Source organism: Triturus cristatus, chromosome 2_2 (assembly GCF_964204655.1).
Source record: "Triturus cristatus chromosome 2_2, aTriCri1.1, whole genome shotgun sequence".
Classification (NCBI taxonomy): Eukaryota; Metazoa; Chordata; class Amphibia; order Caudata; family Salamandridae; genus Triturus; species Triturus cristatus.
The window spans coordinates 718,454,719-719,031,434 of NC_140582.1; positions in this window are offsets into that span (position 1 = coordinate 718,454,719).

Here is a 576,716-nt window from a genome sequence, read left to right on the forward strand (position 1 = left end):
CTTTTTTGGGAGACTTAAATTTACATTTTGACAATCATACTAATAGTGAAGCGCAATTCCTATGTCAGGAATGAGCCGCCCTTCAGTTAGAGCTTAAATCCACTCACCCGACACATCAACGGGGTCACGTACTATATCCTATTTTCTCCAACTATTTTGAGAGAGTGTCTGAAGCCCCGAGTGCAGTTCCTTGGTCTGATCACAATCTTGTGGCATTCTTTATTTTATTAGCCAAAATTCCTCCCACAGTTAGAATAGACTCAACTATTCAGCGCAGAAAATGGACCAGATTCAACGCTAAGAGCTTTACTTAAGCTCTTCAGCAGAGACGGCCTCAATTGGGAGAAGAAATTAATGCTGCTAACTCAACAGTGGACAAGTGGATTGCTGTAACATTGGATGCAGTTGCTTCATGGCCCACCAATATTCCTCAGAGACGAACAAAATCAACACCATGGTTCAATGAAGATCTAAGGATTGTTAAAATTTTTGCAATTGCTGAGAGCGTCAATGGGGGAAAGATTTCTCTGACGGCAATAAGGCTGCTTATAAGTTAGCTAAAAAAAACTACCATTCTCTTATTAAGAAAACCTGTGCTGATTATTATAATTACAGAATAGAGCAGGCGGACAACTCCTCTAGAGAACTATGTGCCTTCATTAAAGACTTATCCTCCCTACAGAGAACCATTGCTTCCGCCATTAGCTCTCCAGAGTCGTTTTACAAGATTGCCGACCTCTTTGCTTCGAAGGTATCTAAAATATATGATTCCTTTCCTGATAAGTGTCGTAATGGCAATTTTTCTCAATCTGAGAGAATCTCTGTACGCGGGGCCAACTACCGTTCAGAGTTCTCGCCCTCCTTGATGAGTGATTTAAAAGGTGTAGCTCTAAGTATCAAATCTGGCTCTCCAATGGACCCAGCCTAAAATCATTAGGTAAGGACTAGACATAATTTTACCCTATGTACAGCAACTTCTGGAGCTATCCTTCCATTGGGTGAGATCCTGAGCAAGTGGAAGCAAGCAATTGTCCTCCCCTCAAAAAGAAAACCATCAGCAGACCCGGGTCTGTTGGATAACTTGTGTCCTATTTCACTCCTGCTTTACTCCTCCAAAATGTTATACAATAGAAAAATCGTATAAAGGAAACAATACTAAACACTCTTCCGAGTAGAGCACATTTAATTACCCTCTCAGCAATAATCATTATTCATAGCGAATATATCAAAATCAGAATATCACACACACAGGCAGTGACGCCTATTCAAGGCGAAACAATTGACATCAATCACAGTATGTTTTACATTACAATAAAAAACAAACATGAAACAAATAATAAGAACCCTAACAAAATTGTTCACACAAGTGTCCCCCCTATACTTCTAGGCGAACCACTTAGAGGTAGTCAAAAACGTGAAACACTAAATGGCTATTACACTGGTTAGCCTAACTCTAGTGTGACACAACACAGTTCCAAAAATCACTGTCAATCCAAAGACTCCTCCAAAAGAGTTTTGACGTGACCACGTTTCAGCCATTTCTTCTTAGGCCTCTTCAGGACAGGGGTTTATATAATAATATTTAGACAGTTTGAGTGAGAGAAATCTCTCTGGCGCTGAAAGAAATCACAGCGCCCCGGATACAATACCTCCCTCTCAATCGATGGGTACACCCGCTACACGTATTCCTTTATGCCATATCCAACGTCAGTAACAAAGTCCACAGGATCTTGATATGCATTATGGGAGCTGAAAAAATCAGCAGGCAATCCCAAGCTGTGTCGGCGTCTCTGCGTCTGCTCGAGTGCGTGAGCTGCTACACACAAACAAGCACGCACACTATTGCTGAGAGGGTAATTAAATGTGCTCTACTCGGAAAATTGTTTAGTGTTGTTTCCTTTATACCGTTTTTCTATTGTATAAAACTACGTCCCATACCCAGGTATTAAAGGGTAATTTGGGTATACCCCTGTTGTTTACTTCTCCAAAATAGCAGAGAAGGTGGTGAACATGCAATTGGTTGCGCATATTAACTGGCACAATCTACTCCATCCCACGCAATCAGGCTTCAGAGCCATGTGCTCCATGGAGTCAGCGTTACTCCTCACCATAGAGACACTACACACGTGTGTGCATGATGGTCAGACTCTAGCTTTGGTCCTGCTGGACCTCAGTGCAGCCTTTGACATGGTATCCCACAAACTGCTCCTGCAGCGACTTTGGTCATGTGGGCTAGATGGAGCAGGATGATTTCCTTCCTTCAGGATCGTAGCTTTCAAGTTGCACGGAGTCCACATATGTGCAAAAGCATTCCACTCTCACAAGGGGTCCTACAAGGCTCAATTTGGAGCCCAACTCTTTTTAATATTTACATCGGACCCCTGGCGGAGAGTGTGGAAAAACACAATGTCGCCATTGTGTCCTAAGCGTATGACACGCAGTTTGTTGTCACTTTATCCCACGACTCAGAAGATGCAGCCATCCAGTTCTCTTCCTGTCTGAGGGACCTTGCATCCTGGATGTCAAGTAATTGCCTCAAGCTGAATGGCAGTAAAACTGAGGTCTAAGTCATAGGGAAGTCTCCTTCCATCTGGTCCTCAGCATGGTGGCCCCAGACTTTGGGTCCCACACCTACCCCTAAGGAGGAAGTGAAAAATCCAGGAGTTTGGCTGGATCCTAAACTCTCCTTCGAGACCCACACTAGGAAGGTTACAGGGAAATGTTTTGGAATCCTCAAAATGCTGAGGAAAACTCTGGATATCCTCCCCATGTCAGCCAGGAAAATCCTGGTCCACACTCATGTAACGTCCCAATTGGACTACAGAAATGTCCTCTATCTTGGAGCAACAAAACAACTTCTCCATAGGCTACAACACATTCAGAATACGGAGGCACGCCTAGTTCTCAACTTTCCTAGCAGAGCTTCCTCTGCAAAAGTCCTTGACTCCATTCACTGGCTGCCTGTTAATAAAACGATTCTTTTTAAAGCCATGTGTTTTCGCCACCGGAGTCTGCAGGGCGAAGGACCTAGTATTCTCCATGATCTTCTTGTCCCTCATAATCCGACACGTCACCTCAGATCAACGGGGGCTCACTTGGTTAAAGTCCCTAAAACCCAAAGAGCAAGAATGGATACGTGTTCATTTGGTTATTTGGCAGCCACAAACTGGAATCCATTACCTCTCTCTCTTCGAGTAAAGCAATAGGAGAATACATTCCGAAAAGGACTGAAAACTTGGCTCTTCCAGCTCTGAGGTTTTGTGTACGTATTGCCCCTGTTTTTCTGCTCTCTGTCCCTTTCAGCCATTTTTACGTAGTGGTTCCAAGCAGGGACACACCAGTTGGTGTAACCAGGCCCTTTATAAATGATTTTATTATTATATTATTATTATTATTATTATTATTATTATGTATACGAACAGGATATTACAAGTAAGCTGTGTACAAGCAATTTGGTGAACATGGGTGGCAATGTCTGGAGCTGTGCATGTCTGTGACATGCTCAGTGGACATGTTGGAAGGATATCTTCACATTCACGTGATGTCTGTGAGGCATGCTTAGCGGCCATCTTAAGTGGATTTATTTGTCACAATTTAGCACGCAGCATCAAAGAGAGAGTGCTGTTCCGGTCGTGAAACGAATAGTTTCTAAATACTTCAAGATATGCTTTGCACGCACGACGACCATCTTAGATGTCGGGGAAGACTTGAAAGCACTGGCACGACGGTGACAGGCACACTAGCATCAAGCACTGCAGAAAAAAGCATTAGCACAATGGTGACAGGCACATCAACATCGTGCATTTCAGAAAGTTTGCACTGGAAGCTCATGAATAACAGTGACAGGCACACCTGTTTTTAAACTTGCCTACATTTTAACAGTGTAGGAAGATATCTCCTGGTGAGTGAAAAGCTTTTAGGTCAAGGAACACCAGGAAACACTTCACAGTGAAGAATATTGTCGGATTTCTGGTCAACAGAGCTCAGTGATGGGCTCATCAGTTGTTTAGACAGATACTGTGTGCCTTCACAAAAATATATGGTATATTTATCATTAAACTATTGGATAAGTAGCAAAGTTATAGTGCTATAACTCTGCTTTAGCAGTAACAATATTTATTCTTGTTTACAACTGGCATAAAAAAAGTTTCATTTAGATTTTTTAAGGGTTGTTTTTAACAAAAGAGGAAAATGCAGAATGATACACCACCTCAACTCTTCCTTAGCAGCACAGTTAATCCACCCATCAAATGAACAAATGGAGAAAAGAAAATTGTGAATTAGCTAGAGTATGTGGAACTAACCTTACTGCAGAAAGGAAATGCTCTTTTTTATTGCATTGTTTTGGAGGAGAAGGTCAGATGGTGTTGGAGACCGCCGCTACTTTGAGTGCTGATGAGGAAAGAAAACTTAAATGAGTATGAAATTTGCATTGAGAAATTGGATCTGCATTATTTACTCCATACAAGCACAATAATTGAAAGATACCATTTTGGTTTGAGAGAACAAGGCAGCACAGAAACAATAAAAGAGCATGACACTAGTCTGAGGAAGGTAACTGTCACATGCAAATGTGGTGGTGCAACTGATGAGAGGATCAGGGACCAGTTGGTTTTGAAATGTAGCAGAGATAAGATCAGGGAGGAGTTGTGGTTAAAGGATGAGCCAAAAACACAGTATGAAATCTTGGGGTCAATGAACAAACTATTAAACAGTGTGTGTAAGTATTTTTCGAAAATTAATAACCCTACAGATGTACACCAATGACTAAACCTCACAGTCTAAAACTGTGGGCATATCCCTTTAAAGGACAAATTCCCTCACTCACCATAGGTGACATGCTTCATCATTTGGGAATCTCCTCCCAGAGGAAAAACCTAGTTCCTCCGGGGGCTACAACCTCCTCTCTGAGAGGAGGGAGCTCAGGGATGTTTTCTTCTTTATGTATAGATGGAATATACTAAATCCACAAAAGATGAGCCTAGAGCATGTGAGGATGGACACAGCGCAAAATATAACCAAATGTGCAGGGAAAGGGATTTAAAACTAGTTAGAGAATGTAAAACGGAAACTTTATTCTAATACATCCCTACTAGGATTAAGAAAAACAGTGCACCAACAGTATAATTTAAACTGTTTTGGTGGAATAGAAAAAAAAGGTCGACATGTTTCAGCCTAACACCCTTTGGTGGGCAAAGCTTTCATCAGGACCTAATAATGGTGCTGCTGCATGAATGTGTACGTACATAACAACTGAAAAGGATATACGGACAGGAGCTTGGAGCAATCTGTCTTTTCTTCTAAAAACCAATACCTACATAGGAGACAATAAACAGTGCACAGCATCATATATATATCATCTCTAGTCCTATTTTCAAATGCCAAAGGTCTAAATACTGTGAGTGATACTACAAATCGAAAATAAGGCTTACCCGCATCCTGCTGGGTAACCATTTCACCTCAACCTGGCAACAGCTCAGGATGGGGCACCGCTCTATAAAGAAACAATGTGGAATACATTATTAAAACAACCTATATGAAGGTCTTGGAAAAACACTCTTCCTATTTTGAACCTCATATGGTGAGTAGTGTGAATACAAAGGAAAAGAACCCGCAAATGCACAATTAAAATGTGACAACACATTCAGTCAAGCTGGTTGCATTGTGTGTCTATACGATAGGCAGAGAACCACATAAATATACACTAAAGATTGATGTTCACCTTAATAAAGTGTCTTTTACCTAACAATATAAACAAACCACTTAAAAGTGTTTGTATATAGTGGCCATGTGTAACAAAGATAAAGGCTGTCACATATGTCGCTTTAAACAGCCTACAAATACAACGCATGTATCTAGAAAAACAAGCATAAAACAAGGATAAATCCGACGTTATACTCGGTAACCCTGTTACCTTGTTCTCAAACCCAAGGGGACCCAAAGACCCCGAGGTCTGCTACATTTGTGTATATCAAATGGCTTCCAAGCGGTTGCACAACTAAAACCTTGCTACGGGGCCACTCACCTCTCCGTCGGTACTCCGGGCTTTACATGAGCCTGTAACCGGAGGTGAGTGCCCCGTGGTATGTGATGCTTAAATATCAGAAGGAAATTGCGTTCATCCAAAACCGGTGTGTTCAATTTCAAAGCAAATAGTGAACGCGCATGCGGTGCGATGTTCCCACTTCCTCGTCGCGCATGCGCCATGCGGAAACATCAGGTTCTGGTACAACGCATGCGTGGATTGAAGTCACGCTCTGTTGGTCACGTAACGGCAGAACGCCGTGTAAGAGCTGTGCAAGACACATGTTATGATAAAATCAAGCACCAATCATCCTTACGAGCTCAAGAGATCATTAGAGACTTATTTTAAATCACAGAGCTCACACTCAAAGTGACCCAAATGGCCAAAAACGGTATCAGAGCTATCAAGAACAACAATGTTGCATTGCAAAAGATCACACACCAATAATATTAAGGAGCTAATGGAACCACCTGACAATTCCAAACCTGCCACAGGGCTCTCTATCAAAGAGGTGCTGTCAAATCATTGAAAAAAAGTACTACAGATATATCTGTCTGTCTTTCACATTCACATATGATTAAGACCAACTCTGAGCTCATCAGAAGCTCATACTTTACAAGGGTGGATAAACACCTGCTCGAGCAAAGGTTCATAACCACAAAACCAGTCATCGTCCCTCCTGAGGACTGCATTCGAACATCTTCAAGAGGTAGATCATAAAGCAACCCAGGGAATATCATCATTAAGGCCCTCCAGGTCTGTCTTGAGTTTATGTACCCACCACTGTTCACGCCTGAACAGGAAGGAGGATACATATGCAATATGTCTGGGGATAAAGGGTTTCTCCAAAACCACCCACCTGAGGTCTTGTGGGCCATGTTGGACCGTCAGAAAATGATTGGTCAACCTCGTTGCACTTTTTCTACATCTTATCGTGCTCTAAGATGCGGGTCTTGACCTTACGTGTGGTCATCCCTACATAACGGAGGGAACAGGTGCATGTGATCAAGTAAATCAAATTCTCACTATTACAATTGGTGTGAGTCATAAGCAATCAAGGTATAGAGGAGCCAATTTCAACTTCAGAGGTATGTGACGTCTGGGCGCAGACTCAACAGGAACCACAAGGAAAATGACCTCCCACCGGGGGTAAATCCCATAGGGTATTCTGTATGTCTCTTTTCTTGTCTTGTGGATGGGTGTGTACTATCCGATCCTTTATGTTGGAACTGCTCTTAAAAGCGAAAAGTGGACGGGGTAGTGGTCTCGTATCTATGTTTAGAATCTTCCAATTAGACAGAATGCTCTTCTTAATCTTATGTGAAAAACGACAAAACGTGTTGACACAGGTGATTCTCTCTGAAGATTCTTTAGAGGTGGAAGGTTCTAACAGAGCAGCCCTGTTGTTGTTGGCCGCACGTTTCATAGATTGCTTGATAAGTCTTTTCGGATACCGTCTGGTTCCAGTTGGACTGACAGGTTCGTGGCATGCTCCTTGTATTTCGCCATAGGATGAGCCTCCATTAGAAGTCATACTCGTAGCTAAAAGAGTTGAGCATATGATGAAATGCGTAACGGAATTAAGCAACTCGAAAAAAGAGGGTGGGAGTAAGAAATCGGAGGAGTCGGTCCTACAACAGAAGGAGGTGGATATTCATCCAGATATTTACGGTGGGGTACCCATTGAAATGCTGGGTTGTTTTACAGCTGATATGGAGTTTAAGGGACATATCTGTGAAGGTAAAGTTTAGGTATTACTTAAGGGTGATCGTCTGGTTGGAGGGTCCCATCAGAAACTACTGCCGGTCAAGTTAACTCCAAATTAGGTGCCCCAGGTAAGTGTTCAGGAAAACCAGCCACTCGCCACAAACTGTGTAAAAGAATTTCCTCAACTGTTTCAGGAACAACTAGGTTGTTTTAAAGGGTATAGGCACCACATAAAACTTTTAAAGAATGGTGTGCCTGTAGTGGCTAAATTATGACGCATTCCCGTATGCAAGAGAGTGTGAGGAATGAAATACAGAAACTTGTTAATATTGGTGTGATTGAACCCGTTGAAGCCACAGAATTGCTAGCACCCATTGTGGTGGCAATAAACAGAATGGAAACATTTGTCTCTGTGTCAACTTGAGGGCGCTCAAACTTGAGGTTGTGGTGGATACATTTCCCCTTCCGAACATTCAGGAGTTGGTATTGACCTTAACTGAGGCAAATGTGTTCACCACACTCAACATGACAATGGCTTACCATCGGGTGAAATTGGAAATGGTCTCACAAGATCTAATGGCATTTATAACACAGTTAGGTGGATATAAGCACAAAAGGCTACTGTTTGGTCCTATATTGGTGGCTTTTGTATTCCAGAGGGTAATATCAGATGTTATGAAAAGTCTTGATGGGGTCAGGTTTTACCAGGATGACCTGCTGATACTTGGGAAAGATAAACAAGAACATGATGTAAGGGTACAATCGGTGATAGAAGGACTAATGAAGTCAGGTCTGAATCTGAAAGGAAAAAGTGTACGATTTGTGTGCATGGTGTAGACTATCTGGGTCATCTCAGTACAGGTACTGATGTTTTGCCCAAAAAACGAACATTATGAATCCAGAAGAACCAAAGATCAAAAACGATTTTTTTTTGTTTTTTAGAAATGATGGAATATTATAACAAGTTTGTCCAGAATTATGCAAAGAAAACATTGTGCTTAAAATCTCTCTTAAGTAAGAAAGCAAAGTGTGCATGGAATGAGGAGTGCAAGAAGGAATTTGAAGAGGTAAAGAATGATTTGAAAAGTTGTTCATGTTAAAAAGCGTTTGTTCAAGGTGATGAGACAATAATGGTACAGAACATCAGTCTAAACGGTTTAGGTTTTAATTCAGAAAAGGAAAGGAGTATCCAAATTAATTGTGTGTGCCTCCAGAGGTTTGAAAGAGGCCAAAATAAATTATTTGGTTATTGAACATGTAGCCCTTGGAATTTACTGGGCATTAAACAAATTCAGAAATTTTGTGTGGTAACTTCAAAGTCACAAACTTTTGAAGGGAGTATTCTTGAGGAAGGGTTCTGGATGCAATCTCTTCAAGGATAAGGAGGTGGAATATTTCATTGCAAGATTTCAGCTTTGCAGTTTAGTATATACCAGGTGCAAAAAATTATTCAGCTGATTGCGTTTCACCTTTGGTCAAAACAAACAGTGTTGTTTCTGATGAGGATGGAGATGAGTTGGTTGAGAAGTATATCATTATGTTTGAAGACACCTTGGGTGCCGTTTCTGAAGAAGAATGGTTAACTGAAATGGCAAGAGATTGTGGGCTGGTTGAAGTTACCAATGATTTTTTTTTGCAAACAAACTTTATTCAGTTACAGCTCATCAATCAGGTGCCATATCAAGGATGAAACAGTGCCCACTTATGGTTGAATTAATCAGCGTCATTTATGGTAACGATTATACATTCCTATAAACATCGTCTCGTCTAACTTCTCTGCTTCGCAAAGTGCTCCTGTATTCATCTATCTTAACAACAGTCTCAGGAAAATTGTGATCTATATCTCTATCTTGGGAGTCAATTTCATAAGCATCTGTGCTAGTCCCCACTCATATCCATCCCAACAGGCAATGGATTAACAAAATACCCCCTCCCCTCCCTCCCCCTCTAACTCTACCCACCCCCCTCCCACCGTCAGACATGTCGCTCCATCATCCAACTCTCAGTGTTGAGTGTTATTTAATCTTGTAGGGCATCTGGCATCGTAGCTCAAGAAAGTAGACATCCGCATAAGGGGAAGCCACCATGAAGCACCTGCCTACCATCACCTAAGTCACCCGCTCAGCTTCAGTCCGTATGCACAAGCCCCCTCACTCAGTGGGTTTTTCGGTGTCATCATTCGGGCTCTTGAGTAAGTCCACCATCGCCACCCATGCTCTAGCCGCATCCAACATTTTTCCATTATTGGTTCTCTCGGCCATTTGTAATCTAAAAATCCCTTCACAGTCAGCCCATTTTATGAATTCTCGCAGCCATCGTGAGGTGTTAGGGGCAGTAGTCGCCTTCCAATGGCCAGTAATTTCTCATTTAGCTAGGACTAACCCCAAATCTATGAATTTGCTGGTAACTTTATTACGGGCAGTATGAGGGAACCAGTGTAGTAGACAAAAACCCGGAGTCAGATTGTTACCTCTATCCGTTAGTTCATCCAGTGTAGTCGTTACCTCCCTCCAGAACCCGTCCAACAATGGACACTCCCAGAGCATGTGTAAAAATGTAGCGTTTTCTAGCTTACAACGCAAACAGGCTGTTCGAGACCCGAATAATTCATAAATTTTGTGTGGGGTGAGATACGCTCTGTGAAAGACATAAAACTGGATTAGTTGAAATCTCGCATTTCTAGAGCATTTCCACGCCCGTTCTATCAGCGCCTCCCACGGCTTCTCCTCTATGGGGATCCCAAGGTCCTCTTCCCATTTGACACGTAGGCTCTCTAAGGGGCACCTGATCTCCTGGGTAATTCGCCTATACAGGCAAGTGACCGCTTTGATCGTCCCAGCCGCTGATACCACATACTGACATGGGAGAGAGGTCGGCGGTTCCGCCAGCCCTCTCTTCCAGTGCTTACGGATGGTTGCCGTCAATGCAGCATGCAATAGGAAGTCATGCCGGGGCAGTTCGTACCATTCTTAAAGGTCCTGGAATGGTAGGAGGGTGCTGTCCTCATAGAGGTCTACAATAGTGGAGATCCCCACTTCTTCCCAATCTCGCAATGTCTGCCAATCTCCCCCATGTGGCAATGCCTCACAAACCCTCTGCGGGATCTCAGGAGCATACGGGGTCCCACTTTGGCTCTTCTGTTGGCCTGATTCCAGCACTGTCGCATCACCCACAGATCCCTTGGGGCCTCTCTTTCGCTTAAGGGGAGCCGGAGGAGTACGCGAGAAAGTTGCCGCAGGTCCGGGTCCATGCTCCCATGGGCTTCTCCAGTACGTAGTCTCCGTGCCATCAACTTTGTGAACCATTGGAATTGGGCTGCATGGTAATTGGCCTCAAAATCAGGGACCGCAAATCCTCCTTCCCGCCTAGGTCTCAGCATGGTGAACCCCATAAAAATCCCGTAATCATGGTGTTGAGTTGGGTGAAGTATTTTCGCGGTATCCATAGTGTTAGTGAGCCAAAGTAGTAAAGTAGTCGAGGTAGAGTTACCATCTTTAGCAGCGCCACCCTCCCCGCTACTGAAAGTGGAAGAGTTCCCCAAAATTCAAAGTTGCTCCTGGTGGTTCGTATTGCTCTTCCAACATTACCTTCTAATAGGTCGGAGGGTGCATGATAAATCCGCACTCCTAGGTAAGTCAGGCAGCTGCTTTCCCAGCGCTCGCCTCTACCAATCTGAACAGAAAACAGGCACGTCTTATTCCAGTTGACTTTGAGACCCGCCACTCACCCCAATTTCGCCAGCAGTTCTCGGGCGTTCTGTAACTCATCTACAGCGTTGGCGAGGAACATTAGGAGGTCGTCTGCATATAGGGCAATGAAGTGGAACTGACCCATCCCATGTAGGCCCTTGTAGTATCGCCCCGATCTTGCATGAACAGCCAGCGGTTCCACCGCCAGTGCGAACAGGAGGGGAGACAGCGGGCATCCCTGCCTCATACCGCTGCCCACAGTGCAGGCCTTTGAAATTACCGCCCCGTGCACAGCCTGGCAGTCGAATGGTTGTACAATATTGACGTCCAGGTCACAAATCCCTCGCCCAGTCCGAAAGCTCGCAGGACCTTGAACAGATAGGACCACTCAAGACTCTCGAATGCCTTCTCGATGTCGATCGACAGGATGCAAGCCTCATCCCCTTCGCGAATTGGGTTGTCCAGTAGTTGGCACAGTCGGCGTATATTCATGGCCGTATTCCGGGAAGGGATAAACCCCACCTGGTCGACATGCATAAGTGCTTTCATATGGGTCATCAAACGGCTGGCTAAAATGTGACTTAATATCTTGTAATCTAGGTTGAGCATTGCGAGGGGCGGTAGGCAGTGCGATCCCATGCTGGTTTATCCGGTTTGAGGAGTGGTAGGATTATCGCTTCCCTGGTTGAGCAAGGCAAACAGCCATCTTGCTTTGATCTATTGTAGAGGGCTAGCAGGCGGGGAGCTAAGATATCCACATATGTAGCATAAAACTCTATTGGGAACCCATCCGTGCCAGGGGTTTTGTTTCTGGCCATGTGTTCTATGGCCCCTCTGATCTCGCCCGCTCTATATCCTGACCCAAGATCTCTGCATCATCTGCCTTGATTTGGGGGAGTTCTATATCCAAGAATCCCTCATCCTCCTATACCCGTGGATCTAATTGACTTTGATACATGGTGGTATAATATTCCAGGAACTGTGCGTTAATAGCTTGCTGCCCGTAATAAGTTGTTCCGTCTCCACCTCGCAATTCTAAGATTGGTGTCCCTCTGCACGCCGGATTGGCCAGCCAAGCCAGCAGCACCCCAGATTTGTCCCTCTCAGCATGTGCCCGAGCTGCGTACGCCCTGTAGTCAAAACATCTCAAGCGATCTACTTGGGTCGCCAGTTCTTCCTTGGATGCCATAAGATCCACCTGTCTGTCCTATCTTTCGGGTCTATCTCTTTCCACCTCTCTGAGCCGCTGTTCCGCTCTCTGTATAGCGTTTAGCAGGGTCCTACCTACCCCAACTGCTTCCCCAATACAGCGGTCCCTTATCACTACTTTGAAAGCATCCCATTCATTGTGCAGGCTGGTGGTCGTGTTAGTGATATTCTGGAAGTACTCCTCTATAGCAGTGCCTATTGTGGTTCTAAAGACCTGGTCTTCCAATATCTCCGGTCCGAGACGCCAACTGGGAATTGTGGGCCTAACTCACACCCAATTCAGAGATACTAGAAGGGGATTATGATCAGATATCGTCCTGGCTAAATACTCACTCAGTGTAGCCCCTACATGTACATCCGGGGAACATAGGATAGAGTCCAATCGAACATGCAGCTCATGTGGAGCCGAGTAATAAGAGTAGTCCCGTTCCCCCGGATGATGAGCCCTCTAAGTGTCTGTCAGCCCCCAGTGCTGTTGCCAGTCTTGTCGGGCTTCTGCTATTCTATGTGTGGGAGCGTCGGGGAGTGGTGGATGGGATCGGTGTAGAGCAACCTCAGTAATGCAATTGAAATCTCCCCCCAAGAGCACGGATCCAGTTAGAACCGGCGCCAATGTCTGAGAGAGCTGTGCAAAGAAAGCAGAGTGGTCGACATTAGGAGCGTATATACTTCCTATAGTAATATCTCGGCCATCAAGGCGCCCCGATACCACCACGAATCGGCCCTCAGGGTCTATTATCTGCCGAACACATTGAAAGGGGACCCCCGCCCGCACCCATATTAGGGTCCCTCTGGCAAAGGCCGAGTACGTAGTATGAAACACTTGCCCCCTCCAGCGGCGCTGTAGCGCTGCCCCTTCTGTCTTCGTTAGATGGGTTTCTTGTAGTAGTGCAATTTGCACCCCTCTTCTTGTCAAATAAGCATGTATTTTGTGCCGCCGGCCCATAGTGTGCATCCCCCTAACATTCCAGGTCGTAATTTTGATGCCTACGGAGGTACCCATAATACAGTCTCTAGACTCTGACAGCATAATTCTCCCATAGCGACATGTCTGACTCCAACCCATTTGCCCCCAACTGTAAACTCTACCCAACTCCCACTCCCCAGGAAAGGCGCACAAGAACAGGTCCCCATCCAAACAAAGTCATTCAAACAACAAATCATAAGAGGTGGTGGTGCGTGCTCCGCTTCCGTTGGTCTCAGAACCCCCCCGACCCACCTCCCCTATATCCATTTCTCTCAGTAGGCCCCCATGATACACACATGCCCTCCCTCAGCGCGCCAGTTGGGTCTCTAGCGCCAAGAGTCAATATTGGTCATCCTACCATCCTCTCTCCCTACAACCTGCAGGCCGATCATCCAAACACAGCCTTCTGCGGTCTGTGGAGTAACCTCCGGAAGTTCAGTATCAGAGGGCCCATGTGCACTGCTCGATCTCGAGCTCTCAGTTCTGTCTCTCTCGTGGTCCGTGTCATTGCTAGCCGGGCTGACATCTCCATGGCTAATGGCTGCCACTGCTTGGACTGCTCTGTCTCGTTCCTGTCGCCGACCAGCAGGAGAGAGGGCCCTTTGTGGCGGCGGAGTGGAGGACAACTGACGTTGGGGCGAGTTCGGATGTGGAGAGCGTGCTGCGCTGCCGCGTCAGGTTTCCAGCCAGTCCCAAGCATCCTGCGGGGTGAGAAAGAAGTGTGTTTCCGCCTCTGAAGTTACCCGAAGGCGTGCCAGGAACAGCATGGCATAGGGGAGATGGAGCTGGCGCAACTTCCGTTTAACAGCCAGGAAGGAAGATCTCTGTCGCTGCACTGCCCTAGTGTAGTCCAGGAAGATCATCACCCTGCTGTTCCCGATCTGTAGATTCCGTTTCTCACGGGCTCTTTGCAAGATGAAGTCTCGATCCCGATAATGTAGTAGTCTCACGACCATTCGTCGAGGTGGAGCACCAGGTTTAGGTGGTCTAGCAGGGACCCTGTGGGCATGTTCCAGTGCATAGAAGGGGGAGAGACCCTCCGGGGCCACCTCTATTTTCAGCCAAGTTTCCAGGTACTGGACCGCATCAGCCCCCTCTTCTCGTCCCGGGACGCCTACAATGCAGAGGTTATTCCTTCTTGAGCGCCCCTCGCTGTCCTTAGCCCTCATTTCTAACACTTTGATCCGGTTTACCACTTCTTTCAGGGTATCTTGTAGGGTGGCGACCGTGTCCGGCATGTCTCATTGGTCACCACTCTCTCTTTAAGTTTGCGGTGTTCATCTTTCAGTAGGGTGAGATCCGTCCCAATAGCGTCCATCTTCGTCTCCAGCGCCTCTCGTGAGGAGGTATTGGCCTGCATGATGTCGGCCAGGGTGGGGTGGGGTCCCCGGGCGTTCTCTCTCCCCCCACCCTCCAGACGCACTCTCTTCGTCGTCAGTGTGCTGCTCCTGTTCGTCTATTCGTACAACCCCAAACCCCTTTTTCCTGGATACCCTTCCCATCATGTAGTCCATTGGCTAGATTGGCAAACCGCTTGATGAATTTCCACGAGTCCCAAACTCCCAGGTCCTGTGTTATGTGGACACACACCAGTGACTGCAATGTTGTCAGACCTCCAGTCCTCGTGAGCCTTCTCAGTAGGTGTCTTCGCTTAATGGCTGACAAAAATGTGTGTAGGGCAGACACTGTCAATCTGTAGGGGTTTTTGGTAGGCGCCTCAAGGGTCTCAGGAGTGTGAGGGTAAACCAGTCAGGAGCGTGAGTCCAGCCCCAAACAGAGGTCTAACAAACCGGCAGCCACGTAGTGTTAGCACTGTAATGCCCCCCGTCAGCAGGGTCCGGGCCCAGTGTCCCCCATTCGCTTCAGAGGTGCGTGCCACGACCAGCCCAGTCAGCGCAGCACTCACATGCTTCTAGGGGGTATACACCTCATGCCACTCACCGGGTAGGCCTTCCCTCCAGTGCCTCCAGGTTCAGTACATCAGTGTAGTGAGCATCTCCTCATCCCAGTCGGGGCACCATTTTCCCCCTCAGTTCCAAACTTCAGGCTCTTTCTGGTGACGGGTTGCGGGCTATTTAACACTTACTAATTGCCCATTTGAGCCCCCTTTTTGCCGGCCTGTATGCATAGGTCCTCTGGGCACCTCTCAAAAGGCCCGCGCAGGGTGTGCCTGAGCGCAGGCCACTGTGCTGCAGTCCGCTTCACCCGGTCTCACTGCGTTTCCTCTGCAGGTTCAGGACAGTCCGGACGAGCCCCTAGTCCCGCCTGTGCTCCTCTCTCTGGCAGGCCGTAGATCTCCTGTGTGCCCGGTCACCGGTAATCTCAGCTATCAGGTCTTCCCATCCCGCTCCAATTCCTGACTGATATAGTAGCTTCCCAGAGTATAGGCCGTTATGTGTAGCACGCTAGGGAAGTTGGCATTATGTCCTTTGCAGAGGAGTCGGCCCGGCAGCGAACAACCTCACCTCAGCGCAGCCAGACTCTCCTGCTCCGCCAACTTGAAATCAGGGTCTGCAGATTCTGGGCTCAGCGCCTTTTATTTACTGGGAAGGGCCGTGCAAGCGGGTTACTTGCCACACGCTCCACCTCGGTCAGGGTTATTAAGCGCAGAGCGTGAGTGGTGTGAGCAGCCCCTCTCCCCAACCGGGAGCACCACTGTCCCCTCAGCTCCAAGTTCCAAGTACTGGGCTCCTCTTCCAGCCTGACTGCGAGCCTCCAGCTCCCCTGTTCACCAGCCGTCCCTGCAGCCAAAGCTCACAGCACACAGCGCACTCTGATGTCCAGCGCTTGCAGGAGCTCTCAAATAGCAGATCCATGAAGGTGAGTCTTTTACAGCGGACTCGTGCGACGGGGCCTCTCAGCCGTTACCGGCACCTCCGCAGTGCCCTCTGGACCCCCCGCACCGCCATTTTAAGGTCAGTCGTCGTCTATATCTTGGGCCCGCGCAGGTACCTCTTTAGCGCTCATCGCAATCTGGCTGCTCCGGCAGTCTGTCTTACAGGTGAATTCCCATCCAGGCTACAATCCTCTCAGCACAGTTGTCACCAGGGTTGACGGCCGTCTCCAAGGACCGGAGTGCCTGTCTCAAATCGCGGCCGCCATTTTGATCGCGGCCAAGTCGGAGTGCGTCTCAGAGAGAAAGTCGCCTCTTTCTTCACCCTCAAGTACTCCAGCACCTCGAAACTGCAGCCAGAGGAGCCCCAAGCATTCCGCTACAGTATGCAGCGCTAGGGGCTACTTCTGAGGATCAGGATCACTTGCAGCAGAGGGAGGCCACGGAGGAGCTCCGAGGTCTGCTGCTGCCTACATCGGCGCCAAGCCACGCCCCCTTGAAGTTACCAGTGATATCAAGATAAACTAACCATATATTCTTGGCAAGCCTTGGTCAATGGTATAGGAAGAGTCTGTGGACAAAGGCATTGTCTTAATGGGTACTGGACTCATTCCGCCTGTGGGGCTAAGGAATAGACTTATATCTCTGGCACATGATGGACATATGGTTATTGTTAGGATCAAGGAAAGACTAAGGGCCTGGTTCTGAGTTGGGCAGTCCAATGGACCGCCAAACCTACAGCGGCGGTGCTGCAACCACTGCACCAACGGCCCGACCACTGTATTATGACTTTGGCTGTCGGACTGCCATAGGACCGTTGCTACCGCCAGGGGTCTGCAATCTCTTGCGTCCTTGCAGCGGTCTAAAGCCACAATATACTGGTGGTGCAGATGCTGCACTGCCAAGTACATTATGAGTTTCCTCACTGCCCTCCTTTTCATGGTGGTGAGCCCACCAAGAAAAGGGTGGTGGTGAGGAAACTAAGGCAGATCTACAGGGCCCCCTGCTGCCTAAGGGTACAGTAGTGCATGCAGGGGGCACATGGTGTGCCCCCCCTATCTGTCTGCACCCCCAGTTCCTGAACAGCAACATCTTTACAGCCATGCTGTGCTGGAACATGCTGTGGATGTCCCATGGCACTGCCTTTCTAAGGCTGTCCTATGAGCCTTTAAAAGGCAGCGCCGTGAGCCAGCCTCTGTAGGACCACCCACCCATATTACAACCTGTAATCTGGCGTGTGGTCAGCAGTAGAGTTTGGCAGTGTGAGAGCATAGGGGTGGCATGCCGTCCTGCTCCCACACCACCAAACTTAAAATCAGGCCCTAAGTTCCCATTTTTGGTGGCTTGGATTAGATGCAGAGGTTGAAAGATCTGTGAGAGATTGTATAGAATGCTGTAACAGCAATAAAAGGTCTTGTAACAAGACAGATTCCAATGGTGTGTGGGAGACTAGCGAAAGATCCATGGGAGAAGGTAGCAATGGAAATTGTTGGTCCACTGCGGGTAGAACATCAATTCCCTCTTCTAGATCTGACTTCTTGGTGGGTCAATTGTGTCCTTTATATTTCCTCAACAAGTATGATAAAACGTTTTGAATGAGGTGTTTAAAATTGAAAGCTTCCCAAGTCACTGTTGATGGATAATGATCCTCACTTCTGCTCAAACAAGTTGGAGGCTTTTATGGGTGAGTGGGGGGTAGAACACAAGAAGGGTTTCATATGCAACCTTGAGACTAATGTAGTGGTGGAGAGACTTAATAAAACTTTGAAAGAAGGCATTCAGTTGGCAAAAGCAAATAATTAGGATTGGAGGAGGGTTCCACAGGATCGTATAGGTGAATAGCGTATGACTCCACACTCTTCCATGGGAAAGTCACCATTTGAATTATTCAAGTGTCGGTCCTCAAGCACAAAGCTATGTGCTAGCTGTCAGGTTTTATGCATGTCTCACTGAAATCATGACCTGGATGAACCATAGCTTCCTGAAAATGAATACATACAAGAACCATAGCTTCCTGAAAATTAATACAGACAAGACGGAGGTCATTGAGTTTGGTCAGCGGCGATCCCTGTGGAACGACTCCTGGTGGCCAGTAAAAGCTGGAGAATGCCCTAGCCCTGTACCCAAGGTGAGAAACCTCTGAGTAATTTTTGACAGCCAGATAAACTTCTCTGCCCAGGTGAATAGTCTTACCGCTTCCTGATTCTTCCTAATAAAAACTCTGAAAAAGATTCTCCCTTTCATGGCGCAGGAATTACAAAAGACAGTGGCGGTGGCCCTTTTGCTGTCCAAGCTTGATTACTGCAATGCCTTGCTGTTGGGGATCAACAAAACCCAAATAAGTAGGCTGCAGTCATTGCAGAATGCTGCTGCGAGACTGCTTTTAAGTATACCTAGAGGCCAATCAACCTGTGCTGGAATTAGAGCACTCCACTGGCTTCCTGTACAACAACGTGTGGAATTCAAGGCGTTATGCCTGGTTCATAAAGCATTCTATGGGGGAGGAGCTAACGACATCCAAAAAATGTTAATACCCTACTCCCCCATTCGTGCCCTGAGATCCAGTACGTTGGGCCTTTTCCAGATAAACAGGATGAGGAGAGTAAGATGGGGTGGAAGAACCTTCTCAAACTGTGCAGCAAAGTAGTGGAATAATTTGCCAACAGCCATGAGATTTCAGCCAAACCGACAATCTTTTAGGAAAGATCTGAAGACCTGGCTGTTTGCTTCAATATAGCTCTTGTAATTCAGATTGCACCACTTCCACACTCACCAGCGCCAAGACGCAATCAAGCGCTTTATAAACTTATATCCTATCCAATCCTATCCTGTCCTATCCTATCCTAGCTGAATGGTGTGGGACAAAGGGGTAACATTCAATGGATCTACTGGATGGCAGTATAAGGAACTCAGGACATAATTACAAAGATAAGAGTATTTTGATAAATATAAAAAAGGGAAGACAACTTTATTCAGGTTGGTGACATCATGAAGATAATAACAACGGTAGGATTTGCACGATGTTCTAAATTCAAGCAGGAAAGGAAAGTAATCAAGGTTTTCAAGAACGCTAACAAAACATGATGGTACGGTTTGGAATTTGAATAGGGCAATGAAAGTTCAGGAAGTTCAGGATATTTCACCAGAACAAGATGTGGATCTTAATCCAAATCAAAAGACCAAAGATTTGGTTGGCAGAAGCTTGAGTCACAGAAGGTGCAGAACTCTCTCTTATCTTTATGACCATGTCATCAGCAAGAAATTTCATCTTATCTTCAAGACTATGTCATCAGCAAGTCATTTATATATTCAGTTTATTCTGTTGAGACTTTGGGGATGTGTTTACTGTGTGTAATGCATAGTTCAACTTTCAAGGCAGCCTATTTATCTGCATAATTTTGTTTAGAATGTCTATATGTGTTTTAAGTAGATATTTAGGATTTGTTTTAACTTAGTACATTGTAACTTTTTGTATTGAAGCATTTCATGGGAAGGGAGAAGTGTTGTGTCCTCTTGCATGCGCGCACCTGCTTGGATATAGCTCGCACCTATATTCCAAATGTGGTTGAGAGAGTTCAAGAGTTTTGGACAAGGACAGCAAGAAGGCGACATGTGGCTGACTGGGTGTTAATAAATACAGCATACCTCTTAATCGACCACAGTGTTTAAGGTGTTTTTGTTCACCACAACCCCACAGTACCAACCTGACACACCAATGAAATGGGTACCTCTGCCCTGGAAGGAATTTCAGTGGACTAGACCAAAGGGTCTTTGTGACCAAAAGTTTACTGACTGGCAAGTTGCTTTGCTTACCTTCAGTATCTTAGTACACTGTGGAACCAGGTCACATATTCTCTGAGGATTGCTTACATGCCCCAAAGCATTGGGAACTACATTTCACAGTCTGCATTTTCATCTTACATGCTGATGTCAGACACTGGGGAGTACATTTGGAATGGGTTTAAATGAAAGAAGCTAGGTGTCACTTGCTGATAGTCAACCAAGCTTACATAGACTGATACTTCCAACAACTTAATTTCGGTTTGTTCCAGATCACCCCTGGGATTCCATGTAGTTTGATTTGTGTCCTCAAGTATGTTCATTCCACTTCCTCTTTGAAAATCTGCTGGTATTTTCTATTTCCCTTCCTACTTCATTAGTATTAAGTTTCATTCTGTGTCAATTGTGTAGTTCCTTCACTGATGTCCCAAAAAAGATAACCATATTGGCTCCATAGTGGCTCTTCTGAAACATCTATTTCCAGAGATGGTTAGTATCCCCATTTCAATGCAACATTACAAAAAACAGTTAGCAACGGAAGAATCTGTAATCAGGAATAAAAATGATATGTTTGTAAAGATAAGCATAGGATCCAGAGTTTTCCTTGTGACCCAAAAAAAGGAAAATAATAATGTTGAAAAAAGAATTATTACCTAACAAGGCAGAAAAGGGTTAAAGGAGGGTGAAAGTAGAAGGTTTGAGGTGTCATGAAAAATAAAAGTAGATGTCTTTGCAGTAAAAGTTAGATGCACCTAGCTTGATGAGTTATTATTTTTGTATATAATTCTTGATGAGTAAATCCCATAGGCTACATTTGAGATCTTTGATGCTCTTCCCATAGCCGCTTATTTGAAAAAAATGTCTAGCTAAATTTTCAAAGCATGAAGGCTATAAAGCCATTGTTGGGCTGTGATATTCTGTGCTAGTGAAATTGTAGAATAAACAATGGTAATTTAATGCTATTATCATTATTTCCTAAGGATCACTGACATAATATCGACGACCAGAATATCGTCTGGACAGAATATCGTTGACAAAACCTCGATGGACAAAATATCATCTGCCTATCTTCAAACAGGTAAGTACAGAAATATCGAAGGCAAAATATGGTTGTTTAAAATATAGTTTGTTAAAAATATCGAATTTTTTAAATATGTTAAAAGTAATATTAACTTAATTAAATAATCAATATAATAATTAAAACATACTTATAATTAATTTAAAAATGTAAAAATTATTAAAGAATATATATAATACCTAAAAATATTTTTACAGCAGCGTTGGCTAGTAGGAGGGTAAAATTTACTATTCCCACTCTAGTGAGTGGAAGAGTAGGGAAAGCATTGGATAGCGGGAGGGTAAATATTACTATTCCCACTCCAGTGAGTGCAACAGTAGGGAAAGCGTTGGATAGCGGGAGGGTAAAAATGACTATTCCCACTCCAGTGAGTGGAACAGTATGGAAAGCGTTGAATAGCGGGAGGGTAAAAATTACTATTCCCACTCCAGTGAGTGCAACAGTAGGGAAAGCGTTGGATAGCGGGAGGGTAAAAATTACTATTCCCACTCCAGTGAGTGCAACAGTAGGGAAAGCGTTGGATAGCGTAGAGGTAAAAATTACTATTCCCACTCCAGAGAGTGCAACATTAGAGAAAGTAATAATTTAATTTGTAAATAAAAATAAAAATAAAAATAAAATAATTATCAATACCCCCCAAAAATATTTAAAATGAATTACCAATTGCTAAATATTTAATAATTAATTATTTATAAATACCAATAAATATTATTTATTAAAAATTAATTGCCTATTTAAAATTAACAACACATTAATTTTCAATACCCAAAATTAATAGGTATTAAACAAAATTACCAATTAACAATGAATTAATAGGGAGGAGGAGCCTAGCGCGCAACCAAGATGGCCGCGTAGGTGCGAGGCTCCCGAGGACCTCCGCAACCTCCTACGTTTATCCTGTCTTCATCCTGAATCGGTTGAGGGGACTGTGTCGGTGAACCTGAGCCGAGGTGGTACCCGTTTTCCGTTTTTGAATCGGACCCCGGGTGCCGGGGTGAGCATCGACTGAAGTTTGCGGCCTGCTTCTCTCCTGACCCCGGACTCGAGTTTGGGGGTGACCCAGTGGCGAAGTGAATAACAACGGCGGGCCGAGCCTGGCGAGTCGCGTTCCCCACACTTTCACTTTCGCTTTTGAGTCCCCTTGCCGTCATCGCGAGTGGGATTACGGCGCTTCTTTGTGTGGTGGTGGCCTCGCTGGGGGACCCTGCCTGCCTGCTTGCGGGGACCCGCTCCGCCTTCCTGAGGTGACCCCCGGGGCTCTCGGCCTTGATTGCTTGCTCTCCCCTGCGTGACTGGTGAGGGTGCGAGATACACGACGATGGCCACGAAGCAGGATGGAGATCGGCTGAAGGCCAAATCGACCCGGCGTGGCACCGCACTTCAAGTCAACATTATGGATCGCTACACCCTCTCGAAGGGGTCTCCCGGCGGATCGCACAAGTCTTCCGAGTGTCCCCCGGATGCCCCGGATTTGCCTACGGATTTGACTTTGCAGGACGTCATGGGCGCCATTGCTGAGATGAAGACCTCAGTGGGCCAACAATTCGACACCTTGGCGCACAAACTCGACGCGGTCCTCATCGATGTCAACCTTGTTAGAGCAGATCTATCTAAGACAAATGACCGGGTTGACTCCTTGGCCCATACCGCGTCGGGCCTCATGACTGAGGTAGCGGCCCTTCAGACGGAGGTGCGCCGGCTCCGGCAGGCAAGTGCGCTCACGGATCGGCGCCTGGAGGACTCCGAGAGCAGGGCCCGGAGGAATAACATTCGCATTATCGGAGTGCCCGAGGGACGGGAGGACTCGGCGGCGGATCTCTTTGTGGAGGACCTGATTTCTACCCATCTCCTGCCTCAAGGAATGAGTAAATTCTTTGCGGTGGAGAGGGCCCATAGAGTTCCTGGCGGCAGACCGAAGGTCGGAGCTCCTCTTATTGCCCGTATCTTCAACTTTCGGGACAGGGATGCGATTTTGCAAGCTTCCAGACTGCAAGGGCCGCTTAAGCTGGAGAACATGGAGGTGAACTTTTATCCTGATTCACGCAGGCGGTCCAGAAGCAGAGATTGAGTTTCATGGGCGTCAAGCGGCGGCTTCGAGACATGAACTTAAAATACGCCATGCTTTTCCCGGCCAGGCTGCGTGTGGAGGCTGATGGTCGCACTCACTTTTTTGACCGTCCTGAGATGGCCGGGGACTGGTTGGACACTTTGTCTGGGGGACATGATCGAGATGGGATGGGGGCGGCGGGAGGAGAGTGCCCACCGGACCGGGTATGAGGTATTGACACTGGGGCTCATTCCTGATGATGCCTCCTTTCGGCCAAGCTTAGGGTCTCTTGACTGTTGTGTTTTGTTTCCCCTCCATTGGAGGTGGTGCTGTGTCTCGAGGGGGTTCTCTTTCCTCCTCTAGGGGGTCTTTGTAGTTTAGTTTACACAGGGGCGACAGGCACACTGCAAGTTGGGGGGGCTGTTTGGGCTCATGCAGGGGTGCAGGGAGGGGGGAGTTTTGTTCGGGATGTTGGGTTGGGGTTGGGTATTGTTTATTTGTACCACAAGGCAGAAGTATTGTTGTGCTATCGCTAAAGTGCTCTCTGGGGGGAGATTGATTGATTTTGGCTATGATGGGGGGTAGGGGACTGAGCCTTTTGTCCTGGAACGTTAATGGACTGGGGGACAAGATAAAACGGGGAGTGGTCCTGCAGTTCTTAAAACGAATTTCACCCGATATAGTATTTCTGCAGGAAACACACCTCATTGGAAACTCCTTTTGTGCCATGAACAGACGGGGCTATCGCCTTGTAGCCCACTCGGGCTTCACATCTGGTTCGAGGGGTGTGGGCATTATGGTTAAAACCTCGCTCCCGTTGGAGGTTGATGAGGTGCTCCATGATGATAGGGGACGATATACGGCTCTGGTGGGTAGACTGGAGGGTAAAGTGATTGTTTTGGTTTCTGTTTATGTCCCGCCAGGGTTGCAGACAACTACTTTTGCTGATTTGGGGCGCCTACTTCTTGGCCTGCCGGAGGGGATTCTAGTGGTGGGGGGGGATTTTAACGCTGTAATTTCCGGAACTGAGGATCGTCACCCTCCCAGGGATCTCCCCCGTGCCCAAGCTTGGTTATCTGGCCTCTTGGATACCCTGGGGCTGGTGGATTGTTGGCGGCTGAAACACCCTACGCAGATACAATACACCTTTCATTCCGGGGCTCATGGTAGTCTTTCGAGGCTTGATTATGTTCTGATGCCAGCAGCACAGGCGGGGAGGGTCGGGGAGGTACGACATCTGGCTCGGGGTATATCACTCCCCGCTCCTGTTGCACTTCGACATTGTCCCGAGGGGGGAGGGGAGGGTGGTCCCGATTAATTCCTGGTACCTGCGTGACCCCGCAATTCGCGCTGATTTGGTTAAATCTCTTGAGCGATATTTTGAAGACAATGTGGGGTCTGTGTCGTCTGCGGTTTCTTTTTGGGAGGCGTTTAAGACGGTACTCCGGGGGGAGGCCCTGTCCCTCATTTCCCATTCCCGGAGGCGCGAGCGGGAGGAGGTGACCCGTATCGAATCTGAGATAACTGACTTGGAGGGTGGTCTGGAGGGTGGGGTAACGGATGACAAACTGCATGCTCTCCGACTCAAACAGGCGGACTACAGGGCCCTAGTCACGGAGGCTGCCAGGGGCCTGAGTAGAGAGCAACAGGGGCGACTGTATGATGTGGGTGATAAGGCTGGTAAATTGATTGCGTGGCTGGATAAAAAGGAGAGAGCGAGTCGAGTTGTCCCGTCGATTGAGAGACTGGATGGTGTGTGTGTCACTGAGCCGGAGGAAATTGTTGATTGTTTCGCTGAGTATTTCCGTGGGGTGTATTCCCCGGTATTTTCCCGCTCGGAAGAGGATTCCCATGACCTGCTTAAAGACATTGCGCTGCCTTTCCTTTCGGAGGAGGATAAATTGTCGTTGGACGCGGCCCCGACATCTGAGGAGATTGCCCTCGCCATACGTTCGGTCGCCTCTGGCAAGGCCATGGGTCCTAATGGCCTTCCCATCGAATTGTACAAAGTACGACCGGATACGCTGGCTCCGCATCTCCGTGCTATGTTCCTCGCGGCCCGGTCGGCGGGTTCCCTCCCGCTGGATCAGCGTCTTGCCACTATTGTGGTTATTCATAAGGAGGGGAGGCCGCGGGATCGGGTCACGTCTTACAGACCCATTTCGCTGTTGAATACGGAGCCGAAAATTCTCGCCAAGGTGCTGGCTAATCGGCTGGTTGGCGTGGTGTGCGATCTGATCCACCAGGACCAGTCCGGCTTTATCCCTCATCGCAACACCGCGCTTAACTTGCGGCATCTGCACGGGGTGCTCGCGAGGGTCCCGTTCATACGACAGCCAGCCATTTTGGCGTCCTTGGACGCCACTATGGCGTTCGACATGCTTGAGTGGCCATATATTTGGGCGACGCTGGCTGAGTTTGGGTTTGGCCCGGGATTCATTGGCTGGGTGAAACTGTTGTATTCCGGACCGTTGGCGCAGGTGGCGGTGAATGGTAGAGTATCGGCTCCGTTTGAACTGGGCAGGGGCACGCGGCAGGGCTGCCCGCTGTCGTCGCTCCTTTTTGCGCTTGCCTTGGAGCCCCTGGCGGAATGGCTGCGGTGGCACCCTTCGATTCGTGGTCTCCGATGGACCCCCGAGCATGAGGATCGCGTATCCCTTTACGCGGACGATATTCTTTTGTATCTTGCTTCCCCGCGCAAATCACTGATTGTGTTAGTGGATGTGTTGCGTTCATTCGGCCGCAACTCCGGCTTAGTCATCAACTGGGCTAAATCCTGTGTGTATGTCCTTTCGGGGGAGGCTCCTATCCTTCCGCGGGGTTGTCCTATCCAGGTTGCTCCGCAGGGATTTAAGTACCTGGGTATCTTTATTACCCTGGACGCTGCGGCCCGATATAAACAGAACTTACTCCCCCCCCTCCAGCGCCTGAAGGAGGATGTGGCGCGTTGGAGGCGCTTGCCGCTCTCGCCGCTCGGCCGTGCGGCGCTGTTTAAGATGATGTCATTGCCACGTTTCTTATACGCTTTACAAAACACGATGGACGTCGTCCCGGCGCGCTACTTTCGGGAGGTGGAGGGTCTGCAGCGCCACCTGTTTTGGGATGGGAGGCCGCGTATCGCCCTCGCGAAGCTGACGCTCCCGTGGTATGACGGGGGGGTCGCCCTCCCAGACATCAAACGGTATTACTGGGCCTCCCAGCTGGCTGCGATAAACCACGGCCTTTATGGGCCCGCCCTTAACCCGGCTTTTGAAATGGACAAACTGTTACTGCCGGGTGGCGACTATAATCGTGCGCTTTACTCTACATCGCTCGACGCTCGTTTGACGGGCCCTACGCGGGTCGCGGTAAGGGTGTGGCATGCGGCAAATTTGGCGATGGGGTGGAAGGATCGGTTGACCCGGGCAACGCCACTGTATGCATCTGAGCGACTGGGCTGCTTGTGGACCTCGAAAGGCTTTGAGAAGTGGGACATGATAGGCATCAGCAGGGTGGGCGATCTCTGGACCAGGGGGGGATTCAAAACGTTCGATGGGCTGCAGAAGGAATTCCAGTTGCAGGACAGGGAGTACTTCCGATATATACAGGTTCGTCACGCGCTGTGTTCTGTATTCCCGGATGTTGCCTCCATCCCGGAGTGCTCTCCTCTGGAAGATAGAGTGCTAGATGGGCATGTACCGGATGGCACTATCTCATTGATTTATAAAAAGCTCATCAACGATCGCTCGGGACTGCTGACTGGCCTTCGTGAGGCATGGGTCGCCGATGGATTGGAGCTGGATGACGAGGACTGGGTGTCCGCGGTGGCCTCCCCGAAAGAGGTGGCCATACCGGCCCGCCTTCGCTTCGTCCAGCTCAAAATACTCCACAGGGTCTATGTTTCGGGGCCGGGTTTGATGCGTATGGGATATGCCGTGGATGGGCTGTGTAAGCGTGGGTGTGGTTTGTTAGGGACCTTCATCCATATTTTGTGGGAATGCCCGGAGGTGGCGCGATTCTGGCGCGGTGTACATACGGTGTTGCAAGCGGTCACGCATGTGGCGCTGTTTCCCGAGGCTAGGAGATGTCTGCTAAATGTGTGGGAGCCGACTGATTATACGGTGCCGCAGACGTGGTGGGTGACCCTGGGATATATGGTGGCCAAGCGTGACATAGCACAATTGTGGGGCTCCCAGAGGTCACCAACGGTTTCGGTGTGGAAGGACAACATGGATTGGTGTATGTTTCGGGAGAAGGTAGTGTATGTGACGAGAGGTAAGCCTGGGAAATGGGTGAAAGTGTGGGGCCCCTGGAACTCCTATCGTGGCGGGATTTGTACCCCGCCGCTGACGCCTGACTTGGCAGTGGCCCAGTCTCCCTAGTCTGCTTGTCACCTTGGTTCTGGGTATTGTGTCTACTTTGTTTCTGTCCCGGCCTGTCCCCCCCCCCCCTATTCCTGTGGATCGGTAGTGTCCTCCCCAGGGGAGCTCATAATGCTGCTTTGACTTTTGCTGCCTTGTGGATTTGTTTGTAGTTTCTTATAAAAAATGGAACCGCCAGTTGGGGGGTCCGGACGGTGTGGCCGCCAACGCTTCCCTCGACTTCTGGGACCTTTATCACTTGCCGCTTGTGTTTAATAACTGTATTTTATGCTCTCACTGTTTGCTAGCGGCCGGCCTGAAGGTTGTAGGCCCATCTCTGTATATCTTTTGCATTCTGTAATAAAGGTATAAAGGTTTAAAAAAAAAAAAAAAAAAAAAAAAAAAACAATGAATTAATAGTAAATTAATTATGAATACACACAAATAATTTCAGTAATTAATAAATTACAATTAAAATACTTCCCACCATATTCCCCTAGAAACCCACAACCCGCTCCGTATAATACATTAATACAATTAATATAATGTTCAATTAATAAACATTAATTACCAATTAATAAAAATTAATTACCAATTAATAAACAATAAATTAATTATCATTACCAATAAATAGAATTAAATAATTACTTAATTACAGTTAAATTACTTCCCACCCTATTCCCCTATAAACCCACAACCCGCTCCATATAATAAATTAATACAATTAATATAATTATCAATTATTAACAATTAATTACCAATTACTAATTAATTAACAATAAATTAAGTATCATTACCAATAAATAAAATTAAATAATTACTTAATTACAATTAAATTACTTCCCACCCTATTCCCCTATAAACCCACAACCCGCTACAGATCTAAAACGCAAAATTTAATTAAAATTAATTAATAATTCCTAAAAATTAATATTTAAGTTTCTATAATTAAATTACTTCCCACCCTATTCCCCTATAAACCCACAACCTGCTACGGAAGTAAAATACGCAAAAAATTGGTTTACATAAATTTGGTAACTTTATAAAAAATTAAACATACATTACAAAAATAATATACACTTTTAACACATATACTAACATACAAAACACTTTTAAAAAATTGATATTAATAAAAATTCGATATATTTTAATGCCTATATTATGTACTTCGATATTTTGACAGTCGATATTACTTACCTGCATGTCGATATTATTAACCACTATATTATGTCCATTCGATATTCTGTCCATTCCATATTTTTTTTCGATATTATGTCTATGTACCATTTCCTAATAAAGTCCACTTTGAGTCCATCAGATTCTTACAATAAAAACTCTCCCAAAAAACAACCTATAATACGCTCCCAATAATGCTGTATAATAAGGTATTCTGCTAACATATGCATATGATTAGCAGTTTTAGCCTGACGTTTATTACAGCGGAGTATTGTGTGTTTTTTACCAATTGTGGTACTTTTATGGGGGTATACGCATTGTGGCTTCTGTAATTTCATAGCTGATAATGCAATCCAAGATAAATGCATAACAATTCCCCATCCTTTTATTGCCTACATAAATATACAGCATTGCTGTGTAAAAGTGAAATATGGAGTGTTTTGCAAATTGTTTTCATTCAGACTACAATAATTAGTCAGGAATTATCTGTGAGGTTGTGTCGCCTGATTAGGGGTGCACAGAAGTTGCAGATATTGAAGTATCTTAATTTGTAACATGTTTGGCATTCTGAAAATGACTTAAGATGCAGTTACAACAATAAAGCAAATATTTTTGTCTAGACGCTTACAATCCAACACATTCTTCGATGTGATCATAAATGCTAGCCTGGGACTATCGCACACATTTCAAATGTGGCATAGAATATACAGTAAGTGCATCTTTTTGAAGTATTTCAGTGAACCACACCAATAAAGATAGCCTGACACTTGTTCACTAAATATAAAATGTTATCATGTAGAAATCCAAATGAGCACACTGATTTGAATTCTCAACAGCTAAGTCAGTAAATCATTTTATAAACAGGGCAGTAAAACCCCCTTTTCATTGTTCCTGGGATTAGTTTTTTCTCAGAGCCTTAGGGCCAGATGTATGACCATTTCGTTTTGACCTGCCTCATCAATATTCATGAGGCATGTCGCAATTTGCGACCTATTGGGAATGGCTACAATCAGAGGGATGCTGGGGACAGCAGACCACCATGTCTGTCATTGCTTTTTAAATAAAGCATTTTTTAATGCAGCCTGATAAACAGGATGCATTTAAAAGAAAAACATGAAAAACTTTCTTTAAAATTTTTAAGGAAAGGCAGTGGTCCATGGGACCACTGCCTGCTCTTAAAGAAATATTTTTGCATACATTCACAAAGGGGAATGGGTCCCTTGGGGACCCCTTACTGTTCGCGACTGGCTTACCATCTATTTGAAGTAGGGGATAACTGCAACTGTTCTGCGACTGCATTTGCCATCCCAAAACAATCGTACATACCAGTGCGACTCGCTATTAGGAAGGTGTAGGACGCTGGCTCTGTATATACTACACCAAAGTACGGTATAGTGTGCTCAGAGTCCAGGGGATCCCCAGAGGTATAGCAGAGGCTAAATTGGATAATCACTAACAGCTCTCTTTGTGGTAGTGTGGTCGAGCAGTTAGGCTTATCGGGAGGGCTTGTTAAGCATCTATTGTAGTCTCTCAAACAAGGACTGATTAGACACAATCAGAGACAGAATCCAGACCAATGAGGTAAGTATAGAAAAGGTATATTTAAGTTTTATTTCTAGAACCAAGCAGGATATGGTACAGGTAAGTTAAATATTCTTTCAAATGCAAATCTTCACAAGGAAATGCAGTAGTGGTTGAAATTGCAATTGTTCCAAGTTTGTATTTGCTTTTAAAACATTTTAAAATACATAGAAATCACTTTGGAATACTTTTAGATTACTTTCAGAGTTCATCGACTTCTGAGGTTGATATGCCTAGATATCACACCGTGGATCCTACAATACAAAGGCAAGTAAGACCCCTTTCGGTTTAAAGCACAGTTAGTTTGCTTTCATACAAAACATAGTTCAACACGTTTTTAGGAACAAAAACTTGTAACATTGGTTCCTAGGGGGAAAAAAGGGTAATCGGTTTGCAGGTAAGTGAACAACCTGCACAAATTGCTTTTTGGAGGTTAGAACCAAGGTTCCCAAAGATTCAGTTAGGCACACAAATTGCACCACCAGCGGCACTGGGGCGGCCGGGTGCAGAGTGAAGGGGCCCGAATGTTAGCCAATGGGTCGAGAGGGCACCTCGTTTGGGGGCTGTTCACGGGCAGGCCACTCCGTCTTGGGAGCAAAACTCCTAAGGATAAGGTCAGGGGTCCCAGGTTGGCACTAAGTCCACACCACCAGCGGCGCAGGGGCAGCTGGGTGCAGGGTGCCTAAGATGTGTCAGGAGCCCAAAGCAATCCTACGCAAGTTGCCAGATTTCAATTTTGGCTGTAGGCTTGGTCCAAGAAGTCTTCCGAAATGAACCAGCAGCTGGGCAGTTAAGATGGAGGGCTCAGGGACATCGGTGCACCTCAGGTCCTCTCTCCACGACGCAGGGCAGCCGGATGCCGGGGTCCCATTTGATGTTGATTTCATCTTACCAGGCAACTCGCGGTTAGGGGGTTCCCACGCAGAAGCTGCAGGCAACCTCGGGCAGTCCAGGAGGGGTCAACCCATGGGGGACCTCGCTGGGACTGATGGGCCACGTGGATTTGGGCCGTAGGCGACGGGTGCAGTGGTGGTTCCATGCATCTAGTTTCTTCGCCCTCAGCAGGCTCATAGTCTTTTGTTGGAGTTTCTTTTTGGACAGAGCTGCTGTTCACAGGAGATCCGGTCTTTGTTTAGGTAGTCAGTCCTTCCAGGGGTTCTGGAGGTCACTGGCTGCAGGACAAGTCGACTTTGGGTGCAGGATCTCTGGAAACAGCAGACAGGCCAGTGGGCTGGGGCCAAGTCAGTTCTTCTCTACAGTCTCCTCTGCTGTGTGCCTTCTTGCATCCTTCTTCTTCGTAGGTTGCAGGAATCTAGTGTGGCAAGTTTCAGGGTCCCTCTAAATAATACATTTAGGGGCGTTACAGGGGTGTGCAGGGCGGGACCAATAGTTTCCTTCCTTGGGGTGAGTACACCCCCTCTTATTACACCCTCCAGTGGTAGGGGGCATGAGCCTCTCTCTGATTGGCTGTGTCTCCTCATCTTGCAGATGGAGGGGACTGAGATGTGTGCTTCACCTCGCCTCCCCCACCTGAGGGGTGAGGTTGGCTAAGGTGGGCACACCTCTCCTCCTAATTTGGTTTTCCTGCCGATTCTCCCACCCAAAGTGGGGATCAGAACCAGTGGGAGCCAGTTGCTGGGGGCAGCAAAAGGCAGGGACAGCTTACAGAGGCATTTGAAGCTTCCCCTTCGTGGACCCAGCTCACCCTGCGGAAGGAAGCATAACACCTTTGCCCAGGATGGGCTTTGTTTCTGGACCCAGAGAGCGGAGGCCCTATAGTCAAAGGACCATAAACCCGCCTGGTGGTGGCAAATTGTGGGCAGCCATTCAGGAACCACACCAGGAATGGTTGTTTTTCAGGAGGCATCTCTGAGTGCATTTTACATTATATCTCACACTGGCATCAGTGTGGGTTTAATGTGCTAAGAAGTTTGCTACCAAACTTCCCAGGTTTCAGTAATGCCATTATGGAGCTGTGGAGTTCGTAATGACCAACTCCCAGACTATATACTCTTTATGGCTTTACTGCACGTACAATGTCTAAGAATGGACTTAGACATTGTAGGGGTACAGGGCTCATGCAACTGTACCCTCACCTGTGGGGTAGTGCACCCTGCTAGAGGGGTGACATACTTAGGACCCGGGCAGTGGGTTGAAGGCATGGCACATGTGTGCCATGTTGACTCTTCACTTTTCTATGCACCCAAGCACGAAGCCTGCAACGGCAGTGTGTGGGTGTTAAGGTGCAGGGTCACTAAGGGTGGCACAATAGGTACTGCAGCCCTTAGATGCCTTCCCTGGTCACAGTGCCCTTGGTACCCAGAGTACCTTTTACAAGCGGCTTATATGTGGCCAGAGATGTACCAATTGTGGGTACAAAGGTACAGTTTTGGGAAATTAGCAAAAAGTGGGGGGGGGGGTACTGCAACAGAAACCCACTTTCCTACAGAAGGGAATACCTGCCCTGGCATACTCCTTCCGAATAGCAACTCGCAAACACTATTTTGCGAGACGGTTATAGGTTACCGACTCATAAAATAGGGTTTGTACATATTACAACCATTTTTAGTGGTCACAAATGGCCACATTTTCCATTTGTGACCACTAAAAATGTCCATACACCTGGCCCTGACTTGTTTATTTGACCAAATAAAGCTGGAGATATGACTTTCAAGTTTTTGGAAGAATGAGTTTGGGATTATTATGAGTTCACATTATAAAACACATATCATTCTCAGTAGTATAGACACCTTTATATAGTTAACACTCCCAATTATGGATAGAGTAATTTATTGACTGAAATCCAGAGTTTTAGCAAACTCTTTTAAAGTTGAACCACAATTAGTTTGATATATTCTTACGATAGCCGGAATTTTAATGCCAAGATAATTTTGTACATTTCTTTTAATATTGTTTAGTTTCAGCAGTGTAAATAAAAATCACCTCAGTTCTATCCTGTATGAAGCTGGCTCTGTATATACTATACCAAGGTGGGGTAGAGTGTGCACAGAGTCCAGTGGAACCCAAAAGGGAGGCAGAGGTAAAGTAGATAGCACCTCCCGCTCTATTTGTGGTAGTCTGGTCGAGCAGTAAGGCTTTATCAGAGTACATTGTTAAGCATTTGTTGTACACACTCAGTCAGCAAATGAATTCACACACTCAAAGACTGAACTTCAGACCAATTGTTTTTGTATAAACATATTCTTTTAGTTATTTTATTTTCAAGAACCAAGCAAGCCTGGCACAGGTAAGTGCAGTACTTTGCAGTAAATATACAGTTTGTAACGCAGTTTGGATTGCAATTGTAAATGTATTTTGATTTGATTACAGTAGTGTTACTGATAATGCAATGCTTCTCAGAATACAGTACATAATCTTTATATAGGATTTTGAGTAAAATTACAGGTAAGTTACTTTTGAGATTACTTTCCTTACACAGTGTGGTATACCTGGATTCTACACTAGGACATTTCCTGTAAACAGGTAAGTAAAACCGTTTTTATTATTTAGTACAATTTTAAAGAATTTCTTTAGGTTTTCAAACTCAACACTCAGTCAATGTTATCCTAAGGAGGAAAAGTGGGAGTTGAGGTTCTGAGGGTAGACTCAGGGGTTCCCCAGGGTCAGGGATGGACTCTCGTTACACCCTCAGCGGTACTGGGGTGGCCGGGTGCAGAATGCTGAGGCCCAATGTTATCCACTGGGGGATACGGGGCCTCTGGTTGGTGGCTACTGATGAGCAGGACAATTGGTTGTGGGAGCAAAGCTCCTGGACTTTAGCTCAGGGCAAATGGGGAAACAAAGGAGCACCAAAGGTGCACCCTTAGCGGCACTAGGGCGGCCGGATGCAGGGTGCTGTTTCAACATTGGGCGCCCTGTTGTTTGCAATGGGGATCCTCCGGTTTGCAAAGGCACTGCAGGCTCGGGGACGAAGGTCTGGGTGCGACCACCAGTTCAAGAGGTAAGTTGGGACCAATTGACATTTGGTTAAGTGCTTTCATAACTATAAACTTTTAAACATGTCAGATAATACAGTGAGCATCCATGATGTCATAGTAATGTCCATAGCTGAAAACAAAAATAATTGTCAGCCTAGATATGTTGCCAACATTCCTGCATGTGTTTAAAAACTTCACTTTTTCTAGAAAAAGATAAAAGAATCTGAAAGCAAGCACAGGATGAAAATTGAAAAGGCTCAAACGATGGAAACCTTTACAGTGTTCTTAACAGTAAATTAAGGAAACAAATGGCATCCAGATCATTTCATTGGGGCGTACAACCATGGTGATACATGTGTTCACATACGTCACAAATGCATGCATACTCATGGAATGATTAGGGCACCTAAAGCGGTTGCATCATTACAATTGGGTTTTTTTGACTGATGCTGCTCAGCATGTACCTTTTGCCATTGCTTCACAGCACTGGCAAAGCCAAGGGCTCAACAAGATGAGACCTATTGGTTCTGCTACTACATGGTTAAATCTTTCATTGATTTCAGAACCCCATTCTTTGATATGGGTGTTCTCTAGCTCAGCTCAATATTTCGCACTTGCTTAATAATATGGATTGAGTTTAATTGTTATTCTTTAATATCTGCCAACAAATGCGATAAGTCCTTCCTTGATATTTACTTTGGATAACTTGGTGGTGTATTCAGGGTTATTACTTTCACACCCTTGGAAAATGCCTTTTGCTTTATTGTGGATTCTCTTTAGATTTGAAAAGCATTTACGGGTAATTACTACTGGTATTGAATAAGCACCCAATCATACATTACATCGGTACTAACCCAATGTCCCTTCTGTTACAGGGGTATTCCAAGCTGATACCAGAGGCAACATTAGCTCTTCTTCTCCTCTTCGACCCCCGTCCCATAGTCTGCTCCCATTCGAAGGCTTGTTACCAAGCAATGGTGATAACATTGACAGAGATCGTTGTGTTCAAGGAATGCAAGGATAAAATTAACACACCTCTAATATAAATTCTGACAAAGCCTATCCCAAATGAAAAAATGGATAGTCAGAATGCTGATCAATATGCATCCATTGTACTCTGTAGTACACCCTCAGTCAATAGATAATCAGGGAAATTCATCTCCTTAACATGAGATGCACACATGTGACCCAAGTGCCTCTCCAAAGACCAATGAACCAGGTACATCCATAATGGGGTAAAGTCCCTAATGACTAACAAATGATCTTCCGAAATGCATAGGATATCCCGAGGTCAACCCATACAATAATGTCTATGTATCTTAATGACAAGGGTGTTTGCATTGCCCACCAATGTCTGACAAAAGCTAATTGAATAATGATTTTAGTTTATATTAATTTTTCTGGAAAAGCCTACAGATAGCTGTAAATGGAATGACAACCACATCTAGGAAAGCAAAATTAACTTATAAACACTAAGAAAGGCCCCTCCCTCCTTGTGTGTACCAAGCACCCCATGATCATTAAGAAAAAATGTCATGCTTAACATAACTCCCTTCCATAAATTAAGACATGCATCCATAGCTACAACCTGTGGAATCAGCCGACTATTAAAAATTAGAGGATGTTTCTAGTTGAAACTAGAAGCAAATGCGTCTACCTGGAGTGGGCCCTCACAATGTGCAGAGACCATGAAAATGACCCAGTCTATAGCAAAAAGGCTGTCATCATGCAGACACAAGGAAACCTAAACTTCCATTAAATAAGTGAGACTCTGAAGGGCCTCTGCTTGAACCACTACCCTGTTCTCCAGGCTGAAGTGCTAAAAGGCCTTTGCTAGATATGCTGACCTCTTCTACCCGGAGGCTCCCATTTTGTTATGTATTGTACATTATGTGGACAGAATTAGCACACAGCTATAAGTATTTTATTAGAAACTGACATTTTACTAGCTATTTCCGCTAGTGGAGCCTCCCCCTAACACCCACCTTGCTCTGCAGGGTACCTGCCTAAATGATGTCTGGCACTCTGCAATTCTTCATGTGAGAGAGCAAATATACCAGCTTCTCCTTTGCTTATAGAACTGGGGAAAGTAGACCAAATAGGGAAGCCCCTTCTTATGTTTTTTTAGATGAATTGCCTTCTGCCTCTGAAACGCCCTGCAATGTGGGGGAGTCAGTAAAAGTGTCTGGATGTCTCCTAAAAAGGCTCTACAATTCTGATATTTTCTGAAGGAAAAGGAGACCATCCTCAAATCTAAATAAATCTTCTTTTTTTCAACCTTAGAAGAAAGTAAGACGCCTTCACTGAGTGTATGCAACAACCTAGGAACTGTAGTTTCTAGCTTGGCTACAGGATAGATTGTCTTGAGTTTATCACAAAATTCAGTTGCTGAAGAACAAACACCAACATTTTCTCCTGCTGTACTAAAGCTGATCTGTGTTCTGCCAGAAAACATATTTACTTCATCCTAATGACAAAAAACTTCTAGAAGCCTAATGTCGACAGAAAATAATAACAGATTATGAGGGATTATTAAAATCTTCTTTCATTCGTTTGAATAAAGTCTGTCACGACTGACATAAATCATCCCTAAAGCGAAGGCCCTTGGCTTGCTTCTCAACTCCGTATCAGCAATGTCTATTAGTTTTCGATCACAGTATTTCACTTTGAGGAAAATGCAATTTTTATGTTACCATGTAGGTATCTGTCCTCTTCATCCAGTCCTTGAAGATTAATAAATTAAGCGCCAGATGTACGACCATTCACTTTAGCCAGTCACAAATTGCAACTCGCAATTTGCGACTCGCTAAAGTGAATGTACAACAGTGTCTCAGACACTTTGCGATTGCACTGGGGTCGCAAATTGCATGCCTTATCAATAGTCATGAGGCAAACGCAATTTGCGAGCCCATCGGGAATGGCTAGCACTCACAGGGATGGTGGCCTGATGTGGTCAGCAGACCACCATATCTGACTGCGTTTTAAAGGAAGCAGTTTTCTTTTTTTAAAGCAAAACAGGATGAATTTAAAAAAGAAAAATGAAACATTTCAGTTTCATTTTTTATGGGCAAGCAGTGGTCCCTGGGACCACTGCCTGCTTTGAAAAAATATTTTTGCGCGCACTCACAAAGGGGGCCCCTTCCCGTTTGCGACTAGTTTACTACCGCCTACATGATGTAGGTGGTAAACTTCGAGTGTTTTGTGACCGCAAATACGGTCGCAAAACAATAGTACATGGCATTGTGACTCGCTATTAGGAAGGGATGACCCTTCTTAATAGCAAGAGTTGCAAATGCTATTTTGCGAGTCAGTGATTCGCAAAATATCGTTTGTATATGCCTGCACACATTTTTGCCGTCTCAAGTGTGCCGTTCTCACGTATGCGACTGCAAAAAAGGGTTGTACATCTGGCTCTAACTGGCTTAAATGAAACTACACTTTCTTTAGGTAATTCAAAGATTTCCATCAAAGGGCCCTTCAATATTCCAGAGTGTGTGCTGTCAAGCCATTAAAGACTTATCAGTTCTCTTCTTGGGATTGATACTACAACTATCAAGAAAAGCCATGAGTATTCGTCTACCTCATTTGGCTCTGCCACGTTATAAAGAAATGCCAGCATGGGATATTCAGAGTGTAACTTATTTTTATTAGACCCATCTATTGAGGTACAGACCCAGAAACTTAAGATGTCCACATTTACTGCGGCTAAGACCACTCCAATGACCCTAAGAGCCCGATTTCAAGACTGGCGATCCGAGACTCGTGGTGGCGCGGCAGTGGCAAACCCAGCCACCGCCCATTATGGGTTGGGCAGTCGGACCTGCCGGCTCGTTCCCTGGCATTGGAGTGATGTTCCGAGGCCTCAATATGCTTGGCGGGACAGCCGCAGTCCCGCCAAGCGTATTACTAGTTTCCTTTCCTCCAGGGTATACATGGAGGTTCTTTCTTCATGTAAACCCTGGAGGAGAGGAAACAAAGGGGGCCCTGCAGGGCACCCCTGTTCCTCAACCACATGTGGATGCACACAGTGGGGCATAAAATGTGCCCCCCTGTGTGCGTGCACATAGGTTTATGCACAGCATGGACTTTCGAGTCCATGCCGTGCAGGAACCTCGTAGTGCTGTCCCATTGCAGAGTAATTTGCAAAGGCACCGCAGCCTTTAAAAGATGCACTGCCATGGGACGGCCCGCCCGCCATTCTGGCAGGCGAGCGGTGGCAACCTTCGACGGAGTGGTGGTGCAGCGGTTTGCACTGCTTCACCACCGCTCTGCCAAAAAGTCAAGATCGGGGCCTAAGTGCTGTATATTATTAGAATACCTGAAGCTTTCAAAAATAACCTTTCTTGTGGGCATGTGACTGAAAGGATACTGAAGAATAGGACTCAGTCTAAATCACCTGACCCTATATGGAAAGAACAGTCCAACTCTAAAATAGAGTGATCTTGCCTGACGTCTGATGAGCTTGAGTCTGGATTGAAAAACACAACATGTGTTTGTGTCTCCAAACACTACTTCCCTGTTGGAATAGTAGAGGAAGTACTCTCCAACACCTCATCAACACAGGATTTCTCCAATAACATATCTTAATCAAGAGGAAATGTCAACCTAGCAATTAACTCATCAAAAGAACTCCCAACGGTGAAGTTCATGGACGTCAATGGTATTGCAATCCTGAGTTGGCCAGTAACTCTGTAAAGAGGGTTAATGCATACTAGAGCCTGCAGTCTTACAAACAGCTTTTCCACGAGACAGTTGCTTGCAGCATCATTAGAGAGTGTGAGGTTTGGGGTGTTGCAGTTAAACATAGCTCTTGCATTGGTTATAGGATCATTCAGACATCACATGGCTGCTTGATTTAAGTTTAATAATGATTTAAGTGACATCAAATACTGATCAGAGGCCACTGAAGACCTTATTTGAACTAAAACTATGGGCCTGATTTAGAGCTTGTCATTGGGTTATCTGTAACAAAAGACATATTACAGCACTTGTAATAAGTCTGCTGATATAACCACCAAATTTGTGTGAAAGCATTTCTCGCAATATGCAAGATGTGCAAATAACGTGAAAATAATTTTTGAAATGCTTTACTTTTAATGATGTATAGCGCTGTAAATGATGAATTGATAACATTGAACCTACAACAGCTACATAGTTTATTTAGAGGTCTATATAGCGCCATGAATAGTTAAGCCACATTTTGGGGTTTTCAGCCATTATTTTTAAAACCGATAATGTTTCTAGTGTTCTGTTCAATCTCCTTCTCATCCCCCCCACCCAATAAGTGTCCTGCTGAAACATCTCTCCTCTTGCTCCACAGAGAATCAAGCAGACGACGTCAACCAATTAGTATTGTATGGTATCTTGTTAGAAAGTGTGTATTGTGAATGAGGATTCCATGATGTAACCAAAGTATTATTTTCAAGGACTTCCACAGGAAGTTCCACTGATGACTGGTGAGTTCTGTGAGCCATTTAAAAGAAATTTTTCATTTGAATTCTACTTCTCCATAGTGCAGTTGCTGAGGACGCAATGGAAGATTTCCCTTACCTTACAAAATGGGTTTGTGCTTAAATAATTGCGTGGCTTATACTTATTAAGTGTTGTTCCTGATTTGCCAAATATGAGCCTAACCATTATCATGCCATGCTGAATTGGCAGAATCTGTTATTAGCTTGTGTGATTTGGCTACAAAACTTCTGGGTCTGGGTGCTTAGGGGGGATTACTTTCCTTTTTGTCATTGACAGAGATATTTTGACATGCTACTTGTAGATGTCCTGTTATGCTGTCAGCGCTCTTTATGAGTCTGACACTTAAAATTTTCTTGGAGCAAAGGTTTATCTAGGGGTTTAATGATTTGCATTTATTCTGTACTTCTGCTGGGCCTTTGTGGCATTTCATGTATTTTATTCACACTTGTACTTCGTATAATTGTTTTTTGTAATAAAATCCTTTCTGCTTATACTTGATTTAGAACTCAATCCTATATGCACCTAATCTTATTTTTTTTCTCTACAACTCTGCTAAATTGTGTTTACTCTGATGAGGAGTCTAGTCTCTTACCATTGGATCAATTGAAGATTCCAGAGCTGAATTGCTTTCGTAAATATTAGGGTGATCAAGTATTGGGGTTCAGTCTCAGATGATTATTGGGGTTCGTCTCCCACATTTGTGGTGAAATAACCCATCTGCCAAGCTCTAAATGAGGCCTATATAAGAGAAGAAAGCAAAAAGTTTGAATAGTGAGGAATACGAGTAGACCGAGTGGTATTTAAATGTTTCTTGAATTTCATGTGGTTTGATTGTAAATGTAGTTTGAACTGATGTTTGTAGTTTTGACAACACTTGTGATTAACATTATATAAAAAAATGTCAAGCAGGTTGCGATGAATCATCACATGTTAAGGCATCAGCAGCCCTATCTAGCACATGTACTGGTACTACCTGTCCACTAGCTGACTTCCACCCTTCATATGTGACTTCTCTATCTAACTATTGTGGGTCTTGCTATCCTTGCAAGATTTTATCGCAGGCCTGTTCACCCCCCAACCTGCGAGGGGCATAAATTGCTCAGGTTTTCAGAATATGTTCTCTAGAGTTCTGAGTACCATGCCAATGGGCACCCTGAACGTTTTTTTCAGGCATTGCTTGTACTGTTATGGAAAAGGAGTTGGCACAGTGTCAACTAACAGGACGAATTAACAGAACACTTTCTTGGACAATGCGTGCAACATATGATTGACCTAAGGAAGCCAGTCAGCTGCACTGTATGGCCTAAAATCTCCAGTAAGACCATCTGAGTCTTTGTCATCCACAGAACCTTGAAATGAACGCAGCTCACAACCAGAACCCAAGTTATTCCACAGCAAAGAACTTGATCCACACACTTTGCCTTTTTATTGCGTACTACACTTTCTCTTAATACAATCACCACTGTACATTTTCATTCATTGTGGAAAGCTTGTGTTTATCAGGACAGTACAACTACTCTTTAGTTGTGATCACCGTGCTTTGTGCTCACTGGCAATGAATTCTACCTAGGATTTCGGAATACATTGGGGTCCAAATGTGTGGCGTAAAAGAATTCTTTTAGTTGCAATATTATCTTTGTGGGATATCGTTTGGGATACAAGTGTAAAGACCGAGTAGGCAATTCCAGCAGTACAAAAGGAATCCCTTTTTAGCAGAAAAGTTCCCTTATGGGTAGGAGATTAACGTATGAACGAACAGCATGGGTGAAATTGAAGGACACGGATTAATATTTTCTGGGACTTCCTCCTAGCAGAAGCAGCAGGGATTAAAAGTAAATTATTTTTTTGAGATGTCTCTGACAGACGTGGCGCAAACACATTGCTGAACAAGCATCGTCAAAGCCAATGGGTCTGGTTTATACCTGAAAGTGCCTCTGTACTCATTGGTGTGTATGTATGGCTTCATGGATGAACGAGTAGTTGAATGAAAAGCTGAATCACTGAATGGCTAAATGAAATCTTCGATCTGTGCACTTACTCATCTATTTATCCGTGCAGTCACTCATCACCTTGTATTCTATAACTCATCCATTTACTAATGCATTCATTCATCTACCCACTGACGTGACTCTTTGCTGTATATACCCACCGCAAATCAAAACACACAGACTCACCAATAAAAGGCATAAGCCGGATCATATTGGTTTGATAATGCGTATTATTGTTTTGGGCACTCAAGCACCTCTGTGACAGCGAGGCAGTCTCAAGGACCCTTGATGTATAAGTAAGGTCAGTGTTAAAATTAATTTACACTTTGAACAGCATGTAAGCACAACATTGAAGTCTCCTTCTCAACTTCAAGCACTTGGTCAGTATATATGGCAGATGGTTTGCAAATGATGGAAAAATCATGAACAGCACTACTACGAAGAGAAAAACTATTACCACCAAACATGCTCTTTTTACTGGTACAACAACCTTATAAGAAGCACTGTAAATGGGGAAATTTGTATATTTGGAAGACATATTGCCCTTAAGAATACAGAAGAAGAGTGACCATTTGAGCTGTAATGTGAATGGGTACAAAGGGCACGATTCATAAATAAAGTAAGAAAGGAAGAAAGACTTCGGAAAGGCTATTTAAAAATGGTCTCCTCATTGAGCACCGGTCATGATTGTGGTGTTCATCCTCAAGTAGTAGAATATTGCATGAAAGGAAGGTAAGGGAAAGAAAGAGAAGACGGACAGAGATAGCTTGCGGCTCACATATTTACTCATTGCGCTCATGGCCGCACTTAATAACAAAAAAAGAAAACTGCTGGTTTTGTTGTGATTGTAAAATGTGTAACTACTCTTTCCAACAGCCAGCTCTAAGTCCTGTTTGAAGAGCTTTGATAAAGCGCCATGTTATTCTGAAATTGTAAGGGTGCATTATAATCACTGGTAGTCCGCACCCATATATTTAGTGGGATTTTATTAACGTGTTACTTAGAAATGTAGTACTAAAAGCAGCATATATTAGTGCGAATGGAAATGTAACGAAGTCATTTATGAAGTCTAATGTAATGTTTAGTCAAAAATGTATGTTAGATGATGCATAACAAACTACTTCACGTATAATGTGATGAATTAGGATTCAAATGTGGACCATATTAAAGTCTGCACGTGTAGATTTGCTTATTCATGTATGCAATTTAATGAAAATCAATGCTTATAGTATGATTCTAGAAATGTGTGTTTAAATTGTGTAAAGGCCTGATCGCATACACGTTTAAGAGAAAGGCCTATTCGTTTCGTATGTTAGCTGAATATTTTAGGCCGAAAACTGTTTCCCTTGAAAAGGCTCTGAGGGTTTGTGAGACTCAGCAGATCTCTGAAAGTGGAAAGTTTCTCATTCCTGTGTTTCTGTTGCAGGTGCAAGGACACCTAGCTTATTATGAAGACTAATCATTTGTTTTAGGAGTTAGGATGGTAGGAGAAGCCAACACGTGAGTATACTGGAATGCAGGGATGATAATTTCAGTGGAGATGGTGCCTGGGACCCAAGGTCAAGTTAACTGTTTTTGGATAGAGTACAAGTTTCAATGGAAAAGTACCGGAGAAAGACCTGGATGAAGAGGTGTGACGTAGGGCGTGTTCTACGATTTTGGGACTTTGAATTAGGGACAGTGCCCCAAGGGTTGGTTAGTTGATGATTAGATGGGAAGCTAGAAGGAGCATCTTAGAACAAGCTCTGTACTGAGCAAAGTGAGAGTACTTCTAAGGAAGTCTTCACTTCTGACACCTTTTTACTCTCTTGCCTGGGGAAAATGCTATGTAGGGATGTTAGCTTAGAGATAGAGTAGGGATAGACTAATCGATTTTTCCTTGTAGGTTGATGACTTCTAATATAGAGATTGGAGCAGTTATTGGTTGCCTAATGCTTCTGGAGCTAACTATTCTTCTTATTTTGAGTTGGAGGAGACTCCTGCGTAGGATATTCTTTGTACTAGTGCCCATGTATTTTCTTAACCTTGGGATGAGGTGCTTGTATGTGCAGTTATCTTTGGCTTTGTAATAAATCCCTAAAATTTAAGATTCGGAGTCAGTGGTCCTTTAGAGTTCAAATTCGATTCGTTTGATTATGTGCTAAAATTAAATTTTCTCCCCTTTACATTATTTAGCAGATAGAAAGATCCTGGCGAACTGCGAGGATTCTTGGTGATGGTAAGACAGGTAAGAATCCGGCTTTATCAGTTGTAGCAGAGTAGGATGGTTATCTCTGATAGTCAGGGGAGATCTAGATCAGGATAAGAAATTACAGAGGCTCATAGAATTCGAGCAATGGTGATCTATTGGATTGTAAGCGGCAGACAACGGCAGCTGATGGAAACCGACGGAGAGTAGCGGTGCGGCGAAAGCAGCAGTTCGTGGTAGAGTGAGTATGAACAGGGCGATGTGTTTTGTTGATTGCGGTGTTGATTTGATTGTGTGATGTCTTGCGGTGTTGGAATGAGTGTTGAGTGATTGTGAGATCAGGCTGTGTGCGCGCGCAGTCCGGAAATTCTTATGCTCGACGAGTAGTCTGAGAAGTTGGGGTGTAGAAGACACCCAAGGTAGAATTTGTTGACCACTGAGAGGGGAGTCGTGAGACATCATCGATTACCCAGACCGAGATAGGGGGAGCGAATGTGTGAGTGCGTGAGTAACCGACGCTGGTCGTGGGTTGCTGTATGTGGAACATTGAGTGTTTGAAACCTATCAGTTGAGGCGATTGTCCGGTCGTTTCGCGGACAGAGAGTTGCCAGATTTGAGGTCAACAATTTTGAGTGACTGTCCGGTCGTTTCGTGGACAGACAGTTCAGAGAAGTGATTGTTCGGTCGTTTCATGGACAGATAATTACTTCAGAGTGTGAATGAGACAAATGTGAGAGTGAGAAGCAAATTGTGAAGGAGGGGAACTGCTGCGAGTGGACGAAGAGTAAAGTCAGAAGGTGCCGCGCTGCGATAGGTTGGTTAGTCGCGCTGGTATTGGTGGATTGACATCAGGAAGTGAATGAAAATATTGTGCGCGAACAAAAAATAGTTCATCATGAAATGTTTTAAAGTTTTACGCGAATTGAGTAGGGGTGACTCGGGGAAGAGAAGAAGCCCCTCCCGAGGATACCCCGGCACATTATATGGCAAAGAATGTGGGATTGCATACTACAATTTGGCTTGAAAATTGGCATAGACCGACACAGTTTGAGGCACTACACGCATGGATTAGAGCAGTGTATGACAGGAAAAGGGATAGAACTCAAGAAAGGGTGAAGAAGTCGATCAGGGCATTCCATGATGCGAGGTGGGATGCACTAGAGAAGAGGTGGAGAGTGGAAATGATTGAGGGGGATAGATTGTACCCACTACTAGAAAACACAGAAGGTTCGAAGGCAAAGAGTGTAGAAGGGGATGATAGTGATACGGATGACAGCTTGGTAGAGAGGTTGTTGTCGGAAAGACCGCCTCCGTTTAATCCAGATTCTTACGAAAGAAAGTCGACCCCAGCAGAAGGGACTAGTGGATTACAGACTCAGTCAAATGTGAAAGTAGTAGGGAAAATCCCAACAGGAACAGAGGACATGAGAATGTAGTCTTCAACAGGTACCGAAGCAGCGGGAGGTGTGAGGTTACCGGATGCTTTAACAGTGCCGGTTACCATTTGACCCATAGTGTCGGTCTATGACCCAGATCAAGCGAAAATTGGCAGTCTAGCGCCGCAAACTGCAGGAAGAAGAATCACTACAGAAGGGAATGGCACAGTGAGCGAGATGGAACAGGCTCCGAGACCTATAGAATGGAGCACGCCATTGCCAGCCACTGCAGACTCCTCTAGAGGACAGGTGGATATGATACCGGTGAGACCAAAGTCTTTGGCCGAGTCAAAATCAGATCTGAGAATGTGGGTACCACCTGCGAGGAACCAGAATGGTAGAATAGCAGGGAATGGTGAACCAGATGAGTCAGGAAACCAACCAGTTTCTAGGAACATGACAGAAGAGAGTAGGTCTCGAGATCAGAGCTGCGAGAATGACGAACGCACTGGAGCAGCTTGTCGGGAGCCATTGAGAGGTGCCGTGAGGGCAAAGATGTTAGATGTAGTGAGTTTGAAAGCAGAAGTGGATGATATAATTAATGGTAATCTGCCTTTGGACAGGATAGAAATATATGAACAAGATGAGTTGCTTTTTGTAGCCAAAGATGGGACTCGCAAGGCAAGGACTGCACACGAGAAATTGACTGATTTGGCCAAGAAATACGAGGTAGATCTGTCTAAAATGAAGTCATTGCAAGGGAGCCATAGGTTGCAGTATAGTGATCAAGAACTGGAAGAAAAGAGGGTCATAGGACTGAGGACACACATCACAGATTTGATTGTAGGGATGCGTGCATGGATCATGCTTGACAAATGGGAGGAAAGGTGGTCTAAGAAGAAGAGTTCTAAAAGGACTGTACGAGAGACGCCGCCTCCAGGTGGAGGGATGCTAGGCGTAGAGAATTACCCTTTATGAGAGGCACAAAATGGAGGGTATGTGCATGTGCCTTGGAGTAGGGGTGATTTGGCTGCATTTACGAATGCTTTTCCTCGGCTGTGGGAAAGCCTGTAAAATGGTACAAGCAGGTTGACTGCTTTGTCAAGATCTCGAAAGTGTTGTGGATTGATTTGAACACATTGTTTGACATCGTAGTTCCAGGGGATTTGTGGTCTGCATGTAAAGTTGCTGTTGAATGGCCGACTTCTGAGCCAGAAAGGGATTCTGTCACAAACTTTCCATCACCCATAGTTATGAAAAAGTTTGAGCAAGTGATTACATGGTTAAAGTTGAAGATGTCACCTCAGAATATCGATTGGGTTAAGATCGACTGAACGTCCAAGAACCGAAAGAGACGGTGCATGAGTGTTATGAACTTCTTTTGCAAGCCTTCAAACAGTACAGTGGGATAGACACCTTAGATTCTAAGGACATGGGGCAGTTCGTTTTGAAGTTTGTTTTGGGGTTGAGACCAGAGGTTAGTCTCATGATACAGCAACATTTGATTTGTTGGCAGAACAAGCCGGTGGATGAAATCTTGCGGTATGCCAGATACTGCAGTGATGAGATAGATTCGAAACACAGGAAGTCGAAAGATCAACTGATGCTTGTCCAAATGCAAACGGCTCAAGCTCAGCCTAGTGGAGGGATGTTAGGAAGGAGACAGGGAAATAACCAAGGAGAAAATCAGAATGTGCAAGGTCAGGGAAGGGTGAAATCTGTTGATTCCAAGACAGGAATGGATGTGGCGACGTTGAAGAAGACCACTGCGTGTCATCTTTGTCACCAGATTGGACATTGGAAACGCGAGTGTCCCTTGAACCCAGCGAATCAGGTACAGCAGGAGGTAGAAATAGTTCAGGCACCGGTACCTGAAGTGGTAAATACGGTGACAAGGCCAAGGTCGATGACTGGGAGGCCATTCAGTCCGCAGGTACAAATTACCCAGCCACCGAGGGTTCAACAGGGAACTCGGACCAACCAACAGATACCCCTGTTTGAAGGGCATGATGAGTACAGCCCAGACCCGTTAGCATGACGGTGCCTGAGGGGGGAGGAAGACTGCACACTTGGAACAGTCTTGGAGGTAGACCAGAGGGGACCCTTTGTGGAAGCAGATGTTGACGGTTACCCTACCACCTTTTGGTTGACACTGGTGCTACCCGTTCTACTGTAAGATCAGCAGTAGTTCCTAACCTACCCCTCTCGGGACAACCTATCCAAGTTGTTGGAGTAGCGAACAAGAAAATGACTCACACTTTGACAGAGCCGATTCCTGTGAGAATAGAACCCTTCTGAGACCGACATCAGTTTGTGGTGTGTGACTCAAGTCCAGTTTGCCTGTTAGGAAGAGACTTACTGTGCAAGTTAAATTGTACCATATATTGCACACCTAAGGAAGTTGAAGTACAGGCGAAGGACGATGATGCGACCTTTAAGGTTGCCAATCAGCACTTGTGTATAGAAATTTACCCAGTGCTGACAGTGGAAGAACTTCCACTTGATTTGAGAGATTCAGTACCGCAGGAGGTGTGAGACTTCACCGGAGAAGAGATTGGGCTGATCAAAGGTGTAGAACCAGTAAAGATCCAAGTCAAACAGAATGTAGAATTCCCTAGGACACCTCAGTACAATTTGTCACCCGAGACTATTGCAGGGATCAAACCTGTTATGGAGTCTATGATCAAGCAAGGAATTCTGAAGGAAATCATGGGTAGCCCATGTAATTCACCTATCATGGGATTACAGAAACCGAGCGGGAAATTCAGGATCGTGCAAGATCTGCAAAAGGTCAACACAATAGTTGTTCCATGTTGCCCAGTGGTACCGAATCCATCTGTGATACTGTTTCAGATTCCATGTGAAGCCGAGTGGTTTACCGTGATTGATTTATGCCAAGCATTCTTCTCGATACCACTCCATGAGGAAAGCCAATTTCTTTTTGCTTTCCGGCTGGAAGATCGTGTGTTAACATGGTGTCGTATCCCTCAAGTGTATACAGAGAGTCCATCGATCTTTAATCAGATCCTGAAGAAGAATCTTGAGAGTCTCGTGTTGCCGCAGAACTCAGTTCTCGTGCAGTACATTGACGACTTGCACATTGCCTCAGAGACAGAAGACGCTTGCAGGATTGATATTATTGCCCTACTGAATCATTTGGCAGAGAATGGACACAAAGTGTCTCAGAATAAATTACAGTATTGTTTGAGCGAAGTACAGTATTTGGGTCACAGAATTGTAAAAGGCAAGAGAAAGGTGTCACCAGATCGAATTGAGGCAATAATGAACATGCCTGTGCCTACCATTCAGCGGGAGGTCAGAATGTTCTTGGGGATGGTTGGCTACTGTCGTCAATGGATTCCCAACTTCTCTTTTGAGGCGAAGCCCTTACAGCGGCTGATGCAGAAGGATGTGAGTGATCCGGTACCAGGGGATAACGACTGTCTGATGTTCTTCTTAAAGCTGAGAGAGGCCATGTGTTGTGCCATGTGTCATGCCCCGGCTTCGGGAATGCCTGAATACAACAAGGCTTTCTCGTTGTTCTGTTGTGAGAGAGAAGGTTGCGCATTGTCAGTTCTGACTCAGAGTCGTGGAGGTGTCCGTAGACCAGCTGCCTACTTTTCAGCTACTTTAGATCCAGTAGCTTCTGCTTTGCCCGGATGTCTCAAATCCATTGCTGCAACAGGTGTCAGCATTGAAAGATGTGAGAGTATTGTGATGGGCCACCCCTTGATGGTCTATGTACCGCATTCTGTTGAACTGTTAATGACATGGACCAAAACACAACACCTAACGAACAACAGATTGACACACAATGAGCAAGTCATACTTGCCGCAGAGAATGTGACTCTGAAAAGGTGTTCTGTTTTGAATCCTGCTACATTTATGTCTATTCCAATTGCAGATGATGAAGATTGTGAGGATCATTATTGTCTCGATGTGACTGAACTGTGCACCAAACCGAGACCTGACATTGTCAATGAACCACTTCCTAACCCTGATGAAATTTTCTTTGTGGATGATTCATGCTTAAGAGACAGTACTGGTCGATTGAGAGCAGCGTTTGCTGTATGTTCCATCACAGGAGTTGCTGAAGCTGCTTGTCTAGAGGGAGTACACTCCGCACAGGTAGCTGAAATCATTTCCTTGGCTCATGCCTGTTAGGCTGCTGATCAGATTCAGATAACGATCTACACTGACAGTCAGTATGGGTTTGGTATGATTCATGACTTTGGACAGTTATTATCACAGAGGGGATTCATTACATCATCAGGTTCGCCCATCAGGAATGGGGAATATGTGAGATAGCTGTTAGATGCATTACAGTGTCCCAAGGAAATTGCTGTTGTCAAGTGTTCAGCTGATGGGAGGGGGACTGATTTTGTGTCTTTGGGCAATAATTATGCGGATGAAGTTGCCCGCTTCTGTGCAGACAAGGATGTATATTTACAGGAGATTACACAGGAGAGAGCCAAGAAAGAACCGAGCTCAGCATGATGTTAGCCATGGCAGACACTTGAGAGGAACTAAAACGATTGCAGGATGAGGTTACAGAGCAGGAACATGATGGCTGTATAAGTTCAGTATGTGAGAAAGGAGAGGTGGATGTTTGGGTTTCAAGTGATGGTCGAGCTGTGTTACCAGAAAACTTATTGAGTCCAATGGCAAGATTGATACATGGTGGCAGAGATGAAGTGGTGCGAGTGTTTAGACAGACATGGTACTATCCGAAGTTTCGTGTGGTTGCTGAAGCTGTGTGCCAGAGGTGTGTTACTTGCCAACAGATGAATGCGGGAAAGAAGACTTTGGTTACCTTGAGTCACATTGGGAGGTCAGGAGGACCTTTCAATAGGATGAAGTTGGATTTCATTGAAATGCCAAAGTGGAGGTATATTCCAGTGGTGGTGTGTGTTTTCTCACAATGGGTGGAGGCTTATCCAACACGCAGATGTGACACTCTTACTGTAGCTAAGCTGCTGTTGAGGGAGCTTATCCCGAGGTTCAGTTTTGCGACCTCTTTGGAATCAGATAGGGGGATGCACTTTCACAGTGTAATCATGAAGTTGCTTTTTGCTGCATTGAATGTGGATCAGAGGTTACATTGCAGCTACCAAACAGAGGCTTCTGGGATTGTGAAGCAGGTTAATGGAACTTGGAAAGCACGGATGGCAAAAGTGTGCACTTCGACGTCCCTGAAGTGGCCTGATGCATTGCCTCCAGGCCTCATGAGTACTCGCAGTGTTCCAGACAGGACAACTGTGATTTCCCCGCATGAGATCCTGATGGGGAGGGCGATGCGATTGCCAGCAGTGCCAGCTACCACTTTAATTAACATCACTGATGATTTGATTCTCGATTACTGCAAAGGACTGGCTGATGTGGCCCTTTCTGTGTTATAGCAGGAGCAAGCAGCAACTGTTCCAGCCTCGAGTGACCTGTGCCACAACCTGTGTCCAGGGGACTGGGTGCTTGTTCATAAGTACGTGAGGAAGAGTTGTCTGGATGTTCGGTGGCGCGGCCTGTACCAGGTGATACTGGTCACAAATACAGCAGTGAAGTGTGGCGGGTTGCCAAACTAGGTGCATGCCTCCCATACCCGCTTAGTTCCAGCACCCTTGGAAGAAACAGCCCCTCTCGTACATGAAAATCCAGCTGATATGGCAGGGCCACATGTGAGGGCAAGTCAAGCTGTGAGGGTCGCTGACGCAGCTGGTTGTGCACTATGGCAGGCTGAAGGGGGTTGCGTCAATCAGAACCCCGACTTTGACTCAGATGGAGAAGGTGCTGCTGTGGGTGGAGTAGAGTCAATTTCAGCCGAAGAAGGAAGTAGTGCACAGGGTATCCAGGGAGAGAGCAGAAGTGCGACCAGAGCAGAAGAGGTTTGGCCCGCGAGTCAAAGGCGACTGAACCTGAGATTGGCACCTGAAAGAGACCTTGCTCCAGTTTCGGAAACGTCTGAATCAGAACCAAGTGATGGAGAACAAGCTCAAAGAGGCTTGAGAAGGTCCAGGAGAGTAAGAGTGCCGTGTCAGAGATACGCCACACCGGAGTGGACGTACATTGTGACTGATGCCAGGAGTGATGAGTTTGGGGAGATTGAGGTTCATGACTGTGGTCAGCAAGATCCCGAACGGGAAAATCGATGTGGGATTGGTGGTCCCAGGACTTGAAATCAAAGGAGTGCTGAGTCTAACGGTTCCGAATCCCCCACTTCTGAGTAAAGTCCGTAAACTGATATTGCAAAGATTGACCTATCCAACATTTGGGTTCGAGGCACGGACCCCTGAAGTTATAATTCTTCTTCTTGAACTGTTTTAGAGATTCTGGGTGCTGATCTTATTTTAGACTAAAAGTGAACTTTGCTGTAAATAAAAGTCTATAAAGAAGATAACCTAGACCTGAGTGGAAGAAGAATACATTTAGGGACTTTCCGCAAAGAAGACGAAAGAGGGCTAGGGAAGTCTTTTTGTGGACTGTGTAAATAAGGAACTGAAATTGCAGAGGGTATTTCCAGCTTCTCGGAGTATTGTTCAAACTTGTTAGCAAGCGACGTTTGGAGGAGAAAAGAGACTCTTAAGTGGTTGCTGCTGAAACCAAGAACTTTTGAGAACTTTACGAGATCATGGATGCTGGAGATACCCATCATAGATCCAAATTAGTAGTAGATACACTTGTAGGTGGAGTGATAGTTTCTATAATCATAGTAGTTGTGATTTCGTATATTGTCCCACATGAGCAGGCAGCGGAGATACAGGGAACACCTACACCTACCACTCCTAGCCAAAAGGAGGTCACCATAGGAGCTGAAACAGCTTTACTAATCGAAGAGAGTCGTAGATTTCACATAGATTTGTCTAAAGGTGATTTTAAGCTTAATGTGTATGCCAGGCTGCTATATGATTATGTGGATGCGATGGATGCAAAAGACTGCTATGTGTGTATGCAGTTACCAGCTTCAGTGGATGAGGGTATTAGATATCACCATCTTCCACTGACGTATAGGATTTCATGTAGTCTGTTGCTTAGTATATTTTATGAAAGAGGACAGTTTGAGTATTTCTTTTCCAATTACGATGCAGTGCTTCCTGAAGTTCCAGCTTACAAACATTTGAATATATATGACTATTATAAATCAGAAGATAGGCTAAGGAAGTATTGGAGAAGTGTGGCTCAATGGTTAGAGCGGCAGACCCTGATGCAGAGGTTTGGCCTGGGACCAGGGTTCAATTCCCACCTCAGCGGGTCTTGGGCTCAATTTCCTCAGACCTGATCATTCTTGCCTCGGTGCCTACTCTAATAATGGGTCCCACTCTGCAACTCTGGGCAATAGCTTGCTTACTCTCCACAATGGCCCCAACAGCGCTGGGGATGCCTGGCTTAACCTTGGGGGTGCCCAGGAGTGGACATTTCACAGGGAAAACCAGGAAGGGTTCCACAGCGGTATGAGTACAAGCGCCAGGATGCCCCGTCGCTGGGGCAGCAGTGCGCTATACAAGTACAAAATTTCATTTCATTTCATACCGTCTTTGGAGCTAGATACAGCATATGCTCACCGATATAACTTGACATGCTCATTGTCAGATGTAGAGAAGATGTTCGTAGATCAGGTAGAAGATAGATATAGAAAACTAAAACAGACACAAGACACAGGAGACAGTCCAGTAGATTGGACCGAAGAGGAAAGATCTCACAGAGCTAGAGGGAGTTATGGTCCTATAGCATTGGACAAGGAGCAGAGGGGAAAGCTGTGTGTGAGACGTTATCAGACCTATTATGAAAAGGTCCCGGTGGGACAGAGTACGTGTGATCATATTTTCATGATGGAAGAGTCTGCTAAGAACTTTTTGCAAGGTTCTGTACAAGTGATTTCAACTGTTTATTATGGGTGTGGAAGGAATGCCTATGTCAGGTTACCTGCAAATTGGTATGGTACATGTTACTTGGGGATTATTTTCCCGAAGATTTACCATGCAGAGATTTTGGAGCTTCTAGAAGGTGGACAGCATTCAAGAGTGAAAAGAGCTGAGAGTGCAGGAGCAATGATTGTAGATGTTTTTGGAGCGATAATACCAAGTTTGGGAGTGATTTTGAATGATGTGAAGATCAGACGATTGGCGACTGTGGTTGATGAGTTGTCGATGAATACAGCGAAGTCACTGATACTTGTGGATGGAGAGATGTTGTCGATAAGGACAATGGTTTTGCAGAACCGCCTTGCTTTAGATGTTTTATTGGCAAAAGAGGGTGGAGTCTGTAAATAACTGAAAGTCCAGGAATGTTGCACGTATATTCCAGATAACAGCAAAGGTCTGGAGAAATATATAAGTAACATTACTACGATCCATCATGAGATAGAGAATTTGACTGAAGAGGGTGTTTGGGAAAAGGTTGGTAGAGGATTTAGTCAGGTGGGAAGTTGGCTTGCCAATCTGGGGAGAGGGTTCCTTGGCTTTGTGTTGGGACCCCTCATCATCATTGTGGTTTGTGTGGTTTGCTTGTGGGGATTTGTCAGAGCCTATAAGTGGTATAAAGGAAACAGAGTTGAGAGAGCTCTTAGAACGAGTGAAATGCGAATGGCCAGACTGCAGGACAGTCAATATCAGAATCTTAAGAATATGGAGAGACTCCGACAGGGGAGAATGGCAACAAGTTCTGTTTAGGTCGGTTCTTTCTCCTAAGGAATTGTGAAATGGTGTGATGACACTAGTCATCAAAGGGGGAACTGATAGAGCGCCATGTTATTCTGAAATTGTAGGGGTGCATTATAATCACTGGTAGTCCGCACCCATAAATTTAGTGGGATTTTTTTAACGTGTGACTTAGAAATGTAGTACTAAAAGCAGCAGATATTAGTGTGAATGGAAATGTAGCCAAGTCATTTATGAAGTCTAATGTAATGTTTAGTTGAAAATGTATGTTAGATGATGCATGACGAACTAGTTCACGTATAATGTGATGTATAAGGATTCAAACATGCACCATATTAAAGTCTGAATGTGTAGATTTGCTTATTCATGTATGCAATTTAATGAAAATCAATGCTTATAGTATGATTCTAGAAATGCGTGTTTAAATTTTGTAAAGGCCTGATCGCATACACGTTTAAGAGAAAGGCCTATTCGTTTCTTATGTTAGCTGAATATTTTAGGCCGAAAACTGTTTCCCTTGAAAAGGCTCTGAGGGTTTGTGAGACTCAGCAGATCTCTGAAAGTGGAAAACTTCTCGTTCCCATGTTTCTGTTGCAGGTGCAAGGACACCTAGCTTATTAGGAAGACTAACCCTTAGTTTTAGGAGTTAGGATGGTAGGAGAAGCCAACAAGGGAGTATGCTGGAATGCAGGGATGATACTTTCAGTGGAGAAGGTGCCTGGGACCCAAGGTCAATTTAACCGTCTTTGGATGGAGTACAAGTTTCAGTGGAAAAGTCCCGGAGAAAGACCTGGATGAAGAGGTGTGACGGAGGGCGTGTTCTACGATTGTGGGATTTTGAATTAGGGACAGTGCCCCGAGGGTTGGTTAGTTGAGGATTAGATGGGAAGCTAGAAGGAGCATCTTAGAACGATCTCTATACTGAGCAAAGTGAGTGTACTTCTAAGGAAGTCTTCACTTCTGTCACCTTTTTACTCCCTTGCCTGGAGAAAATGCTATGTAGGGATGTCACCTTAGAGACAGAGTAGGGATAGACTAATTGATTTTTCCTTGTAGGTTGATGACTTCTAATACAGAGATTGGAGCAGTTATTGGTTGCCTAATGCTTCTGGATTCTTCTTATTCTGATTCGGATGAGACTCCTGCGTGGGATATTTTTAGTATTAGTGCCCATTTATTTTCTTAACCTTGTGATGAGGTGCTTGTATGTGCAATTATTTTTGGCTTTGTAATAAATCCCTAAAGTTTGAGATTCGGAGTCAGTGATCCTTTAGAGTTTAAATTTGATTTGTTTGATTACGTGCTAAAATTGGATTTTCACCCCTTTACACTATTTAGCAGATAGAAAGATCCTTTGGGCCCTGAGAGGATTCTTGGTGATGGTAAGACAGATAAGAATCCGGCTTTATCAGCTTTTTGACCCTCATAAAACTTGAGGAAAGGCAGGCCTCTGATTGGAGCACTGCTGACCTGTGGGTTCACTCATGCTGAAAGCAAATCAGTTCACTCTCCTCCTCCTCCCAACCTGGGCTCATAATGGTGTAAGGGTGGCACTGGCAGCATAAAACATATAGGCTTCTTACACACAAAACAACTCCCATTTTCTCTGGGGATTGTCTTGATGATCTGTCTTGCTCTCAAGAATAAGCAAAGGTCCATTTAGTGAAACCTGCTTACAGAACCACAAGAAAGAGCAGTATTGGCAAAAGAACAGCTGCACAGGTGTTATTGTTTTTAGTCTACAGAAACAGAACATAACCTCTCTATGGCTTTACTCCTCCGAGACCATACCCAATACCAATAGACACAAGAAGGCTTTGCAAGGAGGAACTATTGTGCCAGTCTTTGCTAAATGAACAGGTTATACTGAAGAACAGGAAACATGACCGTTGTTTGATGTATGTTATGGGCGATGACTCATCAGATAAACTGGATGAAGTCCGATTCTGGGAACGAAACACATTGGCTGGGCTGATTTTGAAAGAATACATTTTAAAAACTTTGGATTGAAACACAAGTTTATGGATCATCTGTTTTTGGACCTCTAAGAAGGATTGTATATTTGTACAAGGGATAAAGAGAATGCTTCAATATCAAAAACATTTTTGGAACATTCACAAGAACTTCTTTGGACTCTTTTAGCACTCCTTTTTTGTATAGGATTTTGAAACCTGCTTACCTCTGTGGAGTCCACTGTTGAGCAGTGATGGAACTTAGACACAGTCAGTGCTTAGTTTGTAAAAAAGAAAAAGTGCCATGGACCACGTCAGGATGTCACTGCTGCTTGCACTACCCATTGCCCCTGACAGCACTGCCAATTGTGATACTAACACAACTACTAACCCTCACACTCCTACAAGTGTGTTCGATCAAACTATTCCAGTCCCCCAAAACTTTACGAGTGGCTTGAAGCTACAAGAATGGCTTGAGAGGCAGGTATTAGTCATTTTAAATGTATGTAGAATTAATTAACAACAGTTGAGCTCATCTCTAAATTACACAAAAAGTGCCAACATGTGTCAGAGTGTCATAAGTGCCGGAGTTAACAATAAATGTCGGTGCCGAGCACCGGAAACCACAGGCACAAATTAAGCACTGGAAACAGTTCACATAAAAACTGTAACTTCTCTCCCATTCATTCTACTGGTGTATGAAGGCAAACACACAGATCCTGATTTTGCTGGACCATTAAGCACCGTATTCTGCTATGAGGCTGTACACCAGTTCAGGGGTGGTTCCGGACTGGATGGGCCACTACATTTTAAACCTCAATCCTGACAAAACTGAACTTTTTTTTAGGAGAGTGATAGACCCTGTTGGAATAACTATTTGTGGCCTTCTTTGCGGATAATTTCCCTAATGGCGCTTGTCAGCTGACGCACTATTTGCTCTGAGATTATTAGGATATGCACTGCACATTATGATAACTGCACAGTCCAAGAATAAACAAAACTGATAGTGGTGTAGATCCTTCGACTACCAAGATGCTGAATTGTGTAATTACCTTTCAACAGTCTGAGACAAATCTCTATCCGTCCTTCAAGAAAGCAATTAAAGCTGTCCTGTTTAATTAAGAAAGGTTTCTCTTCCTCTCTGGATTTTGACACTGCATGCATATCTTTTGATCAACTTTTTTAGTTTTAGCATTGAGATCCACTTGGGTGGTGTGCACTTTTTAAGTAAACCAATCACTCAAGTCAAGACATTCACTATAGACATCACACAGTTATACACAGAAATCCTATCTCTACCTATTCTTCTTCTTCACATCTCCAATTGAAACACATGGGATGATGAAAATCCCATCACAGGTAAAAGTTAGTTAACTTTGAAGTAACATGGGTGCATGTGCATACAAGTGAAAAGGTTTCTTTTTCCTAGCTAACATATATGAAAATGACTTACTCAAAAAAGGTGGGGCAAGACCTTAAGGCCCTGATTATGAGTCTGGTGGTCAGAGGACCGTCATTCTTTCGGGGCGCAGCGGCCCAATCACCGCCGCACTTGCGGTCCGACTGCCTTATTAGGACTTTAGCGGTTGGAAACTGCGTTCCCTTGTGGTCCCATGGCGGTCTGAGGGCTGCAATATGCTTGGTGGTGCCCTGAGGCACCGCCAAGTATATTACAACTTTCCTCACTGCCAGCTGTGCCATTGAGATTCTGCCTCCATGTAACTGCTGGCAGTGAGGAAAGAAAGGGGACTCTACAGTTCCCTCTCTTGCCCCCATGCATGGGGGTGCATTCAAGGGGGCACCTGTTGTGCCCCTCTGTAGTTTTGCACCTCCAGTTCCTGCACGGGAAGGAATGCAGGTCATGATGCATTCCTTCCCATGCAGGAGCGTGCACTGGTGGTCCAGCAGCGGTGCCGTTTAAGGCTCAAAATGAGCCTTTAAACAGCACTGCTGCGGGACCACCACGCTGCCAACCCACCCGCCAGAACACAAAATTGCTTGTAATCTGGTGGGAGGGCAGCGGCGACTGTTGGCAGTGCAGGGGCACGGCAGTGGCATGCTGCTCACACCGCTAAAAGTCGCAATCAGGTCCTAAGTCTCATAAGGCATGTAAGTTGACTGTTATACTGATCTATAGCGATGAAGATTTCTGCCCATGTAGTCTGAAATGTGTGTGTCCATTTATTAACATTTCCATATAAAGAGATTCAGTTGTATGATCTGCACATGTCCAAGTCTTGAACAGCAAATTTCAAGTATTCATCAGGACTTCCTTTGCTCACAAAACCTTAGAAAGGTTTTCGAATGTAAGCATTTTAGCAACAGAATAAGCAAGAAAAGCAGAAGTTCTATCCTTTATTTAATTATGTGACACTCAAAACCAGCATTTCGACTTGCTCCTCGAAGCTAAGGGACAGTCCACCCTCAGGCAAAAATGCTTTTCTGAATATCTTGCGTAATGGGAATACGTGTAGATGTTAGTGCTTTACCCCAGTTTTAGGTTGATGGTGCACTACCTCTCACTAAATCCGTAATCCCATGGGGATGGGCTGTTCCCATGTATCACAAAACGCTAGATTGATTTCAAGACCATTCCTGAATTAAAGCCTTGTAGTTTTAGCTTTTTTTGTGCAAGTGTATTTTTTCCAGCGCCTTTGGGGGCTTGGTCCTTGCATGGCACCATTTAATCTCTAAGCAGCTAGAAAGCTCTCTGGAATTAACATGGCTACCAACGCTTGTTTTCAACACAGAGGATTTGAAATGAAATAAAATTTAAATTTGTAATGTGTTCTACCACCCTAGGATATCTAGGTTCTGTTGATCGGAAGGAAAAGTTAGAACCTCATAAACAGAGACGGAGGGGGTATGGTCCTGAAGAAAGACTACTGGTTTAGAAGCCAGGATTTCAGGGCTTTTCAGAAAAAAGGGAGATCTGATTTATTCTAAAGGTTCAGTGGGATGGAATTCCACAGCCTGGCTGTGCAGGCTATACAACTTCTACCTCCCTAGTCATAAGATTGATTGCAGAGGAAGAGTGCAAGGATCTATGGGTGCAGTATCGTATAGTTGAAAACGTTGTTTGAGGTAGTCAGGTCCGGAGTCATGTAATGCTTTACATGCAATGCAGAGGCCCCTAAAATGGACCTTTTTTATGGGAAGAAAAGTAGCAGGGGTAGAACGTGCAATACAGATTGATGTTTGAGAATGGCCAGAAGCTGCTGGGCAGCCGCGTTTTTAAGGATCTGCAGTTTGCTTAAAAATCTTTTCTGGACATTAGAGGATAGAGCACTGCAGTAGTCAAATTTAGACAAAATAAGTGTAGAGATCACAGATTTCTGCAGATCACGTGGGATGAAAGGAAAGATTTTCCTGAGGGTTTGGAGCATGAAAAAACAGGAGTAGGTGATGGAGTTTCCGTGTCCTTCAAATTTGCCTTGCTAATCTCAAAACATTGAGATCAATAGAAAAACTCAAACAGAAGAGCGCTCATTTTAAAGCGTGTCAGGCGAGGATCGGAAGAAGACATCGATATCTATTAACATAATATCCAAATAACAATAAATAACGCCATGAATTGATTGCGCCTTTTTTCACTCCCAGAAAGGGCTCCCGGGCATTTAACAACAAGGCTGTCAAATATGGTTAATCTGCAAGATACTGCCATTGATTTCTTTCAACAAAGGTCACAGTAGGGGCACGTGGCCACAGGAGGCTGATGAGCTCCTGCCTGGCTGGCCAGCAGCCTCAGCAGATCTGCTGATACACTCAAACAGCCCTCCAGATGAGTTTCAATAGCTGCCTAAGTACGATCAATGGTGGCCATAAAGCGTGAACTGCTTGCGCATTATTAAAGGAGACTGCCTGATTATAGCCGAGCCAAAGCAGCTTTATCGATCTGGCTTGCCTGACGGCCCGTTGAGCGCGAAAAAGCCAAATGATTGGCTGGAAACCATCGTCGGGGCCTTTCTGGCCATTTTGTTAAGAGAAATTAGAATGCTGTTGTCAATAATAGGTTACGGGCGCTTAGTTCATAATATATTGCGCACATTTTACGTTCTTAACACTTAAACTGCATTTTGCAGCTAGGGGAATGGAAAATGCTTCGTGCCTCAGTCCAGTAGTCCCAAATCCTTCTCATCTCATCTCCACACCAGAGAGACTTCCTCCAGATAGAAACTAGACTATCAGTCCCAGGGGGACCTCTCTCATTGACTGCGATCCAACCAGTGAACATAACGAGGTGGTCCGGAGAGTTTTGTTGAAAGGAGACATTTATCATACAAGATTTACAAATGAAAGGCTAAAGTCATAGATGCCTCTTTAATGTCAGTCAGCATGCTATAACTGGCATAGAGGGATTCCCTAAAATTGTATAGTCACACACATGGCAGCCCTTTTCAGCCTATTTATGTAGTATTTTTAACCCTGTATCTATAAATTCTACACAAATGCTCATAAAATCCATCCATAGCCACAGGACCGAAATGGTGCGTTTTCCCATTTGTCCCTCACAGAAATGGACATTTTCCAATTCCTATCAGTTTCAGATGAGTAACATCCATACAGCACTGACTGCGGATTTTCGGTGTTGGCCATCTTGGGCCAATTTACCTTTGGACTGCAGCAAACCAGATCTCCTTCTGTCCACCAGAATACATTATGGGAATGGCACCACTTACATCCGCTGAGCCTCTAAACCTACACTAAGCAAATATTGGTATTACCAGTTCTTAATTTGTTAAAAAAAAAAAAAAAAGAATCATGAATAAATAATAAGTGCTAGGCCCAAAGTTTTATTCAGAAACCCACTGGCGCGCTATCAAAAGTCGCTGTTCCAAATACTAAAGCTGCATAGTAGTGAATCCAGATCACACCTCTTCAATCCACAGCCTTACACTATCTGTGTCTTTATCTCACTCTTGCAAGTTATTTTTCATCTGTGGTTCCTAAATTTCTCACTGTTTTACAATCTTTCTCGTCCTCCATTTTTCCACTGTTGTGTTTTATGGGGGCTTTTTTATAAGAAAACACATAATTTATGGCCCGCACTCCTTTTACTCAAGTTTTTCCAGAGGTATTCATTTAAGGGGAGCTATCCTGGTATGCGCTTCGTCCTCAAGAGCGCAAAGTCAATAATCACGAATGGAAGCCGATATTTAATAATATCAGTCCCAGGATGCATCACTCCAATTGCAGATGATAGAAACATCGTAAACCAAATGTATCCAGTATCCTCTTTAATTTTCATAATATTAAACAATTGTTGGATTGGTAGAACAAGGTAATTCCAATATTCAAGCGCATGTATAATGCCCAATTGCCTTTAATACAGCGTGTTAGATTCCCTGGTTCCATGAATGAAAAAAGTTTTAACCCAATGCATTTTGGGCCGTTACAGGCCCTTCGTCAGGGGTTCTTTTTCTGTGGTGTGGGCGGTGTACTTGATTTAGTTTAGGGCGCATTTGCACAGTGGTGAAGGGAGGGGGCGGGGCCTGAGTTGACATGTGTGCAAACACACCCTGTGGCGCACTTTAAGTTGTGAGGAAGATGATTGTAAAACACATGCACTCTTATAGAGTGCTACATCAAAGAGAAAAAATGAGCAGTGGAAGTACACAAGTAAAGAGGTATGATATAGGGGAGAGGCAAACACAAGATGGACAAGGCAAGCCACTGAAAACTAAGCAAGTAAATGGGAGTGACAATGGTAAGCAATGGGTAAGACATGAAGCCCACCGTAAATTCTTTTTTTTAATTCTTTTTTATTCCATAAAACTTGTGCTCAGCATACAGGAAATGCAGTGGTTGAGGTAATTGCATAGTATACATGTGATAGAGAGCAGACATGAACTAAGACACAGAAGCAGCAATCATAATGCATGGAGTCTGAACATCCACTGTAAATTCTTGGTAAGCTAAGAATATGTTGTTTCAGTCAGACAGATGGGGTTGTCTGAAAGGCTTTACCTAAAAAGGGTTTACCTAAAAAGGGGTAGCACCACTGACGGTAGGCAGGGATAGGAGGAGAGAAACAAGATGGAATACAGGACTAAATATATATCTATATACACACCAAAACGCGGTTCGCCTTTATCAAATAACAGCATGCCGTGGACTCAAATTTTTCAAATAGAGGTGTTTATTTCTGGCTGGCAACAACTCTACGCTCCTTGGTCACGAGTAACTGTGTTGCGCTCGTTCGTGGTTCAAATAAACAAACATGTGACCTTGATAGTGGACATAGCAGACAGACTCAGGCATTTACATTGTGTTACTTCACTCAATAAAATTCAATAAATCATTACCTTTTTAGTGCAAAATATCAGCAATACACATTAAAATATTTGCCCTGCATGACGAGTGTGAATCCATAATTTTTCAATAATCAAATTACATTACTCAAAGGGAGTCACTACGTTAAAGAAAGTTTTGAATTAACTTTACTCTCTGTGCCACATCACACACATTCAAAGGTGCACAATCGGTGCAAATGTTTTTCTGTTTTTTTGAGTCCACGGCATGCTGTTATTTGCTAAAGGAGAACAGAGTTTTGGTGTATTGATTGTGACTCGCCACCCCGCAACCCCGCCGTGGAATTACGCCGCTTGAGACTCGGATAAGGCGACGGCACTTTGCTTTGCTGTGGGATATATATAAATATATCCCACCGGGACATAGCTGATTTATTTTACTTGGGACACACACACAGCCACTCACTCATCCTTACAGCTACTCAAACACACTGTCACTCTCCAATTCAGCCACTGACACCCACTCACTTATCTATACACACACTTAAACACCTACTCACTCACCCACACATCCAATTTCACATCCATTCCCTCACACTCACACAGCCATTCAGTTACCCATAAATCCAAAGACACACACACTCACACACCTATGTAGCCAGCCACACATCCACCCATGTAGCCAGTCACACACCCACTCACTCTCTGATACAGCCAGTCACACAGCCACTAACTCACCCATACAGCTGCTCATACACCCACTACCACATCCATACAGCCACGCAGACACCCAATCACACACTGATACAGACAATCACACAGCCACTTAGTACTACAGAACGTATCCTATTTCAACCTATGTAGTAGCTTAGTACATATCTTTAAAGTGAACAAACTTTTATAAAATGCTCACTCACAGGTAACTATAACTGCTCTACGGTTTTGTACGAGTGAAATCTGAGCCTAACGATAACTTCCCTGTAACCTTTGGTTATTTCAGTGAAAATATCTATATATATATATCTATATCTCTCTCTCTATATATATATATATATATATAGAGTTATATATATATATATATATTCACTGAAAAAACCATAGGTTTCACACACGTTATAGTTAGGAATTAGCATTTAAAAAACCTTGCAAATTCAGTGAAAAAACCATAGGTTTCACACACGTTATAGTTAGCTGGACATTTCACTCGTAAAAAAACAATGAAATTTCCCCGTTATAGTTAGTTAAGCTAACTATAACTCGCGCCCCCGCAATGCACTGCTGATGACGTCACATATTACATCACTCATGACATGGTCAGTGACATCACTCATGACATCACTGATGACAACCTATGGTTTTTTCAGTGAATTTGCAAGGTTTTTTAAATGCTAATTCCTAACTATAACGTGTGTGAAACCTATGGTTTTTTCAGTGAATTTGCAAGGTTTTTTAAATGCTAATTCCTAACTATAACGTGTGTGAAACCTATGGTTTTTTCAGTGAATTTGCAAGGTTTTTTAAATGCTAATTTCTAACTATAACCTGTGTGAAACCCATGGTTTTTTCAGTGAATTTGTATGGTTTTTTAAATGCTAATTCTTACCTATAACATATGTGATTCCCATAGTTTTTTTATTGATTTTGTATGATTTTTTTATTATAAATTCTTATATTAAATGTGTTTTTTTTTTAAAAAACAAGTTTTTTTTGTTATCTTTTTATTCTCTTAAAATACTATGTTTTTTTTAAAAAAAATCTGCAATATATCTTTTTTTTTTTACCAAACAGTTAAGATATATTAGTATAACATAGAAAATATTTTTATTTTTTTATTTTTTTATTTTTTTTAGTGCGCGTACGGTAAGCGTACGGTAAGCGTACGGTTTACGCAATGTTCGTAATTTATCTACTCTGTTTGCGTAGTTACGCAATTTGCGTAGCCGTGCATACTGCGCGTGGGGCGCGTAGGCGTGTACGCTACACGCGCACGTTACGCGGAAGTGTTGTGGAGTGACTATTTTGCGCATGCGCGCGAGCGCGTGTCTTTTTTACGCGCATGCGTACTTTTACCGTAAGCGCACCGTAAGCGCACCGTAAGCGTAACGTACGCGCACGGTGGGTCATGTGATCATGAAACACAACTTTTGATTGGTTGAAACTACTTTCAGTTCTAGAACTCTCCTACACCACACCCATTCCCCTCATTTCTGCTTGTGATCCCTTTGGAGAAGGAGCTGAGTTGTCTTTGTGATGGCAGAACAGCAGACCTCTTCAGAGAGTGAGGCTAGCAGCACTACCTTGAGGCAGAGAAGGAGGAAACAAAAGAGCTCTTTCATATGGGAGTATTTTTCTTTTCCAGAGGGCAAGAAAAAGGTAAATGCACCTTTAGTGACTTGTAAGCTGTGTGACTGTGTACTTTCAAGAGGGAATCCTAACAAGAAGTATTCCTTCGGGAATCACACTATGTTGAGACACCTTCATGATGTACATGGTAGGACATATGCTCGACATACTGGAGGAAACCCTTCAGTAAGTCAACCAAGCACATCCACAGCAGCTCAGCCTGGTCCATCATCTGCAAGGCCGAGTCCATCTTCGGCAGGTCAGCTGAGCCCTTCATCTGTGGTGGGAGCATCTCCTTTTTCTGGTCCTCTGGAAACTAACCCTCGGTTTGCGAGGGTTACAATGCGGTGTGCCACTTGTCATGGTCTAATTTCTCGTAGGTAGACCAGTGTTGCCCTAGTTAACAATAAAATAGACCAGCACATTTGTCCTACCGACTAATATTCCCATTCTTTCTTTCCTCTGTCCCTGTACGAACACAACGGCTCTTTTAAGAGCCAACCTTACCTTTCAACTTTTTTTTATATATTTTTTTAAACTTTTTTTTGATTTTTTTATTTTTACCGTACGCGTACGGTACGCGTAATTTTTTTTTTTTTTTTAAAACACTAAAAATCAATTATCACATGTTGCGGTTTTCCTATGGTAAGAGGGTCCTAACTATAACTACCTACTGACGACCGCCAGTAGGTAATATATATCTATATCTCTCTCTCTCTATATATATATATATATAGAGTTATATATATATATATACATTACCTACTGGCGGTCGCCAGTAGGTAGTTATAGTTAGGACCACGTTTCCATAGGAAATCCGCAACATTCTATTTTGGATAACTTTGGCGCCGGTCGACGAATCCTCGCGAATTTTTCAAAATAGGTGGGGCGCTACGCTCCGCTCCTACCCTGAAAGTCTCGGGGGGATTCGTCAAGCGGGGGCTGAGATAAAAGGGGGGTCCCAAAACGCGTTTTTCCCATGCATTTTTCCATAGGACCTTTAGACAGGGCTACAGCCCGAACGGCTGAACAGAATTTAATGAAATTTGGCAGAGAGGTAGTCCCCAGGTCAAGGAAGTGCCTTTTGTAGGTTTGGTGTAAATCTGTTCAGTAGATTCTGAGAAAATAGCCTTTAAATCAATATATATATCTGAGCCAGCTTACGGTGCGCTTACGGTACGCTTACCGTACGCGTACGGTGACGTGCGCGAGCGCGATTCTGATTGGCCCTTAGATCTTAGTAAACATTCGAATAGGTCGAAACCAGGAAGCGGCGGCCGCCATTTTCTCTCTCGCACTCTGACAGGGGGTTCAAAAACAAAGTCCCAAAACATGTAAAGGGGCTGTTTAGACAGCTCCCAAGCACCTAGCCATGTCCAGGGAGTCCCCAACGATCCCCCAAGTGAAAAAAGGCCATTTTTAATTTTTTCAAAAATTTCGCCGATTACGCTTACCGTACGCGTACGGTAAGAAATAAAAAATAAAATAAAAAAAATATCCACATTCTCCCCACCCCGTGTGCAAAAGGTGCCCGAAGGGCACCTTTTGTGCATTGCTTATTAGAGGTAAACCTAACATATATTTTACCTATCACAGCGATGCTCATCATATGTCCTCCATGTGCGCACGGTGTGCGAAGCGCATCGTGCGTTCATGGCCCATGTAGCGTAACGTGGGCACGCGGTGCGCGAAGCGCACCGCGTGCTCACTGTGCGCGCACGGTGCGCGAAGCGCACCGTGCGCGCACGGAACGAACTGCGTTAAGTGGGCGCGCACGCCACAAATGGCGTAAAGTAACTTAGCATTTAAAAAAACGTACAAATTCACTGAAAAAACCATAGGTTTCACACACGTTATAGTTAGGAATTACCATTTAAAAAACCTTGCAAATTCACTGAAAAAACCATAGGTTTCACACATGCTATAGTTAGCTGGACATTTTACTGATAAAAAACCAATGAAATTCCCCCGTTATAGTTACTGTAGGCAACTATAACTCACGCGACCGTAATCCTCTGCTGATGACATATGTGTCTTTATGAAAAAAAAATATTTGTAATATATGTATAGCTAAAATTTAATGGAAGAAGACATGGGCAAATAAGTGTCTAAATACAGTATTAGCATCAGCAGAGGATTGCGATCGCGTGAGTTATAGTTGCCTACAGTAACTATAACGGGGGAATTTCATTGGTTTTTTATCAGTAAAATGTCCAGCTAACTATAACATGTGTGAAACCTATGGTTTTTTCAGTGAATATATATATATATATATATGTATATATATATATATATAAAAGAAGGAGAGAACTCTGGGTAGTTCCCCAGTTTTAGGTGGATGGCAGCTTGTGTACAGAGCACCCTCAACACCAGCGACACTCTAAAGTTGCTCACCTCAAATGTCAGCTTTTCTATCAAAGTTTTTAAGCATAGGATTAGCACAATGCTATCCACGCCGAGATAGAAATGGACAAAGTCTTTTGCCATTTTTACAGCAAAGTCTTTAAGCATAGGATTAGCACAGTGCTATCCACGCCGAGCTGTAAAATGACAAAAGCCATTTATCACTCCAGGCACAGTATTATAGCTTTGGATTGGTAAAATACCATCCAAGCCAACCTGAAATTAATAAAAGCAACCCCTGACACGTGTTTCGCTGTCATTACAGCTCTTCAGAGAGGTTTAGCTTTGTCCAGACACAAGGGAGCACCCAGTATAAGTCAAAACAATACCCTTGCAGGCATAGAGGGACGCATAAATTATGTAAAAAAGAAGGAGAGAACTCTGGGTAGTTTCCCAGTTTTAGGTGGATGGCAGCTTGTGTACAGAGCACCCGCAACACCAGCGACACTCTAAAGTTGCTCACCTCAAATGTATATATATATAGGTATATATATATATATCTATATAGTTCTAGACTGCTATGCACTATCCCTGCTCCCCAAGAATATCAGACAAGACACAGAGAGTGTGGCCTCAGATGACCAAGGCAGGATTGAAAACACAGGGGATACTGGGATCCGAAAGCTGCCCTGGCAAAAATGTTGAAACAAACTCCATCCTCTTAATTTCACCCTATTGTGGTAAATATTTTAATTACCTGTACTATTTTTGATGCGGTAAATCTAGTAAGAATAACTCAGTAAAATAAGAGGCAGAATCCGTGGTATTAGAGGTTCTGAAAGGGCTTTATTCCTCTATAAAGGAATTACAGTTCGAACTGCAGGCATATTTATTCCATCACCACGGGGGTTCAGGAAGGGAAGGCAATACATTATTGACAAGTAATCATTTTTATAATAAATGCATTACAGTGAAACAGATGCAGGAGGCGTAACAGTTGATAAGATAGATAAAAATATGCATACATAACTAAAAAAGGCGGACATATAGGCGTAACTTAGAAAACGTCATTATACATGATGTCACAAGTGGGTGGATCCATAAGAGAATCCTGCAATGTCAGCAGAAATACTTGGCAGAGATGCACGCGCAGCCGCATGACGTGTGATTGACGTGCAACTAGAGGGTGAAGGGGACTTGACATTTAGCTCTACATGTGGAGACAGAAGTCTGGGGGGTCAAGTCAATCTAATCCCAAATCATATCTAATATCTTATGTTTAAAGAACTGTATTATCCAAAAGGAAAGGTCTCTCGGACGAAATCTATTCTATACTGACTGTTAGTGCGTGTACAAGCATCTAAGTGTCTACATGAAATGCGAGGGGGCAGAAATCTTCCATGGTAACAGGGCTATGAATTACTTGCATGAAGACAGAGAAGCCAGGCCCCTTGCTCGGTAGCTGGAAGAATGTTTACCTAAACTACTAGACAGGAATGCATTGAATGAGGAGCGGAGCAGATAATCTTGAAGGTGAAATACAGTTTTTGGCAGGCAAACAGGCCGAGTCAGGCACCGTTAGCCGCGCAGGGAGTAGGACAAAGTTCATGGATACAGATGCGAGCTCAGACTGGAGCTGTCAAAGGTAGAAGGCAGGAAAAGGCTTGATGGCAGAATTCAGGGCCTACTCGCCTGAACTGCAAAATGGAGTAAATGAACCATATAAAGTCGGTGGCCTTTCATACTTAGGAATGGAATATCCGGCCCATTCATGGCGGATCTGAAAGAGGACATGTTGACGGTGGACGCACATGTGTTTGCGTCTTCATAACAGGAACTGGAGGGAACATACATGTACTTGTAGTATATACATGGAGCCGTTGGGGTCTAAGATAGGGGACATAACTGATCACAAAATTCATATTTCCTCATTCCCTCCTTGTCCCCTACGGACCCTCAGGAGATATCAATCTTCATCAATCCATCGATCTGTTCATATAACATCATTTGTTCTTCTTTCTTCTTCCGGGATTTTGAGCGAAAACTTGGATGTGGAATACACGATGTGGCACACAGACCACAAATCGCTGGCCCACATTGTAGACATAAGCAGCAACTGAATAATATGAGAAAGCCAATACCTAGGAAGGATAGGATCCTCCATCCCCAGGCTGACAACACGCTCCAGAACCAACCGGACCAAGTCCAGGTGCCTGGACTCTGGTGTATCTGGCTTACAATCTTATGAAGACGAGTTATGGCTTTATATACATATGGCGAGTTTTCTGGTATGAATACGCAGCAACTTGATCCGATGACCCTACAAGCTCCGCCCCTATCGGCCAGGATGACGTCAAGGACAAGACGATTTTGAAGAACAACAATCCGCATCGCAGACTGCTCCTCTGTTAAGTTGCCTAAGGCGGAAGTAGTTTCATTTAATACTGCTTCAAGGGTTCTAGTTAATCTACGTATCAGCTTACTATTGGTGACTGTACCTATATAGGGAAAGAAACCTTTATTGAAATCTGTATATTTTTCCCATGCCGTTTCAGTGTAATCGACAATTGGGAGATCTCTCCGTTCTCTATTGTGTATTAAATGGGTATTTCTGTGATAATCAGGAGGGGCTAGGAAAACAGGTGGCAGAAGGAATGCGATGTAACAGGTACCATCCCAATCTAGAGGCAAACGTATATATGCAGTCTGACCACATACGAAGTAGGAATGACGGGAAGCTCTAAATGTAGACTTGCCTTGATCACTGAATTTTATTACAGTGGTGCATTTACTATGGCCCATATGTATTGAACCATTCTTTCTTACACATAATTCACCTTTAACTGGAAATACTGACATAGCGGGCAAAATTGGTGTGGCTTCGGATTCAACATTCAGGATCATGAGGTTAAGTGTAAAATTACCTAATCCATATACTTCATTTTCTAGATCAGTTCCTGTTCTTTTGGGAAGCCCCTCCTTGTTAGGGTAGCAGACTTTAAGTAAAACTAGGTTCAGGTTTCCCCATACCCAATTGTCTTGATAAACTACTGAATTTGAATCTAAGGAATTAATCAAACTAAACCATGCTCCACAGGAGCCATTGTGCGTAAACGGATATGGAAAGAGAGGCAGAACTCCCTTATAGTTCTGATAGGGAGGGAGTCGGCCACATATCCAACAATTGGTAGCATTGCTGGTCTGATGAGAATGATGTAACATACTAATGAAAGTGTTATTGCGCAGCGCAAATCTATAGGATAACTCATGCGAGGGTAATTCGCTAAAAGAATGTTCAGCAGTAACATTGTAAGCACGTTTAGAAATAGGGTAATACATATGAAGCAATACACTAGTTATGATGATCAGAAGACTTAGAAAAAACAAAATTAATAATGTTACTGTGCAATGACTACGAAGTGATTTACAATACGCATGCTTTTTAAGCTGCATCTGTCGATTTCTTTCTCTATTCCGATCTAGAGGATACATGTCAGAGACAAATTCAACCGATTCACCTTGGAGAGGACTTAAACAATCAAATTGTCTGACTTGCTAGACCTTAGTTTCAGTTTATATAGTTCTGTTTCCGTTGGTTCAACCAAGGGAAGCTTTGAATCAGTCTGCGAAGGAATGCAAGGCTGAGTGTTCACATCGGACGGTAGTCCATGAAATTTCTTGATATGACTCGAGTGTAACCACCCTTTACGTCCCTCGATCTTCACGGCTGTCCTTGTTGTTAGCAGAACGAGTTTAGGCGATTTCCACCTAGGCTCCAGTTGGGTCTTCCGGTCGAAATTCCGCACCAGAACCAGGTCACCTGGAACCACGTCATGGGGCTTTACCTCTGTGTTATCGGGAAAAGCTGCAGCTACCTGTGAACGACAAGATTGTAGTGCAGACATCAAGGAAGCCAGGTAATCTGTCAGCATATTACAGTCAACATCAGTTATTTTACGGGGTATAGGCGTCCCCCACATATTTGGTGGTCTACCGAAGATCACCTCATACGGGGATAGCCCTGTTCGAGAATGTGCTACCATTCTCATGTAAAAGAGTGCAACTGGTAAGGCTACTACCCAATCAACACCTTTTTCTCTACATATTTTGGACAATCTGATTTTCAGAGTTTGATTGTGGCGTTCCACGAGACCTGCTGCCTCGGGATGTCGGACACAGTGGAATTTCCATTGGTAACCTAACAAAAGGGAAACGTGTTTCATCAGTTCGGATGAGAACGGCTGGCCGTTATCTGAGTAGACAACACGTGGTAAACCGTACCGTGGGAAAAATTCTCGAACTAGCTGTTTGGCAGTAGTCGGGGCAGTGTAATCTGAAACCGGGTAGGCTTCTGTCCAACGGGAAAGTGCACAGACAACTACGAGAACATATTTGAATCCTCGACATCGTTCCATCTGGATATAATCCATCTGGAGGACTTCAAAAGGGTGATCAGGAGGTTGAAATCCACCCTGTTCTACGGGGATGCTTTTACCTGGGTTAAACTGACAACATATCATACAGGTACGAACTTTTTGTTTAGCTGCGGCTCGTAAATGTTTGTTGAACCAGATGTGTTGAATGCTGTCTAGCATAGCTTTTTCTCCTAGGTGTGCTGGACTATGTATTGTGTTAATGATAACTTGAACCATGGAGTCAGGAAGAAACCATATAGATTTTTCCTTCGTCATCCATCCTTGATCCGTTTGGATCCCTCCTAATTCAGTCCATTTCTTTATTTCTTCTGGTGTAGCATGTGTCTGTATATCAATTACATCAAGTGCGGGATCCTTAACTGTCATGCAATGTGTCGGTGTCGGAACTATTGTCTTTGTCGTGTCAGTTGTGTGAGTTTGAGCAGTCTGTTTAGCTGTTCTGTCAGCTAGGTCATTACCTTGAGAAATGATATCGGTAACTTTCGTGTGGGCTTTGCATTTCATAATCGATATTGCCGTGGGTAGATGAATTGCATCTAATAAAGCGTGAATGAGGGGTCCGTGTTGGATGTGGGCTCCGTGAGAAGTTAAATAACCTCTCTCTCGCCACAGCACGCCGAAGTCATGGACGACTCCGAATGCATAACGTGAATCTGTGTATATGTTGACTTTCTTATTTGTGGCTTGAATACAGGCTTGTGTCAGAGCGATGAGCTCTGCTGCTTGAGCTGACAAGGTGTTAATACAATTTGTTTCAATGACTTCAGTGTCTGTTGTGACTGCATACGCAGCCACTAACTCTCCTGTATTTGTTCTCATGCATGAACCATCTACATTGATCTGACAACGGGACGTCTGTTAAGTCTTGTCTGGGTTTCGTCGTGATAGTAATAACTTCAATACAATCATGTGCTAATGGGTCTGTTCCATTTACTGGCAAAAGTGTAGCAGGATTTAATGTATTACAACGTCTGATTTCTATGTGTGGCTGGAACAATGTCAATTCGTAACCAGTAAGTCTTGCTATAGTCAAGTGTTGTGTTTGCGTTCAGTTCAGAAGAACCTCTACTGCATGTGGTACTTGTACTGTCAATGGATGTCCTAATACTATGGCATCGCTTTGTCTGATCGCTAAAGCTGTTGCTGCCACTGATTTCAGGCACGCAGGAAGAGCCTGAGCTACGGGATCTAATGTACTAGAAAAATAAGCACATGGTTTGTGTGATCCTGCTTGTTCCTGAGTGAGTACTGACAAAGCAGTACCTTCGCGTTCTGTAACAAAGAGTGTAAAATGTTTACTGTAACATGGTGTTGCTAAAACAGGTGCTTGACATAAAGCTTTCTTTAAGCTTTCAAAGGCTTGTGTATGTTCTTGAGTCCAAGGGAGGACAGTCGATGTGGCTGCCTCCTGTGTTGTCAACTGAATGAGTGGTTTTGCTAGGAATGCATATTGAGGGATCCACTGCCTACAGTATGAAGTGAGGCCTATAAAAGCCCGCACCTCCTTTTGTGTCTTGGGTGGTGGCATGTTAGCTATTAACTGGATGCGATCGGGTGTAAGCTGTCTTCCCTCCTTGGACAGCGAGTGCCCAAGATAAACAACTTGCTGGACACAAAATTGCAGCTTAGAAGGGGACACCTTGTGCCCCTTTTCGGCCAGAAACTGTAAAACCGTCAGTGATGCTTTTTCACATTCAGGCTCGCTTTGAGCGGTGATCAGCAGATCATCGACATATTGAAGCAGGGCAGTGTTAACTGGCATGTGGATACTGTCAAGTTCTCGTTTCAGTGCTTGGCTATAGATGCTGGGGCTTTCTGTGAATCCTTGAGGTGCGCGTGTGAATTTAAAACTTCGGCCATTTAAACTGAATCCGAACAAATATTGGCTTTCCGGATCTATTGGGACGCTAAAGAAAGCATTCTTCAGGTCAATCACAGTAAAGAACGTTGCTCCTGAATCGATAGCTGTCAGTAATGAAGAGATATCTGGGACCACGGGGTATTGTGGTACAATGCATTTATTTAGTTCGCGCAGATCAATAACTAATCGATATACTGGCGGAGCTTTTGGATCCGTTCTTTTAAGAATCGGAATTATCGGGGAATTACATACATTTGAGTCGGTTTCCACAACCACTCCTTGTGCTATGAGCTCGTCAATGATTTGCAGTAAAGCCACTACAGCATCTGGTGGTAATTTGTATTGGCGCATTCGTGGTAGTACCACTCCTGCTTTTAGTGTGACTCGATATGGTGTAATGTTCATGCAACCAACATCAGTGGGGCCTTGTGCCCATAAATGTGTAGGTAAATTCTGCAGCCGGTGATCCATGTCTCTGGACACGTAGTGACCTTTGAAGTCACGTAAAAATAATCTTACTCCTTCCGGAGAACAACATATTATGGCTCCTAGAGCTTTCAATGTTTTTATACCTAACAGGTTTTCTGGACATGATTTAGTAAGCAATAGATCTGTAGTTCGTGTCAATGGACCAACCGTGAGTGGAAGCGGTTGCGATACTTCATTAATGATAGGCTTTCCTGAGAATCCAAGGGAAATATTCTGTGAGCCTGAGAGGGGTGCCCCTGGAACTTCACTGCGTCGTATAGTTGTTCTGCTTGCCCCTGTATCAAGTAAAAACTTTCTGTCTTGGCCTAATAGTTCACTATGTACATAAGGTCCCTCTTGATCTACAGGAACCTCAATAAGGGGTAAGCCAACTTCCCTCTCTAGGCTATTTCATGTGTATCGCTGATAATCGGGATAATCTGTTTGTGCATACTGATACATCTGTTGCGTTGTTGCTTGTGTGGCAGCAATAGGCTGCTGCTGTGATGTAACTACGATCTGTTGTGGAGCTGCCTGTTGCGGAGCTGGCCTAGATTGTGCATGCTGAGGAATTTGTTGTTGGTTCTGATCCTGTCTAGGTGGACGTGGTCTTTCCTGTGTTTTACCTGTGGCGATATTATGTTTTAGAACTGCACAATCGTGTATATAATGACCTGACTGTTTACAATAGTTGCATGTCCCTTTTACAGGACCTGCGGAATCACCCTTTTTATGACCGTCAGCTGGAACTGACTGAGCCACAAGCATTTTCATTTTCGTGTCTTTCATACGTCTATGTTCATGTTCTTGTTCCTCTCTAATTCTATTGTGGTGATATTGTAACATTTGTAACATCTGTGACGGGGTGTTACCTTGCCAGGTACTCTCGAATTTTAATACTCTATTCTTAACTTGGGGCAGGGAATTTTCAACTAATTTTGTCACAAACAGATGTGGGTATGACTCGCTACTTGCTTTTATGCCACTATTTATACCAAAACATTTTTCAAATCGGGAATAGAAATCACTAGTGTCTTCATCTTGCTTTTGTTTACAGGCTGAGATTGCACCCCAGTCTTCTTTTTTCGTACTTAATAAACGTGGCAGTACCTGCACTAGTAATCCTGGTAGTGCTGTAGTCTTGTCCCCAAGCCCTGAACCTGCAGCTCGGGCTTTTTCTTCCGTTTCTAATGCTGTCCAATCTATCTTTTGGTCTCCGACCTCCCAATCCTTTTCTTTGAGTTTTTCGTAGACACCAGCAGGCATTAGTACTTTTAATATTTTCATAATGTCAGGGTAAGTATACTCTCCCATGAGTAACATGTCTTTTATCTCACGGTGGAAACCCGCTGGGTCTTTGTCATGGCTAGGTACTACTTTCTTCATTTCTAGTAATTCAATTTTAGTTATAGGTGTGTACACAAATACTCGTTGGAAACTATTGTCGTCACCTCTAATTGGGTGCACTTCACGTAAGGGATTCTGTCTGTCCATGTAATACGTTGTTCTTTCCTTGATGGGAACTGAGACATGTTCTGGGCATACGAAAAGAATATACTGGTTTCGAAATTCTAGAATTTCTTTAATTAAATCAGTACCTGAACCTCTCCATCTATTCGTGAGTAATTCAGTCAATATGTCAGGTAAGGGACCAGGATCGGAGTGTTGGCTTTTGTATAATATAAGGAGTTGTTGAATCATGTATATACCAGCTAAACGCTGTTCGTCTGGGGTAAGGTTCAAAAACGTGTGTGCTAGCGCATCATCACTGTATTTTCCGGGACTGTCAGCCCATAGGACTGCTGACCTGGCTAATTCTTGTTCGTCCATAGAATCGAGCATATGATACCCCCTTCGGTCTCGGAGTAATTTATCAGCGGCTTGGAATAAGTGTTCAGGAGACCTTATATTTATTATAGGGGTCTGGAAATTTCTGTTACATTCTGGGCGTATCGGACGTATCGGATCATTAAAGCCTCTAGTATTATTATGAGGTCTTCCTCTACCTACATAAGCTATCGTTTCTAATTGTCCTGCGGCTATTTCTGATTCTTGCTCCTCCTCTCCCCCTGATTCAATTCTGTCTGCTTCTCGTCTTTCTTTATGTATTCGTTCTACTTCCTTGCGGATCTTTCGATACATGGCGATTATACACGCCTGTCTATCATGTTTCTCGTCTGATATGTTCTGACCCCATTTGGCAAGTTTTTGCATGGTATCATGATCTGCCCCAGGCCTGTCTTGGTTCCTGATCACGCAGTTTATGAAAAAACGTAGTAGTTGTCTTTGTACATCCACTTTCTGGTATTCCATAGCTTCGTTAATACTTTCTGGGCCTCGCCCTGTTTGGACAAAGTGATATATATTGTCTAGGTGTTCAACCATTCCTGGTATCGTCATTAAATACAATGTAGCTCGTCGTATACGTAGTGATGATAGTAGCAGTCTGTCCTGCTTACCTGGCACTGGATCGTATCTACAATCCACAAGATGTTCTTTAAACTTGTCGGGTGTCGCTAGTTGGGGTGTACGTTGGAGTGCTAAATCTCAATTTATTTATTTCCTCCGGTGGCGTGGCAAAAATGTCTGTGGTACCTCCTGTAGCACCATCTGAGGTGCTGGACAAGAAAGGATTTGTTGGACGTAAGATAGAAATTGTAGATGCGGGAAAAACGGTAGAAACGGTCGGACCTGTTGGAACTTGGGTAGGAGTTTGTTGTTGCGGAGATACAGACGGATGCTCTTGGTGTTGAACACCATCGGCAAGCGGTGCGTGTGGTATGGTATTAGCATACTCGGGAGCTACGTCATCTAAATAGGAGGAAAGGAAAACGTCTTTTGCTGTTTTGGGATGTGCTTTTATCGGGAGCAATGGAGGTGGCAAGTCTTTGGGTATTTCCGGGGTAGCCTTAGGTAACCCTTCGGCCAAAAGAGGATACATACCATTCATAAGGGTATTTCTTTGTCTATCTACTTGTTCTGATTTTACTCGGGTACCTTCCTCAATCAATATATTTTCTCGGGCTTTATTTGAAGTCTCCTTACTTTTCTCTTCCTGTCTGAGTGCTTTTTCTGTACGTCTATATGATTCTTTACGCCATAATTCAATGGCATCTTTTTGTGACTGTCTGGCTTTCTTTTTCCATAATTCTTCTTCTACTCTCATGATGCAATCTGCATCCCAGGTCCCAGCTGCGGGCCACCTCTGACTTTCTGGTAAATCCTTGGTGTAGTCCACCCATAAATCAAGAAATAATACGGCGTCTAGGCCATGCTTATGATACATAAAGTACCCTGGAGTGTCCCTAGGTGGAATGGGAACAGCTTCTTCGAGTACCCCTTTTCTAGTTTTGATCTGTCTTAATTTCGAAAAGAGCGGCATTTTTAGATCTGGTTACTTAATCTTGAACACACTTAATACAATAAACACAATAATGAACAGTCATTCATACCACAATGCATAGAACGTATTAAAACATTTAACATTTAACATTTTAACGAACAATGATAACTAATAAGAAACTAGTTACTGGCATACTACTTAACACTAGATGATACTGAATTATATACAAGACATACTAGATATACTGCTAAACAGTACAGAAACACTGCTGAAACAGTGCAGACCGGATTTGTGTACCCAAACCCGTCTTGACCGGCACAGACTATGTGCACGTTTAAGCGTCTCCCCGACAATGGTACTCACCGGGTAGCTCGGAACGGAAGGCCTCGGAACTGAACTGGACTGGACCGGACTGGACTGGACTCGACTCGACGCGGAACTTCGGAATCTGGTGGGCCTCTGTATACCTCGGATCTTGCTCTCTCAGCTAGGCTCTGGTCGGGATACTTCGCACTTCTCACCGCCTCGTCTGGGTGTTGATTGCAGCCTCAGTCACCCCCGCTTGGCAGGAGGGAGATACAGGAAATCCTGCGGGTACGCGTTGTTGTCCGTCCAGCTGTGGCAGGAGACCGGGCCTGCAACGCACCTCCGGCGCGTGAGATGAGAAAGTGTCCCTGTTCGGGCGCCAATTTATGTGGTAAATATTTTAATTACCTGTACTATTTTTGATGCGGTAAATCTAGTAAGAATAACTCAGTGAAATAAGAGGCAGAATCCGTGGTATTAGAGGTTCTGAAAGGGCTTTATTCCTCTATAAAGGAATTACAGTTCGAACTGCAGGCATCATATTCCATCACCACGGGGGTTCAGGAAGGGAAGGCAATACATTATTGACAGGTAATCATTTTTATAATAAATGCATTACAGTGAAACAGATGCAGGAGGCGTAACAGTTGATAAGATAGATAAAAATATGCAGACGTAACTAAAAAAGGCGGACATATAGGCGTAACTTAGAAAACGTCATTATACATGATGTCACAAGTGGGTGGATCCATAAGAGAATCCTGCAATGTCAGCAGAAATACTTGGCAGAGATGCGCGCGCAGCCGCATGACGTGTGATTGACGTGCAACTAGAGGGTGAAGGGGACTTGACATTTAGCTCTACATGTGGAGACAGAAGTCTGGGGGGTCAAGTCAACCTAATCCCAAATCATATCTAATATCTTATGTTTAAAGAACTGTATTATCCAAAAGGAAAGGTCTCTCGGACAAAATCTATTCTATACTGACTGTTAGTGCGTGTACAAGCGTCTAAGTGTCTACATGAAATGCGAGGGGGCAGAAATCTTCCATGGTAACAGGGCTATAAATTACTTGCATGAAGACAGAGAAGCCAGGCCCCTTGCTCGGTAGCTGGAAGAATGTTTACCTAAACTACTAGACAGGAATGCATTGAATGAGGAGCGGAGCAGATAATCTTGAAGGTGAAATACAGTTTTTGGCAGGCAAACAGGCCGAGTCAGGCACCGTTAGCCGCGCAGGGAGTAGGACAAAGTTCATGGATACAGATGCGAGCTCAGACTGGAGCTGTCAAAGGTAGAAGGCAGGAAAAGGCTTGATGGCAGAATTCAGGGCCTACTCGCCTGAACTGCAAAATGGAGTAAATGAACCATATAAAGCCGGTGGCCTTTCATACTTAGGAATGGAATATCCGGCCCATTCATGGCGGATCTGAAAGAGGACATGTTGACGGTGGACGCACATGTGTTTGCGTCTTCATAACTGGAACTGGAGGGAACATACATGTACTTGTAGTATATACATGGAGCCGTTGGGGTCTAAGATAGGGGACATAACTGATCACAAAATTCATATTTCCTCACTATGCAGACATTCCTGAAATCTGCTGCTCTGCCTGACCCACAAGCAGACATACTATGCGTGGTTGTATGCCAGATTTTCATTGTCAGAAATATTGTCTGACGGATCATTTACTGATGTATCGTCACTTTGGGTGGTAGATTTGCCATTATTAACATATTATTAAACATCATTTAGGACACGATATTTTTTGCAAATAGTGTTTAGGACACAATATCTTGCTCAAGCGATAGTCTAACACCATACCACCAATGTATACAACCTCCTGGTGTCTGTAAGGGCGCCATCCCAGCCACCATGTGCCGGTAAGCCATATTCTGCATGACCCAGTGCAAAAAGCTTGCCTCTTTAACCCCTTCCCTCTATACCGGTGTTGATATCGTAAGTGACCACGAGGTGAGTAATGTGACAAGAATCGGTCCATTCTCCTAATCTTGGCAAGCTGTCAAATGTGGGAGATCCATTATTTACATGAAGGCGTCATATTATGCAAATATGAGGTCTCTTTGCTCATGCACACTGATTTTTCAGAAGCAGGTGGAGGAGCAAAGAGTCTACTAAGTCTATTACTAAAGTGTGAGTGTGCTGGCATTTTCGAGCTGTCTCTGCCTGTCTCCTCCGGATCCATCCCTCGTTGACTGACGCTGCTGTCCATGTTGTTGGACTTGTTACATGTCTGCAAAATAAATAATCATCTGTCATGTAATCAGTTCACCACAGGCCAGTAATGGGCTAAAACTTTGAAAAGATGACACGTTGTAATAGTTGATAGCAAATTTATTGTAGAAGGTTACAACAGAGAACAGGCAAGAGCCATGCAGCACGACTTCCCTCCAGGACACCAGTAGCAACTGATCTCCTGGAGTAGAACCCGTGAAGGAACAGTAATAGCATTCCATGCCTCGCTCTGCACAAACATTCTAAGTTACCTTAAAGGTAACACAAAGCGATAACAACATAACACATTCCCCCCTCCTTCAATGCAAAAAGATCAAACAAAGAAAATACCATGCAAGGCTAAATATGAAAGTACAACTCTAAATTAGAACACATGAAAAATGGAAAATGATAACAATTACATTACATATTCTTTCAACCATCCTGGAAGAACTCTTTTCCTTTTCCCAATGTCACCCGTGTTCACAGGTCCCTCAACAGGTTCAGTGGTAGTAGCCACAGGTCCCTCAACAGGTTCAGAGGTATCCACCACATGCCCCTCCTCACTCTTACCAAGAAAAGTCTCCACTGAGGAAAAGGTGTCCTCTTGGACATGTTGTCTATCCGTTTCAGCATTCTGGCCACTAAAATGAACATCATCAGAAGTCAAACTAGACTGGAAAATAGTATGATCAAAATAATCTTCCACCCACTCCGAATCCACAGAACCTATATGAGATGGTATTATTTTAAATGGAAGCCTTGATTTATGTTGCAAATCAAAAGCCACCCTTTTAAGATTCCACACCTTGCCATCCTTCAGTCTGACAGCATTATTCAGAACTTCCACAACCTCTTGCGGTGCATCAAATTGACTCTCGCCTTTTGGGACTTTCATGGGTTTTTTAATGCGAACCAAATCGCCCACTGCAACTGGAACAGTTTTAGTACCATAATACTCATCATAAAAATCTTTACTTTTCTTATGGACCGACTCTAAATTGTTTTTGACTTCAATGGGAGACCAGTGCTCCACCTTACCTTCCAAAAGCCAACTAGGACTAAACTTACATCTGGGTTTCCTGTCCCTCATCATCACAAATTCAGACAACCCAGTGGCTGCATGAGTGGTCACCCTAAAAGTGAGATAGTGCAAGTAAAGGACTCTTGCTACGGAGCAACCTTCCCTGTGTGCAAATGCTAATTTTTAAATCAATTTCCCTGATATGTTCAATCTTTTTTGTTGTATCTGATAATTTTCAAAAACAGTTACATTTCACAAACAGTGTTTTTCGCAACAGGATAAGTTTTTCAAAACAACATTTAATTATTGTTCAAATCACAATAATGCTTTGTTCATTACAATTTATACATGGGTCAAAACTTTGATTATATTCATGCTCGCCCAATGCATTTCGGGCCGTATGGTGGCCCTTCTTCAGGGGAAAATCTAAAAACAAGATGAAATTTAAACAATAAATCCAATGATTTCAACTTCATAAGTGCAGACAACAGCTCCAACATATCAAAAAAACGTACTGAATACAACAGTTCATGTCATCTCCTCGTAATTTCGAATTAAAACTGATTTTGCAAATAAATGATTACAGTCAGAACGAACTGATTCTGAAAGAATACCCTTATAGAACCCAGTCACCCAAAGTGATAGAATAATACACACGAACGTGTGTGTGTGTAAGAAAAAAACTTAGACTAGGCGTACCTGTTGACCATGTATTGAACGCACTCTGTGGGCAGGAAAGAAAAAAACATACCAATCCTTATTTCAAAAAAACGACTCTGGGGATTCTAAACAAGCCGAACATTAAAAGAACAAAACTTCTTGTGCACTGACCTTGGTTCCTGACCACCTTTTGAAACAAATACCCCCACTGGGTCAATCGAGCTCAGGGGATTTCTAAAAGAAAGATCGAGTAAACCCATTACCATCCGTGAATTACACATTGGTACCGCTATGCTATCTCCCAATGACAAAAAGAGCATCCGCTCACCTTTTCAAAACTTCTCCAACGTAGATGTTACCGATAACCACACGGAAACCCTGCTCATCTACCGAATCAGTTCATAACATCCGCGTCTACCATATATGGAACAGCAATCACTAACACCGAAAGGGGACTAGACCTGTCAGCTACATGAGTCTTAGCGCGCGCCATCTTAGAATGGTATTTCACGTCTTGCGCTTCTGATAACGATGGCAACCAAGTATAGTCTGAACGCTATTGTAAATAGCCCACCTGCTTGTGTCTATCATAAAAAATTCATCCTGTAACCGAAAACCTAATTCAATACTGGAAACACCTAGGTAGTGAACTGCAAAGGGGAAAAAAAGTGAATTATAGGACAGAAAAGAATAGTTAAGAAGGACGTTCTGATGTCAACAACAATTATAAGCATAAAATCAGTCTGCATGTCTCCAATGGTGTACAATACATGCGTTTTAAAGGAAACATCCTAGATCTACTTTCTCGTTGATCCCATGGGGATCTTGAGTATTCAACTTTTTTATCCAAAAAATCTCCCTTTGTAGAAGTGTTTTAGTGAGATTTTTACCCGGGGTTGGGACCATTCTCTCTATCACTTGGAATTTAAGTTGTGATATGGAGTGTTTACACGAGTTCCAATGAATTGCGAGACTGCTTTTAGGGTTGGCGTTTCTGATCGTGCTTTTATGCTCTGAGATTCTTGTCTTAATTTTTCTCTCAGTTTTGCCAATGTATAACAGTCCACAGGGACATTTTATGGCGTAAATCAAGTTCATCGAGTCACAAGTAGAATTATGTCGCAATTTAATGGTTTCCCCTGTGAAGGGATGATGTACTTCATCTCCTATGATGACATTATTACAGTGCACACAGTTCAAACAACGTTGCGTCCCTTTATATTCCATTCCATCAGTATTGGGTATAGTTGAAAGAATTTCTTTGATGTTTCTCGACCTTCTAAAGGCAAATAAAGGCTTCTCACGAAAGAGATCTTTGAAATCTTCCTCATTTTGTAACACATCCCAACGATTCATTAGAATTTTTTTGATTTGTCTGGAAACTGTGGAATATGTGGACACAAAAACTTGTCGAGTTAAATGTGCTTTGGGTTTGGTCTGCAGTAAATTTTCTCTGGTCTTAAGCTCCGTTTTGGTGATGGCTTCTCGTAAAATGTTTTCCGGGTACCCTTTAGATGAATACCTTTTCTTCATGCATTCAATGTTTTTTTGCAACGTTTGTTCTGTAGAGCAAATCCTTTTGGCTCTCAAGAATTGTGAGTAGGGGAGATTGTACATCAGATTTTGTGGATGAAAACTCGAGTATAACAGCGCATTGTTTTTATCTGTTGGTTTATGAAAAATTTCCGTATGAATGGCATCATCCGTTATCCTAACCAATACGTCCAGGAATGGAAGTGAATTCTTGCTGATGTTACTTGTGAATTGTATGTGTTCATCCTTAGTATTCAATTGCGACATCATTGTCTCCAGTTGTTCTGTGTTGTTTTTCCACATGATGAAAATATCATCTATGTATCTTACGTACAACAAGAGATTGTCCATCCATTCCGGATCACTGTAAATGTGTTGATCTTCAAAATAGGCCATGTAGGTATTAGCATATCCAGGAGCTCCTGCAAAACCCATAGATGTACCTTTGAGTTGTAAGTAATACTGGTTGTTCCACTCAAAATAACTATGGTGTAAACAAAAGTGTAACATTTCCAACAAAAAAACTTTGTCCGTCTTCAAAGTTGTTTGTCTCAGCAAGGCCCATTCTACTGCTTGCATCCCTCCAGAGTGGGGGATGGAAGTGTATAAAGATTTTACATCCAGCGTGCAAAGTACAATATTGTTGGTCATCTGTACATTCTGTAGTTTCTGCAAGAAATGAGTAGTGTCTTTTGTATAGGATGTCCATTCCTGGACAATGGGTTGCAAAACATGGTCAATATACTGTCCAATCGGTTCGAAAATGGTTCCACACCCCGTAACAATAGGTCTAAAAGGTGGATCCAAAAGATCTTTATGGATCTTGGGTAGCATGTATAGTCCAGGTTTGTTAGGATTTTCTTTAGTCAGAAATAAACTTGTGTTTTCAGTAATCCATCCCATCTCTATGGCTTTAGTGAGAATGGTGTTCAAGGTAGCAGACAATTCGTTGATGGGGTCACCGTCTAGAAGAAGATAAGTCGAGGTGTCCGAAACATGTTCTGATACTTTTTTACTGTAAAACGATTGGTCCATGATGACAATGGCTCCTCCCTTATCAGCTTTTTTTATGTTGATGCTTACATCATTAGCAAGAGTTTTCAGGGTGAATCGTTCATGTTTTGTGAGATTGGTTTTGGTGTTGCGTTTGACATTTATCCTGGAAAGATCATTTTTTACCAAGTTCTCAAAGGCATCTAAGATTTTATGCAACACCGGCGCTTGAAACGTGGACTTACGTTTGAATTCTTCAAATTCCTTTTCTCGATGGTTATATTCTGTGATGTTGAATGTTGAGAAAAAATACTTTAGGCGGAGAGTCCGCATGAATCTGAATAGTGTTATTTCATTCTCCAAAGTATTAGTCTGGTATGTTGGGACAAATCCTAATCCTTTGTTAAGAATCTTAATTTGGTGACTGGAAAGTTCTTTTGAAGATATGTTAACTACTAAGTTATTTTCTGACTCCTCAGGTTTTGTCTTGATCTTTCTTTGGCTTCTCCTGGTTTTCCTCCCATCTTTCCTGGAGGTAAGTTGCTGTCCGTAACCTGGGCTAAAAAAGATTTAGACGTGGAAGGTTGTACATCAGACTCTTCTGTTGGTGTTGCCTGAGTTTTTTCTCGTGGTTTCTCTAGATTCGGCGGTGGTCTATTGATGTTCGTGTCTGTGTCAGTTGCCAAACTTTCTTCAGATGAAACATTCGGATTTCTTTTGAAGAATACTCTCTTTTGAGCGTATACTTCCGCCCAGGTATATACTTCATTCAGTTTATAGTCCAGCGTGTCTCGTTTATATTTTCTCAGTTTACCCTCTTGTACTTCTTTTGAATATTTATCGATTTTGTTGTTCATTTCTTCCAATACTTTGTTCCAGTCCTCAGCATCCATGCGTATTTCAATATCTGTCCGGATGGTTTTTATTTCTTCTGTTATTTCTTTTATGATGACCGCTAGTTCCTCTATCAGTAATAAGATAAGGTCCAGTGAACACTTGTTTAGTATTGCATACCACCGATCCATGAAGTCTTTTTTCAAGTGGAATCTTATCCTGTTGCGAAAAACACTGTTTGTGAAATGTAACTGTTTTTGAAAATTATCAGATACAACAAAAAAGATTGAACATATCAGGGAAATTGATTTAAAAATTAGCATTTGCACCCAGGGAAGGTTGCTCCGTAGCAAGAGTCCTTTACTTGCACTATCTCACATTTATCTCAGGGTCTGTTGAGACAGTCAGCCCCTTCACGGAAGCACCCCTAAAAAATTACAAAAAATTTTTTTTATCGATTGAGTGCCTTTCATACATTTACATTGGTCACCCTAAAAGCCCAAACTGCCTTTTGAATTTCCAGTTTCCAATCCATATGCTTGCTCATTGCAGCTTGAATCACACCTTTCAACACACAGTTAAAATGCTCCACAGTACCATTTCCACTTGGATTGTACAACAAAGTGGTCCTGTGTTTAATACCACTTTTCTCAAAATACTCTTTGGCAGTCCTAGAAGTGAATTGCACTCCATTGTCACTCAAAATGCTGACAGGTAAACCTTCCATAATAAATATTTTGTCTAGAAATTCCAGAACAGTCATCGTGTCCACTTTCTTCACAATACTCACAACAGGCCACTTGGAAAATAAATCAATGGCAACTCAACCATACTCTCTGTCATCCCCAACTGGTCCAAAAATATCTACAGTAATGACTTCCCAAGGAAGACTGGCAACTGAACATTCACCCATGGGAGGTCTTAAAGTCTTTAGCGATTTGTCAGCACAGCAACAAACTGAGCATTCTCTTACACATCTCTCTCCTTCCTTGTCTACACCAGGCCACCAAAAAACACTCTTGACCACCAATCTGGTTCTTACTTCTCCAAAATGACCTTCTTGACACAATTGCAACACCTTTTTACGTAGGGTGACGGGTGGAATTATTCTGTCACCTCTCAAAACTAAATCCTTGTCAGCAGATAACTCCATTCTTACCTCCCAGAAAGGTTTCAAGTCACTTGTTATGTAATCCTTCCTATGCTAACCTTTACAGATATACTCAGATATGGCCTGTAATGCCTTATCCTTGTGCTGTTCTTGCAACCACTCATTCTTGGTAATAGCTAGTGTGCCCGAATCATGCACAAACGCAATGCTATAGTTTTCCCAAGGATCGCCCATACATTCTGCCAAAGGAACGAGTAACCTAGAAAAACAGTCAGCCACAAATTGTCCTTGCCAGGCACATAGATGATTTTATACACGTATTCCTTTATTCTCATGGAAATCCTGGCTAATCTAGCAGATGCCCGAACACTACCTTCCGTGGTTAAAATCCTCACCAATGGTCGATGATCAGTGAGAATAGTGATAGGCTTACCCCAGACAAAAGCACGAAAATGCTCTAAGGCCCAAGCACAAGCAAGTGCCTCCCTCTCTATAATTGGGTATTTGCATTCTGTCGGAGACAAAGCTCTTGAAGCAAATAAAATTATTCTTTCACCTCCATCAGACCATTTTTGCGATAGAACGGCACCTAATCCTTTGTCACTCGCATCAGTAGTCAGGAAACACTGTGAATTGGGATCAAAGCTGCTTAAAGCACCTACTTTTTCCAGATCGGGTTTGACCAAGGTGAATTCTGCCATTCAAATTTAACATTCTTTTTGAGAAGAGAGCGTATGTTATATACCTTACTTGCAAAGTTAGGAATGAATTTAGCACAGTACTCGGCCATTCCTAAAAAGGATCTTACTTCAACTTTTGTGCTAGGAGCAGGTGAACTTACAATAGTATTGACAAGTGATGGTTTGGGTTTTACTCCATCTTCATTTATATTATGTCCTAAATAAGACACACTCCTTTGAGCAAACTTACATTTGCTAAGTTCAACAGTCAAACCCACTTTTTGTAATATTCGTAACACTTCATTCAGTCTACAATCATATTCTCCTTTACGTTTGGCAGCCACTAATATGTTGGCGTTGGTATCAGCAAAACTCCACTCCTCGATGTACTTCAATAACACGGTGGAGAGTGTGCCAGCGATAAGCAGAACTCTCTTCTTTGAAAATTTCCGGTCAATAATAAAAAAAACACCTCCAATGCACAGAAACGCGTAGGTTCTGTTCCGAGTCGTCGCCAATTGTAAAGATGACACATTGTAATAGTTGATAATAGATTTATTGTGGAAGGTTAAAACAGAGAACAGGCAAGAGCCAGGCAGCAGGGCTTCCCTCCAGGACACCAGCAGCAACTGATCCCCTGGAGTAGAACCCGTGAAGGAACAGTAATAGCATTCCATGCCTCGCTCTGCTCAAACATTCTAAGTTACCTTAAAGGTAACACAAAGCGATAACAACATAACAAACTGTACTACGTGACAACACATGGAAGCCATCAAACGACAGCACATCCTCTCCTTGGCAGCATCACAAGTAGTCACAACGGAGATAGTGGACCCCAGCTCCAGGGCGTTGGTGAAGCTTTCAATTGAAGGGTCAGGCAACCTCCAGGCATTTCTTGCTTAGAGAGGCAGTGTCACATTCGAGTTAGCAGACGACCTGCAGCCTGTTTTACTGTGCTTGTTAGGACTATGGGTTTATGCCGTGCACTCATGCCAACATGGCATTAGGCCGAACGCTAGCCCTGGCTCCACACAATGAGGGCTCCTGGGGGCGCCACTCGCAGAGTGTGCACCCCCGGGCAGCTTCGGGCACATGGTATGGCCGAGGCAGGTAGGCAATGCTGATTGGTCCGCGTTAAGTAGCGCGAGCCAAACATTCCAGAACATTCTGTGTGGGCGCCTGGAGTGTATGACAAGGAAGGACGACGAATTTTGTCCCACCCTCCCCACCCAAAAGAGAGAAAGGGGAAAGGGAGAGAGAAAAGAGAAGGAGGGGAGAAAAAAGGGAAAAAAAAAAAAAAAAAAAACGTCATGGGTAACGCTTTGTCTGGGAGGTTGTCGCTTGGACAGGTGGCAGAGTTGGAGGAGATCAAGACAGGCAGGAAAGTTTGGGGGCGTTAGGGATAGCTTCGGACAGAGGAAAGCAAGGGAGAGAAATTGGAGGCAAGAGTTAGGCAGGAGATGGAGTTAGGGGTTTTGGGAGGAGGATTAGGCCGAACAAGGTGGGGTGGTAGTTGTACGGGGATATTGCTTAGGGGCGGGGGGTGTTAGTTCGGATTATGTTTGATTAGGACCTGATGCAATTGGATATCGCCTTTGCCTACCTGTCCAATAAAGCGGCCTTTTACCCCACTTTGAGTCTTGGTCATGATTATTGCCCGATGCTGTGCTTAGCTGCGGGGCATGCAGTGCTTCGATTATATTGCACAATGTGATTGGGGGGTTCACAAAACACGCATTATTTCACCTCAACAAGATTATGGATATTGAATCTCTATAACTCTACGCCTGCCAAGGTGGCGTCACTAGTGCGCATTCTCTGGAGAGAAACCGGCGCTTTCTGGTTCTCGTAATGTCCACCGTAGGCAAGGATGACCGCTCGTACCATGTGGCACACATCCTGCTCCCATGTCTTAAGGTCATTCGCAGGGCTGTTTTTTTTTTTAAACCTTATCTTTTTATTCGAGTTCAGAACATAAGTGCTAATGCTCTTCACTCATGTGAAATCTTGACAATACAAGAAACAGGATGCAACAGCAACACCAGTCCGCCCTCCGGATCCTCCCTTCCTACCCCCCCCCACACCCCCTCCTCCCCCAGGACCCCGTGCATTGCCTGTTAAGACGGGTCTGGTGAATATCGAGCCCCGCCACAGCAGGCCCCCCTCCATACATTCATTAGTCCCCTCGAAGACATGAGTGTACTTTAATCAGGAAGGAGATTCGGAGCTCTCAAGCCTGCCTAAACAAGCTTACAGATGTTGCATTGAAGTGTCACAAGCCTGGCTGTATATGGTCATGGACCTTTGGGGGGCCTTGTACACATATTCTGGGGTACAGGATTCTAAACTTTGCTCCACTCCGGTAGCACATAGAAACAGAAACACCTCTCGAGGGCAGAAGGCAGCAGATACCCTTATCCCGAATACTGTTTTCACCATCAGGGACTCTGCTCTGTCAATAGGAACCCCACGAGTGCAGATGAGGCGTTTGCCCCACTGAAGTCCATGGAACCGAGCTATAGGAACGCCCTTGCCCCTGTGCTAGTAGGGATATTCCATTACCTGAGGGTGACCTTTTAGCCTTGTGGTTCTAGCAGGTGAGAGAGACGACTCCTTCCACCGGACCAAGCACAAACCGCGCAGGCCTCCCCTTACGTCAGCACTAAGTCTTCGGCATTATGTTTGATCCCGGAAGCCAGATACGACCTACGTATTTTACCTTTTGAAGGGACTGCTGTCTTGGAACTGTTGGTTTATTCGATTCTTACAAGGGTGGTTATTTCAGCATGGTAAACTTGCAGTGAAGCCAGGCGCGCAACACCCATTGGACTCCCCCCCCCCCCCCCCCCCCTCCCCCTCGTGTGTGGCAGCGCGGGATGAGACAGCTTCCCGGGCACGCACACAGCCGCACCCGAGCACTTCACATGTCTTTAAAAGACCATTTGCATGGTAATGAGGCTTTGCTGTTGTTTCACCCCTTCTAAGAACCCCTGCAGCTCCACTCTGCCTATTGCTTAAAGTGTCAGCCCCCCCCCCCCCGAAATCAGCTCCACTCTGCCTATTGCTTAAAGTGTCAGCCCCCCCCCCGAAATCAGCTCCACTCTGCCTATTGCTTAAAGTGTCAGCCCCCCCCCCCGAAATTTTTTCTTAGCCCCCCTCCCCCCTCCCCCCCCCAAATTTGGCTCTAGTTGCGCATCTGAGTGAAGCAACAGTAATATGTAAGAACCCACTTCTCTTGTGTGGAGCATAAATGGCCAAATTGATCTGGGTCTAAATCACCAATGGACTCGCTCACCGCACTCACGAGGGCCACGCGAATCTGTGTTGTCTTGCAGAGTTATTCACAGATCAACTAGATCTGCCATCTCTTACAGAGAGTTATTTGCATATTAAGTAAACAGTGAGTGCTATTGCACAAGCCATCCATCCTTGCCAAAAATAATGGGATTAGGGAATAGGGCTGTATTTGCTCGACCTCGTCCGCACAAGAAATCGATCACTGAATTGGTCAGAAAACTATTTGGTGCAAAAACGCGCTAACACATGAATCACATAGGAACACATTTACACGAACATCTGTAAAATATAAATCATCTAAAAAATATGCCTAACCACCAACTCACCCCAAAACACAGACTAAATGACATTCACGTGCATTTATAAACAGTGGCTTCTTTTCAGATGTTGATTAGAAGAAAGTCAATTTACGGTGCATCATTTTTCATCGTGAAGTTTCTTTATCAGCAAATGTAATAAGACTGTACATTCTTTGTTTTGCATGGCATTCCCTCATCCATGACATTAGAGGCCCAGTTTTCGGGATCTGACAACTGAGTGAGCCATTTAAAAAGGTCCATGCTCAGCGTCTACACCGGCGTCTGTGTGAGAACTCTCATATGGCGATAAAGCATGACTAATTGTATTGCAGCCCGGTGTTGTGTAATATCTGGTATCCCCTCGGGATCGTGTATCCCCTTGCCTTCGGCAGAATCCGGAGGTCCTTTCTATTGGACACCTCGGACGAGCCCACGGAAGCCCCGCCCACCGCTGGAGAGGCAAGCCTCGGCTTTAGCAGGCAGAAGCAGCAGCGCTCCGAGACAAGCTGCTGTTGGAACTGCACCTTTCTGCTCTAAAGCCGAGGAGCCATCGCATTCATACAGGGTTAAGACGCCGTTTGTCGATTCACTCATGACAATTGTAAAAGGGAAATCACCAGTTTACAAATTATAAGAAATCGTAGGATTGGAAGCGGCAGTCCGTAAACAGGATGCTTAAAACTGCACATGACCCGAAATGCTTGGTGGCATGTCTTCTATGTTCGTATTATTTTACTAGGAGCCCTTGTTGTAAGAGTTGTTTTCCCTCTAACTTGTATTTCGGACACGCTTTCACTCATTTAAAAAGCAACAGAGGAAATGCCACATTAGTACTGCGAAATGCGTGTACTTTGCTCCAACTTTAAAACTCTCTGCCAGACATTCGTTTTTTAATTAATTGAGGGGTTTACATCTGTGTAAGCACAGCGCTATGTTGTATATTGTCATATGTATTATGATAATTTTTAAGTTTATTTTTATAATGGGGTTTTGGTAAAGCGCTACAAGACACAAAATCCCTGCGCCAGAGCGCTTTTGGTGTGGACATGTACCAAGGGCACAACCAGAGGCGCAACTAGAGCCACATTTCGGGGGGGGGGGGGGGGATATGGGAGGGCTAAGAAGAAATTTCGGGGGGGGGGCTGATTCTTCAAGCAAAATGCAGAGGCGAGCTGCAGGGGCTCTAAGAAAGGGTGAAAAATATCAAAGCCTCATTAACAAGCAAAAGGTCTTTTAAAGACCCTTGAAGTACTTGGGTGCTGTTCTGTGTGTGCCCGAGAAGCTTTCTCAACCCCCGCTGACACACACGATGTGCTGAAGCCCTTTGAGTCCAATGGGCGTTGCGCGCCTGAGCACAAGACCCGAACTTCGGGGGCGGGGGAGGGGGTTGGCTAAGACTCCCAGCCAGGGCTGGCCCTAGCACTGGTTGCTCACAGTGTAACAGTCTTTTTTGGGGCCCCCAGCCCCATTTCCTCCTTCATGAATTCCCTCACTACCAGTCACCAACAATGCACCTCATCTCGCTGTAGGACCTTTCTGACAAAAATTTAATTTTTTATAGCGCTACTTATAGTTTACTTACACTCAGTTCTGTGATCTGCATGGTACATTTTCTTGGTAGCAGACACATTAACCCTCTGCACTGTGTGGGTGGCAGGAGGGCCCATGTGAGTGCACTGTGAGCGATGGGACAGTGTGAGAGTACGGTGAGTGAGGTGACCATATGAATTTGGGCGCGCATGTTAGTGCAGAGTGGGACTAATGAATGCATGGTAAGTGATGGGCTTGTTTGAGCGAGATTGCAGACGGATCAGTGAGAGGGACAGGTGAGTGAAGTGTCACATGAATGCAGGGGGAGTAGTGTGCTCGTGTGACTGCAGGGTGAGGTCCAGGGTGAACAGCGCAAGTGCATTGTGATTGCAGAGTTATCACTGTGAATGCAGGGTGAGCGGGTGAATGGTGTGAGTGCATGGTGATCAGTGTGAGTACATTGTGATCGCTATGAGTGCATGGTGAGCGTGAAAGTGAAGGGGCGAGAATGAGGAGTGAGTTGTCTGAATGCAGGGTGCATTCCCAGACACTTGGAGTAACTCAGCATGTTATTGAAGGTGGCGTAGGGTTTCAGTTAACAGTTAAATTATTGCTAATATGTAGGGCTTTGAGTGGATGATATGATGAAAACATTTATGCTAAAAATCTGTGCTCAGCATTATGTGCCACCCGACTGGTATTTCGCTGCCTCTGTTATTGCCTTCAAATAAGTAACATTGCACCTACAACAAGCCAGGACTATTGGCTTTGTCAAAGGTTGTTAGTTGCATAAAGATAAATACACTACGTGCATACATACAACTATGGCTTTGTGGTATATTATAATAGAAAATGCTTTAGTTCTTGCGCACGCATTTATGGCGTAATGGATAGAGCTGCCAACTTTGGTGCTGAGTAAGCAGGTTTGAGTCTCAGCGTCGGCTCAACATCCTGTGTTATAAGGGCAAATCACGTAATCGTCCGTGCCTACCAAAAAATAAATGAAGACGGTGTTGATGTAAAGCACTTTGAGTTTGGCAATACAGAACAGCAAAAAAAATAAAGTTACATCAAAACAGTGAACTGCTGCAGAGTTAAGATTTGTTTCCATTCCAGTATGAAGGTGAAAATGTAGAGCCCTATAGATACCTGCCTCGGCACCTGCTTTTAAGAACTGCAGTGCTGAGCACCGGCAGGACCCGGCCCACTTAAAGTCCTGCTATTATGGCATTAATCAGGGATCAAGGGAAGAGGAAATAAATAATGTGCTGAACCTGCAACAAACTTCCAGTCTTATGATTAGGGTTGCCAGCTCATTAGTTTGATGTCCCAGACAGTACAAAAATGAACTGTCACATAAAGCCGTATTTTCAGCATTTGTCTGTGCATACTTCAAACAGCAAATATATATATAAAGCACTTTTAATTGTGTTCTAGGGCTGCCTGAATTATCCATGACTGATAATTAAAGGGAACAAAGACAGAGAAGTCACATTACAAATGAATACATACTTTTTTATTTATAACCCTATTTAGGGTCAAGACAAGGTCTTTGCAGGCTCTTTAAACAACACATGGCTGGCATTTTTCTTTCGGCAACCTTACATTGCATTCCTTTTCATGAAAGGCATTCTTACACTACGACAGTAAATGTAAAATACAAATGTAAGGGGGCCCAGGGGGTACTGGAACCAGAAAAAAAACTAAGCCTCGGTGACCAGTTTACAAAGGTATGTAAATATGCAAATGGTCTTTAAAGACCTGTGAAAAACTCGGGCGTGCCGGACACTCCAGACACTACCCAGCCTAGCCCACAGCAGCCCGAGCTGCAGCAGCATGGGCTGGGACACACAACGGGAGGGGCTGAAGCCCTTTCAGCCCTAAGGGCACTGCATGCTATAAGCGGTCCTAATGCCGAGCACTTTCATGAGACGCAGGTAGGCAGTAAGGGATTCTCAAGAAGGATAACATTCCAAAACCATGAAGAACCAAGTCCTTGATGTTTATTTGAAGACAGCAATTGCCAGTACATTAGAACCATTTTTCCTTTAAAAACGTATGAAGATTTTAAAAAACTGGGGTGGGGTGGTGTGTCTAAGGTGCGCAGTGTGTATCTATCTGTCTATCTATCTATCTATCTATCTATCTATCTATCTATCTATCTATCTATCTATCTATCTATCTATCTATCTATCTATCTATCTATCTATCTATCTATCTATCTATCTATCTATCTATCTATCTATCTATCTATCTATCTATCTATCTATCTATCTATCTATCTACCTATCTATCTATCTATCTATCTATCTACCTGTCTACCTGTCTACCTGTCTGTCTGTCTACCTGTCTGTCTGTCTGTCTGTCTGTCTGTCTGTCTATAGATATATTTTCTCTAAGTTCAGGTGCACCCTACTTATTCTTTAAAAGCGGGTGTTATATTGCCCAAATGGTGATAACTTAAGGTTATTAAATGAAACACACATATGTGGTTCCACGTTATGGTGATGTATTTAACAATACAATCGACGTTGTTGATTCAATGTTCTTCTATCCTTATAGATACCAATTTGGTTTTGAGGCTACTAGGGCGATTTCCCCCTCTTTTTCTGACATGCCAATGTTGCATGTTTTGTTTTGAAATATAGGCATACAATATTTATAAAAAACAATAGATATATTTTGAGTGCAGTAGGGATCATATTAGGTCCTGACGAGCAAGCCGTGGGGACGGCTTACGAAACATGTTGACCCAGTAGGGGGCATCACATTAAAGTATACCCCCTACGCATCCCCATTTAAAATATTTCCAGCTAGGGAAGTGAATAAAATTAGTTTTTTTCCACTAGCCAGGGAATTTTTATAACTCACTTCATATTCTTCACAGACCCTACCACTCTCACTCCAACACCATACAATACCTATTTTCACAAAAAAGTGCTCCCACGTACTCGTAGGTTGAAGCACGCCCCGCCCCTTAGAGGGACGGGAAGACCCCTATGATGAAGCATGACACTAAGGAATTCTTAGTGTGTGAGGGGTATTTTAAAAACACTTAGTGCTTTTCCATGACATCTCATGGATCACTAATACACCTTTCCCTTATCACAAAAAAATGAAAAACAATTCTTCGTATTGAAGGGTAGAATCTTATTCTTTATAAAAAGGTTGAACAGGAGGTTGATTCTATCTCGTTACCTCTTTACTCCCTCCCCCATTTGTTATTTTTCTTATCTATATATCTAGTCATCACGGCACAGAACACTGTATCGAGCTCGGAAGGATGGGAGGCTCACCAGGCCCATCGTGCCGGTACTTTGAGGCACAATGTATCAAGCTCGGAAGGGTGGGAGGCTAGCTAGTCCTGTCATCCCTTCTGCAGACAATCTGGCTGTTGTAAGCATGCAGAAGATTTCCAGAACACCCGTGCACACTGTACCTCAGAATGAAGGTGGTCTGACTAGCCCTTGTGCCAGCACACTGATGCACATTCTATCAAACTCGGAATGTTAAGATGCTGACTAGGCCCCTTGTACCACCACCCTGATGCACACTCTATCGAGCTCAGAAGTATAAGATGCTGACTAGGCCCATCGTGCCAGCACTCTGATGCACACTCTATTGAGTTCAAAAGGATAAGTTGATGAGTAGGTCCCTCTTTCCAGCACTCTGATGCATACACTATCCAGCTTGGAAGGGTAAGATGCTGATTACGCACCTCATGCCTGTACTCTGATGCATACTATATCCAGCTTGGAAGGGTAAGATGCTTATTACGCACCTCATACCAGCACTCTGATGCAAACACTATCCAGCTTGGAAGGGTATGATGCTGATTACGCACCTTATGCCAGTACTCTGACGCACACTAGATCCAGCTTGTAAGGATAAAATGTTGACTAGGCCCTTCGTACCAGTACTCTAATGCGTATTATATCCAGCTCGTAACGATAAAATGCTGACCAAACCCCTCGTGCCACCACTCTGATGCACACTCTATTGAGCTCAGAAGGATAAGATGCTGACTAGGTCCCTCGTGCCACCACTCTGATGCAAACTGTATCAACCTTGGAAGGGCGGATGGCTGACTAGGCCCATCGTGCCAGAACTCTGATGCATACTATATCCAGCTCAGAAGGGTAAGATGCTGACTAGTCCCCTTGTGCCATTACTCTGGTGCACAGTCCATTGAGCTCAGAAGGATAAGATGCTGATTAGGCACTTCTTCGAGCCAGCACTCTTATACATGCTATATTCAGCTTGGAAGGATAAGATCCTGATTAGGCCCCTTGTGTAAGCACTCTGATGCGTACTATATCCAGCACGGAAGGATAAGATGCTGATCAGGCACCGCGTGCCAGCACTCTGATGCATACTATAACCATCTCAGAAGGATAAGATGATGACTAGGCCCTTCGTGCCAGCACTCTGATGCGTGCTATATTCAGCTTGGGAAGATAAGATGCTGACTAGGCCCTTCGTGCCAGCACTCTGATGCCAACTGTATCAACCTTGGAAGGACGAATGGCTGAATAGGCCCATCGTGACAGCACTCTGATGCGTACTATATCCAGATCAGAAGGATAAGATGCTGACTAGGCCCCTCGTGCCAGCACTCTGATGTATACTATATCTAGCTCGGAAGTATAAGATGCTAACAAGGCCCCTCGTGCCAGCACTCTGATGCATACTATATCCCGCTTGGAAGGATAAGATGCTGATCAGGCCCCTCTTGTGGGCACTCTGATGCGTACTATATCCAGCTCCAAAGGATAATATGCTGATTAGGCCCCTCATTCCAGCACTCTGATCCATATTCTATCCAGCTCGGAAGGATAAGATGCTGACTAGGCCCCTCGTGTCAGCACTCTGATGTGTACTGTATCCAGCTCAGAAGGATACGATGCTGATCAAGCCCCTCTTGCCAGCAGTCTGATGCACACTCTATTGAGCTTGGAAGGATAAAATGCTGACTAGGCCCCTTGTCCCAGCAATCTGAAGCACATCGACCTTTGGAAGAATGGAGAGCTTTCTGTGCCCATCATACCAGCACTCTGCTGTATACTATATCCAGCTTTGAAGGATAAGATGCTGACTAGGCCCCTCGTGCCAGCACTGTGATGTGTTCTATATCCAGCTCGGAAGGGCAAGATGATGACTAGACCCCTCTTGCCAGCACTCTGAGGCATACTACATTAAGCTCAGAAGGATAATATGCTGACTAGGACCCTCGTCCCAGCAATCTGAAGCACACTATCGACCTTGGAAGGACAGAGGGCTGACTAGGCCCGTCGTACCAGCACTTTGGTGCACACTCTATCGAGCTCAGAAGGATAAGATGCTGACTAGGCTCCTCATGCCAGCGCTCTGATCTACACTCTATCAAACTCAGAAGGATAAGATGATAACTAGGCCCATCCTAGCACTCTGATGTGTACTACATTCAGCTCAGAAAGGATAAGATGCTGACTAGGCCACTCGTGCCTGCACTCTGATGCACACTCTATCGAACTCGGAAGGATAAGATGCTGGCTAGGCCCCTCATCCTAGTACTCTGAAACACACTGTATCAACTTTGGAAGGACGGAGGGCTGACTAGGCCCTTTGTGCCAGCACTCTGATGCATGCTAAATACAGCTCAGAAGGATAAAATGCTAATTAAGCCTTTCATGCCAGCCCTCTGATGCATGCTATATTCAGCTCGGAAGGATAAGATCCTGATTGGGCCCTCGAGCCAGAACTCTGATGCGTACTATATCCAGCTCAGAAGGATAAGATGCTGATTAGGCACCTCGTGCCAGCACTCTGATGCATACATATTACAGCTTGGAAGGATAAGATTTTGACTAGGCCCCTCATGCCAGCACCCCGATGCACACTCTATTGAGCTCAGAAAGATAAGATTCTGAAAATTCCCCTCGTGTCAGCTCTTCGATGCATACTATATCCAGCTGGGAAGGATAAGATGCTGACTTGGCCCCTCGTGCCAGCACTCTGATGTGTACAACATTCAACTCGGAAGGATAAGATGCTGACTAGGCCCCTTGTGCCAGCACCCTGGTGCGTACTACATTCAGCTCTGAAGGATAAGATGCTGACTATGACCCTCGTCTCAGCATTCTGAAGCACACTGGAATGACGGAGAGCTGACTGGGCCCTTTGTGTCAGCACTCTGATGCATACTATATCCAGCTCAGAAGGATAAGATGCTGATTAGGCCCTTGTGCCAACATTCTGATGCATACTATAAACAGCTCAGAAGTATAAGATGCCAAGTATGCCCCTCGTGCCAGCACTCTGATCCGTACTAGATCCAGCTCGGAGGGAGAATTTGCTGATTAGGCCCCTCATGCCAGCACTCTGATGTGTACTATATCCAGTTCGAAAGGTTAAGATGCTGATTAGGCCATTGTGCCAGTACACTGATGCATAGTATATCCAGCTCAGAATGATAAGATTCTGATTAGGCCCCCTGTGCCAGCACTCTGATGCATACTATAGCAAGCTCAGAAGGATAAGATGCTGACTATTTCCCTCGTGCCAGCAATCTGATGCGTGCTATATCGAGCTTGGAAGGATAAGATGCTGATTAGGCCCCTTGTGCCAGCACTCTGGTGTACACTCTATCACGCTCGGGAGGATAAGATGCTGATTAGGTCCCTCGAGCCATCACTCTCATGCGTACTATATCAAGGTCGGAAGGATATGATGCTGACTACGACCCTCGTGCCAGCATTCTGATGCACACTATATCCAGCAGGGAAGGATAAGATGCTGACTAGACCCATCGTGCCAGCACTCTGATGCATTCTACATTCAGCTAAGAAGGATAAGATGCTGACTTGGCCCCCTCGTCCCAGCAATCTGAAGCACACTGTATCGACCTTGGAAAGACAGAGGGCTGACTAGGCCCGTCGTACCAGCACTCGAATGTATACTATATCCAGCTCCAAAGGATAAGATGCTGACTAGGCTACTCGTGCCAGCACTCTGATGCGTACTATATTGAGCTCAGAAGGATAAGATGCTAATTAGGCCTCTCGTGCCAGCACTCTGTTGAGCTTAGAAGGATAAGATGCTGACTAGGCCCCTCGTGCCAGCACTCTGATGCACACTATATCCAGCTGGGAAGGATAAGATGCTGACTAGGCCCCTCGTGCCAGCAATCTGAAGCACAATGTATCGACCTTGGAAAGACAGAGGGCTGACTAGGCCCGTCGTACCAGCACTCTAATGTATACTATATCCAGCTCCAAAGGATAAGATGCTGACTTGGCCACTCGTGCCAGCACTCTGATGCGTACTATATCGAGCTCAGAAGGATAAGATGTTAATTAGGCCCCTCGTGCCATCACTCTGATGCACACTCTATCGAGCTTGGAAGGATAAGATGCTGATTAGGTCCCTCGTGCCAGCACTCCCATGCATACTATATCACGGTTGGAAGGATAAGATGCTGACTAGGCCTGCCATGCCAGCACTCATTTGCGTACCATATCCAGCTCGGAAGGATAAGATGCCAATTAGGCCCCCTCGTGCCAGCACTCTGGTACGTACTATATCCTGCTCGGAAGGAAAGCATGCTGACTAGGTCCGTCACCTCTCCTGCAGATAGTCTGCCAGTTGTAAGCACCCTGAGGATTCCTAGTACACTGCATGTGTTGCAAGTGTATCTGGTGACTCTGTGATCACCTCAGCCGTAATCTGTGCTTGAGGCGTGCACACTGGCTACTGTGGTCCGTAAAAAACTCAATGGCATCTCTTTTGGGAACGGGTGAGGGGTTCAATGGCCCAGGCATCTTTTGGTGATTGAACTGCTGCAGGATCACAGTCACCCTGCTACATGACACTGGAACCTCAATGTACTGACAGAAAACATGTCTCTGACTCAGAGATACTGGTGCACCAGCAGAAACTAACAGGTGCTGTGTAATATTTGGCATCCTCTTGGGATCGTGTATCCCCTGCTCTTCGGGAGACTTCGAGGTCCTTCATATTGGACATCTCGGACTGGCCCACAGCAGCCCCGTCCACCTCAGGAGAGGCGAACCTCGGCTTTAGCAGGCAGAAGCAGCAGCGCTCCAAGCAAAGCTGTTGCTCTGTTTACGGGGACACTAAGAAAGGGTCCCATTAAAGTGCTTAACTGTTTGTTTATCTTGCCTTGACCTCTGACTGTTTGAACTAAACTGCACTACGTGTAAAACAAAGGAGAAAATAAATGTAGATCTTGAATGTGTAACATGCAAGTATGTATTCTTGTGTGATAGCTCTGTGTGGACATGTCAGTGGGTTATTACTTTTTTGTGTGGTGATCCTTGTATTAGTAAATACATCCTAATAATGTCTATGAAAGATGCATCTGACATTCTAATAAATCTTACATATGTCAAACATCACACTAAATGATGGATGGGTCAAACATCTTCCCCCTCCACCATGAAACATCTATCCTAGTTTACCTCTTGAGTACTTATGAAGTGACAAGCTCTGATAGATCTGGCAGCCATCGGGTGGAATTCCCCCAAACATTTGACTTTCCTCACCCATGGATTCTGCGCACTTTACCTCTGATAACCAGTGCTAAAGGGCATGTGCTCAATCCTTTAAACATGGTCACGTTGGCTTATCCCCAATTGGCATATTTAATATCCTTTAAGTCCCTAGTAAAGTGGCACTACCTTTGCTCAGGGTCTGTAAATTAAATGCTACTCATAGGACTACTTCACTGATTGTGACACCCACTGAAGTAGCCCTCTGAGGCCTGTCATCACAGAATGTGTAAGCGCATTTAAACTTCCATTCAAACCTGGCAAAATAAACCTTTTATCTAGGTCCAAACCTTCCTGTTTAATACATATAAGACACCCCCAGGGTAGACCGTGGGCAGCCCCGAGGGCCTGGTGCAGTGTTTACATGCCCTGGTGGTCAAAAACCCTTACATTCATTTTTCTCTTCTGCGAGGCATACCTCTTCCACAGGATAGCATTGCTGTTACTTTATTACTTTTAATAAGCTGTAATTTCTAAATGGGAGCAGGTACCCAGTTCATATTTGGTGGCTTTGGAATTGCATTGAAAAATCCTAACTTATGAATAAGTCAGACTTTAGGTTACAATTTCGAAAATACCACTTTTGGAAAGTTGACATTTTCCTGCCATAGCCGTTTAGCGCCTGTAAAATTTCTCCTGGTCACATGACTGAGTGTAGCTGACAGATGGGGTTTGTGTGTTCCTCCTAGACAAGCACACACACTAGAGAGCTGCGGTGTGCCTAGTAGTTTCCATCACTGGCAGAATTGGAGGGTGGGGCTGGACCCAGCCCTAGTTACACTTGAATAGGCTGTGTTCTGACTCCACACTAAGGGCTGTAGTTAGTCTAGAGCCAAGGCAGGGAAAGCAGGATCACTGAGGACTTTAAAGGGAAACATCTAGAAGCTCCTCCTCACTTCTAATGCACAGCTTGATATAAATACTGGACCTCAGACACTAACTCTTCAGTACACTTCTGGACCTGTAGATACTCTGCCAGGAAGATGGACCACTGCCATGCTGTGCTGACCTGCTGTCATCTTTCCAGAGTGAGAAGGACTGGATCTGCATCTGTTGAACGCAGGACCACAAAGTGATTAAATGGGCCAGTTGGCGGTCATCCTGACTTGGGCCTCAGGGACAGTAGCCTCCAGTAATCTTGAACTTAGCGCCTGGACTGTGCCATTTGTAAGTCTACCCTCTAAAGTGGTGCCACCTCAGTCCCGAACCCTTGTAAATGGGCCTAAGGTGCTCTGCCAGGTTTTGTGAATCCAGTGGAATGGATGCATCTCCACTGCTTCCAAGCACAACTCTGAGCAGAACCGATGTTTGCCACTGCTGCGTGGATCAGTTCCTGCGACAAAGAGCTGTACTGCATCTCAGCCCATTGACGCATCGGAACTGCCAATGTGCGATGCATTCGTGGTGTAGGGCTTCTCATCCCTCATGGACAGCAGCCTCAAATACGATGCCGAGTGGAGCATCGCAGCTTCTTAACTCCTCAGAACCACACAATGCTGTGCAAACCAGGATTGAAGGTACCTTGTTCAGCAGGCCTAACTGGGTTCCTGTAGCTGGCCCACGCTCCATCGTGGTTGGCCTGAACTTGTTACTTTTCCTCGGTCTGGTGCAACCAGGTATCCATAGTTGACACTTAATGACTTTTGATGCTATTTTTGCTGAAATCTTAAAACCTACATATCTCTGGTTCTATTGATTTGATTTTTGTTGTTTTTATCTTCTTTTATTTATAAAAATGTACTGTATTTTTCTAAACTGGTATGGAATCCTTTTGTGGAGTGTTTTCACTATTACTGTTGCACAATTAGACATTGCCTCTGAGGTAAGCCTGACTGCTCTGTGCAATCTATCCAAGGGTTTAGCACAGGTTAATTTAGGGTTTGCTTGTCACTTTACCCTGAAAAGAATTGTGGTTGCTGCTTAAGAAGGGTTTCACCACCACTCAATCAGTAACCCAATTTCATACAAGCTCTTTCTAGGGTGCTTAGCAAACAACTGCATGAAAAATCAATGGCATCAGAAGGGGGAATGAAAAATATGTTTTTAGGTTAAATTCTTTTTATTGTCATAGAGAGCAATGGGTCACAGCATGGCAGACTACATAAAAAAGAAAGAAAACCAACTCCCTTCCCAACCACCCACCCCTCCAAGTCCCTCCCTGGATGCTCCTGACCCCCTACACCTGTCTCATTCCCATCAGGGCCAGTTGAATGTCATGTAGCTGTAACCCATACAAGTTCACTAGGATGTCGTGCCTGGTGGTGCCAGTGGAGTGGATTCTTGTGGGGGCTACGAGAGCCATAAAAGGTGCAAGTACTTAGGGCAGGTGAGTTCCCTCAGCCCAGTGCCAAGTAGGGAAAGAAACGGGCACCAAAGATCTGCAGAAGAGGCCCCATCTCCCTGTAGTGAAAGAGTTATGCGTTCCATGCCCAGAACGAGCCATCATTTGTGCAACCACCCCTGGTATCTGGTTATTCTATCTGTGCCCCAGTGGGATATTATGTTTTGCAATGCTGCCCCAAGGGCTATTCCCATTTGTCTACCCTTGCGTGACCTGAGGCGAAATGTAAGTGCGTTGGGTAGGCCCAAGACGACATCCACCGGGAAACGCTGTATCTGTGTGTTGAAATGGTTGTCTACGTCGCCTAAAATTTGGTCCCAGTAGGGTGATATGACAGGGCAGTCCCCTAGTAAGTGTGTCAGTGTGCCCTCTGCTCCACATTCCCTCCAGCATTGCGAAGAGCGATTGGGATTGTGTCTGTGTAGTCTGGGGGTGTAAGGTACCAGTAGGTGACTACTTTGGTCGCTGTTTCAATGCTGGAAATGTTCTGTGCGGTGTGGCGTGTGCGGTAGTAAATGTCACCCCATTCATTCTGCAAAAGTGTTCGCCCCAATTCTACTTCCCAACACCATTGCCATGCTGAGGAGGTCACCATTTCTGGGGGGCGCAGAAAGTGATAAAGTTCAGTGATAAGGTGTGAGTTGGACTTCTTGGTGTGGAGCCATTTTTCATATGGGGTTAGTGGTCTTTGGGCCCCTAGTCACATCGAGGGGTGCATCACCCAATGTCGTACCTGATGAAAGTGGTACAGCTCGGACCATGGCAGAGAACGAAGATCTTCGAAGGTCAAAGGGCCCTCCAAGTCAAACAGGTGTCCTATTGACCTACACCCTTCTCTATCCCTGCATTGGAAAGCCCTCTAATCTAGAACTGGGTTGAATTCCGCATTTTTGACTGTAGGTGTGAGGGGTGATGGGAAGGAGGTTAAGCCATATCTTGTTGCAGTGTAGTCCCATACCCTCAAAGCTGTGTGAGTGATTGGCGAGCCATATAAACCAGCTGGGCATTGAGTCTTGTGAAGGAAAGTGATCCCCCACAGCGCCTGACCTGAGATCGCTCTTTCCATAAACAGCCAATGTTTCTCCGACTTACTACAGGACCATTCTAGCAAAACACGCAATTGGGTAGCTTTATAGTAATGAGCCATATTGGAGACTCCCAGTCCTCCCTTTCAGGAGGGCCTATAGCTCAATTCCTTACTCATTTTAGGCTTTTTTCTCAGCCCACACGAGCGAACAGAATTCCAGCTGAAGCGATTTAATATTACCAGGGGGAGGCTTCACTGGGAGCATTTGAAAGATGTATAATATCTTGGGTAACACGTTCATCATGAGTGCTGCCACTCGGCTGAGCAAGGGAAGGCCAAATGGCTTCCAGAGGCGTAGATCTTTACGAACCTGGGAGAGAAGATGCTTATAGTTCAGGGTAGCCGTAGCACACGTGGACACCGTCGGCATGATCCCTAGATATGGAATCGATTCCATCTCCCACTGAAATGCAACAGAACACGCAAGGGTCTCCCGGGTGGAAGGCTGTAGGGAAATCCCTAGGACTCGTGATTTCGTAACGTTGACCTGGAACCCAGAGCCCTCCGCAAAGCTCTTGAGTTAAGCAAAAAACACAGGGATGGAAGTCTGGGGTTTCTCCAGTGTAGCTTCCGCATTCGTCTGCTTAAAGACTGATAGTGCGAAGGTCCCCCCTGATTCTAACCTCAGAGAACAGCAGGTTCACCTGCACCCTCTGGGCCACGGGCATGTCAAGAGTGAAGAGCAGGGGACAGATTGGACACTCGTGCCTCAGCGATTGGGAAAGAGTCGGAGGAGCGGCCATTCACCTGCACCGTGGCCGTGGGGTGGGTTCAGTCGCTGAATATCCATTTACGAAAGCGGTCGCCCATCCCGAACCGCGCAAGGGTGGTCTCCAGACACTTCCAATGTACTCGGTCGAATGCTTTTTCAGTATCGACCGATAGCACCACACATTCCTCTTTCTGGTGTTCAGCCTTGTCGAGAAGGTGAAGTAGTCTCCGTGTGTTGTCACTGCACTGTCTGGTGGCCACAAAGCCAGACTGGTCGGGATCCAGCAACCCCGGCATTATTGGACCTAGCCTGACCACCAATATCCCTGTAAAGAGCTTTAAATCAGTGTTTAAAATAGATAGTGGTCTAAAAGAGGCACAGAGGCGAACATCCTTGCCAGGTTTTGGAATCACTACAACCGAGGCCATAAGCATCGTGTGGGGAATGTCCAAGGTATCGCCTACCTCATTGAAAAGCTTGGTGAGAATTGGCGCCAATGTTGTGCAAAAGGTCTTGTAGAAGATGACGGGGAACCCATCAGGGCCCGGGGACTTAAGAGGCTATAGCTGTTATCATCTCCTCTATGCAAATAGGGCTCTCCATGCTGGCTGCCTGATCTGGTGTTAATCTGAGGAGAATTGCCCCCTGTGTGTAGGTGAAAGAATCTTGTTCTGAAAGGTGTTGGGCTGTGTATAGTTTTGCATTAAAATCACTGAATGCTCGCGTTATGACTGTATCATCTGAGAACTCATTGCCAGATTCGTTGCATACTGTATGCATGGAGGCAGCTTGGTGTTGGGCACGGAGCTCATTAGCCAAAAGGCGTCCGCATCTATCTCCCCCATGTAGAAAGAATGTCGCAGCATAAGGGCTGCAAACTCCGCCATATCCAAATCTAGGCCTCTAATTGTCGCAATACCCGGGGGGCCCCGGTTCATTTATGAATGCGTTCTAGCTCCTGCACTTGCCTGTTGAGGCCCTCTCTTTTGTCCCGTCTAACTTGATTGCCCACTGTGGATATAGCGATGAGTTCCCCTCTAGCGAATACTTTGAGTGTTTCCAAAGGTATAGTGATATAGGTGCCGGGGATATCGTTAAAAATCAGGAATTCCGTTAGTGCCTTATCGAGGTGTGTGATCACCCCTGGGCATGTAAAAGTGTGTCAGGCAGCTGCCATGTGAATGATGGTCTGTCTGGGGAGGGAATCGAAAGCGTAAGTGGCAATGCGGCTTGGTCAGAGTGGGAACGAGGTTCAATATTTGAGATCAGCGTGTGCTGAAGTAGCGAACTGGACCTGATAACATTATCAATTCTGGCATAGGTTTTATGTGCATGCGAGTAGAAAGTGTAACCTGTCGCCTGGGGATTTATATTGTGCCAGATGTCCACTAGTCCTAGATCCCGCAGCCACTCCTGCCCCGTCTGTGAGAGAGCCCTGGCCTGCCCATGATGTTGTGCTGAACGGTCAAACTGATTGTCGAAAATGGAGCTAATATCTCTTCTTAGTATAAATTGCCGGTCTGGCGAATCTAATAGTTCCATCACTGCCTGTCTTAGGAATGCCTCCTGCCCCTCGTAGGGGCGTAAATAGTGCCTAGGGTATAAGTATGCGCATTAATGGTAACCAAGAGGGCCAGGAGCCTCCCCTTAATTTCAGCCTGTTTCGTGCCTATTTTGCCCCTAAACGTGCATGAGAGGAGGATAGCAACTCCGGCTGGTTTAGCTGAGTGTGAAGAGAAATATTGTTTTGAGAAATACCTCAATCTAAGTCTGTGCGTGTCCCTGGTCAGGAGGTGAGTTTCCTGTAATAAGCATATGTGTGGGCCTCAATGTTGTAAGTAAGTTAGAATAGTTTTCTGCTTTATCAGGTTATTCAGCCCTTTTACATTTAGCGTGAGGATTTTAATGTTCTCCAGCATGTAACTATTATATCAATTGAAAGCCATGGGGGACGCCAGTGTCCTCCCAGCCCCCCTTCCCCCGTGAGCCTTCCCTTGAGACCTAGGAGTTTCACCCTGTGGGAAGCAGTGCCTATAGGTAAGGCAGAAATTCATGGGACAAGGTAAAATAAAAAGAAGCATAATGAACCCCAACAATTGAACCCATGAGGCAAAAGTCCAGCATCATGAAGTGAACCTCAGTCTGGAGCAGTGTGCTCCAAAGAAGAAACAATGAATGGGTACTTGTGACCAGTTTCACCCTGCCCCGCCCGAAACCAACCCCAACAGCCATAAAAAAAAAAGGATCAGGAGGAGGTATCTGTGGAATGTCCACTATTTCCTCCCGCTTACGCCAGCCTTCATTCACTAGAGGGGTCCCCTGCGAGTGTTGCCAGTACTGCTTGCCATTCCTTGGCCATGGTGTCTGGGTCAGGGGGCAGTTTGCTTGCTGGGGCTTTAATTGTAGGCCATCCATGGCTGCTACGTTGGTTTCTGTTTGTCTTACTTTGTTGCGGTTCTTCCTCCCACTGGACCTCGATACACAGGAGTCTAATCTAAATGGATGGCCCCAGGAATAAGAGATGCCAGTTGATCTGAGATGCATGGTAACAGGCCTGAAAGCTTTGCGTTTCAGCAGGGTTGAGGCAGCCAGGTGTTGGTATAGAGCAGGTTTCTGGCCCTTGTATTTAAATGTGGGATCGTCTCTAGCAGCACGTAAGATCTGCTCTTTATTGCTGCAAATCATGTACACAAGTTAGCATATAGGCCAGGAGGGGCTGGGCGTGCCTCTGAGGACCCACTCTATGTGTACGATCGAGTTTAATGTGGAAGTCCTTCGACTCCCTGAGAAGCGTGTGGAAAAGGTCTGTCACCATGGGCTCGATGGTTGCATCTTCCGTCCCGGACGCAATACCTTTGCTATGTATGTTGTTGCACCGGGACCTATTTTCGAGGTCCTCTGTGTGCGCCTGGAGGTCAAGGTTTGGTTCTCACAGGTGAAGAACCTCTTGTTGCAGGCCCTCTAACTCATTAACCCTGCTGGATTCATTATCTTACAGGGAGTTGACTCTCTCCCCTAGTGAATCTAAGTCCCAGCGCCCCTCCCTGAGGTCTGCTGATAAGTCAAGCTTCATAGATGTGAGGTCTTCTTGAAGGGAAGCAAAAAGGGATTCCAGAAAGGGGCGGCTGACCGGGTCTCCACGTCCTCAGCTCTCTCCACTTCTGTTGCGGGTTACAGGGGAGGGGGATTCTCAGATTGCGATTGGGTCGTCTTGAGAAGCATGTCCTTTACTGATCTATCCTTCTTTACTCTACCAGAGGCCATATACAGGTTCACACCCCGTCTTGCAGGCAGTAGTCCACCTCATCTTGGTATGCGTGTAGTTAGAATATTGGCCAAACCACAGGCTCCTTGGTAGCTTATAGCACTCAGCATGTTAGATAGATTGCCCTGGGGGTCGAGGAGCTTGAGTTAGGGGAGCAGCAATGTCCTTCCCAGGGCTTCGGCTCAGTGTGGAATCGCCAGTAATCAAGGGGGCCCTCAGGGGGGATGAGGCGGTCCTCTAGAACGTGCGGTGGGGTCCAGGCCTGGGTCTGTCCTCCATCTGCTGCCTCTGCTCTCCGCTATGGCACTCCCCATTCGTTGCGCACACCTGAAGATGTCACGGCCCCCGTAGTTATGGTGGGGGATCCCAGCCCCGCAAGGTGCTCTTGAGTGTAACTTGTCCATGGAAGGACTTCACTTTGAGTTGGGTTGGGGGAGGGCATCGCCGTTACGCTGCAAAGTTTTTCAGGCCGCTGCCATCTCTCTGCTCCTTATTTCAGCCCAGCACAGCCCCTCACCTCCTTGGCCTTGTGTCGCCTGCTTCTCCCGGAATTCACCGAACGAGGCCTCAGCCGTTCCACCGCTCCCCTCAGACGCCAAAGTCCGCTGCACAATCTGCATTCCTCTTCGTCTGTAGGTCTTGTTTTACCCCTGCCCTGTGGCTCCATTGCAGTAAACCCTAACTTTTGACTTTATACCGGTCTTGCGCAACCAAATACCCGTGGTTGGCACCTTGTTCTTTTAGGCTCTAGATTTTACTGAAAACTTTAAAAAATAATAACTTCAGTTGTACTGATTGAATTTGTTTTGGTGTAATTACATTTATTAAAATGAATCTAATTTTTCTACATTGGATTGGGATTTTCTTGTTTCACTTTATTACTGTTTATATGCTGCATAAATACTTTACACTTTGCCTCTAAGTTAAGCCTGACTGCTTTTGTGCCAAGCTCCCAGAAGGTTAAAGCAGATTAATTTAGTAACTTTTAAGGTTTTCTCTGACAGGTATTGTGACTGTTGCTTCCGAAGGGCTCAACTCCCTTCCCCTCAACCAACAACCCAATTTCCCACATCAGCCTTATAATTTTCATTTTGTAGATACGTGACACCAAGATCTGGGATGTGGCTGTGGTCAGTCTCACCAGGAAAAGTGGAGCACCCTCTTTTACAACGCAGGTCAAAACTTCAGAGAAAGTAGTGCCCAGGAGAAGGGACAGGATAGAAAGAAGGCACAGCTGAGAGGAAAGTGGCCAAGAGAGGGAGGGAATAAGAGAAGGCAATACTGAGAACAGAGCAGGCAGGGGGAGGGACAGTGAGAGAGCATGCGCTGCTGCGCGGAGAAGGGCCAATGGCGGAAACGCATTAGAGCAGGAGATTTGTAGGCGAGAATTTTTGGGGGAGGAGGGAGAGCAAGGACTGCTGAGGAAAGAAGGTCCAGGCCGGAAGGGAATATAAAGAGTGAGAGCAACCACTGCTGGGAAGCAAGGAACTAGGGGGCATATCAGCAACACTCGGCGATAATTATCGCTCAGCGCTCTTAGCGTGACGATAATTATCGCCGGGTAACGTGGATTTTTATCGCTGAGATAGCGTGCTATTAGCAACGCTTATCTCCTCAGCGATAAAAATCCTCACGCTAACTGCCTAACGAGAGATTATCGCTGGAAACCCAGCGATAATCTCACGCAATGTGGCGTTAGCTTGCTGATAGGGACTCACAAACTTAGCCATGATATCCACCTTCCATAGGATATCATGGCTAAGTCAGTCCTGAAGCAGGCGTAAGGAAAGTAGCGATAACTGGGGTTATCGCTACTTTTCCTGACGCTATGCTTCATAGCGTGGGGCTTGATGATGGGAGAAATGTCGCTTAGCGACATTTCTCCTGTCATGTTAGGTCAGGAACGCCCACTTTGCATCTCATTAGAGATACAAAGCTGGGCGTTAGGAATCCTGCCGCTAATGCAAGGTTTCACGCGTTAGCGTGGCCTTGCTAATTAGGCGATAAAATTATCGCCGCTTTTCGGCCGAAAACGGCCGCAAAAGCGGCGATAATTTTTTATCGCCTGCTTGTAAATATGCCCCTAGGGAGTGGAAGACTGAGAAAGCAGGCATTGCTTGGAACAGACTGGAGCTCAGTCAGGGCCTGACTCTCACACAGGGGCATGCACCGCGCTTTCCCTGCCCTTCGCTTTTTCATCCTGAGGTATCAAAAGAAAGAGTCTTAAAACTGTTAAATATTAAACAGCTTTCACTATGTTTAATTGCCTTTTCTTTTCTGAGTTGCAATGTGCAACTGGTACCACCTACAATATACATTATTGCAACTTTCATTTGTGCTCACCAGGCATTTGAGAAAATAGATTCACCAAGTCCTCGAGCAGTTCTTTCCTTAGTATTATAACTAGTCACCTTCTGCGAGCAGTAGACTCACTAAAGATATCCAGGTGCTGCATGGTCCATCTCCCATCAACCAAGAAGTGCTGTTGGTAAAACTGCCCATATTGTAGTTTAGAACCTTTATATTTGAGCAAAAACAAACCTACCTCTGTTGAAAAAATTATGTACGTTTCTATGCAAATCATTATCCTGAAAACTTCAGAATGCCAAAGACAAAACGCATAAAACAAGAGACTTGAGATGATGCTCAGACATGACAAACAGCTGGTACCTAAGGGTATTCCAATGTATTTTATTTACTCTTATGTTACAGCCAGTCATTAATTACTGATATTGCACAGTTGTAAACAGCTTCCAACGTCGTGTTTTTAACATTTTTATTCTGGTATATTTATGTAGCGTAAACTCCACCCGAAGGCACACAAGTCTTTCATATGAGCACTAGCTGTATTACGCAATTAAACATTTTTTGGGGGGGGGAGGGGTTGCACAGGGAGATTAAGAGATTTGTCGAGAATCACAGGATGGTGAGCCCGGACGCCGAGATTCACAGCTGATTCCCAGTTGCAAAGTCAGAGCTATGATGTAATGACAGATCCTCTCCCTTTGCTCTGATTTTTTCATCAAACAGGAAATACAAAATTTCAAATAATCCACGGTATGACATAATTTCTGTCAGTAATAAGGTTAACAGTACCTTCTTTGTGAGAGATCACCTCAGTTTTAATCCTTAATTTTCACGTCAAATATAACTCCATTTCAGCACAGTCATAAAAGTTTGATAAAATACAATAAATATATAGGTAAAAGAAAAGTGCAACACATTATTACATTGTTAGTGTGAAGGTTGTCACAATGCCAAGTATCAATCAACATTAGAACACACAAACTGTTAAAAATAACATACCATTCAAAAATTGATAACACCAATACCAGTGCATCACTATCCTAAAATCAATATAAAAAACATAATCATTTTATGACAGTTCTTCTCTTCGCCCACATCAGCCCTAAAATTGTTGCTACTGCACAGGTATACAGTATGGAAGGGTCCGATCTCAATAGCCTCAAAGCAATGCAGTGGCTAGATGTGTCCAATTGTCTGCAAATGGGAGACAGCTGTGCAGAGTGTGACTGGAAATAAGCCGGGCATTCAAACAGCACAAGTGGCAAAGACTCTTTTTGATCAAGACAGAAAGGGTAATTCCGAGAGACAGATTCCAACCATTTTGCAGTGAATGATTTCAGATGGAGCGTCCCTGCTTTACATTGACTGCGTCTAAAGGCCCCATAATTAAGTCGTAGTACTTCTCTAGGCCATACACCAATTTAAACATAAAAAAATCCCCTGTCAGTGAAGTGCCTGCAACATTTTACTCTTCCCTTTGCAGCATAAATGACCAATACTTTTTTTTAGTGTCTCCTAGGAGGGTATTGGGGTTCAGTAGGGTGGTGCCAAATATCCATAAAGCCTAAAAAAATGGGTTTTTTTGGGTTGTGGTCAACCAGAGAATGTTTTGAATTTTATCTAACTTAATGATGACTTGTAAGGCAGCAGCATATTGAGCGAGCTCTGGGGTAACCCATCATCTTTGTCAGAATAGCTTGTACCATAGGGGGACATTAAGGGCTACTTTTTATCTCCTATTTCCAAAAATAGAAAGTGCAATGGTGAACTTCGTGGAAGGGAGGTCAGGGATCTTAACATTTTGTCTCCAATTGCTCCTAAACCGAGACGTCACCAAAGCCCCTCAGCTCAGCACCATATAGTGCTGAGCCAAGGGCCTTGGGCTCATACACCTGTGGAGCTGGCACTATTGGCTTAGTGAAAGAAGCCTGGTGTTCTTTCAGGCCGGCACCGATAGTCTGTCTGTGCTTCAAGCGAGCACTATTGATATGTGCACCATGACATATTGGCTGACAATTTGATCCCTAGGCAATTAAACACATCAACCCTCTCTAGGGCCTTATCGCCTGGCATCAGCTTTTCCTTAACTTTTTTATGGTTGCTAAACAGCATAAATTTTGTTTTGTCTGCGTTGATTTCTAAGCCACAAACTTGACGAAAGGCAGCAAATTTATTAAGAAGAATGTTCAGGTCACTCAGAGTTTTCAATATTAAAAGAGTATCAAATATAGGGATCTTGGTGTTAGCTATAACAGGGACATCCACTGGGCAGTCAGAAAGATAGTCGCCCAATTCATTTAGATACAAAGTCAAGAGAGTGGGAACTAGTACACACCCTTGCAGAATACCTTTAAGCACTGGGATCTTGTCGATCAGTTGGCCCGGTTACCCCCATCTGACACAGGCAAAGTTATTCTCATGTAGCTTAATCAGTATTGACGGAATATTGTGAGGCATACCCATCACCTTCAAAACCTACCACAGCCTCAAGCATGGAACCAGGTCAAAGACAGATTTGAGATTGACAGAAGAAACAAATAAGTTGCCCGTGCTGATCAGATCAATCTTCCAAAACAATTAGGATAAACCTAAATTCCTGCTGAATCGTAGAGGTTTTAGCTCTGAATCCCACTTGAAGTTGGCTTATAATATCCCAATCTGATATCCACGTTTGATTTCATACCAGAACCAAACGAGAATAGACTTTTTGAACACAACAATAAGACTAATAAACCTATAATTCATATATACTGGTATAACTTCAGCGCCCTGCCAAGATTCTGGAATAGATGTTCATATATACTGGTATAATGTCGCCCTTCATATATACTGGTATAACTTAAGGCACCCAGCCAAGATTCTGGAATAGATGTTTCCCAGAGCAATCACATTTGATAGAGCTACTATATAGTCAACCCAGGCATCAGCATTGTGAGCAAACAAATAAAGAGGAAAGCCAACTGAGCCTGGAGCCCTTCTCCTCGCAAATGTAGACAGTGAGTCTAGAACTTCCTCTCTAGTGAATGGGGGAAGAGGTAACATTCTGGAGGCTACTATACAACAGAGTAACTTTGGTGACAGGAACTACCTTCTCATAGTACAGTGCAGCAAAATGATTAACCTATTCTGAGGGTGGAACATGGTTTTGAGGTTCTCCCCCCCCAGGGATTTGTACCACTGGCAACCAAGTGAAGTGCGAACAGCCTCTGGATTAACATGCTTCCGCTAACTCCTGCTATCCATTATTGTCACACTCCTTCTTTGCATTCAATATGCTAAGTTTGTATTACTTTCTGATGGCTTTTTCAACTTGATCGCCCTAGCTAGAGTGCACTTCAGGTGCCCACACTACCTGTTAGACCATCCAGTGTCTTTTATTTGGGGTGCTTCTTCTTAAATCCTAAAATAAGCTGCAATCCTCGCAAAAAGTCTTTTTGCAACACACTAAAGTCTAGCTGGTCTCTTTCCTTTTCCATACTTTTTGCAATGGTACTCCGAGTTGCGTGAACATCTTTGTTGATGTTTGACAAGATTTCTGGCTTTCCATAACCGGATGCCATTTGAGGTGACATCTCTCAGATATATGTATAACTATTGTATACTTATCAAACAAAGCTAACAGCCTAAGACATAGAGGGTCATAGTCTCTCTCCACTCTTTCCTACTACCTGTACTACCATGTCACCCACTCTGGACCACAATCTTAAGTCGATGAGGATGTAATCAATTCAGATTTTGGACAAATGTTTGTTAAAAGTGTATGCCCCCTTGGTATCGGAATTAGTACGACCATTAGTAGCCCGACCCCCAATTCAATGGAGAGCTCTATCAACTGAAGGATGGCTTGGGTCCATCTTTTGATTGAATGAGGCTCCAGCTGGGGGATAGCCCAAGATTCTTCCTTCTCAGCAGTGATTTCAATATCATCCATGACTAGGGGCTCAAATTAAGAATGAAGTCCCCTGCAATGATCATATATAAACTTGAACAAGACTTAGCCAGATGAGCCTCTAGGGCTTGAATTGTCACTGAAGTGTGTCTACCCTTAACCACATGTGCACATATGTTGAAGATCATCACATTATGGTCCCTCGCCCTACTTACTTCAATGCCTAGTATGTCAGTACAGTCAATTGTTAATCGGAAAATCTTACAATTTGGTAAGGAATTCACCAATATTGTTAGACCACCCATAGGTATTACAAACTTATTAGGTTTAGCTGAAAAATTGAAAAGACAAGTTGTGAGAAGTTGGCCTGGTATATGCTGTCCACTAATTAAAGTGGGCAACTTGCACTAGTCCAAACAACCTTTATGGTGATTTAAGAGGTCAAAGATGACCTTAGAAAGCTTTCCAAGTAGTAGCTGTGGAGAGCAGCCTTCAGGCTTAGTCTTGAAGGAATGTTAAGCAGCTTATTTTACCAGAATGCAATCTTATAGTATTGGTTAAAGGAAAGGAGAACCACACAGTAGTTATACAAATATGAATTTATTAATATGACACTATCTAATATGACACAGTATCTCCTACATGGAGATAATCACAAAGCACACACTACTTAAGCACAGAAATGACAGTAAATAGCACTAAAACACAGTGGGCCCCAGTGGGACACCAAACCATATACTAAGTGAGTGGTATAAGAACCACAACTCGAGTCAAGACAGTGTCGAGAGGACGTAGAATCGCTGGGACCCCAAGGAACCACCCAAGGTGAGTAGATAGGGAACCCACTGAGGACGGGTGCAGTGTGGGAACTCTGCCCAATTCTACAGGAAAGTCGCAATTGAAGTTTTAGAGTTTAAGGAGCCTTCCCAGTGGACTTCAAAGAAACCCAGTGGAAGATAGAAGGTTGGAGAGCCACCACACCCGTGGATACCGAGATACCCAAGTTACCTATCCCAGGGAAGCCGGGTGCATAGGTCTGAAGTGGTGTCGGAAACCGCAGTCAAACCCAATGGAGGACTTGGAAGAAGAACTGCTGCTGGAAAGAAGAAAAGTGTCAGTTGGAATCCAAAGGTGGACTCTTGTCGAGAAGTACCTGAAAGCAGAGGGGACAGAGTCTGGGTCACTCACAAGTGACCAGGGGCTTGGTAGACGAATGCTCACCGATGTCTGGTGCTTCAGGTGAGTGGATGGAGTCCTTTACTCTGTAGCTACGGGGACCAGGAGATGTCAAGGACAACCAGGAGCTGGATACGAGCTGTCCTATGAAGGATGTAGATTGCTGAGGGGAGCGTGTCTGGTAGGAGCACCAACAAGCCTTGGTAACGGCAACCCACGCAGAAGGTCAAGGATGGGTATGGCTCAGACCAGCAAGATCCAGAAGACTCACCACAGCAAGAGGAGTCCTGGCAGGCCTGGGGCAACCAGGGGACCCCAAGAAAAGTTGACCCACAAGTCGACCCAAAGGCCAGAGGGGCAGGAGTCGCGAGAGGACCTCGAGTGTTTCACCAAACAACAGCCCACAGAGCTTTTGGTGTGAGGAGGTCAAAGCTCTTGGCAGGAAATAGTGCCAGAGGTTGGGGCTACTCGGAGCCCAATGTACTTGTTAAAGGAAAGCCAACAAGTGCATTCACTTGCAAATGAACACAGTGCACAGGGGTTCGGGTATTGCAGCCCCCATGAGAGATACTAGCCTCAAAATTGGTAAGAGGGCAGCTTGGGCCTCGAGTGACATAGAAACCCACCTCCTGTGTTGCTGGACCCTTCAGAGTACATAGGTGCTTGGGATCAGCAGACTGGTCAGCAGTGATGAGGTGCCTGTGAATGCAGGGAGTGACTCCTTCACTCCAAGGTAGATGTTTTTGGCTGTCCTTGAAGCTCCACAGGTCCTGCATGTATCCTGTATGGTGCACGGGCACAGACGATGCAGCAGACTGAGTAGGAGACAAAGTCATCCCAAACGAAGTCCAGCGAAGTGCAGAGTGTCCAGATGGTCAAAGTTCAGTGGCTTTTGGTTCAGAATCTTGTCCACGTCGAATCAAAGGTCCTACAGCCAGGTAAGCCCTTATGTACCCATGGAAGAGGGTTGGCAAGATTCAGTGGACCCTCCCAGGGGATGGTTCGGACAGTGGGGAGGTTACTCCCATTTCCTTTGTCCAGTTTTGTGCCAGAGTGGGAGCCAACAGCTCCCAGGAGTGGTTTGAACTGATCTATGCACAGGGACACCAAATGTGCCCCTCGTGCAGACTTTCAGTCACTGGCAAGCGCACCCACCCAGCCCTAATACACTAAATTGTGTCTGGGAGGTGGTCACACCTCCCTGTGACAGGATGCCTATTGTTCTGCCTTCCTCTGCTCGAGCTTGGCTCAGCAGCAGGAGGGCAGAAATGTGTCTCTGGTCGACAGCAACCATTTTGTGCTGTCCATGACTAAAAGGCGGGTACTGGGAACACCAGGGACCCCACGAAGCTCACTTCTGAGGGGTGGAATCATACCTCCCATACCGGTTACCTGTGTGGGGGTATGATTCCAACATGTTTGATACCAAACACAATAGGGTTAGTTTCAGCCATTTTAGAGTTGGTCATCACGCGGTTGCGTAATGCCCCTCTATATATCGTATATGGCTGCTTCACTGACAACCTGGGAGAATGGACTCCGTAGGCTGCGGGGTGTCCTGCTCATGCAGTGCCACCCTCACACTTAGAACCAAGCACCCTGCCTTCAGGATTGTAAAGGCCTGCTATAGGGGTGACTGATATGTTTTAAGTGCAGCGACCCTTAGATATAGTAAACCTATGTCTGAAGTAAGTGGTGCATGCACGGACTTACACAGGCTGTGGTGGCAGACCTGTAGTTCCATTTTGCATGGCCTCTCATGGGGGGCATTATACATGCTTAATGGGAGGCCTCTGGGTTACATGGGTACCATATACTAGGGACTGACAAGGGTACACCAGTATCCAATCTGGAGTGTACCGAAGTACATAACATAACAGTTTAGGGAGAAAGCAGATAGACTGGGGTCCTGATTAGCAGGATCCCAGCTCAGACTAGTCGAAAACCAGCTTAGCACCAGGCACAAAGTGGGGGTACACATGCAGAAGGATCCTACCTTCCTTCACAAGTACCCCACTTTATGTAGAGATTCTATTGACCAAGTTTCTGGAAGTGGCATATGTCATGCTTGTCGACAAATTCACCCCATGGTGGCTGCATCATCCTGGCTTTGAGGCCAGCCACATTACAAGAAACCACAACGATCAATGGTAAATCATGATTTTTAATGGATCACTTGGGGAGGGGACAAAGTGCCTTTGGATTCAGTTAGTGTGCTATTTGAGATTTCAAGAACTAGAGAATCATTACCAGTACATAATAACCAAGGTATGCCAACATTGTAAATTTGGGAGTGAGTAGATAAGTCATGAGTATTCAAGCTTACCCAGTTAGTATAGATGGTATCTGGGCGTGAAAAACCATCAAACTGAGTATCCAAACTAAACATGGGTGAACAGGGGCCCAAAAGTGTATCATGACGCTTGAGAGCCTCTGAACAGGTCGACTGTAGGTGAAAGATTCAGCACTTCTTGGGGTAGCTCTATATTATTAATACTTGCTGGGGGACTTGAGACAGGGGGGAATCTAGGGGAGTCCAAGATTGTCGTACAAAACCCCCACTAATCTGAACTGTAGCCAGGTCACAATTCCCCATCAGTTGTCAATTGTTATCTTCCAAGCTAGATAGAACCTGAAACCTATTCCCATGTGGCAGCTTAGCTGTGTGTTGGTAGTGGCTGTGTGGTTGTATTTCATTGAGTCTCCTGGGTTTTGGGGCTAAACGTTTGTAGAAAATATCCCAATGGAACAACATTTATATGCCCTGGCTGAGCTAGATCTGTGTTTGACTTTTCACTTTACTAAACAGTTTGATACTGTGCACACACTCATTTATTGTCGAACACACAGCACAGCCTCACTCAACTCCCTAGAGCTCGTCCTTTACCCTGACCAGAAGCAGCTGCTCTAAACAATTCTTGCTCAGGTGGCTTCATGGCACTTCATTCACAGCAGGGACTTTGATGGTATAGCGCTAAAATGGATGCTAAAAACACTGATCCAACTTTAGAATTTATTATTTATCTATTGAGATTTGTATAGCACGAACTAGACCTGAAGGCATCAGAACACTTTACGGAGTTAGCACAGCAGCAATTACACAAGTTACATAAAGGGCAAATGAAAGTACATAGTAACCGTATAAAAAGTAGCATACGATAGACAGCAGGATATGTGAATGATATAGCAGCAATTACACAAAGTACATAAAAAGAGTCAGTAGAAGTACCTAGTAACTGTATAAAGAAGAAGTATATACTAGACAGTAGCATATGCAAATTATATAGTTCTGAGGTAGTTACGGTTGGGTGTTGCGAAGATGGTGAAAATAGAGAAACAGTTTTTGCCAAGGGCAATGGTACTGACATTTCAATGGAGGTTGTGGGGTAGGAGGATTAGGCCAATCTGGTCATTTAGTGGGGAGGGTTTAGGTATTTATTAATAAGAAGAAGTTTAAGTTGCTTCTTGGAGTGAGGAAATTAGTGATTGTCACGTAAATCCTAAGGCAACGAGTTCCAGATTCGGAGAGCGTTCCGAGAGAAGGAGCAGGTGTACTATTTTTCTTTCTTGAATTATGACGGAATCAGGAATAGACTCTTGGAGCTTCAAAGAGGTCTCTTTTGGCTGGCTTTTCATAGATTGTTTGCAAGGTAAACTGTTTTTATCATGTAGAGCGCTTTGAGTGTTATTCAAGCACTTTTGAATATACATCTTGACTAGATTGGTAGCCTGTTGAGGTACTGAGAGTGGGAGTGATGTGGTCGAAGCGGCTCTTTCCCAACAGGAGTGTAGATTTCAAAGTGTTAAGTGTGTATTTGAGGTGCCCGTGATCATTGCATGACCATGGTCCAGTTTGGAGAGGACGAAGACTTGTACCACTGTCTTTAGGTCTTCGATGGGGATGAATGTTTTTTTATTTTTTTAAGGTGTTTTAACGTGTAGAAGGCATGTTTAGCTGAGGCATTAATATACTCTTTCATAGTCAGGTTTTTGACAAGTGTAATCCTCAGAGATTTTACAGAGTTAGAGATGGATAATTTGCAGTTTAATGCAGTGAGGCCGTCAACCAACAGGGACGGACTTTTTTTTGGGTGGATGCATAGGAGTTCGGTTTTGCAAGGATTAAGCTTACGATGGTTGTTGGACAGCCAGGATTGAACCATGGAGGGAGTGCTGTTTAATTTTTTTTAGCAGATTACATTTTTATGTAGATTTGAGTGTCATATGATAGGCAATTCTGGCTTGTTTCAGGATCATTGCAAGGGGTTTCATTTAGTGGTTGAGTAGGGAAGGAGACCCTTGCGGACCTCCTCGTAATTCTGGTGGTACTTTTGAGATGGAGTGGTTTAATTTGATTAACTATGAGCATTCATTCAGGAAGGAAGCAAACCACTGAAGGACAGCGTCATTGATACCTGCACGTAGTGCGAGGATGTTAAGGAGGATGTCAAGGTTGACAGTGTCAAAGGCCGTTGAGAGGTCCAGGAGGACTTGGACTAAGAGGCAGGCCTGGATTTCGTCAAGAGATCTGTGTAGGTCATCTACAATATTCAGTATTGCAGTCTCTGTGCTGCAGCCTTTCCTGAACCCTGATTGGAAGGTGTTGTGCAGGTTGTATTTTTCAAAGTAGTTTTTTAAAAGAGCCATCATACATTTTTCCATGATTTGGCCAGGAGGGGGAGGTTGGTTGGGAGAATTACTGTCCAGCATGAAAAGGGACACCTGGATGACCTTATTACAGTTCCTCATGACTTGAAGACACATCCTTTGCAGGCGTGATCTACTGAGAGTGGTTGGCAGCGCCTTGGGCTTGCCTGTTGCATGACAAAATGTTGCTTTAATGGACATGCTGTAAAGGCTCTTTTCGGTGCCCGTGCTGGACGAGAGCCAGTTGCTTTAGTACGTACTCTAGCACATGCCTGGCAGGCTTCAAAGCACTCACATATTCTTTTTATTTTTTGTGGCTCTATAAGCTAAAAAAATGGGCCAACTTTGATATAAAGTTATAAATGGGTAGTAACATTGCAAAAATGCATAACAAAAAGGGGTTTAAAAGTTAATAAATACAAACATAACAGAAAAAAAAGTACCTGGCAGACACTTCCAAGGGTTAATGCACTTTGCTAATGTCAGGCTAGGGTGAGGATACACACATACTTGCACCGCCCCACAGAATCGGCGATTTAAACACACACACACACACACGCACGCATGCACGCACACACACACGCACGCACGCACGCACGCACACACACACACACACACACACACACTCCCCCCCATGACCTATCCACCACCACTTACCGGCTCGGTGAGGAGGGATGATATGGTGATGGCTGCTCACAACAAGGTCACCGTCATGCTCTAATCAGTGGAGGCCAGGCAGGCAGGTGCCAGTGCCTACAGTTCTGCTTGGCCTACCGTGCTTGCTCTCTGCAATGCTGCCACTGCCATGCTCATGCCACTGAGCAATTAGAGTGGTAGCAGTTTTTATACAGTGTCAGTGCAGAGCAGCACATGCGCACTGAGTTTTGACAGTGACTGCAGTTTTTGGTGGGGCCAGGCCATAAGCATGTAAAGACAGTATTATACACCGCTTCAACTGGTTTCAGTTCAGTGCAAACTGATACAAACAGTATGCTAAGCACTTTTAAATTGCGCCACGACATTCTAAAGTTTGTACATAACTTTGCCAGCCTGCTCCCTCCCAGCACAGCCATCCGCTGTCCTCCATAACAATTTACCAATGGAATTAGAAAATGATGATGTTTCTTGGTGAAAGGCAGGTATGCACTGCTGACTTTACTATTGTGATGCAATCATCATTTCTGGATCTGGGAAGGTCAGCCATACCAGGCAGACATCAAAAGGAGAACAGATACATTCATTTTTAATAAATACTGGGCCCAATGCCCAGGGACGTAGAATTCAGTAGACATGGCCCTGTGAAATAAGTGCTGATGCTGAGCACTGGAAACCACTGACATAAAATAAGCATTGGTTTGGACCCAGGTGCTACTTTTTTCTCAGTCATATTAACAATAGCAGTGTTAACCTTTTCCCAATATTCATTATGGTAGGGCAGGATCAAGTAAGATGTAACAGCCCATGTAACAGCCCATGTAACAGCCCCACCAGGAGCAGCCTGCCTAGCTGCTCAGCCCATCTCCAACTGTCATCACTCACCCACACAGGCACCCAGGCATTCCATTCATCACAGTCACACCAACATTCCGTTACCATCTCTCACTCTGGCTGAGCAGCTAGGAAGACCTAGGCTAATTACAATTAAGTAAAACTCAGGATATAACAAAGTCCTTTTCCTCTGCAGCATTATGGGCGCAGCACAAGTCAGTCTGAAGGCCTCTGTGTGCTAAATTCAGTGAAGACATTTTTAATGAATGAGACACAGACTGCTACAGGGTTAGAGGGTTCAATGATGGAATATCGAGGCACAAAATACCGATACACAAATATATTCAAAAATGAATCTTGTGAACAAAAATATGGCCTTTCTATACTTATCTAACAAAACAACAATTATGAAGAACAAAAATATTGCTGTTAACAATAGTTTTTTTTAAATATTGAATACAAAAATATAAATTGCAAAAATATTGTTCCCTATAAACAAACATATAAATTGTCGAAAATATCGCATCACACAATGACAACAGCAATATTGCTAAAATAAGTAAATTTTTAATGACTCATCATAAAAATAATGACATTATACATTAAAGAAAAAATTAAACCAAACAATAAACAACACATACACATATTTTAACAATAGAATATTTACATTACATTACCAAATAAATATAAATAAACCCAAGAAAATATAACTCAATAAATAACTTCAATAAAATAAATATGTATTATCACTACCTTTATACCACAATTTATATATATATATATATATACATATGTTTATACATATATTAAACCAGTTCTTAGTGCTGCATCACTCAACAATAATCCACAAGTCTCCTCTGCTGTTCAATAGTTTATTCAGGATATACACGAATATCCCAACATGTTTCTGAGACATCAGTCTCCTTGCTCACAGGTCAGGAAGCAGACACCATGCTTGCCACTTATAACTTTCACTGATTTGTAATTCAGAGAGAGAGAGGACACAGTGCTCATAATACATTAAAGAGGGTCTGCAAGCATGGGCACCATTTCCACATAAGAGTGATCAAAGCCATAACACAATGAAAAGAATGCAAGCTACCCATTGAGTTTCGATTAGAAAATAAATGTCGTACCATTTTGAGTGACATCTCACAATAAATACTATAAATGCAAATTAATCACTTATCAATCTTGTGGTATGAAGAAATGGCAACTCCTAATTCATGCTGACATGTCTGGTGGCATCTGCCTACTGCACTTGCTCATAATTTCATGAGACCTAATGCCCATTGCGTGAACCATTTAGATATTCACATAGGCATTATTTTTACCCAAAAGCTTTTAATCCCTCCTGTCCCTTGTGTTTAAAACTGGACGTGATTCTGACCTTTCATGTACATAGAGTATGAAACTTAACACGCTAGGCAAAGGAGTCTCAGAAGCTATGAGGAGCTACGGAATGCCGCCCCAGTGGTTGTGCATCAACTTCCAATTTCCCAGCCCAACATTTGGTATGCAGTTATAACTAAAGAATTACACTTTTGTCTTGTTTGGAGTGATCTAATTGCGGATTTAAGACACAGTTAAAATCCCCTTTAATAATCAAAGGTATATGTGCAAATCTGGTCAGGATGACAGTGAGATGAGCCAAGAAGGCTTGCTGTGCTACATCTGGCGCATACATACGGGCTAATAAAGGGGGCCTGCCATCTAACTGTCACTCCACCAGAACATTTCGCACTTCAGGGTCTATTTCCATGGCCATGCATCGAAAGGGAAATACAGGCCAGACCCATATAAAAAGCCTGAATTTCAAGTGCTGTAACATTGACCACACCAACGTTCCTGGACACGTGCTCCTCCTGCATTATGGGTTTCTTGGAGAAAAGCTATCTGGGCTTCATGCCTTCCAATATATTTTTGGACTGTGTGACGCTTGTTTGCTGTCCCCATACCTTGGACATTCCACGTTAAGATATGCAGCCTGGCCATAACACAATGTGTAGGCAAGGGAGGGGAGACACCCACCAGTGGAGGGAGGGCCCCTCAAAATTCTGGTGGGTGGTAGCATGTGAGACAGGCAATACTCAGGCTGGGCAAATGCATATTATGTGACCTTGCAAACAAGTAAACTAGAACCACTTACTCCCAGCCCAGGGGGGTCAAGAAAACTCCAACTGTCCAAACAATTAACAAACTGACCCACAGGTGGGTTTATCCCACTGGCATATTTTAATGCAAAACTACGCCTAAGGAGAGGGTCTGGGGGGCGGTTGGCATACCGTCACCACATACAGAAAGTCCGAAAATCAGTTCACCATCAAGGTGGGTCACTGACCCATTGCGGTTTAGTGATAGTCAGGAATATAAGAATCTGCTCACCCAGTCCCAGGCATCAGCTGTCTCAGTGAAGAAATAGCTGGTGTTGTTCACCATTATCTTCAATTTTGCTGGGGAGAGTAGCGAGTAAGTCAGTCCTGCCTGCCTCAAGCTTTTCTTTACTCCCAGGAAGGAGGCCCTACGTCACTAGTTGGCCAGAGTGTAATTTGGGAATAAGAATATACACACATTGTCATAGAGCATTGGCTCTGTGGTCCCACTGCTCCTGGATTGGCCTTTATATCCCTTTAGTTCTGAAGAATGGCGACCACTGGTCTGGGAACAGCTCATGGTGGCAGTCGCCGCGCGGGCACTTGATGGGTGCTCCACAAGGCCCAGATCTCTGTACTGGGGTGAATGTATGACATTGTTCTGCACTCTCTCCATCAATTGTTATTTTTGCATTTGTCACCCCGAGTGGGACGGGCATGTCCAGATGTGTGTCCCGTGCTCTCCATGCCACTGGAGACTAGCTACTTTGGCTGATGAGGGGTGAAACCCCTAAACTGGTCCAAGAATGCTTGGTTCCAGTCCAGGGAGGACCTGGCCTGGCAGGTTTAGCTGGACTGTTCCCATTGGGCGCAGGGTGAAGACTTGTTTGCTTATGGCTGAGTTCAAACCGGAATGGCATGTGGAGCCAGAAAACGATGGATTGAGGCCCATATCTCTGTACTAGGGTGAATGTATGACATTGTTCTGCATTCTGTCCATCAATTGTTCTTTTTACATTTGCCACAAGGTATTGAGCTTATAGTTTCATGGGCACCCTGTTTGGGCCAGCCATGTTCCACAAAATAGCACATGGTTGGACCCTGCCTCTCCTGGGGATGCCTGCGAAATTGCAAATGAGAGAACACCCTCTGATGATAGCACTGGCGCTATATGTGCACCAGCGCTATCTGTAGTACATAAGGGGCTGCACACTTGTCTGTTGCCCTTTCTGTAATGCAAAAGTGCCCTGGCGCAAACACACGTTGCTACCCCAGGGCACTTTGTATAATATGGCTCTAGGAATAATTTGTTTTTCTAAGTAAAATCAATGACATAGGTACACGTGGCAACTGTGGGTGCATAAGGTGGAAGCATATTTCACAGAATTTCAATTTAAATTGTATTGCAGTCGATTTATCAGTCTTGTCAAGAAAATGTCTATAAATGATAAAGGAAAAATGTAGTGTATGACATGCAAAATGTATAACATAAATGGAAATTATATTTTCAGATTACAGCATAAAAATTATTGCATGACACAGCTTTTATGTTTGAGAATGTATGGAGGAAAGTGACATGAAACTGGTGTTTTGGATATGAAGTAAGGTGGTGAGGCATTGTTTTCCTGACCTGTCATTTGGGTCGTGTTTTTCCAGAAACCTGGGGCAATAATCCCTTCTCTCTTCAATCTGCACTCATCTTTCAGCTGCAGACCAGTATTCAATACCTGTATAGAACGTGTATCTAATTGGGTACTTATTCATGGCAATGAGTTAGTTGTACTTCCAGGTTATAGGGCACAGAGTAACAGAAGGGGAGTTTACAGAAACGTTTGGGGCAAAATTTAACTTGCTTGAGTGTATTGCCTGCATTCCTGAGGCTGGAGGGTGCAGACCCACAAATTGGAACGTGGGAGGATGGAGACTGGGATACCCTTGGAAATTTTATGAGAACCTTTTACCAAGGGGTTGCTCTTCCTGGATACTACTATTTGATAGTTAGTAGGGAAGAAGTCTGCCCGGAGATTCTATTGTTAAAGGTGAGGATGTTTCAAGGCTCGGCCTGCCTTTTTGTATGTCCTTATTGCTATGTCAGAAAAGTGCATGATGGATGCCCATAACTACGTGTTGTGAGAGATATTACCTTTCAGAAAGGCTTGACCATGTGGTATCTGCAGTTTTGCCTGCACTACAGCCAGAGAAGACATAAAAAAAAGAACACCTCAAACCAGTGCCAGGACCTTAGGTAGTACATCCACATCCTGTCTGGAAAATGAGTATAATGGTTGTGTCCAAATAACGTTTATGCAGTTTCCAGTTCCTCTTGACCATGAAAGAGAATGTTTTGCAGGGTACTCACACAGGTACTGTGATGCAGTGCTGGTATCTGCATGTCAGCCAGTCTCGCAGAGGTGAGTGTATATCACCCAAAGTCTTTAATACTAGATGGAGAAGCTGTGGTTCTGCCTAGCACCAAGAAGACTGAATGACTGCTCAGGGAGGGAAGGAGAGAGCCTAGGCCTAGCCATACTGGAGGAGAGGCTGTCCAGGAGGAGAAGACCATCTATGTTCCCAGCTGTGGAGTGTCCAAAAGAGGCCGAATGACACTGGAAGCCAAGCCTGTACTTTCTGAAGTTGTGTGAAGTCAACCGTTTCCCTGTGCGATTAATGTGTGAAATCACATCAAGAAACTACAAGACAGCCAACAGTGTGCTATACAGCACTCTTGCAGCGTTCTTGAGGTGCGTGTCCAGGTGCTGCTGAATTTGTGGCACATCCTATGAGAGCCATCATCGCTGCTGTAGTGATACATGGAGTCTGAAACTGCTAAAGCCATATATTCACCAACCCGAGTTATCATGCTGTTCATTTGAGTGGCCTTATGGATGTGTGAGTCCGGGGGCGTGGCAAAGACCACCAACATGATGGCTGCATCTTAGTGAGGCTCAGGATCCGGCGGTCTCGGATATGCTGCTCGCCACTGCGTTATACTAACGCTGGTGTCCCCACTGCATACTGGGAGTGTTGTGGTTTGAGGAGACGCAGGGGCGATGCCCTCATGCACCACTGTTATCTGAAGCTGAGGGGAATCAGGAGTGTTGCGGTGCCACCGACATTGCCTCAGAGGCCCTGGTGCAACAGGCCGAGATCGCTCGATCTTGTGGGTTGCCAACCCGCCCCCTTCCTCCTCCTCCATGTGTGGGCTATGGAGCGGTTGGCTCCTTCAGACTTGGCCCACGGCCCTGCTCCTGATCCCAGAGCTGTGAGGCAGAGAGCTGCTGGGAGTCCGTAGTGTGGGTGAAGTGCGGCCTGGGCGGCTGTCTGAGTGCCGCAGGCTGCGTCTCCCCTTTGCGGCTGCCTGCACAGCGTGGCTGGTGCCCTGCACATGCCCTTCTACAACGCTCATGGGAGGCTGCTGCGGGTAAAGAACGGTAAGTCCAGTCTGTGAGCTTTGACCTTGTTTAACGAAGCCAAACTCCTGGCACATGTGGAGCTGTGAAAAAGGGAGGTGCTGCGCTCACTCGTCTACTTGGCAGCCCCCCCAGAGACAGTAGCCTAAATCATCTGCTCCATAGCAGGGAGTGCTTGAGATATAGACCATCGTCTAGACACCGGCCGGTATGGGGCTATGAAGAGACAGGGAATGCTGAGTACATTGCCCCCCACTGGCCCGGACTCCCCACTGTTTGAATATTGATCCTCTGGTCTTATGTGAGCGGATTCTAGGAGCTGATCTGCCACACTGCCTACTTACACCCAGAATTGGGGAGCTGGGGATAGAATCCCTGCCTACTGACACACTGCATGACAGCAGTTGTGACCCACTGACATCTCTACGCACATAGACACAACACTGGGGGCCCCACATGTGACACTTCATGCAACCCGCCTTGCTAGATTTTGGAGATTCCCCCATATTAGGGGGACCCACCCTGGATGGTAGCTCCCTGCGCACCAAGAAACTCCACGATGTTGACTAAAGCCTGTACAACAATTGTGGGGCAGGCCTAGCTGGGGGGAGGATTGAAGATGCTGAGTGCACGCCCTCTTCCTGTACCCCGGGTGTTCGCTTACTGAAGACATGACATGAGTCGTTCGGACCGCGCTGGTCACCGCGGCTACCAGTCAGATTCAGAAGAGCCCTCGGGACGAGGTGGTGCCGCAGCCCCCCTATGCGACATCTCGGTTGTGATGGTCAAACTCAAGGCGTGCTTCAGAGCCATGGAGGCATGCTTCGATAGACTAACTGGCCACATGGGCAGTCTGTGCGAGCGGATGGACAGACAATGAGCACGGATTGGCGGCGCTGAAGAAAGGATCTCCTGGAGGATAACTCTGTGACAACGCAGAAGCGCATGGATAAAATGGAGCACCTTTTTAAACAAGTGGCAATCAAGAACGAGGACCTCGATGCCAGATCTCGTAGGAATAACATTCGTATCTCGGGAATTGTAGGAAATAACGACATGGGGCGTCCTGAGAACTTTGTTGAACAATTGCTACTGGTCCACTTTGACTGCCCTAGTTTCTCCAATACTTCTGCAATCCAACGTGCACACTGCTCATTTGGCCTCCGACCTCTGGAAGGCGCTCCACCACGATTTCTTATAGCCTGTCTGCTCAATTATAGAGACAGAGAAACAGCGCTGCGGTTGGCCCAGGAAAAGGTTCCCCTTCAATGCCAAGGTTGGAATATCCCCATCTTCCCTGATTTCACCCCAACAGTTCAGGAAGCTCGGCGGAAATACCCCTTTAGACGCCAAGGCGTATTACAAAACTATCCATGCTGGATCTCCATAGAATGACCATGCTCCCCCAGATGCTAATGGGACACAGGGTCACAGGAGCCCGCCCACCACATCTCGAAATGAGAAAGGGGGGGTGGTTAGCTGCTGGGTCTGATGTCTGATACCCTTGCCTCCTTACTTGTATATACATCAGCAAATGACTCATATTGAATATCTCCTCGCTTGCGTATCCGAATTCATGTTGGCAAGCACCACATTCCAGCTTTGGCTCTTTACTTTGTAGGGACCGCCGGAGACCGAGTTGCTCCCATGCCCCCATGGTGCACACCATTTTAGATTGTTGTGGTTTATGTTTTTCTTTCTTTCTTGAGGGACTAAATGGGATTCACAGGATAATGTTAGATCTAGTGTGGGTGAGGGTTGGCACTCTACTGTGGGACTCTTTTACTAGAGTTGAAATGTTTTTGATGTTGCACATCACATCTTAGCATTCAACACCTACACAGTTGTATGGCACAAGGCCCTTGTTCTGATGAATGATCACTTCATACTAACTCCACAACATGGTCACGTCCATCGACCTAGGTGTAGTTACCTGGAATCTACGCAGTATTAACAATCCCCGCAAAGGGAAACAGGTACTGACATATCTTATTAGATATTCCGATAAAATTGTTTTTCTTCAGGAGACCTATTTCTCCCCATGTGCTGACCATACATTTTCTAGGAACTGGGGGACACATCGATATTTCTCATGTTACAGTTCCTACTCGCGGGTACCTGTATCTTAATTCATAAAACTGTACCTTTTCTTTATCACTCCCACTACACAGACATGGCAGGCCGATATCTGCTAGTACATTGAACGCTGGGAGACAAAAGTACATTATTAGTCAATATATATGCCCCTAACATTGATGACCCTGATTCTTTAAACCTCTTTTCCCGACAGGACAGATTTGTGGTGTACCATTTTATTATTGGTGGGGATCTTAATTTACCACTTTGTTTGCACACCGATTCTGCTAGCACGCTCCCGTTTGACAAACCTAGGGCCCGAGACTTATATGCTGCATGATGCATAGCGTACTGATCACCCTTCGCAATCCAGACACACCTTCTGTTCAGCGCCCCATTCCGTCTGGACTCGATTAGGCCCTTAGCTATTGTCGGCCACATCTCACTAGTGGATATCCGAGGTAACAGTGCTCCCTAGAACACTCTCAGATGACAATCCAGTATAATTGAAACTTCAGATTACATATGGAAGTGGCCTTGAGTTCAGCTGGTGTTTCAACAGCGATTCTCCCTGGAACCAAGTGTTCCGTAGTGAGATTCATAAGTCCATTCTTTAATATTTTTAGCACAATGCAGGAACTGTGCCCTCACAGGTGACCTTGTGGGAGGCTTTTAAGGCCTTCAGCAGAGGAATGTGTATCTCCAAGCAGATGGGTATTCTTAGAGATATCTGCACGCAATTAATCTGGATTGAAACAAAACTGCTGGAGCATAGCGAGGAGACTGATCGAGCGCCTGGACTGACTCGATGGGCAGAACTACTGCCCGAATATCGCGAGTTGGCAGAACGGGAAACCGCATATCAGAGTAAACACTCCCAAGCTCGTCACTATTGTGAGGGCAAGCGACCTGGCCGCACCCTTGCTCGCATTCTACGCCCCAACATGTCAGTTAATTATGTCGCAGAACTCAGAGCAGAGAATGGAGGGGCCATTGTGAGCAGAGAACGTATCATGGCCACGCTCTGTACTTACTACCAAAAATTGTATTCTTCTCAGGTAACTAACTGAGGACTCTGAGACACTATCAGCATACCTAGCGGATGCTGCCATGGTATGGCTTGAGGATGGTCAGAGGCAATTCCTCACTGAGCCACTCACCCTAGAGGATGGCTCAAAAGCGCCTGGTGTCGACGGACTAACAGGGGGGCATTTCATAAATTGTATAAGCAACAACTTGCAGCAAGATTGTTGGCATTATATAATAAGGCCATGCAGGTTGGCACTTTACCCCCCACTTCCGAGAGGCAGTCCTCACCTTGTTGCTGAAAACGCAGTAAAGATCCTGGTAATTGTGTGTCACATCACCCACTATCTCTGTTAAAGTGAAATAATAACATTTTGGCCAGGGTGCTAGCAACCCGAATAGCCTTGCTAATGGAGCAGCTCGTCTCCTCGGCACAGTATGGGTTTGTTCCACACCAGTCCACCTCCTTGAATCTCCATACTGCTTTTGCCATGCTTAATAAAATTTCTCCCGCCATGCCCGCTGTAGTGGCATTTCTCGATGCAGAGAAGGCCTTCGACTCCCTCGAGTGGCCTTTTCTCTGGGCCGTGCAAGGCAAACTGGGCTTTACCCCCAGTTCATATCACTAATTATGCTACTATATTCCAATCCGACGGCCCACATTAGAGTGAACGGTGCTATATCAGATGCGTTCCTGATTCTGCGTTGTACTCGGCAAGGGTGCTCATTATCCCCCTTTTATTTATAATGGCAATGGATCCTCTAGTCCAGGTGATGCAGGAGCACCACTTGCATCGCAGGTTCCAACTCACCCATGGGCCTTTACTAATATCACTGTATGCAGATGGCATTTTACTGTTCATCTGCAACCCCCACCTCAATCTACCCCATCTTAAGAAGGAGATAGTCAGATTCAGTGTCTTCTCAGGCCTCCGTATAAATTGGGCAAAATCAGAGCTGTTCCCATTAACGGACGCATCATCTCCTACCCAGGCTGAGCTCCCCTTTAAATGGGCACCTGATGGAACTAACTACTCGGTCATCCACATCCATAGAGAAAAGGAGCAGGTACTTCAACGAAATTACAGGCTAGCTCTGTCAGAGCTCAATGCACAGGTGGAGCATTGGATAAAACTCCCTTTGTCAATAGCTGGGCGAGTTGCAATTATAAAAATAGTCGTCCTGCCTTGCTTTCTATAGCTCTTCACTAACATCCCTATTCCCTTAATACAGTACTTTTTCAACACACTAAGAGGAACCATTTTGCTATTGATATGAGTGGGAACCTGTCCCCGTATTTGTTGGGATACACTTACACTTCCCTTATGAGCGCGGGGGCCCATGTGCCCCTGACCTTCATTTATATTATGTTAGCAGCTCAGTGCCATTACACATACCGTTAAAACCATCCTGACACTCGAATACCCTATTGACGCCCTGAAAAAGTGGTTCTTGAAAGAATCAGGCACACTCAGATTCTACCCAAGGGAATCCCACTCGACGATATGGACATACAAACGGTGTCCTTTACTTGTTGGGCATGGTGCCGTATGAGCGGCACATTGGAAGGTGGCCCCCTCCATTCCAACGCCATCCCGCTGCATGACAACCCTTGGCTCCCTTTCGCTAGGGAGAAAATAGTCCAAGGCACCCTTCATAGGTATGACCTCCCCACTATGGGGGACTTGTTCCCTGATGGGCATGTTACTCCCCTTTTGGAGGGACCATGGGATAGGGATAGTCCATACATGGACCAATTTATTTTCAGGAGACTGCGCAACAAGTTACGATCGCTCCACCCTTCCAATCCACTCCCTACCGACGATTTTGCCCCACTGACAATCTTGACTACAGAGGGAGGACGCATGATTATTAGACTATATAGATCTAGTCTTGAACTAAAACCCGACACTACCAATAGAGTGCGTAAGGTTTGGGCGACAGAACTCTGGATGAAAATAAATGACAAAATGTGGGCATACTGCTGCACACAGATGCAGCGCATTTCTATCTGTCAACGCCGCAAATTGTTACACTTTACATTTTTACATCGATATTATATATCCCCATACGATATTGCTAAGTTTGACTATATCAGATCTGATGCCTGTGCTAAGTGCCAAGATGCAGAAGCTGACTACGCACACCTCGCCTGGACCGGCTATGTAGTACATGCTTACTGGGTGACGGTGTTCGAACGGATCTCAGCTATGACGGGTGCAGGGCTTGCACCTTGTCCACTAATGGCATTATTGGGATATACCCTCAAGGTGCCACGCAGCGCCCATAGGTTGGTGTCCATGGCGCTGCTACTGGCTAAAAGAGAGGTAGCACTGCGATGGGGTAGTGCTTGTCCCACCACAGCTTCGGGATGGCTGGAGAGTATGTGTCATTGCTAGAAAGTAGGGGAGGATTATGCACTGATGCAACCCCTGATCTCACATCCCAAAAACGTCTGGGCCCCTTTCCAGGCCTACCTGTCATCTATAGAGTGGAATGAAATACAGCTCAGCATTCACGTCACTTTATACATGTCTCTGCGTTATCTGATGCCGAGAGTATCACAATGACTAGTGCTATCCGGCTGAAGCATAGTTAATACTGTGAAATATTTGTAAATGGAATGTAACATGTCCAAATGGAATGTTACATGTTAAAATAGGATGGTTGAACTTTATTTTTTCATCTATCATTTGACAAGTGTGATGTGCATACATTGTTGATGTTAATTTGAAATGCTCAATAAAAAATAGAAAAAAAGGATGTGTGAGTCTGCCACCCACTGTACAAACTCAACTCAACTCTACGCTACTCTACTGTACAGCACTGTCCTCCAGTCTATACCAGTGTATACCACAGTAGTTTATTCTACACCACTGACTGTACACCACTCTGACATTCTATGCCCCTCCACTCTACCAAAGATTACTCCACTGTATGCTACTCCACCGTACAACCCTGTACTACAGTGTCAAATTTAATCCTGGTAAGTTCTAACCCAAGAAACATAGGCGATACCAAATATTATAGGCCATTATATATGGTATCCCCTAAGGAAACCAGATGTACAATCTTGTGAAATGATGTCAAAAATGTGAAAAGATACTGTAGTCTGTTATCAAAGAAAAGACAACTTCAAGTGGTCAATGGCTAAAAGGTAACCCATGAAACGCAGGGGATCCGAGATAATACAGCAATGCATGAGCCATAGTATTTGGTATCCCCATTATAAACGATGTTGGAAAGCAAAAGGAAGGGTGCTCTTTCCTATAGAAATACTGGGCTCATCCATCCAACATAAGACCATGTCAAAATGAATACTGGTAAATTCTAACCCCAGAAACACAGGGGATACCAAATATTAAAGATGGTAAGAGCCATTATATTTGGCATCCCCTAAGGGAACTAGATCTGAACTCTTGTGGAATGAAGTAAAAACATTGGAAAAGCTACTTTCGTCTGCTATCAAATAAAAGACAACGTCATCTGTTGAATGGCTAATGGGTAACCTATGAAAGTTAGGGGATACGAGATATTACAGCAATGTGTGAGCCATAATATTGAGTATCCCCATTGTAAACAGTGTTGGAAAGCAAAAGCAAGGGTTAGAATTAGCATAGAAATACTGTGCTCACCCATCCAACATAAGACCATGTCAAACGGATTCCTGGTAAGTTCTAATCAAAGAAACACAGGGGATATCAGATATTATAGCCGGTATAGGCCATTATATATGGTATCCCCTAAGTAAATCGGATCTAAAATCTTGTGGAATGATGTAAAAAATGTGAAAAGATACTGAAGTCTGCTATCAAATAAAAGGCAACTTCAACTGGTCAATGGCTAAAGGGTAACACATGGAACACAGGGGATACGAGATATTACAGCAATGCGCGAGTCATAATATTTGGTATCCCTATTGAAAATGACATTGGAAAGCAAAAGGAAGGGTGCTATTTGGCATAGAAATACTGTGCCCACCCATAGCACAAAATACCATGTCAAATTGAATACTGGTAAGTTGTAACCCCAGAAACAGAGGGGATACCAAATAATATAGCCGGTATAGGCCATTATATATGGTATCCCCATAGAGAACCTGACGTACAATCTTGTTGAATAACGTAAAAAATGTGAAAAGATACTGTAGTCTCTTGTCAAAGAAAAGACAACTTTAAGTGGTCAATGGCTAAAAGGTAACCCATGAAACATAGGGGATACAAGATATTACAGCAATGCATGAGCCATAATATTTGGTATCCCCTTAGTAAACGATGTTGGAAAGCAAAAGGAAGGGCGCTATTTGGCATAGAAGTACTGTGCTCACCAACCCAACATAAGACCATATCAGTTTGAATACTGGTAAGTTCTAACCCCAGAAAAACAGGGGATACCAGATATTATAGCCGTTAAAGGCTATTATATATGGTATCCTCTAAGGGAACCGGACATACAATCTTGTGGAACAATGTGAAAGATGTGAAAAGTTACTGTAGTCTGCTATCAAATAAAAGACAACTTCAAGTGGCCAATGGCTAAAGGGTAACCCATGAAACGCAGGGGATACGAGATAGTACAGCAATGCTTGAGCCATAATATTTGGTACCCCCATAGTAAACGATGAAAACAAAAGGAAGGGTTATAATCAGCACAGAAATACTGTGCTCACCCATCCAACATAAGAGCATGTCAAAGTGAGTCCTGTTAAGTTCTAACCCAAGATACACAGGGGATACCAAATAAAATAGGCGGTATAAGCCATTATATATGGTATCCCCTAAGGGAACTGGACATACAATTTTGTGGAATGAAGTAAAAAATTTGAAAAGATACTGTAGTCTGCCATCAAATAAAAGACAACTTCAAGTTGCCAATGGCTAAAGGGCACACCATGACACGTGGGGGGTACGAGGTATTAGAGCAATGCTTGAGCCATAATATTTGGTGTCCCCATAGTAAATGATGTTGGAAATCAAAAGGAAGGCCGCTATTTGGCATAGAAGTACTGTGCTCACCCACCCAACATAAGACCATATCAATTTGAATACTGGTAATTTCTAACCCCAGAAACACAAGGGATACCAGATATTACAGCCGGTATAGGCCATTATATATGGTATCCTCTAAGGGAACCTGACATACAATCATGTGGAAAAATGTGAAAGATGTGAAAAGTTACTGTAGTCTGCTATCTAGTGAAAGGCGACTTCAAGTGGCCAATGGCTAAAGGGTATCCCATGAACCGTAGGGGATACGAGATATTACAGCAATGGGTGAGCCATAGTATTTGGTATCCCCATAGTAAACGATGTTGGAAAACAAAAGGAAGAGTTATAATCAGCACAGAAATACTGTGCTCACCCATCCAACATAAGGGCATGTCAATGTGAGTCCTGTTAAGTTCTAACCCAAGAGACACAGGGTATACGAAATAAAATAGGCGGTATAAGCCATTATATATGGTATGCCCTAAGGGAACTGGACATACAATCTTGTGGAATGATGTAAAAAATGTGAAAAGATACTGTAGTCTGCCATCAAATAAAAGACAACTTCAAGTTGCCAATGGCTAAAGGGCACACCATGACACGTGGGGGGTACGAGGTATTAGAGCAATGCTTGAGCCATAATATTTGGTATCCCCATAGTAAACGATGTTGGAAAACAAAAGGAAGGCTGCTATTTGGCATAGAAGTACTGTGCTCACCCACCCAACATAAGACCATATCAATTTGAATACTGGTAATTTCTAACCCCAGAAACACAAGGGATACCAGATATTACAGCCGGTATAGGCCATTATATATTGTATCCTCTAAGGGAACCTGACATACAATCATGTGGAAAAATGTGAAAGATGTGAAAAGTTACTGTAGTCTGCTATCTAGTGAAAGGCGACTTCAAGTGGTCAATGGCTAAAGGGTAACCCATGAAATGTAGGGGGTACAAGATATTACAGCAATGGGTGAGCCATAATATTTGGTATCCCCATAGTAAACGATGTTGGAAAACAATAGGAAGAGTTATAATCAGCACAGAAATACTGTGCTCACCCATCCAACATAAGGGCATGTCAAATTGAGTCCTGTTAAGTTCTAACCCAAGAGACACAGGGTATACCAAATAAAATAGGCGGTATAAGCCATTATATATGGTATGCCCTAAGGGAACTGGACATACAATCTTATGGAATGATGTAAAAAATGTGAAAAGATACTGTAGTCTGCCATCAAATAAAAGACAACTTCAAGTTGCCAATGGCTAAAGGGCACACCATGAAACGTGAGGGGTACGAGGTATTAGAACAATGCTTGAGCCATAATATTTGGTATCCCCATAGTAAACGATGTTGGAAAACAAAATGAAGGCCGCTATTTGGCATAGAAGTACTGTGCTCACCCACCCAACATAAGACCATATCAATTTGAGTACTGGTAAGATGTAACCCCAGAAACACAAGGGATACCAGATATTACAGCCGGTATAGGCCATTATATATTGTATCCTCTAAGGGAACCTGACATACAATCATGTGGAAAAATGTGAAAGATGTGAAAAGTTACTGTAGTCTGCTATCTAGTGAAAGGCGACTTCAAGTGGTCAATGGCTAAAGGGTAACCCATGAAATGTAGGGGGTACAAGATATTACAGCAATGCGTGAGCCATAATATTTAATATCCCCTAAGGGAACAGGATGTAAAATCTTGTGAAATGATGTAAAAAATGTGAAAAGATGCTGTCGCCTGCTATCAAATAAAAAACAACTTCAAGTGGCCAATGGCTAAAGGGTATCCCATGAAACGTAGGGGATACTAGATATTACAGCAATGGGTGAGCCATAATATTTGGTATCCCCATAGTAAACGATGTTGGAAAACAAAAGGAAGGCTGCTATTTGGCATAGAAGTACTGTGCTCACCCACCCAACATAAGACCATATCAATTTGAATACTGGTAATTTCTAACCCCAGAAACACAAGGGATACCAGATATTACAGCCGGTATAGGCCATTATATATGGTATCCTCTAAGGAAACCTGACATACAATCATGTGGAAAAATGTGAAAGATGTGAAAAGTTACTGTAGTCTGCTATCTAGTGAAAGGCGACTTCAAGTGGTCAATGGCTAAAGGGTAACCCATGAAATGTAGGGGGTACAAGATATTACAGCAATGGGTGAGCCATAATATTTGGTATCCCCATAGTAAACGATGTTGGAAAACAATAGGAAGAGTTATAATCAGCACAGAAATACTGTGCTCACCCATCCAACATAAGGGCATGTCAAATTGAGTCCTGTTAAGTTCTAACCCAAGAGACACAGGGTATACGAAATAAAATAGGCGGTATAAGCCATTATATATGGTATGCCCTAAGGGAACTGGACATACAATCTTGTGGAATGATGTAAAAAATGTGAAAAGATACTGTAGTCTGCCATCAAATAAAAGACAACTTCAAGTTGCCAATGGCTAAAGGGCACACCATGACACGTGGGGGGTACGAGGTATTAGAGCAATGCTTGAGCCATAATATTTGGTATCCCCATAGTAAACGATGTTGGAAAACAAAAGGAAGGCTGCTATTTGGCATAGAAGTACTGTGCTCACCCACCCAACATAAGACCATATCAATTTGAATACTGGTAATTTCTAACCCCAGAAACACAAGGGATACCAGATATTACAGCCGGTATAGGCCATTATATATTGTATCCTCTAAGGGAACCTGACATACAATCATGTGGAAAAATGTGAAAGATGTGAAAAGTTACTGTAGTCTGCTATCTAGTGAAAGGCGACTTCAAGTGGTCAATGGCTAAAGGGTAACCCATGAAATGTAGGGGGTACAAGATATTACAGCAATGGGTGAGCCATAATATTTGGTATCCCCATAGTAAACGATGTTGGAAAACAATAGGAAGAGTTATAATCAGCACAGAAATACTGTGCTCACCCATCCAACATAAGGGCATGTCAAATTGAGTCCTGTTAAGTTCTAACCCAAGAGACACAGGGTATACCAAATAAAATAGGCGGTATAAGCCATTATATATGGTATGCCCTAAGGGAACTGGACATACAATCTTATGGAATGATGTAAAAAATGTGAAAAGATACTGTAGTCTGCCATCAAATAAAAGACAACTTCAAGTTGCCAATGGCTAAAGGGCACACCATGAAACGTGAGGGGTACGAGGTATTAGAACAATGCTTGAGCCATAATATTTGGTATCCCCATAGTAAACGATGTTGGAAAACAAAATGAAGGCCGCTATTTGGCATAGAAGTACTGTGCTCACCCACCCAACATAAGACCATATCAATTTGAGTACTGGTAAGATGTAACCCCAGAAACACAAGGGATACCAGATATTACAGCCGGTATAGGCCATTATATATTGTATCCTCTAAGGGAACCTGACATACAATCATGTGGAAAAATGTGAAAGATGTGAAAAGTTACTGTAGTCTGCTATCTAGTGAAAGGCGACTTCAAGTGGTCAATGGCTAAAGGGTAACCCATGAAATGTAGGGGGTACAAGATATTACAGCAATGCGTGAGCCATAATATTTAATATCCCCTAAGGGAACAGGATGTAAAATCTTGTGAAATGATGTAAAAAATGTGAAAAGATGCTGTCGCCTGCTATCAAATAAAAAACAACTTCAAGTGGCCAATGGCTAAAGGGTATCCCATGAAACGTAGGGGATACGAGATATTACAGCAATGGGTGAGCCATAATATTTGGTATCCCCATAGTAAACGATGTTGGAAAACAAAAGGAAGGCTGCTATTTGGCATAGAAGTACTGTGCTCACCCACCCAACATAAGACCATATCAATTTGAATACTGGTAATTTCTAACCCCAGAAACACAAGGGATACCAGATATTACAGCCGGTATAGGCCATTATATATGGTATCCTCTAAGGAAACCTGACATACAATCATGTGGAAAAATGTGAAAGATGTGAAAAGTTACTGTAGTCTGCTATCTAGTGAAAGGCGACTTCAAGTGGTCAATGGCTAAAGGGTAACCCATGAAATGTAGGGGGTACAAGATATTACAGCAATGGGTGAGCCATAATATTTGGTATCCCCATAGTAAACGATGTTGGAAAACAATAGGAAGAGTTATAATCAGCACAGAAATACTGTGCTCACCCATCCAACATAAGGGCATGTCAAATTGAGTCCTGTTAAGTTCTAACCCAAGAGACACAGGGTATACCAAATTAAATAGGCGGTATAAGCCATTATATATGGTATGCCGTAAGGGAACTGGACATACAATCTTGTGGAATGATGTAAAAAATGTGAAAAGATACTGTAGTCTGCCATCATATAAAAGACAACTTCAAGTTGCAAATGGCTAAAGGGCACACCATGACACGTGGGGGGTACGAGGTATTAGAACAATGCTTGAGCCATAATATTTGGTATCCCCATAGTAAACGATGTTGGAAAACAAAATGAAGGCCGCTATTTGGCATAGAAGTACTGTGCTCACCCACCCAACATAAGACCATATCAATTTGAGTACTGGTAAGATGTAACCCCAGAAACACAAGGGATACCAGATATTATAGCCGGTATAGGCAATTATATATGGTATCTTCTAAGGGAACCTGACATACAATCATGTGGAAAAATGTGAAAGATGTGAAAAGTTACTGTAGTCTGCTATCTAGTGAAAGGCGACTTCAAGTGGTCAATGGCTAAAGGGTAACCCATGAAATGTAGGGGTACAAGATATTACAGCAATGCGTGAGCCATAATATTTAATATCCCCTAAGGGAACAGGATGTAAAATCTTGTGAAATGATGTAAAAAATGTGAAAAGATGCTGTCGCCTGCTATCAAATAAAAAACAACTTCAAGTGGCCAATGGCTAAAGGGTATCCCATGAAACGTAGGGGATACGAGATATTACAGCAATGGGTGAGCCATAATATTTGGTATCCCCATAGTAAACGATGTTGGAAAACAAAAGGAAGGCTGCTATTTGGCATAGAAGTACTGTGCTCACCCACCCAACATAAGACCATATCAATTTGAATACTGGTAATTTCTAACCCCAGAAACACAAGGGATACCAGATATTACAGCCGGTATAGGCCATTATATATGGTATCCTCTAAGGGAACCTGACATACAATCATGTGGAAAAATGTGAAAGATGTGAAAAGTTACTGTAGTCTGCTATCTAGTGAAAGGCGACTTCAAGTGGTCAATGGCTAAAGGGTAACCCATGAAATGTAGGCGGTACAAGATATTACAGCAATTGGTGAGCCATAATATTTGGTATCCCCATAGTAAACGATGTTGGAAAACAAAAGGAAGAGTTATAATCAGCACAGAAATACTGTGCTCAGCCATCCAACATAAGGGCATGTCAAATTGAGTCCTGTTAAGTTCTAACCCAAGAGACACAGGGTATACGAAATAAAATAGGCGGTATAAGCCATTATATATGGTATGCCCTAAGGGAACTGGACATACAATCTTGTGGAATGATGTAAAAAATGTGAAAAGATACTGTAGTCTGCCATCAAATAAAAGACAACTTCAAGTTGCCAATGGCTAAAGGGCACACCATGAAACGTGGGGGGTACGAGGTATTAGAACAATGCTTGAGCCATAATATTTGGTATCCCCATAGTAAACGATGTTGGAAAACAAAATGAAGGCCGCTATTTGGCATAGAAGTACTATGCTCACCCACCCAACATAAGACCATATCAATTTGAGTACTGGTAAGATGTAACCCCAGAAACACAAGGGATACCAGATATTATAGCCGGTATAGGCAATTATATATGGTATCCTCTAAGGGAACCTAACATACAATTGTGTGGAAAAATGTGAAAGATGTGAAAAGTTACTGTAATCTGCTATCTAGTGAAAGGCGACTTCAAGTGGTCAATGGCTAAAGGGTAACCCATGAAATGTAGGGGATACAAGATATTACAGCAATGCGTGAGCCATAATATTTAGTATCCCCTAAGGGAACAGGATGTAAAATCTTGTGAAATGATGTAAAAAATGTGAAAAGATGCTGTAGTCTGCTATCAAATAAAAGACAACTTCAAGTGGCCAATGGCTAAAGGATTTCCCATGAAATGTAGGGGATACGAGTTATTACAGCAATGCATGAGCCATAATATTTGGTATCCCCTTAGTAAACGATGTTGGAAAGCAAAAGGAAGGGCGCTATTTGGCATAGAAGTACTGTGCTCACCCACCCAACATAAGACCATATCAGTTTGAATACTGGTAAGTTCTAACCCGAGAAACACAGGGGATACCAGATATTATAGCCGTTATAGGCTATTATATATGGTATCCTCTAAGGGAACCGGACATACAATCTTGTGGAACAATGTGAAAGATGTGAAAAGTTACTGTAGTCTGCTATCAAATAAAAGACAACTTCAAGTGGCCAATGGCTAAAGGGTAACCCATGAAACGCAGGGGATACGAGATAGTACAGCAATGCTTGAGCCATAATATTTGGTGCCCCCATAGTAAACGATGTTTGGAAAACAAAAGGAAGGGGTATAATCAGCACAGAAATACTGTGCTCACCCATCCAACATAAGAGCATGTCAAAGTGAGTCCTGTTAAGTTCTAACCCAAGATACACAGGAGATACCAAATAAAATAGGCGGTATAAGCCATTATATATGGTATCCCCTAAGGGAACTGGACATACAATCTTGTGGAATGAAGTAAAAAATTTGAGAAGATACTGTAGTCTGCCATCAAATAAAAGACAACTTCAAGTTGCCAATGGCTAAAGGGCACACCATGACACGTGGTGGGTACGAGGTATTAGAGCAATGCTTGAGCCATAATATTTGGTATCCCCATAGTAAACGATGTTGGAAAACAAAAGGAAGGCCGCTATTTGGCATAGAAGTACTGTGCTCACCCACCCAACATAAGACCATATCAATTTGAATACTGGTAATTTCTAACCCCAGAAACACAAGGGATACCAGATATTACAGCCGGTATAGGCCATTATATATGGTATCTTCTAAGGGAACCTGACATACAATCATGTGGAAAAATGTGAAAGATGTGAAAAGTTACTGTAGTCTGCTATCTAGTGAAAGGCGACTTCAAGTGGTCAATGGCTAAAGGGTAACCCATGAAATGTAGGGGGTACAAGATATTACAGCAATGCGTGAGCCATAATATTTAATATCCCCTAAGGGAACAGGATTTAAAATCTTGTGAAATGATGTAAAAAATGTGAAAAGATGCTGTCGCCTGCTATCAAATAAAAAACAACTTCAAGTGGCCAATGGCTAAAGGGTATCCCATGAAACGTAGGGGATACGAGATATTACAGCAATGGGTGAGCCATAGTATTTGGTATCCCCATAGTAAACGATGTTGGAAAACAAAAGGAAGAGTTATAATCAGCACAGAAATACTGTGCTCACCCACCCAACATAAGACCATATCAATTTGAGTACTGGTAAGATGTAACCCCAGAAACACAGGGGATACCAGATATTATAGCCGGTATAGGCCATTATATATGGTATCCTCTAAGGGAACCGGACATACAATCTTGTGGAAGAATGAAAAAGATGTGAAAAGTTACTGTAGTCTGCTAGCAAATGAAAGGTGACTGCAAGTGGTCAATGGCTAAAGGGTAACCCATCAACCGTAGGGGATACGAGTTATTACAGCAATGGGTGAGCCATAATATTTGGTATCCACATAGTAAACGATGTTGGAAAGCAAAAGGAAGGCTGCTGTTCGGCACAGAAGTACTGTGCTCACCCATCCAACATAAGACCATGTCAATTTGAATACTGGTAAGTTCTAACCCAAGAAACACAGGGGATACCAAATATTATAGGCGGTATGGGCCATTATATATGGTATCCCCTAAGGGAACCGGACGTACAATCTTGTGGAATGATGTAAAAAAATTGAAAAGATACTGTTGTCTGCTATCAAATAAGAGACAGCTTCAAGTGGCCGATGGCTAAAGGGTAACCCATGAAACGTAGGGGATACGAGTTACTACAGCAATGCGTAAGCCATAATATTTGGTATCCCCTTAGTAAACGATGTTGGAACGCAAAAGGAAGGGCGCTATTTGGCATAGAAGTACTGTGTTCACCCATACAACAAAGGACCATGTCAATTTGAATACTGGTAAGTTCTAACCCAAGAAACACAGGGGATACCAAATAATATAGGCGGTATGGGCCATTATAATGGTATCCCCTAAGGGAACCACACGTACAATCTTGTGGAATGATATAAAAAAAATTAAAAGATACTGTTGTCTGCTATCAAATAAGAGACAACTTCAACTGGCCGATGGCTAAAGGCTAACCCATGAAACATAGGGGATACAAGTTATTACAGCAATGTGTGAGCCTTAATATTTGGTATCCCCTAAGGGAACCAGATGTAAAATCTTGTGGAATGATGTAAAAAATTTGAAAAGATGCTGTAGGCTGCTATCAAATAAAAGACAACTTCCTGTGGCCAATGGCTAAAGGGTAACCCATGTAACGTAGGGGATACGAGATAGCACAGCAATGCTTGAGCCATAATATTTGGTATCCCCATAGTAAACGATGTTGGAAAGCAAAAGGAAGACCGCTATTTGGCACAGAAGTACTGTGCTCACCCACCCAACATAAGACTCTGTCAAATTGAATCCTGGTAAGTACTAACGCAAGAAATACCGGGGATACCAAATATTATAGGCTGTATGGGCCATTATAATGGTATCCCCTAAGGGAACCAGAGGTACAATCTTGTGGAATGATATAAAAAATTTGAAAAGATACTGTTGTCTGCTATCAAATAAGAGACAACTTCAAGTGGCCGGTGGCTAAAGGCGAACCCATGAAACGTAGGGGATACAAGTTATTACAGCAATGCGTGAGCCATAATATTTGGTATCTCCTTAGTAAACGATGTTGGAAAGCAAAAGGAAGGCCGCTATTTGGCATAGAAGTACTGTGCTCACCCACCCAACATAAGACCATATCAATTTGAGTACTGGTAAGTTCTAACCCCAGAAACACAGGGGATACCATATATTATAGCCGGTATAGGCCATTATATATAGTATCCTCTAAGGGAACCGGACATACAATCTTGTGGAACAATGTGAAAGATGTGAAAAGTTACTGTAGTCTGCTATCAAGCAAAAGGCGACTTCAAGTGGTCAATGGCTAAAGGGTAACCCATGAAACATAGGGGATACAAGATATTACAGCAATGTGTGAGCCCTAATATTTAGTATCCCCTAAGGCAGTGCTTTCCAAACTTTTCATGTTGGTGACATACTTTTTAGACATGCATCATTTCGTGACACGGTAATTGAGTTTTACTAGCAAAATATACGATTTGTAAAATAATAACATATATATATTTCCAAGACTGCTGGCATTTAGGAGTAACAATATGTAAATATGTGCAAGAATTAAAACAATTTTAATATAACCAGCAGCACTCACTATTTTAATGAGAAGTATGAGGTTGATAGTGAGAATGTGGAGCTGCAGGAGCCACGTCACTGGCAATGCTGCTGTCACCTCCCCCCTGTGTAAGCTTGAATAGGTCTGCGGGAGGCGGCAACAGCGAGCGCTGCAGGATCCCCAAGCATGTGAAGCTTCGTCACTGGTGATGCTGCTTAGTCCCTCCCTGCGTATGCTTGGAAGGGTCTGCGGGGACAGGAGTCTACAGGGGTGGCAGCAGCGAGAGCCGCCGCGTCTTTACTCACCGCCAGAGGTTCCACAGGTCTGCGCGAGGGCAGCAGCAGTGAGTGCCGGATGGCCGCTGGCGATGGTGCTGCTGGCCTCCCCCTGGCCTAGATTGAACAGGACTATGGGGGTGGCGAAGAGCACTGTACTACAGGAGCCACCGGGAGTCTTCTCACCACCACTGCTGGATGCTTCAACGGGTCTGCTGGAGGGTGGCAGCGAGCAGCAGCGATGCTCCGACTCCAATTGTGGCTCGCTGCCAACAGCCGACACACTAACGTGTTGCAACACACCATTTAGAAAGCACTGCCCTAAGGTAACCAGATATAAATTCTTGTGGAATGATGTAAAACATCTGAAAAGATACTTTAGCCTGCTATCAAATAAAAGACAACTTCAGGTGGTCAATGGCTAAAGCGTAACCCATGAAACGTATGAGGATACGAGATATTACAGCAATGCGTGAGCCATAATATTTGGTATCCCCATACTAAACGATGTTGGAAAGCAGAAGGAAGGGTCATTTTTGGCATAGAAATACTGTGCTCACCCATCCAACATAAGACCATGTCAAATTGAATACTGGTATGTTCTAACCCAAGAAACACAGGGGATACCAAATATAATAGCTGGTATAGGCCACAAGAGATGATATCATCTAAGGGAACCGTACGCACAATCTTGTGGAATGATGTACAAAATATGAAAAGATACTATTGTCTGCTATCAAATAAAAGACCACTTCCGGTGGTCAATGGCTAAAGTGTAACTCATGAAACATAGGGGATACGGGATATTACTGCAATGCATGAGTCATACAATATGGTATTCCCATGCTAAACGATGTTAGAAAACAAAAGGAAGGGTGTTATTTGGCATATAAATACTGCGCTCACCCATCCAACGTAAGACCATATCTAATTGAATCCTAGTAATTTCTAAACCAAGAAACACCGGGGATACCAGATATTATAGCCGTTATAGGGCATTATATTTGATAACCCTTAAATGAACCGGTTGAAAATCTTGAGGAATGATGTAAAAATTTGAAAAGTTACTGTAGTCTGCTATCAAACAAAAGGCAACCTTAAGTGGTCACTGGCTAAAGGGTAACCCCTGAAACATAGGGGATACGAGATATTACAGCAATGCGTGAGCCATAATATTTGGTATCCCCATTGTAAACGATGATGGAAAGCAAAAGGAAGGGTGATATTTGCCATAGAAATACTGTGTTCATCCATCCAACATAAGGCCATGTCAAATTGAATACTGGTAATTTCTAACCACGGAAACACAGGGGATATCTGATAATATATCTGGTACAGGCCATTATATATGGTATCCCCTAAGGGAACCAGAGATAAAATCTTCAGGAATGGCGTAAAAAATGTGAAAAGTTACTGTAGTCTGCTATTAAGTAAAACACAACCTCAAGTGGTCAATGGCTAAAGGGTAACCCATTAAATATTACAGCAATGCGTGAGCCATAATATTTGGTATCTCCATTGTAAGTGATGTTGGAAAGCAAAAGGAAGGGTGCTATTTGCCGTGGGAATACCGTGCTAATCCATTGAACATAAGCCTATGTGAAATTGAATACTGGTAAATTATAACCCCAGAAACACAGGGGATACCAGATATTATAGCCTGTATATGCCATTATATGGGGTATCCCTTAAGGGTACCAGCTGTAAAATCTTGTGGGATTGACGTACAAAATCTGAATAGATACTGTAACCTGCTATATAATAAAAGGTAACTGCAACTAGTGAATGGCTTAAGGGTAACCTATGAAACATAGGGGATAGGAGATATTACAGCAATGTGTGAGCCATAATATTTGGTATCCCCAAAGTAAACGATGTTTGAAAGCAAAAGGAAGGGTTAAAATCAGCATAGAAATACTGTGCTCACCCATCCAACATAACACCATGTCAAATTGAATCCTGCTGAGTTCTAACCCAAGAAACACAGGAGATACCAAATATTATAGCCGGTAAAGGCCATTATATATGGTATCCCCTAAGGGAACAAGACGTACAATCTTGTGGAATGATGTAAAAAATTTGAAAAGATAGCGTAATCTGCTATCGAATGAAAGACAACTTCAAGTGGTCAATGGCTAAAGTGTAACCCATAAAACATAGGAGATATGAGATATCGCAGCAATGCGTGAGCCATAATATTTGCTATCCCTATAGTAAACGCTGTTGGAAAGCAAAAGGAAGGCCGCTATTTGGCATAGAACTACTGTGCTCACCCATCCAACATAAGACCATGTCAATTTGAATACTGGTAAGTTCTCACAGCAGAAACACAGGGAATACCAGATAGTATAGCCGGTATGGGCTATTATATATGGAATCCCCTTAGGGAAACCGATGTAAAATCTTGTGGGATTGATATAACAAATCTGAAAATACTGTAATCTGCTATAAAATAAAAGTTAGTACAAACAAAGCACTGCCAATAATGCCGGGAGTCTATAGTGCTGTGTGGTCTGAGAGGTTCTGTAGGAGAGTAGGATCTGCTTCACATGGGTACCCCCACTATTTGCTGGTGTTTCACTGTTTTTTGACCTTAGTCTGGCTGTGGCCCTGCTAAGCAGCACCCCCGCCTAGCTGCTTCCTCTCTAAAATGGTTTCCATGTACATTAGGTACATCTCTAATTGGATTCTGGAGTGCCTTATAAGTCCCTAGGATATGGTATACTATGTACCCAGGGCATAGGTACTTCAGAGGCCTACCAGGGGCTGCAGCATGTGTTATGCCACCCCTGGGAAGCACTCTAAAATGACACCACAGGTCTTCTACTGCAGACTGGATAAGGTGGTGCATGCACCCCTTACTGTGGTATAGGCTACCTATATCACTACCATTGCACACACATATAAAACCTATAAGTCACTCCTATGACAGGCCTTAACAATCCTGAAGGCAGAGTGCTTGGTTTTATGTGAGAGGGTGCCCCTGCATGAGCAGAGACCCTCTGCAGCGTTCGGAGTACCTCCTCTGATGCTGTTTGTGGTGCAGCCTGACCATATACTCTTAAGTGCATTATAACCTCGTGGTAAATGCTAACTTTGGACTGGCTGCACAGAAACATGTCGTGTTTGCTGTTAAACACTTTGGAATACTACCCCCTTCCCCCCCAGTTCTGGTGGTGGGGGTAGCATTCCATCCTTCTAGAGGGAGAGACATGTTCACACTAGTCTACCCGGTAAAGACTTTCTAAAGCCCTGGCATCACAAAATGGATGCCACTGCCACTGCCTCTGGGCTCCTGCTGCTGGCCGAAACACCGGCAGGAGAGGCCTGGACAATAGGTTTCCTGTCCCAGGGAGGTGTAACCACCTCCCCAGACAGGCAGATGTGTATTGGGGCTGGGCGGGAGCACTCTCTGGTGCTTTGAAGTCCTGCACTGGGGGCACACTTGGTGTCCCTGTGCATAGTCCAGTTCAAACCGGCTGCAGGGGCTACCTGCCCCTGCTCTGGTGCAAAACTGGACAAAGAAAATGGGTGTAACCAGTACCACCCCTCTTTCCAAACCCTCCCATAGGTGGGTTCCAACCCTCTATCTTAGTATAAGTATAGGAACCCAGTCCTTGAGACTTCAGATTACCCTGGACGAAACTCTGCAACATATATCCTGGACCTTTGACTTTCTATTTCAACTAGAAGACGGAAGAAATGTCCCTTGGGGTCAAGGAGTGACTCCCCTGCTTGGCAGGTACCAAAGAAGCAACTGTCCGGTCTGCAACTCTGAAGCTCCCGCCGGACGCCGAAGTCTTTGCATCACCAGAGGTGGATTTTCAGACTTTCCCGAGGCTACCCTGATTCCACAGCAAGCTGAGGCTCGTGGCTATCGTGGGTGACGTGAAACCATGACCCCTGGACACCGTGATCTTTTGCCGTACATCATCTTCCTGGTCTTCCCCGAAGTTGTGCTTTAGGCTCCGAGTAGCCCCAGCCTTCAGCACCGACTGCACTGAAAATCTCTGGCCTCCACTCCAGGAGTGACCCGTGGGCCAGTTTCCAGTACGATTTCTCGAGGCTCCTTCGCAATCGCTAGCCCGTTGGCTAGTGGGTCCCCATGAAGGCAACTCCTTTTCTGCTTGGGCTTTCCTGGTTGCTCCAGACGTGACCTGACTTACCCTCGCTGGGTGAGTCCCCCAGACCTTGCTGGTCTGCACCGAGGTCTTTCTTCTATTCCCACTTGACTTGCTGTTGCCAAGGCTTGTTGGGTCCATTCTGGTCGCCGACACTGCAGCACTCGACAGACTTTATGGGACAGCTTGAATCCAGCTCCTGGTTGTCGTCAACGCCTCCCGGAGCTCGTGGCTGAAGAGTCAAGACACCCGTCAACTCACCTGAAGCACCCAACATCTGTGGGCATTGGACTATCGTGCCCCTGGTCACTGGTAAGTGACCCAGACTCTGTCCCCTCTGCTTTCAGGTTCTTTCCATCCTCGATCCAGGCTTGGATCTCTTCGGACACTTCTCCTCTTCACGGCAGCAGCACTTCTTTGCCAGCTTCCATTGAAAACGACGCCGCGACCCGACACCAAAAGACACCTATGCACCCGGTTTGCCTGGGTGAGGTAACATAAGTACTCCAGTGCTCCCATGGGTGTTGGCCCTAGACACCTCTAAGTCCAAAAGGGTTTGCTTGTAGTCGTCCTCTAAGTATCCTTAACTTGTTATTTTCCAACCGCGACATTCCCCATAGAAGTTAATGGCGATTCGCGCCTGTGTTCTAACACTGCACGCGTCCCCCGTGGGTCCCCTACGTCGCTACCTTGGGTGGTTCCTTGGGGCCCAAGCACTTCTAAAGGCTCTAGGCCTTGTGTCTAGTTCAGTCGTGGTTCTTATACCACTTTATTGGTATATGGTTTGGTACGCCCCTTGGGCCCAAACGTGTATCTGTGCTTTTACTGTTGTGTACTGACTTGTAACTTGAGTACTTTGAACTCCAGCCTTATAAAGAGACTGGAGGGGTGTGTTTTATCTAAAATACATATATTTTGAATATATACCTGGTGTGATTGTCCTTTCATTTGATCATTCAGGAGATTATAGACTGGTAAAACAAGCTGCTTTACGTTCCTTCAAGACTTAGCCTGAAGGCTGCTCTCCATAGCTACCACTAGAATAGCTTTCAATAAAGGTTGTCTTTAACCTATCACCATAAGTGGTTGTTTGGACTGGTACAGGGTACCCACTTTAATTAGTGGACAGCATATACCAGGCCAACTTCTCACATTGGTGTGCAGCGTGTGGGATTCCAGCTTGCTATTGTTTTACCAGATAATCTCAATTGAATTGATCAACTGAAAACCACTAAAGGTACCTTAGGTACATATAATATCAAGCTTAGTATACAGTAAGTTCTACTGAACTTAGAGTTGTGTGTCAAGGGCTTAGCACACCCTTTCTACAACTCAAGAGAGTTTAGTAGGCCACACTAGTGTAGGTAGTGCAATACACCACCACACTAGTAATGTCTAATCAGCCAGGAACCAGTGGGTCCCTGGCAGAAGCCAGTGGGCTTCTCCCATATAAGTATGAGGATCTCACCTTTGCTCAGTTTAGGGCCTTATGTTCTATCAGGAAGATGAAGACAGGCAAAAGCCCAACCACCCAGCACCTCTTGGAGATACTCAGGCTGGATGATCTCTCAGGGCCTAGTGGGCCAGAATGAGGAGGCAGCAGTTGAGGGTGGACCTAGAGGTGGAACTCCCCCTGGTCCAACCTCTGCTGCTGACCAGACTGATGACAATGATCAGGATCTGGACTACCCAGCTCCACTGGATGAGGATGATGAGGAAGAACACAATGCTCCCCTCTTTGTCCCTCCAGGAAGAGTTGAAAGTAGGGTTAGAAGGGATAGAGGTCTCTCAAGGGAGTCTCTCCAGTCTACCTCATCTGTAGGGACCTATATTTTTTCTCACAGAGGGAGGGAAACCTCCCAGGAGAGGAGAGAGAGACTGCTTAAGTATGAGCAAGCTCAGCTTCACCTCAGAAAACAGCAGATGGCCCTAGATAAGGAAGCCCTAGAGCCCTACAGACCTAGGAAAAAGGAGGGACTAGAGTCACTTGGTGGCAGCAACTTTCCTAGAGATAGGGAGAGGTCTTATGACCATAGAAACCGAAATAAGATTGTCCCTCCCTACCTGATTGGGGATGACATCCACAAATGGATAACTGCCTTGGAGAGGGCCTGTAAAGTACAGAGGGTCCCCCAAGGGCAGTGGGCAGCAATTGTATGGCTCTCCTTTGCAGACAAAGGTAGAGATAAGCTCCTCACTGTAAGAGAAGAGGCTGCTGATGATTACCAGGTCTTGAAAAGTGCACTGATAGATGGGTTTGGCATAACCACTGAACAATACAGGTTAAAGTTCAGGGATACACAAAAGGCACAACATAAAGACTGGGTGGACTTTGTAGACTGTTCTGCTAAGGCTCTGGAAGGTTGGTTATTGGGCAGTAAGGTGTGTGACTTCACGGGATTGTTCAATTTGATAATGAGGAGCAGGTTCTTAATAACTGTCAAAATCAGCTGTTGCACCAGTACCCGGTAGACAATGATCTGACCTCTCCCCAAGAATTGGGAAAGAAGGCAGACAAATGGGTCAGAACCGGGGTGAGGCAGAAGGTACAGAACCAAGGTGGTGACCCTAAGAAGCAAGATTCTAAGAACTCTGACAAGGGTGGGGAGAAGGGTAAAGACCAGAAGTCTTCACAAGGGCCCCAAAAATCTTCTTCAGGTGGGGATTCACAGTCTAACAAAGGGAAAGGCCAAAAGAAACCATGGTGCAAAGTCTGTAAGCAAAAGACACACTGGACCTGTGATTGCACCAAGTCCAAAGAGAGTACTCCAGCCCCCACCAATGCCCCTAAGGCACCTGCTCCCCCTAGTGCAGTTACAATTGGTGGTGGGAGTACACAAGCCAAGGGTTTAGTAGGGTTGACCCTGGGTACTGAGGTGGGCTCTGGCCTAGTCAAAGAAACCACTCAGGCTGTTCTTGTCTGTGATGGGGGCATGGGTATGACCCCCTCTGTGAGTCCCAGTAACTTGGGCAAGTTCAGGCAACAGCCTTTAATCAATGGAGTACAGGCTTTGGCATTCAGGGACACAGGAGCAAGTGTCACTATGGTGACAAAAGATCTTGCAGATCTTGCGGATCCTGGGCAGATTATACTTGGTGAAATGTACCAAGTGACCAATGCTAGCAACGTCAGAACAGACCATTCTCTGTCAGTTGTTAACTTCTCCTGGGGAGGGGTAATTGGCCTTAAGAAGGTTGTGGTGAGTGCAGGCCTACCAGTCGAATGCTTGCTTGGCATTGATCTAGAGACTTCAGCTTGGGCAAAAGTAGAGCTCAGGACTCATGCAGAAATGCTGGGCATCCCTGCAGGTGTGTTTGCTGTGACCAGGTCACAGGCCAAAATGTCTGAAACTGAACAGGCCTTGGATTCTGGAACAATGGACCAAGTGCCATCCAAGAGGAGGAGCAGAAGGGTTAAGGCAGAGTCTTGCCCCCTGACTCTGAAAGAGGATCAGTCTCTTGAGGGAGATGATCACAGTCCTGAAGAAGGAACTGTCCCAGAGGAGCTTGAGCCTGAACAGGTTGAGTTCTTGGGGACAGGGGGCCCTTCCAGGGCAGATATGAGCCAGGAGCAGCAGAGCTGCCCCTCTCTAGATCCCCTCAGACAGCAAGCTGCTGCTGAGGCTGCTGGGAATGCAAGTGGTCTCCATAAGGTGTATTGGGATGATGGACTCCTGTATTCAGAGTGTAGAGACTCCAAGCCTGGTGCCCGCAGGAGGTTGGTTATACCTTTGAAGATCAGGGACTTCCTATTGACCATAGCCCATGATATTCCTTTAGCAGGACACCTGGGCCAGAACAAGACTTGGGACAGACTTGTCCCTCACTTTCACTGGTCCCACATGTCTGAAGACACAAAGGAGTTTTGTCACTCCTGTGCAACCTGCCAAGCCAGTGGCAAAGCAGGTGGCACTACAAATGCCCCCCTGATACCACTACCTGTGGTGGGGTGCCCTTTGAAAGGGTGGGGAATGACATTGTTGGTCCCATGGATCCCCAAACATCGTCTGGGCACAGATTTATCCTGGTGGTAGTGGATCATGCTACCAGGTACCCAGAAGCTATTCCCCTTAGGACCACTACAGCACCTGTGGTGGCAAGAGCCCTGTTTGGAATTTTCTCAAGAGAAGGTTTTACTAAGGAGGTAGTATCAGACAGAGAAGCAAACGTTATGTCTGGTTACTTAAGAGCAATGTGGAAGGAGTATGGAGTGACTTACAAGTTCACCACACCCTATCACCCACAATGCAATGGATGGTTGAAAGGTTCAACAAAACCTTAAAGGGCATGATTAAAGGGCTCCCAGAAAAGCTCAGGCGAAGATGGGACATTCTCTTGCCCTGCCTTTTTTTTTGCATACAGGGACGTGACACAAAAGGGGGTTGGCTACAGCCCCTTTGCACTTTTATTTGGTCACCCTGTCAGGGGTCCATTGTGTTTGGTGAAGGAAGGATGGGAGTTACCTCTCAAGCCCCCAAAACAAGACATAGTGGACTACGTACTTGGTCTCCGCTCCAGGATGGCTGAGTACATGAAAAAGGCAGCTAAAAAGCTTGAGGCTAGCCAGGAACTGTAAAAAGCCTGGCATGACCCAAAGGCTGTACTGACTGTTTACCAGTCAGGACAGAAAGTGTGGGTGTTGGAGCCTGTGGCCCCAGCAGCTCTCCAAGACAAGTGGAGTGGACCCCACACTATTGTTGAACAGAAGGGAGAGGTTACTTACTTAGCAGACCTAGGAACTCCCAGGAGTACCCACAGGGTTCTCCATGTCAACAGGCTAAAGCCATATATAGGCAGGGCTGACATGGGCTTGCTCATGGCTACTGATGAGGGACAGGAAGAAGAGAGTGACCCACTCCCTGATCTCCTCTCACAGAACCCTGATGATGGGTCAGTTGATGGTGTGGCCTTGGCAGGCAGCCTCACTGCCCAGCAACAAACTGATTGCAGACAGGTGCTCAATCAGTTCAGAAACATGTTTTCTCTGACTTCAAGTCAGACTGCCTGGTGCACTCATGAAGTGGACACTGGGGACAGTCTGCCTATTAAAAATAAGATTTATAGGCAACCTGACCATATCAGGGACTATTTCAGGACAGCAGTCCAGAAAAGGTGGATTTGGGAGTTATTGAACCCTCAGATAGCCCTTGGGCTAGTCCAGTGGTCCTTGTGCCAAAACCTCACACCAGTGGTGGGCAAAGAGAGATGAGGTTTTGTGTGGACTGCAGGGGTCTCAATGCAGTCACTAGGACTGATGCCCATCCAATTCCAAGGGCACATGAGCTTATAGATACTTTGGCCTCAGTCAAGTACCTTAGCACATTTGACTTGACAGCTGGCTACTGGCAGATCAGACTAGCTGATGATGCAAAGCCAAAAATAGCATTTTCGACCCCAAGTGGGCATTACCAATTTGTGGTGATGCCCTTTGGTTTGAAGAATGCACCTGCCACTTTCCAAAGGTTGGTGAATACAATTCTCTCAGGTCTGGAAGCCTACAGTGCAGCTTATCTAGATGATATTGCTGTCTTTAGCTCCACCTGGGAGGATCACCTGGTCCACCTAAGGAATGTTTTGGAGGCCCTGCAAAAGGCAGGCCTCACTATCAAGGCCATCAAGTGCCAGATAGGGCAGAGTCAGGTTGCGTACCTGGACCACCTTGTAGGTGGAGGCCAGATTCATCCACTGCAGAGCAAAATCCAGACCATCATGGACTGGGTTGCTCCAACCACCCAGACTCAGGTGAGAGCCTTCTTAGGCCTGTCTGGGTACTATAGGAGATTTTTCAAGGGGTATGGATCAATAGTGACACCCTTGAATAACTTAACTTCTAAGAAAATGCCCAAAAAGGTTCAGTGGACAGCTAGCTGTCAAAAGGCATTTGATGACCTGAAGCAGGCCATGTGCACTGCTCCCATTCTACAGAGTCCTGATTACTCCAAGAATTTAATTGTCCAAACAGATGCATCTGAATTGGGGGTAGGGGCTGTGTTGTCACAATTGAATGATGAAGGTCAGGATCAGCCAGTAGCGTTCATAAGCAGAAGGCTGACCCCTAGAGAGAAACGTTGGTCAGCCATTGAGAGGGAGGCCTTTGCTGTGGTTTGGGCTCTGAAGAAGTTGAGGCCATACTTGTTTGGTACTCACTTCTTTGTTCAGACAGTCCATAAGCCCCTCTTATGGCTAAAACAAATGAAGGGTGAAAACCCCAAACTGCTTAGGCGGTCCATTTCCCTACAGGGGATGGACTTTACAGTGGAACATAGACCTGGGAGTAACCATGCCAATGCAGATGGACTCTCTAGGTATTTCCACTTAGAACATGAAGACGCAACTGGTCAAGGTTAGTTTAATGTCCATGTGCTTGGGGGGGGTTTGTGTCGGAGAGTAGGATCTGCTTCACATGTGTACCCCCACTTTTTGCTGGTGTTTCACTGTTTTTTTTACCTTAGTCTGGCTGTGGCCCTGCTAAGCAGGACCCCAGCCTAGTTGCTTCCTCTCTAAAATGGTTTCCATGTACATTAGGTACATCTCTAATTGGATTCGGGAGTGCTGTATAAGTCCCTAGTATATGGTATACTATGTAACCAGGGCCTAGGTACCTTAGAGGTCTACCAGGGGCTGCAGCATGTGTTATGCCACCCCTGGGAAGCACTCCAAAATGACACCACAGGTCTGCTACTGTAGCCTGGGTAAGGTGGTGCATGCACCCCTTACTGTGGTATAGGCTACCTATATCACTACCATTGCACACACATTTAAAACCAATAATTCACTCCTATGGCAGGCCTTAACAATCCTGAAGGCAGAGTGCCTGGATTTTATGTGAGAGGGTGCCCCTGCATGAGCAGAGCCCCTCTGCAGCGTTTGAAGTACCTCCTCTGATGCTGTTTGTGGTGCAGCCTGACCATATACTCTTAAGTGCATTATAACCTCGCGGTAAATGCTAACTTTGGACTGGCTGCACGGAAACATGTCGTGTTTGCTGTTAAACACTTTGGAATACTACCCCCTTCCCCCCCAGTTCTGGTGGCGGGGGTAGCATTCCACCCTTCTAGAGGGAGAGACATGTTCACACTGGTCTACCCGGTAAAGACTTTCTAAAGCCCTGGCATCACAAAATGGATGCCACTGCCACAGACACCGGTCTGGCCTCCTGCTGCTGCCGAAACTCCAGCAGGAGAGGCCTGGACAATAGGTTTCGTGTCCCAGGGAGGTGTAACCACCTCCCCAGACAGGCAGATGGGTTTTGGGGCTGGGCGGGAGCACACTCTGGTGCTTTTAAGTCCTGCACAGGGGGCACACTTGGTGTCCCTGTGCATAGTCCAGTTCAAACCAGCTGCAGGGACTGCCTGCCCCTGCTCTGGCGCGAAACTGAACAATGAAAATGGGTGTAACCACCCCTCTTTCCAAACCCTCCCATAGGTGCGTCCCCAGAGCATGTCCAACCCCCTATCTTAGTATAAGTATAGGAACCCAGTCCTTGAGACTTCAGATTACCCTGGACGAAACTCTGCAACATATGTCCTGGACCTTCGACTTTCTATTTCAACTAGAAGATGGAAGAAATCTCCCTTGGGGTCAAGGAGTGACTCCGCTGCTTGGCAGGCACCAAAGAAGCAACTGTCCAGTCGAAAACTCTGAAGCTCCCGCCGGACGCCATAGTCTTTGCATCACCAGAGGTGGATTTCCAGACTTCCCCGAGGCTACCCTGAGTCCACAGCAAAGCTGAGGCCCGTGGCTGTCGTGGGTGATGTGAAACCATGACCCCTGGACACCGTGATCTTTTGCCGGTACATCATCTTCCTGTTCTTCCTTGAAGTTGTGCTTTGGGCTCCGAGTAGCCCCAGCCTTGTGCACTGCACTGAAGATCTCTGGCCTCCACTCCACGAGTGACCCGTGGGCCAGTTTCAAGTGCGATTGCTTGAGGCTCCTTCGCGATCGCTAGCCCATTAGCTAGTGGGTCCCCACGAAGGCAACTCCTTTTCTGCTTGGGCTTTCCTGATTGCTCCAGATGTGCCCTGACTTACCCTCACTGGGTGAGTCCCCCAGACCTTGCTGGTCTGCACCGACGTCTTTCTTCTATTTCCACTTGACTTGCCGTTGCCAAGGCTTGTTGGGTCCATTCTGGTCGCCGACACTGCAGCACTCGACAAACTTTGTGGGACAGCTCGAATCCAGCTCCTGGTTGTTGTCGATGCCTCCTGGAGCTTGTGGCTGAAGAGTCAAGACACCTGTCAACTCACCTGAAGCACCCGACATCTGTGGGCATTGGACTATCGTGACCCTGGTCACTGGTAAGTGACCCAGACTCTGTCCACTCTGCTTTCAGGTTCCTTCCATCCTCGATCCAGGCTTGGATCTCTTCAGGCACTTCTCCTCTTCACGGCAGCAGCACTTCTTTGCCAGCTTCCATTGAAAACGACGCCGTGACCCGACACAAAAAGACACCTATGCACCCGGCTTACCTGGGTGAGGTAAAACTAGTACTCCGGTGCTCCCATGGGTGTTGGCACTAGGAACCTCAAAGTCCAGAAGGGTTTGCTTGAAGTCGTCCTCTAAGTGTCCTTAACTTAACTTGTAATTTTCCAACCGCGACATTCCCCATAGAAGTTAACGGTGATTTGCACCCGTGTTCGAACACTGCACGCATCCCCCGTGGGTCCCCTACGTCAATACCTTGGGTGGTTCCTTGGGGCGCAAGGACTTCTAAAGGCTCCAGGCCTTGTGTCTAATTCAGTTGTAGTTCTTATACCACTTTATTGGTATATGGTTTGGTACGCCCCTAGGGCCAAAACGTGTATTTGTGCTTTTACTGTTGAATACTGACTTTTAACTTAAGTACTTCAAACTCCAGCCTCATAAAGAGACTGGAGGGGTGTGTTTTATCTTAAATACATATATTTTGAATATATACCTGGTGTGGTTGTCCTTTCATTTGATCATTCAGGAGATTATAGACTGGTAAAACAAGCTGCTTTACATTCCTTCAACACTTAGCCTGAAGGCTGCTCTCTATAGCTACCACTAGGATAGCTTTCAATAAAGGTTTTCTTTAACCTATCACCATAAGGGGTTGTTTGGACTGGTACAGGGTTCCCACTTTAATTAGTGGACAGCATATACCAGGCCAACTTCTCACATGTGCCGACAGCCCCACTCACTCTATGCCTGCAGGGGAGCACACAATGTGCAGTAACACAAAAACATAATTTTGCCCATCAGTTGTTGGGTCACTGGCCAATCATCATCCAATCACTGACTTTGTGGAATTGAGTTGACTGTCACTAACGGTGCCATGCAGGTGGCGCCAGTCTTTGAAATACAACTGGGCAAGTCGCCGCCCCCTGGATTCATCTTCACTCTCAGTCTGAGCAAGGGGCAGTGCACTGCAGGATAGTCTCAGGGTGCTTACTACTCTCCAGAGAGGATGCAATTGTAAGAGATTGTTTGACAGACTTAGCCATGGCATGTCACATGGCTGGGTTCCTGAGGGTCAGATTTATTTTGCGCTGCAGCCAGAGCCTGAGGCTGCCCTATGCTGTGTGATGACAATTTGTGTTCATTATTGGTAGTGAAGAAACTCAACCTTGAAGGTGGCACTCTATAATGCAGGCTCACTGGCAGCACAGTTTCCACACCACTGCCAGCAGGCTGCCCGCTGCTCCCGCTTTTGCAATGATCTGATCCTATTTGCAGATCCATATGCCTAGTAGTGCCGCTGTGATAGGAGGTGCTATAAATGCATGATTAAGCATTTTAGTGTGGTGATGAGGACTTCCATGCTGCACTGCATTCATCTCAACACTGATGCATGATACTTGGCAGAGCTGTACCTCCAGCCTGAAAAAAACAAAAAAGTGCTTTAATTCTCACACCATTCATTGTCCATGTTGCCCCCAACACCAATTCCTTCCCTCCCTCCTTGTATCCCTTGCCTTCCCGCCTACCCCACCAGCAATTTAAAAAAAGGGTCACAACTGTATCATATCTCCTTTTTAGGTTAAACCTAGAGTCAGAGTGCAGGATGTATCTACAATATGGGCTTTAACCAAGCCCATCGATTGCCATTCGTTAATTTTTGTGCCTTTCAGAAATGCTGCCTTTTTATTGGTGCATTGCTTGTAATTGTCCCTCCTTTAGGTGCTTGGTTCACGCCCAGGGAATTTCACTAATTGTTCCTTCGGATTGGCTATCATACATTCATGGTTCCTCCTGGTCTGCCATCGCTATGCGTTCTTCCGCTGCTCTTTTCAACTTGATCGGCACAGCATGCAGTGCTTTATCCATTCATCTGTGTGGCACTACGAGCATCAACTTTAAGCATGGACTCATTTGAACTTTAAACTGCATGCTTCAAACAGACGGATATCTTGACCTCTGCGTGTTTCTCTGTGTATTTGGTATGTTTCTGCTCAAGCGAGCGTTCTTGCAGTGGGGGAGATCTGCCAATGTGGTCTTATGTTTACACCTGAAAGACCGGTCACCAGAAGAACAAAAGACAAATAGAAATGTTACTCAAGAGATTTAGACTGAGCGCGCTCGGTGCCTCGCTTGCTTGTGAGTATATACTGCTTCTAGAGAAGTGATCCTGTACATAGTTTCAGAGCTGTAACAATTAACGCACATGATCCCTTGTTTCTACAAGCTGTATTGCGGAGTTTTGGGAACATTTGTGAAACCCCACCATATATGATGCATTGTGTAGTTCAATTTAACTGCTTTGCAGGCCTCTCTCCCCTTCAAAAATTCTCCAAGGGAAACAGTGGGTAGCAGAGAAATCTAACCAGGGCTGTTGCATGGATTTTTCCTACCCTTGGCAAAGTGACATTTTGACCCTCTTCACTCCCTGTAGTCTTTGCTAATTATATGATAATGCTGATGGTCTTCTGCTCCTCTAGACTTAAGGCAGCGGCCTGCTCTTGCCTTGTTTTTTAAACTGACTCTGGAAGATGAGACCTTTTTCACACTGAGCCCGATTCCATAGCGTACCCTCCACTACGGCTGCGATCTGTCCGCAGAAGTGCTGATGTGGCTCTTGACTCAGTCTGTTGTCAGGCAGGCGTCCTCCCTTTCCACCTCTTCCCAAATGTGCTTTTTGTTACCATTGTGACTCAAAATCTGTTTTTTGCACCGTTGCCTGATAGCCATGTGAGCAAAAAAAATCCACACATTTCTTCTCTGTTTGATTTTGCGAATAGAAGAGGACAGGTGGTATCTAAAGCAGATTACCTGCTAGGTGTATTCGTTGGCCTTACCATCAAATAAGAACCTGGTTATTTTTAAAGTGTTTGCAAGTGTTTACCGTTTATAGCGCTGTAAATAATAAGTGGTCATCATTGCCCAACTCACTTAGCTGATTTTACAACTATGAGGCAGACAGTTGGCCCTGCCACTATCAAACCTGTGACTAGGAGGTTTATAACAATAATGATAAATAGTTTTTTATAGTATGTAATGCCAGAGGTTTGCAGTTGTAGGCGCTGTAATAACACATGTTACCCAATTTAATGCTACTCATTTTATCTATGTTGGATGGATGCAAGGCTGAACTGGCCCTGCTGGAATTCAACCTGGCTGGTCGCACAGTAATAATAGCAGGGAGCACATAACCTACTGAGCAGACCAGCTGACTAGGGATCATTGTGCAGAAAAACTAGGATCCTGCTTAAATAAGACTACTTCTTAGGAAGTACAATAATAATAAAATTGCCATTCTTCTGAGCCTTCGGGAAGAAAGTGGGATTCATTGTTTTTGGAAGTTTATCTAAGTCACCAGTGGCAAACAACCATCCCAAACACACCAGCTAAAAACACATGAAGCAATCACATTGGTGTAGAGGCAGGCCAGGCATGGGTCAGCATCATTATAAAAGAAGCAAGACTGCCCCAAGCAAGATCCAACTACCATCCCATGACTCATACGGTAAGCAAGGCAACAACAGCTCGAAAATGCAGCAAGCAAAAGGTCAGGAATACCAGCAACCCAACTCTACACTGTCAGAAGCAATGATGCGGGTGTCTTCCCTCTTTTATCTGGCATAAATGTTTATGCTTGTTTTTTTATCTCACTCAATAGCTTTTGGCATTTGATACGTTTACAGTTTTACAAGCAACCCGCTTGTTGCCTACTGAGCAATGAATTCAAAATCTTGTGAACCACATACAGATCTATGGGTGCATGGTTTGGAGCACCAGAATCAGTACCCCCCTGACAAATGTGCCAAGCTAAGTTTAGATGAATATGGTGCATGCCCCCCCACAGATGTGCATAGCCCTAGCACCATTTGCAACCAAAACAGCGCCCCACATTGTTCAAGACCCCCCTAAAATTATTCAACATAAATGTCACTGGGGATTCACTCAGAATGTTGTCATTAAGACATTTGGATGTGTCTTTGCATATAATAAGGTTTTGTACATTTGTGCGCAATGAATGGCTGCCTTTCTTCCTAATTATGTTTCATCATTTTAAAACTTGGGAACACAATCCACACAAATACACTCCACGCCATGCAACATAGTTCCATTCAGCATAATTTCACTCAATGCTGCACACTTCCAAGCCACACAATTCAACTCAACCATTTTCCTTCCACACCACACAATTCGGCAACAAACCACATATTTCAACTCAACAACACAAGTACAGAGGACACCAAATACATCTAAACAACACCATATAATTCCATATCACGCCACAAAATCCAACAGCATATCACATAATTAAAATCTCTATGAAACACAAGTACACCCCACATAATTCCAATACATTCAACTCAATATCACATAATTACTATCCACATATTTTAACTGCACACCATTCCACATAATTCCACTTAATAAATTCACTCCACACCACACAATTCCACAACTAATAATTCCAATCCAACCCACATAATTCCACTCCACAGCTCATATATCCACTCCACACCAATTCAAAACACATGTTTAAAAGACTTTGCCATTTCCAGCACCAATACCTCTAACTCTCACAAATTTGAGACCAATTTGCATTGTAAATGCTTGTTTTACTTTCATTCCTGCAGCACTCCAGCCATGCTGCTACACAACGTTACTTAAAAACATAGACAAATAACTCTCTATAGGCAAAACATATTAACTTTGCCAATGCAGGTTTTAATTGGCATAGAAATAAAATGCAGGCTAGTGGTATGCCAGTAAGCTCGCAGCCTTATAACTGTATGTATATAATGAAACAGTTTTGTAAATTGTTCATTGTATATAATCTGAAATGTTTTATTTCTCCATTTTCCTATCCTGCTTTTTCCCATTGCCTTTTTTCTATCCCTCACACTTCAATATTTCTCCCATATTGATGGGTTTTACCCTTTTAGGTTTTTTAATCTCTGCCATGGTTTCCCTCAGCTCTGCCAAGTACCATGCATCAGGCGTTCGTCCAACGCATTTCAGTGTGGTGGTCCGCATCACCGCACTGAAATGGAAAATCATGTATTTGTAGGGTCTCAGTATCAATCCAGAGTGCTATTAGGGCTCTGTTAGAAACTGAAATCCAGGTTGCAGCCCTCGGTTTGCTCTGCTCGCACAGGCTTGGGGCGGCTGGCTCAGCTCGTGACTGGGCTGGTTTAGGAAGGCTACAATGTAACAAGGTTTAGTTACTTCCCCATGACACCGGCAATCCATTCAGGTTAACCGTGTGACTCACTGTGAGAATCGTCACGTGATGGCAACTCACAGTCAGTGTTAAAATTATGGCCCACAGCTTCTATCAAGAGACTCGCTCTCTTTATATATTGGTGAGCCGGCACGGTGCGAGCGGAAAACGCGACAGTCATGGAGTAATGTGACAGTTTTTTGACACGCGCCCAGTCCCATCCCAGTCCAGACTGCCGCAGGATTGGTGGTGTCTGACAGGCAGCACTGAGCTTATCTCAGAATGCATGCTGTGACGCAGCCGGCAAGGAGTCGTCAACTCGACTCCTGGAGCAGCCGACTCTGAAGACAGCAGCACCCAGGAGGGAGAGAGTGTGTCTATACCGACAGAAGGTAAGGGAACCTGCGCCCCCACCTTGAAACTTAATCTCGCTCCACGTGGGCCAGTACTAGCTTCCCCAGTCAGTTTGGTCTTGAATTCCCTCAGAGCAGGCCAGACAAACAAATTAGGGATTATACTCACACACTCAGCAGGTAATGGGCGCCACAGGGATGAAAGGGTCTGCACTTATCACCTGACCCTGAAAATGGCATGCTGCGCTTCACAGCAGATAAACAGCGGTTAACTGCAGCGTCACAAGAAGTAAGGGACCCTGCATGAGACACCTGCCTACACATAGAATCTTTCCCCCACACCCTCCAAAAACACCAGAGAAACCCATACACTCGCCCACTCTCTACCCTGCATCCCCTCTTCCATACTTCCATTCCACATAGGACTGCGCAGGCACATCCCCTGCACACAAGACTGCCGCAGGTGAGTAGGCCTATACATAAACAAGCTGGAATCTGAGCCCTAGGGGGGAATCACTAGGATGAATGCGGCCTCCCTAGAGCCTCAGTCTGTTGGCGCCTGCCTAGCGGAGTGAGTTTGGCCCCTAGCATCGACAACTTGATACCTGGTTATGGTAATGAGGGGCAGCGGTAATGGTGCCGGTCCAACTTTCAGAATGGCCAGCAGTTGTTACGAGCCTGGTGTTTTCAGTAGCTCAGGTACAGCTGCAGCCTGCTGGTGTGATCTGGTGCTGCGGGGTTGGGCAGGTAGTGGCGTGCCAACCGGGCTGACATCGCTCAGCTGCCCTCCTCAGTTATCATTTTTATTCGGATTGATTAAACCATACTGTGTTTGAAACAAACAGCATCCTGGCTGGCTGTAAGGTGTGCGCCTCACTCTCCTGAGCCTTCTCAATGCCCGTGCTGCTGTCTGGGGCAGCTCGCGAGTACTAGGTTAGTGCCCTTCCAGAGTTCTTGCTTTGCAGTAATTTTAAGAACTTCTTAGAGTTTCTCTTTGGTGAAATGGGTGTAATTTCTGATATTTCTATGCTTCCCTCATCTTTATTACTTGACTTTTCTTGGAATAAAGAGTCACTCATAGCTGTCGAAATGTCACTCATAATTGCACTGAATTTATGAGAATGTCACACATACCAATCTAAAACCTTGCCAGCTATGTTCCCTGCTCTGTCATTCTCTCCCCTCATATTTTAATTTACAATGTGTTTCCAGCTCTTAAAAAATAAACATTCCATTCTTTCACTCTGACCCTGTGCATATGTTTAATTTTCACTTATTCCACGTTTCCTTCTTTGTACTACTTGCGATTTGTTTAATAAATAAAAATGCCATTCTTCCAGTCTAACTCCGTGCATATGTTTAATTTTCATTTATTTCACGCTTCCTTCTTTGTACTACTTGCCACTTGCATTAAAACTAAAACTCCATTATTTCACTTTGTCTCCGTGCGTGCATTTATTTAATTTTCCTTTATTTCACCTTTCTTCCTTTGTACTTTCACCTTTCTTCCTTTGTACTTGTTGCGATTTGCTTGGAAAATAAGCATTCCATTCTTTAACTTCGACTCCGTGTGTCCATTTAATGTTCATTTATTGAACCATTCCTTCTTTGAACTGCTTGCGATTTGCTTCCTGTCTTCTGTGGAGCAGCGGCTCCAGTATTAAAGAAACGTGAGGTAATTTGTAGCGTGAGACTGTCTGGTATCCCATGAAATCGTGTATCCCCGCACTGAGCCCGAGCAGAGATCGACTGCTTCTGTCTGATCCTGCCTGGGCTGAGATAATTCTCCGAAGACGGCCGAAGTGCAGGGGATACATGATTCCAAGGGGATACCAGATATTACACAACACCGGCACCACCGCCAACCACCCTCCACTACACAGTGCCCAGTACAAAGAAAGGATGACATCTTTGACCCGTTGTCACAAACACTGAATCATGTATTACATGGTCAAGTTACACTTGCCTTCTCGCTTCCGCGTTGTTTATGAATGGCTTTGTCTTATTAATGGTTGCTGCTCGCCCAGTGTTTCAGTGACACAGGAAGCTGTGGCGCCTGGCTCTCTCAATGCCTGGCACATTATTAATTGAAGGAGGCGTCTGGGAGGCCAATGTTAGGAAAATATTGACATCCATCATAACAATGAGATTGGCTACAGCTGTGGTTTCTTTTGTTTCTCTTTACTGACTATACCCTTTATAAGAATAGGTGAAGCACATTATCTATCTACTGCGTTACATAGTGATCACCCCTTTGTTTTTGGTAGCCCTTTTTATTTAATATTTATTCCTTTTGAATTTATTTATCTCTTTTGTTTATTCATGCATTGCAGCTGCATGCTTTTACCTCCTAGCCCATCGGGAACGCAGAACATACAAATAACGACCTTAATTATGTTGTGCACTGATAAAACAGATTAAAAGTGTTTATTTCTGGCCAATCAGAAAAACATAGCATCTTTGGGAGGTGACAATGGGGTAAATCGAATGTTTTTTGCTCTTATTGCAAATATATAAGTGAGTGGCTTCTTTGAGACTGGGAGACTGCAGCTAGCCTCCTATCAAAGGGGTCACCTCAGCACACAGGAAAATGTGTCCCTCCGCTTATAAGTCTCTTTTGTAAGAAGTCTGCTTGGAACATCGCACCGCCGGAAGGAAGGTTAGCCTGTCTGGCATTCCCTTCCACCGCTTACAGACTCAGGACAGTTCTACCTCAGGCAGCCTGCACTGCACCACTGTTTGGGACCGCCGTACCACAGGGAGTATGCATGAAGCCTGCTATGTACTTACATATAGGCCAGCAACAAGCCAAGCCCGAAACCCATCACTGATGGGTCTTGTGAAGCACATGTGCCCCTCATCAAGGCCACCCTCTCTAATCTACAGACTTGGTCAATAATGGGGAGTGAGTGACTGTTCTTTGCCACCTCAATCAATTACAAGTCCCATGCTGTCACAGGGGGAGATAAAGAGACTGCTGTAAACTGTGTCGATCTCTTTGTCTGAGCCCTTGTGGCGCTGTGGCAGGGTTGGTCTTGGAATCTTGCAGGAGGGGCTGAACCCAGACCATCAGTTCTGTGCAGGGTTCGGCTTCCATGTTATGTAGTGCAGGTTTGTAGAGCACACTATCACCTGGGAGGGTATCTTGGTGCTGAGCAGATGTGAGCCACCCCAGTGGCGTAGCTAGCCCTATGGGTGCCCATGGCGGTCTCTGCGTTTGCCGCTCTGCAGCGACTGTAGTGAAGAGCAGGGTGTAGGGGTTGCTTGCGAGCATTTGGGTGGCAAATACATGGGGGCTGTTGCCGCTCCTAGATGGCCGCTGCCCCCAAAACGCATGCCACCTGGCACAGAGGGTAGTCCAGCTTGCTTGTGACCAGGGCATGTTTGAAAGTTTTCTGGGAGCTGATTGGGAGCTATTTGAAAATCTTCCCCAGCACCTTCAGGGTATGGAAGCACGAGGTGGTGACGGAATTAACTTGGGCAGCCATGTTGCAGTTGCTGTTGATGATGATCCCAAGGGAGGCTTGGATAGTGGGGGCATTGTCAGTCCTAACTCTGTTGGCCACCAGGTGGAGTCCCACTGTGATGTGCTCTTCCCCATCATCATGACTTCAGTCTTGTCAGTGTTCCGCTTTAGTCAGTTGATCTTCATCCAGTTGGTGATTTCAGTCATGCAGGTATTGAACGTGGTCCGGTTACTGAACATCTTGCCATGGACGGAGAGAATGAGTTGTGTGTTGTGAGAGCAGATGATGCTGGCTAGAGGGATCATGTATGCTTTGAAGAGGGCGGGCTTAGGGAGGATCCGTGTGGAACTCCGCAAATGAGGTCATGGGTGTACGGTGTCTGGCTAACTGACTGAGTCCTTTGGGTCAGGATGGAGCAGATCCATTGGAGTGCATGTCCTTGGATTCCGATGTCATGTAGGCATTAAATGAGGATGGTTTGGGAGACTGTCAAATGCTGCAGAGATGTCCAGGAGGAGGAGGGCAGTTGTGTCTCCTCCATCCAGAATCATGTGGATGTCAACTGTGGCGGTGATAAGGGCAGATTTCATACTGTGGTTGGGTGTGAAACCAGACTGAGAGGTGTTGGTGAATGTTGAGATATTCATTGAGATGCCTGCTGGTGATTATCTCTAAGACCTTGAACAGGAATGGTAGAAGAGAGATTGGTCTGTAGTTGGCAACTATGTATGGTCCGCAGAGGGATTCCTCAACAAAGGAAGTACAGTTGCGTGCTTCCAAGCAGCTGGGAAAGCCGCGGAAGAAGTGGAGGTATTCAGAATGGGTGTGAGCATGGTGCTCATGGGTTGCAGTCCTCTGGAGTATGGGTGGTCGGGGTCCGGTAGGGCTCCTGAGTGGATGGACTTTGTGGTGGTTGTGAATTTTTCTGGGGTGATGACAGGCCCAGTAGTTAGCATTTGCTCTCTGGGTAAGATCAGGAGGCTTTGGCAAGGTCTGTTGAGTCCGGAAGTGGGCTGAAGTTGCTGTAAATGGCAGTAATTTTGTTGCAGAAGAATTGACAAAGATTGTCACAGAGTTCCTATGAGGGGGTGATCAAGTTGGAGGTGGTTGTGAGTGAGGTGAAATCTTTCACAATGGCAAAGATTTCTTTGCTTCTGTTGGTGCTGGCATCGATCCAGTCCACCAAACCGGCACATTAAGACATCTGGATCATTTGGTGGTAGCGTCTTAGGGTGGATTTGAACATGCTTCTGCCTGGATTGTCCTAGATCATTATCCATTTGAACTCCAGTTTCGTATAGTGGTGTTTCATGAGTCTGAATCCCTCCATTTACCAACTTGGGTGTAGGTCTAGTTGTATTGCTGTGTTTGAGGCTGGCTAGGGAGTCAGCACACATGGTGATCCAATCATTGAAATTATTAATGACTTTGGGGAGTCTGTTGCTGTATTCAGATTGGTGAGCATTGACAGCGATGTTCCAGTCCTTGCCAGTGATGCTGTTCCAGTTTCACTGGACTGGTCTTGTGGTGGTGCATGTGCGTTGGACTAGGACAGGAATGCTGAACCTAACAATGTCATGGTCTCTCCAGGAGACTGGTGTGGACTTGTCAAATTGGATGTTGTAGAAAGTGGTGAAAATAGGGTCCAGGAGGTCCATTTACTCGTTGGGTGAGGGCCATGTTTTGAACGTCTTCGATGAGTTGCTTTAGAGGTGGTCTTCTAGGTGGAAATTCAGGTCTCCAAATAGGATTTAATGGTAGCATCGAGGGTGAGTGATGCGATGAAGTTAGTGATGGTGTTGATGAAGTTGGTGTGCGGTCCCAGTGGTCTGTAGATGAGAGTGTTACTTAGTATAAAGTTGGTGTGATGTGGAGATTCAGCAGCAAGTCTTGCATGTTGTAGGATGATGTGTCTGTGCATGTGGTGCAGCTGATGGTGTTCTTGTGCCTGATGAAAATTCCACATCCAGCATGTCAATTCTATCTTGCCTGGCAATCTTGTAGCCAGGGAGGACGGCTGTAGCAATGTCAGGTGCCGATGTAGGATTCAGCCACGTTTCCATGAGGAAAAGCAGGTCCTGGAAATTGTCGTGCAGCAGGTCCCAGATCTGTGTGGTGTGTTTGGTGAGTGAGCGGGTGTTGAGGAGCATGCATGCAACTCTGGAGTGTTGATTGGGTGGTTGCAAGAATGCATGAGTGCGAAAGAGTGGGGTATTGGGTGCTTTTGGTGTGGATGCAGTGAGTTTTGGGTGTGGATAAGTTCATAAAAACTTGCAGGAGACTGCCCTCAGTGTTGAGTGGTGACCATGTTTGAGGGAGTGGATGGTCACAGTGTGGGAGTGGGAAGGACCAGAGTTCGCCGATGGTCTCGGACAGGCACAGAAGAGCTTGTCTTTTGGTGCTCCTGCTGCATGCATCCACTGTGTGTCAACACTGTGCCATCCATTAAGCCACTGCCCAAGAATCTTGAGAAAGATGTGTGGTGGAATGCTTATAAAAGTCTCACCCACTGTAATTGCTCTGGGTCTCATTCAAATCCATAATTTCTCACCTACTATGCCACATCAGACAGACAGAGATAGGTAATGTATGTGATCTTATCAATGAGGTCATCAATTACATTTTTGGAGATATTATGTTATGTTATGTTATGTTATGTTACGGGGATTTATATAGCGCACGATTACCCAAGGGTGTCCTGGCGCTACCCATTATTCCTGAGCGAGGGGGCAGAAGTTTTAACACTACCCATTGAACAACCAGGTCTTCAGGCTCTTCCTGAAGGCCATATTAGCAGTGATGACTTGAGTGACGTCATGATCTTGCATAGCACAGACATAAGTTTTGGTGTGCATAGCTAGCTATAACTGAACCGTTATCTGGTGCTTTTTTGGTTTTGTAGCTTGGCAACAACTTCACTTTAACTGAGTTTCAGTGAATTTCTGAAACAAAGGTTTTCCAGTGAATATATATGTATGCCTTGTACAATGAAATTGACATGGGTCCTGCCTAACATATTGCCTATGACAATAACTTTACTCCTGGAAACAATTCTGATAACAGCCAGGAGGCCTCATCAATGTGATTTTACCTTACTACACAAACTTAACCACTTGCATCCTGATTGGGTAATTACTTAAAAAAACAAAAACATGAAAAAATGCCACAGCATAAACAATATACGTAGGTGTGCTGAATATAAGATACTATTTCCTACCATTGTTGAGGGAGGCGAGGGTAATTGTGACCATTCGTCTCTCATAAGTCCTGGCCACTCGCCATACTTAACAATAGTAATAAAAACATACTGCACTCTGCACAACTGCATATATGCGATACATGGTATCCCTTGCATAGTACTATATAGCCCACAGGAGGAAACTCTTGTACTGCCAAACCTTTTTCTATAAATATTTCATACGAGGGGAAACTCCCTGTGCCCCATAAGCATATGTGCCATCCTACCATGCCAAATAGACATTCTTTCAAATAAATATATTTTCTATGCACCCCTTTTAAAGAATTTTAATATTTTCATAATTAATTCTTGTTTTTCTAAAAAAAATTACACAATTGCAATATACGATATTATTGCGCATTTAATTTGAAAATATGTGATAATATCTACAACATGTACAACATGTACCTACAATTAAAGAATTTGACTTTAGAAAATGCGGAGTCACATTAGTAATACATATTTTGGCTAAATTTGGGTTTTTGTGCGATAGAACACATTGCTTAATTTAACATTCTTTGTCTTTATTTCGGTCTCTCGGACCATAAAAGGGTTGCAACATAAAACTCTTAAGAATAAATACAGTAATAATTTACAAACAATCAATTGACCAGAATATAAAACAATCATTCAATTAGTGATGACTTAATGTATTGGTTACGGCTGTGCCACATTACTGTTAAAAATTTTGCAACTGCAAATACAATTGGGGCCGACAAGTCTCTTTTCAAAATCCTATATGCGGGAAGATAGCGCCTAAAACCCAGGTTTTTAAGTATTGGAACAAGCCAATACTTTCTTGCTCTTCTATATGCTGGACAGAAGAATATTATATGCAAGTCACACTCCCTCGGGTAGGCGCAGGCTGGACATTGTAAAGAAGTCTCGGTATTTGTCCAGCAAGCAGTGTACACTTTGAGAGGAAGGGTATTGTACCGCCATTGCATAAAAAGCTTCCTGGTAAGCGGGGGGCTAATATTGTCGTATACAAGCTCTTGAAGATATGAGTCTTTTGACCCCAAAAATTTACCCGTTAGGGACCTCTCCTCTGTATTATTGATTAGAGCGCGTAAATGGTGTTCATAGTAGGCTTTGGAAAGAGACTTCCGTGATGTTCTGGGGCAAGTGTTTTCTGGATCAGACCAAAGATTCTGTCTGCCTAGTGCCTCACATGTTTGTTTAATATACCTGAGCCAAGCAAACCGTAAAGGGTTACAAAGTCTCATGATTTCCTGAAGCTCAGATCTATAATTGGACAGTTCTGGTGTAGACCATAATTTTCGCCAATACAATAGGGGTTTAAGGCCCAGCTCTTCTGAAATTGGTCTAAGGCCTAGATCGAGTCTCAGTGGTAAGAGGGGGGTACTAGGCGGAAGGCATGTTAATTGCCTGAGAAAATTATGCTCAGTGACCTGCATGGTCTGGGTGACAGTATGCCCCCATAGTTCAGCTCCTTAAGTCACTGCCCCTTTTGCCTGTATTTTGTAAATTTGTAAACGAGGGGAAAACGGCTGGTAAGTCAATCCTCGGGACATCCTTGCCAGTCCTCCTATCATTTGAGTTAGTTTCAGATTCGCCCTGGTACGATGCGAATCCCAGGTCATAAACTCGTTTAGTGTTATCCCCAAGTACTCAAATGGGAAGACCCTCTCCAGCCTGGAGGGCCCAAGAGTGGGATTGGCGCGAGTTTTCGGGGGGGGGGGTTGAAGATCATATACTTGGTTTTAGAAGCATTGATCTCCAAACCCCGAATCGCACAAAAATTTGCGAATCCATCAAGGATCCGCTGAATGCCCATGGGGGACTTGGAGAGCAGCAAGGTGTCGTCCGCGAAAAGAATAGCGGGTACCCTCGTGCCTCCAAGCCTGGGAGCATGAATATTTTCCAGTGCATTCAGATGGCTAATCACCCCGTTGACAAAGAGGCAGAAAAGAGTCGGTGCCAGCACACAACCCTGTCTGACCCCCCTGTCAACGGGGAAACGATCAGTAAGGGTGCCCCCTCTTCCGCACCTCACCCTTGCGAAATTCCCCAGGTGCAGTCTTCTTAAAATAACTAATATATTGTTTGGGAGGCCAAGATCGTCCAAGACGGCCCACAGTTTATCCCTGGGCACTAGATCAAACGCAGCGCGTAAATCAACAAAGACCGAATATAGGGTGCCACCCTCTATTAAAACGGTCTTCCAGTGAATAAGATTTAAGCGAAAAATCTGGTCAATGGTAGAGACACTTCTTCTAAAACCAGCCTGATATGTGCTCATAATACTTGATTCCTCAATCCAGTCTTGTAAATGGTTAAGAATGAGTCTACCAAATAATTTTTGGGGGACATCAATAAGACTAATTGGTCTATAATTGGCTGGGAGCAGAGGCGAGCCCTTTTTAAAAATTGGGACAATCTCTGCGCCCAGCCAAGTGTCAGGTAGCTCCATGCCCTCTAGGATAGAATTAAATAGTAGTGTAAAATAGGGTGCCCACACTTCGGGTTCCTGCTTGAATAGGTCTCCCGGAAGGCCATCCAGACCCGGAGCCTTTCCTGACGCCAGACCCATGATAGCTGCTCTGACCTCTTTAAATGAGAATGACAACCCCGATGAAGTATTAGTTTCTGCCTGGACGGTATCAGCACCAGTCCCCTCTGGTGACATATATAGGGACTGGAAGTGGTCCTGCCAGGTCTTGGCTGAGATGTTAGGTTCAACCGCGGAGACCAGCTCCTCTGAGCCTGTGTTTACACAGCGCCAGAATTTTCGGGAATCTCCGTATGCCAGAAATTTCGTTAGTTTCTCCCATTTGTTGTGTTCCCATTCAAGTTTAGCATTCTTGATTAGGGATTTGTATGCCAGTCTTCTCTCTCTAATTTCTACCCGACCCTGCCCTGTCTTGATTGTGGAAAGAAGATCACTTTTAGCCTTCCTGCATGCAGAATTATACCAGGAGGGACCGGGAATAGAGCCACAGGCCCTTTTGAGTTTACTGGTTAAAATTTCTGATGTAGATATAATAAGATCTGCATGTAGCTGCCCCAACTTGTTGAATAATCCCGGCGTGCTAGGGTGAATAAGTAGGGCATATAACTTAGGTAGCAGCCCTTGTTTAGCTACTAAATTCTCCCACTTTATTCTGCGTCTGTTGTTTGAGAGAAGTAGCCCAGCATCGGGAAACTCCCTGTTCTTCTCCCTAGATTTCAGACCAGAATAATATAGCACAAGCTCCAGAGCATTGTGGTCACTATCTTCTCTTAGCAATACCCGGAAATCACTTATTTGTGACCACAGGGCCAGAGGGACCAGAATATAGTCAAGTCTTGATGTTTTGTCCTCTCTATGGGAGGTACATTTTGGGGGAATATCTGATGGTAACCTTCCATTGCAGGCCCTGAGCCCATGTTTAAGTGTAAGAGATGTGATTTGTACCGCCAAAGGGGACCACACTCCTGGGGCCGGTAGATGGGACGGTGGTATGGACCAGGCGAGATCCTCCTCCTGAGCCAAACCATCCAGTGGGCCCAGGAGTGGTTCGAAGTGGCAATTCAAATCTCCACCTATTATGTAAGGGGTGCCCTCAGGAATTGTATTTAGGGCGAGGTCGAGCTCATCAATAGTACAGGATTCTTGCAAAATACTGACTGGCCTCGAATAAACATTTATTACCAAGAGACAGTGCGGCCTGGCCACTCCAATAGTACAGCCAGAATATCCTCCGAATTTACTAGCAAAGGGGCAGCCCTACAACCTAAGTCTGAGGCTATCCAGATTACAAGACCACCAGAAGGGTGGCCTTTGCCACTCCATTTGGCATTCTTAGAAAAGACGGCGAAGCCAGTGCGGGTAGAATCTTCTCTCATCCAGGTTTCTTGGAACAGACATATGTCCTTATTCTCTATGAAGCTGTTCCAAGCCGGGCAGTTTAATTTATTTGACAAGCCCGCCACATTCCAAGATAAAATATTTAGAGGGGGGGCTTGAGTCCTCTCGGGATTAAGAGATGGAGGAACAGTGACCATGGGATGAACCTTCAGATTTACGGACAATTCATCCTGTGGTGGGCTCTCCAATACTGCAATAGTAGAAAAAGTGGGAACCACCATACAGGAGTCCGAATTGATTTGTATCTGCTTGGATCCAATGTTCTGTGTGGAAATATCTAACTGTACATCATTTAGTGAGGGCCTTTTACGGCCCCGAGCCTCGCCTAGGCCTTGCCTACCCAGTCAATCCACCCTATCTAGGTAACTGAACCTGTTGTATGTGGGAAAGTAATTATCCGCAGTAATTCTAGAGTTAGTGTGTACTTTATTTGCATTGGGTCTCCACCTCCGGTCCCTTCTAGGCACGAATTCCCAACCCTCCCCTTCCCCCTCGCACCCTGCCAGGGGGTAGAAGAAAGACAGGGGGAGGGTTTGAATGGGCGACTCGTGCGTATTCCGGGGCCAACTACAGATATACTTAACAGTGGCGGGGTCCCTGAAGTTGATCACAACGCAATCATCCTGAATAGACTTTCTAGTGGTGCCTACCCAGGCGACTCTTCTCACCATAAGGACCTCACTATGTATGCCCTCGGGCAGGGGTCTATTGTTGGACAGCCAATGAATAATCTTGTTTTTTAATGCACCCACTGGTTCTCTGGCAGAAGGGTTAAGTTCAGGAATGCCAGCTAGAATCACTACATATGGAATGGCCTGGGGTGGAAGGTTAACTATCTTGTGCTGTGGTTCCATCGTCGGTGCCTCGACTGGGGGTATGGCCAAGGCTTCTTGGGGATTTGTATTTGCACATGTTGGATTACGTAGTAATGGATTCTCTATTGCAAGTGTAGGGGATTCTTGTGATGAAATAGGCTGAGATAAAAGTGAGCCTTTTTTAGAGAGAGACACAGATTTATTCTCGCTCTCCTTACTGGTCTTAGCACTAGATATCTCCTTCCCCTCCACTATATGTGAGAGACCCATGTGAATTTTCAATAAAAGTGATTCTATCTTGGAAATGCGATCCTCCAAAGGATTAAGAATTTTCTTTAGGAGGACTCGGATGTCCAAGAGGGTGGGGGGCTCATTTCCTGCTGTGAGATTTAGGTTGGGAGGTGGCTCAGACGTGTTTAAGGCAGGTGGTAGCCTATTTTTCCCAAATTGGTTCAATGACTTGTTTTTAGAGATCTGGTGAGTGGGCTCGTTTTTAGAAATACGTTTGGAAGCATTCGCCTTTCGCCCTCCAGTGGGGCCAACCTTTGTTTTTCTTTTGGGGATGGCTCCTTCCCTCGCCCTCCGTGATGACTCACTATTAGAGATGGGTCTCTCGGTGCTTGCATCGCCAATAGGGAGGGTTTTGGTAGCGCTCGAGGGGAGTGAAAGGGGCCTGGCGCAGGGGAGGGGTAAAATGCTTAGCTCCGTGATAGCAGACATCTCGCAATCAGTGGTAATCGCAGTAGGACTGCACAGGTCAGCTAATTCAGGAGTAACATTTGTCCCCCTCAAATCTACCATTTTAGGAGCACCAGTTTGCTCAGGCGTGGTAGCAAGTGCAAGAGGACCTAAAGAAGATCTTCTAACCCAGTCAATCTCTTGAGATATTCGCCTTTCAAGGATCGATATTTCGTCGATTATAAGTGACCCAGCTTTAGCAAAGTAAGTGTCTAGAGTACCTTTAGCCGCTCCTGTGACCCGCAAGGATCTGCTTCTTGTTTCTCTAGCCGACATTGTCAAATGTTTCTTCCGTGACTAAATGCCGGAGTTGGCGACAATGTAGTGCCTTGGCCTTGCCTCGGCCGTCCTCGAACGGCCTCAAACGGCCCGCTCTTTGCCCGGTCTTCGCCCCGGCCCTCGTCCCGCACGCGTCCCGCTAGCGCGCGGGGGCGGGACTGTACAATTAAAGGAGGGGGCCGGAAGAGGAGGAGTCGGGAAGAGGAAACAGCTGCGGTCACCAGCGAGCAGTCTGGTCCTCGCAGTCCCGACTCGGCACAATCCAGGTGAGAGTGGAGTCCCCCCAAGACAGCGAAGCGTTCTTTATTGCACCCAGCAGAATCCAAAATGAATAGTACAGGAGAGTAGAGAGCAGTGACAAGCCTACGAGCGGCTCCCGCGAAGCGGGGGCCGCGAGGCTTCAAATACCTTCAGGGGGAGGAGTCGGGAAGAGGAAACAGCTGAGGTCACCAGCGAGCAGTCTGGTCCTCGCAGTCCCGACTCGGCACAATCCAGGTGAGAGTGGAGTCCCCCCAAGACAGCGAAGCGTTCTTTATCGCACCCAGCAGAATCCAAAATGAATAGTCCAGGAGAGTAGAGAGCAGTGACAAGCCTGCGAGCGGCTCCCGCGAAGCGGGGGCCGCGAGGCTTCAAATACCTTCAGGGGGAGGAGTCGGGAAGAGGAAACAGCTGCGGTCACCAGCGAGCAGTCTGGTCCTCGCAGTCCCGACTCGGCACAATCCAGGTGAGAGTGGAGTCCCCCCAAGACAGCGAAGCGTTCTTTATCGCACCCAGCAGAATCCAAAATGAATAGTCCAGGAGAGTAGAGAGCAGTGACAAGCCTGCGAGCGGCTCCCGCGAAGCGGGGGCCGCGAGGCTTCAAATACCTTCAGGGGGAGGAGTCAGGAAGAGGAAACAGCTGCGGTCACCAGCGAGCAGTCTGGTCCTCGCAGTCCCGACTCGGCACAATCCAGGTGAGAGTGGAGTCCCCCCAAGACAGCGAAGCGTTCTTTATCGCACCCAGCAGAATCCAAAATGAATAGTCATGGAGAGTAGAGAGCAGTGACAAGCCTGCGAGCGGCTCCCGCGAAGCGGGGGCCGCGAGGCTTCAAATACCTTCAGGGGGAGGAGTCGGGAAGAGGAAACAGCTGCGGTCACCAGCGAGCAGTCTGGTCCTCGCAGTCCCGACCCGGCACAATCCAGGTGAGAGTGGAGTCCCCCCAAGACAGCGAAGCGTTCTTTATCGCACCCAGCAGAATCCAAAATGAATAGTCCAGGAGAGTAGAGAGCAGTGACAAGCCTGCGAGCGGCACATTGCTTAATTTAGAATTTAGTCTATGGTGTTTAAAGAATAATTAGGTTATAGTAAAAGATGTTTTTGAGGAATAATTTTAGCTGAAAATCTTTAGGAAAACTGTGTTTTCACGTGCTATCATAAAAAGCCCTAGATTTGGCAATAGGTATGTGACATTTAAATTTCTCCTTTTTAAGCCAAAGACTACCAGACAGCTGGGCTGTCTGGTTTGTTAAAGACATCTTGGAGATATTGAGAAAGCTGACCTAGTAATGCATTCCACCCATAGCTTACCATTAGTTTTGTGGATTGTAACTAGGGCTCCTGTTTTTATGGTATTTTTTTTCACGTTTCCGTCTGTATTTATCCATATTTTTTGGGTAAATTTTATCTGTATTTATCCATATTTACCATGGGGTTTGTGAAAAAAATAAAGCTGAAATTGGTATATTTCCAAATGTATTTAACCAATACATATGTAGTCATGCTTGAATGCCTGCTATGTTTCAGTGATATGAACACCTGCAGAACATAAATCAATGCACTTTTATGAAAATAAGCAAATTTCAGTATCAGCCCTGTGTATATCTACTGCTGTTTCAGCTTCTTGACTAAAATTCCTCTCTTTGTTAACCCCCTTACCTATCAATCCACACAGTTATTGGCCTGGCAATCATGGCAAAGTGTATTTAGAATCACTCAAAAAGCACCAAATGTCCGTTTTTATCCACATCTAAAAATAAACACAGACAAGAAAATAAATGGGTTTCTGTCTGATTTAACTGTAAAAATCAGTAAAAACGGAAAATTTAGAGCCCTAATTGTAACTCACTTCTGCTTGCTTTTCATTTACTAGCTTTATTTGGTTTAGACTGTCCACCATGTCTTTCTCCCTCTTGTGGAGTATAGTTTGTTTACCATCGCTTCTTGTACTTTTCAATGAATGCTCGCTTTCTGTAAACAGGCCTTTACATTTTGTTCTTATCTGGTCACATTTGTTGTGCATTCAAAGACAGAGGTCAAATATCAGACTCTGTCTTCTGAGATAGCTTGGAATTTACTTTTCTGTCTCTGAGTTCAAGGTGAAAGGCTTTATTTGAAAATCTTGTGATGTGAAATGGGGTGCCTTTTTTATTCTGTGTTGGGTTTTCTTGCCCTTTTCATTTGCTCTCCCTGTCTCTGTCACAGCTTCATGGTTTTGCTAGCACTGTAATACCTTTGGGTACTGTGCACTCTTCAAATTCATTTCACTTACTTACTAAAGGCTTTTCTCTAGAACACAACAATATGTAAATGTTTGTAAATTGACTATGCACATATTTCAGAATATATCAGAATTAGGAAAACACAAATGAAGCATATTTTTTTAATTTTGAAGTGTGCTGGAAACAAATATTTCAATGCAATCGAAACAAATCAGTACACTAGGTGATGCCCTTTCCATACATTACTGCTTGTGCGCTGTATAGTTTTATCAGTAAAACTGTATGTCTGTGCAAATGTAATAGTCTTTTCAATTGAAAATGTGTTGGTTGTAATGGCAGTGCACTACCACACCATGCATATTCCCATTCAACACCTCTTCACTCTACAACTCTCTACTGCACTCTGCATCGCTTTACTCTACGCCACTGTAAGCCACTCTACTCTACGTCATCTTTATTCTATTCCATTCCATACCACTCTACTCAAATACACTGTAAGCCACACTAGTCTACTACACTCTATGCCACTCCACTCTACTGCACTCTACTCCATTCCACTCCACTCTACAACACTCTACTCCATGTCACTTTATGCGGCTTTGCCACACACAACGCTATTCCACTCTAGGCCACTCTATTTCCTGTCTACAATACTCCACTCTATCCCAATCTATGACGCAAAATGATAAACTACTCTGTGCCACTCTATGGCACTCTATGCTACTCTACTCTACTACACTTCACTTTACTCTACTCTATCATACCACTACGCTACTCTATTCTGGCACTTTCCTCAACCCTACTCCACTCCACTCTGCATTACTCCACTCCACTCCACGCCACTTCACTCTACTACACATTACTTCACCCTAAGACAGTTTACTCTACATTTTGCCCATCCCCACTAGATTGCTCCACTCTGACTCTCTACTCCACTCCACTCTACTCTACGACCCTCTACTCCACTCTGTGCCACTCTACACCACTCTAAGTCACTCTATGCCACTTAACGCTTGGCCACTCTACTCCACTCTGACACTCCACTCTATGACACTCACTCCTATGACACTCTACAATACTTTACTCCACTCTATGCCACTTCACGCCACTTTACTCCACTCTATTCTGCTTTGCTCTACACCCCTCCACTCTACAGCTCTCTGGTCTACGCCCCTTCGCTCTTTGACCCTGTGCTCTATGACACTCTGCTCTTTGACAACCACCACACTCCACTCTATGTCATTCTACAACACTCCACTCTATCACAGTTTACTCCACTCCAACATGAGCCCCTCCTCTTTATGCCCCTTCATTCTGCATCCCTCCACTTTACACCACTCTGTGACACTCCATGCCACTCTTCAGCACTTCACATCACTCTACACTGCTCCGCTCTACTCCAATCTACTACACTCTATGCCACTCTGCTCTACGCCACTCTAGGACAGTCCACGACACTCCACAACACTCTACATCACTTTACTCCACTTTATTCCATCTACTCTGCTCTCCTCTACATCACTTAATTTAGAGAACAATGGTCCTTAGCCTAAATTGAATTGGAAAAGAACTGTTGCAACATAGACTACAATGAGAACTATGTGTATTTTTCCTAAGTCCAGCCGGACAAAGGAACATTTATTCTAAGGTATTCATAGAGATAAGGAAATAAAGAGTAAATAAACAAGGGCACAATCCTGTACCAAGTTTTCAAAAAGGGGGAGACAAGGAAGTCAGATTTGAATGGAAGAAAATAACAGGCAAAAAGTTTTTCGGAGCAAACAGAGGGCTTACAAACTAATAAACAATTCAAGTAAGCACAACCAAGCAGAAACCACAAAACATTTTCACACTTTCCACTCTTCGATGTTCCATGCTATGCCACTCCACTATGACACTTTAATCCACTCTACTCCACTCCACTGTACTCTGTGGCACTCCACTCTAAGCCTCTCCACACTACAACACTTTAATCCACTCTAAGACACTCCACTTCACTCTACAACACATGACAACACTCCGCTCTATGACACTCTATTCCACTCTACACCCCTCCACTTTATGACAGTTTACTCCACTTCACAATATGCCGCTCCACGCTATGCCCCTCCACAATATGCCCCTCCACAAAATGCCCCTCTACTTTCTCACCACACTCTATGACACTCTACTCCACTCCACTCTATACTACAACCCTCTACTCCACCCTATGCCGCTCTACGACACTTTACACCACTCTACGTCACTCTATGCCACTTAACTCCAGACCACTCTTCTCCACTCTATGGCACTCCACTCTACGACAGTGTATGACACTTTATTCCATTCGACTCAACTTCACTCTACAACACTTTACTCCACTCTTTGCTGCTCCGGTCCAGAACCCCCCCACTCTACTACCCTCCACTCTACGGCCCTGTGCTCTTAGACACTCTGCTCTATGACACTCCACTCTAAGATATTCTACAACACTCCACTCTACAACACTATTCCACTCTGACAGTTTACTCCACTTCACAATACGCCCTCCAGCTCTATGCCTCTTCATTCTATGTCCTTCCACTGTACGCCATTCTGCGACACTCCACTCCACAACACTCCGCAACACTCTACACTGCTCCACTGTACGTCAATCTACTACACTCTATGCCACTTTACTCCATGCCACTCCACAACATCTAGGTCTATTTACTCCACTCTACCCCACAATACCACTCTACTTACTTCACTCTACTTACTCCACTCTACAACATTCTAATCCACTCTACAAAACTCCTCTCTCTATATTCCACTCTACGACCCTCCACCCGACACCCCCCACTCTACTCCACTCCACTCTCCTCTACTCTACTTTCTAAAATGCCTTTCTCTAACATTGATACAATTGCCAGGGTTATTCCAACCGCCACATCTGGTGAGAGGTTATATTGGGACGTTGGAGGGAATCCAGCATGTGGCTTAGTTGTGATCTTTACATGTTCAACACCTTTCATCAGACCAATGTTTTTGCCAGAATAATCCCAGACTTCCTCCTTCACAGCAACCTTTATGTCGGGTGGCAAGTCCTCTTTTATCAAGAGTCGCATATCACGTACTTGTGGTCCTCTTGAAAGGGACCTATTTTCAGAAGGACCTGGCATCTTTTGGCATGGTTTCCCCTGTCCTTTGGCTTCTGATCTCCTGTTATTGACTGTGTGCTGCATTTCGTAGCGGTGGGATAGGAGTATTTATACATTGCATACAGTGATTGGTGTACACTACTTGCAAATCGCAGACCATTGCACCCCAACATGCTGGTTTTATTTTTCTCTTCTGTGCAGGTCTTGAGTTTGATCCACAATCATGTCTCAGGCTAGTGAGCCATCAGTTGGAGCTGCAGACTTGGGGTTGAAGCAGGAGAGAGTGGAGGCCTATACGGTACCTCAGCTCAAAAAGTTCTACAAGTAGCTCAAATGTCCTGTTAGACACTTCACTAAAAAGGAGGAGCTGCAAAAGGTGTTGTGGGCCTGGTTGGTAGTAAAGGAGGCTAGTGAGCATGCAGAGAATGGGAATGATAATGTGGATATGGAGAAGCAGAGCCTGCATGGGGATTTTGTTAATCAGGAACCACGAGGGAGGAAGGCACCTTCCAGGGCAAGTAACAGTGTTTCTTCAAGAGATCTGTCCCCAGAGGAGCTGAAGGACAGGCAGTAGAGTAGGAAGCAGCAGATGGAGCTGGAAAAGCTCAAGATGGAGCAGGAGAGGGAACTTCAGTTGGAACTAGCCAAACTCAACAGAGAGGCAGAAAGTGATAAGTTGACCGTAGAGGTGAGAAAGATGATGTTAGCTCAAGAGCTGAGCATAAAGTAGCTGGATTTGAAGGCCAAGCCAAGCACAGATGATAGTGGCAATTCTAAAGTGTAGTTTGATTTTAAAATGTGCATACTTCAGAACATAGAGAAAGAGTATACCAAGGAAGATGACAAACATAGGTGGTTTCAGGGCTCTCTCAATGCACCGGGTCCCTGAGAGAGATTGGGGAGCAGGTCTGTGGGACTACTGTACAGAGGAGGGAAGGGATACATTGTTGGCCGTACGGGCCCAAGTATGCTTACCTACCCTATCATGAAGGATGCCCCAATCACTAGGTAAAGCTTACCCCAGAGAGATACCAAGACAAGTTTAGGAAGAGTGCAAAGCTTGAATCCCAGACCTGGCTTTGGTGTGTGATACTTGTTGCAGAGTGCTGGATGGTTGGTTGAAGGGTAGTGATGTAACAGATTACCAGGGGCTGTACAAATTGATCATGTGGGAGTACTTGTTTAGTCTGTGTTTTCCAGAGATGCACCAGGATTTGATGAACAGTAAGCTTACTAATCCCAGGAAGCTTGCCCAGGCGGTGGACCGCTGGGTGAATACTGAGGTCCACAAGAGGTTGTATGTGGGAGACTGAACCAAAGGTGGGAACGGTCTCCAACAGAAGAATGAGGGGGGACAAAGATAAAAGCTGGGAGTTCTCTAAAGGGCCCCAAAATAGTTCCAGCCATAAGTATTCCCAACCCCTTGTTGAGAAAAAGAAAAGCAGTTTCGTGTCAGGAAATCCTGAAGGGAAAGGACCCTTGAAGTGCTTTGACTGTGAACAGGAAGGGCACTTTAGAGGGAGTCTCAAGTGTCTAAAGTGGGCACAGGCTCCCACCAGTGGGCAGTCACCAGGAATGGCCATTGTAGCACTAGGGGAGGAGTTGGTACCAGTTAGTGGTACGTTTTTACTGTAGACAACAGTGCGCACCCGTGTTTGGTGGTTCAGGTTCCCTTTGTATGGGAGGGGGTCTAAGGTTCCTTGTGAGAAGCTGTGAGTCCATCATTGTCCGTTGATTTTCTGCTGGGCAATGACCTGGTGCATTCTACCTGGAAGGGGGTGGAACTCAAGTCACACTTGGAGATGTTTGGGCTGCCAGAGAAGGCATGCCTGACCACATGGTCCATTGCAGCCAGAGAGAGTGATCAGAAGGACCTGGAGCCTGAAACAGTGGCCCAAGTGCCTAGCAGGAGGAGGGGCAAGTGGCATGACAAACCTGCTCCTAAGACTCCCACAGTTCAGGAGGAGGCGGAGCAGGAGGGTCACACCCCGAAACCTACAGGGGAAGATGTGGCTGAACTGGGGGTCCTGCCTGAGTTGACCCATTGGCAGCAGGAAGGAGGCCCCACCAGGGAAGAATTCAGCATGGCACAGAAAGAGTGCCCCACTCTTATGGGTCTTCGGCAGCAGGATCTTACCTGATCTATTGGGAGAATAATCTCCTGTATAGTGAGCCTAAGGTTCCTGAACCAGGAGCAGTCTGTGTTCTGGTGGTACCCCAGTGTTTCAGAGCCTTCCTACTGGGTTTGGCTCATGATGTGCCTCTGGAAGGTCATTTGGGGCAGAACAAGACCTTTGGCAGGCTTGTCACCCACTTTTATTGGCCCCAAATCAGGAAGACCTCATATAAGTTCTGTAGGTCTTGTAAAACCTGCCAGGTGAGTGTCAAATCTGAAAATAGGTGCAAGGCTCCTCTTCAATTGTTTCCTGTCATGAGAATCCCCTTTGAGCTGATGAGCATCGATGTTGTGGGGCTGCTGTATCCCAAGACAGCCATGGGTAACATGTTTGTCCTGGTCTTGATGGACCATGCCACCCGGTACCCGGAAGCTATCCTTCTGTGGATGGTGACTGCACTCACTGTGGCCAGGGCACTGATGGGGATCTTTACCCACGTGGGTTTCCCAAAGGAGGTGGTATCTTACCGGGGTACCAACTTCATGCTCTTGTACATGAAGGCCATGTGGAAGGCATGTGGTGTTACCTATAAGTTCACCACCCCTTACTACCCCCAGTGCAATGGGTTCATTGAAAGATTTAACCATACCCTAAAGGGTATGATTTTAGGTCTTTCAGAACCCATGAGGCGTAGGTAAATGGGCCATCCTCTTACCATGCCTTCTGTATGTCTACAAGGAGGTACTGCAAAAGGGGGTGGCCTCTTTGAGGTTCTGTTTGGGCACCCTGTAAGAGGACCTCTCAGGTTGGTAAAGAAGGGCTGCTAGCAAGCTCCTAGGGAGCTACCCCAGGATGTATTCAGTTACATGCTGCCCTTCCAGAACCACACAGCCCGCTTCCGGAAACTCACCCAGGAGAATCTGGAAGCTAGCCAGGTGGACATGAAACGCTGGTATGACCAGAATACTACTCTGGTTGAGTTTCAGCCTGGCCAGAAAGTGTGGGTGAGGGCCCATCATGTGATCTGGACTGGGCATCCCAGACCGCTTTTGAAACCGTGAAGGAGGCCATGTGCATGGCACCCATGCTACTAACTTCTTCAAAGAATTTGTGGTGTGGACTGATGCCTCAGAGCATAGTGTGGGAGCTGTGCTTCCACAGCTAAATGAAGATGTCCTAGATCAAACAGTAGCCTTCATTAGTAGGAGATTACTTCCCAGGGAATAGCAGTGGAGCACAATAGAAAGGGAAGCTTTTGCTGGGGTCTGGGCACTGAAGAAGCTAAGACTCTACTTGTTTGGGACTCACATCCAGGTTCAGATAGACAACCAGCCCCTCAGATTGTTAATGCAGATAAGTGGTGGGAATCCTAAACTGTTGAGGTAGTCCTTCTCCCTACAGGAAATTGACTTACAAGTGGAACACCACCCTGGATCAGAACTTGCCAATGCTGATGGTCTTTCCAGATTCTTCTGCCTTAGTGATGAGAACTTCCAAGAGGTTAGGTAGCTCTCCCCACTTTCAGCTGGGGGGGACATGTGTTAGACCTGACATCTTTTGGCATGGTTTCCTCTGTCTTTTTGTTTCTTTCCTCCTGTTTTTGGCTGTGTGCTGCATATCCTTTTTGCCGGTTTTAGGACTCTTGACACTTTAACACTGCTGATCAGTACTAAAGTGCAAGTGCTCACTGTCTGAAAGATAACGGCAAATTAGTTTCTCCGTGATTTGCATATTTGATTTACTAGTAAGTACCCAGTAAAGTGCACCATGGGTGCCCAGGCCCTGTACCTCAAATGCTACTAGTGGGCCTGCACCACTGATTGTGCCATCCACATGAGTAGCCTTGCAAACATGTCTCAGATCTACCCCTGCAGTGACTCTGAGTGCGGTTCTAAACTGCCATTTCGACCTGGCTAGTGCACCCACTTGCCACGCCTAAACTGTCCCTTTTACTATATGTAAGTTACCCCTACGGTAGGCCCAAAGCAGCCCCATGGGTATGGTGAGGTGTATTTAAGAGGTAGGACATATACTTGTGAGTTTTACATGTCCTAATAGTGAAATACTGCTAATTTAGTTTTTCTCTATTCCAAGGCCTATCTCTCTCATAGGGTAACATGGGGATTGCCGTGAAATGAATGTATGACGTTACAACGCATACATTTACAATGCATGCCTTTACAATGCAGTTTTTACATCGCAACATCCTTTACAATGCATACATTTACATCGCATGCCGCTACAAAACATTTTTAAACTACATTTACAACGCATTCCATAACATCACATTATACCTTTACAACGCAAACCATCACATTGCATTTAAGGTAAGTGTTGGATAGTGTAGGGGTAAAAATTACTATTCTAACTCCATCGGGGTGCAACAATAGGGTAAGTGTTGGATAGTATAGGGGTAAAAATTACTATTCTAACTCCAGGGGGTGCAACAGTAGGGTAAGTGTAGGATAGGGTAGGGGTAAAAATTACTATTCCTACTCCAGGGGGTGCAACAGTAGGGTAAGTGTTGGATAGTGTAGAGGTACTATGCATTGTAATGGTATGCGTTGTAATGACATGCAATGTAATGCCTGCGTGGTAGTGACATGCGTTGTAGTGTCATGCGTTGTAGTGACATGCAATGTAATGGCTGCGTTGTAGTGACATGCGTTGTAAAGGATTTTGCGATGTAATGACTGCATTGTAAATGTAGTGCGATGTAATGACTGTGTTGTAAAGGTTGTTTCCCTTTAAAAATACATCTTTTGGTGAAGTTAGTCTGAAAATGCCACTTTTAGAAAGTGTATATTTAACAAATTACTCCAGCTGCATTTATTCAAAACAACACAATTTTTCCAAGGCCAAGAAAATACATTTTCTTGACCTGTGAAGTTATTCACTGTGATATCAAAACATTTTTATTCAATTCATACACTTAATCATTTCCGTTTGCCTACATTCAGAAAATCAAAACATATATTCACACTATGCAACACAGCACTCTGTCATTACTTGTGGCATTAGTTAGACAACAACAACATATATAACATTGTTTTTTCAAAATGTCCCCTAATGACTAACCCTGGGCGTAGTTCGCGAAGTGCTACTTCGCGAAGCTACGCAAAGTGCACTTCGCACTACGCGAGCTACGCGTAGCACTTCGCGAACTGCGTAGTACCTTGTTCGCACTGTGCCAGATGTCGTTTTCAATGATTTCACAGTGCGGACAAGCAACCGGCACTGTGCAATCATTCAAAATGGCATCTTGCATAGTGCGAGCTGTAGTTTTCTGCTGCTCGAGTAGATTTTTACTCGAGCTGCAGCTTTCTCAACGCGAACTGGTAGTTTCTCATCGCGAGCGGTCGCGAGCATACGCGACCACTCGCAATGAGAGACCTGACCTCCTCGTGTTGGGAATCTCACCGGGAGGTTTATTTTCCATGCTCGCGATCGCCAACTTGATGTTACTGATCGCGAACATGGAATAAGTCTCGCCGGGATGTCATTTTGCTTGCTCGCGGTCGCCAACTTGACGTTGAGGACCGCGAGCAAGCAAAAAATGACCGCAGCACTACGCAACACTACGCTACGCGTGTTCGCACTGTGCTACATGCAATTCGCGTAGTGAGAAGTAGTGCGAACTTCGCAAACTACGCGAGCGTAGCGTAGTGCTTTGCCCAGGCTTACTAATGACTAGTCAGAAATTGGCAAGATGCAGTGGTTGGCATTGCTGAAATTATTTAGCAAAAAGCTTCTTGCTATTAATTACCTTAGGGGTTCTAGGACAGTTATGTTCCAGTAGACTATACAATTCTTGTGTCCTTTTTAAGATGTCTACTGTCCGACTTTTATCCAATGAAGACACTCCCAAAGTTTTCCTTCGCGTTTCAAACCTCTTATTTATTTTGTGTTCTCTTCAGGATCCTGACTGGTTTTGATTCTGCGAAGTAATAAATACATGTGTTGAAATATCTCCCTTCTACGTTTTATATGTTGCTTATATCGTGCTTCCAACACTTTGTTTTTGATAATTACCTCGTTCTTTTTAAGTTAAAGCGGATGCATCTTTCTTTACCAGGATTCTTCCATCTGTTTTAAATGGCTTTCTTCTGTCTTCCTTCAAAGCTTTTTATTCTGCAAAGGGGATTTTATATTAATGAAGCAAATCTAATAGGGTAGAGCTCACTATTAGCTGTTCTTAACTTGATTGCTAATTCACTTTTGTGGGTGCTAGCACTCAATATTCACTATGCAAACATTCCTCTTTCAAATGTTGGTTAGACTTTTCCTTTTTGCATTTTTCATGCAATTAGACATACAACTGTCGATGTTGAATTACTAAGGTCATTAATCTTTTTTTGTGAGCTTGTCTGTTTACCATAGACTTCTTTTTGTTAAAAAGTTAAATATTATTTTATCTCGTTCAGCAGACGTTTATTATTCAGCATGTTAGCAAAACTCAGGCTCCAGCCCTTTTTAATTAGCTTCTATCCTCTTGCTGCCCACAAGCAAGTTTGTTACATTATATCAAGCAGAAATGTATTTCAAGTGAGGGGTCTGTCATGTCCCAAAAGCCTCGTAAATCTTTCAGTGTCAGCTCATATGGGTTAACTGTTACACACACACACTCCTGCTGGTGACAGTGTTTGAAGCCCATTTAACTAATGAAAGGGTTCATGTGTGATGATTGTTTCTTTTCCTATTGTTAAAGTTAAAGGCATATACATACACTCATGTTTCAAAAAGCCAGCTGGCATTTCCATGTCATTAAAAGGTTTCCATTAGGAGCAGACTGAAATTTGGAGTTTGGGGTCTATGAACTCTCAATTTAAAATACATATTTTGGTGAAGTTGGTTTTAGAATTGTAAGTCTGAAAAGGCCACTTTTAGAAAGTGGGTATTTTCTTGTTTATCCATTCTATGCCTCTACCTGTCTATAGAATACATGTCTGGGTTGGCTGACAGTTGGGCTCCTGTGCATCCACTTTAGAGATTCACACAAAGGAAGCTGAGCTGTGCCTTGCATAACCTGATGGCCCATTACCAGGCTGATGGGCCTTCCTGCGCTAGAGTAGTGGGAGGAATTTCACTGACACCTACATAGGGCTGTACCTGTCTTCACACAAAGCTGTCTCCAGCTCCCCCTGTAGTGTGTCTGGAGCCAGGTCAGGGAAAGGCAGGGTCTTGTACATGACAAAGACTTTCCTTTGAAGTTTGCCTACTTCAAAGTCAGAAATGGGTATAAGAACTGGACCTCTGACACCTTAAACTCAGAACACTTCTAAACTGAGGACATTCTGCCAGGAAGAAGAGCTTGATGCTGCAGGAAGGGCTGCCACTCTGCCTGTTGCTTTGCTGTGCTGGCCTGCAGCTTGCTGCATCTGTCCTTTTAGTGAAAGGACTGGGCTTTGCTTTCTGTGTCCTGCTTCTAAGATTCTTTAAGAGCTTATGTTGGGCTTGTCTCCTCTTAAGGAGTCTCAGGGCCATCAAAGGCTTCACCTGCATGTGCCTGGACTCTTCTGCTGAGAGTCCTAAATTGCCATGTGGTGCAAAATCCATTTCCTGGGCCCTTGGAAGAGCAACCTGGTGATCTTAAGGAGTAAATTCATGCAACTCCCAGCGTCTGTTTTATCGATGCCCAGCGAAAACGATTGACGCATAACTGCTGCCTGCCCCGAAGCATGGTTCCCATTTGATGCATCAACCACGGCTTTCACTGCAGGTTCCAGACCACAGCTTGCCATCGCAGCACATCAGAAGAATCGCCGCGGCGTGAGTTTTGAGCACCGTGTCATCGACGTCTGTGATGCCTGCTCCAACTCTGACGCAGCGCCTGCTTCTCGGCTGTGGAATCAATGCAGCGCCTGCTTCGCCACTGTTGAATCAACGCAGCGCATCTGGATTTTCAACGCATAGTGCCTGGGTGCCGATTCTTTATCAACACCTCACTGCAGTAAGGAACCGAGGCAGCATGTCTGGAAACCGATGCATCACCACCCCCGGAAAGTAAGGAACCAATGCATCACCTCCCCCGACAGTAAGAAACCGACGCATCACCTCCCCTGCCTACCAGTAAGGAACCGACACATCACCTCCCATGCCAGTTAGGAACCGACGCATAACCTCCCCTACGTAGTGAGGAACCAGCGCATTGCTTTTCTTTTCTAGCGCCTCAACTCCCCCGCGCATTGCCTCGTCTTTGATGTTTGACGCATGTAAGGTACTTTGTGTTAAACAAAAGCATCCATTAGTTTCTACGGACTAAACTTGTTTAATATTTTTAAAAGCAATATCTTGTCTTGTGTATGTTGGATTTTTGTCATTTTGGTCTTGTTGTATTCAGAAAAATATTGGCTATTTTTCTAAAATGGTGGGGACTCCTTTTGTAGTGTTTTCACTGTGTTATTATGTGTGTGCATACAAATACTTCACACATTGCCTCTGGGCTAAGCCTGACTGCTCTGGCCAAGCTATCAAGGGGTTGAGAAGGTGATATCTTTGACGTGTAGCTCCTTTACCCTAACTAGAGTAAAGGTGCAAACCACTGCCAACTAGAAACCCCATTTCTATCAAAGATCTTGACAGAAACAGGATTCGCTGTCTGTTTTTTCACAATGCCTACAACTTGAGAGGGATGGGATTGGAACTTTCACTGTCCTAACAGTAGAGCGGGTAGCATCAGTGTTGATAAAAAATTACACAGGGTGGCCATTCATCTCTCCATCTACTTAGAGACAACTCTGGTGTACCTTCAAGCGCTCCACCATTGTGATTGATCAGACTCTGGATCTCCAAGTGTGTCAAAGACTGGGAACTATTGGAACGTTTCCGAACTCGGGAAGGGCTCCTTGGATTCACATTAAACCTTGGAGTATTCAGATAAGGCTGCATCAAGAGAACCTGGGACATGTAAGGTTCAGGAGGTTTTTGCATTTGTATATTTTGATCTAGCAAAGCATGCATGGCCATCAACCTGTACTCAATCTGGATTTAAACAGCACTCATTCTGTCAATGGGCCAACCTATTACAATAATGACACAGAGTGATTTTCTATAACATAGCTATATCCATTCCCGACTTTGAGAAATCAGTCAAATCTTGTCCTCTACCGAGTCGGACACCATTTCCACCTAGCATCATCTGACCATCACCTTGATATCCAACTCCCTGCATTCCATTACTACTGCTAGAACTATAGGCAGAATTTGCCAGGTACAAACCACTCTTAAATCCATTGTGGGCAAACTTTGGCTGAGTTAGCATTCCATTCTCTTTTGTCTGGCTTCCAAATCATCACTGGAATACTTTTTATATCGCAGTATTTCATCTACAGACTTGGGCTGCCAACAAATCACGTTCTATTGGATGTGTGAACTAATCTCCCAACTATGAGATATTCTTGCTTGGGGTTCCCAACGCCACCATGCTGACGAAAGACCTGCATACGTCTTTCATAATAAGTATGCACTAATTCTTTGGGCTCTTGTGTAGTCCTCGAGATCTTCAACCAATCAATCTTTTTTAGGTGGACCTTAGTTTTCAAAAAGTTAACCACCTGTTGATACTTTTCCATAATCACAGCAGATGGAGTGTGAGTTTGGGCATCCCTCGGTGGCTCTGCAATTTGCAACTGAACAGTTATTTTACACTCAGCTCACAAATCATTTGAACCAAAGAAAGTATTCAGATCTTCCCAAAGCCCTCTGAAATTTTCACAAATCTGTCAACCTGAACGTACCAGAGATCAGGGTTCTCTCTCAACTTTGGAAGTTGCTTGTTAAATGTGAAAAGATCACCTAGACTCCAAGGCACATGCACTTATAACCCTCCATGCAACTCTCTCAGTGGGGAAGCTTTGACCTCAGAATCGCTCCTACTCTCAGTCCCCGGTATCCCTTTTTCGTCATCTTTTTCTTTTAGGAGCCCGTCAAGCTCTACATTTCTGTGTGTTGCTCCGCAATTGAATGTTACTGATTAGTTCACTTAGTTGCAGTTTTAACCCAGGGGTTTGCATGCTCTTAAGTGCATCTTCATTGATGAACATCCTAAAATCTTTCCTTTGAGTTGCACTTTTGGAAAATTCAATCCAAAACTATGTGGCTATCCCTTTGAGAGCCTTGTGTGTGATGCAAGCACACCTAGCGGCTTCTTCGCATAAAAACAAGAGTTCTTCATTGTATCCACCTATAAACTTCAACTGGAGAGTTCCTCTACTTTAAACCTTACCGCATCTAGCATTCTTAGAGGATTGCTAGATGCTAGAGGATTGTCAGTCTCTGATGACCTTGACTCGGGGCTATCAATCTCTATAGTTGGTATGCTCAACACAGGAGTTGCTCCTGTTAAGAGTCTTGTTACCATCTCTTCACAGGTATCAATCTCAGACACAACAGTGGTTATGGTAATTGTAAGTGTGACAGGGGTTGCAACAGCAGCAGCATTATTCGGGACACTGTCCGTGGTGCTGGAATAGGAATCAGTGGCATTACATGGGGAGTTTGAAGAAGAATCAGCACTAATTGTGGATTTGGGAGTAGAACAGAGGTTAACTGTGGAGGTGGAAGTGTACAAAGCATTCCCAATTCAAGGAGGCCCAATCGACAGGAACACCAGCATCTGTATCTGTGGATTGCAGGAGTCCCATAGATGGCTGATTTTCTCCAGCTTCATGAACTTCATTGTATAGAGGAGGTTGAGAAGACAATAAATCATCCAAAAAGCCATCACTGAAGTCTCTATCCCTCCCTTCATCATTCTTTACTTTGGCCTCACCCCTCTCTCATGCTTTCTTTCTCCCTGTTCTGCTACTCATTAAGACAGGATATTTCCTAACTCCCTCAATTATATCTTTCCCCCATGCTTGCTGTTCTGAAACCCACTTGACTTCCATCCAACTCTTAACTGCCTTGTGGCCTTATTCTGACATTTTTCCTTCTCTTTCAAATGTGCTGCACGCTCTTGTGTATCAAGACTTCATATTGAGCTGGTCTTGGGGGCTTAATTTCATATAGCACCTGTCTCAAATTCTCAATACTTCTCACGTTGAAAGTACCATGGGGAGGAAACTGAAAGGAACCTTCATTCCCAGTGATCTCATTCCATTGTGTAAGCCAAATACACTTGTGCAACCCGAAATTGGTTGTCATTTAATGAGCAGGCATACCCTTCGGAGGGGCTTCCATGACTTCACGAACATGTACTCTCACATCATCACTAAATAAAAGACTTCATTCCTCAAAATGTTCAGCTTTAATCAGTAACACAGTGCAAACTTAATGAACGTGAATTAAAATACCCATCAGTTCTCAACAAATCACAAAGCAAAATGTTCTCAACAAATCACAAAGCAAATTGCAACACTAACTCCCAATCTCAGTGCAACACCATGAAACAGTCCACTCTCAGCATCCTCTGAAGTAATGGCCAGTCCTAGCATGGCACACACACCAACCGAAAAAAATAATATCAGCGTGGCACCCTATGACTCAACTCACAGTACCTCACAGCAGCTCTCACTCAACAGCGATCAGATTCACGAAAGAAAATTATTGAAAATCAAAATAAAAACAAAACTCTGGTCTGTTCCACTAAAAGAAAGTTCAAAGTGCACAACCACTCTAGAAGAATCAAGGAATTACACCCTCATGGTGCTATCACAAGCACAAAGTGAAATCTTGAGCAGCAGGAAATCACCCTGCCTAGCATGGCCTATTCCTCTGCGCCAAAGGATTAACCAGACACCCATCTCAATCAATACACTGTACCATAGATGTTAAAGGTCCCTATCACATTGTGCAGCTGATAGCACTTCAAGATTCGACACCACAAACCTTAACAGACAAGATATAACATAATATACTCAGTGTTTATTGCAGGATCTTAGACTTTGACAATTCAAATAACCAAACTTCGACTTTTGCTACAAGTGTTTTTCTCTTCATAAGCACCAGCGATATACATATGGCAGTGTCACAAGTCGCACGACAACCCAGAGCCCTCCTGGATTCAAAATGGACACTACACCCCCCCAGCACACTGACTCATCAAAACCCAGAAATACCTCAATGCTCAACAACACAATTAAAGATGCATAACCCTGCTATACTCACACTTCTAGGACGCTACAACCTCCCAGAAATGCTGGAACACAGCAAATTCGCCAAACTGGACCATGGGAGCGTAGGGGGCACAGATGGGTCTAGGGCAGATTCTAAAAGATATTGGGGCAAATCCTAACTAACTGCATTTCAGTGAGAACCATCCTCTGGTATCATCTGATAGTGTAAGAAATAAGGATGGTGTTTGCACATAGTGAACTCAAATCTATGCTATATCCACTGGGATGGACCTTTATCTCAAACTGAGGCTAAAATCATAAATTCAGCAATATATCAATGACAGTGAAGGAGAATTTGCCCCATAGAGATGGGTAAATTTGCAAACCATGAAGGTTAATTAACAAATTAGTAAAGTTACAATATCAAGTTGAATCAATTAAGCAATAATTTGCCACCTGAATACAGCATATATGAATGTAATCCGGGCAATTCAATTTGGCAAATGCAAGTACACATTATTAAACACGGTATATGGAAAGTGACATAGAACTATGTTCTGATAAAGGGAAACTTCCTAATGCAAAGCTAAGATTGTGGCTTCATCGGAAAATGTTTAGCAGCTGGTGTCAAAAAATATAGCATCAAAACTAAATGAAGGTTCCATTCAAGAAAAGGAGAAGCATACTTGCTCCAGAAAGTAAGTCTCTGACCAGAAATATAAGGAGCATTGGGTCTCAAAAGAGAGAGAAAGGATGCCTGCCTGTAACAGTGGACAGGGATACATCTCCTGATCAACACTGCTTCACACAGTTAAAATATGAAATTCCATCCAAGTGATACATTGCACAGGTTACCACTGAGTACGAACTAACAAAAAATCAGTGATCCTGCCGTATTTGGTGAGGGCCTCCTTCTCATAAATAATTCAATGCCAGATTCTTCCATCATCACAGCCTTTATGATATCTCACAAAGGAGTAGTCACCTCCTCTGCCTCCCATGCCCTACAGGTGCTGAGAATCATCATCAAATTATTTGCACCTACATGACCTACACACAGTAAGCGAACAGAAAATGAGGGCACTGTGACGATGGTGCCTGAAACAGAACGAGAGCTATGCACAACAAGCAGAAATGCAATGTTTACTTTAAAATGGAGTCATGTGCCTAAGGCCTAAATCAACTCATGTCAATTTTAAGATACACATATTCTAACTATAGCAAACAGAAAACATATAAGCCACTTGTTTCACTAAATCTAAGTGTGAAAAATAACATGTGCACACATATCAACAATGGTAATGCGGGTTACATGTTAACATTTAATTAAGCATGATGGTGACATTGTGTCACCACTGCCCACTTGTGAAGAACGTTAAGACGCACTGTGCACATCTCAAGGTTGGTGTGCAAAGATGTTGCCAGAACTTGCAAGCTTTCAGTCGCAAGCACAAGTTATAGTCACCACTGCAGGTCATAACAGTGCTCTCCCTAGGTGCCAAGCTCAAGCCACAAGGTACTGATTGTCAGCCTTCAAGGAGGACCTGCAACTTGTTGAAGTCTCTCGTGTGTAACTGCTGCTATCTTTTCCTCCTACTACAACAGCAATTGGCCAGTAATCCTATATAGGGCAGAGCCCTTTTTTGAAAAAATATGAAGCTGTCTAAGGTGGCTCCCAATATCTTGAGTCTTACGAGAACATGCAGCCAAACTCTGGTGGGCGGTTGAATATCAGGTCTTGTGAACAAATGTGTTTTGCAAAACCTAATAACTATAAGTCTACCTAAGGGCATGCGCGAACAGATAGTGGGAGCGATGGAAGATCCGACATCGTTTGCTGGGACACCATTGTCCAGAGCTTGTCCAGAGCTTCAATAGATGGGCATCATAAGGGCCAATACACCCTGAGGTGCACAAGTGTTGGAGTAAGGGTGGGTCCTTAAATATGTTTACTCCTCAGACTGTAACTCTAGGTATGGGCCAGCCCTCCACCAACTGATCACTTCCCAGCTGCCTCCATATCACTACTGTGGCCAACCCCAACACCCTTCCACATATTCAGATCTAGGATTTGCGAGCAGAGAGGAACGCTGCATGGTAAAATCATTTTCCGCCTGAAATAGGTGCCTGATAACTGCTAAAATCCTTACGGTTGAGCTGCACTGGAAGCTTTTGTGCGATATATGGTTTGATACAACAAGGCACACGTCTTGCCAACCACTGGTACCATGGACTGTAACACAGTGTTCCTTTAAGCACTAACTGGGCTGTGTCACACTCCTGGCTCTGGCAGACTTTAACAACATGTTCAATAATTCATTGAAAGAGGCTTGCTGCACCCTGCTATCGTTGCTGCCAGCACAGTATTTTACTAACACAGCTGGCAGTTTTATGTAAATGCTAATGAAAACATTGGGAAAATCAGGAAAGGCCAGAATTTTCCCCATTGAAAAATATACTCACTAAATACAGAACGAAATCACTTCAAAATTTGCTTAAAGTTTTTCAAACCATTCAAAATTAGCGTAGAGCTGTTCAAACTATTTCAATAGAAATTGTTAAAGCAAAAAGGTACAAATGCTTTGGTAAAAGAGCACAAATGAAACACACAAAGATTTCTCAAGAACCAGTTCCTAGCTCATATAGAAACTCAACAACATGTACAAATAGCCAGTATTGTTCAACCCTACCACTGCCTTTGAGTATCTCTTGGCTGGACTGTGGAAGTGTGGGAGATCAACTCCTCCCCTGAGAGTACGAATCGATTTCAGGTCTTCTGCTGTTTGACAATTATTTTGAAAACCATGAGAATAGTTCAATTTGTTTTTTAATACATGATTCTCTCTCATTCCCGCCATTTCTACGCTTTATTTTAGTTCCTGTTATGCTATGAAAACTCGAATTTAAAAAATGTATATTATATGTAACAATGTTATCGGCAGGCTCTTGGCAAACATATTCAAACATCACCTACTCTAAGTGTGTAATGGGTGGCACATTGTCGACATGACAAAACATGTACCCTAGTGTCTCAGATATAAAAGAGTACATGTTTTGCACCACAGTGACTTAGAACATCTGAAGGCTTTATCAGTACTTTTCAAAGATTTCCCAGCACTTAGTTTATCTTTAACCTCCAAACAATGCGGGGCTTTTATACCCCATTCCTTTCACAAAGCATGAATAGGACAGACAGAACCCAGAGTTCAGACCAGTTCCCACCATTTTAGATGTTAGTTCAAGGCTGGTGTGCTGGACCATTTACTGGCTTCCCTGCAAGCATCGGATTTCCCTGCGACAGAGCACCCTCTGTCCAGAGCTTGTGTGCGCCATTTTGCAGTTTGTGTTTGCAACGCATTACACATTTAGCTTGGCTGTAACTGGAGTACGCAGGCTCCACAATGGCGCTGAAAGAAATAAACCATTAGCAGCCACTGAGCTTTGTAAGGGATCCTGGCTGAAGGGCTGGCAGGAGCTATTGAATCCCACAGTACCTTGGCGCAGCTTTCCTACAGCTAATGAAAGCAACAGTAAACCCGAGCCGAAGCAGAGTATGTGACTATCAGAGCGCTGGGTCTAGTTGGTGGAGTTTAATGATGATGCCAGCTATAAGTAATCACGAGTTTTAAATATTCCATCTCGTTTGATTTAGGATTTTGAAACTGTGAATATGAAAACATGATTATTCACATGAATTCGGAATACAAATTGCAACATTTTACAGATTAAAAATAACATTGTCCAACCTACCACCCGTTCAGGCACTATATCCACCTGCAATCCATTCTCCAAACTCATTCATCCATTCACACATACACCCATCATTTTATGCCTGTAGATCACTCCGTGGCTCTTCAGTAGCCCTTATACCCCTGTCTGTCTGTTTATCAACGTACTGATGTATTTTGTTGTCTTGCAGGAGAAATACATTTACTTACACACCTATTAAATGCGAGGCTGTTCTCTTCCATTCCAGCCCAGGAAAACTTTTACTCCTGCCTCTAGGAACATTTGTGTGTATCCTACTGTGTGAAACCACATGCAATGAATATGAAAATACCCACAAACTTACTTCGGAAACAGATTCAGAAAAAAACGTTCTTTGAAAATTAATTATTAATCATAAAAGTACATTGAAGAACAGTAAAAACATCCAAATATTAATGTTACCATATATAAGACTAATATGATACTTATTAAAATTTATGGTATTCTCCATACGTTAGAGCAAACGTTAAAGTAAACTCATACATATTACTCAATTGAAACATTAGTGACTGACGATAACCAATGGCGGCATTTAAGAAGAAGAAACCCTACTATACACAACTAGAGGGTAGAGCGTCTTCTTAAGTCTGTCTTTTAAAACCGGTTTCAAAAATAATTTCCTAAATACTCAATAACATTTACAAAACCACTTAAAAAGGAAGCACTCTTTGTGATGAGGTTTAATTGCAAGGAGATTGAGGTCAACTGTGAATCAAATTGGTTCATTGGGAAGTTTAATTGCCATCAGATAGAACCAATTTTAAACCTGTTTATGATTGAATGGCCCCATGAATTAGTTACCAGATCTAGGTTTGGCTCAGTTCCGATGGTTGTCTTGACTGCTATGTATTCTTTATTTGGAAACTGTTTTAAGCTCATGCTTCTCTTCCACGTCTTTGCATCCATGAAGCTCTGTTTTACCTAAAATGTGTCAGACCTCAAAATTTGCTGGCTGTGGCTTGTTAAACAAAGAACACCTGACAGTGATTCCAGGCTAGACCTGATATAGCAGAGCCTAGGAATCTCCAGGCCATGATCACAGATTAGGCAATCCTGTATAATGTCCTTATTAAGCGAAGCATATTGATTACACCAAATAGCCCACCACAATAATAAAGGCACTAACCTGATTTGGTCCTCAACTTAATCTACACCTAGCTCCTCGTACATAGAATAATTTGAGGTGCTAAGAGGTATCCCTAAAAGGCAACCAAAAACATGGTTTTCTTCTGCCTGGCGGCTACCCTGAATTCAACTTCCGCTTTATATAAGTCCATTGGGACACCATCCTGGCCTGGGGCTTTATTTGAAGAGCTTATTAAGAAAGAAGATGTTACTTCGACTACAGTGAACTCGATTAATAAAGGGTAGATGGGATCAGCAGGCTCTGATGCTTCCTTGTCCCCAACAAGGAAGCCATATATATTTTTTAAATGATCCACCCACCATTCAGGTTTGGTATTCACAGCCAGACTAGGTAAGGGATTCTTTAAGGATATGACAGAATTACCCATCTTCCAAAAAGCACTTATATCTCTTGATTTAGAAAAGTGAACCAGGGATTTAAAGGTCTCAATTTGTAGTTCTTTTCTGCTTTTTTTGAGTGCCTGTTTATAAATAGTTCGGCACTTAATAATAATGAGGCTATCTTTGGGTTTTCTTTTCAGAGCTGCATGGAGCCTTCTATTTGCTGAGCTACTCGCTTTATCCTAGTGACACACAACATATTATCATCACTGTAATTGCTAGGCATAACATCCACGTGGATGATACAATGGCTTAGCAATCTTGAATTATATTGAACTAGGTCCTTGACCTGCATATGTGGGGAGCTGGGGAATTCTATAAACAGAGGATTGGAAGCGCGTTCCAGTAGGGTGCACCCAGAGGCAGGACCCGGGCACACATCTGCAGCCCCACTCAGGACAGCGACGAACGGCCTGAGGGGCCAGAAGGCTGCACGATTGTATGGACAGTGCACGGGTGCACTTGAAATGTAAACCTATGTGATAATGGCGATATCGCCTGTGCCCGTGTGTTATACTATCTATAAATGCCAATAAAGAAAGTTTTCAAAAAAATAAACAGAGGATTGGAAAACATTGCATAAATCATGTTCAATTAAGTGATTATATAATGAGTCCAGAGCATGTGCACTAACTTTTGGTCGAAACACACAAAGTGGTTGTCATTCGAAATACAGGGGTCTACCCTGCAGCTTGGCATTAAATCGTACCCCACCAAAAGTCTGTAGGCCATGCCTAAATCCATCAATCCATTTGGTAGATTGTCTATGAAAACCAATAGGCTGTAAATATTTTAATTGTCTTTGCCTGTAAAATCCATTATTAACACATTGAAATTGTTAGCCATTTATTAAAAAAGGCAGCAATTAACAGGTAGCGAGGTCATCATTAAGATAAGGTTGTCCTAACCCAACAGGTCAGCCCAGCCTTCACTCTGCCAGACTGGGACGGGGTCGCACATTTAGAAAAACACACACAACCATCACTATAGGCGTCTTTAGTGGCTCACATTTCCAACATCGATATAGTATCAAATTTACGAATGCCTTCTAGCCAGCTTCCATCATTTAATTTAGACCATATATCACGAAGATCTTCCAACTTCCAATTCAAATGTTAGAGGGCACAGAGTGCATACTTTATTTCCCACATTTTACCATCTTTGACTTAGGCAACACCATGGAGTCTCTTATTTGACTTGTTTTGTTAGTCATTAGCACACAACTATGATAGTGTGATGAACCTATTGGGAATGGGGACCACAACAACAGGGATCTGTGATTAGCAGGGTCCTAGATCCTGCCTTGAACGACTGATATCCAAACTCAGATGCCGAGAGGTACAAACGAGCAGCAAAACCTTTATCTACCTTAGTGTCCTTCAAGACCCTCCCGCTAGAGATGGACACCAAAAATTAACAATAACACAGGCCCCTTCAAATTACTTAAGCAGAGGCCCTGCCCATAGAGCTATGCACGCCATCAGAATATCAGATCAATTCTCAAGAATAAATCTTGCATTATTCCTTAGCCAATGTGTAGCCTTATTTTTAACTGTGTTGTGGATTCCTCTGAGGCTGGTTTTAAAAGAGGGACGTTGGCCACACTGGAATTGAGAGGCTACTCATAATGAAGGCCTCATTTTCTGCTTTGAATAACAGGCAAACAGTCCCATGGAGGTTTGCAAGGCCAGAATTGGATCCACTGTGACAGGAGACCAATGCTCTGGGTACCACCGAACTAGATCCTGAATCAGAGATGGTCACCTTCCTCATCCCATGAATATTCCATCTCTTATCTGGATAAACATTTAATCTTGGTCCTATTTATTCCCCCATTTATCAGGCATTGTGTGTGCTCTCTTTTAAGCTGTTCCCTCAAAACCACTTTCTTCAACCCTCCAACAATATTCATTTGTGTGCATACATATTTAAAAGAGACCTTTCCCACCAAAAACAAAGCAAGAAACGAACAATAACATTATCAACTAGTTCTACTACACTGATATCGCTCCCTGCGGCGTTTATCTGTTAATTTTCTCAGTTTCAAATTTTGGTAATCTTCTGTTGAAGGGAAAAGCATTTAAAGTTAGGGGCTAAACACACAATAAATTACTTGGTTACCAGCAATTAAAAACGCTGAAAAACCTTGCCTCTCAATTCTAATATGCAGTAAAGCACACATGGCAGTGGTTCTAATATGAGATCTGCAGCAGCCCTTGACTTATTCTTGAAGAGGCAACAATCCTTAGACCCTCATTAATCAGCGTCTACATCATGGAAGTACATCTCACTGTACCTCGTAGCTTCATCGCCATTGGTGGTTTTCATTCCATCCTCTATCATAAGGCTACTTTCGAAAATGATATCCATTTTGGATCGGAATCTACATTAAATGTACTTTACAAACGTGTTCTTGCACTGTTACCCAGTGGTACACAGGCATACCTGATAAGAAAGACAGAAAGCCTGGGCCACCCTTTGCAAGAGTAAACATTGAGATATCCTGCTCTCGCAGCAGTATGTGGAACACATGCCCTTCCCATGCCTCTGTTCATTGGAAAGCATTTGCTATCCTGGTTACCTGCGGGTTGTCTGGTGCTTCCCAGCCATCAATAAGTGTAAGTCTAAAACAGTGGCGTAATAATGGGGACACGGGCACTAGTGCATAAGGAACATAAGCTCCCTGACTGCCGCTTGAGTAGTAAAATAGAGCACTACTCTGGGTTCAGTGGGCCCCTCAGGTCTCTGGGCCCTAGTATCATTGCACTTGTTGCCCCACTGATGGTAACTCCTCTGGTCTTAACTTAAGTATTAGGTTTCACGTTTACTAATGAGGATTTCGTTAAAACATTTACACTCACAGACTCATTACACTTTACTGGCTGCAAGACTTATGGTTGCACTGGTCTGGAAGTTGCAAAACTCCCCTTCAGTTTCCAGTTCATGAGCAAAACTATGTAGTAAGTGTGCCCTGGAATTATTAACGGCTGTTGTAAATGAGGGGGTGATTACATTTGAAAAAGTTTGTCAGCCTTTCAAGACATTTATGTGACGATATAGTAGGTCTCAACTGGACCCATTTAAGATTTATCGCACAAAACTCAAATATACAACATGTGTGCGTCATGTAATGACGAGCCAGTAAATTATTGACTTTATGTACTGCTGGTCTATGTACGGCTCTTTTGCGATTGGATATGCCTGCCGTATCCTAAACAATGAGAGGGTGCGTATGCCTGCCGTTTATTCTAACCAATGAGAGGATGCGTATGCCTGCGGTTTCTTCTGACCAATGAGAGGGTGCGTATGCCTGCCGTTTCTTCTGACCAATGAGAGGGTGCGTGTGCCTGCCGTTTATTCTAACCAATGAGAGGATGCGTGTGCCTGCCGTTTATTCTGACCAATGAGAGGGTGTGTATGCCTGCCGTTTATTCTAACCAAGGATAGGATGTGCTGTTTTTTAGGTCGAGCTCTATGAGACTGCTGTAGTAGAGAACGGGATAGAAGCCACGCCCACTCTCCTCCAATATTTTTCATTGGCTTGTGTCATTGTCTTTCGGAAATGTTGCCTTCGGATTCATTAATAGGCTTGTTAGTCCCTCCTTAGTACGGCCTTGTCTTCATTTGTACACTCCCATGGCGACTGGCCTTTTTAATTCAGTTGTTACAAAGGACCTGATATTTAGTCTGTAAGCACTATTTACTTTTTTGAATTTCTCTTACTGTTGGCCGGACATGCACTGCTTCAGCTGAAACCGGGTATGTTTTTTAAGCACTTTAACCAGGCATTATTTTGTGTCTGTTTCAACCCCCCAAGTAAAATGGATTTAGAAATGATTAGCGAATTAAGACATGCGAATTCCAGGTAGCACACAATCCTGTGCTAATGGGCTGAAGCTGAAAACAGCACATCTGTGTTACATGTCATCTGTACTAAAGCCACCTGATGGGTTGTTTTCAAAAGTCTGTTTTATTAACAACAACACCACCACTACCACCACCGCCAATGCCACCACCACCAATACCACCACCAATACCACTACTACCAATACCACCACCACCAATACCACCACCAATACCACCATCAATACCACCACCTCCACAACCACCAATACCACCACCACCATCAATACCACCACCTCCACCACCACCAATACCACTACCACCATCAACACCAGCAATACCACTACCACCAATACTACTACCACCACCACCAGCAATACCACCACCACCATCAAGACCACCACCTCCTCCACCACCAATACCAACACCAATACCATTACCACCAGCACCACCACCAATACCACCACCACCAATACCACCACAAATACCACCACCACCAATTCCACTACCACCAATACCAACATCACCAATACCAACACCAACAATACCACCACCACGACCAATACCACCACCAATACCACTACCACCAATACCACCACCAACACTAATACCACCACCACCAATACCACCAACACCAATACCACCACCACCAATACCACCACCACCAATACCATCACCACCAATACCACAAATACCACCACAAATACCACCACCACCAATAACAGTACCACCGCCAATACCAATACCACCACCAATACCAATACCACCACCACCAATACCAATACCACCACCATCAATACCAACACCACCAATACCAATACCACCACCACCGCCACCACCAATACCATCATGACCACCAATACCACCACCATCAATAACACCACCAATACCACCACCACCAATACCAGTACCATCACCAATACCACCACCAATACCAATACCACCACCACCAATACCAATACCGCCACCACCAATACCAATACCAGTACCACCACCACCACCATTAGCAATACCACCACCACCAATACCACCATCAAAACCTATACCACCACACCAATAGCTATACTGCCACCACCAATACCACCACCAATACCACCACCACAAATACCACCAATGCCACCACCACCAGTGCCAGCAATAACAGCACCACCAATACTAACACCACCACCAATACCACCAATACCACCACCACCAATATCAATACCACCACCTCAGTGCCTCTCACTCACTAGTAATAGCAGAGGACTGTATGAGGCCGGAGCTGCAGTGGAGACCATCCCTCCATGCTTGCCATTAAGCACAGCCCGCCCTGTGCCAGGAGGTGAAGTGAGGGCCTTACTACAGCTGGAGTGTTTTTATTAGGCCACAGAAAGCAATAACACTACGCAATACCACACTGTACACTAAAATCATGGAGAGGGCAGGAAATAGCCCCCATCCCATTCTTCCTCCTGAGCCGCGACAGTGTAATCACGGAGTGAAAGGTGTTGGAGCGCTTTGTTAGTGTTTATAGCTCGGATCATATGTAACTCTCACTTCACACTTTGTGTATGTGTAATTTACGGCACTTACACATCTTCTTCACTGCACTATTTGTCACTACTTTGAAGACGTCACAGGCCGGTCTCTTCCTCTGATACTTACAATCTAACGAGCTGTCGAGAAGGCCCTTTATTGCAATGCAATAGGTCTCGCCTTTCCAAGAGTTTAAGCTATTAGTATTATAAATGACAATGCCTTTTAAATATGTTTGAAAACCCAAAATAAAGGCATTTTCATTTACAATGAGGAGATGAGGAGAGGATGTCTATGCATGTCCTTAATTCTAACCATTATGAGAGGGTGCATTTGTCTGCCGTTTATTCTACCAAGGAGAGGATGTGTATACCTGACATTTATTCTAAGGAGCAGATCTCCTAGACCTTGTATATTCAGAATGTATTGTATGTAAATCTCAAGCTGGCCATGTAGACCAGCTCCTCGTTTCCTGTCTATTACAATATGATGCTCTTCTTTCTCCACCAAAAATGTTAAATAGGCGTGTGACTTTTTTTTTGCAGGTGTACACATTACTAATAGCTCTTGCATGTGTCCATAGATAATTGATGTCAAATATTCATTATGTAGAGTATTTTTAAACACATATCGGTTTTGTTCAGGAGTATACTTGTGTGACATGTTAAAGACACGGTATGGCTTCTGACACTTCCCAGCTGTAGGCAAGAGACTGCTTTTGCTGTGTGCGTTTGATGCCCCCCCATGAGGCGCCCTCAACGGTAGAAACAGCACTGCTTCGAACGTGCACGCGCTGCTGGACCATCCGATGGAGGCATTGCTACTGCCGTGTACATAAGTATCATAAACAACAGTCTTCCCTCAGGTGCTGTAGCACGCAGCAAACGTTTTAATACGATTTCATTTCCACATAATATACCGGCTATTGATTTACACAACAGAATAGCTTGTGAGCACAGAGCAGGCAGTAACTCAAAGGGAGAGCTTGCCCGGCACATTTATGAGCAGCCGCGATGCACACAGAATCAACAGGCAGCCATGTATTTACTGGGGTGACGTTACTTTGATTATGGTGTGTGCTGGGTTTTTATTTCTCCTCACTGCAGCTAGATGGGTGGGGCTTTGTCATTTACGCGGAAGGCAAACACAAGAGGGAGCGCCCATCTTAGCCTTACTTTCTGGCATCTCTTAATCAACAAGAAAACTCACTTGTCTGCGCACCTGTTTCTGAAGTCAGTGAGACCATACACTCCCCACAGTGTAGGCTAGGCATAAGAATCCTTTCATTCATCCCAGTTAGATATAATAGGTCAATGGAGAGAGCTCTCATGTCCTGTTACTTCCTCTTCTCTTCCAAGTAATCCCTGGGAAAGCCTTACTAGCAGGGTTAGGTGCTGCCCTAGCAACATTCATGAAATAGAAAACATTTGCCACTACCCTGTATCTCATACCTTCCGCCCTTCTTTCGTCCCTCTTCTCCTGTTTTGTCAATGTCCTCTCCAATTTCTACCTTCTTCCCGCAAACCACACCCCTAGTGACTCCTCCTGCTCCTTTCCTGCCAGCCAGATTCCTCTGGTGAGTTACCCACTGTCTGGGCGGAAATGTCCCATGCAAGGTATATATGAGTGTACCTCTGCCCTGACTGCTTATGACACTGGTATCCTGCCTTTTTGTGGTCCTAGCTAGCATGCTAACCTAGCATGTGCTCTCCTTTCCACTGTGATTCCTAGTTCAGAACCTGGAGGGATGCATCAAGCATGCCTTCATTAGTGATATAAGACTACCCAACAAGTCCTGTGGGTTTTTTTGTATAGCTGGAACTTGACCCAAGGGTATTCGAACACTTTACAAAGTTTGAGCAGACATAATTTTGCAAGGAGTACACAAGAAAAATAGTAGGCATGCAGGGTAGTAATATACAATAAAAGGTGGAATAGATGATCAATAATTTCCAGAGGTAGAGATGCTAGGTTTTTCAGTCATTGGAGAAATAAATGTTCAGTTATTTCTAGAAGTAGTGATGCTTGGGCTTTTTGGTGGTTGAAGGGGAAGTCCACAAAAGCAAGTTGATTAAGGAGGATTCAGGTATTTATTGAGAAGAAGAATTTAAGTATTTTCCTGAAGCATAGGAATAATTGATTGTCACGTAGATCCTGGGGTAGAACATTCCAATTTCTTGGCGCATTCTTGAACTTTGCAGAGGCCTAGGGCAGCATAAACATTTTTTGTGGATTAAAAGTACTGAACCGATGTGTTTCCCTGTTCGCTCTTGTAAAGATCTGTATAGATGGGACATGCAGACCATTGCACTGACATCCCATGTGCATATCGACTATGCATATAAGATATTAATAGCAGGATTCCATGTTGTGGAGTGAGCATGATTGCTTGGACCAGGTGGTTTCATTATGGATTGCCTCTGGTTCGATATTATGGCTCAAGAATGAGGATGGAAAACATCTTCTCATACAGCGGAAGTGTGTTGCCTGCATTCCTGCATTCTTGGAGCTTAAGGGAGGAACCACAGACTCTAAAATGTTGGAAGATGAAGATAGAACTACCCTTACCAATTCAATACAGTCTTTTGAGCAGGGGATTGCTGATTTTTCCTTACTGGCCACTGCCATTAGGTTCATTGTAGGGGAATGAGAGTGAATCAACAGATTCTGTTCCTAAAGGTAAGGGAATTTCTAAGAAGGGACTGCCCTTTAGTCTTTCCCTGAGTACTACTTCAGGAAGGCTGATGAAAGTCAGATGCAGACTCTTCACACTTAAATGTGCCAGCGTTTGGATAGTCCTGCTTGGAGCCAGCATCATCACTGCCTGCAGTGGGAGTCATCACCTTGTACAAAGGCTGTGTCTGCATAACAGCCATAAAATGAAATTTGAAACGAAACCACCCTAAACTGGTTCCTGGACTTTAGCTGGTGGATTCACACTCCCTGTAGGGAAATGAGTATTAAGGTGAGACGAGGGGTGGGCGGAATTTGCGTAATCGCGTTACGCAAATCTCCGCGAAACGGTAAAAAATCTCCGCGAACACGCAGAAATTCCGCGAGCACGCGGAGTTGCTTGTTCGCGATACTTTTTTCCTGTTCGCGATCGCTGTTTGCGTGCTCGGGGTGAAATACCTCGCGAACACGCATATTGAGAACGCGAACAAGCAAAAAATTTCGCGAAGTCGCGGACCGCAGATTTTTGTGCAATTTCGCGTTCTCCGCGGAACGCGAAATTACCCAAATTCCGCGAACGGAACGGAATTTGCTGCCCAGGCCTAGGTGAGACCCAAACAATCCCATGTTGTTTCAGTTCCAAGTTCTTTTTGAACAAGGAAGGGAGTGATATGTAGTGAACTCTAAGAACTGCTGTGATCCAGGGCTGGTGTCTATTTGAGAGCCACTCTTCCAGAGTTAAAGTCTGCACAATTTGTTGTAGAGCTGTGGGTCTGCCTAACACCTAGAAGCCTGCCTGCCTGCTCAGAGATGGAAGGAGAAACTCAGGCCTGCAGGAGGAGAGGGTATTCAGAAGAAGAACAGCTGTGTTCACTGGTGTGTGGAGCACCCAGAAGCTGCAACTTGCACCAGGAGAATAACCAGTACCAACATGAGCTGTAAGCGGTCACACGTGTTGAATTGAGTGGAACATCAACAACCCTCAAGTGATAATGTGCTGTCCAGCATCACTGTAGGATGACCAGAAGGACCTAGTCTGCCCCTGCATCATGGTTCTGTGAAGCCTGACAACACCGCTGTAGCATTGGAACCCCCAATTGCCTTGAGGCTACAAAAGGGAAAGAGGAGTGACCATTGCCAAGGCTAGATCTGCTGTTTGTTGTCAGCGGCAAGATCCAAGATACAGGTCACTGCCCAAATCATGCATTTCCTGATGAGGATGCTGATCATGTGACCACGAAGAGTATACTACCAATCTCAATGTCAAGCTACATTCCAGTGAACAGCTTACTCTGATAGACTGTATCTTGAATTCAAGAAGATATGACTGCTTGTTAGGGAGAATAACGATTGCTATTGTGAACTCTTTTTGTCAACATAGGAACAAACTGATCTATGTGTCACCAAGCATGTTGGCTGCTTGCACAGCCTAATAGTGAGATACCACTTGTGCCTGATTCTTGCCCATTAACCTTTTAACACTGCTAGAACACTGTTGCTATTGTGGGCACCAAAGGAGCAGTGCTAGCCTGCTGTAGATGAAGTAAGAATAATCATACTTGGCTAGAGCCCCATAGATGTGCTGGTAGAACCCTGTAGCTGATCACCATTATAGTTTGTAGTATTTAATTTTGATGTGATATTAAATTAATTTTATTGTTACTAATTCCAGCACTGGGTTGGACAATATGTTACAGTGTTTGGTGTTTGACTGTTTGAGTTTTGAGTCTGATCTCTCATTAACTCCCTGAGAAGTCTCTGAATGCTAAACCGAGAGTCAAGTGGGCCAGAGTCAAGTGGGCCAGAGTCAAGTGGGCCAGTGGGTCAAAGCCACAGTACAATGGACTCAAGGACACCAGAGGCAAACAAGCTTAACCCCCATGGTTGTGGCCTTGTACCTCTTACCTACCTTATATCACCCAAACAGGGTCTGAAAATTAGTGGCAAGCAGTGTAAGATGTGCAGGTTCCAGTTCCAACTATCTTGACCGAACAATAGATTCCGCGAACACACAGCATATACAAGCACACTAAAATGGAGATATAAGGGTGTTGGGAGTAGACCATGACACCTTATCCTTAGATCACTTAAAATATATGTGCTTATAGAAAGACTAGACGGCTCCCAGGAGCAAGGATAGGAAGTTCCTTCTGGGATTCTTTAAGAACCAGTTAGAGAATCTGGACAGCAAGGAAAAGACTGTGATGTACTCTGGGGAGGGTACAGCCATAGGAACCTAGAGAGGGAGTTGTGTGGCGTGAAGCAGTCTTAGCCCCTTACCACAGGTTTTCTCAGAAGCACCCTGTTGGGTCCCTGAATTTGCCTTCTGGTATTTTCCCAAGACATTCCTGTACCACTATGCAGTGAGAGTTGAAATTATGGATCCATAAAGCTCTATACAAATAAACTGAACATAACATGGAACTCACTGTGTATTATAGAACTGACACCACCAAAATGGAATTGAGTGGGTGCTAATATTAGTCACGCATTATGGCACTGAACTTGGAGTGCAACCCCTTGTGCATTTTCAGATTACATCATGCAGCTTTTTATAACTCACAATGTAGACCTTATTCTGAAGGATGTGCAGCTGTAATTGCACAAAGTAACAAGAGTTCGGCTGAGGATGACGCTACCACTTCAATTAAAGTTCTTGCTACTATTGAGGCAGTTACGCTGGGGCCCATGATGCTGTAAGATGCTAATGCTATAAGGAACACAAACAGGAATGCAAATGGAGATCAGTATATATATATATATACTCACTGAAAAAAACATAGGTTTCAGGCACGTTATAGTTAGAAATTAGCATTTGAAAAACCATAGAAATTAACTGAAAAAAACATAGGTATCAGGAACGTTATAGTTAGTTGGACATTTCACTCGTACAAAACCATAGAAATTCCAGCGTTATAGTTAGTTCAGCTAACTATAATTCGCGCCCCCGCAATGCACTGCTGATGATGTCACATATTACATCATTCATGACATGGTCAGTGACATCACTGATGACATCACTGATGACATCTCAAATGACATCACTGATGACATCACTGATGACATCATCCCGTGACTGTGTGTTTCTGTAAAGTTTAATTTTGTTTGATATATATGCCAAGCTGTATTGAGGAATGAGTGGGTGTATAAGTGTCTGTATGGAGGATTTAGTAGGTACGTGACTGGCTGTATAAGTGAGTGATTAAATGTGTCTTACTGAATGCATGGGTTAGGGACTAAACTGTGTGAAAGTCTGTATCAGTCTGTCTGTTGTTGTGCACGCTGCTGCATGGGTTGGTGAGTAGCTGCATGAGTGTCTATATGGGTTATTGATTGCTTGCCTGAGTATTTGTATGGCTGCCTGAGTGTGTGTGTGGGTGGGAGGTGTGTGACTCTGTGCATAGATGTGTGAGTGGTTGATTTACTAGGTGTATGGGTTCAAGAGTGCATGTGGAAACAGCTGTATGGGTGGGTGAGTGTGTGTATGGGTGTGTTGGTGAGTGAATGGATGTCTCAGTGGTACATGTGCAAGGACCAAATATGTAAAAGGCAGTATATGTGAGTGATGGTGTATATAAATAACTATATGTGAGAGTCAGTAATTGTGAGAGTGGCTGCATGGATGAGTGTGTATTTGTATCAGTGATTCTATAAGAGAGTAATTATGTGTTAGTATCTGTATGAATAAGTGAGGTTGTGTCTGTATAACTGTATAGTTGAGTAAATGCAAGTATGATTGATTCTTTGCATGACTGACTAAGTGTGTGAGTAACTCTGGATATGTGGCAGTGTGTGAGTGTCTGTATAGGTGTATGAGTGCATATGATAGTGTTGTATTGATGAGTGACTGCATGTATGAGTGACTGTATGGGTGAATGAGTAGATGTGTGTGTAGACCCAGGAATCAGTCAGTGCGTATTTAGTAACTGGTATTGATGTGTCTATTTTTAAAAAAATGGTAGTCTGTATTTTAGAGTGGGTGTATCAAAGGTTATATTCAGGTGTGAGGAGGTGCATAAGATTTTCACATGCATGATGTCATCAGTGATATCATCAGTGTTGTCAGTTGATATGTCATCAGTGATGTCACTGACCATGTCATGAGTGATGTAATATGTGACGTCATCAGCAGTGCATTGCGGGGGCGCGAGTTATAGTTAGCTGAACTAACTATAACGCCGGAATTTCTATGGTTTTGTCCGAGTGAAATGTCCAACTAACTATAACGTTACTGAAACCTATGGTTTTTTCAGTTAATTACTATGGTTTTTTAAATGCTAATTTCTAACTATAACGTGACTGAAACCGATGGTTTTCCAGTGAATTTCAAAGGTTCTCTAAATGAAAATTTGTAAGTCTAATGTACCTCAATCCTATGTTTTTTTTAATTTTCTATATATGTATATACATATATATTTTAAAAAAAATTGGAATAATTTTTAGTTAGGAAAACTATATTCATTCTTTAAAAAAAAAAAATATTATACAGAAGTCATGCACCCTTCTCGCATCCTACACGATGGCTGTGCGCATTCCGGTAGCCATTTTGAAAAGTCGCGCTGGGGTCACGACTTCGGCGTAATTTGTAAAGTATAAAATATCTTTAAATTAATTATAAATAAAAGTTTTCCTTTAAGTGTTTGCCTAAACTTATTAATAAAAGTATTTTTAAAGTATTATTTTTAATTTAATTTTGACTAAAAATTATTCGATTATTATTGGATTCGGAGGTTAGGAGGGATGACCATTTTGCTCGATCTGTTTTGCAATATTTTTTGGTCTAGTCAGGTGGACACCCTCCTCCGGGTGAGGTACGGCTTGAAGATTCTATTCAAAAGGTGAGGAATCAACAGGCAGAAGTATCCATCAGAAGAGCAAGTTTCTTACCTTCAGTAACACTTTTTCTGGTGGATACAGTATCTGCATGTGGATTCCTCAATGTCCCACCCGCCTCCCTGTTGTCCACCTGTTTCTACCACAAAGATGCTTTTACTGTTTGGCATGAATGTTTTTAATATGTCTTAATCATGCTTATGTTTTAATAGTGAGAAATGCTTGATCTGTTGCTATTTCTTTATGCCTTTATTGGTTATGCCTTTGTATATATTACCTACTGGCGGTCGCCAGTAGGTAGTTATAGTTAGGACCACGTTTCCATAGGAAAACCTCAACATTCTATTTTGAATAACTTTGGCGCCGGTCGACGAATCCTCGCGAATTTCTCAAAATAGGTGGGGCGCTACGCTCCGCTCCTACCCTGAAAGTCTCGGGGGGATCCGTCAAGCGGGGGCTGAGATAAAAGGGGGGTCCCAAAACGCGTTTTTCCCATGCATTTTTCCATAGGACCTTTAGAACGAGCTACAGCCCGAACGGCTGAACAGAATTACTTGAAATTTGGCAGAGAGGTAGTCCCTAGGTCAAGGAAGTGCCTTTTGTAGGTTTGGTGTAAATCTGTTCAGTAGATTCTGAGAAAATAGCCTTTAAATCAATATATATATCTGAGCCCGCTTACGGTACGCTTACCGTACGCTTACGGTAAGCGTACGGTGGCGTGCGCGAGCGCGATTCTGATTGGCTCTTAGATCTTAGTAAACATTCGAATCGGTCGAAACCAGGAAGCGGCGGCCGCCATTTTGTGTATTTCACTCTGAAAAAAAAGAGTGAAAACAAGGAAAGGGGGCAATGAGGAGAGTTACAGACCCCCTAACATTTGTAAGGGGGTCAAAGAAGGACAGAAAAGTACAAAAAAAACATTTATTGATTTTAAAAAAAATCACGGGGTACGCGTACGGTAAGCTTACGGTAAGCGTACGGTAAAAAAATAAATAAATAAATAAATGAAAAGCAGATTTAAGAGTTTAGATATTAGGGAGCTCTAAAAAGAGCTGTTGTGTTTATGAAGTCATTTTTTAAGTGGTACCTACAAGTAAGTACCGATGCAGAGTCTAAGGTTCAAGAGGAAGACTCTGTTCCCTTCATCATTGAAGTGCACACCATCTCCTCTATAAATGTCTTGCATGTCATAACGCAAGTTGTTGTGGTAAATGGCACCCATACCATAGTCACGGAGGAAAGCAGAAACAGATTTGTTGACGTGCTTTCTTGCTTTGTCAATCTGTGGACAGAAATGATTGGACCAGTTCCATTTTTGCCTTTGGCATATGTTGGAAAACACAAAGGCAGTTTTAGGGAAAAGTGTAAACAGTTGTGCAAAGGTGTCCTTCATAAGCATTTCCAGACCTACCCCAGTCAAAGTGCCTAGGTCATTGCCACCACAGTGCACTATTATGAGGTCAGGGTGTTGGATTTGAATGAAGGATTTCACCAATGGCATCAATTGGTGCCACTTTAACCCTCTCTGACCAATCCATTTAATGTCTACATTTGGCAAAGCAAGGTCTCTCACCATACCTGTTTTCTCTGCAAACTTTTCACTCCAGAAGACATAGCTGTGCCCTACAATCCACACTGTGAACATCTTCAAAGGAGAACTGGATGCACTCAGGAGGTGTCTTTCAGTAGAATGGCAATATGAAAAGAAAGACAGTTTGGAAATGGAGGCATACATATTTTTTACAAAACAAAAAGAACTGATTGGCTGTTTCATACCATTCTAGAATAAAAACTAGGCTGTATGTGTAAATTAATAGAAGCATGTTTTGTATTGGTAAAAAAAAATGTGTAACCAAAGAACAGTACTATGGATTTGCTGTTAGGTTTGAAAAGTCAAGCACTCTTGCTCTGTGGAATTGAAACATTGTTTGGCGAACTTCTGACCTAACTCAACACAGCAGTGTTCCATGAGCTGTTGCTATGGTAGCAGGCAGAAGTCAAGTTGGGGGAAGGGTACTAGGCAGAAGTCAAGTTGGGGGAAGGGTACTTTTGGAAAAGGGTTGGTTTTCAACCAATAGAAATGTGTGATTACATTTGAAAAAAAGGGAGAAGCACTGAGATTTGAAACTTACAAGTATATGTGTGGAAAAATAGAGGGAAAGTTTGCCATTATCTGGTTCTGCTGAGAGGAGAGAGGTGAACACAACAGAGATCCTGGCTCTGATAATCTGCTGTTTGAGTGTCACATTTCTTTCACAACTAACTAATTTTAAAGGTGAGTTTACAGTTTGAGAGGGGATGTATGTGGTAACTTAAGAAATGAATAATAGAAATGGAAATTGTTTTTGTTGTAGTTACACATGGTGGTTTCATAATGTGTCAGTCTGTAAAAGTGATTTTCACTTGCCCCGAAAAAAAAAAGAGCAGTAAGTGTGCTTTCAAATTGGCAAAGAAATTTCGTTTTGGGACTAATGTGAAAACATGACTCTGTGTGCAGAGAGGAATTATAGGCAGAGATTTATTGCGTCTTGCTCTGGTGATTTCACAGTTGCATTAGATGGAAAGGGGGAGCGAATTTTTGGGGGAAGAAGCAGAGTCTTAGCACACACCCATGTGCTTGCCATGTATAGTCATGCACAGTATTTACAAGCGAGTGGGGTTTTCAGGTTTCAGTCTGTAATGCAAATACATTCAGCATCACTAAGGCTGGTTGCCCTTGCTGGAGTGTAGGCAGTCACCGAGAATACACATGGTGGTGGTCTGAAAAAACAGTTTGGACATGTGCATTTAAATAAATCAAAAAAAGTGGTTTCATAATGTGTCAGTCTGTAAAAGTGATTTTCACTTGCCCCGAAAAAAAAAAGAGCAGTAAGTGTGCTTTCAAATTGGCAAAGAAATTTCGTTTTGGGACTAATGTGAAAACATGACTCTGTGTGCAGAGAGGAATTATAGGCAGAGATTTATTGCGTATTGCTCTGGTGATTTCACAGTTGCATTAGATGGAAAGGGGGAGCGAATTTTTGGGGGAAGAAGCAGACTCTTAGCACACACCCATGTAAATATGTGTACTGTATTATAAAATGTTTTAAAAATATTAATACTTTTTTCTTTTTTTCCAGATAGATATAGAAAATTTTCGAAAACTACAAACATTTTTAAAAATATTTAAAAAAAAAACAAATGAATAAATATTTTTTCAGTGAGTATGGTAAGTCAATAATAATAATTGTAGTCTCTCAAGGACCTTGTAATGTGTTTATTGATTTTTAGTGTTTTTTAAAAAAAAAAAAAAAAAGTACGCGCACCGTACGCGTACGGTAAAAAAAAAATAAAAAAAGTTTTTAAAAACATATGTAAAAAAAAGATGAAAGATAAGGTTGGCTCTTAAAAGAACCGTTGTGTTCATGCAGGGACAGAGGAAAGGAAGCATGGGAAAATTATTCAAAGCGACAAATGTGTTGATCTATTTTGTTGTTCACTAGGGAAACACTGGTCTCCCTATAGCAAATTAGATCTTGACAAAATGTGCATCGAATATCAACCTTCCGAAATCGAGGGTTGATTTCCAGAGGGCCAGCAAAAGGAGATTCTCCCCCCACAGATGAAGGGCTCACCTGACCTGCAGAAGAAGGAGTCAGCCCTGCAGATGATGGTTCAGGCTGAGCTGCTGTGGATGTACTGGCTTGTCTTTCTGAAGAGTTACCTCCAAAAAGATGACCATGTGTCCTTCTGTGTACATCCTGGAGGTGTCTCTTCATGGTGTGATTCCCAAAGGAATACTTCCTGTTAGGATTACCTCTAGAAAGTACACGCTTACACAGCTTACAAGTCACTAAGGGTGCATTTACCTTTTGCTGGCCTTCAGGAAAAGTAAAATAATCCCATACATAAGAGGGCTTTTGTTTCCTCGATCTCTGCCTCAAGACAGTGCTGCTAGTGCTAGCCTCACTCTCAGAAGAGCTCTGCTGTTCTGCCATCGTATCCCAAAGACAAACCAGCTCCTTCTCCCAAGGGATCACAAGCAGAAATGAGGGGAATGGGTGTGGTGTAGGAGAGTTCTAGAACTGAAAGTAGTTTCAACCAATCAAAAGTTGTGTTTCATGATCACATGACCTACCGTACGCTTACGGTACGCTTACGGTACGCTTACGGCAAAAGTGCGCATGCGCGTAAAAAAGACACGCGCTTGCGCGCATGCGCATAACAATGACTCCCGGCACTTCCGCGTAACGTGCGCGTGTAGCGTACACGCGTACGCGTCCCACGCGGAGTACGCGCGGCTACGCAAATTGCGTAACTATACGCAAGCAGCGTAGGAAAATTACGGACGTTGCGTAAACCGTACGCTTACCGTGAGCTTACGGTACGCGTACTAAAAAAATTAAAAAAAAAATAGAAAAAAAGTACTGCAAATAAATTTTACATGTTTATTTTAAAAAATATATTAAAAAAAACATATTTAAGAATTTTAAAAATTTAATCATAGTCTTTATAAAAGGTAAGAAAATTAAAATAAAAATATGTTAGAAAAATAGAAGAAAAAAAAAAATTAGCATTTAAAAAAGCTTGCAAATTCACTGAAAAAACCATGGGTTTCACACACGTTATAGTTAGGAATTAGCATTTAAAAAACCTTGCAAATTCACTGAAAAAACCATGGGTTTCACACACGTTATAGTTAGGAATTAGCATTTAAAAAACCTTAGAAATTCAGTGAAAAAACCATAGGTTTCACACACGTTATAGTTAGGAATTAGCATATAAAAAACCTTAGAAATTCAGTGAAAAAACCATAGGTTTCACACATGTTATAGTTAGCTGGACATTTTACTCGTAAAAAACCAATGAAATTCCCCCGTTATAGTTAGTTCAGCTAACTATAACTCGCGCGCCCGCAATGAACTGCTGATGACGTCACATATTACATCACTCATGACATGGTCAGTGACATCACTCATGACATCACTGATGACATCTCAAATGACATCACTGATGACCTCACTGATGACATCATCCTTGTGATAGAGTGGCAGACCTCCTCTTCCCCTAATAAAACCTTTGATACACACATTCAAAAATAGAGACTAAAATTTACAAAACAATGGACATACCAATAACAGTTACAACAACCTCTTCAGTAATTCTAAGATCCACATACACATCCACTCATTCACCAACAGTCCAATACAGTCACTCATACATGTTCTCACTTTTCATATGTACTCATACACCTATACATCCTGTAACACAATGCCACTCATCCATAGAGCTACTCACACACATAGTCACTCATGCTAATAAAGAATCAAACATACATTTACTTGCATATACAGTTATACACACACCACCACACTTACTTCTACGGAAACTTACACATACTTAGTCTTTTAAACAATCACTTATGGAAATTCATACTTATTCATACAGGAACTCTTTCAATCTCTCACTCTCACATATACTCACATATATAAACCAATAGTCACATATACTAGTTTTAAACATATGTAGTTACTCATAAAGACACTATTGAGACAGTCATTCACTCACTAACACACCCATACATACACTCATCCACCCATGCAGTCCTGCACACATGCTCTGTTCAACACATACAAACAGTGAGTCACTCATTCATGCACCTATGCAGTACGTCATACCCCCCACCGAACCATGCAGACACTCAGACTGATACTCAAAAAACCAACTAATAACCTATATAGACACCCATGTAGCTACTCACCAACCCATGCAGCCACTTATACACAAAGTGAAAAAATGATACAGATATTTATATATTTAAACATTACTCACTAAGCCATGTATTCACTATGATACACTTAATCAGTCAGTTACATAATCAATTTTTCAAAAAGAAATCATCCATTTAGACAGTATTATACCCATTTATTCTTCCATCAACCTTGAGATATACATATATAAAACATATTTAATTTTCAGAAAAACACACATTCACTGGATGATGTCATCAGTGAGGTCATCAGTGATGTCATTTGAGATGTCATCAGTGATGTCATGAGTGATGTCACTGACCATGTCATGAGTGATGTAATATGTGACGTCATCAGCAGTTCATTGCGGGCGCGCGAGTTATAGTTAGCTGAACTAACTATAACGGGGGAATTTCATTGGTTTTTTACGAGTAAAATGTCCAGCTAACTATAACGTGTGAAACCTATGGTTTTTTCACTGAATTTCTAAGGTTTTTTATATGCTAATTCCTAACTATAACGTGTGTGAAACCTATGGTTTTTTCACTGAATATATATATATGCAGCTCCCAAAACTCCCGTATTTCTCAAGCAGAGTTAAGCACTCACTGGAGGGGTTAGGTATCGGCTTTTCTTTATTTCAGCAGAAACATCAGATAGCGAGACAGACGCGTTTCGAATAGATCTTCATCAGTGTCTCATTAGCAAAACCGCGCGCCAACATTAAATACACATTACGTCATGTATTGCGCGACAGCGTGAACAGAGTCAAAAAAACAAAAAACAGAAACAGATGATGGCAATAGTCCCACGCTATCGCATTACTCGTGGGGCGGCCATCTTTGAGTAATGTATTCACAAAAAGAATGTCAATAAGATATATGTCTCTTATCCCTCGAGGAACCATTATAAACCAAATAATCGTATTTACAATAGTTCATTGCGTATTGCTATTAATGTACAATTTAAATGAGTTACAATCAACTATTCATCATGAAATACATATAACATTGATGATCTCCATATCTGGGAGTCGACATAACGCCATATATTGGCTGTGGCTCCATATTTTCAAAAAGGTCAATATCATAGTACCATCTATGAGATAAAGGAGCAGAGGGTGGACAGTCAAAGGGGGAGAGAAAAGAAGGAAAGATGGTGCGAGAAAGACAACTAGTAGAGAAGTGAAAAAGGGATAACCCTAAAAGAAGGGTTTTGATAAAATGTATGCAAATGGAAACAGAACAAATTGAGAATTTTACCAATTTTCAGAATTCATAGTTCAACAGTTTCACGTATGCTATAGAATTCCAAGGGTTTCCAATACTTTAACTGGCCATGAAATGGCTCTACAACCACAATCACTTGTACATTCTAGGTTTCAGCATTGTTCATATTCATTCTATGCATGCTGTCAAATGCATCCATATAACCTGAATGGCATCACCAAGATGGTCTGCAGCATATTTATCTACCCAGGTGTACATTCAATTCTTCCCCACTGTTAAGACCGTGCGGGGCCTTCGTGTGTAGGTCTATAATGTAGCGGGACTCTAATCTACGCAATCTTTGGACCCTATCACCCCCCCTAATGTTAGCGGGTACATGATCCAGACCAAAGTACTGTAAAAGCTCCCTATTGCTGTGATGGTTGATAGCAAAGTGCCTGGCTACAGGGTAATTGGTGTCATTCTTATTGATTGCGCGCTGGTGTTCTAAAATGCGCATTTTAACGCTGTTGATTGTACTGCCAATGTATTTGAGCCCACATGGGCAAATTAGACAATATACTACATGGGTGGTGGAGCAAGTGATAAATTTGTCTATGTGTCTTGGTTGCCTAACCCCTGGAATGTTGTACGTGAATACTCTTCTACAGTTCTTACAGGCCCTGCACTTCCCACATGGGAAGAATCCATGCAGAGCCTTGAGTGTGCCTGTAGGTTGTGTCAATGGTGATAGATGACTCTGTACCAATTTATCACGGAGTGATCTAGATTTCCGGAAAGTGATCATTGGATCATTGGAGCGTTATGTCGACTCCCAGATATGGAGATCATCAATGTTATATGTATTTCATGATGAATAGTTGATTGTAACTCATTTAAATTGTACATTAATAGCAATACGCAATGAACTATTGTAAATACGATTATTTGGTTTATAATGGTTCCTCGAGGGATAAGAGACATATATCTTATTGACATTCTTTTTGTGAATACATCACTCAAAGATGGCCGCCCCACGAGTAATGCGATAGCGTGGGACTATTGCCATCATCTGTTTCTGTTTTTTGTTTTTTTGACTCTGTTCACGCTGTCGCGCAATACATGACGTAATGTGTATTTAATGTTGGTGCGCGGTTTTGCTAATGAGGCACTGATGAAGATCTATTCGAAACGCGTCTGTCTCGCTATCTGATGTTTCTGCTGAAATAAAGAAAAAACGATACCTAACCCCTCCAGTGAGTGCTTAACTCTGCTTGAGAAATACGGGAGTTTTGGGAGCTGCATATTCACGTGGGGCACCGCCACGCTATAGCACCCGCCTGCGAGTGACCTGGCTGCCGGTGAAACTTTGGGAGCTTACATATTATCCAGGGCACCATACCCACAACGCTATTACATTGAAGTGGATTGGAGACTCAACCGAGATTGCAGCTGAAGCAGTGTCCGAGGATCGTTTGGATAACAACGAACCCGGTAAGCCGTGACGCTGTCATATTGTAAAACTGTTGAGATCTCTGCTAATAGCATTGATACGGGATAAGGCGCTTGGAGGGGGAGTATCGGTAGGGCAAGCGAACGCTTTGCCCAAGGCAGATGCAACGAACATGTTCGATGAAGCAGACCGCCATGAAGCAGCACGTGACATTTTCAAAACAACTGCGGATAGAGGCACCACTGGACCCGATGAAACACCGAGTGGGTCCGGTACTCGAATCACCCTACGCACACAGTACAATAAACTCAAAAGACTGTGTGAGAGAGAGATCAGGAAATGGTGGGAGGCCACCTCACTCCAGAACTACATGGATGTAGACAGGGTACCAAGAGGACTACGGATATATACTGTACCTGCCTACGAAAACCCGGATCCACAACTTCTGGAGGAATGGGCAGAGTACACGGCAGCGTCATGCAAAGGAATGCTGGCCATTTTGGTTAAATTTGCGTGGAGTGACAGAAATAAAGCTCTGGCTGAGATAGCCATCCTTGAGAAGGATCTCTCCAATGACGCTGACGTTAGCACACAAGAAGCCCTAAGGGAGGAAATGAAAAAACGATTGAAGAAATATGAACTAGTAATCAGACAACGCAAACAAGAGAAGTTTGCTCGTGATGAACGTGACTACCTACAGGGGAGGATTCTCACCTTCGCGAAAAAATTCGACGAACCCCGTAGAGCATTGAATAGGAAGCAACCTCCAGAACCAACAACCAGAATTGAGACCTCGGAATCAGAGGTCACGGAGAGTGAACTCTCTGGAGACGAAGCATTGGCCCCTATCAGCGTTCCTGCAAAGACTCCTTTTCATCAGGAGTTCAATCTCATACGCCAATCCTGGCTCAGAGGTGGCAAGAGCAAACCACCCGAAAACGAAGACCGACCAGAAGGAGCGGCTGGAAGGGCAAGAGGAAGAGGAAGGGGCAAATCCATGACACGAGGGTCTCGGAACAACAGAGGCCGGAGATGGTGAATGACGTCGATGACCTTACCATCGTCAACCTGACACCCAGAGTATTAACAAATGCGGAAGAGTCCGCCCTGACATTGGGATTATCATTCTGCCCTAACAATCACATGGAGTATACGCAAACGCGTATTGACCTATTCAAGTTTACACGTAAAATGAAGCTTCACAAATTTTTCAAATTAAAACCAACAATGACGGAAGCCAGACGGCTTAAACAACAAGGACAACTTCAAGGAACTGATCTACTTACAACTGGTGATCTTGATATGCTCGAGATGTTGGAGGCCCTACGGAAGGAAGAAGAAATTGTCACCACCCCTACTGACGATTTGGCAGAAAGAGCCATTCGGGTGGGCATAGAACAAGAGACACCGGCTACGATCTTCAAGCCCCCCTCCGTCTTCATTCCACAAATGCCATACGATGCGATTGACGCATTTTCAGATGCTGTTTTACAGGACCTCCTTCAATTGAGAACTAAAGTTGCCAGTAGAACAAACCGAGGGAACAACCTCACCGAAGAACAAAGGTCCATCTTGAAAGATTTATCCAAGGATGAACAAATAATATGCAAACCCTCCGATAAAGGAGGTAATATCGTATTATTAACGAGAGATCAATACTGTCGTGAAGCCTACCGTCAATTGAATGATGTGAAACTTTATGAAGCAACTAACATCGAGCAATATAACCTTAGTATTTCACATTACCATAATCTACTAGAGAAATGGCGTAACAGAGGCATGTTGGGAACAAACGAATTTCTTTTTTTGCGCAATTTGGATCCCACAATACCAACATTTTACCAATTGCCAAAAATTCATAAAAATACTAATGATCCGCCTGGGAGGCCCATTGTCTCCTCGAAAGGAAGCCTAACCGAGAACATGTCCGTGTACATCGATTCTTTTCTTTTTCCATTGGTTTTACAGCTTAAATCATATGTTAAGGACACTACGGACTTTATTATGCAGACCAATAAGATCAAGTGGGAACCTACCTACCAATTAATTGCCCTGGATATTACCAGCCTGTACACATGCATTGAACATAGCCAAGGGCTAGAGGCGGTAGCCCATTTTCTGGCAAAAAGGCCATTGAAATTTTCAGAGCATAACACAATGTTAATGGAATTTATTCATTTTTGCCTGTCAAATAACATTTTTTTGTTCCAAGAACAACTTTATAGACAGCTATCAGGGACTGCCATGGGGACCTGCTTCGCCCCCAGCTATGCGAATCTTTTCGTAGGCTGGTGGGAGGAGCAGGTCGCCCTCAGTAATCAGATGGGCAAATGGACCAACTTTGTGATAGCATGGCACAGGTACATCGACGACCTTTTCCTGGTATGGGGAGGGTCGCCAGAACAGGCTCAGGTCTTTATATCCGACCTTAACAATAATCAATTAAATCTCAGGTTCACATATGAAATGAGTTCTCTAACAGTAAATTATCTGGACCTTAAGGTGTTTGTCAGGGACGGAGTCCTTGAGACCGAGCTGTACAGGAAACCTACTGCGGGCAATTCCATTCTGCACGCCCACAGCAACCATCCACCCAAACTTATTCATAGTATCCCGTACGGCGAGCTTCTCCGCCTTAAACGTAACTGTTCCAGAGAAGCTGATTTTGAAAAAGCAGCAATTCAGAGCATAAAAAGATTCCAGGTTTGGGGCTACAACCATGAAGAATTGGTCTTAACACTCAATAAAGTCAGAAAAATACCCAGAAAAGAATTGGTGAGTACCTATTTAATTATTACAACTTTGTGTCTGTTCTTCTGCTCTATGTTATATATTGCGAATATCTTTTTTTCCTTCCAACCAGCTAGAATGTTGCTGCTTGCAATACATTCCAGGTTAATAACGTTTAAAAGTCTTCTGTGATTATGACACAGGTGCTCTTCTGCGCTACTACTAATCTTACTTGTTTGCAGCTTTGCGTTTGCGCTTGCTTAGCGTGATTCTTTACGAGTTTATTTTAGAGAAATTAAGTTACGTAATGCTACAGTGACTCACGTCCACTCCTTACTTTGTCCTGTCACTAATAGATAGGGGCGGATTGATACATAGGTTTAGGTACTTTGTATGAGCTTCTAATTGGTTAGTGGTATGCGTGATGCCCCCCTCACTCAGTTACGTGACGTGCTGCTAGTACGGCAGTCTTTAGAACCTTTCTAGTTTGTTCAATGAGTGGAGGTAGGCTTTGCAGTTACTTAGCAGTAGCAGATCAGCATCAATCAAACCAAAATTTGGTGTATACAAAAAATGTAGTCATGTTCATGTGTCCATGATTGGATCATACACATTGTTGAGGAATACAGTGGAAATGCATACTTAATGTACAATTGGCATGCCTGGAATAGGTGGGCTAGGTTGGGTGGTACGTTGTACTAATACTTAGGCTTACTTGTAACTTAGTTTTCTGGAATCAGAATGGAAGAATGGATTACTGTTGATAAATAGTAACTTAAGTAGTCGAACTGCGAATCCCCCGATATTACATGTTGACCAGATGAGATCGGTCAATGTAGTTATTGCAATTGTTTACATAAGTGTTTTTTGACCGTTGTTGAAAAATATTGTATTTGCTTAAGTTGACACCACCTGGTGCACTGTTCAACTAAAAAGTGTAAGACAGGTGGAAGGAAGAAGGACGGGCGACATTTAAAATGTTATGTACTACTGTGCTTTATTTTATAGTGCTACTCTACCATGCCACTATGTGTATAAATAATTACCTTGTCCTACTGTTTTATTAAGACTATATTTTACAATTGTCTTGTTTTTTTCTTTTTGATACACAGCAACTCCGAAAGTCAACCGTAAGGAGTTGGCCGCCAAGGCACGGCGCCGAAAGCTGGAGGCAATCCAGCAGGAATACCGGCGGCTGGTGGTCCTAGCCGAGGAGGAGGAGGAGGCTGCTGCAGCTACTGAAGGCTCCTCCATTGCCCCGGGCCCCAGCCACCGCCCTCCAGCGGTACGGCGCCACCGCCGGGCGGCTGCTCGCCGCCACCGTGTCATCTCCGGTGCCCCCCCCCACTGTGGCTGCAACTGCCGCGGCCTTAGACGCCGCGTCGCCCATTTAGAGGACCAGATTCGTGTCCTCCTCCAGTCCCGCCCCACCAGTTAGTCCCTGTCACTGCCCCTTTTTTAATTCCTGTTCGTTCTTCACTCGTTTGGGCGTTCTCTACTTCTATGGACAGTCGTTGGGGTTAGGGAGGTGGGTGGGTTAGCTTTTGTGGGTTTAGTTTATTTGTTAGGGTCAATTAAATATATTTTTCTATGTTACATGCAATGTTGTTAATGTTTTGTAGGTGGGGTAACTGTTTTACATCACACTGTTTCTTTGCTGGTGCATGGCCGCCCATAGCGTGTGTTTGATTTCAATAATTTGCTGACTGTATAAGACACAAACAGATAGATGCGACACATCTCACTCATTGACTGGTCCTACTATGCATTCTTTGGTGTGGTGTTTGAAACTGACATCATTGACAACATGTCCATTATTGATTCTGCCTCCCCCAAACTTCTCTCTTACCGGTGCTTGATGTTTATGTCCAACTGTGGCACAGCACTGGCTGCATGGTGAAGATGGTTTCCTTTTTCATACATGCCATTATTGGGGTGGTGGTGGTAGTATAGTAGTAGTAGTATACACTGGCAGGGTGGCAGCATTTCCAAAAAAAGAAAAGGAGATAGTCAATCGCCTTTGAGAGACTGTTAGAGGAGTAGTTGAATGAAGTACATCACAGAATTTACCGAGCAACAATTATATGCTCAAATATTTGACAAAAAAACTGAATGCTGGTTATTATGAGGATAGCCTACTAGACAGAGTTACAAACTATAGTTTTGTCGACTTGACTATGCCTACAGTCTAACAGTTAGTGCTGTATATGAGGAATGACAACAAACAAATCCAATCAATGCCGGCAATTCATGCTGAGGTATATGTTCCTTTGTTAAATAAAATAACCTGTGAAATATCCTACTCATGGGTGGGCAAGCAGAAGAAGATCATCGCTCTGCATTGAAATTGAAGTAGTGTTGCTTTCACCACATCCGCCCCAGCAAGTGTGTGATTAAGTATTGGTGTACATTTAATTTAGTTACACCTCGACAATAAGTCACACAGCCCGGGGGAAGAGGGTTAGGGTCCGTTGATTGGATGGGAAGGGGGATTTTGGGAAAGGTTTGACATAGAAAAACAGTATGCATACATAGACAAACAAACGACAATCATTGAAGACTACCATACCATATCCATTCCATATGTTAAGGTATAAAAAGGAAATGCATGCATGATGAGACCCGGATTACATACACTTCTATTTCTTGTTCTGTTCCGGCCTTAATACTTTAACAGATAGCAAATAGAAATTTTAAATATTGGTAGTGAAGAATCGTAAACACAGAGCAAACGTAATGATGATTGATAATAACAACTCCAAGAACACACTGTTGTAAAGAATGTATACAAGATATTAATCAAATTATTTAAAAGAAGTGAAAAGTGGATACTGTTACTGTCTTATCCTGGTCAAAAATGTGGACTGGTTTTTTGCATCTCGGCATTCCTCTTGCTCCTCTCGTCCATCAATCTTGGGTGTGTCGCCTCACCACTCGCCACTGCCCGGCTGGAATAAAAAGGTGATTGATTGGTAAGGTAATTAATATGCATTGTAATGTTTTACAAAGTTTTGGACAAGGCCCGGCCTGTAATTTTAGATTGAAAACCAAAGGGGATATTCAGAAAGAAAGTGAAAACAAATGCACAAGTGATGGTGTAGTGCAACAAGAACACTTTCCGAGGTGGCATGTATGCATATGCATCATCTCTACTGTAGTCTGTTTCCAGCATAGACCTTCAACAGTAACAGGAGAGATCAGGCCCACAGTGCTTACCATTAGCACATCCTACGTTAACACTTTAGAGTCCTTTTTTTTTCTCTCAAAGAGTTGGACAAACGCAAAGCACATTATCCATTCCAGACATAGCATTTTACAGTTAAAGTTAGTAAAATCAATGCACTGCAGTCATCCCACCGCTACACTCTATTCAACTTCTACACAGACATTTGGGTGTGCTGTGGTTGTTGTTCACGTGTTTACCTTTAGGCTTTTCCGTTTTATGCCACTCATGAAACATCCTCCTGACTTCATCATCAGCTCTGATACTTCTACTGACTGAAGATCGGCCTGCAGTACAAGTGTAATTTTTATAACACAACAAGAGTAGAAATATAAATATTACTGACTTGAGTCATTCTTTATTGTGTACAGAAAGATAGATTACCACTAGTACACTTTGACATCACTTAGTGCACAACAAACAACGCAAACACAAAGACCAATAGCTCAGAGTCAGGTGTCCAATGCATGCCATTAATTATCATCATTTATTACCTGTTCCTTCTCATCTTAAGTTAACGGGCCGTCTCTTTCGCCATCATCATGACGGACGGTGCTGTTAAGTCACAGTCATTTGCATTGCGCAGATTGAGTGAGTCCCCTTCCTGTATTGAATTAAAAGCAATGTATCACCAAGATGCAGGAGAAGTACACATTTCTTGTTTGCCAGAAGGGGAAAATTAGTAATAACTAGTGTGTTCTGTAGAAAGTTGATTAGTGGCAGTGCACAATTACATCAATTCATGCGCAACACACACCACAAAATCTACATCATTCAGTCTGCTATTCTGCGGCCAATGCATGGCATCAATCATTACCTGTTGCATCTCATCTCGTTAACGCTGCAGGCCGTCTCTTTCGCCATCATCATGATGGACGGTGCTGTTAAGTCACAGTCATTTGCATTGCGCAGATTGAGTGAGTCCCCTTCCTGTATTGAATTAAAAGCAATGTATCACCAAGATGCAGGAGAAGTACACATTTCTTGTTTGCCAGAAGGGGAAAATTAGTGTGTTCTGTAGAATGTTGATTAGTGGCAGTGCACAATTACATCAATTCATGCGCAACACACACCACAAAATCTACATCATTCAGTCTGCTATTCTGCGGCCAATGCATGGCATCAATCATTACCTGTTGCATCTCATCTCGTTAACGCTGCAGGCCGTCTCTTTCGCCATCATCATGATGGACGGTGCTGTTAAGTCACAGTCATTTGCATTGCGCAGATTGAGTGAGTCCCCTTCCTGTATTGAATTAAAAGCAATGTATCACCAAGATGCAGGAGAAGTACACATTTCTTGTTTGCCAGAAGGGGAAAATTAGTGTGTTCTGTAGAATGTTGATTAGTGGCAGTGCACAATTACATCAATTCATTCATGCGCAACACACACAACAAAATCTACATCATTCAGTCTGCTATTCTGCGGCCAATGCATGGCATCAATCATTACCTGTTGCATCTTATTTTCAGTTAATGGCCAGTCTCTCTCGGCTCTGAAGGAGGATAGCTATAGAAGTCATCAGATTCATGGTCCACTTGTTTTGGAAGGACGAGGAAAGTTTGAATTTGTTGTTACCATCATCCAATCATCATTCATGAGGGAAATGGAATTGACCAGGAGATGCAGTATGATCGAGCGGAGGAGCTGGATTCTGAGGACTGTAGTGTCAAATGGCAGACACCTGAAACTTGTATCTTAAATTAGAAGATTAGAAGACGGTGATAATGCATTGGTTGCGATTCACAAGTTTATAACCGGAACAACAGACACAAACAAAGGGGGAAAAAAGGGAGGAAGACAGTAAGTGCGAGCCTAATTGTCAGGGAAGTATAGCTCGTCCTCAAACTCTGGGGGATCTTCCAGTAGTAGGTAATCATCTGACACAATACTTCCGTCACCTGAGCCGCTGTCCTCATCTTCCTCTGTTGATTCATGCATTGTGTAATTCGGTGGTATGAAGTGCTGATTCATTTTGATCATTGTTAACCTCTCCACGTTTTTGGGAGATAGACTGGTCCTTCTCAAGGTTACAATGGAACCAGCAGCACTGAAAACACGTTAGGAAGAGACACTTGCGACAGGGCAAGCCAGATAGCTTATCGCCAGCCTGCTGAGCTGTGGCCATTCATTCCTTTTCCTATACCAATACTGCACTGGGTTTTGATCAACGTACACCTCTGTTGGGTCGTCCAGATAGGCCTGGACCATCCGCTCAATGTTCAGGGTTGCTGCTGGTAAGCTTTTGTGCTGTTTTTTCTGTGCATCAGCACTGTGCTTAAGGCCCATCTTTACATACTAATCTGATAATGATTGTACTCGGCCGAATGATCCAGTTATTGTTTTTGTAGTCGATGGTGATGGTGAGTGTTGCGATTGTGAGCCAACCGCACTGCCCTCAGCCGACGAAGTTGCACTTGATTCTGCATGGCCTGCTTCAGTATCAGTACTTGTTGTGGGTTGATGTGGCGGGCTTTTAATTAGCAGCCCTTCGTTTTCAAACTTGATGGCTGCTTCAGCTATACAACTTTTGTAGCGGGCAACATCAGTGTCGGAAAAAGAAAGGAATAGTCCTAATTTTGCACGTGGATCCAGAATTGTGGCACAAATGTAATGTTCTTGTGACAAAATTTTATTTTGTATCCTTACATTTTCTGATAAGCGCCTGGATAAGCTCTCCACCAAGTCATGGGCTTGCCTTCTGTCCTCTACACCCTTGTAGGATTCAGACACATTATTCAGCTCATGCTCTAGCATTTGCAACAATGGGATAGCTTGGCCCATTGTACAGTCCTCCTTGCTGACTTCACGTGTGAAGACCTCAAAAGGAGACAGCATCTCAGTCAGGCATTGAATTAGGGTCCATTGCTCCCTCTGAAGGGTCATGCCTTTAACACTAGCATCACTGCTTCTGTACCAGACATAATCATTGAGTGACCTGTGCTGTTCGTACAGACGATCAAGCATGTAATACGTTGAGTTCCAACGTGTTGCCACCTCCTGGATGAGTGCCTTGACTGGCATCCTACGCTCACGTTGGAGGATCCTAGCTGCTTCCGAGCTTTAAAAGAATGGCTGAAATGAGTGCATATTCTTCGGCAGATGGACAGTAAATTGCTTACTATGGGTTCTTTTTTCAGAAAGTCTTGCACTATAATGTTTATGCAGTGTGCCAAACACGGAACCCTGAAATAGGAACCAAGTTCCATGGCCTTAAGTACATTGCTGCCATTGTCTGTGGCAACAAAACCAATACCAAGCCCTCTGGGCTGCAGCCATTCCAAAACCTTGGTGCGAAACTCTTCTAAAATGTTTTCAGCCGTATGAGATTTCTCCATGGCGAACATGGCTACAGTTGCATGTTTCCGAGTACCTTCAAAAATCGCAGCTGTGTCAACAACACCTCGTGCAGATAGTTGATCTTTAACCCCCACAAAAGAGATCCAGTGTGCAGTGATACACATGTAATCTGTGGCTTGGCAACTGGTCCACATGTCTGTTGTCAGGTGGATATTGTGCACAGCACTCTTCTGCAAACCTTGTCCAACCAATTCCAGCACATCATGATGTAGTGCCGGAACAGCAATACTTGCGAAATAGGACCGGCTTGGAACTTTCCATTTCGGGCAGATGGCAGACACAAATTCAAGGAAACCCACCCCTTCCACAAATGAAAAAGGAAGAAGGTCCAGCGCTAACATTTTAGCCAGCTTCGCATTGTACAATCGTGCCGTTGGGTGGTTGCGTTGGAACTGCCCCTCCAACCTAAACATGCTGTCAATGGTAGGCTGGCTTACTTTCCTTAGTGCTGCCATTAACCCACTAAGGCTCAACGACACAGATTGTCTCATTGAGGTACTCGCCGGTCGCCTTGGTGTCTCACCCACACTCTGAGTATGGCTCTTACTGCGGTGCCACTCTGATGTTACTGAGGAGGATGTGGGCGTTACCACTGCAGTGACTGCACTACTGGAGACAGGGCTAGAAATGCCTCCCTGTTCTTCACCTGCCACCACAATAATATCGCTCCCTGATTCCTGACCAACTTCAAAGGGTTTAGTTTTCCTACTTTCTTTTAACTTAAGTAGGTGATCCTCCCACACAATAGTGTGGTGTATTCTGAGATGACTTGCTTGTCCTCCGGTACCATAGTTTGTACCAAGCTTACCACGCCGAACACCTTGCCGACAAATTGCGCATATAGCAACGTTCTCCTCCTTGGCGCTAACAGAAAAGAAGTCCCAAACTGGGGAGGAGAACTTTCTGGCACTGCTGGATGTGCCACTTTCAACACCAGATGAACTTGAGGGGGTGCTTGAAAATATGTGACCCTGTCCACCTACACTGTGACTTTTACTACCACTTCCTACTGAGGTGGTTGAGCTGGATGTAGGTCCCTGCCGGGCCTTGGAAAATATGGCAGCTGGAGGTAGTGGTGGTGTAACCTGTGTTGGTGAGATCCGTGCTACATCCCGCTCAGTAGCAGCCTTTCTGGATAGGGTTAGAATGTCGGTCTCCAATCCCTTTGGGGCGGGAGTAATGTGCGTGATGACTGGCTCGTCTTCATCAACATCATCACCCCCCTCTTCTACATCTACCTCCATAACTCTAAGTTTTTCTGGGACCTTCCTTTTCAGAAGCAATGTCTTGTGGCGTACTTCACTCTCAGACCGAGCTGGTGGGACCCAAGTGTCATCACGATCATCAGAAGCGGGGCTTGAAGAAGAAGATGATGGACTAAGCCTCCTTTTCCTTGCTGGTGGTCTGGAAGACAATAGATGTTCTGAAACAGTGGTTTGACTTCGCTCCGCTTTGTCTGCAGGAAGCTCGATTTCCTGAAATGCCCCTACGTCAGGAGCAACAACTACTATGGTGGGCTGTTGCGGCGGCTGCTGCTGTTCTGGTTGCGGCGGCTGCTGCTGTTCTGGTTGCGGCGGCTGCTGCTGTTCTGGTTGCGGCGGCTGCTGCTGTTCTGGTTGCGGCTGCTGCTGCTGTTCTGGTTGCGGCTGCTGCTGCTGCTGTTCTTGTTGCGGCGGCTGCTGCTGCTGTTCTTGTTGCGGCGGCTGCTGCTGCTGTTCTTGTTGCGGCGGCTGCTGCTGCTGTTCTTGTTGCGGCTGCACACTGATCTGCTGAGTTTGCGCCTGCGTTGAACTTGATTGTGTACTGCTTTGCGGTAATGACATTTCTTCAACATCGCTGCCCGTTAGTAGACTGGCTACCTCTGCGACAGTAAAGCCCTTGGGCCTAGGTTGGTGGGGTTGCTGGACCGCTGTGCTGCTCCCAGCTTGGTTCCCGGACAACGCTTTGGTGCCAAAAAAAACCTTGGCCGGCACACCACCAGTCGTGGTTAATGGCACTTCCTTTTTCTGTTCCTTCTTCTCACCAGCAACTTTCTTGGTACTGGACCTGGTACCTTTCTTTGGGGCCATCTTATTCCGACGTCAGGCAGGAGGCAGATGCACAACAAGTTCTGGTCACACGTGGGCGTGATGCGCAGCAGGACTTCTGTCTGGCTGGCAGTACAACGGGTAGCCAGGTGATGCCGATGACACCTCCTACTCTGTCTTTTGTGCACCTAAAAGCAAAGAAGACAGGAGAAGAACATCAGTGAAATGTTGCATTTGTTTTTGTGGTTCAGTTACTTAGTACTGTACTAGTGCAAACAAAAGATAGTCTAGCCATTTATGAATTTTTTTTAACTAGAGCTATGTTATACTACTAGTACTGTGTACAGCCACACTACACTCTCAGGAAGGTGATGTCTAAAAATTCAACAGATCACATAGAAAACACTTGATCAATAAAGCTGTGGCTACCTGCTCTGATCCTAGTGGATGAAAAAGCAGGCCTGTTGGCAGACAAGGCCAGGCAAGCTTGCAGGCCTAGGCCTCAAAATGGCCACCAGCCACATGGTGAGGCCCAACAACATCAGCAAGGCCACCCCAAAAAACACACTTCCCCAACTCAATCCAATGCCATCCATGCCCAAAATGATGTCTAAATTCAACAGAGCAAACAGAAAACAGTAGATTACTAAAGCTGTGGCTACCTGCTCTGGTAGCAGTGGATGAAAGCAGGCCTGTTGGCAGACAAGGCCAGGCAAGCTTGCAGGCCTAGGCCTCAAAATGGCCACCAGCCACATGGCGAGGCCCAACAACATCAGCAAGGCCACCCCAAAAAACACACTTCCCCAACTCAATCCAATGCCATCCATGCCCAAAATGATGTCTAAATTCAACAGAGCACACAGAAAACAGTAGATTACTAAAGCTGTGGCTACCTGCTCTGGTAGCAGTGGATGAAAGCAGGCCTGTTGGCAGACAAGGCCAGGCAAGCTTGCAGGCCTAGGCCTCAAAATGGCCACCAGCCACATGGCCAGGCCCAACAACATCAGCAAGGCCACCCCAAAAAACACACTTCCCCAACTCAATCCAATGCCATCCATGCCCTAAATGATGTCTAAATTCAACAGAGCAAACAGAAAACAGTAGATTACTAAAGCTGTGGCTACCTGCTCTGGTAGCAGTGGATGAAAGCAGGCCTGTTGGCAGACAAGGCCAGGCAAGCTTGCAGGCCTAGGCCTCAAAATGGCCACCAGCCACATGGCCAGGCCCAACAACATCAGCAAGGCCACCCCAAAAAACACACTTCCCCAACTCAATCCAATGCCATCCATGCCCAAAATGATGTCTAAATCCAACAGAGCACACAGAAAACAGTAGATTACTAAAGCTGTGGCTACCTGCTCTGGTAGCAGTGGATGAAAGCAGGCCTGTTGGCAGACAAGGCCAGGCAAGCTTGCAGGCCTAGGCCTCAAAATGGCCACCAGCCACATGGCGAGGCCCAACAACATCAGCAAGGCCACCCCAAAAAACACACTTCCCCAACTCAATCCAATGCCATCCATGCCCAAAATGATGTCTAAATTCAACAGAGCACACAGAAAACAGTAGATTACTAAAGCTGTGGCTACCTGCTCTGGTAGCAGTGGATGAAAGCAGGCCTGTTGGCAGACAAGGCCAGGCAAGCTTGCAGGCCTAGGCCTCAAAATGGCCACCAGCCACATGGCCAGGCACAACAACATCAGCAAGGCCACCCCAAAAAACACACTTCCCCAACTCAATCCAATGCCATCCATGCCCAAAATGATGTCTAAATTCAACAGAGCAAACAGAAAACAGTAGATTACTAAAGCTGTGGCTACCTGCTCTGGTAGCAGTGGATGAAAGCAGGCCTGTTGGCAGACAAGGCCAGGCAAGCTTGCAGGCCTAGGCCTCAAAATGGCCACCAGCCACATGGCCAGGCCCAACAACATCAGCAAGGCCACCCCAAAAAACACACTTCCCCAACTCAATCCAATGCCATCCATGCCCTAAATGATGTCTAAATTCAACAGAGCAAACAGAAAACAGTAGATTACTAAAGCTGTGGCTACCTGCTCTGGTAGCAGTGGATGAAAGCAGGCCTGTTGGCAGACAAGGCCAGGCAAGCTTGCAGGCCTAGGCCTCAAAATGGCCACCAGCCACATGGCCAGGCCCAACAACATCAGCAAGGCCACCCCAAAAAACACACTTCCCCAACTCAATCCAATGCCATCCATGCCCAAAATGATGTCTAAATCCAACAGAGCACACAGAAAACAGTAGATTACTAAAGCTGTGGCTACCTGCTCTGGTAGCAGTGGATGAAAGCAGGCCTGTTGGCAGACAAGGCCAGGCAAGCTTGCAGGCCTAGGCCTCAAAATGGCCACCAGCCACATGGCCAGGCCCAACAACATCAGCAAGGCCACCCCAAAAAACACACTTCCCCAACTCAATCCAATGCCATCCATGCCCTAAATGTGATTGAAAATGAAATATATTCAAAAAACAAAAGGAACAGTTGCTTCATCATGCACACACACACCCATGAGGCCATGCCCATGGCTAGCTCGGGCCTACTACTACAACCCACAAAATTAAAAAAAATAAAAAATAAAAAAAGGAATGATGATAATTAATTATCAAAAATAAATTGTAGTTACACAACAACTGCAATGCCCACAATCAAACACAACAACTACTTACTTGTAAAATATCCTATTCCAAAAATCCTGAAATCCAATTGCAATGATGCAGCAGACAAAAAGAGTGATCTTTCCAGCTCCAAATCCAAAGGCAGAATGAGCAGGAGATGGACAAAGCACTGGGAGGAGCCTGCTGGACAGGAACAGGAAGTTGGAGAATCTGTGTCACTTCCTCCCCCTCTCCACCTTGTAAAAAAATGACTCCTTGCACAAAAAAGGAAAGCCAAATGTGAATGTAAGGAGTTCTTTTCATCCAAAATCAGTATTTGCGGATGGTTTCATGCTGCTAGAGCCGATATTCCTCTCCAAATTGTAAATTTTACGTTGTTGAGTTCTCGAGCTTCACATTACTTCCGCCGGCGTGTCGAAAACGATATGATCGCGTTCTCTTCTTTGTCCCTGTCGCGTTGGATATGACGTGTTCGCGGTCTCTTTCTCCTGTTCGCGTTCGATTTAATGTGCCCGCGTCCTCATTCACTGGCTCGCGATGTAGAATGACATGTTCGAGATCTCAATCTTCTCATACTCGCGCGGTGCATGATCGCGAGAAGAAAGACGTGATCGCGCGACAAATGACGTGATCGCGTGAAAAATGACTTGAATGCGGCCGCGAACTCTCGCGAGACAGCGCAAAATGGCTACCAAAATCCAACATCTCGTGGAGAACGCGACCGGGTCAAGAAAACTTGTCGGAGAACGCAGGGATTCAGGTAAGGCGATCGCGCGCGCGCGAGAATGTATTGTTTTACAGCGCGAGCAAGAAAAAATTTTTCGCTAAGCTGCGGAATGCGGAAATTTTGACATTTTCGCGCTTTCCGCGGAACGCAAAAATGCCAAAATATCGCAATTTCCGCGAACGGAACGGAATTTTGGCCCAGGCCTAATCTAGATCACTCCGTGATAAATTGGTACAGAGTCATCTATCACCATTGACACAACCTACAGGCACACTCAAGGCTCTGCATGGATTCTTCCCATGTGGGAAGTGCAGGGCCTGTAAGAACTGTAGAAGAGTATTCACGTACAACATTCCAGGGGTTAGGCAACCAAGACACATAGACAAATTTATCACTTGCTCCACCACCCATGTAGTATATTGTCTAATTTGCCCATGTGGGCTCAAATACATTGGCAGTACAATCAACAGCGTTAAAATGCGCATTTTAGAACACCAGCGCGCAATCAATAAGAATGACACCAATTACCCTGTAGCCAGGCACTTTGCTATCAACCATCACAGCAATAGGGAGCTTTTACAGTACTTTGGTCTGGATCATGTACCCGCTAACATTAGGGGGGGTGATAGGGTCCAAAGATTGCGTAGATTAGAGTCCCGCTACATTATAGACCTACACACGAAGGCCCCGCACGGTCTTAACAGTGGGGAAGAATTGAATGTACACCTGGGTAGATAAATATGCTGCAGACCATCTTGGTGATGCCATTCAGGTTATATGGATGCATTTGACAGCATGCATAGAATGAATATGAACAATGCTGAAACCTAGAATGTACAAGTGATTGTGGTTGTCGAGCCATTTCATGGCCAGTTAAAGTATTGGAAACCCTTGGAATTCTATAGCATACGTGAAACTGTTGAACTATGAATTCTGAAAATTGGTAAAATTCTCAATTTGTTCTGTTTCCATTTGCATACATTTTATCAAAACCCTTCTTTTAGGGTTATCCCTTTTTCACTTCTCTACTAGTTGTCTTTCTCGCACCATCTTTCCTTCTTTTCTCTCCCCCTTTGACTGTCCACCCTCTGCTCCTTTATCTCATAGATGGTACTATGATATTGACCTTTTTGAAAATATGGAGCCACAGCCAATATATGGCGTTATGTCGACTCCCAGATATGGAGATCATCAATGTTATATGTATTTCATGATGAATAGTTGATTGTAACTCATTTAAATTGTACATTAATAGCAATACGCAATGAACTATTGTAAATACGATTATTTGGTTTATAATGGTTCCTCGAGGGATAAGAGACATATATCTTATTGACATTCTTTTTGTGAATACATCACTCAAAGATGGCCGCCCCACGAGTAATGCGATAGCGTGGGACTATTGCCATCATCTGTTTCTGTTTTTTGTTTTTTTGACTCTGTTCACGCTGTCGCGCAATACATGACGTAATGTGTATTTAATGTTGGCGCGCGGTTTTGCTAATGAGACACTGATGAAGATCTATTCGAAACGCGTCTGTCTCGCTATCTGATGTTTCTGCTGAAATAAAGAAAAAACGATACCTAACCCCTCCAGTGAGTGCTTAACTCTGCTTGAGAAATACGGGAGTTTTGGGAGCTGCATATTCACGTGGGGCACCGCCACGCTATAGCACCCGCCTGCGAGTGACCTGGCTGCCGGTGCAACTTTGGGAGCTTACATATATATATATATATATATATATATATATATCAGTTCAGTTGTATCCCTGGCAGGGCTGCCTCCTCGTAGCCTCTGCTCAACAACACAAACACGGACCACCTTCTGTAGTGCAAAGAGTTTTATTCACTCAACAGCAACGATGTCGTCATAACGTTTCGGCTCTCCCTGAGCCTTGATCACATGACATGCCTTTATTGGTTATGCATTTGTATATATATATATATATATATATTACCTACTGGCGGTCGCCAGTAGGTAGTTATAGTTAGGACCACGTTTCCATAGGAAATCCGCAACATTCTATTTTGAATAACTTTGGCGCCGGTCGACGAATCCTCGCGAATTTCTCAAAATAGGTGGGGCGCTATGCTCCGCTCCTACCCTGAAAGTCTCGGGGGGATCCGTCAAGCGGGGGCTGAGATAAAAGGGGGGTCCCAAAACGCGTTTTTCCCATGCATTTTTCCATAGGACCTTTAGAACGAGCTACAGCCCGAACGGCTGAACAAAATTACTAGAAATTTGGCAGAGAGGTAGTCCCTAGGTCAAGGAAGTGCCTTTTGTAGGTTTGGTGTAAATATGTTCAGTAGATTCTGAGAAAATAGCCTTTAAATCAATATATATATCTGAGCCAGCTTACGGTACGCTTACCGTACGCTTACGGTAAGCGTACGGTGGCGTGCGCGAGCGCGATTCTGATTGGCTCTTAGATCTTAGTAAACATTCGAATCGGCCGAAACCAGGAAGCGGCGGCCGCCATTTTGTGTATTTCACTCTGAAAAAAAAGAGTGAAAACAAAGAAAGGGGGCAATGAGGAGAGTTACAGACCCCCTAACAATTGTAAGGGGGTCAAAGAAGGACAGAAAAGTACAAAAAAAACATTTATTGATTTTAAAAAAAATCACGGGGTACGCGTACGGTAAGCTCACGGTAAGCGTACGGTAAAAAAAAAAAAAATAAATAAATGAAAATCAGATTTAAGAGTTTAGAAATTAGGGAGCTCTAAAAAGAGCTGTTGTGTTTATGGAGTCATTTTTTTAGTGGTACTTACAAGTAAGTACCGATGCAGAGTCTAAGGTTCAAGAGGAAGACTCTGTTCCCTTCATCATTGAAGTGCACACCATCTCCTCTATAAATGTCTTGCATGTCGTAACGCAAGTTGTTGTGGTAAATGGCACCCATACCATAGTCACGGAGGAAAGCAGAAACAGATTTGTTGACGTGCTTTCTTGCTTTGTCAATCTGTGGACAGAAATGATTGGACCAGTTCCATTTTTGCCTTTGGCATATGTTGGAAAACACAAAGGCAGTTTTAGGGAAAAGTGTAAACAGTTGTGCAAAGGTGTCCTTCATAAGCATTTCCAGACCTACCCCAGTCAAAGTGCCTAGGTCATTGCCACCACAGTGCACTATTATGAGGTCAGGGTGTTGGATTTGCATGAAGGATTTCACCAATGGCATCAATTGGTGCCACTTTAACCCTCTCTGACCAATCCATTTAATGTCTACATTTGGCAAAGCAAGGTCTCTCACCATATCTGTTTTCTCTGCAAACTTTTCACTCCAGAAGACATAGCTGTGCCCTACAATCCACACTGTGAACATCTTCAAAGGAGAACTGGATGCACTCAGGAGGTGTCTTTCAGTAGAATGGCAATATGAAAATAAAGACAGTTTGGAAATGGAGGCATACATATTTTTTACAAAACAAAAAGAACTGATTGGCTGTTTCATACCATTCTAGAATAAAAACTAGGCTGTATGTGAAAATTAATAGAAGCATGTTTTGTATTGGTACAAAAAAATGTGTAACCAAAGAACAGTACTATGGATTTGCAGTTAGGATTGAAAAGTCAAGCACTCTTGCTCTGTGGAATTGAAACATTGTGTGTCGAACTTCTGACCTAACTGCACACAGCAGTGTTCCATGAGCTGTTGCTATGGTAGCAGGCAGAAGTCAAGTTGGGGGAAGGGTACTAGGCAGAAGTCAAGTTGGGGGCAGGGTACTTTTGGAAAAGGGTTGGTTTTCAACCAATAGAAATGTGTCATTACATTTGAAAAAAAGGGGGAAGCACTGAGATTTGAAACTTACATGTATATGTGTGGAAAAATAGAGGGAAAGTTTGCCATTATCTGGTTCTGCTGAGAGGAGAGAGGTGTACAGAACAGAGATCCTGGCTCTGATAATCTGCTGTTTGAGTGACACATTTCTTTCACAACTAACTAAATTTAAAGGTGAGTTTACAGTTTGAGAGGGGATGTATGTGGTAACTTAAGAAATGAATAATAGAAATGGGAATTGTTTTTGTTGTAGTTACACATGGTGGATTCATAATGTGTCAGTCTGTAAAAGAGATTTTCACTTGGCCCGAAAAAAAAAGAGCAGTAAGTGTGCTTTCAAATTGGCAAAGAAATTTCGTTTTGGCACTTATGTGAAAACATGACTCTGTGTGCATAGAAGAATTATAGGCAGAAATGTATTGCGTCTTGCTCTGGTGATTTCACAGTTGCAGTAGATGGAAAAGAGGAGCGAATTTTTGGGGGAAGAAGCAGAGGCTTAGCACACACCCATGTGCTTGCCATGTATAGTCATGCACAGTAATTAGAAGCGAGTGGGGTTTTCAGGTTTAAGTCTGTAATGCAAATACATTCAGCATCACTAAGGCTGCTTGCCCCTGCTGGAGTGTAGGCAGTCACAGAGAATACACACGGTGGTGGTCTGAAAAAAAAACAGCTTGGACATGTGCATTTAAATAAATTTAAAAAAAAGGTTTCAGAATGTGTCAATCTGTAAAAGTGATTTCAAAGTGTAAAAAGAGATTTTCACTTGGCCCGAAAAAAAAAGAGCAGTAAGTGTGCTTTCAAATTGGCAAAGAAATTTCGTTTTGGCACTTATGTGAAAACATGACTCTGTGTGCATAGAAGAATTATAGGCAGAAATTTATTGCGTCTTGCTCTGGTGATTTCACAGTTGCAGTAGATGGAAAAGAGGAGCGAATTTTTGGGGGAAGAAGCAGAGGCTTAGCACACACCCATGTGCTTGCCATGTATAGTCATGCACAGTAATTAGAAGCGAGTGGGGTTTTCAGGTTTAAGTCTGTAATGGAAATACATTCAGCATCACTAAGGCTGCTTGCCCCTGCTGGAGTGTAGGCAGTCACAGAGAATACACACGGTGGTGGTCTGAAAAAAAAACAGCTTGGACATGTGCATTTAAATAAATTTTAAAAAAAGGTTTCAGAATGTGTCAGTCTGTAAAAGTGATTTCAAAGTGTAAAAAGAGATTTTCACTTGGCCCGAAAAAAAAAGAGCAGTAAGTGTGCTTTCAAATTGGCAAAGAAATTTCGTTTTGGCACTTATGTGAAAACATGACTCTGTGTGCATAGAAGAATTATAGGCAGAAATTTATTGCGTCTTGCTCTGGTGATTTCACAGTTGCAGTAGATGGAAAAGAGGAGCGAATTTTTGGGGGAAGAAGCAGAGGCTTAGCACACACCCATGTGCTTGCCATGTATAGTCATGCACAGTAATTAGAAGCGAGTGGGGTTTTCAGGTTTAAGTCTGTAATGGAAATACATTCAGCATCACTAAGGCTGGTTGCCCCTGCTGGAGTGTAGGCAGTCACAGAGAATACACACGGTGGTGGTCTGAAAAAAAAACAGCTTGGACATGTGCATTTAAATAAATTTTAAAAAAAAGGTTTCAGAATGTGTCAGTCTGTAAAAGTGATTTCAAAGTGTAAAAAGAGATTTTCACTTGGCCCGAAAAAAAAAGAGCAGTAAGTGTGCTTTCAAATTGGCAAAGAAATTTCGTTTTGGCACTTATGTGAAAACATGACTCTGTGTGCATAGAAGAATTATAGGCAGAAATGTATTGCGTCTTGCTCTGGTGATTTCACAGTTGCAGTAGATGGAAAAGAGGAGCGAATTTTTGGGGGAAGAAGCAGAGGCTTAGCACACACCCATGTGCTTGCCATGTATAGTCATGCACAGTAATTAGAAGCGAGTGGGGTTTTCAGGTTTAAGTCTGTAATGCAAATACATTCAGCATCACTAAGGCTGGTTGCCCCTGCTGGAGTGTAGGCAGTCACAGAGAATACACACGGTGGTGGTCTGAAAAAAAAACAGCTTGGACATGTGCATTTAAATAAATTTAAAAAAAAGGTTTCAGAATGTGTCAGTCTGTAAAAGTGATTTCAAAGTGTAAAAAGAGATTTTCACTTGGCCCGAAAAAAAAAGAGCAGTAAGTGTGCTTTCAAATTGGCAAAGAAATTTCGTTTTGGCACTTATGTGAAAACATGACTCTGTGTGCATAGAAGAATTATAGGCAGAAATGTATTGCGTCTTGCTCTGGTGATTTCACAGTTGCAGTAGATGGAAAAGAGGAGCGAATTTTTGGGGGAAGAAGCAGAGGCTTAGCACACACCCATGTGCTTGCCATGTATAGTCATGCACAGTAATTAGAAGCGAGTGGGGTTTTCAGGTTTAAGTCTGTAATGGAAATACATTCAGCATCACTAAGGCTGGTTGCCCCTGCTGTTACAGAGAATCGGTGAGATCTGGACAGATTAAACTTTAGAATTTTAATGGTTTTCCCTTGGAAATTTATTCCAGGGAAAAAAAAAATACAATTTGGCCTAAAGGAAATAAAATCAGATGTATTTTTGAGTTATTTGAGATATAATATTGTGATTATACTCCTGAAACAAAAATATCAGACGGTATTTTAAAGAAAAAAGTATTGTTTTTAGATGATATTTTTTAAGAATAATATGCATTTCTGTAATGATAAGTTTAAGTGAGAAGAGATTCTGGGCTTTTTTAATACAATCTTTGAGATTGTTATTTTTTTTTGCCCGCTGTAAAATGATGAATGCAATTGCTTTCACAATTTATAGTGAAATGCAATATATTCTGAAAACAGCAAAAATAAGGCAAAAATATTTTTTGGAAAAAAATGTAAATATGTGTACTGTATTATAAAATGTTTAAAAAATATTAATACTTTTTTCTTTTTTTTCAGATCGATATAGAAAATTTTCGTAAACTACAACCATTTTAAAAACTATTTTTTAAAAAAACAAATGAATAAATATTTTTTTCAGTGAGTATGGTAAGTCAATAGTAATAATTGTAGTCTTTCAAGGACCTTGTAATGTGAAAAATGATTTTTAGTGTTTTTTTTAAAAAATAAAAAAAAAGGTACGCTTACCGTACGCGTACGGTAAAAAAAAAAAAAAAAAAGTTTTTTAAAAAAAATGTAAAAAAAAGATGAAAGATAAGGTTGGCTCTTAAAAGAACCGTTGTGTTCATGCAGGGACAGAGGAAAGGAACCATGGGAAAATCATTCAAAGCTACAAATGTGCTGATCTATTTTGTTATTCACTAGGGAAACACTGGTCTCCCTATAACAAATTAGAGCTTTACAAAATGTGCAATGAATATCAACCTTCCGAAATCGAGGGTTCATTTCCAGAGGGCCAGCAAAAGGAGATTCTCCCCCCACAGATGAAGGGCTCACCTGAGCTGCAGAAGAAGGAGTAAGCTCTGCAGGTGATGGTCCAGGCTGAGCTGCTGTGGATGTACTGGCTCGTCTTTCTGAAGAGTTACCTCCAAAAAGTTGAGCATGTGTCCTTTTGTGTACATCCTTGAGGTGCCTCATCATGGTGTGATTCCCAAAGGAATACTTCCTGTCAGGATTACCTCTAGAAAGTACACGCTGACACAGCTTGCAAGTAACTAAGGGTGCATTCACCTTTTGCTGGCCTTCTGGAAAAGTAAAATAATCCCAAACATAAGAAGGTTTTACTTTCCTCGCTCTCTGCCTCAAGACAGTGCTGCTGGTGCTAGCCTCACTCTCAGAAGAGCTCTGCTGTTCTGCCATCGTATCCCAAAGACAAACCAGCTCCTTCTCCCAAGGGATCACAAGCAGAAATGAGGGGAATGGGTGTGGTGTAGGAGAGTTCTAGAACTGAAAGTAGTTTCAACCAATCAAAAGTTGTGTTTCAAGATCACATGACCTACCGTACGCTTACGGTACGCTTACGGTACGCTTACGGCAAAAAGTACGCGTGCGCGTAAAAAAGACACGCGCTTGCGCGCATGCGCATAACAGTCATTTCCCGGCACTTCCGCGTAACGTGCGCGTGTTGCGTAAGCGCGCACGCGTCCCACGCGCAGTACGCGCGGTACGCAAAGTACGTAACTATACGCAAGCAGCGTAGATAGATTACGGACGGTGCGTAAACCGTACGCTTACCGTGAGCTTACGGTACGCGTACTATAAAAAAAAAAAAAAAAAAAAAAAAAAATCTGGAAATAAATGTCACTTGTTTATTTTAAAAAATTTATATAAAATAAATATTTAATGATTTTAAAAAAATAAACATAGTCTTTATAAAAGGTAAAAAATTAAATTAAAAATATGTTTGAAAAAAATGAAGTTAAAAAACAAAAAATAGCATTTAAAAAACCTTGCAAATTCACTGAAAAAAACATGGGTTTCACACACGTTATAGTTAGGAATTAGCATTTAAAAAACCTTAGAAATTCACTGAAAAAACCATAGGTTTCACACACGTTATAGTTAGGAATTAGCATTTAAAAAACCTTAGAAATTCAGTGAAAAAACCATAGGTTTCACACACGTTATAGTTAGGAATTAGCATTTAAAAAACCTTAGAAATTCAGTGAAAAAACCATAGGTTTCACACATGTTATAGTTAGCTGGACATTTTACTCGTAAAAAACCAATGAAATTGCCCCGTTATAGTTAGTTCAGCTAACTATAACTCGCGCGCCCGCAATGCACTGCTGATGACGTCACATATTACATCACTCATGACATGGTCAGTGACATCACTCATGACATCACTGATGACATCTCAAATGACATCACTGATGACATCACTGATGACATCATCCAGTGAATGTGTGCAGCACCCTCCCGCCAGCTCACCGAACCCCAGCCAAGCCGCCGACAACCTCACGAAATGGATCTCCACCTGCGCGGACGAGCTCGCCCCTCTGAGGACCCCACCCAGCAGACCCGGAAGCAAGAAGGCCCCTTGGTTTACCGACGAACTCAAGAGCTCCAAGAAGAACTGCCGAGCCCTCGAGAAAGCATGGAGAAGAGACCCAACGCCGGACAACATGACTACCCTCAAGCTCGCCACCCGAAGGCACCATCAACTGATCCACGCCACCAAGAAAACAGCATTCAAGGACCGGTTGGACAACAACGCACACAACAGCAAGGAACTCTTCAACATCGTCAGAGAGCTCTCCAACCCCAACGCCGGAACCAACGACATCACCCCATCGCAAGACCTCTGCAACTCCCTCGCCTCCTACTTCCACAACAAGATCGCTGACATACACAACAGCTTCAGAACACAACCAACGCTCCCCACGACCAAACCAACGCCCCCCACCACCACCCTCAACGCCTGGACACCGATCAACCTCGAAGACACCATCAGCACGATGAACTCCATCCACTCCGGTTCCCCAACCGACCCCTGCCCTCACCACATCTTCAACAAGGCCGACGCTGTCATCGCACCCCACCTGCGGGACATCATCAACACCTCCCTCAACACCGCCACCTTCCCTGAGAGCTGGAAGCACGCCGAACTCAGCGCTCTACTAAAGAAACCAACGGCGGACCCCACCGAACTCAAGAACTACCGCCCCATCTCGCTCCTCCCGTTTCCAGCCAAAGTCATCGAGAAGACCATCAACAAGCAACTGGCAGCCTTCCTCGAGACGACTGGTTCCCTCGACCCTTCCCAGTCAGGCTTCCGGGCCAACCACAGCACCGAGACCGCCCTCATCGCTGCCACAGACGACATCCGAACCCTGTTGGACAACGGAGAAACAGCGGCCCTCATCCTCCTGGACCTCTCCGCGGCATTCGACACTGTCTGCCACCGCACCCTAGTGCAGCGCCTCAGCAACGTCGGGATCAAGGAGAAGGCACTGGAATGGATCATCTCCTTCCTCACCGGAAGGACACAGAGAGTCCGCCTGCCCCCGTTCAGATCAGAAGCCACGGAAGTCACCTGCGGCGTCCCTCAGGGCTCCTCGCTCAGCCCCACCCTCTTCAATGTCTACATGAGCCCCCTTGCGGCCATCGCACGCCAACACAACCTGAACATCATCTCCTACGCCGATGACACCCAGCTGATCCTCTCCCTGACCAACGACCCCGCCACCGCCAGAGCCAACCTACACGAAGGGATGAAAAACGTGGCCGAGTGGATGACGACCAGCCGCCTGAAACTGAACACAGACAAGACGGAAGTCCTCATCCTGGGCTCCTCACCCTCCGCCTGGGACGACTCCTGGTGGCCCCCTGCCCTGGGCAACGCACCCAAACCGACAGACCACGCACGCAACCTGGGCTTCATCCTGGACTCCTCCCTCTCCATGACCAGACAAGTCAACGCCGTCTCCTCGTCCTGTTTCAACATCCTGCGCATGCTACGTAAGATCTTCCGGTGGATCCCCACCGAGACCAGGAAAACAGTCACCCAGGCCCTCGTCACCAGTCGACTGGACTACGGCAACGCCCTCTACGCCGGTACCACCGCCAAGCTCCAGAAGAGACTCCAGCGGATCCAGAACGCCTCGGCGAGACTCATCCTCGACGTCCCCAGACGAACTCACATCTCCAGACACCTGAGAGACCTGCACTGGCTCCCGATCAACAAAAGAATCACCTTCCGGCTCCTCACCCACGCACACAAAGCCCTACACAACCAAGGCCCGACCTACCTCAACAGCCGCCTCAACTTCTACGCTCCCAAACGCCACCTCCGCTCGACCAGTCTCGCCCTCGCAGCCGTCCCCCGCATCCACAGAGCGACTACAGGAGGTAGATCCTTCTCCCACCTGGCCGCCAAGACTTGGAACGCCCTCCCCACCGAACTACGCCTGACCCAAGACCACCTCTCCTTCAGGAAGAAGCTCAAGACCTGGCTGTTCGAGCAGTAGCGGACCCCCCCCCCCCCAGCGCCTTGAGACCCTCCGGGTGAGTAGTGCGCTTTATAAATGCCTTTGATTGATTGATTGATTGTTATTCTGAAAATTACATATGTTTTATATATGTATATCTCAAGGTCGATGGAAGAATAAATGGGTATATAAGTGTCTAAATGGATGATTTGTTTTTGAAAAATTGATTGTGTAACTGACTGATTAAGTGTATCTCTCACTTTGTGTATAAGTGGCTGCATGGGTTGGTGAGTAGCTACATGGTTGTCTATATAGGTTATTAGTTGTTTTTTTGAGTATCAGTCTGAGTGTCTGTATGGTACGGTGGGGGGTATTACGTAGTGCATAGATGCATGAATGAGTGACTCACTGTTTGTATGTGTTGAAGACAGCATGTGTGCAGGACTGTATGGGTGGATGAGTGTGTGTATGGGTGTGTTAGTGAGTGAATGACTGTCTCAATAGTGTCTTCAGGAGTAACTACATATGTTTTAAACTAGTATATGTGAGTATTGGTGTATATATGTGAGTATATATGAGAGGGAGAGATTGAAAGAGTTCCTGTATGAATAAGTATGTGTATCTATAAGTGATTGTTTAAAAGACTAACTATGTGTTAGTTTCCGTAGAAGTAAGTATGGTGGTGTGTGTATTACTGTATATGCAAGTAAATGTATGTTTTATTCTTTATTAGCATGAGTGACTATGTGTGTGAGTAACTCTATGGATGAGTGGCATTGTGTAACAGGATGTATAGATGTATGAGTACATATGATGAGTGAGTACATGTATGAGTGACTGTATAGGACTGTTGGTGAATGAGTGGATGAGTATGTGGATCTTAGAATTACTGAAGAGGTTGTTGTAAGTGGTATTGGTATGTCCATTTTTTTGAAATTTTTAGTCTCTATTTTTGAATGTGTGTATCAAAGCTTATATTAAGGTGAGAGGAGGTCTGCCACTCTATCACAAGGATGATGTCATCAGTGATGTCATCAGTGATGTCATTTGAGATGTCATCAGTGATGTCATGAGTGATGTCACTGACCATGTCATGAGTGATGTAATATGTGACGTCATCAGCAGTGCATTGCGGGCGCGCGAGTTATAGTTAGCTGAACTAACTATAACGGGGCAATTTCATTGGTTTTTTACGAGTAAAATGTCCAGCTAACTATAACATGTGTGAAACCTATGGTTTTTTCACTGAATATATATATATATGTATATGTAGTATACTATGAACACATGTGAAAATGTGTCGGTCCACCTGTTTACCTCGGTGGCACGGAAATAATGGGTGGAACTGACCTCAGCACGCCGACGAGGTCCTCTTATGGCTCCTATGACGTCATACGGTGTCGCGAGCGGAGCCGTGCTATTATGATATCGTCATCAACGTGGGAGAGCTAGGAAAGAATTTCCGTGGAATGCTGGTGCAGGGGATATTCACCTAAGTGTTCAGGCTAGTCGTTTGGGAGCAACTATTTATGTTGCCACTTCAGAAACCGAAACCAGTGATCCGAGGGCAGAGGCCGAGATGGTACACGAGGTGGGGAGCCCAGTCGTGTGCACCGGCGGGGCAGTAAAGTGACAAGCACCACTACCCACAGAAAAGGTAACGAGGGCACTGAATAACACAGGATCTTCTCTTTGTATCTGGCAGGAACAACAAGGTTAAAATGCCCTAGTTCCAAAATGTAGAATTAGTGCTACAACGGTCTTCAAGAGGACCTGCGATGGATGCCGCTTCTGCCTTCTGTACACTGGAGGCGACCCATGGGTCACGCGGTACGGTCATACTGCGGTGGAACGCACACTCGTTGACCTCTCATGGCACTGCTCCACACTTCGGGGACAACGCTTTTCATTAGCTGTGTTTTCTGATGATGTGTCGTGCCGGTCCCGTCCAACAGCAGAAACCCTTTAGATCCAAACAGACTCTTTCACTCTCTCACCGGAAGTGAAACCAGGCCACGCGGACACTTTCACAATACAACGGCCGGGAATGCACTTTTCGGTAAAAAAAACACATTTCTTCCTCCAAATTTATCAAATAAACGACTCACTGAAGAACAGGGGCCAGCTTCGAACGGTAAAAAACACAGTCTGGTTTCAGGACCGGCTTCAGTACCGAGACGGCCCTCATTGAGGTTGCTGAATCAATCAGGTGGTCCCTAGATTCAGGGGCATCAGCTATGCTGGTGCTTCTGGATCTATCAGCCGCATTTGATACGGTGGATCACGACAGACTGCTGCTACGATTGAAGGACATAGGTCTGGCAGACAAGGCACTAAGCTGGCTTCACTCCTACCTCACAGATCGGTCCCAGAAAGTGGCGCTGGGCACCTTCTCCTCTAAGCCTAAACGCCTTTGGTGTGGTGTCCCTCAGGGGTCGGCGCTCAGCCCGCTGCTTTTCAATGTCTATCTAGCCCCACTTTTTACCTTGATTGCCAAATGGGGGGTCAAGGCGATTTCGTATGCAGATGATACGCAATTAGTCTTCCCCTATACAGAGGTATCGGAGGCAGCTTTTAGTAAAATAAGAGGCTGCCTTCGAGATGTGGCTAGCTGGATGAATACAAACAAATTAAAATTGAATGCAAGTAAAACGGAGGTGCTATTTTTTGGTAAAAATACACATCCCTCCCCCGTTCTGTGGTGGCCTCCTGAAATGGGCCCAGCACCATCTCCCGGCACCCATGCTAAGAACTTAGGAGTAAGATGGGATGAGAATCTTTCCTTCGCCTCTCATATACAGCAGACTACTACCTGCTGTCTTCGCAAACTCAGAAACCTTCGCAAATTTCTTTCTCTTCTTCCTATTGAGTGCCGAAAAACGGTAGTCCATGCGACAGTCACATCTAGATTAGACTACTCAAACGGCCTCTACCTCAGTCTGCCTAAATATCTGGTGCAACGACTGCAGATCGTGCAGAATGCGGCTGCGAGACTGATAAAGCATATTCCCTTTAGACATCATGTCTCTCCTTATCTGCACGAACTTCACTGGCTCCCAGTGGCGAACAGAATAAAATTCAAAGTTCTCACCCTGGCATTCAGAACACTGAAAGGGACCTGCCCCAACTACTTAAAACTTAGACTTCCCCGCTATCACCAGGAGCGACACCTGCGCTCTAACTCCCTGCTACAGCTAAGCATCCCACGAGTTAAAAAAGCCAGACTTGGGGGCCGGTCCTTCTCTGTGGGCACGGCGAAACTTTGGAACGCTTTGCCATCTGTCATCCAATCTGCTACGACAGAAGCTAGTTTTAGGAAGCTCCTAAAGACCTGGCTTTTTATGCAGAAAACCTAGAATTTCTCTATGGTTTCAAGCCTACTGCTGCAGCACTCTTTCAGCGCCGGGACACCTCCTTGCGAGGTAGCTGTTCGCGCTATACAAGCATCAGTATTATTATTATTATTATTAAACAGCCGTTACAATGACTTTTTTACCTCGCGATACCATTCAAACTCATTTACCACGCATGCCTTTAAAACGAATTTTGTTGTAAAGGTGTGTATGGTAAATGATCATGAGTTCTAAAGAAAATGCAGACGATCCACGTAGTTGTAAGGAGACAGAGGCTGTTCCGTTTCCTCACAACGACGTGCACCACCCCTCAGAGACGACATGATGCAGGAACCACGATGAGAAAGGAACTACGAGGAGTGAGAGGTAAGGGGGTTTGGGCATGGGGTGGTGGTTACTTTTCTAGGGTGTAGGATAGTGCAGTGGTGTTTGGATAGTGTAGGGGGCGTGCTGAGGGTAGTGTTTTAGGGTTTAAGGTAGTGCAGTGGTGTTTCTGTAGTGTAGGGGGTCGTGTTGGTGGTAGTGTTTTCGTATTTAGGGTAGTGCAGTGATGTTTATGTAGTGTAGGGGGTCGAGCTTGGGGGAGATTTAGGGTTTAGGGTAGTGCAGTGGTATTTGGGTAGTGTAGGGGGTCGTGCTGAGGGTAGATTTAGGGTTTAGGGTAGTGCAGTGGTGTTTGGGTAGTTTAGGAGGTGGTGCTTGGAGTAGATTTAGGGTTTAGGGTAGTGCAGTGGTGTTTGGGTAATGTAGGGAGTCGTGCTGGGGGAGTGCTTTAGGGTTTAGGGTAGTGCAGTGGTGTTTGGGTAGTGTAGGGGGTCGTGGTGGAGGTAGTGTTTTAGAGTTTAGGGTAGTGCAGTGGTGTTTGGGTAGTGTAGGGGGTCGTGCTGGGGGTAGTGGTTTAGGGTTTAGGGTAGTGCAGTGGTGTTTGGGTAGTGTACGGGGTACTGCTGGGGGTGGTGTTTTAGGGTTTAGGGTACTGCAGTGGTGTTTGGGTAGTGTAGGGGGTACTGCTGGGGGTAGTGTTTTAGGGTTTAGGGTTGTGCAGTGATGTTTGGGTAGTGTAGGGGGTTGTACTGGGGGTAGTGTTTTAGGGATTAGGGTAGTGCAGTGGTGTTTGTGTAGGGTAGGGTGTAGTGTTTTAGGGTATAGGGTAGTGCAGTGGTGTTTGTGTAGTGTAGGGGGTCATGCTGGGGATAGTGTTTTAGGGTTCAGGGTAGTGCAGGGGTGTGTGTGTAGTGTAGGGGGTAGTGTTTTAGGGTTTAGGGTAGTGCAGTGGTCTTTGGGTAGTGTAGGGAGTTGTGCTGGGGTGGTGTCTTAGGGTTTAGGGTAGTGCATTGGTCTTTGGGTAGTGTAGGGGGTCGTGCTGGGGTGGTGTTTTAGGGTTTAGGTTTAGGGTAGTGCAGTGGTGTTCGGGTAGTGTAGGGGGTCGTGCTGGGGGTGGTGTTTTAGGGTTTAGGGCAGTGCAGTGGTGTTGGGGCAGTGTAGGGGGTCGTGCTGGGGTGGTGTTTTAGGGTTTAGGGCAATGCAGGGGTGTTAGGGTAGTGTAGGGGGTCGTGCTGGGGGTGTTGTGTTAGGGTTTAGGGCAATGCAGTGGTGTTCGTGCAGTGTAGAGGGTCGTGCTGGAGGTGGTGTATTGTAGGGGGTCCTGCTAGGGGTGGAGTTTTAGGGTTTAGGGCAGTGCCGTGGTGTTTGGGCAGTGTAGGGGGTCGTGCTGGGGGTGTTGTGTTAGGGTTTAGGGCAATGCAGTGGTTTTCGGGCAGTGTAGGGGGTCGTGCTGGGGGTGGTGTTTTAGGGTTTAGGGTAGTGTAGTGGTGTTAGGGTAGTGTAGGGGGTCGTGCTGGGGGTGTTGTGTTAGGGTTTAGGGCAATGCAGTGGTGTTCGGGCAGTGTAGGGGGTCGTGCTGGGGGTGGTGTTTTAGGGTTTAGGGTAGTGTAGTGGTGTTAGGGTAGTGTAGGGGGTCATGCTGGGGGTAGTGTTTTAGGGGTTAGGGCAGTGCAGTGGTGTTTGTGTAGTGTAGGGAGTCCTGCTGGGGGTAGTGCTTTAGGGTTTAGCGTAGTGCATTGGTGTTTGGGTAGTGTAGGGGGTCGTGCTGGGGGTAGTGTTTTAGGGTTTAGGGTAGTGCAGTGGTGTTTGGGTAGTGTAAGGGGTCGTGCTGGGGAAGTGTTTTATGGTTTAGGGTAGTGCAATGGTGTTGGTGTACTGTAGGCGGTCGTGCTGGGGGTAGTGTGTTAGGGTTTAGGGTAGTGCAGTGGAGTTTGGGTAGTGTAGGGGTCGTGCTGAGGGTACATATATGGTTTAGGGTAGTGCAGCGGTGTGTGGGTAGTGAAGGGGGTCGTGCTGGGGGTAGATTTAGGGTATAGGGTAGTGCAGTGGTGTTCGGGTAGTGTAGGGGGTCGTGCTAGGGTTGTGTTTTAGGGTTTAGGGCAGTGCTGTGGTGTTCAGGTAGTGTAGGGGGTCATGCTGGGGGTGGTGTTTTAGAGTTTAGGGCAGTGCCGTGGTGTTCAGGTAGTGTAGGGGGTCATGCTGGGGCTGGTGTTTCAGGGTTTAGGGCAGTGGTGTTCGGGCAGTGTAGGGGGTCTTGCTGGGGGTGGTGTTTCAGGGTTTAGGGCAGTGCAGTGGTGTTCGGGCAGTGTAGGGGGTCTTGCTGTTGGTGGTGTTTCAGGGTTTAGGGCAGTGGTGTTCAGGCAGTGTAGGGGGTCTTGCTGGGGGTTGTGTTTCAGGCCTTAGGGAAGCGCAGTGGTGTTTGTGTAGGGTAGGGGGTAGTGTTTTAGGGTATAGGGTAGTGCAGCGGTGTTTGTGTAAAGTAGGGGGTCGTGCTGGGGATAGTGTTTTAGGGTTCAGGGTAGTGCAGGGGTGTGTGTGTAGTGTAGGGGGTAGTGTTTTAGGGTTTAGGGTAGTGCAGTGGTCTTTGGGTAGTGTAGGGGGTTGTGCTGGGGTGGTGTCTTAGGGTTTAGGGTAGTGCAGTGGTCTTTGGGTAGTGTAGGGGGTCGTGCTGGGGTGGTGTTTTAGGGTTTAGGTTTAGGGTAGTGCAGTGGTGTTCGGGTAGTGTAGGGGGTCGTGCTGGGGGTGGTGTTTTAGGGTTTAGGGCAGTGCAGTGGTGTTGGGGCAGTGTAGGGGGTCGTGCTGGGGTGGTGTTTTAGGGTTTAGGGCAATGCAGGGGTGTTCGTGCAGTGTAGGGGGTCGTGCTGGAGGTGGTGTATTGTAGGGGGTCATGCTGGGGGTGGTGTTTTAGGGTTTAAGGCAGTGCAGTGGTGTTTGGGCAGTGTAGGGGGTCGTGCTGGGGGTGTTGTGTTAGGGTTTAGGGCAATGCAGTGGTGTTCGGGCAGTGTAGGGGGTCGTGCTGGGGGTGGTGTTTTAGGGTTTAGGGTAGTGTAGCAGTGTTAGGGTAGTGTAGGGGGTCATGCTTGGGGTAGTGTTTTAGGGTTTAGGGTAGTGCAGTGGTGTTTGGGTAGTGTAGGGGGTTGTACTGGGGGTAGTGTTTTAGGGATTAGGGTAGTGCAGTGGTGTTTGTGTAGGGTAGGGTGTAGTGTTTTAGGGTATAGGGTAGTGCAGTGGTGTTTGTGTAGTGTAGGGGGTCATGCTGGGGATAGTGTTTTAGGGTTCAGGGTAGTGCAGGGGTGTGTGTGTAGTGTAGGGGGTAGTGTTTTAGGGTTTAGGGTAGTGCAGTGGTCTTTGGGTAGTGTAGGGAGTTGTGCTGGGGTGGTGTCTTAGGGTTTAGGGTAGTGCAGTGGTCTTTGGGTAGTGTAGGGGGTCGTGCTGGGGTGGTGTTTTAGGGTTTAGGTTTAAGGTAGTGCAGTGGTGTTCGGGTAGTGTAGGGGGTCGTGCTGGGGGTGGTGTTTTAGGGTTTAGGGCAGTGCAGTGGTGTTGGGGCAGTGTAGGGGGTCGTGCTGGGGTGGTGTTTTAGGGTTTAGGGCAATGCAGGGGTGTTCGTGCAGTGTAGAGGGTCGTGCTGGAGGTGGTGTATTGTAGGGGGTCCTGCTAGGGGTGGAGTTTTAGGGTTTAGCGCAGTGCCGTGGTGTTTGGGCAGTGTAGGGGGTTGTGCTGGGGGTGTTGTGTTAGGGTTTAGGGCAATGCAGTGGTGTTCGGGCAGTGTAGGGGGTCGTGCTGGGGGTGGTGTTTTAGGGTTTAGGGTAGTGTAGTGGTGTTAGGGTAGTGTAGGGGGTCTTGCTGGGGGTGTTGTGTTAGGGTTTAGGGCAATGCAGTGGTGTTCGGGCAGTGTAGGGGGTCGTGCTGGGGGTGGTGTTTTAGGGTTTAGGGTAGTGTAGTGGTGTTAGGGTAGTGTAGGGGGTCATGCTGGGGGTAGTGTTTTAGGGGTTAGGGCAGTGCAGTGGTGTTTGTGTAGTGTAGGGAGTCCTGCTGGGGGTAGTGCTTTAGGGTTTAGCGTAGTGCATTGGTGTTTGGGTAGTGTAGGGGGTCGTGCTGGGGGTAGTGTTTTAGGGTTTAGGGTAGTGCAGTGGTGTTTGGGTAGTGTAAGGGGTCGTGCTGGGGAAGTGTTTTAGGGTTTAGGGTAGTGCAATGGTGTTGGTGTACTGTAGGCGGTCATGCTGGGGGTAGTGTGTTAGGGTTTAGGGTAGTGCAGTGGAGTTTGGGTAGTGTAAGGGTCGTGCTGAGGGTACATATATGGTTTAGGGTAGTGCAGCGGTGTGTGGGTAGTGGAGGGGGTCGTGCTGGGGGTAGATTTAGGGTATAGGGTAGTGCAGTGGTGTTCGGGTAGTGTAGGGGGTCGTGCTAGGGTTGTGTTTTAGGGTTTAGGGCAGTGCTCTGGTGTTCAGGTAGTGTAGGGGGTCATGCTGGGGGTGGTGTTTTAGGGTTTAGGGCAGTGCCGTGGTGTTCAGGTAGTGTTGGGGGTCATGCTGGGGCTGGTGTTTCAGGGTTTAGGGCAGTGGTGTTCGGGCCGTGTAGGGGGTCTTGCTGGGGGTGGTGTTTCAGGGTTTAGGGCAGTGCAGTGGTGTTCGGGCAGTGTAGGGGGTCTTGCTGTTGGTGGTGTTTCAGGGTTTAGGGCAGTGGTGTTCAGGCAGTGTAGGGGGTCTTGCTGGGGGTTGTGTTTCAGAGCTTAGGGAAGTGCAGTGGTGTTTGTGTAGGGTAGGGGTTAGTGTTTTAGGGTATAGGGTAGTGCAGTGGTGTTTGTGTAAAGTAGGGGGTCGTGCTGGGGATAGTGTTTTAGGGTTCAGGGTAGTGCAGGGGTGTGTGTGTAGTGTAGGGGGTAGTGTTTTAGGGTTTAGGGTAGTGCAGTGGTCTTTGGGTAGTGTAGGGGGTTGTGCTGGGGTGGTGTCTTAGGGTTTAGGGTAGTGCAGTGGTCTTTGGGTAGTGTAGGGGGTCGTGCTGGGGTGGTGTTTTAGGGTTTAGGTTTAGGGTAGTGCAGTGGTGTTCGGGTAGTGTAGGGGGTCGTGCTGGGGGTGGTGTTTTAGGGTTTAGGGCAGTGCAGTGGTGTTGGGGCAGTGTAGGGGGTCGTGCTGGGGTGGTGTTTTAGGGTTTAGGGCAATGCAGGGGTGTTCGTGCAGTGTAGGGGGTCGTGCTGGAGGTGGTGTATTGTAGGGGGTCATGCTGGGGGTGGTGTTTTAGGGTTTAAGGCAGTGCAGTGGTGTTTGGGCAGTGTAGGGGGTCGTGCTGGGGGTGTTGTGTTAGGGTTTAGGACAATGCAGTGGTGTTCGGGCAGTGTAGGGGGTCGTGCTGGGGGTGGTGTTTTAGGGTTTAGGGTAGTGTAGTAGTGTTAGGGTAGAGTAGGGGGTCATGCTGGGGGTAGTGTTTTAGGGTTTAGGGCAGTGCAGTGGTGTTTGTGTAGTGTAGGGAGTCCTGCTGGGGGTAGTGTTTTAGGGTTTAGCGTAGTGCATTGGTGTTGAGGTAGTGTAGGGGGTCGTGCTGGGGATAGTGTTTTAGGGTTTAGGGTAGTGCAGTGGTGTTTGGGTAGTGTAAGGGGTCATGCTGGGGAAGTGTTTTAGGGTTTAGGGTAGTGCAATGGTGTTGGTGTACTGTAGGCGGTCGTGCTGGGGGTAGTGTGTTAAGGTTTAGGGTAGTGCAGTGGAGTTTGCGTAGTGTAGGGGTCGTGCTGAGGGTACATATATATTTTAGGGTAGTGCAGCGGTGTGTGGGTAGTGAAGGGGGTCATGCTGGGGGTAGATTTAGGGTATAGGGTAGTGCAGTGGTGTTCGGGTAGTGTAGGCGGTCTTGCTAGGGGTTGTGTTTGAGGGTTTAGAGCAGTGCTGTGGTGTTCAGGTAGTGTAGGGGGTTATGCTGGGGGTGGTGGTTTAGGGCAGTGCCGTGGTGTTTAGGTAGTGTAGGGGGTCGTGCTGGGGCTGGTGTTTCAGGGTTTAGGGCAGTGGTGTTCGGGCAGTGTAGGGGGTCTTGCTGGGGGTGGTGTTTCAGGGTTTAGGGCAGTGCAGTGGTGTTCGGGCAGTGTAGGGGGTCTTGCTGTTGGTGGTGTTTCAGGGTTTAGGGCAGTGGTGTTCGGGCAGTGTAGGGGGTCTTGCTGTTGGTGGTGTTTCAGGGTTTAGGGCAGTGGTGTTCAGGCAGTGTAGGGGGTCTTGCTGGGGGTTGTGTTTCAGGGCTTAGAGAAGTGCAGTGGTGTTCGGGCAGTGTATGGAATCTTGCTGGGGTGGTGTTTCAGGGTTTAGGGCAGTGCAGTGGTGTTCGGGCTGTGTTGGGGGTCGTGCAGGGGGTGGTGTTTCAGGGTTTAGGGCAGTGCAGTGGTGTTCGGGCAGTGCAGGGGGTCGTGCTGGGGGGGTGTTTCAGGGTTTAGGGCAGTGCAGTGGTGTTTGCGCAGTGTGTGGGGTTGTGCTGGGGGTGGTGTTTCAGGGTTCAGGGCACTGCAGTGGTGTTCGGGCAGTGTAGGGGGTTGTGCTGGGGCTGGTGTTTCAGGGTTTAGGGCAGTGCAGTGGTGTTTGGGGAGTGTAGGGGGCGTGCTGGGGCTGGTGTTTCAGGGTTTAGGGCAGTGCAGTGGTATTCGGGCAGTGTAGGGGGTCGTGCTGGGGCTGGTGTTTCAGGGTTTAGGGCAGTGCAGTGGTGTTCGGGTAGTGTAGATCGGTCATGCTGGTGGTAGTGTCTTAGGGTTTAGGGCAGTGCAGTGGTGTTCGGGCAGTGTAGGGGGTCATGCTGGGGCTGGTGTTTCAGGGTTTAGGGCGGTGCAGTGGTGTTCGGGCAGAGTAGGGGGTCGTGCTGGGGGGGTGTTTCAGGGTTTAGGGCAGTGCAGTGGTGTTTGCGCAGTGTGTGGGGTTGTGCTGGGGGTGGTGTTTCAGGGTTCAGGGCACTGCAGTGGTGTTCGGGCAGTGTAGGGGGTTGTGCTGGGGGTGGTGTTTCATGGTTCAGGGCAGTACAGTGGTGTTCGGGCAGTGTAGGGGGTCATGCTGGGGCTGGTGTTTCAGGGTTTAGGGCGGTGCAGTGGTGTTCGGGCAGAGTAGGGGGTCGTGCTGGGGCTGGTGTTTCAGGGTTTAGGGCAGTGCCGTGGTGTTCGGGCAGTGTAGTGGGTCGTGCTTGGGCTGGTGTTTCAGGGTTTAGGGCAGTGCAGTGGTGTTCGGGTAGTGTAGGCGGTCGTGCTGTGGCTGGTGTTTCAGGGTTTAGGGTAGAGCAGTGGGTTTTGGGCAGTGTTGGGGGTCTTGCTGGGGGTGGTATTTCAGGGTTTAGGGCAAGGGTGTTCGGGCAGTATAGGGGGTCTTGCTGGGGGTGGTGTTTCAGGGTTTAGGACAGTGCAGTGGCATATGGGCAGTGTAGGGGGTCGTGCAGGGGGGTGGTGTTTCAGGGTTTGGGGCAGTGCAGTGGTGTTCGGGTAGTGTAGGGGGTCGTGCTGGTGGTGGGGTTTCAGGGTTTAGGGCAGTGCAGTGGTGTTCGGGCAGTGTAGGGGGTCGTGTTGGGTGTGGTGTTTCAGGGTTTGGGGCACTGCAGTGGTGTTCGGGCTGTGTAGGGGGTCATGCTGGGGGTGGTGTTTTAGGGTTTAGGGCAGTGCAGTGGTGTTCGGGCAGTGTAGTGGTCATGCAGGGGCTGGTGTTTCAGGGTTTAAGGGCAGTGCATTGGTGTTTGGGTAGTGTAGGGGGTCATGCAGGGGGGTGGGGTTTCTGGGTTTAGGGCAGGGCAGTGGTGTTCGGGCAATGGGAGGGGTCATGCTGGAGCTGGTGTTTTAGCGTTTAGGGCAGTGCAGTGGTGTTCGGGCAGTGTGAGGGGTCGTGCTGGGGCTGGTGTTTTAGGGTTTAGGGCAGTGCAATGGTGTTCGGGCTGTGTAGGGGGTCATGCTGGGGCTGGTGTTTTAGGGTTTAGGGCAGTGTAGTGGTGTTCAGGCATTGTAGGGGGTCGTGCTGGGGGTGGTGTTTTAGGGTTTAGGGTAGTGCAGTGGTGGTCGAGCAGTGTAGGGGATCGTGCTGGGGGTGGTGTTTTAGGGTTTAGGATAGTGCAGTGGTGGTCGGGCAGTGTAGGGGATCGTGCTGGGGGTGGTGTTTTAGGGTTTAGGGCAGTGCAGTGGTGTTCGGCCATGTCGGGGGTCATGCTGGGGGTGGTGTTTTAGGGTTTAGGGCAGTGCAGTGGTGGTCGGGCAGTGTAGGGGGTCGTGCTGGGGGTGGTGTTTTAGGGTTTAGGGCAGTGCAGTAGTGTTCGGCAGTATAGGGGGTCGTGCTGGGGTGGTGTTTTAGGGATTAGGGCAGTGCAGTGGTGTTCGGGCAGTGTAGGGGTCGAGCTGGGGGTGGTGTTTCAGGGTTTAGAGCAGTGCAGTGGTGTTTGGGCAGTATAGGGGTCGTGCAAGGGGTGGTGTTTCAGGGTTTAGGGCAGTGCAGTTGTGTTCGGGCAGTGTAGGGGGTCTTGCAGGTGGTGGTGTTTCAGGGTTTCGGGCAGTGGTGTTCGGGCAGTGTAGGGGGTCTTGCTGGGGGTGGTTTTTCAGGGTTTAGGGCAGTGCTGTGGTGTTCGGGCAGTGTAGGGGGTCATACTGGGGTGGTGTTTCAGGGTTTAGGGCAGTGCAGTGGTGTTCGGGCAGTGTAGGGGGTCGTGCAGGGGCTGGTGTTTCAGGGTTTAGGGCAGTGCAGTGGTGTTCGGGCAGTGTAGGGGGTCATGCGGGGGCTTGTGTTTCAGGGTTTAGGGCAGTGCAGTGGTGTTCGGGCAGTGTAGGGGGTCGTGCGGGGGCTGGTGTTTCAGGGTTTAGGGCAGTGCAGTGGTGTTCGGGCAGTGTAGGGAGTCATGCGGGGGCTGGTGTTTCAGGGTTTAGGGTAGTGCAATGGTGTTCGGGCAGTGTAGGCGGTCATGCGGGGGCTGGTGTTTCAGGGTTTAGGGCAGTGCAGTGATGTTCGGGCAGTGTAGGGGGTCATGCTGGGGCTGGTGTATCAGGGTTTAGTGCAGTGCAGTGGTGTTCGGGCAGTGTAGGGGGTCATGCTGGGGTTGGGGTTTCAGGGTTTAGGGCAGTGAAGTGGTGTTATGGCAGTGTAGGGGGTCGTGCTGGGGCTGGTGTTTCAGGGTTTCGGTCAGTGCAGTGGTGATCGGGCAGTGTAGGGGTAGTGCTGGGCTAGTGTTTCAGGGTTTAGGTCAGTGCAGTGGTGTTCGAGCAATGTAGGGGGTCGTGCTGGGGCTGGTGTTTCAGGGTATTGGGCAGTGCAGCGGTGTTCGGGCAGTGTAGGGGGTCGGGCTGGGGGTAGTGTTTTAGGGTTTAGGGTAGTGCAGTGGTGTTTGGGTAGTGTAAGGGGTCGTGCTGGGGAAGTGTTTTAGGGTTTAGGGTAGTGCAATGGTGTTGGTGTACTGTAGGCGGTCGTGCTGTGGGTAGTGTGTTAGGGTTTAGGGTAGTGCAGTGGAGTTTGGGTAGTGTAGGGGTCGTGCTGAGGGTACATATATGGTTTAGGGTAGTGCAGCAGGGTGTGGGTAGTGAAGGGGGTCGTGCTGGGGGTAGATTTAGGGTATAGGGTAGTGCAGTGGTGTTCGGGTAGTGTAGGGGGTCGTGCTAGGGGTTGTGTTTTAGGGTTTAGGGCAGTGCTGTGGTGTTCAGGTAGTGTAGGGGGTCATGCTGGGGGTGGTGTTTTAGGGTTTAGGGCAGTGCCGTGGTGTTCAGGTAGTGTAGGGGGTCGTGCTGGGGCTGGTGTTTCAGGGTTTAGGGCAGTGGTGTTCAGGCAGTGTAGGGGGTCTTGCTGGGGGTGGTGTTTCAGGGTTTAGGGCAGTGCAGTGGTGTTCGGGCAGTGTAGGGGGTCTTGCTGTTGGTGGTGTTTCAGGGTTTAGGGCAGTGGTGTTCAGGCAGTGTAGGGGGTCTTGCTGGGGGTTGTGTTTCAGGGCTTAGGGAAGTGCAGTGGTATTTGGGCAGTGTATGGAATCTTGCTGGGGTGGGGTTTCAGGGTTTAGGGCAGTGCAGTGGTGTTCAGGCTGTGTTGGGGTCGTGCAGGAGGTGGTGTTTCAGGGTTTAGGGCATTGCAGTGGTGTTCGGGCAGTGCAGGGGGTCGTGCTGGGGGGGTGTTTCAGGGTTAAGGGCAGTGCAGTGGTGTTTGGGCAGTGTGTGGGGTTGTGCTGGGGGTGGTGTTTCAGGGTTCAGGGCACTGCAGTGGTGTTCGGGCAGTGTAGGGGGTAGTGCTGGGGCTGGTGTTTCAGGGTTTAGGGCAGTGCAGTGGTGTTTGGGGAGTGTAGGGGGCGTGCTGGGGCTGGTGTTTCAGGGTTTAGGGCAGTGCAGTGGCATTCGGGCAGTGTAGGGGGTCGTGCTGGGGCTGGTGTTTCAGGGTTTAGGGCAGTGCAGTTGTGTTCGGGTAGTGTAGATCGGTCATGCTGGTGGTAGTGTCTTAGGGTTTAGGGCAGTGCAGTGGTGTTCGGGTAGTGCAGGGGGTTGTGCTGGAGGTGGTGTTTCAGGGTTCAGGGCAGTACAGTGGTGTTCGGGCAGTGTAGGGGGTCGTTCTGGGGCTGGTGTTTCAGGGTTTAGGGCAGTGCAGTGGTGTTCGGGCAGTGTAGGGGGTCTTGCAGGTGGTGGTGTTTCAGGGTTTCGGGCAGTGGTGTTCGGGCAGTGTAGGGGGTCTTGCTGGGGGTGGTTTTTCAGGGTTTAGGGCAGTGCTGTGGTGTTCGGGCAGTGTAGGGGGTCATACTGGGGTGGTGTTTCAGGGTTTAGGGCAGTGCAGTGGTGTTCGGGCAGTGTAGGGGGTCGTGCAGGGGCTGGTGTTTCAGGGTTTAGGGCAGTGCAGTGGTGTTCGGGCAGTGTAGGGGGTCATGCGGGGGCTTGTGTTTCAGGGTTTAGGGCAGTGCAGTGGTGTTCGGGCAGTGTAGGGGGTCGTGCGGGGGCTGGTGTTTCAGGGTTTAGGGCAGTGCAGTGGTGTTCGGGCAGTGTAGGGAGTCATGCGGGGGCTGGTGTTTCAGGGTTTAGGGTAGTGCAATGGTGTTCGGGCAGTGTAGGCGGTCATGCGGGGGCTGGTGTTTCAGGGTTTAGGGCAGTGCAGTGATGTTCGGGCAGTGTAGGGGGTCATGCTGGGGCTGGTGTATCAGGGTTTAGTGCAGTGCAGTGGTGTTCGGGCAGTGTAGGGGGTCATGCTGGGGTTGGGGTTTCAGGGTTTAGGGCAGTGAAGTGGTGTTATGGCAGTGTAGGGGGTCGTGCTGGGGCTGGTGTTTCAGGGTTTCGGTCAGTGCAGTGGTGATCGGGCAGTGTAGGGGTAGTGCTGGGCTAGTGTTTCAGGGTTTAGGTCAGTGCAGTGGTGTTCGAGCAATGTAGGGGGTCGTGCTGGGGCTGGTGTTTCAGGGTATTGGGCAGTGCAGCGGTGTTCGGGCAGTGTAGGGGGTCGGGCTGGGGGTAGTGTTTTAGGGTTTAGGGTAGTGCAGTGGTGTTTGGGTAGTGTAAGGGGTCGTGCTGGGGAAGTGTTTTAGGGTTTAGGGTAGTGCAATGGTGTTGGTGTACTGTAGGCGGTCGTGCTGTGGGTAGTGTGTTAGGGTTTAGGGTAGTGCAGTGGAGTTTGGGTAGTGTAGGGGTCGTGCTGAGGGTACATATATGGTTTAGGGTAGTGCAGCAGTGTGTGGGTAGTGAAGGGGGTCGTGCTGGGGGTAGATTTAGGGTATAGGGTAGTGCAGTGGTGTTCGGGTAGTGTAGGGGGTCGTGCTAGGGGTTGTGTTTTAGGGTTTAGGGCAGTGCTGTGGTGTTCAGGTAGTGTAGGGGGTCATGCTGGGGGTGGTGTTTTAGGGTTTAGGGCAGTGCCGTGGTGTTCAGGTAGTGTAGGGGGTCGTGCTGGGGCTGGTGTTTCAGGGTTTAGGGCAGTGGTGTTCAGGCAGTGTAGGGGGTCTTGCTGGGGGTGGTGTTTCAGGGTTTAGGGCAGTGCAGTGGTGTTCGGGCAGTGTAGGGGGTCTTGCTGTTGGTGGTGTTTCAGGGTTTAGGGCAGTGGTGTTCAGGCAGTGTAGGGGGTCTTGCTGGGGGTTGTGTTTCAGGGCTTAGGGAAGTGCAGTGGTATTTGGGCAGTGTATGGAATCTTGCTGGGGTGGGGTTTCAGGGTTTAGGGCAGTGCAGTGGTGTTCAGGCTGTGTTGGGGTCGTGCAGGAGGTGGTGTTTCAGGGTTTAGGGCATTGCAGTGGTGTTCGGGCAGTGCAGGGGGTCGTGCTGGGGGGGTGTTTCAGGGTTAAGGGCAGTGCAGTGGTGTTTGGGCAGTGTGTGGGGTTGTGCTGGGGGTGGTGTTTCAGGGTTCAGGGCACTGCAGTGGTGTTCGGGCAGTGTAGGGGGTAGTGCTGGGGCTGGTGTTTCAGGGTTTAGGGCAGTGCAGTGGTGTTTGGGGAGTGTAGGGGGCGTGCTGGGGCTGGTGTTTCAGGGTTTAGGGCAGTGCAGTGGCATTCGGGCAGTGTAGGGGGTCGTGCTGGGGCTGGTGTTTCAGGGTTTAGGGCAGTGCAGTTGTGTTCGGGTAGTGTAGATCGGTCATGCTGGTGGTAGTGTCTTAGGGTTTAGGGCAGTGCAGTGGTGTTCGGGTAGTGCAGGGGGTTGTGCTGGGGGTGGTGTTTCAGGGTTCAGGGCAGTACAGTGGTGTTCGGGCAGTGTAGGGGGTCGTTCTGGGGCTGGTGTTTCACGGTTTAGGGCAGTGCAGTGGTGTTCGGGCAGAGTAGGGGGTCGTGCTGGGGCTGGTGTTTCAGGGTTTAGGGCAGTGCAGTGGTGTTTGGGGAGTGTAGGGGGCGTGCTGGGGCTGGTGTTTTAGGGTTTAGGGCAGTGCAGTGGTATTCGGGCATTGTAGGGGGTCGTGCTGGGGCTGGTGTTTCAGGGTTTAGGGCAGTGCAGTGGTGTTCGGGTAGTGTAGGCGGTCGTGCTGTGGCTGGTGTTTCAGGGTTTAGGGTAGAGCAGTGGTGTTTGGGCAGTGTTGGGGGTCTTGCTGGGGGTGGTATTTCAAGGTTTAGGGCAGGGGTGTTCAGGCAGTGTAGGGGGTCTTGCTGGGGGTGGTGTTTCAGTGTTTAGGACAGTGCAGTGGCATATGGGCAGTGTAGGGGGTCGTGCAGGGGGGTGGTGTTTCAGGGTTTGGGGCAGTGCAGTGGTGCTCGGGTAGTGTAGGGGGTCGTGCTAGTGGTGGGGTTTCAGGGTTTAGGGCAGTGCAGTGGTGTTCGGGCAGTGTAGGGGGTCGTGTTGGGTGTGGTGGTTCAGGGTTTAGGGCACTGCAGTGGTGTTCGGGCTGTGTAGGGGGTCATGCTGGGGGTGGTGTTTTAGGGTTTAGGGCAGTGCAGTGGTGTTCGGGCAGTGTAGTGGTCATGCAGGGGCTGGTGTGTCAGGGTTTTAAGGGCAGTGCAGTGGTGTTTGGGCAGTGTAGGGGGTCATGCAGGGGGGTGGGGTTTCTGGGTTTAGGACAGGGCAGTGGTGTTCGGGCAATGGGAGGCGTCATGCTGGAGCTGGTGTTTTAGCGTTTAGGGCAGTGCAGTGGTGTTCGGGCAGAGTGAGGGGTCGTGCTGGGGCTGGTGTTTTAGGGTTTAGGGCAGTGCAATGGTGTTCGGGCTGTGTAGGGGGTCATGCTGGGGCTGGTGTTTTAGGGTTTAGGGCAGTGTAGTGGTGTTCAGGCATTTTAGGGGGTCGTGCTGGGGGTGGTGTTTTAGGGTTTAGGGTAGTGCAGTGGTGGTCGGGCAGTGTAGGGGATCGTGCTGGGGGTGGTGTTTTAGGGATTAGGGTAGTGCAGTGGTGGTCGGGCAGTGTAGGGGGTCGTGCTGGGGGTGGTGTTTTAGGGTTTAGGGCAGTGCAGTGGTGTTCGGCCGTGTAGGGGGTCATGCTGGGGGTGGTGTTTTAGGGTTTAGGGCAGTGCAGTGGTGGTTGGGCAGTGTAGGGGGTCGTGCTGGGGGTGGTGTTTTAGGGTTTAGGGCAGTGCAGTGGTGTTCGGGCAGTGTAGGGGTTGAGCTGGGGGTGGTGTTTCAGGGTTTAGAGCAGTGCAGTGGTGTTTGGGCAGTATAGGGGTCATGCAAGGGGTGGTGTTTCAGGGTTTAGGGCAGTGCAGTTGTTTTCGGGCAGTGTAGGGGGTCTTGCAGGTGGTGGTGTTTCAGGGTTTAGGGCAGTGGTGTTCGGGCAGTGTAGGGGGTCTTGCTGGGGGGGGATTCAGGGTTTAGGGCAGTGCTGTGGTGTTCGGGCAGTGTAGGGGGTCATACTGGGGTGGTGTTTCAGGGTTTAGGGCAGTGCAGTGGTGTTCGGACAGTGTAGGGGGTCGTGCGGGGGCTGGTGTTTCAGGGTTTAGGGCTGTGCAGTGGTGTTTGGGCAGTGTAGGGGGTCGTGCGGGGGCTTGTGTTTCAGGGTTTAGGGCAGTGCAGTGGTGTTCGGGCAGTGAAGGGGGTCGTGTGGGGGTGGTGTTTCAGGGTTTAGGGCAGTGCAGTGGTGTTTGGGCAGTGTAGGGGGTCATGCGGGTGCTGGTGTTTCAGGGTTCAGGGCAGTGCAGTGGTGTTCGGGCAGTGTAGGGGGTCATGCGGGGGCTGGTGTTTCAGGGTTTATGGCAGTGCAGTGGTGTTCGGGCAGTGTAGGGGGTCATGCTGGGGCTGGTGTATCAGGGTTTAGTGCAGTGCAGTGGTGTTCGGGCAGTGTAGGGGGTCGTGCTGGGGTTGGGGTTTCAGGGTTTAGGGCAGTGAAGTGGTGTTATGGCAGTGTAGGGGGTCGTGCTGGGGCTGGTGTTTCAGGGTTTAGGTCAGTGCAGTGGTGATCGGGCAGTGTAGGGGTAGTGCTGGGTGGTGTCTTAGGGTTTAGGGCAATGCAGTGGTGTTCGAGCAATGTAGGGGGTCGCGCTGGGGCTGGTGTTTCAGGGTATTGGACAGTGCAGCAGTGTTCGGGCAGTGTAGGGGGACGTGCTGGGGGTTGTGTTTCAGGGTTTAGGGCAGAGCAGTGGTGTGATCGGGCAGAGTAGGGGGTCATGCTGGGGTGGTGTTTGAGGGTTTAGGGCAGAGCAGTGGTGTTTGGGCAGTGTAGGGGGTTGTGCTGGAGGTGTTGTTTTAGGGTTTAGGGCAATGCAGTGGTGTTCAGGCAGTGTAGGGGGTCGTGCTGGGGGTGGTGTTTTAGGGTTTAGGGTAGTTTAGTGGTGTTAGGGTAGTGTAGGGGGTCATGCTGGGGGTAGTGTTTTAGGGTTTAGGGCAGTGCAGTGGTGTTTGTGTAGTGTAGGGAGTCCTGCTGGGGGTAGTGTTTTATGGTTTAGGGTAGTGCATTGGTGTTTGGGTAGTGTAGGGGGTCATGCTGGGTGTAGTGTTTTAGGGTTTAGGGTAGTGCAGTGGTGTTTGGGTAGTGTAGGGGGTCCTGCTGGGGTAGTGTTTTAGGGTTTAGGGTAGTGCAATGGTGTTGGTGTACTGTAGGCGGCCGTGCTGGGGGTAGTGTATTAGGGTTTAGGGTAGTGCAGTGGTGTTTGGGTAGTGTAGGGGTCATGCTGAGAGTACATATATGGTTTAGGGTAGTGCAGTGGTGTTTGGGTAGTGTAGGGTATCGTGGTGGGGGTAGATTTAGGGTTTAGGGTAGTGCAGTGGTGTTTGGGTAGTGAAGGGGGTCGTGCTGGGGGTTGTGTTTTAGGGTTTAGGGCAGTGCTGTGGTGTTCAGGTAGTGTAGGAGGTCGTGCTGGGACTGGTGTTTTAGGGTTTAGGGCAGTGCTGTGGTGTTCGGGCAGTGTAGGGGGTCTTGCTGGGGGTGGTGTTTCAGGGTTTAGGGCAGTGGTGTTCAGGCAGTGTAGGGGGTCGTGCTGTGGGTGGTGTTTCAAGGTTTAGGGCAGTGGTGTTCAGGCAGTGTAGGGGGTCTTGCTGGGGGTTGTGTTTCAGGGCTTAGGGCAGTGCAGTGGTGTTCGGCCAGTGTATGGGATCTTGCTGGGGGTGGTGTTTCAGGGTTTAGGGCAGTGCAGTGGTGTTCGGGCAGTGTAGGGGGTCGTGCTGGGGGTGGTGTTTCAGGGTTTAAGGAAGTGCAGTGGTGTTCGGGCAGTGTAGGGGGTCGTGCTGGGGGTGGTGTTTCAGAGTTCAGGGCACTGCAGTGGTGTTCGGGCAGTGTAGGGGGTCGTGCTGGGGCTGATGTTTTAGGGTTTAGGCCAGTGCAGTGGTGTTTGGGGAGTGTAGAGGGTCGTGCTGGGGCTGGTGTTTCAGGGTTTAGGGCAGTGCAGTGGTATTCGGGCAGTGTAGGGGTCGTGCTGGGGCTGGTAAATCAGGGTTTAGGGCAGTGCAGTGGTGTTTGGGTAGTGTAGTGGGTCGTTCTGGGGTGGCGTTTCAGGGTTTAGGGCAGTGCAGTGGTGTTCGGGTAGTGTAGGTCAGTCGTGCTGGGGATGGTGTATTAGGGTTTAGGGCAGTGCAGTGGTGTTTGGGTAGTGCAGGGGGCCGTGCTGGGGGTGGTGTTTCAGGGTTTAGGGCAGTGCAGTGGTGTTCGGGCAGTGTAGGGGGTCGTGCTGGGGCTGGTGTTTCAGGGTTTAGGGCAGTGCAGTGGTGTTCAGGCAGTGTAGGGGGTCGTGCTGGGTCTGGTGTTTCAGGTTTTATGGCAGTGCCGTAGTGTTCGGGAAGTGTAGGGGTAGTGCTGGGTGGTGTCTTAGGGTTTAGGGCAATGCAGTGGTGTTCGAGCAATGTAGGGGGTCGCGCTGGGGCTGGTGTTTCAGGGTATTGGACAGTGCAGCAGTGTTCGGGCAGTGTAGGGGGACGTGCTGGGGGTTGTGTTTCAGGGTTTAGGGCAGAGCAGTGGTGTGATCGGGCAGAGTAGGGGGTCATGCTGGGGTGGTGTTTGAGGGTTTAGGGCAGAGCAGTGGTGTTTGGGCAGTGTAGGGGGTTGTGCTGGAGGTGTTGTTTTAGGGTTTAGGGCAATGCAGTGGTGTTCAGGCAGTGTAGGGGGTCGTGCTGGGGGTGGTGTTTTAGGGTTTAGGGTAGTTTAGTGGTGTTAGGGTAGTGTAGGGGGTCATGCTGGGGGTAGTGTTTTAGGGTTTAGGGCAGTGCAGTGGTGTTTGTGTAGTGTAGGGAGTCCTGCTGGGGGTAGTGTTTTATGGTTTAGGGTAGTGCATTGGTGTTTGGGTAGTGTAGGGGGTCATGCTGGGTGTAGTGTTTTAGGGTTTAGGGTAGTGCAGTGGTGTTTGGGTAGTGTAGGGGGTCCTGCTGGGGTAGTGTTTTAGGGTTTAGGGTAGTGCAATGGTGTTGGTGTACTGTAGGCGGCCGTGCTGGGGGTAGTGTATTAGGGTTTAGGGTAGTGCAGTGGTGTTTGGGTAGTGTAGGGGTCATGCTGAGAGTACATATATGGTTTAGGGTAGTGCAGTGGTGTTTGGGTAGTGTAGGGTATCGTGGTGGGGGTAGATTTAGGGTTTAGGGTAGTGCAGTGGTGTTTGGGTAGTGAAGGGGGTCGTGCTGGGGGTTGTGTTTTAGGGTTTAGGGCAGTGCTGTGGTGTTCAGGTAGTGTAGGAGGTCGTGCTGGGACTGGTGTTTTAGGGTTTAGGGCAGTGCTGTGGTGTTCGGGCAGTGTAGGGGGTCTTGCTGGGGGTGGTGTTTCAGGGTTTAGGGCAGTGGTGTTCAGGCAGTGTAGGGGGTCGTGCTGTGGGTGGTGTTTCAAGGTTTAGGGCAGTGGTGTTCAGGCAGTGTAGGGGGTCTTGCTGGGGGTTGTGTTTCAGGGCTTAGGGCAGTGCAGTGGTGTTCGGCCAGTGTATGGGATCTTGCTGGGGGTGGTGTTTCAGGGTTTAGGGCAGTGCAGTGGTGTTCGGGCAGTGTAGGGGGTCGTGCTGGGGGTGGTGTTTCAGGGTTTAAGGAAGTGCAGTGGTGTTCGGGCAGTGTAGGGGGTCGTGCTGGGGGTGGTGTTTCAGAGTTCAGGGCACTGCAGTGGTGTTCGGGCAGTGTAGGGGGTCGTGCTGGGGCTGATGTTTTAGGGTTTAGGGCAGTGCAGTGGTGTTTGGGGAGTGTAGAGGGTCGTGCTGGGGCTGGTGTTTCAGGGTTTAGGGCAGTGCAGTGGTATTCGGGCAGTGTAGGGGTCGTGCTGGGGCTGGTAAATCAGGGTTTAGGGCAGTGCAGTTGTGTTTGGGTAGTGTAGTGGGTCGTTCTGGGGTGGCGTTTCAGGGTTTAGGGCAGTGCAGTGGTGTTCGGGTAGTGTAGGTCAGTCGTGCTGGGGATGGTGTATTAGGGTTTAGGGCAGTGCAGTGGTGTTTGGGTAGTGCAGGGGGCCGTGCTGGGGGTGGTGTTTCAGGGTTTAGGGCAGTGCAGTGGTGTTCGGGCAGTGTAGGGGGTCGTGCTGGGGCTGGTGTTTCAGGGTTTAGGGCAGTGCAGTGGTGTTCAGGCAGTGTAGGGGGTCGTGCTGGGTCTGGTGTTTCAGGTTTTATGGCAGTGCCGTAGTGTTCGGGAAGTGTAGGGGGTCGTGCTGGGGCTGGTGTTTCAGGGTTTAGGGCAGTGCAGTGGTGTTCGGGTAGTGCAGGCAGTCGTGCTGGGGCTGGTATTTCAGGGTTTAGGGCAGAGCAGTGGTGTTTGGGCAGTGTAGGGGGTCCGACTGGGGGTGGTGTTTCAGGGTTTAGGGCAGTGGTGTTCAGGCAGTGGAGGGGATCTTGCTGGGGGTGGTGTTTCAGGGTTTAGGGCAGTGCAGTGGTATATGGGCAGTGTAGGAGGTCATGCAGGGGGTGGTGTTTCAGGGTTTAGGGCTGTGCAGTGGTGTTTGGGTAGTGTAGGGGGTTGTGCTGGTGGTGGGGTTTCAGTGTTTAGGGCAGTGCAGTGGTGTTCAGGCAGTGTAGGGGGTCGTGCTGGGTGTGGTGTTTCAGGGTTTAGGGCAGTGCAGTGGTGTTTGGGCTGTGTACGGGGTCATGCTGGGGCTGGTGTTAGGGTTTAGGGCAGTGCAGTGGTGTTCGGGCAGTCTAGAGGTCATGCAGGGGCTGGTGTTTCAGGGTTTAAGGGCAGTGCAGTTGTTTTCGGGCAGTGTAGGGGGTCTTGCAGGTGGTGGTGTTTCAGGGTTTAGGGCAGTGGTGTTCGGGCAGTGTAGGGGGTCGTGCGGGGCTGGTGTTTCAGGGTTTAGGGTAGTGTAGTGGAGTTTGGGCAGTGTAGGGGGTCATGCGGGGGCTGGTGTTTCAGGGTTCAGGGCAGTGCAGTGGTGTTCGGGCAGTGTAGGGGGTCGTGCAGGGGCTGGTGTTTCAGGGTTTAGGGCAGTGCAGTGGTGTTCAGGCAGTGGAGGGGATCTTGCTGGGGGTGGGGTTTCAGGGTTTAGGGCAGTGCAGTGGTATATGGGCAGTGTAGGGGGTCATGCAGGGGGTGGTGTTTCAGGGTTTAGGGCTGTGCAGTGGTGTTTGGGTAGTGTAGGGGGTTGTGCTGGTGGTGGGGTTTCAGTGTTTAGGGCAGTGCAGTGGTGTTCAGGCAGTGTAGGGGGTCGTGCTGGGTGTGGTGTTTCAGGGTTTAGGGCAGTGCAGTGGTGTTTGGGCTGTGTACGGGGTCATGCTGGGGCTGGTGTTAGGGTTTAGGGCAGTGCAGTGCAGTGGTGTTCGGGCAGTCTAGAGGTCATGCAGGGGCTGGTGTTTCAGGGTTTAAGGGCAGTGCAGTTGTTTTCGGGCAGTGTAGGGGGTCTTGCAGGTGGTGGTGTTTCAGGGTTTAGGGCAGTGGTGTTCGGGCAGTGTAGGGGGTCTTGCTGGGGGTGGTGTTTCAGGGTTTAGGGCAGTGCTGTGGTGTTCGGGCAGTGTAGGGGGTCATACTGGGGTGGTGTTTCAGGGTTTAGGGCAGTGCAGTGGTGTTCGGGCAGTGTAGGGGGTGGTGCGGGGGCTGGTGTTTCAGGGTTTAGGGCAGTGCAGTGGTGTTCAGGCAGTGTAGGGGTTCGTGCGGGGGCTTGTGTTTCAGGGTTTAGGGCAGTGCAGTGGTGTTCGGGCAGTGTAGGGGGTCGTGCGGGGCTGGTGTTTCAGGGTTTAGGGTAGTGTAGTGGAGTTTGGGCAGTGTAGGGGGTCATGCGGGGGCTGGTGTTTCAGGGTTCAGGGCAGTGCAGTGGTGTTCGGGCAGTGTAGGGGGTCGTGCAGGGGCTGGTGTTTCAGGGTTTAGGGCAGTGCAGTGGTGTTCGGGCATTGCAGGGGGTCATGCTGGGGCTGGTGTATCAGGGTTTAGTGCAGTGCAGTGGTGTTCGGGCAGTGTAGGAGGTCGTGCTGGGGTTGGGGTTTCAGGGTTTAGGGCAGTGAAGTGGTGTTATGGCAGTGTAGGGGGTTGTGCTGGGGCTGGTGTTTCAGGGTTTAGGTCAGTGCAGTGGTGATCGGGCAGTGTAGGGGTAGTGCTGGGGTGGTGTTTTAGGGTTTAGGGCAATGCAGTGGTGTTCGAGCAATGTAGGGGGTCGTGCTGGGGCTGGTGTTTCAGGGTATTGGGCAGTGCAGCGGTGTTCGGGCAGTGTAGGGGGACGTGCTGGGGGTTGTGTTTCAGGGTTTAGGGCAGAGCAGTGGTGTTCGGGCAGAGTAGGGGGTCGTGCTGGGGTGGTGTTTGAGGGTTTAGGGCAGAGCAGTGGTGTTTGGGCAGTGAAGGGGGTTGTGCTGGAGGTGTTGTTTTAGGGTTTAGGGCAATGCAGTGGTGTTCGGGCAGTGTAGGGGGTCGTGCTGGGGGTGGTGTTTTAGGGTTTAGGGTAGTTTAGTGGTTTTAGGGTAGTGTAGGGGGTCATGCTGGGGGTAGTGTTTTAGGGTTTAGGGCAGTGCAGTGGTGTTTGTGTAGTGTAGGGAGTCCTGCTGGGGGTAGTGTTTTAGGGTTTAGGGTAGTGCATTGGTGTTTGGGTAGTGTAGGGGGTCATGCTGAGTGTGGTGTTTTAGGGTTTAGGGTAGTGAAGTGGTGTTTGGGTAGTGTAGGGGGTCCTGCTAGGGTAGTGTTTTAGGGTTAAGGGTAGTGCAATGGTGTTGGTGTACTGTAGGCGGCCGTGCTTGGGGTAGTGTGTTAGGGTTTAGGGTAGTGCAGTGGTGTTTGGGTAGTGTAGGTGTCATGCTGAGAGTACATATATGGTTTAGGGTAGTGCAGTGGTGTTTGGGTAGTGTAGGGTATCGTGCTGGGGTAGATTTAGGGTTTAGGGTAGTGCAGTGGTGTTTGGGTAGTGAAGGGGGTCGTGCTGGGGGTTGTGTTTCAGGGCTTAGGGCAGTGCAGTGGTGTTCGGGCAGTGTATGGGATCTTGCTGGGGGTGGTGTTTCAGGGTTTAGGGCAGTGCAGTGGTGTTCGGGCAGTGTAGGGGGTCGTGCTGGGGGTGGTGTTTCAGGGTTTAGGGAAGTGCAGTGGTGTTCGGGCAGTGTAGGGGGTCCTGCTGGGGTGGTGTTTCAGAGTTCAGGGCACTGCAGTGGTGTTCGGGCAGTGTAGGGGGTCGTGCTGGGGCTGATGTTTTAGGGTTTAGGGTTGTGCAGTGGTGTTTGGGGAGTGTAGAGGGTCGTGCTGGGGCTGGTGTTTCAGGGTTTAGGGCAGTGCAGTGGTATTCGGGCAGTGTAGGGGTCGTGCTGGGGCTGGTGATTCATGGTTTAGGGCAGTGCAGTGGTGTTTGGGTAGTGTAGGGGGTCATCTGGGGGTGGCGTTTCAGGGTTTAGGGCAATGCAGTGGTGTTCGGGTAGTGTAGGTCAGTCGTGCTGGGGATGGTGTCTTAGGGTTTAGGGCAGTGCAGTGGTGTTTGGGTAGTGCAGGGGGCCGTGCTGGGGGTGGTGTTTCAGGGTTTAGGGCAGTGCAGTGGTGTTCGGGCAGTGTAGGGGGTCGTGCTGGGGCTGGTGTTTCAGGGTTTAGGGCAGTGCAGTGGTGTTCGGGCAGTGTAGGGGTCGTGCTGGGGCTAGTGTTTCAGGGTTTATGGCAGTGCCGTAGTGTTCGGGAAGTGTAGGGGGTCCGACTGGGGGTGGTGTTTCAGGGTTTAGGGCAGTGGTGTTCAGGCAGTGGAGGGGATCTTGCTGGGGGTGGTGTTTCAGGGTTTAGGGCAGTGCAGTGGTATATGGGCAGTGTAGGGGGTCATGCAGGGGGTGGTGTTTCAGGGTTTAGGGCTGTGCAGTGGTGTTTGGGTAGTGTAGGGGGTTGTGCTGGTGGTGGGGTTTCAGTGTTTAGGGCAGTGCAGTGGTGTTCAGGCAGTGTAGGGGGTCGTGCTGGGTGTGGTGTTTCAGGGTTTAGGGCAGTGCAGTGGTGTTTGGGCTGTGTACGGGGTCATGCTGGGGCTAGTGTTAGGGTTTAGGGCAGTGCAGTGGTGTTCGGGCAGTGTAGAGGTCATGCAGGGGCTGGTGTTTCAGGATTTAAGGGCAGTGCAGTGGTGTTTGGGCAGTGTAGGGGGTCTTGCAGGGGGGTGGAGTTTCAGGGTTTAGGGCAGTGCAGTGGTGTTCGGGCAGTGTGAGGGGTCATGCTGGGGCTGGTGTTTTAGCGTTTCGGGCAGTGCAGTGGTGTTTGGGCAGTGTGAGGGGTTGTGCTGGGGCTGGTGTTTTAGGGTTTAGGGCAGTGCAGTGGTGTTCGGGCTGTATAGGGGGTCGTGCTGGGGCTGGTGCTTTAGGGTTTAGGGCAGTGTAGTGGTTTTCAGGCAGTGTGGGGGTCGTGCTGGGGCTGGTGTTTCAGGGTTTAGGGCAGTGCAGTGGTGTTTGGGTAGTGTAGGGGGTCGTTCTGGGGGTGACGTTTCAGGGTTTAGGGCAGTGCAGTGGTGTTCGGGTAGTGTAGGTCAGTCGTGCTGGGGATGGTGTCTTAGGGTTTAGGGCAGTGCAGTGGTGTTTGGGTAGTGCAGGGGGCCGTGCTGGGGGTGGTGTTTCAGGGTTTAGGGCAGTGCAGTGGTGTTCGGGCAGTGTAGGGGGACGTGCTGGGTCTGGTGTTTCAGGGTTTAGGGCAGTGCAGTGGTGTTCGGGCAGTGTAGGGGGTCGTGCTGGGTCTGGTGTTTCAGGGTTTAGGGCAGTGCCGTAGTGTTCGGGCAGTGTAGGGGGTCGTGCTGGGGCTGGTGTTTCAGGGTTTAGGGCAGTGCAGTGGTGTTCGGGTAGTGTAGGTGGTCGTGCTGGGGTTGGTATTTCAGGGTTTAGGACAGAGCAGTGGTGTTTGGGTAGTGTAGGGGGTCTTGCTGGGGGGGGGGTGTTTCAGGGTTTAGGGCAGTGGTGTTCAGGCAGTGGAGGGGATCTTGCTGGGGGTGTTTCAGGGTTTAGGGCAGTGCAGTGGTATATGGGCTGTGTAGGGGGTCATGCAGGGGGGTGGTGTTTCAGGGTTTAGGGCTGTGCAGTGGTGTTTGGGTAGTGTAGGGGGTCATGCTGGTGGTGGGGTTTCAGGGTTTAGGGCAGTGAGGTGGTGTTTGGGCTGTGTACGGGGGTCATGCTGGGGCTGGGGTTAGGGTTTAGGGCCGTGCAGTGGTGTTCGGGCAGTGTAGGGGTCATGCAGGGGCTGGTGTTTCAGGGTTTAAGGGCAGTGCAGTGGTGTTCGGGCAGTGTGAGGGGTCATGCTGGGGCTGGTGTTTTAGCGTTTTGGGCAGTGCAGTGGTGTTTGGGCAGTGTGAGGGGTTGTGCTGGGGCTGGTGTTTTAGGGTTTAGGGCAGTGCAGTGGTGTTCGGGCTGTGTAGGGGGTCGTGCTGGGGCTGGTGCTTTAGGGTTTAGGGCAGTGTAGTGGTTTTCAGGCAGTGTAGGGGGCCGTGCTGGGTGTGGTGTTTTAGGGTTTAGGGTAGTGCTTTGGTAGTCGGGCAGTGTAGGGGGTCATGCTGGGGGAGGTGTTTTAGGGTTTAGGGCAGTGCAGTGGTGTTCGGCAGTGTAGGGGGTCGTGCAGGGGGTGGTATTTTAGGGTTTAGGGCAGTGCAGTGGTGGTCGTGCAGTGTAGGGGTTCATGCTGGGGGTGGTGTTTTAGGGTTTAGGGCAGCTGCAGTGGTGTTCGGCAGTGTAGGGGGTGTGCTGGGGGTGGTGTTTTAGGGTTTAGGGCAATGCAGTGTTGTTTGGGCAGTGTAGGGGTCGTGCTGGGGGTGGTGTTTCAGGGTTTAGAGCAGTGCAGTGGTGTTCGGGCCGTATAGGGGTCGTGCAAGGGGTGGTGTTTCAGGGTTTAGGGCAGTGCAGTTGTATTCAAGCAGTGTAGGGGGTCTTGCAGGGGTTGGTGTCTCAGGGTTTAGGGCAGTGGCATTCGGGCAGTGTAGGGGGTCTTGCTGGGGGTGGTGTTTCAGGGTTTAGGGCAGTGGTGTTCGGGCGGTGTAGGGGGTCTTGCTGGGGGTGGTGTTTAAGGGTTTAGGGCATTGCAGTGGTGTTCGGGCAGTGTAGGGTGTCTTGCTGGGGGTGGTGTTTCAGGGTTTAGGGCAGTGCTGTGGTGTTCGGGCAGTGTAGGGGGTCGTGCTGGGGTGGTGTTTCAGGGTTTAGGGCAGTTCAGTGGTGTTCGGGCAGTGTAGGGGGTCGTGCAGGGGCTGGTGTTTCAGGGTTTAGGGCAGTGCAGTGGTGATCGGGCAGTGTAGGGGGTCGTGTGGGGGCTGGTGTTTCAGGGTTTAGGGCAGTGCAGTGGTGTTTGGGCAGTGTAGGGGGTCGTGCGGGGGCTGGTGTTTCAGGGTGTAGGGCAGTGCAGTGGTGTTCGGGCAGTGTAGGGGGTCGTGCGGGGGCTGGTGTTTCAGGGTTTTGGGCAGTGCAGTGGTGTTCGGGCAGTGTAGGGGGTCGTGCTGGGGCTGGTGTTTTAGGGTTTAGGGCAGTGCAGTGGTGTTCGGGCTGTGTAGGGGGTCGTGCTGGGGCTGGTGCTTTAGGGTTTAGGGCAGTGTAGTGGTTTTCAGGCAGTGTAGGGGGCCGTGCTGGGTGTGGTGTTTTAGGGTTTAGGGTAGTGCTTTGGTAGTCGGGCAGTGTAGGGGGTCATGCTGGGGGAGTTGTTTTAGGGTTTAGGGCAGTGCAGTGGTGTTCGGCAGTGTAGGGGGTCGTGCAGGGGGTGGTATTTTAGGGTTTAGGGCAGTGCAGTGGTGGTCGTGCAGTGTAGGGGTTCATGCTGGGGGTGGTGTTTTAGGGTTTAGGGCAGCTGCAGTGGTGTTCGGCAGTGTAGGGGGTGTGCTGGGGGGTGTGTTTTAGGGTTTAGGGCAATGCAGTGTTGTTTGGGCAGTGTAGGGGTCGTGCTGGGGGTGGTGTTTCAGGGTTTAGAGCAGTGCAGTGGTGTTCGGGCCGTATAGGGGTCGTGCAAGGGGTGGTGTTTCAGGGTTTAGGGCAGTGCAGTTGTATTCAAGCAGTGTAGGGGGTCTTGCAGGGGTTGGTGTCTCAGGGTTTAGGGCAGTGGCATTCGGGCAGTGTAGGGGGTCTTGCTGGGGGTGGTGTTTCAGGGTTTAGGGCAGTGGTGTTCGGGCGGTGTAGGGGGTCTTGCTGGGGGTGGTGTTTAAGGGTTTAGGGCATTGCAGTGGTGTTCGGGCAGTGTAGGGTGTCTTGCTGGGGGTGGTGTTTCAGGGTTTAGGGCAGTGCTGTGGTGTTCGGGCAGTGTAGGGGGTCGTGCTGGGGTGGTGTTTCAGGGTTTAGGGCAGTTCAGTGGTGTTCGGGCAGTGTAGGGGGTCGTGCGGGGGCTGGTGTTTCAGGGTTTAGGGCAGTGCAGTGGTGATCGGGCAGTGTAGGGGGTCGTGTGGGGGCTGGTGTTTCAGGGTTTAGGGCAGTGCAGTGGTGTTTGGGCAGTGTAGGGGGTCGTGCGGGGGCTGGTGTTTCAGGGTGTAGGGCAGTGCAGTGGTGTTCGGGCAGTGTAGGGGGTCGTGCGGGGGCTGGTGTTTCAGGGTTTTGGGCAGTGCAGTGGTGTTCGGGCAGTGTAGGGGGTCGTGCGGGGGCTGGTGTTTCAGGGTTTAGGGCAGTGCAGTGGTGTTCGGGCAGTGTAGGGGGTCGTGCGGGGGCTGGTGTTTCAAGGTTCAGGGCAGTGCAGTGGTGTTCGGGTAGTGTAGGGAGTTGTGCTGTGGCTGGTGTTACAGGGTTTAGTGCAGTGCAGTGGTGTTCAGGCAGTGTAGGGGCTCGTGCTGGGGCTGGTGTTTCAGGGTTTAGGGCAGTGCAGTGGTGTTCGGGCAGTTTAGGGGGTCGTGCTGGGGCAGGTGTTTCAGGGTTTAGGGCAGTGCAGTGGTGTTCGGGCCATATAGGGGTCGTGCAAGGGGTGGTGTTTCAGGGTTTAGGGCAGTGCAGTTGTATTCAAGCAGTGTAGGGGGTCTTGCAGGGGTTGGTGTCTCAGGGTTTAGGGCAGTGGCATTCGGGCAGTGTAGGGGGTCTTGCTGGGGGTGGTGTTTCAGGGTTTAGGGCAGAGCAGTGATGTTCGGACAGAGTAGGGGGTCGTGCTGGGGTGGTGTTTCAGGGTTTAAGGCAGAGCAGTGGTGTTTGGGCAGTGTAGGGGGTCATGCTGGGGGTGGTGTTTCAGGGTTTAGGGCAGTGCAGTGGTGTACGGGCAGTGTAGGGGGTTGTGCAGGGGGTGGTGTTTCAGGGTTTAGGGCAGTGCAGTGGTGTTCGGGCAGAGTAGGGGGTCGTGCTGGGGGTGGTGTTTCAGGGTTTCAGGCAGTGGTGTTCGGGCAGTGTAGGGGGTCTTGCTGGGGGTGGTGTTTCAGGGTTTAGGGCAGTGGTGTTCGGGCAGTGTAGGGGGTCGTGCTGGGGCTGGTGTTTCAGGGTTTAGGGCAGTGCAGTGGTGTTCGGGCAGTGTAGGGTGTCATGCTCGGGCTGGTGTTTCAGGGTTTAGGGCAGTGCAATGGTGTTCAGGCAGTGTAGGGGGTCGTGCTGGGGCTGGTGTTTCAGGGTTTAGGACGGTGCAGTGGTGTTCGGGCAGTGTAGGGGCTCTTGGGGGTCATGCAGGGGCTGGTGTTTCAGGGTTTAGGGCGGTGCAGTGGTGTTCAGGCAGTGTAGGGGGTCTTGCTGGCTGGTGTTTCAGGGTTTAGGGCAGTGCAGTGGTGTTTGGGCAGTGTAGGGGGTCGTGCTGTCTGGTGTTTCAGGGTTTAGGGCAGTGCAGTTGTGTTCGGGCAGTGTAGGGGGTCGTGCTGGGGGTGTTGTTTCAGGGTTTAGGGCAGTGCAGTGGTGTTTGTGCAGTGTAGGGGCTCGTGCTGGTGTAGTGTTTTAGGGTTTAGGGCAGTGCAGTTGTGTTTGTGTAGTGGGCAGCGCATGCGCTGCGTCGCTAGGCGAGACCTAAAAAGCATTGCACCAAGATGGCTGCCAACACTTCCTGGATTGAAGTGTTGGCAGCCAATTAGAGCCAAACTCTAGCTTGTGTAGTTAGGTCCCGCCCAGATATATAAAGATATTTTTCATTTAATATCGCAAAAACTACTGAACGGATTTATACCATTTAAAATAAACATCACCTTATGAGCCAAGCACTACCTTTTTGCCAAATTTGGTGTATTTCCGTTCAGCAGTTTCAGCTGTAACCGTGTCTAAAGTTTCCTATGGGAAATTGAATTTTGACCTCTAATTTTTTGAATTTCTCAGGAACTACTGAACGGATTTACTCCATTTAAAAGAAAGGTCTCTTTCTGAACCAAGGGCTACCTTTTTGCCAAAGTTGGTGTAATTCCGTTCAGCAGTTCGGGCTGTTGTCGTGTCTAAAGTTTCCTATGGGAAATAACATGGAGAAAACGCGTTTTGGGACCCCCTTTTTTCTCGGCCCCCGCTTAGCGAATCACCCCGAAACTTTCAGGATAGGAGCTGCCCGGAGCGGGACACACGTTTTGAAAAGTTTGCGAAGATTTGTCAACATCAAATTGGTTCCCTTGCCCGCACTGTACGGCATTGACTTTTGCAGCTAGGGTGGGACTTCATCCTCCAGCGTACAAAGGATTGGGCAGCTTCCCGCATCATGGTACATGCCCGGGCATGGGCCACACCTCTTGGCTCCATAAAAATCTACCCAGGACCCCCTGGCATCTGTTTTGGAGCGACTGAGCGTTGTCAGTTCTTTTAATACCCAACCTATCTTCATTTTTGCAGGCGCTGGGATATGACCTGCCTTTGCCAAGAATGGTTAAGAGGAAATTGGCTGAGGGGAGCCCCGTTCTAACCTCACCTACAAAGTATACAGCAATTGATCGAATGCTGGAAAGGGAGATAGAGTTGTTAGCACTGAAATTGAACTAACTGAGCGGAGATTGTCATTGAATCATGGATCTACCCAACTAGATATGCCTCTGACTATTATTGATTCTATGATAATCCTTACCACGACCCTTAATACCTCCCCAGAGGTCTTTAACAGCTTATCCACTGCAGTGCAGTAGATATTATTGATAACCCGTGCCTTAGCCCATGCCCACCAAAAGAGGCCAACCCGAAGCAAATTAACTGGTAACGTACAGAGAGCACCCAAAACATTGCAGAATAAACTTCTGTCAACAAAGCAGTGGTTGCATATAGATATCTTCACTTCTCCCCCACCTTTGGGAGTATGGAGCATTTATTTCTTGACCAACGATCCCTGGATTTCATATTTTGAAAATAGTTTCAAACAATTCAACATTTAAATAAAGCTGGAACTCTCCCTTCTCCTCGCTCGCCTGGAGTCTCAACTTGTGGTAATAAAAACTGGCTGTTACCCACTTTAGGAGAATGCATCCCACCTGTCAGACAGTCCCCTCGGGTGACCCCGGAGCAGGCACAGCAGGTGCAGCAGCCTCTAGTAATGAAGGTGCCAATCAATCCATCAGATGTTATGTTATGTTATTATAATTGGTAATGCGCACAAATTACCGCAGGCGGGGTATCTTGGAGAAGCACAGCTCATAAACCGGTAGGCAAACTGAATTAAGCTAGAAAAAGTAAAGTTTTAAGAAGTTTTCTAAATTCACAATGGTCAGGATAGGAGAAAGATCTACCTCCTGAACGAGACTTGCTGATCTTTGGTACTGTGAGCAAGGCTTTGTCACTGGATCTTAAGGATCTGCTAGGATAATTATGGACAAGCTTGATGGACAAATAACTGTGACCTATAAGTCAGGCAATATACATTGAAAATGATTCTCTTATGCAGTGTCGGCTGGCAGGGGATAAGTGTGGTGGGTGGGAGGGGAGCGGAGAGACAAAACAAATCCACTTACCTTTTGCTGCAGGCCGGCCTTCCGCCTCTCCCCTTCGGTCCCCTCCCGGCCTTTTCCTCTGCTTCCGTAGTGGAAGGAAGTAGGAAGCACACAAGCTTCCTCCCCTGAGCCAATCACAACGCTGCATTGCAGCATTGGTATTGGTCTGAGCACCGTGGTTTGGCACTCAGATGGGGACTGTGAGGCTTTGCATGTTGCACACCAGGCTGTGTAAAGCAAGCCTGGTGGGGAAGATCCACGTGGAGTGGGGAAACCACTCCACCCCATAAACCCAGCACCGCCCAGCTCTAACCCAGCCCGTAGTGAAAAATAAAATGATAATAACCAGGTTATTATAATTTGATTTTTCCGCTGCACTGCTCATAAAGCAGTGGAGCGACGCTCCTCTGCCTTAGCGGAAGAACCGCCACTGCATTTATGAATCGGCAGCCAGTGAAGGGCATTCAGAAGAAGGGCGGATGCCGTCCTTGTTGGAGAATTGTTAATGAGGCGGGCTGCCATATTTTTAAAGACTTGCAGTTTGTTCAAAACAGTCTCATTTATTGAAGTCAATAAAGCATTACGATATTGTCCAAGCGGCTGATGACTAGAGCTTGGACTAATATTTTCCTCACTGGGAGCGGCAGGATGGAAAAGACTCTTCGTAGTAAACACAACATATGAAAGCAGGAGACATTGGTGTCAACAACTTGTTCTTTTAGAGTGAGCGCTTGGTCAAGACAAACTCCCAAGTTTTTTATGACCAATTTCAGAGTAGGAGCTTGGCCCAGTTCAAAAGGCCACCAATCAGGGGACCAGAAGTGTTGTGACTTGCCAAACAGCATAATTTCAGTTTTGTTGGCATTTAACTGAAGACAATTCCCTGTCATCCAATGTGCAATGGCTGTCATACCTGTTGAGAAACCCGCCTTAGCGTTGATCATGTACTGGTCAAGAGTAAAGATTAGCTGCATGTCATCTGCATAGACCGTGATTGGAAGCCAAACCTTTTAACAAGGTTGGCAAGGGGGGCCACATAGATATTAAAAAGTGTAGGGCTCAAACAAGAGCCTTGAGGCACCCCCTTACCAAGTTTCAGGGTGCATGATTTATAAGGGCCCAGACAGATGGTCTGGGTTTGATTGGTTAAAAAGTCCTTGAACCAAGATTAAGCTGTGCCGTGAATTCCTAACTCCCGAAGTCTTTGCAGCAATCTGAAATCAGACACAGTATTGCATGCTGCGGAGAGGTCCAGCAGCACAAGCAATGATGGAATGTTCTTGTCAAAGGAACACCTGATTAGGTCAGTCACCGCAACCAATGTGGTCTCAGTGCTGTACATGGGTCTAAAGCCTGATTGAGACGGGTCCAACAACTTGCTAGATTCAAGATGTTCTAGGAGTTGGGTGTTAATTTGACCTTACAACAGCTTACCTAATAAAGAGAGAAGAGAAACAGGATGATAATTGGTAAGGTCCATGGTTGACAAATTAGTCTTTTTTGAATGGGAGTAACCAGCGCTGCTTTCTAGGCAGAAGGAAACTTCTCAGTAGAGATGGATAGGTTACATAATGAGCAATCTGAAGACCGAAAGATGCAGCAATCAGGGTGGGCAAATATCTGACGGGGACCCTGATTGCACAGTTGCCATTAAAACCAGAACAGTGTCCAACAAAATAGGACTACATTTGCTCAAGATGGGACCAATATGGGGAGACAAGGGGCAAAATGAACTTGATCACTGTCTTGCTCAGTTATTTTTGGGAAGCTCTGGTATATTTTGTTTATATTTCCTTCAAAGTGGTGCGCAAAGGAATTACAGAGAGCTTGTGACAAAACTGTCATCTGAGAATTGGCTTGTGGTTTTAGGAAGGAGTTCAGAACTTTAAAAAGCACCTTTGAATAGTTGCCCGCCTGATTGAACTGAAGAGAAACATGAGCTTTACGTGCTTTTACATTGTGGGTATAATTTATCAAGGCAAGTCTATAAGACTCTTCGTCACCTCAATTATGGGAGAGCCACCATCGTCCATCAAGCTTTTATGCACAGGGCTTTTTCAGTGTGCAGCACGGGTGTATACCAAGGTGCATGTGTGTCGCCGTCCAAATGTCCTCGGGGTCGCACGATGCTGTAAGGGGTCCACCTCCCGATAACCCCTTGGTCTGGTATATATATGACAGACACAGAAGGGTGACCAGGCGAGGGAAGGAAAGGAAGGGGACTGCAGGGAGGGAGACCTGAAAGAGAAATAACAATGCGCTATGGTTAGGACAACCCCTAGATTCCTTTACACAATGTTTCCCCTACTTCCCCTGCTGTACCTGTAAAAGAAATAAAGAACTCCTGAACTGGGAGACCTGGATAGCCGGGGATCAGGGCAATTCGTAATCCTACAGAGATGACACAGATTAGTCTATGTTTACCACCCTCGATAATTCCCCCACTCGTATTCACTCCCTTAACTATCGAACATACCACAAATCCGAGGTTTCTGATGGTACAGGGGGGAGGGAAGGACGTATGCCAGCAGTCACCTCTCTGCCCCTGTGGGAATACAAATAAACAAATGATGTGCAGCGGAGCTTAGAACCAGTTAGTTTTCAGCAACTCCTATCACGGATTCAAAACGAACCCCTTGCACTACTCCAATGCTTCTGGGGTAGAGCGAACGATGAGAATGATACCAAATCAAAACGTCACGGAGGAATCTCCATAACACATAACACACTGTCCGGTGTGCCAACCACCAGACCACTTGAATACCTCACTCGATCCGTAAGGAACTAGGTACGGCTCAGCACGCTAGATTCGCCTGCTCGCGCAACCGTATTTACACCATGAAATTGTCACACAGTACGGGCGATCCCGCAACGCCATAGGAAGGCTTCCAACGGGATCGCTGCAGTACCGCTACCTGCTAAAGTCTCCTATCACAGAGTTTTGACAGGACGTGGATAACAAAGAAGGCAGTACGAATGGAGTCAGCGAAGAATCAATGTTGGTGCTGTGCACCCCTACCAGAACGCCGCACTCCTCCGCACTCGAACCTGGAAACCAAAATAACCGGCACCCGCTCGATGCCGGATGTTCCTTTTCTTCGTCTTCGCGCCGTGCCTGATGACGTCAGAGCATCAGCCCGCCTTGCGCCCTGGGACTTGTAGTTGTCTTTACTCCCGTCTACCGCGGGTATGTAGCACTCGGACTGACAGTGCTCTTCTGTGAGCCACAACAATGTGTACCATAGTTAGAGTTAGAACAAGATTTTGTAAAAAGCCGATATAGCAGCTATATGGTAGTCTGTTAGAGCTTTATTTACATTAGAATCTGCTAAAATTGGTGAGAGTTTGAATTCACTAGAGAAAGCAGCCGGAGTAATTTTGTGCCAATGTCTTGACCTATGCTACAAGTTTTTCTGTTTTTGTTCTGGCACCGTGGAACTAGTAATCTGAAAAAATAAGGAATTGTCTGTCCTGAGAAAGGGCTAGGGCAATTACAGGACAGAGCTGGAGAGTTTGTAAAAATGAGATCTAAAGAATGGCCAGCCAGATGAGTAGGACCTATCTCTTTCTGTTGTAGACCTAACAAGGTTAGATCAGAAGTTAACTGAACTACTTCAGGATTTGTGGAATCCTCACCATGAAAATTGAAAATTGAAGCACCCCAATAAAAGAAAATGTTGGGATTTGAGAACATGAAGGCGATGTATTCTGTAAGAAGCTGGCTAAAATCTTTTTTTGGACCTTGTGGGGTATATACACAGATCTCTTCCCAGTCTTCCTGTAAAGTATCAAGCGGTGAGACTTTGATGGTATCTTTACAAATAATGGCAATTCCACCACCTGTCCTGGCTTCTCTGCCTCATTGCAATATTCTGTAGTTGTCGGAGAGTGCTAACATTATGGCTGATGAGGTAGAGGATTCCAGCCATGTTTCGGCAAGGAAATCAATGTCAGGTGAAAGAGAAGAATGCAGGTCTCAGACTTCCACAGCGTGTTTAGGAAGTGACTTGATGTTACAGAGCAAGCTCTTAATGTGAGAAAGAGTAGAAAGAGGCAGTGGTTCAAGAAAAGAACAACCAAAGTTTGTAAAGGGGATAGCATTTGAGGGAGTCTTTGCGTCTGATTGCACAAAAGACACCTCTACAGAATTGTTTTTACTTTAATTTTAAATCTGTGTCTCCTTTTGGTTTTATCTTTCTCTACCACTTGCACATTACCCTTTGATCCCAAGTTTTAAAAATCACGCTTCTGATGAAATTTCTGATGCAATTTACTGAGTGTTTGGATCTAATTATTTTTTTATGAGGATGATCCCGTTTAACAGCTGCTATTAGTGTATTTTTCATGTTTATGTTTTATTGCTTTTACTCTTTTATGGATTCTTTGTACAATCCAAATAAAGATTGATTTGATTTGATAATAATGCCCTGTACTGGAGGCTTCTATTCCCGAAGCAAGGGTATAAAAATCTATGGTACAGACGGTGCTGTGACACCAGGGACTAAAGTTGGCAGGGAGGGACCATACTGGCTGCAGTTTGATTACAGGTCACCTGCTCTGGACACTTAAACACATTGTCTGGCTGGGGCATCATACTGTGCTTGCTCTTTGGAGAAGGGGAGAGAAGTGGAGGGATTATAGATGTCAGTATAGAGGATAAGGGAGAAAGAAAAATGAAAGAATCCAAAAAGAAACAGGCAGAACGACATCCTTAGTACAACAAAAGGAGGCATTATTCTTCAAAACAGACCCTTGACCGTGGCACAACACCAAGAGATTTAGGGAAACCCAAAGAGAAGGAGTACAGAACACTAGGTGGTATGGTACCAAATATTGTGTCTTAAATCTTATTTATGAAAATGTCTTCCCTTACAGTCTGCAGCCATGGGGATGATATTTAGGACACAATATTTATTTAATTTGATATTTTGTCAAAGATATTCCTTTATACAGCTCACAAGAGACCAGACAGCCCTGAAATGGGGAGCTGGCCTCATCAAGAAAAGGGTCTTAAAAGACAGAAGTTGTGGCAAAATAAGTTCCAGGGCACAAAAAAGATATCCAAAAGGGTTGACAGCAGCAGAGGCAAGTCTTATATCAAATTAAAATGACTCAACTTTCCACATTCTGCTTCAGGGCGCCCGTTGTACCAAAAGAGGCCAGACCCAACTCCAAATTGAATCAGAACTGCAGAGCTCCTCCTGAACATCCCAATAAATGATCAAAGCCATGTAATGATAATAAGCCTCAAGAATGGCAGGATGGCTGGAAGCCTGAATCTCTAGACAAGTCATGCCACTGCAACCTCAGCTTCTAACTTCAAGAACATTGAGGCCAAAGACTAAAGTCCTTGGGAGGCAACCCGGAGAAGAACTTGAATGGGTACAAGGAAGTAATAGGAGAAACCACTTCCTGGCACTTTAGAGCATTTGCAGAAGTGGAAACTATAACATCTCCTTTTTGAATTTGGGACCACCAGGGCAACCTCCACCACCTACTGGCAGATATGAGCCTTGGAACAGGGAATCAGGGCACAGGCCTAAAAGAGATCTGTTCAGGGGCAGAATACATCTTCCACCATTCACACACCCTCCTCCAAAAAGAACAGAGGCACCAAGGCTTTGGCCATTAAAGCACACAGGCCTAGGGTAAGAACACTGATGCAACTGATCCCTATGAACCCCCTAGAAATAGGGAAGCATCAACCATTGCCCACAGCACAGATATGAAGAGCTTTCAAGAACAAGAGAAGGATCTCTGCCCAAGAGCAAATCCGAATGGCCATCATTGCAGAGGACCAGGACCTGGCCCCCGCCATCAAATCACATAGGTTTATAGGCATCATTGGCAGTAAGGATTACCACCAACTAGCCAAGAATAGGAATGGTCTTGACAGCCAGGAGAATAGTAGTCAATTCTTTCCAAATCAAGGTGTTGTACATGCCCTCCTCTGAACACTGAAAACTGGTCCTGGGTTAAAAAGCTTTCAGGGATGCCAATTTCCTCCAACTCCTTCCCTTGCAGCACCGACCTGATGCCACTGTGGTGAGGAAGGCACAAACTGGCTGTGCCAACAGGGAACCCCTAGATAAGTCACCTGCATTTAGCCATGGCTACAACTTCCTGCAGATAACAGTTGAAAGTGGAATTGGAGCATCAACAAGGAGGCTTGCCAGATCCCAGAGATGAAGAATATGTTGAGAGACCATTCTCAGAATCAACCTTATCCAGGAAGTCACCAAGCTCATAGCACCAATAAGAGAAAAGATGGGGGGGGGGCTTTGTGAGTCTACATTAAACAGCCAAACAATCTGGTTAGACCACACTTAACATTTTGCCCTGTAGTAGCAGTCGGACAGGAGTAAAAGATACCCTTTGATGATGAAGGGTCCAGAGGTTAGAGCACAAATTCATGGTACTTGCTACAGGCAGAAAAAAAACACCCAAGTTCATCCGGAAACACAGCAAATAAACTGCAGATCTGTACCTTATGTGAATTGGGGGCTGGTTGAAGAAAAACTCCTAGAATCTCAATATCTCACAGACTCTGGATATGCAGCCTGGAAAAGAGGTTCAGAAATTGCCTGGGCTGTTCAGCTGCCCAGTTAAGTGTAGACAAAGATCCTGTCATCATGAAGAACTGTCACTAAGGGGACTGGTCTGAACACGCATAGTGTGAACTTAAGCCTGAAAAGCAAGAACTGTCCTGATAAGGAAGATCTCTGACTACAAACCAGAGGAAGTGACTGGGGACCCACATGCAGGAAGGAATCTAACAGAGACAGCAAGGTCACTGCATTTCCTAGCAAGAGTAGCAGAATAATGTTTTTGAAGTGGATCAAAATGGCATACAAATTTACAGTCTAAAAGTTGATAAACATGTTGAAGCTTCTTGTGCATTTTTCTGCAAGAAACACATGAAAGTACACACCAAGGTTACACTCAGAGCTGGCATGGGAAGGATGGCTTTCTTCGCCAGCAGACTGTTCTGAAGTACAAACCTTCCAATAACTTCCACAAGCAGTGACCATACATCTGGGTGCAGGTAGGGACTCTGAGAATTGCATTCTATACATTCTCTTTAATCTGATGAGTCTCTCCTCATTAATTAGAGCACATGCTACAGCAGTTTATGATATTAATTTATTTACATTTATCCTCTCACATCTTGACAGTTTGCACATCAGATTCTGTTTCATGACATTTGTTTCCCATATGGTGGATTCATTCTATCACATCAGTTATAATTATCATTATTAACAATGTTCATGTTTAGATGTCCGGCACATTTTGGGATTTCAGTCCCACCCTCAGGGGAATGTCTGATAGGCGATATTGAAAGAATCTGTTGAAAAGTTAATGTAAATTATTATATTTACACAGATTATAACTAAGTTTTCATAGTTTCATTAAACATAAATTGACTTGCCCATAATTTAAATACAACCGGTCAAAGTTGAAACTTCCTCGAACGTACCATAACTTGCAGAGTTTCTACCCAAGATGTGGCAAAATGTCTTTATTTTTCAAATAAAGGGGCATATTTATCTAACTTTCAACCAGTGCAACGCAGCAAGCCACCTTTCTACATTTAACTGTAACATTCCATGGCACAGTCCTGTCCTTTCCTACAGCAAGTGCACTTTTGGCTGCCTAGCACCAACGCAGACACGCTTACGTCATGTTGCAAGGTTGCCTGTGTTGTAGGAAGGATTGTTTTTGTGCAAGAAGGAAAACCTTCATGCACATAAGCAATCTTTACAGGCGATTTGCTATTTCTCACATGGAAAGAGCAAACTAGGAAGAGAAATTTTTAAAAAATCCCTGTATCGCCTGTTTAAGACCAAGTATTTCTTGCTCTTATTTTTGGCACTGTCCCATGCCTTGTACATATGGGGCAGCATCAAAAAGCAATGGGTGTTGTGGTGGAATGCCCACATCAACACCCATTGCCCGCCCCTTTGCCACAGCAGACTGCTGCGGTAAGGGGCATGTTTACAAGATGGCGTTAAGCCACGTTAAGTGACTTAAAGCCATCTTGTAAATATTGGGTTGAGAGCAACGTTACCGGAGCATCAGAAAAGGTGATGCTCCGGTGGCAGTAGGCACTTGTAAATATGCCCCTAAGTATCTTACTTTGCAATACCTGATAGTCAATTGGCAAGTTTTTACAGTCTAATTTGTTAAAAGGGATATTATGGTGCTTGTTCTTCGTGCTGATATTATAGTCATAGATAGACAATATTTAACATACATTTGGATTTTGCTCCATTGATTTTAAAATAGTGCATAAACATTGCTTTGTCTTTCATCCCATGGGCATAATATGACTGGAATAGTTCCATCCGGCACAACACTCCTCGCAAGAGTATTTTACTCTGATCTCTTTTTGGTGGTGTAACCACTTCACAAATTTGGTATGTGATTTGTGTTATATCATGCCTACTTTCATGAAAATGTATCTCCATTCTAGAAGTCATATTTTTGGTTCTTATATCCATTTTGTTTTCTCTCAGTATTAATTTCATTGTGCATGTCTGGCTAGTATAGACTAATTTAAAAGGGCATTAAAAAAAATATCTCATTTAGTATGTGGCAAAGTGCTTCAGATACGTGTTCTACAGACTTTAGATTTAAAATAAACTTACCTTTAAGCACATTATGTCACTAAGAACAGTTTAGACATGAAAAGGTAACCTTTTTACTTCTTGCAAAAGATGTATCTGCTCTGATTGCATCTGTTTTAGGCCTCTCTTAAGGCTAAAATCCACTGTTGGTTGTGGTTGTATTAGTTCAAAAAGACTTTCATCCAATTCTAACATTTTCCAATGTTTTTATTTTCAAATAATTTTGATACTGCTTTTGCTTTGCCCTGAGTTTGGTATAACAGCAGTATTTCTTCAGTCCGTTTCTCTTTATTTTTGCTCTGTGGTGCATTCCTTCTTTCAATTTCATGTATTTTAGTTTTTGCATGGGCTCTTTTAAGTAGTCTCTTTTCTGAAAAAACTTCTCACACATCTCTTGTTCTTTTAAAAAAAAAAATTTATATACCCATAGAATCAATTTATATCGTCTCAATTCATTATTACATAAAAGGCAATGCATTAAATTTACAAGGTATAAATACATCAAGACGTGTATAAATATTAAAATCAGGCTTAAAAGAGATTTAACATGAATATTATAAACATTATGCGTACAGTACAAATCAAACAGAGCATAAGTTAGGCCGAAACAGTTAATTCATTATGTGGGATTATGTAATATCCTTTCCTAAATACAGGTGCTCCCTTAATGATCATAATTTATGACATATCCCATTTCCTTTGCTGCTTCTCCTATCAGAGCATCCAGTGTTCCTTTTCCACCTTGCATTGGGTGACCAGATTGCCCACCTCAATTTCCTGGTCTCCTTGCCCCTGTACGCATATAATGCACTCTCATGATTATAGACCCCCAGGAGGCGAGCTATCCACATTTGAAAAGTGTGAGGGTCCACATCCTTCCACCTCGCTGATATCAATAACTAAAAACAGCTGTGCAAATAAAATATTTCTCTGTAGTATCCAGGCCTATGCCACTATCATAGCCCATAAGCATCAAGGTAGGGGATAGGTTAACCCTACGTCCTAGCAGCCCCTCCAAGAAGCTTACCACCTAATTTTTTACGGACAGCAATCTAACACAGTCATAGAACATGTGCACTATAGTTGCGGGCCTTTCCCCGCATCTTGGACAGCTATCGTGAGCTCTCTTGACCCAGCTAAAAAGTTTAGCGGGGGTAAAATAGAGGTTAAATAAGGTCTTATAGTGTTGTGCCTTTAGATACATTGACCGGAAAATGTTAGTAGCAGAGCCGTATACACATCCACATCGGGGTCGTTCAATTTCTCATTCCATTTAGTTTCAGTTTTCTCCAAATCATCCTGAATACTTCTTTTCAGTATGCTATAGATGTTCTTAATCCTATTACCTCTCCCTGCAATTACCTCGAATACGGGTATCCTTCCCCCTGGAGGACCTACTGGTCTTTGACTAATAAGAAATTCCCGAATTTGTATATATTTAAAATATTGTTTGGTCGAAATCCCATACTCCTGCTGTAGGGCACCAAAAGGGCTTATCTGGTCTATATCATATGTATCACCTATCGTTGTTAGGCCGAGTTGTTCCCATTGCCAACCCATGGTGTCATAAAAAGAAAGCGGGAGAGCTTGTGATCGCCACAATTGTGTATGATAATTGATTTTAGGGATTGTCGTAGCCTTACGCACCTTAGTCCTTACTTCCTTGGCGCTATACAGGACCTTAGAACGCGCCTTGCTAAAATGGCTTGACTCTCCCTGACGTGGTAACAGCCCCACAGCCTCACTACCTATGGTAAGTTCATATATAGTTGGGGTCTTGCGATTTCTTGACTCCTCTGTTTCTTCGGTTATAGCTGAGCAAAAGAAAAATCGCCATTTGGTGTAGAAGACACGCCCAATAATATAGTATAATATTAGGAAATGCAAGCTCACTCTGTGCCTGCGGAAGTGCCATATATTTCACAGAACGTCTAACTTTCCCATATTGTCAGGTAAACTTTGAGATTACAGTTTCAAGCGTTTTTAAAATATCTACCTCTATCATGAGCGGAATAGAGCGAAACAGATATAGCATTTTTGGCAAAATTGTCATTTTGAGAACGTTTCCTCTCCCAACAACAGACAGATGCAGTCCATTTATCCTCTTGAGATCTGTCGAAATTGCCTTTATCAGAGGGTTAAAGTTGGTCTTAACTATTGTATCAACTTTTGGACTGATACAAACCCCAAGGTAATTAGCATTCTCTACACACCAAGGATCGTTAAAGTTTATGTTATTGGTACATACTATCACTGCCTTCCCTTCATTCAGCGAATAGCCAGATGCCTGCCCAAATTCCTTGGCAATGGCCGTAGCCTCCCTAATTGCGTCAGCCGGGTCAGTAGTTAAAATAGCTATATCATCTGCATACACTAGTACCTTGGTTTCGAAGCCTCTAGAGATGATTACTTTGATGACCTGACTTCCTAAAAAAAATTCTATCAGAGGATTTAAGTAGAGAGCAAATAAAATAGGGGAGGAGGGACACCCCTGTCTTGTTCCCCTTGATATAAAAATATTGTCTGATGTTTCCCCCATTAGTTGTTACCAGGCTCTGGGGCTCAGATACATTGCCTTAATGGCCCTGATAATTCTTGGCCCAAATCCTTTTAGCTTTAATAGCCCTCATAGAAACCTCCAGGCCACCTGATCAAATGCTTTTTCCGCGTCGAGGAGGATCATGGCCATCCGCCCCCGTTGCAGCCTGGATATCGAATAAAGTTATAGCCCGCCTGATGCGATCAGTTGGCCCTTTCCCGGGAATAAACCCATGCTGCCAAGGTGATACTAGATGGCCAATAACTCTCCCCAACCTGGTGGCCAAAACATTGGAATACAACTTTGTGTCCGTATTGATCAATGATATGGGTCTGTATGAGGATGGATTATCTGATGGCTTGCCTTTTTTTAGGGACGATAATAATGTCTGCCTCCTTCCAGGATTCGGGTACTAGCCCATTATGTTGTATTCCTAAAAACAAATCCAATAGTAAAGGAGCGATCACTGTTTGTAGTTGCTTATATATTTCTAGGGAAATTCTATCAGGGCCAGCTGCCTTCCCTGATGGTAGCTCATGAAGTGCATCTCTTGTTCAAATATCTCATACACCTTTCCATCTGCAACAATTCTTTTAAATCTTGATAACTGGATGTTTTACCACTTTTTCAGTTTCAATTTTGTACATGCAAATGTTTGCATAAGTCAACGCCATATTGGATCGGTTTGTAGGTAAAATTTGTCTTTGAACTTGAAATTGGAATAATACAATATTATGTATCTACAAACAGTAGACATTCTGGCAAGAGAGTCTGTTGCAGTTTGTCTGTCGGCTCCAAAAGAGGACGTTGGTTAAGCGGTGTGTAGATGTTAAAAGTACTTGCAAAAGAGGTGGAATCCCCCAAAAGTGAAGACCAAATAATTATGCCCCTAATTACGGTGTCAGGCGGAAGACCGAAGGGCCATAGGGCAGTAGGTAACATGCATTTCATTATGGCAGCTTGTGCTGCGGGCCTTTTCCGCACGCCACATAAGCTGCCACAGTGAAATAGATGTTTTGAAACACCCCTTCACCCATAGGTGCTCCCCAGGCACCAGAGCGGAGGGCCAGGAGGTAAGGGGGCTCTCCTTGTGGCCCCCAATGTTGCTTTCTGACAGCCTTTCCATGTCCGAAATGCCGAAATGGAATGACTGTTGGAAACCAACATCATAATTCCGACGGCGAAGCCGCCGTCATTAAGGGATTATGAAGTGTTTTCAATACACCAACAGGCACCATTGTAATGCATCGGTCAGAGCGCAGCAGCAGATGGCGGTCGAGCCGCAACCGATGAGCCGTCGGTTGCAGTGAGACCGCCATCGTAATTAGCCCCTTTGTCTTTAAGGTTTCCAGCAGCATGCCTACTGGGAGGTGCATACACCTCATGTTAGAAAGGGGTGGGACAGGAAGTGGATGAGGAGCTAGTGTTATATGTTAGTTTTTAAATAGTAAATGTTGACCAATTACTTTTTCTTTTACTTCCTCTTGTTCAGAACATTGGTCTACAGTTGTTAGTTTGCCCATGGAGAGTCTTCTTTAGTAGACACTGGTGCCCTGACCTCAGTGAGTGAGTGAGCGCTGTGTGACCTGGAGGTGAGGGTGTACCCCCATATTACTGCTCAGTATTGGGGTGCATCCTGTAATCTGCAGTGCAGTTCAGGTTGCAGGTGTCGTTCAGCAGGGGTTTGGGTCTAGTGCTCCTCCACCTAGCTTGTGTCAGCTGTAATCATTTTGTCATTTGTGGGGTCTTGGCAGACCTTCAACAAATGGCATGACTTTTGCTCTTTCTTACGTTTCTATTGATGGTTGGGGCAGTCTGGAGGGCAGAGAGCCCACAATTGTAGGCGTAGTGAAAATGTGCATTCTTTCATGAAACCGTTTTTTATCCCAAATAACAAAATAACCTTTTCATGTGAACAAACCCCTTCACCTACACTCCCATGATAGATGGGGAATTTTGAGGTTTTTCACACCAATTTGCACATTTACAGCAGCCTTTTGGGCACTAGGAACCTCATTACTCATGCCCGAATTTGGGATAGTGAGATACTGGGACTGAAATATTTATTATGGACGGTACCTCCCCCTAATATCTGGATATAAATAATTGTTGGCCCCAGAATGGGGAACAACATAACAACCTGGTGCTATTATGTCTTTTTCCATGTTGGGTGCTTTCCCACTTCTACATACCATGTGCCCTGAGCAGGTGGTATTTGGGAGCAGGTGTGCAATGGATGTCAGGGGCTTGGCCCTGCTCCTTCAATGCTTTGAAAGAGGTGCATGCTCCTGCTGTGGTGGTTCGGGTGGAGGTTGTGTCTCAGAATGCTGCTTTTGTCCTGTGCTGCCTGCGGTTTTACCAGGTGCGGATCTATACTCAGTATGACTGAGCCCAATAGTCATGAAAATCGTCAACTCGGATTGTACTACTGAGTATCGACACCAGCATACTTATATCAAGAGCAGAATAGGGAGAGACAAAATATCAAAATGTAAGTGCACATAGGGAATGTTAAATAACTGTTCCTAACTCCACATCTACGTACCATGAAGATGTATGTACTGCATAGGTCCAAAAATGTTGAGTTAGGTAAAGAAAATGTAGACTTACCTGTCAATATTTTATTTTCGATATTCTTTTCTATTGATATTGTTGATTCAATATTCAAGGGTTACAAAGCAACTGCCAGTCTTGCCAAGCAGTGTAACTTTGGATACCACTCTGCCAATCTAGAAAGGAGTATAGACATGCAAACGGGTCGAAAGGTTTGTGGATACCCAAAAAGTCATGACTACCTGAGTTTTCACTTCCTTCCCAATAGCCACCTCGTTGCGTGTCTCATAATGGAGAACACAGATGTTCCCACTGCAAAAATGCATTCTCATGACTGATTTACCCCAGGTACAAAATCTGCGGTGTCAAATTGACACAGACCCTTCAATTGTGGCCACGTGTGTTTTAGTGCGAGAGTGCAAGGACTGCTGAGCATGCGCTGTGTGAACCTGCAGGAGCCACAGAGAGGGCAGCCTCCCCTGTGTCAGCCTGCAGGAGCCACAGAGAGGGCAGCCTCCCCTGTGTCAGCCTGCAGGAGCCACAGAGAGGGCAGCCTCCCCTATGTCAGCCTGCAGGAGCCACAGAGAGGGCAGCCTCCCCTGTGTCAGCCTGCAGGAGCCACAGAGAGGGCAGCCTCCCCTGTGTCAGCCTGCAGGAGCCACAGAGAGGGCAGCCTCCCCTGTGTCAACCTGCAGGAGCCACAGAGAGGCCAGCCTCCCCTGTGTCAACCTGCAGGAGCCACAGCGAGGGCAGCCTCCCCTGTGTCAGCATGCAGGAGCCACAGAGAGGGCAGCCTCCCCTGTGTCAGCCTGCAGGAGCCACAGAGAGGGCAGCCTCCCCTGTGTCAACCTGCAGGAGCCACAGAGAGGCCAGCCTCCCCTGTGTCAACCTGCAGGAGCCACAGCGAGGGCAGCCTCCCCTGTGTCAGCATGCAGGAGCCACAGAGAGGGCAGCCTCCCCTGGGGATGGAAATTGTGATGCATTCTTTCCTCGGCAGGGATGGGTGAGTGAAGGGGTGCTGAAATGGAGAGGCTTTCCTCTTACACAATACCCAGGCTGTGATCTGCCGTTCTTAAATTGTAGCCCTTGTGTGTTTCCTCCTGAAGGGGCTACAGGGTGGTCTCCTGAAACAGAAAACACTCTGAGCAGAGCAGGCTTCATTGTAAAAGCCGGTAATGAATGCTTGACCCTCAAACCGGGTGCGTTGCACTTTCTGGGTTTATCCTGTCGGAATCAATTGCTTAAGAGTGCACTTGTAGTTTAGAATGTCTTTGTTTAGAAGGGACCTGAAGGTTCGGTGTTCCTGGTTCCCAATCTCCCGTGCTCAGGTTTGCAGAGAGTGAATGGAATGTCCCTTTGCGCTCCAGTGCTCCCAGCCTGTGGCAGAGACCGCAGCCTGCCTCCGCTGCATCCACTGAGCCGCATTTGGCGATCCGGGCTAATTTTGGATTTGATTCAAACCTTTCCTGCCTTTCCTGCCTACAAGGTCCAGTTCCGATGGGATTTGTTTTACATGAGTCCACGTGTTCGAGAAGTTCTATTTCTGGCAAAGAGAACACTTTTGGGAGTTTGGGAATTTCAAAAAAGGCTAGACGATTACAGAAAAGCTCAGTTTGATGAAGAGCTCCATGACTGCTTCAGATCTCCGCCTGTTGTTCTTGCCTTAGGCATCTCTTGACTGCTTCTTGTTGTTCATTTGCATCCATGAATCTATAAGAAAGTGCCTTAGGTGCACACACAAGTCCTTTTTAGGTCGAAGCACAAGACAGCGCAGCTCTCTGGTTTTTTGTTAACAGCATCTTAGGGACATTCGAAAGGTTCCCTTTGGAATGCATTTCGGCCATTGCTTACAATTGGCTTTGTGGTTTGTAGCTCACATTTGCTTGCTTTCTATTTGCTGGCTTTATTTGTCTTAGGCTGTCCAGCTCAAGTGTGTCCCTTCTCTTGCTCGAACCCTATTTACTGTATTCGTCCACTAGTGCTCAATTTCTGTAAACAGGCCTTTAAATCTTGTTCTCATATTGTCACATATGCTGTGCATTCAAAGACAGAGGTCAACTGTCGGGCTCTGGCTTCCAAGGCAGCTTGGTGTTTACTTTTCTTTCTTTGACTTCAAAGTGAGAGGGTGTAAACGACGATCGTGCTGGCTCCGGGGAGTGCTTGTGGAAGGCTGTATGATGTTCTAGCATACAACAACATTTAAAATTCTATAAATGAACTGCGCAAATGTTTCAGAATTAGTAAAGCTCAAATGAAGCACATTTTTGGTAATTCTGAAGTGTGGTGGTAATTAATATTTTAAAACTATCAAAACCAATCAATTCACTAGGTGATGACTTTTCCACACATTATCATTTGTGCACTGTATACTTTGAGCAATGAAACTGTATGTCTGTGCAAATGTAATGCTGATTTCAATCGAAGATGTGTTGTCTGTAATAGAAGTGTGCTACCACACCATGCATTACCATTACCCTTTACTCTGCACCACTCCATGCACTGCACTCTCTCTGCACCACTCCACTTTACACCATGCCACTTGACTCTGTACCACTGCACTCTACTCCACTCTGCACTACTTCATTCTACACCACTGCACTCTATGCCACTTCACTATACGCCTCTCTACTCTTACCACTACACTCTTCGCCACTGTACTTTACACGACTCCAGCCTAGGCCACTCCACTCCACTCTGCTCAACTCCACTCTACATCACTCCACTATATGCTACTCTGGAACACTTCACTACATGCCACGGCACTTTGTGCTAATATACTCTACGCCAGTGCACTCTACTCTGTACCACTCCATTCTTCGCCCCTGCACTCTATGCAAATCCAATGTGCACCACTGTAATCTTTTCACAAGGGAACTCTATGCCATTACACTCAACACCACTTTACACCATTACTCTATGCCACTCTACTCTACATCACTGCATTCTATCCTGCACCACTCCACTCTATGCCACGCACACAACCCTGCACCACTGCACTCTAAGCAACTTCACTCTACTCTGAAACACTCTACTCTAAGCCACTGCACTCTGTGGCACTTTCCACCACTGCACTTAACACCAACCTACTCTACACCACTCTACTCTACGCCACTGCACTCTTTGTCACTGAACTCTATGTCACTGCCCTCTATATCACTGCACTCTACTCTGCACCACTGTAGTCTGTGCCACTGCCCTCTATGCCACTCTACTCTATGCCACTGCACTCTTCGTTACTGAAATCTTCGTAACTGCACTCTATATCACTGCACTCTACTCTGCACCACTGTAGTCTACGCCACTTCCCTCTATGCCACTCCACTCTATGACACTGCACACTAAGACACTCTACTCTGCAACACCACACTCTCTGCCACGGAAATGTATGTCACTCTGCTCTGCACTACTGCACTCTATGCCACTCTACTCTGCACCACTGCACTCTACTCCACTGAACTCTACTATGCACCACTATAATATACGACACTGAATTGTACGCCACTAAAGTATATGCCTCTACACTCTGCACCACTATACTCTGCAACACTCTATGCCAATGCACTCTATACCACTCCACTGGTAATCCACTGTATGCTGTTGCACTCTACTCCTTACTGCACTTCTCTACACCACTCTACCCTATGCCACTCTACTCTATGCCACTGCACTCTATGCCACTGCACTCTGCTCTGCACCATTCAACTCTATGCCTCTCTGCTCTATGCCACCCTACTCTGTTCCACTGCACTCTACACCACTGCACTCTACCCCACTCTACTCTGCAACACTCCACTCTATGCAACTGAACTCTGTGCCACTCTACTCTGCACTACTGCATTCTTTGCCAATGCACATGTCATGGACCTACCTCAAACTCTGAACCTGGAAGGGGAAACCCAATGAAAGTGGGTAGGGCACCCTCTAGAGATAGGTGGAGACTTAGATTGCAGAGGTCCTTAGAGAAGTGGTTCCCATACTCTTTAGACCCATGATCCGCTATTTAGAATTAGAAACTTGTGTGACCCACCTACCTTTATTGAACATGAGGAGGGTCGATTTTTTAACATAACTAAAGCTTTGTGTGGTAGCGCATCATCATTCACAGGCATCACATTTTCCATTTAAATGGTCACTAAGTTTCAAAGTACATACCGTTCTACTGACAGAGCTTTATAGCACACAAATGATAATGTGTAGAGATTTTTGTTACTATGTATCATTTGTGCATCACCAAATAAAGTGCTTTAATTTATTTTTGATCATATTAAATCTCTGTTTCCAGCACACTTCAGAATTACAAAACAATGGTGCTCAATTTTTGCTTTCCTAATTGCTGAATGAATACAATTAGGTTACAATTAGGTTACATTTTGTTGTGAGCTGCAAAATCACAGCCTTTCTGTTCAGCAAGATTGTCACATAATTCACTTTAAATACTGCTCTCGCTTTGCAGTCAGAGAAAGAAAAAACACCAATCCTGCAGCAATTTATCATTTTATCATAAGACATAGCCTGACATTTGACCTCTGTCTTTGAAACACCCAGCACATGTGACACGTTCAACACAGAATTTAAAGCCATCTTCATTTATCGCTCCCGCCCAACCGACCCACCAAAAATCAGTGGGTCCTGATCCACAGTTTGGAAAATCCAGACCTAGAACACACAGACTTGCATCCATAAATCCAGGATTCATGCCTTATTGAGTATGCAGTGGAATTCTATGTTTTTTGCGATAATGTATTGACAAATCTAGAAATAGTAGCACTGGGCTAGATTTTGATCCTATTGCACTGCTGGAGGGTGATGTTGATTCGTTAGCCTGAGTGCCCCCACGCTAACCTCCTTGAGAAAGCTGTGACTGCTTGCATTGTTACCCCTGAGTCGAGTGCTGAAAGGGTTGTACTTGGCCCAGTTTGCAGAGCCACAGTAGGCCACGCCTCACAACAGTATTTGAGAAAGGCCTCAACCTCCACGGTTGTGGCCCAATAACCCCTGTTTGCCCTGTGGCCTTCTGGACAGGGTCAGGATGAACTCAAGCACACTGAAGCACATAATAATAAATACGAATAATTAAACACAATTCCACATTGCTTGGGCAGCTAAACATGGTAAATGTCCTCTCTAGGGGGTGTTAATAACTGTTGATTTCCTACCTTGCGATTATAGGCCCTGCCTGAAGGGAGGGGCACATTATGAGGTGATCGGCAATTAATAAACATTGATGCCTGATAGGATTTGGACAATACGGCTAAGAGCACCCACATCTCTAATCTCACCTAACTCAGGCAGACAGCCCATCTGTCTACCCACGCCTCTAATCTCACCTAACACAGGCAGACAGCCCATCTGGCTGTCTTCTTCTTGCCCCTATGTCACACTCTCACTGAACTTGGAAAGAAGGTAAGCAACAGTCGTTAGTAGCAGCATTTTAATCATTTTGGTCTTCTGAGGAAGTTTCGGTAAGGATTCTATTTATTATTGTTATTGTTTGTTATTGTCAGCTCAAATGGCCCGACTTATTGATCTAATTGTAAGGGTTAGAGGCAAAGGTATAGTAACATTCATAAAAATTATAACTAATAAAGATTATTTGTATCATAATTGTTGGTAGGATGTCACCAAGGCCTAATTGCTGGCCCCTAACGTTTACTCTGATCTGCTAATAGAATTCAGGGAAGACCAACTCAGTCTTCTATTGTTCCAGAGTTAGTAAATTGAGTTCCATGAATCTGGGTAATAATGGCGCCTCTTCTTTTGCATGGAAAAAGCACCTTTGGTATGAAGAGCTATGTAAATGACAAGTTACTATTCTCTCTATAAGGTCTTGGAGTCTATCCTTATGTAATAGACCAGTTGTCATATCTGTAAACATTTGCTGACAGGAAGTTAAAATATTTTAGATAATGCATATGGGGTGGGCATTCTGAGGTTCATAGAGCACTCCAAACTAAATGACCCAGATGCATTACCTCTCAAAAAGATCAATTTCCAAGAACAAAAGACTGCATTTCTAATCACTCCAACATTTCGTGACCACTAATACATTTACTGAAGATTTCAAATCTAGAATACATATGGCAACATTGGGAATATATAAATTAACGCACCTCTTCACATACATTTTTGAGATGTTATAAGCCACTGGGGAATCAGTGTCTGTTTGTAAGACAAGGCCATGCTATACAAAGATATTCAGAGAGTTATAATGTACAGATGGAGAGGACATTATTCTACATGTAAAATATGGAAAGGTAGTGAAATTCACTGTGATGGGTGTTTTTTTGTGTGTTCTAAATCTTTTTATATTTTCTTAGCAGTAGGGGGTTTGAAATGGCCCAATTTGGAGAGTTTAGATTTGATTTTAGGAAAATCATAGAAATCCATGTTGGTAGGGGAGTATTTCTCCTGCATCGAAGCAGACGTAGCGTGATTACAGTTAGCATATAGATCGGACAGCAGGTAGATGCTTCGTGCTGCTCATATAGGACCTATCGTAGCCACGTTTCCCAAAGCTGTTTTTGTATTATTCATAGAATTATTTGGTAAGATTAGAGGCTAGATGCCTATCTAGCAGTTGCAGAGCGCAGATCAAGTCAAGGGAAATTCGACTAGAGTGGGGCAAAGGTATTTCAGATTTTGTGAGAGTTGCAGGTAATGAGTAGGGTGAATTGAGATGCAGTTCGAGCATTTGCCATGGAATGAGTGCAGAGGGTTTAGTGTCTAGCCAAATGACGCCATGTGCAGCAAGAAATGCAATCTGATAATTCTACTAGTTAGGAGGGCCACACCCCTTTTTACACATGGTAGCCCACGTTTTTTATGGCCTAATCTGGGTTTCTTTTTCGAACATAGTCATTGTATCAACTGTGGTAATGAAGGAAGAGAGAGACGTACTGGGAGCATATTAGATAAAAAGTTCATTATCTGTGTAATGAGTCTTTTGTTGTTCTTTCTGCCCCGTTTGGTTACTTGTTGACACTGCTGCAGCTGATAGAAGCCTTTACAGCAGTCTGGGATAGACACAGTAATGATGAGTGAAACCTGAAACAAGTGTGGTCCAAACACTGTAGACCGAACTAAAGCAAAGGAGACTAATTATGTGCAAATAGGGGAATACGATGGCATAATCACTGCAAAAGTTCGCTCTGTTCCTAGCTATATTTCTAACACTCTCTTATTTGTATCTATTTCTTGTTCTTTCTCCCTCACGTTCTCTCTATCTGAATTATTCTGAATTATACCCAGTCCCCTACTCTATCTCGATCTATTTCTCCCTCTATCTCCTCCACCCTCCATCTCTTTCTATGTTTTGGTTTCCCTTTCAAACTACCTTTTTTTATTTCTTTCGTTTTTTGCTCTTTATTTCTTTTCTCTCTTTATTCATTTCTCTTCCTTTCTCTTTCTCATTTCATCGTTAACTCTGCAGTCTCCTCTTTTGTTTGTTTTCTTTCTCTTCATCCTTGTCCAGCCTCACTTACACTCTCTGTCTCAACTACATATCTCCCTATACCTTTCTCTCTTTCTGTTTCCTTCTCATTTATTCCTTCTTTCTCCAGTTTCCTCCTCTTCTACTTTCTCTCTTTCTATCTTCCTCTGTCCCTCTCGAGCTTCCATCTCTCTTTCTCTGTTTCTCTCTCTCTCCTCTGTGACATTTCACAATAGCATTCTCTTCATTTTTCCATCTTTTACTCTTTCTTTCTCGTTCTCTCATTCTTTTTTGCACTCTTTCCCGCTCCGGTCTCCTCTACTCTCTTGCTGTCTTTCTCTTCCTCTCTATCCCTCCATCATCTCTGTCCTCTTCCTCCCCATTATTATCTTTCACTTTTATGTGTTATTTATGTCTAGATTTTCCAGGTTTCACCTTAGTACTGTTCAAAGGGAAGAGCATTCCTGTTGATCATCTCTACTTGTTTACAGCTTCGTGTGCGTTCTTTCTTTTGATACAGCGTCCTATTTGTTGAATTCTTGAGTGTAAACTGGCACACACACATTTCGGTACATTTGTGTATAGTTTAACAGCTTCGTCAAATAGTTTCTATACCAATTAACATTTCACACCAACCACTGTATCCTCATATTTTGCTAATCAATTCATTGCTTAATCAAAGCGTGAAGTATGGTAAACTGATTAAAGCAATAGGGAGATACAGTGACTGGCATAACCTCTCGTTGGCATAAGAGAGTTGTGAACTAAAAAATAAAGGGGAAAAAGGAGGGGGCGGGTGGGGGGCCTAGGAGCCAATAAAGGTCCATTTTCCAGGCTCCGAAATCGCTAATATAATAAATTGGGGGGGTTACTGTTCCTGCCAGGGAGCAAAGAAATAAAGAAAAGTAAGGGAGGACGCAGAAATGGGGAATTGTACTCTTATAGGTAGATAGATACCAGAATAAGAAAATGTGGGACAAACAAAAACCTGTAGCTCCTTCAAAGAGTGAGAAATCAACATTATATGTGTCCTTTTCTGACATAGAAAATACACATGGCTTTATCTTGGAGGCATTTTAAGGTTTTGCTGAAATTTCTAGAAGTCAAGAATGCTATTTGTAGGGATCCTCTTTTCCAAATGTTTTCACCTATGTTTTTTGGGCTTGGCGTGCTAGCATATTTTGACACTGGCCACTGGAAACTGCTAAAAACATGCACACGTGCTCTGAGACTCAAGCATGGAATAAGTGGCTGATTCCCAAGTATGGGTTTGCACTGCTCACATCAGCGACTTTAAAACATGGCTTCTTGGGGCGGTTACAATGGAACTTGGAATAGCCATACACAAAACAAAGCTGAAATAAATCATTATATGGAATGAGCTCTACAAGACAACAGTATCTGCAGATATCTACTGGATATGTTTGGTCCATAAGATCAAAAAATGCACCCCGTCTGTATTATATCACCACACTTTCAACTTTACTTCTCAACTAATTGTTGTATAGTATGAAGAAAGAAGACAAACAAGGTAAGTGTGGAGTCCCCTTCATTCAGCCATCCACTCTCCAGCTCCAACTGTCTGACAGTTCCAACATTCCATGGTAAGCACCCTGGGAATGTTCAAAAGGGAAGGTTACAAGGGGGGTGGAAGGGGAGCATACCAAGTGGCAAAAAACTAGCTTAAACAGAGAGCAAGATTACAACACTCCTCCCTTATATCATATAACAACAATTCATTTTCTTTACTCTTAATAATTCTATCAGAACGCCATAGCTGACCATTCTCCAGCAACACTACGTTGTTTTAAGCTTTGGACACGCGGCATGGAGGAGAACATTTACTGTGGCTTTGTTGATCTTTCGTGTTCCTTTTTAATCTGTACCCAATCTCCCTCCTCCCATGAGGGATTTCTCACTCCATTCCTCTGATCATACCACTCCTTGTATTTGCTTTGGTGTGGTTCCACCTTCTTGGTGGTAGCTGTTGTATCAGGACTAATACCTACACCTACACCCAACCATAAGGGGTTCAGTTTGGTATAAGGTTCTCTCCCTCTAGGGGAAACAAAAGGAGAAATGCCTGTGACAAGATTGGGATATGTGTGATATGCCCAAAGACAATCTTGTAAGGACTGTTCCACATCATGACCGTCAACAACAGCCAGTTGGATATGTTCTTTGATAAGTCGATTGGCTCTCTCAACCAACCCATTTGCCTTTGGGCAATACAATACAGTCTTCCCATGTTTGATATTGAGGTAATGCTGAAAATCAGTCATCTGTTAGTATGTGAATTGGACATCATTGTCAGTAACAATGGTTGAGGGTATGCCTTCCTTGCTGAAAGCATCTTTGAGGAAATCAAGGACAATGCTGGTACTGGTGTACTGTACATAATCCAGTGAGAGGTGTAATCCATCAAAACTAACATACCATTCTTGCACAATCCAATGATATTCAATGGTCCAATTATATCCATGGCTAACTTACTCCATTGCCTCTCTGGCAAAATCACAGGAGATAAAGAGGACTTGTGTATGCACTTAGATTTGTCACTCTTTGCACAACTATAGCAGTCCTTTACAATTTGCTCCACTAAAGAATCCATTTTTGGTAACCAGATATTTACTTTGCCTCTTTTCTTTGTTACGCTTCTACCAAGGTGTCCCTCATGGGTTAATTCGATTATTCTTTTCCTTAAGTCTTCTGGAGGAACTATCTTATTGTTACGGCACACTTTGTCCTCCATAGTACAAAGTTCAAATCTTACTTCCCAAAAATCCCTGACCCCTTCAGCAACTTCGCTGCATTTGTTAGGCCAACCTTTGACAATTAATTCCTTGACTTTACTTAAACTAGTGTCCTTCTTCATGCATTGTTCCCATTCTTCTTCTGATAATGCAGGTACAAGAATAGTTAATATGGGACTGTCCAACACTCCTTCTTGCAAATCAACTTGTAAGGGGGCCCTGGACAAAAAATCTGCAATTTTGCTCTCCCAACCTGGAACATCCTCAAAATTGAAACAGAAATTCTCAAGACCCAATATCTATTTAAATATGCAGGGTGTAATGTTACTCATTTCTTTGACCGAAAACATGAACGGTTTATGATCAGTGGCAATAGAAAATATTAAGCCCCAGATGAAAAACTTAAAATGCCTCACTGCCCAAAAACATGCCAGGGACTCTTTCTCAACCACAGAGTAATTACTTTCTGCTTTTGTAAGGCATCTGGATGCAAATGTGATAATCCTCTCTTCTTTAACATCTTTCTGTGAAAGACTGGCACCAATGCCTTTGTTAGAAGCATCAGTAGTGAGAATGTTTTTTTCCTTTGATCAAAAGTGCCTAAAGCTGGTGAATCGATTATTTCTTCCTTAAAAGAATCAACAATATTTTTATGTTCAACTCCCCGCACAAATTATTTTCCATTTTTAACAGATCACGTAGGGGTTCACATTTGCCTGAATTTTTTAAAATGTATTTTGCCATGTACTCTAACAATCCCTTGCAGGGATTTTAGTTCATCTTTATTCTGAGGATAACGGGCTTCCCTTACTGTGCGTAGTAGGCTATGTTTAGGTCTGAAACCCTCATCTGAAATTGTGTGGCCTAAATAATCCACTGACTTTACTTTGATCTGGCACTTGCTATACTGCACTGTCAACCCAGCATCCATCAATTTTTTGAAAACACACCTAAGGGTTTGTTCATGAGATTCATTTGAAGGCCCATTTACCAAGATTTCGTCTTGGAAACAAAGAGTGTTACTTATATCCTTTAGGACCTGGTGCCTTATTTTCTGGAATACCGCGGCAGCAGATGCTAGCCCAAACGGCATTCTCAGAAACATGAATGCACCATGGGGTGTAATGAATGCCGTGAGTGGTCTGGATTCCAGATGGAGATCCACTTGATGGTAGGCCATAGAGAGGTCAATTACACTGAAGAATTTGGCCTGACCCATCGTACTTAGCATTTCGTTTATGTGTGGAAGTGGAAACCTTTCAACCCATATGTTCTCATTTAGGCTGCGCAAGTCCACACATAAACGGATTCCTTCTCCATTTGCCTTTCATGCAATGACAATAGGTGCCAACCACTCTATGGAATCAATAGGTTCGAATAATACCCATGCTGCACAACCTGTCCAATTATTTTTTTTAATGGCTCCTTCATAAGATGTGGCACAGGGTGAGATTTATGCACTACACGTCTAGCTCCTGATTTTAACTTAATCCTGTGCTGGAAGTCACGAAGCATGCTCAATCTTTCTGAAAATAGCTTAGCAAAATCATCACATATCCCAGCTCCATCCTTGTCTTCATCCATTATGAACACTTGTTCCTGGTTATTAGGATCTAGAATTATCCCTAATTCTTTTTGAAGTTGCCATCCCATTACATTTTAACCCAACTCAACAATGTACATCCTACCCCAGGTGATCTCCCTTTAAATTCAATTAGCATTTCCTTCATGCCTACAAGAGCAATGGGTTCTTTATTATATAGGAGAGATATCCGGTTTAACCTACATTACACCATCCCTTACATTCATATTTGAAAAACATGAATAAGTCAACAAAGTGAGTAAGCATACATGGTAACTGCAATTTTGTTGAGAAATACTTCACATTTAGGATAAATCAGATTCACATTTGCCTCAGAACCCTTTACGTCAAAAACATATTTCTTTTTATTAAATGCACCCTAGCTAACTTCTTTCACTTGCAAACACTCCTTCTCTCCTAATTCCAAGCTGTTTGACTCTCCATCTCTACAAACCCTCAAAAAATGTCCCCTTCTACTGCACTTCTTGCATGTTACATTTTTTGCTGGAATTGTGAATGATTTGCTAAGTGATTACTGCTGCCACACCTGAAGCACTTGAGCTTCCTTCACCCAGGATTAATTTAGTTGAACTCATCTCCTTACTCTTTACTTTGCAAATGTCACCCTCACCCATGCTCTTTTGTTCATTAGCTACAACCTCAGGGGTACATTTCATCTCCTTGATACACTTGGATGTGTGTTCCACAGATTGTGCAATTGCAACTGCATCTCTAAGAAAAGGATTTTTAGCTAACAATTTTTCTTGTATGCATATGTTGTTTCTTGCAACGCACTAGCTGATCCCTGATTAATGAGTCAGTAAGATTACCAAATTCACACAACTTACTGATTCCCCTTAAGGCAGCAATGTAATTGGTTATGTATTCTTGTTTCCCATGCATTCTACAAAAGAACTTGTGATGCTCCAAAACAACATTTACTTTGTCTCCAAAATGTAATTATAGCTTCAACAATGTGGTTGCATAAATATCCACTACCTCTTGCACCCCTTCACCCTCATTATCTGGTTCTGGCAAAGTTTAAAAAATCTTACGACCTTGTGCTCTCTAATTATATAGCAGGATATGTTGTTTACGTAAGCTGGTAAATCTTTCACCCCCTATAGCAATTAAGTAGGATTCAAGCAGTTTTACCCAGTCCTTCCAAAGCAGGTCAGGTTCACCTATCTCAGTGAGAAAAGATGAGAGCTGGCTCATGCTTGCAGCAGCCACCATGACGATAACAGTCTGGCCAAGGATTCCTACAGAAGCACTAAATAAAAATAATCTGGAGGATGATATTTCTTTTTAAATCCCTCTTCAAGCTTGGAGAAAGGAAAACATTTTAATTTGCAAGTGAAAATACCTGAAAGTTATTTTCAATACATGTAACAAGTGAAATTATATGATTGAGGTACAGGTTTCCAGCTTCATTACCATGATATCTGACATCCACAAGGGAAAAAGGATGAGCAGATTTCCTCAGAAATTCACTGTGCTAGAAGAAGGGTTTAAATGGTAAGTCACAACACAGACGCTTGAAGAACTATGCCAGCAAATATACAGCACACACTATAATATGCCGAGACAACAGACAAAAAGGGAAACTAAAAAAGGGCTTAGATACTGCCAAAATTACACATAAAAGGTAAAAAGAATAGAAGACGCTTACTTCCTCTGAGCTTGTGGTGTCTTCACTCTGAAGCCTGTTCCACAACAAACATTAGTCTCAAGTGGTGCGTGTACAGGTTGCCCCTCTTGACAGGACAGGGCATATGAAATATGCTCACTGACAGGAAGATACACAAAGGAAAGCACACTGGATGAAAGTCAGAAGAAGCTAATGTGTGCTTATACGAAGGAACCGGATCCAAAGATAACATGCGCACTACAAATGCGGTCTTTCTACAATCATGCGCACTGCCAGGGACGAAGCGGCTGCTTCCTGACATATGCAAATCCAGAGGAATGGCACAGGAGGGAGCAGTGCTCGGACTTCCTCTGAAAATAATCCCATTGCTGTACCCTACGTCACCTCCACTGCAGCTGAAGAACACGGGCATGTCAAGGCGAAAGGAACGCCAAATGACCTCAACTCGTAATGAGCCCGACACAGCGCACACTGAAAATGAGTCGGAAGCACAAGGATCTTTCTTGTGAAATCTTCAAATCTGTTACTCTTTGCTTCCTCCGCCAAAGTCCACAGATGTATCGCAGCTCGAACCACAGCTGAACAGTACCGTCACCGGTGATTTTTCTCTGACACCATGCAAAAAAATGGAGAGAGCACACAGAGGGGAGATGGCTGAACTGCCCCACTTACAGTAGATTGTCGCCAGTGTTGTAAAGTATGAACAAAGAAGACAAACGAGGTAAGTGTGGAGTTTCCTTTATTCAGCCATCCACTCTCCAACGCCAACTGTCTGACAGTTCTAACATTCCATAGCAAGCACCCTTGGAATGTTCAAAAGGGAAAGTTACAAGGGGGGAAAGGGGAACATACCAAGTGGCAAAAACTAGCTTAAACAGAAAGCAAGATTACAACATTAATGTATATGATAATTCTTTACTTTCTTCTAAAACATCCTTATGAGTGATACCATTTCGCAGTAACACCATGTTGGAATCATTCCAGATCTATAACACTGGCCCAAATTCTCTTAAATAATGTATCTTGAGTGGTGAGACTTCTATTGGGTAAGTGGACAAATTTGCAACTTTCGGCCAGGAAATGGCCAGAGGGGAATACTAGGATTAAGCCAGAGCTGTGGGGTACGATGTTGTGCAGAAATATAATGGCAAAACATGAGTACTTGTTTAAACCATGCTGTCAGAGTTGCCCAAGGGCACGGAAATAAGATTCTGACTTCCAGACTTTCCGGTGAACTACTTGATCTATAATACATCCCTGATGTAAATCTGTATTCCTAGCAGCAATGGCCAAATCCTCTCGTGAATGACAGTAAGCCGGAACAAGTATATAAAAGTAGTTTATTGAGAAGGAGCCCTCCACATCCAAAGACGCCATCACTGGATGAGGAATGAATGGTTCAAAATAAGATGGGGAAACAGAGGGAAACAAAGCAGGGAGGGATTTCCCCTTATGAAAAGAATACCATAGAAAATGGAACAAATTCAGTAAAAAGTCCATTTACCTAAGTGGTCAAGGGCAGGAAGGCAGGAGAAGATCTGAATAACATATTGTTCTAAGGTAGTTAGTAAGGCACTACCTCTGTAGTTGGGACTGTTTACAGGATTTTACCACATTGCTAATGGGTTTCTCTCAAGTGCACTCGCTTGACGTGTGTGACAGGTGGCGGGCCTAAAATGAAGTGCACTGCATATGCAACCTTTCATGCTTCTGTTGCGGGGATTCTGCTCATGCACAGAACTATGCGCAGGAAACCAGGACATCAATGAATTGTGGTGTACCAAAAAACTCACCTAAGTACCCAGAACCCCTATCCGACTAGCATCAGTGTCTCATTCGTTCTCAGTATCATCTCGAAGCTACCAATGATTAGACAACCCAGAACAAGCGACTTAGAGTACTCTCAGGAATGGTGGGAATCAGAAACACATTTTCGATATTATTCTCATATCAGTCCACAACAAGAGTAATCAGAGACACGGAAAAGTTTAAAATGTTTATTTTTAGCTACGTGCTCTAAGGTGCAGTACTTTGGCCAACATAAGCAGACAAATGATTAGAAATAAAACCATCAGCATTGTTACAATTCCATAGAAAATGAAGGGAGAAATCATATTATAATGATAGTGGAAACAGGTCCTATAATACCTTGTGAACCACCCTCCCCTGCCTAGAAAGCTAGTTTTATAAACTAATAGAAGGTCTCTATGTTTGAATGGGGAACCCCATACCTCAAAGATCAGCTTAGGTGAATCACATCACAGGATCAGCTCTGCTCTCTGTGTCTGGAAAGGTTTTCTCCAAGTGCCTGAATCATGCATGCAAATGCAATATTAAAGGCACTCAAGATTCAGATATTTGCAGCTGTGTGCTTGTTGTGTCTAGAGCGTGGGCCGATCAACCTGAATTCAACATCATACATTGTTATTTGACCGTGACGGTTTCTACACACAGTGTTCAGACTACGGTCGCGGTGCACATCTAGGGATGTGAACAACAGACCGTTCTCATGTGGAGAAAAAGCAAGTAAGCAGTTTTACTTGTAATAACAGCTACCTGTAGTGTTGTGTGCAAAAGCAGCAAAGTGGCAAGATGGCGTTTAACTTCTAAAGCACCTATGCTAACATAGCAATGTGTGCACCTAAAACCCTGTCTTCACTACATTTCCTGGAAGTGTGGTTGGCCAAGAGCTCGCTGCTGTGTGGGCTGCCACTCCTTGCAATGGCCACGGTCTCCTCTGTGCTCTTCTTGACTGCTACAATCTATTGATGCCCCCTTTTCTTTATGATCAGACCAAGCCGGTGAGTATTATCTGCTGCCTGTGTGGGTGTAAGGAGACTGATAGTACGAGTGAGATGGAGATCAGTCATAACAGTATGCAATAATACATAGCTGGTAAAAAAGGTTACAGTCAAAACTCTTGCAGAGAGGACTGCCAGATTTAGCATACAATGCAATCAAGTGCAAGTGCACCCTGACAGAAATGAGTGGGAAAAGATATAATATAAAGACAGATTTCATCAAATCGGAATAAGGAACTAGAATTACTGCCTCAACCTAAATCTATTCAGCATACACATGAAAAGCTAATAGTCAAACTAGAAGTGTAACCTACTTCTAAATTAGTGCTGGACGATATGTGAAGATTATCTGCAATCCTCCCCCTTAAGAACAATGACTACCACAGATCCCTAATGCTCTGCAAAATGACTATAGGGGTAGTGCTGTGTAAGAACTTCCACAAAGCCAGTAATCCAGTGTTTTGCTAGTTAAAATCCAGTTTAAATGGGTAATCCTTGGCTTTTCTCTAGTAGCTAATTTACAACTTGTACCTAATGGCACAGGCAACAAGACCACCTCAGAGAAAGTATCCAGCACTCTCAAAGTCATGAACTCATACAGCAAAATTCCAAAACAAATTAAGTAAAAAAAAACCTTTATTAAGGAGCAAAATGACACCACAATGACAAAAAGTGATTCAGGCGATCAGGAGTAATTTTTAAAGAGAGTATAGACTAATATCAATTGGGGCAAAGATGTGTTCTCTCGAAAAATAGTTCAACCAATGTCCTAGTTACTGTCCAACAATAGAAAACAAACACATTTCCGGAGCCAAGCTACAGGTAAAAAAGACTTACTAATTGAAGTGGATACACCATGCAGTAATAAGAAACTCCTTCAGATATAGAAGACGATCTCAATAGCAACTATAAATCATTCACTGAGCAGAAGAAACAGGACTTGTTCAGAATATGGCTCAAGTTCCACCGAGCCAGATTGACCATCATGCATCTAGTGGCACAATGCTACCTTTAACTACTGCACCTGAGTTTTCTAGAATGATCCATATCCTCGCAGTAGGTTCTACTTCTGGAATTTTCTGGGTTAATATTGGAATATTCAGCATGCTGGAAATTGCAGTTACAAATGCCACTGGTCACCGATCACCAGAAAACACAGCCTGCTGGATACTGTGGTTCTTAGAATTACATAGAGTTGAACAACATCTGTGGCTTCAAATTGATGACTCAACCAAGCCACAACTTTTCTTCCAAAGAAATTCAAGGTCTACTCGATGTGCCTTAAGTTGAGGCCTGACAATACCCTAGCTAATAGGAGTAATTCATCAGTGGGTGATAATACATCTGAAGCATGTTAATTATCTCTCTGTTGATACTCTCCTCCCCTGTACCTCGTTTATAAAAAAAAACATTGTTTCTGGAGAGAGACCCACATAACAGAACCATTCTACCCGGGGTGTGTTCTTTTGAATGAAGAAGGGGGGCGGTTCTGGGCTAACTTGACTTTAGGAGACAATGATCCCTGGTAAATTCTCACCTGGATGAAATCATCTGTCTTTATGGTGCCACAGCCTTGGATTCTAAGGAAGGCCTCATGCCATACCTTTGGCATGATCACAAGGCTGCTTGAATAGGTTTGATAAGTTATAGTCTAGGTAGCAGAAATGCCCCACCTTTCAAGAAGACAGATATGGGACACTGATACTACAAGTCAAAGTCCACTTGTGAAAAGACTAGTTGCACTAAATAAACTAATTTGTTTGCAATTTCTACATTTTTCAGAGAATAGACACCAAGAAATTAAATCTAAAAAAAAAGTTGTCGGAGGGAAAAAGAAAGAAATCAAAAAGGATCAAAATTGGGTTGATATTCAGATTGTAGCCAAACAAAAAAATAATTGCGCATACTGGAGCCTAATTGCTAAAGAAACGGGTACAAAGAAATCCCTGCAAGCCTCACCAGTTCCCCAACTGAATGGGAAACATATCTACACAACTTATACAAATCAAATTCGAAGCAAGAAAGTTCGGACCAAGAATCAAGTAAACCAGGAGAAAATACTCAAGATTACCTCGCTCCAGCATCTAGGCAAATTGCACATTATATAAAAAATGCAAGATCTTCTGCTGCAATGGGTCCGGATCAGATTCCGATAAAAGCTCTTCAAAGCAACCCAGAAGAATGGAATAAGTTTCTAGTTTCCCTCTACTCCCACTGCGATGCTACTGGTGACATTCCAAAATCATGGAAGGGGAGCATTGTGATCCCAATCTATAAGAAGGGTTCTCGGTTGCTTCCCTGCAACTATCGACAGATGGCCTTGCTGGACGCCATAGGGAAGATCTTTGCGTAAAGCGTCCTGGATCATCTTAAAGACCTGGCCTATTCAACCAGAGTTATCCCTCTATATCAAGCTGGGTTCCGACAAAAACACTCAGTAACTGACAACATAGCGGTGTTACAAACAGTAAGAGATAAATACATGGTGTCAAAATCACAGGTCGTCTACTCTGTCTTTGTCGATTTCACAATGGCATTCGATAGAGTGGATAGACCTGCACTCTGGAACAAGCTTAGAAAACTGGGAATTCCAAACAACCGTCTTCATATATGTAGGGGATAGGACCACCGGAAGGGCGTAAGGGAACAGAAGAAGCCGTGATATGGAGTACGTAATTTATTAGGGTTCTCTTGATCGGAAAATTCAGGACTGCAAACAAAAGGTTCCGACTGAAAAGGCAACACAAAGGTGAAGGACATGGCTCCTTTCCTGGATTCCTGGTTCCGGGCTGTCAGGGTTGGGACAGGTCAGGGTTCTCCAGGATTCTCTCACTCTCTTGGGCGCTCTCGATGGGCAGGGGAGGGAAAAGAAAGAACAGGTCGGGTCAATAACTACTCTTGCGGGTTTAGGTCTGGTCAGTGCCACCGTCACCAATTCGTAAGTGTGGGAAGGGTTGTGCAGGATTCTACAACATGAACCACCTTCACCTGAGTGCCCTACCTCCCCGAGCCTTCCCACCACCTCCACCAGAACGCTCTCCTGAGGGGTACTCGCCTTATTCCACAGCCCATCTCCAGGGCCCTGGCGTCAGGACCCGGGGCGTTTTCTCCCTCTCTCAGCCCGCCGGGTATGGACGCGGTGTACAGTGCACTCTGCTAACTCGTCCCCTCTGCTCCTCTCTGCCTTCGCTTTCCTCCGCTCCTCCGCTCTCGCCGTCCTCCGCTCCTCCGCTCTCTATGGTCCTCCGTCTCTCCGCTCTCGCCGTCCTTCACCTCACTGCTTCTCTCCGTATACTCCGTCCGCCTTCCTCCGTACTCGCTCTCTCCTTCCCGACCTTCTGCATCTTTTGAGTCTCTCCCTTCCGCTTTATCTGGAAACTCCTCCCCACTCGCTTGGGCAAATGCTAGACCGCTGCCTGCTTCCGGTCCGGATTGGGTCGGCTCGGTCTTTCCCCACTTCCAGTCCGTCTCGGTGCTGTCATCCTCACAGATCTCCCCCTAGGAATGGACGTTGGGACCATTCAATGGAGGGGTTCCTGGACAGATAGTCTGGACAGATAGTCTGCACAGACTTGACGGGTGCCCGGGATATGCATGGTCTGGAAGGAAAAAGGTTGCAATGCTAAAAACCACCTGAGGATACATTGATTCGAGTCTTTGTGCTGCACAAAGCAAGGGAGGGGGGCATGGTCAGTGAGTACAATAAACGTGCGTCCCAACAAATAATATTGACATGCTTCAACTGCCCATTTAATCGCCAAACACTCTTTCTCTATAGTCGAGTAGTGCACCTCCCGGGGGAACAACTTCCGGCTGAAGTAAAGAAGGGGCCTAAGATCACCCATTGAGTCAGGCTGATATAGTACGGCACCCAGTTCAAGACCAGAAGCATCAGTTTGCAGGATGAACTGTCTACGGAAGTCAGGGCAGTGTAGAACGGGTGCTGTACAGATGGCTTTCTTTAAAGCTTGAAAACTGCTTTTGTGTGTGTTAGTCCAGGTGGTTACTCGGGATGGGTAGGTCTTGGTCAGGGGGCTGGCTAGGGAAGAGAAATTCGGGATGAACCTTCTGTAGTAGCCAATAAACCCAAGGAAGGAACGTATGTCACGTTTCGTTTTGAGAGTAGGGAGTGTTTTGATGGCTTCGACTTTGTTTATCTGAGGTTCAATCAGTCCCCTCTGGGTTGTGTACCCGAGATACTGTTTGGAATCAGTGACCAAAACTGATTTCTTTGGATTTATTTTGAGACCGGCATCTTGGATGGCTGAAAATACAACCGGCAGGTGTTTCAAATGGTCCGTCCAGGTTGGCCTGAAGACGACTATGTCGTCTAAGTAGGCATTGGCATATTTTGTATGGGATCTCAGCAAGCGGTCCATTAATCGCTGATAGGTCACTGGTGCCCCGTGGAGGCCGAAAGGGAGTACTCTAAACTGGTAAAGACCCAAGGGGGTTGAAAAGGCGGTCTTTTCTCTAGCCTGAGGAGTCAGGGGTATTTGCCAATACCCTTTAGTAAGGTCAAGGGTGGACAGGTATTTGGCACTTCCTAGTTGTTTGATTAGTTCATCGATCCTGGGCATTGGATAGGACTCAAACTTGGTGATGTTGTTTACCTGACAGAAGTCAATACAGAAACGTAGACTTCCGTCCGGTTTCGGCACAATCACTATTGGGGAACACCAATTGCTCGTGGATGTTTCTATGATACGTGCCTGAAGCATAGCTGTTATTTCTTTCTCTACGGCCTCCCTTCTTGCTGCTGGAATTCGGTACGGTTTCTGTTTTATGACGGTCTGATCTAAAGAGATTATATTATGCTGAACCATGGTGGTCAACCCGGGAGTGGAAGAGAAAAGGCCAGGGAACTGTTCCAGCATAGTAAGCAACTGAGTCTGTTGCTCTGGGGACAATATGTCCCCAGTGGGGGCTCTCTCGTTTGGGATTTTCCGTGTGTCTGCTGTGGAGATCTCGAGGGCTCTCTCGGTGCTTACTAAAAGCGCCGACTGTCTTGTACCAGTAAGCGAAGCGGGTTCTTTCCATTTATTTAAAAAATGTATGTGGTAAATCTGTTTACCCCCAGCCCACAGGGGTTGCAGAACGCTATAGGTAACCGGGGTTATTTTCTTCTCAATGACATAGGGGCCTTGCCATTGTGCCAATAACTTATTATCTGTGGAAGGGAGTAAGAGCAGTACCTTCTCTCTTGGGGTGATTTCTCTCAACTGGCTGTTCCGATCGTAATAGCGTTTCTGGATATTTTGGGTTTCTTCCATGTTCTCATGTACCAACCCCCATATCCTAGTGACTGCCGATTTCATATCAGCCTCATATTTTGTAAGGGGTTGGCCTTCCTTGTCTTCCCCTTCCCACTGCTCTGCTGCCATGTCTAGTAGTGTTCGGGGTTTTCTTCCGAACAACAGTTCAAACGGGGAATAGCCTGTTGATCTTTGCTCATGGGTTCTTATGGCAAAGAGGATTAGGGGTAACTTCTGATCCCAGTCCTTCCCCGTTCCCGAGATGCCCTTGCGTAGCATTTGTTTGATAGTTTTATTATAGCGCTCCACAAGACTGTTTGAGGATGATAAACAGAAGTCCAAATTTGCTGGATACCCAAGATCTCACAAACCTGTGCCATTAAGCGGGAAATAAAAGGGGTCCCTTGGTCGGTGAGTATTTCTGATGGAAACCCCACCCGGGAGAACAAATTAATCATGATATGAAATGAAAATTAAATGAATGAAATGGAATGAAATTAAATATTTATAAAGCGCTCGCATACTCACACGGAGTGTCCCGGCGCTAATCTCATGGCAGAAACCTCAGAACACACTAACCCCACCCGTAGTTACAGTTGGAACAGCCACGTTTTCAGTTGTTTCCTAAAAGACAGCAGGTCCTGTGCTTGCCTCAGATATAGGGGTAATTCCTTCCATAGACGTGCAGCATGCACCTGAAAAGACCTTCCTCCAATCCGGGATTTTATGAATTTAGGGATCACCATAAGAGATTGCTTAGAGGATCTAAGGACCCGTTGTGGCTGATAACATTGGATCCTGTTCCTCAGGTACACAGCACCTGTATCGTGGTAAGCCCGGTAGGTAAGAACTAAGGCCTTAAACTGAACCCTTTCCCTCACCGCAAACCAATGAAGGTTTTCCAGGAGAGGTGACATACGAGTTCTGGTGCTTACCCTAAGAATAGCTCTGGCCGCAGCATTCTGCACAACCTGCAGCCGATTGAGCAGATACTCAGGCAGCCCCAGATACAGGATGTTCACATAGTCCAGCCTAGATGTAATCGAGGCTTGCACCACGATCTTACGGGATTCCATCGGTAGGAGAGGAAGGAAGTTCTTTACCATTCTTATCAAGCCGAAACAGGTGCCGGCGACCGCTTGGATTTGGGCCTTCATCGTAAGGCTCGAGTCCAGCTTGACTCCTAGATTTTTGACCAGGCTGACTGGGGCCGAAGGAGGAGCCATATCACTGGGCCACCATTCATTCCAGTCCTCGTTAGGGGAGCAACCGAAAAAAATAATTTCCGATTTTTCCGAGTTACATTTCAGTTGGTTCCGTCGTAGCCACGCGAAGATTTCAGTGAGACATTCTTTTATCTCCTGTCTGTGAAAGCACGCTCCTTTATCACAAGTGAAAAGGAGTTGCGTATCGTCGGCATAGGAAATAATCTTTGCTCCGTGCCGCTCAGCTAAAAGAGCGAGAGGGGCCATATATATATTAAAAAGGGTAGGGCTCATGATGGAGCCCTGCGGGACCCCTACTTGCATTGAGGTGATAGTCGCTGAAAATGGCAGAGACCAGATGTCCTGTTGCCTCTCTGAAAGGAAAGAGGCAAACCATTTGTACACCGTACCCCCGACCCCACACTCTGCCAGCCTACGCAGAAGCCGGTGGTGGGCACGGTGTCAAAGGCCGCAGACAAATCCAGCTGTATTAAGACTGCGCTTCTCCCTTTATCCAGTTGAGCTTTAATAGTTTCAGAAACCTCCAGTAAGGCTGTTTCTGTACTAAGAGATGCTCTGAAGCCCGACTGGCTCTCATGCAGCACATGGTTACCTTCAATGAAGTCTGTTAGTACGGAGTTAACGTACTTCTCCAAGACCTTTGAGTAAAAAGGCAGCAGGGAGATAGGCCTGTAGTTGGATGCGATCACAGGATCGTCTGAAGGCTTTTTCAACAACAGAATAATTTTGGCCCTCTTCCAGCAACTGGGTACTATTCCATGTCCAAGGGAAGAATTAAGGATAGAGTTGATTGCCGGGTTTAGGGGTTCCGCAATCTTCTTCAGAATCCTAGCTGGGCAGGGGTCGGACGGAGAACCCGACTCCAGGGAGGTCATAATATAGAGAGATTTTTCTGATGGCCTGAGCTACGACAGGGGTGGTAATTGTTGATAAAGGAAAGGCCTTCGGATACCTGCTCGCATAATCCACAATGACCAGGATCTATTTATGTCCTATGGCTGAGGGAGGGAGTGGGCCTATTGGGTCCATACCGACTCGTTTGAAGGGGAAGTCTATGATAGGCAAGGGAAACAGGGGGGACCTTCTTATTCCTTCGGGGTTCATGTATTGACACCTTACACAGGCCGCACAGTGTTTTGCCACATCCCTATATACCCCTGGCCAGTAGAAACTATTAAGGAGATACTTCAGAGTGTTTTCTTTCCCATTGTGTCCGCCCCCTGTTTGGTTGTGGGCCAGGTTTAAAACGTGCTCACGAAACGGAAGGGGTACGATTAACTGTGTGTTGGAGTGGTCCCCCCCTTTACAGATCGGTACAGTAAACCCTTTTTTCAAAGAAATATGCTCCTACCTGGTCTGGTTCTTGCTCCTGCACCTGTTCCCAGGCGTGTAAAGGGTGCTGTCTTCCCTCTGAGCTGAGCGGAAGCTAACTGAGGCTGACTCACCTGGATCTGTAAGGGAGAGAGGAAAAGCATGGTGTGTGGTCTGTGTCTGTATGTATTGCTTCTTCTCTTTCCTTCTCTCGTTCTTGCTCTTCCTATCCTTTCCTGCTTTTCCTTCCAGGTCACTGTTGCTGAAAGGGGTCTCCTGTAACCAAGTCGAGTCCTTCCCTTAAGTCTCGTCCAGATACTGTTCGAATCGGGGGTGGTCAGTGCCAATAACGACCGCCTCAGGCAGGGAAGATATGACCCCCACTTTTCTCAGGTGTGGGTCGTTTGATACCTCCAACAGGACCTCAGCGACGGGATACGCTTTAGGGTCCCCGTGAACACAGATAATATGAACTTCTTGTTCTCTTTTATTTGTGGGCGGGATAGCAGAGCTCTGTCCACTACAGTCATGTGACACTCCGTGTCTAAAAGAGCCTGTTGCTTCTTCCCATTTAAAAGAACATCCTTCCTGTACTGATGGGAACCTTTACCAGTTACATAGATACGCCCCCTGGAGTACCCCACCTCCATCGGTTCCACTGCTGGAGTACGATGGGGACACTGTTGGGCTGTGTGCCCCCACTCGGCACAGTGGTAACATTGTGGTCCTGGCCCACTTGGACCAGGGGGGGGGTGAAGAGGTCTAGGAGATATGCATGGTATTGCCTGGGGCTTTGTATCGCGTCTGGGTGTGTTTCTTGGGGCCAGAAAGGGGGCTTGTGGTATACCCGCCTTGAACTCTGGGGATCTGTGGAAAGCACATGCCAACTCCATTGCCATTGTAGATGTTAGGTTGGGATGTTGTTTTACCCATGAACGGGTGATTGTTGGTAGTGCGTCCAGGAATTGTTCCATCAATACCTTTTCTGTGTCTTCTTCCATACTAGACACGTGGTGCTAGCCAACGGTTGCCCAGATCCTTGATCTTATAGTGCAGGGCAGGGGGTTGTCCCCAGCTGTCCATTTTTCCTTCCTAAACTTAGCTCTATAATACTCCTGGTCGCACTTCAATCGCTGCAGTATGGTTTTCTTCACCTCCTCTTCAGCTGTTGTACCGGCAGGGTTGGCGGCCTAGAGAGGAGCAATGTATTGGCTCCACCATTCCTGGGGCCAGGCCGCGGTGGTTGCGACCCTTTCGAAATTGGTAAAAAAGTAGTCGGGGTTCTCCCCCTCCTAAAACTTTTGGAGAACGCACACAGGGACATGGGGGTGCACTCTGGCGCTTATTATGGCATCTGTAAGCCGGAGTGTTGCCGTGACCTGAACCTACTGGTTTGTGGTGAGCAGGGCGGCTTGATCTCTCAAGGCATCTTGCAATGATTTCCTCTCCTTTTGGGCGGTTTCGACCTGCTGTTCGAACACCAATTGTAGGTGTCGTTGTCCTTTCACGAGCTGGTTGATGATACTTTCCACGGTGATGGGCACGGGTTGTGTCATGGTTCGACACAGCAGGAGGAAATCCCACTTCTGACACCACTTTGTAGGGGATAGGACCGCCGGAAGGGCGTAAGGGGACAAAAGAAGCCGTGATATGGAGTATGTGATTTAATAGGGTTCTCTTGATGGGAATGTTCAGGACTGCAAACCAAAGGTTCCGACTGAAAAGGCAACACAAAGGTGAAGAAAATGGCTTCTCTCCTGGATTCCTGGTTCCGGGCCATCAGGGTCGGGACAGGTCAGGGTTCTCCTGGATTTTCTCGCTCTCTCCGGCACTCTCGATGGGCAGGGGAGGGAAAAGAAAGAACAGGTCGGGTCAATAAATAACATTGCGGGTTTAGGTCTGTTCAGTGCTACCGTCACCAATTCGTAGGTGTGGGAAGGGTTGTGCAGGATTCTACAACACGGACCACCTTCACCCAAGTGCCCTACCTCCCTGTGACTTCCCACCTCCCCCACCAAAATGCTCCCCTGAGGGGTACTCGCCTTATGCCACGGCCCGTGTCCAGGGCCGTGGTGTCAGGACCCGGGGCATCTTCTCCCTCTCTCAGCCAGCCATGTATGGACACGGTGTACAGTGCACTCTGCTGACTCCGTCCCCTCCGCTCCACTTCGCCTTCGCCTTCCTCCGCTCCTCCACTCCTCCGCTCTCGCCGTCCTCCGCTCCTCCGCTCTCTCCGTCCTCCGTCTCTCCGCTCTCGCCGTCCTCCACCTCGCTGCTTCTCTCCGTATACTCTGTCCGTCTTCCTCCGTACTCGCCCTCCCCTTCCCGACCTTCCGCGTCTTTTGAGTCTCTCCCTTCCGCTTTATCCGGAAACTCCTCCCCACTCGCTTGGGCCAACGCTAGACCGCTGCCTGCTTCCTATCCGGATTGGGTCAGGTCGGTCTTTCCCTACTTCTGGTCCGCCCCGGTGCTGTCATCCTCACAATATAATTACATCATTATACTCGGAAACATGGTGTCAAGTACAAATAGGGACTCACTCGCCCAATAGTCACACCAAATGGTCTTAGGCAAGGCTGCCTTTTAGCTCCCCTTCTTTTCTCTCTATACCTCAGTGATCTTCTGAATTGTTTTACACAGGTCATCAATTTTCACCCCAAAATATCATCATTTAAATACACATTATGATGTACGCCGACGATGTGGTCATTTTAGACCTTACCCCATTCGGCCTACAAAGAAACTTACAAGTACTTACCAAATACACAGAAAAATCTTTTGGGCTCCAAATATAACTAAAACGAAAATAGTTCCGTTCAGAGGAAGAAAACATTACATAAAATACAATTGCACTCTGGGGGAAGACCACTAGAAGTGGTGAAGGAATACACCTACTTAGGGTGTATATTTACACAACCATTACAAAATTCCCCCCATCTGCAGCATTTGGTCCGTAAAGCAGATGTACATGTCGGGGTTCTCCAACGTTTAAATTCCTCCTCCGGGCACAGGCACTTTTCTTCTCTTTTACAGGTTTTTAGCTCTAAGATTCTACCCATTTTATCGTACGCTTTGGAATACATTCCAATAAGACAGTGGCAACAAATACAAAGTAAAGAAGGGAAAATACTTCATGAATTGATTAGAGTTCGCCAAGCAGTTCCTGCACAAGCCCTGCACCTTGAGCTTTCTTTAGGTAGCTCATATGCCAGAGCCATTACCAACGTCATAAGATGGGTTTATATCCTTATAAACGCAGAACAAGGCACCTTAAGATTTTTTATTAAAAATGGAGACTTTTGAACTCGGATCATCGAAGTATACCTTTAGTCAAAATATAATTACAGCTTTTAAATTATCGAACTGTTCAACCGAATTGCTGAAATCTTGGACTCCTGCGCATTTGAGGCTTTTCCTAAAACATTTAACGCCAAGGATAAGCTATGATCTTGACATCCAAAATTGTTCTAAATTGCGTCATTATGAACTTTACACAGAGTCAATATAATATAAACATTTGCAACAGTACATTTGTTTTACCTTAAGGCATGGAGTCCGGCGATGCATTATATTATTACGGCTCGGGATTCTCCTCTTAAAATCTTTTACTTCTAAGTGGAACCTCAACAAAAATGCCACTAGTAAATGTGACCTCTGCAATGGAGGAGTGCAAGACTTGAAACATGTTTTGTTTGTATGCCCTAATTTGACATTGGTTGATGCCAGAAAGTGGTACTAAAAATTGATTCAAACTAGGTCCAATAGTGCATCAGTACAGAACTTGATTTCGCTTCTCAAATCACCGCCTAATGAATTTGTGTGTTACAATCTGTTCACATTTTTTAAAACTTTTTAAAAATTGTACTGATATGATAACTTTATTAATATTATACTTAATACCAAATGATTTTTTTTTTAAATGTTGTTGTTCTCAGCAGAGAACTAAATCAAAAACATTTCAACTTGAACTTGAAACTTGCTGTAGTAAAATGTTATAGTGAAGTAAGAAAACATCTTTGAATTCTAATATTGCAGAGATATTCCATCCAGCCTCAAATTTGCTATGTCACATTTTTAAATATTAGCCACCCAGAAAGATTGGCATTCAAGGACTATTTCAAATGTAACTTAATCATCTTAGAAACAATCTAGTATCGTAAATGTCTACTCTGACATGTAATTGCTTCCCATGGGAGATGGGCACTGGCTGTCCACTGTGATACATTGATGAGTGGTTTCCCTGAAGGATTTAAGGAACCACTTGTTCGGATCCACTCCTAAGGCTACATCTGTCTTGCGCCACCAAAAATCCTCATTCTTTGTCTCAGGAAGGATCAGAATACTTAACCTAACTTGCTGTTAACAAAGATAAAATCCATATTTGTTGGGGAACCAGGTTGTGATAGGCCCTCCAAACATGCGTTTGTGGGTTGACACGATCAAGGTGTTTTTGGGGGTGGATCTGGGTGCTTGCTCTGGGTCCTTCCCTACTTTTATATTTTCCTGTTGATCCTGTAACTCCCTTGTTGCTATTGCTGTGTCTAGGAGATTTTATAAGTCTTTAATTGTGTTTTCCAGTTTGTTTTTCCATCTTGCATTGCTTTGTTTTGCATTATCCTATAAGTTGTTTGGGGGAAAGGGCTTCTCCAACATTGTAACAGTTTCTCATGTCATGGAGATTATTTTAGTTTCTTTTGAGTGCCTTAAATGTTTTTGAGTGACTTGATATTTGAACCTTAACGCTTAGTTACCTGGTTATCTGTGCTTTTTACTGGCAGGCATTTGTCCTTAAATGTAGCGAGATTTGTAGTAATTGCCAATCCAGGTGTTCTATGGTTTTAATTTCCTTTCTTCAGTATAAGGAATCACAGTTGCCTTTTAAACTGCTTAGTGCTGAGAGTGTGTCTCCATTTATTTTGGTTGTGGCTCTTATTTGTGTACTTGAGTGGGAGGTTTTCTTTGATAGACATGGTCCACATTTTTCCACTGCTGATGGTTAGACATATCGGACTGTTTAAGACGACAAGATAATTGTGTTTGAGGGCCGACAGTAAGTGTAGTTGGTTTGTTGCTGTTTTCACAGTCAATCATACTGTTGCCAGTTTGGAGGTTCAAGAGCTTAGCATAAATGTCTTGCTTTTTTTCATAACTGGTGTGTTGCCTGGGCCGTTTTTGCTCGGTGGAAGTGGTTAAATCAAGGATTTTGCTCTCCAGGACCTGCTTGTCTCCCTCATGGATATTTTTGACTGTTATCACTTTTAGGCCTCTGCATATCAGAATAGTCCCGGAGTAGGGAAGAAAAAGGTCTTCAAATCTATGTCATTAAATGCCTTCTTTTTGTAGTGAGAGGATTCCACCAGTTGGTTTGAATAGTGTGCAGAGATAAATGTCCCCATGTTGTAAGGTGTTTCAGTGGTCGACTTTTTGTTCCAGATTTTCACATCCCCTGATTGCCTTCTTCATTTATGTTTGTTTGGAGTCTACTTTAACTCTAGGCATCCAAAGCAGTATTCTACGGTTGTTGCAGTATTTTGCTGGATCCAATAATGACTGATAATACTGCGTTTAGTACTCACTTCAGTAAAGTATTTTTATTGTATTTGTCGCCAAAGATCTGTGATCGTATCCTCTTGAAGATCCTGATACTGATAGCAAAGAAATTCAGCCTTCTTTTATTCTTCTACTCCAAAGGTGCTGTGCAACACCGGGGCACATGCACAAGCCCCTATCGCCACCACAACGCCACTTTCATTGACGTTGTGATGGCGATACGGGCCTTGCCTTATTCACAAGGCAGTGTTAAGCCACTTAATGTGGCTTAACACTGCCTTGACAATAAGGCACCCTTAGCGTGAAAGGGGAAGGTAATGGGTGGTGCGGTGGGCGTTCCACCGCAACATCCATTGATTTTGACGCTGCCTCCTATTCACAAGGGCATCCTAAATAGGAGGCAGCGCCAAAATTAGGACCAGGAAAATCCTGGTCTTAAAAAGGCGAAACGAGGAGAAATTCTTTTTTTCTCCTCGTTTTTGCTTTTTACATGTGTGCTGCCTTGTGCAGCACACATGGAAAATGGTTATATAAGGTTTACCATATAAATGGATATATGGTAAACTTGCATTGAGTACGGTGTTCAATCAGTATGCAACTGTTCAGAGCAAGCCAAAATAGTGAATGTCAATTCCAAAACAAATGTCCTGAGTGCTGAGCCTCCTTTCCAGGTGCTTGTTCTTGTTTTACTGAGTGCCTCTTCTTGGGAGTGCTTGATTTCTTTTATTTGGGAGCATAAAGCAAGATCGTATCCAAGCTGTCCAAGATTATGTAGAAAGGTAATATGGTAATTACTCACCACTATGGAAACTGTGAAACAAACTTGTACACTCGTTGGATAATATCATCAGGATATAATCAGTGTTTTCATTAATGATGTCATTTGAGATGTCATCAGTGATGTCATAAATAATGTCATAGAACATGTTATGAGTGATGTCATATGCGAGGTCATACCCAGTGCATGGTGGGGGTGCAAGTTATAGTTAGCATAGCTAACTATAATAGGTGAATTTCTGTGTTTTTAGTTTAAAACGTTAATGTTGACACTGACAAATTCAACTAACTATAACACTACTTTAACCTTTTGTTTTTCAGTGAATTTCTAAGGTATTTTGTACACAAAGACAGATCGTTTTATCGCACCTAACTATAACGTTACTTTAACCTTTGTTTTTTTCAGTGAATTTCTAGTGTTTGTTGAAAGTAAATTATATAATTTTCGTAACTGTATGTATGGTAGAATAACTGAATAATATGTTCTATGTGCGGACATTATTCTGAAAGGGAATTGCTTTCGTATTGTAACTTAACAGGAAAGGGAGCACACTTTGTAATACAACAATATTATTATTGAGACATTTTCCCAGAAAGCTCATTAATATTGTCATAGCATACTTTTCGTAGCTTTTATATGTGTTTTTCATTAAAGTCCAATTTCAAACTTTTAAAGAGAGTAATCAGTTTTTTTAATATTGTACAGTATTAAGTATCATCATATAAATCTATTTTTTAAGTGTGTAATTACTCACTATAATTCTATATTGTGTTTTCATCGGCTGTTATAGTTCTTTTTCATCTGTCCCGGTATTATTTAATATTAATCTGTAATAAGAAAGTCATTAAATATGGTTGTGATATTCATTTTTATTTTTAAAAAGGTGGTGTCTTTAGCGAGATGCTCTCTGGTATGGAACACACAATCCCCTGCTTGGACTCCTGGGGGGATGTACTTCCTGGTTGGTTCTCGCGATCTACCTGAGAGATCGTGCATTTGGAGTTAGGTTAATAGTTGTTTCTTGCATTTCTGAACAAATTAAGACATTAGAGATGTTGTTTGGCTGGGAAAAATTGATTATGAATTGTTCCATTAAATATAGAAAGCTATAATATTTTAGCGATCTTGCGAGATTCTCGTGGGTTGCAAAGTCATCCTGTGCCCTGGGCACCCCCCAACGTTTTGCTGACTGGAACTGGTGGCAACTGACTCTGACTGACCCTGGTCTCTGCCTAACCAGGCCCAGGGCCAGTGCCAAGCTGAAAGGAACACATTAGAATACAGTTAAAACACCCAACATACACTAGGGTACACTATGGTATGGTGGAGTACCCCTGTAATTGGCATGACCTACCCCAATAAGCCCCTAGTATATAATAGGGCAGGAGATTGAAACTACCTAGAAGTCCCCAGTATCCTGGGGCATGGCATTTAAGAGGCCAGAAGCTATTCTTCACTTGCAGGTGTGCTCTGCTGAAGCCTGGGGTCAGTTTAAAACCAGCCCTGACTGCCAGGACAACTTTTAAAAAGTAAAGAGCTGCTCAAATTCGACTTTGATGCTAGAAGAACTGGTTAAGGAGGATCTGCAATATTTCTGCAGATTCAGAACCCCTAAAGTCTCCCTTTGTTGCACAGGGGGTGGGGGTCCTGTAGAGATTAGGGAAATACTTATAAAATATGTTTTTATAAGCCCTGGTGCTAGAAAACTGGCCCAAGTCATTTTCCCCATTGCAAACCCCATGGCCCATAGGTTAACATGTTAGGAAGTTATTGATTAATAAATATTGGACTAGCCGGACCATTCAAAGACTTCCCAGAATGGTAGTACTAAATCCAACAATATTATATAGTTGAATTTCTCCTAAAGTGTACATACAAGAGGTTATAAGACTTTCTTGTTTGTAAGTCCAAATTCAGCCTTCCAGTGGTCTGCCCTGATTGGTCAGATGTTAAGTGGATTAGCCAGGCTGCTTTGAAGAGGTGATAAAGAACCACTCTGCTGGGAGGGCAGTGTGCTGGTCTATAGGAATGCCAGGCCAGGAGGTGGAGTAGTAAACTATGCTCTTCAAAGGCAGAGGGGAGGCCTGGGTTTCAGTTTCACTCTGACACTCTTGACCCAGAGTCAGGGCTAGGCTTAAGGAAGGTATGTGCAGATGGTAGGGGGAGAGTCCATGGAAATAAGCCATCCCAGGGTGTGTGTTTAGCCAGCTCTTACCTCCTTGCTGGAAAATCAGCCTTTATGGATTTGGAAGAATGATGCACTCTTGGACAAAATAATGCCACACTCTACAGGATGTGGTCATAACTATGAGGAGTTGGCCTGCTCTCATTGGTCAGAAGTGACCTGGTGCTTGACCCAGAGAAGTTTGAATAAGTATCTGAGAGGGGCAGAGCCCTCCAGATCTGCTGCTTGAAACTTACTGAAGCAAGGAGTGCCCTGCTGCGAAGTTCTGCTGTGCAAAGACTTCTGAGGCCTGACCTCTGAAAACTGCAGCCCTGTAGATTACCTTGCTACAAAAGGACTTAGAAGTAGACTCCCTGCAAGCTACAGGTTAACCGAGCTCACCTGGACATCCCCACAAAGAATCCCCAGTCTGGAGTACCAGTGGATTTGAAAAGGTTTTGTTCAAGTGGATTGCGGAATTGAAGTTTCACACTTTCAAGGACCCTCTTGGAGATTCCAGAACCTTGGACTGTGTGTTGGATACTTTGGGACCCGCAAGCAGAACTTCAGGAAGGAGTTCTACCTGGACCCAGCCTGCTGGAGAAGGCTGCACAGTGGTGAGATATTCTCCAGAACAGTTTCTAAAGGTGTGTCCCTGTCAGAGAAAACAAAACGACTAAAAGGTTTCTAAGCACTAGAAAGGGACTAATCTTTATAAATTCATATCTCTGGTTCCCTACAGTGGTTTTTTTTCATTTTGGTTTAATTTAAAAGATAAAAATATTACCTATTTTTATAAATTGGTGTTGGATTTTTATTTTGTGTGGTGTCTTAATTATTTACTGAAATGGTGTTTTTAAATGCTTTACATACCTGTCTTTGAAGTTAAGCCTGTCTGCTCGCAGCCACGTTACCAAGGGTTGAGCATAGGAATAATTTTCTAAGACCTATGCTGGGTCCTATCATGTGTTAGTGGCCTTATTGCCAGTGGCAGACCTACATTTGCCCCTACCAATAACCCATTTTCCAACATCACGGGTATCATGTGAAAGCTCCAGGAGAGGAACCACACCCTAAGGAAGGATTGTGATTGGTTCATAGGAATAAAGAGCTATTTTGCCACTTATGCAAGTAGATAAATTTATCATCTGCGATAAGCAGGTCTGTCCAAGATAAGCTTGGCCAAAAACTGTTAACAAAAACGGCTCTTGTCAGAGCTATCATAGTTTCATGAACTATGTTGTTTGTACTATGTTTCCCTTTTTATCCCTTCTCCGAAGCTCTTGTGGGACTCTCACGAGAGCCAGGAAGGCCTTTTTACAATATAACAACAGTGCACAGTAGGGTGTAAGGAGACACTTGTATATAAATGTAAATGTCAAGGTACTTATAGAGCACACTGTCACCAGACGGCCACCTTGCGGTGTCGCCTTTGCGGTTTCCTGGCGCTGATACTCATACTGCTGTGGAACCCCTCCTGGCTTTCCCTGTGAAGTGTCCACTCCTGGGCACCCCCAGGGTGAAGCCAGGCATCCTTAGTGCTGTTGGGGCCAGTGTGGAGGCTAAGCAAGCTATTGCCCAGAGTTGCAGCATGGGGCCCGTTATTAGAATAGGCACCGAGGCGAGAATAGACAGGTCTGAGGAAATTGAGCCCGAGCCCCGCCGAGGCAGGAATCGAACCCTGGTCCCTGGCCAGAACTCTGCTTCAGGGTCTGCCGCTCTAACCATTGAGCCACACTCCTCCTCAATCAATGACAGCCTCTCCAGAGCCTAACAACTGTGTAATGTAGACTATGGGGAGGGACTGGCGTCTCCAGTAAGACCTCGAATGAAGGTAACCAATGTGTAGTGTAGGGTGTAAAGAGACACTGCCTTTCCGCTCAAACCTTTTCCCAGGCTTAGCAGTATGCATAGTAGGATAGGGAAGTAACACCTCTCACATGTATGACCTTCCTATTCCATAGTAAGTATAAAAAGTGTCATCTTCACTGAGACATTGTTCCCTGGAAAATAATGCTATATATTAAGGTGTGGAAATGGATTTGACTGTCCAATCATAGCTCTCCCCAGGATGACAGACATATGCAGTAGTGTGTAGGGAAGCATTCTCTTCCCCACTAACACCTATCTCCAAAACAACATGGATGTACAGTACGATGTTGGCAAAGAGTGGGCTCTCTTCTGACACCTTTTCCTAGATCAACAGGGATACACAGTGGTGTATGGGAAGGGAGTGACCTGTCTGCTAACACATCTTACCAGGGTGAGAGGTGTCTGTCGTAGGGTTTCAGAAAAATGTATCTCTCTACTCATACCTCTTCTTACACTGGCAGGTATGCATAGTAGCCTGTTGGGAGGAAGTGCTCTGTTTGCTGACACAATTCTCTTGCATGATATGTCTTCCTAGTATAGTGTGGGAAGAGACTGACCGCTCTCCTGTGACCTGTGTCTTCGATGATGGGTGTGCAAATTAGGTTGTAAAAAATAAGCTTATCTCTCTGGTCAGAGTGCTCTCCAGGATGGCAGATGTACAAGTAAGACATAGAAATGAAATTACCTCTTCCTGAAAAGTCTGCCCTTCTAAATAACTTTAGAGACTATGGTATAGAAACGCACTGCCTTGTTTGCAGAGACATCTTCCCAGAGTAATATATGTGCAAAGAAGACTATGGGTAGAAATTGTTCTCTCTGCACATATCTCTCTTCATATTGATGAATGTCCATAGTAGAGTATAAAATGGAGTATGCTCTCTGTTGAAAACTGTGTCTTGCACAACTGGTGTCCATATTTAATTTTGGGGACATACTCACCTGTCTTTCCGACATCTCCTAATGGCGACTGTCATACCTAATACTGTGTGTCCAGCAGCTGATGGGAGTGAGTATTAGAGTAGGAAGATGCACTCCTCTCTGTGCCAATACTTCTTTCTTCAATCAGAGATCCCTATACTACAGCGTGGACAAGGAATGATCTTCCTACTGACACCTCACTGTTGCATGGCAATTCACCATAACTACATAACAAATTGATTGGATGCTCAAAATCACAGATTTATATCTAGTGCACAAGTAGTTTGTTATTTCTTTCTCCTGAAAAATTCCACACACTCAATCAGTCTATTTTAAAATGTTTGCAATTAAATTATAACATGCCATGAACTCTGCTTCCATAACAGTTTATAAATTAACACATCCATTTTCACACACCTTTGCTAACACTCACCACAGTGTTTCACTCTAGAAATAGCAACATCACTACTCGAACACCTCATAGGGCTAAAGTATATGTACAGTGATGTTTACAAAACACTAGGGCTTGTATTAACACATTCCACAATCTTTCTTTTATAGTTTGAGAAACACTGCATCCTTTACTTACAAGTACATACAGTTGGAACACTTCATTTTTCAACACGCCTACAATGCTTGCTGATATCTCACTACATTCTATTGTCTACCTCTTAAAAGCAATACTAAGAGATCTACACCTCCCCAAACAGCTTTTGACTCCGTAAACATGGTGTAGAATACGTTTACCAACATTAGCACACTTACAGACATTTCACAACAAGTTTTATGAACTATAGTATTAAATACCTGAACTTGAAGTTCTTTCTTAAATTGATATGAAGACACCAGTGTCTTTGAGTTCCGCATAAATTCACTTCTGCTGAGGACAACTGAGACAGACTTTTTTCTCCTCCAAAGCACAAAGGGCAAACTGAGCTATCTCTAGTTCAGCACCCAATCACTTCACAGCAATTCTTCAACCATGTAATAAGAATGGTAACTATTGGTTGAGCCTTGGACCCTTTCTTTTTATTTCTCCCCATACAATCTCGGAAGACCCTTGTGCGAAATTTTCCATGCGGGTCTCGCGAGTGCCTCGCGGGATCGCACAAGCCTCATGTGACAAGCCTCACAGCCTGAAGCTTTCACCCTACTCTTGCGGGATCGTAACTTACTTATAGGGAAATAGTAGTATGTGGGAGGGACTAGCATCTTCACTGAGACCCCTTTCTTGGATAATGGGTGTGCATAGTAGTGTTGAGAAGGTACTGCTCTCTCCTTTCAAACCTTTCTCTCGATTGACAAGTATGCATAGTAGAGTATATGAAGGGACCTCTCTCGGATGACAAGTGTGCATAGTAGGGTGTGTGGTGGGACTGACCTCTCTGCTGAGATCTCTATCTGTAATAATGGATGGTCATAGTTGGGTGTAGGGGGGGACTGGCCTCTCCTTTCAGACCTCTCTCTCTCTCTCTCAAATGACTGGTGTGCATAGTAGAGTGTGGGGAGGGATTGCCCTCTCCTTTTAGACCTCTCTCTCAGATGACTGTTGTGCATAGTAGGGTATGTGGAGAGACTAGCCTCTCTGCTGAGATCTCTTTCTGGAATGATGGGTGTGCATAGTAGGGTGAGGAGAGGGACTGGCCTCTTTCAGACCTCTTTCTCAGATGACGAGTGCGTGCAGCAGGGTGTGGGGGGGAACTGCCATCTCTCTCAGAAGATCTGTGTGCATAGTAGGGTGTGCAGAGAGACTATTCTCACTGCTGAGACCTCCTTCTTTAATGATAGGTGTGAGTAATAGGGTGTGGGGTGACTGGGCTCTCCTTACAGAACTGTCTGTCAGATGATGGGTGTGAGCAGCAGGGTGTGTGGAGGGGCTGGCCTCTCTGGTAAGACCTTTCTTGGTAATGATGGATGTGCATAGTAGGCTGTGGGGAAAGACTGGCCTCTCCTTTCAGACTTCGATCTCAGATGATGGGTGTGCATAGCAGGGTGTTTGGATGACCCTTAACTCTACTCATAACTCTTCTCAAACCAATGAGCATAAAGAGTAGAGTTTAATAAACACCATCTCCATTAAGACTCCTTCATACATTAACAAATGTGCATGGCAGAGTGCATTCAAACATCACCTTCTCATTCTTAATGATCCAGCGAGAGTCTTGCGAGAGTGTAACATTTAAAAAAAAAAAGATGTAACCTTCTTATCATCTCAGTAAATATCTCTTCAACAATCAAAACCAAGGACCACAATGTTCATTCTTACTAATAGAGTGCATTAAGAACTCATCTACTCCTTTTTACAATTCACGATCCCCAAAGAGTCAAGTGAGATTGTAGAAATTATTTTAAGAATATACATTTGTTATTTTCACAGTAGTTATCCCTTAGACTCTTCATCTCCAAATCTAAGGGGACATCATGGCTGGATGCTGTACTGGAGGCTCTGCACATAAAAAGATCAGCCTGTCCTATCTTTTCATGTGTGGAGTCTCTGCAGTCTTAAAATTACCATTAGTAAAATAAAACTCGTAGGGTCCGATTCACAAAGGTAACTTTAGAAGTTTGGTCTAAACCTTGATCAAACGTTTAAGTTTATGACTTTGGGAATTCACAAAGGCCATTTACTCTGGCCAGATCTCTACCCCGAGTGAGGCATAAAGATAGCACTTGTAAATGCTCTTTGTAAAGTCACAAAGTCATAAACTTAGACATTTGGTCTAAGTTTAGACCAAACGTCTAAGGTTACCTTTGTGAATCGGGCCCGTAGTTTGTGAATACCAAACAAATAGTAAACTTACACAAAAGTGTAAGTTTTCCTTTGTGAATCAGGCCCAAAGAGAGGATGTTCAACTTATACTAAGTGACTCACAACATACAGGCACACATGTGCACACATGTACACACCATGCATATAGAGGTGCAGAGCAGCACATCTATAGATACCCCTGCACAGACAGGCCAACACGCATTCATGCCTTTATTTCATTCACGTCCATGCTCCTTCCCCCTTTCTCATACTTCGCCTCACTGGCCCATTTCCAATATCAGAAATCCAGTAAACTAGAATGCAAATGCTGATTCACCAATGAACAGCAAAATGAAAACCTTATGTACCAGAGGGGCATAGCTTAATAGTTGCAACTGCTGTGAATGCCTCTCAAACGCCGTTAAAAAGCAAACCTGGAGAAAGGCTTGAAACTCAGTGTAAATGCGATTTTGGATTCTCTCTCTCTCTTAAATCAATGAATTTAGCTTATCTCTCCCCACCTCAGAACATCAACAATTAAATACTAGTTGAGTGGGGGGGAGGGAGCCTTAGGAACCACATTTCACGAACAATGAGACCCCAGTAACCTCTTTTATAGGCACAAAGGACCAACCACTCCATAAATCTATTCTAATAGTTCTGAACTTGCCACAACGTATGCTGTCTGTACAATACAAGACAACCCAGATAAATGAATACTGAACTGAAACAGAGACATGTACCCTTGGTGCATAATTGTTACTTAGGGACTGTGTTACAATTGACACCGCTTCTGGAAGTCATTAAATCTTTCAATTTAAGCTAAGTTCCCTGAGGATGCTTGAAAGGTCATTATCAAGATACTGAAGAAAACATTAGTTAAACCTTTTACGAAAAGTTCACTATTTGTAATCGTGTGGCTCTAACCAATTAGTCACTTAGACAAGTCCCAGTAGTGAACCTGCACAGTATCTGCATCTAAATGTCTTAGAAATAAAGTGTTCATTAGAGCACACCAGGGGCAAAACGCTCTGCTCTGAATTGCCCCCTTAATGTGATTTAACGGTGTTCTCACACGGAGAACTTTGAAAAATAATGGATTCCTAATGATGCAATTATTTAGAAGGCCACAGCGTTTACAGACAGTTCCAAAGAAGCACTCATAAAATGTGCCAATACTTTATGGTGTGGCAAATAGGCTAAAACGACCCCGGAGATATTTCTGGTACCTCCCAAGAAAACATTGAAATTGGGAACAAACAATAGTATTTTTGTATGATTTCCCTATAAAGTGGTCCAGGGAACCCTGCACCTTCTCAGCAGTTAAATGATCAGAGTATGCAATTTGACATGGCCTATCTTTTTTTGTCTGGAGCAGATTTATTTTTTGTATTTACATTTATTAATTTGATAGTCAACCAGTGAGAGATGTCATCCAGTTTCAAGGCGCAGACAAGGCAAACATCACAATAGCTATCCAAAATAAATAAAATGCATCAAAATACATTAAAATCGACATCTGTATTGCATTATATAATCTAGCAAGCTCATAGAACCCAGTGTCTGTCGCAAAATCAAAACAGCATATTTCGTCTCTACAATTTAAACGGTAGGTCAAAGAAATACATGTTCGGTTTAACATTAACATTTTGAAAATGTCAGAAAGAAGTTCACTCCATAAGCTTGCGCCAACCAGACTAAAACGCTTGCCCCCATCACTCTTTAACTGACAACTTTATTTTTAAATCGAGGCATTTTGGAAGTATACTTGGTGTGTATCCTCGGTAATATCTGTGATTCTAGCAATATGATGTCACATGGAATTTAGAACTCGGGGTTAGAATGTATTTCAAACATGACAGGCAGCTGCCTTAGTGACCTTGTTGGATGAGGTGCTAATACAATATCTCCTGCATAACTACTATACTTGTACTGTGTGTTACAATACAACATGACACTGGCAATGATCATGGGATCAAAAAGGAGAGAGCACCTCAACTACAAGGCAAGGAAGAGCTTGCACGTGTGGAGCGGTTTATAAAAAAAAGAAAAAAAGAAAGGCGAACACTTACTTCTTCGCAGCCGCCATTGAAAGGAATCTAGGTGGCTTTTAGCAAACTCAGCGACGTTGGTGAGGTGAACTTCAGGGCTTTCAAGAGTTGTAGCAGCAACATTGGAGAGCGAAACGCAACACATATTGGCAGTTACTGAGTTACTATGGATGTGTTCCGGTGAGCCCGGGCCTGCAGGAAGGAGGGCGGCCTGAGGTGTAGTCGAATTCTTGTAGAAAGGCACGTGGCAATTTTCCGTGTGGCCATTTTAGAGGATTGGGCTGACCGGCCTGATGTGCTTTAAAAGGCATGCTATCAGGCTTTGAGTGCAGAGTCATTTTGAAGATAGTCTGCATAAGTCACGCGCTGTGAGGAGATAGTGCTGGGAGGCATATTACCTACACACACATGTAGAAGGGGGGCTTTACACTTGACATCGCTGTAGTCTAGGGGTGAGAAAACACACCAGGGTGTTAAAACTGCCCTCACACACAGAAATCTGTGTCATGCTTCAACATAGGGCTGCTAACACACCTCCGCGCAGACCAACGCTGGAGGTATAGAGAGAAACAGTTTGGGAATCGCAAGTGAAATGGTGCAGATACAACATTTTAAAACTGACCATGGGAATTCCAAATGTAACTTTGCAGAGTGGAGGGGTAGGGGTTCATTATAGCATACCATATCACCATCCACTGGTCTGTTAATGACTTTTACCCTGGTCAGGGAATCCAATATTAAAGTTACAGTTGGAATTCCCGTGGTCAGTTTTAAATTGTGGTATCTGCACCATTTTCACTTGTGATCCCAAACTGTTTCTCTCTATGTGTTGTATTGTCTTCCCCTCCCCTATTTGCTTCACCTCAAGCGTTGGTCTGCGCAGACATGTGTTAGCAGCCCTATGATGAAGCATGACACAGATTTCTGTGTGTGACAGTTTTAACACCCTGGTGTGTTTTCTCACCCCTAGATTACAGAGATTTCAAGCGTAAAGCCCCCCTTCTACATGTGTGTGTAAGTTGTTGCAGGAGGTCGAGGTGGGGCGATATTTCCTCCTACCCCTTATCTTTTGTATGTGGGTAGGCATATTACCTAGCAAAGATGCGCACCAGACTTTGTGTGTAGCGGCAACAGTGGCCATCTTAGTGGTGGTAAAGTAATATGGTGCCAACAGTACAGCATTGTTAAAAGAGAAAGTGTGCCTATGTATATGTGGTGATACACATGTGATAGGCACACCTTGTCATTGTGTGGTGCCTGTAGAATGGTGCTAGGCATACCTTAGAAAGATACAATACGGTGGTAGGCCCACCACTGTAATGTGTCTACAGCACAGTGACAGGCACACCACTGCATATTTCTACTTATAGTAATTTGGCACACCATTGTAAGGTGTCTATGGCATGGTGACAGGTACACCATTCCATATTTCTTCTTATAGGAGCTTGTTTTACTTATGTTTATCTTTGAGCTTACTACTGCTACACCGTGATAGGCACACCATTTTATTTATCGGTGTGTTGATCTCAAGAATTTGTACATGGTGATTAGCACACTTAGTGGAAAATTGTGACTGTGCCAAGGTAATAGGCACATCATTGTATTTTAGTATTATTCAGATGTGTTAATATAGTGTGTATGTACATTGATAAATTAGAAGACAAAGTTAAGTTAAGCTTGCTAGTACAGTTTTGAAGTTATTTAAAGAGGATTCTGACGATGCAAAATGTAACGCCACAACTGTTTTTCTTAAGTAGTCCAAGTAAACCTATGGTAAAGTGAAGTAAGTGGAAGACAATTTTTATTATGAGTGGGTGTGTGGAACTAATTTAAGTGCAGAAAAGTGATATGCTTTGCTTATGCCCCTTTTAGGAGGGGAGGACCAGGAGGTTCTTGGGAATTCGCATGAATTGAGTGTGGAGGAACAAAGGGGTTTAAACAAATTTGAAGTATGTACTACAAATCTGGGCCGAAATTATTTACCCCGAGTGAGCACAATTATGGAACGTTATCATTTTAGGCTTTGAGAAAAAGGTTGTGATGAATCAGTTGAAGAGTACATTTCATGTCTTCACAAGTTAGCCACAATGTGCAAGTTTGGAGGTTCCAATGAAGAATGGATCAGAGACTAGTTTGTATGAAGATGCAAGGATGATACAATTAAGGAGAAACTGTGGCTTAAAGATGAACCACCTTTGGAAGAGGTGATTCTTGTCGCAAAAAAGATGGAGCACATGCTAAAGTGTGTTTCGGAGTTGAAAGGTGAGAAGAGTACGTCTGGTTCTAGCATAGAGAAGAGTGAGGAAACAGTTTGCATGATAACAAGTAAACAAGAAATGGCAAAGAAGATAATGAAAGAAGATCGCAACAGGGGTAATGGGGAAAGCCAAACTTTAGGCGAGTGATATTTTCATTGTTGTAGATGTGACCAAAGAGCAAATGCCAAATCATGCCCTGCGATGTATGCAATCTGCTTTAAATGTGGCAAGAGTGGTATTTTCAGAAGTGTTGTTGAAATAAACAGAGAAGAGTTCAGGGTATGGAGGTTAAGGAGCTTTCTCAAGAGATTGTCTTTCAAATCAAAGGATCACAACAGAATCATCCGAGTGGTATAATAAGGATTGAAGGAGTGAAATTGGAGCTGAAGTTTGACTCATGCTTGCACCTAACTATTATATCCAAGGACACCTATAAACATTGGTTTCAGGTAAAAAACAAGTTACATGTCATGGACATAAAGCCTGGTGGTTATGGCGGGCAACCAATAGGCATGCTGGGATATATTAATGCATGTGTAGAATTGGGAACAAGATTTATGGTTGGCAAAGTGTATTTGGCTAAAAAAGGGATGATCTGGTTGTGTGGCCACATCAAAGGTTACTAGGGGTTAGGTTAAATCCAAATGCTGAACCGCAAGTGCAAAAAGTGTAATCCAATGTTTACAATTTTGTATCTGAATTTCCAAGTTTGTTTAGAGAAAAATTGAGTTCTTTGAAAGGGTATAATCACTGTATTAAGTTGAAATATGGGGCAAAAGCATCTATGGCAAAAGTTAGGTGAGTACCTGTGGCATTAAAGTGTTAGGTGGAAAAAGAACTTTAAAAATTGCTAAAAAAAATGTATAGTTCCGGTGAAAGCCACTGATTGGTTGGCACCGATTGTGGTATTCAAGAAGCCTAATGGGGACATCAGATTGTGTGTGGATCTAAGAGCTTTAAATAAGGAAGTGGTCGTTGAGAAAATTCCTCTCCTCAATATTGATGAGATAATTGCCTCATTGGCGGAAACGAAATATTTCATGACATTAGATCTCACACAGGCTTATTATCGGATATAGTTAGTGGAGAATTCACAAGAACTCACTGCGTTTATAATGGTAATGGGTGGATTCAAGTTCACAAGAATGCCTTTTGGACTTGTTTCAGCACCTTTGGTATTTCAGAGAGTTATGGCCTCAGTATTAAGAGGTGTACCGGGTGTTAAGTGTTTTCAGGACAATCTTTTGATTTATGGGAGCACACTCACTGTGCATAATTCGAGTGTTAGAGTTGTTCTGAAACTAATGGACGCAAGTTTGACTCTGAAAAGAGAAAAATGTAAATTTGCTGAGCAAGAAATTAATTATTTGGGAAATGTAATCACAGAATAGGGCGTGGCACCTAAACAAGAATTAGTTGACACTATTTTGAAATTGGCAACACCATGTACTAAGGAGGTAGTAGTGTCATTCCTGGGCATTGCGGAGTATTATGGAAAGTTTATGCAGAATCTGGCAGACAAGTCAAACAACATAAGACAGTTACCTGGGGAAGAAACCGTGATAGAATCTGATGCAAGTTGCAAAGATGTAGGGGTATTACTGAAACAAAAGATAAATGGTATGGAACAATTGATTGCATGGACTTCTAGGAGATTACGAGGAGCAGCATTGAATTATTCAGTTGTGGAGAGAGAGAGGCTTTGGACATTTATTGGGCACTTAAAAAGTTGCAGAATTTTATTTGGGGAACTCCTTTTAGAATTGTCACAGACCATAAGCCATTAAAGGGGATTTAAAAAAAAAGGTTTATATTTTATATTTTCAAGGATTAGAAGACGGGCGGTGGCTCTGCAGGGTTCCAACTTGTTGTGGAACATGTACATGGGGTTAGTAATCGGACAGCAGATTGTTTATCCAGACTGATGGGAGAAGTAGAAGAAACTGAGCTGTTGGAGGATGCTCGAGAATAAGAGACATTTGATGTATTTCAAATCTCAATGGGATGTCTCACTGAAGGGATGTGGAAAGAAGAATTAAGAAAGTATGAGGAGTTAATGGAAATTGTACAGAAATTACAGTTGTATAAAGGGACTGGAAAATCTTTGTTGAAAACCTGGGATAATGTATTTGATGAATTGGCTGTGGATTGTATCATATTACTGAGAGGAACGAAATTGATAACTCCAAGTTCTTTGAGGGGGAAATTAATTGAGGAAGCACATCAAGGCCACATGGGAATTGTAAAATCCAAGGAAAGATTAAGAGCAAATTTCTGTTAGCCAAGAATGGAACTGAATATTGAACGTGTGGTTAGAGAGTTTATACAATGTAGAAATAGTGATAAGGTGTTGACATCACGTACAATGCCAATGGTATGTCCGAAATTGCCAGACTGTCCTTGGCAAGAATTCATAATGTGGGGCAATCAAGAGGTGAACTGAATACTTCTTTCCTGATTGTTATGATGTATTTGTACTCTAGATGGGTGGAAGTTTCTTGCACTAAGGAAATCACCTCGGAGAGTGTGGTTACATTTTTGCAGGGAGTGTTTAAAGAAAAAGGTTACCCTAAATCATCGTTATCTGACAATGGGCCGCAATTTTGGTCAAACAGGATGGAAAACTTTCTGAAGGCATGTGGTATAGAACATAAAAGATATGGGGCGGCAGCTTGATTCATGGCAGAGCTCCTCCACACGGGGAACGTTCCCGTTTTGCCTTGCACCTGGTCTCTCCTCAGCACTGCGGGATCCCATGCTAGGCACGATCTGTGAGGTTTCGGCTTTTGCTGTCGCAAGGACTTTGCCCCTTCCATGGGTGTCATCAGCCATGCCTTCCCGCAGCGCTGGTCACTAGGTGAAGCTCAGGGGCGCTCGCTCTGCTGGTGAACAGCCACGCTCTGTTCCGTGCACCCCTTTTCTTCGCTCTTGGACCCACAGCACAGCACGGCTGGCAGAGCTTCCCTATGGAAAGCTACATATGTAAAATGTTACTGTGCAGTCCCAATGATAAGCCTATGGGACAGATAGCCTTTCAATAGTGAAAAACAAAATACACAGTATTTCACTACCAGGACATGTCACACACACCACATGTCCTACCTTTCACATATACTGCACCCTGCTCATGGGGGTACCTTGGGCCTACCATAGGGTTGCCTTGCATGTAAGGAAAGGGAAGGTTTGGGCCTGTCAAGTGGGTGCACTTGCCAGAACAACATGGCAATTCACAACTGCGTGCACAGACACTACAGTGGTAGGTTTGAGACACATTTACAGGGCTACTCCTGTGGGTGGTACAACCAGTGCTGCAAGTCCACTAGTTTTTAGAAAAAAGGGGGTTGGGCCCAGAGGCAGCCAGGCAGGGCCTATACAACTTTTTATACAAACAAGCTCCTGACCATTAACTTTATAAGGCTGTTTATTGATTAAACAGACTCAGACCATTTTTTGATTCAATTGGTCTGAAGTATTTTATTTACTTCTCTTTAAATCTTTTTTTTGCATATTCAAACATCATTGAAGCATGTCATTCTAAAAGACAGACCAACTAAAACATTAAACATATATACACACTGTGTTTAACATTGAATGAAACATACATTATATACAAAGTGCAACATGAATGAGTTTACAATCAAGCTACAACCAGTAAATATTGAGCACAACAGCCATTTAGATGATTATTTATAAGCAATTAGTCGCAAATACTGTAAGGGCTGTTGCCTGCTGGGCACACAGTTTAGAAGTCGGACAGGGCAAAATTATTTCAAACGGAGTGCTCCACACAGACAAGTATTGTTCATTAAGTATGTTATCCCAGTAGGAGTTAACAATGACCCCTAAACAATTTTCGGGGTTGTCTTCTGGGCTTGTGACTGTATTAGATCTGTTTTGGAAACTAGTGAAACCAGGACTCCTTTGCTAATTAGTATTTGGTGTAAATTAGGTTGACTGCTGATTCTGGTTATTGTTTATCAAGTTCTTTCTATTCGTGTTAATTAAATCATGAAAAGGCGTGGTAGGCCGTGGCTATTTGGTATTTCAAGCTGGCTCTTTCATTTCCTTTTACTGCCTAGCAGCATCAAAATGTGATTAGTTTATACATTGTCTCGCATTATTGTTTCCGAAACTTCTCTCTGTCTTGGTATGCTCGATCCTTCCACACTGCTGTAAAAAGGCCTAAGCTGCGACAGGCCAGACAAACGGAGGATGAGTTAGTTGATGTCTTCTACGCACACCTCAGGTCACTGACTAGCACATGCGTCAACATTGACGAACCCAAGGCGATTAGGGCACAGCTGATACAGGGCTGCAGGTCGGCAGTCTTTTAATGGCTCATCCTACGCCAGCTGGGAATCACATTGGATGCCATCGAGGTTCTGGCAAGTTTGAATGAGCTGGCGAACAGATAAGTTGACAACATGGATATGACTCTGGCAAGGGGGTTGGCCCTGTCTGGCCTGCCTCGCGCTGTGATGGTGAAGGTGAAAGAAGAGAAGATGTACAAAATCCAGACACTACCCACTCGTCCAAGCAACACAAACACTCCGCAACAACCCCGACAACCGGAGGGCAGATGTGGCAACTGTGGCAACTGTGGCCTTGAGCACCGAACGCCAGATATCTGCCCAGCTCCAGAGAGTTTGTGTCTTTGCTGTGGACAGCTGAACCACGTTGCCAAAGTGTACCAGAGTGGATGGAGAGGATCGAGAATGGAGAACAAAGGCAAGTGGGAGTGCAAACTTGCAGCAACTATCAATTGATGAGGAGAAGCCTGAAGTCCAGACATTATGGAGCAGTCTGAGAGCCCATCCTGCACTCAACAAAAACGCTGACGAAGTGTTCACCATCTCTTTTGCAGGTAAAGAAGGCAACCAGAAACGACCACCCCCCATGTGCACCATGGAGAACGGAGGCACATTTGTGAGGGCTCTAATTGACACCGGAGCCTCGGTCAATGTCATAAACACCACCCAGTTTGACAGGATAGCCCTATGTCCCATGCTCACTTCTACCAGAGCAACGATATATACCTACAGAGGCACAGAGCCGCTACCACTGGTTGGAGTAGTGGAAGTGGTGATGGTAAGCGTAGGGAGATCGACAGTGGCACATTTCCATGTCACAGAAGGCGACACCCTCCAGGACTGCCACGCGGCTGAAGACCTGGGGCTTGTGTTGTTTACAAGGCAAATCCATGAGTCACACACCGCCGCTATGATCGTGCAAATGTTTCTCCAGCTGTTCAAAGGGCAGGGACGGCTCAAGAACACCATGATGATGCTGCACATTGATGACACAATGAGTCCCATAGAGCTCAGATTAAGCGAGAGGCACTGGTGATCAGGTGGGCATGCCCCAAATTCCTTCTGCACTTGTGCGGACAGCAATTCAAACCATCACGGATCACAAGCCACTTGTCCCGCTCTTTGCGGGAAGATCTCAACATGTCTCTCCCTGCCTTAAGTGGTGGGCAGTGCACCTGCAGCCCTACTCCTTTGAAGTAGTGGACCGCCTTGGCTGACTACCTGTCTCATCACTTCCAGGAGCAGCCTGGCACTGATTGGAATGAAGAGGACGAAGGGGTTAAAGGATTTGTACGGATGGTAGTGCATGAGGCATGTCCCTGATCTCTGTCGGTCGAAAAAGTCGAGGAGGGCACCATATCAGACACTAGCTTGTCCAAAGCAAAAGAGGTTTTCTTCCAGAAGCAGTGGCAGAACTTCCTAGACGGTGCTGGGTCACTAACTGCCACTGAACAGATGACAATGGGCCAGCTCAGGGGGGGTCAGAGATGAACTGAGCACCATAAGTGAGAGATTGCTGTTGCTGGCAAGGTGTGTTGTGATGCCTCAATGCCTGTGGGCTAGGGTCGTTGATTTGGCTCAACAAAGTCACCAAAGAGTGGTGAAGACCAAGGCGTGACTGTGAGACAAATCTGGTGCCCAGGAATGGACACCATAGTAGATGAAAAGGTGCGGGCTGCCACTCCATCACAATCAACAGTGGAGACCCATGGCCTACCCCGGTAATCACTGAGGAACCATGCCTGTGACCCTGGTCCCAAGTCAGCATGGATTTCGAAAATTTCCCTGATGGGCACCTTAAGGCAATAATAGTGGACAGTCATACAAATTATCCGGTGCTAGAGCTGGTGCAGTCCACTACCTTCTCCAAGGTGAAGCCAGTTCTGAAGAAATATTTCACAATGCTGGTGCTCCCAGACAAAGTAAAGACCAACAACGCGCCCCCATTCCAAATGCAGGATTTCCAGCAGTACCTATCATTGTTCACCATCATGTATTGTAATTTGACCTCACGGTGAACTCAGGCGAATGGAAAAGTGGAGCACTTTATGAAGACGTTGAATCGAGCATTCCGGATAGGAGTGTAGCAAGGTGAGGATGTAGAGTACTGCCTCCACTGATTCCTGTGGGCATATCGGCAGACCCGGGATATCACCACGAGCTGTGCCATCATGAATATGCTGAGAGAGAGGCCTACCAAAGACACCATCCCAGCAGGGCCCACCTGGAAACCAGCAACTTGTGATGTTCAAGCATCTTGTTGTAAAAGATGATACAGAGTTCATCTGTTCATGTAGGTTACTTCTTTATTCGTAGCTTGGTTCCATCATAGGTGGTCAGGATAACAGGAGGAAGTTAGATAGTACAAGGATAGCCCCACCAGGAGCAAGCTCCTTACAGCTCAGCCTGAGTAGACCAACTGACAATCTCCAGAGAGGCACACAGGCATTCTATGATGTCATGAACATTCTAACCAAGCAGTACAGTGGAGAATAGCAAACAAGTAATTTACCACACATCCTCTTCCCTTAGGGAACAAAAGCAGAAGTAAAAGTAAAGACAAATAGGATACCTCAATATTTCTTAACAAGAAGGTGCAACAATGAGGTACACCTATCCACAAGAGCATTGCATGAGGCATCATGAATTTCACTGGCATGAACAGAAGTATGTTAAAATGCAAAACCAGTGAAACATTAAAATTGCAAACAACATTACTACACGCCCCATCCCCCTCCCTTAGGGAAAATACAGCAGCTAAGATAAAAACACTGCACAAAGAAGAGCGGTCACCCACACAACCTCCCCAAACACGGGTACACCACAGGGAAGACACCCCATTAAACATAAGTGGGTGTAAAACACAGACCCTTGGGAGAAAACAAAGAGAAACAATAGTGGCTAGACACACCAGATGACCAGATGACAAGAAAAGTGTCACCACCACAACAAATACACACCATAGAAGAAACACCCTGAAAAAAAAAAACACAAGGTCCCTTGGTAGAAGACATGCTGACACATAAAGAGGCCTAAACACCAATGAAAAAAACAAAAATCTTCCCCCTCAAAGTTGTACAAGCGTGAAACCCTTGGCCACGAATTCCACGCAGGTAGACTTCGACCGGAGCATGGTGTCCACATGAAAGGAAGACCCAAGATAACATTAAGGACCAACCAAAAACTTCACCAAGGAACACGACAGGGTACTAACCCATGAAAACAACACAACCTCCCCTTAGATAGGGTACACCAAAGAGTACATGCACCCAAGAAAACTGAAAACTAAAATAGAGGCATTGCCTACCCCCACAACCTCCCCAAAGAAATGGGTACACTCTACGTATGAAGACTCACTAATTAAAGGCATTGACTACCCCCACAACTTCCCCAAAGAGATGGGTACAGTACGAGTCAAACACTTTACAAAACACAACGACTCCCCTAGATAGGGTACACCACAGGACAATCACCCTGGGAACTAACATGAGGCCTTGACCACCCACATACACAACCTCCCCAAACTAGTTTAAACCTAGAAGGGTACACCAAATGTTAACAAACCCTGGAAAACTGAAAACTAAACTAGAGGCATTGCCTACCCCCACAACCTCCCCAAAGAAAAGAGTACACTCTAAATACAGAGACTACGAAAATTAAAGGCATTGACTACCCTCGCAACCACGAAATGGGTACACTCTATAAAGAGAGACTACAAAAAACATTGACCACACCCACAACCTCCCCAAAGCAATGGGTACACTCTATATACAGCGACTAAATCAGGACACCCACCATCTAATGGCACGCTACCCAGGAATAGACACACCCACACCCTCCCCAAAGCAAAGGATACATGCTGCGCTAACATAAAAGAAAAGCTGAGTGCCACCAAAACCTCCACCCACCAATGCATATAACACACAGTTGTCTGGGCAGTGCCCACAAAGGCAGGAGCGCAGTACTTGCCCTTGCCAGAATAGAAAGTGCAGGTCCATACATTGTCTGTTCTGTTGTCCGCACCCCCAACACATTGCTGGGAATACGAAGTCACCGCTCGTGAATATCGCTTCTCAGCCCGAATCTTCTGAGCTCCTTGGCTGTACCCAGTGAATTGACGTGAAAACGTGAAAACTCCAAAGCGTGTGAATCGCTGTGTGCGTGCTGACCACAAGCACCAAGATTCACCACAAAACGTACGCATCTCACAAACTCCAATAGTTCACAGGACTCACAGGACTCGCAGGCTCGATAATGAAGTGAGGCACAATGACGAAAGGGTAACCATGACAACCCTCAAGATGGCGATGACAACGTAACCGCGTGAGGACGTGGATGACGCTCAATCGTCTGACAACACGGAACAAGGAAGAACGTAGAACGCTGTACCTGCGAGGCACCGCTGTCACCACCGAAAATTCGATGATGTCACCAGAGCAAGACGAGGGATCGCAGGCAACGGACCTCCTCACGAAATAACCGCCACTACCGGGAACTGATTCAGGTACGCCGACGAGTTGCTCACTTTTAATTTTCCTGGGCGCTGATTCGGCAGTTTGCACCAACCTAATCCCTCTAGCACCACAGTAGCGTGTGCGCACCTAAAATACACAGTCTCTGCAAGCAAAAATGTCCAAGTGCTCACTAAAGGTGCCGTTCTTCAAGACACCAACCACTCATCAGTTTCTCCAGCAAGGCTCTGAGGACGATTCAATGCCGTCACTGTGTCCACAAAACACCAAGAACGAAACACCATCAAAGTGTTCAGTGTCTGACTGTCAGATATAGCGCGCAGATGAGTACACTGCTGCTCACAGCCACAGAACCCGTTTAGAACCACAATCAATCAGTCTTTAAAGAAGACGCTGTTTGAGCACACTGCAAAGCCCTGTTGGAAGCTCTAGATAAATACGTGGTTCACTGCTGTGCCTGTTGTACCTCATAAAGAGTGGCTGAAGTCTTTCAGAAGCCAGCAGTGAACTTTAGAAACTAACGCCAAGGCTGCAGGCTGTCCAGGTGGAACAGGACACTGGTGGGGCTGGCCAGGGCGTTACCTCCGACTTTCAATTGATGTTTTGAAAGTCCTTAAAGTCCTTAAAGTCTTTAGTTGCTAGTCCTTTGGTTCCTTGATTGACTCTTTCCCTTTGTTGCACACGTAGGTTCAAAATCGTCGCCAAAATGTTGTAAAAGATGATACAGGGTTCATCTGTTCATGTAGGTTACTTCTTTATTCGTAGCTTGGTTCCATCATAGGTGGTCAGGATAACAGGAGGAAGTTAGATAGTACAAGGATAGCCCCACCAGGAGCAAGCTCCTTACAGCTCAGCCTGAGTAGACCAACTGACAATCTCCAGAGAGGCACACAGGCATTCTATGATGTCATGAACATTCTAACCAAGCAGTACAGTGGAGAATAGCAAACAAGTAATTTACCACACATCTCAAGAGAAGTGGAGGTACAACAACAACCGTACCAGCCGGGCCAGCGGACTGCCACCCCGCTGCTATCCATAGATGACCAGGTAGCTATGCAGAATCTCCACCCTAGGCGGAGTTCCATATGCCTTTTCAGAGAGGAATCTAGAAGAATGTAGACATCCAGGAACTACGGTCACTGTCCAGTGAGGGCTCACCACAGTAGCCAGGAATGTGTCCTGGTTCAAGCAGGTGTCACCCTAGCTCGAGGAGCAGAGTGACGATAAGGTGGAGCAGGAGGAGACGTCTGAGGAGGTAATGGCAGCTGGCCACAGTGATGATGGCGCCAGAGGCCGTCCTTGCAACCAGCAGGACATGTCTTTAACTGGCCGACCTGTTTCTACCTGTGATCATCAGCACCCAGGGGCCATCCCTGCGCCATCCACTTTGGTTGGCCCGCTGGCTGGTGTAAGGGATGATGGAGGTCGAGCCAGAGGTAAGGGCTTCGCCCTAAACCAGCACTGAGCCAGTGGCTCTGACACTATGTGTGCATGATGTAAATAAGGTTTGGTTCTCATCTAATAAAAGTTGGAAGGGATGTAGAGTGCCAGCCGGTCTCTATTATACATTTGTTGCAGTTATGCCCCCAGGGCCAGGCGCAGCCCGAAGGAATGAATAAACGCTGGAGCGGCCGCTCGAGGCACTCAGGCTACAATTGTACTAAGAGACTGTGTCATCAGTTATGAGCAGACCTTACTCTGCGGCCTACCTGTACACCAGAGCCACAGCAGCTCCACACCACGTAGCCTTTACATTTGCTTGCACACATTTCAAACAGGTAGCAGGCAGGGGCATAGCTTAGTCAGTGAGATTCAGGGGGTGTGAGTCTCAAATGTCCCCAAATAAAACAGTTGGATAACCCAACACAGACATAGCACACCTGACTCGGGCCCCAGACCCAACTACTAAGCCAAGAATTAATTTATTTCTGGGGTATTATGCCCAAACTACCCTCCCCCCCCCACCCCCCCCCCCCCCACCCCCGAAGCTATGCCCCTGGGAGCAGGCACTATGGAGAGAAGGCTGGTGTCTTCTTTATCTGTCTCTCCCTTCTCTCAGTTAACAGTAGAGTAAATGCTTCTTCTTCCCTTTCAACCTGGTTGTTTTTGTAATAAAAAGTGTGGGACTCTTTTGATCAAATTAATAAAGCTTGGAAATGTCGTTCCCCCTTCCCCTGATCACTTAACTAAGCTTGTATTATACCTTCTTACAGTTGCACCCGCGGCACTTGAAGGGCAACGGATTCAATGTAGGCCTCGTACCTTCGTTGCAATAAAAAAAGGTACCCCCTGAATGTGCATATTTGAGGTCTGGGACAAGGGGGAAATAAGGTAAAATATTATGATACAACGTCCCACTAGACCTGTATAATTTCCTAGGAGGCTACAAGTAGCTCCTGCCTCTGGCACTGAGCATTATTCTATTGGAATAATCCCTGTAGTCTTTGTGTCAAGCTTTTTTTATTATAGTTCTCTTTTCTTAAATCAGAATGCGAGATTCTAATACCTGTGCTTCCCTTGTTTTGTTTGTAATAAATAGCTTCACATTTGACCCCAGGTAAAATGTTCCACATACAGACTTCACAGATCTGCTTCCTTCTGCAGCAGGGCCCATAGACTTGTCTCCTATGACGTTCTACAAGGACGCTCAAACCTACAGCAAATAATGCTTCTTGGTAAGTGCTGGTCTATGCCATTATCTCACTCTATGCGTGTCCTGATAAAGGAATTTCCTTTGAATTTGCAGCTTTTCCTCTAGACTCTTCAAGTAATTTCTGCTTCTGTCCTCACTGCAGTGAAGAGTCCTTAACATATTGAAGTGGGGGATTCTCGTTCCACTCTCTCTCATCTGTTGGAACGGCTTCCTCTCTGTGCTCTCTCTGTAATCTAATTGGATAACATGATTTATCGTCCCTCCTCCGATTTCCGCGGCTGCACACTGCCATCTACCGGTTGCTTCGTGAGCGACGGCTCTCGTTTAGTCACACTGTGGAACTCCGAACACTGATTGATTGACAAGTGAGTGGTGTTACTGTTATTCTCTTTAACACTTCCATTAATACAGTAGTGCTGGCTGCGCACAAATGTGAAAAAATCGGGGAAAATCCAGGTGTAATAAATAATACAGTGATAGCTGTTATCTTACTAGTGTTGTACTGTGCCTCATGCTGCATTGCTTCCTGAAGAAGGACGTGTAAGAATCGCCTCATATTATATATATTATGCTTGTTGCACAAGCAGTGACTTTATGCACTTACACGCCGCTTAAGTCATAGACTTTCTAACTAGTAAAACTGCCATTATAGTTTGTCATATAGCGTGCTTGTCCTTTTGATTTCATAATGAGATAACCGTAGGCCTACAACTTGTAGCTTTGAACCATAATTTAGAAAGTAAATTGCAGGCCTGGGCTTCGTTGTCACGAACAATTTTAATCGAATGCTCTTTGTAGGTTGCCTGGTGCCAGTTATCTAATAATTTAAAGGAGTCACAGAGGATGTGCATTGCTCCTCTATTATCTTAAAATGCTTTCAACTGTGACCCCAACATAGCACTGGCTGCAAATGGTACACTGGCTACATGAAGAGAAAGCTTTGCTAACGGTGACCCGGAAGAGCATCTGAATCAGTCGGAGTTAAATACGGTCATTTCTTTTTGCACATTTAACAAATGCAGATAAAATGTGGCAAGCACAACTTTTCTTTTTCTAATTTGTTTTCCATTTTATAGTCTTTCCGTCGCCAAAGCGCAGTCCATTTTGTAAAGAAAAATGCTGTGCGCACACTATGATAGTGTCACTATCAGCATGCAGGAGTCAGTACTGTAACAGTATGTCAAAGATCCAAGAGATAGGGGAAGGTATTAGCCAATTTTTTTTTAAAAAAGCCGGAAAGCCCTTACCGAAGTGCAATATGTCTTCTCCCTGGGGAGCACTTGCATTAGTTCGAGCAGGACATGAATAATGACAAACTAAAGAAGAAAAAGTAATGCACATTTTGCAATTCTGTGCAGGTGATCAATACTTTCCTCCACCTTCCCCCCCACCCCCCTCCCACTCCCCCCCCCCCCCCCACCTCCACTTCGCTTGGAAGGGGCGCGTGCAGAGCAGACTACTCCCACTAATTGAAGCTGTGGTATCCGAGCAACAAATGCGGTAGCAAGAAAGATGGCGGTGATTGAAGGCGTTTGCGTGTATCCACTGCGGACCCTCGGGTAGTAGCATCTGAAAGGGTGCTCGTGCACGCTGAGCACTAATCGTTGAATTATGCATGTGCCCTATTGCGGCGCGTGTCCGTCTGCTGGTGTCATTAGATATTTATAAAATTATTGGCACCCCCGCCTCCCCCACGGCAACTTATTGAATGCTTTGCCAAATGACTTGGTGAACATCAGAACATTCATTACGCACTGCTTATTGACAGATGGCGGCGCTCTAGAATTCAGCCAGAAATGTATGCATCACAGACAACAGCTCGTGTCCAACCACTGATTTCCTGCCAGACCGCGAAGCCAAGAAATGTGTCCTATGGTCACTGCAGGCACCTGAAAACGACACGACGACAGGATATAGTAATTCCTGGAAGCCTGGGAGTACAGGCTTCTCATAGGTCTATACACACGCATTGTCCTAATAAATTGACGTCAAGTTGCGTAGGCGTTATCACCAGCTGCTTGTTATGTGATGCAGGCCTGCGGGGCTGCCTGCACGGTCTGCAGACCATGTTTACACTTGATAACTAAGACAGTGGTTCTCCACCTTTTGACTTCTGTGGACCCCCACTGAATCATTTCTGGAATCCAGAGATCCCCACTGAGTCATTACTGGAAACCAGGGACCCGGCCTGGGAAATTTATATGATTTGACCTTCTAACCAGTACACACAAATACAGAAACAGGTATACATCAAACAAATACAGAAATTATTAAATACTTTATTTAATTCACAAACATAGAAAAATAACATTTTTAATTTGGGCCTTTCTAAATTTGTTTTTAAATTCCCCCAGCTCCTTGAGACCCTCACAGGTGAGTAGTGTACAAATCCCCGAATGATTGATTGAATTCTAAAATACGAGGTAGAATGCTAGATTTTAGCACATCAAATTGTATTTTTCGCTCCTAAAGGATGCTCTCTTTTTGTCAGACCTTTAATTCTGCCCACCCATCATTTATGCTTCATTCTGGTTGCGGCACTTGCACTGCTCCCACAAATCAAGCTGAGGACACCAGCTTAATTTTTAACTCTCTAATTTCAAATCCTTTTACATTTACAAATCTTTTTAACATTTTCAACTTTACATTTTGTAGCTTCATTTTTAAATACTTTATTAATCTTTATAAACCCCCATGGGTCGGTGGACCACAGGTTAAGAACATTTCCTTTGTTTTGTATATTTTTTACCTCTGTTATATAGACAGCTTCTATTTTTTAGTATATCTTCCTTCTCCGAGTGTATGAAGCATTCAAGCCGCATCAATACCCACCATACACTTGTTACGCCCACCGATGCAAATAATGTTTTATTCATGTAGTTGTACGATATGCGTTTATCTTTCCAAAACAATCAAAGTTCAGATCTGTATCTACATTCCTGCATTCTATTTCACAGGGCCACATAATCCGCCTTTGCTGGTGATTTCCTTGTATGGTTCCACCATTATAAATGCACTTCAAATACGGGCAGACTAAAATGTGCTGATTTGCAGACAAAAAAACCTAAATATAACTTCCTTCCTCACCATCTGAATTCTCTAGCCTCTAATTTCTGAACATATACCAAAGAAAAAATCGATGCCTTAAAACATAAGCATTCTCACAGAAAGGTTGCCTGATGCAGTGCAGAGTAACAGGTCATATGGCACATGCATGTAGACAGACAGCACTCTGCCATGCCAGCTGCATAATTTGCACAATACCCATTTCTTTTTGCTCTCTACCCAAACAACAGATACATATTGCATTGAAACACGAGGAGGTAGTTTCCGAATCTCTTTCTGAGTGTTGGAAGGCATCATGAATGGAACTCCCTTGAAATCTTGTTGGTTGACATCTAAACTGACTGTACGTTCCGATTTAATCTTCCGCTGCATTCCATATATTTCCCAGGGGCTCCTTACAGAATTGCTGGTTAGGGAAATAGCACTGCAGAAGACTCAATATTTAAAGAAACATCTCAGCTTCTTTTCAAAATTACATTTCTCAGTTGTTTGCGCAGAAGAAGGAAATCTTCGGTGCATTGTCGAAATGTCTTAATAGCCATCCTCAGGCGAGATGACTCAACCACGCGGATACGAAACTGTATGTGAAAAAGGCCGCTTTAATGACACAGGTGCGTATACAGGTAATATCCCTTGCCACTTGACGTAGAGACTACGATCAGTGCCTCACTAAACATTAAGCAATCCTGACCATACAGCTCTCTCTCCCATAAAACAAACCCTCAAACATTACAAAGTACAAATGGCAAACTCTCCTCACACAAAGCTTGCATTCATCAGTAAGTAACATACCAAGGTATACTTAAACTTTTCTATTCTACTCTTAAGTCTCAACTCACTCCTCTCCCCTCCACCCGCACTGGTCGGCTCTAGAACCTGGGTCTGCTGTAGGAGGATGGGGAGGTTGTTCCAGGTCTTGGCGGCGAGGTGGGAGAACGATCTGCCGCCGGTGGTTGCTCTTCGGATGCGGGGGACGGTGGCGAGGGCGAGGTCGGCGGAGCAGAGCTGGTGGTTCGGGGTGTAGCAGGTGAGTCGTCTGTTGAGGTATGCCGGTCCGGTGTTGTGGAGCGCCTTGTGTGCGTGGGTGAGGAGCTTGAAGGTGATCCTCTTGTTGACGGGAAGCCAGTGCAGGTCTCTCAGGTGTGGTGTGATGTGGTGTGATGTGGCTGTGGCGCGGGATGTCAGGGATCAGGCGAGCAGAGGCGTTCTGTATGCGTTGTAGTCATTTCAGGAGTTTGGCCAAGGCTCCTGCTTAGAGGGCATTTCCATAGTCCAGCCTGCTGCTGACGAAGGCCTGGGTGACCGTTCTTGTTTCGGTGAGGATCCACCTGTAGATCTTGTGGAGCATGCGGAGGGTGTTGAAGTAGGAGGACGAGACGGCGTTGACTTGCTTGGTCATGGAGAGTGTTGAGTGGAGGATAAACCCAAGGTTGTGTGCGTGGTCGGTGGGTGTTGGTGCTGCTCCCAGTGCGGACGGCCGCCAGGAGTCGTCCCAAGCCGAGGAGGAGGACCTCTGTCTTGACCGAGTTCATCTTCAGACGGCTGATTTGCCCCATTCCACCCACTACATCGCAGCACGTCGCCCCTTTTTATTTTAATTATAATTACTGATGGAGGGCCTCTTTAACTACAGTGGGCGCGTTTCTTTATTTATTTATTTTAGCTGCGCGGTCCGCTTTAAGTATAGCGGCAGCGCTTATTTATTTAAACTTTTTGTTTTGTTTACTAGCGCCCATGTGGCATTTTCACATCAATGGAAGCTGCGCCTCTTTATTTAGACAAGCCGCGTCTAAAGAAATGTGCGCAGCTGCTATTAAAGTGAAAGTGCGGCATGGGGCGCTTTTACAAAAAAAAGCATTTGTTCGTCAATTTGACAAACAGATGCTTTATTTTATCAAAGCCCACCTGCCGTGGTTTCACTTTAATGTCAGCCACGCCCCTTTCTTTAGACGCTGCTTGTCTAAAGAAAGGGGCGCAGCCTCCATTAACGTGAAAGCATAGCATGGGGCGCTTTGACACAAAAATAGGTCTAGTATTTGCGAAAGTTTGAGCTATTGGCATTGTAAATTTAGTTAACAAAGTAGTAGTATCTTATTTGAGGGGTGTAGACATGTAACTCTACACCTAGGTGGAAATGTCCACTCGGAAATGGTGAATAGCAAAAAAGTGGAGACTTACACCTGGGAGTAGGAGTAGATCTGTTAATGAGAACATGCAAAAGTACCTTTGTGAACTGGCCCAAAGTTTTTCTTAGGAGACCACAGCCGGCACTGCCAAATGGTAGGGATGCAGAGTACAAAGGTTGTGTAGTCTCGATTCCCATTCATGCTGCTTTTTTATGCGTCTCCAAGCAGCCGCATACATCATAAAGCATAGATGTTCCAGAATAGAACATTCAAAACGAATAAAATGCATGAGCCCATAATGGACAGCCTCTTTTGAATGTGGCGTAAAACAGGAAAGGTCTTCCAACGTTGAAGAAGTCATCCAAACAGTCCATTAAATCAACACCAAACGAAGAATGTGAAGAACAGAGAGAGCGATGGATGTCGGGATCAGTTCATGAGAGATTATCTGAAAAAGGTAAAAATAAGTAGATACATTCTCAGATAAGTTCATTTACCTTGTCTCTAACGTTATGCCTCTTTTACTTTATACTTAATTACTGATACGATGTTTCTTCATTGCCTAATACTTTATTTGTTGTCTTTTCACTTGCTGCACTGTGAATTGCCATGCCTTTACTTAAAAAATGCTTAGGCTTATTATTTTGCCGCTTCGCTACTTCTTTACCTTCCAGGGTGCTCGTGCTCGTCTTTTCCTTCATCCCGATCACACCGCTTTCCAATTTACGGAGACCAGCGCCTCCCTCTACCCGCTTCACACCACTCATCGCGTCTCTCCTTCACACGCTTTCACACGCTGTTTAACGCGCATTAGAGGAAGATTCCCTGGCAATGCTCACGTTGCGAAGTCGCGTTGCCAGGGATCTTTCCTCAACCTCCTACGAGTCTTCCCCCTATCAAAACAATCTCCAGCTGATCGACGCTCGAGCCTGTCTTCAGTTGCTCGCGTTTCAAGATCAGCTGGGAATTTGAACGACGCGCTGAATTTTTTCAAGCTCTTTATTGCTACTCCTACCTCCCAGTGCCCTATACCATTGATTCCTCGTTCTCTCTACATAAAAAAAAAAAATAATAGTAAGGGTGCCATTCTTTAGCATAAAAGCCATTCTTTAGCATAAAATATATATAAAAAAAATTAATTAAAGGGTGCCATTCTTTAGCATAAAATATATTTATTAATGTTTTAATCAAATTTTCTTAAAATTAATAATAAATAAGATTAAGGGCACACAGACATAATGTCTGACATAGACTCCGATGAGGCCAGTGCCCCTATCCCTAGTATGGATAACCAAGCCTTTAAGAGCATCATCCGGAACGAGATGAGATCTTGCATGCTGGAGACCCTATCAAAATCATGCCACCCAAAAGGTCACTCCCCATCGTGGTGGACGATACCAGCGACATGCAAAATAGCCTTTCTGACGATCTCACTGAAACAAGGGGGAAAATAATTAAAAAGAATAAAAACATGGATTATATGACCCCCAAGAACACTTCAGGAGTTCAAAACTCCTCTACTTTCACGGGAGGCCAATGCACCTCGAATATATCGGGTGTCCTTGGCGGCACAACTTATAAAGGGGTCCTTAGAGGCACACAATATATGGGTGTCCCCAGCGGCACAAACTATCCAAGTGCTCAATGTAATTTTTTGGGAGATGATGATGACTCACTACACGATGATGGCTCAGACCTTTTCGACGAATACGTCTTGGACTTAGACGATGATGATCAAGAATTTTACGAACATCTCTTGGATGATGAACTCCCCTCTACTTCCAAAGACGTAATCTTAGATCCCTCAGGAGAAGAGATGTTTTCTCCCCTTAGTATCAAACACCCTCGTAGGTCTGAATGGTACCGTCAAGAGCATGTCAGTAAATTCATTAAGAAGTGGCTCAGAAACACTTTGGAGAGAGATACCCGTAACTTACTCAGAGCGGAATGCTCCAGGCCCTGTATTGATAATAAAGTATATCAGACTCCTAATCTCGATCCCGAGCTAATTAAATACCTTTTCAAACTCAGGAGGGACCCAAGAAAAGGAATGGAGAGGTCCCTTAAAGGTTGCCAGGATCGCGTGTTAGACATCCTAGGCCCCCTAGCAAGGATCATTGACTCTGCAGAAGACAGCCACATCAATGGCACACCCCTGGACACCGAAGCAATTAGAAGTTGGTCCCAAAGAGCCTTAATGCTCCTGGGCAATGCAAACGCGAGCCTAAACTCCGAAAGGAGAAGGGTGGCCCTCACCAAAATCAGTCCTAAGTTAGGCGACCTAGCTGATAAAGAACCCTCAGCTAATCCAAGAGGCTTACTTTTCGGTGAAGATCTCATCAAGACCCTTGGCAAATATGTTATGACCTTTACGGCTTTGGACAAGGCACACCAAAACATGAAAAGGGTCTTCAACAATAACCTTTTTGGCAGGGCCGGAAGAAGGGGCCTACCTTCCGGCTGATTCAACCGCAGGCCCTATCCAAGAGCTAGAGGATTCGGGAGAGGCTACCAACCCTCGAATACCCCTCAATTTTACCCTCAAAGAGGAAGAGGGCAATGCTCCAGAGGCTTCAGATCAAGAGGAATCTCCAACGACATCAACTCCCAAAGTGAGTACAACTTTTCTTTCTCCCCCCACTCCTTTCCCCGAAGGTCGGAGGCAGACTCAAATTTGGAATTGGGAATCGATCACTCAAGATCCTTGGGTACTAAACACTGTGAAAGGGTTTACTATAGATTTCATTCAAACTCTGATTCAATCTTCTTTCCCCAGAGACATCCCTCTCCCCCTAGATCAGGAGAAAATAATAGAAGAAGAGATACACTCTATGCTTCAGAAGTGTGCAATTATAGAAGTTCCTTTGGAAATGCTAACCTTCTTAAGTACTCTTTTCCTCGTAAAGAAAAAGACAAAGGCTGGAGACCGGTAATAAATTTAAGCGAGCTCAACAAGTACCTCGTCTACAGACATTTCAAGATGGAAGGCATCCATCTTCTGAGAGACTTATTACTGGAAGGGGACTGGCTAGTCAAGTTAGACCTAAAAGACGCTTACTTCACCATCCCTATGGCTAAACATCACCAACCCTTTCTCCAGTTTATGTGGAAGAATCACCTTTTCCAGTTCCAAGCTCTCCCTTTCGGCCTCTCCTCCGCCCCATGGTGTTTCACCAAGGTGATGAGATCGATCGTCTCCTCCCTAAGAGAAAAGGGAATTCGTCTAATCATATACCTAGACGACATCCTCATCCTTTCCCAGGACCATTCTCAACTCCTTCGGGACTTGAAGTCTGTAATAGATCTTCTAGAGAGCCTTGGCTTCATTATAAACAGAGATAAATCAATATTATCTCCCTCAAGATCCCTGGAATTCCTGGGTTTCACAATAGATACCACGAAGTGCCTTCTCTTACTCCCACCGAAGAAAATTTCCAAGATCAGGAAGGAGATAAGACACGTCCTGAAACATGAGAAATTATCCTTAAGAGAACTCGCCAGACTTCTAGGTCTCCTTTCCTCCTCTATTCAAGCTATCTTTCCGGGCCCTCTGAACTATCGAGCTCTCCAAAGAGTAAAAGGGAGAGCTTTAAGATCGGGGCTCTGGTACGGGGATCTCATTTCTCTAGACCAGGAAGCCAGATTGGAACTGACATGGTGGCTAGACAACCTAGATGCCTGGAATGGCAGGGCAATCTTTGGTTCTACACCAGAATTTATTCTAGAATCAGACGCGAGCCTTCATGGCTGGGGAGCCTGCCTCCTAGACCAAAACACTGGCGGAGTTTGGTCTCAAGAAGAATCCTCTCACCATATAAATTACCTAGAACTCACTGCAGGTCTCTATGCACTGATGAGTTTCAAACATTCTCTTCAGGGCAGATCTGTCATCTTAAAGATGGACAATATGTCCGCGGTTGCTTATATAAACCGACTAGGAGGAACGAAATCTGCGGATCTCTCGAATTTAGCCCAAAAACTCTGGATGTTCTGCCTGGAACACAAGATCGCCCTAAAAGCAGAATATCTTCCAGGAGAAACCAATCTTTCCGCAGATTGGAACTCGAGGTTCCTCTTAGACCGCAGCGACTGGAAATTAAACGTCTCAGTTTTCAATAACCTCAACAAATTTTGGGGTCCTTTAGATTTAGACCTCTTTGCGAGCAGGCTAACCTTCCAATTAGACAACTACTTCAGCTGGGTGCCCGACCCGGGTGCTCTAGCAGTGAACGCCTTCCTTCAGTGCTGGAAGGGGATGAATGCATACGCCTTTTCCCCTTCTTAATGATGCAGAGAGTCCTTTAGAAATTGAGAAAACAATGCTCTATAGTCCTAGTATCTCCCTTCTGGCCATCTGAAGCATGGTTCCCCACTGCCTTGGAACTAGCTTACGACCTCCCCTTCCTAATTCCTTCCCTACCGGACCTTCTTACAGACGCAGATGGTCTAATTCACCCACTAGTTCAGACAGGGACTTTGAGCCTTCTTGCCTGAAGAGTGTCAGGAGATCCAACCTACCCTCAAAACTTTCTTCATCTGCTGCAACTCTCCTCGGAGAATCCTGGGCCCCTGGCACACATTACAGATATAACAGCATTTGGGAATCATGGTCACGTCGGTGCATGGAATGGAACCTGGATCCCGTGGAAGCACCTATCGCTGACATAGTTAACTTTCTCGCCAAACAATTCGATCGAGGCCTCAGCTATAGATCTATTAATTGTTACAGGTCCGCTATCTCCGCAGGTCATTCTCTCGTCAATGGTAAGACGGTTGGTAGGAACCCCTTTATCTGTAGAGTCCTCAAAAGCATTAGACTCAGGAGACCTCCAAAACCCAGATACCAATCTCTCTGGGATTTTAATCTAATTCTTGATCTTTTTTCTAGCTGGCCCGATAATATCCACCTCAATAGAAAATACCTCTCTATCAAGCTGGCCACTCTACTTTGCCTAATTTCTTGTCGCAGGGTCTCTGATGTTAAAGCTCTTGAGATTTCTTGTAGGTCCTATAACATGTTCGGAGTCAAATTCGACCTTTTTAAAAGAACTAAGACTATGTCCGATTCTATTTTCTATCCTCACTTCGATTTATGCAAAAAACTTTGCGTAGTTGACTGTATGAAAGAATATGATTGCAGAATGAATCCTCTTTGCCCTCCAGGAGTTAACCAACTACTTATTTCCTTTGTTAAACCGCACAAAGCTATATCCTCTACTTCTATCTCTAGATGGGTCAAAATAGTTATGAATTTAGCTGGCATCGATTTGAACTTGTTCAAAGCTCATTCAATCAGAGGTGCTATGGCCAGCAAATCCTTATGGTCTGGTGGTAAGTTGGATGATATTCTAAAAGCTGCCGACTGGTCTAATGCTAGTACTTTCGCTCAGCATTACTGCAAACCAATTAGCCACATGTCTGATGTAGTTTTACATGGCTTCCAACATGCATAATGTAGCCTCCGATCTTGTAATGAAATTGCGATTCTCCTATTAACATGACAAGAGAATCTGGATTTCATTAAAGACTCGGAAGCTAACAGTATCCCACCCACCCTTTCCCCTGAGACTTTAATAAATACTTACTGTTCATTATGGTGTCGATTCCGATCCTGTAAAACCCAGGTACGAATGGTCGGACGAAGCGTTTTTTCCGTCCGACTCTTACCCGTGAAAAACATCTTACAAACTCGCAAGTACGATTCACACAGAAATACCATCACCGCACGAGTCGTAAAAAACACCGACCGGCAAAAAAATACATACAAATCTGATTCTGGACGGCGCACACGCGACGTCCGGACGAAGTCAGGCAGCGTTCTACGGACCAGCAAGTACGATTCGTGCCGACGTCACTCCGCATGCAGCAGTTTTTACGGGAGCCAAAAACTGCCGGGAAATTGAGAACAACGCGAACAAGGAGCCCCGGTACGCCACAGACAGCGATGGACCCCAACCTACGCGTCATCCCGGCCCTCATAGCCTACCACCTCGTGTACAGAAACCGACGCAGACGCCGCAGAAGGTCAGAACAACCCCCAGGGGCAAAGGGGTGTGTGCGTGTGTGCAAGGGTCAGGAAACATAACCCACACCCCACAAATTACTAAAACATCCTGCACAGTAATTACCTCCATGGTCTGGTCACATCGGGGGGCATGTCCACCAATCCCACAGCCCGCCACAACGGAAGTGGACGTGGACGCGTACCCATCACCACCACAATGGTGGTACGGGATGTACCCACACCCCCCAGAGCGCGGGTACGGACCGTACCACGCCTACCCCAACCCCAACGTCACACCAACAATGGCGGTACGGCCTGTACCCATGTCCCAAAGGCATGGGTACGGGCCGCACGCCCAAAATTGGCCTGCCCTAGGGGTACGGGCCCTACCCAGGCCAACAGCGCGTGGGTACGGCACATACCACGCCCACCCCTACGTCACACCAACAATGGCGGTACGGCCTGTACCCACGTCCCAAAGGCATGGGTACGGGCCGCACCCCCAAAGTTGGGGTGCCCTAGGGGTACGGGCCCTACCCAGGCCATCAGCGCGTGGGTACAGCACATACCACGCCTACCCCTACGCCACACTAACAATGGTGGTACGGCCTGTACCCACGTCCCAAAGGCATGGGTACGGGCCGCACCCCCAAAGTTGGGGTGCCCTAGGGGTACGGGCCCTACCCAGGCCATCAGCACGTGGGTACGGCTCGTACCACGACAGTGGACAGATACATAGGGGTGTGTGCCTATCACTCCCAGCAGTGCCCAGACATATGAGGGGTGGGTGCCCATCACTCCCAGAAGTGCCCAGACATATGAGGGGTTGGTGCTCATCACTCCCAGCAGTGCCCAGACATATGAGGGGTGGGTGCCCATCACTCCCAGCAGTGCCCAGACATATGAGGGGTGGGTGCCCATCACTCCCAGCAGTGCCCAGACATATGAGGGGTGGGTGTAGAGGACCCCCAGCAGTGGACATACACATGGGGGTGGGTGCAGAGGACCCCCAGCAGTGGACAGAGACATGGGGGTGTGTACATCACCCTCCAATGAGCAAAACTCCATGGGTGCATGAAGGCATCCACAATGTGCGACAATGTTGAGAGTGCCATGACAACACATCACTGACAGCAGTGTCCCACTCCCATGAGGATGGACATTCTTCCCCACTGCATGACACACCACATGTGGGTGTGATGACAAATTACACATGCATACCCACCCCTGGCGGAGGCAGCACAATACACACACTGAGACCATGCAACAAGACTGCATCCTCATGTCAAACACCACTAAACTAAGAGAGCCTAAGGGAACACACACTGTCACCCACATGCCAGGAATGATAGGAATGTACAGGTGCCGGGGCAGCCAACAAGTCGTTGCCTCCCATGGAAGGAAAAGGGTGGAGTACACACAGATACAATGCCCACAAATGTCAGGCAGGTGCCAAAATACCCTGCAGAACACGTAACACATGTGTGTGAGGCAGGGAGTACACACATGCATAGTGCGGAAAAGGGAAAATGTCCACATGAAGTCATGTCAATATACTCCATACACAAGTACAGTGTCCACCAAGGATGCCACAAACGATGCAGGTGGAGACATTGCAGAGCATGCATGGCCAAAGTCGAAGGGATGTGTCACACACCGAGGAAATGTTGACACAGCTCAGCATAACAATTGGGAAACACCCTGCAGGGAAGATGACAGGTGCCACAGAGGAACGAACACACCTTGGGACAATGTCACCAAGCAGTAAGAGCTAACATGACCTACGAATACATGCAGACACCTTGTGACGGCATGCAGATACCAGGGTCCACCCCATGAGCAGGACACTACAACATTTCCCAGTCACCCAACACATTATCACCACCCCAACTCAGGGAGCAGCAGCACCAACAGCAATACCAGAAAAGCAATAGTGTGCAAACGAAAAAATAAAAACGACATTCAGCATCTCGAAGAAAAGTAGCTACAGTACACCATTCAACAAGCCCATAGGCCACGCCAGATGCGAGGGGGGGGGACACGTTGGGATGCGTCTCCCCTAGCTTGCCTGCACAGTTCACTGTACCATATCATCCACAGAAGGGGGGGCATCATGTGGGGGGGAAGAACCAGGCACCGCAGGGACAGGAGGGGCACGGGTAGGTGTCGTGGGTGCAGGGACGGACAACTCCACCACAGGGGGTGGGGCAGCACCAAAGGAGGAGGGCAGTATGGCGCTGCACACGGCCGCAAGCTCTTCCAGTGTCTCCCTTGCACCCGAAGGCACCACAGACCCCAAGGAGGAGGGAGTCGGAGGGATGGGTCACAGCGCAACTGGGGGAGGGTGTGGAGAGGGGAGGGACTCAACCACCCTGCCCGGGGAATTCCTCATACGCTTGCGGGGTGGTGTCACACTGGGGCTGAAGGACGGATCGGCCATGAAGGACTCTCTGTCCGACTGTTGGGCAAGAGAGCCAAGGGGAGTGGTATTGGAGGTAGTGGGTCGTGAGGACAGCGGACTCCTACTATGACAGCGAGGCTGCTGTTTGCCCCCGACCCAGTGGCTGTGCCTTCTCCCCCATGTGTGTGCGTGACAGGAGGTGTGCACTTGGCCTTCCCTGGTTGTGTGCTGCCTGTGTCCGGTGGGGTGCGTGCATGGGGACGTCTGGGTGTGCATGGGACAGGCATGGGAGTGGGAAGTGCGGATGGTGCCGGGGTAGGGGGGGGACGGAGCGCTGCAGGAGACCCACTGCTGCCGTCATTGACGAGTCCATGGACCTCAGCAACATCCGTTGGTCAGACATCGCTGATGACATGCCCTCCATGTACGACACAATCCGTGTCAGCAGTCTGGTGTGGCCATGGAGGACACGCAGCAGCGATGTCTGACCACCCTGCAACTGGCGCTGAATGTCCACAGACTCTGCATTGACGGCAGCTGGGGAGACAGGGGCAGGGGGTGCGGTGCCTGGCACAAAGGAGACATGTGTGGTGTACCACAAACTCCCCTCAGAACCCAGAACCCCTTATCCGACTAGCTAAGTGTCCCATTTGTTAGCCGAGGTTGAGCTCGGCGGTCCCAATGTATAGACAACCCAGAACAAGCGACTAACAACATTCTCAGGAATGGTGGGAATCAGACATACCTGTTCGTCATTATCCGCAGATCAGTCCACAACAGAATAGACACAGACAAGGTAAAGTTGAAAGTGTTGATTCAATGAACCTCGCGTCCTAAGATGCAGTACTGTGGCTAACATAAGCAGACAAATGGTTAAGTTCAGAAGCAGCAGCATTGTTGCAATATCATAGACAATGAAAGGAGCAATCATAAGAAAATGACAGTGGAAACAGCAACCTTCCTGTCGCCAGTAAATCAATAGTAGTATCATTCGACTAATAGAAGGTCTCTAAGCTTGAACGGGGGACCCCCCACCGTACAGATCAGCTCAGTGGAATCACATCACAGGATCATCTAGTCCCATCTCCTGCGAAATCCTCCATCACAATGAAACTGAAACGTGCTGCACTGCAATATGGCAAGCACTCGTCTATCAGGTATTTGCGGCTGCGTGCATGTAATGGCAAAATAGTGGGACGATCAACCTGCACACAACAACATGCACCGTCTAGTCACCCAGACTGTTTGTGTACACAATGTACAGTACAAGCTCGCTGCTCACTGTGAAGGATGTCAAACAACAGACAGTTCTCATGTGAAGCAAATTCGAGTAGGCATTTCTAAAGTAATAACACGCAACTACAGTGTCGCGTGCAAAAGCAGCAAATTTGGCAAGATGGCTTACTAACAACTAACGCGGTGGTGCCAACCTAGCATTGTACATAGGGAGATAGGAATCATCACTATTCCCCCCCTTGTTCGTACCACTAACCACTAGGGGCGCAAATTTGAGAACGCAGAGTTCAAGTTTGATAGAACGGAACCAAGGGCATGAACTGGAAGTCCATAGAAGGGAAGCGAAAAAGTCAGAAAAGAAATGTCAATTGTGAAGGATGTTGAAGGGAAATTAACCATGTAAGAGTGGAAAAAATATGACATCGATGGATGCACCATGAAATGAGCAGGGCTAAAGTCAATCCATCAAGGTATAAGCACAATAAGTTGCAACAGCTTCCAAGTGGAAATCATTTGAACGTTCCGCAAAATTATCTGCCATCCAGTTCAGCAGGGGGAAAGAACACACGTGTTCCTCAACAATCGGGGCATCCAGCACCATTTGTGGACAACAGGTGGGGACATCAAGATAACTTCTGGATAAGAATTCATTTGCAGCCGTTCCGTTGTCCCAATTGCCTAGGACTCCATGTGCACCAGCACAGGCCATGATACTGACGCCAGAACAGTCCAACTCATGAGCCACTAAGGGGCTCATCAGTCGATCATAACCCGGGTCAGGAGCCACCGAGTTAGACAGGCACAAATCCAGAGCCCATTCGAATGGACAATCTAGGGAATGAAAGACAGGTTGCACGCAGGTAAAGAAGGGAAACCGGAAGGACAATCCGTAGGCACTGCTTAAGGTTGCCAGCGGCAGAGTGCCGTAGTATTCAAGCATCTGTTTCCGAAGATGGAGCAGCCGGTGCATGCTGTCTTGTAACGTAAGTTGTGAAGCCACAGCGTAGTACGCAGATCAATTATGGCACCCCAGCTACGAGGGCGAGAAGCAAAGGGACACCTTCTAAGACGCTAGAATAAATCGAATGATGAAATGCGGGGATCACACCAAACAGAGTTTGGAAGGAGGTCACGAGGCCGGAGCCCACAATTCATTAAAAAACAGCCAGGCCACTTGTTGACGAGGCATGAAAGATAGTCTGAATCTGAGTCCCAAATATGTAGTGGGAGATCAGTGTTCAAAAGCGCTTGCACCTCTGTGCGTGTGTGAGCTACGTGAAGGACAAATGTTTCTCGGGATGAAGTCAACACGACTTGTTTTTGAGACAATAGAGCCCTTATTCTGCTCATCCTGTTGAACTCTGCTTTCAAAGTTGGAATGGAAGGCCAGATGGATACATCGAGCCGGCCATGCGGGGGTGGGAAAAGGATGTAATGACAGAAAACCACTCGTAGTGATACAGTCACGATGTGAGGAATTCCCGGAAGCATCCCACAGCAAGCTTCATCATTGAATAGCACATGATTACCGTTAGCAAGCAGCGTACAAGACGGGGTCATGACTGGCACACGAATCCCTTTCAGAATACGAGCTAAATCATGAGCGTGCATGTGACAACCACCATGCAATTGAATGTGCCTACACACCACAGAATGATCCAGAGTGGAAGTGCACCCTTCACCTCTTAAATACACCTCCTTGCCGTCTCTCACGCACCTGTTGTCGCCTAGCACGGACACTAGGGACCTGAGCAACTGGGAGGGGGGTGAAGGGAATGGAGGGTGCGGCGAGAGATGGAGTGGTGCTTTCAGCTCTGGGAGCAGCCTCCGCCCCCTCTGGGAGCTCAGCCTCGGACCCGTCAGCGTCATAGTCGGTGTTGGGACTGGACAGGTCCTCTGCCTGACTCCCCTCGGCCTCCGTGCCACTTGCTGCGCCAGACTCCCCAGCACTGTTGGCCCCGGTGCTGGATCCCTCCCACACGTCCGTGCCAGTGTCTCCCTCAGTTTCCCCCGACGATGCTGTGGCCAAGGTGAAGAGACAGGAAATGATCCGACACCTGTATACATATGACACATGAGTCCAAACTACATAGGACACAGCGCATTGCATGAACAGCAACAGGAGTGACATCTACAATACTACAAACATATGTAGGCCCTGCACCACACAGTTGGTTTACCCACCATGCCACTGGGAAACAATGGGGAGCATGACCCAACAGCAAGTTACTTGATATCAATAGATACAGAGGAGCTACTCTCTGGGGACAGTCGAGCACTGCATCAATGGCATGGCACAGTCACCTACACCCGCAACTGTCCCCTGATGCCAGGGACACGGATAATTACACCTGACATGTAACTACCGACGTTGCACGATGTGACTATGTCATGTGTATGTCATGTGTTCCCATGAGCTTGCTGTAGTTGTTCCGTCATATGCATCTGCAGTTGCTGCATCCAACATGTGTGTGCGTGTCGATGGGCATGGCACACTATTACGCACACCAGTCCACATGTGGAATCAGACATTACGGGTGTATGTATGCATCGCACATGGACTTGCGAGACAAGGACATATCTGCGTAGTCTCTATGTATGTGTGATCATTCCTGACATGTACCCCTTCATGGCAAGGTGTGTGGACTGTCCTATTTCAAGGACATGTGACCTGTGCCTCTAGTGTCCCGCAACTGGTCTGTATGATAAAACATCCTTCTTATGCACATATGTGGATGTCTGTCACTCCTGTAATGCGTCTGCCTGTTCACTTACACTGACCCACAGCTAGTTCCATGGCATGTCATGTTGACCTTGAGCACCCACGTGTGTAGCTGACTGTTGGTAGGGGTGTTACCTGGCTGGCATACGTGTCCAGGATGCATTGCACAGTATAGACTCTGTAAGTAGCATATGTGTATTAGCTGTTGAACATGTGCTCAGTTCATTGACAGTGGTGTAGTGCTGTACTCAATCTTCGTTATTCCTTCCAAATTTCTGCAGGGCACCGCCTCTCCCCCGACCAATGCCAGACTTGGCTACCATGAGGGAACGTGACTGTATACGCCGCTACCGCTTCTCCCAACCGTTGATTGACAACTTGACCACAAGGCTGGAGCCACACCTCCAACCGCTACACAGGTATCCTACTGCACTGACAGCCAAGATGAAGGTGATGGCAGCCCTACATTTCTTTGCCACGGGTACGTTTCAATTGACCATAGCTGATGTAGGTGGCATGTCCCAGACCATGTTCAGCCGTGTCCTGCATGATGTGTTAGAGGCCATGTTGTTACACCTGGATGAATTCATAACTTTTCCAACTCGTGAGCAGTTGACAGGTGTCAAGGGTGAGTTCTATGCCCTGGGAGGGATGCCCCATGTCATTGGGGCCATTGATGGGACACATGTGGCTTTGGTACCACCACACGCACAGGAGGTAGCCTTCTGTAACCGCAAGCATTACCACTCCATCAATGCACTGGTGGTATGTCTTGCTAACATGATGATATCCCATGTCTGTGCCCGTTTTCCAGGATCAGCACACAATGCCTACATCATGAGGCGTAGCAGGGTGCCTGAAATGATGCTGCAGCTGTGCAACTAACGTGCATGTCTTGTTGGTGGGTATACTCTGTTAGTCCTGTATTTAGCGGTTTATTGATATCTTACTGCTTCTCCTGACCCACTTCTGTCCATGATGTTGCCATGTAGGGGGCGCTGGCTATCCCAACATGCCATGGCTGATGACGCCTCTCCGCAACCCCAGAACAGCCACAGAACACCGGTACAACGACACCCATGGGCAGACGAGGCGCGTGTTTGAGAGGACGTTTGGACTCCTGAAGAGCAGATTCCGGTGCCTCCACAAGACCGGCGGCGCCCTCCCATATGCCCCGGTGAAGGTCTGCAAAATCTTCCTTGTGTGCTGCATGCTGCACAACATGGCAGTGGAGAAGGCCGTGCCACTCATCCTGGATCCGGATGAGCAAGATCATCCACCCGTGGAGGATGAAGGGCTTGGGCACGGGGCAAGTGATGATGAGGATGAGGATGAGGACATCCGGAGTCAGCCTATCCGCAACTTCTTCTCATGATGGTGAGTCCCTGTGTCTGAGTGTGCATGCTTTGAGCCTTGTGTGGCATGTGTTGCAATGTGTGTGTCGAGCTGACTGTGTGCCGAGTGACTTGGAGGTGTGTTCTGATGTGTCATTCAAGTGATAATGTCATTCCCCTAATTTTGGCGGGAACACAAAATTCATTATTACCATGGTGACAACATCAATCCTGTAGAGTGCATGTACATGTCTGCGGATTACTGGCTCTTCGCTGACTTGTTGTGTGTCTGTCCTCCCCAGGTTCCTGCGGCTGTCGTCTGCTCATGTCATCATTGCACTCCTGCTATTCCTCATGAGTATTGCAACGTGTGCTGGATCAGAGTTACATGCACAGACATGGTGAAAAGTCATTTTGGGTAAGGAGTGCAGCAAGGCGTTTTGTGGGTGGTACGTGTTTGTGATATGTGGGGACTGCTCCTGTGCATGTTGTGTTACCATGCATACATGTCGACTCACCATGGGCCACGTGATGTGTTGCATGGCTCCCATGAATTGATAGTCACCCTTCCTGACAGTCTTCTGTCATGGATTGTGGATTCTGATGAAGGCATCAATGTGTGTATAACGTCCCTCAGGAACATATGGGATGCTCACGGTGGACATGGTGTGGGACATCCCCATATGAGGCTCAATGGGGAATTGTAGACTCTCCGTGTGCAGCAAGGGGTGTGGGGCTCAACCCCTTCACTTGTGTGCCAGCTCGGTAGGATTTACCACATCTGTGTGTTGCAGGGGGTGTCCCGTGTGGGTCACACATGGTCAGCCGAATGACCTGTGATTCTGTTCCAATGGATGCAATTCCATTGGTGTGAGGATGAGTAATAAAGGTGTTCGTCACACTCCAAGGTGCCTCATCTCTGTCAATGCAGGTCTCTTGCCACTTGGCATGCGGCATCTCTGGCATACTTGCTGTAGATAATGCATAGGAGTCCATGTGTAGTTTGGCGACATGCATGCAGTTGATCATGGATTAGGCTCCCTATTGGGCATGAAGTACATGGTCGTGTATGTATTTTAGCAAGGTCGACCACACAATGGGCCATCACCAGCTGCTGAGGGTGTGTCTCCTGTGCGCAGGTCGCCCTTCAGTTTCCTTATCCGGTGTAATGGCTCTTTGGTGATTGTGCATGCATTGTCTCTGGGTGTGCCATGTGACACTGGACACTCCTTAGTTTACACACGCGCCTGTTGCAGTTGTCCTTCTGACATCCTAGTCTTTGTGTGCAAAATGGGGCATTTGGCAGGGAGATGGCGCCTGCTGCTGCGGGCCCTGCACAAGCACCCAGTGCTCACACACACAAGATGGTGTGCATCATGTTTGGCTCACTCACATATGCCATGCTAGTCCACTGCATCTGTACCTCATGCTGCAACACCCTCTGCATTATGCACATGATCCACAGATAGATCCACTCCAAGTTACGACAGACCATCCCCCAGGTCCATGACAACATCCATCTCATATACGGCCCTGCCCTCTACGGAGCAAGTACATCCAAAATCCAAGGAAACTTGTCCACTTCCAGGGGGCATCTGCACACCTCAGCTTCTACACCCTGCGTCCCAGCCACCTCACCGTCCACCATAGATAGCTGCAATGGATCACTGTCTGCTGCAGGATGTCCTCCACACTCCCCACCCACACTCAGGAGGCAGGCCACAAACCCGAGCCCACACCAACCTTGTACGTCTGTCATCCGAGATCCCGTTGGTCCATCTCCGTGCATCCAACCTTGCCCTGGCCACCGTTCTTCACATCCACCGCACGCCAGCATACAGGACATTGTACTCCTACCTGGCCACACGTACCTGGGACTCCCTCCCCGGGTACCTCCACATGGGCCATGACCTCTACGCCTTGATGATGATCTCCCAAATAGGTCTCTCCGCACAGTTTAGCAAGCACCCCCTCAGCAGCCAGAGCCCATCACAGGTGAGTATTGTGCTCCATGCCTACATTGAATGATACCTTGTGACCCATGTGTGTCCTGTACCAGACTCTGTTCCCAGGGTATGGATGGCTGGAGTTGGTTCAACACTCAGGCATGGTTAGACATTTCCACACACATATGTCGTAGAATAATGCAAAATGACAGCAACATCTCATGTGCAGAACAATGTGAATTTATTTTGGGTGGGGTGAGTCTTTTGGTAGATGTGCGAAGGTGCTCTACCGGGGGAATAGAATCCAAAGTTCACTGGGGGAGATGACATCCTTGGCATTGGAAGTCATCAGAGTCCAGACCACAGTGTTGGTCATCATTGGTCAGACTGTGACCAGCAAGTCCATGTGGCAGAGAATGTCATTGGGTGAGGTGCTGCTGTTGCGCCAGAGGGCCAGGTGCCAGGCCAGGTGACCTGGGAGATGGGGATGGTCCGCTGACTCTCACGGTCTTTTACGTGGACGACCCACCTTCCTCCGGGGACCCTCAGATGCAGGCCTTGACGATGCTAGGGACGCTCCGTCAGATGAATCCTCCTCCTCCTCCTCCCTCCCTGTGTCTGGTGCTGGTCTATGCCTGGTGGCACAGGGAGGGTTTGCCAGACTTTGGGCGATCTGACGGAGTGATTGACTCACATGCCTGTGCACCGCCAGGAGCTCAGCCAGTCTTGCCTCCATCCATCCTTGGTGTTGTTGATGACTGGCATGATGCTCGACCTGCAGGTTCTTTATCTCATCGAGGGTCCCCTGCATCCCGGAAAGTCTGGACACGACCTGGTCCATGCCTCTGGTGTCACGCCGGTATGAGTCCAGGATGTTGCGTATGTGTGACATACCGGGGTCCTGAGCTGGCTGGTCAGGTTCGCGCCTCGCCTGCCTCCACTCCCACCACCCCTGCCCACAGGAGCCTGGCCTGCCGTTGTGGGCACATCGGGTCTACGGGACCCCTGAGGGATGGCATTGGCAGGGTTGTCTGCCTCCTCCTGGGTGCCCGCAGAACCTTGTCCCTCCTGGTCATACTGACTGTGTTGTTCAGTGCGAGCAGGGATCCTGGATGTGTCCTGGGATGTGGCGGGAATGGGGGTGGTGGTTGGCACAGATGTACCTGACGCAGGTACTGCAGGTGCTTGAACACCAGAGGGGCCAGGTTGGTCGGGGTCATCCACGGAGTGGTGAGAGTCGTCGCTGCCGGTGGGATCGTCTTCACGCGGTGCCTGGGACTGTGATTCTTCCCCCCCAGTGTTGGGGGGAGATCGTCGACGTTGCCCTGTGTGTGAGAGAGAGAAAATGTTAATGCTGTTTCATGCCACATCGATGTTTCATACATATTCAAGTTGACACAGTTCCCCCAGGTAGTTGGATGTCCCTAGCATTCCTCTCAGTGTCCACTTGGGGATGGGTATGTTGCGGGGGACAGATTGGGATGTTCTCCTGAGTGTGTGACCTGTAGATAGTTGGCTCTGATGCTTACTTGGCTCTGGTTTGGTCTTGTTGTGTCACATGTCCATTGTGGGAGTGTGTGTATCCATTGCCTGCCCCGGGGGTGTGTGCTTGTGTTAGGGGGGGTGTGACCGGGCGTGCTGTTGTGTGTAGTGTGAATTGTAATTGGGTCTCCCAGGTGATGTGTGTGTCCCCTCATGGTGTATGCTGGCATGACAGTGTGTGTGAGTTCCTGTGCTAGTTACCTGTGCATGTGGAGTTGGTGTTTGAGTGTACAGTGGTCCCAGGAGGGCCTTGTGCTGCATACAGCAGGGCCCAGTGTCAGCGACCTTGTTAGTAGTTTGCCAGTCCCTGTGCATTGTGCATGGGTATGTACCTATGCCATATGGGCTGTGGACATTGTTGTCTGCGTCTCATTTTCACAATGTGTTGTGTGGGGCCCACCCTCCCAGCCTCCCGGACATCCAGTCTTGTGTTTGTGGTTGTTGTAGCCTTGGACATGTCCTTGCCTTGAATTGTGAAGGGTGAATGGTGACGTTCGTGGCATGGGCGTGGATTTTGAGTGTGGTTGTGTGCGGTGTGTGCTTGGGGGTAGGTGCGTGCATTTGTTGTGGTTGGGGTGTGGATGCCATTCCCCCCATTTCGTGAGTTGGTTGTGTACTCACCAGGCTCTGCGACTCCTTCCACTCCGTGTAGTCCCACCGGCGGTAGCATGGCCATCACCTTCTCCTCCCAGGGATGGTAGTGTACGGGTCTGCGGGCGGCCCACCTCCAGTGATGTTGGTCTGGGCATGTTCTTCATTCATCTTCCTCTTGACCGCCCTGCGCAGATCGTACCACCTGGCTTGGCATTCATGCCTGGTCCATCGGACGGGCGCAACAGCATTCACCTTATCGACGATCCTCTGCCACATGGCAGATTTTTCAGCTATGCTGGTCTGTCTGACCAATGTCCCAAACAGCTGTGGCTCGACTCTGATGACTTCGTTGACAAGGAGCTCCAGCTCCGCCGTAGTGAACTTTGGATTCTTGTCTGTGGGCATGGTGTGGGGTGTGGGTGTGGGTGTGGATGGTTGTGGGTGTGTGGGTGTGATTGTGTGTGTGTGTGTTAATGTGAAGAGGGGGATGTTTGTGGAGGAGGTTGTGTGAAGGTGTATGAGTGAAGGTGTAACGAAGGTATGAGTTATGTGGGGTGGTTTGTGTGTGGGCTCTGTCCGCAGTAGGTCTGTTGCAAAGGCTCATGGTTTGTGTGTGTGGGCCCTTTTTATTGGTCAATTTTTGGGTGTGGCTGTGTTTGAATTTTGGTGGGTGTGTTATAAGAGGTTGTTGTGTTTGGGGCCTCTGTTGGCCTGTTTGGATGTGGCAGGTCAGTCGTTGAGTTGTATTTTGTCGTGTTGACATGTTTTGTGTTGTTGTGCGAGTCGCTTTGCCCCCTTCTTCTGCTGTTTTACAGTGTCCTGGTTCTGTATGAGTCATTTTCGCGTAGGTACGATCTGTACATACGCGATGCTGGGTGATTGTGCTGGGGTACGGTGTCGGTGTGCGGCGCTTACATGCGGTGCTGGGGTACGGTGCGTACATGCGGTGGGGGGGCTGGGGGTACAGTGCATCCATGCGGTGCTGGGGTACGGTGCGAAAAATCCGATGGGGGGCCTGGGGGTACAGTGCGTACATGCGGTGCTGGGGTACGGTGCGTAAATGCGGTGGGGGGCTGGGGGTACAGAGCATACATGCGGTGCTGGGGTACGGTGCGTAATTGTGGTGGGGGGGCTGGGGGTACAGTGCGTACATGCGGTGCTGGGGTACGGTGCGTAAATGCGGTGGGGGTCTGGGGGTACAGTGCATACATGCGGTGCTGGGGTACGGTGCGTAAATGTGGTGGGGGGGCTGGGGGTACAGTGCGTACATGCGGTGCTGGGGTACTGCACGTACATGGGGGGGACGGCGCGTACAGTTGCGGTCCTGGGGTGCAGTGCGGACAGGGTGGTGTATGGTGCTGACATATTTGGGGGTGGGGGGGCTGTACGGCTCGTACACGGGCATGAGTTTACCCGTGTACATGTGTGCTCCTGCGTTGGCTCCGTACGGGCCTTTTTACGTGCGATTGTGTATTCGGACGGACGGTCGGGATCGTACTTGCGCGCTCGGACTTGTGTTTTACGATTTGTACGTGAGACTGTCCGGCTCTCTTTCGTACACTTTTCCTGAAGATATTCGGACATTACAACTTCCCGACGCACTCTCGTAGACTTTTCCCAACGCTATTCGTAGATATTTTTTACGGACGAATCGTACTTGGCCATTTGTACGGTGCTTCTACGACTCGTACGTAAAAAAATACGGATACGGGTCGTACGCAAATTATTTTTAACGGATCGGAATCGGCACCTTAATGTTACCCTTGTATTCTATTACTGAATTTGTTTCTTAGAACATATTTACAGCTTTAACTTTCGATTGTGCCTTTTATCATTATACCTTTCAGGAATGCCTTGTTAACCCAAGTAACATTTTACTCTTTACTTTCTCTTTTGGAGAATTTATCTACTTATTTTTACCTTTTTTTCAGATAATCTCTCAAGAACTGATCCCGACATCCACCGCTCTCTCTGTTCTTCACATTCTTCGTTTGGTGTTGATTTAATGGACTGTTTGGACGACTTCTTCAACGTTGGAAGACCTTTCCTGTTTTACGCCACATTCAAAAGAGACTGTTCATTATGGGCTCATGCCTTTTATTTGTTTTGAATGTTCTATTCCGGAACATCTATGCTTTATGATGTATGCGGCTGTTTGGAGATGCATTAAAAGTTAATGCATAATGTTAGCCTCCGAGTCTTTAATGAAATCCAGATTCTCTTGTCATGTTAATAGGAGAATCGCAATTCCCATTCATGCTGCTTTTTTCCACCACTTTACACTCCTGTCTTATTATTTCACCCTTGCAGTTTCTTTTTCACCCCTACTGTGTGCTAGCATTAAGAAATATGGGGCCTGATTCACAAAGATAACATAGACTTTTAATAAGTTTACAGCTTTTGGCTATTTACAAAATCCAAGTGTATGTTTTATTTCAAAAGTGTAACTTACATGTCTACACCAGATTAAGGGGATGAGTCTATACACTCTTCAGTAATGTACACCTTTGAGTATGTTTGTAACTTTTTTTGCTGTTCTCACAATCCGACTCTAAGTTAAATTTTTCTAGTAAATTCGGCATTGGGCATTCTTGCCAATATTATTTATAGTGCTGGGGAAATTCAAGAATAAACTAGAGGCTCAATTCAAAAGAAAGAAACATTCATATTTATCTGTTGAAACTGATAATGTTAATATTATGTGAATTAAGTATAAGCAGGTACACATCTGCTAACAAGATTTTCTAATCCGATTCCTCAGATTTGACCGGTTTATGTCCTTATAATTAAAACCAATATCACAGCAGACCAATTGTTAATCAATAAGTAGATATGAGCCTTAAAAGTGGAAGACAGGTGCAAGAGTTTCTAGCAGTCTACACTGGTCAGAGCAATATTACTTGTGAAGCATTAAAAATTAAGATGGCTGCACTACTTCTACAACTAGTTATCAGTTATCAGATCTCAGTAGATCAGCAAATGCCCCAGGAGCAGAATTAGTTCAGAGAGAAGGTGGAGTGTTGTGAGAGGCTAAAATTAGAAACATTATGTCAGGGGCTTGGGTGGATGCAATGTTAGGAGGAAGTGAGGCAGCTGAGATCCCTCATTACCACTAATATACATCCTTAATGATCCAGCTGCTAATGACCCAAAACATTGTTCAAAACAACAAAGACCCATCTGAAATTCTTTGAGGGGTACAGGTAAAGATTAATGGCCAGGTCCAGAATATTGTTGTGGGAGGTTCTATAGAATCATTACACCTTGTGATGCTGGCTCTGATGAAGGAAGAGAAGAAGAAGAGATCAGATGAAGGACCAATGGCCTCCTGCACTTCTCTTGCCAGAAACAGCTGGACTTAAACCGAGGTGAGGGAAGAGGAACAAGTCACTCGAACTGGAGGCTTCAACGGGGGGGGGACACATCTGCAGCAGAGGAGGACTTAGAGCAGACTCACAGAGGAGGACCTGTGAAGGGCAGAAGAAATAAAGGACAGGAAGAAAAATGGGTTCATTCCATGTCAATGACTTCCCTCATAAAAATATGGAAGGGGCTTGGACAGAGGATGCTGAGGGACTATTTGTCATACATGTAATTGGGAAAAACTGAAAAGAGCAACACCGTCCCGACTAAAGCATCACTGAGAAGATGGTGCTACAATCTGACACATATAAGAGCATCAGTGTCTAAGACTAAGCGATGGAGACACTTTGAATATATACCCCCCAGTTACCAGACTGGTGTGCCATACGTGCTGGAGTGGGCGCTGGGACTTGGTGCAGAAGAAGGACCTTGGGATAGGTTATAGTCTACACCGTGCTGACTCTATCATTAGGGAGCTACTGTGAAAGAAATCTGTGCTCATGCATATTCAATCTGAAAAGGTTTATTAACAAAAGGATAATAATTTATCAATCACAGTCTGGCAATAACAGGGTCCTCAGACCACATGTGAGCATTAAGCTAAAGCCCACATGCACAGAAATCAAATTTATATTTTTATGCAGAGGGCTCCAATGGAGATCATGTGACAAAGCCCCTACAAAAGGGCTATACAGGTGCAGAAACTCACAGAACACATGTAACTTTCAAAATGATACACAAATCGAAAGTTTACTACAAAGTAAACTTTCCTGAGCTAAGCAAGCTTGTTAAGAATTCTCATCCACGATGCCAGGCATCACATTGAGACTTTTCACTTCAGAGACAGACTTGGTAGAATTGGTTTAACACTGAGCAAGAACATGACTACCACTACTGCACACGAAGGGCATACTTCCAGAATTGAACTACATGTTTACTGGTCAGTTTGGCCCATTAGTACCAATCTTTAAACATCTGCCAATTCCTGCAAATGCCATGGTGAAAGATAAACCTACTATGATAGCACAGGTGTACAGAAAGAATAGGAATGCAAAATCACCCAGATATTTGCAAGACCTAAATAAATGGATAAAAGATTGAGTTTTCAGCATGTTTTGCTATCAAGACTACTATGAAGACTAACAAGACTGGTAATTTATTTTACTTCACACCATTGTGGTCAAGTATTGAAGAAGACTTTCTCCTTTTCTCAGAGACAGGGGGTGGTATTGAGTTTAGCAGGAAACCATTGATGAGAAGTTGAAAATGTAGATGGAGCATAATCTGACACAAATATGGGTGGGATGGAGGCTGCCCTAACACTGAGATATAGACAAAGACTGGAAGATCCTATGATTTGGCCTACATAGACTTATATTCTCATGTGGATGGTTAGGGGCTTAAATGGTTATGAGAAGCAGAAGGAAGTGGGCCTATTTAAAGAGGTACAGCATAGGTACTATCCTTCTACGTGAGACTCAGATTACTTTAGAGCAGTATGTTAAAACTGCTCGAGGGTGGAGGGGGCAGCTTTTATTTTACTCCTCATATTTCTCATATGCACGAAGTTGGAATATGGATCACACCGGGAACACAGTTTTCAATCTCATTCATTATCCATGACACTGAAGGTAGTAAGATATATATGGTATATATGATAGGGAAACGTTTGAGGCCGTTCGAGTACGGTTGAGGTAGGCCCAGGCCCCACCCCTTAGGCCAACAATCGTACGCCAGGGATTTATTTGAGGTTTGCCGCACGGATCATGTCTGCCAGAGAAACCAGGAGTAAATCAGCGCTGGCCGCCGGAGCGGCCACTGGCACCCTGGATATGTATTTTGCCAAGGCAGGTTCCTTGTTGATCGATGAAATAACTACCTTAGAAAGGCGTATCTCTCAGGAAATTGATTGGGTGAGGAGATCCTCCCTGGGACCCATTGCACAGGTTACCTCCCCAGTGCATGCGCTGGAACCTATGGCCCTCAATGCGGGGGTTGAACCTGGCATCCCAGAGCCAAATATTTTGATCACTTCAGTCGCAGATTGTGATATCTCAGCCCCAACAGAGCTTAGCATTTTATCCCTCCCACCACCTAGATCCCACCCTGCTCAAGCTATCCTAAAACCTAGTATCTCTGACCAGGTTTTCACCTTGGACAGAAAGCATCTAACTAAACCGTCAAGTCAGGGGGAGCGGGAAGGTGCAATCCCGAAGAGGAAAAGAAGGGCCCAAATTATAAGGGGGCAAAAGTCTAAGATTGCAAAGCTTAATCCGAGGAGTGTAGACAATCAATTAGGAGTAGCTGATACAGGGACTGACCTACTAGACATATCTGATCACACACCCCAGAGCTATAATGTTGCACCGCGAGAGGCTGGTCTCTCTCTCTCGGATGTAAATTCTCTTTTAAAGAAATCACTTACCCCACTAGTAGATCGTCTGGCACAACTAGAAACATCCTTAGCGAACCTCCAAAAGGGAATTGATTTACTTTTAGACGTTTCTAGATTAGCTAGCCAACATGCGAACCCTACGCAAGTACCCCCAGTTAAGGAAGGCTGTCCTTTACTTAAGCCCTCCCAAATACATCACCCCAGGCCATCCACCCCTCACACATTAAAATCTCTGACTTCACCTCGTATCGCTAATTCTAGCTCCTATGGGATGACAGCAGAACCTATAGCAGTGATACAAGGTAATGGCATTAGATGTAGGCCAATTAACTTACCTCCGGAGGCAGTCCCCTATACAGTCATGCTAACCGGTATTCCTGAACTCCAACCATCTGTCAAGGAACCAGTTGAGGCTTTAAAAAACAAGGTCATTCACTGGCCCTCCTCAAATAGACCCCTCCCTCAGGGTATTCTTGGTGAGGTCCTTATGGTGAGGAGAGTTCCGTGGCTAGGAAATACCAGAAAAACCATCCATGGAGACTGTGTATTGATCAACTTCAGGGACCCCCGCACAGTTTCGCATATATGCAGTTGGCCTTATAATACCCAGGGGTCCTCCATTCAATCCCTTCCACTCTCATTCTTTTACCCGCATATGACGCCCGATCAGGAGGAGGAACGATGGGTATTAGTTGGTAGGAGAGGGAATAGGGGCGGCCAAGGGATAAGAAGGGAACACCTTTTCATGGGACCCCTTTGATCTGACTACCTCCCCACTTACAATAGGTTCAGCACTTTAGATATGGTGGACTGACCGTCTGCCTTGGGGGGTGGTGGTGACCTGAACTAAAACAAGCCTTACACATCCCCCATTTACTTAGACACTTCCATCGAGAAGGAGTACCTGGAACACAGCCAATCGCACGCAGAAGGATGTCTAGGGATTATTTGCCCTACATCCAAATTGGCCATGGACAGGTGTCCCCATGAATGCAACTGTGCTTCTAATCTATCTATGGGGTCGAATTCTGGTCCGGTTTTTGATTCAATTGTACATCCTGCGACGGGCGTTCCATCTCCCCTCAAGATTTTATCTTGGAATGTTGCGGGTTTAGCTACTAAATGGAATAACCCGGCCTGGAGCTCTTTTATCGAGGACAAAGATATTTCTCTGCTCCAAGAGACTTGGGCAAGGGAAGACACCACCCACACGGGTTTTGCAGCATTTTCTACTCACGCAACCTGGGGGGGAAAAGGGCGTCCCTCAGGAGGCCTAGCAATATGGGTGGCTACCGATTTGGGCTGTAGGGCTTCCATCTTCCCGACAAATTCAGAAGACATTCTAGCTGTATTGCTGGAATGGCCTAATTCCCAAAGCCTCCTATTGATAAATATTCACTCAAGGCCAGTTAACATCGCACAGGAATCGCTTACAATTGCGAAGCTTGTGTCGGTCCTTAATGTAATTCCGGAGGGTACCCCTTTTTTAATTGGAGGTGATTTAAACTGCCAGTATGAGCCCCTCCCAGGCATATTGGAAGGGCTGGCTTCGGATGAGGACCTTTTGTGGTCCATCCCGCCCTCACAGGCTCCGGCCCTAAGAACGTGTTCCCCCTTAGCCCTACAAATCACTTCCTTGTCCCTGAAATTTGGCCTTCGGGCCTGCAATGGAAGGTTTCAATCCGACATCCCCTCCAGATGTACTTTTAATCGAGTGGGCAGCGAATCACGTCAAGATTACGTCCTGGTTCCCCTGACCTCATGGCTACACATCAGAGACTTTTGTGTCACAGTTAGGGATGACAGTGATCACAATGCCCTCGAATTAGCTTATGATCATCCTGGGCTTGAGGCCAGAGATAAACAAAGGGTGCACCCTGAGGACAGCCTGGCTCTTGCAAACAACAGGCGTAGAGTAAAATGGGAGCAACTAGCTTCACACCCTGGGAAGATACCCAAACTATATGCGCAGGTAATTCCCATTTTTGAAAAGCTCCAGGCACTCAAGATGGAAGAAACTTCCCAGGACATATTCATTCAATTGGGGCAGATTCATGGTGATCTGGTGAAATCCCTCTCTGAATGTTTAACCCAGAATATAAATAGGTCTAACAGAAAAATTGCCGGTCCCCACTGGTATAACAACGCTTATCGGAAGGCAAAAATTGAACTTTTGCTCTCAATTAAAGAGGGAAAGGGCAAAGAGGAAGTCAGGGCAAGAAGAGCTGTTTATAAGTCTTTGATTATTAATGCCAAAAGTGAATGGGAGCACGACAAATGGGCAAGACTTACTACCTTTCTGGCTAGAGGGGACTCACGTAAATTTTGGTGTTGTGTCAACACGGGCTCGGAGGAGCTGGCCTCTGCCATACAACCTAATATATCATCTAAGGTATGGCAAGACCACTTTCAGTCTCTATACAAATTACCGCAGGATGACCCGACAAGCTCCACTCTTATGTCCTGTCCAGTTGGGACTGGGGAGTTGTTTACGGTGGGGGAGGTACGAGCTGCTGTAGTTGGTCTGGCATCTGGAAAGGCACCAGGCTTGGATGGCATGCCTGGTGATTTATTCAAGCAGGAGCCGGATGTCTGGGCGCCCTACTTCACGATCCTTTTCAATGCTATCCTGGAAGGCATGGCTATACCGGGTACTTGGCTGGGCGCAGAGATTGTCCCAATCTTTAAAAAGGGTTCCCCTCTGCTCCCAGCCAACTACAGACCTATTAGCCTTATTGATGTGCCACAAAAGATCTTTGGCAGACTTATGTTAAATCGCCTCCAGGATTGGATCGAGGTGAATGCGATCATGAGCCCATACCAGGCAGGGTTCCAAAGGGGTATTTCGACTACTGATCAAATCTTCCGTCTGAATCTCATCTACTGGAAGACGGTGCTGTTGGAGGGCGGCAGTTTATACACGGTTTTCGTAGACTTACATGCCGCCTTTGACCTAGTCCCCAGGGACAAATTGTGGGCTGTCTTACTGGACCTTGAGGTTCCCGTGGACATCCTAACAATCCTGAGGAGACTGCACCAGGGAAACTTTGCCAGGGTAAGATGTTGCAGGGGGGGGCTCTCTCTCGGATGCCTTCCCCATTGACAGAGGGGTCAGGCAGAGTTGTGTCCTTGCACCCACCCTTTTCTGCCTCTTTGTCAACGGGGTTATAAGTTATCTCAATGAGTTGAGTAACATCGACGCCCCTAAGCTTGACGGCAGCAGAGTCCCCGCAATCATGTTTGCGGATGACACCCTGCTGCTTTTTAAATCCCCCATGGGCTTGCAGCGGGTCTTGGATGGGTTTACGCGTTTTGTGTGGACCACGGATTGGAGATCAATGCCGGAAAAACTAAGTATATGATCTTCAACCCGCCCCCCAAAACCCGCGCATCCCCCCTTATAGGGACTTTAAGATTAGAGCGGGTTTATACGTTTGAATATTTGGGGGTAGTAATCAATCAGTCCATGTCGTGGGACCCTCACAAAACCAAGGCAAATATGAAACTCTCTCAGTTTGTGGGGGGTATTGCAAGGATGACGAAAGGATTAATTTATAGGCCATTCGCGCCCCGCTTGCAAATTTATAAAACTCAGGCTAGAGCAACAGTGACCTATGTAGCTGAAATATGGGGCCATACGTCAGGGCAGAAGCTGCAGACCACGGAGAATAATTTCCTTAGGCAACTGACAGCTTTACCAACTAGCACCCCACTCTTGCCACTCATATTGAATCTGGGTCTAAGACCGATTTCAGAGGTTCTGGGTCTTAAACCCTTAACTTTCTGGTGTAAAATATGGTCTTCCCCGGATCTCCTGAAATACAGAGCTGAGCTGTTGGAGATTTTGCGTCTCTGCAAAAGTATTGAAATCCCATGGCTCAGCTACATCAAGCGCATTTGTGAGGCAGTCGGTAGACCAGAATTGTGATATGATCCGGCATCTGCTTGTCCCAGGTTCTCCCGAAAGCTCATTTCGAAGGCTTACTACGAACACAATTTGAATGTTGCCATCATGAGCTCTCGAGAGGGCTCCCAAACAGCTCATTTCTTGGGTTTTAAAGATTTTTACCACCTGGAGCTTACATTCGACGACATGGGCCCATCACTGACTAGGAAACTTTATTTCCAATGGCGCTTTAATACACTACCCCTTAGGGCATATACGGCACTGTGGGCACATTCAAATCACACAGCCCAATGCCCCATTTGTGCGCACTCCTGTGAAACGGACTTGCATGTTATATTTTTCTGCCCGGCCTACCAAAGACCAAGGAATTATTGGCTTCGCCCCCTTCTTAGAAATATGGGTTTCAGACAGCATGTCCCAGCTTTCAGAATATTGAATTCAGATCTTTCTGCTCCTATTGTATTTGCGGTCTCAAAATTTCTAACTTCAATGTGGTTTATTCGTACGCACTGTCTTAAGTCCTCTCAACCGAATGAATTATTCTGATGATTTTAGTCCAATTGTTTATGTTTTTGAATCATCACCACTTACTTTACTCTGTATAATTATTGTTGCATTATTTGTACTCTTTTATGGTCCCGGTGACCGAAATAAAGATAAATTGATGATGATGATGATAGGGAAACTGGATGATCTAGAAGAGGCCATATTAAATCTGTATAGATCAATAATACACCCTTTTACCTCAGACTTGCTGATATATGTATACATTATGTTAACACATTCCTTAAATCAGCTAGGGGCTTTAACTGAATACTAAAGAATATACTCGATAGATATTTTGCAATATCGGTCCTTGTAACTGATGAGGTTTCTATGCTTCAGCAGGCTATGAAGGGCCTAAATCGTATTTACCTATGACAAACACACCATGGGGAGGAATGCATTTCAGATTTTTACTCACTGGTAGATGGGATGCATCCTAGGTTGGATAGGGTATTACTCTCGGCTGATTATGCTAACAGATATAAAGCTATTGTGTGCCAGGCAGAGAACCATGGCAGATCTTGCCCTACTTGTGACTATGTATATTAAGGTAAATTATGGGGAGGGAGCGAACTAAGCCACCAACATAGAGGCTGCTTCAGACTGTGCTAAAAGATCCTGCATTAGCTCCTGTTCAACTAAAGCCATGGAGTGGGAGGCAATAAAGGGTGTTTTGTGGGTGTTTGCAATTTGAAAGTTAGTGGCCACTCAGAGGCCCCTTGTAAGATATATTAAAATGAGGGAACGGGAACTCAATACATTAAAGTAAGGGTTGACTTAACTCAAAGCCGTAAGTGGATTTGATATCACAAGAAAAAAAGACAGTTAGCAAATGATTAAACACTTTAGATGTAGCAGCAGAGGGCTTTGCATCAGGATATGTGTTAGCATAGTTATTGAAATGTGCGCATTCTCCGACTGCTACCAGAGCTTTTGGTAATGGCTATATCGTTTATATGTAGAAAGGAATCAATGTTATTTTCTATAACTATTGGAAAGAGTTGTACTCTAAACAACTGTTTTTCCCATTGTCAATGACAGTTGCATGGTTGGAAACATGTGAGCTCTCCCAACTTAAATAGGTACAGAGAGATGCTATGAAGGAAGCTATTAACAAAGAGGAAAAATGTATGGCCATTGATAGGTTAAACCAGAGCAAAACCCCGGCTGGAGATGGTTTAACTGTTAAACGGTTCAAACATGTTGGTGATCTCTTGGTGGACAAAGAACCTGTAGTACTCGATGAGTCCAATAAATCAGACATGCTTCCTGACTCGATGTGAAAAGCTTGCACAGTGATGATTCCAAAGACTGGGTCAGATCTCACAGACTATAAATCATACTCCCCTTATCATGCTAAATACATATAATTAAATCAAAGGGGAGATCTGGCTAGACTTCTCCAACATATTACAAAAACATTGATATACCCTACTTAAAATGCTTTTATGCGTGGTAAAGGCATGGCCCATAATCTTAGAAGACCGTTTCATGTAATGGGTGAAATTCCTGCAGGAGTCGGTGATTATGCAGTGGTGTCATTCGACAATGAAAAAGCCTTTGATATGCTTAACAATAGATACTTGTTTCAAATATTGAAATCCGTGTACTTTGACACACATTTTGCCAAGTGGATAAGCTTTCTTACACCAGACTCATGCAAGAGTCAAGACTAGCTCCACATTGATAGTTTTGAGCTAGAAAAAGTGATAAGACAGGGAGGACAGCAACCCTGCTTCTTTTTGCACCTGCCATAACCCTTTTAGCATGCAGGCCGAGGAAAGTCATGATAGGTGGAGGGCTTTGACTAGGCAACAGTGAGCAGATTTTTGTACACATGATATGTTAATTTACTAAGCCGACCCAAATATGTTTCTCCTAATGTTATTTCAGACGTAAGACGAGTTTGCCCATATACATATGATAGCTCTGAATGAACTGTAGCAAATGGCTTCTTTCCTCACTGTGAAGCTGAAGCAACCAGGAGCCAGATATTCTATGAGACCTTCATGTCTGATGGGAGAGATGCTCCTTCAGATATTTGGGGGTGAGGGTATCTGATTCAAAGTCTATGATGTGGTGGGTTTCGCTGCCCAAAACAACAGTTTTACCCAGATGCTGGTATATATTTCAGGGCTGCATGAATAAATACCGAAAAGCCATTTTCAAAGAACTGAAAAAGCTTTTGTTACAATTATCGGGGATATCAGAGAAACGCAGAGGAAGCCTCAAAGTATTATAGCTTCATTAGGAAAAGGATGGCCTATAAATTGTGGGTGGGCGTAACTCGCAGGATTTAACTCTGTGAAATTCCGTGGAGTTACAAAACAACTCCACAAAATTCCGCAGAGATCCTCCAAGGCGTGGAAATAGGCACATTGCAATATTCGCGGCAGCCTCTGACAGTGAACGGTCACGACTGCCCACAACTGCCCGCGTTGGAAAACTCTCACTGGATGTCCTCCTAGAAACCAAAATTCACGCTAGGGGATGCCAAATCCCTCTCACCAACATACCAGTTTGATTTTTCTGTGCTGGGCTGGTTGACTAACCATGACTTTGTGCTACATACCCTAGTGTTTCAGCTGTACTAGCTCCGAGACCCTCTGTTTGGTCCTCTTATACCCACAGACACTTATGAGGTGGTGTTTTTATACCACTCAATTATGTTGCAAGTGGCAAATCTCTTCTAGCACACACCTGGATGTTATTGGATCTGCCCACTTGATAGATGATAACCAATCGCCATCAGGCGTTCATCATCACATAACTGTGTAAGTCTTAAGTGCTTTGGTCTAAATCGATGTCCTTATTTGGATGGCGTGATTCTTAACCAAGGAAAGCCCCTTTGTGCATCTGGTTGGGCTGTTGCATTGTACATAAATTAGAAGCTTTGGCTCACTTAACCCTTTGCAAATGACTGCAGCATAAGCATTGTGAGGATTAGTTCTTACCTTAGTGCACTGCAAATTTACAGCCTTTTTGAGAGTTTGGCATATGGGATACTCCGTCCGCCGTATTACAAGAGCCATAGGTTGTGATACACTTATAGGCCAGCAAATGGGATCCCCACCACTTTTGTGTATGAGTATCCCTTCCACAAAACTCTAAATAAGACCCTTAGCTCAACTTGTGTAAACGTTTAAGTTGGGCCACTTGCTAAGTGTAATTGCATATGTATTTGTATTTGACAGGCGCGGTGCGTCCATTGGGACGTTGGGGCGTTGCCCCTCCCTGCCCCCGCACCCGCCCACGCCCGCAGCTCCCTCCTCGGTGTCTCTGAACTTAGTTTACTTAAGTTCAGAGACGCCGAGGGTGGGGAGAACTGACAATGCATGTCAGTCAGCATGACGTCGGACCGTGGGCGGTCCGGCGTCATGTTGGCTGACATGCATTGTCAGACAAGCCAGGGAAAGGCAGCACTGCAGCACAAGTGCGCATGAGTGGGCATGGAGAGTAATTTTTAGCCCGTGCCCAGTCATGCGTACTTGTGTTTTTACTGCCTTGCGCATGCCCATTAGGAGCCCCTCGGTCTCCTAATAGGCAGGCGGCGGTTGTAGCGTAAGCTGTGCCCTCAGCCAATCCTGGCGCTGCAGCAGCACCAGGATTGGCCGAGGGGTTGCCACTCCAGTGCTGACGTGGTGTTCCGGTTTGAAGGGGGCAGAGGCGCCAACGCGGACCAGGAGCAGAGGCGGTCAGGTAAGTTTTTGTTTTAATTTTATTCAGTTCTCCCGCTGCTGGTGGTAGGGTTGGGGTGGTGTTTAGGGTTAGGTGGTAGGGTTGGGGTGGTGTTTAGGGTTGAAATTTGCTAGGGTTCCCGGAGTCTAGGGCTCAGGGCCCGATTCAGGTTCGTGCATAATGGTGTTGGAAAGGTTTTAGGGTGGTTTTGCAAAATTCCATCCAGATTTGGCTGAGTTGGGGTTGGGAAGGTTTGGCTGGATTTGATGCAGATTTGGCTGGGTTGGTGTTGGGAAGGTTTTAGGGTGGTTTGTCAAAATTCCATCCAGATTTGGCTGATTTTGGTGTGTTTTTGTGGGTTTGCGGGGGCTTGTATTTGGGTGAAAAGTCGTACCCCTTCCAGTGGATAGATTTGTGTAATTCTTGCTGAGATTCTTGGGAATGGCTGGAACTAGTGTCCTAGTGAGTTTGAAGATGATGGAAGTAGTGGAAGTGCGAAAAAAGAGCATTTTTTGTGAAGGCCCGGATTGCTATGTTATCCAATGGGCGGTGTTGGGGTGCGTGGAGAAGTGTTTTTTAGGGGGTTCCAGTGGAACGACAGAAACGGGGCTGCTGTGAGTGGCAGGGAGGTGGAATTGATGGGTGTGCAGGAAGTTTGGGAGGAATCGATCGATGGGAAGGGTGTTTTTTGGCAAAGTCGAGGAAGGGAAAGAGCTGCCATAGGAGCCCATGTTAAACGTGAGTTTTGCATGTTTTTGGGGTTCGATTGTAGGGTGTTGCAGGTGGTTCCGAGTGGATTTGCTTAGCTGGGATCAGAGTTGGGAAGGTCTAATTTTGATTGCAAGTGTTTTGAATAAAATCCATGGAGGCGAAGGTGTGTTTTGGGCCTAGTTTCAGAGTGCGTTTTGACGCGACTTTAGGCCTTTGGGAGCTGGCGGTAATGCACATATTTGGGATGTTAATTTAGGGTGTTCTAGGTTTTTGGGAATGGGTTTAGGGGTGTGGGAGCAATGGTGGGAAGGTCTAGTTTGTGTGAAAAAGAGCAGTTTGGTTGTAGTTGAAGGGGAAAGGGTAATTTGGCCCTGTGGTGTATTTTGTGCCATTGGCGAAGATTTACTGTACTGGGTAATTGCAGGTGTGCGGGATACGAATAAGCTAGAGCGATAGAAATAAACAGATAGCGGTTGGAGAGAGAGAGGTGAGGAGAGGTAGAGGCGAGGATAAACGGAAGCGTGTGCACCACACCAGGATTGGCAGCTTTATCTCCCACCTTTGCGCCGAAGTGGTAAGCTAGCGTCCAGGTTATGTTACGGGGCACTCCTCCAGCGCTTTTACGCCCCGCCATTTTCAAATGTCACCAGCCGCCCCTGGTATTTGACACATGGTGGCCAGTGTGTTGAGATCTTTCTAAATGTTAGATAATATATAAAAAATTATCCAGGTACAATTATATGACTACCTGCAAGTGAAAATGAGGTTGGAAATGAAAGAAAATGTATGTGAAGTTACATAATTAACAATATGATAAAAGCTTGAGACAAATATGAGTATGAGGTGGGGGATCTTACTATAGAAGAAGAAATGTTTGTAACATCGAGATTAGAGAACCTGAATCTACAGAGTTAAGGACAATTACTTTATTTAGTGGCTACTCATCACCAGAGCATATCAACATGTTTTCCCAAGCAAAACATTGACATTTTTACTGAATGAGTAACTGGATCAGGGAATATATATCTTCAAGCAATCGAAACTTTTGCTGTTTTCCCTGAACTGTCTGGCTTTTTTTTTTAACTCTGGCTGGCTTTTATTTCTACTGGTAGGTAGTTTGGGGCACCGAAACAAGTCCCAAATTGTATGTGTCCTTCTCAAAACAAGATTTTTCCCCTTTGAATTAAAGAGTTAAAAAAAAAAATCAAGTTCACTGAAAAGCGTACAAATATAGCACAAGCTCAGGGGCGGCAGTTTCTTAGGGCAAAAGGGCCATACCCCCTCCTGAATTCCTGCCTCCTACTTTTTTTTCACAATTTGCAGGCACTGACCTTTTTAGACCTTCTGGTCCTCTCTCTGTGCGACGGTCAGGCGAAAGCAGGCACTTTTAAAAGACACATGCGCTAGTGCGCATGTATCTGCAATCGCAGATTTTACAGGGCTCACCTGAATTTAGCCCTGGCCCTATCTGCCTTGTATTGCTGTAAGACCACTGCCTCATTCGACACACTACTGCCTCAGCTTAAGCCCTGCGTTTCACATGGCTGTTTGTCAATCAGCAAGGGTGTACTGCACTCCACTCATTTCCAAACTCGACACAGGGTGGGGTGGGAGAAGCAAGCCTCCATGGCCCCACCTCATCCTGGGAGGGGTTAGGAAATGTGTGAGATGCACACCAGCCTCGCTGTTCACAATGGGATATCTTGCACTCGTGGCAAGGAGGGAACTTTCAGGGGTTTTGTACCGAGACACAAATGGAGAAAGTGTCATTTCCTGGTGCGGGGGGGGGTCTCACAGGTGAAGTTTGGGTGAAAACAATCGGCCATAGTGTGATGAGCCTTGACCCCACGGTCGCTTGCTCTTATCATCCGTCATGGTGCTGGGCAAGAGGCTGCCACACATGTTAAAAGTTGTACATTTCCCTCTTTGGGAGTAGATTTTCGCTTCAAATATGCTTCATTGCCAGGTGTGAGTGAGCTCCATCAGGGAGCGTCCTCCTGAGATTCCCCAACTCTCTGAACCACCTCTTTCCTTGCCCCTGCAGCCAGACAGCATTCTGGAGATTCTTACTCAATTCAATTCATAAAGCTTTATTCGGAGCTTGACAAAAGTCCATAAAAGCAGGTCATACATAAAAAACATCAATAATACACATAGACTGATAGCAAGAATAATTCATAAAAGCTTCATCTATGGGGTTAAAACAGAATAGATATAAAAACAGCAATAACGGTATTAAAATATAATGATACTGGGCCTGGCCTTGATAGCTTTTAAAAGGAATGTGGCAGTAAAAAAGCAAACATCGGGAGAGGGGTTAAATATCAGTTTCATAACATCCTTAACTGTTCTAACACCGAGTTTCTTGTACAAGGGTTTTAAAAAAGCAATACGGTAATTACCATATAATGGGCAGAACAATAGAAAGTGCATTGTGCTTTGAGCTGTAGTGCCGTCACAAGGGCAAGGACCAATTGGGTATTTTTTGATATTGGGAAACGCCACCAAATGGTGAACAATTCCAAAGCGCAGTCTAGTTAAAACGAACCTGTGAGAGGGTCTAGTAACAAAGCTCAAATATGGTTGATAGCCTGACAACTCACAGCAGCTGTCATAGAGCTTACAGGTGGATAAATTGCTACTGGCCTTCAAATGTTGCTCATACTTTAGCGACAACCAAACAGACTTCAGTTCGCTTTTGGACAAACTGTTGGCAGCATAGCAGTCCTCGTATAGATTAAGACCATATATGTCCTTAAAACTGCGCATAACAAAATTTACCCAGGGGATCTTCGAATAATTATCTAGAGACAGACAGTCCTTAATAATAGCTCTGTTCATGGAGGTCTCCTCCTTAGCCCAGATAGCACGCCACAGCATTAGAGGTCTATGGGCAATGGAATCCAAGAGATGGGGTATTCCAAGTTCCCTATGCACCAAATGCGTGGATGCTGAAGTAGGCAAACAAAGTAACCTTTTTAAAAACAGGTTTTCCTCCACTTGAAGACTCCCAACCGAAACATGCCCCCAGACACCTGCTCCATAAAGGGCAATTGAGAGGCACCTCATCTGGTAGATCTTCAGCATGTCCCTAATCCGTTTATCCCCGATCTTAGAGGCGGACGTAAATACCCCGTGAGCACATTTCGCCATTCTTGCTCTAACGTGGGTGACTTCGCTGGACCAGCTACCTGTCTTGGAAAAGGTGATACCCAGATAGTTAAAAGTATCGACCGTCTGTACCCTCTGTCCTTCCATAAAGAAGGAATGAGGTTTTTTACGGCCCTTACCGCATTCCATGACAAATGTCTTTGTTTTGTTAATGACCAGCTTCCTTTCCCCAATAAACAAGGAAAACCTGTCCATGAGGCGTTGGAGGCCGACAGGGGTCCTAGAAAGAAGTACTGCGTCGTCCGCATATAGTAGGACCGGGATGTAGGAGTCAAGTATGATTGGGGCATCCGCCCCCACAGACCTTAAGACAGAGTCTACCTCGTTGATAAAAAGTGTGAAAAGCAGGGGAGCTAGCACACACCCCTGCCTGATGCCACGCTTAACAGGAAACTTTGGTGTACACTCCCCACCCGGGCCATATCGAACACTAGAACTAAGATTAGCATATAGTCTGGCCAGGAAGTAGACAATACCCTCCGGAGCCCCCATTCCAAGTAGTGTCTCCCAAAGAATCTGATGGTTGACCATATCGAAGGCACTACTGAGGTCGGCGAAACAGAGGAAGAGGGAACCTTTCTTGGCCATAGTATATTTCCCAATTAGTAGTTCTAGGTTGAGACACTGTTCTACTGTGCCTCTGCCCTTCCTGAATCCGTATTGGGAATTAGCCAGGATGTTATTATTTTCTGCCCATTCTTCTAATCTAACAAGGAGCACCCGGCTCATAATTTTCACGGAGGAATCTAGAAGGGAGATAGGCTGATAGTTCTTAGCATCACCCTTCTCCCCCTTCTTATAGATGGGAATAATAATAGATTCCTCCCATGTGGGCGGTGCACCATGTCTTACAGCAGCATTAAATACTTTAGTCAATAGCGGGCCCCAGATCTCCGGTTCTTTTTTATAAATATCCACCGGCACCCCATCTGGTCCCTGAGCCTTCCCACCTTTGCTTGCAATAATACATTTCTTAACCTCGGTAGGTGAGATATCTAGGGGAATGATTGACCAGACCCCACCTCCATTGTCCATATGTTTATCAGAATCAAAAATCAAAGAAAAGTGGGAGACCCAGCTTCCCACGCTAACGTTAGCCGACAGAACAGGCATAACCTCGTCCCTTAAAAATGGGCTGTTGACAGTAGCCCAAAATAGCGAGGAATCAGAGGTTTCGGCGGCCCGGTCTAACTTATCCCAGGCCTCACGCTTAAGTTCTGCCTTTCTTTCTGATACTGCTGCCTTGTAGATAGCCCTAAGATGCCTGATAAGGTTAGTGTCCCTCTGTTTAACTGCCAAAGCCACTTTAAGGCTCTTAAGGGCAGCAGTGCTGGCATGATCAAACCACCCCCTTTGCCGGATTGAATCGCCCTTGAAATGTTTGGTGAATACTGCTTCTATAGAGTGATTGATATCGACAAATTTGTTCAAAATTACAGCTGTCGGTTCTTCACTCGCTAAGATAGTTTCAATTTCTCTAGAGCAGTTAACAATAATGGAATTAGACAAAAGGTCTGCCTTCTCCCCCTTCCACCTAATTCTAAATCCATTGGATCTATGTGGTTCAATGTTATCCACAGTACTTGGTTTGGGACCTAAATTAGTCTTCCAAAAAACCATCTCCATCATCAGGCAGTTGTGGTCACTAATTAAATTATCTACTACCAAGGGGGCTGAACACCATGGAATAAGGCTAGAGGAAGTACAAATAAAATCAATGACAGAGTTAGCGTTTCTGCCCTTAAAGGTGGGGAGAATTTCACCAAGAGCACCCCTCGCGTTCCCCATGATCTCCATATCATATGTCGTCAAGATTTTATTTAATGAATCCCCGTATGGGTTATGGGGAAAATGGGTGACTCCCTCACCTCGGGAGCTTAAGAAACCACAGACCCTATGGGCAGAAGACATACAGACAGAGGTATTAAAATCCCCCAACCAGATAAAATCAAAAGCAATGTCATTTCCTGTTACAATTTTAACCAAAGCTTCCTCCAAGGCAAAAGCTATCCGTTGCCTAGAATTGTCAAAAACATTATTATAAAAATTGATTAAAAGGATATTCCTATCCTGCTCCTTACAAAGCCAAAGGATCTGGGAATGGGCCCCCACCGGGACATGTTTCTTTACAGTGAGCGGAGCATCAACAGAAATCAGTGTCAGGAGGCCACCCTTGGCTCTTCCTGAGTTCGAAGCCACAGCTGGTATTTGATATGAAACAAACCCGTTATAATTAATGGGGACCAAACTCCAGGTTTCCTGGAAACATAAAATATTAAAAAGATTGATAAAATCGAACCAACCTAAGCATTCATCCTTGTGGGAAAGTCCCGCAACGTTCCAACAAGCTATAAAACACGAACCAGGGTTAGCTAGGCAGGTGGAAGAATTCAATGTAAACTTATCCCCTCTCGCATTAACCGGACTATCATGGTCACAAGCCACAATAGAGTCTGGTTGGCTTACACCAATATTGTTAGTAATGTTTGTTAATATCCTGGGGGCCATACTAAAGCTCATTTTACTCAAGTCCAAGTCCTCCGACCTGACACCATCTATAGCAGGCTCCAGTCAATCATTGTAATCAAGCCCACTTAAAGGTTGGAATCTATTAAACGTAGAGATAGTGGGAGTAGCACACAAATCCTGAACTCTAGGCCTGTACCAGTGGCGCTCATCAGCAGATTGGATAACAGGTTGGGTAGCAAAGTCTCTATAGAAGTACCCAAGCGGCCGCAAAGATATACCATGGTCACTCGCAGGGAGAGAAGCGGCTTTAATTAAAACTGTAGAGGTAAGTTGGGGGTTGCGGAAATTGATGACTATACAGTCACCTTCGCAGGTCTTACGAGATTTACCAACCCAATTAGTTCTCCTGGTACTTAGTATATCCCTAGATAGGGCTACAGGGAAATCACACTGTCGGTGGAGCCAGTCCACAGTCTTGTTCTTTAATGACGAGTGGGATTCTCCGCTTGCAGGATTGCTATCAAACCTCTTAACAGGGGGGACATTCATAAGAACTGCTACAAAAGGTGCGCACGTAGGTGGCAGGTCCGGTTGAGGGTTTCTGGAGCTAAGGGTATTTACATTATGGCCCAACGATTCCCCCGGTACTAAACCGGAGGATGGTTTAGAGGTGTCTTGCCGCTGGTATGATACATTGGGAACTGCATCGGACTTTCCGAGGGCACACCCAGGTCTGCAATCAGGACTTCTGTTCTCGACCGTCATTGGGGCTGTATTAGATGTAATTAAAGATGTCTCCTCGGGCACCTGGATACCAGCAATAGTGTTTGTGGCTGGTCTAACCTTAAGAAAAGAATCCAAGATGCCTCCCAATCTGACTACTTCGTCGGTAAGAGTGGAAAGTTTGGTCAATAGGGGTTTAACAAATATGTCAAACTTGGCATCAATAGCCTGAATTATAAAATCCAGCTGTTCTTTATCTAGGATGACCTTTGCTCCTTCCGTTGACACAGATTGAACTGGGAGATTTTTCTGCGAGGGGGGATCGTTTTTGTTAACATGGCGATTCCCTCCTCGCTTAGGCTGAATGGGTTTGCTAGTGTTCCTACAGGTGCGTGTTAATTTTTGGCGTCTGGATACAGACTGGCTGGGGATAGGTACATCAGGTATGATAGCTTGGCCTGGTTCGGGGTCATTAGTGGACTCAGGAGTATCACTTTCCAAGCTAATGGAGTCGGTTACAGCTCCCTCAGTTATACTTTCAGTGGGTAATAAGGGAGTATTAAGATCCTGATCAGGAGAGGGCTCAGAGGCCAAGCAGTTAGGCAGGGGGGACAACGAACTCTGTGACCCTGGACGGCCTAAAGATTTCCTACGTTCTTGATTAATTTTATCGACCATCTTAACCAGGTAATTGTCCATGGTTGTGGTCGGGGCTGCTGTCTTGGCTTTAGGCATAATTGGCAAAACAGGAACCCACACCCCCCTACAATTTCTCCTTGTGAGGACCAAACAACAATATACCAATATTTCCCAGATGGATTAACACATACGGCCTCCGATCACCTAGGAACATTAGACGATAAACAACAATGGCTAGTCAATCTATCCACACAGATGAATACGAATTGGTGAATTGAATAACACGATTTTCAATAGCCCGGTCTGCTGCTCCCACCTGCCCCCTCCTGTCCCGGACTGTCTCAGACTGTCCGCCCTTTGTCCGGGCTTCGTCCTGGGCGTCCCGCGTCGCGTCCCGCTCTGCAGGAACTGATGTAATTTGGCCGGGACAAAAAGCCAATAGGAGATTAGGGCGGGCCGCTAAACAGTTAGTGGGCGGGATGGCGGGAGGGCGGGCCGCTACACAGCTGCGGAGCTCAGCGGCTCAAGGGCTCCTGGGACCTGCAGTCCCGTCCGGCGGCTCCTCTCGTGTACAGCAACCCTGCGACCCAGCAAGTCGTCAGCACAGCCCCTCCTGGGACACCAAGCTCAAGTGGTAAGAGCCTCCACCAGCAATACGATGCAGGACCCGCGCCAGCGGGTTCCGCGAGGTTTTTTAAACAGTTAGTGGGCGGGATGGCGCGAGGGCGGGCCGCTACACAGCTGCGGAGCTCAGCGGCTCAAGGGCTCCTGGGACCTGCAGTCCCGTCCGGCGGCTCCTCTCGTGTACAGCAACCCTGCGACCCAGCAAGTCGTCAGCACAGCCCCTCCTGGGACACCAAGCTCAAGTGGTAAGAGCCTCCACCAGCAATACGATGCGGGACCCGCGCCAGCGGGTTCCGCGAGGTTTTTTAAACAGTTAGTGGGCGGGATGGCGCGAGGGCGGGCCGCTACACAGCTGCGGAGCTCAGCGGCTCAAGGGCTCCTGGGACCTGCAGTCCCGTCCGGCGGCTCCTCTCGTGTACAGCAACCCTGCGACCCAGCAAGTCGTCAGCACAGCCCCTCCTGGGACACCAAGCTCAAGTGGTAAGAGCCTCCACCAGCAATACGATGCGGGATTCTTACTCAAAGCCGCTGTATCTGTGGTAGAACTATTGAAAAATTGCTATGTGAGCCCTTTTCTTTGTTTTCTGCAAAATCAGGTCAAGGCCTCAGGGTTTCGTGGGCCCAGGCCCTCCTGGGTGCTTGCCGCTGGTCTCTGTTGCTGCCCTGTGCTTGCCTGTTGGTGCAGAGCGGCGCAGAAGACACCCTCTTCAGGGGTCTGATGAAATCATCTCAAATATGAGGAAAATGAGACTTCTGCCCCGATGTATCGGGCTCTCGGAGGAATCAGGGGACATTCGAAGTATTCCGCGTTGGTATCCTCTTGGGGTGTATTTACCAAATAAGCTGTTTATTTCGGATCAGCAATGTGACTTTTTATTCTCTAACTTGTGGCAGACGGCGCTGGGCTGTGGACATCCGTGACCGCTTGAGGACCTGCAAGAGGCACACGCTCCCTTTGCACCTCTCACCAATCTCAGGAGGGTGGTTGTAGTTGCTGAAACTATGTGTGGGGCAGAATAGCAGTACATGGCACTGGCTCCTTTCTTGGTATGCCTTTTCAGTGCTTGGGTTGGCTGGTATGATTTGGCGTTTGTCTTTTCACATGGGATCAGAATTGCTGCCTCGTAGTGTTGAAAGCCTTCATCATAGTATCCACGGTTTAATCTTCTGTAATAACAGAGGAATATAGGTTTAAACACCTGCAGGGCCAGCCAGCTCAGACTTTTGTGCGGTAAAACTGGTGTAATCAATTGGCCTATACCATTTGGAACATTTACCATGCATATCGTTCTCCTCGCTTGGTAAAATGTGTTTTCTGCATTGCACTTCTTCCATTTCCTGAGTGTGTGAGTGCATTGTCTCAGTGTGCCTAGGATTGTCACAGTGCCTATTTGTCAGTGTGCATAGGGTCAGTGACTGTCCTCATTGTATTGCTGCAGGGGGACAATGATGGATGGAGGCTCAAGACTGAGAGGTGGGTGGATGTGTAGGGGTTAGTGTAGTCGTGTGTGCATGTGGCTTCTAGTAATTGCTTGTTTGTACGCATGTGTATAATTGTTTTATGACTGTGAGGGTGAAGGGAACTTGAAGAAGGTTATCAACAAGCAAGTCAAACCTCTCTGTGGGAGAGCACATATATAGGTAAGTTATCTAATTAGGTTTGAGGGTGTCCAAAGGTGCATTATTCCAAGCAAAAGGACCACTGTTATTAATGGAAACAAAACCAGCATGTAGGGAATTGGAAGATGTTTAGTTATGCATTTCTGCATGAGACAGGCCTGCTAAAGGAGGTCTGGGCAACTCCATTAATAAACAAACCATAGTAACCAGATGTGCACACACTATGCACTGGTGCAAACTAAGGGGAGCACAACTCTGAAATATGACTGCATGTGATCCATGGCAATTATGTATTTGTTTTAGTTTGTAATTTATTTTGCCTAATGTACACATTGATGCAGTTTGTCCTAGACCCCCCTGCATTTTTGGTTCCTATGGGTCAGCTTGCTTGTCCTTAGTGACATCACCTTTCTGGGAGTGAAGACGTGTGAAACCCCCCCCCTTAAGGACACACTGGTGGCTCCAGTGTGTGAAGATCATAGTTGTTTTATACATATCCCTATAACTTTGGGCTTTAGTCAGAGTATGGGAAAAAGAGAGACAGTTACACTGCGCGAGAAGGCATGCTCTCACCAGAAAAATAATCATCGAAGACCAACAATGGCTCAGTGCTCCTCTCAGGGCGACTGTAACCTCCATGCATACTTCAAGTGCAGGATTATCACTGTCACTGAATTCTCTTGTGAGTTGAAAGAGGGGTGAACCTGCAGATGTATGTAAACTAAAGGTGCTGAACCACAGTTACTGTTGTCACCCGGAGGGAGGTAGTGGGTGGAGTCAAATGTTGAATTTATGTATGTGCACATCTGTGTGTGTATGACTTACATGTGTGACTGTCTGTAAGTATGCATATCACATATGTGCATGTGAGTATGTGTTTGGTCAAGGGAATGGCCTCAGCCAGCGTGCAACGCCCATAGGGCTCAAAGGTCTTCAGCCCCCCCCCCCCCGCCGTTGTGTGTGTCAGCCCGGGCTGAGACAGCTTCCCCACACACGCACACACAGACAGTTCTTGAGCTGCTGTGGGCTTGCTGGTCTGGCGTCTTATCGCAGCCGCACCAGAGTATTTCACTGGTCTTTAAAAGACCATTTACTTGATAACGAGGCTTTGTTGTTTTTTCACCCTTTCCTAGTGCCCCTGCATCTCCACTCTGCCTGTTCCTTAAAGTTGCAAATTACTTTTGATGCACAGTGTGAGAATGCATTTCCTGAAAAGTAACCTTAGGCTTTGCTTTTTGAAGTTTTATACAGCTCGAATTCCACCCGAAGGTATTGTTTGAGGCACTTTTGCATGAGCACCAGTTACATTATAAAAGAACACATCGCTGGAAGTATTAGCCCCCCCCCCACAATTTCGCTTTACATTGGTGGAAGTATTAGCCCCCCCCCCCCCCCCCCCCCCCGAAATTTGGCTCTACATTGCTGGAAGTATTAGCCCCACTGAAATTTGGCTATAGTTGTGCCCCTGGCCTCAGCTGTGCCTAATCGGACTCATACTTGAAAAACTGTTCTTGGGGACAGACTGTCAGAACAGGATATAAAGGGCCATTCGTAATGTCTTGTGGGCACCTCAAATGCATTGAATATTTCAGTAGTGCCTCTGCAGAAACTGCTTCTTTAGCCATTTGTGTTATTTAACATGTGCTGTGAAATACACCAACTAGCCCTGATTTTTTTGTTAACGATTCTCAAAGGTGAGAGCACTCCCAAATATTTTGTCTTGCACTTTTGTTCGGTCTAATTCGGGGAAGGTATTAACGCCCCAACACTTTCTGAGTTCAGCAGCTCCCAGTGCACGAGCTGCGTAAATCTCACCTGCAGGGTCCAAATTAACTTTTTACATTTGGAGCAAACCCTTCAAGATAAGTTTTAGAACAGACAGGTCGCACTCACTCCAGGTTACAAGCGCGATTTTCGATCTGTACCTAACATCGGCCAATGAAGCTCTTTTTAGTCTATATACGTGTAAGAGCCAAAAGTCCTGGAGCATCGAATACACGGCTTATCATTCTATCATAAGTGCCACCGTACTAATATTTTGTGTTATTTGTAATGAATGAAGGCACGCACGGTGTCATACCCTTCTCTTCTACTTCAATTGTGTGTCTAGGATTGTTAGTGTGCTTCCTGTCTTCATTCAGCAGACTTGAGCTGTGTTTCTCTGTGTTGGAGATGCAGATCTTTGATATGAAGGTAAGTAAACATCATACGAGACTGCCCCAACCTTGGCTCCTATTGGTTTTAAATATAAAGCTATATGAACAACTCCAGAATCTTCACTTTCCAGCTTTCTGTTCAGTTAGCTATCCCTCATGATGTATCACTGATTCAGGCTACAATGACTTTTTGCATTTGTCAGCCAGAGTGGGGCGGGTATGCCCAGAATTGGGTCCCGTGCTCTCCATGCCACTGGACTCAAACTAGCCTGGCTGATGAGGGATGATGCCTCGAAACAGGTCCCAGGATGCTTGTTGCCGGTCCAGGGAGAACCTGGCCTGGCAGTTCGGGCTGGAATGTTCCTATAGGGAACTGGGTTAAGACTGATTTGCATATGGATGGATTTAAACTGGAATGGCATGGGGAGCAAAAAAGTACGTATTTAGGCCCAGGTCTCTGTACTGTGGTAAATGTTTGACATTGTTCAGCATTCTGTCCAACACATTTTGCTTTTTACAATGACATGGCTCCATACTGGAGCAGATGGATTGCCACGTCACTAGCGGTGGAAAGATATACATCTTGGGACATTCAAGAATAATGAATATTCCAAACCATGAGTGTATGATTGAATTGATGCACATGGCATCAGATGAAAGGTTAATCTATAGACTTCAGGTTGAAGTGTGCATTTTCACCACTTTTAGACTGTGTTTAGATGACATGGAAACCCAACAAACTAGTCAACCCCAACATGACCATGGTCTCATTGGGCATTACTTGGTAATATATTTAATTCCACTTTCCATAGATTGCTTATGCTGTTATCTTTTATTGTTTTATAGTTTTTGCTCGAATTTTATTCTGATTAATCTAGTTGCTGGTAATGGTGCTCCCTGCTTCCTGATTCAAGGGCCTATTGGATGCCACAACTTACTGTTTGTCGCCATTAATACATTACACATATATAGTATGTGTGCTTACGTTGAACTCCTTTTGCAAAAAACTGTTTAAAAAAAGTAAAAAACAAGTTAAACTTAAAATGCCAAATTTTTACACTGTGTAAAACAACTGGAACTAGACCCAGCTATCTAGTGTTTACATCTGAAATGTACACTGTGCGCAGACTTACATTTTAAAAGGTAACATGAACATACATTTCACTGTTATGTTAGGAATGAGAAGACGCAAGCTTTTAAAAGTGCACCGAAGAGAGAGAGGGAATTCTAGGCTAAGCTTAGCTCTGCCATTTTACGAAGACTACAGAAAAAAAAACTTGTATCATTGCATTATTTCTTTGACAGTACATCAACTTTGGAAATAAAATCTGGGTTGCAGTAAAAAAAAAGAAGAATGCACTGGGACACTGGTGTAATGAAACTTGAGCCCCCCCCCACTGCAAGCTACGTGGAGGGGCTCACTCCGGAATTAATCAGGAGCTCTCCTGCCAGAGTACTATGTTGAGGGGGCCCCCTGGAGGTTGGGGCCCCTCGCACTGCGGGAGCTGCGGGGGCCTGTGTTACGCCACTGCACTGGGACTATTGCTGGATTTGTTTAGGGAATTTAGTCAATCACAGTTGAGGTCACCCTTTAAGAACTGTTATACAGCAATTTCATGGTATAGAACTGATCTAGACTGAGAAACATTATGGCAATCTTCTTGGAAGATTTCCCATTTCCCTGGTGAAGGCTAGGCCTAGCGATGGTTCTTTGAGGGTCAGTGATGCGTCTTGCTGATCCCCAAACAGAAGAGAGCCCAGGATCTGTCTATGAGAAGCTTGTGTGCTGTGGCACATCTCTCCATGACCCTGGGTAAGTGTGGAAGATCCAAACACACAGACAACAGCTACAACTCACTCTAGAAAAAAAGAGATGAATTGACATTTGTCTGTGGATCTGATTGGAAGTGCGAAAAAAATATTTTTCCCACATCTACCCATGTGTTGGTATCCAAATAACATTTCCTAAATGTTTGGGCACTTTTAAAACAGCTGGGAAAAAACGACAAAACCTTTTTTTTTTTATTACACAACCTTTATTTTGCATTTCAAGGAAGAGAGACATACAATTCCGCATACCGCCTACAACCTCCATCGGGCCGGCAATGCGACATTTCAATTATACACATCTTACTGCATCATTGGAGGGGAAGCAGAGTTACACAGCAAGTCGCCTACAACCCGATCGGGCCGGCCACGTTGGAGGGATTAGCAGGCGGGACAAATGATAGCACGTGCATAGGTATGTCAATCAATACGTACATTGGATCAGTCGAACTACAACTCATCCCAACAAACTATTCAACCAACAAACACCGCTAACAGCTCTGTATGCCAATAGGGGCACTGTGTTGGGTAATAAGGCCTTCCATCCTAAACCGCCCGAAGTGTCACCACGCCCCCCTCCATCCATCAGTTCTTAGAATTCATCGTTCACCATGCCGCACCACATCAGAGAACTACAGTTACTCAATGTGGGGTTGCCCGACTCAGCCGCAGTGGAGTGCTCCGGTAATTAGCTTTGCAAAGGGCCCCAGATGTTACCAGGACGTGAAGAGGGAGGTTGGAGGTCAGCATAAGCGTCAAGTTGCTCTTGGCAATAAATCAGATCCTGAATCCAATCCTTAAATTTCGGGGCTCTGCCCCTGCCCCATTTGCAAGCAATTCGTCGTTTGGCCAGGAGCAGTGCAATAGAAGTGTATTTACGCATTTTGACAGCAACAGGGGCGGTATAGCCCAACAGCGCAGTCACCGGGTCTTTAGAGACGTGTATGCCAGTCATGAGGTCCAGTGCGCCAAACACCTTTGTCCAGTACCCCTGCACAAACGGGCAATCCCACGCCAGATGTTTAAAGTCCACTCCTCCCTCTCCACACCATTCACATCGGTCATTGTCCCGAATCTTCAGCCTAAATAGCTTCGCCGGCGTATAGTATAGCCGGTGCACAAATTTGTAATGGATCATCCTAAACCTGCTACCGGAAGAGATTTCCCCAGTCTGCTTGCAACAATACGTCCATTGGTGCTCCGCGAGGGGGTACCCTATCTCCTCCTCCCATCTCTCCCGAGCCAGAGGGGGATCAAAGTTCCTACTCGCCTGCGCTGTACGGTAAAGCAGCGAAAGGACATGGGCAGGGGCGTCCTGTTGTAAGACCGCATGCAGGAGGATCATAGTCGGAGGTTCGGCGGGGAATGAAGGGGTAGCGGCACTCACATCTCGTCACAACCTGATATAGTAGAATCTATCTAGGGGGGTGGGATGGGTGTGTTTAAAGAACTCCGCGCTGGTCCTAAACTTCCCCCCGGTGTAGAGATGACCCCAGGTATCCACAGAGACTTTGTGAAGGAGTCTGCAGCATCCTACCTCCTGCGTGACTGGGTTATCCCGCCGTCCCGGGAGGGGCAGAAGCGGGGAGTAAAGTAGCGTACAGCATGTTGCTTTAGCGAGATCGTGCCAGGCGTTAACAGTGGACTGGACCGTGGTGTTTGCAGTGCTACGCAGCGTTCTAGCAGTGCTAAGATAGGCCGTGCTCGGCATAGGGGCCATGTAACCATCCTCTATGCCCAGATGAGGCATAAAGGGGGGGGCTTCATCCAGTAGACGGCATGATGCGCCTGTGCACAGCTGAAGTACAGATCCATATCTGGGATCGAAAAGCCACCCGGGCAGAAAGGGCGCGTGAGGACCTCCCATCTTAAGCGGGCCTGCTTCCCTCCCCAGACCAGACGAATTAGCTGCATTCTCAGTGCCGAAAAGAAATGACGGCTAGGGGCATAGGGAATATTAATAAAGAGATACAGGAGCTTAGGTAAGATGACCATTTTGATCAGCGCTGCTCTACCTGCCATCGACAATGGTAGGGCTATCCAAGTATCTATTTTATCAGTGAGAGAATCTAAGGCGCGTCCATAATTATCCCGCAGGATCTCCTCCCTAGAGCGAGAGATTAGGATCCCCAAGTACGTGAGGGTGGTGTCACACCACCTAAGGGGGAAGTCAAGTTGGAACGGAGCCGTGGATGCCGTAAGGGGATAGATTTGGGATTTATTCCAATTAATGTTTACTCCCGATAGCTGCCCAAACAGGATGAAAAGGCGCATTATGGGGTTCAGGCTTTGAGCCGGCTGCCGCAGATATAGCGTGATGTCGTCAGCGAATAACGAGACGAGAATCTGTCTCTCTGGGTAGATAATCGCATACTCACGATGATGTTGCCGGATCTTGGCAGCAAGGGGCTCAATAGCCAAGGCAAATAACAGGGGGGAAAGCGGGGAGCCCTGTCTGGTGCCCCTGGCCAATGAGAAAGGGGACGAGCGCATCCCATTAATCATCACTGTAGCGCGAAGTCCTGTATATAGCAGATTAATCCAGGCGAGAAATGGGGATGGGAATCCCATGCGCACCAGCACGTATGACAGGTAGTCCCACTCCAGCAAGTCGAATGCCTTTGTGGCATCTAGAAATATGGCAGCCGCATTTTCCTCAGGATCTATGTCGTGAAGCAGGGCGAACAAAGTGCTCAGATTATGGGCCATGCTCCTAGTAGGAACGAACCCAGACTGATCCGGGAGGACCAGCCTCGGCATACGAGGGCCTATACGGTTAGCGATTAGTTTGGCCAGGATTTTAGAATCGACATTAATAAGGGATAGGGGCCTGTATGAATCCACTTGGGCAGCCGGCTTTCCCGGTTTAGGTAAAGAGATAATAAGGGCCTCACGAATTGATCGAGGCAGGATGCCCGTTAAAACTACAAAACCTTTCAAGAAAAGTTCTGACTTAGAAATTTTGATCACTGGAAGACTAGAACAACATCGAATGCTTATCAAAAAAGGATATGACCCAGGTAGTTGCATTTTACTGGCTTATCCAACTTGGAGCTTTTGACCATGAAGGAAGGTCGAGGTTACGGTTAGATTCTGAGGAACCTATATTCAGACATATGGATTGCCTGCTCAGCCTGCAGCCTTTAGCATTGTCGACCGAAGATCTTAAGACTCAGGGAAACTTTCTACTCCTAAAAGTAAAACTCTTCATCTGGATGAACTGTGATATCTATCAGGTCTCCTACAATGCCAGTACTAAGATAGCCATTGTTGCAGCACAAGCATGGTAACATTTTAATATACGCTTACTCTCCTTACTACTCTAACTATACTGGGCCCTTTACCATTAGACAATCTGCAGCATTTCACTTTACCACAGTGGCAATGATTCTCTGATTAATCTTTATCCGCCGATAGGAGGGGTGAAAATTAGAGTGGCCAAAACACCACGTTAGCTGGCCAATGATAACCATTAGTAAATAGTTAACTCACAAATTTGAGTCCAGATTTAAGTACACCATTCTCAAAACCATACTGTAGAAATAAAGAATTGCAATGGGAAGAAACAGCCACCTGAAGAAGTTAAGTCGGGCTAGAATTATGCAGAACAAAAGCTCTGCAACAGCAACACAGTGCAAAAGAAGTAATACTTGGTTGTTAGAAAAACACACTCCCACACCGGAAGGGTGGTGGTGTTCTCCCAGACACACTGTGGTAGCTTGGCTCGAGCGGTAAGGAAGGCACCGTGTTAAGCATACGTCACACCCTCACAATAACCATGCGTTCATCCGTTCCAAAAACGACACTACACCTTAAAAATTATACTGAAAATATATCTCTTTATCTTCTTTTCTCTTAGTTGCTGATTAAATAAATAATAATACAATCACAGTACACAAGGCTTTTCCTGTGGAAGGGTACGTCAAATAAATAATATCTCAACGATTCAATAAATAAGGTAGATCATAAATAATCAAGGCATAAATATAAGTGCATTACATAACAGGCAATTAAATATTATGAGGCAATAAATACTGCAAGACAATAAATACTGGGCGACAATAAATACTGTGAAACGATAAATACTGTGAGGCAATAAATAGGATGAATACAATAAATACAGTGCTCTCAATAAATAATAAAAGCCAACAGTGACACTTGAAAATCAGTTCACATTCCTGAGGTACTTATGGGATGATTTGACCCAATCCCAGCTTGTAGAGATTTGGATGGCCTGAGGGGTATACTCCCTGGCTTGGACAAGGCTGAGGCCTAAACTGAGGTAGATCAAGGGGGAATCTAGAGATCTGGCTCTCCCACACTTCACAACCCCTCTGTATTAGTCTCAGCTCACCCCTGGCACAATCAAGCTGGTTCCAGCACCTCTCTAGCCCCTAGGATGGTCTCTTAGGGCTTCACAGGGCCTTAGGCGCCCTCTATTCCACTTACTGCCCTTTTTATGAAGCTCCGACGCCGCTGGAGTCGTGTCGACGCCGTGAGGCGGCTCCGGTTCGATGTCGGCGGCCTCGGCTCGATGTCGACCTCCGGTTCAATGACGTCGGGCAGACTTGGCTCGATGTCGACTTCGGGCAGCTCCGGTTCGATGACGTCGGGCGGCCTCGGCTCGATGTCGACTTCCGGCGGCTCCGGAGTGCGATCTCCACTCCCGACCCCCGATGCTCCTTTCCTCAGGTTCCGGCGACTCCGGAGTGCGATCTCCACTCCCGACCTCCGGCACGATTCTCTTCAGGCTCCGGCGACTCCGGAGTGCGATCTCCACTCCCGACCTCCGGCACGCTTCACCTCGGTCTCCGGCGACTCCGGAGGGCGGACTTCACTCCCCCGTCGACGCCGCACACTCGACCTCAGGTGTCTTCCTCCACGACCTCTGGTACTCTCCACGACCTCCGTCGGCGCCCTCTCTCGACCTCTGGCGGCTCCGGGTACGACGTCTGCTTTCCAGTCAGCGCCGCTTCTCCACCTCGGGCTCCAGGTCTCCAGGCTTCTCGACGTCGGATTTCAGGAAGTTACCAGTAACCAGGTCAGGAACTTGCTGTTCTTTACTTTTAAGGCCTGCTCCTGCTGTCCAGGTCCTTAAGATGGTTATTTCTTGCTTTCTCCCACACAGGGCTCCAGGCTGGGCTCAGTCAGTAGGGACTAGTATCAAGGGTGGGTTTATGGACCCCACTCCAGGCACAAGTTTCCACCCCTGCTGCCTCACTCCTTCCTCCTTCAGGTTTCTGCTGCTCTCTCTTCACCAGTCAGGTGCCAACTGCCGACTCCAACTGTCGACTCCAACTGTCAACTCCAACTTAGCTTCCCAACATTCCAAACCGCCTCCAACTGTCACAGGGTTCCAGAATGTTGCAGAAGGTTCTAGTAGGTTCCAGTGAGTTCTGGTGACGTCACAGGTGACAATGGGTGGCCACCATTTTGTGCTCCAGGCCCTCAGACAGAAGTTCCAGGGGTAGATAAAATCGCTCCCTGAATCTGCGTCAATACTAAAAAGTCTGGTGGTTCCCAAAAAGGAAAAATACTAACAGGGTTTGAGGCAAAAGTGGGACAAAATAAATAATGATGAGGAGGGACCACCCAAAGGGCTGACAGCTCTAACACGCGTCCCCCCCAGCTGAAAGTGGGGAGAGCTACCCAACCCCTTGGGAGTTCTCATCACTAAGGCGGAAATACCTTGAGAGACCGTCTGCATTGGCGTGGTCCACTCCAGGCCGATGTTCCACCTGAAAGTCCATTCCCTGTAGGGAAATAGACCACCTCAACAACTTGGGATTCTCCCCCTTCATCTGCATCAGCCAACGAAGGGGTCTGTGGTCGGTCTGAACCAGGAAGTGCGAGCCAAACAGGTATGGCCGCAACTTCTTCAGAGCCCATACCACTGCAAAGGCTTCACGCTCTATTGCACTCCACTTCTGTTCCCTGGGAAGTAGTCTCCGGGATAGGAAGACCACGGGTTGATCCAGACCCTCTTCATTGAGTTGCGATAATACTGCCCCAATGCCATGTTCTGATGCATCCGTCTGGACAATGAACTCCTTGGAAAAGTCTGGGGCCCTTAAGACCGGGGCCTCGCACATGGCTTTCTTCAGTCTCACAAAGGCCTGCTGACAAGCCTCCGTCCAGACTACCCGTTGAGGTTGTTTCTTGGACGTGAGCTCCGTGAGGGGGGCTACAATGGTACCGTACCCCTTCACGAAGCGGCGGTAATATCCCGTGAGGCCCAGAAAAGCTCGGACCTCAGTCTGTGTCTTGAAGGGTTCCCAGGCCATGATGGCCTCGATTTTCGCCTGGAGGGGTTGCACCGCTCCCCTACCCACCAAGTGTCCAAGGTACACTACCGACCCCTGCCCGATCTGGCACTTGCTGGCCTTGATCGTCAATCCAGCTTGTCTCAGGGCCTGGAGAACAGCTTGCAGGTGACGCAAGTGATCCTCCCAGCTGTTACTGAAGACGGCTATGTCATCCAGATAAGCAGCAGAGAAACTCTCCATTCCGGTGAGGATCTGGTTTACCAGGCGCTGAAACGTGGCAGGTGCGTTCTTGAGCCCAAAGGGCATCACACAGAACTGGTAGTGGCCATTGGGCGTGGAGAAGGCTGACCTTTCCCTTGCTCCATCAGTCAGAGAGATCTGCCAGTACCCTGAAGTAAGGTCAAAGGTACTTAGATATTGGGCAGCTCCCAGCCGGTCAATCAATTCATCCGCCCTAGGGATCGGATGAGCATCAGTTTTGGTTACTGAATTCAGTCCCCGGTAGTCCACACAGAACCTCAGTTCCGGTTGGGCACCCGGTGGTGCAGCTTTTGGTACTAGTACCACCGGACTGGACCAGGGGCTGCTAGAAGGTTCGATCACTCCTAGCTCCAGCATCTTAGTGACTTCACTGTGAATGCTGGCCTTCACCTTGTCTGACATCCGGTAGATCTTGGACTTCACAGGTGGGCTGTCTCCTGTGTCCACATCATGGATGCACAGGTGAGTCCTACCCGGAACAAGGGAGAACAACGAAGAGTACTGTCCCAGGACCTGGCGGCAGTCCTCCTGCTGTTCAGGAGTTAGAGATGGGGAGAGAATCACTCCCTCCACCGACCCATCCTTCTCTTGAGACGCAAATAAATCGGGGAAAGGCTCGCTTTCCACGTTCTCTCCTCCGTCAGTCACCATCATCAAGATGACTTCGGGCCTCTCGTGGTGGGGTTTGAGGCGGTTGGCGTGCAGCACCCGTAGGGGCTGACGAGGGGTCTTCAGGTCCACCAAGTAGGTAGCCTTACCCTTCTTCTCCAACACCTCAAAGGGTCCTGACCAGCGATCCTGGAGGGCGCTAAGCTCTCCTGGTTCGATCACCCACACCTTCTGGCCAGGCTCCAACTCCACCGGGTGAGCATTGTGGTCATACCACGCCTTCATTACTGCTTGGCTGGCTTCCAAGTTGTCAGAAGCTTGCTTCCACAACTTAGCCATTTGGCTCCGGAAGGCCAGCATGTAGCTCACCACGTCCTGGGGAAGCTTCCTGGGAGTTCTTTCCCATCCGTCTCTCACCGGGTTGAGAGGTCCACGTACAGGGTGCCCATACAAAAGCTCGAAGTGGCTGAAGCCCACTCCCTTCTGTGGCACTTCCCTGTAGGAAAACAATAAACAGGGTAGGAGGACGTCCCATTTCCTCCACAGGCTTTCAGGCAGACTTCTGATCATGCCTTTCAAGGTTTTGTTAAACCTCTCCACCAGACCATTGGTCTGGGGGTGGTAAGGAGTTGTGAACCGGTAGGTCACTCCACACTCCTTCCACATCGCCCGCATGTACGCTGACATGAAGTTGGTCCCCCTGTCGGACACAACTTCCTTGGGAAAACCCACTCGGGTAAAGATTCCCATCAGGGCCCTAGCCACAACAGGTGCTGTTATGGTCCTCAGAGGTATTGCCTCTGGATACCGTGTGGCATGATCCACCAGAACCAGGATAAACCTGTGACCAGCTGTGGTAGGTGGATCTAACGGACCCACAATGTCGATGCCCACCCTTTCAAAGGGGGTGCTAACGACAGGAAGTGGTTCCAGGGGAGCTTTCAGCTTCACCCCTGTTTTCCCACTGGCTTGGCAAGACACACATGTCCGGCAGTAGGTATCGGACGACACTTTCATTTGAGGCCAATAAAAGTGTGGGACAAGACGTGCGAAGGTCTTGTCTTGCCCCAGGTGTCCTGCCAAGGGGATCTCGTGAGCCAACTCCAGAAGGAAGGCTCGATAACGTTGAGGGACTACCAAGGCTCGTGACGATCCATGTAGGGGTGCCTTGGGTTCACTGTAGAGGAGGCCATCCTCCCAGTAAACACTGTAGTTCCCTTCAACGTTCCCTGCTGCCTGGGCTTCGGCCTGTCGCCTCAGTCCCTCAAGGGTAGGGCACTCCCTCTGGCCCTTGCAGAATTCCTCCCTGGTCGGCCCACCCTCCACGTGCCACTCGGCCGGGATGGGTAGGTCCTCCAGTTTGGTAACATCCCCCACCGCGGACTCCTGGTCCACCACCTCCGGTGGCCTATCCGTCACACGGGGCGCGGATGCCGAGGCAGGCTCCTCCTGTCCTCGGTTCTTCCCTTGACTGGCAGCTGGCTGGGCCCTTGTTCCAGGCTCCAGCCGAAACGAACTCCCTCTCCGGGTAGTCGCGGACCTTGTGCTAACACAGGCCCAGTCAGGTGTACCCAGCATCTCGGCATGAGTCCGGTATTCCACCTCCTTCCAAGCATTGTGCTCCATGTCATTCCCCAGCAGACAATCGACTGGCACGGCAGGGCTTACGGCAACTCGAGGTTAACCTGCAACCCCCTCCCATTCAAAGGGAACCTCGGCCACCGGATAGTGGCCTGTTCTGCCGTCAGCCATCGCGGCTGGGTGGAGTACATCGGGAAGTACCTGCTCTGGAGACACCAGTTGGCTACGTACCATAGTCATACTGGCTCCTGTGTCTCTCAGAGCCTCCCCTCTTTGGCCGTTGATGGTGACCCACTGCCCATACTTTACGGTATTTGCGGGCACCTGGATCTTAGGAACCATCTCCCGTTCTCCCAGGGACACTAAAGTGACACCCGCCCACTCCCTTCCCTTAGTTAAGGGCATCCCCTCCCCGAGCACTACACTAGCTACTCCGGGGGCCTTTCCTCCAATGGGAGGGGGTGGTCTTTTCGGGCACTTCGCATCTCCCTTATAGTGTCCGACGCCACCGCACTCGAAGCAATGGACAACCCTTGGCTGCTGACTCTGGCCAGGATTAGGGTTTCTGGGTGGGTTAGCCCTAGGGGTGAATCCTGTTCCCTTCCCTGGGAAACTATTTTGGGGGCCTTTGGAGAACTCCTTTTTCTTTTCCCCTCCCTCTTTCTTCTGGGGGGTGCCCTGTCCGGCCTTTTGAGTATCCCCTCCATTCCCCCTTGTGGACACCCGGGTACTAGCCCAAATGTCCGCCTCCTCAGCAAGCTTCCGGGGATTGGTCAGCTTGCTATCCACCAGGTGTTGACGCAGTTCAGGGAAACATTTTTCGAGCAAGTGTTCCTTCAGTACTAAATCAAACAACCCCTCGTAGTTCCTCACTTCACTGCCCTGTATCCAACCCTCTAGTGCCTTCTTTGCATAGTCCAGGAAGTCCACCCAATTCTGTGTGCCCAGTTTGTGACTACCCCGGAACTTCTGTCTGTACTTTTCGGGTGTTAGTCCAAACTTTCTTATGAGCGCCACTTTCATGGTGGGGTAGTGGGTCTGCTCATCCTGCTCTAGGGTCAATAATGCATCCTTACCAGCTGGAGGCATGTACTTGTACAATCCCCCTCCCCAGTACCTCTCTGGAACCCCATGGGCCCTTAACGAGACCTCATAGGCCGCTAGCCACTTGGCGATATCGTCACCCGCCCCATAGCTAGCTACTATGTCCTTTGGCAAGTAGGGTTTGGGTTCCCTGGTGAACTCTCTTTCTTCGCTGCCACCATTAGGAACAGGGTGTGCCCTAACTCTTAGGATCTGAAGATCTATCTCTTTCAGCCTTAACTCGTGAGCCATCCTCTGTTCCTCCTTCTCTTTCTCCAGCCTTGCTAAGTCCCATGTGAGCTGTCTTTTCTCCCTCCGGTCCGTTAACTCCACTTCAGACAAGCCACCGCTAGAGGCAGTGCTGCCCTTCCTGGAAAGTGTCCTGGGCCCCTCTGGCAGGTTCCCCACCTCAGGTTGGTACAAACCAGCTCCCTCACTGTCGGGCTCTCTATCCCTGTCCTCCTCCTCAGCCTTGCTTTCTCATCGTGCCTCCCCCCAAGCCCTCAAGCTGGTTTGGAGTGCACCCTTCTTTGCTCCTGGGGGACAATACACCCCCTCCCGCTGACAAAACTCCCTGAGTTGGGCCACGGTGTACATCTCTAAATTCTCCAATACAAACTCCATCTTGCCCACTCAGGTCAGAGGACAGTTATTTGCAGAAGCTATGCAGGGGGGTACCTTTGATAATACCTCCTCCCACCACCAGAGTAAATTTGGAAAAACAAAAACTCACAATTAGGAAGGCCGCTTTGAGAAAACTCCCGGTGTAGGCCTATGGACTACCCACAGTTATTGTCGAGTGGACGCAAGCACAGCCCACCGCTGAACACCAATCATGTTAGAAAAACACACTCCCACACCGGAAGGGTGGTGGTGTTCTCCCAGACACACTGTGGTAGCTTGGCTCGAGCGGTAAGGAAGGCACCGTGTTAAGCATACGTCACACCCTCACAATAACCATGCGTTCATCCGTTCCAAAAACGACACTACACCTTAAAAATTATACTGAAAATATATCTCTTTATCTTCTTTTCTCTTAGTTGCTGATTAAATAAATAATAATACAATCACAGTACACAAGGCTTTTCCTGTGGAAGGGTACGTCAAATAAATAATATCTCAACGATTCAATAAATAAGGTAGATCATAAATAATCAAGGCATAAATATAAGTGCATTACATAACAGGCAATTAAATATTATGAGGCAATAAATACTGCAAGACAATAAATACTGGGCGACAATAAATACTGTGAAACGATAAATACTGTGAGGCAATAAATAGGATGAATACAATAAATACAGTGCTCTCAATAAATAATAAAAGCCAACAGTGACACTTGAAAATCAGTTCACATTCCTGAGGTACTTATGGGATGATTTGACCCAATCCCAGCTTGTAGAGATTTGGATGGCCTGAGGGGTATACTCCCTGGCTTGGACAAGGCTGAGGCCTAAACTGAGGTAGATCAAGGGGGAATCTAGAGATCTGGCTCTCCCACACTTCACAACCCCTCTGATTAGTCTCAGCTCACCCCTGGCACAATCAAGCTGGTTCCAGCACCTCTCTAGCCCCTAGGATGGTCTCTTAGGGCTTCACAGGGCCTTAGGCGCCCTCTATTCCACTTACTGCCCTTTTTATGAAGCTCCGACGCCGCTGGAGTCGTGTCGACGCCGTGAGGCGGCTCCGGTTCGATGTCGGCGGCCTCGGCGCAATGACAGTTCTTGACGACGCCGGGAGGCGGTTCCGGTTCGACGTCGGCGGCCTCGGCTCGATGTCGACCTCCGGTTCAATGACGTCGGGCAGACTTGGCTCGATGTCGACTTCGGGCAGCTCCGGTTCGATGACGTCGGGCGGCCTCGGCTCGATGTCGACTTCCGGCGGCTCCGGAGTGCGATCTCCACTCCCGACCCCCGATGCTCCTTTCCTCAGGTTCCGGCGACTCCGGAGTGCGGTCTCCACTCCCGACCTCCGGCACGATTCTCTTCAGGCTCCGGCGACTCCGGAGTGCGATCTCCACTCCCGACCTCCGGCACGCTTCACCTCGGTCTCCGGCGACTCCGGAGGGCGGACTTCACTCCCCCGTCGACGCCGCACACTCGACCTCAGGTGTCTTCCTCCACGACCTCTGGTACTCTCCACGACCTCCGTCGGCGCCCTCTCTCGACCTCTGGCGGCTCCGGGTACGACGTCTGCTTTCCAGTCAGCGGCGCTTCTCCACCTCGGGCTCCAGGTCTCCAGGCTTCTCGACGTCGGATTTCAGGAAGTTACCAGTAACCAGGTCAGGAACTTGCTGTTCTTTACTTTTAAGGCCTGCTCCTGCTGTCCAGGTCCTTAAGATGGTTATTTCTTGCTTTCTCCCACACAGGGCTCCAGGCTGGGCTCAGTCAGTAGGGACTAGTATCAAGGGTGGGTTTATGGACCCCACTCCAGGCACAAGTTTCCACCCCTGCTGCCTCACTCCTTCCTCCTTCAGGTTTCTGCTGCTCTCTCTTCACCAGTCAGGTGCCAACTGCCGACTCCAACTGTCAACTCCAACTTAGCTTCCCAACATTCCAAACCGCCTCCAACTGTCACAGGGTTCCAGAATGTTGCAGAAGGTTCTAGTAGGTTCCAGTGAGTTCTGGTGACGTCACAGGTGACAATGGGTGGCCACCATTTTGTGCTCCAGGCCCTCAGACAGAAGTTCCAGGGGTAGATAAAATCGCTCCCTGAATCTGCGTCAATACTAAAAAGTATGGTGGTTCCCAAAAAGGAAAAATACTAACAGGGTTTGAGGCAAAAGTGGGACAAAATAAATAATGATGAGGAGGGACCACCCAAAGGGCTGACAGGTCTAACATTGGTGTTCTGACAGAGTTCGCTGATTCTCCCCACAACACATTTAAGTCATCAGTAAAACAGCACAGTTTAAATCAAAGAACCAACAAGTCTCAATAAAGGACTCAGAACGATATTATATTAATTTGTTTATTGTATTACAGATTCAAAATCCATAACAATAAGCAATCTTTTGAAAACTTTAGTTGAGAATATCACTGCTTGCATTCAAATGCCAAGCATTAAGGCAAAGCTTTATCAGATGGATATTATTAAAATGAGTTTACAGAGTTAAAGAGTCCCACTACCATTAAAGGCAGAAGGATAGTTTGTTTGTCTAACAACTCAAATCCTACGTAGAAGGGGAAAAGGGTTCAGAGTTAAAGTGAAGAAATAAGGAAAATGAAATGTAATTGGTTCGACAAGGAAGGTTTCAATCCATCAGCTGCCGACTGTAGCCACAGCATATCAGTCCAAAAGTAAAAAGATAGTTCTCAGTAATCATCAAAATTTGATCAGTATAGTGTTCAGGTCTCAAGTAGGAAAAAGTTAGAATGCCCCTCCTTTGGCGTTTCTTCTTTTAGAAAGTCTCTAACAAAGGTCCAGTGATGTAGCATCACACCACCATCAAAGACTGCATATGTTCTGATTCACATAATGTCACCTAAGACACTTGCAACAGTAAGATTCTTACCCATGCTAGTCATGAGAAACTATAGATTTGAAAGTCCACATAGGCCTAACATTGGTAAAAAAAGGAATACAAAGTAACCATCTATAGCAATAGCAGAAATCCTGTTCCCACATAAATATTTCACTGTGAACGTTTGAAGAAACATTTAGGAAAGCCAAAAGTTCTGCATGTACAGAACAAATAAAGCAACATTTCCCTACTTGTAAAAGAACCATTGTATTAGGATAGGTGAAAGGTCAGCATTAGAGAAAAAGCATTTTCAAATGAGCCTTTAAGTTGGCACTATATAATTTAAATGAAATAAACTCTGAATCAAATATGAAATATAATGCATTAAAATCAATTCAAATAAGGAATATGCAGAACTTTCACCAAATAATTCCAGATTTGTAAAGTCTGACTTATCACCCCTAAGAGTTTACAGGCGCCGGGGAGATTAAGTGAGATATTGCCTAGAGTCACATGATACTGAGCTGAGCTGAGCTTCCCCCGGGATTGAACCGTGATCCCTGGACTCTGGAGTCAGCCACTCTGGCCGCTGTGCCACACCTCTCACCACCAAACATTATTACATGGAAATAGCTAACGTTAGAAAGACCTTACTACCACAATTCTTCTCAACGTTCATATTAGTATATAACTTTCTTAATTCACACTACAAAATTAGTTTTTTACTTTTCATAAACTATAGAATCTCTAGTATTATTATGCAAAATTTCAAAATTGTATCTAGTTTCTACATGTTTTGCACCGACTTTTCTAAATGTTGCATTCTAAGAAAAGGCAATAGAAAAACTAGACCACTTCATTAATAGCACACATTCATCAAAAAAGGCTATTAAACAACGTGTTCATAAGAATTTAATTAGTGCAACTAGTTTATATGCATTAGTATTACGTTATATGTTTGTTTTCTTCATCGTACTTTTTAAAGCACACGTTTATCGTGCTTCTACTCACTTCTCTCAGTTTCATGTGTCACCCTGTCCAAAGCGTGCAAAGTGAACTTTCAGCTTTTCGTGACTTTAATCAGTAAATGTGTTTTGTATTATGATTTTTAAAATCTTGCATCCTCACCATAAACTTGTTGCAGTTGGATGCCATCTTCGTGAAAAACAATTATTATCTTTCTTTAGATCCTCAAAGAATTCCAGGCATAGTTGTAAAAATCTAGTAGGAGTACTCAAATGTATCGAGCATTTCCACCTATGGAAATGTAGCATGTCCAAATTTCCACATGTTTGCATGTCATACTAAAGTGTATCCAAACTCATTAAGTTTCTTCAAAGAAATGCAATTCCCGTAGAGACATACCCCTTCTCTAATCTCCTGTTTGGCAGTGTTCCTCCGTATTCTTCCCTGACAACAAATTTGCACTTGTCCTTGATATAGGAAGAGATCCAACCATTTTCAGGGAAGGACTTACCTAAAATTGGTTGTAAATCCACACAAGCAAGCAGGAATTGCTCCCCAGATTGAATTGTACACCAGAGTAAGGAGCATGAGTTGAGATCTATGTTTAATTGTGAACCAGAAAACTTGGAGTCGCTTGGATGTTGCATAGTTAGGTGCATCAGCTGGCTGATATTAATGCTTAAGGTATTTGGAAGTGTATTGCAGCACAAACAAGATCAGCACCACAGATACCAAATGCCATGATTGATGTCAGTGTAGTTTAGGCGCCTTGAGGTAGCTGGCAACTATGGAAGCTGAGGTTATGGAGGTGTAGAGTTGTATATTGTTGTGACTGTGGAAACCAAACTTATGGTTGGTAGTTAAGAAGACAATAGTGTCATGTGGAGGGGTGACGTGAATGATAAAATTGGTGAAGAAGATGATATCAGGATACAATTTCCTAACCAGTAGTGAATATCTGTGTGGCAGTTGTTCCTTGTTCTTCAAGATTAGAGATGAAGGAAGGAAAGAAGAAAACATTTTGTGCAATCAGTGAGTAGGAAGCATAAGAAGCTGAATGAAAGATGCTGCTGCTGAGAAAGGTGGAGTGGAGAGGGAAGAATAAGATGTTGAGCAGTGACCCTTGGTGGACAGGTGGTAGAGGTGAAAGCATTGACTTAGTCAAACTCAAGGTCACTGTGTATGACAAGTTTGCTAGAGAAAACCAAGGTCCGCATCTAAGGCCTGGAGGTCGCTCAAGGGCACTTGATGCAGTTTAGAATTGATTAAATCCCTGCCACTTATTTCTTATGTATTTGTCTTTGATAGCCAGATACTGGAAGGTAAAATATCTTGTGAAAAGTAGTTTTGGAACTTTTTGCACTGGATTCTTGAACTAACTAACAAAGGGGCAAAAATGCAGGGAAGGTCACTTCTGCTACTCCTGTTTTGATGAATCGAAATCCAGGGATACTTAGAAACATTCATGTTTGTGCAAAAAATGAAAATTAGATAGCATTCATTGTTTTGTGAGGCCTACTGATGTATATTGTGTAAAGTGTAAATGCTCTGCCCGTGTGTAATTGGCAAGCAGAATACACCAGGGCTCCTATTTCTGAAGTCTGACAGGAAAGGAAATTTACCCAACAACCAATCCAACTTAATTTAATAGAAAAATCAATAACCACAACCATCAGGTTTTGCTTCCAAGGTCTTGTGGGGATATATCTTTAAGAACTAGTCTGAATGCAAACACTTTTTAAAAGGCTGCAAAACACTATTCAGACCAGTTTTATTTTGGGGAGGGCTGTTCAAAATTGGGGTTCCTTAAGTGTTTATATTTCTTGTCTTCTGACTTAATCATGGATCTATCCTCAAATCTGCCAGAAGTAAAACTGCTATTACATGAGAGCCCTGACATTAACTGGTCTGCCTTTCAGTGAACACAGAAATAAGACAAAGTACCAACTTGTACTTCTGACTGCAGTAACTGTGCTCCTTCAAACTGTTTCTTGCCTATAGTTTCCAATTGAGGTGTTGCCTCTCCCTATGCTTAGTATATATATATATATATATATATATATATATTACCTACTGGTGGTCGCCAGTAGGTAGATATAGTTAGGACCTATTTTCCATAGGAAATCCGCAACATTCTATTTGGAATAACGTTGGCGCCGATTGATGAATCTCCGCGAAATTTTCCAAACTTTTGGCCAGCTCCGGTCCGCTCCTATCCTGAAAATTTCACGGTGATTCTTCAAGCGGGGGCCGAGAAAAAAGGGGGGTCCCAAAACGCGTTTTCCCCATGCATTTTCCCGTAGAACCTGTTGACGCAGCAACAGCCCGAACTGCTGAACGGAATTACACCAAATTTGGCAAAGAGGTAGTCCTCAGTTCAGACTTGTGCCTTTTGCTTAAATGGTGTAAATCCGTTCAGTAGTTCCTGAGAAAATTAGAGTTAAAAAGATAGATATATCTATGGCCTCGGAGGATCCGCGCACCCTCCCCGCACCCAGCGCGCACCCTGCCGTGCACAAGCTGTATTCTAATTGGCTGTCAACACTCCAGATCAGGAAGTGTTGGCAGCCATCTTGTGCCTCGGTAGAACCGAGGCACAAGAAACCTAAAAAACAAACGTGAAAAACGCGACAAGGGGGCAGAGTAGAAACACCCTGACCCCCTAGGCCTGCTCAGGGGGTCCCACAAGGACCCAGCGTGAATTTCGGCCGAAAATAAAAAAAAAATTCAGCGCCGGCTCCCGCGCTGAATATTCTAATTTGCCCCCAGGGGTATAATTAAAAAAGAAAAGTGTGGGGTGTCCCAATCCCCCCCACACTGCCCCGGGGACCACCACCCCCCGGGGCGCCAAGATTGTATATGCGGGGGGCTCATGGCCCCCCGGCAGCCCCGGGGACCGTCACCCCCGGGGCTTAAAATGATTTGATGTGGGGGGGCTCTCAGGCCCCCCCCAGCCCCGGGGACCGCCACCCCCCGGGATGGGGTCCACGGGGCAAATTATGGCCTCGGGAGGGGGGCCTCGTGGCCCCCTTCCCGATTTTTTTCAAATATAAAAATTGGGGTCAGACACTGGGGGATGGGGTCCCCAGGGCCAAAAATAGAAAAAGAAGGGGGGTTACACAGCCCCCCTTCTAAAAAAAAGAAGGAATAAAAAAACGGGATCGGGCCAGAGGCCACGCCCCCTCCTTACACCACTCTGCAAACGTGCTCCCTGGCACATTTGCAGAAGGGCAACTAATTCCCCTTGAATACTGGGGGTCCCTGGGGGCCAACTAGCCCACCAGGAACCTCCAGTATGCGCCAGGGGGCTGGGTTGCAGAGAGGTGTAATGAGGCCATGCCCCTTTTTACACCTCTCTGCAATGCAGCTCCGTGGCGCTTACTGGAGGTACCTGGTGGCCTAGTTGCCACTAGGAGACCTCAGGATTCAAGGGGACTTAATCCCCCAACTTAAAGCACGCCACGGGCGCGTTTGCACAGTGGTGAAGATAGGGGGTGGGGCCTGAGGTGATACTGTGCAAACACGCCCTGTGGCGCATTTTAAGTTGGGTATTAATTCCTCTTCAATCCAGAGGTCCCCTAGGGGCCAACTAGCCCACCAGGTACCTAGTAAGCGCCACGGAGCTGCGTTGCAGAGTGTTGTAAAAAGGGGCATGGCCTCTGAACACCTCTCTGCAACGCAGCTCCCTGGCGCATACTGGAGGTACATTTGTGGGTTCAATGCTCTAATAAGCAGGGGATGGAAGTGGGGGGCAAAAATCATGAGCATGCTGCTACTGCTATAATTGATCTCCCCCCTGCATGTAGTCTATATACCATTGTTTTGGCAGGCGTTCCAGGGGCACAAGGGGAACACACTTACCAGCTAATGAACAAGGTTCTCCACTGGTTATGTAGATGTGCCGGTTTTAACCTTGGAGACCACGCTTCGATACTAATGGCCAGGAGGGTAGCGTGGATCGGGAAGAGTATTAAAAGATTTCCGGGGGACTGTGTTATCATCACCTTAAGGCATCCAGGTATGGTTCAGAGCATTATTCAACAGTGCAATGATTACCTAACTTTTGATACCCAAATAAGACCTTTACCTCTTGCTTACTTCTATAGACCGATGGGCCGCCCTAATTCCATCTCAGGCCCCCCGAGAACGGGTGGTGGTTGGCTGAATGGTCAGGTCTACTATGATAATCGTTTTGCTCCGCTGGAGAGCTTGGAGTCATTAGAGGGTGTAGATTGACTGAGTCCCTGGGTCCCACACCAGTTTTTAACCTTGGCTGATTCATCAAGCCAGATAGGGGTCAATTGTTCAGTCAGTGAAGCTAGTGAAGTGGAAACAAATGCTGGTACTGGAGTTCGTTCCCACGACGCCAGGTCGAAACTTTCTGTTTATAACATCTATATAGTTACACCAAGCCCCACTGAACATCGGGTACTTAGAGAAGGCGAGAACACACATGAACACAGGGGTATTCATTTTATTTCCTGGAATATTGCGGGACTAACTAGCAAACTTCATGACCCACACTGGCTGAGAATGATTAGGATGTATGACATAATTTGTCTTCAAGAGACTTGGGAAATTGGGCATGACATTTTGTCGGAAGGTTACAAATCTTACCATAGACCAGCAGCCAAATCATCGTCTGGGAGGGCCAAGGGAGGTCTGATTGTTTTTGTAAAATTGGGGATGTCAGGCACATGGAGGGATTTGCTGTGGGACTCAGCAGTGAAGCAGGGCATTGTAATGACCACTCGCGTCATGTGTCTGATTATCCTAAATTTTTATAATGCACAATCTAACTGTGAAGGAGGCAACTCGTTCTCTGAGCTTAACACGAGGCTGAGCTCAATACTGGACATGAATGCAGGTCGAACCGAACTAATCCTGTTGGGAGACTTTAATTGTCATTTGTGCCCAAATTTGATGATCACCAGGGAAGACTGGTCGACTTGTCTGGTGCGTAAGGGCCTACACATGGAACACTCGCAGGCAGGTCTAGAACTTACTACTGTTACAAGTTCTTTGGGCCTAGTAAACATAATGGAAACGCTCTCCGTCACTGGAGATAGTTTAATCCCCCCAACTTTTAAAGGGAGGGGTTGTAACTCTTCCATTGATTTTTTTTTGCCACCCCTTTGTTTGCAAGTAGAATCCTACATTTTTTCATTATTTCTAGCCCATTCAGTGACCACAACCCTCTTGTCTTTTTGCTCCCTACTATCGTCCGTGTCACACCGCTGACTAGTCACCTTAAGGCCTCCTCCCTTTCAACCATGGGTCAAGGGTGGCGAGTAAGATGGGCACAAGTAGATATGGAATTATTTACTTCTTCTCTTTTTAAAGATGGACAGGAGCACATTATGAATTGTTTGGATCCCACTGTGGGGGGGGCTAGAAATAATTACTTCCTTTGAGGCTCTTGCAAATTTGATTAGCACCCTCCTTACTGTCCCTGCAAGGAAACTTAATCCGCCGCAAAATAGATGGTTTGATGCCTCATGCTCACTTTCTTTAAGGAACCTTAAAATGGTTATGAAAGAATTCCCACGTGTAAAGGCAAAAGTGGCTGAATGTCGGAGACAGTATAACAGGGTGTTAAAGGAGCGCAAGAGTCAAATTCAGCACGCGGCCTGGGAAGACTTAACAGAGGCTGCAGAATTACACGATACTACACGCTTCTGGCAGGTTATAAATAGCCCCTGCTTTGCAGATCCAAATAAGCCAGACATTTCAACAGTAATTTTACCGGATGATTGGCAGGTGTATTTTAAAGGGCTTTATAACCACCCCACAGATCAAGTGGCCTTTTTGGCCCCAGTAGTCTCTACGGATTCCACACAGTCACTATTTTTCTCTATGGAGGAAGTCAGTGTAGTTATTGCCGCCCTAAGCCGTAACAAGGCCCCGGGTCCTGACGGTATCCCGCCAGATCTTTATCATAGCAATCTTGAAGTGTGGATCCCGCCTCTGACCAGAGTTTTAAATGCTGCTATTACAAGTGAAATGCCAGCCTCATGGTCCTCTGCCATAATTGTCCCGATATATAAGAAGGGGGATAGGGACAGCCCCCACTGTTATGGTCCTATTTCGTTAATAGACGCCACCATGAAGGTTTTGGGTGGGGTGATTTTAAACAGACTGGAGGACTGGGCAGAACTTAAGGGGGTGATTACCGACACCCAGTACGGGTTTCGGAAGGGAAAGTCCACAGTAGATCAATGTCTCAACCTATATTTAATTAGTGGCAAATGCACCATAGCCAAAAAGGGATAATTATTTCTGGCTTTATGGACCTCTCAGCTGCGTTTGATCGTGTGAATCGCAGCAAATTGTGGGCACTGCTTAGCGATATGGGGATTGACCCCCCACTTATAGGCATACTGCATACTCTTCACTCCGACACCTCAGCCGTAGTTAGGTACTCGACCGCGGGGCATCTAACCAAAAGTTTTGAATGCTCGAGTGGGGTGCGCCAGGGCTGCATTCTTGCACCTTTTTTATTTGTGTTATATATATATGGGTTGGACGCCACTCTTAGCAGTATTGCGACAGATGTCCCTAGGATAGGCTCACGCAAAGTACCAGTCCTATTATATGCAGATGATGCTGTTCTCCTGGCCCGTACTCCCTCTGCACTACAAATTTTAATAGATGGTTTTACAACTTTTATGACAAATCTGGACATGTCTACTAATCTCACTAAATCATATGTGATGATGGTAGGGGAGAAACCACGAAGACAACAGAACTTCACAATTGGCACACATGTACTAGGAAACGTACCCATGTTTACTTACTTAGGCATAACCTTTGATGTAAAGCTGAATTTTAAAAATTTAATAGACGAAAAATGTCTTAACATGTCCAGGATTACAGGGTCCATCAAGGGTTATGCCACACGGTTGGGGTACTGGACGCCCGGTCTTATTTTAAAATTGTATAATTCCATTTGTTGTTCAGCGGTTCTATATGGTAGCAAAGTTTGGGGTTTCACAGCAACGTCGAAACTTCAAACAGTGGAAAATAAATATCTGAAAAGCTTGCTGAGAGTTCCGCCTAGCTCACCTACTTTCAGCATTCACGAGGAGTTGGGGGTCAGCTATATCTCGGACTTGGTGGCCGTCAGACCTCTTCTTTGCTGGCTTAATATTTGGCTCAATGAAGACTCTGGACTAACAAAATCAGTTTTATTGGACTGCTTGAACTTGGATCATAGCAGCAGAATCCTGTGGCTACGATATGTCAAAACCACCTTTATGAAGTTGGGACGTGAGGAACTGTACAGTGCACCCGAGACAATTAGGCCCAGCAACAAGGGGAGTATAAAGATTTTGCATTCTAATTTTCTGGTTACCACTCGTGAAAAGGCGGAACTCTTAAAGCGGACTGTGAGAGAACATGCCTTGGTCAAAACAACCACTGGTATAGAACCCTATCTGTCTTGTGTACTTAATCCACATGAAAGATTTTTAATGACTCGTGTTAGATTTGGTCTTATCCACTTTTTATTAGCAGTGCCAGAGGGTTTTACTGAGAAACTTAGTGATAAAGGGCCCTGTGGCTGCGATCATAGATCTCCACAGGAGACCCTTCACTTTATATTGTTATGCTCTTTTTATGCCGGGCCAAGGAGACAGTATCTGAAAGATCTGCTCAAGAAACTTAAGTTTAAACATGTAAGGGTGGCATTACTGTGTTTAAAAATGTCTACTGATCACTTTACATGATTCTGTGTTCTAAACTTTTTGAAGGCAGCAATGAGATTACGAAAAACTAGAGGAGTTGTCTATTAATCCATTGTAATGAACTTGAAGATTGTGTATTGCATTGACTGGTTGGGAGGTTTTTCTTTTAAATGTAATGCTCTTATGATTTAATTTTAAATCGAAATAAAGTTTATTGAACAGAAGTTGGGGAATTCATTCCTCTTCAATCGAGAGGTCCCCTAGGGGCAAACTAGCCCACCAGGTACCTCCAGTAAGCGCCACGGAGCTGCGTTGCATTGTTTTTGTAAAAAGGGGCGTGGCCTCTGAACACCTCTCTGCAACGCAGCTCCCTGGCACATACTGGAGGTACCTGGTGGGCAAGTTGGCTGCCAGGGGACCTCAGGATTCAAGGGGACTTAATCCCCCAGCTTAAAACACGCCACGGGGCGTGTTTGCACACGTCACCTCAGGCCCCGCCCCCTTCCTTTACCATTGTACAAATATTCCTCTAAAATCAGCCGAACTACGAATTCCAATTTACTCACCTGTTATCAGGAGAGAACCCAGGGCTGCATCTTTTAGACCAGCACTGACCCTCAAAAATAATTCTAAGCGTACTTACCAGTAACTTGTATTTCCTTCCATAGGAATCCATTGTGTGCTTTTCCAGTAGAAAAGTTTCTACGTTTCCATTTTTGAAACGTACAAATATTCCTCTAAAATCAGCCGAACTACGAATTCCGATTTACTCACCTGTTATCTGGAGAGAACCCAGTGCTGCATCCTTTAGACCAGCACTGACCCTGAAAAGTAATTCTAAGCGTACTTACCAGTAACTTGTATTTCTTTCCATAGGAATCCATTGTGTGGTTTTCAGCAGAAAAGTTTCTAAGTGTCCATTTTTGAAACGTACAAATATTCCTCTAAAATCACGCTTTCTATTGTATTCTCATACATTCCTCTTTCTTTAACCAAACTCGCAGGACCTGCCACATACATTCCACTTGTTGAATCTCTCGCTGTTTTCTTTGCTATTTCGTCTGCAAACGCATTTCCTCGACCAACATCATCCGTAATCTTTTTGTGTGCACTACACTTCACGATCGCTATTTGGGTGGGTAAGGCAAGTGATTCGAGGAGATCAGTCACTAACTGACCATGTTGGATTTTGGTGCCATGTGAGGTGAGAAAACCCCTTTCCCTCCAGAGTCGGCCATAGTTGAACGCTACACCGAAAGCATATTGGCTGTCAGTGTACACGTTCACTCTCTTCCCTTTTGACAATACACAGGCTCTTGTTAAAGCTATCAGTTCTGCTGCTTGTGCTGAATTATGTCTAATACGTGCAGTTTCCACAATTGTGTGCAAAGTAGTCACAGCATAGGCTGAAACTGTATCTCCATTAGGCATTTTAAAACAAGAGCCGTCTACCCATAGAGTTCCATCCGGATTCTCTAGCGGTGTGTCTCTCAAGTCAATTCTTCCTTTTGTCTTTTCCTCAGTACGGAAGAAACAGTCATGCTGGTCCTGAACACTTTCCTCATTTGGAAGGGGCAACAAAGTAGCTGGATTCAGGGTATTGCATCGTTTGATGTGTATGTGACTAGCCAACAGCGTCAGCCCGTATCCCGTTAAACGTGCACTCGTAAGATGCTGTGTTTTAGTTCTGTTTAGTAAGGTATCCACTGCATGTGGCACCATGACAATAAGAGTGTTATCCAACACTACTCCAGCAGACTGTCGGATAGAAATTGCTGCTGCGGCTGTCGCTTTGAGACAACTGGGCAATGCTTTAGCTACAGGATCTAACGTAGCCGAAAAATAGGCACATGGCCGCTGTTTGTCTCCAAATTGCTGTGTTAGAACTGACAATGCACAACCTTCTCTCTCATGAACATAGAGCATAAAAGGCTTAGTGTAATCGGGGGTACCCAATACAGGAGCAGAACACAGAGCGATACGCAAGTCAGTGAAACTCTTTTGGCACTCATCAGTCCATGGAAGGGGCTGAGGCGTATCCTTTAGAGTGAGTGCCAACAAAGGTTTAGCAATTAGAGAGAAGTTGGGGATCCACTGTCTACAATAAGAAGTGATACCCAGAAAGGCACGTACTTCCCTCTGTGTGGATGGTACAGACATTTGCACAATCCCCTGAATTCGTCCTGGTGTCAATCGTCGTCCCTCCTTTGATAGGAGATGACCCAAATAGGTAACCTCTCGACAGACATACTGTAGTTTGGAAGGTGAAACCTTGTGTTTCAGTTTAAACAAGTGGTGTAACAATGCAACAGTGACATTTTTACAAATCTCTTCTGAATCAGCAGCTACCAACAGGTCATCCATATACTGGATGAGAGCAGCACCAGACGGCAAATAAAAAGTATCAAGATGACATTTTAGAGCTTGGCTGTAAATAGAGGGACTTTCACAATAGCCTTGGGGTGCGCGCTTAAACCGGAAGCTTCGGCCTCCAAGAGAAAAGCTAAAAATATCCCTACTCTCTTCTGCAATGGGGATGTTAAAGAAGGCATTCTTCAGATCAATAACAGAGAACCAGGTCGCTGTGGAAGGTATCATTGTCAACAAAGCAGTGATATCTGGAACAACAGGAAATTGTGGGACAACAATTTTGTTTACCTCCCGCAGATCAATTACAAAACGGTACCCAGGAGGCTGAGAAGGATCGGTGCGTTTGAGAACAGGAAGAATAGGACTAATGCATGTATTACCTCTTGTTTCTTCAACCACATCCTTCCGAATCAAGTCATGAATTATTTCCAAAAGCACTTTCTCACCTTCAGCAGAAATTCTATATTGTGGTATGCGCGGTAATTCAACATTAGGCTTGAGAGTGACAACATTTTTTTTTTTTTTAACAAACTTTATTGATGACTGTAGCAAATTTGAAATGTATCAGTCAGTCAACAGTGACAGTCTTTTACTTTTATATGAATAACATTACAGATATGACTAATAGTGGCAATGGGCAGCATTTCGTAAACGATGTTTGAGAGTGACAACATAAGGCGGAATCTCAAGACAACCCACATCATTCGGACCCGTGGCCCAAAGCGCTGTTGGAAGAGAAAGTAATTCAGATGGAAATTGATCTTTAGACAAATACATTGGAGAGACCAATTTCTGTCCCAAAGTAAGATGTACACCAGAAGGATAACAATATATCGTGGGAGGAGCCAAGATGGCGACCGGGATGGCAGCGTAGGCTCCCGGCTCCGTGAACCTCCGCACCCCGCACAGATATCCTGCACGAGATCCTTAGCCTGCGCTATCTACCCGTGTTGGTGAACGCGAGCGGCAACCGGCCGTGTGACCCCGAAGTTTCTGGCAGCGGTACCGCCGGAGAAATGTCCGTCTGAAGTTTGCGGCCTGTGCAGCCCCGGAGCCGGGACCTCGAGTGATCGCCGTGGCCGGGCGGTAGTGCAACAACAACGGCCTTGGTGACTGGGTGGGGTCGGACTGCCGGAGGGGTGCGAATGTCGGACTGCGCTTTGCCGTGGTCGCTCCTACCACTAAGCGTAGCTGAACGAATGCGTGCCCGAGGCTGCAACTCCAAGACTCTCCGGTGATTGCTTCAGCCTTCGCCGGTGAGCTGCCCGGACGCCGCCCGTACCTTGTCCCGATTCTTGCGGGCTGCTCCCGGTTTTTCGCGGGCGCTGGTCCGTGGTGGGGACGACTGTGGCCCGTGACCACACACCGGACATATTGTTTGCCTGCTCTCGGAACCCAGTTACCAGTGCCATGGAACCCGAGGCGCTTGTGTCTGAGCCCCGGTCCCTATCTGGGATGGACCTACCCAGCGGCCATTTTGGTATGCCAGAGTCCACCATCCTGCACACCGGGTTGCAGCAGGATTGGGAGGGGGCGACTCTGAGGAGCGTAGCGGAGCGAGCGCCGGGAGCTGTGCTGGGGTACGGTGACCTTCTCGAGGCTCTCGGTGCTCTTCACTCCACCCTGATTCACGGAGCCTGGGTGTTGGGGAGCAAGCTCGATGGAGTGACATCAGCGTCGGAACAGTTGCCGCCTGCCTATCCCCAGGTGCACTGGGACTTCTCACGCCGCGCACGGGGGGACAGTGTCGTGGCCGCCCCTGTGAATAGTGCACGCCTGGACTCTCCGGACAGCATATTAAAGTGCGATCAGCTGGCTGTGGATTTGGTCTGTTCCGGAGGTTTCGGACCTGAGTGGGGGGTGGTGGCCTTGTCCCGTGCGCGGTCTCCGACGACCCAGGCAACGTCCAAGCAACGGTCGCCCGCCCTGGCTGATTCCGCCTTCCTGGGCCTGGTGTGCAGTGTAAATCCTGGCTCGGCATCGGGAAAGACGATCCTCCCTAGAGCTGACTGTGTCGATCTTCAGAGCCCTCTACCCTACCTGTGTGTGTCGCTTCCTGAGTTTTATTGGACACTTCTCTTCCTGGTAACATTGGACATGGCACTGGGACGAGGGGTATGCGTGGGTGGGTTTGCAAAGAGTGGCCAAGGATGATGCTGACCCTTCCGAGGTGGTCACCTACTAGGCGGGCGGGCTCGGGAGTTGTGTGCTCTCACGGCATAACTGTTAGTGTACCAAGTGTGTAATGCTCCTTACTTCACTTTGACAGGGTCGATTTCGTGTTCTGTATTGTATGCTTTGCGGGAAAACGTATGGTGCGGGAGGGAAAAGCCGGGGGCGTGTTTTACAGGCCCTACTCCAGTTTATTAATACTCTCTCTACCCCCCCCCCGTCTGGTGGGGGCTCTTTTCCTACTCTTTTTCTCTGTTTCTTCTATATTTCGGGTCTGGTTCCGGGGCGACAGGCACACTGCTGGGGGGAGGGGCCGTACTCATCTGCAGAGGTGCAGGGTGGGGGGTTGGGGGGGGATCCTTTAGTCTTTCACTTTCTTTTTCTATGGCCTCCTTTTCTTCTCTTATTCTTCTTTGTCTTTTTCTGGGGTCAGCATGGTAGTACTCCTTTGTTGTTAATCACTGCTGTTTCCGGAGTGCCAAAATTTCCGTGGAGTTTCCTGGGTCTTGGGGCAGGGGGTTGCAGGAGCAAATGGCCGTGTCATTCCTCCACATCCTGAACTTCCTGTTTTAGCGCCATTGCTTAGATAGACTGCTGTGTATTGTTTATGTTCATCGTTCTGCCTGCCATTTTTCGCTGCGGGGAAACTGTTTGGCACCTGATCCTTCCATCCTTTTCTATCATAAAATGTAAACCTTTATTATCCTGGTCTCCTACTTGGGCTGTTCAGAGACTGAGATTATGCTAGCGTCGAGATTTTGCTCCCCGAGGTACTGACTGTGATAGACCTGCTTTCTGTTATTCTGATTGTTTAGCGGCCGGCCTCGGGGGTTGTAGGCCCATACGTGTAATTGATTGAAATGTCAATAAAGTTTTTCAAAAAAAAAAAAAAAAATATATATCGTGGCATGCATTCTTTTCAATAAATCTAGACCCAACAGATTTTCACCGCAACCATTTGTTAACAGAAGTGGAGCTTCTAAATCATAGGGACCAACTGAAATGGGCAAAGGACAAGAAATTGGATTGTGGACAGGGGCGCCAGAAAATCCCACGGAAACATTCGTTAAGCCAGACAAAGGTGCCCCAGGGAGTTTAGAATGAATGATAGAACTTCTCATTGCCCCAGTATCTAAGAGAAATGGCTCTGAAACACCCATCGTAGTGACGTTAAAATAAGGTCAATTTTGATCTACTGGGATTGGCAAAACTCCCTTACTTTGTCCATGGCTGTCCTAGTTGGCATGAAGACTCTCATTCCCATTTTCAACATAATAATCTTCATTATAATATTGCGTAGACCTAACATTCTGTTTATCAAAACAGTTCACAGAATTGGGAGAAGGAAGGGCACGCTGTTCTTGAGTCAACACACCTCGACCTCTACCTCTGTTTGCTGACTGGAGGCCAGCACGACCTCGTGGAGCAGTTAACGCTCCATTGCGCTGCAATAAAACCGGACAACTATTCTTAAAATGACCTTCCTCTCTACAATAGGCACATTGATTAGGACCTAACAAAGGTCGCGGAATGTATGGCTCAGGTTTTTGATATAACCTCCGAAACTGTGGGGGCTGCTGAATTTGAGGCTGAACATAACGTGGCGGATAGGCTTGTTGCAAGAGAACCTTCGTTTTTAATTCTTTCGTCTTTTTCTCTTGCTTTTCTTTTTCTTCTTTATCTCTATTCTCATAATATTGTGCAGTAGCCAATATCTGGGCCGAAGAAGAAACAGCCCTGGACTTTCAGAATCTTTTAATTTGTGTGAGAGCTCGGGAAGCAAATTGAATACGAATTTGTCCACAAATAATCGCTGTCCACCCTCTGTAGCCATGTCTTGACCACTGTGGTCGATAAAGGTCTCTTCAAAACGAGTGAAGAAATCGGAAACACTTTCATCTTTCTTTTGCTTGCATGCTGCTAATTTATCCCAATTAACTCTCAGTGCAGGCATCATAGTTTTCATTAACGTAATGATCCTACCAGGGAGTTCCGAAATCAGAACGTCAGGCTTTGCGCCACCCACTTGGTCTCTATCTGTATCAGTTATAACATTCCAAGTAGCACCTAGTTCCTGTGCATGATCCTCTCTTCGAATTTTAGCGCATATTCTCTGTGGGACTACATTTCCCATTAGCATATCAATATCTGCTAGATTCATGAAGCAGGCGTCAACTGTCTGCGTTAGTTCTTTATAATAACCTGCAGGGTTCTTACGGGGATCCGGTAGAGTTTGGTTAAGGGCCAAAACTTCAGATCTTTTCCAAGGGACATGTACCCATATACGCTGAAAATGAGCAGGAATAAGTGGATTAGCACTTTCTGCCGCAACCTCTTCTTTCCATATGGGAGGAACCTCTCTCATAGGATAATTTTTCGACGTCAGTTTAATCGACGGATCGGAATCAGGGAAAATTTGAGAAAACAGTAAGGATCTATAAGAGATAAGCGTCCTTATAGCTTCCTCAACCTTGGAACCCACAATAAGACCTTTTTCAAAATCAATCTGAACATTTAACAGATCTTGTGGGATCGGTCTCAAACTCACATCTTCCCATTCTTTAATAAGAATGTCGCACATTACATTCTCAAATCCTCTTCTATTTCATTAAAAAATTCTGACATGCAGACTGAAACATGCACTTTTAATACCAGGAGCAGACTTCCATGGTGAACAGTAGTTTTACTACAGTGATCTAATGAGCAACTAGAGTGCTAACATTCAGAATTTATGGCAAATGTGTGACATATCTGAATACTTTCATGATGGAATCAAAGTAAAAAACTGAAAGCATTTCCTACTGAGGAGACTGCAGTACATGAGGAAATTAGGAAACTTCATAACAAATAAATCTCCCAAGATGGCCACCGGAGACAAAAGAGCCCAAATGTAGACCAAAATCACCCAGATGTAGCCCAAATATAGCCCAATGACAGAAGTGTGCAAAACACTTATTATTTTGTGTTTTTGCAGTGTTATATAGTGCAGACTTGTCAGGTATTGGAGTGCTTTACATGAGCATTGGTTACATCACACAAGAACAAATTCATTTTGGTTGTAGACATGGGGAGACTAAGTGATTTGACCAGAATCACAGAATGTCGAGCTGAAGCAGAAACTCCAACCTGGTTCCCCAGTTGCAAAGTCTGCAGTTCTGGAAGTAACACCACATCCTCTCCCCTCAGTGCAACATTTAATCAAGTGGTCAACTGGATAAAAAAACATAAAGATAACAAATAATTTAAAAGTGCTTTCTCGCTATTTGAAAACTCAGAAAATATGTCCTTATTTTAGTCTTTTAGAGCCCTAACCATAATTTTGATGCCAATAAGACCCTCTCATATATGTAATTTCTAAAGGAAATGCTCTAGGTATTACAGTTTTGATTACATCAAGATGACGTCAGGCGTTCCACACTTTTGTAATAAATATAGCAATCTAGTTGTTCATTATGATACTGTTGAGAGGCAGAGGCCAGGGGCACAGACTCTGAAAATTGAAGGCAGGTAGGAGGGTGCAAAGGCAACAATTTAACCACACTGAGCAGGCAGGAAGGGCCGTGGCAGCACAACAGACTATGGAGGGCAGTGGAAAGGGGGGCAGGGGCAACAAACCAACAATACAGGACTTGCAAGAGAAGCTCTGGCAATGTAATAGACCATTGTGGGCAGAAGGAAGAGGCAATGGTAGTACAACCATACATGCCAACAGACCCGATTCAGGCAGGAAACGTCCAATGTTTTTAAGCTCAAATGGGCTTTATTTGATCTGTCTCCTGTCTACAATCTCCTCTTTTTCAATGTAACTCAAAGGGGAAAATCAATACCCCAGTTTTTTTTCAAAATCTCCCTCTTACCAAGTTCAAAATGTTCGCAAGTATGGTACATTGGATCATGGAAGGAAATGGGGTAGGGACATGGACTTGGATAACAAAGGACAGGAGGGACATGGAGAGGTGCACCAAACAGACCCTGCAGGGCAGGCATCAGGGTTTGCAGCAGCACAATACACCACACAGGGCATGCGGGACGGGAGTGCAGCACAACAATCCATAGAAAGCAAGAGGGAGGGGACAGGACCATGCACATGGACAACAGAGAACAGAGGGGCAAGAGGCAATGGTAGCTAGCTGACCATAATGGACAGACAGGGGAGAAAGCTGCAGCATAACAGACCATAAAGGGCAGGAGGGACGGATCAGGGGCATTACAATGGAACAGACAAGCCAGGAGGGAGGGAGTAGGGGTCTGCACATGTAAACAGAGGGCTGGGGGCAAGGGGGCAGGGCAGGAGCAGCAAGATAGCCATGGAGGTCAGGCAGGATGGGCACTAGAAGCAAGACAGACCATGAAGAGCAACAGTGAGACTGTGATGGCATACACACAGACCATGGAGGGAAGGTGGGAGGGGGTCAGGGGCAGCTAACTAACCACACAGGGAAGGTGGGAGGGGCCATGGCAGCACAGAAGACCATGCATGGCAAGTGGGAGGGTTAGTGGCAGCACAATGGCTATGATGGGCAAGAAGGAGGGTGCAGGGGCATGCACAAAGGACGATGGAGGATAGAAGGGAGGGTCAGGACCTGTGCACAGACAAGAAAGTTCAGGGGAAGGGGCCTCACAACAGACCGCACGGGGCAGGCAGGAGGAGCAGTTGCAGCACAACAGACCAGGGAGGGCAGAAGGGTGTGACAGTACAATGGACCATGTAGGACAGGAGGAAGAGGATGGGGCATGGCATGTGGACAGGCAGGGTGGAGGTGGCAGGGACAGGTTACAGGCATCTGACAATGCTAGGCAGGTGGGAGGGGAGTGGCAGCTCAACAGAACACTCAGAGTAGATAGGAGTGGCAGGTCCATGGAACATGGTGGGCAAAAAGGATGGAGCAGGGACATGCACAAAGACATCGGAGGGCAGGGGGAAGGAGAATAGGGGCAGCAAGCTGAGCACAGAGTTTAAGCAGGAGGTCAATGATGGGGCATAGAATTGGGCAATGGAGGGCAGGAGGAGTGGACTGGTACATCATACTAAATTGAGGGCAGTGGCAGCACATCAGACCATGCATGGCAGGAGGGAGGAGGCTAGTCCATGGATTCACACAACAGAGGATAGGGAGGAGGGGGATGGGGCAGCAAGCTAACTGTTCAGAGAAGGCGGGTATTAGGAACTATATTGTTTTTAAAACGTGTGTCTGTGCGAACTACTTAAAATATGAACAAGTATGCAGCATAATCTCACTTTTATTCAGGAAGAAGAGGACGTTTGTGACTGTGACTCCGGGCTCACTTGGCAGAAACACCCCCTGACCCTCCACCCCCTATCGCAAAATGTAATGCCCGTGAAAAGGGTAGGTGAACACAGTGTTATATAGAACATAGTCCTGAGAGCACGATTGAAAATGAAAACTAGATATAGTGTATGGTATAAACTATGCACCAAAAAGTGTGATATAAGATGAACCGGGCGTGAAGTATAATATGCAATACATTGTGCGCAATGACAGATTCATTGGAGAGCGCGAGATAGCGCAGGCACTAGCGTGTGCTATGCGATATGCACCTTGGAGTGTAATATGCACAGGGCAGTGTTGTGTAACCTAACTAGTCTCTAAAGTTGTAATATAAAATATGTGCTGGGGAGTGTAACGTTGCATATGCACTGTGACACAGATATGGATCCCAGATTGTAATATGTATGGCATAGCACTGTGCGTTATAACATAGGCATCGAGGAAGGCATGTTAGATGGGGCAATATAACCCGTGCGAAGACAAGTGTGGCATGACATATTCACGTGGTGGTGTTACAGTGCACATGGGCTAGAGAGTGTCATAGCATATGCACTAGCTAGTGGAATACAACACAGAGGTGTGTGGCACTCAGCAGGCAATGGTGGGTGTAACACAGCATTGGGCTCTGCCAGGAGCGCGCTGTGACTCTCAAGTGATGTTCGTCCCCTTTCCAGAGAGTAAAATAAAAAGTATTACACATCCGGCAGTGGATGTGTGTTTTATTAACTGTGAGGGGGGTTTCTTGCATAGTTTTGGTCGAATTCTTGTCGAATCCCCTTTGAATGGCTTGGTGTGCATGTGTATTAAATGTGCCCATCAATAGCTACCCATGTTTGTATAAATAAACGACAAGGGTGTCTACCGGGATTAGGCACGGTAGGGCATCAGACATGTCAGAGCTTCACTAGTGGTGTAAATACATTCCACGTGGATTCATTGTATGTATAGTCGCCTTTTAATGAATATCACGCAAATCGTCATGGTGATAGGTACGTACGAATTGTCCAGCATGTCCTAGGTGTGTCTATAAATAGATATTTTTTAAAAATAATAAAAAACTGTGGCCGGCCCTGGGGATTGGGGTCAAAAAAATATAATTAGGAGACAGGCCCTGTGGGATGGGGTCATCAGGGCCAATAAATTAGAATAAGAAGGGGAACCACACAGCCCCCCTTCTTAAAAAATTTAAATAAATAAAAGACTGGCATCACGCCGGAGGCCACGCCCCCTCCTTGCAGCACTCTGCAAACACGCCCCCTGGCGAGTTGTAAGTTGGGGAATTAATTCCTCTTCAATACTGAGGGTCCCTGAGGGCCAACTAGCCCAACAGGCATCTCCAGTGTGCGCCAGGGAGCTGCGCTGCAGACAGGTGTTCTGAGGCCAAGCCCCTTTTTACACCTCTCTGCAACGCAGCTCTGTGGCGCTTACTGGAGGTACCTAGTGGTCTAGTTTGACCCTAGGGACCCTTAGGATTCAAGGGGACTTAATCTCTCAACTTAGAACAGCCACAGGGCGCGTTTACACAGTGGTGAAGGGAGGGGACGGGGCCTGAGGCGACGTGTGCAAACACGCACTATGGCACGTTTTAAATTGGGGATATAATTTCCCTTCAATACTGAGGGCCCCTGGGGGCTAACTAGCCCACCAAGTGCTTCCAGTAAGCGCCACTGAGCTGCATTGCAGAGAGGTGGTCCAGGTCGTGCCACTTTTTACACCTCTCTGCAACGCAGCTCTGTGGCACTTACTGAAGGTACCTAGTGGGCTAGTTGGACCCTAGGGACCCTCAGGATTCAAATGAACTTAATCTCCGAACTAAAAACGGACACAGGGCGTGTTTACACAGTGGTGAAGGGAGGGGACGGGGCCTGAGTTAACGTGTGCAAAAATGCCCTGTGGCCTGTTTTAAGAGGTAGTTTTAATCCCCCTGCCATATTATATACTAGGGGCTTACAGAGGAGGTCATGCTAATCACAGGGGGACCGCAACGCATAATGTTCCCTAGTGTATGTAGGTGTTTTCACTGTATTCTAAGTGTCTTTTAACATAGCATTGGCTCTAGGACTGGTTAGTCAGACTCAGTTACCACCAGTATCTGTCTGAAAAAGTTGAGGGTACAGGATGATTTTGCAACAAGGCTTCTTTCTGCTCTTCTTTTTGTTCTTTCTGCACGTTATCCTTCTTCCTGCACTTTTCTTCGTCTTTGAGGACTTCTGTTGCTTCTTTCCGCACTTCTTTTTTTTCTTTCTGTGCATTTTTTCTTCTTTCTTCACATGTCCTATCTCTGGAGGCATAGTTAGAAATTAGCATTTAAAAAACCTTTGAAATTCACAGAAAAAACCATAGGTTTCAGGCACGTTATAGTTAGGAATTAGCATTTAAAAAACCTCAGAAATTCACTGAAAAAAACATAGGTTTCAGGGGTGTTATAGTTAGCTGGACTTTTCACTTGTACAAAACCATTGAAATTCCCCCGTTATAGTTAGTTCAGCTAACTATAACTCGCGCGCCCGCAATGCACTGCTGATGACGTCACATATTACATCACTCATGACATGGTCAGTGACATCACTCATGACATCACTGATGACATCTCAAATGACATCACTGATGACATCACCGATGACATCATCCTTGTGATAGAGTGGCAGACCTCCTCTCACCCTAATATAACCTTTGATACACACATTCCAAAATAGAGACTAAAATGTTCAAAACAATGGACATACCAATACCAGTTACAACAACCTCTTCAGTAATTCTAAGATCCACATACACATCCAGTCATTCACCAACAGTCCTATACATGTACTCCCTCATCATATGTACTCATACACCTATACATCCTGTTACACAATGCCACTCATCCATAGAGTTACTCACACACATAGTCACTCATGCTAATAAAGAATCAAACATACATTTACTTGCATATACAGTTATACACACACCACCACACTTACTTCTACGGAAACTTACACATACTTAGTCTTTTAAACAATCACTTATAGAAACACATACTTATTCATACAGGAACTCTTTCAATCTCTCACTCTCACATATACTCACTTATATACACCAATAGTCACATATACTAGTTTAAAACATATGTAGTTACTCATAAAGACACTATTGAGACAGTCATTCACTCACTAACACACCCTTACACACACTCATCCACCCATTCAGTCCTGCACACATGCTGTCTTCAACTCATACAAACAGTGAGTCACTCATTCATGCACCTATGCACTACGTAATACCCCCCACCGAACCATGCAGACACTCAGACTGATACTCAAAAAATCAACTAATAACCTATACAGACACCCATGTAGCTACTCACCAACCCATGCAGCCACTTATACACAAAGTGAGAGACTGATACAGATATTTACATATTTAAACATTACTCACTAAGCCATGTATTCACTATGATACACTTAATCAGTCAGTTACACAATCAATTTTTCAAAAACAAATCATCCATTTAGACAGTTATATACCCATTTATTCTTCCATCGACCTTGAGATATACATATATAAAACATATTTAATTTTCAGAAAAACACACATTCAATGGTTGATGTCATCAGTGATGTCATTTGAGATGTCATCAGTGATGTCATGAGTGATGTCACTGACCATGTCATGAGTGATGTAATATGTGACATCATCAGCAGTGCATTGCGGGCGCGCGAGTTATAGTTAGCTGAACTAACTATAACGGAGGAATTTCAATGGTTTTGTACAAGTGAAAAGTCCAGCTAACTATAACACCCCTGAAACCTATGGTTTTTTCAGTGAATATATATATGTATACTCCAAAGGCCTCTTGCTGCTGCCAAACACATTACAAAACTGGTGCTTCCTCTGTGAAAGTGGCTTTCACAATGTCATTTTTTAAAGGTAAGATAGGAGCACTCTCGAGTCTTTCTTACTTGATTTATTGAGGCCAACAGACACGTTTCAGCACACTCGCTTTTTTCAATGTTGGTTACATCAATTAAAGACACATGACCGAGTTTTTAAATACATCCTGGTTGCTTGCTATTGGACTGCTGCTTTTGTAAGCACAGATCGAAAGTTCACAATATTTTAACAGCTTGCATAGATCTCATTGCTCGTAAAAGTTTCATTCTTCTGGTAAGTATTTTCATTCTAGTAATTTACGAGCACAACAGCTTCTGAGAAATCGTCATGTCTTTATGGATCAAAATCCAATTACTCTCGTTTTTGCCACTATTTCCATTTTGTGCGTAACAAACCTGCTGGCATCGGTACAAGTTACCTTTTGCTCCTCATTTAGTAATGAAAACATCAGTGTTTGGCTGGTTTGTTAAGCTTTCAGAATAGGGCGGTTCTGGCAGTCAAAATTAAACATGTACTCCAATGGCCACTTGCTGCTGCCCAACACATTAAAAAACGGGTGCTTCCTCTGGTGAAAGTGGCTTTCACAATGTCATTTTTTAAAGCAAAGATAGGAGCACTCGCGAGTCTTTCTTACTTGATATATTGAGGCCAACAGACGCATTTCAGCACACTCTCTTTTTTCAACGGGTGCTCCCTCTTTAATTGATGTAACCACATTGAAAAAAGTGAGCGTGCTGAAACGCATCTGTTGGCCTCAATAAATCAAGTAAGAAAGACTCGAGAGTGCTCCTATCTTTGCTTAAAAAAAATAATATATATATATATATATACATATATATATATTCACTGAAAAAACCATAGGTTTCGGGGACGTTATAGTTAGTTGGACATTTCGATTGGAACAAAACCAGAGAAATTCGAACGTTATAGTTAGTAGAGCTAACTATAACTCATGCCCCCGCAATGCACTGGGTTTTTTTCAGTGAATTTCTAAGGTTTTTTAAATGCTAATTTCTAACTATAACGTCCTTGAAACCTAGGGTTTTTTCAGTGAATTTCAAAGGTTTTTTAAATGCTAATTTCTAATAATGTTCATTAAACCTATAGTTTTTTCAGTGATTTTAAATTATCATTCCATTCTCAACCCGGTGAAAACAGCCGATATCGCCAGTTTTCCAGCAATAGCTTCCGCAAAAAAAAATTGCCCCAAATGGGAGCAACAACTAACGCTAATAATATGCAGAGTAGGGGTTCCTGTGCAAAAAGAACACGACAACACCACTTCCCGATATTTTCAATGAGCAGCCAAATCTGCGGTGCGATCCAAAAACAGGAGATAAGCCGCGTTAGCAGTAGGAATGTAACATCTGCCTTTTACTGGTGTAAAGTAAGACGACTACCTACAGTGTGAAAGGGAGCCCAGCCCAGAATCACATCTGAAGACCAACACATGTCATAGAGCTACAGATCATGCACCTCCGACACCCAAGAAGGCCACCAAACCCACTGCCACCACCCTCAGGACTTCCCCCCCCCAGACCCGTTCCCTACTACCACAGAGGCAGCGCACAACAGGACAGCGGACCTTCCAAAAATGGCATGGCCCCTCAGCCACACAATAGCTGAATGTTGCGAGATGTGGCAACCAAACATGTGTGAAGGATGCAAGTCACCCACCGATAATAATGCACACAATACCAAGTGTAGCGGTAATGTGCTGGACAGACCTCACTATGCAGAGCACAAACCTCTCCATGTGTACATATACTGCTAGTGCTTGTAGTGTTGTGGACAGTGGATGCAACCATGTTACCTCAGGCACTGGGAAAGATCTCGGTCATGTACCTGTGTCGTCGTCCCCTGTAAGTGGAAGCGCAGTGGGCTGGTCCAACGTATGCCTCTCCAGCGTAGAAGTGTGAATAAATAGGGTGGGGCTCTGTCCGTGGTTCACTTGTGTGAAGGCCAACGCATCTGCCAGAGCGGCGCCCCTCACCCTGCCACTTGGCTGCCGACATGACCACGGGCCTCCTCGACACAGGCCCCCTGCAAACACAGCGGCACAGCACCACAGAGTTATGTCTGTACAGACTACTGCCTTCGATCTACACTGCGGACAGCAGGGCTCAAAATTCAGATGGAGTCGCGATTGTAGATGATACAGTCCAGTAGGCAAGACACATTGCTCCCAGTGCGGCCCGCCCGGGACACGCATCATCGCAGGCTGCGTACACGCTGAGCACCAGAGGTTCCACTAACTCAGCGCTCCACAAGTCAATGCCACGTGGCCTTATTAAGGCAGAATTCATTAGACAAAAGACATTGCTACCAGTGTGGCCCGCCCGGACCACGCATCATCGCAGGGTGCACACATGCTTAGTGTTTCAGGTGCCACTAACTCAGTGCACCGTAAGTCATCGCCACGTACCCTTATTAAGGCAGAATTCATTAGACAAAAGACATTGCTACGAGTGCAGCCCGCCCGGACCACGCATCATCGCAGGCTTCGCACAAGCTGAATGCTTCTGATGCCACTAACTGTGTAGCTCAAGTCAACGCCACGTGGCTGTCTGTCCTTGCTGGCTGCTGTCTCTGGCCTACACTGCGGTTATCAGGGCTCAAAATTCAAATACAGTCTTGATTCATTAATTTCAGAGTCTAGTAGGCAACTAACTATAACATCCCCGAAACCTACATATTTCGACAATGTAGTCCATACATATTTATAGTCCATACATATTTAGGGCCCGATTCACAGAACTAACTTAAGACAAAATCCTAAACTTACGACCATTTTCGTATTCACAGAAGGCACTTACTCATTTTGGTATTCACAGAAGACACTTACTTCGGTATTCACAGAAGTTAGGAGTCCTAACTTTAGGACTCCTAAATGCCTTCTGTGAATACCGAAAGTCTTAAAATTAGGATTTTTCTCAGTTTAGGAGTCCTAAAGTTAGTAGTCCCCAAAACCATTCCGTTAAAGACCAATCTCCTTCGTCCTGATGAATAGACTCAGAGATTATGTGCAACTTGGAGATAGCTTGGTATACTGTCGGAGCGTCATTAGGTATGAAAATACAGCAACTTGACCCGATCAATTTGCATACTCCACCTCGGTCGGCAAGAACAATGTCTAAGGCAACTCGATTTTGTAATGTCATAAGACGATCCGCCCGTAGTTCTGCCGCGATGTTACTCAAGGCTCCCACAGCGATGTCTATCGTAGTCTCTACGACACGGACCAATTGCCTTATATTTCTGCTGTTAGCCATTGGACCCCAGAAGGGAAGAAATTCCTTAAGGAAATCTCCTCCCTCTTGTCCTGCAGTGTCCTTTGAGTCGATAATCCCTCTGCCGTATCTGGTTCGGTGATAACTTGCGGAGGCGGTGTAAGTAGGGGGAAGAAGGAAGGCTATGTAACAAGTACCAGAGAAACCCGTGGGTAACCAGGTATAAGCTCTATTATAGCAGATGAAATAGGTGCCTTGAGACGGAACTAGAGGAGGCGAGTTCTGAGAGGAATAAACGTACGTGTAGGAGCAGTTATTCCTTGGTGTAGTGTCAGGAGAGTGATCATTTATTTGTAAGCAGAAGTTACCCTGATGTGGTATGGTCCAAATCGGCGAGGACTTTCCTTTCTTAACTTTATCACTAAGACTGGACATATATTGGGTGACATTCCAGTTAGTGTATGCCTTTCTTTCATCAATGGCGATTTTACTATTTTCCATGATTTTAGCCATAACTACCATACCTTTAATCAAAGAACTATGACTAAAATCCGGATAATTGATATGTGAACTAAAAGATCGTCGGAATTTGCTTTGATAAGCATTAGAAAAAATGACGAAGTAAGCCCAAGCAGAACCCTCATAAGAAAAAGGGAGAACTAGGTATGGCATTCCTTTCTCTGTGGTGTGTGGCATAAGTCCACACACCCAACAATCAGTCGTATTAATCACTAATTGGTGCTGATGTAATAGTTGGATAAAGGAATTGTTATAATACTCAGTTCTTCTAACAAGTTCATGTGAAGGAAGAGTATGGAAGAGGTGTGGAGAGACAGTAGAAGAAGGCAAAGAGGAAGAAGGGGAGACATTTTTTGGTTGCAAAGCATAAATTATCCAACTAACAAATGCCAGAATAATACACAATAATATAGTAACACATAAAGTTATGCTGAAACGACTGTACATTATTTTACAGGATGCTTTCTTCATTTAATCTTTTCTTTCTTTATCACCTAGTGTAGTTTCCATCTTACTAAAGGATGCTCACGGCAATCTTCCTCAATCACTTAAGTCACGATGTACCACCGTCCTATGACACTGAAGATCCTGCAGGCCTATTGCCACTTACTCAGGTCGTGACTCAGACTCCTACCGTGACCCTGCAACCGGGACAGAATACTACACAAGAGAAAAGAGTTTAAATGTTCTTTGATCTAGGTCTTAAGTAATAACGTTCTTTCCCTGGAACATTCTGGTCTTGGAACAATGTTCGTGGTTCAGTCGTATCCAAGCGACGATGCGATGGAATTGCTTCCTGTAAAATGTCGTCGCCCTCTTTCTCAGACAGTGTCCCACTCAGGTGTGCATCGCTGAAGGGTACAAATCGTGGAACTCTTTCGTTTTCACAGTCACCAACACCTCTGCGTACCCATTGATCGTAGGGCAAAGGCAAAGGCACTTTCTTACAATGCACACCGTGAATCCAATTCTTCTTCCCTTCGACCTTAACTGCTGTCCTCGTGGTCAATAGGACCATCCGGGGCTCCCGCCATCTGGGTTTCAAATTGCTGGACCTCTGGAAATTCTTCACACAGACCCAGTCACCTGGACGGATGGAGTGACCTGGATCTGTGGAAGCCTCCGGCAGAGTACTCTGAACCTGTTGATGAAGAACACGCAATTTAGTCGTAAGGTCATGTAGATAGTCAATCAACATTGGATATGGCAAGTCTGAGTATTTCTTAGGACGTGGGATTCCCCATACGTTAGCCGGACGGCCAAACACCACTTCGTATGGGCTAATTCCCAAACGAGAGTGTACAGCAGTTCTGGTGGATAGCAGAGCTAATGGCAAAGCATCGGGCCAATTGAGTCCTGTACTTGCTTGAACCTTTGCTAATTTCAATTTCAAAGTTCCATTGTAGCATTCTACTAAACCCGCTGACTGTGGATGATTTGCCGCATGGAACTTTTGCTTGATACCAAGACCCGTACAAACTTTCTGCATAACTTGGCCAACAAATTCGCTCCCATTGTCACTCCAGACAATGCGCGGCAAACCAAACCTAGGGAAGAATTCTTTCAGAAGGATTTTAGCTGTGGATAGGGCTGTATTATCCTTTAGAGGGTATGCTTCTATCCATCTTGAAAAGGTGCATACTACCACCATAACATATTTGAGGTTGTTGCATCGCTCCATATGAATGTAATCGATTTGCAACACCTCAAATGGATATGTCGGAGGAGCAAAGTGACCTGCTGTAGTTGGGGTTCCCTTTCCCGGGTTGTACATTAAACAAATAATACAGTGCTTTACTACATTATCTGCACATTTTGGGATACTCTCATTTTGCCATACTGGAGCCAGAAGTTTACAGATGCCTTTTGCACTTAAGTGGGCTGAACCATGTGCCATAGTAACCACTGGGAGAACATAGGCATCTGGTAACAGCCAACGTTGATGTTCGAATAATTCCACCCAACAACCCATCTCATCTAACATTCCCATACTTTCTTTCCACTTGCTTATCTCCCTCTCTAAAGCCTCTTTCTGAATCTCTTTCACGCTTTCTATTGTATTCTCATACATTCCTCTTTCTTTAACCAAACTCGCAGGACCTGCCACATACATTCCACTTGTTGAATCTCTCGCTGTTTTCTTTGCTATTTCGTCTGCAAACGCATTTCCTCGACCAACATCATCCGTAATCTTTTTGTGTGCACTACACTTCACGATCGCTATTTGGGTGGGTAAGGCAAGTGATTCGAGGAGATCAGTCACTAACTGACCATGTTGGATTTTGGTGCCATGTGAGGTGAGAAAACCCCTTTCCCTCCAGAGTCGCCCATAGTTGAACGCTACACCGAAAGCATATTGGCTGTCAGTGTACACGTTCACTCTCTTCCCTTTTGACAATACACAGGCTCTTGTTAAAGCTATCAATTCTGCTGCTTGTGCTGAATTATGTCTAATACGTGCAGTTTCCACAATTGTGTGCAAAGTAGTCACAGCATAGGCTGAAACTGTATCTCCATTAGGCATTTTAAAACAAGAGCCGTCTACCCATAGAGTTCCATCCGGATTCTCTAGCGGTGTGTCTCTCAAGTCAATTCTTCCTTTTGTCTTTTCCTCAGTACGGAAGAAACAGTCATGCTGGTCCTGAACACTTTCCTCATTTGGAAGGGGCAACAAAGTAGCTGGATTCAGGGTATTGCATCGTTTGATGTGTATGTGACTAGCCAACAGCGTCAGCCCGTATCCCGTTAAACGTGCACTCGTAAGATGCTGTGTTTTAGTTCTGTTTAGTAAGGTATCCACTGCATGTGGCACCATGACAATAAGAGTGTTATCCAACACTACTCCAGCAGACTGTCGGATAGAAATTGCTGCTGCGGCTGTCGCTTTGAGACAACTGGGCAATGCTTTAGCTACAGGATCTAACTTAGCCGAAAAATAGGCACATGGCCGCTGTTTGTCTCCAAATTGCTGTGTTAGAACTGACAATGCACAACCTTCTCTCTCATGAACATAGAGCATAAAAGGCTTAGTGTAATCGGGGGTACCCAATACAGGAGCAGAACACAGAGCGATACGCAAGTCAGTGAAACTCTTTTGGCACTCATCAGTCCATGGAAGGGGCTGAGGCGTATCCTTTAGAGTGAGTGCCAACAAAGGTTTAGCAATTAGAGAGAAGTTGGGGATCCACTGTCTACAATAAGAAGTGATACCCAGAAAGGCACGTACTTCCCTCTGTGTGGATGGTACAGACATTTGCACAATCCCCTGAATTCGTCCTGGTGTCAATCGTCGTCCCTCCTTTGATAGGAGATGACCCAAATAGGTAACCTCTCGACAGACATACTGTAGTTTGGAAGGTGAAACCTTGTGTTTCAGTTTAAACAAGTGGTGTAACAATGCAACAGTGACATTTTTACAAATCTCTTCTGAATCAGCAGCTACCAACAGGTCATCCATATACTGGATGAGAGCAGCACCAGACGGCAAATAAAAAGTATCAAGATGACATTTTAGAGCTTGGCTGTAAATAGAGGGACTTTCACAATAGCCTTGGGGTGCGCGCTTAAACCGGAAGCTTCGGCCTCCAAGAGAAAAGCTAAAAATATCCCTACTCTCTTCTGCAATGGGGATGTTAAAGAAGGCATTCTTCAGATCAATAACAGAGAACCAGGTCGCTGTGGAAGGTATCATTGTCAACAAAGCAGTGATATCTGAAACAACAGGAAATTGTGGGACAACAATTTTGTTTACCTCCCGCAGATCAATTACAAAACGGTACACAGGAGGCTGAGAAGGATCGGTGCATTTGAGAACAGGAAGAATAGGACTAATGCATGTATTACCTCTTGTTTCTTCAACCACATCCTTCCGAATCAAGTCATGAATTATTTCCAAAAGCACTTTCTCACCTTCAGCAGAAATTCTATATTGTGGTATGCGCGGTAATTCAACATTAGGCTTGAGAGTGACAACATAAGGCGGAATCTCAAGACAACCCACATCATTCGGACCCGTGGCCCAAAGCGCTGTTGGAAGAGAAAGTAATTCAGATGGAAATTGATCTTTAGACAAATACATTGGAGAGACCAATTTCTGTCCCAAAGTAAGATGTACACCAGAAGGATAACAATATATCGTGGGAGGAGCCAAGATGGCGACCGGGATGGCAGCGTAGGCTCCCGGCTCCGTGAACCTCCGCACCCCGCACAGATATCCTGCACGAGATCCTTAGCCTGCGCTATCTACCCGTGTTGGTGAACGCGAGCGGCAACCGGCCGTGTGACCCCGAAGTTTCTGGCAGCGGTACCGCCGGAGAAATGTCCGTCTGAAGTTTGCGGCCTGTGCAGCCCCGGAGCCGGGACCTCGAGTGATCGCCGTGGCCGGGCGGTAGTGCAACAACAACGGCCTTGGTGACTGGGTGGGGTCGGACTGCCGGAGGGGTGCGAATGTCGGACTGCGCTTTGCCGTGGTCGCTCCTACCACTAAGCGTAGCTGAACGAATGCGTGCCCGAGGCGGCAACTCCAAGACTCTCCGGTGATTGCTTCAGCCTTCGCCGGTGAGCTGCCCGGACGCCGCCCGTACCTTGTCCCGATTCTTGCGGGCTGCTCCCGGTTTTTCGCGGGCGCTGGTCCGTGGTGGGGACGACTGTGGCCCGTGACCACACACGGGACATATTGTTTGCCTGCTCTCGGAACCCAGTTACCAGTGCCATGGAACCCGAGGCGCTTGTGTCTGAGCCCCGGTCCCTATCTGGGATGGACCTACCCAGCGGCCATTTTGGTATGCCAGAGTCCACCATCCTGCACACCGGGTTGCAGCAGGATTGGGAGGGGGCGACTCTGAGGAGCGTAGCGGAGCGAGCGCCGGGAGCTGTGCTGGGGTACGGTGACCTTCTCGAGGCTCTCGGTGCTCTTCACTCCATCCTGATTCACGGAGCCTGGGTGTTGGGGAGCAAGCTCGATGGAGTGACATCAGCGTCGGAACAGTTGCCGCCTGCCTATCCCCAGGTGCACTGGGACTTCTCACGCCGCGCACGGGGGGACAGTGTCGTGGCCGCCCCTGTGAATAGTGCACGCCTGGACTCTCCGGACAGCATATTAAAGTGCGATCAGCTGGCTGTGGATTTGGTCTGTTCCGGAGGTTTCGGACCTGAGTGGGGGGTGGTGGCCTTGTCCCGTGCGCGGTCTCCGACGACCCAGGCAACGTCCAAGCAACGGTCGCCCGCCCTGGCTGATTCCGCCTTCCTGGGCCTGGTGTGCAGTGTAAATCCTGGCTCGGCATCGGGAAAGACGATCCTCCCTAGAGCTGACTGTGTCGATCTTCAGAGCCCTCTACCCTACCTGTGTGTGTCGCTTCCTGAGTTTTATTGGACACTTCTCTTCCTGGTAACATTGGACATGGCACTGGGACGAGGGGTATGCGTGGGTGGGTTTGCAAAGAGTGGCCAAGGATGATGCTGACCCTTCCGAGGTGGTCACCTACTAGGCGGGCGGGCTCGGGAGTTGTGTGCTCTCACGGCATAACTGTTAGTGTACCAAGTGTGTAATGCTCCTTACTTCACTTTGACAGGGTCGATTTCGTGTTCTGTATTGTATGCTTTGCGGGAAAACGTATGGTGCGGGAGGGAAAAGCCGGGGGCGTGTTTTACAGGCCCTCCTCCAGTTTATTAATACTCTCTCTACCCCCCGTCTGGTGGGGGCTCTTTTCCTACTCTTTTTCTCTGTTTCTTCTATATTTCGGGTCTGGTTCCGGGGCGACAGGCACACTGCTGGGGGGAGGGGCCGTACTCATCTGCAGAGGTGCAGGGTGGGGGGTTGGGGGGGGGATCCTTTAGTCTTTCACCTTCTTTTTCTATGGCCTCCTTTTCTTCTCTTATTCTTCTTTGTCTTTTTCTGGGGTCAGCATGGTAGTACTCCTTTGTTGTTAATCAATGCTGTTTCCGGAGTGCCAAAATTTCCGGGGAGTTTCCTGGGTCTTGGGGCAGGGGGTTGCAGGCGCAAATGGCCGTGTCATTCCTCCACATCCTGAACTTCCTGTTTTAGCGCCATTGCTTAGATAGACTGCTGTGTATTGTTTATGTTCATCGTTCTGCCTGCCATTTTTCACTGCGGGGAAACTGTTTGGCACCTGATCCTTCCATCCTTTTCTATCATAAAATGTAAACCTTTATTATCCTGGTCTCCTACTTGGGCTGTTCAGAGACTGAGATTATGCTAGCGTCAAGATTTTGCTCCCCGAGGTACTGACTGTGATAGACCTGCTTTCTGTTATTCTGATTGTTTAGCGGCCGGCCTCGGGGGTTGTAGGCCCATACGTGTAATTGATTGAAATGTCAATAAAGTTTTTCAAAAAAAAAAAAAAAAACAATATATCGTGGCATGCATTCTTTTCAATAGATCTAGACCCAACAGATTTTCACCGCAACCATTTGTTAACAGAAGTGGAGCTTCTAAATCATAGGGACCAACTGAAATGGGCAAAGGACAAGAAATTGGATTGTGGACAGGGGCGCCAGAAAATCCCACGGAAACATTCGTTAAGCCAGACAAAGGTGCCCCAGGGAGTTTAGAATGAATGATAGAACTTCTCATTGCCCCAGTATCTAAGAGAAATGGCTCTGAAACACCCATCGTAGTGACGTTAAAATAAGGTCAATTTTGATCTACTGGGATTGGCAAAACTCCCTTACTTTGTCCATGGCTGTCCTAGTTGGCATGAAGACTCTCATTCCCATTTTCAACATAATAATCTTCATTATAATATTGCGTAGACCTAACATTCTGTTTATCAAAACAGTTCACAGAATTGGGAGAAGGAAGGGCACGCTGTTCTTGAGTCAACACACCTCGACCTCTACCTCTGTTTGCTGACTGGAGGCCAGCACGACCTCGTGGAGCAGTTAACGCTCCATTGCGCTGCAATAAAACCGGACAACTATTCTTAAAATGACCTTCCTCTCTACAATAGGCACATTGATTAGGACCTAACAAAGGTCGCGGAATGTATGGCTCAGGTTTTTGATATAACCTCCGAAACTGTGGGGGCTGCTGAATTTGAGGCTGAACATAACGTGGCGGATAGGCTTGTTGCAAGAGAACCTTCGTTTTTAATTCTTTCGTCTTTTTCTCTTGCTTTTCTTTTTCTTCTTTATCTCTATTCTCATAATATTGTGCAGTAGCCAATATCTGGGCCGAAGAAGAAACAGCCCTGGACTTTCAGAATCTTTTAATTTGTGTGAGAGCTCGGGAAGCAAATTGAATACGAATTTGTCCACAAATAATCGCTGTCCACCCTCTGTAGCCATGTCTTGACCACTGTGGTCGATAAAGGTCTCTTCAAAACGAGTGAAGAAATCGGAAACACTTTCATCTTTCTTTTGCTTGCATGCTGCTAATTTATCCCAATTAACTCTCAGTGCAGGCATCATAGTTTTCATTAACGTAATGATCCTACCAGGGAGTTCCGAAATCAGAACGTCAGGCTTTGCGCCACCCACTTGGTCTCTATCTGTATCAGTTATAACATTCCAAGTAGCACCTAGTTCCTGTGCATGATCCTCTCTTCGAATTTTAGCGCATATTCTCTGTGGGACTACATTTCCCATTAGCATATCAATATCTGCTAGATTCATGAAGCAGGCGTCAACTGTCTGCGTTAGTTCTTTATAATAACCTGCAGGATTCTTACGGGGATCCGGTAGAGTTTGGTTAAGGGCCAAAACTTCAGATCTTTTCCAAGGGACATGTACCCATATACGCTGAAAATGAGCAGGAATAAGTGGATTAGCACTTTCTGCCGCAACCTCTTCTTTCCATATGGGAGGAACCTCTCTCATAGGATAATTTTTCGACGTCAGTTTAATCGACGGATCGGAATCAGGGAAAATTTGAGAAAACAGTAAGGATCTATAAGAGATAAGCGTCCTTATAGCTTCCTCAACCTTGGAACCCACAATAAGACCTTTTTCAAAATCAATCTGAACATTTAACAGATCTTGTGGGATCGGTCTCAAACTCACATCTTCCCATTCTTTAATAAGAATGTCGCACATTACATTGAAAGCATATCTTTGCGTAGGCGCATTCCATTGCAAAAAGGTAGGCATAATATCAAGCACACTGACTGCATTGTGGACCCTTCTTAATCCATTTTTGTGCCAAGGAGTCTAACTTCTCTTGTTCCTCAAGATCTGGGAACTGACTACGAGACTGTATTCGAGCAAGAGCCGGAGACACACTTAAAGCTCCAAAGAAAGGAGATAGAATACGAGTGACAGTGTCTGTGAGACGCTTACGCACAGACAGTATTAGGGAAACTGACAGAGGAAGAATCGATAATTGCAGGAGGAGCTGAAGGCAAAGGAGATCTAGGATCAGGAGATGAGGGTAAAGAAGTTGAGACTAACGGTGAAACCGGCAAAGGCGGTAATACTGGAGGAGGCAAATGCAGAGGAGCCGGAACAGGCGGAAGTACCACTGGCGGCTGTACAGGCTGTAACGGCTGAGGTACATTTCGTTTTGCTTGTTTAATTTCTTTCTGTTTGGCTTCCTTTCGCCAAAGGCGGAAAGAGTCAAACATTGCCGGCCGGGCTTTTCTCTTAAATAAAACTGCTTCTAAATTATCTAATACATCAGAATCAAAGCTACCATTTTCTGGCCATTTTAGAGCACCATCTTTCTTCGTGTATCGGGTCCATGTCTCGTTAAAGGCAATGGGGCCGATACCATGTTTTGAATAGAGTTCATATGTGGGAGTTCCAACCGAAGGAATCGGACAAGAGTCCTCAAGTCGGGAATCCCTATTACAACCAATTTATTTATTTATTTATTTATTTAAAACATTTATATAGCTCAGCTATCACCTTACAGGTATCCTGGCGCTGAAGATAACTTCTAAAATAGATGCACTGGGAGATGACAGTAGGATAGTGAACAGTTAACATTTAGGAAACAGCCAAGTTTTGACCCGTTTCCTAAAAGGGAGAAGTTCACTTGTTTGACGGACATCCAAAGGCAAGCTGTTCCAAAGTTTAGCTGCTGCAACCTTGAAAGATCTTCCTCCTGTCCTGACCTTTTTAAATCTTGGTACTTTGACAAGACAGGCCGTAGTAGATCGGAGGGCTCTGGTTGGAATGTACCAGTCAAACATAGATTGCAGGGGGCCGGGCCCGACTCCATGTAAAGCTTTAAAAACAAGACAGAGAGATTTAAAAGCAATTCGCTGTTTCATAGGGAGCCAGTGAAGCTCGGCCATTGCCGCAGTGGCCGAAGATCTCCTAGGCCAACCCAGGGCCAGTTTAGCAGCGGCTGTTTGAACTCTTTGGAGTCTGTCTAGCAGCACGGACGGGGCCTCGAGCAACAGCGCATTGCAATAGTCAAGGCGACTAAGAATGGTACACCTGACTATTAAGGCCCGGGCCTGTGAGGGAAGGAGTGGCAAGACCTTGCGAAGAGAACGAATAAGGGCCAAGCAGGTGGACACTGTTTTCGCAACCTGGGCTTCCATGCTGAGTTTCTTGTCCATCATAACACCCAGATTGCGAACCGTGGTGACCGGCTGTGGCTTTTCCGAGGTTTCAGGGCGCCAAAACTCCGCCGGGAACGGGCGGACAATCCGACTTCTGGCGCAGAACAAAACCTCGGTTTTGGAGGCGTTGAACTGTAAGGAATTATTGTGTAGCCAGCCAGCCGTGTCTCGCAGACAGACATGAAACGATTCCAAAGGAATCGATTCCTCACCCTCCCAAGAGAGGATGAGCTGAGTATCGTCGGCGTAATTAATTACTTTTAGCCTGTGGGATTTTATTAACGTGATCAGTGGTTTTAGGTAGACGTTAAATAAAATCAGGCTGATGGACGAGCCTTGAGGCACCCCATGGATCACCGGGGAGAAAGCCGATTGAAACGGGGGGAGGGACACAGCCTGCTTCCTATCCGGCAGGAAGGAGTGAAACCAATGCAGGGCAGTGCCACCCACCCCGGCCTCTCTTAGTCTCTCCAATAGAATCACGTGATTGACCGTATCGAATGCGGCAGACAGGTCCAGCAGGATCAAGGCTACTGCCTGGCCCCTGTCTGCATGCATACGAAGGTCCTCCATGGCAGTAAGTAGAGCTGTTTCCGTGCCATGGGCTGGACGAAAGCCGAATTGTATTTCGTCCAGGAAATGATTCTTCTCCAGATGTTTGGAGAGACACGAGCTCACCCAGCGCTCGGCAATTTTTGCCGGGAATGGTAACAGGGAGATGGGTCGATAATTCTGTAGACACTCAGGGTTCAGAGTGGCCTAATGAGAACCTGCTTCCAGGGAGCAGGAACTAAGCCACTACGCAGGGATTGATTGCAGATCCTGCAGAGAGTGGGAAAGAGTTCCTCTCCGGATGTCTTCCAGTTTTTAGGGGGAATGGGGTCGAGAGGAGAGCCCGAGGAAATCCCTTGAGCCAGTTTATCGAATTCCGCCTCAGTAATGGAGGGAAACTCCCATAAGCAGTCCATAGGCTGGCACCCTGGGCTCACCACTCCATAATCAATGATGACGACCTCAGGGCTGGTTGGGCCGACCAGTGTGGGGGAAGTGCTCAGGTTTCGAATGATAGTCTCAATTTTTTCTTTGAAAAACAGCGCAAGATTGTCGCAAAGGGATTGTGTGGGAGGGATTGACTTTTTAGCGCAGTCAGGGTGAGTGAGGCTGTTCAGAATCTGGAAAATACTTTTGGAACTGTTGGCGGCTGTACAAATTGTAGAACAAAAGTAAGCAGATTTAGATTTCATAATCCCAGTTTTATATTCCAAGAGTTTGGTTTTCCAGAGTTGCTTATTAGCATCGAGGTAACCCTGTCTCCATTTTCTTTCAGCCTGCTTACAAGCCAATTTACGGGCCTTTAACGAATCATCAAACCAAGGAGCTGATACTCTACCCTTGTACTTGCATTTCTTTAATGGAACTAAGGAGTCAATAGTTGTCGTTATCCTAAGACAAAAAGCCTCATAGTTATCCTCAACTGGACAATTTGGAGAGAAACTGTCCTCCACTTGGAACACGGCACCAGTAGTTCTCCGCCTTTCCAGAGCTTTCCAGTCTCTGTACATGAATTCAGAGGAGGTACTACGTGCCGGCATTTTAGCCCTCTTACAGTTGATGTAGAATTTAAGGAGGGAGTGGTCAGTCCAGCCCATGGGCAGGATATCATTTCCAGTGTACTAGCTGAGGGGTGGAAAAAATAAGATCAAGTCGATGCCCTGCTTTATGAGTGGGTTCCCTGACTAGTTGTTGCAGCCCCACGCTCTCACAAGAGAGCAAAAGATTATGCAGTCCAGTATCTAAAGGACCATTCGGCCATAAGTTAAAGTGCCCTAGAATAATTAGCTTATTGGGAGAAGTCGCCATATTGGAGAGAGAAGTAAGTAGCAATTGTTGATGCTGGGCACTGAAGGCCCCCGGTGGGCGATAACAGATAATTACCGTGAAAGTAGCTCCTAAGTGACTGTTAATTGAGAGGCCGAGGAGCTCGGTCCCGACAACCGGGTCCATATCTAGGATGTTAACGTGCCAGGAGGCTCTATAGATAATTCCCACCACCAAAGCAACAAATTCTTCCAAACTTAGTCAGACCAGGCATCTCTTGATCTTCCTGTCTGTTCACAAACTTCAAGGGAGTAAAACTCAGTTTACGCAGCACAAATGCACTTACCCTCGGTTTTGGCTGTTGCAACAGTCAAAGACTAAGGTCTACAAATACTAAGAAAACAAAGGACAAAAATTGTGGGCGCGACCCACGAAGATACTTAACTAAGGACGTCTTCTCACACCAACAGAGGCCAGTCTATCGTCTCGCCTTACCATACATCATCAAAGGAAGGGCCAAAGCAGGGCGGCAGTCAGGGCAGCGGTCGTCAGTAGCCGTCAGGAAGGAGTAACCACGCTGCAAAAGACCTTCGGACCACTTTCGACATACAGGGGTCGCTTAATGTGGCTCGCGAACCCTCCGGAATTTTCTTGCGGGGTTCCTCACGACCTTCAGGCAGAACCGGTACCACTGAAGCCGCCCCACGTTGGACGCCAGTTGAAGAACCAGAACTCTTTGGGTCTGGCGGCGCAGGGTACGCCCAAGTCTCCGGAGTTCTCCTGCTCAGCTACACAGAGACACGGGACACTCTGTCGGCATTAGAAGATCAGATTTATTTAGCTGCAGCTAGTACAGTTATCCTGGAAGTACACAAAGTAGGTTCTCAGGAGACTGCCACTTCACTCTGTGGCGCATCAGGTTAAATACCATACAATGATATAATCATTAATAAAAGGTACTCCCAGAGCATACAAGATGGAGCCAATAAGGAAAGTTGGAAAACAAGATGGAACCAATAAGAAAGATTTGAAAACAGAATGTCGGATAACTCTCCTACAACTATGTTTGTTACCCATCCCTCAAGCTAATTTATTAACAGATTCATAACTAACTTGCAGGTGGCGAGATACGTTTGTGTGTGTGGGAGGACAGTTGTGAAACGAGAGAATGCTAGCAGGAGACAGTGAAGGCCAGTCGATAAGATAAGGTCAGGAAAGAATAGAAATGGCGACGTCCAAGTTAAGATAGGTACAAAATACAAAACAAAATTCCCAAAGAGGCTGTGTATAGATGTCATCAATTCTAATATAAACCTAGTAAAATACAAAGCGGAATGAATAGTTATCCTTGTTGACCCAAATAGATCACCAAACACCCACAAAAGTAAATGGGTCAATCCATCGCTCCATGTAAATCAAAATACGATCCTTAAGTATCCTGGTGCGCTTGATAACGCTCCCACAAGAAGACGCAGTCGCGTCTTTTTTGTACCTATCTTAACTTGGACGTCGCCATTTATCCAGTATTTGGCTTGTTAGCCTTGAGGAAGTCACAGTACGCATATGTATGGACGAAACACGTGTTGGCTGTTGTGAAATATCTTTTGTGCGAATTGGGACACAAGATGAACTATTAAAAAGAATACGTTTTGGGAAGATTTGTATTCCATTTGAATTATTTTATGGAAATTTTGGAGCACTCTGGATTTTTCAAAGGACACTGAGTATATCATTACTCCGACTATTGGTTTCATACCATCAGTTTGATATCTAACTGTTTATAACTTTATTATGGGTGTGCGGTAATAGCTGTCTTCTTCATTAATGTTTCTGGATAAGCTGTTTTTCAACTTTCCAATGGCACTCCTGGGTAGTGAGAGCCTACAGCTTCCTCAGCACCCCGCTATACTTATAGCATTTATATACTGTATACGCCAATAACTGTTTTATAATCACTTCGTTGCTACTTATGAGGTGCGGTTTTTCCAGCTGTTTTGGAACACTACTACCCTTTTGTATTATATGTATGAAAAGAAAGATAGTTGTAAAATGGAGGCTTACATACTTTTTTTTTAATAAAAAGAACTCATTTGCTGTTTCAGACCATTCAACACTAAAAACTAGGCTGTATGTTTAAATTTTTAAAAGCATGTTTTGTATTGGTTCAGAAAAATGTGTTCCCACAGAAGATTACTTTGGATATTTTGTTAGGTTTGAAAAGTCAAGCACTCTTTCTCTTTGGATTAGAAACATTGTGTTCCATGATCTGTTGCTATGGTAGCAGGCAGAAGTCATGTTGGGGGTAGGAATCATTTGGAAAGGGTTGAAATTTGCAACCAATAGAAATGTGTGTTTCCATTTTAAAAAATGTGGGAAGCAATGTGATTTGAAGTTAACATGTATATGTGTGAAAAAAGAGAGGGAAATTTGCCATTTAGTGGTTTTGGTGAGAGGAGTACAGCTCAGAGATTCTGGCTCTGATAATCTGCTGTGTGAGTGGCACATTTCATTCTCAACTAACTACTTTTAAAGGTGAGTTATGAATTTGAGAGGGGATGTATGTGGTGTATTTTGATATAAATAATAGAAATGTGTTTCTTCTTTTAAAGTTGTGTTTTACATTTTATGTTTTGGAAGATATTTAACTGCCTTGAACTTGTAAGATATTATGGAGTATTTCTTCACCATAAGTTAAGGTGTACTGGTATCACCCAGGAATACTGTTTTGTGCCTAGAATCACATCATGAGTCTGTGTGCACACAGGAATTGTTGTCAGGGATTTAATTTGTGTTGCTCTTGTTCTGTAAGACTTGCACTCGTAGGAAAGGGCCAGCTTGTTTTCTTGAACTGTGATGGTTAGCATTCAGCAGAAATCACTATCTCACAGATGAGAGGCAAATGCTAACACATTTGAAAATAACAGGGTAGATTTTCTTTCCATTCCTGCAATGGGTGAGGTAGTTCCTACATCCAATTAACCCTTACCACAGGTGATCTTACATACATCTCTGCAGTCTTCATGCAGTTGTGCAAGCGTCCATGCAGATCTCTCTTGCACCTGACAATACACAATCTCCAGAAACACACTCTTAGCACACAGGCAGCTGCTTCTCCTGCACTCCCATGCTTACTATTCAGAACTGTGTGGTATTTCAGATAGCAGTGTGTAACGCTAACACACTCAACATCACCAAGGCTCATTTCCTTTGCTCTAGTCTAATCACTCACCCAGGTTCCACATGCTCATGGTCTCAAGTAGCTGTTAGGACATGTGCTCTTTTCTGCCTCTCTAAAGTATAAGGAAAATGTGTCAGGCTGTTACAGTAATTATCACTTGCTCTACCACAGTAGTAAATGTACTTTGAAATTGCCAATCAAATATCGTTTTCTGCCTAGAATCACACCATGAGTCTGTGTGCACACAGGAATTGTTGTCAGAGATTTAATTTGTGTTGTTCTTGTTCTGTAAGACTTGCACTCGTAGGAAAGGGGCAGCTTGTTTTCTTGAACTGTGATGGTTAGCATTCAGCAGAAATCACTATCTCACAGATGAGAGGCAAATGCTAACACATTTGAAAACAACAGGGTAGATTTTCCTTCCACTCCTGCAATGGGTGAGGTAGTTCCTACATGTTCGAAACTCCAATTAACCCTTACCACAGGTGATCTTACATACATCTCTGCAGTCTTCATGCAGTTGTGGAAGCGTCCATGCAGATCTCTCTTGCACCTGACAATACACAGTCTCCAGAAACAAACACTTAGCACACAGGCAGCTGCTTCTCCTGCACTCCCATGCTTACTATTCAGCACTGTGTGGTATTTCAGATAGCAGTGTGTAACGCTAACACATTCAACATCACCAAGGCTTATTTCCTTTGCTCTAGTCTAATCACTCACCCAGGTTCCACATGCTCATGGTCTCAAGTAGCTGTTAGGACATGTGCTCTTTTCTGCCTCTCTAAAGTATAAGGAAAATGTGTCAGGCTGTTACAGTAATTATCACTTGCTCTACCACAGTAGTAAATGTGCTTTGAAATTGCCAATCAAATATCGTTTTCTGCCTAGAATCACACCATGAGTCTGTGTGCACACAGGAATTGTTGTCAGAGATTTAATTTGTGTTGCTCTTGTTCTGTAAGACTTGCACTCGTAGGAAAGGGGCAGCTTGTTTTCTTGAACTGTGATGGTTAGCATTCAGCACAAATCACTATCTCACAGATGAGAAGCAAATGGTAACACATTTGAAAACAACAGGGTAGATTTTCCTTCCACTCCTGCAATGGGTGAGGTAGTTCCTACATGTTCAAAACTCCAATTAACCCTTACCACAGGTGATCTTGAATACATCTCTGCAGTCTTCATGCAGTTGTGTAAGCGTCCATGCAGATCTCTCTTGCACCTGACAATACACAGTCTCCAGAAACACACTCTTAGCACACAGGCAGCTGTTTCTCCTGCACTCCCATGCTTACTATTCAGCACTGTGTGGTATTTCAGATAGCAGTGTGTAACGCTAACACATTCAACATCATCAAGGCTCATTTCCTTTGCTCTAGTCTAATCACTCACCCAGGTTCCACATGCTCATGGTCTCAAGTAGCTGTTAGGACATGTGCTCTTTTCTGCCTCTCTAAACTATAAAGAAAATGTGTCAGGCTGTTACAGTAATTATCACTTGCTCTACCACAGTAGTAAATGTGCTTTGAAATTGCCAATCAAATATCGTTTTCTGCCTAGAATCACACCATGAGTCTGTGTGCACACAGGAATTGTTGTCAGAGATTTAATTCGTGTTGCTCTTGTTCTGTAAGACTTGCTCTCGTAGGAAAGGGGCAGCTTGTTTTCTTGAACTGTGATGGTTAGCATTCAGCAGAAATCACTATCTCACAGATGAGAAGCAAATGCTAACACATTTGAAAACATCAGGGTAGATTTTCCTTCCACTCCTGCAATGGGTGAGGTAGTTCCTACATGTTCGAAACTCCAATTAACCCTTACCACAGGTGATCTTACATACATCTCTGCAGTCTTCATGCAGTTGTGCAAGCGTCCATGCAGATCTCTCTTGCACCTGACAATACACAGTCTCCAGAAACACACTCTTAGCACACAGGCAGCTGCTTCTCCTGCACTCCCATGCTTACTATTCAGCACTGTTTGGTATTTCAGATAGCAGTGTGTAACGCTAACACATTCAACATCACCAAGGCTCATTTCCTTTGCTCTAGTCTAATCACTCACCCAGGTTCCACATGGTCATGGTCTCAAGTAGCTGTTAGGACATGTGCTCTTTTCTGCCTCTCTAAACTATAAGGAAAATGTGTCAGGCTGTTACAGTAATTACCACTTGCTCTACCACAGTAGTAAATGTGCTTTGAATTTGCCAATCAAATATAGTTTTCTGCCTAGAATCACACCATGAGTCTGTGTGCACACAGGAATTGTTGTCAGAGATTTAATTTGTGTTGCTCTTGTTCTATAAGACTTGCACTCGTAGGAAAGGGGCAGCTTGTTTTCTTGAACTGTGATGGTTAGCATTCAGCACAAATCACTATCTCACAGATGAGAGGCAAATGGTAACACATTTGAAAACAACAGGGTAGATTTTCCTTCCACTCCTGCAATGGGTGAGGTAGTTCCTATGTGTTCGAAACTCCAATTAACCCTTACCACAGGTGATCTTACATACATCTCTGCAGTCTTCATGCAGTTGTGTAAGCTTCCATGCAGATCTCTCTTGCACCTGACAATACACAGTCTCCAGAAACACACTCAGCACACAGGCAGCTGCTTCTCCTACATTCCCATGCTTACTATTCAGCACTGTGTGGTATTTCAGATAGCAGTGTGTAACGCTAACACATTCAACATCACCAAGGCTCATTTCCTTTGCTCTAGTCTAATCACTAACCCAGGTTCCACATGCTCATGGTCTCAAGTAGTTGTTAAGACATGTGCTCTTTTCTGCCTCTCTAAACTATAAGGAAAATGTGTCAGGCTGTTACAGTAATTATCACTTGCTCTACCACAGTAGTAAATGTGCTTTGAAATTGCCAATCAAATATCGTTTCCTGCCTAGAATCACACCATGAGTCTGTGTGCACACAGGAATTGTTGTCAGAGATTTAATTCGTGTTGCTCTTGTTCTGTAAGACTTGCACTCGTAGGAAAGGGGCAGCTTGTTTTCTTGAACTGTGATGGTTAGCATCCAGCACAAATCACTATCTCACAGATGAGAGGCAAATGCTAACACATTTAAAAACAACAGGGTAGATTTTCCTTCCACTCCTGCAATGGGTGAGGTAGTTCCTACATGTTCAAAACTCCAATTAACCCTTACCACAGGTGATCTTACATACATCTCTGCAGTCTTCATGCAGTTGTGTAAGCGTCCATGCAGATCTCTCTTGCACCTGACAATACACAGTCTCCAGAAACACACTCTTAGCACACAGGCAGCTGCTTCTCCTGCATTCCCATGCTTACTATTCAGCACTGTGTGGTATTTCAGGTAGCAGTGTGTCACTCACCCTGGTTCCACATGCTCATGGTCTCAAGTAGCTGTTAGGACATGTGCTCTTCTCTGCCTCTCTAAACTATAAGGAAAATGTGTCAGGCTGTTACAGTAATTATCACTTGCTCTACCACAGTAGGAAATGTGCTTTGAAATTGCCAATCAAATATCGTTTTCTGCCTAGAATCACACCATTAGTCTGTCTGCACACAGGAATTGTTGTTAGAGATTTAATTTGTGTTGCTCTTGTTCTGTAAGACTTGCACTCGTAGGAAAGGGGCAGCTCATATGATAGGATTTGAAAAGCTCAAAAAAAATATAGTAATATATTTAAATTACATAAAGGTATTTTTTTTTTAGTTTCCTTTAGGTAGTGCTGAACAACACTGAAATAAATTAAACATGCCTATAAAATCAAGAAAGAGAAAAGAACAGCAAAAACATCTATATTTGAAGACAACTGGACAACAGAAATTAGTTGAAGAACCTCATGTTGGAAAAAAGAAAAAGTCTTCTGGTAAGCAGACTAAGAATTTTTAAAAAATATCCTCAAACATAGAAAAAATGTACAATGTATATCCACTGCAAATAGTGTTTCAAGAAGAAAACAACAAGACAATAGAAAGAAAATACTAAATGCTAATGTACAATCAGAAGCAAGAAAGAATGACTTAAAAAGAAAAACAGAATTTCAAAACATTCGTAAAAAAATGTTTCAGAGAAGAGTGGTGTTGAATGTGAAAAAATATAGGAAGAAAGCAATATTTTACAAGAAAAAGAAACATATTGAATCAATTGTTGCAAAGGCTTTGGAATTAAAAAGAAAACTATTCATTTTAATTTTGAACAGGATCCGTACATTAGATAAAATAGTCAATGTAATGAAGTCAAAAAGCAAAAGGAAAAGAGTAGTGAAAAAAAATACCTTTTGTAATGTGTTCTTAGGAGAATGGAAGCATAGTTCAAGTACTGAACCATTTTTTAATGAAGAGAGTTATCTTCAAAGTAATAGTTTGCTGCATGCAGTTGACACCAGTGGTCGAAGTTATGAAGTTAAAGATGGTTGTGTAATGGAAAAGGAGAAAATGGTTCCAAGAAATGAGGAAGAAGTGTTAGCTGATGAGGTTATGGGGAAACGTCCTAAAGCCCCAGTGTACACTTGGAATTGTAGTAGTATTTGTACTGCACGACAAGAATCTATTGATAAATTACGTGACTTTCTAAGAGAATATAGTAAAAAATAGTGTTAAACAGAAGATTAAGGTGCTTCAAAGACTAGATCCATGCAGAGTGAGAAAGAATACTGGTTTGCAAGGACATTCTCTGGCTTGTCTTTCTAGGAAAGTTTGTCAAAGTGTTTTTCACCATTTTAGGATGCTGGCAGTACATCATACTGAAATGAGAAAGTTTGTGAGAAGATTGTATTTTGCTAAAAGTCCAGCACTAAAGTTAAATGAGTTGAATAGTGCTCTGTTGCGTGGATCTGTATCAGATGTAGAGAAGGTTACTGATGATATTCAGTTTTGTTACTTTGGTCCAGAACAAGAAAGTGCAGGAAATGACACAGTTATTGAAGAAAATGTGGAAGAGAATGTAGAACCCACTGTTAGTAAAAATTTTGAAGATCAAATGACAAAATTTACTATCATCTCTAATGAAAGACCAAATATTACTTGTATTTGTTGCCGGAGAAGCCATTATAAAACTCAAACAAGGAATGTTGAACTCTGTAAAAAAAGTGAAAAAGAAAATAATTATGAGTGGAAGGATTTTGCTACATATTTGTTTCTGGAAAATTGTTTTGATTTGGGTAAAGATCAGCGTATTTGTAAATACTGTTATAACAAGTTAGAAGAAAATAAAATGACAGCTAGAGCTGTACATAATAATTTAGAATTGGTTGATATTCCTGCAGAACTTAGTGATTTAAATACGTATGAGTCTATACTCATTCAATGTGTCCATCCGTTTCAGACTATAGTTCGTATGGAGCCCAAAACAGGTAAATTAACTCCTTCAGATTTACAAAGAGGTTTAAAAGGAAGAGTTGTCTATTTGCCATTAGATTTGAAAAAAAATGTTGAAACAATTGATGCAGATAGTTTGGAAACTGAACCATTAGTTATTCTGGTTAATGGTGTACCTACAAAGAATAAGAAAATTTGGCAGGAGCTAGTAGATGTACGAAAAGTACAAAGAGCAAATTTATATTTGAAAAGAAATAATAAGTACTATGAATCAATTTATATGGATGAAGATGAAGAAGTTTTACTAGCAGACACAGGAATACCAACTGGGCAAATTGAAAAAGTGGATAAGTCAAAAGAAGAAGAAATTTATGAACATTTCATCATACATCCTCTTCATTCTAAAGAAGTTATGGGAAACACTATTGATCTGTTTCAGATGAAAAAAAGCAAAAGGAACTCCCGTGAGTGTATGGGAGGAGAGCTTGGAAGCTCGTTGTTTTCCCCAGCTGTTTCCTACAGGAAAAGGTGGACGATATGATTAACGTCCAGTACAGATTCCTGCTTCGGAGTATCGGACTACAAGTTTATATGCAGAAGATCCAAGATTTCGTCAAAGTATTCCTTATTTGTTCCATCTTTTATTTGAAAGTGACTTGTCTGCACTATCTTATGCAGTAAATCACATTTTAAAAACTGGAGTATGTCTACATAATGTGTCTGCAAAGGATTTTTTGAACAAAGTGCAACAGCGAGATGATCATTTGGAATCTCAATTGATTAATCTGATGGCTTGTCAGCGTGGAACTAATGAATATTGGTACCGACGCCATGGAGAATTGAAATGTATGTTACAGAATTTAGGAACTCCTACATGGTTCCTTACCCTAAGCTGTGCTGAGTACGCTTGGGATGATTTACTGGATTTTCTTCGAGAGGACAATTTAAATATTGAAAACATCCAATACAAGACAGCAGGAGAATTGTGCTCATTGGATCCGGTTAATGTTTGCAGATATTTCAATCATAGATTTGAGGCTATGATGTCCTTCATCTGCAATAAAAAAAATCCACCTCTTGGAGAAGTTGTGGATTTCTTTTGGAGAAAAGAGTACCAAGCAAGAGGTGCTCCTCATATTCATATGCTGTTGTGGATCAAGGATGCCCCAAAATTTGGAACAGATTTTGATGATGCAGTTTTATCTTTCATTGAAGAATATGCAACATGTGCTATACCTAAAAGCACAGAAGAAAAAAACTTAAAAGAGCAAGTTTTACGTTTCCAAAGTTATCGGTGTGGAAAATACTGTCGACGAAAGTACAAGAGTAAAGATAAATTCTACACAAAATGTCGATTTGGATTTCCACGACCTGTTTTTTCAAAAGGAAGAGTAAACAGTTTTATGTCAGCTGTGCGACATACCATTACAAGAAAATCTCCGAAAAATACCTACAACCTAAGAAGAAAAGAAGAGTCATAATATATAAATGACTACAACCCAGTCATTTTATCCATGTGGAATGCTAACATGGATATTCAGTATGTAGCTGACAATTCTATTGCTGTTGCTCGGTATGTCACATCTTACATCACTAAATCTGAGAAAACGGAATTGAAAGAAATGTGGGAAGAGATTTCTCACGAGAAGACTGTCAGTAAAAAGCTATACAGTTTCAGTTTAAAGATGTTATCACATCGAGAAATTGGGTCATACGAATGCTCAGATAGGTTATCATCTGCAAGTCTGTACTCCAAATCCAGAAGAATAATTTGGGTAAGTTTAGGCCTTGCAGGAATGCGAAATCGGGTACTGAAATCTATTCGAGAAATTGAATATTTAGCAGAGAACGAACCAGAAAGTACAGACATTTTGAAAACAAATATGTTGGACACATATTACCCAAACAGAAGTCATCATCTTGAGAACATGTGTCTCTATGAAGTGCTGCAGAACTACATTTTTACACGGAATGCCACAGAAGACATCAACAATGGAAAATATAAAGTCATTGGTGAGGAAGGATGTTTGGTGAAACAAACAAAAGGAAGTTTGATTAATCACAGGAAGCTGAGTTGCGACACTACTGACAAAAAGGAATTTTACTACTTAGCACTTTTACAGCTGTTTAAACCATGGCGTTCAGAGGATGAATTACGTGGAGATTTTCAGAGCTATGAAGATTCCTTTAATGCATGTAAAGATAGCATAGAATGCAGTACTTTCACAAATTATGTACAAATGTTAAATGAAGAAATTGAACAAGAAGCTACAATTGCAGCTGAAGTAGCTAGAGACAGTTCTCAAGAAAGTCAAAGTTCTGGTACGCTCAGTCAAGATCCCCTAGGACAACCAATCGTAGAAAATGAAGCTGCAATAGCCATGACTGAAGTGGAAACAGCTATGAATCAAGCTCAGGAAGATTTAATAGACTTACCAAATTTGGAACAACAACTGAATGATGAACAACAACAAATTTATGAAGAAGTCACAAAACAAACTGATCATGGATTACTACATGAAAATAAAGAGTGCTCATGCACATCATTTGAACCAATCGGAATGTATGTGAGTGAACAAGCTGGAACTGGAAAAAGTTTCTTAATTAAAGTAATTAGAAGCTACCTACAGAAAAAAACGGATTCAACTTTGTCTTGTGTTGTTACTGCTCCAACTGGGATAGCAGCATATAACATAAAAGGAATTACCTTACATTGTTTGCTAATGTTACCAGTAGAGCATGAGAACAAAATAGAATACCACAAGCTAACAGGAGAAGCATGTTTTGAAGTTTCAAGAGTGTTGAAGAAAATGAAAGTTCTCATTATTGATGAGGTAAGCGTGGTATCAAACTTAATGCTTGCCTTTGTGCATTTAAGAATGCAGCACATTCTAAAGACAGACTATGACATGTTATTTGGAGGAAAACATGCTATAGTTTTTGGGGATCTACTGCAGCTCACTCCAGTTAAAGGACAACCAGTATTTAATACTCTTGCACATGAAGACACGAAAAAGCCATTAGGAAGTATAGGTAATGTGAATATTTGGTCATACTTTGAGTACAAAGAACTCATTACCAATATGCGGCAAGCAAATGATGATGATTATGCAAGTATTCTCAAAGATATCAGAATTGGACTACTCACAGAACATGGCAGAAAAGCTTTACAGAGTCGATTGCTATGTAATTTGTTTCCAACAGAACAAATAGTTCCAGAGAAAATATACAAGAAAATTGCAGAAAAAAATACTGTAATCTGCTTAATGCCAACACTACATGAATGCTCTATATTCAATGAAGAACTTTTGAAATTGGAAAATGAAGAGATTATGAAAATGGAAGCCGTGGATAAAATACAGCATGAAGGAATAACTATTACATTGACAGGCAAATTGAAAACTAAATTGGATTCTCTAGAGAAAAACATATCGAAAACAGCTGGTTTAGAAAAGAATCTTTATGTATGTATGAACTGTCGAGTAATTTTAAGACGTAATTTGAATGTAGAAAAAGGTTTAGTGAATGGAGCTATGGGTAAAGTTGTGGGTTTTGTCAATTACCTGAAAAAAGATGGAATTGAATTTTTAAAAATAAAATTTGATCAGATTAAAGAGGTTAAAGACATTAGTCGTTGTTCAGTTCGTTTTTTGCTTGTGAAAGTCATATGTATGTAGTAAGCAGTTTCCGTTTTCTCTAGCATATGCTGTAACTATTCACAAATCTCAAGGATTAACTGTAGATAGTGCTTTTGTAAACATTGGATCTAGTGTGTTTAAAGAAAGTATGGCATATGTTGCTTTGTCACGAGTGAAAAAATTATCTGGTTTATTCATGATAGACTTTGATGACTCAAAAGTTAGTGCTGATGCAAGTTGTGTAAAGGAGTATAATAGATTAAGAAGAAGCTATGCTCCTCATTTAGGTCAGTATCCTGTGTTTGAAAAACGTGTTGTTTGTCGGAAAAGGAGAATTGAGAATATCTGTAATGAGGATGTACACAAGAGAAAACAAAAGGAGAGTGATGTGATTGCAAGCAAAAAGAAAAAGGACAGTGTTCAAGAGGTTGTTGGTTGTCATTTTGAAAATAGCTCTGGTGTCAACTGCTACGCTAATGTAGTGCTGAATGTTGTATTTTATCTTGAAAGTTTGCAAGAGCAGATAATACTAAATCATGAAAAAAGATTTTGTTCTCTGCTGAGTTTCCTTTATGAGAAGTTGAGTAATGATAAAACTAAAATAGAAAGTGCTTCTGATGTTAGAAATCTTTTAGATGTGTGTTCTGGATGTACACAGTTTACACAAAATGTCCAGCAAGATGCACAGGAATTCTTAATGTATATGCTTATGGTACTGGAAGATGAAGGGGTAGAAATAGAAAATATGTTTGGTCTCTCTTATAAATGGGAACATTGTTGTGAAAACTGTATGAACACATGCTGCACTAATGTTGATTCTGAAAGGTTCATACATTTAACATTACCAGAGAGTAAATCAGTGACTTTTAGTAAATTAGTTAAAGATGCAAATCACAACATGGAATGTTCTCAATGTAAATCAGAAATGTTATCAACGTTATTTTTAAAGAAATATGGACAGTATATAACTTTAATGATGCAACGTTGTAGAGCTGATGGAACAAAATCGGACACTTTAATAAAGAAGTTTGTAGGAAATCAATTATCAATATCAGGAAAGACTTTTGTTGCATTTGCAATAATTTTCCATGATGGACCTTCTATAACTTCTGGTCATTACACAGTTTATCTAAAATGTGAAAAAGGCTGGACACTGTGTAATGATTCTCAATTGATTTTCAAGCAACGTTTGCCTGCAGAATTACCAAATTCCTACTTAATTTTTCTAAAACCAAAATTGTAGATACAAATTGCAGCATCTGAAGAAAACCATTATTTCGATTTTATAGGATTACCATTGGATATTTCACCTAAAAAGGATTTAAAAATTACCATTTGGCCTCATGGAAAGGTAAATGTTTCTATTGTGGACTTCTTTGACAGATATTATTTTGGTGTATGTGCTTAAGCAACAAGAGTTACAGACGTTATTTATTGCAAATAGTTATTGTTCTTAGAGGATATTTTTAATATATGTTACATTTCTATCAAGGTATGTTTTACTGAGGATAGATTCAGGGCTTTTTTAAACAATCTTTCAGATTGTTTATTTTTTTGCCCTCTGTTAAGTGATGAATACAATTGATATCACTATTTTCAGTGAAATTCAATATATTCTGAAAACAGCAAAAAAGGACAAAAAATTACTTTGTTAAATATGAAAATATGTGTACTGTATTCTAAAATGTATTGTTAAATATTACTACTTTTTTCTTTTTTTTCAGATCTAGAAAGAAAATTTAGGAAATTGAATCCATTTTTCTTGTAATTAAAAAAACCCATTTATTTCTAATTAAGTTATTTTGTTTGTCAGGTAAGTTTAAAATATCTGTATTTCTCACCCCTTCACTTTCATGCTCCCTTTTCTTCACTTCTCCTCGCTCTGCTTTTCTCATTCCCCTTCCCTCTCTCTTCTTCCTTTACTGCTCTTTTGTAACTCCCTCACTCCTTCTCTACTACTCCCCTAGGTTTACTGCCTCCATCACTATTTTTTCAACCATGTTTCTCTCCCTGTCTCCATATGTCTCAGTCATTCTAACTGCCTTACTCCTTCTCAGTTCCTTGCTCTCTGTCTCTGTTTCTGTCTCTCTCCCTTTGTCTGTCTTACCCTTAATTTCCTTAACATCTCTGTTTCTACCACTCCTCCTCTCTCCATCACTCATTTTCCATCTATGTTAATTTTTTAACCTTCTCCGTCATTCTCCTTCCCTCACCTTCCCTAACTGTCACTATCCTTTACTCATAGTCACTCCTATTCTCCTACTTCACTTCCTCCTGTCTGTATCTCACACCCCTTCATCTTTTCACATTCTTTCCTTCACTCTCCCTCACTCTCCTTTGCTCATTGAAATCCTGACTCCCTTTCTCTCACTCCAGTTTCCTAAATCCCTCCATCCCCTCACTCCCCATCTCTCACTTTCCCTTACCCCCTTTTCTAATCCTCATACCCCTTATCTCACCATCACTCCACTTCTCTTACTTTCAATCCCTTAACCCTGCTGTACTTCATCCACTTCATCTGTTACTCCCTTTTCCTATCTCCGTCCCTTACTCCCCTTTTCTCACTCCCCCTCCATCACTCTCCATTACTCACTGCCATTCCCTTACTCATTCACTCTTCTTACCTGTATCCTCTACCCTTAGATGATGTGCTCGGCTGAGCAGGTGGAGGGTTGTCCCTTAGGGCTCTAGTTGTCTCTCGAGCATAAGGTACAGGATGCACTGTCTTGAAGTGCCTCAGCATTGAATAAATACTAAATGAGTATTTTTTGCTGGGATCTCCTCTGGATAAGACGGTTCCAGAAATAGTGCATGTCACCTTTGGAGCATTCACCTTATTTTGGCCCTCTGGAAAGGTGAAGAATTTCCAGATGAATGAGTCTTTTTGTTTCGTCTTCCTTGGTGGTACCACCAAGGTCTCCTCCTCACTCCCTGAAGTTGACTGCTGTTCTGCCATTTTCCAGTAAAAGTTTACTAGAGTAGCTGTTCAGCTCCTACTCCCAGGAAATAAGAAGGAATAGTGAGGGGAGTGGGTGTGGTGTTTGAAGATTCTGGAACAGAAACTACTATGAACCAATGAAAAGTGTTGTTTCATAATCACATGACTTGCCGTGCGCGCACAGTGCTCGCACGTATGCGCGCACCGTGCGCGCACGGTCCTCGCACGCATGCGCGCACGGTGCACGCACGGATCAGAAATGAATTACTTTTAACCCGATTTCTAAAACATGAAAAGGAGGCAGGGAAGACACTCCCTGACCCCCTAGACCTTCTCAGGGGGTCCCTAAAGGACCTCGTAAATACAAAAAAAAACATTTCCTTTATTAAAAAAAATTGCCGAAGCGCGCACGGTGCTCGCACGCATGCACGCACCGTGCGCGCATGGTGCTCGCACGCATGCGCGCTCGGTGCATGCATGGATCAGAAATGAATTACTTTTAACCTGATTTCTAAACATGAAAAGGAGGCAGGGAAGACACTCCCTGACCCCCTAGACCTTCTCAGGGGGTCCCTAAAGGACCTCGTAAATAAAAAAAAAACATTTCCTTTAATAAAAAAAATTGCCTGTGTGCGCACGGTGCGTGCACGGTGCGCGCACCGTGAAAAACCCTTAAAAAAAAAAACATTTTAAACTGTTTATAAGTTTATAGAAGATATTAACTATGCTGTTCAACTTTATCCAAATTAAAAAAAAAAGAGCTGAGCCATTCCATATTACAGGATACAGTCAATCTATAACTATATACATAGGTAGTTTATTGTAAAATAAATGTATAAAAAATATAATAATACATACATAAATTAGCATTTAAAAAACCTTACAAATTCACTTAAAAAACCATAGGTTTCACACACGTTATAGTTAGAAATTAGCATTTAAAAAACCTTGCAAATTCACTTAAAAAACCATAGGTTTCACACACGTTATAGTTAGGAATTAGCATTTAAAAAACCTTGCAATTCACTGAAAAAACCATAGGTTTCACACACGTTATAGTTAGCTGGACATTTCACTCATACAAAACCATTGAAATTCCCCCGTTATAGTTAGTTCAGCTAACTATAACTCGCGCGACCACAATCCACTGCTGATGACGTCACATATTACATCACTCATGACATGGTCAGTGACATCACTCATGACATCACTGATGACATCTCAAATAACATCACTGATGACATCATCCAGTGAATATGTGTCTTTCTGAAAAATAAATATTTTTTAAATATGTATATCTAAAGGTTAATGGAAGAATAAATGGGTAAATAAGCGTCTAAATGGATGGGTTTTTTTTGTAAAATTAATTGTATAACTGACTTATTAACAGTATCTTAGTGAATACAAGTATTAGTGAGTAATGTTTAAATATTTAAATATCTGTATCAGTGTCTCACTTTGTGTATAAGTGGCTGCATGGGTTGGTGAGTAGCTACATGGGTGTGTGTATATGGGTTATTAGTTCGTTTTTAGAGTATCAGTATGAGTGTCTGTATGGTTCAGTGGGGGATGTTACTTAGCATATAGATGCATGAATGAGTGACTCACTGTTTGTATGTGTTTTGAAGACAGTATGTGAGCAGGACAGTATGGGTGGATGAGTGTGTGTATGGGTGAGTAAGAGAGTGAATGACTGTCTCAATAGTGTCTTTATGAGTAAGTCCATATGTTTTAAACTAGTATATGTGAGTATTGATGTATATAAGTGAGGATATATGAGAGTGAGAGATTGGAAGAGTTCCTGTATAAATAAGTGTGTGTTTCTATAAGTGATTGTTTAAGAGAGTATGTGTACGTTTCTGTAGAAGTAAGTGTAGTGGTGTGTGTATAGCTGTATATGCAAGTAAATGGATGTTTATTTGCATGTGTGAGTATTTGTGTGAGTAACTATGTATGAGTGTAGGTGTGTTACAGGATGTATAGGTGTATGAGTACATATGATGACTGAGTACATGTATGAGTGACTATATAGAAGTGTTGATGAATGAGTGGATGCATATGTAGATTTTGGAATTACTGAATAGGTTGTTCTAACTGGTATTGGTATCTCTATAGTTTTCAAAACTTTAGTTTGTATTTTTCAATTTGTGTATCAAAGTTTATATTAGGATAAGAGGAGGTCTGCCACTCTTACACAAGGATGATGTCATCAGTGATGTCATCAGTGATGTCATTTGAGATGTCATCAGTGATGTCATGAGTGATGTCACTGACCATGTCATGAGTGATGTAATATGTGACGTCATCAGCAGTGGATTGCGGTCGCGCAAGTTATAGTTAGCTGAACTAACTATAACGGGGGAATTTCAATGGTCTTGTACGAGTGAAATGTCCAGCTAACTATAACATGTGTGAAACCTATGTTTTTTTCAGTGAATTATCTACTGGCGGTCGCCAGTAGATAGTTATAGTTACAACCTAGTTTCCATAGGAAATCTCAAAATTCTATTTTGAATAACTTTGGCGCCGGTTGACGAATCCTCGCGAAATTTTCAAAACTAATGGGGCGCTCCGCTCAGCTCCTACCCTGAAAGTCTTGGGGTGATTTGTCAAGCGGGGGCCGAGAAAAAGGGGGGGTCCCAAAACGCGTTTTCCCCATGCATTTTTCCATAGGACCTTTAGTCGCAGCTACAGCCCGAACGGCTGAACAGAATTACGTGAAATTTGGCAGAGAGGTAGCCATAAGGTCAAGGAAGTGTCTGGTGTAAATCTGTTCAGTATTTCCTGAGAAAATAGCATTTAAATGCATATCAATATCTATAGGCGCGCACCGTGCGCGCACGGTGCGCGCACCCTGCCGTGCGCGAGCGCAATTCTGATTGGTTGTTAGATGTCGGTAAACATTCGAATCGGTCGAAGCCAGGAAGTGTCGGCCGCCATTTTGTCTCTCGCAGTCTGAGGGGGGTGAAAAAAAAGGTGGAGAACGTGAAAAGGGGGCAGAGTGGACAGTTCCTGACCCCCTAGCCTTGGTCAGGGGGTCACAGAAGGACCTCCAAGGGAGAAAAACCTGAAATTTTTTTTTTACAAATACATAACTTAGCATTTAAAAAACCGTACAAATTCACTGAAAAAACCATAGGTTTCACACACGTTATAGTTACGAATTAGCATTTAATAAACCTTGCAAATTCACTTAAAAAACGCAATCCTCTGCTGATGACATCATATATTACATCACTGATGACATATGTGTCTTTATGAAAAATAAATATTTGTAATATATGTATAGCTAAAGATTAATGGAAGAAGACATGGGTAAATAAGTGTCTAAATACAGTGATGTAATATCTGACGTCATCAGCAGAGGATTGCGGTCGCGTGAGTTATAGTTGCCTGCACTAACTATAACGGGGGAATTTCATTGGTTTTTTACGAGTGAAATGTCCAGCTAACTATAACATGTGTGAAACCTATGGTTTTTAAAGTGAATTTGCAAGGTTTTTTAAATTCTAATTCGTAACTATAACGTGTGTGAAACCTATGGTTTTTTCAGTGAATATATATATATATATATATATATATATATATATATTCACTGAAAAAACCATGGGTTTCACACACGTTATAGTTAGGAATTAGCATTTAAAAAACCTTAGAAATTCACTGAAAAAACCATAGGTTTCACACACGTTATAGTTAGGAATTAGCATTTAAAAAACCTTAGAAATTCAGTGAAAAAACCATAGGTTTCACACATGTTATAGTTAGCTGGACATTTTACTCGTAAAAAACCAATGAAATTGCCCCGTTATAGTTAGTTCAGCTAACTATAACTCGCGCGCCCGCAATGCACTGCTGATGACGTCACATATTACATCACTCATGACATGGTCAGTGACATCACTCATGACATCACTGATGACATCTCAAATGACATCACTGATGACATCATCCAGTGAATGTGTGTTTTTCTGAAAATTAAATATGTTTTATATATGTATATCTCAAGGTCGATGGAAGAATAAATGGGTATATAAGTGTCTAAATGGATGATTTGTTTTTGAAAAATTGATTGTGTAACTGACTGATTAAGTGTATCTCTCACTTTGTGTATAAGTGGCTGCATGGGTTGGTGAGTAGCTACATGGGTGTCTATATAGGTTATTAGTTGTTTTTTTGAGTATCAGTCTGAGTATCTGTATGGTTCGGTGGGGGGTATTACGTAGTGCATAGGTGCATGAATGAGTGACTCACTGTTTGTATGTGTTGAAGACAGCATGTGTGCAGGACTGTATGGGTGGATGAGTGTGTGTATGGGTGTGTTAGTGAGTGAATGACTGTCTCAATAGTGTCTTCAGGAGTAACTACATATGTTTTAAAGTAGTATATGTGACTATTGGTGTATATATGTGAGTATATGTGAGAGGGAGAGATTGAAAGAGTTCCTGTATGAATAAGTATGTGTTTCTATAAGTGATTGTTTAAAAGACTAAGTATGTGTAAGTTTCCGTAGAAGTAAGTGTGGTGGTGTGTGTATAACTGTATATGCAGGTGAATGTATGTTTGATTCTTTATTAGCATGAGTGACTATGTGTGTGAGTAACTCTATGGATGAGTGGCATTATGTAACAGGATGTATAGGTGTATGAGTACATATGATGAGTGAGTACATGTATGAGTGACTGTATAGGACTGTTGGTGAATGAGTGGATGTGTATGTGGATCTTAGAATTACTGAAGAGGTTGTTGTAAGTGGTATTGGTATGTCCATTGTTTTGAAATTTTTAGTCTCTATTTTTGAATGTGTGTATCAAAGCTTATATTAAGGTGAGAGGAGGTCTGCCACTCTATCACAAGGATGATGTCATCAGTGATGTCATCAGTGATGTCATTTGAGATGTCATCAGTGATGTCATGAGTGATGTCACTGACCATGTCATGAGTGATGTAATATGTGACGTCATCAGCAGTGCATTGCGGGCGCGCGAGTTATAGTTAGCTGAACTAACTATAACGGGGCAATTTCATTGGTTTTTTACGAGTAAAATGTCCAGCTAACTATAACATGTGTGAAACCTATGGTTTTTTCACTGAATTTCTAAGGTTTTTTAAATGCTAATTCCTAACTATAACGTGTGTGAAACCTATGGTTTTTTCAGTGAATTTCTAAGGTTTTTTAAATGCTAATTCCTAACTATAACGTGTGTGAAACCCATGGTTTTTTCAGTGAATTTGCAAGGTTTTTTAAATGCTAATTCCTAACTATAACGTGTGTGAAACCCATGGTTTTTTCAGTGAATTTGCAAGGTTTTTTAAATGCTATTTTTTTTTTTTATTCTTCATTTTTTTCAAACATATTTTTAATTTAATTTTCTTACCTTTTATAAAGACTATGCTTAAATTTTTAAAATCCTTAAATATTTTTTTTATATATATTTTTTAAAATAAACATGTAAAATTTATTTCCAGATTTTTTTTTTTTTTTTTTTTTTTTTATAGTACGCGTACCGTAAGCTCACGGTAAGCGTACGGTTTACGCAACGTCCGTAATCTATCTACGCTGCTTGCGTATAGTTACGTACTTTGCGTAGCCGCGCGTACTGCGCGTGGGACGCGTGCGCGCTTACGCCACACGCGCACGTTACGCGGAAGTGCCGGGGAGTGACTGTTATGCGCATGCGCGGAAGCGCGTGTCTTTTTTACGCGCATGCGTACTTTTTGCCGTAAGCGTACCGTAAGCGTACCGTAAGCGTACGGTAGGTCATGTGATCGTGAAACACAACTTTTGATTGGTTGAAACTACTTTCAGTTCTAGAACTCTCCTACACCACACCCATTCCCCTCATTTCTGCTTGTGATCCCTTAGGAGAAGGAGCTGGTTTGTCTTTGGGATACGATGGCAGAACAGCAGAGCCCTTCTGAGAGTGAGGCTAGCACCAGCAGCACTGTCTTGAGGCAGAGAGCGAGGAAAGTAAAGCCTTCTTATGTTTGGGATTATTTTACTTTTCCAGAAGGCCAGCAAAAGGTGAATGCACCCTTAGTTACTTGCAGGCTGTGTCAGCGTGTACTTTCTAGAGGTAATCCTGACAGGAAGTATTCCTTTGGGAATCACACCATGAAGAGACACCTCCAGGATGTACACAGAAGGACACATGGTCATCTTTTTGGAGGTAACTCTTCAGAAAGACGAGCCAGTACATCCACAGCAGCTCAGCCTGGACCATCATCTGCAGGGCTGACTCCTTCTTCTGCAGGTCAGGTGAGCCCTTCATCTGTGGGGGGAGAATCTCCTTTTGCTGGCCCTCTGGAAATTAACCCTCGGTTTGCGAGGGTTGAAGTACGGTGCGCCACTTGTCACGATCTAATTACTTATAGGGAGACCAGTGTTTCCCTGGTGAACAGTAAAATAGATCAGCACACTTGTCGTACCGTCTAATATTCCCAATCTTTCTTTCCTCTGTCCCTGCATGAACACAACGGTTCTTTTAAGAGCCAACCTTATCTTTCATCTTTTTTTTACATATGTTTTTAAAAACTTTTTTTTATTTTTTTTTACCGTACGCGTACGGTGCGCGTACCTTTTTTTTTATTTTTTTAAAAAAACACTAAAAATCATTTATCACATTACAAGGTCCTTGAGAGACTACAATTATTATTATTGACTTACCATACTCACTCAAAAAAATATTTATTCATTTGTTTTTTTAAAAAATAGTTTTTAAAATGGTTGTAGTTTCCGAAAATGTTCTATATCGATCTGAAAAAAAAGAAAAAAGTATTAATATTTTTAAACCATTTTATAATACAGTACACATATTTACATTTTTTACCAAAAAATATTTTTGCCTTATTTTTGCTGTTTTCAGAATATATTGCATTTCACTATAAATTGTGAAAGCAATTGCATTCATCATTTTACAGCGGGCAAAAAAAATTAACAATCTCAAAGATTGTATTAAAAAAGCCCAGAATCTCTTCTCACTTAAACTTATCATTACAGAAATGCATATTATTCTAAAAAAATATCATCTAAAAACAATACTTTTTTCTTTAAAATACCGTCTGATATGTTTGTTTCAGAAGTATAATCACAATATTATATCTCAAATAACTCCAAAATACATCTGATTTTATTTCCTTTAGGCCAAATAGTATTTTTTTTTTTTCCTGGAATAAATTTCCAAGGGAAATCCATTAAAATTCTAAAGTTTAATTTGTCCAGATCTCACCGATTCTCTGTAACATTTTGGTTCACGAAAATTTTTTGAATAATTTATTTAGTCCACAATAGAATTGCTTACTTTTCCACATGGCCAAATAGTAATTTTTTAAATCATTTTTGAAAAAATTTCCAATGGCAGTCCAATAGCATTCCAAAATTTAAAATGTGCAGAAGTTACCGATTATCTCTAAATTATTGGTTTTTCAAAATTGCATTAAAAATTAAAAAAGTCCACATTACAATTGATTATCTTTCCTTTAGGCCAAATGATAATTTTAAAAATATTTTTTCTACAAAATTGCAATGGTAATCCAGTAAAATTATTTTGTCCAGATCTTGCCAAGTCTCTCTAAAATTTAGGTTTCAGGAAGATTAGATAGGAATTTGCTAAATCAAAAGGCAAACGTTGTTTGAAAATCAATTGGGAATCATTACACAGTGTCCAGCCTTTTTCACATTTTAGATAAACTGTGTAATGTCCAGAAGTAACAGTAGGTCCATCATGGAAAATTATTGCAACAGTTACAAAAGTTTTTCCTGAAATTGATAATTGCTGTCCTGTAAACTTCTTTATTAAAGTATCCAATTTTGATCCATCAGCTCTACATCGTTGCATCATTAAAATTACATACTGTCCGTATTCCTTTAAAATTAATGTTGAAAACATGTCAGAATTACACTCACCACATTTCATGCTATGATTAGCATCTTTAACTAATTTTGCAAAAGTGACTGTTTTACTCTCTGGCAATGTCAAATAAATAAACCTTTCATTATCAACAATAGAGCCACATATATTATAACAATTATCACAACTATGTTCCCATTTATAAGAGAGACCAAAAAAAATGTCAATGGGAACTCCTTCTTCTTCCACTACCTGAAGAAAATACATCAAAAATTCGTGTGCATCTTGCTGTTCATTTTGAGAAAACTGTGTTCGTCCTGAACATACATCTAAAAGTTTTCTAATATCAGTAGCACTTTCTATTTGAGTTTTATCTTTACTCAGCTTTTGAAAAAGGAGACTCAGCTCTGAACAGAATCTTTTTCCCTGATTTACTATTATCTGCTCTTGCAAACTTTCCAGATAAAATGCAACATTCAGCACTACATTAGCGTAGCAGTTGACACCAGAGCTATTTTCAAAATGACATCCTACAACCTGTTCTTCATTGTCCTTTTTCTTTTTGTTTGCAATTACATCACTCCTCTTTTTTTTCCTCTTCTCTATATCTTCATTACAGATATTCTCATTTCTCCTTTTACGAGAAACTACACGTTTCTCCAACACAGGATACTGACCTAAATGAGGAGCATAGCTTCTTCTTAATCTATTATACTCCTTTACACAGTTTGTATCAGCACTAACTTTTGAGTCATCAAAGTCTATCATGAATAAACCTGATAATGTTTTGACTCGTGACAAAGCTACATATGCCATACCTTCTTTGAACACAGTTGAACCAATGTTCACAAATGCACAATCTACAGTCAATCCTTGAGACTTGTGGATAGTTACAGCATATGCTAGTGAAAACGGAAACTGCTTCCTACGTACATATAAGTCTTTCACAAGCATAAAACGAACTGTACAACGACAAATATCTTTAACTTCTTCTATCTGATCAAATTTTATTTTTAAACATTCAATTCCTTCTTTTTTCTGATAATTAATAAAACCCACAACTCTTCCCATCGCTCCATTCACTAAGCCTTTCTCAACATCCAAATTTCTCCTTAAAAACACTCTACAGTTCATGCAAACATATAGATTTTTTTCTAATCCTGCTGTTTTGGAGATGTTCTTCTCTAGTGAGTCCAATTTATTTTTCAGTTTGCCTGTTACTGTGACAGTAATTCTTCCATCCTCAATTTTGTCCACTGCTTCCAATTTCCTGATGTCTTCCTTTTCCAATTTCAAAAGCTCCTCATTAAATATTGAGCATTCACGTAGAGTTGGCATTAAGCAGATGACACTTTTGTTTTCTGCAATATTCTTGTATATTTTCTCTGCAACTATTTCTTCCTTTGGAAATAAATTATGTAGCAGCCGACTCTGTAATGCTTTTTTCCCAACTTCTGTGAGTAGTCCAATCCTGATATCTTTCAGAATACTTCCATATTCTTCATCGTTTGCTTGCCTCATATTAGTTGTAAGTTCCTTGTACTCAAAGAAGGACCAAATATTTGTATTTCCAATGCTTCCCAATGACTTCTTCGTGTCTTCATGTGTCACAGTATTAAACACTGGTTGTCCTTTAACTGGAGTAAGTTGCAAAAGATCCCCAAAAACTATGACGTGTTTTCCACCAAATAACACGTCATAGTCTGTCTTCAAAATTTGCTGCATTCTTAAATGCACAAAGGCAAGCATTAAGTTTGATACCATGCTCACCTCATCAATAATGAGAACTTGCATCTTCTTCAATACTCTTGAAACTTCCAAGGATGCTTCTCTAGTTAGCTTGTTGAATTGTATTTTGTTCTCATGCTCCACTGGTAACATTAGCAAACGATGTAAGGTGATTCCTTTTATGTTATATGCTGCTAACCCAGTTGGAGCAGTAACCACACAAGACAAAGTAGAATCCGTTTTTTGCTTTAGGTAGCTTCTGATGACTTTAATTAGGAAACTTTTTCCAGTGCCAGCTTGTCCGCTTACATACATCCTGATTGGATGAAATGATGTGCATGAGCACTCTTTTTTGATATGTAGAAATCCGTGATCAATTTTGTTTTTGATCTCTTCATAAATTTGTTGCTGCTCTTGATTCAGTTGTCTTTCCAAATTTTCTAAGTCTATAAATTCTTCTTGAGCTTGATTCATAGCCGTTTCCACTTCATTCATGGCTATTGATGCTTCATTTTCAACGATTGGTTGTCCTAGGGGATCTTGACTGTATGTTCCTGAACTTTGGCTGTCCTGAGAACTGTCTCTAGCTATTTCTGCTGCAATTGTAGTTTCCTGTTCAATTTCTTCATTTAACATTTGCAGATAAGTTGAGAATGTACTGCATTGTATGCTGTCTTTGCAAGCATTAAAAGAATCTTCATAGCTCTGGAATTCTCCCAGTAGTTCATCCTCTGTACGCCATGGTTTAAACAACTGTAAAAGAGCCAAGTAGTAAAATTCTTTCTTGTCGGTAGTGTCGCAACTCAGCTTCCGGTGATTTATCAAACTTCCTTTGGTTTGCTTCACCAAACATCCTTCTTCACCAACAACTTTATATTTTCCACTGTTGATGTCTTCTGCAGCTTTCCGTGAATAAATGTAGTTCTGTAACACTTCATAGAGACACATGTTCTCCAGATGATGACTTCTCTTGGGATAATATGTGTCCAACATGTTTGTTTTCAATATATCTGTACTTTCTGGGTCATTCTCAGCCAAATATTCAATTTCTCCAACAGATTTCAGTACCCGATTTCTCATTGCTGCAAGGCCTAAACTTGCCCAAATTATTCTTCTTGACTTCGAGTAGAGACTTGCAGAAGATAACCTATCTGAACATTCGTAGGATCCAATTTCTCGATGCGATAACATCTTCAAACTGAAACTGTACAGCTTCTTACTGACAGTCTTCTCGTGAGAAATCTCTTCCCACATTTCCTTCAATTCTGTTTTTTCTGATTTCGTAATGTAAGACGTTACATATCGAGCAACAGCAATGGAATTGTCAGCAACATACTGTATATCCATGTTAGCGTTCCACATGGATAAAATGACTGGGTTGTAGTCATTTATATTTTTTGATTCTTCTTTTCTTTTAAGGTTGTAGGTATTCTTAGGTGATTTTCTTGTGATAGTATGTCTCACAGCTGACATAAAACTGTTGACTCTTCCATTTGAAAGAACAGGTCTAGGAAATCCAAATCGACATTTAGTGTAGTATTTTTCTTTGCTCTTGTATTTCCGTCGACAGTATTTTCCACACCGATGACTTTGGAAACGTAGAACTTGCTCCTTTAACTTGTTCTCTTCTGTGCTTTTAGGTATAGCACATGTTGCATATTCTTCAATGTAAGATAACACTGCTTCATCAGTATCTGTTCCAAACTTTGGGGCATCCTTGATCCACAGCAGCATATGAATATGAGGAGCACCTCTTGCCTGGTACTCTTTTCTCCAAAAGAAATCCACTACTTCTCCAAGGGGTGGATTTTTTTTATTGCAGATGAAGGATATCATAGCCTCAAATCTATGATTGAAATATCTGCAAACATTAACCGGATCCAATGAGCACAGTTCTCCTGCTGTCTTGTATTCGATGTTTTTAATGTTTGAATTGGCCTCTCGTAGAAAATCCAGTAAATCATCCCAAGCGTACTCGGCACAGCTTAGGGTAAGGAACCATGTTGGTGTTCCTAAATTGCGTAACATGCATTTTAGTTCACCATGGCGTCGGTACCAATATTCATTTGTCCCACGCTGACAAGCCATCAGATTGATCAGTTGTGTTTCCAAATGATCATCTCGGTGCTGCACTTTCTCCATAAAATCCTTAGCAGACACATTTTGTAAATGTACTCCACTTTTTAAAATGTGATTTACTGCATAAGACAGTGCAGACAAGTCGCTTTCAAATAAAAGATGGAACAAATAAGGAATACTTTGTCGAAATCTGGGATCTTCAGCATATAGTCTTGTAGTTCGATACTCTGAAGCTGGAATCTGTTCTGGACGTTCATCGTATCGTCCTCCTTTTCCTTTAGGAAACAGCTGGGGAAAACATCGAGCTTCCAAGCTCTCCTCCCATACACTCACGGGATTTCCTTTTGCTTTCTTCATCTGAAAGAGATCAATATTGTCTCCCATAACTTCTTTCGAATGGAGAGGATGTATGCTAAAATGTTCATAAATTTCTTCTTCGTTTGACTTGTCCACTTTTTCAATTTGTCCAGTTGGTGTTTCTGTGTCTCCTTGTAAATCTTCTTCTTCTTCTTCTTCTTCTATATAAATTGATTCATACCATTTGTTATTTTTTTTCAAATACAAATTTGCTCTTTGTACTTTCCGCACATCTACCAGCTCCTGCCAAATCTTCTTATTCTTTGTAGGTACACCATTAACCAGAATAATTAATGGTTCAGTTTCCAAAGTATCCGCATCAATAGTTTCCATATTTTTTTTCAAATCCAAGGGCAAATACACCACTCTACCTTTTAAACCTCTCAGTAAATCTGAAGGAGGTAATTTACCAGTTTTGGGCTCCATACGTACTATGGTCTGGAACGGATGAACACATTGAATGAGTATAGACTCATATGTATTTAATTCAGAAAGTTCAGCAGGAATAGCATCCAAGTCTAAATTATTATGTACAGCTCTGGTCGGCATTCTATTTTCCTCTAACTTGTTATAACAGTATTTACAAATACGCTGATCTTCACCCAATTCAAAACAATTTTCTAGAAATATATATGTGGCAAAATCCTTCCACTTATAATTATCTTCATTTTCACTCTTTCTGTAGAGATCAACATTCCTAGTTTGTTTTCTATAATGAGTTCTGCGGCAACAAATACAAGTAAAATTTGGTCTTTCATTAGAGACTATTGCAAATTTTGTTATGTGATCATTAAATGTGTTACTTACAGAGGGTTCTACATTGTCTTCCACTTCTGCCTCATTTACTGTGTCCTTCTCTGCACTGTTTTGTTCAGGACCAAAGTAACAAAACTGAATTTCATCAACAACCTTCTCTACATCTGATACCGTTCCTCGGAACAGAGCCCTATTCAATTCATTTAACTTTATTGCTGGACTTTTGGCAAAATACAACCGTCTCACAAACTTTCTCATTTCAGTATGATGAACAGCCAGCATCCTAAAATGATGGAAAACACTATTGCACACTTTTCTAGATAGACAAGCAAGAGAATGACCCTGCAAACCAGTATTCTCTCTCACTCTGCATGGATCCAGACTTTGAAGCACCTTAATCTTTTGTTTTACACTTTTTTTACTATATTCTCTTAGAAACTCTCGAAATCTGTCAATAGATTCCTGACGCACAGTGCAAATACTACTACAATTCCAAGTGTACACTGGGGCTTTAGGACGTCTCCCCATTGCCTCATCTGCCATCACTTGTACCTCATCTCTTGGAACCATTATCTCCTTCTCCATTATGCAACCATTTTTTACTTCGTATGAACGACCTCTGGTGTCAACTGCATGCAGCAAACTATTACTTTGAAAATAGCTCTCTTCATTAAAAAAAGGTTCACTACTTGAACTATGCATCCACTTTCCTAAAAACACTTTACAAAAGTTTGTTCTGTTCACTACTCTTTTGCTTTTGCTTTGTGATTTCAGTACATTAACCATTTTATCTAATGTACGCATCCTATTCAAAATTAATATGAATAGTTTCCTTTTTAATTCTAATGCTTTTGCTGCAATGGCTTCAATTTCTTTTTTTCTCTTGTAATATTTAGCCTTTTGCTTATATTTCTTTATATCCTTTATCAAATTGGACATAACTCTTCTCTGAAACATTTTTCTACGTATCTCTTTAAATGCTGTTTTTCTGTTTATGTTAAACTTTTCAATTGCAGAAGGTATATTTGCATTAACTAAATTCTCAATTTTTTGCTGTTCTCTATGTTTTGTTACATTTTTCCGAGAACAGACATTTTGTACATTTTTCTTTGTTTTGAATATTTTGTTTAGAAATTGTTTTTTTTGCTTACCAGAAGATTTTTTCTTTTTCCCAACATCAGCATCTTCTACTAACTTTGGTCCTCCAGTTGTCTTCAAATATAGTTTTTTTTTAGCGTTTTTTGAACTCGAGATTTTGTAGGCATCTTAAATTTTGTTCACTGTTCTTCAGCAATACCTGAAAAAAACTAAAAAAAAAATCTGTTATTGTATTTAAATATATTACTACATTTCTTTTCACAATAGTCACAAAACGAAATTTCTTTGCCAATTTGAATGCACACAAACTGCTCTTTTTTTTGGGCAAGTGAAAATCTCTTTTACAAACTGTCACATTATGAAACCACTTTTCAGATTTTTTAAAAAGCCCATGTCCACAGTGCTACACTCCACCAAGGGCAACCAGCCTTAGTGATGCTGAATGTATTTGCATTACAGACTTAAACCTGAAAACCCCACTGGCTTGTAAATACTGTGCATGACTATACACGGCAAGGACATGGGTGTGTGCTAAGCCTCTGCTTCTTCCCCCAATAATTCGCTCCCCCTTTCCATCTAATGCAACTGTGAAATCACCAGAGCAAGACGCAATAAATCTCTGCCTATAATTCTTCTATGCACACAGAGTCATGTTTTCACATTAGTCCCAAAACGAAATTTCTTTGCCAATTTGAAAGCACACTTACTGCTCTTTTTTTTTTCGGGCCAAGTGAAAATCTCTTTTTACAATTTGAAATCACTTTTACAGACTGACACATTATGAAACCACTATTTTTGATTTATTTAATTGCACGTGTCCAAGCTGTTTTTTTTTCAGACCACCACCATGTGCATTCTCTGTGACTGCCTACACTCCACCAAGGGCAACCAGCCTTAGTGATGCTGAATGTATTTGCATTACAGACTTAAACCTGAAAACCCCACTGGCTTGTAAATACTGTGCATGACTATACACGGCAAGGACATGGGTGTGTGCTAAGCCTCTGCTTCTTCCCCCAAAAATTCGCTCCCCCTTTCCATCTAATGCAACTGTGAAATCACCAGAGCAAGACGCAATAAATCTCTGCCTATAATTCTTCTATGCACACAGAGTCATGTTTTCACATTAGTGCCAAAACGAAATTTCTTTGCCAATTTCAAAGCACACTTACTGCTCTTTTTTTTTCGGGCCAAGTGAAAATCTCTTTTTACAATTTAAAATCACTTTTACAGACTGACACATTATGAAACCACTATTTTTGATTTATTTAATTGCACGTGTCCAAGCTGTTTTTTTTTCAGACCACCACCATGTGCATTCTCTGTGACTGCCTACACTCCACCAAGGGCAACCAACCTTAGTGATGCTGAATGTATTTGCATTACAGACTTAAACCTGAAAACCCCACTGGCTTGTAAATACTGTGCATGACTATACACGGCAAGGACATGGGTGTGTGCTAAGCCTCTGCTTCTTCCCCCAATAATTCGCTCCCCCTTTCCATCTAATGCAACTGTGAAATCACCAGAGCAAGACGCAATAAATCTCTGCCTATAATTCTTCTATGCACACAGAGTCATGTTTTCACATTAGTGCCAAAACGAAATTTCTTTGCCAATTTCAAAGCACACTTACTGCTCTTTTTTTTTCGGGCCAAGTGAAAATCTCTTTTTACAATTTGAAATCACTTTTACAGACTGACACATTATGAAACCACTATTTTTGATTTATTTAATTGCACGTGTCCAAGCTGTTTTTTTTTCAGACCACCACCATGTGCATTCTCTGTGACTGCCTACACTCCACCAAGGGCAACCAACCTTAGTGATGCTGAATGTATTTGCATTACAGACTTAAACCTGAAAACCCCACTGGCTTGTAAATACTGTGCATGACTATACACGGCAAGGACATGGGTGTGTGCTAAGCCTCTGCTTCTTCCCCCAATAATTCGCTCCCCCTTTCCATCTAATGCAACTGTGAAATCACCAGAGCAAGACGCAATAAATCTCTGCCTATAATTCTTCTATGCACACAGAGTCATGTTTTCACATTAGTGCCAAAACGAAATTTCTTTGCCAATTTCAAAGCACACTTACTGCTCTTTTTTTTTCGGGCCAAGTGAAAATCTCTTTTTACAATTTGAAATCACTTTTACAGACTGACACATTATGAAACCACTATTTTTGATTTATTTAATTGCACGTGTCCAAGCTGTTTTTTTTTCAGACCACCACCATGTGCATTCTCTGTGACTGCCTACACTCCACCAAGGGCAACCAGCCTTAGTGATGCTGAATGTATTTGCATTACAGACTTAAACCTGAAAACCCCACTGGCTTGTAAATACTGTGCATGACTATACACGGCAAGGACATGGGTGTGTGCTAAGCCTCTGCTTCTTCCCCCAATAATTCGCTCCCCCTTTCCATCTAATGCAACTGTGAAATCACCAGAGCAAGACGCAATAAATCTCTGCCTATAATTCTTCTATGCACACAGAGTCATGTTTTCACATTAGTGCCAAAACGAAATTTCTTTGCCAATTTCAAAGCACACTTACTGCTCTTTTTTTTTTCGGGCCAAGTGAAAATCTCTTTTTACAATTTGAAATCACTTTTACAGACTGACACATTATGAAACCACTATTTTTGATTTATTTAATTGCACGTGTCCAAGCTGTTTTTTTTTCAGACCACCACCATGTGCATTCTCTGTGACTGCCTACACTCCACCAAGGGCAACCAGCCTTAGTGATGCTGAATGTATTTGCATTACAGACTTAAACCTGAAAACCCCACTGGCTTGTAAATACTGTGCATGACTATACACGGCAAGGACATGGGTGTGTGCTAAGCCTCTGCTTCTTCCCCCAATAATTCGCTCCCCCTTTCCATCTAATGCAACTGTGAAATCACCAGAGCAAGACGCAATAAATCTCTGCCTATAATTCTTCTATGCACACAGAGTCATGTTTTCACATTAGTCCCAAAACGAAATTTCTTTGCCAATTTCAAAGCACACTTACTGCTCTTTTTTTTTTCGGGCCAAGTGAAAATCTCTTTTTACAATTTGAAATCACTTTTACAGACTGACACATTATGAAACCACTATTTTTGATTTATTTAATTGCACGTGTCCAAGCTGTTTTTTTTTCAGACCACCACCATGTGCATTCTCTGTGACTGCCTACACTCCACCAAGGGCAACCAGCCTTAGTGATGCTGAATGTATTTGCATTACAGACTTAAACCTGAAAACCCCACTGGCTTGTAAATACTGTGCATGACTATACACGGCAAGGACATGGGTGTGTGCTAAGCCTCTGCTTCTTCCCCCAATAATTCGCTCCCCCTTTCCATCTAATGCAACTGTGAAATCACCAGAGCAAGACGCAATAAATCTCTGCCTATAATTCTTCTATGCACACAGAGTCATGTTTTCACATTAGTGCCAAAACGAAATTTCTTTGCCAATTTGAAAGCACACTTACTGCTCTTTTTTTTTCGGGCCAAGTGAAAATCTCTTTTTACAATTTGAAATCACTTTTACAGACTGACACATTATGAAACCACTATTTTTGATTTATTTAATTGCACGTGTCCAAGCTGTTTTTTTTTCAGACCACCACCATGTGCATTCTCTGTGACTGCCTACACTCCACCAAGGGCAACCAGCCTTAGTGATGCTGAATGTATTTGCATTACAGACTTAAACCTGAAAACCCCACTGGCTTGTAAATACTGTGCATGACTATACACGGCAAGGACATGGGTGTGTGCTAAGCCTCTGCTTCTTCCCCCAAAAATTCGCTCCCCCTTTCCATCTAATGCAACTGTGAAATCACCAGAGCAAGACGCAATAAATCTCTGCCTATAATTCTTCTATGCACACAGAGTCATGTTTTCACATTAGCGCCAAAACGAAATTTCTTTGCCAATTTCAAAGCACACTTACTGCTCTTTTTTTTTTCGGGCCAAGTGAAAATCTCTTTTTACAATTTGAAATCACTTTTACAGACTGACACATTATGAAACCACTATTTTTGATTTATTTAATTGCACGTGTCCAAGCTGTTTTTTTTTTCAGACCACCACCATGTGCATTCTCTGTGACTGCCTACACTCCAGCAAGGGCAACCAGCCTTAGTGATGCTGAATGTATTTGCATTACAGACTTAAACCTGAAAACCCCACTGGCTTGTAAATACTGTGCATGACTATACACGGCAAGGACATGGGTGTGTGCTAAGCCTCTGCTTCTTCCCCCAATAATTCGCTCCCCCTTTCCATCTAATGCAACTGTGAAATCACCAGAGCAAGACGCAATAAATCTCTGCCTATAATTCTTCTATGCACACAGAGTCATGTTTTCACATTAGTCCCAAAACGAAATTTCTTTGCCAATTTGAAAGCACACTTACTGCTCTTTTTTTTTTCGCGGCAAGTGTAAATCACTTTTACACACTGACACATTATGAAACCACCATGTGTAACTACAACAAAAACAATTCCCATTTCTATTATTCATTTCTTAAGTTACCACATACATCCCCTCTTAAACTGTAAACTCACCTTTAAAATTAGTTAGTTGTGAAAGAAATGTGACACTCAAACAGCAGATTATCAGAGCCAGGATCTCTGTTGTGTTCACCTCTCTCCTCTCAGCAGAACCAGATAATGGCAAACTTTCCCTCTATTTTTCCACACATATACATGTAAGTTTCAAATCTCAGTGCTTCCCCCTTTTTTTCACATGTATTCACACATTTCTATTGGTTGAAAACGAACCCTTTTCCAAAAGTACCCTTCCCCCAACTTGACTTCTGCCTAGTACCCTTCCCCCAACTTGACTTCTGCCTGCTACCATAGCAACAGCTCATGGAACACTGCTGTGTGCAGTTAGGTCAGAAGTTCGACACACAATGTTTCAATTCCACAGAGCAAGAGTGCTTGACTTTTCAAACCTAACAGCAAATCCATAGTACTGTTCTTTGGTTACACATTTTTTTGTACCAATACAAAACATGCTTCTATTAATTTTCACATACAGCCTAGTTTTTATTCTGGAATGGTATGAAACAGCCAATCAGTTCTTTTTGTTTTAAAAAAATATGTATGCCTCCATTTCCAAACTGTCTTTCTTTTCATATTGCCATTCTACTGAAAGACACCTCCTGAGTGCATCCAGTTCTCCTTTGAAGATGTTCACAGTGTGGATTGTAGGGCACAGCTATGTCTTCTGGAGTGAAAAGTTTGCAGAGAAAACAGATATGGTGAGAGACCTTGCTTTGCCAAATGTAGACATTAAATGGATTGGTCAGAGAGGGTTAAAGTGGCACCAATTGATGCCATTGGTGAAATCCTTCATTCAAATCCAACACCCTGACCTCATAATAGTGCACTGTGGTGGCAATGACCTAGGCACTTTGACTGGGGTAGGTCTGGAAATGCTTATGAAGGACACCTTTGCACAACTGTTTACACTTTTCCCTAAAACTGCCTTTGTGTTTTCCAACATATGCCAAAGGCAAAAATGGAACTGGTCCAATCATTTCTGTCCACAGATTGACAAAGCAAGAAAGCACGTCAACAAATCTGTTTCTGCTTTCCTCCGTGACTATGGTATGGGTGCCATTTACCACAACAACTTGCGTTATGACATGCAAGACATTTATAGAGGAGATGGTGTGCACTTCAATGATGAAGGGAACAGAGTCTTCCTCTTGAACCTTAGACTCTGCATCGGTACTTACTTGTAGGTACCACTAAAAAAATGACTTCATAAACACAACAGCTCTTTTTAGAGCTCCCTAATTTCTAAACTCTTAAATCTGCTTTTCATTTATTTATTTTTATTTTTTTTACCGTACGCTTACCGTAAGCTTACCGTACGCGTACCCCGTGATTTTTTTTAAAATCAATAAATGTTTTTTTTGTACTTTTCTGTCCTTCTTTGACCCCCTTACAATTGTTAGGGGGTCTGTAACTCTCCTCATTGCCCCCTTTCCTTGTTTTCACTCTTTTTTTTCAGAGTGAAATACACAAAATGGCGGCCGCCGCTTCCTGGTTTCGGCCGATTCGAATGTTTACTAAGATCTAAGAGCCAATCAGAATCGCGCTCGCGCACGCCACCGTACGCTTACCGTAAGCGTACGGTAAGCGTACCGTAAGCGGGCTCAGATATATATATTGATTTAAAGGCTATTTTCTCAGAATCTACTGAACAGATTTACACCAAACCTACAAAAGGCACTTCCTTGACCTAGGGACTACCTCTCTGCCAAATTTTGAGTAATTCTGTTCAGCCGTTCGGGCTGTAGCTCGTTCTAAAGGTCCTATGGAAAAATGCATGGGAAAAACGCGTTTTGGGACCCCCCTTTTATCTCAGCCCCCGCTTGACGGATCCCCCCGAGACTTTCAGGGTAGGAGCGGAGCGTAGCGCCCCACCTATTTTGAGAAATTCGCGAGGATTCGTCGACCGGCGCCAAAGTTATTCAAAATAGAATGTTGAGGTTTTCCTATGGAAACGTGGTCCTAACTATAACTACCTACTGGCGACCGCCAGTAGGTAATATATATATATATATATATATATAGATATAGATATATATAAAGAAAGAGATATCTCTCTCTATTTTTTTTTATAGCTATGGCTTCCCAGGGGCCGATTGTGGCCCCCACGCAAAGCACATGTTTGGGGGTCGGCCACTGAACAGGAGGACCAACCCCCTTCCAATTTCGGTGCCATTTTAAAAAAAATTAATTTTACTACAATTTGGGGGGGGGGGCGGTCGCGCCCCCCAAGGAAAGCCAACATTTTTTGTTACATAAATATGCCCCCAGGGGTGAACCCCCCAAAAAGACATCCCTGGTGTCTAGTGGGGTTTCCTGGCCGTGGATCGCAGTGCTGCTGCGATCCACGGCCAGGAAACCCTTTCAGGAAGGCCTCGTTTGAAAGGGGAGACTCTCCCCTTTCAAATGAGGACTCCCTGAATGCTGGAGAGGCTGTTTTCGGCCTGATTTCCCCATCGGAGTCGAGCGCGGTCTTACCTGTGGGTGTCCTCGACTCTGGTGGTGAAATCAGTGATCTCAAAGCGCCTCACGGCGCGCTGACATCACAAATGGGGGGGAGCGGAGCGGGGGAGACGCGGAAAGTCTTCCGTGTCTCCCTTGGGGAAATAAAAAAAAATAGTCTCCGGTGCGTTGCACCGGAGATTTAAATGGGGGCCTCCCTGGTGATGGGGAATGGACGTGTGCCGCACCAGGGAGGTAGTGCTTGCGTCGGCCATTGGCCGACGCAAACACCAACGGGGTTAATTCATCAGTTAAAAATCAATCACTTCCCACCCTTTACACCTATAAACACCACAACACACCTAACATTATTGCAAATTTAACAAAATTAATAACCAATTAATTAATTAAAATTAATTAATAACCAATTAATAATTAATTAATAACACATTACTTCACACATTAACACTATAACATATCAATTAAACAAATATTAATAAATACAAATTCATCAATAAATGTAATATAATTAAATTACTTCCCACCCACTTCCCCTATAAACCCACAACCCGCTACAGAACTAAAAACGCAAAATTCAAATAATTTAAAAAAGCAAAAATGTAATATAATTAAATGATTTTCCGCCCTATTCCCCTATAAACCCACAAGCCGCTATGGAACTAAATGCGTAAAATTCAAATATTTTTTTAAAAATAAATGTAATATAATTAACTTACTTCCCTCCCTATTCCCCTATAAACCCACAACCTGCTATGGAACAAAGAGCGCAAAGTTCAAATAATAAAAAAATTATTAACTACTAAAAATGTAACACATATATTAAAAATACAAGCAATTCTTATACAAAAAAAACATACATCACATACATAAAATATATGCTAACATACATAACAATAATTAAAAAATGATATTTTTAACAACTATATTTTTGCAAACGATATTTAAAACTTCGATATTTTTAAAATCGATATTACTTACCTTAAATCGATATTCTTGACCCCGATATTGTTGCTGTCGATATTTCTGACCCATGATATTAATGACTCGGTATTTGTGCAACTCGATATTTTGAACTCGATATTCTGTTTTTGCTCCCTTATTCTTTTTCACTTCTTTATCCTAATCCATTCTAAATCAAATACCCAACTTCCTCTTGTTATATACCGGGTAGCATTATATTCTATCATGCTCAAATGTTCCAAATTAGCTTTGTCAAATCATTATGTATTTACTCCTCTCATTCTTTTTGTCCCCTAAAACTGCCTTCTATTCCCAGATCCCACCAATCCTCTATGACTATTTGACTTTAACATTGTGACTGATGTCCTTCCTGGCCAATATAGTCATAGTCCATTATTAAAGATTATCCACCTCTTTTTTAGGTCTCGCCTAACGATGCAGCACAAATGTGCTGCCATCGCTTTGCGAGGCATGCAGTATACACTGTAGTGTGGAAGCTTCATGGAAACTCCGCCCACTCTCTGCCCATTGGCTTTTGTCTTAAATGCTGCCTTCCGATTGGGTTGAGGCTTGTTAGTCCCTCCTCAGTCATCATTTGTATCCTTCCACAGCTACTGGCCCCTTTACTCCTAACACTATTTTCTTCCCTGTCTCCCCCCCTCAGCCCCCTCCCCGCCCCCTCCCTCAGTCTGTGACTTCTCGCCCCCTGCCCCCCCCACTCCCGTTCGTGTCTTTTTGTGTCTTCAATGCAATAGGACTAGTGTAAATCACGACCTGCTTTGTTTACATTTAGCGCACCGCGCGCACTTTCACTTTCTAAGCAGCTGGACAATCGAGCCGGTGCTGTTTGTGTCTTCAATGCAATAGGACTCGTGTGAATCACGACGTGCTTTGTTTGCGTTTAGCATGCCGTGCCACTGGTCCGACTCCCTGCCGCTGTCTCAAGCCGTGGGGGAGGCTGGCCAGTTATCGTCGATAAAGAAGGAGCCGGGAGGGCAGCCCATTGTTTAGCACCTTTGCCATTGCGCTCCGCCATTGCAGTCAAAGGGACGCCCCTGCTAAGAGATCGGAGGCAAAAGAGTCGGCCTCCGAACAATCAGCCAGTGCCCCCAGTCCGCTGAGGCAACCGTGACCCAAAACACCTGCTCGAAAATCCTCACATGTTTAGTAACTCGAGGACTGGCTGCGGGAGAGGTTAGAGTGGTGGATTCACCCCACATATTATGCCTCACAGTAAAGTTGATTGATTGATTGACACATAGACTAGGAATATGATGGAATTGAGAAATATGAAAGAGAAAATACCAGTAACAACATCCATTGGTGCATTACGAATTGACTTTTCAATAGCACATCGGCAGCATTTTTGCTCACTGTTATCTTTGATATGCTTATGATGCTATGTCTGTGCCCTGGGATCTCTCCATATCACCAATCATTTTTACTTCTGGAATCCCAATTTTGTGAACCAACAAAATCTGAAATATTTTTTCATACGCGGTGATGTCTCCCTGCCTACAGAACACGTTGGCTTCCTTGCAAGGGCAAGAAGTTTGAAAACAGTGCGAGGCCAGATGATTGTAGAGGGCCCCCTTATAGTCCATCGAGGGAGGGGTGGAGGCTAAGATTTTGTTACCCCAATGACGCATTGGTGTAACTTGGAACAGCATGCATGCTGTGGTAATCGCAAATTATTCCTCTGTGGTGTCACCCAACACAGAATTGACGGCAGAAGATTTATGCCCATATATGAGTTAGCACTTATTCTGTGACTTAATAACACACCCAGCAAAGACCTTCATGTGCGATATTTAGTGGTATAAGCTCGCAATTACCGCGTCACTCATAACAAGCTGCTTAGATTTCAGAATGCTTGGGGTGTTGTACTGTACAGAGCTACCAGTGCAAGTTTTAATTCTGAAGTTTGTAGAATGGGTTCCATGACCCCACTATGCAAAATGTAAGAGCGTTTACAGGTTAGAACATTATTTAAACTGCGCAATTTCTCTTAGAGTTCAAGCCGCTCATGCATATAGATGACTTAAATCCATACAAACAGAAAACTGGAGGTGTTAAAGCCAGACCTAATGTTGTTGCCAGTACTTATTCAACCTTGACATTGCAGCAAAGGTTAACCCGGTCTCAAACCATAACAAGTTTCGCAGATCATATTTGTTTCGCAGATCATATTTCAAGTTCGGTTTGTGTCTTTCTCAAGTACAGAACACGCTTCTGTTTCAGTCTAGCTATTGCTCATGATCAGTTTCAGTTTCATACCACACTGTTCTTTACCTCCACATTCCTCTGCTGCTCCACGTCCCTGACAAAGTAACACAAGCATTTGCAAAGATAGCTGGTCTGACTTATGCTGCCAGCCTTTTGACTTTGTCAATGCATTAGCTTTGTCAATGCATATTGGTTTTTGTAAAACTTTACTGTTTGGGACTAACCCCTTTCCATAGCACCCCACTGAGAACAAATGCTCTTTTCTTCTGGTTATAGCAGTTGTGTAAGGTTAAATGAGAAGAGTTAATATAACACCTAGGATAATGTGCTGCATGGCTAAATACTTTTAAGGTCCTAAAGGCGAGACCGTTGCATTGCAAACGCTTGTTCTGACTGTTCACCCTAAACTCCCTAGTATACCTGCTTCTTGTGCAGCCAGTGTTTCCTCACAGGCACATAGATATTTTGCTCCTAGGAAGGAATAGGGTATCTAGTTCCTGTTGCTGATTATGAAGTATTGAAATATTCATTGGTTCTCCATCAGAACTCCCTGTAAAACCTGTGTCCTTTGAGCCAAATAATTCAGAAATGGTGTTCTAAAATGCACCTTTTCATCCTCAATTGTTCCAAAATGTTCTTTGCCTCCAACCCTCTACCTTCACTCAGTGCAGTAACCTCTGGTATATATTTAATCTCTTGGCCTGCTTTTGGTTCCCAGTAATGCACCTTTTCCCACTAAACAAATGAATGCTCTTCAATTCCAATAAAGTAGATTTTGCTTGGTTCGAGTAAAAAAAACACAGCTTTTGGAATGTTTACCTTGATTTTTAAATTTAAATTTCTTGATAAATGAATAGCTGATATTTCGACCTCTGTGCTGGGGGTATAGACAGAACAATACCCCACTAAAACGTCTATTTACTAAAATATGAAAACTGTTTCCTATGAACTTGATATATTTTATATCAGCTGTGAAGTGTACAAAAATTGTATGGACTGCCTCAACATCAGATTCCAAATGTGACCCTGTAGAGAAGACGCCTCCACTCACATCTGGAGAAACCTTGTGACATGAGCATAAAATAGCAGAATCAAAATGTGTACCTTTGGAGAAGATGTCTCCACTTATTTCTGGCGTGAACCCTGTGACATGCGATTAAGAACAGACATGCCCATTCCATGCTAGAGCTGAATGTCGTACGTACACACAATCCCGATTTGCATTTAAAATACTTGATTTAAAACTATCAGTTCCTTGTAAATGTGCCTTAAAAAAGTATGGCGAAGTTGCACAGTGCTAAAACCTGAAATGTAGGCTACATTTACACTTACATTTTAAAAGGGTAATATGACCTTAAGAGCTGTTTTACAATTGAGCAGCTTTAGTTTGATAACACGTAGTTTTCATTAACCAGTCTGGAAACCTGCAGAAAAGTAATTCCTGCAATATATAACCAAAAAGGTAAAAGTGCTTAGATAACAATGGGCCGGGTGTATGAAGATAAGTGTTTGTGATTACCACATAGCACATTTTTGCAATTAGCTATTTGGTAACACAAAGACCCATGTACAAATGTGTGTTCTGCACATTTTGTGATTCACAGTGGGTCACAAATAGACCTACTTCATAAATATTAATGAGGTAGATCTCGGTTTGCGACCCATTGGGAATCGCAAAAATCACAGGGATGGAGGCCTGCTGAGATCAGCAGACCACTATGCCTGTGACTGATTTTCAATAATGCAATTTTTTTTTAAATGCCGCAAGGAAAATGTAATATGTTCTTTTCATTTTTTTAAGATCAGCCTTAAAAAATATTTTATAAACATTCACAAAAGGGAAGGGGTCCTTTAGGGACCCCTTCCCATTTACGAATGGGTTACCAGCACATGCCACAGCAATTCGGTATTAGGATGAAATGCAGTAAACACGCCCCTTCCTAATACTGGATCGCAAAACCAATTTGCGTTTCCATGATAGGTTACCGAATCGTGAATAAGGCTTTGTACATTTTGCGTTAGCAAACGGCCCGATTCTGTGAATTGAGCCATTTGAGAAGGTAAAAAAGATTTGTACATCTGGCCCATGGATCTTTGTTATATCTACTACATTGATGATTTTCAGATTTTCTTTGTTTGGGTAGCTTACTACTTACTTGTTCCATTAACACCTCCTTCTCCAAGAAGGAAGGTGGCTTCCTGCCACTACTCAAAGCATGCCCTAAAATGTAGAAATAATGTCTAGAAAAAAGATTCCCCTGTCACATATGCATAAGACTGCCACCCGCTCATTTTTGTTTCCGCCTGCCCTGTATTTTTAAGTACAGGCCGGTAAAATAAAGACAGTCAGGGTAATCCAGTATGTTTTCCATTCAAATCTATAGACCTAAAAAAGCAAATGCTTAAATTAATCATTTTTTTAATTTTTTTATTGAGATTGTCAAAATGGCTTCAGAATGGCTGGTATGTTTTTTGTAAGAATGGTGTAAATCCTGTATGCATGGCAATGGGGACCCATTGTTGTGTAGTTCTGATAAATCTATATAGGAGCTGTGCGTTTAGACAACATAAACTGTGGGACTGGTGTCCAGACTGATTCCAAACACCCCCACCGGGTACTTTCGCCTGTATACCAGCTAGCTCACAGTGCCACTGTAAACTCCTCTTGTCAAGGAGAGAATAGTTCCTGGCAACTATCGAACATGACAACCCTGACCCCTCAGGGATCGTTGAAACAGTACAGTACTTTTCGCCCAGGCATTCGTGCTCACTTTGTCTCCGAGAGATACACAGAATAAACGGTGAGGACATTTTTAATAAGCATTTATTGAACCAGCGTCCTTCTAGTGTAAAATAGGTGTGCTGAAACAACCATAAGACAGAAACAGATATAAATGATTATAAGCACCAACAGAGTAAATGGATGGTAGATTTCTACCATAGTGCTAAAACAATGAATATATGCAAGCATATAAATTCATGGCAGTAATAATGCGTACTCCTACGAGTCAACCCTAACTAGATGCACCTAAGAGTACCTAGCATGTATGTAGGTGTAGATCCTAGAATCCCCCTAAGATAAAACCAACCCCATTACCTGGTGTGAGAGAATGAAGGACTCCATCCTGGTCTTGAGATGGACACCCCGCGAGGGATGTCAGACCATTGCGAGCTGGAGTTTCTGCGTGCAGGAACCTTAGCATCTTGCATCAGTGTGTCAGCATGGAAGTCTTTCTCCTCTGCCTGCCTCAGCAAAGATATGGGGTTTATATACCTGTTGTAAATTGGCAGCGATTGGATTAGCATTAGCGGAATCCATCTGGTATTTAGAGGCTATCTTGTCCATGTTGTAGAATCCATTTTGTATTTCTGGCAGCCATTTTGTTTGCCATGTGCTCACCATGTGCTTTGTCCTCCCTTAGTGTTGACTGCTCTTGTAATCTGCCTAGCAACAAACTATATTTAGTATCTCCTACTTCCGCACATGCCCAGTTGAGTTTGCAGCTGCTAGTATCATGTAACTGTCAGGATATGTTTACCAGTGTTAGCAAACTGTTAACTCCTCCCACTTGTCGACTGTGCAGTTTCTGTATGACCATATCTGTGCATAACTCCTCTCAAGTATATTTGTACCGTCTTCTTTTAGCCCCAGTGTGGGTATAAAAGGACCATGGCCCTGCTGTTCAGTGTGCTACTTCATTCAATACCGAAGGGTGCTTTCTGACTGTAGTTCCACCTCATGAGGTTTATTAAACTCTGTATTTTCTATTTCAGTTTCTGTGCCAACTTCTTTCCAATAGTCTGAGGACTCTGTGCAGAGAAGGGCGAACCCCTTGCACTGGTAGGCCTAGCTGAGGCCTATTTTCTACAAATTGGCGCCCAACTCGGGGCTCATCGAGAACTCGGATGCCCGAAGGATTGGTCGCGATGAAGGATTGGAATCTCGCTCTGGACGTGATCACTGCCCGATAAGACCCGAGTCTTGGCATCCGCGGCGGCTTTTCCTTTCTTTCTGATCTGACCATCCAGGTGGCGCCGGTCCTCGACTGAGATCTCTTCTGTTGATTCGCCGTGCAGTGACCATTTGGTCGATTTTTGAACTTGGCAGGATGAATCTGGACACCAAGTGATTGGTAAGTGTCCTTCTGCGGCGCTTGCTGTTGGTTTTGATGCCTGTGATTGGTAAGGTAGTTTAGTAACGCTTACTGTGGCTTTGAGTATGGTATATTTTTGTGTTGGCCAACTTGGTTTGTTTTGACATATGTGACTTGCAATTCACATAGGCAGGTAATGAGGAGAATTTTCTCTAACTGAATTGATTTGAACGGCACATCGTACTAAAGGTACCTTAAGTGCTACTTTGATTATAATACTGCATATTCTGCACTATTTTTGGCATGCCTGTCTTTAGCACACTTCGTAGGATGTGTTGCTTTTGTAATGGTACCAATTTAAGTCTTGATGAAGCACAACCGGCCCCTCCGGAGGGGACGCCTAATAGGGATATGTACATTAAGTATGGTCTTTATTCTATAATGTACAGCACATTATGGAATAAATATACGCGTAAGGATCCTGAGTTGCGTTGGCCTATGTATGGGTCATTTGACTTACGAAAGATTGAGTATGTGGAGCAATGTATGTTTAAACGAAAGACTAGGCACGATATGTTTGATTGTGTACGAATGTGGGAGAAAGAAGTGCGTGAACGGATGAAACGTGAGCAAGCCTTGATTGAAAAAGAACAGTGGAAAAACGTTTATGTGAAAGCATTAGAGTTAAAGAACAAAGAAATGAAAGAGTTGAAGGAGAGAGAAGATAGGAAGCGCGCTTTACAGGTAACTGGCCAATACCCTGTTCAGAGGCCCCTTTATCCTATACCTAATAAATCACAAGATGATTCCTTATTATTAGATCGTCCTCCACCTCCGTATACTGTTCCTTCTGCCCCCCATGAGTTAGATGAGGACTCTAGTTTGGAGGAAGATAAGACGCGAGAAACTCGTTCTATGTTAACTGCTGCACGCTCGTCTCAGCTCCGATCTGCTGCTCGTAAAGCAGCTCATGGAACTGCCACCGCCCCTGAAATTCTTGATAGTATGAGAGGGTGGTATGAAAGGGAGCATCTGTATTTTACTGAGGTGTTTGCCGGAGAGGTCCTTGAGTTGTTTAGGAAATATTCTGAGGAGTTAGAGCCTAAGGATATAACAGATGATTATAAGCAAATGCGTGATGGTCTTTTTGTTTTCTCCCAGGTGGCTGATACAATCAGGCGTTTGGTTAAACTTCGTGTTGATGCAGTACGCTTGCGAGAGGAGAAAAAGACTGCAGACGGGGCTGTGCAGACCTCTCTGACCGGCATGGCACAAGCTTCTACCTCCGGAACAGATAAGATTATGATAGTCCATGCGAAACCTATGCGGGAGGCCGCGCCCTTGTATGTTCCTCCTAAAGGACAGGGTACGAGCGATGATAAGGCCTCTCTTGATGCAAAGGGTTATTTTATTTATAATTGGGTTTACACTCCTTGGAATAGGACGGATGTTATGGCACTTAAAACTGCACTGCCTGATCCGCGGAAAAATCCAGCCGCTTTTTATGAGGAAGTTGAAGGTGCTATTAGTTCTTGCACTATGACTTTGCCTGATATTGATTTATTTTTCGGATTGATATTACCACCTGATATGTGGAGAACTGTTCGTAAAAATTGATGATCAAGCAGCTTTTGGGGCATTATGGAGAGACTTAGAACGAATGGATGCCGAAAGGGAACCCGCACAAAAGCCATGTCAGTTAATTTTAGATCTCCCTGCAGCTATATTAGTCAAGTTAAAAACGATTATTCCTCCTAAAAAGATAGATTGGACTGTTTTAGCATCTTGTAAGCAAAAGGCAGATGAATCGGTCTCTGATTTCTTTACATGCTTTGAAGAAGCATTCCACGATTTTAGTGGCCAGTCTTTGACAGATGACACAGGCAGACATCTGTTTGTCGATAAATATGTCGCAAACCTGTTGCCAGGAATAGCCAGTCGCCTAAAGGCCAGTGAGAGTTCCTGGACCATGTCTTCCCCGGTCTCCCTTTTGACTATGGCCCAGTATTATGAGCGCCAGGAATTAGAGGCAAAGGGTAATGAGGACAAAAGGACTAAAGAATTGAAAACGAAGATTATGTTGGCTCAGGCTTATGGTCCGTCTTTCAGAGGTAGCGATAGGGGTGGACGTGGGTCTTATGGTTCATCTTTCACTTCTTATACTTATATAATTTGTCTGCTGACCAGTGTGCATACTGTAGGAAATTTGGCCACTGGGCTTCGGATTGCCCAGCACTACGTGCTCCGCAGTATACACGTGGTCGGGGACAAATGAGAACTCGACCAGGATATTCAGGGCCTAGAGGAAACACAGGTGATCGTGCTAGGTTTGATACTAATATACGTGGGCAGGATGGGTTTAACACTTTTGATAGAAGGAACCAATATCAAATGTCTGATTATGTGCCATCTGATTCTCAAGATTCTGCTCATGCATAGGATTGCCTAAGATGGGGTAAGGAATCAGTTGAAGTTCCAGTAGATCAGAGGGGTCCCTATGTTACAGCGAATGTCTTGGGGTCCACTGATCAGTTTCTGGTTGATACAGGAGCTACTCGTAGTGCCTTGTCTAAACAATTGGTCCCAAGGGCTCCCCTGTCTGGCTTAACCATTACATCGATAGGTTTCGATGGAACCCCTTCCCTTAGCCCATTGTCGCAACCACTTGCATTCCATGTGGATAAATTTACTGCTCCATGTCCATTTTTGCTTTCCCCGAATACACCAGACAATATTGTGGGTCTTGATATGCTTAAGTATTTCAGGGCTACGATACGCTGTTCTCCAGAAGGTGTCCGTGTTATCTTGAATGACAACCATCCTGTGGCGGAGAGAGCTTGTCTTGCTAAAGAGGATATTGCATTAGCCTCACTTCCTAGTACTTTGTGGGCTACTTCAGATACTGATGTAGGGCAAATGGTTATTCCACCAGTACACATTAGTGTCAAGGAGGGCGCTGTATTGCCACGTTTGCCTCAATACAAAATTTCACAGGAAGGTGAAGGAGCACTCACATGTATTGTCCGTGATCTTATTGCAGTGGGGGTTGTTGAGGAAGTTCCCTACAATATTTGTAACAGTCCGATTCTTCCTTTTCTGAAAAAAGATACTGACACTAAGGTCTACAGATTCATTATTGATTTGCGAGAAGTTAACAAGATTGTAGTACCACAATACCCCGTGGTTTCTGACATAACAACACTTCTTACTTTGGTCCCCCCAACTGCGACTACATTTTCTGTGATAGATTTGAAGAATGCTTTCTTTTCGATCCTTATTCATCCTGATAGCCGATATTTGTTCGGTTTCACTTTGAATAATCGATCATATAGATTCTGTAGAGTTCCTCAAGGCTATACTGAGAGTCCTAGTATTTACAGTCAAGCATTAAAAAGACAACTTGATTCTTTCGTTTTGCCTGAAGGAGTGGCTCTCATACAATATGTCGATGACATTTTGCTGGCAGCTGACACCCCTGAACAGTGTGAAAAATGTACTTTGTCCTTGCTGTCCTTTCTTGCTTCCCATCATCACAAAGTATCACGAAAGAAATTGCAATATTGTAGACCGAAGGTAACCTACTTAGGTCACCTTCTGTCTAAGGAGGGACGTGCACTTACACCAGATCGCATTCAAGCCATTTTAGACACACCAGTGCCTCGTACTCAGAAAGATGTCCGTGCATTCATTGGCCTTACTTCTTTTTGTAGGCAATGGATATTAGGATTTTCACATATTGTTAAACCCTTGTTGCCACTTTTAACCAAAGACACCCCAATGCCCCTTCCATGGACAGATGAGTGTGAGACTGCTTTCCGACAGTTACAACAAGCTCTTTGTTCAGCACCAGTGTTAGGAACTCCAGATTATACGAAGTCTTTTTCATTATATGTACACGAGAAAGATGGATGCGCATTGTCAGTTTTAGTGCAGACACACGGCGACAAACAGCGTCCCTGTGCATATTTTTCAGCAGTTCTTGATCCTGTTGCTCGTGCGTTACCTGGGTGCTTCCGTTCAGTTGCAGCAACAGCTATGTCAATACGTCAGAGTGAAGGGATAGTTTTGTCACATAAGCTGTTGGTGCTAGTACCCCATGCGGTTGATGCCCTTTTAAATTAGACGAAGACGCAACATTTAACTAGCGCTCGTCTGACAGGATATGAATTGACATTGTTGGCCCCTCACATTACACTAAAGAGATGTGCGACATTAAACCCAGCCACTTTATTGCCATACCCGGTGACTCAGTCTCAGTCACAGGAGTCTCATGATTGTATATTCCTTACTGAGGAACAGACAAAGGGTCGTGTTGATTTACAAGACACGCCCCTTTTAAGTGTTGATGGGGAGCTATGGGTAGATGGGTCCTGTTTGAAGTTACCAGATGGTACAACGTCAGCTGCATATGCAATTACAACACTTCAGACGGTAGTTGAGACAGCTCGTATCCCACAGAAGTCAGCTCAGGCAGCTGAGCTAATAGCATTGACACGAGCGTGTGAACTCAGTACTGACTTATCTGTGAACATTTATACAGACAGTCGCTATGCCTTCGGAGTGGCTCATGATTTTGGGCTACTCTGGAAGGAGAGGGGTTTTCTTACATCCCATGGGGTGCAGATAATGCATGGAGAATTAGTGCATAATCTCTTGACTGCTTTAACATACCCGAAGAGAATAGCGATTGTTAAATGTAGCGCACATAAGAAAATAGTTGATAAGATAGGGCGAGGCAATGCTTTTGCAGACCAAACAGCCCGTGAAACTGCCATGCAGCGAAGCACCACGTCCATGTATGTAGTAAAGTCACAAGCTGAACGCTGGCATGATACTAGGCAGGAAGTGCTAGATATGCAGAGATCTGCTTCTGCAGAAGAAATTGAGCAATGGTCCAAGGAAGGAACATTGGATGATGAGGGCTGTTGGAGGAATAAAGAGATGAGTAAGTGGAGATTGCCGACAGCTTATTTACAACCTATGATTCATATGGCACATGGGCCGGCACATGTTGGAGCCTCCTCGATAACGAAATTGCTTACGCAAGTTTGGGAGCATCCAGAAATTGCCGGCACAGCTAAAAAGATGGTACAGTCCTGTCTGATTTGTCTTCAGCATAACCCTGGAAAAGGGACACAAACTCCAACAGGAGGGTTTGCTACGCCAACTGCACCTTTTGAAGTCTTGCAAATGGATTACATCCAGCTCGAGCGCTGCAATAACTTAAAGTATGTCCTAGTAGTGGAATGCGCCTTCAGTAAGTGGATTGAGGCATACCCTACGAAGGACAATACAGCTCTCACCACTGCAAAGGTGCTTTTGAAGGAATTTTTTCCTAGATTTGGTGTTTGTAAATTTTTATGGAGTGATAACGGTCCCCATTTCATTGGGCAAGTTGTCGAATATGTCTTGAAGGGATTAGGAATAAAACAAAAGTTCCACGCCGCCTTTCATCCACAATCAGCAGGGTTAGTGGAGAGGTATAACGCCACACTTAAATTAAAATTGGCGAAAATACTAGCCTCCACATCCCTGAAATGGCCAGACGCGTTACCTTTGGCACTGTTGTCCATTAGATCAGTGCCACATTCGCGGTCTGGCCTTACTCCCTATGAGGTGGTGTTCGGCAGGCCTATGAACATTTGGGGAATTCCTAAGCCACGTCCCCTACACGACGTACCGTGTGTATTGATGAGTGACTATTTAGCACAATTGACTGACAGTTTGGTCTCTATTCATCAACAGGTTCGAGAAGCTCTTCCAGACAGGTCTGCAGGTGAAGGCCATGGACTCCGGCCTGGAGATCAGGTGATGATCAAATCGTTCCAGAGGTCGAGCAGCTTGGAACTGAGGTGGCGCGGCCCGGAGCAGGTGCTCCTATCGATGAGAACTGCGGTTCGAGTGACGAATAGGAGGAATTGGGTGCACTCCACCCACTGCAAGAAAGTGCCGTCTACCTTGGTGGATCCTGTTGCTTTGATCGACCATCGGGACATCTTGGATACAGAGAAAGGCCAGGCCATATCACCTGACGAACCTGAGGAAGTCTTCCCGGACCACACGATTCCTGGAGTATCCTGATACCAACTGAGACCACGGAAAGAGCCTGCATCGTCGAAAAAGACTGGTTGAGCAACCTCCCTGGGTTAGTGAAACGGAATGCCGATGTGGCAAGGGGGGGGATCAGTTCTGTGTAGTGTAGCGACACCCATCTTGACCCTCGGTGAAGAAATCAACGGCTGCCCAGGGATAAGAGCTCCAACGGTTGCTTTGACAAATAAGCTGATCATGTCCACAATGAGATCCACTGTTTCTAAGAGGAAGATCATTTGAACTATGGGGTTTGTTGTTGCTATGGTGGCTGTAGCAGTAATAACCTGGTTCGTTGAGAAGGTGGCTCCTGCCCGAGAACTTTTGGTTGCCACTACTCCGGTACCAGTTGAACACCACTACTTCACGCTTCCCTATCATGAACGGAAGCATCGACAATCCTACTTGAATAATACCTTCATTCAGATGTTGCATCATACTCACAATGCCACGAATACTACCAACTGTGGGGTGTGTGGGATGATACCTGCACATCAGAAGAAAGGAGGAACACCTTTTATTCCTCTTCCCTTTTCTCATAATGGTTCTTGTCAAGCTTGGTATGCGCTTTTGTTTGCATCCGGGAAACGTACAGTAGGAGGGCTTCTTTTTCGCCTCAATAAAGTATGCTACCAAGACAAAGATGGCTATCCTCTAGCCAACGGGACTAAATGGGAATGGGAAGAGTATCAACCGGACAATATTTCAACGCCATATATTTTCACAAATATGAGAACTTTTCCTAGTAATAAACAATTTGTGATTTCTGTTACTAGAGCTAAAGCAGATTTATGTGTAAGCAGTGTTGGAAGAATTCCAGTGAGGAAACGTGAATGTACTGTGATTCTGCCTATTGAGGGTACAAATAATAGCACTTTCATAGCCTCACCCAATACTTACTTTATCTGTGGTAGCCACGGATATTATCACCTACCTGTTGGATGGTCAGGCGTATGCTATGTATCTTTTCTATTGCCCCCTGTGTTTCTGGCACCTGCATCCTACCACCGAGACTTTAAGTTGTTTACTGATATCTCTAAGAACAGATATAAGAGGACAATAAGTGTTGACGAAGTAGACCAAACAGATACCACGCTACAACAGTATGTTGATTTTAATCTGGGTTTGTTCTTCTTTGTGGGAGCTGCATTAAATAGTAGGAAAATTAGACGATTGGCTAGAGTTGTGGAAGCTGTTACCAATCAGACAGCCCTGGCACTTGGGAATATTACAGAGGAGCTGCAAATTGCAAGGATTGTAGCTCTCCAGAATCGAATGGTTCTAGATGTTGTTCTGGCTGATCGAGGTGGTGCATGTCGCATCATCGGTAGCAGTTGTTGTGTATTCATACCGGATCACACACCTTCAGTGTATGACGCAATATCAAAACTGCATAAGATTGCTGCAGAAATTCCTCCAGAGACTGGCACCTGGACTCTAGCCGGATGGTTCTGGACTCTCGTTTCTGCTTGGGGCTGGAAGCTACTAACTATCTTGTGTATAATTATTACTGTTTTGTTTACATGCTGCGTATGTATTCAATGTGGTCCAATGCTTTGCTCCATTTGCATTTCTGCTTGTATACCTGTTAAAAGGAATATTGAAGAGATCAAGGCCCAACAAATGTTGAATAAAGAAGTGGCCGAAATAATGTTAATAGATGTAAGGGATACATACTTAGATTACCCTAGAGGAACAGATGTCTTCAGCTAATGCTAAAAGGGTCGTCTGTTGTAAATTGGCAGCGATTGGATTAGCATTAGCGGAATCCATCTGGTATTTAGAGGCTATCTTGTCCATGTTGTAGAATCCATTTTGTATTTCTGGCAGCCATTTTGTTTGCCATGTGCTCACCATGTGCTTTGTCCTCCCTTAGTGTTGACTGCTCTTGTAATCTGCCTAGCAACAAACTATATTTAGTATCTCCTACTTCCGCACATGCCCAGTTGAGTTTGCAGCTGCTAGTATCATGTAACTGTCAGGATATGTTTACCAGTGTTAGCAAACTGTTAACTCCTCCCACTTGTCGACTGTGCAGTTTCTGTATGACCATATCTGTGCATAACTCCTCTCAAGTATATTTGTACCGTCTTCTTTTAGCCCCTGTGTGGGTATAAAAGGACCATGGCCCTGCTGTTCAGTGTGCTACTTCATTCAATACCGAAGGGTGCTGTCTGAATGTAGTTCCACCTCATGAGGTTTATTAAACTCTGTATTTTCTATTTCAGTTTCTGTGCCAACTTCTTTCCAATAGTCTGAGGACTCTGTGCAGAGAAGGGCGAACCCCTTGCACTGGTAGGCCTAGCTGAGGCCTATTTTCTACATACCCAAAAGGTACCCTCAGGTGTTCTACCTTGCTGTGTCATGTCAGCTGACAATGACGAACGGGATGATCCTTATACATAGTTCTTATGCAGAAGATGGTAGTCCTGCTATGATTCTGAGAATCCTCATTCATAATTAATGAGGCTAGTTTTCTGGGAAAACCACACGACATTTTATGCAGCACCGAACTAGGTAAAAGGTCAGTACCAAAAACCGGTATGTAGCAAAATGGCAGGGAAAATGTAGGTGAAAGGTTTGGTGACTACCCAGGCCTATATTGGGGTACAATAGAAAACATAACATTATAGGACTTGCCCTCTTTGTTGGAAGTCGATCTCACTGATGAAGAAAAGTCTTTTATCATGCAGGTGCACACCCACTATTATGTTAGAAGTGAATCTGTATATATCTCATTCAACCTTTGGTGCTCTAAAAGGAATAGTGGTGTTCCATTACCTTTGAGAACCAATAATATCTCCATTATTGAAAAGGCCTCTGAGCATACAATAATTAATAGTCTGCAGAAGCATATCTTTTGAGACCAAACGAAGAGTATGCCCAGCACAAAGGTATATCTCGATTTGGCATCTCAAGAGATAAGTTTCTCATTACAAATATATTTGGGGGGATTCTAACTATGACGTGATTGTTTCAGGATACATGTGGTAAATTATATATTGAACCCTGATGAAGCTAAAGGCATAACGCCTGTATGACAAAATGCGTTGGCTAGAAGCTTGAAGATTATAATTAAAAAGACACAAGATTAGACACATTTTGTTGTAGACTATTCATTATTGTGCGCTCAGTGGTCTTTCATTAATGGTTGGGAACAATTGTCCTCAGAGAGTTGGAACTTTTCTTTGATCTTTTGGGGTTGGAGTAGACTAGGCTCAGAGAAGAGTTTGGGCTGAGAGGGAGGCTCAGAATTATCATTTTCGATTTCTGTAACACACACAACTCTGGAAAACCTTTTGCCAAACAAATGCCTAACTAATGCAGGGAAGGCAACACAGTATTGTAAAACATAGGCAGAGATCATGTGGGAATTGTAATATGATTTTTGTAGAGAGTCATGATAATGACAGAGGAGGGACAACTTTAAGAAATGCTGATCAGGCACCTTCTAGTCATTGAGCTGACTGGAATAGAAGATGAAAGATCTCCAAATCCTGTATGGAGAGTGCAATGGTGAGCTGTCTGTAGCTTTACGTGGACTCCCAGAGCTGGTAAAGCTGATCCACGGGCTAAGGAGAGTAGCTTAATGCTGACCTTACAAGGGCAGAGGGGGCACAGTTCTGTCCAGAAGACGTCTACTTGCTGTGGAACTAAGGCAGGGGAAGTATGGAAGATCCAAGAGTCAGAGAAGGAGTACATCTGCTTGCAAGAAAACCTGTAGATTAGTAGCAACTGGACATTTTGTTCAGTCAGGTCATGTGAATGTTCTTCCTTGGGTCTGTTGAAAGGAAAATGCTATGTGAACTGAGGGACTTGCTGCTGTGCCATAGAAAATGTTGGAACCATTTACAATGGAAAATTATTTTGTTGCTCTGAAGTTGTAGAAAGCCTCTGTACCTTGAGACCATAACTGGTGACTGAAGAATCAGTCTGAAGATCTGGACATTTATTCTTCATCTACCTTTTAAACAAATATATTGGATCTTCTGCTGCCATCAGGTCACAGTTGTTTTTTTAGCACACATGTATACAAAAAAAGAGGTAGGGATGAGATACTAAGGTAGGTCTGTGGAGATTGCCTCCTAGTCTAACTTTTTGGGATGTACGCCACATCTCCTATCAAGACAGAGACCTCCCACCAATAGTTAAAAGTTCACTTTCCTCCACTTTGGGTGTTGAAATAAATTCTTCCACACTTTCTGCTTCCCCTAATTTCAAACCACTGTGATATAACAAATAAAGTTTGAGCAGTTCCTTTACACCTTTATGGTGCAGAAGCCCTGCTGTAAATCGACAAGGCGACCGTCCTGCCAATTCCAAGGTTTCCAAGAGCAGAGCAACAGGTGGCTTTGAAGTCGAAAACCTACGACCCAACAGCCTTTCCAACACAGGACTGCGAAATCTATGAGCGAGAAAACCAGCAAGCCTTCGATTTTACATTTTTCCTGCCAGAGACTGCCAAGTAAAGCAGGATATATGATCAGTGGCCCCACACTCCTTGTGTGTCAGGGCCATTGATTATTTTATATTTCAAAACCAAATCCTCACTTTGGGGTATTTTCACAATATACAAATGAATACGGTCCGTCCACCATAGTGTAGCGATCAACTGGTATTTTTGTTTTGGCAAAGGAAACCCAACTGAGTCAAAAGAAACAAAAACATTATCCTGGCCAATCTGGCGGGGATCTCTATATGCAGCACCCTGCCCTTCACAAGGGAGGTGGATGTGAGGGCCACCACCGCACCAATAAGCTGACAGGCCACCCACCACAGAGTAAGTAAAAGGTAGTATCTGGTGAGTCCTCATTCCTTGTATATCTGAGCTTTTGTCTGGAATGTTGAGAGTGAATGATGTAATAGAATGTTGGTGTGTGGGCTGCAGTGGAAGCTAGTATAGAGGCACAATTGGAGGGAGAATGGAGCCCTAACAGGACTTACCTGCTGTTGCTGCATCCTAAGGGCCTAGCATAAAATAAAGACCTTACCTCCTACCCCAGTGTGTATAGACTCTCGTATGAAGACCCAGCCCTCTAACTTCAACATAGCCCTTTCAGTCTATTTTCTCATTATTAAATCATGGTTTGCTACAAATCTGTAGTTAAATCACATTTCTCAAAATCCACAAATAATGTTATTATTAATACTCTCAAGATATTAAATAGTTGGACTTTACAGAAACAATTGTAAATACTTCAAAAACGAATACAGAACGAACTGTGGTTGCAAGTCGATATCAGTGTGAAAACTCTGTATTATCTCTTCTATTTTACTTTTCCTTCCACAAGAAAAAAGGCTGTCATTTATTGTTAATGCATAATATAGAACTGTCTAGGAAAATACTAATTACAGGAAAGAACTATCAGAGCAGGTATACTAAAGACAGAACATTAGATCTCTGGTAATTGGAAGGAATAACACTCCAGTTGTTTCCTAAATTAAGATTGAACTCATCCTTTTTGTGCCGCTGTCTTTTTTTCAATTTCATGAAGCTAAAACTGGGACGCTGGTGTGAACAAGAATTAATTAATAATAGCATTGGAGACATTTGTTCGTCTCTTTTATTGCTAACCAGTAAACATGAAAATGAGGCACTCATTTTTTGTAAGTAATGTCACATTCTTAATCTGCTCCTACGTGTTAGTATTTCTTTTCTGCTTTGTAGTCCGTGCTCAATACCATATACAGCTATATTTACTTCGTAATAGCAACTAGGTGGAAAATCAATGTTTAATATATTACTTGTTGTAAGCTGTGTATTGCTTCCCCAAGGCTCCAGTCTTTCCTTTTTATTTCAAAATGCTTGCCCTGTAAATGCGATGTTCCATTACAGAGACCGTTCCCAGCCAATGCGCTAAGTGTGATTCTATTTTCTTCATGTCTCTGTTGCAGCATCTAAGGTGTGAGGCTCGTTATGAAAGTGCACTCTGCCTCTCCACTGCCTCTTCTAGCCATCTTGCATAATGCATCTTTGTGCAGCGGATATAGTTATAGAGGGGTATTTCTGCCTCAGAGTTGGTGATAACAGGGAAGCTCTTTCCTCCGCACCTGCAAAGGATGGTGGAAGGATTTTCAGAGCCCCTGGAAAATCTATATTTCACCGATTGAATGCTCCCTTTCCCACACTGACAAGGCCATTTAATAGGCCATTTATTGCGATCTCACACTTTCTATCAGCCGCTTATCATGGCCTTGATGTATCATAGGCCCTGATGTTTACAGGATCTGGGTGTCCTTGGTCAATAGCAATCAGGATAGAAATAGGCACTGCCTCAAGGAATCTTTTAGAGAGTGTCCCAAAGAGCCATTTACCAGGAGTATTCTCATGCAAAATATTAACTTTTGCTGCTTTACGAAACTGGCCTGACAGTCACAACATGCTTAGTGATGTCTGCACCCCAACCTGCAGAAAGGAATTAGTTACTTAACATCCTAAAACATTTTTCAGAATCAAGAACCCAAGAAGTAGTATTTTGGACACTTTTACATGGGAATAACACGGTATGCTTTTGAACCATATATATATATATATCAATACACATATCCTTCTAGACAAGCTGAAGGAAAGAAAAACATTGTTCAATGTGTTAAAGTAGTCAAAGTCACACATGAAGGTTATTCACAAAGGTAAACTTACACTTGGGAAAATCTGCATGTGTAAGTTTACATACATTTAAGTCCCTTTACTATTTTGGCTGTTCACCACTTAAAGTTACTACAACGTGCAAACGTATATGTCCACAACCCCTGAATCCAGGAAGTGGAACATAATTTACAAGAGTGGCGGTGCTACTTGTATCTTTTCACACGTAGATGCAGGTCTCCGTCACAGGGTCAGAGATCCCTGTGGTAAAGTATATGGAAAAGGTTAAAAATGTATTACACGTAATAATAAATTAGTGAAAATATTGTATTTGTAAATATTAATATAAATTAATTTAAACTAAAAAATGTAAATGCAGAATATGAAAAAAATGCTGCAAGATTGCCTTAGTAAATATTTTTAATAGAGTAAATTAAATGAAAACTATTTTTCTTAAAATTTAAATTTAAAAAACTCACCTAAAGTATAACATTTATATGTATTCATTATCTAATAAAATGATTTAAAGTTATAAATAGAATTCATTAAAATTAATTTAATTATTTTGTAATTAAAGTTTCATTAATGTTTACATTTATAAAAAGGTTATTACCATATTTTATAACATACAAATATCTAATTTGCATTTAGATATACATTTTTTAACATCAAGTTACATTTTTTAATATTTTTTAAAAGTTAAAATATGTTAATTTAATTTAACAGTAGTTCCTATGGCCTTTTATTTTGAATCTATGCCTCTATTATATTATGTGGGGGAGTACTGCAGTACCAGTGGTTGGCTATGTGTGGTACTGGACCTACTACTCATTTGAGTTGGGGTACATTACAACTGCTTTGGGTCCTATTTGTCTGTAGTAACTATAGAAGTGCAGTTTATGAATAGTAAGAGGCTTTCTCTTCTGTGGGTGGATACTTGCCTGCCCTAAATGCCTCGCTAACCCTACCTTAGCCCCCCTTAATCCTCTCTAAACCCCTGCCATTTATTCTTCACTATTCCTCAACTTCCAGCCACACCTCCTGCCCTTTCCACATTTACTACTAAAACATATACCTACATCTGCGGAATCTCCTCATTCAGGACAGAGATCTCCAAACATAAATGATAGGACAGGTGGGGAAGTAGACCTCTTCATGTAGGTTAGTGTATAGCAACTCTTAATTGATTTCCATAATTTGCAATAGTGGAAATGGTGTTTTTTTTCTCAGGTTCCTCGCTCACAGACTTGTAGTGTGATCCTGGGCAATTTTTTAGGATGAGCAGGAATTTCTTTAGTGAAGGTTGAAGTGAATGTTTTAAATCATCAAGAGAAATCATTATGAATTTGTGATACAGGCAGGGAACTGTTTTTGCGAGAGAAAAGAACTGTCAAGTAAGGTGTAAGTACATCGTATACAGCCACTCATGCTAAGAGAGTTAGCAATAATGCTTCGGCTGCAAAAGAAGATAAACATGTTAGAGTGGTAGGAAGGAAAAGTTGTATAGATCAACTGAAGCAAATATTAAATAACTGAAGTTTTGAACCTTTCTTAATGAGAGAAAATAGATTATTTCACTGAGCACATTTTGGGGGAGAACATCCAGAGAGGGATGCCAGGGAATTCAAGAGAAGAGTCTCTGAATCGCAAACAGAGCAGAGACTGGTGATTTTCGATTTCTGCGACAGAAAGTGGGGGCCTGATTGGAAGATCTTATGCACCATGCATGTCCTTTTACAGATGCGATGGAATCTATTGCGGTCTTATGACTTAAGGAGAGATGCGATGAAGACCTTTGCTGAATGAGCCCCATCATGCTTCAGCATGTGTAGCTACTCATAGAGGGATGATATGAATGATGGGTATTCCAGTGATTTGTACAAAGCCATGGGTTTAGTCACTGCTGTGAGGTATGGCTGCAGGATGTAAGATCGTATCCCTCACAGAAGCCTTAGTCGAAAGCGTGCTTTTTTGACAGTGTTGTTTTTGTGAGTCGTATGGAGATTACGAGTGGCTTCACAGAGCACGAGTCTCACCATAAATCCGTTCCCCTATCCCATTTAGAGGTGGAGGAACCACTAATTGGGCACTGGTGAGCTTCACAACCTTCCTCCAGCACTCCAGCACACAGTTATTGGTGGTGGCCGCAGGACACCACCTTCACTGGGACGGAAGGCCCAAACCAGAGCACCTCTCAATGCAGTCTGCCCCTGCCTGTGTCCCCATGCGTGCTGGACCTGGGCAGAGAAAATCACCAATGGCCCCTAAACAATGGGAGAACACTCCCTGTGCATCAGAGCCTTGATTTATTTTTGTTTTGCAAACATTACCCCGTCCTCCCCATTTCTGGAGGCTTGATTCTGTAAAACAAAAAAAGATGTTGGTTGCCTGCCTAGAAATGATTTCTAACTGACAATTCAGTTTTGTCTGAAGCGCTTCACCCTAAGCCTTCGAAACCACTTCCATGAATTAACATTTAAATACTGTGAGTTATGCTCTGCTGGAAAGGCAGATGTGCGGGCCCCCGCAAACCCGGCTGGGTGCCTGGCCACCATTGTTAAAAGAACTCCCTAAGTGGTTTGTCCAAAACGAAGCCTAGTGGTTTTGTACACTCTGTGATAGCCAGTTGGAGAATATTAGCAGAGTCGACCCATGATCGAACCAGTATCTGAGAGGGAGTAGGGGAAATGAGCAAAACTCATTTGTCAAGACAATTTGATTTGACATGATGGCGATTCATCTAGGTCTGGGAGTTACTAAGGGTCCTTGATCAAACTTTTTTTAATAACATACACATCATGATGCTGTAGCTTAATTATTACATATAAGATCTGGAATAACAACAAATCTGGAAATAGATGGCCTAATCCATGAGCCGGCGGTATGCTGGAATCAGCTAGTGAGTACCTCCTTTCATATATGTGTCCAAAGTTGTGAACAAAGTCTTGGATAAGAAGTAACATCGTCCTGTGTAGGCTGGGTGATGGAGGCATGGCCGCTCTTGGGTGTCTCTGACAAGCAGAATTACCTCAAGCTAAACACTGACAAAACTGAAGTGCTGATCTTTGGGAATAATGGCTCACCTTGGTAATCCACCGGGGGGCCCACCAATCTGAGACCGACACTGACCCCAAGCAACCCTGTTAGGTATCTAGGCCTCATCCTGGACACCAACCTCACCATGAAGTCCCAGGTTAATGCCGTCACCAACTCATGCTCCCACATTCTCTGTATGTTACATAAAAACTTCAAGTGGCTCCCACTGAACACCAGACATACCATCATGCAGGCACTAATCACAAGCAGATTGGACTATGCCAGCACACTCCACACCGACATCCCAACCATCTTCTTCACAAACTTCAAACTAACCAAAACGCCACTTCCTTGACCTCCAACGCTGAACCCACAACACACCACTCATCAGAGAGGTCCGTCCAGAAGCGCTACCAGTTCAATCTTCTCACACGCATTCAAGTCTCTACACATGACGGGACCAGCATGCCTGAATCACCATCTTCACTTCCCCCACCCCATCCGCATCACTCTCACTCACACACACCCCGTGTAACAGTCCAGTTTTTGCATTCTAGCCCTGTGATGTATACAGTGTATGGCCTGAGCTCATCAAAGGCAGGAACTGAGCAAAGGTAGCAAAGCTAAGCACTAAACATAAGACCATTTACACGAACCAACGCTTATTTATATCCAGCGTATGAATCGTACTACATACTGATGATCAAAGAAGTCTATGCAAGCATAACAGTGAACTCCTCATGCATGCCAGTATCCTCCTGTAAGGTGCATTGACTTTAGCATACTGTGAAAACATAACAGTTCACTATTAAAGGCATACTGAACTGTATATGTGAAATTAAACCTTGAAAACAAGCACCAGGTGACATGAATATGATGTCTAAAGAAGTGCGCTAGCACTGTGACTTGTGCTTTCATTCCCCTAATATTGCCCTTTTTTAGTTTCATCGGTTACGGGGTGACGTAACTACATCATGGCCGCCATGTTGGTTGGCTATAAATACGGCCACGCCCCCACTGCTGAGTGTGGATTATTGCCATTGCAGCAAGTGCAGAGCTTTTTCTTGGCAGGTCTATGTGTAGTCAAAACCCAGTGAGCAAATCTGAGAAACGGTAGATCCTGCTGGACTTCAGAGGATAGGTTGGAGACCTCCGCTTGTGCTGTACAGCATGCCCATTCACTGCTATTACAGTTCCTGAACTACTGAGTGCAAAAACCATCACACACAGTGAATACCGATGATTGGCTCTCGACGCTCAATAGAATACTTGGTTATTTGCAATTGGGTGGCATCTACCGTGACTATTTGATAATTGGATGTTGGCTATCTTGCATAAGTGAATACTTGAGAAATAGAATATTGCGATCACTTGGTTGTTTGATATTGGGTATCATCTACAGAATTGGATGTTGGCTAACTTGCGTACATGAATACTTGAGAAATAGACTATTGTGTTCACGTACAGTGAATACTTGATTATTGACTTTCGCCATCATGTACAGTGAATGCTTGATTGTGTCTCCTGCAGAGAATGCTTAAGTACACTACAGTGTTTAAAGCATATTTGTAGCGCAAAGAACATCTCAGAACTACTGATTTAATGGACATATCTTCTAAAAGACATTAAGTGCTAAATCTAAGATCAAACACCTGCCAGATGCAGGAGTGGAGTCATAGAACCATCAAAGTGAGAAAAGTCTACATATCTTCCATGACTCACTAATCTACACTCATTACTTTTCAGGTAATGCCATTTACATTAATGTTAACCTAATGTTTTGAGTGTAGTAAATGTGATTGTGAACTACATCAGCAGCGGTTATAACGGATTGGATTCTCTGTTTCAGGTCTACCTACCCGCATTACTCTACCTAATTCCCTTCCCCCTGTCTGGCCACTCTGATCCTCTGTAAACTAAACTCAGAGTCGGACCTGCCAGAAGGTGGGTCTCTTAAGGGTACTGCTTCTGAGGAACAAAACCTATTCTTGACACCCCGCATCCACAGAGGCAGAACGGGATGTCGATCATTCTCCTACCAAGCCGCCAAATCCTGGAACCTTTTCTCCCAATACATCAGGGCCTCCACCTCACTTCTTGAATTTCGCAAGAAGCTGAAGACCTGGCTAATCAATTAGTCTTCTTGCGGGACCATCGAGAATGCATGTATTCAGGCCCAGCCTCACCACATGCCTACTCACCCACCCTCACAGGTGACAAGCAACGCTCTACAAATCTACCTTACATTACATAGGCAAACAAGGATCATGTTTGTGCACTATAAGTCATGACATAGGCCTGTCTCATGGATTGTGATCTTGTTCGACCGGTAGGGGCACCCAAAGTGCTACACTCATAGTGGTGGAAGGCTAGCTCTTTCACCAAGAGTTAAACAGCACGAGTGCTGTGGTGGCAGAGTACCATGTAGTGATTAGTAGGGCTGGTCGGTAAACTCCACTCCGCCGGCGAAGTTCACGATGTTTCACTGTGTTTTGTCACTCCGTGCCTCACTTGGAGCACGGAGTTAATCAAAAACTCCACCGCCACTGGCGGAGCGGAGTTTACCGGCGTGAGCTGCTCGCTCACCCCATGATAGACTCTCAGGCAGCAGGCCTGGCCTCCGTCCCTCTGCAGCTGCACCTTAGTGCCTCATGTTGTCGTCCCCTGTGCCACGCCTCCCCCGTTTCACTTCATGGCTGTTCCCCACCTGGGCATAGGCCCTATTCAGCGCAGTTGGTTTAGGTTAGTCTGTGTATATAGTTCACTCCTGTAAATGCCTGCCTGGAAGGTACCTCCTCTAATGTCTCTGGCCTGTGTGTGGTGAGTGAGAACGGCAATGGTAGTTACTTCGTAGTAGGGAAAGTTGTGCTTCCGTAGAGCGATGGGGAGAGAGGGAAGGAGGCTAGGGAGAGGGAAGGAGGCCTCTGCGTTGGCCCTTAACACTGTTCACAGAGGTCAGGGTGCCAGAGCCAGCAGCAGAGCACAGCATGCAATGCCAATCCGTGCCACCTCCACCCTTTCAGGAATGCAAGGTGTTGTTGGTTTTCCGTGTTTAAAAAAAGAAGGAACTGACTCCCATCCTGACAGAAGGCCTCGGAAGCAAAATTGCTACGGGAATGTATGTGGTGCACTGCTGCGGCCAGCGCCAAGGCAGTGGGAGGGCTGAAATTCTGCATCAACGCCTCCCCTCACCCCCCATCAATCTGGAAATACTGTAATCGGCGTTTTACCTTTTAAAGAACCAACTGACGTGATGTAGGTCTGGCACTTTTATCTTTATCAACAGTTCATGCAAGTAAATGTCCAACTGATGGGTAAAACATAAAGTGTGGACGGCTTCCAGCATAGTCAATATTTCAGTGTGGGACAGGGAGTCCTTTTGGTGGCTTTTACAAGACTTAACAGTGTGTCGAGCTAAAAACGACTGTGTGAGTTTTTTACTGTGCAAGACATTCCAGTACTGTTGTTTTCGCCTTTCAAACACAAAACCAGCATCACCAGAGTGACATGAACGATTTCCTGCTTCGATGATTGTGAATTATTGAAAATTAAATCAATATTACAAGATACAGCAACTTGCATGCTACTGCTGTCGATCGTAATTGTTAACTGCATTTCAAGAGTCGAGCAAGTATAGCGTGGAAAATAAAAAGAAGGAAGCAGAAGTATTCAGTCGGTCACAGGGGATCCATACAGTGTGCATTGATGTCAAGTGAGAGTTTCATGCTTGGGAGGCGGGGGGGGGGGGGGGAGGGGGCAGTGCCTGACCTGTCACACCTTCTCTTCCATTTCAGAGACTGTAGGTGAAAGGTTGTGATGCCTGTTAACAGAATCAAAACATAAGCCTCAGCGAGATGGAATGTTATAGTCACCCACTGCTGTATAGATGCGGACCAGGGCTCTGAGCAGGCTGGCACATGCTAGGCTACATTAAAATGGTCTTTGGGTCACTGATGGGCTGTTCTTGCGAATGTAGCAAGAATGACGTGATAGAGGAGAGCCCAGGAACATGGGCTCCACTGATGGGTATCCGGGAGTAGCTATCTCGCTGCTATCCTTGGTACTGCCCTGGCTCCCCCTCGTCTCGGGGGTTATCCAGACAAGGTTTTTCCATTCTTCCCTGTCTATGCACATCTTGTACTGTGACGGAGGTATTTGAAAATGACTGCTACCGTTTGCATTCTGGGGACTGATAGTCTTAGACTGACATAGAACTGAGCTGATTTCTGCAACAGAAAAGCGAGAGGTCACCCTCTCGCCATATTTCTCGTTTGTCTGCTGGACTGTACTAATAACTTTCTTCATAATTGCTCCAGTGCTTGTCGGAAACGGGGATTCTCATGCTGGATTCATTTGCCTGCCTAAAGTGAATGATTGCAGCTGCATTGCCGACATTTTAGATTTCATTTAAGTAGACTATGGGGCAGATTTACAAGAAGGTACCGCAGCGTGGTAGCACAAGCCCTTTGGCTGCGCCACGCTGCAGCACTTTCAGAGCTCAGGCATGCGACATATTTACAATGACATGTCACATTCTTGTGCTCTCCCCAACGCTGGCGCACAAACTGCTGCCATGCGCAGGAACCCTTGCACCATGATGCAAGAATGCCTGCGTCATTGGGAGTTTGCTTATTTAGTGCAGGAAGGGGCACCTTCCTGCACAAAAGCAATCACTACAGGCATTTTCCTCTTTCAATGTGTGCTGAAAATGCAGCACGCATTGACAGAGGGAAGAAACGAGGAGAAATGAAAACATTTCTCCTTGTTGTGCCTCGCAACGCCACCCCCTGGGTGGCGTAGCATACTGATGCATTTCCAGGTTGACGAATCCTTGTAAATCTGGAAATGTGTCTAGTTCCATGTGTGTTGCGTGGGAACACCCACAGCAACACCCATGGAATGCCCCTTTCATGCAAAGTGCTGTGTGTAAAGGAGCCGTATTACTAAGCACAGGAAAAGCCAAGCAGGGTGGCTTTTCCTGTCCTTGTAAATATGGGGCAGAGAAATGCGCTGCCAGTGCGTCACAATAAGTGACTTACTGCCAGCGCAAGGGGCTTGTAAATCTGCCCCTATATCTTGTGCCTGGGAGGAATGCGGTGGTGGCCCTACCCAGATCCTCCAACATGCGTAATAGACATGCGCACTGGCTACTAAAGGATGGTGGTTCAGGAAGGTCGCAGGACCAGCCGTAGAGGATCTCATTGCCGAACACAGTATAGGTGAGTTGGGGGCACCACAAGTCAAGGGCACTCCAGAAGAGCAGCCTCACAAGGGTGGCTAGGATCGTTAGAGAAACAGTGCTCCTCTCCTCTCTAGAATCAGTGGCAGAGCTCGGTTTCTTGTCACGATAAAAAGTCAACACTGACATGGAAGTAAGGCTCTGCAGCTTTAACAAAACCCCAGAAACCATCACTTTAGAACAACCCACTCTTGCAGCGTTCACATAGATAGTACTCCGTCTGCCTGCGGAACTCCGCGGAATTTCACTGAGTTTTTCTCTAACTCTGTGAAATTCCACAGAGTGAAGCTCCGCGAACTCTGCCTAGACCTAGTGATCAGTAGGAGTAAAAAAGTCCTTATTGTCCTGTGTCACTGAAGTGAGGCCTACAGGCTCGCTCACCTTTTTATAGTTTTCCACTGTGGTTTGCTTAACTCACCCTTAGCCTACCCTGCAAGAGTGGTGACTCTGTGGTGGATGTATGTGTGCCTGGGAGGCCTACAGTACAGGGATTGAGCAGTGCTGTGCAGTGCATGTATGGTGAGTGCATGTACTGAGTGCATATATACCAGAGAGGAATACATTTATTGAGAAATGTAGTGCTGTACAGTGTGTGTGCAATAAAAACATGTGCTCGGTGTATGTGTGCTTGCGAGAAAGACATTACATGAAGGGTGAAGTGTTGTGCAGCGCACGCATGGTGAGTGTGTGTGTTGGCAGTGTGTGTGTTTACAAATAGCACACCATAGCACAATATAGAAAGGATACAGTACTGAGCAGTGTGCACGGAGCAATTGTGTGTACTGGATGTATGTAAGGCTGGGGTGGTACAATACATGGAAGTGACAGTACTGAACAGTATGTGTGCTGTATATGTACACTGAGTACAAGTGTGCCTGCAACAGTACCTTACATAGAGTATCCTGGGTTTTATTTAGGGAAGTCTAGGCCTGCCTGGGGAAGACATGAGGAGTAGAGGAATCCTATGAGCTGAACGGGACATATTAATGGAAGAGAGAGAGAGAGAGAGACTCCCCCTGTACACTTAAAAAGTGTGCTCTTTGATTCAGTGATAGATAACAAGGAAAGGGCCTGGACACATCTCAGGAAGAAGATGGGGCTGATAAGAGGATCATAAAAAGTAGGGATGGGAGCCCAGGATTAATCTTGAGATGCACATATCACTGTGGCTGACATCCAGTTGTGAACTCTAATCACTCCCATGGCTTGTGTTGTGAAACTATCAGCTTCAAAGTCTATCCAGCATTGATAGACAGCCTTTCAGAGGAAGAAGTAGAGAGAGAAAAATGTACGCTGCAAAAGAAGCAGAACCTTAACAAAAAACAAAAAAAAACAGACCCTAAATCACATTTGGCATCTGGACACGGACTATAAGAAGGGGAGGTTGGTACCCCAAACTTTGTTGTCTGCCAAGCAGCCAGACTGGCTGTGTGAGCAGGGGAACCTGAGAGACTTCTGTCTGTGACTAGGACTGGGAGACAAGACCTGTTAATCTCCCTAGTGGGTGAGGTGAAAATCACCCAGGGTTACTACCTGATCTGGAGACTGAAACACCAGTGCCTGTCTGCTTCCAAAGACCAGTGTGCCCTGTGAGGGAGAGGAGACCGTTGGAGGGAGTAAGGTCTAGTTAGGACCCCAACCAAGTGTACTCCAGGTGCGAGGTGTGATTAAACAGCTGTTGCACTGACCGGGTTGTTGCCTGTGTGCAGATTCTAGTGGACCTTCCCTGTTTACCAGGAGAGGGCTGCCATTAAGATAGCCATGAGCAGAAAGCCATTTAGGATGAGAGAAGCTTGCGTGGCAACGAATGCGACGACCCTCTATCAGGGGCGGCTGGTGACATTTGAAATTAGTGGGGCATAAAGGTTTGGGATGAGTGGCTGTTGGTGTGCTCGCTCAGCGAGCAAGCCCGACCATTATAAGGTAGAACCCCCCCAATTTTTTTCGGTAAAAATAGTGTGCAAATGGTGCATTGTCGAGGATATTTGAGATACCAAGAAGGCTAATAAAGCTATTGTGAAAGTGCGGTTATGGCAACAATAAAGAGATTTCGTATAATGACGCAGGTAGCTACTTATTCAGTATCCATTTAAGTTACTATCTGTGAAAATTAAAGCAGCCCAGCTCTTCGCAAATGTGTGCCCTGCAGCCCGTAGCAAATATCTGTTGCAAAGTAAACAGGTGTCTGCAGTAGGCGCGGAGCCCATTCAGCTACCTTGCAGCACACGATGGGCTCTGTAAAATCTCACCAAATCACAAGGAGTTTCAGCAGGGCATTCACAACCACTGGGCACAGTAAAGCAGAACCCAAGAATTGGCATTTTAATTTAAAAGCGCCACCACAGGGAGTACACAAATTCCAGGGTCAAGCAGAGTGCTTGTGAAGTACGCAAATTAAACTGCATGTAACCTTCCCAAATGACATTACGTAAGAATGAATACTTTTGCGTTCCTGTGACAAGAAAATACATTTACACAAAAGCCTCATGATGGGTTCATTCTGTCTGTAGATTTCGCCCGCATGTGAGATTTCCAAACAACATTTCACAAGAATGAATATTTTTGCGTTCCGGCTGACAAGGAAAATGCATTTACACATAAACCTAATGGTGGGTTCATTATGGCTCTAGATTTCGCCTGCATGGGTCGATAATGTAGCCCAAGCCAAATGGTAGTTACTGTCCACAGTAAACTGTGTGTAACATTTCGCAAATAACATTTCGCAAGAGTGAATGTTTATGCGCTCTGGTGACACAAAAATACATTTACACATAAACTACATGATGAGTTCATTATGGCTGCAGATAGAACCCACATGCGTCGTACAACACTGAAGTAACATGAGGAATAGTTAAATTAGGCTGGCATTCATAACGGATCCTTCACATATACAATTATTGGCAGGCAAACAAAACACAAGCATTTGGTTAAACACCGATTGGTAAGCTCCCACGTACATTATGTAGTGCTGACATCGGCACTGTGCATACCGTCTGTATGCTTCATCGGAAAACCTTAGAGCTCTTAAGAAATTAAATGGATAGTTGGCCGTTGGTCAGATTAACCAAGGAATTAATCATGGCCTCTACGGATCGCAAGCAACCAGTGTTTCCGAGGTACATGGCCTCTATGGATCGCAAGCAACCACTGTTTCCAGGGTACATTACTAGACTCATCCAATCTGATTTCCTAGTGTGAAAATGGTGTCACTTTTTCCAGCAAAGCGCTCTCCGATCTCGAACGAGTGGTGATGGGATCACACACTGAAGACTACCCTTTATAGTTAACACGAACTGCCACGGAACGGATAGTACAAGTTAGCTCCGATTCACATCACAAAACAATGTGAGAGAATTACCTTTGCTATTCTAATGCCACTTTACAGCAGCACAAATAAATTCAAACGTGACGTAAGACTGTTCTTTGGGATTAACTGGACAGAGTGACGTAACTGGTGGCCCAGCCCCAGTGCAACCCATGGTTGTGAGAACAAATGCACAGATAAGTCCTGCACTAGGAACAATAGGTTAAGCTATCAGAATATCGCATTTTAAGTATGGTCCTACAACAAAATATCCACACCTATTACAATATCGTGAAGGTATACAGACAGATTTGCTATTCTTAACTCCTCTGTCTCCACATCTGCATTACTTGACGATACATATATTTTCAAGGTACACGGATGTGGAGTTCACCCTACAATCCAAACCCAAAAACATGTAAACACTCACATTTAACATGGGCTCCTATGGCAGCTCCTTCCTTCCTCGACTTTGACGAAAAACACCCTTCCCATTGATGGATTCCTCCCAAACTTCCTGCACACCCATGAATTCCCATTGGCTGTGCCCTCAGCCAATCCTGGCGCTGCTGCAGCGCCAGGATTGGCTGAGGGCACAGCCTACTCCTAGCCCGCCGCCTGACCATTAGGGGCTCCTAATGGGCATGCGCAAGGCAGTAAAAACACAAGTACGCATGACTGGGCACGGGCTAAAAAATTAAGCTCCATGCCCACTCATGCGCACTTGTGCTGCCTTTCCCTGGCGTCTGACAATGCATGTCAGTCAACATGACGCCGGACCGCCCACAGTCCGACGTCATGCTGACTGACATTCACAAGGAGGGAGCTGCGGGCGCGGGCAGGTGTGGGGGTGGGGAGGCTATGCCCCAACGCCCCAATGGACGCACCGCGCCTGCCCTCTATGCCAGAAGGGGCTGTCATAAAAGTATTGCCACAGTCCAAGAGCTGAGGCCTGTGCAGAGCCTGGTGGCAACCCTGTATGTCAAGAGGGGCAGCCGCAATTAAGGATTGCTGAGGATCGGGCCATAGCCTGAGGACTGAGATTCACGTGACTCATCGAAGCATCGAGGAATGTACTGTAGCACCCCTGTGACCAAAGGAGAATGCACTGAGTACACCGCCACTTCACTGGGATCCCTGCTGGGCGGTAGAGCCCCTGTGACCGAAGGAGGACACAGTGAGTGCATTGCCATGCACCAAGATCTGATTTCCAACTTCCTACCTGCGGGAGGGGCACTGGTGCACCTCCGATTATTGAAGGACCCGGACACTTGAGCTCGGGAGAGACAGCCCACGTGCAAGGTGCTGCACGCCTACCTCGTGTAGCTGACTCTATCACCAGGACTGGAGCAGTGTAAGTACCCACAGTGGGGGAACCCGCTGTGACAATGTTAGCTGCCTTGCTGTTGGAGTGGGTAAAACTAGATACGGGCCTATCGGGCCCCGGGGATACTCGGTGCAAAGGCCAATACACTTTTGACTATTCTACGAAGAGTCAGAGTGGACTCTCGAGTTAAAGCCTGCTAGTGAGCATTTCCTGGATGTGGCCCCCAGTGAATGGGAAACAACCCCTACCACATTACGAGGAGCAGATGGGACAGGGATTTTCTAGCAAAACATTAGAGCCCTGACCTTAAGGGGAAATGGATTATTCTTTATAAATAATTATAATATTACTTTGACTATGTGGAGTTAGAAACAAAATATTAATTTTTATTCTAAAAGTATTTGGGTGGACATCGATTTATTGACACCGCTATGTCCTCTTTGAGTTATGAGTCGTGTTCACTGACCTGGAATTAACACTTTCCCCTGAAGAAGCCTTGGACTGTTCAACCATAGCTACCACTGAGAGTCAAGTGCAGAAGGGGTACCTGGCCCAGTTGCTCTGGATTCATAGTGGTCCCAGCCCAGGACATCAGGAGTAAAAGGCTTCAAGCCCCACAGTTTGGTACAGTAGCCCCTGCTTGTCCCATGGCCCTCTGAAAGAGATTTTGACAATGTATTCCTACCGATAGAACCATAAATCGGGCCTATCGACTGGAAGCAGTGTTGTTTTTATGGAGATTTTCTCTTTTTTTAGGTATTTGAAATTTTAAAGTGAAAAGCTTCATAACTAGCAAAAAATATAATAGGATAATTAGAAGTAATCATCTTCCAGATGTAAATGTGTGAGACAGGCTGTATGGACTAAGTCACAAATGGAAATAAATAAAAGCTTTGCATTTTGAATATTTCAATGCAGCTTTGAAGGTGATTTGGCAAAATGAGTAAAACGATATGTACATTATGAACTTGGCCATAAGGGAACTGATATTTCCAATAAGTTTATTGGGTTTTTTTTATCTACTTTTTGGGAGAATCCTGAGTGCTGAGTCACGTAATTTGAAGACACATGATAAACTCTATGGTGTACCTTTTCCTTACAGCCACGGTTCACCCTTCTCTCAGTGGATTATTCTTTTAGGTCTGGTTTGACATCGCAGCAGTCCTTAGACCTATTATTACCAATTCTTTCAAACATATGTGGAGTGGGCTTTGGCTACTTCCAGAAGAGAGTTCCTCTCTCACCTTATGGCGGTGGTTGTGTGGTGCATCATCCTGGCTCCTATAGAGAGATTTAATTGCAATGCATGAGGGACATGTTTTACATATTAAAAGTACATTACATCAACGCGCATTTTTTACCTATTCTATAAAAAAAGCAATTGGTTTTTCACCCCAGGAGCTTTTTTCAATGATTTATTCAGAACTCAAAATTCAAGTCAGTCTTATTGGCTTTGTCAATGCTTAAGTGGGGCCACATCTTGGGACCCCCAGCCCCAGAGAGGGCGCTGTTATAACGAGAGGCACAGAGAGGCTAGCAGTAAGAGCTGGTGCTCGGGTAGTAATTGGAATACCATGCTGAAAGCGAACTATGCAGCCGTCTGTGCCAGGACCTGAGCAGAAAGTTCCCAGAGCATCGGGACAATGCGCGGAAGGAAAATATGCAAATCATTCTTAAAGCCCAGATACTGCGGCCCAGTTTACAAATTACAGCCTTTTCTGTGTAAATCTTATTTGAATCGCGTTATTATTCGACTGTCGCCTGACACTCGTGCTACAAAGGGGAGGAATTTGAAGCACGCTGCTGGCGAGCCGCTCACGAGCGCTCCGCCGTGAGCCTTCACTCAGTTTGTCTAATGAGAGCACAATAAGAACAACCACCCAAACTATGCACGCGTTGACTCGAATCTGCTGACGTCACGGTCAGACCATTCCAAAACCCCAGGGCCAGGTATGCTCCTATCTTCAAAGACCGAGGAATGCAGCACGGGAAGAGGGACGCTTTTGCTCTGGGAGCTTTCCCGGGATGTATTCATTTTGCTTTCTGTCTCCTGACCCGTTCAGCAAAAATATTTCTTGATGTTGAGCTTGTGCTGAATAAAGCACGACGAGAAAAGACTATATACAAACTGTACAATGCGTGTAACCCCGCATTTCAAACAGACAGCCTCATTTGAGTCCCCCGGAATTACTGCCCAAAACCTGTGGAGCGGTGGTGTTTCTACCACAGTAGGAGAATGCAGGATTTCCGGTTGATATTGGCTTTACTACAGGTCTAACATTACAAGTGATATTTGTGATATTACCGGACACACACACATCAACAATGTAGATGTTAGCAGCTTCACATGACATCAACCGCCTACCCTGCCCCTTCCATCTGAATCCAGCAGTTGGGAGCTGCAGCGATGCCACCGGATGGAGACACCGTTCCTTCCTTTCCAACAGTGTCAGGCAGGGTGTGGCATCTCTCACTTGGTCACATAAAACAGGAAATACTGTGCAGCTACAAACCCCACTCGCCTCAAGTGGTTTTCCCACATCTCTATGTCCCTTGTTACAGGACCAACTACGTTGATTTGGGAGTTATAAACGATAAACCATAACCAACATTGCCCCTCTTGTCGGATTTGCTGGAGTGGAAATAGGGGCACGTGAGCTCCAGGGCAGCATCTCAGGCAAACATAAAAACTTACTGAGGCAAAACAAATAGGTTCACCACTTCACTCCATGTCATTGCGGACCCTATTTTCAGTCCCGTGATTTTGTGTGATAACCTAATGCATAGTATCGCCATTGGCACCCCTCAGTCCCCCCACCAACAAAATACATTACCCAATAATAACACACACACAGACTGTTTGATTGGGTACAAATGCTGCAGGTTTATTACATACACCGTTATGTAATAGGTGGGTTATCTTACGGGCGATCCAAGGGCAGGCAACCAACTGGGCCGCCTGCCCGCCTGATGAGCCGGGCAGCACTGGGGAGAACCCCGCCTTTGCTGCCGTCCTAGTGATTCTCTTACAGAATCACGTGACCGTTGGTAACTTCTACTCACGCCCCTTCCCGGGGCGGAGCGTCGCATAGCAAACCCCCGGTTATTCAGGCCCACAACCACCCGAAGGACTAGCGGGGCGCCGACACGGCTTCCAGGACCCTCCCATGAGGCTCCTCGGATTTGGCTCTGGCACCCCCTATGGTGCCGCGCAGAGGTACCCTTGGTACCGGCCTGCTTCCAGATCGCCCTGTAACTCCGCCACAGCTCTGGAGGCGGCCACCGTCACCGCCAGAGCCCCCCACCAAAACAGCTATAGTCTTACCTGCAACCTCTCCTGTCTAGAGCTTCCTGCAATCTAGATGAAAGGGAACCATCCCTGCTGGTTATAGATGGCCTCATCTATATCCCAAAGCCCTTGACGCTATCCTGGGTCAGATAGTGTCTGCTGAAAAAAAAGGCCCGTTAGGCCTGGGAAGTTGTGCCAAGAACAATTCACCCCCATTCGGGAAAGTTCCACTGCTTCACTTGCCTCAGCCCCGAGCCAACTCTGGGTGGGGTGGATGCCGATACCCAGGCTCACAAAGCCCCATCTATTTGCTGATCTCACCTAGCTGCCGTTCTCCTAGCACCGAGTGTGCCCGACACCTGCATGCCCATCAATGGGAAAGCAGCCCGCTTGCTAGGTGAGCACTCGCCTGCCTGCTTTGGCTATTATGGCGAGAGGGATTTTATTTAACCTTTGAACAGTCCCTTTGTATGCTAAATCCTGACGCACAGGAGTGTTCATAACTGAAAGTGTGTGACCATGGGCAAGGGACCCTCTTGCCCTTGCCATGTATCCCTTATTCCATATGGGAATTATGCCCGTTCAGTTCCCTCTGTGGTGAAACCCCCTAGGCATACCAGCTTAGAGAATCTGTCTGATTTAAGCAGTGTGCACTGTCTGCGGTATGGTCCAAGCATTAAGGATTGGCTAAGTCCTACTTTACCCCATCCTAGAATGCTCCCAGATAGGAGGGTGGCCGGGGGGGTACCCACCGCCAACCCGAAGCATCCCCAGCGGTGACAAATTACCTGCTCCGTTGAAGTTTAGTTTTAGTTACACACTGGGCGTGCCAAATGTTCTATTGACATAGTGTCCCATTGTGTTTGACACGCTGCTACCCCAGTTATTGGGACGGCAGCACACTATGTTGGCTGACCGCATCCCCACCAAGCGAGGTACAAGTGTCGGTATCCCAGGTTCCCAGTGTCCTGCTAGCTGCAGTACACTACCAGTGGATCCGCTGGGAGATACCACAGACCGCAATGGTCATCCAAACATTAAGAAACACCCCATTCTCCCTGGGCGTACCTCTAAATGATAGTGGGTTCACACAGCTGAAAAGCCAGAGGCACGCCTCTTAAACCTATTTACTGGTTTTTGCTACTCTGCACCCTTATGGTTGGAGCTCTGTGTTTGCGCAGCGCGCGTGCTCCCAGGGCACGATGTTGCTGAAGAGCTGGTGTCTGTTACCCACTCGCTGATACTTATCTATCGCTAACTGTCCTTACTTGGACTGAAGGAATGCTGGATGCTTCCCTAGAACTGTAGACTTCGTGGTCCCACCTAGATTGATCCCCTAGTTTGAGGGAAACCCATGTAGTAGTCAGGACCCTCATGGTACTTCCACCCCAGCGTGGACTATAAACGTCTTTGGGACACCGGAGCAGGAGATGCCCCTTCACGTCTCAGGTTCTAACCCATAGAAGGATAGCCCTGGGGGCAGACAATTCTGTGGGAACCAGACTGGAACCTTCAGTGCGGGTGGATAGGTCTTAACTGAAGCACCCGAACCCTGCATTTGGTTGCAGAGGAATGCCCCCCAGTGTATGTCTGGACCTGTTTCTAAATGGTGCCCACAGATGTTCCTCATCAGGGCCTAACCCTTGGTTTGGTGCTAGGCTCAGTGTGCTGACGGCTGGTATTTTGCGGCATCTTACGTGGCCTCCAGATATATAATACAAGACCACCCTACACCTACAACACACCAGTACTAACGGCTTAACAAAGCTTGTTAGTTGTAGCAGATGACCGAAGCCGCAATTCTGGCTTTGCCGCGTGGCATTTAGAAAATGCTTCCATTCTGAAATGGTGGGACTGCCACCTTTCTGTGTTGCACAAGCATTACGTGTCTCGCATCAATGGGTAGCAAGCTTGCCCAGGGCTTGTGCAGCAGGCACTGCGTCGCCATGCAACCGACGTTATACTAAATAACGTGGCATGTAGGTAGTGCCATTTTAATGTTCTCTGCCTGACACCCCATAGAGCGCTGTGAGAACAGCCTACACCGTGCGAAGTTGTGCCTTCTAAAAATTCCAGGCCGCATCCTAGACTGAGACTGTCTTGAACAAGGACCGGTGGACAGCAAGTCAGATTGTCAATGAACTGTTGATGGTGACCTCCTCCCTGAAAACTCGCATACAATCTATAGTGGACGATGCGGAACACACTGGCCAGATATCCAAGAATGAGGCCAAATTCCTCACAACCACACAAGGCAGAATACCATATTTCTATACTGTTCCAAAAATCCACAAGAACAACCCCCATGGACGACCCATCGTCTCAGGCATCGGGTCCCTATTAGAACCCTTGTCACGCTTCTGTGATCATTTCTTGCAACCATTGGTTCAGTCCACCAGCACATACCTTAAAGACACTAAAGACCTTCTAGGACTCCTAGCGGACATACACTACGATCCCAATACTTCCTTTCTAGTATCACTTGATGTGGAGAGCTTGTACACAAGCCTCCCCCAAGATGATACCCTTAAAGTATTAGAAGAGGCTCTCAGTGACTCCGAAAACTACTTCGAATACGAAGGGAAGCTCTATCTCCAGAAGTACGGCACTTCGATGGGAGCATTTTCGCCCCCAGCATAGCGGGTTTGTACGTATTTCATTTTGAGACCAAACATCTCCTCAATAACAATTTACCACGCATTCCTCAAATCAAATTTTACAAACGATACATTGATGACATCCTTCTGATCTGGGAGGGATCAGAAGAGTCACTGGCCTCCTTCTGTGAATGGATCAACACGTGTGACCCCAACCTCAGGTTCACACACAGCTCAGACAGGCACCAGACCACCTTCCTAGACCTAGACATAAAAGCAGCATCAGGAGGCCTTATGAGCAAGACTCACTTCAAACCTACGGCCCGCAATTCCCTACTACACTTTACCAGTTTCCACCCCCGAGCCCTCCGCGAAAACCTACCGTATGGCCAATTCCTTCGTCTCTGCAGAAACTGCAGTGACACCAAGGATTACAAGGTACAGGCAACCGACCTCTGCCACAAGCTGCATCAACGAGGTTACCCACAAAACATAACCAAGACAGCCAACAAGAGGGCCAGAAACCAAAATCGCGACGGCTTACTGGAAAACTACATTAAGGAACCCACAAGTCCGCCACTCACATGCGTGACTACCTACAACACGGTGACCAACAAGGTTGCCCAAATCATTAGGAAGAACTGGAGAATCCTGAACACGGGCAATCTCAATTGGGAACCTCCCCTCCTATCAAACAAAAGAGCCAGAACCATTAAGGACACCATAGTATCCACTAGACCTTCTCGCCTTCCCAGACCCACCAACACGGTCCTCAACGCCTGGGGCCTTCCCAACATCAAAGGGCATTTCCCATGCGGCAATTGCAGTGTCTGCCATATCACCGAGATGACCAAACACCTGAATCTTGAACCTGGTAAAACATGGGAACTTCGCAAGCACACGAACTGCAACACAGAAAATGTTGTGTACCGGATAACTTGCCCATGCAACCTCATCTACATTGGCATGACCACTCGCAAAATAAAAACCAGGATCTGTGAGCATCGCAGCACAATACGCTGCAAGAAAAACACCACGAAAATGACCAACCATTTCCTAGAAAAAGGCCACACGACCAATGATATGAGATGGGTCGTTCTGGAGGCCTTAGACCACAACTTACCCAACGCCCAGAGTCGCCTCTTGGAACAAGAACAAAGATGGATATATCGTCTGTCTAGCCACACCATTGGCTTAAATGATAATATCCCCTGGAACAGCCTCAGGAGATCCTAACCTCGCTTATTCACCCCCTGGCTTGGCCTACTGTAGCCACCAAACACCAATCCCTTTCCGGGCATCCAGTCCTCCACATGCCTGGTAAAACCTATAGCCCCACTATTTTATTTTTATTTTTATCTTATGTCAGCCAGGCGCTCGTACACATGTTCTGTTGCCTCCCTCTGTCATACTTAATCATCGGCACCCAGACAGCCATGATTGCTCACTTCCCTCCTGGCATCAACATGCCCGGCACTGTTTCTTTTCTCTTTGGTTCGCCGTCACCCCAGCGCTGCACTAAAGCCCTTCTGCGCACGCGCGCTTGATCAGCGACCACCACGCATGCGCGGTACTCCCGCCATCTTCCACGCATGCGCGTGTAGCCAACACTCCGGCCTGGCACTTGCGCAGGCTTCTTTTCCCAGCTCGCGACCTCTGGCCAGACAGCACGTATCCCATGGGGCCAATCACTATTTAACCTCCCTCTACCATGGATCCCTCACCATCCGGGATCCGGGAGACCTCAGTAGGTGCCATGCGGGTGCAGCTCCACGTTCAAGTAAGGTGACGCGCTTTTTCCTCTTTGGATTGCATTTGCTTTCCATGTCCCGCCTTTGATGCCCGCCATTACCTTTCTCCTCACAGAACATGTGACTTGAGGAGCGCATTCCTCCCGCATCCTGAGCAGCGATCATACTCAGCCATAGTGTAATTTCTTTTTCCTTATCTCCCCCTTCCCCAGCGCGTCGCACAGGGGTACTCCCCTTTCCCATACCCAGCACCTTGCAAGCAACGCGCACTGCCACTCGGCAAGTTAACACTACGAGCGTTCACTGGGTACTTACTGTGACACAGCCTGACCATTCTAGTCAGTGGCCTCACGGTATCACCATCCTATTTGCCTGCTGCACTCTCCAGGCACCCCACGTGCATAGTTTGCACTCCAAACCGTTCTATTGCTTTATGTTATTCTATTGCTTGTCTTGCTTATCACCTCTTTGTCTATAGAGTTCACAGGGGGCACTGCGTCCTCTTAGCATTTGCTAGTGATTTGCCCTCGACAATAGCAGCATGCCACACAAGCACAGTGTGTGTGTTGCCACAGGTACGACCGTCTGAAAGTGTTGGTTTCCTCACAGCACGTAAGATTGCATTTTATAGTTGCTGCGATACTCAGCACAATATGTCACTGTTATACATGTCTCTGTGCTGTGTTCTTCCTCCCACAGGTCTTTTTTCGCTGCGGTGTCCGCCATTGTGTAGACACCTGGTCCACACACCTTAGCGAGTGTGTAGGTAATTAACCTTTTTAATTTTTTCACCCATCACGTTGCACCCTTCACTTTGCCACTCACTGCACTCACTTGTCCTGACGAAAGCCCCTGACACCTTGATGAGGGCTGAAACATGTAGACCTACAACACATACAACTATTAGAAACTAATCTCTTTCGTAGTTGCACCACATAGTTTTATTTTTAATATATCCTGAGCCGCCAATAATAAATTTCCCACGGCAAGGATTCTCAGAGATATTTTTAAACCTTCACTACATCACACCCTTGCACCACACCAGCTCCGCTGTAGTCAGGCGTCGTAGCACAACCGGGGGGCATTCGGCCACCCGGTTGGGACCCCAATGATGAAGCATGACACCAACTAGGTTGGTGTGTGAGGGGTCTTTTAACTTACCTAGTGGGTTCCCAAGCACTGTCTGACAGTGATCGTACCAACATCTTTGGGTTCGTCCAACTTTGATAAAACTGACATATATACAGGGGATACGGACGCACCCTACGCCTCCCTAGCTCTCTCATTGTTCTTTACATTGGAGACAAAGGCACCATCTAAACCACTGAAATAACTTCGGTGAGAAATTTCGAAGAAGAAAAGCATTGAATGGATCGCTCCTCAAAGTCAAAGGACAGATACCCGGTCCGGTTACCACCAAGGCAGACGTACCGCAATGCCAACTGGAGGCAGAGTAACACACGATCTCTGACCTAGAGCTATTCACGGCGAAACTTACATAAAGAACCAAATTGTGCACAACTAGAATCAGAATACGCCCGCGCTACATACAGCACAGCAGTTCTACGGAACACCTGACAATTGTGCGACTACCTGCCAGGACTCATGTCAGGCGGCCACTCCCTATTGCGCCACACCTTACTCCAGCCGTGCTGCCCCACACAGTAACACCACAATCAACCCTGATACTCATGCAAGCATGATAATTCCGCCTATTCTAAGCCCTCCAAAACTATAAAAATGGCTTTGTCAGCTGGCAACAGTGATATTAATGCCAATCGCATTGATCCATGCCTGCTGGGTCATCTCTACAATAGACAGACAGCGCCAACTCGTGGCAGACTGTCCCAAGCGCCAGTGTGCAATTAACTCACGTGCGGCGCACCAGCAACCACTTGGTCAATATACACCGGTAAACTTTGTGCTGTAATTTAGCCGTTGTGGGCATTATGTAGTGGCCGCTTAGTATTTTGCCTCTATGTCATTGTATCCCTGTATTTGATACGCTTGGGGCAATAAGCTATAAGTCCATCTTTTGGCTTAATCAATGCTTCAATTGCATCCGATAAATAAGCCACAATTCTAGCTCCATTGCTTTGCCAACCAAGAGCTAGCCACCCCCCTCCATAGCTGCCCAGGTTTCAGTTCGCTATCTGTGATTTTTCACCATATCTGTACAGCTATGAGTGACAGTTAAAGGCCTATGACTGACACTTTCTTGCGAGAAAAACCAACCATGCAGATGCGGAACACATATCAATATCAGTAATTGCACAAACATACCCTTGTATGGTAGTCTATAGGCCATACAATTCATAGCTCTGACTAGTTGGACAATGGTGACCGTTACTGATATGCCTGTCTAATAGTAGCCCCACAGACAGCGCCACTTGCCACACCCCGGGCTCATGGACCCCCCCATGAGCCACACATGCACACAAAAGGACAAACCGGCTGTAGATTGCTCCTTTACGTGTCAATCCCATCCTAAAACCGTGCTCAGATAATGGCCAACATATGCACATTGGAGGGGCAGAGTTGCAGTATTATAGCAAACCTCTTTTGGACTGTGGGCAGCGTTCCATGTTTAAATGTTTCTTAAACATAGCCCAATGACCGTTCTACATTAGGACTATCCCCACTATGTTCCGCCCTGCCCAAGGACTAATGCAATTGGGAGCCTGAGGCCTTAAGCAATGGGTGTTTGTATGTCATGAAAACAATAACTAGCCATGGCATGAACCCTGGACATACCCTTAAATGTCTGAGGTGAGGAGTTGAGGAACACAAGACAGGTAATATGCGACTGGAGGATGTATGTACTTCTGCCAATGACCTGACAGCGGCCCAGCTGTGCCCCAAGACCTCGCACAATTCACACGTGAGTGCTTAATTGGTGGAAAACTGTATGCCCGGACTGACGCAGGCGGCCCCTTCAGTTTGCGCCACATCTTACTCCTGCCAATCCTAGTAACATTACAACTACTAACCCTGACAGTTTATGCGTGGAGGGAGGGGATGGCTAGGGACCATGGGCATGAATGGGCGCCGTCAGCCTCCTTTGTTTCAGGTTGGACAAGTACTGATGGGGGAATGAGCAAGGGGGTTCTGATGATGGATGCCACTCATAACTTACATATATTGCAAGGGAGCGGGAAATGTTTTGATGTACCTCCATACTTTGTCATCGATGATTATACATCTAACATTTGTGTACCGTTTGATTTTGCAACTCTAAATAAAGCTTTAAAAAAAAAAACCCTGACAGTTGTGCAACTATATGCCAGAACACACCTCCTGCAGGCACTTCAGTCAGCTCCCCTGTTGCTCCTGCGGTGCTGTCAAACATAGTAATTCACAATTACTGATCCTAACGATTGTGCAATGGTGATTTCAGTGTGGTGGTGTTCCGCTACCACTTGCATGCCACCTAGGCCATGGCCCGCCTCCTACCCCCTGCACCGCCGGAGCATGGCTTAGAGGAAAAAAGGGCGGGGGGGCTGCCGCCGCACTCTTCCCCCCACGGTCCCCGGCCCGGAAACCTGCCAGCCGGGGCAAGCGGGATGTGGCTGCGCTGCACTATGGGCCCCCGCACGCACGAGGTGGACTCTGCCGGGCACAAAGACAAACAGCTCGTGCAGTGATCATGCCCCTCAATTGCTCCCACGGTTCCCCTCCGGTGATAGGAGGGAGGCCAAGACTTCCTCTGGCTACTGCCCGCGGAGCCAGCTCGACCTCGCAGCCGTGGAGGTAGGCGCCAGTGGGCATGGGCGCGAAGCAATGGGGAGGGGGAACCACGCGCTCGCCACCCACCCCCGCTTGCGTGGGCAGAGCCCTGTCTTCCAAGCCCCTGGGGAAATAATGGCCGGTCCGGGAGTCAGACCCGCGGCCGCGCCGTAGCACCACTGCGCTGCCCCACTAACCTCCCCCTCCGGTTTGCAACGGAGGACGGAGCCCGTCGATTGGGCTGCTACTCATCCGCCACTCCTCAGCCCATGAGCACTCCTGCCCAGGGAGGTTGGGGGTGAGCATGTTTTTGCCCTCAATGGCCACAAACGGTGTAGGGCCGCCCGCAGGACTGTAGGACCTGCCAACGCGGTCCACAGGAAGGTTAGGCGCCCCAGGGGTAGGGAGGGGATGGATCGACACTCCCGCACCCCTCGACAGCTCCAGGGGGGGGGGAGCCGTGGCAGTAGTCACAAAACCACGCCGGCAAACCCCCGAAAGTTGAAAGCTCCCAACGTGGGGCTCGAACCCACAAACCTGACATTATGAGTCTCATGCTGAGCAAGCTGCCGCAGAGAGGGGGGTTTGAACAGTGCCCACAGCGCTCCAACCCCCCCTGCGTGTTTCTGTCTCCTACGCACGAGTACGCCGCTCCTGCCTCCTACGTTGCTATCAGGCCCCCGTAGACCCAGGAGCCTGGCCCGACACCTGGCCTTGACTCGCCCCTTGCCTCCGGGGGGGCACATGCTCCGTTCGAGTGCCCTGTGCCCACGAGGCTGGCCAGGGCGTGCCGGGGGCAGCCACAACCCCCATCCCACCCTCAGGCGCACAAGAGCCTCGGCACTGGCCGGGCTACACAACCCGGCCTGGGGGACTGCACAATAGTGGGGTTGGGGGTCGACTCACCGTGCACACAGGCTCGGCTGGAGTCCAGGAGACACACGTCCCGATGCGGCGTGCGAGGCGAACAAGAGGTCACCGGCATGGCGGGGGAGGGCTATATAGCCTCCCCCCCTCGCCCAAAGGAGCCCCGGAAGTGACGCCCCTTGCATCACTTCTGGGCAGGAAAGAGGAGGGGGACTCCGGCCAGAGTCCCTGCCCCCCAGGAGGGGGAAGCGGGGAGGGGTGACCGGTGCCCAGGCGACACTAGGGTGCCGACCACTCTAGTGGCCCCCTGTGGGGGCCGCGGTCAGCGGCATTCTCGAAATTGTAGTCTTAGTTTGTGGCCATTGACCTAATCAGATTAACTATCCTGAAAGCACTTATTTGTAGGTGAAAAGTCTAACACTGGAACCAGTGTCAGTAATGATATGGAGTAAAATGTTACAATCCGAACAAAAGCAGGCGCGGATGCACCCACTTTCGTGAGATACTATTCTTGCAAGTGATAGAAATGAAGGGGCTTATTTACAAGTCCCGTACGTCACTTTTCCCATGTTAAAAATGACGCAAAAGTGAAACAAGGGGCTTGTAAATAAGCCCCGAAGTTGTTTGAGCTGCTGAGGACTACAACAGCAATGCAGAAGGTGGCCCACTCCCAAAGGACAGAGCCATCTTCAGGGGCACGCCAGCCTATTTTAGCAGATGGGCAGCAGCCAGAATACAAACAACCATACTTAGTCCTGGACACTTCTTGAATTAAATTGTTCCGAGGTCCGGTGCCTATTTTAAGTCACCTTGCGCACACAACAATTCACCATTTTTTAGCCCACATGCACCCACCACATACGACACCCTCAGATCTGAAGAACTCCGCTAAATAAGACACCAGGCCCATCAGACATTGCAGTGCCTGTCTGACGAGGAGCTCCCTATGATGAAGCATGACACCCTAACAAGTGTGTGAGGGCATTATTATAGGAGAGTAGGATCTGCACTTATGTTGCCCCCACTTTTTTTCTGATGTATACACTGGTTTCTGACTATAGTCTGGCTGGGTCCCTGCTAATCAGGGCCCCAGTCTCACTGATCTCTCTAAACAACTTGGTGTGCATATTAGATGCACTAGTGATTGGATACTGTGGTATCTTATGAGCCCCTAGTATATGGTACCTTAGGTACCTAGGGCATTGGTACATCACAGGCCTACCAGGGGATGCAGCATGTATTATGCCACCCCTGTGAAGCATTCACAATCTGACACCACAGGCCTGCTACTGCAGCCTGTGTGAGGTAGTGTTAGCACTCCTCACTGAGGTATAGGTTCCTATATCTCACCATACACACACATATAAACCTATCAGTCACCCCTCTTGCAGGCCCTAACAATCCTGAGGGCAGGGTGCTTGGTTTACTATGTGAGGGGGTGCTTCTGCATGAGCAGGACCCCTCTGCAGCTGGCAGAGTCTATTCTCTGCTGCTGTTTGTGGATGCGGTTAAACCATATACTCTTAAGTACATTATAACCTCGCGGTAAATGCTAACTTTGGAATGACTGCATCAAAACATGTCGTGTTTGGTGTCAAACAACTTGGAATCATACCCCCACACCAGTAACTGGTGTGGGTGTAGGATCCCACCCTTCTAGAGGGGACGACATGTACCCACTGTACTAAACGGTAGAAATCTTCTAGAGCCCTGGCATCACAAAATGGATGCCACCTGCACAGACACTGGGCTGCCCTCCTGCTGCTGACCGAAACTCGCAGTGGAGGAAGCCAACCAAAAGGTATCCTATCACAGGGAGGTGTCACCACCTCCCAGACAGGATTTAGTGTATTGGAGCTGGGTGGGTGCACTCTTAGAGTGCTTTGAAGTCCTGCACTGGGGGAGCAGTAGGCTCCTCTGTGCATATGCCAGCTCAAACCGGTTCAGGGGCTACGTGCCCCTGCTCTGGCGTGAAACTGGACAAAGGGAAGTGGGTGTAACCACCCACTACCCTGACCCTCCTAGAGGAGTGGTCATAGAGCTAGTCCCTCCCCTATCTTCCCTATAAGATATCAAGCATTGCCAATGCAATCCAGATTACCCTGGACGACGCTCTACAAAGAAGAATCCTGGCCCTTCGATGTTCCACTATCTCTGGAAGACTGAAGAATCTCCCTTGGAGTCAAGGAGTGACTCCCTTGCTTGGCAGGCACCAGTAACTTTGCTCAACAGTTGCAAACTTCACCGCTCCCGCCGGAGTCCGAAGTCCCTGCGTCCTCTGAAGCAGATTTCCTGACTTCTCGATGGCCATTTTGAGTCCCCAGCGAAGCTGTGGCATCTGGACCCCACGAGTGACGAGGAACAGCAATACCAGGGAACCATGCACTGATTTCAAGTGCAAACCCTAAACAACGTTCTACGAATTTGTGCTTTGGACCATCTGTAGTCCAAGTCCCTAGCAGGTTTGGTACCGAAAATCAGCAGCCTACCCCATCCCGAGTGACCGTGGGCTCCTGTGGAACTTTTTCTGCAAAGGCGTCTTTGCGGTTACTTGCCTGTTGTCTAGTGACTCACTCGAAGACTTTCTCATCAACTTCAAGGGCTTTCCTGGTTGCTCCCGGCCTGCCCTCACTTACCTTTGCTGGGTAAGTCCATCAGACCTTTCTGGTCTGCATCATCGTCAATCTTCATTCCACATGAGACTTGCAGTTACCAAGGCTTGTTGGATTCAATCTGGTTGCCGACACTGTCATCAGCTGCAGACGTTGTGGAACACTCTGAATCCAGTTGCTGGTCATCGTCGATCCCTCCTGGACCTCGTGAGCGAAGAGACAAATCACCATCGATGACCTGGAACAACGCTACATCAGTGGTCATCCATCCTGCTGGCCACCGGTCACTGGCAAGTGACTTTGAACACTGTCCCCTCAATTTTCAGGTCCTCTTCAACTTCAATCCGTCTTCGGATTCCAGCGGACACCTCTCCAGTCGTCACAAGCAGCAAGTCTTCAGTGATCTCCATTGAAAACAGCGTCTCGACCCGACACCAAAAGACACCTATGCACCCGGCTTCCCTGGGTGAGGTAACTCGTGCACTCCGGTGCCCAAGTGTGTGTTGGCTCTCGAAATACTTACCCTGTAAGTGGCTTGCTGGTTGACTTCTCCGAAGTGCCCTAAAACTTTAAAATACAAACCGCGACTTACGCCATTGAAACCAATAGGAAACCCGCGGCTGTGTTTAGACACTGCACGCGTCTCCCGTGGGCTGATTACTTACCTGCTAACACTGCAGAAGTGAAGCCCCAGCGATTCCCAAGGCCCTAGGCCTTTTCATTTTGCAAGTCGAGTTTGTTAACCCATTTTCTTAGTATATGGTCTGGTACGCCCCTAGGACTACAGCCATATTTGTGCTTAATTTATTGAGAACTGTTGACATTTGAATGTGTATCCGGGTTTTAATCTCATAAAGAGATTAGTAGAGTGTATCTAAATAAATACATATATATTTGATATATATACCTGTGTGGTGTCCTTTTCATTTGGTAATTCAAGAGATTATAAGGTAAAACAAGCTGCTTTACATTCCTCAGAGACTTAGCCTGAAGGCTGCTCTCCACAGCTACCACTAGGATAGCTTTCTTTAAAAGGTTGTCTTAAACCTATCTACCATAAGAGTCGAATTGGACTGGTGCAAGGTGGCAACTATAACTAGTGACCAGCATATGCCAGGCCAACCTCTCACATTGGTGGGCAGCGTGTGGGATTCCAGCTTGCCATTGTTTTACCAGAAAATCTCTATTTGAATTACTAACTGAAAACCACTAAAGGTAATCAAGGTACATATAAAGTCAAGCTAGTATCAATAAGTTCTACTGAACATAGAGCTGTTTGTGAAGGGATAAGCACACCCTTGCTACAGCTCAAGCCAGGTCCAGTAGGCCTCAACTAGTGTAGGTATGTACTACCTACACTAGTTGAGGCCTACTGGACCTGGCTTGAGCTGTAGCAAGGGTGTACAACTGCACAACACTAGTATGTCTCACCAAGGTGGAGCCAGTGGGTCCACCCCATCTCAGTACAAAGACATAGCCTACACTGAACTGAAGGCCTTATGCTTTGAAAGACAACTGAGGGTGGGCAGGAGTCCCTCCTCACAGCACCTGATAGCTCTGTTAGTAGCAGATGACCTGAGACAAGCCCTAGGAGCTAGTGGGTCTGCATCAGGGAGTGGGTCAGCCATAGGCTCTGTGTCTGATGATGAAACTCAAGATGACCTGGAGTCTGTGATTGAAGGGCCAGACCCAGAAGGGTCTGAAAGGAACAGAGGAATTCTCCTTAAGAGAACTGACAATGTGGGAGAAAGGCCTGGGTCCCCCTCATGGGACTCTGACCATTCATACCACTCTGGAAGAAAATCTGTTCAACAGAGGAACTCCACCTATCCCAGGGAGTCCTCCTCTGACAGAAGGTTCAAGATGCTCCAGTATGAGGAAGCTAGGCTTGCCCTCAGAACCAAGCAATTGGCCTTAGATAGGGAAGCCTTCGAGCTCCAACGAGCTTCCAAGAAGGAGGGGTTAGATACCCCTGGTGGCAGCAACAGTGTCCCTAGAGGCAGAGATTACATTCCAGACCATAGGAACCTGTCCAAGGTTGTTCCTCCCTACCAGAGTGGGGATGATATCCACAAATGGATAACTGCTATGGAGAGGGCCTGTAAAGTTCAACAGGTCCCCCAGACACAGTGGGCAGCAATCTTGTGGCTCTCCTTTTCAGATAAAGGTAGAGACAAGCTCCTCACTGTTAGAGAAGAGGATGCTAATGATTATGAAGCCCTGAAGAGTGCTTTGATAGATGAGTTTGGCTTAACCACTGAACAGTACAGGTTGAAGTTCAGAGACACCCAGAAAGCACAGACTCAGGATTGAACTGACTTTGTTGATTGTGCAACCAAGGCTCTAGAAGGTTGGCTGGTTGGTAGTAGAGTAACTGACTTTAAGGGATTGTATAATCTTATAATGAGAGAACAGATCCTTAATAATTGCCAGAACCAGTTCTTGCATCAGTACCTGGTGGACTCTGATCTGACCTCTCCCCAAGAATTGGGAAAGAAGGCAGACAAATGGGTCAGAACCAGGGTGAGGCAGAAAAACCAGAACTAAGGTGGTGACACTAAGAAGCAAGATCCTAAAGGCTCAGATAAAGGTGGGGATAAATCTAAAGACCAGAAGTCTTCACAAGGGCCCCAAAAATCTGCAACTGGTGGGGAGTCACAATCTGCAAAGGGAAAAGGCCAAAAGAAGCCCTGGGGCAAATTCTGTAAACAGAAAGGGCACTGGACTTCTGACTGTACAAAGTCCAAAGACCAAACCACCACCACTCCAGCCCCTAAGGCAACTGTTCCCCCTAGTGCAGTCATTGGTGGAGGTAATACTCAGAAAAAGGGTGTCGTAGGGTTGACCCTGGGTTCTGATGTGGACTCTGGCCTAGTCAGAGTACCAACACAGGCATTGCTAGTTTGTGAGGGAGACCTTGATATGTCCTTCCTAGTGAGCCCCAGTAATATGAGCAAGTACAAAAAGCAGCCTATCATAAATGGCAAACAGGCTTTGGCATTTAGAGACACAGGTGCTAGTGTCACCGTGGTGGCAGAGGACCTAGTGGACCCTACACAGATCATCCTGGGTGAAATGTACCAGGTAACCAATGCAAGCACCACCAGGACCAACCATAGCCTGGCAGTTGTGAATTTCTCCTGGGGAGGGGTAACTGGCCTCAAAAAGGTAGTAGTCAGTGCAGACCTCCCTGTCGAAAGTTTGTTGGGCAATGATCTGGAGACTTCAGCCTGCTTTGAAGTAGAATTATGGACTCATGCTGAGATGTTGGGCATACCTGCAGAGGTATTTGATGTGACCAGGTCACAAGCCAAAATGCATAAAGCTGAACCAGCTCTGGATCCTGAAACTATGGACCAGATGCTACCCAAGAGGAGGAGCAGTAGGGTTAAGGCTGGGCCTTCCCCTCTGTCTCAGATCTCAGATTCCCCTCCTGAGGGAAGAGAAGCAGAGCCTGAAGAAGGAACTGCCCCAGAGGAACTTGAGCCTGGTCAGGTTGAGTTCTTGGGGGCAGGGGGACCTTCCAGGGAAGATCTGAGCAAAGAGCAACAGTGCTGCCCCACTCTTGAACCCCTCAGACAGCTGGCTGCTGCTGAGGCTGCTGGGAGTGCTAGTGGGTCCCATAAGGTTTATTGGGATGAGGGGCTCCTATATTCTGAGGCTAGAGATCCTACCCCTGGAGCCACCAGGAGGTTGGTAATTCCTCAGATGTTTAGGGGGTTCCTCTTGACCCTAGCACATGACATCCCATTGGCAGGCCACTTGGGCCAAAACAAGACCTGGGACAGGCTTGTACCATATTTTCATTGGCCACACATGTCTGAAGACACCAAGGAGTTTTGTCGCTCCTGTGTCACTTGTCAAGCCAGTGGTAAGACAGGTGGCACAACAAAGGCCCCCCTGATACCACTACCTGTGGTGGGGGTTCCCTTTGAAAGGGTAGGGATTGACATTGTTGGTCCCCTTGACCCACCAACTGCAACTGGGCACAGATTTATACTGGTGGTAGTGGATGATCATGCCACCAGGTATCCAGAAGCTATGCCCCTAAGGACTACCACAGCTCCTGTGGTAGCAAGAGACCTCATTGGAGTTTTCTCCAGAGTGGGTTTCCCTAAGGAGGTCATCTCTGACAGAGATTCTAACTTTATGTCAGGATATCTAACTGCAATGTGGAAGGAGTGTGGTGTAAACTACAAATTCACTACTCCCTATCACCCACAATGCAATGGGTTAGTTGAGAGATTCAACAAAACCCTAAAGGGAATGTTTAAAGGACTCCCAGAAAAGCTTAGGCGAAAATGGGAACTTTTACTTCCCTGCCTTCTGTTTGCATACAGGGAGGTTCCACAGAAGGGGGTTGGCTACAGCCCTTTTGAACTTCTGTTTGGGCACCCTGTTAGAGGACCATTATGTTTGGTGAAGGAGGGATGGGAGTTACCTCTCAAACCTCCCAAACAGGATGTGATGGACTATGTACTTGGTCTCCGCTCCAGGATGGCAGAGTATATGAAGAAGGCCAATAAAAACCTTGAGGCAAGCCAAGAACTCCAAAAAGCTTGGCATGACCAAAAGGCTGTCCTGACTGTTTACTAGCCAGGCCAGAAAGTGTGGGTGTTGGAGCCTGTGGCCCCAGCAGCTCTGCAGGACAAATGGAGTGGCCCCATACTATTGTTGAGAAAAAGGGAGAGGTCACCTACTTGGTAGATCTTGGCACTCCCAGGAGCCCCCTTAGGGTGCTCCATGTCAACAGACTTAAGGCATATGTGGACAGGGCTGACATGAGCTTGCTCATGGCAACTGATGAGGACCAGGAGGAGGAGAGTGACCCTCTCCCTGACCTGCTCTCACAGAACCCTGATGATGGGTCAGTTGATGGTGTTGCTTTGGCAAGCAGCCTCACTGAACATCAACAAACTGAATGTAGACAAGTGCTACATCAGTTTAGACATATGTTTAGCCTGACCCCAAGTCAGACTTCCTGGTGCACCCATGAGGTGGACACTGGAGATAGTCTGCCTGTAAAGAGTAAAATCTACAGGCAACCTGACCATGTCAGGAACTGTATCAGGACTGAAGTCCAGAAAATGTTGGACCTAGGTGTTATTGAGCCCTCAGATAGCCCCTGGGCTAGCCCAGTAGTCCTTGTCCCAAAACCTCACACCCAGGGTGGTAAGAAAGAGATGAGGTTTTGTGTTGACTACAGGGGCCTCAATGCAGTCACCAGGACTGATGCCTACCCAATACCAAGGGCAGATGAACTCATAGACACTTTGGCCTCAGCCAAGTATCTCAGTACATTTGACCTTACAGCTGGCTTTTGGCAAATCAAGTTAGCTGATGATGCCAAGGCTAAAACAGCATTTTCGACCCCTGGTGGGCACTATCACTTTGTGGTAATGCCCTTTGGTTTGAAGAATGCACCTGCCACATTTCAGAGGTTGGTGAATAAAGTTCTGACTGGTATGGAAACCTATTGCTCAGCTTATCTTGATGATATTGCTGTCTTTAGTTCCACCTGGCAGGATCACCTGGTCCACCTCAGGAATGTACTGGAGGCCCTGCAGAAAGCAGGCCTCACTATCAAGGCCACTATGTGCCAGATAGGGCAGAGTCAGGTTGTGTACCTGGTGCACCTTGTGGGTGGAGGCCAGGTTCAACCATTGCAGAGCAAGATCCAGACCATAATGGAATGGGTAGCTCCAACCACCCAGACACAGGTGAGAGCCTTCTTGGTCCTGACTGGGTATCACAGGAGGTTTGTTAAGGGATATGGATCTATAGTGACCCCTTAAATGATCTGACCTCCAAGAAAATGCCAAAAAAGGTTCATTGGACAGCTAGCTGTCAAAAGGCATTTGATGACCTCAAGCAGGCAATGTGCACTGCCCCCATCTTACAGAGTCCAGATTACAAAAAGAAGTTCATTGTTCAAACAGATGCTTCAGAGCTGGGTGTGGGAGCTGTACTGTCTCAACTTAATGATGAAGGTCAAGACCAGCCAGTAGCTTTCATAAGCAGAAGGCTGACCCCTAGAGAGAAACGTTGGTCAGCTATTGAGAGGGAGGCCTTTGCTGTGGTGTGGGCCCTGAAGAAGCTGAGGCCCTACTTATTTGGCACTCACTTCATAGTTCAGACTGACCATAAGCCCCTCCTATGGCTCAAACAGATGAAAGGAGAAAATCCTAAACTGCTCAGGTGGTCCATTTCCCTACAGGGGATGGACTATACAGTGGAACATAGACCTGGGACCCAACATGCCAATGCAGATGGACTCTCAAGGTATTTCCACTTAGAACATGAAGACTCAACTGGTCAAGGTTAGTTTAATGTCCCTGCGTTTGGGGGGGGGGGGTTGTGTAGGAGAGTAGGATCTGCATTTATGTTGCCCCCACTTTTTTTCTGATGTATACACTGGTTTCTGACTATAGTCTGGCTGGGTCCCTGCTAATCAGGGCCCCAGTCTCACTGATCTCTCTAAACAACTTGGTGTGCATATTAGATGCACTAGTGATTGGATACTGTGGTACCTTATGAGCCCCTAGCATATGGTACCTTAGGTACCTAGGGCGTTGGTACTTGACAGGCCTACCAGGGGCTGCAGCATGTATTATGCCACCCCTGGGAAGCATTCACAATCTGACACCACAGGCCTGCTACTGCAGCCTGTGTGAGGTAGTGTTAGCACTCCTCACTGAGGTATAGGTTCCTATATCTCACCATACACACACATATAAACCTATCAGTCACCCCTCTTGCAGGCCCTAACAATCCTGAGGGCAGGGTGCTTGGTTTACTATGTGAGGGGGTGCTTCTGCATGAGCAGGACCCCTCTGCAGCTGGCAGAGTCTATTCTCTGCTGCTGTTTGTGGATGCGGTTAAACCATATACTCTTAAGTGCATTATAACCTCGCGGTAAATGCTAACTTTGGAATGACTGCATCAAAACATGTCGTGTTTGGTGTCAAACAACTTGGAATCATACCCCCACACTAGTAACTGGTGTGGGAGTATGATCCCACCCTTCTAGAGGGGGCGACATGTACCCACTGAACTAAAGGGTAGGAATCTTCTAGAGCCCTGGCATCACAAAATGGATGCCAACAGCACAGACACTGGGCTGCCCTCCTGCTGCTGACCGAAACTCGCAGTGGAGGAAGCCCAACAAAAGGTATTCTGTCACAGGGAGGTGTCCCCACCTCCCAGACAGGATTTAGTGTATTGGAGCTGGGTGGGTGCACTCTTAGAGTGCTTTGAAGTCCTGCACTGGGGGAGCAGTAGGCTCCTCTGTGCATATGCCAGCTCAAACCGGTTCAGGGGCTACCTGCCCCTGCTCTGGCGCGAAACTGGACAAAGGGAAGTGGGTGTAACCACCCACTACCCTGACCCTCCTAGAGGAGTGGTCATAGAGCTAGTCCCTCCCCTATCTTCCCTATAAGTTACCAAGCATTGCCAATGCAATCCAGATTACCCTGGACGATGCTCTACAAAGAAGAATCCTGGCCCTTCGACGTTCCACTATCTCTGGAAGACTGAAGAATCTCCCTTGGAGTCAATGAGTGACTCCCCTGCTTGGCAGGCACCAGTAACTTTGCTCAACGGTTGCAAACTTCACCGCTCCCGCCGGAGTCCGAAGTCCCTGCGTCCCCTGAAGCAAATTTCCTGACCTCTCGATGGCCATTTTGAGTCCCCAGCGAAGCTGTGGCATCTGGACCCCACGAGTGATGAGGAACAGCAATACCAGGGAACCGTGCACTGATTTAGAGTGCAAACCCTAAACAACGTCCTACAAACTTGTGCTTTAGATCATTTGTAGTCCAAGTCCCTAGCAGGTCTGGTACCAAACATCAGCGGCCTACCCCGTCCCGAGTGACCGTGGGCTCCTGTCGAACTTTTCCTGCAAAGGCGTCTTTGTGGTTACTTGCCCGTTGGCTAGTGACTCACCCGAAGACTTTCTCTTCAACTTCAAGGGCTCTCCTGGTTGCTCCGGGCCTGCCCTCACTTACCTTTGCTGGGTAAGTCCATCAGACCTTGCTGGTCTGCATCATTGTCAATCTTCATTCCAGACAAGACTTGCAGTTACCAAGACTTGTTGGCTCCAATCCGGTTGCCGACGCCATCATCAGCTGCAGACATTGTGGGACACTCTGAATCCAGCTGCTGGTCATCGTCCATCCCTCCTGGACCTCGTGAGCAAAGAGACAAATCACCATCGATGACCTGAAACGACGCGACATCAGTGGTCATCCATCCTGCTGGCCACCGGTCACTGGCAAGTGACTTTGAACACTGTCCCCTCAATTTTCAGGTCCTCTTCAACTTCAATCCATCTTCGGATTCCAGCGGACACCTCTCCAGTCATCACAAGCAGCAAGTCTTCAGTGATCTCCATTGAAAACAGCGTCTCGACCCGACACCAAAAGACACCTATGCACCCGGCTTCCCTGGGTGAGGTAACTCGTGCACTCCGGTGCCCAAGTGTGTGTTGGCTCTCGAAATACTTACCCTGTAAGTGGCTTGCTTGTTGACTTCTCCGAAGTGCCCTAAAACTTTAAAATACAAACCGCGACTTACGCCATTGAAACCAATAGGAAACCCGCGGCTGTGTTTAGACACTGCACGCGTCTCCCGTGGGCTGATTACTTACCTGCTAACACTGCAGAAGTGAAGCCCCAGCGATTCCCAAGGCCCTAGGCCTTTTCATTTTGCAAGTCAAGTTTGTTAATCCATTTTCTTAGTATATGGTCTGGTACGCCCCTAGGGCTACAGCCATATTTGTGCTTAATTTATTGAGAACTGTTGACATTTGAATGTGTATCTGGGTTCTAATCTCATAAAGAGATTAGTAGAGTGTATCTAGAAATAAATACATATATATTTGATATATATACCTGTGTGGTGTCCTTTTCATTTGGTAATTCAAGAGATTATAAGGTAAAACAAGCTGCTTTACATTCCTCAGAGACTAATCCTGAAGGCTGCTCTCCACAGCTACCACTAGGATAGCTTTCTTTAAAAGGTTGTCTTAAACCTATCTACCATAAGAGTCTAATTGGACTGGTGCAAGGTGGCCACTATAACTAATGACCAGCATATGCCAGGCCAACTTCTCACAATTATGAGCTGAAATTCAGATCTCCCAGCGACTTGATTCCTAGCCAGATTGCAAACTCAAGTGCATCTGCTACATAGAGGAACGTTCTCCTTTCCATGGTTTACATGAGTACTCGAAGGAGCACAGGAGTTGGACCTCTTTAAATAACTAGCTCTTCCGTCCGCCTTCTGATTTACCATCTAGAAGACAATTGCGAGGCAATTAAGGAACAAGATGTAAAAAACACATTTCATGTAGACAGTCAACAAGTGCACAGCCACCATTTACCCACACGTTATGTGGACACTTCCATATGAGAAAATGTGACACGGACAGCATGCCTTCCGACCAACGCTTCTAAGCCTGTATCCCATCAACTAAATGCTACTAAGCTAGCAGGAGTAGAACCAGATGCTACTCAAGCACCCAGAAAACAGGATAGACCTGGCACAAAGCCTATGACACTGCACATTACTTGTGATGTGGCCTATATAGTCTCTAGCATCATACATCTGGAGATGTCTTGTAGGTTGTGAATGAGGATAAATTAATCGGGGCAGAAAAGTCAAATGAAGCATAGGCACACAAAGTCCTACAAGAACCTTCTGAGCAGCATCATGTACCCACCAGTTCGCAGAGCCAACATCAATGCTTGTTGACTGGCATATTCGGAATAGTCAACTCAAATCAGCAGATAGTACTGTAAAATTGGTGGTAACAAACACAGACATTAAAATGTGTGGAAAGGGCTCTGAAAGCCATAAGTAGCACTCCAGAATCAAGGACTAGTCCACATTGGAAGGCTGTGGAGAGGTAGGTGTCATGTCACATCGCAGGCAAAATTACTTTTCTTGCTTTAAACCTCACATTCATTCTCAAGATGAAGGAGAGCAATTTGGCCACCCATGACTCTTTTGACAATCTCGCATTACGCTTGGAATGCAATCAATAAAAACCTTACAGATGGCACTGTATCTACAAGGGGAGGATAGCATTACATCCCTAGGGCAGTCGTTATTATCACCAGTGCTGAGTCGCTTCCACATTTATGAAATGGCCCATGGTCTTCTATCATGAGCATTGCTTCATCGCCACATCCAGATCAACCCCCTCTGAAAGGAAGAAATATTCTCCACACAGATATATTACCTGTGATTAGCAGCGTCTCTTCCGCTATGGTGAAGGAGCGTCGCCCCACCTGCCAACAGCCGAAAAAATTAAAAAGAAAATAATAATAAACCCTTGTTTATTATAGTCTTATTTTTCTCTTGAAACTGAGGCTTGGGGGCAGGGTGGTGACAGGCTGGAGGGGGGTGTTTGGCACTGCCTTCACTGCGCATGTCGGTTTGGCCAGCTGTCTCAGAACAGCCAAACTCTCATGTGCTGTGAGGCTCTCCCACCCCAGCTGTGTTGCAGGGTTGGAGAGAGTAGGCATAGGCTCCCAGTTTGTGTGGGAATGCAAATCATCAGCGCTCAGCCCAATCCTAATGCTGCTTTCAGCAGCATGAAAGCAGCGTCAAGATTGGCTGCAGGGCACTCTGGGAGCCTGTGCCTGGAGAAGCAAGGAGAGCGATGCAGCGAGCAGGTAAGTGATTACATTTTTTTTTTATATTTGTCTCCCCCGTCCCCATCTCCCCACCCCGCCACTTTGTCAATACTCCGGCCGCATCTGCCTGTGATGCTTCCAATTAGTGTAAGGAGCAGGTAGAAAGGAGATGGGGACTGTTTATTAGTAGTTTGATGAGGTTAGGGAGGCAGATGTGATTTAGATGGCCACTGCTGTAGGGGTTTGGGTATAGTTGGTCGAGACTAGCCTTCAGCCCTGATGTCTGAGCGTGCTTTCACTAGTCAAATACAAATGTGGGGTGGTTCTCAGTGGCATTGCGGTGGGGACTAGAGGGTATTGGGTGTCAGTGACAGAATGGGCGGCTGAGGGCGTCCTGGAGCCCAAAGAGTTAGCACCCTGGCTCTGCAGTGGCATCAGGGGGATTCTGTTGTGCTGCTTGATGTCTCCTCAGAGACAGGGTTTTTAAACCATGGCAAGATAGCTGCTGCATTTCATGTTCCCTCCTTTACAATCAGTCACTATCCTCTCCAAGATGGCGCATATTCTTGGGTTGCTACCAGGGTCAGAGTGGAATCTAAAGTCTGCCCTGGTGAAACTGTTCAAACCGGCCCCACACTGTATGAGGCATTAACGAGAATGAGGCCATGGTGGCAAGAGTGAGTCACAGAAGCCAATCCTGCTCTAAAAGCACCCCTCCTGTAGGCAGCCCACCTTTATATAGCAAAGTGACAGAATGACCACTTCGGCTCTAGTCACTGCATGTATTTCCGAAGATGTAGAGGAGAGGCCCCTAGAGTCGGCGAACTTTAAGATATCACTACGCAATATGACACAGAGAAGAAATGTCAGACTGAGAATATGAATCATAAACCATACTTTATTTAGAAATCCATGTCATAAGTACAAATTCATAGCAGAATAATTACATAACATACTACCCTAAACACATTCCAAAAACTCACGGTACAAATATACTTGAATAAAATGTAATCTTTTCAATGTCCTTGAACCCATTGATATATTTCTAATCCAATATCTCTTGTCGGTTGACTTGCCAATGGGACTGAATCTATTATTTATTTTTCTATCCATATTTATGTCAACAGTATAGAATAACCTTTAATGTGTCTGCGCAGGTTTTCCAACACTCAAAATTATTCAATGTATCCTTTATCAGGAAATGAGATCATTTTCATAAAACCATAACATCATAAGATATATATTTTCAGCGTATAAAAGATATCATATTACTCCTCCATACTACATATATACATGTACATCAATATGTTATAGTATGTTGTGTTATGTGTTATGTTATAAATTTATACAGCGCATGAATACCAATGGTGTCTTGGTGCTTACAGACTAGCAGTGAGCTGGAACACTGTGTTTAGAACAGCCAGGTCTTAATGGCCTTCCTGAAAGTGGTCAGAGAGGGGAGACTTTTGATGGTAATGGGGAGGGTGTTCCAGAGCTTTGTGGCGCCCACTGTAAAGGTTCTGCCGCCCCAATTAGACTTAAAGAATCTCTGAGAGAGTATCAGTTAAACCCTTTCTGACCGAAGGCATCTGTTTGGAGAGTAGCAGTGCAGTGAGCAAGGCCTTAAACTTAATACGACTCTGACTGGCAGCCAATGTAAACTGCGTGTGCTTTCCCACTGATTTAAATTTAGAGATTGAAGAACCGGGGTTTAACCCAGCGGCATCAGGGACACGCCTAAGATCTTCGAGTTCACCTGTCTTGGTATACAGAGACACGGAATACTTCTGGATGGCATCAGAGACCAAGTTTATTAGCTGCAGCTAGTAACAGTGATCCTAGAAATACATCACGGTGTAAATTCTCAGGAGACTTCTCATTTTACTGAGGCGAGACGTCTCCTTTTATACCCAATATTCACATTATAAATGTACACCCACTGCACAAAATTATAGCCAATAAGGTACATTTTCAAAGAAAGTGTCACATAACAAAAACTCAATTTACAGTATCCCAACCCAAAAGTTAATTATTAGGAATGTCCCAAATTCAATCTCCACAAGCCGGACAAACCTATAATTGAAAGCATAACCCATGTAATGAAGAAACATAAAAAAAGAAACGGTAACAGATGCTGAACAAGATAAGGCATGTGCAAGGAAACTAAAAGTTAACGATGTCCTGAACATTGATTGGCAATCTCAGACAAAGATCGATCAGGGAAATTGGCTTTGCGGGGTCAGTTTCAGGTGCAGAGGTCAGTTTCTTACAGTTCATTTCAGAGTCAAAAAGAAACCTAGTTAATGTATACATGAACTAAGAAGGCCAGGCCACTTTATTCGCCAGGCTACCTTCACAGGCCTACATGAGGGCAACACGAAATGGTGGCACAGAACAAAATGGAGACAGACTCGAGAATTACAGAACCTCAAGATCCCCAGGAGGAGCCTTGCTGCAGCGTTCTGGATCATCTGAAGCTTGTGTAACTGCTTCTCGGGTATACCGAGATATAGCCTGTTACAGTAATCCAGTTTGGCGAGGACTAGAGATGTAACTACCATTTCCTTGCTTTCTGCTGGGATCAAAGGTAAAATTTTCTTCATCGTTTTGAGTAGATAGAAACTGGATGAGGAAACTGCCTTGACTTGAGCTTCGAAGTTCATTTTCTTATCCATCACCACTCCCAGATTTTTAGCTTTAGGGACTGGGATAGGTACTGTTCCCAAGTCCCCGGCCACCAAATCTGCGACCAGCTAGGGGAGAAGTTGCCAAACAGTATTACCTCGTTTTTTCCTGAATTCAGCTTGAGGCAGTGCGTGCTTATCCATAGGTTGACTGCTATCAAACACTCCCTTAATCTTTTACTGGTGGCAGGGTATTTTTACAGATAGACAATTTGAGTATCATCCGCAAAGGATGTTAATGCCATCCCGAATGACCTAGTTAGAGCCGCCAATTCAGATTCATATAAAATTAACATGTGTAAGGCTCATAGAGGAACCCTGAGGAACCCTGACATAGGAGAGTAAAGGATGGAGAGGAGTAGTCACCCAGGACAACTGATTGTATCCTGTCGGATAAAAAAGCGGCGAGCAGTGCTAATGCCCTTACAACAACTTCTACATCACTCATTTGTTTTTTTCTCTTGATGGCCATTTTGGACTGACTCAGCAAATCAGGATATATAAATTTCATTTGGTAAAGTAATTCAATTTACATTCATGTAACCTATGTAGGTTCCATATAATTCCAATTAATCATTCATTTTACCTACATGTGTGTAGAAAAGGTTAGAAACATGTTCATAATAAACCATATCTCCTTCTCTGCTGTTCATAGATAAATCCCACAATACCTGTGATCTAACCAGGTTATCAATCACCCTTTACACTCTTTTGTGGCGACCATATTTGATTGACTGAAAATGACCTAAGTCCATACAGAAGGATCCATAAATGATTCAATCTCTATTAAAATTGCCTATTCTTGTCATTTTTAGTTTTTTACTGCTCATTTATTTTACCTACAACTGATTACATTTTTAACTAGTTAGCCTTAGAATTCAATTTCATTGTACAAACCAGTTTTTCATGCACTTGTCTGGGGACTTTGGTATAAAAAAAACTGGCTATTATAATATCACATGGTTTCATAACTCTCCTTATAACTTTCCAGGGATGCCCTTTCTCAGGGATCTTTGACCTAAAGACATTGGCATAGAAGAGAAAGTCACTTATATTCGTACAATAATGCTGTAGACTTCTAGGCCTAAGGGCAAATGGTCCTTCTGGCTCTTTGGATGACTAAGTGTACAGTGTGATACAGTATTTATATCACACTGTAGATCTAATATAAAGATCTGTAATCAATTTGTCTTTATCTTCTTTGATCAAAATATCAAAAAAATTAACTTCTCAATGGGGCTTGGTGACTGAAAATCTCAGATTGTCGTCACTTGTCCTGACTCAATCAATAAACATCTCAAGGCTCGTCAACATGCCTACCCACCCCACTCAAAAATGTTCTGACTGCTGTAATACCCCTGCAAAATGTGGCCCTAACCAAACCAAGTAAGACTGTCCAAAACCGCTCCACAGACAGTGAGGTCTCAGAGTGGTTCCCATATAGTGTCTCCAAGTGTACCAACCTAGGTTGGAAACCATATTCAGTCTCTTTGCTGTGATTAGCCTGGAGCACCGGGCTTTGTGGGTTCCTGCGCACGCACATTTCTTTAACACCAGTTCCCTGGTCTGTTAGAAAATTCCAACTCCAAGGTGAGATATAATCAGAAACATTATCCTTTGTCAGAGAGCTTAATATTTATTAGTTTGTATACCAAAACCACGATTTTCCCTCTGACTCACATTTACTTCATGCACATACAAACAGTTGCCTCTCAGCGCATTCTCAGCTGCATTTCCATCATAACTCGTGCACCACCATGGAGCTCTCCTCATTCTTTAAATTCCCCAACATATATGCACACAATCAATCAATGAATCAGGGGGATTATAAGGGCGCTACTCACCCGTGAGGGTCTCAAGGAGCTGGGGGGGGGGGGCGGTTCCACAGCTCTGTTCCACTGAAAAGCCAGGTTTTGAGGGTCTTCCTTAAGGTGTTCAGGGAGGTGGTGCTTCTGATGTCTTCCGGGAGCTCGTTCCAGGTCTTGGCCGCAATGATTCTTTTCTCCATGGGGAGCCAGTGGTGTCTTCGTAGGTGTTGACTGATGTGTTCTTGCCGGGGGATGCCGAAGACGAGTTTGGCGGCGGTGTTCTGTATCGTCTGGAGTTTGCGGAGTAGGGACTTGTTCATGCCGGCGTAGAGTGCATTTCCATAATCTAGTCGGCTGGTGATGAGTCCGTGGGTGACTGTTTTTCCTGAGTCAGGGGGGATCCATTTGAAGGTCTTGCAGAGGATGCGGAGGATGCAGCTGTAGGTGATGGCGTTGACCTGTCGGTTCATGCTGAGGGATGATTCGAGTATAATGCCGAGGTTTTTGGCGTGGTCTGCTGGGGTCGGTGGGTTTCCGAGGGCGGTCAGCCACCATGTGTTGTCCCATGCTGAAGGGGAGGTTCCGAGGACGAGTACTTCTGTTTTATCGGCGTTTCAGTTTTAGGCAGCTGTTGGTCATCCAGACTGCAACGTCCTGCATTCCCTTCTGGAAGTTTAGTCTGGCGGTGGTGGGGTCTTTGGTGAGGGAGAGGATGAGCTGGGTGTCTTCTGCGTAGGATACGATGTTGAGGCCGTGTTGTCGGACGATGGTGGAGAAGGGGGCCATGTAGATGTTGAAGAGGGTCGGGCTCAGTGATGATCCCTGTGGGACGCTGCAGGTGATTTTTGTGGAATTGGAGAGAAAGGGTGGCAGTCTAATTCTTTGGCTTCTTCCGGTGAGGAATGATCAGATCCAGTCTAGGGCTGTTCCTTGTATGCCGGCATCGTGTAGTCTGGCGGGGAGTGTGCGGAAGGAGACGTTGTCGAAGGTTGCTGATAGGTCGAATAGGATGAGGGCTGCGGAGTGGCCTTGGTCCAGGAAGGTGCGGATGTCATCTGTGGCGGTGAGTAGGGCAGTCTCGGTGCTGTGGTTGCTTCAGAATCCAGATTGGGATGGGTCGAGGATGGCATTGTCTTCGATGAATTGTGTCAGTTCCCTATTGACTGCTTTCTTTGGCTGCGAAAGGGAGGAGCGAGATGGGCCGGTAGTTTTGAGGTCGGTGGGGTCGGCGGTGGGTTTTTTGAGCAGGGGCCTGACTTCTGCGTGTTTCCAGTCATCTGGGAAGGTGCCTGTTTTGAAGGTGGTGTTGATGGTGTGTTGTAGTTGGGGGGCGATGGTGGCTCTGTGGTAGATGTGTAGGGGGCAGGGGTCGGTGGGGGCCCCTGAGTGGATGCCTTTCATGGTTGCGGTGGTGTCTTCGGCCGTGACCGGTGTCCAGGTGAATATGGTGGACTGGCTGGAGTGACTGGGGTGCAGGCCGGCTGTGGTGTCCGGTGGATGGTCGATGAAGTTGTCATAGAGGTTCTTGATCTTGAGGTGGAAGTAGGTTCCAAGCTTATCGCAGAGGTCCTGGGAAGGGGTGAGGTCTGTGGATTCGGTGTGGGGGTTGGTGAATTCTTGAATGACACTGAAGAGTTCCTTGGAGTTAGTAGAGTTGGCGAGGATTTTGTTGTGGATGAAAGTCCTCTTGGTTGTTCTGATCCGGTTGGGGTATTCCGTCATGGCGTCCTTGTAGGTGGTGTAGCTTTTGAGTGTCTTGGTGTTTCTCCAGTTCTTTTCCAGGTGTCTGCAGGTGCGTCTGGCTTCTTGGAGGTCTGTGGTGAACCAGGCGGCTTTTCTGGGGCATTGCTTGTCAGGTTGCGTAGCAGGGCCAGCTCGTCTGTGCAGTTGGAGATCCAAGTGTGGAGTTTTCTGGCCGTGACATTTGTGTCGGATGTCGAGGTGTGGTGATCTTGAGTGAGGGTAGCGTTGAGTTGCTCGTCGGTGACCTTACTCCAGCTCCTCCGCTGTGGGCGTGGGGCTGGGTTGGGTATCCTGGGTCTGTCGACAGTGAAGTGTACGCAGTGGTGGTCGGTCCATGGGGGTTGGGTGGTGTGACTGAAGCGAACGCTGTTTCCTGCAGTGAAGACGGGGTCGAGGGTGTGTCCTGCCCTGTGGGTTGGAGTGAAGATGAGTTGTGTGAGTCTGATGTTGCCGATGTTGGCGAGGTTGTCCCCTAGGGTGGTGGTGTTGCGATAGCTGACGTTGTCGAGGTAGAAATTCAGGTCTCCGATGAGTATGTAGTTCATTGAGGCGATGGCGTTGGGTGCGATGATGTCGGTGATGGTGGCGGCGAAAGGGTCCCAAGGGACGGGGGTCTGTATATATGGGTTCTGCGGAGTGTGGAGTTGGGGCTGGTCTGTATCTGGAAGTGCATGTGTTCGGCAGAGGGGAAGGTCTCGCTGGAGGTGGTGAGGTGGAGGGTGTCTTTGTGTGCGATGGCAAGGCCCCCTCCCCGGCGGTTTGGACGGTCCTTCCTCTGGACCTTGTATCCGTCTTGGATGGCGGTGTTGATGTCAGGGCGGAGACAGCGTTGGTCCAGGTCTCGGTGAAGAAGGTGATGTCCGGCGAGAGAGAGTCAAATAGGTTCCAGTTTTCCATGGTAAAGTGACATGAAACACCTGCGATGGGAAAAGAGCCTGGCAAGGGACATTTCCAAAATCAGTCAAATAAGGGAAGAAGGAGGAAAAGGAGAGTATAAAGCGGTCTCCACATGAAAGGGACATGTCTGAGACACAGCAGATGCCCAGAGTACAATGGCTTTAATTAAACCCGATTTAGGACACAAATCGTTATTAGAACCTTTATAGGGCATACAGATTGGTGAAGCCTTAAGTGTAAGAGCATACAAAGAGCATACAGAGAGCAGGAATCAAAATGAAATGAAATGCTATGTATTAACTCGGGTCTTACATATTAAACACCAACATGTATGTATCTGTAGGTCTGAAAGATCATTGGACTAATGGATCCTTTGCGTTTTACCCCAAGGCCACAGGTTTGAATCGCAGTGGGTACATTCAGACTTCAGGAGGTACCTAAAATGGGTACCATGGAGTTGAAAAACAATTTACATTTGTTGTTCATGCCAAGATACCCACTGTTGAACATGTACTTTTCAAATACACCTTATGTGGAACGTATGACATTTACCCTTTATATGTCTCCTTGTTCTATAGATCACTTCAGAGCCCTTGTTATCTACGATCATTAGAGCCAATTACATTACATAAGGACTTCAGAGTACATGATTTGCATAATAGATCCAAACAGATACACTCTAAATCCCAAAAGAAAGGTAGTAAGTACATATGTCTACTACAGATACTCATGGCTAGAGTTACATATATACAAGTTGCAAATTCATTCAAAATTACATATGAAGAAAAGTTGAAGCGATTAGGGTTGGACAAATATATATTACATATTTACAGAGCATGATTTACTCACCATTGCTGGCACTGTATTATCTATTTGAGCATATACAGGGGAGTATAGATTTACTATTCTAACTCTACATTATTAACCTTGACGATATTGTGCAAGTCGATATTTTGCAGCTCATAAATGTGCAGGTCCATGAAGAAATTCTAATATTGTGTCCCCCACCATAAAACCAAATAATAAGTGATAATGTATACCTCCACTCAAAAAACAGGAGTGATTGATAAGCTGAAAAGAATGTATGATGCATATACTTACAAGCACTATCGAAGATAAATGCTAACAAGCAGACTGTTCTTGTTTATCAACAAGTCCTCCTGAGAGTTTTCTTGACACCAATCAAAATGGAAAGCCTGATGGAGTCTGGGAAATGATAGAGAGGATTGAAATCATAGGTTGGGAAAATATTTTCACATGCACCTAAAATGTCCAATAGTTTTAGAAGGTAGAAAGGTCTTAACGTTAGGCTAAATTTGCTTATAAACATAGATATAAAATTATCAGCCAAATCATTATTTTTCTTATGATAGCAAAAAATATATTTTTGCAAAATTGAAACTCAAATCACAATCTGCTAGTTTATACATGATACTAGACACTAAAAAACGGGGCAGGGATTAAAAAAAGATGAATTCAGAGGTCAACTGGATTTTGTTTTATTTTATTTGGGTAGAATTTCTAAATCTACACTATTGCTAAGTTATTTGTGTCAACAGTACTTTAAATGGGCTTTAAATAGGAATTCATTGAGTACCTTAACAACTTTAATTTGAAAGAGAATGTACCAGCACATCTTCGTACAGGCGCATTACTTTTGATGGGAGAGGGCCGGCACTTCCTAGTACCAAACAGGTACTCTGGGATATTGAATTCCAGGCACTTCTATATATACATTTCTAGCACAGTGTTCAATGAAAAACAAAACTTTATTGTCAAAGTCATTTTTCATGTGTAATATTGTCATTTATTATTCCCAGATAACTATTAGGTTTATTAGTCTGCTTTATCCTCTTTCTGGATTCCAACTTTGTATATGTTATTCCTATATATGCTTGTTTAATTTGTACTTAAAGGGGAATATTCACAGAGGTAAACTTACACTGAAAATATCTACACATATAAGTTTGCTCTTACATTTTTGAGTAGCTTTACTACCTTTTCCTATTCACCATTTCCAAGTGCAAAGATACTCAAAGATGTTGACTTACATTCTCCCACCCCCTCAAATAGGGGGTAGAGTCAGTAAAAACTTCAAATACGACTGTGAAGGTATTACTAGTAGTGACTTTACAACCATATTTGATGTTCCACAAACTTGGCACAGATCTCCGCAACAGGGGTGAAGATCTCCATATGGTAAAGTGTAGAGAGAAGTTTATTAAACTTTAAAAATTAAATATTTTCAAATTAAAATTTAATGTTAATTTCATATATTTATTTTAAATGTAGAATAATATAATAAAATGTTGCAGCATGAATAAGTTAATTTTAAATAAAAATTTAATTATTTTGCATATCTTGTATAAAAATACAATTCTTTTTCAGAACCTAATTAAAACAATTCCCACCTGAAATATTTTACATGTATTTAAAATTACTAAAAATCATGTATATAATTAACAGTACATTCATTATTTTAATCAGTATTATTGTTACATAACATTTTTAATTTGTGGGTCAATTAAACTATTTTAAATGACATTAATTATTATAATGTATTCTTAGACAATGTTATACTATTAAATATTTAACATACCAATAAATAAAATGTACTTATATTTATAAACAGTTGAAATGATTTTATTTATTTTAGCATTGGTTCCTATTGGGTTTTATCTTAAGTCCCTACCTTCGTTATTTTCAAAGGCATGGTTTTGCAGTACCTCTTAATGGCCATATATGGTGATGGATTTACTCCAGCTCTAATCTAGATTATGTTTCCAACTGATTTGCGTCCTCTTTGAATGGTGTTAATAATAGAAAGGCAATATGCGAATAGGAAGGGAGTTGCTCGTTTGTGGGTGAGTGCATGTCCCCCTCTAAACCACTCCTAACTCTCCCTTAACTCCTTCTTACTCCATCCTTAACCCCTACCCTTTAGTAGTAAGTATTCCCTAATTTTCTGCCATTCCCCTCTGCCCATCCCGCATTTACTGTTTAAATGGGTACTTACGTGTGCGGAGATCTACGCAGTCATTGAAGAGATCTCCGCATATAGAAGATAGGTGCTATTATGTTATTATTTTTATTACTGCTTCATGTTTAAATGTAGTATTTTATCTACTTGTTGAAAATACAATTTTAATTACTTTAAAAAAGTTTGGGAGTGCATCACTCTGTATCTTTGTTTACAGTATTCCTGATATCCATGTTCTTGATTGGAATTACAAAGCCCATTTGGGTTCTAGTACATGGACGGATGGCATAACAATGCATGCAATTACCACGCATGCCTTTCCCATGCATTTTTTACAGTGCATGCCTTTACCACGCATATGCCTTTACCACGTATGACTTTACCATGCAGGTAAGTTTAAAAATATATATATATTTTGTGTGGCTCGCTGTGGTATATACATCTATATTTTTGGGGGAGGGAGACCCCATATCCCATCACTTTTTTAAAATATATTTTCTTATTATTGGGAGGAAACCACACACAACTTCCCTTTGTTATTCCTATACACATATACTTACCGTAACTATGGGGCATATCATCAAGCCCCGGAGATAAAATTATCGCCGCTTTAGCATCCGTTTTCAGACGGAAAACGGCGATAATTTTATCGCCTAATCAGCAAAGTCACGCTATCGCGTGAATCCTTACATTAACGCCCTTTCCGCCAAAGCCCATCTCTGCATTTGTAATGAGATGCAAAGTGGGCGTTCCTGCCCTGACATAACTGGAGAAATATCGCTAAGCGACATTTCTCCAATTATCAATGGGCACGCTAACCTGCAGAGCGGCAAGAAAAATAGCGATAACCTCTGTTATAGCTACTTTCCTTACGCCTGCTTCAAGACTGACATAGCCATGATATCCTATGTAAGGTGGATATCATGGCTAAGTATGCCTTGCCCTATCAGCAAGCTTTCGCCAAATCTTGTGCGATTATCACTGTATTTCCAGCGAAAATCGCACAATTGGCAGCTTGCGCTCTGAATTTTATCGATTTGGAGATAAGCGATGCTGATAGCACGCTATCTCCACGATAAAATTCAGAGTTGGCCGGCGATAATTATCCTCGCGCTAAGAGCGCTGAGCGATAATTATTTCATGGCCTTGATGATATGCCCCCAAATACGTGGTAAAGCCATATGCATAGTAAAAATGTGTGTGGTAAATGATGCATGGTAAAGGCATTGAGTGGTAATGCCTGCTTTGTTACTAGAACACTGAGTATAGTGAAAATGCATACAAAGTCAAACATATGCTAATCAGTATTATCAATACAGTACTGTACGGTCAGCTCATGAGTCGAGCAGAGTGCTACCTATTCTGAGTCCCTTGGGTTTAACCACACCCAGAATACCCACATGCACTGTAGTTTAACTAGAGCAGTGCATTGGCTGCTTCCTCGATTATATGTTATAGGCGAAAAAAGTATTTCAAGTTAAAAATGGTACAGTGCACATTCCTACCACCAACTTATTGCTTACGAGTAACTCTCACTTGAAAATGAATGATTTTTCTTTTATATAAACATAACGTTAACTGGAATTCCAAGTGTTGTGCATACAGTAGTTGGAAAGGTTTGTTTTTCATTTTCTAGGGCAGCTGTTGCCATCTAGTGGTTGCCTTTTAAAATTGTTGTCTAAATATTTGGGTTTTAATATGTTTGCGTTTCTCAGTGAGAAGCAATTTAAGAGAAAAGCCTTAATTAAATCATTAGTTCAACGTCTATATAATAACCATTGATAAATTACAAGTAGAATGATTAAACGAACTATAACTAATGAAGATTCTGCATTCAAACAAGGAGATCCATCGCCCTAGATCAGCACCAAGGCCCCAGGCGGGATGCCATTTTAGTTAATGGATCTTCTGGGTGGTTTACAATAAATACTCTGCTGAACTTTGAAAACAATTATAGCCCAGATTATGAATTCAGCGCGCAAAGAATTCTGCATCGCCCGATCATTATTATCAGTATTTCTGCATTTGAGAAATTCAGACAGTAAAATCAGTTTAGGGAAAGGCTGCTATATTGCAGCCGAGAGCTGTTTAGCATACCCACCCCCCGTCCCTCCGTCCTCCCCTCCCCCCGCCGTCCTCCCCTACATTCCTCAGCCAAAAAATGAGAACCCGCCCCCTGGCCATGAGACAGTCACCCAGTGGCGGTACCTCAATACGAGCGGAGGAGTGTCGTATGGAGGTACCGCCATATGATTTTATTACTATTTTACTTTTCCAGCTTTCTGCTGAACTGAGAGGGCAGGGAGGGACCAGTGAATCATCACTGCTGACTGACAGCAATGATGAGTGGCCCCTTCACTTTGAAGTGCGCATGTCGGTTTGGCCGGCTACCTTGCTACGGCCAAACCGACATTGCAACGGCGAAATTGACATGCGCAGTTCAGACTCTCCAACCCAGCTATCATAGATTATATTTTGCTTATCTGGAAGGCTTTCTGATACAATGGGATCAGTATTTTATCTATCTGTACATGAAATCCATTCAATTCATTATGAACTATAGTGAGGAGTCTATCACCTCCTTGGATGTTGAATTATTCATAACAGGAAAAAAAATCTGTAGCAGACAATTTCGTCATACCACAGGCACAAGCAGCATACGGAAAGTGAATAGAGCACATCCGAAATATGTCATCAACAGTATCCCCTATAGGGAAATGCACAATTGCACTGAGGACACAGATTTTTGGAAAAAAATTCAAAGCCTAAAAAACAGACTAAAGATAAGAGATTATGATGATAAATCTCGGGGGGTCAATAGGAGTACAACTTTAAGGAAAATGACCCGTATGGCCAAAGAAAGAAAGATAGCATTTGTGTCAGCTTTCTGTGCTGAACATAGTGAGGTGTATAAGCTCTTACAACAGCATTGGGGACTTCTTTTGGCAGGTACCGGGTCTGACCAATTCACTCACAGAGAAACCATTGATGAGCTATAGAAGAGGGGTTACGGTCAGGAATTTGGTTACATGCAGTTACACACCTTCCATTGGATAACTGTATACCCCAAAGGAAGCTTTACCTGTTCAGAATGTAATGTATGCCAGCTGGGGATTAATACATTCAAAACCTTTTGTTATAACTCTATTAGAAGGTATTACATAAGTAAGTATATAAACTGTAATAGTGCATATGTGATTTATGTGGTTGTATGTAACTAGCAATTAATCTACTTGGGCAGCACAATCTGAATGGTCAAGTTAAGGATACAGGAACATCAGAGACCCATCAGGAACAGAGATACTGGAAGTTCTATCTATCAGCATATGAAAGAAATGCATTCCAGTGACTTTAGGTTTACTTTTCATGATATCCAAAGAATGGTTCCCAAGCCGAGAGGTGGTGATCAATAATTGATTCTAAGACAGAATGAAGCTAAATGGATAGCTAGGTTGAGATCAGTGGAGAAGAGTCTGAATATAAAAATGACCTTCACTATTTTCAGTGTAACTCACTATGGGGTAGAGTGTGCTAGCTATACAGGAGATGGTGAACCATCTCTCAAAAGAATCTATGCATAGAACTTAGATACACCCATATCAGGTGAAAGAAAGATCAACGTTGGAGTATCCATTGATAATGAAACAAAAGGATAGGATGATGCAATCACGCTTTTATTTTTACAGTCCTGTATACATAAAGTTAAATGAAAAGTAGATGCAACAGCCTACTCTCCGGGAGATCTAAGCTCTGATGAGATCTCCTCATATGCCTTTAAACATTGTACCACACACAACTTAGGAGAGTCTGGAAATGCAGGGTACTCGATCACTCTGGTGTGACATTTAGTTCTATGACAAATTTGTGAAAGAAACCCCAGAAGGGGAGAAAAAACCCTTCCTCTGATATCCAGGGCTCTAACATATGAAACCTGTCTACATGAGATCAGACAGAGGAGCATTGCCAGTTTAGACGACAATTCTTTTCTCAACAAGAACTCATTTGGTTGCCAGGACAAGAACAGGTTGAAGACCTTGTTCAAATCCCATAGCTCCGAGTACCGCGGGTCAGGCGGCAGTGATAACCTAATCCCCCTCAGTAGTGACACACAAATTGATGTTCTCCAACTTATGACCCGTCCACTGGAACGTGTCCTGCTGAAACAATGGAACGAATGGGGTTGACAGAACAATTGGCCAGCCCCTGCTGGGTCAGGCTCTCTAGAAAATTCAAGATCTTCACTATGTCCGCACCCAAGGGATCACAACCCCGTCGCACAAACCAATGACACTACCGTCTCCAGGCTGACTGGTATCTCTTGAGCGTGCTGTCAGATCAAGTCTCCAAAATATGGCAAAAGGCATAGGATTGACCATTTATTACTGTAATCCTCCACGTCATCAGGTGTAGGGACCCATCCAGCACCATCTGCTGCCAGGCCTGATCCGGGTCGAGAAGAAGCACTGGAAACTAGGGGAAATGGATTGGATATCCCAAGAACGTTACAGTAGAACCAGAAACCAAACTTGCAACCTCCAAATCGGGGTGATGAGAACCATCTCCGCCTGTTTCCACCTGATCTGGGCCAACGCTGTTGTGCCGGTAACGTCAGCTGTGGTTCGTGTAGGTAACAGTGGTGGGGCGGTGGGGCCGGATAAGGGGGAATTTTGAGGGACGATGTCGATGGAAAATTAAATAAATAATTATTTTTTCCTCACCATCATCCCTAGAAATCCCCTCTTACCCGGCCCCTCCGTTCCACTGCTGTTATTTGCATGGACCACGGCTGGAACGCGTAGGCACACTCCTGAGCCCAATCCTGCTGGAAAGCGTCCTTGGCCGCTACCAGAGGGTCCGGTTTCCAACTGAAGAACCAGAGAATCTAATGATTCAGTCTGAAGGCAAAAAGATCCAATGAGAAAGACCTCAAAGGCTCTGCAGCATGGCAAAAACTCCTGGATGTAACTTCCAAAGACTGGGAACGCGAAACTAGCATGAGTTCTTGTCTGCCACCTGATTCTCCCACCTGCGGAGATAGTCCACCATCACTGAAATGTGGAGGTCGGGACAGAACTACCCAAAATTCGTCGCCAGGTCTGCCTTCTACTGAGTGCTGCCCAGGTGATTTATGTACCTGACCGCCGAGAGATCGTCCATCTTGAGAAGGACACATGATTGAATACTGTCTCTGATCCAGCAACGGACTGCGAAGGACCCCGCAAAAAGCTCCAAACAATTGATGTGCAGTGTATGCTCCTGCGGGGACCAAGAATCTCCTGTGGAAAAATCCCAACAACTGGTGCCCCAGACTGATCTGTCTGGCGGACTCGATAACCAGGTCTGGGGTGGAGTCAAATATTGCTTGCCATTCCACGCTTCAATATGGGTGAGCTACCAGCGAATCTCTTCCCGCGCTTCTTCGGACAGGGCCACGGAGTGAGAGAAAGGAAGGCTTTTCCGCAGATGCCCCACTTTTAGTCTCTGCAGGGCCAGATAATGCAATGGGCCTGGAAAAATGGCCTGTATGGAGGCCGACAAGAGCCCCACCAACTGGGCAATCTGACTGAGGGGCACTCTCTCCTTGATGAGCATCCTGCAGAGCTTGTGCAGGATTTTGGACATCTTCCATGAAGGAAGGCTGAGAGTCGCCTCGGTAGAGTTAATCACTAAACCCAAGAAAGTGTTTTTTTGCGCCGGAATCAACAGCGACTCTTTGATCCTGATGACAAAGCCAAATCCTTCCAACAAGTCGACCGCCTGTTGCAACTGCTGCAGCAATGGTCGGGGATCCTGCAGCAAAAGAAGCATGTCATCGAGGTAAACAATGAGGCGAGTTCCCTGTGCCTGAAGGTGTTCCACGATTGGTTTGAGCACCTTTGTAAAACACCCAGAAGTGGAGGAAAGCCCGAAAGGCAGAATGGTGAACTGGTACGCCTGTTGTCAGGAAAGGAACTGCAGGAACTTCCTGTGCGGTGGAAAAATTTGGATAGCCAGATATTCGTCCTTTAAGTCCAAACGAACCATCTAATCTTCTGGACATAAGACATCCCTCAAGAGGTTGATTCCCTCCATTTTGAAATGGTGGTAAACCAACCACTCATTGAACTCACGCAGGTTCAATACCAGATGCTGCCCCCCATCTGCTTTGTCAACCAGGAACATGTTGCTTTTGAAACCTTGCGGGCGTGGCAACGTAGGGCAAATGGCCCCTTTGTCGAGAAGGGCGGCAACCTTCGACTCGATCAACTCTATCTCTTGCCATGAAAACTGGATAGGTCTGGGCCTTCTCTCCTGGGCAGAGTGCTGCACAACTCTATAGGAAAACCTTGCACCATTTGTAACACCCAAGCATTGCTTGTGATTGTTTACCACATGTGCACAAAACTGTCCAAAATTACAAGAGGGAAGAGGTAAAAACACTTACCGGAGTTTGAGTCATTGTCACTTCCTCTGAAGCCACAACTTCTTGCCCTTCTTCTGCTGGTGGGGTAGAAGTTGTTATAGCGGGCTTGATTCTGAAACTGCCCATGCTTGGAGCGTTGCCTTCTGGAGTTTTGGAAGGGCAGGCTGGTCAAGCGGCCCCTACCTCGAGCGGCCCCACTGAAATCCTTGGAGGAGAAAACCTACTTCATAGATGACTGGGCCTTATCTAGGGATGTGAATGTATTTACAAATTTTCAGAGCTCTTTAATAAAAGGCTTGACAAACAATCCTTCCTGGGCCACCGCCCTGGCTTCGGAATCAGCTAAGTCACCCACCTTTGGATCAAAATTGATAAGGAAAGAGCGTCTCTGTTCAGTAGAGTGCGCACAGTTGGCGTTACCACTGTGCCCAACTGGAGAAGGCCTCTGAAGATATAAGGGCACCCGAGGCTTTGGTGTCCTCAACCAACTTCAGAATCATAGTGATAGGACCCAGGGTGTCCAAGCCCTTATTCAATAAACAACGATAGAGGGACCCTGACTGTTTCACATATGTGAGGAAGGTACAGGGAGAAATCCTATAAACTACAACAAAAACTTCCTACACTTATTTATTTAAGAATTAGGCAGTATGTCCATGTAATAATATAGACCCCACAGACACCAGTGTATTAAGAACATGTCATTTCATTTATTTTTGAACATGTCAAATCATTCAGTTGATTCTTTTTTTCTCTTTTTTTGTAAATATAGAAAACCTATACAAATATGTTTACATATATAAAACAATTACAACCTATCTAAAAAGACCCACACCATATTGATGTTGAATACACTGCCAATATGGCACATTTGACTATACATTCACAATAAACAAACAAAATGAAGAAAAAACACAATATACATAACAATGAGACAATAATAACAACATAAGACCAGCGCTGGTCTTATGTTGTTATTATTGTCTCATTGTTATGTATATTGTGTTTTTTCTTCATTTTGTTTGTTTATTGTGAATGTATAGTCAAATGTGCCATATTGGCAGTGTATTCAACATCAATATGGTGTGGGTCTTTTTAGATAGGTTGTAATTGTTTTATATATGTAAACATATTTGTATAGGTTTTCTATATTTACAAAAAAAGAGAAAAAAAGAATCAACTGAATGATTTGACATGTTCAAAAATAAATGAAATGACATGTTCTTAATACACTGGTGTCTGTGGGGTCTATATTATTACATGGACATACTGCCTAATTCTTAAATAAATAAGTGTAGGAAGTTTTTGTTGTAGTTTATAGGTGTCCAAGCCCTTATCCCGGCACGCCCGCCAGGACCCTTTTTGGGTCCGTAAGAAATTTGGCCAGTAAAGTGGCCATCCTGGAGTCCAACTCGGGGGTCTCGGCAACCTTGCTGTCTAGGGAGGGGCGAGCATACTTTGTTAGGAGGCGACTACGAGCCTCTTTTCCCATGGCGGTGTGAATCCTACTAGCTAAATAGCTCGCCACCTTCAAAGAGGATGTCCACTCAGATGGCCAAGGGTGCAAGATCAGCTCCGGTTCAAGCATGTCTTACCTCTCCTCTGCCTACTGAGGGTCACTAGGGAATGGGGTTGGCGCCGGGCACCTGGGCCTGGATGGGTCAGCCTCCTCATCTGTATCCCCCTGGGCGTCGTCTCCCACTCCTTGTGATGGGTCCGTGGGTGGAGGCATAGCAGGTGGAGGTACAGCAGGTGGAGGTACAGGGTCCGTGGGCACTGTTAATGACTGGTTCTGGGCAAGAAAAGCCTCAGGCAAACGCGTAAAGGTGTCCTGGTACTCTCTGCCTTCCTTGGGGCTCTTTGTTGGGCCGATTCTCCCTCCTCCTGTGCCTTCAGTGGGTTGTTAGTGGCATTCGCTGGAGGCGGAGCCTATTTAACACATTTGAGCGCAATTTGCTGTGCTAAGCGCTCCTCCATGGGGGCCATGACCTCCTCTACAGCCTTGTAGATTGACGCGTCTACCCCGTCATAAAAACCATCATCCCTTCGAACCTGGGCTAAGGGATCCTCATCCCACTGCATGTCTGCCCGCTCTGACATGCCTGAAACCCAACTAGTCTCACCTTGGTCAAGCTAGGGGCCCTTCTGACGCTGTCTCACCCCTGTGCTGCTTAAGGAAAGCGGGGCAGCGTGATACCTCCCAGCAGTCCTGGGCTATAGATGCTGGGGACCAGCTAATAACAGGTATACGACACAGCCCCATTTTCAGGGGTGTCCTGCTGCCTGGCAAAATCACAATGAGGCACAATAACCCCTCTGGGACTGTGTCCCTGCCAGGTCAGTAGCGAGACCTGGCAGCAATTAAAGACCCGATGGGCACCTAAAATGCTCCCACAACTCCTACCCCAGTTTAACAGCCCAGGGTGTCCAACTCAATGCAGCCTTCCCAGCCTTTACAGACCCTTAATGAGGGTGTCACTCTCCAGGGGTTAGGAGAGGCTCTGGCAGGCGACGGGCGAATTTGGATCCTGACAGGGAATCCAAAACATGCGTGCCATGGGCCAAACTTTTTGGTGCTGTTACAGCGCCACCTAGCGGTTAGAGGTCACCACAGCACTCAGCCGCAAAACAGAGTTAAATAAATATTAGAGTCACGTAGGAACGCAAAATGGTCCAGGTCACTGAAACAATTACCCTTCAGAAACAAACAGGCATAGCACATACATATGTCACAAAGTGTGAAAGAAGGAAAAAATGCACTTATCTGTGGCTGCGAGCAGCAAAGAAAGAGGAAGGCCAGGGCTCCGAAGAGAGTCTATATGCTGGATCCTGGACTCTGATTGGACAAGGGCCCGTCATAGACTGTGGGACTGATTCACAAAGGCAAAATAAGATGAAAGTCTAACCTTACGACTTTCGGTATTCACGAAGGGCATTTACCAAACGTAAATGCCCTTTGTGAATACCAAAAGTCGTAAAGTTCAACTTTTAGTATTCACAAAGGGGATTTAGGAGTAGTAAATGCTCTTTGTGAATACCAAAAGCTGTAAAGTTAGACTTTTGTCTCAGTTTACCTTTGTGAATCGGGCACTGTGCTTGTCTGCTCATACAGTAGTAAATCATTAAAAAAAAAAAAAATTTAAATTAGTCTATTGAATAACATACAATAATGATGCCCAGTGAGCATTGGTGGCTGGGGTACAGGGGTGAGATGGGCATCGCCCTGCCACCGTGGGGGGGTTCAAAAAATCTGAGATGGAACACTGAGCAGCTAGCAATTAACTGTGCTGGCTGCTCGGTAAACAAACATGTGCAAATCTTCCTTTTTTTTTGGGTGGTGGGGGAGGATGGCCCTTGGCTCTGGCTTGCCTTTGCTGGGCGAACATTTCTTCAACCTGGAGCCAGAAAGCAGAACAGTGACGACACACTGGAGGGCACGGCCTGTGTCTCACTGCCAGAATACAGTTTCAGTTTGGGCGTGATTCCCATACCCAGGGAGGAGTCGGAATCCCTCCATTAAGTTCAAATCCTGAATTTCCCAGTTCCTTCCAGGCGGCCAGTCAGTTGTGTTCCACCGTTGCCACGCTGTCTGCACTCTGAGTCTGGCAGTCCAGTCACGAGGAGCCCAGCGCGAGAACATTCCATATGCGAGTTTGTAGTTATTATTAGATGCACATAGAGAACTGCATGTTTTGAATAAAAGGCTTGGAGTCATTTTGAATTAAGACGACCGAGACCGAGCTCTCTCCAAGGCTTTTACTTGCATCTGCTCTGTCTTTTTCTGCTGTCAGAGTGGTGAAGGTAATTTATTTAAAAATAGTGTCTCTGGCCTTTCGTTTCTACAATGCTTCTCCATATACCGAATACACACACACGCTGTGTGTGTATGTTGTATATGGACGCATGGTAGAAACGAAAGGGCAGAGACACTCGTTTTAATTGAAATGAGTGTCCCTGGCCTTTCGTTTCTACCATGCGCCCATGCAACATACACACACAGGCCCGGACTGGCAATGCCGGGCACCGGGCAATCCCCCGGTAGGCTGCCAGGGGTGGGAGCCGGTTTTTTAGCAGGGGGCCGGTTTTGTTGTTGGGCCGGTTTTTTGTCCGACCTGCTAGTAGTAGTCTACGTCTCTCCTCGCTGATCCGTGCGGGGGCAAAAAAAAATCACACCATCAATAAATCTCCTGATTTCTTTTTCTGTACTAGTGCTGTGCAAATGCAATCGAGATCATTATTTAAAATAGGGGGTGGGTCGCGTGCGGCGCAGATGTCTCCGCCGCCGCGTCTACGCTGTCTCAGTTCGCCCACCGTAGGGTGTGGGAGGGGCGCGCGGCATTGGTGGTGACATAGTGACCACACCGTCATCCGCTTCAGTCAACACGCATACACAGACATCACCCAAAGATTACACTGACACTTTATTTGTGGGTGAAGAACTGCTGCAGGTTTATTTCATACAACACAGTATGATAATAAAATTGGGTTATCTTACGGGCGATCCAGGGCAGGCAGCCCCTTGCTGCCCGCCCGCCTGGTGAGCCAGCACACACGGTGGGTCGATGCCCGGCAGTGTGGCACATAAATATTTGCAGATCATCCACTGGGTCACGTGATCTGCCTCCTACTCCCGCCCCTTCCGACAGGGGCGGAGCGTGTTGTGGCCACCCCCGGTTGGTCAGGCCCCCCAACCGCCCGAAGGACTAACGGGGCGCCGTCGCGGTCTTCCCAGAACCCCCTTCGGCTCCTGGACCTTGGCTCGGGCACCCTTACTGTGCCGGACAGGGGTACCCTTACTGTACCGCCTGTCGCAGAGGTACCCTTACTGTACCAGTCTGCATCCAGATCGCCCTGTAACTCCGCCTGCAACGCAAAAAAGAACAAATTAAACATTCCAATAACGCGCTGAGCCTGACACGCGGGGTAAGAGGAAAGGGTGGGAGAACGCGTGTCCAGGCTGGGTGCTGCGCGCAGGAGACAGAGGAGGAACTGGGCGAGAGAGCCCACTAAGTAGGGAGTAAGCCGCGCCCCCCGCCCCCCCCAGCCCGCCCCCAGCTCCACGCGATAGGGGTTTTACCCAAGTGGGCGTAGGCCTCGCGCGCGAGGCAGCAAAAGGGGGGGAAGGCTCCGACGGGCGGCCACTAGAATGCTGCCCTGCTGATGTCCCACTGCTTGGGACGCGGGCAGCGGCATAGTGACCACACCGTCATCCGCTTCAGTCAACACGCATACACAGACATCACCCAAAGATTACACTGACACTTTATTTGTGGGTGAAGAACTGCTGCAGGTTTATTTCATACAACACAGTATGATAATAAAATTGGGTTATCTTACGGGCGATCCAGGGCAGGCAGCCCCTTGCTGCCCGCCCGCCTGGTGAGCCAGCACACACGGTGGGTCGATGCCCGGCAGTGTGGCACATAAATATTTGCAGATCATCCACTGGGTCACGTGATCTGCCTCCTACTCCCGCCCCTTCCGACAGGGGCGGAGCGTGTTGTGGCCACCCCCGGTTGGTCAGGCCCCCCAACCGCCTGAAGGACTAACGGGGCGCCGTCGCGGTCTTCCCAGAACCCCCTTCGGCTCCTGGACCTTGGCTCGGGCACCCTTACTGTGCCGGACAGGGGTACCCTTACTGTACCGCCTGTCGCAGAGGTACCCTTACTGTACCAGTCTGCATCCAGATCGCCCTGTAACTCCGCCACAGCTCTGGGGAGGCTACCGTCGCTGCCAGAGCCCCCCTTCCTCCTTTCGCTGTTTATGGGTGCCCGCCCCTGCGAGCCAGCTTTTAGTGGGCTAAATAATGGGTCCTGTTCTGTAACCGTAAATATACGGCATTAAGTTGCAACATTACTCAGAAGCCCAGGGCAGACTAACCACGAATGACTCTAGGCCCCAATGCCGCTCAGCTGAGGCGTGAGTGGAGTTACTAGCCTTATAAGCGATGTGTTCCCAACAGCTACAGCACCATAAGCAGGGTGAAGGTAACGTGTGAGTTAACCCCTTCACCTACTTCTATAAACACAAGCTGACATCACTGTTACCTGACTTTGCTCCCTTTCACATCGTATTAGTCTATTGTTTACTACAACCGGCCCATATCTTAGCAACATCTCCCGGTTTTGGCCTCTCTACTTGCAAATTAAGTTACCTTAAATTGGACCATAGAGTCTTATACTAGTCCCGCTGTTATCCCACTCTTTCCTTACTCTCCACTGGGACAGCGTATCCAATTCCTTGCTTGTTGAATGGCAGCTAGCTTTGGACTCTATTGCTGCTGAAAGGAGTTAATATCTTTGCCTACAGTCCTTGTTACACCGGTGTTGCAGTGCTGTAGGTAAGTCGAGGCACCGACATCATGGCTTGAAAGGAAACTTCCCATTGCTTGTCAAATAATTTGTTGTGAGCCCCAGTTATAATTTCGTTCCTAACCCATAATTGGCAGTGTCTCTATCCTGCCAGTGCCTCGGTCACGACCACCTTAACTCATAACAATACATCTGGCTTTTCCGCTAGCCTTGTCCATTAACCTGTCAAATGCCAGCGGAGAGCGGCACATCTCCGGTCCTGCTTATTTCAGAAGGTGCTACGCCCATGTAGGTGAGGGCATACCATTCCCGGTGTCTGGTTGAAGTATGCACAGGGCATTGCCACTCTCCCACGTGCAGTGCTGTGAACCGATTGAAGTAGTTCATCAGATTCAGCCAACCACCCCCTAGGTGGAGGCTTGCACTCCCAAACTTCTGCTCGTGTAAAACCCCGCCAAACCTTCAGTTCAGGGAATTTTAGTAATTCGCGACACTGACAGCCCCAGGGGCCAAATACTGAGCTGTGTAAATGCGGCCCGATACCACAATGAACAATTGGCTTGTAGGGATGGGTGTTAACCTAGGCTGGCTGAAGGCAAAACCTTTGCCAATCACTCCTGGCCAGACGTGCCACCGCAGGTAGAATAAAGAGTTATCCAGCCCTCCTTCCTTCCTTTCCCAGTTCGACCAGGTCGAAGGAGAATGCCCCTTCCAGAAAGGTCATGGCCTTATCCCTGAAGCTTATCCATCCAGCATTCTACCGGGAATCTACCGCATCGCCTAGTAAAGCAAGGGGTACGTTCGCAATATCAAAGACATGCATGTTCAACATGCAGACAGGAATCGGAGGAAAGCTGGGGGGCGATGGTGTGAATAGTGAAGGGGCATCTGGTTCACGGCTTTCAGGAATGAAAACAGCCTCCAAGGTAAACTTTTAAAATGTATGGTAGTGCTGCACGACCAGCAAGGTATCGAGTGTTTGCGCGCTTTACCTGCACACCAACTAACGCCACCCCAGGGACACACACTTTCCTTATTAGGCACAGGGAGATTAAGTGATTTTCCAGAATCACTGCATATTGATAAGGCGCTGAGACTTCTCTCTTCATATGCAAATCAACAGTTGTCTAGAGGCATCACACCAGAGTTGTTCGATTGCCTTTCCACATAATGAAAAAACACGCTTATATGTGATTAGATATTATGGGTTTTCCTAGCGCCACTTGTGTTTAAAACACATCTAGAGTGAGTGAACTTATTTGAGACGCGGCATTTGTTGTAGGAGTTGTGGCCGTCTGGGATTTAGAAAGTAAATATGTCCCCCATTTCCAAACACGAGAAAATATATGTTGAGGGGTTCACACGGAAGGAATTATGAATAACTACGGGTTGATTGCTCATACTATACGCTCAAGGTCAATCTGTTCATTGACCGCCCCTGGTTCTTGCCCTTTTGATATCTGGCTTGACAGGGCATTTTTCTTATAACCCTATAGCTACAAATGCTTCAAGGTTCGGGATGGGATAAAATGTTGGTTCCCCCAGAGCAGCGTTACTCACACCATGGTACTGGCTGCTCGGTGGATCATTCCACCACCAAGTTAATGCTTTTATTGAAAGTAGCAGGGACTACTTAAACGCTCCAAAGTACAATATATCCTTTTTTTTTTTTGTTTTTGTTTTTTTTTTTTTCTTTTTTCCTCCTGCTCCCATAAAAGCATAAACTAGAGTGACCAATCGTTATTGCTTTATTTCCTCTGCCTATTACGTTTTGTAGTTAGGATCAAACTGAATGCTCGCCAGGCATATCAACCGGTTCGCCCAGAGCACCCACCGCGCTGCAAAACCTTGAAAGCTAGTCCTGAACAGTGTCGCAAACGGGCGGCGCACTCGAACCTGGCATACCGCTCCCAGTCGGCACCTCACAGCTTGCCGGAAGGCGTATGAGGTGAGAACGTTATGGCTGCAGGACGGACTGAATTGCAAAGCTCTGGACTAGCCTACGGTGAAAGCCGCCTGGCCGAAACGCCGCACAGGACTGATTTGCCAGCGGCACCTACATTGTTCCTGCTTGCTTTATAGTCATGTCTCCAGAAGGGTATTCCGGTATGCCCCACTTGCAGTCACTAGCTGAAGATTAAACACTACTCTGTATAAAGGATTTTTTAGCAGGGTGTATCGGAATGTAATGAGCCAATCAACTATCAAACGGACATGTGATACTGTAACGAAATTGAAACCAATTATGGAATGCCATTCCCCAATGAGAAAAACCGATTGTAATGCAACAAGGATACGTCCGGAGCAGAGCGACAAGTGTCTTTATTACCATGCCTAGCAATCTTGCCCTGGGGCCAAAAACTGACAACATTCCGATGCGAAGTCTTCGCCTGGCGAGGATGAGCGTAGTTTATACCAAGGTATGTTACTGAGACTCCTTCCTGCTCCAAGCTATGCTATTGAGACTCCATCCTATGTAAATAGTGTCCCCTTCTGCGCGGCGTAGCTCAATCCGATAGGCCGTATCTTCTCCCTTTTAAAAGCATTAGAGCAACTACAGGCATGTGAATCACCCTGGAAAATAATGCAACAAAGTGATATAGTAGGTGTGTCGTAGGATGTTTTGCAACACTGATCGGTGTTCTAATAATGTATCCTTTGCATTGTGTATGCATATCTAGGATGAAAGTTGGTAGCTCACTATCCTATATTAGGACTTTAAGTTATAAATTGCAAGTAACCAAAGGATGTCCCTTTTGAAAGCAGTAACCGGCTGATCTGTTTGCATCCTATGCACTCTGTAATCTACTTGGCACACGTTCTTTGCAGCAGGCATATTAACCCTCTGCACTAACTTCACCTAAGTCCAAACCTCAACTATCCAAAATGCTGATCTCTCTCCAGAGAGATAATTCACCGCCGGAGTTATCTTGACATTATGTGAGGCCTGACAATTGCCGGGTGAAAGAAACGCTGCAGCAGGTGCTTAAAAGCTTAATAAACGTTTGCCGAAAGTGCCATGGTCAGGTTGTTGTGGAAATGGATCTAATCAATCAAATGTACGATGGAGGTACTAACATTGTAGGTGTACATTATGGGGGGCGAAGCACGATAGAGGATAGATTGTGCTTGCCCAGGTCTGGCATGGCTGCAACGTTGCCGTCATTGAGAATTAAAGGTACTATCCACCACTGGTGTACAGTTATTGTATATTGCAGTACAGCATTATATACAACAATATTGTATACCACAATTTTATATGTGTTAAAGTCCAAGTTTGCCCCACTTGTATGCAATTCCTCCGCTATCTGTTTAGAATTTATCATGGCATTCCTTGTGCATTTAGTAATCGGCTAGAATTACATATGTAAATTCTGTGATTTAGCTATCCCCTTGTACGTTCCTCCTGGATGTACAGCAGGAGGAGATTGTCCTGTGTTAGACTGATTCTTCTGTGGGTAGGAACTGCCTGCTATAAAACATTTATTTGCCCGCCTAAGAGGGGCCTAACTCATAGCAACGACACCAGCATCCAACATATCCCATTCTGGCCCCCCATCCAAGTGTTATCCAGTCCCTCCCCCGCTCAGCTTCCACGGCGACCGAACGTATAATTTACCAGGACACGGTAGCGCGAAACACCGCAAAAGCAGAGGGCCTGCAGTGCAACAGAGGAGGCTGCTTCCCCCACCGCAGCGAAACACGGACTATGCGCACCAGGCCTGCTGTGCACACGCTGAAAGAAAATGAGAAGACGGGAGATCTATCCGAAACCTCATGCGCGAAACAATGATCACAGCTGCGGGCTTGTCCGCTGTCCGTTGCCCCGAGCAAACTGCACCACACCCAAATTGCCAGCGACGGACGTAACCCTAGGCGCGAATGGCCCGCTCTACTCCGTTGAATGCCTGACCCGATCTGGACCCAAGTGGGTATCGCTGTTCCCGCCACCAGATAAGACTGCTCGCAAGCGATGGCCATCCGACACCTCCAGGATGCCGCGCTCATTACCTGGCCCTGACGGCTGTTCAAATCCGCAATGCGGGGAAACTGTCCACAACATACCCTTACCGCTCATTATCCCTAGTGTCCGCCATGCATCAACTTTCCAAGCAGCCCGTCGTTGCTTTGGCCAACATTCCAGCACATTTTCACCAGTGCAGGACTGCATAATAAATCATGGTGCCACTCCACGTGTCCCACCCTCGCCAGATCAGCCCGGACGCTGCCGAATCACCTGCAACCCTATCCCGCCGAACTCGACCGCCGCATGAACAATGCCCCCCCCGCAACCAGGCACAGCTCGCTGCCCTCCCCTTATTGCAGAGGCAAGCGCGGCTCAAATGGGGATCTCGAGAACCGGGCTCCACCCTTCGCGAAATTAACCTTACACTTCGAAGGCCTCTCGTAGAGAAAAGCTACGGCCTTGTTGCGCTAGAAATTACCATGTTTAAATTGTGCATAATTATTGATGACGATCTTGCCAAGCAAAATCCGAAGAGCCCGAGCCTCAGCCCCGAACCATCATGCCACCCTGGCTCTCGACATAGAAAACGGTTCATAATTAAGACGGACGTCCAGGCTGTCCTTCTCTTAAAAGTTAGACGGAAGTGCCCGGGCAAAAGCGGAGCAGTGGCCGTGCCACACGAGGGTGCTTGATTTACCTTGCTGCGCGTGAAATACAGCGGATGCCAGTTTATCCCACACTTTACGGGACACCTATTGGTCGCGCAGGAGTAAAAAGGGGGGGGGGGCGCTCTCTGAACACCCAGCGATTTTACCCGGGAAACGACCACGACAAACGGATCCGCCAGCCACCGATGGAGCCTCCACCGAGCACAGCCCCGCGCACGAACAGGGCGAAGCGCCCATCCGACTCCAGGTTACACGGCGCCATACAGAGCGAACGGTCCGAGCAGCGCTGGCGATAGCCCGAGGGTGCAGCGGGAGAAACTAACTCACACGACAGCGCCACGCGGGGAGGCGGGCACTCGCCATCGTGTGGGGCCTACCGCATGATTCGGACTCTGTGCCGCACTTCGCCCACCCCCATCGAGGTCGCCATGCCGGAACTAGCAGACCAGGTGCACGCAGGGAGAGCGGTGACCTACTCGCCCCCCCACCCACCTGATAGTATCACCAGCATCGTGAGAGGTAAGGAGTCGATGCTAAAAACGGCGGAGGCACCAGCTGCCGGGAACGGGGGGGGTGGGGTGGCGGTCAGCATTCCCAGGGGGCTACGCTAGCTTCAACAATTTCGACTCTCGCACCCTGGTCCCCCGCTCCAAGGATACTGACGAAATAGAACCCCGGGGCCTCCGCCCCACAGCAAACCAAGCCGACTCTCGCACCCTGGTCCCCCAGACAATGCCGACTCTCGCACCCTAGTCCCCCGCTCCGAGGCGAAGATACTGGCGGAATCGAACCCCGGGGCCTCAGTCCCACAGCAAACAAGCCGACTCTCGCACCCTGATCCCACGCTCTGAGGCGAAACACTAGCGCCCCCCACCACACACGAAAAAGTAAGGCCGACGCCTTGAGCCTAGCTCCGAGCACGGTCCCCCCCCCGCCCGTGGTATTCCGACCACAGGGCCCCGTCGCCTGGAAATGCCCAGGGACAGGGCCGGGGCGAGAGGAAGGTACCGGCAAACTCACCGAGCAGGAGTGCTGAAAGCTGGGCGCACGACGGACAACTTGCGACGGCGAGACGATCGGGCAGCGACCTGCTCGGTGGAAGGCTAACGGCGAGAACGCGTGTCCAGGCTGGGTGCTGCGCGCAGGAGACAGAGGAGGAACTGGGCGAGAGAGCCCACTAAGTAGGGAGTAAGCCGCGCCCCCCGCCCCCCCCAGCCCGCCCCCAGCTCCACGAGATAGGGGTTTTACCCAAGTGGGCGTAGGCCTCGCGCGCGAGGCAGCAAAAGGGGGGGAAGGCTCCGACGGGCGGCCACTAGAATGCTGCCCTGCTGATGTCCCACTGCTTGGGACGCGGGCAGCGGCATGACATGCGTATTGGTGTTCGCGCAATAAAAAGTGCGCGTGACCCGTGAGGCCAGAGCATTCCAGAACAACTAAGCCAGCCAGAGACTGAGAGGCACGCTGCACGCACCCCATAATTTAAGTTATTTGTAGTAGCCCCTGCCCCTGCCTGCGTGTCCCACTGTCCCTCTCTGCTCCTTGCTGCTGCTGCCAACTGTCTGCAGACTGCCGCCGGCCCGCCGCCCGCAGGTGAGTGCATTTTTGCAAATTTAATTTTCATCATGGCATTGGCACTAGTCTGTGGGCCGGGCCGCGGCCGGGCCGGGATAAAAACAAAAGATATAGAGGCGGCCTGCAGCCGGTAGCCACTTCGGAAGTACTGCAGTCAAGTGTTGTGAGGACGATGGGTTTTTTGGTGCAGCAGCTTCTGCTATGGGCTCACTAGCTCCAAGATAAGGAAATATGATCGCAGGAGCTCACTGTTGTATTTATCAGGTAGTTGTGGTGGGGGGGGGGTGGGGGAGAGGGAAATCTTGCGAAAGCACCCTCACAAAAAGGAATTTAGAAACACCTGGCCTCCTCACTGAAATCTCAAATAACACACGGCAATAACACCCCCCTCCCCATCCCCCCCCCCCCCCCCCCGCGAGTGGCACTCGTTCCCTACGCGCCGGATGGGGGCTGGTCTGGGAAAATTTGCCAGGGCTGGTTTCAGTTCCCAGTCCGGCCCTGTACACACACAGCGTGTGTTTTTCTTGTATATGGAGGGATGCATGGTGGAAACCAAAGGCAGCGCATTTCATGATCTAGATGAAATGATGAAATGCGCGTCCTTTCGTTTCTACCATGAGTCCATGACTGCCTCCATATACAAAAGAAACACTTCAGTGTGTGCAGGGCTTTAAGTGGGATGAAAAAACTGCGGGGTCTCTCGTTGGGGCGGCCGATGTAATATGAGCGTGGTTTAACACTTTTAAGCTAAAAATCTGTATTTAGCACAGTCTGCTGCCCCATTGCACCGGAGAGATTAGCAACAGATACAAGTCATTAGTTACAGGAAAGGGAAAGCATTACTCCGCACCAAACTTCGAAATAACCCATGTGAGCGGGTTACCCCGGGGCACTGGGAGCACGCGGGAAGGGAAACAATCACCCTGCTTGTTCGTCACGATAGTACTTCCTTGAAAGGCTGCTTCAGACTCGAGACTCGGAATCAGTCGCACTTTATTGGCCAGTCAAGGGGGCTTTTGTAAAAATGATAAGGTCTTTAATGATCAAAGGCTGACAGCTGGCTTCATCGCTATTCTGCGGTCATAGTTATATGGGGTCTGTGCGAATGGAGCAAGTGTTTGTTTCAAGAAGACAATGGTGTAACGCAAGTTGTCCCCCTCCCCCCCCCCCTCCCAAGGTTGTGAAGCAAGCCACCCGAGCATCCCATATCTGACAGATACTTACTGGCTTTCGGCTGAATAAGGGCCCCTCTGATTGATACGGGGTCCCCTGTTGGCCTGGAGGACACCTGTACCCCTGAAAGAAGACCGTGGGTTACTAGAGTCATTTCGGTTTTATACGTGCTGTGTTTTGCTAAATCACATATGTCTCGCTGTCACTGATAGCTTTAGAAACTCTCCAAGACAATCTCTCCCAAAACTGTAGAGTGTACAGATTGACTCAACATCCGGTGATTAAAAAAAAGTAATATGTATAAACGGAAGGCCAGGGGCACTCTTGGGGCCTTTCATTTCCGCCATGCGCCCATGCAACATACACACACAGCGTGTGTTTCTGTTGTGCATGGAAGCGTGGTAGAAACCAAAGGCCGCGCATTTACAGGCACATGCAACAATGTAAAAACCGGTCGCAAACGGGCAGATTCTCAGAATCTGCCCCTTTGCGACTGGTATTTTTGCATTTGGGATGCATCATCCCAAATGCAAAAATCGCAATTTAAGGAATCTCTAAATTGCGATTCCTTAAATTGCGATTGCATTTAAGGAATCCCAAATTGAGATTCCTTAAATGCAATGCACGAAAGTGAAAAAATTAGCGATTTCGCTAATAGGGGGAGCAAATTACCATGAAGTTGAACTTCATGGTAATTTGCAAAAACTTTGAAAAATGCACTTTTGTGCATTTTGCAAAGTTTCATGTTGCGCACACACATGCCCTTAGAGCATGTGTGTGTGCAACATATGTGCACAGATCAATTTCAGGGGTGCAATAGGGTGTCATTTTGACACCCTTGCACCCTTGAAATTGCATGAGCAATTTGCAAGTACCTACTGGTACTCGCAAATTGCTCATGCAATCTCCAATTCATTCCTATGGGCCTAGAGGCCCATAGGAATGAATGGGACGGCATTCCTTAATTGCGACTCGCAATTTGCGAGTCACAATTAAGGAATTTGTAGGAATCGCTATTTTTATAGCGATTCCTACATGCATAGTCTTTTGCAATTCCTTAATTGCGATTCCTTAAAAATCGCAATTAAGGAATCGCAAAATTCTTTATTGATGCATGTGCCAGTTAATGATTTAAATGAAATAATGAATTGCGCAACCTTTTGTTTCTGAATGCCTCAGTCACTCTCCATATACAAAAGAAACACACACACACTTCTGTGTGTGCAGGGCTTTAAGTGGGATGAAAAAACTAGGGGGGGTCTCTCGTAGGGGCGGCCGATGTAATTATGAGCGTGGCTTAAACTGTTAAGCTAAAAATCTGTACTTAGCATAGTGCACTGCCCCACTGGAATTGTGCTTCTTCTGTCACTGCCTCCAGATATATAATACGAGTGACATTACACCCACAACCAGCCAGGACTATTGGCTTTGTCAATGGTTGTAAATTGCATCTAGATAAATAAGAACAAACTGCAGCATCTTGATTATTATATACAATGAAAACATAGGTGGTTCAGAGATGTGCTATAGGGGAGAAACACTTAGAGGGCCTTTTTCCGATGGTTGGGTGTGCTTGGCTTGGGGGTCATTTTGCAAGCAGACCATTTAGAGGATTGGGATTATTTTTGATTTGTGTCTAATGTTTTCCTACCATTTGTACTTTAAAATGCTATATTTGGATCCCCTCTTTTCAACAATTTGCAGTAAATATGTGGTGTAAAACCCACCATTTGAATCTATTTTTTTCAAACTTTTCTTGCGGGGGGAGAACCCCCCCCCCCCCCCCCCCGCACCCTCCTTTTGCAGTTCGGGCGCGCACGCTTCGCTTGCACGCTCATTATATTAGGGTACCACATTTTTCACCTCACACTTTCAAAATCCACCAGCTGCCACTGCCAGTGAGAGTCAAATGGAACATCGATTCGGACAATGCTCATGTATTTTGAATGGGATCCAAAATAGTCTATTGTTTGTTAAATTGGGGCTATGTTAAAAAGTTGTATTTAGACATAATAGGATACAAAGCACTCCACTTTAATTGTGAAAGATAGGTCTGGTCTACTATCATAAACAAACTTGCAGTGAGATATTTAAAGATTACGCTCGCCAGTGACTGAATATACATATTGCACTAGGGGGTTTAAAGATGTGGCATATGCGTTTGGTTTTGGATAACGACGGGTTGTGATGCAGTCCCATCACCCGATGCACCTAATGTAAATAGAACTCATAAGTACAATATTGTACTAGGCAACGCATGAAGAAATCTAAAGGAAGACATTTAGAGCTGTCATTTGGGGAAATAGCACTATACGGATAGTGACTCTCCCTTTTTACCTTTTTGCCATAATAATGTCAAGACGCTATGAACAAAATGTTCATAGTGAGGAGTACCAAGATGGCGCCCATTGGTGACTAAGATTACATTGTGTCTTAACGGAGCCCAGATGTGGGTCATAAAACGGATTCAGTGTGGGCTTTAAATGTTGTAGCACACTCTGCGCCCATGATACCGACAGGAAGTGAGGTTGTCTCTTTGCCTAGCACACACAGAGCTCTGAAGTAAGTAGGCTTGAATTGTTATACAGTGTCATCGTAATATGGGTAGTGGCTCGCGCCCCTGCCCTAACTGGTAGCAATAGCATCCAATAGGATGTAAGGTTGTTTCTTTGCTTAGCGCACGAAGAACTCTGAAGTAGCCAGCTAAAAATGTTGGGCAAGTATAACATCGTAATGCAAGTAGTGGCTGACCACCTTTCTGTAACTGGTAGCTTAAGCAATTCCACACAAATTGGCTCCCGGTCCACTACTGTTGCTAATATGTGTTGGTTTCTATGGTACACAAGAAGTAACAGTGTGCTGGCAATCAGCTAGACTGCTATTGGCTACATATGGATCACTGACATAATATCGACTACCAAAATATAGACATACAAAAATATCGATGCCAAAATATAGAATGCCAAAATATCGAATCCCTATCTCCAAACAGGTAAGTACAAAAATATACAATCCAAAATATCGTTGTTAAAAATATAGTTAGTCAAAATATCGAATTTTTTAAATGTCTTAAAAGTAATGTAAAATGAATGAAATAATACATATAATTAACTGACACATACTTAAAAATACTTAAATAACATTAAAATTAATAAATAATTAATGTACGTAAAAAAAAAATTATACATATATATTAACGTAATATTAATTACAAATATTCAATATTTTCTGCGTAGGATAGTGGGCGGGTAAAATTTACTATTACCACTCCAGTAAGTGCAATAGTAGGGAAAGCGTTGGATAGCGGGAGAGTCAAAATTACTATTCCCACTCCAGAGAGTGCAATAATAGGGAAAGCATTGGATAGTGTAGGGGTAAAAATTATTATTCCCACTCCAGAGAGTGCAACAGTGGGGAAAGCGTTGGATAGCGGGAGGGTAAAATTTACTATTCCCACTCCAGTGAGTGCAACAGTAGGGAACGCGTTGGATAGCGTAGGGGTAAAAATTACTATTCCCACTCCAGAGAGTGCAACAGTAGGGAAAGCGTTGGATAGCGGGAGGGTAAAATTTACTATTCCCACTCCAGTGAGTGCAACAGTAGGGAAAGCATTGGATAGTGTAGGGGTAAAAATTACTATTCCCACGCCAAAGAGTGCAACAGTAGGGAAAGCATTGGATAGAGTAGGGCTAAAAATTACTAATCCCACTCCAGAGAGTGCAACAGTAGGGAAAGCGTTGGCTAGCGTAGGGGTAAAAATTACTATTCCCACTCCAGAGAGTGCAACGTAGGGAAAGCGTTGGATAGCGGGAGGGCAAAATTTACTATTCCCACTCCAGTGATTACAACAGTAGAGAAAACGTTAGATGGCGTAGGGGTAAAAATTACTATTCCCACTCCAAAGAGTGCAACAGTAGGGAAAGCGTTGGATAGCGTAGGGATAATAATTACTATTCCCACTCCAGAGAGTGCAACAGTAGGGAAAGCGTTGGATAGTGGGAGGGTAAAAATTACTATTCCCACTCCAGAGAATGCAACAGTAGGGAAAGCATTGGATAGCGGGAGGGTAAAAATTACTATTCCCACTCCAAAGAGTGCAATAATAGGGAAAGCATTGGATAGCGTAGGGGTAAAAATTACTATTCCCACTCCAGAGAGTGCAACAGTAGGGAAAGCGTTGGATAGCGGGAGGGTAAAATTTACTATTCCCACTCCAGTGAGTGCAACAGTAGGGAAAGCGTTGGATAGCGTAGGGGTAAAAATTACTATTCCCACTCCAGAGAGTGCAACAGTAGGGAAAGCATTGGATAGTGTAGGGGTAAAAATTACTATTCCCACTCCAGAGAGTGCAACAGTAGGGAAAGCGTTGGATAGCGTAGGGGTAAAAATTACTATTCCCACTCCCGTGAGTGCAACAGTAGGAAAAGCATTGGATAGCGTAGGGGTAAAAATTACTATTCCCACTCCAGAGAGTGCAACAGTAGGGAAAGCGTTGGATAGCGGGAGGGTAAAAATTACTATTCCCACTCCAGAGAGTGCAACAGTAGGGAAAGCGTTGGATAGCGGGAGGGTAAAATTTACTATTCCCACTCCAGTGAGTGCAACAGTAAGGAAAGCGTTGGATAGCGTAGGGATAAAAATTACTATTCCCACTCCCGAGAGTGCAACAGTAGGGAAAGCGTTGGATAGCGTAGGGGTAAAAATTATTATTCCCACTCCAGTGAGTGCAATAGTAGGGAATACGTTGGATAGCGTAGGGGTAAAAATTACTATTCCCACTCCAGTGAGTGCAATAGTAGGGAAAAAATAAATGAATATTTTATTAAAAATAAATGAATTATTAATACCAAAAAAAGTATTAAAATTAATTACCAATCACACAATATTTAATAATTAATTAATTATAAATACCAATACATTTTTGATTAATTAATTACCTATTAATAATTTATTAACAACCAATAATTTTTCTATAACAAACATTAATAAATGTAAATAATACCAATTAATAATTAATTAATAATATATTAATTATCAATATACACAAATTATTTAAATAATTAATTTATTAGAATTATATTACTTCCCACCATATTCCCCTATAAACCCACTACCCGCTACAAATATTAAATTAATACAATTAACATAATTATCAATTAAACAATTAATACAAATTAATTACCAATTAATACAAATTATTTACCAATTAATAATTAATCAACAACCAATTAATTTTCAATACTAATTAATAATAACTAATAACAATTAAATTACTTCCCACCCTATTCCCCTATAAACCTACAACCCGCTACAGAAGTAAAACGCAAAATTAAATTAAAAATAATTAATAATTCCTTTAAATTATTATTTAATGTACTATAATTAAATTACTTCCCACCCTACTCCCCTATAAACCCACAACCCGCTCCGGAATTATATTACACAAAAATGAAATAACATAAAATTAATTACTTTAAAAATATTCTAACATACATTCCAATATTAATACATACTTTTAACACATATACTAACACTTAAAACACTATAAAAAAATCGATATTTTTAACTACTATATTATGACTGTCGATATTACTTACTTCTATATTATTTAAATCGATATTTCTTACCTGATTTTCGATATTCTTCACCACTATATTTTGGCAATTCGATATTCTGTCCATTCTACATTAAAAACTCGATATTCTGTCCAGTCGATATTTTTTTTCTCGATATTATGTCTATTTACCCTACATATAATGCAGTTGTAACACTGAGTTACAATGCACTGCTTTTCGGAACATAGTTCAGTCATAAAACATATATTTATAAATGAATACCTTGTGGGTAATTGACTCATTTACATTAAGGGATATGTCTGATGAAGTGTAAACCACAATGGGATTATGAAAAGATGACTGTTAACGTTTGCAAGGCGCGTATGCTCTTAAAATACAAGCCCAATGAAGATAAACACTGTACCATGATGATGGGACGAACAAAGGAATGCATGAGAGTTGCAATGCATTGTAGGACAGAGAAAAGCGAAATGACAGTGTTAGTAACAA